The sequence below is a fragment of the Mustela putorius genome, unplaced genomic scaffold (assembly GCF_011764305.1).
Source record: "Mustela putorius furo isolate JIRA1106 unplaced genomic scaffold, ASM1176430v1.1 tig00003850_pilon_pilon_pilon, whole genome shotgun sequence".
Taxonomy (NCBI): Eukaryota; Metazoa; Chordata; class Mammalia; order Carnivora; family Mustelidae; genus Mustela; species Mustela putorius.
Window position 1 is genome coordinate 13404570 of NW_025422002.1, and position 434538 is coordinate 13839107.

At 45.4% G+C, this 434538-nt stretch overlaps 5 protein-coding genes, 2 long non-coding RNA genes and 1 pseudogene across 16 annotated transcripts; 3 read left to right on the top strand and 5 right to left on the bottom strand.

The window, feature by feature from the left end:
- The first annotated feature begins 73160 nt into the window (after positions 1–73160).
- TRH (thyrotropin releasing hormone) lies at positions 73161–76472 on the top strand. 3 transcript variants are annotated; one of them, XM_004738583.3, is made up of 3 exons: positions 73161–73405; positions 74395–74616; positions 75292–76472. In XM_004738583.3, exons 2-3 carry the CDS (start codon positions 74403–74405, stop codon positions 75804–75806), a joined length of 729 nt encoding a protein of 242 aa, XP_004738640.1. In that variant the 5' UTR covers positions 73161–73405; positions 74395–74402; the 3' UTR covers positions 75807–76472. The 3 variants fall into 3 exon arrangements, with proteins under 3 accessions (XP_004738640.1, XP_004738639.1, XP_004738638.1); XM_004738582.3 differs by lacking the exon at positions 73161–73405 and adding an exon at positions 73692–74194; XM_004738581.3 differs by lacking the exon at positions 73161–73405 and adding an exon at positions 74192–74297.
- A 15844-nt stretch (positions 76473–92316) lies between these two features.
- On the bottom strand, positions 92317–94754 carry LOC123387226. The gene is made up of 2 exons (XR_006601540.1): positions 93774–94754; positions 92317–92618 (listed from the first exon to the last, which is right to left on the bottom strand). It is a non-coding gene; the product is annotated as an uncharacterized LOC123387226 (long non-coding RNA).
- A 14608-nt stretch (positions 94755–109362) lies between these two features.
- Positions 109363–112793, bottom strand: LOC123387235. The gene is made up of 2 exons (XR_006601564.1): positions 112648–112793; positions 109363–109633 (listed from the first exon to the last, which is right to left on the bottom strand). It is a non-coding gene; the product is annotated as an uncharacterized LOC123387235 (long non-coding RNA).
- Positions 112794–112860: 67 nt separating this feature from the next.
- On the top strand, positions 112861–142453 carry RBSN (rabenosyn, RAB effector). 3 transcript variants are annotated; one of them, XM_004738584.3, is made up of 12 exons: positions 112861–113002; positions 115170–115490; positions 119628–119768; positions 124909–125009; positions 125945–125990; positions 126105–126266; positions 128105–128346; positions 130637–130707; positions 135271–135357; positions 136468–136570; positions 137825–137929; positions 138585–142453. In XM_004738584.3, exons 2-12 carry the CDS (start codon positions 115343–115345, stop codon positions 139728–139730), a joined length of 2352 nt encoding a protein of 783 aa, XP_004738641.1. In that variant the 5' UTR covers positions 112861–113002; positions 115170–115342; the 3' UTR covers positions 139731–142453. The 3 variants fall into 3 exon arrangements, with proteins under 3 accessions (XP_004738641.1, XP_044919280.1, XP_044919281.1); XM_045063345.1 differs by lacking the exons at positions 112861–113002; positions 115170–115490 and adding an exon at positions 116965–117029; XM_045063346.1 differs by lacking the exons at positions 112861–113002; positions 115170–115490; positions 119628–119768 and having other exon boundaries at positions 124909–124999.
- Positions 142454–148011: 5558 nt separating this feature from the next.
- Positions 148012–162697, top strand: MRPS25 (mitochondrial ribosomal protein S25). The gene is made up of 4 exons (XM_004738587.3): positions 148012–148279; positions 154455–154561; positions 161576–161663; positions 162349–162697. The coding sequence occupies exons 1-4, from the start codon at positions 148146–148148 to the stop codon at positions 162539–162541; spliced, it is 522 nt and encodes a 173-aa protein (XP_004738644.1). The 5' UTR covers positions 148012–148145; the 3' UTR covers positions 162542–162697.
- Positions 162698–164765: 2068 nt separating this feature from the next.
- On the bottom strand, positions 164766–266049 carry NR2C2 (nuclear receptor subfamily 2 group C member 2). Of its 6 annotated transcripts, none has more exons than XM_045063348.1 (15): positions 265680–266048; positions 251318–251401; positions 214702–214812; positions 192683–192883; positions 190602–190704; positions 188026–188205; positions 186955–187102; positions 186105–186198; positions 182655–182788; positions 181448–181625; positions 180177–180298; positions 179191–179330; positions 175374–175511; positions 174069–174174; positions 164766–171362 (listed from the first exon to the last, which is right to left on the bottom strand). In XM_045063348.1, exons 2-15 carry the CDS (start codon positions 251375–251377, stop codon positions 171188–171190), a joined length of 1890 nt encoding a protein of 629 aa, XP_044919283.1. In that variant the 5' UTR covers positions 251378–251401; positions 265680–266048; the 3' UTR covers positions 164766–171187. The 6 variants fall into 6 exon arrangements, 5 of the variants coding, with proteins under 5 accessions (XP_044919283.1, XP_044919284.1, XP_044919286.1 ...); XM_045063349.1 differs by lacking the exon at positions 265680–266048 and adding an exon at positions 254675–254693; XM_045063351.1 differs by lacking the exons at positions 214702–214812; positions 251318–251401; positions 265680–266048 and adding exons at positions 197077–197165; positions 197786–197860; positions 198943–199207.
- A 13799-nt stretch (positions 266050–279848) lies between these two features.
- Positions 279849–402873, bottom strand: FGD5 (FYVE, RhoGEF and PH domain containing 5). The gene is made up of 21 exons (XM_004738591.2): positions 402698–402873; positions 391808–394457; positions 351233–351365; positions 333139–333197; positions 332994–333024; positions 313688–313848; positions 313268–313424; positions 312569–312656; positions 310789–310839; positions 310135–310193; positions 303751–303822; positions 302661–302729; positions 298228–298311; positions 297077–297156; positions 294871–294970; positions 294395–294532; positions 293804–293933; positions 292888–293018; positions 286677–286805; positions 281588–281742; positions 279849–281214 (listed from the first exon to the last, which is right to left on the bottom strand). Exons 1-21 carry the CDS (start codon positions 402708–402710, stop codon positions 281178–281180), a joined length of 4527 nt encoding a protein of 1508 aa, XP_004738648.1. The 5' UTR covers positions 402711–402873; the 3' UTR covers positions 279849–281177.
- On the bottom strand, positions 328839–330544 carry LOC101674838 (annotated as a pseudogene).
- Positions 402874–434538: the final 31665 nt, after the last annotated feature.

Below are 434538 nucleotides of genomic sequence, written 5' to 3' on the forward strand. Positions count from 1 at the left end.
CAGTCTGGCCCCTTCTGGGGAGCGAGGCTAGGGAGCGACGCAGGCTTGAGCGTAATTCCGGCAGTTATGCGGGATCACATACCTGTTCTTCCCTCCTTGATTGAAAGACCTGTCTGCCTTCTCCCATCTAGCAGGTTTTCGTCCGCTGCTGCGAAAAGGATCGAGATTGTTACCATTTACCGTCCAGTATTACCAGTGAAGGGACCGCAAGCAGCCATCGGCCTCTTTATGATCCCATTTTTCTCATTCAGTTATTTGTCCCTCACTTATGCACTGAGGCTTCTTCCGGATGGTAGGCCCTGTTCCACTTGCTGGGAGTAAGTTACGGAAATAAAGCCCTAGCCTCATGAAGTTAAATCTGGTGGAGAAAGACAACGTTAAAGGGAGAAACACAACATCAAAACTTGTTATTAGTAAGATGTCTTCTGGGAGGTACATGGTGCTAAGAGAACCTGAGAGGGTGGGGTGGAGGTTTAAAGAACATGCAGGCTGGAATCCAAAGGCCACTTTGAAAGGCACTAACAAGGTCCTACAGGTGAGAGCTTGGCATGGCCAGAACAGCGCGCTGAAAGACCATTAAGTGTGGGAAAAGGTAGGCAATAATTGAGGTAAGGATTTGAGACTATAATTTGAGAATCTGGAGAAGCTAGTAGGGATTTTTCATTACTTCTATTTTTAAACCATCGTTTGGATAGCAGTAGGAAGAGTGATCTGCCGGGGGCTCAGAGTTGGTGCAGAGGGCCAGTTAGGAGGCTGCTGTTATGGTCAAGGCAGGGTAAACTGGGTAAACTGGGGGTGGTAGAGAAGAGTGCTTCTCAGGGGCAGGACCTGATAGACAGGACCTGATAGACTGGATGAAGAGCGAAGGCTAGGGAGGTGTGGCAAGGTTGACTTTCAGTTTTCTTGTTTTTTTTTTTTTTTTTAAAGATTTTATTTATTTATTTGACAGAGAGACATCACAAGCAGGCAGAGAGAGAGAGAGAGAGAGGAGGAAGCAGGCTCCCTGCAGAGCAGAGAGTCCGATGCGGGGCTCGATCCCAGGACCTTGAGATCATGACCTGAGCCGAAGGCAGCGGCTTAACCCACTGAGCCACCCAGGCGCCCTTAAGGTTGATGGGATGTATTAATGGACCTCAGGAGCAATGGAGGAGGCCCCTGAGGAAGCTAAAAATGGATTATAAACATGAAAGCTGAAACTACAAATTTGGGGGTGCCTGGGTGGCTCTGTCACTTGAACATCTGACTCTTGATTTGAGCTCAAGTCTTGATCCCAGGGTCCTGAGTTAAAGCCTGGTGTTGGACTCCACACTAGGCATGGAGCCTACTTGAAATAAATAGAGTAAATTTCTAGAAGAAAACATGGAAAAAATCATTAGTGATCTTGAGATAGGCAAAGATTTCTTAGGGTACAAAAAGAAATATTTCACAAGTAAATTTCATCAAAATTTAAAAATGTTTATCCTTTGAAAGACACCATTAAGAAAATGAAAAGGCAAGCCACAGATTAGAGGGAGAATTTGCAATAAATATATCTGACAAAAGACTTATATCCAGAATATATAAAGAACTCTTATAACTGAGTAATAAGAGAAACAATCCAATAAAACAATGAGCACAGATTTGAGTAAACACCAAAGAAAATGAAAATGACCAATACACAACAAAAAGATCCTCAACATCTTTAGTCATCCAGGGATTTGCTAATTAAAACCACCATTACCTACACTACCCTCTCATTAGAATAGCTAGAATTAACAAAGTCATACTTCCACCTAATGTAATACAACTAATCTGCATATAACCAAAGATACATAACTTCCCCAAAAAAGGATACGAAGTCCTTAGGTGATGTTCCCTTTCCGCTTTTGACATCCTGTAGCTTAATACTGCAATATAAAGTTAACTATCATTAAGACATCTCCATTGTGTAGTAGCAGTTAAATTTCTCCCTTGGTAATCAGGATCAGTCAATACAGGAAGTCTGTTCTTACATTAGTTTCAGGTGTGAAACATAGTGATTCGACAAGTCTATATACTATGCTATGCTCACCACAGGTGTAGCTACTATCTGTCACCATATAACACCATTTCAGTTCCATTGACTATATTCCCTGTGCTGTACCTTTCATCTTTGTGACTTATTCATTTCATAACTGGAAGCCTGTATCTCTCACTCCCCTTCACTCATTTTGTCCATCCCCCTACCACCCTTCCCTAAGGCAACCCAATTTAAGGTCTGTTCTCGTTTTTTTTAGATGGCACATGCAAGAAATCATATATTGGTCTTTCTCTGATTTATCTCACTTAGCGTAAGAATAAGGAATTCTTCTTTGCCTGTTGACTCAGAGACTTGAGATACCCAAAGTGACCAGGTGACAGTCTCAGCTTCCAATTGAAGAAAATCATTGTTATGTCTTCTGGTGGAAGCATTCTTCCCTCTGGAACCAAGACCTCTAGACCAGCAGAGCTTCTGGCCATTTCTTTTTCCAGACACACTGAGCAACCAGGAGCAGTGCTTGAAGTTCTGACAACCGGGAGGCTTTTCCTTCCTGAGCTATTATTCTTTAAGACTCTACCAGAATGGAGCTGTAGTAGCATGGCAGTCCATTTTCACCCAGTGCTTGCACATTGTACAGAACCTTTGTACACAAGGCTATAAACCAAGAATAAGGTTTCTCTTGCCCAGTCAACTGGTTGTAGGGAATGCCCCAGTGGACTGTACCTGTGGGCTGGGAAGAAAAGATAACGTACTAAGAGTAGGGGCCATGGGCTTTGGGGCCACTTCTTCGTACAACTTACTTATAACTTCAGTGCCCATTCAAACCCAGCCTCAAATATACCATTTCATTGACATTGGAATGTTGCCATTTATGCACAACTTTATAGCCTGGTGGTTCACATAACACCCAGTTCATGATAGGCAGCTCAGGTCACATAGAAACTTGATGGCCCATGGTCAAGCATTCAGTCTACTAGGGCTCAGTAGCAAGCCAAAAGCTGTTTCTCAAAAGGAGGGCAGTTATCTGTAGATGATGGCAGGGCTTTGCTCCAAAATCCTAAGGTTTTGCTCTGTGATTCACTGTGATGCACTGCCACAGACTCTAAGCAGCATCTCTATTAACACTTGCAGAATGAGGCTCTGAGTTGGGTTTTCAGAAATTTTGGCCCTAAGGGTTTATTTCAAGGCAGATACAGAAGCTTTCAAGTCATCTATGCTTAGGCGGGGCTGGGGATTGAAAGCCTGAGCTCAACCTTTCCTTGCCCCACTTTCTTCAGTGTGGTTAGAAGCAACCAGCCGATCCCATTATATTCCTTAATATGACTATTCTAAGGTAGAAAATACATGGTCACTCACGACCTGTCCTTCTATAGGTATTTGATTAAGAGTATCCAATGCCTCACCCTGCTAGGGACTACCAGTCCCCTCTTTACCACTAAAAATAGTCCTCAGTGCCTTTAGACTTACACCAGGTTAGGGAGCCAATTCAAGAAAACCCAGAACCAATCAAGAAAACTCAGTCCTCTAGAACCACCTCCAGAACCAAAATCTGTATCCCTCAGGGTTCAGAGAAGCAGAATGAATAGAAGATAAGAAATAAGGGATTTCTTTGGAGAAATTGATTTATGCAATTAGGGGTGGGGAAAAGGGCTGGTTAAGCAAATTTGAAATTCATGGGCAGGCTCTCAGGAAGGGCAGAGTGGAATTCTAAGCAAGGACTGAACTGCTGTCCCAAGGCAGTATTTCCTCTTCAGGAGAAATTCAACTCTGTTTTTAAGGACATTCCACTAACTTAATTGGGCCAAAACAGGTTATCTAAAATAATCTCCCTTTCTTAAAGTCAACTGATTAAGGATTTCAGTCATATCTACAAAAATGCCTTCATAGCAATCCTTAGATTACTGTTGAATAGTGTAAAATAATTGGAGACTATAGTACAACTGAGTGGACATCTCAAAAAGATACCTCAAAATATAAGTATTTACCCAAGAGAAATTAGAACATACATCCACACGAAGACTTGTATGAGATTATTTATAGCAGCTCTACTCACAGTATCAAAACATTGGAAACAACTCAAATACCCATCAACAGGTGAATGGATGAACAAATTATGGTAAATCTATACTACTCAGCAATTAAAAGGAATGAACTAGGGGCGCCTGAGTTCTGACTAACCAAGTCAGTTGGTTAGACATCTGCCTTCGGCTCAAGTTATGATCCCAGGATTCTGGGATCAAGTCCCACATTGGGTTCCCTACTCAGCAGGGAGCTTGCTTCTCCCTCTCCCTCTGACCTCTCCCTCCCCCACTGCTCATGCTCTCTCTTTCTCTCTCTCAAATAAATAAATAAAATCTTAAAAAAAAAAAAAGGGTATGAACTTCCAGTACACTCAACTATGTAGATGAACCTCAAATTCATTATACTGAGGAACAGAAACTAAAAACAAAAGAATACATATTGGACGCCTGGGTGGCTCAGTGGGTTAAGCCGCTGCCTTTGGCTCAGGTCATGATCTCAGGGTCCTGGAATCGAGTCCCGCATCGGGCTCTCTGCACAGCAGGGAGCCTGCTTCCCTCTCTCTCTCTCTGCCTGCCTCTCCATCTACTTGTGATTTCTCTCTGTCAAATAAATAAAATCTTTTAAAAAAAATACATATTATATAATTCCATGTAAATTTGTAGAAAATGCAAACTAATCTAGAGTGACAGCATATCAGCGATTGTCTGGGACAAATATGGAGAGAGAGGTAAGTATAAAAGATCACCAAGAAACTTTTGGAGGTGATGAGAATGATCTGAATCTTCATTATGGCAGTGGTTTCATGGATATACACATATGTAAAAGTTGCGAAGTTTATAAATAGGTGCAGTTTATTGTAAGTATAATATACCCTAATAAAATTGTTATTAAAAGGAATTCATGGGGCACCTTGGTGGTGCAGTGACAAAATATCCAACTCTTGGTTTTAACCCAGGTCATGATCTCAGGGTCCTGAGATCGAGCCCCACATCCAGCTCTGCACTCTGCACTCTCCCCATCTTGTTCTTCCTCTCTCTCTTTCTCTTTATCTCTCTCTCTTTCTCTCTTGGATAAATAAATACATCTTTAAAAAAAATAATAAAGATTTCATTTAGGGTCATCTGGCTGGCTGGCTCAGTCAGTAGAGCACACAACTCTTGATCTTGGGGGGTTGTAAATTCAACCCCCACATTGGGCACAGAGATTACTTAAAAACTAAAAAATCATAAAAAAAAAAAAAGAGGGGCACTTGAGTGGCTCAGTCATTAAGCGTCTGCCTACAGTTCAGGTCATGATCCCAGGGTCCTGGGATCCAGCCCTGCCTGGGGCTCCCTGCTTGGTGGGAAGGCTGCTTCTCCCTCTCCCGCCCACTCTCCTGCTTGTGTTCTCTCTCTCACCTTCTCTCTCTGTGTCAAATAAATAAAATCATTTTTTAAAAATCATGTAAAAATTCATGTAATTCATAGAAGATTATAAACATCAGATTAGTGAACTGAAAGACTTCAGAAAGTATCCAGATTAAAGCACAGAACGAGAAAAGAAGGGAAAACACTGGAAAGAATTATCAGAGATACATGGGACACAGTGAAAGGTAGTGCTCCAGAATAGAGACTGTATAAAATGAGAAAAAATATTGGTGTGCTCCTGTTGAAACATTATATTACCTCTTGGTGAGGTAATATCTAGCACTCAGATACTTACCCAGTTACTTTTAAGAGTGTGGAAATTGGAATATTGTTCATTTGGAAACATTTGTTAGCATTGTGGAAGAACATTTATCAATCAATCAATCAAATAACACCAGAAAAAACTATTACACATTACCCAGGGGATAAATATAAAACCCACTTATTAAAATATTAGCAGGTATTATAAAAGTTATATTTGGGGGGGATACCTGAGTGGCTCTGTTGGTTAAGCATCTGACTCATGGTTTCAGCTTGAGTCATGATCTCAGGGTCATGGAATTCAGCCCTGCATTGGGCTCTTACTCAGCAGGGAGTCTGCTTGAGATTCTCTCTCTCCTTCTGCCCTCCCCCCAAAATAAAGAAATAAAAATCCTTTTCAAAAAAGATATATTTTGGGGGGCACCTGGGTGGCTCCATGGTTAAAGCCTCTGTCTTTGGCTCAGGTCATGATCCCAGAGTCCTGGGATTAAGCTCCACATCGGGCATGTTACTCATTATTTTAGATTCAATATCTAATGCCTGTACATAGCACAGATAATTATGATTCAACTTGTAGATTTCTAAACTCAAATACATTTTTTTAAAACATTTTACTTATTTATTTGACAGAAAGAGAGCACAAGCAGGGTTAGCAGGCAAGTGCAAAGCAGGGTCCCCACTGAGCAGGGAGCCCAATACTGGACTCAATCCCATGACCCTGTGATCATGACCTGAGCCGAAGACAACTGCTTTAACTGAGCCACAAAGGTGCCCTTCAAATACTCCTTTTTTTTTTTTTTTTAAACTGGGCTCCAGGGCTAGCATAGAGACCAACAAGGGGCTTGAACTCATGACCCTGAGATCAAAACCTGAGCTGAGATCAAGAGCTGGACTCTCAACCAGCTGAGCCACCCAGGTGCCCCAAACCCAAATACTTGTATATTGTGAACATTTGGGGGAATTTTTGTCACTCTAGCGAAAGTTATTTGAAAAATTTTTAAAGATTTATTTATTTATTTATTTGAGAGAGAAAGAGAGGGAGATCACCAGTGGGAGAGAGACAGTGTGGGAGAGATGGAGAACTTCAAGCCGACTCCCCACTGAGCATGGAGCCTGACACACGGCTTAATCCCACAATCCCAAGATCATGACCCCATTGGAGACCAAAAATTGGGGGCACCTGGGTGGTTCAGTCGGATAAACGTCTGCCTTCAGCTCAGGTCATGATCTCAGGGTCCTGGAATTGAGCCCTGCATCAGGCTCTCTGCTCAGCCGGGAGTCTGCTTTCTCCCTCCCCCTCTCCCTCTGTACTCTCCCTCTCTTTCTCTCTTTCAAATCAATAAATAAAATCTGAAAGAAAAAAAGAAAGAAACAAAGAAACAAAGACCCTCAACGATTGTGCCACACAGGCACCCCAGTTATTTAAAATTTTTAATAAAAAATACAGACTCTGAACTTGACAAAAATAATTCAAGAAGCCAGAAATATAATAGTGGTACAACTATATGGGGGAGATGTATCATTATGATAGAAGTTCTTTGAAAAAAATATACACCATTCTATATATTTTTTAGCATTCTTTAAATCTCACAGTGAACAGTACAGTCAAAATCTTTAACATTACTGAATTTAAAAAACATCTTCCAAGAACTACATGACTGCTTTTCAGCTTCAGTTAAACATTTGGGTATATTGAAAAACACTGAATATAAATTTGAAACTACTGTTAAATATGTCATGGGAAAATTGAGTTGACACTATCATGACAGTAAAAACTCAATTACAAAGTGTGCAATGATCTCTTTTATGATAATATTAATAAAAAACACAGGTTCTAAAATACCGGGCAAGGCTCTATTTTCAGATATATCCAGTTCGAAATGTATTAGCTTAGTACTGACTTGGCATGATGCTTTCAGTAAAATGAATGGCTTAAATGAAATGATACAGAAAAGTCAATGTACCAAAAAAGGGTTTTTTTGGTTTGTTTGTTTTTGATGTACATAGACTCTCAAAAAACTCAAAGGGATTAAGAAGTTCTTCAAAGAGGGGCACTGGATGTCTCTATCTGTTGAGTGTCTGACTCTTGATTTCAGCTCAGGTCATGATCACAGGGTTGTGAGATCGAGCCCTGTGTCAGGCTCCACACTCAGCTGGGAGTCTGCTTGAGATTCTCTTTTTCCCCCTCATTCTGCCTCCCCCCCCACTCTAAAACAATAAGTCTTTTACTTTATTTTTTTTTTAAGATCTTATTTACTTGAGATAGAGAAAAAGAGCACATGAGCAGAGGGAGAAGGAGATGGAGAGAAAGAAACAGACTTCCTGCTGAGCAGGGAGCCCAGTGCAGGGCTCGATCCCAGGACCCCAGGATCATGACCTGAGCTGAAGAGAGTTGCTCAACTGACTGAGCCACCCAGGCACCCCAATAAATAAATCTTTGAAAAAAAAATTTAAAAAGATATTTTTTGAAGAAAAACTAAATGAGAATACTTACAAAAAATAGATTATTGATTTTTTTTAAAGATTTTATTTATTTATTTGTCAGAGAGAGAGTGAGAGCGAGCACAGGCAGACGGAGTGGAAGGCAGAGGCAGAGGGAGAAGCAGGCTCCCTGCGGAGCAAGGAGCCTGATGTGGGACTCGATCCCAGGACGCTGGGATCATGACCTGAGCGAAGGCAGCTGCTTAACCAACTGAGCCACCCAGGCATCCCAGATTATTGATTTTTAAGCTAAGTTGCAGAGCCTCTTGACATTGGTTTCAATTTCTCCAACATAAAAAATATTAGAAAAAATTACATTTTTAATTTCTTTTTTATCCTGCATTTGAAACTGCAATGTCATTTTAAAAATATGATACTGAATAAAAATAATTACTTTTTTAAGTCTTTAATCTAGGTCCTTCCTATTCAAAATGTGGTCCCTGGACCAGGAGCATCAACATCACCTGGGAGCTTGTTAAAAATGCAGAACCTCGGGTGCCTGGGTGGCTCTGCCTTCTGCTCAGGTCATGATCCCAGGGTTCTGGAATCAAGCCCCACATTGGGCTCTTTGCTCAGCGGGGAGCCTGCTTCCTCCTCTCTCTCTCTCTCTGCCTGCCTCTCTGCCTGCTTGTGATCTCTATCAAATAAATAAATAAATAGTTTTTTTTTTAAAGCAGAACCTCAGGTGAACCTGAGTGGCTCAGTCTGGTAAGCATCCAACCGTTAGTTTTTGGCTGAGGTCATGATCTCAGGGTCATGAGATGGAGTCCTGCATAGGATGCCATACTCAGCATGGACTCTGCTTAAGAATCCTTCTCCCTATCCCTGTTTCTCTGCCCCTCCCCCTGCTTGTGCATGTGCACTCTCTCTCTCTCTCAAATAAACAAATAAATAAATAATTTTTTTTTTTTAAATGCAGAACCTCAGCCCTACTCCAGATCAACTTAGTCAAAGTCTTTATTTTAACAGGACCCCAAGGCAATCTGCGTGCATACTACAGTTTGGAAAGCACTGGTCTAAGTGACATATGTAATTTGAAGAATGGCAGTGAACATGAATTAAAACAACTATTAAACAATTACAATTAAAATTGACTAATGAATATTAGTGATAGTGTTGATAGGAAATGAATGCAGAGGAACTGAAAATCTTACATTGTTTGGTAAAATTTCATGAAACTTCCGTTGAAGTATTGCAATATCTTTATAGCAATAACATCACATTTCCAAATATGTCTCTCAGGATGTGCTTAACTGTGCTAATATGGGTAAAGAATATATCTTCACAAAATTAAAACTTAGTAAAAACCAGTTAAGTTCTAGAGTGGTCGAAAAAGACTGTCACGGGGGCGCCTGAGTGACTCAGTGGGTTGAGTTGCTGACTTTGGCTCAGGTCATGATCCCAGGGTTCTGGGATAGAGCTCCACATCAAACTCTCTGCTCAGTAGAGAGCCTCACTCTCTGCTGCTCCCTGCTTGTGCTCTCTCTCTCTCTCTCAGTCAAATAAATAAATAAATAAAATCTTTAAAAATCTTTCAAAAAAAGATTGTCATATCTTGATATATTAGAGCAAGTAAGAATTGTAACTGTCATAAGGAATTTTATTTCCATGAAAGGAAGCTAAGTTAACTGTTGTATGACAAATTATCATATGCTAGTGACTCTGAATTTCTAAATCTTGTGTTAGTTTTGCACTCTTACCTCGGGACCTTTGCTTGTGGTATTTCCTTACCTTGTATGCCTTCTCTCAGACTCTACTGACCTTGCAGGCAGCAGCTAAAATGTCATTTTCTTAGAGAAGACTTCCCTGACCCCACAGACAAGGTCAGCTTCTCCCAACACACACCTAAACATCCTGATTTTCCTCCTTTAGAGCCCAACATACACATAATTTCCCCTTAAACACCTTTCTGGAGCTAAGCTCCACAATCCAGGGACTTTGTCTCTATTGTTCTGAACCCACTGACCTTTCATGTTTATCTTTAGGTGCTCAATAAATGTTTATTGGATTAATAAATGAATGAATGGTGACACTATTCATATTAAACATGGCCCTGCCTTATATTTGTACAAGGCTTTACTCTTTTTAACACCTTTCTTTCTTTCTTTCTTTCTTTCTTCCTTTCTTTTTTCGTTTAAGACTTTATTTATTTATTTGACAGAGAGAAAGAGAGAGAGCACAAGCAGGGGGAGCAGCAGAGGGAGGGGTAGAAGCAGGCCCTCTGCTGAGCAGGGAGCCCAATGTCGGGCTGGATCCCAGGACCCTAGGATCATGACCTGAGCCGAAGACAGATGCTTAGCTGACTGAGCCACCCAGGCACCGGTAGCAATTTATTTCTGTTACCCTAACTTGAACCTCTAAAGACCCAGATCTACCTAGTTAGCCTCTCAGACCTAAAAATATGTAGATCTTCTACTTCTTAGATATGAGCTTGGGCTAGAGACGGAATACGTGCCTTCCCGTTGTGATTCTGCCACATCAGACCAGTGTCTTGGGCAAATTATCTCGCCTCTCTGTGCCCCAGTGGCCTTAGCTATACTTAACCCAGAGGTATACTGTGAGTAGTAAATGAATATACCATACTATCGTTACCAAATTCAGTAATTTTAACATTGATACAATACTTCCTAAACAATAGTCCATAATCCAGTGTTGCCAATTGCCTCAGTGTCTCTCTAGTTTCTTTTCCACACATCAATACTGAGTCCAGTCTGAGATCAGGAATTGCTTTCAGTTATTATGTCTCTTCAGCCTCCTTTAGTCTGGAATGATCTCTTGGTCTTTCCTGATCTTTCATTGTACTGTCATCATAGAAGAACACAGACCAATTATTTTATAGAAAGTCTCTGAATGTGGGGTTTTTTCCTGATGTTTCCTCATGAATAAGGTAATGCATCCCTGACCAGGATATTCTATCAGTGCCATTGTATCCTTCTAAGGGCATCACATTGTATCCTTCTAAGGGTGGCACGTGATATCTGACTAAGGCTTACCGGTGATGTTTATACTGGTCACCCAGTAAATGCTGTCTGCTTTCTCTATTAATTGATTTCTGCTTTTCCCTTTGCATTAGGCAAGCTGTGGGAGACATTTTTAAAGTATGCAAAAGGCCTGTTCCTCCCAATTCTTCTTCCCTCAATGCAATACCGATTAAGGATATTTGCTCTATCAGCCTTCACTATGGCCACTGTAAAAGGGTTCTTTTCCAATTCTACCTCTTCCTCCACATTTATCAGTTGACATTTTTTTTAAGATTTTATTTTTAACTAATTTTCGTACCCAATGTGAACTTGAATTCACTGAGATTAAGAGTCACATGCTTGGGGTGCCTGGGTGGCTCAGTGGGTTGAGCCGCTGCCTTCGGCTCAGGTCATGATCTCAGAGTCCTGGGATCGAGTCCCGCATCGGACTCTCTGCTCAGCGGAGAGCCTGCTTCCCTCTCTCTCTCTCTCTGGCTGCCTCTCCGTCTACTTGTGATTTCTCTCTGTCAAATTAATAAATAAAATCTTTAAAAAAAAAAAAAAAGAGTCACATGCTTCACCACCTGAGCCAGCCAGGCTCTCCTATCAGTTGACATTCTAATATATTCCCCTCTCTTCACTTATTTTCTATTTCTTGTCAGTACGAACTCATTGATTCTGATTTCATTTAATGGATTATAACCCATTACTATCTATTTTTTTGTGGTAAAATACATATAACATGAAATTTACCATCCCCTTTTTTTAAAAGATTTTATTTAGCTTTTTTTCTTTTTAAAGATTTTATTTATTTATTTGACAAATGGAGATCACAGGTAGGCAGAGAAGCAGGCAGAGAGAGAGAGGAGGAAGCAGGCTCCCCACTGAGTAGAGAGCCCGATGTGGGGCTCGATCCCAGGACCCTGGGATCACGACCCGAGCCAAAGGCAGAGGCTTTAACCCACTGAGCCACCCAGGCACCCTTCATTTAGCTCTTTGAGGAAGACAGGGTTGTAGCTTACAGCGGAGCCTTGGACGCCTGGCTCCTACTCGTGACTCACCACCATTCACTCTCATGGAGGAACAAGTCGGTCAGGAAGCCATGCCAGAGCCATGGCCTTTAAAGGCACTGGGAAAACACCAGTGGAAGCAGGGGTGGTGATTCACCCAATTAGACTACTCTCACCAACCCCACCATAAAACCTTTGGAAAAGTTATGTGCTGACTTGATCAGAGGCACAAAGGAAAAGAGTCTCAAAAGAAAAGGACCAGTTCAGATGGCTACCAAGACTCTAAGAATTACTACAAGAAAAACTCCTTGTGGTGAAGGTTCTATATCATTACCAAACCTAGTCCTATATCCTTTGAACAAATCTCTATCATTTTTTTTCATTTTTCAGTCCTTTTTTTTTTAAGTTAATAACACAGTAAAATGGATAGCAGGCTCATCGTGTATCTACCCTGATCCAACCCTGGAATGAGCCATTTCTTCAAAAAGCCCAGTTTCTGTTTAGTGGGCAATGAAATACAGAAATGACCCAGATGATAGGTGTGTTCATTGCTGTGAAAATGTTATTGCTTATAGGCCTTTTTAACAGATAAATCTGGGAAATAGAGATAGAATTAGAGATATGTGTATGTGTGTGTACATGTATGCATGACTGTGTAAATATATATACAATACAATCCCATTGGGTCCTTCCTTGACTTCACTCTTCGGGAATATCTGAACCTCAATTTCCTCAATTTTCCTGGAAAATGGTGATAATAATAATATTTATCCTACAGAGTCATTGTAAGGCTTAAACTTAAAAAGATAAGCCATTTCAAAAATATATTAGCCCACTTGATCTATAGATTCAGTGCAATCCACATCCCAGCATATTGTTTTGTGAATATCAACAAATTAATTTTGGTTTATATGGAGAGACAAAAGACCCAGAACAGTCAACATAATACTTAAGGAGAAGAATAAAGCTGGGAGACTGACACTACCTAAATTCAAGACTCACTGTAAAGCTACAATAAGGGGGCACCTTGGTGGCTCAGTGGGTTAAAGCCTCTGCCTTCAACTCAGGTCATGATCCCAGGGTCCTGGAATCGAGCCCTGCATCAGGCTCTCCACTCAGTAGGGAGCCTGCTTCCCCCACTCCCCCACCTGCCTGCCTCTCTGCCTACTTGTGATTTCTCTCTGTCAAACAAATAAAATCTTAAAAAATAATAAAGCTACAATAAGGAAGACAGTATGGTATTGGCAAAAGAATGGACAAATAGATCAATGGAACAGAATAGAAATCCTAGAAATAGGCCCATGAAATATAATTAACTTATCTTTGACAAAAAAGTAAGGGCAATTAAATGGAGGAAATGATAGACTTTTCAACAAATGGTGCTGGAACAACTGGACATCCACTTGTAGAAGAAGAAGAAGAAAAAGAAGGAAGAGGAAGAAGAGGAGGAGGAGGAAGAAGAAAAGGAGTAAGAAAAAGAATCTAAATACAGAGTTTATATCCTTCACAGAAATTAACTCAAAATGGGTCATATGCTAAAGTCTAAAACACAAAATTATATAATTCTTAAGAGACAATGTAGGAGAGGGGCACCTAGCTGGCTCAGTTGCCGTAGTATGTGACTCTTGATCTCAGGGTCATGAGCTCAAGCCCCATGCTGGGTTTAGAGATTACTTAAAAATAAAATCTTAAAAAAAAAAAAAAAAGATAACACAGGAGAAAATCTAGACGACTTTGGATATGGTGATGACTTTTGAGATACAATGCCAAAAGTATGACTCATTTATCTTAGTCCATTTGGGCTGCTAAAACAAAATAGCACAGAACAAATAGCTTATTAACAATAGATATTTATTCCTCTGGAATAATAAAATAACTAACTAACTAAAATAAATAAATAAATAAATATAAACAAATAAAATAGAATAAATAAAATTTTAAAAGTTCTGGAAGTTGAAATCCAAGATCATGGCATCAGCATGGAAGGTAAGGACTGTTTTTCAGGTTGCAGACTTCTCTTACCCTTACATGGCAGAAGGGGCTAAGGAGTCTCTTTGGAGCCTCTTTTATAAGGCACTAATTCCATTTGTAAGGACTCTACCATCATGACTTAAGTGCCTCCCAAATGCCCCACCTCCTAACAACCATCATCCTTGGGGGTTAGGATCTCAACATTTGAATTGGGGGTGGGGGGTTCAAACCATAGCACCATGAAAGAAATAACTGATAAACTGGGGTTAATGAAAATTAAAAACTTCTGATCTGTGAAAGACTCTGTCAAGAGAATGAGAAAAAAAGCCACCGTCTGGGAGAAAATATTTGCAAAACACGTAATTGAAACATATAGAGAACCCTTAAAACTCAACAATAAGAAAACTAACAACCTGGGCAGCGCCTGGGTGGCTCAGTGGGTCAAGCCTCTGTCTTCAGCTCAGGTCATGATGTCAGGGTCCTGGGATTGAACCCCACACAAGGCTCTCTTTTCAGAAGGGAGCCTGCTTCCCTCTCTCTCTCTGCCTGCCTCTCTGCCTACTTGTGATCTCTGTGTGGTCAAATAAATAAATAAAATTAATAAAACATTAATTTAAAAAAAAGAAAAATAACAACCTGATTTAAAAATGAACAATAGGGGCGCCTGGGTGGCTCAGTGGGTTGGGCCTCTGCCTTCGGCTCGGGTCATGATCCTGGGGTCCTGGGATGGAGCCCCGCATTGGGCTCTCTGCTCAGGGGACAGCCTGCTTCCTCCTCTTCCTCTGCCTGCTTCTCTGCCTACTTGTGATCTCCGTCTGCCAAATAAATAAATAAAATCTTTAAAAAAATAAATAAATAAAAAATAAAACGAACAATAGATTTGGATACCTCATCAAAGATGATATACAGATGGCAAATAGGCTTATGAAAAGATATTCCACAACATCTATCACTAGTGAAGTGAAAATTAAAACAGTAAGATACCACTACCACACCTACCAGAATGGTCAAAATCCAGAACACTGACAACACCAAATACTGGTGATGATATGGAGATAGACATAGACAGTAGACAAACTCTCATCTACTGTTAGAGGGAATGTGAAATGGTAGAGCCACTTTGGAAGATAGTTTGGTGGTTGATGGTTTCTTACGAAACTAAATATACTCTTTTTTTTCCTTTTTAAGATTTTATTTAGAGAGAGAGAGAGCGAGAGAGAGGAAACACAAGCAAGAGAAGTGCAAGAGGGAGAAGCAGGCTTCCCACTGAGCAGGGAGCCTGATGTGGAGCTCGATCCCAACACCCTGGGATCATGACCTGAGCCAAAGGCAGACGCTTAATGATTGAGCCACCCAGGTGCCCCAAAACTAAACATATCTTACCATACAGTCCAGCAATCATGCTCTTTGGTATTTACACAAAAGAGCTGAAAGCTTATGTCCACAAAAAAACCTACACACAGATGTTACGAGCAGCCTTATTCACAATTGCCCAAACTTAGAAGCAACCAAGATGTTCTCTGTAGGTGAATGGATGAACTGTGGCCCATCTAGACAATGGGATATTATTTAGCACTAAAAAGAAGTGAGCTGTCAAGCCATGAGAAAATATGGAGGAATTTTGATTGCATATTACTAAGTAAAAGAAGCCAATCTGTAAAGGCTCTGTATTATATGGTTCCAACTAAACGGCATTCTGGAAAAGGTAAAACTATAGAGACAGTGAAAGGATCTGTGCTTGTTGAGAGTTAGGGGTGGAGAGTGATGAGTAGACAGAGCACAGAATTTTTAGGGCAGTGAAAATACTTTGTGTGATACTATAATGGTGGACATATATCATTGTACATTTATCAAGACTCAGAGCATGTACACCTAATGTAAGCTGTGGACTCTGGGTGACAAGGATCTATCAACTGAGTTTTATCAGTGGTAACAATCATACTACTCTGGGGAGGGATGTTGATAGTTGGGAAGGCAGTGCATGGCTGGGGGCAGGGGAAATATGGAAATTCTAACTTCCACTCAATTTCGCTGTGAATTGAAAACTGCTTTAAAAAAAAAAATAGAGGTGCCTGCCTGGGTGGCTCAGCTGGTTAAGCGTCTGCCTTCAGTCCAAGTCATGATCCCAGGGTCCTGGGCTCGAGCCCCACATCAGGCTCCCTGCTCAGTGGGAAGCCTGCTTCTCCCTCTCCCACTCACCCTCATCCCCACTCGTGCTTTGATTCTCACTCTGCTCTCTCTCTCTCTTAAATAAATAAAATCTTTATAAAAAATAAAATCAATTTTTAAAAATTAGCACAGTAAAATGTAATGTAAAAGTATTCAATAAGTGCTAGTTACTGTTACTTTAAATATTTAACATGCCTGATCCAGCTCTGATACGTAAGGATCCTATGATAGTAAGTGGGAGAGCATGATAAGGGAAAAAACTCTAAAAATATGCCCCATTCCTATTCTAAATCACCAGGTTTAAATCCCCAAACAGTGAAGGGGACACTAGGAAACAAAAAATAGACAGTGATTAAGTACTTAACTATGTGCCAAGCGACTTTCCCTGTATTTACTCATATTGTCCACACCACACCCTCCAAGAGAGCATCTGAGAGGCAGTACAGTCCTCTTGAGTCTTACAAATGAGTCTTCCTCATTTGTTTAAAAAAAAATGGTTTTTGTACAATCTCATAGGGATGTTGTGTGGATTAGATGAGTTGAGTAAAACAAGGGCTGGCACATAGCAAGTATTTTGCATTTGCTGCTACTGTTTTAGAGATGCGGAAACTGAAACACAGGTTAGATCACTTGCTCAGGGTCACACAGCAGAAAGGGGATTTAAACTCATGTCTTCCTGGATGACAGACAGGCAAGTGTATAGGCAATTACAAAGGTACTAACTGCGGTGATAAGAGAGCCTGGAGACTCCCCAAGGAGATGGTTATGCAGGTCCGGGGCAGGTCTGGAAGACTTGCAGGAGACTGTACTTGAACTGTGGCTTAAAGCTTGGCAGGAGGGCAGGTGATGGAGGTGGGCGGGTAGGGATCATGCACAGGAATCCAGGTGAGACAGGCTGGGCAAGTGCCAGAAGTTTAGATTAGATGGGTCACAAAGCGTTAGGTGGCCTCTGACAGCAGGTGAAGCTTAAACAGAGCATGGGGACCAGAAGAAACTTTCAAACCCTCAAGATCCCTCTATTTTAGCAGAACTTGTTTTCAGACAAAACCTTATAATGATTCCTAGAACAGAAAACAGATGAAAGAGAGGAGCGGGATGACATGGGGATGGTTCCTCCAGAGATTCCCTCTACCCACCTCCCTACCCCGCTTACCTGCGACCCTCCCCCAACATCTTTGCAGAACCCCACAGAGCCACATTCCCCAATTTTACAAAGGAACTGAGGCCAAGAGGCAAGTGAATGGCCCACCAAGTACTGGATGACAAGAGCCAGAACTTAGGACTCCCAGCCCAGGGCTCTTCACCTTAGGATCATTTGAGGCTTCTCTGCCAGATAAGAATGCTGAAGCTGGTTAGGAACAAGTGGGGCGAGGACAAAGTGGAGCTCAGAAAACCACACGGCTTCCCTTTCTGGGACTCAGTGTTCCCATCTGTACAAAGGGGAGAGCTAGGAGACCGTCCATCCCTGGATCCTTAGGCCATCGACCTCTCTCACAGGACCCCTACTCCTGAGCCCCAGATCTTAGGCTCTGTCCTTCCTGATCCTACCCCCCCAGTGTTGTGGGGTGGGGAGCCCTGGAGATGCCCGAGAACAGCCAGTGAGTGAAATACAAGGGCAGAGCCCTGAGCAGAGGGAGAGGCAGCTTGGCTGGCAGCGGCTGAAGTGATCGGACCTGGCAGCACATGGTATTTTTAGATCCCTCTTCTCCCGCCTCTGGGCTGGAAGCAGATTAGAGAAAACCAAAAATGAAATGACCTCTGCTTGGCCTGACAACTCTACCAAAGGGAAGGAAAGACTTTGAGAAAAAGCTGAACAGCTTTTGATTTATATCTGTCCCCTCTTCTCTCAGCAGGTGGGAGCAAGGCGAGGGCTTGGGGGCGGGGGTTCGAGGGGCATTGGGAGGGCCCCTCCTGCAAATATTTCATTCAGGACCAAGCATTTCTTCCCATCTGCCTTCACAATCTTGGGCATCTGCTGATGTCAGTGTCTGTTTGCTCAAGGTCTTGGATGACTCCCCAGTGTGACTGACAAAGCCCTCTGTAACCTGGCCACATGGTCCAAGCTTACCCTAACTCATCATCACAGACCGACTCAATAAACATTTACATTCCAGCTGTGTTCCCAGCATGTTCCAATACCAACTTGTTTAGCCCTCAAACAGCCTCACTTCTACAGAGGAGCAAGCGAGGTCACAGAGGGATGGACTGAACCTGCCTGTGGCCACAAGTAGCAGAGCTGGGACACAAACTCAGGCAGCCTGGCTCCAGAGAACAAACTCTTGACCACCAAGCTATGCCACTTCTCCAAAGTCTGGTACCCTTCAGGCTATGGGACACCAGGCGCTTGCCCTCTAAAGTATCTATGGGAGCCTCCCCGCCCCCCCAGCCCTCCATGACCACTAAGGTCACCTACGTACAGTGGAAGCCTGTTGACTCCCAGTCATTAATTATAGAGGAATCGCTTGTCCGCCGCTTTCCTCAGCTGCCTCTGACCTGCTGCTCCCAGCTGTTCTGCCAGTGGCTCCAGAACCTTCTCACAGTGCTCCTCCCAAATTCCTCAGAGAAACCTGAGTTCAGGCTGAAATTCTTGCACAATTTTGCCACGAGCCTGAAGGAGTGGAAGGAAAACCGAAACCCAGTCAGCAGATATTTCTGCTCTGGCCACGTCTTTGCCCTGGAGAACCCTGCCCTGAGGGGCCCTTCCGGCTGCTTCTCACCTTAGCCCTTTGCCTTGTACTTCAGGAGGAGGCCCTGCCCTCAGAATCCAGTCTTGTCTTCCCAGAGCCGCAGTTTGAGCAGGAAACCTAAGGAACAGCCCCACAATCTCTTCAAAGATGCCTCCTCCTTACTCCCACAGAAGACAGCAAGTAACAGGTGGTTCCTCTGGGGCCACAGTTTCTTCCTTCCAGAAGATGGCTTTCAGTTCCTCTTAGATAAGTGCTTTCCCAAGTAGAAGAGCAGTCTTTGCCCACAGGGTAACTCTAGTGATGGGCTCCTATTATTAACAGCTTTTAAATTGGCATTCCCTACATCCCTCCTGAAAACATAGGTGACCACTGTAATGACCAAGAAATACACTCATGGGGCACAGTCACAAAAGTTTATTTTGTCTCCCATTACCTCTTTTTTTTTTTTTTAAAGATTTTATTTATTTATTTATTTTAATTATTTATTTGACAGAGAGAAATCACAAGTAGATGGAGAGGCAGGCAGAGAGAGAGAGAGAAGGAAGCAGGCTCCCTGCCGAGCAGAGAGCCCGATGCGGGGCTCGATCCCAGGACCCTGAGATAATGACCTGAGCCGAAGGCAGCGGCTTAACCCACTGAGCCACCCAGGCGCCCCTCCCATTACCTCTTTAAAACAGATTCAGTGGAGGCAGCTCTACCCCATCCCTGGGATACTCCTATGACTTTTCTGACTATTCCCATATGTGATAGTCCACTACCTGGATATTTGCTCAAATACTCCTCTGAGTGTTTCTGTAAGAGCGTTTGGAGATGAGATTAATGTTTAAATCTGTGATGTTGAGGAAAGCAGATTGCCCTCCATAACATGGTAAGGCCTTACCTAGTCAGCTGAAGGCCTGAAGGACAAAAAGACCAACCATCCCCCAACAAGAGAAAATTTTCCAGTAGACAACCTTTGCCTTTGGACTTTACCTGCAACACATCAGCTCTTTCTGGTTCTACAGCAGATGGCCTTTGGACCAACTGGAACCCAGGCTCTCCTAGGTCTCCCAACTCCCAGCCCAGCTTGTAGATATAATATAGAGGATCTCCCGCTGCTTTTGGTCCTCTGGAGACCCCTGACAAATACCTCAAGTGAAAACAAATGAACAAACAAACACTCTACATCCATTGTAGGACCTTAAACACAGTCTCAGTTCTAAAGTTAGAATGTCCAGCCAAAGCTTCCAACTTTTTGAAAAATTACAGATGGCCCCTTCCTTTATTAGAAGGTGGGTAAGTCCTTCTTTCTCTTTTTCCCACCTTCAGACCTCCTCATCCATCTTGCTCAGGTGGTTTCTAACCCACGTGGAGCGGGGGGAGTAGGGATGGGTAGAGGGTGGATGGAGAGTGGAGATGTGGGGAGCGGGAAAGTCCTTCCTCGGTTGATCCTGCTGTGGGATGGGTTTGTGCTGACCTGTGTATAAAGTTGATTCCTCCCAGGGGGTGCTTTCCTAGATTCTGGGGACCCTGGAGAACATTCCACTTCACCTTTTTGATGTGAGCAACACATTTACCTCCTGCTGGCAACCCTTCCCAGCTTCTGTTTTTATTTTTCCCTCCCTGAAACCTGCAACACAAACCACATTGGATCTCTGTTGATGAGCCGTCACTCCTCCAGGTGTTCTCTGGGGCAGGACCAGGCTAGCTCTCCTGAGGGGCCCACAACGGATCTGTGGAGAGTCCTCGAATTTACTCACTCCTCTAACAGCCTCTGGTGGCAAGGCTTCTTGCTCAGCCATCCCTTGGGGGCTCCTTTCTCTGTGATCCTTTAGATTGCTGAGGTGGGAGACAGAGACCAGGCCCAGTGTTCTTCCATCCTATAAGGAGCCCGTACTCCCTGTGCCCTGCCCTCAGGTAAAGCCCCTCAGTGCCCCCTGGGGTGGGGCAGGGCTGAGGGTAGGGCGAGTCAATGTCCTAGTCTCTCCAAAGAAGTTCACATAAAACAGAAAACTCCCAACTGTCTTACTCTCCAGTAACTGGACAGTTAGATCCTCAATGCAGGTAGATCTTTTAGGATCTTACAAGGGTTTTTTTTTTTTTTTTTAATTTTATTTGTTTATTTGACAGACAGAGATCACACGTAGACAGAGAGGCAGGCAGAGAGAGAGAGGGGGAAGCAGGGCCCCCGCTGAGCAGAAAGCCCATGTGGGACTCGATCCCAGGACCCCGGGATCATGACCTGAACCGAAGGCAGCGGCTTAACCCACTGAGCCACCCAGGCGCCCCTTACAAGGGGTTTTTGTTTATTTCCTTTAAACATTCTCATCTTAATCTAGAATGTCTTATTTATTTTATCTTGGCAACTCAATGCAATTTAACAGCCTGTTACAGACCAGAACATGTGTGTACACACACACACACACACACACACACACACAGAGCTACACACGTAAAGAGATGAAGAGCAGTCCATACACCTGAATTTTTGGTATGAAGAGGTCTGTGTGTATCTAGACAGGGAGCAGACTGAAGAGCCAGCTTTGGGGTAGAAGCCGAGGGCTCTGGACTCATTCTGGTACCTTCTCTTTTCCCATACCACTCTTTTACGTCTTTACGTCACATAATAGAGAATTTGAAGGTCAATGGTAGAGGCAGAAGAGCAGAAACAAAGGTGAAAGTTCCCTAAAACTCTTTTGCTATCATCAAAGACCAAATTCTTCTAAACTACCAAGCAGGGTCCAGCCCCACGCCTGTGAGCTGGTGCTGAGCCACTCATCCGATCCCATCTGCGGAGCTGGAGGTGATGCAAAGACAGGGATGGCTGGGTCTGTCCTGCCCGTCGCTGGATCCCTCAGAGTGAGTAATCTGGTTTGATGACTGAATAGGAAGCCATGGCCATGATCAGGCTCTGGATGGGCTGGGCTCCCAAGACTCCTATGTTGTTCTGTTCCCTCCCCTTCTTTGTCCTGCTATTGTGCAAATTATATCTTTGTACATTACAAGCCTGTTAGAATTTATCTCTCTCAGACACTAACTCAGGAAACAAGTGGGTGAGCCCTGGTGCCCAGCCGTGGCCAACTGGCTCTGCCCTAGGGAACCCCAAGGGGGCAAAACTGAAAGCATAACTCCTAGCTGGGTTTGCTAATACTGTGGCTGAACAAACTCAGATAAACCTGTAGCAAAAGAAGCCAAGAGCTCAAGAGATGAGGGTTTGGTAAAGAGAAAGGATGAGCGTTTGGGAAAGAGAAAGGGAGAGACTTATTTCGAGTGCCAGCTGCTAGGAGAAGGGGCAGGCTCAAGCCTTAACAGCTGATGTTAGCTGTCCCCAGCAAGAGGGATACCTCGAGTTTTATAAGGAGAGGTTGGGGGTGGGGCGCCTGGGTGGCTCAGTCAATTAAGGGTCTGCCTTTGGCTTAGGTCATGATCACAGGGTCCTGGGAAGGAGCCCCATGTCAGGCTCCCTGTTTGGCAGGGAGTTGAGGGATGAGTATGATGTGGGAAACAAAGGGAGAGGAAATAGAAAGTCCAATGTCCTTATAACCTGCCAGTCCATTGACAAATACCTGGGATAGGCAGAGAAGAACATTCCTCCAGAAAACTCCCAACTGTCTTAGTGTTTATGCCTTGCTAGAGGGAAAAACAACCTTAGCTTGACCATACCCAGGCCTGCAGTATCCTGAGAGTCTTCTTTAGCATATGACTGTGCTTTTGTCCTTACCTCCCCCAACTCCCAAATATATAATCAGCCATTCTTCAACCCCCGGGTGTAGCAGCTCTCTCTACAGGTGGGTTCTGTCCTTGAGCTTTAATAAAATCACCTTTTGGCACCAAAAAGTCTTAGGAGTTCTTTCTTGGTCATCGGCTCCAGACCCCAACACCACACTACTCCAAAACTACATCAGGTATGTGCACGAGGACAGGCAAAGAGTGTGTGATCACAAGTTGGGGGGCAGTAAGTGGTTAGCCTGGGATGGTGGGCATGGAAGGGGACGTGTGGGATGGTGGGCATGGAAGGGGACGTGTGGGGTGTGGTCTTCTAGGCATTCCATTGCTATCAGGACTTTTCTGGCCTGGCAGTTGGAATGTTCCGATCTTTGTAAAACATCTTTGTGAATGCCTCAAGAAAGTGTGATAAGAAATAAGCACAATGGGTTTTAGTTAGAGCCTGAGTTAAGCAGTCTTGGCTATTTCTGGTCTTAATTGTTGGGGTCTATATTTGATCAAGAGAGCTCGCTGACAAGCCCATCAAATAAACTTATTTTATGCAACTGTCTCTTAAATTAGAAGTAAAGAGTTACAAACAAAAACGTTTAGGCTATCTTTTCTCTTTACCTATGTAATTACCTTTCCTGGTGGATTTGAGTTACTTTCCAGTATCCTTTCATTATAGCTTGAAGGGCTGTTTGATGTAAACATTAAGTAATAACTCTATTATACCCTCCTCCCAGCATCAGTAACCCCTAAACTACACTGTCTCTATGAATTTGACTACTCTAGGTATCTTATAAGTGGAATCATATGGGATTTGTCTTTTTGTATCTTATTTCATTCAGTATAATGTTACAAGTTTCATCTGTGTTGTAGCATGTATCAGAATGTCATTCCTTTTTTTTTTTTTTTAAGATTTTATTCATTTATTTGACAGAGACCATGAGAGAGGGAGCACAAGCAGGGGGAATGGGAAAGGGAGAAGCAGGCTTCCCGCTGAGCAGGGAACCGGATGCAGGACTCAATCCCAGGACCCTGGGATCATGACCTGACGCTTAACGACTGAGCCACCCAGGTGCCCCAGAATGTCATTCCTTTTTATGGCTGAATAATATTCCATTGTACTTGTGACATAGTTTTGGAATGTTGGTGAGGTCTGGAACTGATGGCCAAGAAAGAATTCTTGATACCTCTTTGGTGCAAAAAGGTGATTTTATTAAAGCACAGGAACAGGACTATGGTCAGAAAGAGAAGCTGCACTGGTGTTGTGAGGAATGGCTGATTATATACTACGGGGTTGCGGGAGGTAAGGATTTAGGGAGGCATCCAAAAGGACTCTCTTTTTTTTTAAAAAAAATTATTTATTTATTTAACAGAGAGCACAAGCAGGCAGAGCAGCAGGCAGAGAGAGGGAGAAGCAGGCTCCCCGCTCAGCAGAGAGCCCAACAGGGGATCAACTCCAGGACCCTGGGATCATGACCTGAGCTGCGCTTAACCAACTGAGCCATCCAGGTGCTACCAAAAGGAGTTTCATATGCTGAAGAAGACCCTCAGAATACTGGAGGCTTTGCTATTATCAAGCTAAGGTTGTTTTTCCCTCTAGCAAAGCACTGGCATTAAGACCGTTGGAAGTTTCCTGGAGAATGTCACACATATCCCACCCTGGAGTGGGGGAGGTGGGGAGGGGGAGATTGCTGGGTATCAGCTAGGGCTTTGTCCTTAGCTTGCCGTCGCTGCCTCATCATGGGTATACCACATTTTATTCATCCATTCATCTACTGATGGACATTTGGGTTGTTTTCACCCTTTGACTAATGTGAACGGTGCTGCAGTGAATATTGTTATATGAGTATCTGCTTGATGTATGTCACTTTTGAAGGATAGTTTTGCTAGATATAGAATTTTTTGTCTTTTTCTTTCAGCACTTTGAATATGTCGGCCCACTGCCTTCTGGTTTCCATGGTTTCTTTCTTTCTTTCTTTTTTTTTTTTCCTAAAGATTTTATTTATTTATTTGACAGACAGATCACAAGCAGGCAGAGAAACAGGCAGAGAGAGAGGGGGAAGCAGGCTCCCTGGCAAGTAGAGAGCCCGATGCGGGGCTCAATCTCAGGACCCTGGGATCATGACCTGAGCTGAAGACAGAGGCTTAACCCACTGAGCCACCCGGGAGCCCCTGGTTGCCATGGTTTCTGATGCAAAATCATCTGTATGTGTTGGAGCATGTTTTTCATGTTCCATCAGGTGGTTTACAATACTACGTTGGCCTTCACTTTCTGCTTAAGCAGAATCTCAAGTCAAACGGAGGTGAGAGATTAGGGGCTTTCTCAGGTATTTCCTAGGCATAAGTGCATGGCCAATTTCTCTATGGGCATCTCATTCCCCAGCTTTCCTTGGAAATTTTTGGTCAGCTTCTTGTTTTTCCATTTCTGTTATTACTGCCTCAGGCAGCTTCAATGTTAAACTATTGTTGCTGATTGTTTTTGACAACTGCTTCCACAGAGAAGAAGCTGTTCACACTGACTGGTGAACAGGTCAGATCAAATAAAGACAAGCTCTGGGAGTGGGGATTCCTAAGGAATTTCCAGACAGGTCAAATGACAACTCTCTAGAGATAGAGCTTTTTAGATAGCCCTGAACCCTTCTTCCCTTTGCAGTGGCTGATAAGTAACTGGTTTTTATGGCAATCATGATTGTAAAACTGTTGGTTTTCAAGGTTACTGAAGAGCTGGGAAGAGGGGACTGGGACAGAATAAGTTAAAATGTCACAAAGCTCACTATTTTGAGATTCTCTCTCTCTTTTTTAAAATAAATGTTTCTTGAATTGCTGTAAGTCTTTGGTTAATTTCCAGAGTACTGGAAAAATAACTGGTATTATTTTTGTCAGTGTTCTTCTTGTTCTTTTTTTTTTTTTTAAGATAGTATTTATTTATTTGACAGAGAGAGATCACAAGTAGGCAGAGAGGCAGGCAGAGAGAGAGGAAGAAGCAGGCTCCCTGCTGAGCAGAGAGCCCAACATGGGGCTCTATCCCAGGACCCTGAGATCATGACCTGAGCCAAAGGCAGAGGCTTTAACCCACTGAGTCACCCAGGCACCCTGTTCTTATTGTTCTTATGGAAGACTAGATTCTCAGAAGCCTTTACTCCACACTTTTCCAAGTGCTATCTCTTTCCCCCAAAACTTTGAAATTCAAAGATTTTAAATGCACAGCCCAAACAAAAGAGTCTGTAGGTTGGGATGGTCTGTGGGCCATCAGATTTGTGGTCTCTGGCCCCCAAAATAAGTCCTCTAACAATATTAATTATTTGTAACACTTGAGGGAGGGATAGACAATGATTTCATAGAGTATGATCCAAGATTCTTTATGATATTCTATTTATGACTTTCTCTCTTTCTGCCTGTCAGACCACACACCTGGTCCTTGGGTAGGATCCATGACCATCATGGCCATTTCCAGTGGTCTGACCCCTGCTCCAATCTCTCAGGACCAGGTTTTTCTCAAGGGCCCCTGAGATGAGCAATGAGGGGCTTCCTCCCTAAGGAAAACTCTGTTCCAGGAAGAGATGTAGCCAGTACAGAGCCCGGCAGAATCCAGAACCCTTTCTTGGGTAGTTTCTCATCATTTGATCAGCCCACTAGCCCCATGACACAGGTGGCACAGAAATGAACACAAAGGAAATGCTTTTTGGCCGTTACTGATTGGTTAGACAACTGGAGCCCTCTCCCTGACTTATATATAGTGAAGATGTGGCTATATAAGTGTTAGAGTGACTTATATAAGTTTACCTCAGTAAACATGAATGTTTGTGTATGTAAACATACGAATGTGTGAATGTAGTTTAAGTAAATGAGTGGTGAGCATAAGACTGTGAGTATGTGTAAATGTGTGAGTTTACATATGTGTGTGAGTGTGTCTATTAATATTTGTGTGCATGTATGACTAAAAAATATATATGTAAGGGAATGCACTATGGGTGTGTGAATGCTTGTGTAAGAATGAGTATGAATGTGTATGAGGTTTGTGAATATTGGAGTGTATGTGTGGTATATGAGCGTGTGTTAATTAAATGTATGTGTGTATTTGGGTACAATATATCAGCAAGTGTGAATATCTGACTTTGTGTGTGTAAATATCTGTGTGAATGAATATGGGGATATGAGAGTGGGACTGTGTAAATGCTTGTATAGTGTGAGAGCAGATTTAGGTCTATCTGAGTGAGTGTGTGACAGTATTTATATGTATGAATGTATATAACTGTGTATGTGGGTGAATGAATGAGTTTAATTGTCTGAGAATGGATGTAAATGAGGGTGTAAGGTATGAACATATGCGTTGTGTCCGTGCATGAGTCTAGTGTACATGTATGAGTGTAGGAGTGTGTGTGTGAGTGTATGTGTGTCTGGAGAGGCAGATGAGTGGTCAGTCACAGCTGGAGAGAAAGCTCTAGCTCTCCCATGGGACGTGGAGGGCAGGTGTCCCCACGCAGTTGGCGTTAGGTCACACACATCTGAAGTTCACCAGCCCAGGGCCAGCACCTATACTGGGCCCAAAGGACCCTTGGCCTCTTGTCCCCTGGTCACTCACACTCCTGAGGAGCAGGGCAGGGTTCTCGGGCAGTGGTCTCCTAGCTGTGGCCTTGTCTTGCCCTCAGAGTCAAAGAAGCCTGGAGTTTACAGCTCACCTTTGGCCCCATGTTTGTAATCTTCATAATGAGAGCACATCTTATCAACACCAATGAACTTTCCCCATTCGCCTCATGGCAAAGCCCATGAGGCAGGAAGGGCAGGCATTTCTGAAGGTTGCTTTTGAAACCCTGCTTTTTAGAGCCTTGCTGAGTCACTTGTAAACCTGAAACTAGTGTAACATTGTGTGTCAACTCTCCTTCTATTAGAAGAAAAGAAATGAACAAATCGCGACTAAGAGGGCTTTGCATATCTTATTCCCCCAGTCCTCCCCACAGCCATCTGCGTGATTTAGACAGACCTGACTAGGGGTCCTGGGAGTGGCTAGCTGTGTGACCACGGATACCAGGAGAGGGGGCCCTTCACAATCCTCTTCTGGAAAGGGCTGCCACGTTCCTCCTTTTTGAGGGCTTTACCCAGACCTCATCTCTTCAGTTCGTTCTCTCCCTTTATTAAATGACTCTTCCCATCAAATAATCTTGTTTCTTTTCCTCACAACACAATCTGTAATTATGTTACTCCTTAATTTGTTTGTTGATGCTTCTTCCTCCAAACTGCTCTGAGGCAGAAGCTGTCTGGTCTTGTCAGCCCCGAATCCACAGCCCGCAGCGCAGCTCACGGCTCAGACACATTAAGAGGTGCTCCATGAATAACCGTTAACAGACAACGAATAAACTCACATATATGCCACAGAGGTAAATACCTCTTGGAACCAGCTACCCACTGGGTCTTCCCTTTCACAAAGCTCAGGTGTGGCCTTTTCTGTCTTGAATTTTCCAGTCCATTGGTGGTAAGATTCTAGAACTGTACTTCTACAAAATTCAATTATTTGAAAACTCCAATTCTTGGTCAGAAGGCCCTCAGTCCCCTGAGCCAGCAGGGTTCTGGTTATTTCTGGCCTTATAGGGCCACCTGCTGGCTATAGATGGATCTGCAGCCCCAGGAAAGGCCCCGTCCACCCTCAGGTTCCAAACTGGGAATGGAGTTGGAGGGCAGAGGATGACGCTAGTTGGTCAGGAATTGATAAAGTGAAGCTGTGACCATAGACAATTAAACAACAACAACAACAACCCAGCTTGGTAGCAAAATATAGGAAACCTCTCTTTTTCTCCCTCTTCCAATTTTCTTAAAGCATTAAAGTCCACCTGGGGCTTCAATTCTCAGGTTCCAGGGTTGTCATTTCAACCAAACTCTCTCTTCTCCCTTCCTTTAAGCCTGCTGCTCCTGAAGCCTTCCCCATCTCAGCAGTTGCTCAGGTGAAACACATGGGTGTCATCTGGAGAAGTCCTTGACTTCTCTTTCTCCTGTGTCGCACATCTAGTCTATCACCAAACACTGTCTGGTCCTCTGGTCCATCTTTTTTTTTTTTTTTTTTTTTTTAAGATTTTGCTTATTTGACAGACAGAGATCACAAGTAGGCAGAGAGGCAGGCAGAGGGAGAGGGGGAAGCAGGCTCCCTGTTGAACAGAGAGCCTAATGCAGGGCTTGATCCCAGGACCTTGGGATCATGACCTGAGCCGAAGGCAGAGGTTTTAACCCACTGAGCCACCCAGGCTCCCCTGTCTGGTCCATCTTTAAAAGATATTTAGAATCTGACCACTTCACACTACACTTCCTGTTCTTACCCAGGTCTGAGCCAACATTGTCATTCATCTGGAAAAGTGTCCTCTCTAGACATTTCTCCAAAAAAGATATACACATGGACAACAAGAACATGAAAAGATAATCAACGTCATTAAGTACTAGAGACATACACATCAAAACCACAATGAGAGACCCCTTTGCAGCCACTAGTGTGGCTGTTACCAAACATCAACTGACAATAATAACAAAAGACCAGCTGGGGTGAGGGTTGCTGGGTGATGGACATTGGGGAGGGTACGTGCTATGGTGAGTGCTGTGAATTGTGTAAGACTGATGATTCACAGACCTGTACTCCTGAAACAAATAATACATTATATGTTAATAAAACAAAACAAAACAAAAAACACCAGCTGAGGAGGATGTGGAGAAATTGGAACCTTCACACACTGCTGGTGGGGAGGTGAAATGTTACAGCCACTGTGGAAGACAGTTTGGTGGTTTCTCAAAATTAAATAAAGAATTATCCTATGATCCAACAATTCCACTTCTGGGCATATACACGAGAGAATTGAAAACATGGAATCAAACAGATACTTACATCAGTCTTCATAGCAGCAGTATTCACAATAGTCGGAAGATTGAAACAACCCAAATGTCCACCAACAGATGCATGAATCAAATGTGAAATATTACTCAGACATAAAAAGGCATGGAGTGCGGACACGGTATAGCGTGGATGAACTTGGAAACATGACGCTGAGTGAAATAAGCCAGACACAGAAGAACAAATGCTGCATGATTGCATCACCATGAAATAACTAGATTAGGCAAATTCTTAGAGACAGAAAGCAAATCAGAGGAATCTGAGGTTACCAGGGACTAAGGGCAGGAGTTGTTGCTTAACGGTTACAGAGTTTTTATTTGGGAGGATGAACATTCTGGAAATAGTGTTGATGGCTACACAACATGGTGAATGTACTTAATGCCATTGACTGTACATTTAGAAATGGTTAAGATGGTAAATTTTATTTTAGATTTTATTTATTCAAGAGACAAAGAGAGAGAATGAATGGTGGGGAGAAGCAGAGGGAGAGGGAGAAGCAGACTTCCCGCTGAGCAGGAAGCCTGATCCGGGGCTCCCATGCAGGGCTTGATGGGGGGCTTAATCCTGGGGCTCAATCCCAGGACTCTTGATCCCAGGACCCGAGGGTCATGACCTGAGCTGAAGGTAGACGCTTAACCAACTGGGCCACCCAGGCGCCCAGGTAATCTTTATGTTCTGTGTATTTTACCACAATTAAGTAACTGGAGGTGCGGGGGGCGGGGAGCAAAGGACAAAAAAAGGCTCCTCTCCAGTGTCCCTGTTTCTGCTCTCCTTTCACTCTCTCCCCATAGAATCTACTCTCCATGTAGTACAAGGGGGACCCTGTAAAATTGTAAGTCAGGTCACCTCGGGCCTCCGCTCAGAAACTCCTGCTATCCTGTCCCTCTCCAGAGTAAAACCCAAAGCCCCAGCTACAGTCCTGAAACCCCCATGGCCCTGGCCCATAGTCACCCCCGCACTCCCTCTCCTGCCTCATTCCCCTCTCCACACTGGCTTCCTCACTGCTTCTCTAACTTGTGAGGCACACCTCACCCAGGGCTTTTGCACGGCTGTTCTCTCTGCCTAGAACTTTCTTGTCCCCATACCCACATTGTTTGCTTGCTCAGCTCCTTCAGGTCTTTGCTCAATGCCCCCACTTCAACAGGGCTGTCTCTGACCACCATGTCTGAACGGAAGAGCTCTTCACCACGCTGGCAACCCCCACCCCCCTCTCCTTTGTTTTTCTCTCACTGCCATCTGCTATATGGCATCTTTTACTTATTTGCTTATTGTCTTGTCTCCTCCCACATAATCTAAGCTTTAAAACTGGGGGATCATCAACCCTGATTGTTTAGTTTACCGGACTTAGAAGACAGTAAGGGTTCGTTAAATGCATGAATGCACAAATGTGTGCCCATATTGATATGGGCAGGCTGTGGGGCAGCAGAGAGTGATGGGGACTGGGGGGGGGCGGTCACTGGAAAGCTCCAGTCCTGGTTAATTATCTCTGCTTGATTTTTTGTCAACAGGAAAGTATCCCAGCATTGCCTGATCAACTATTCAAGGGAAACTAGAAAATTGGATTTTTAAAGTCACATTCCCCGCTTTTTTTTTTTTTTTTAATCTTTAATTTTGGGGGGTGAAGCTGCAGCGGGAATTTGCTCTGGAGAAAATGGAACCTGAAACAGCCCACGTGCTGTGCACAGGCTCGAGCACTGGGTTGGGATCCCAGAAACCTGGTGTCCAGCCCTAAAATGCCATTTACCAGCCTTGTGACCAGGCATCGCATTTCTCTCTCTGGGCCTGAATTTGTCTATAAAACAGGAGAGGTAGCCCCAGAGATCAAAAGCTAACCTTTGCTTTCCTGGGGAATTTGGCCCCCAGACATGTTTTATTTGACCCGCGTAGAGATATTTGAACTTTGAATTACTTGCCAATCTGTAGAAATCAGGAAATTTCATTTAAAACCAGATTTTTGGCCTCTTGAGAAATGAGTCCTTTTTTCTTTTATGGCTGTGACTGACTGGGCAAAGTTGCAGACACCTGCTTTAGAGGTCTCCTGTCCTTGTTGAGGCTCAGCCTATGTTGCTGCAAAGGCCTGAATCTAAGCTGCTGCTGCTTGTTTTTAAAGATTTTCTTTCTTTCTTTCTTTCTTTCTTTCTGTCTTTCTTTTCTTTTCTTTTTTAAGATTGTATTTATTTGGGGCGCCTGGGTGGCTCAGTTGGTTGGACGACTGCCTTCAGCTCAGGTCATGATCCTGGAGTCCCGGGATCGAGTCCCACATCGGGCTCCCAGCTCCATGGGGAGTTTGCTTCTCCCTCTGACCTTCTCCCCTCTCATGTGCTCTCTCTCACTGTCTCTCTTTCAAATAAATAAATAAAATCTTAAAAAAAAAAGATTGTATTTATTTGACAGATAGAGATCACAAGTAGGCAGAGCAGCAGGCAGAGAGAGAAGGGGAAGCAGGCTCCCTGCCGAGCAGAGAGCCCGATGTGGGGCTCGATCCCAGGACCCTGAAATCATGACCTGAGCTGAAGGCAGAGGCTTTAACCCACTGAGTCTTTATTTATTTCTTTGACACAGATTGAGAACACAAGCAGGGGGAGTAGCAGGCAGAGGGAGAGGGAGAAGCAGACCCTGCTGCTGAGTAGGGGCCTGACACAGGGCTCAATTCCTGGACCCTGGAATGATGACCTGAACCAAATGCAGACACTTAACCGAGTGAGCCACCCTGGTGCCCCCAAATCTAAGCTTCTATTAGGGAGATCCCAGGAGGTTGGGTTAGAGTTGCCAGATTTAGCAAATAAAAGCATAGGAGGCTGGGTGTGGCAACCCCAGGTGAGACTGGGTATTTGCTCCTCTCTCCCAGGAGATTAGACTTGAAGGACCACACATTTACATGCAATCCCGATTTTTACCACCAGAGGGAGGCCGATCTGCAAAGTTGAGCTGAGTCTTCAGGGCCTAGAGGCGCTTGGGGCTGAGAAAGGGCAGGAACTAAGAGGAGGCAGAGGAGGAGGGGTTGGGGAGTGTGCCTGATTCAGAAGGGGAGAGGTCGTGGTGTGTGTGATCAGAGAAGACATCTGGAAAAGCAGAATCTTGAACCAGGCCTTAAAGACCGGCAGAAATGAAGGGACCTCTAAGGGGGCCAGATGGCTTGAGCAAAGGCATGGAGAAAAGAATTAGTTTGTACTGGGATGTGGCCGGGCTTGAGGCTTTATGATAATAACAGCAATTCTGAAATACCTCAAGCTACTGTTGTAGTCATGGTTCATGAATATAAGTGACAGAAATCCACCTCAGATTGACTTGAGAAAAAAAATTATTTTCTCACATAATAAAAAGTCTAGGAAAAGAAAACCTTCAGGCATGGCTGCATCTAGGAACTCAAATGATGTCATCGTGGATCTGCCTCTTTCTGTGGAGGTTCTGTTCTCAGGTAAGCTCCCTTCTCCTGGTGGCGGGATGGCTCCCAGCATTTCAGGGCAGACCCTCTACAACATCCTAGCCACCACTGAGCAAGGAGAAGACATCATTCACAGCAATTGAACCAGATGTCTTGAGAATGAATCTGATTAGCCTGGACTGTGTCATATGCCCAACCAGAGACTAGTTGCTGGACCTCTGTTTGACATGTTCAGAGTCATGCCTCTTAGATGAGGGATGGGTCTGTTTACACAAACCCTGGACTGATGTTGGGGAAGGGCATGGTCTTCTCAGAAGATGGGACAATGGGTGCCAGGTAGACAAAAAAAAGAGAGTTCTCTGTACCAGGTTCTCACCCAAGTATGATACATCAGAAATTGTGGAGCAGGGAGGGGCATGAGGCTTCTTTTTGCTGTCTGTTCATTTCTTTGTTTTGCTTACGAAATGAATGGTTGCTTTAAAGCCATGTCCACAGTTTCCATCTTGGCTCAGACCTCCAGTGTGCCTTACGTAGCCAGCTATAGCCTGAACTCATTCATTTAATTCCTCGTTGGTGGCATCTGTATGTATCAGGCACTATGCCAGAAGCTGAGGGCATAGCAATGAACAAAAAAGATAAAGTCCTTGCCTTCCTGGTATTTATAATCTGGTGGAAGAGATGAATAAAAATAAAAAGACAACTAAATATGTAATGAGTCCAGTGGTGATTAAATGTTGCAAAGAAAAATAAAGTAGAATAAAGGAAGTGTGATTGGTGGGTGTGTGTGTGTGTGTGTGTGTGTGTGATATTCCATACAATATAGTCGGGGGAGGAATATTTGAAGGTGGTGAGGAGTGAGCCAAGCAGAGATCTGGGGATGAGGATTCCAGGCAGAAAGAACAGCAAGTGCAAAAGCCCTGAGGCAGAAACGAAGTTGTTGTTTTCAAGGAACAACAGAAGTCCTTATGGCTCTCAGTGGAGGAGAGCATGTTTGAAGGAAAGGTCAGAAGAGTAGTGAAGATAGAAGCAGGCAGTGCAGGGCCTTGTGAGCCACTAAAGACTTTGGCCATTGCTCTCATGTGTGATCTGACTTACTTTTAAAAGAACTATCTGGCAGTCAGGCAGGAAATAGATCACTGGGACAAGGGTAGAAATAGGGAGACCAGAGGGGAGGCTGTTGCAGTTGGCTGGACAAAAGGCAGTGGTTACTGGACCAGGGTGATGTGGGGAAAAGGGTAAGATTCTAAATATATTTTTGCAGGATAAGCCAGTAGGATTTGTTAATGGATTGGTCATTGGGTGTGACAAAGTAAGGAGACAAGAATGACCCCAAAGTTTTTTGCCTGAGCAACAGTTAGGATAGAATTGCCTGTTGAGAGACAGAAAGACTACAAGAGGGTGGTCAGCAACTCTTTGAGAAACTGCCATGTGCCAGGGGTTATGTGTGTAAGCCACACTTGTCCTGAAGCTTGCCAAGAGAGACGGACAATAACCGCCAAATAAGTAAGTCAACAAGAAGATAGGAGTTGGAGGGAAGGGCCATACGGAAGACAGAGCAGATTGGTGGGAATGTGCATGTCTCTCTAAGAGCAACCAGGAACCACTGGAAGGTCTTCAGCAGAGTTGATAGAATCTGCTTTACTCTTGATTGGAGCACTCTGGTGCCCTATGGAGAACAGGCTGTTGGGGACAGAGGAGAGAGGATGCTGAGTAAGGGCTCTAGGGGCAAGATGGTGGCACTCGTGTAGGAGAGCTCTGACACAGCAAACCGAACTTTTTGGAGCTTGATGGCATCACTGTCTTGTCTCTAGGGGCTTAAACAGGCCCGCCTGCACTCAGGGACTCTCAAACCCCTGCCACCAGTCATGAGTGACTCTCACTTCCCCAATGGTCCGTGCATTGCCCTTTTATTTCCCTACAATCAGCTCCATCTCCAGGTTTTTTCACTTCCTTGGGAGCCATCCCCACTCTTGCTCATATCCTGCTGGTCCAGACCCCTCACAAGCCGGTGTTGCCTGCCCCTCTGGATCTTTCTTTCTGAAGCTTCCCCTGGGTTCACAGACAGGGGCTCCCACACTCACCACACCCTATAGCCTCATGTCTGGTTTTTGCCTCTCCATCCTCAAAAAACTCCTGGCCATCTCAATCCTTCTCCCTAAATCTTAGAGTCCAATCACACCCAGCGTGTGCACAGTGCATAACAGTTGGTACCATCCGTCCTCTCATGTCACGGCCCAGGGAAATCTGTCCTTCTGGTGAAGTTCCATCATGGCAGAAATCTGGCTTCCCCACTTCCTAGTTCGTGAATCTGGGCAAGGCCTGTCACTGTCCAGCACCCCAGTTTTCTCAGCTGTGAAATGGGCATCACTGTCATTGTGGCACATATGAAGGGCCCAGCACAGCCCCTAGTACATAGAAGTTCCTTGGGAACTGAGAATTCCCTTCCCCACAGTGAACAACCTGGACAGGAGTTGCAAACTCCTGGCCCTTAACTACAGTCAGACATGGACTGATTTTATTTGGTGGACATTGTGGCTTCTATAATCTCAATTTGAGTATTTGGGGAAGGGGGTCACATAACCAGAGGGCCAGAGACCATCCAGAGGGCCAGAGACCTCAATTGTGAAATCAATCTGAGGACACAAGTATTGTGACTCTTCTTAGATCACTAGCCATTAGTAGGGTTCTATATCTAGTAGGTGCTCAATGCATGCTTATTATTCAGGATGAAGATAACAAGCTAGGACCAAGAAGTCTTGTTCATGGCAATAAACAATGTCAGTAATGAGAGATACTTGCTGTGAAAAATAAAGCTGGGTAAGGGGATAGCGAATGATGGGGCTGCTGTTTTACTTGGATGGCCAAGGAAGGCCTCTCTAAGGTGGTGACATCTGGGCCCAAGCTGGAGTAAACACAGGCAGCGAGCCATGAAGCTCTCCAGGAACCGTCTGGCTGGAGGGATAGCCGGCGAATGGTGCTGAAATGGGAGTGGGAGGCCGGGCACTGGAGAAAAACGTGCGAGGAGCCGAGAGGAGCAGACCGCAGAGTACAAGGGCTAGATTGTGTGAGCTCCTAGGGGCACCTGGGTGGCTCAGTGGGTTAAGCCTCTCTCTGCCTTTGGCTCAGGTCATGATCCCAGGGTCCTGGGATCGAGCCCCGAATGAGGCTTTCTGCTCAGCAGGGAGCCTGCTTCCTGCCCCCCTCTGCCTACTTGTGATCTCTGTCTTTCAAATAAATAAATGAATAAATAAATAAATAAATCTTTAGATTGTGTGGGCTCCTGTGAGCCTAGTAGGCTTTGCCTTTTACTCTGGGGAAAGTAGGGAGCCACTGAGGGAAGGTAGAGGAGCCTACTGCTCAGAACCTGTTTTCCTTCAGTGGCACAAACACCACCTGCATGCATCTCCAGGTTTGCTCCTGCCCACTGCACAAGAGGGGAGCGGAAGGGAGGAAGGGAAGTTGTTCCCGATGGATTAAAGAGTGCTCCTGAGGTTAAAGCTCACTGGATGGACTTGGGTCACGCGCTCCTCCCGGGCCAATCACGGTGTGTGTGTGTGTGTGTGTGTGTGTGTGTATCTGTGTGTCTGTGTGTGTAGGGATGTGGAGTGTTCCAATTGGCCAGGCCTGGGCCATGAGCCCACCCCTGGTGCAAGGAAGAGGAGTCAGGCCTCCAGCAGTACAAGAGCTCACTGGGGAGGAGAGGTCACCCCACGGAGAGCCAGAGTCCCTTTCTAGAGGCTGCCAGATATGGGCAGTAATGGGCCCCTAGCAGTGCCACCAGCAATTTTACCCTCTTTTCAGAGGCAGAGCCTTGTGGTTCTCAAAATCTTTGGCTCTCCGGTGGGACTATTTGGATTCAAATCCCAAATTTGCCCCTTGCCTTTTAGGTGACCTTGAATCATGTCAAGATTCCTAGAAGCAGAGCCTGAGTGGGAGATTCTTGAGCAAGTTCCTTATTAAGAATCCGCTCTCTGGAGGAGTCTGCAAGGGACTGAAGGAAACCGGCTGGGGCAGGGGAAGAAGCTGGGCAAAGCTGTGGGTGTGATAGCAGTTTAGCTTGCCTGAACCTGGGGTAGGGGTGGGACACACTCTGAAACATGACTACACCTTGTGGTTGTGCCACCTTTTGACTAGGGTGTCCTAAAGGCTCTGTATTCCTTCTTTAGGGCAGCCATAACAAAGTGCCACAAACAGGGTGGCTTAATCAACAGAAGTTTATTGTCTCATAGTTCTAGAAGGCCAGGAGTCCTGGGGCAAAGTGTCAGTAGAGCCATGCTCCCTGTGAAACTTGTGTTTGTGGGCGGGGTGGGGGGGTGGGGGGGGTGGGGATGGGGGAGGGGATCCTTCCTCTTCTAGATTCTGTTAGTGGCTAACAATCCTTGGCATTCCTTGGCTTGTAGATGCATCACTCCACAGTACGTGGCCATCTCCTTGTGTGTCCTGTCTCTGGGTCTCTTTTCCCCTTCATATAAGGACAACAATCATATTGGATGAAGGGTGCACCCTATTCCACTATGGCTTCATTTTAACTGATTACAATGGCAATGACCCTATTTTCAAATAAGGTCCCATTCAGAGATACTGGGGATTAGGACTTGAGCATATATTTTTTAGGGGATGCAATTCAACCCATAACAGGTTCCATGTGAGAATGGCCCAGGCTTTTGTACCTATACTTCAAACAACCACTGCCCAAGGGCTGTCCTCTGTGGGGAGGGCTTTTGGGGTGATGGGATTCCCATTGGCCAAGGACAATTGTCAGGAGAAGGAGTAGCTGTGCTCTTTAGCAGGAACACTCACAGTAGTTGGGGGATGGGTTCCTCAGCCAGTAAGGGGGACCTGAGGGAGGGGCAAATACAGCATCTAGGCCGGCAAATTGTTTGACCTCTATATGCCTCAAATGGGTTTCCTCACTTGGAAAATAGGAGTTGTAGAGTGTCTCAGGGAGAGGTGAGAAAGTAATTCGCATTCCGAGAACAGTGCCTGACACATGGTAAGTGCTTCAGAAATGGTAGCCTGTGGCTGCCTGGGTGGCTCAGTCTTTAAGCGTCCCTTTGGCTTGGGTCATGATCTCGGGGTCCTGGGATTGAGTCCCACAGCAGGCTCCGTATTCAGTGGAGAGTCTGCTTCTGCCTCTGCCCCTCCCGCTGCTTGTGTGCTTTCTCTCACTCTCTCTCTGTCAAATAAATAAATAAAAATCTTGGAAAAAAAAAAGAAAAAAGAAATGTTAGCTTGTTATAACTGGTTACTTGGTCTGTGGTGGGTGTGACAGACTCTCTGAGGACTGGTGAGGTTCATTCTCAGTTCACAGATTGGTCCCTCCTCATCCTTCTCAGCTGACTCCAAAAGCCCCCAGAAGGGTTAATTTACCACAAACAAAAATGCAGAATGAACCCTTCGAGGCCATCCAACCCCATCGTCCAAAAAACTTACCCAGGTAATAAATGGGAGGCAATCTGGTGGTGGTGAAGAGAAAGCTTTTGGAATCAGACAGACTCAGGCTTGAATCCCTGCTGAGTGACCCTGGGTCAGTACCTCTGCCTCTCTCTGGGCCTTAGTTTCTTTGCCTATAAAACAGGTCATCATTATAAGTACAGTTGAACCGTAAATGACAGTCTAAATGCTTAATAAATGTCAGCTGCTCTGTTGCACCAGCATTATCATGAAACATGGTGTGGATGTGGCCATTTCGGAGAGAGGGGCACTTAACCCAGTCCCCCGAGGACACCCTGGCCTGGGAGTTTTCAGCCCCAGCTCTCCCACCCCTGGCTCTGGCCTTGTGCGCTGGCTTCCATCTCAGCAGAGCCCAGTCCCCACCCCTGCCAGTCTGGGCTATGGTCCCACCAGGAAATCGATATCGGGAGGCCTGTCATCCACCTCCCCAGTGCAGTCGAGCGGCTTAATTGTGTGCTGCCGCCGCCAAGGCCTCGTTCGTCAGAGCAGTGTGGTTACGGCCGTGCTTGGCTGAGAGGTACATTCATTACGGAGACAGCTTTTATCAGGACTTCCAGAGGGACTGGGCATGAGGAGCAAAGCAAGCAGGCGTGCTTCATCCCCGGGGTGCTGCAGGCTTCCAGTCCAAGTTGCTGCCTTCACTCAGGGCTCGCTCTGTGCTGGGCCCCATCCTAAGAGCTTTGCAAAAATCAGCTCACAGCAGCCCAATGAGGCCGCTAGTGTGGGTATCCTCCTCCTTTACATTTTATAGGCGAAGCAACTAAGGCCTGGTATGATGGGGCCGCGTCCAAATTCACTCAGATGCATGTGAGCTCGTGATGACGGAGCCTGGGGGTTTAGTCCCTGCCACCTGCGGCCTCTCGGTGAGAAGGATGTTGGTAAGGATGACGTTAGCAATAATAAGAGCAGCTTCCTTGCTAAGCAACTGTCTGTCCCTCCTTCGTTTCACTCTAAGTCTCTGCCATAGGGATGAATAGCCCCATTTTATGAATGGGCCAACTGGGCTGTGGGGGGTGAAGGCCCTTGTCCGAGGTCATACAGGGGATCAAGAAAAGAGCTGTTTATTTTTTTTTAATTTCTTAAATTAAAAAAAATTATTTTATTTTATTAAATATTTTATTTATTTATTTGATAGAGATCACAAGTAGGCAGAGAGGCAGATGAGGAAGCAGGCTTCCTGCTGAGCAGAGAGCCTAATGCAGGGCACTTTTATTTTATTTTATTTTATTTTTAAGATTTTATTTATTTATTTGACAGAAGGAGAAACACAGCGAAAAAGGGAACACACGCAGGGGGAGTGGGAAAGAGAAGCAGGCTTATTGCTGAGCAGGAAGCTAGATGTGGGGTTTGATCCCAGGACCCCAGGATCATGACCTGAGCCGAAGGCATATGCTGAACAACTGAGCCACCCAGGCGCCCCTCTCAGTGCACTTTTAAACCATCAAGGAATCTTTTCCGAGCTCCCACAAATTAGACTGGGGGTGGGGGCTGGGGCAGGTACAAAAGAGGGAGGGAATGCCATGTCTCTACCCTTAGGGTGTCAGATGTTGCTTCTGGCCCCAAGGCAGCGTTCTCCAGTAGTTCTCCTGCTGGCCAGGGAACTGGCTAGCAAGGCTGTTGCCAGGCACAGAAAATCAGGAGGCCTAGAGTGCGGCCTGTGAACTTGGTTTTAAAGAATTTCCCAGAGGATTTCTTTCATGTGTCCAAAGGCCACATGGGACTAGATTTTGGCACTAGATTTGGCACTCTGATCTTAATTCAAAAGTCTTATGAAGAGAATGTGTTCTTTTCTTTCTTTCTTTCAATATTTACTTGCTTATTTTAAAGAGAGAGTGAGCATGGACAGGAGGGGAAGAAGGAGAGGGAGAGAGAATCCCAAGCATACTCCCCCTGAGTGCAGAGCCCACTTGGGTCTCAATCTCATGACCCAGAGATCAGGACCTGAGCCCCAACCAAGAGTTGGAGGCCCAACTGCTTGTGCCACCCAGGTACCCCGAGAACATGATCTTTATCCAAAGCCTCAAGGATATTTTAGTCATTTAACAAAAAAGTCAAACTAGTTTTTAAAATCGTAAAACCAACATGTGTTCACCTTAAAACATTCAAACAGTATAGGAGGGTGAACTATTCATTTTCACCTTCTCTCCTTCCCTTTCTGTCTCCTGGAGCTGCCCAGAGAAAACTATTCTTTAGTCACTTACTGATCACCCATTTGGAGCCAAACACTGCATGGGGCTCTAGGGACAGCAGGGGAGGACAGAGCCACCATCCCTGTAAAGCCCACGACAATGACCTTGGCTTTGCTGAGTGCCTACCATGGCCAGGCCTGATCCAGATCTTTATAATGGTGCTGTGGGGTGGTACTATGATTATTCCCCTTTACAAAAGAGGGGAATGGAGTTGATTGTCCAAATCATGATTTCTGGAGTTGTCTGAATTTTGGTCTGTATTGGAAGCATCAGGACAAGCCATGCAGAAATGCAGACTCTTGTGTTCTCCGCGCCCCGGCTTCATGGAACCGGACCAGGAGTCTGCATTTTGACACACACACACACACACACACACACCCCTCAGGCGTCTCTGACCCCTGCTAAATTTGAGAACTGACTGCCAAGACACAGTGGAAGAGATGGGACTTTGAAGATGAGGCGAACAGCCTTCCAAGAAGGGGACGTCCTGGGCAAAAGTGCAGAAATGGGTGGACCCCCACCTCCAGCTCCAAGGTTGCTAGCCCTTAAAGACTCACCTCCTCCTTCCCAAGATGGACAATTCTGCAAAAGTGCAGAAATGGGTGGACCCACACTGCTGGGGTCCTCCCAGGCGATGCTGGGAGGCTGGGGGGACTGAAATAGGGGCTGAGATGCTGGCGATGCTGGGAGGAACCCCACCTCCAGCCACAAGGTTGCTAGCCCTTAAAGACTCACCTCCTCCTTCCCAAGATGGGCAATTATCTCAGCCCCCAGGCTCTGGATGATCCCAGCTGCTTCTGTTATATCTTATTAGTCAAATGGACCATTAATTAAATGTGAGAATAATAGGCCCAGAGATGAAAAAAGAATTATAAAGCCCAAAGAAGAAAAGACCCTTCCCAAGGTTCTGCAGTAGTTAGAACCCTTAATCATTTGACAATAAGGAGGGCTGTCACCCTGATGTCTGCTAGGTGACTCAAGGCAGCAAACCTTCAGATGTGTGTATGTGTTTTTTTTTGAGGGGTGCGGTTCATAGAGATAGTGAGTGCAGGGAGGCAGGACCAACCAGGGTCACCTGGGGCCACCATGGGGATCAGTGAGGCAGGGTCAGAGACAGGCCATCATACTGAGATAAACCAGACCCTGTGGGAAAAGAAGAAAGTTCAAACTGTGTCTCTCCATCCCATCTCCACCCTCTTGCCAACTTTGCCTGGCAAACTCCTATTCAGTCCTCAAGGCCCAGCCCTAAAGCCTCCACCTCTGGGAAGCAGAGCTAATCCTTGCATCCCTCAGGCTGTGACAGTTTAGGGTTTTCAAGTTCCTACTTGTATGTTCCCCACCACCCACAACCAGACTAGCACACACCGGAATTGCTTTTCCCACCTCAGGCTCCTCAGCATAAGCCGCAGCCCTGAGCAGGTGTTGATGAACATTTATCCGAAGAACAAATGGGCTTTGCCAAACCAAACTGGGGCTGGTCAGCTCTGGCCTCAAACTCCTCCTTTCAAATTAAGTCTTGCCCCCACCTCCAGTCAGTATAAAACAAGTGGACAAGGGTCCTTTGAACTTCTTTAAGGGATGTTCAAGGTCTTTTGTGACCTCACTCTAACCTACCTCTTCAGCAGGGTTTTTACGAGTATATTCCTGGGAAACCTGCATCAGAATCACCTAGGATTCTGGGGCACCTGGGTGGCTCAGTAGGTTAAAGCCTCTGCCTTCGGCTCAGATCATGATCCCAGGGTCCTGGGATTAAGCCCTGCATTGGGCAATCTGCTCCGCGGAGAGCCTGCTTCCTCCTTTCTCTCTCTGTCTCTGCCTGCCTGTCTGCCTACTTGTGATCTCTCTCTGTCAAATAAATAAATAAAATCTTAAAAAAAAAAAAAAAAGAATCACCTAGGATTCTGACCCAGACCCACTGAGTCAGAATTTTGGGGAGTCCAAGGAGCCTCAGTCTATAGAGAGTGCAGAGGAGTGGGAGGGGGTGGTGATGGGTGGTGGGTGGTGGGGCGCACTGGGCCCAGATGATGGGACTCTGTTGGAACTCTAAATAGCCACACCTCTCACCAAACCTCAGGCCTGCAGTTTTCCTCTTTGGTTATCTAAATTAAACACAGTGCTCCTAATGAAATAACGAAACCGATTACACGGTTTACTACCTCCTGACAAAGCCGCTAATTAACTCAGCTATCCTGGGAAGGCGCTGAGCACGTCCTATGTGGCCTACACCCCTCCTCCCCCCACCAGGAGCAAAGGGGCTTCAAAGCTGGCACCAGAGCTAGGCTGCAGGCTTGGGCCCCTCTATGGCCCAGTTTCACCACGCATGCCCTATTGACTCTCAGACCCTGACACCTTCTCCCCTTTAGTCATCTGTCTCCAGACCGGCCCACCTCTCATTTCCCCGTTGGTAAAATCCAGCCTATGTCACCTCCTCTGTAAGACTTGCTATAACTATTCCTATACTTTCAGCTGAAGGAGCTTCTCCCTCCCCTGTGCTCTCACAGTGTCTTAAAAGAATCAGAGGAACAGAAGCTAACAGTCCCTAATCACTTACTGTGTGCTGAGTCTTCTGTTTCATGTCTGGACGCTCACTGCTCCGGGGCCCATGGCCCACTTCATCCAGCCTGGTGAGGGAGAAATGGGGGGTTGGCTTCCAAGGTAGCCTCATGTGATCCCCCGGTGCTCCAGGTTTGTGTCAGGAGCAGCAAAGTGATCCCCGTCGTCCAAGAGACATGGATGGGACTCAAGAGCTCCAGGCCAGGGGATCTTGCACTGAAGGCCCAGGGTCTCAGTGTGGACCAATGACTGTAGAGCAGGTGGGAGCCATAGCAGCACAGGGAAGAGAGGGTGCGAAGATTGTATTTTCAAGATGGCCACAAGCCCTCCTATCCCCCACTGCAAAGAGACGTTGACACACCTTTCATGGAGATGTGGAACCTAGGTTCTTTCCCCTTGAATGTGCCTTTTGGCTATAGCACAGGCATGCTCTGTAACTTCCAAGCTGTCCTAAAAGGTGACACAAATTCAGCCTGATTTGCTTAGGTCACTTGGTTTTGGAACCTAGCTGCGATGCGGTGCTGAGCGGGGCCCAGGTGAACTGGACCATCCACGTGAAGCTGTTACAGGCCACAGCCAGCTTCAGCTGCTGACCGAGGGAGGTTTCCATGTACCTCCAGCCTCAGCCACTGCCTGAGGGCAAAGCACAGGAGACCCCCCACAAGAACCAGCTAGCTGGGGGTGCAGGTGGCTCAGTTGGTTAAGCATCTGCCTTCCACTCAGATCATGATCTCAGGGTCGTGGGATCGAGCCCTGCATCAGACTCCCTGCTCAGCAGGGAATCTATGCATATTCTCTTTCTCCCTCAAATGAAGAAATAAAATCTTAGAAAAAAAAGAACCACCTAGCTGAGCAACTCTTTTAGAATTGTCCAAAAGAAAAACAGATTGTTATTATTTTAAAACATTGAGTTCTGGAGGGATTTCTTATGTAGCAATAGAAAACCAACACAGATGGGGACCTCTGGGATTGAGTCGTTGGGGCAGGGAGACTCTGAAATGACCAAGATGGAGTTTCCACTTCTTGGCAGAAAGGGAGTTTGAGATAGAAATGAAGTTCTAATGTAGAAATTCAAAATCCTTGTATATTTGGGTTTTGGACTAGAAGTCTGGCCCTTTTTCCAGCTGTGTGACCTTGGCGGAGTCACCTGTGAGCTTTCATCTGGATGGGGTAGGAATCCTCCAACATGGGATGGCCCTAAGGATTTAAGGAGAGACGGAGTGCCTGGAACTCGCCTGGTGTTCTTTGTGTGCTCACCCTGTCCTCCTTCATGACTGAACACAGATAGTGGAAGCCCCTGGCCCTCTCTCTTGCTGCCTCTCCATTTCCACTCCAGGGTTATGCTGACATCTGGACACTTGTATACAGATCCTCGAGACACATGTACTCCCCCTCCCTCTTCCCTCTCCCCCCTCGCTGCCGGAGTGAGCCGGGAGCCAAGAGCTAGCCGATCAATGGCCAGCCATGCCTGGAGGAGCTCTCTGCTCATTAGGAGAGCCCAACACTTCCATTCCCCTCGTCTCTAAGGACAGCTTAGCAAGTACCTAATTCAGAGCAGGTATGAAACAACCAGAAATCTGCTGCTCATCGCCCTACCCCCAGCCCAATCTTCCCAGAGCCAGAGACCTGGCTGCTCATGCTGCCTCCTTTGAGGGCAGGGCATGGATGAAGATCTAGACCTTCTCCCCAAGGAGGTTTTGAGGCTTCCGGTCAGTCATCTATCTCTTGTGCCAGTCATTTAGCCTTAATAGTCACTGTTAGTCCAGATAACAATGACCCATTTACTGAGCACTGGTGTGATGAGCAGGCACTTTACAGGTCTATCTCCATCAACCCCCACCAAATCCCCACGGTTAGCCCTGCAGTAAGGCCAGTTTGATAGAAAAGAAAATGAGGAACAAATGAGTCACTTTTCCTGGGTGCTAGTTTGACTAGAATAAGATCAGTCTGACTCCCAGGGGTCCCTACATTCAAGGGGTGTCAAACTAGCCCCTAGATTCAAGCAGCATGTCACCAGCATTCGACAGAAGAAATGCTGTGGTTCTGATGAAGAGGTAGGCGAACAGACAGATTCATTCATTCCCTGAGCACCCATGACCTACCTGGCTCTGTTTCAGGTGAAGGGGATGGAGCAATTAACAAAAGAAAGTCCCTGCCTTCACAGAGCTTACCATCTAGGTGGCCCAGGGAGGTGATGTCACTTGCTGTGGTCACATAGACAGTAGGTAGCCATATCCATCTATGGTAAGTAAGTAAATGGACAGTAAGTAGCCATATGGATATAGCCATATTCAGCCAGAAGGAGAGAGGGATGGTCATGGGGAAGGTTCCATAGGATAACCCAGGCTCAGGCCAGCCAAGGCTTGGGGAGTGGGAACTACTTTGACAACAGACTGGTCAGCATTCTAATCCCATCACTACCCTCTCCTCACCTTGAAGCCCCAGGCAAGTCATGTTACCCTGGGCAAAGCCTCTGCTACCTTCAGGGTGATAGGGATGGTGAGGCCCGAGGTGAGATATCTGGGAGGGTAAATGAAATCTGGCTCTTCCTCTCCCCCTTCCAGTGAGGGTTTCAGGCTTCTTTCATGCATGGACCACCATGGCCATGGTCAACCCTAATGAACTTGGAAGATAATCTGGGCATACCTTAGCCAGATCAGTCATCTCTGCTTCCTGTACTCTTATCAGTTCATTCCTGAGCTCCCGGGACACAGAGTGGCAAGGCATTGGTGTAGATAGGCAGATGGATAGTAAAGGGTTACAGCACACAGAGCACAAATTTAAAAAAAAAAAAATTAAAAGGCTAACTCTGGCAGTGTGTGGATAGATTTGAGAGGTGTCTATCTGTCATGTCAGCTATTGCCATAATAATGCAGCATAATGAAACACCCCTGAACTCAGTGGCTTAAAATGGAGATCATTTATTCTTATAGGTCTGCAGTTGGGGTGACTCTGCTGTCCATGTTTCTCATCCTTCATCTACCAGCAGTGTGTGAGTGGAGGCATGCTCTCAAGGCAATGGCAGAGGCAGAGGCCTAGAGAACAAGTCTCAGGCTTGGAACTGGCCCACTTCTGCTCTATTCCATTGGCCAAAGCAAGCCAATGGCCCAGGCCAAAGTTAAGGGCCACAGAAATCCACTCTGCACAAGATGAGGCCTTGGCAAACGTGTGGCTGCAGGAAAGGGTGAAGAATTGGGACCAATTTTCAATATACCATGGGAGGTAATGTGTCTAGTAACAAGGCCTCTGTAGCCATACAGGTATGGACCAAAGTCATAGCAGTGAAAGTGATGAGAAATAGCTTTTGGATGACTAAATGCTCATACAAGTTGCTATGGATTGAATGTTTCTGTCCATCCTCCCTCCTGCGCCCCAAAATTGATATGTTGGATCCTAATGCCCAAGGTCATGGTATTAGAAGGTGGAGCCTTTGGGAGGTGATTAGGTCATGAAAGTGGAGCCCTCATGAATGGGATTAGTGCTGGTATAAAAGAGATCCCACAGAGCAACCTCCTCCCTTCCACAACATGAGGACACCGCAAGAAGTCTGCAGTCTGGAAGAGGGCGCTCTCCTGATCAGACCGGCACCATGATCTCAGGCTTCCAGCCACAGCAACTGTGAGAGATACGTTTCTGTTGTTTAAAAACCACCCAGTCTGGAGCACCTGGGTGGTTCAGTGGGTTGAGCCTCTGCCTTTGGCTCAGGTCGTGATCTCAGGGTCCTGGGATAGAGCCCCGCATTGGGTTCTCTGCTCAGCAGGGAGCCTGCTTCCGCCTCTCCCTCTGCCTGCCTCTCTGCCTCCTTGTGATCTCTCTCTCTCTCTCTCTGTCAAATAAATAAAATCTCAAAAAATAAAAACCTCCTAATGTATGGTGTTTTGTTATATGCGCCCAACCATACTAAGATACACCTTGACCGTTAATTTCATTGGTGAGAATTCATGCTGAATACATAACCTAAACTGTGCACATGTACATTGCAGTATTTCTTATAATAATGAAGGGCTTGAAACAACTTGAACGTGCATGAACTACAATCCCTGATCTCTAGGGCCTAAGGCATTGTAGCAAAAAGAGACTGGGGCTCTGGGTTTCAATAGGACTGAACTCAAATCCCTCTACCACTTGTGAGATGTGTGACCCTGGGCAAGTCACTTCACCTCTCTGAGTCTCAGTTGTGAATGAAGGAAAGGAAAAGTCATAATTTTACAGAGCAGGACAAAGAGAGGTCTCTGGTGTCAGGAACAGCTTCCTAGACAAGTAGGACTCAAGCAGGGGAAGGAGGGAAAAGATTTGCAGAGGGAGAAAGCAGACCCCCTCAATGGAAGGGAGGACATGCTTGGCTCAAGGCTTGGGGGCAAGGAAAACATGGCCTGTCGGGGTAAGTGGGGAAACTGTAGGGTTGGAGCTGAATTATTAAGGAGAGTGGTGGAGATGAGGAGGGGTAGGGTTGGGAGCTGGACCACAAAGACTATGAATTCTGGGCCTACAGTCAGAGCAGGGATGGGGGTCAGTGAGTTGTAAGTGTGGCTCTCCTTTGGGCTTGACACTTGCCTAATTGGTTAGAATCCAACGAGTGCTTGCCCTAAGATAGTCCCTTTTGGACCACTAGATTTTTGTGGGTGGGGGGGTTAAAATATAGTCCTTTGTGATGTTAATGGACTTTCCTTCCTTTTGGTTTTAGGGACCCAGCATACATTTGGTGCCCTGCCATTAAACCCTTTACTTGGCACTTGGCACCATTGTACCATTCAATCCTCACTGCCGCGGTGTGGTAGGGATCCCATGGCTCCCATTTTCTAGATGGGGTCACTGAAGCTCAGAGAAATGAGCGAAAAATCTTGTCTAGGTCACATAGCTCCTATCCCTTCCAGCAGGGGCGCTCTGCCTTCTCTTAGAGGTGAGCGCATGCGCATGCGCGCGTGTATTGTACCTGCATCCATGAGGCTGTTACTCTGTATATTGGGGCATATCTGGGGTTTCAGTGTGCCCTTCTGTGTGTCTTTGTATATAACTAACTCAGTGCGTGTCCCTATTGTGTGTTACTGTGGGTCGGCGTGTCTTGTATCTTCATCTAAGTCTCTGTGAATGTCTGGGTCCCCACATGTGTCTCTAAATGTTCTTATCTCTGTATCAAGGGCTCTGTGTGTCCCTGTATCCTTGTTGTGTGTTCCTATATGTGTGTTTTGTATCTCTGTATGTTCCCATGTGTTATCTGTGTGTCTTTGGTGTCCTTGTATATGTCCCTCTATGTGTATTTGTCTGGTTCTCTGGCGTAGGTGATGATTTTGTGTGTCTGTGTGTGTTCCTGTTGCATGTTCCCGTGTATCTTTCTTTATGTCTCTGTGTGTCCTTATCCGTGGTCTGAGTCGTCCTTATTAGCCTCCGTGTGTGTCTCCCTGTGTGTGCCGAGTGCGGGACATCTTCTCCGTCACCTTCCCCACACCCTCCTTCCTCGCTCATTCCCTTCCATCCAAGGAGATGCCTACCCTGGCCTCTGTGGCCAGCATGGACTGGCCTAGTTGCTGTGACCTGGCCAGAGCAGCTAAGCATTCAGCCCTCCATCCCAGCCCTGAGCAGAAGAGTCGGGGCTTTGTAAAGGGCACTAGAAACCCTCGCGCCCACAGTCCTGACCGCTGCAGTGACTCCATTTGTTACTGCGTGTGAACTGAAAAATGACTGTCAGTAATAGCGTGGGGAGGGTTTCTGTCTCTGCATGACGCCAGCCAGAATTTATTAAACTTTCTTTTTTTAATTTATTTTAATTTCCCCACCCGTTGGACTTGAGTGGCTCATCAATCACGGGTCGCCTCCGGTGTGAAGCCCATCCTTAGTGCAGCTGCAGACATCCGGCCATACCCCTCCTCTCGGAGCCTCCAAGGCTCGGATGTCCTGGACCCACCCTCAGGCTGCATCCCTGAAATAGCCAAGCTTGTCCTTTATCAGAATGTTGCATCACTGCATTCCTCTTTGTGGGACACTGGCTGTCACTGCAAATGGCTACACCTAGATTGGGGAAGAGGGGAGCTTAAGAGCATGTTTACCAGGAGGGGTCTTCAAGTTTATTGTCAAGAGACTGTTTAGAAGCCCTTGTGTTGGATCTCTCTATTCTTTCCTCCGGATCCAGTCAGCAGCCTTCCCCATCTTGCCCAACACCTGGGAGGCCAGCCCTTACCAATAGCTCCCCTAGTTTCCTGTTGGGTTTGGCTGATGGTGAGTACCAGAGGAGATCGAAAGGTGGGAGAAGAAAGAGGTTGCTGTCTTTAGTCCCCTGGCTCCCTCTCTTGTGGGGTCCACAGCAGAAGGTAATAGCTTCTGTCAAGACCCCCTCCTTTTAGTCCCCCCTTTCTCTGAACTCTGGTAACTGCTGCCTCCTGTTGCCCCTTTAGGCTCAGAATTGCTAGTGCGTCTTCTCGCACCTTTCCTGGGGACTGCACTACCCCTTATGCATTCTGCCCATATAAATAAATGTCCTTTCATGAAATTATCCTCAAACTAGCCAATCTGAGGATGCTACCTATTTCCCGACCAATACAGTCTTTCCTCCCAGACCATGAGCAGACACACTTTTGTTATTTTGAGTTAAAAACAAATGAACTACAATTGTTTCTTTTTTTAAGAAAAGGATTTTATTTATTTATTTGAGAGAGAGCAGTCACAGGAGGAGGGGGAGGGGCCGAGGGGGAGGGAAAGGGAGAAGCCAACTCCCCGCTGAGGACAGAGCCTCAGGGGCTCAATTCCAGGACGCTAAGATCATGACCCGAGCTGAAGTTAGACGGCCAACAGACTGAGCCATGGGTTAGGGTTAGGGTGCCCCACTATATTTGTTTCTGATGACAGAATTGTCTATGGATGAGGGTAGGGGGTTGGGGGCTGATTCCATCAGTTGAGTGGCTGCTCCCTGCTTCTCTCTCTCCCTTTGTCCCTCCCCTGCTTGTACTCTCTTTCTCAAATAAATAAATAATAAATAAGATATATTTTTTAAAGTTTTTCTTTATTTACTTGACACAGAGAGATCACAAGTAGACAGAGAGGCAGGCAGAGAGAGAGAGGGAAGCAGGTTCCCCGCTGAGCAGAGAGCCCGACGGGGGACTCGATCCCAGGACCCTGAGATCATGACCTGAGCCGAAGGCAGCGGCTTAATCCACTGAGCCACCCAGGCGCCCAATAAATAAAATATAAAAAAAAAAAAACCCACTGGGCAAAAAAAGTCAGAAAAAATAAAGAACTGTCATTTACCAAGTCACCTACTATTTCAGGTGAGCATGACACCAGGCACATTCTAAATCTCCTCAAAACCCCCCTGGGAAGTACATTTTACTACCCCTGCTGTATACAGAGGAGGAACTGGAGGCTCGGAATGGTGATGGTAACTTGTGCACAGCCACATAGCAAGGGAGTGGTTAGGAGTGACAACCAGGTCTGTGAGATTCGGAGTCCTTTCTGTGTCCCTGCCCCCTCCTCAGAAGCCCTTGCTTATCTGAGCATCCTCATGACTGTCCTGAATTGCTCTCTAACCCCAAGGAAAATTAATTTGCTGCAGCTGGCTGGGCCTTCTGAGTAGCCTGGAGATGTACCCGGTCTCAGCCTTTGACATGGCCAGACCCAGGATGCTTGTGATAGATGGCATTGGCCCACCTCCCATTGTAGCTGTGGGCCAGAGTAAGAGCTGCCCGTCCTTGTGATTTTTCCCCTTAGAATCTGTGACCTAGATCTATGCTCACAAGTGACTCCTGGCCAAGTGCTGACAAACACATCAGAAACGGTGAGGGCTAGGGCTTGGTGGATCCGCAGGGAGGGAGGGAGTTTCTTGCACTTGACTGGCTCCACTCCTCCACTTGCATATGGGGGGCCCTACCCACTGAGTGCCTGTACCTGCTTCTCCAGCTTTGCTTATATAACCCATTCTTCAGGGCCCCAATCAGCCCCACCTTATACTTCAAATTTGATTGTACATCTCCAGGCCTAGAGACATCTCCCCACGAGACACATCACTGATGCTATGTATCTTGGCACATAATTGTTCTCTAGTTATTTACAGGGTATCTGTCTTGTCTCTCCACTACACTGGGAGCTCCATGGCAGGAAACCAGTGCACTTCTTTCTCACTCACTTACTCATTCATAGATTTACTCACTTACTTTTTCACTCCTTGATTGATTCATTCATTCATTCACTCAGTTACCTTAACCACTATTATCCTTAAAAGTTTTCTGGCCTTCCTCCTCCATTTGGCTACATATGGATGAGATAAGGGGAAATGACCCAACTTTTGGAAGTCCAGGTCAGATGTTCACAGGGCCAGACTCCATCCCATGACCCTGGCCTTGTGAATGGCCTTGACCTTCCTGTGACTTTTCAGAGACTCATGAGACTTTGGGTGACTTCTCTAAAGGAACACTACTAAATAGAATTGCAGCTCCCCCTATAAGGCGCAGACTACGTAAACAAGTGGCTGAGTGCTTGGTGAACCAGCAGGCAGGACAAAGCTTCCCACACCGTCCCCAGCTGGCCAGCTACATTTTCAACATCTGAGAGGTTGTGTAAAGCATTGAGTCAAAGATTTGGTTTTCCACTTGGTGACCTTGGGCAAGTTCCCTAACCTTTTGGATCTCAACTTTCTCATCTATAAAGTGGGAATAATGATAATGCCTACATCATTCACTTTTTATGAGGATTTAATGTAATAATGCTAGAAAACACTTTGCCTGAAGATTAGCATGTAGTAACCAATTAGTTGGCTGAATGTTTTAGATTATTATTACCTTCACCTTATAGAAAAGACAACTGAGGCCTAGAGATGTTAAGTGATGTACCTAAGACTCCCCCCCCCCCCCCAATTAGAAGCAGAATTGGCACATGCACATGGGCCTTCTGTGTTTGAGGCAGAGGCTAAGGCCAGGGAATTTGCTTTGGTGCCCTGTGGCCCTTTTCCCCTGCCCTAGCATGGAACAAGCCATAACCCAGCTTTGGGATACCTTCCCTTGTTTCAGATTTATCTATTAGTCATTAGGTTGCAAGTGGCAGAAAGGGCAGCCCAAACTGACTTATTCTGTCATGAACAACCAGTGGCTTTCTACCTTCTGGTTCAACTAGCTTTATGGTGGCATCATTCACAAGTAGAATATTCCACTGAAGTGGCAAAAATGGACCCCAGCAGTGATGGACTTAATCCCACAACCCCAGCATGAAAAGAACACTTTTTGCAAAATAATTTCAGTGAAAGTGTCAAGTTTGAATCTCATTGGCCTTGCTTGACCATACTGATGTCCTTCCACCAGTCCCTGTGACTGGGGAGACTCACACCCTGACTGGCCAGTCCTTGGTCACATGGGTCCCAAGGCATTTACCAGGCCTACACAAACTGATCAGGCCCAGGCAGAGGAGAGTGATTCTCCTTTGTAAACATGGGGTCCTATCTTAAGAAGAAAGGGGACTGAAGGCTGCCCAGACAAAAATAATGCTGCCTGTACAAATGGGAATAAGGAGATTTTCTTTCAAGTTTTTTGGTGAAAATTATTCATGATCACATAGAGAATATATCTGGTACACCTTTGGACCTTTGCGTGGGATTCCTTTTTTTTCTTATTGTCCTTGATATCCACCCCTTACCCTTCCCAGTTGTCAGCATTCCTCTTCCAACCCCTTCTCTCCCACCCCTCTCCTTCCTGAAATCACAGCCAGGATTTGAATCTATGACTCGATTCTAGTGAGATCCCAGTACAGAGGAGGAGACCTTATCATTCAGGATTACAAGGAACAGAGCCCAACTTGAGGTAAATGAGCTGAAAAGGGAGATTTATTGATAAATAAGAAGCCCAAAGTCTCAGGCTCAAGGCTAAGAGAGGTTCCTACAAGGGCTCGGGCAGCAGAGACTTTTTCACCATCTCATTCTAGTGCTGTTGCGGCCACTAGCATGTCTCCCCCCAACCCCCCCCACAACTCTGGCATCTCTCCACCCAAGAGTCTGAGTCTTAGGAGAGAGTGTCCATAGGATGACCCCTTGCCCCGGGAATGGGCCTCTATGGCTTGTGTCCCATCAAAGCTGTCTTGGATGGGGATAAAGCAATTCCCCAGAAGGAAAGAGGGATCCTTTTGCTAACTGGAAGTCAAAGGATAGATACAGGTGGCTAAAGCACCCTAGACTCACAAGTGGGTCCTCATGGAACAATGAAAAGGAATATTTGGACTTTCAGGGGCATCTTGTTGTACCAAACTGAAAGTCTCAATCAGGACCCGCTGGGCACCCAGTCCTCCACTTGTTGTCACCCTGACTCATGGCCACTGCTAATAGCTGATTAATACCCACTCCCCCACTTGCAATACTTGGGGCGTAGACTCCACGTATTCCGAAGACAAGCTCTAATTAGCCCGGGACACTGAGATAGAGCCTGCTGGGGCTGACAGCAAGATAAATATACCTTAATGGCCACGGTGATTTGGAGTTGGTTTTCATTTTTCTCTTGTAATAAGAGAAGCGGTGGTGGAAGTAGGGGCTTGTTATCTCTGGCGGGCCTGATGGATGACGAGGTGTCTGACTCTCCAGCGACTGTGGCTCACAGGTGGGGCAAGCCATCTATCACTTGTCCCCACCCCAGCCCACCCAAAGCACTTCCACCCTCCTCAGAATTAGCATAGATCCTCCTGAGATGATTTCAAGATAAGCTTGATATTACTTCAAAAGTCAGAGTCTCACTCTTTCTCTATGACAAGCTTTGAGACATCTGATTCTGGATTGAAGGATGACTTTAGGTATTTCTTCCTTCAAAGTATTTTCTTTTTTAAAAAATTTTTATTTATTTATTTGACAGAGGTCACAAGTAGAGGCAGATAGAGAGAGAGGAGGAAGCAGGCTCCCTGCTGAGCAGAGAGCCCGATGTGGGGCTCAATCCCAGGACCCTGGGATCATGACCTGAGCCGAAGGCAGAGGCTTTAACCCACTGAGCCACCCAGGTGCCCTTCAAAGTATTTTCTATTCAAAATAAAAGTTCCTTTAAACTTAGGGAGAAGAAGATGTAAGCAAAACGTCAAAGAAGATGTCGCAAAAGGAAGAAAGCATCTCCATATTCATCTCCATATTCATCCCCATCCTAACACATCAGCTATTTTCATCTGGGTACATTCTCTCATGTATGCTCATTACTCCAGTGGGGTAGAGTGGAAAAAGCTTTGGTGTAATACAGACCTGAGTTCAAATCCAAGCTCCTGGCTGTGTGACTTTGAATAAGTCACCTCACTTCTTTGAGCCTTGGTTTCTTTAAAAAGACCGAGTAATTCAGATCTGATAGAATTGTGTGAATTCAACAAGAAAATGTAATCAGGGCACCTAGTAGCTGGTTCCCATCCTCTCAATTCTTATCTGTTGTCCTCTCCAATATTTACATTTTTCTCAGCACCCACCCTGCACCAAGCAATGTGGAGACAAACAGAGACTCTGTCTTCAAGGAGACTCTATTCTATCAACACATGTTAATTTACCAAACTAGCTAGCAGTGTGAACAGACAAGTTTTGAAGAGGGTTCATGATTATATCATACTCATGGGTAGAACATTTGATTTAAGGCCATGTTCTCTCAACCAATGGGTCACTGGTGACCAACTGGGCCCTAGGATGACCCCTAGGCCCTGCCCCAAACTAAGCCACAGACATATGAGCCACACATGTCCTCATTGACCTGTATGCCTGGGCACAAGGACAGATGCCCATGTGCACCCCATATAGACAAGAACCTACACATGGATGCATACGTGTGCACACATACTCCCTACATTAATCTGTGCACACTGTACACAGAACACTCATGTGTATACACATACACAGAAGGTAAAAATGTAAATGAACGTGTGCACGCCATATAGGCATGGACTATATGTACGTACACACAGGCTCACAAGGACATGAGTAGTAGATGCAAAGACATGTGCACCATCAGAGGCACACACACATAGATGCACATGCTTTGTGTCAGCTAAAAGCATCAGACAGCATTCCCCAGAAATCATTCCTATGCAGCTAGCTCCATGCCAGCCCTGTACATTAGTGGGGTTCGTGCAGCCCCTGGTGCCCTCCCTGTGCACAAGCTCCACTCAGCAAACTCCAGGCCGGAAAATGGCTCTTTGGAAACCATCTGGACTGCATAGACCTTCAACTGACCTCTCAGTCCTCATATGGGGACACAGGGCCCTAGGTTGGTGGGAACTCACAGCTTCAGCTTGTCAGCCTAGACTGAGAGTGTAGAAGCCTGGCCTGGCCCGGGGCCCAGACAGGGTAGATTCTGACCAGTGTGTCACAGTGAGTGGTCAGCCTCAACAGTCCCTGGAGAGTATCCACCTCTGGACCACACTGCTCTGGGGAGGGGAGACAGGAGATAAAGCATCTCTGATGAAGAAGGGGAGAGGAAGCAAGTCCACAAACAACTTGGGCTCATCTGCTTCCAGTTCTGCTTGTCCTGACTCTTCCCATCCTTCAGGGCCTGGCTTCTGCCCCTCTACCTCCAGGAGGCTTTCTCAGATTGCTCTGGCCTTTGGGTCTCTCCTTGTGCACCTCCAAGACTGCTCCCCATGTTGTCTGCTCTTTCTTCTGGTAAATATGCTGGTTACCTCATGTGTGGTGGTGGAGGGAGGCTGCCCTTATGGCCCTCTCAGCCAGAAAGACATGGCCAGGCAGCTTGTGTTCATTCAATATGGGATGAATGTATTCATTCATGTAAACATTCTTTACTGGGTACCAGCTATGTGCCAGGAACTTGAAAAAATAGCAGGGAACAAGAAGCTGTCCTTGTGAAGCTAGGGTTCAGGTGTAGAAGGTGGATAATGAATAAGACATGAGTAATAAATACCAATTGAACCCAGTGATAAAAGGCTAGGAAGGAAGAGAGAGTGTGAAGAGGACCTATTTCAGTCAGGGTGGTCAGAGAAAGCCTCCTGGCATTCCCTTTCATCTAATGAACTCCAAGACTTGTCCAACAAGCCATCTCTGCTCTACCGCTGGACCTGTCCCTGCTCCAGGGCTTTTGAAGACATGGCACACTGTAATGCTACTTATGCAGACATGTTCTTCTCCCCTCCTGGACTCCTAACATCTTTAAAACCATGTTCCCATCTGGACCCTCTCAGTGACCCTAAAACTCAACACATGGGGTCATGTTGAAGTTAATTAAATTAACAAAAGAACAGATGAAAAAAAGAATGAATGAATGAATGAATGAATGGACACTTACAGTAGGCTCTAAAGAATGAGTAAGTGGCAAGAGAGCAAGATGACGGAGGAGTATGAGACAGAAATATCATCAGGTTCCAGGAATTCAGCTAGTTATCCAACCATTCCGAACACCTACAAACTCAACAGGAAATCAAAGAGAAGAGGAGCAGCAATTCTAGGAACAGAAAATTGACTACATTCCAGAAGGTAGGACGTGCAGAGAAGTGAATATGAGGATATATACAGGACAGGAAACCTGGGGGGAGAGGCCAGCTCCCCGGAAGCAGTAGAGCAGTGGAAACTTTTAGAAGTCTGCTCCACTGAGGGATATTGCTCCAGAGGCTAAGTGGGGGGTGAATCCCTCATGGGGACGGTGTGATCTCAGGACCTGTGGGGTCACAGAAAGACCTGGGGGTGTCCGAGGGTGGAAGAGCTCCCAGGTATCAGAGCGGGAAAGCTGGCTATGGAGATGGAGCCACGGAGGGGGCTCTCAGCTCAGGATTACCTTAAACCATGATCCAAGTCACAATTGGACCATTGCTCTTAGAGCAGGGACCCCACAAGTGGCAGATCCGGGGAGACTCACCTTCCTCCTCCTCTGGGAGGAGTGGTGCAGCAGGAATCTGCTGGGTTTGCAGATTCCAAATGGGGCTGTGCACCAGAGATAGAAATGTAGAAACGCTCAGTCACAGACTGGGTGAGCTCAGAGTGCAGTGGGAGACCAGGGACACGGGAGGGATTGACTGCTTTTCTCTGAGGGCACACCGAGGAGTGGGACCCTGACTGCTACGCTCCTCCAGTGGAAATTGGGAGACTGCCATCTCCATTCTCCTCCTCCAAAGCTGTATGGAAAGTGTTCAAGGGAACAAAAGTTACTGAGGGCAAAACCAAGCAGAGTCCTTAGCCTGTCCCCTGGGAAGGGCAGTGCAATCCCACCTCTGGCAAAGACTTTTAAGAATCACAGCAACAGGCCCCTTCCCCAGAAGATCAGTAAGAACATCCAGCCAAGACTAAGTTCACTAATCAATGAGAACTGCAGAACTCCAGAGTTAGGGGAAAGCAACACATAGAACTCATGGCTTTTTCCCCATGATCCTTTAGTCTTCCAAAGTTAATTTTTTTTAATTTTATTTTTTTCTTATTCTGTTTTTGAAAATTTTCCTCCTTCCTATTTTAACATTTTAAACTATTTTATTGTCGCTCTCGGCCTGCAAGAACGACTCGGAGACTCACGTAGCGGCGAACCTTCTTCTTTAATCGCTTTTTTCTTTCTCTCCCTCTACCCTCGGCGCATGCGTTTTTATACAGGCAGTGTTAACCAATCAAAATGCAGTGCTCATGCACCTCCCGCGAGAGTGGACCTAAATGAACAGCCAATCATATTCAGTCCCTTACAGCTCTTAGAGTAGGCCTCCTGTACTGGCTCCCGACATCTCCCCCTTTTTTATTTATTTATAATGGCTGAGATCGTGCCTGTCTTAGGTTGCCAATCCTCAGCACACATGCTTACCCGTCATCGGGTACTCTCCCTGGTCGAAGAGCCCCTGTCTTAGGTTGCTATGGTGTGGGATCAGTCTTACCCGTCTTTGACTACCGATCTAGCATGCTTAGCCATATCTGGGGGGAGGTACCAGCCTCAAGAGCCATCATGGCTTGAACCATGAGGTGTTATTGTCGTTGATTGCGATGGACACGGCCACACACCCAACGTAACATTAGTATGTTAGCTGTGATTAAGAGAACAGCCATGGCATCAAGTCTGGCCCACTGTTTGAGGAACAAAACAGATTGCTGTAACATTTTTTCCACTCACTAACAGGTGCAATAGTTACTTTGGTAGAATTTATGGATATAATTTGAGCTCGTAATTGCCTAGTTAAATTTTGAAATTGACGGTTCCAGGTACCATTAAGAATTCTTCCCAATTGTCAAGACCAATTGGCCGCTACTGACAAGTTATTGTAAGCTACGGGAGTAACACAAAGTCCCGCCATATTATGTATACATCCTGTTGAGATTATAGATTCTAAGACATCTATTTGTTCCTATACTAGATCAACTCTTTGATTTACAATAAGGATCCCAGCATGCAAATGTCCGTTAATTTGTTCTTGCGTAGCCAATGCTTCAGCGACCATTCCTGTGACGTTGTTGAGTGCAGCTGCTGTCTGTACTGAGGTTGTCAACGCTACTGCAGCAGCAGTAGCAGCAGCGGCAGATGCTGCAATAGCCACAATGATGGCCACTGTTATCCCAAAATCTCTTTTATGCCGTAGCAACACAGGCAAGTTATCGGAGTTCACTTGCACCAGCATAGGGATGTATGTCGGTATCTTGGCTATTACTGCCGAGTCTCCCACCGTGGCGTTCCAACATTCTGATAGCAGACAATTCTGGGACTCACAAGAGAGACTAGATGACTTGTTAATAGTAGAAGCATTAAAAACTATGAAGAGAAAGGGAGCTCTAACACAGACGGGCGTTGGTGAGTAACTTATGTGCTTAGCTGAGGTGCAATTGCAAGTAACATTTGTTTCAAATCGAGAGCCTACGTGATAGTTGTACGTACAGTTACGCCATGTAGACCCATTAATAAAGTGAAGACTTTCCAAGCCTGTACATGCCTGTGCAGCGTTGCAGAGCAGCCACCTATCTAGAAGGTGAGCTGACGTGCCTTGCGCCGGGTCTTGGTAGGTATAATTATAGCCAAAAAAGGTGGAGTTAGAGTAAGTGGGGATTTTAGGACTGAATGAGAATCCTGTTCCCACCCAAACTCCTGAGAGGCTACTACGGCAGCCACTCGTGCGGTGCAGCTCGCACAATAGCAGGCCTTGGTGCAGCAAGGTTTATACGGAGGAGGCCCCTCGTAAGGTGGCACTGTTGGGGTGGGCGCGTGGGCATAGGATCTAAGTTATCTACCACTTCCGTCTTTGTTTGTAACTGCGCCATAGCTCCTTCTTCCGCTTTTAATTTCAGCTGCGCCATAACTTCCCCCTGCATTTTGAGCTGCGCCATAGCCTTCTTTAGCTTTTTCTCCTTTTTTGCAAGCTCCTTTTGCATCTTGCTCACCTTTTGGCTTTTGGGCGATTTCCCTCCTCTGCTCCTTTCCAAAAACCAGGGAGCCGTTTGTCCCACTTCTCTCAAAAACAAACGAGCTGTTTTATTTTTTAAAGGAGTACCAATTGCTTTAAGGATATCAGAAAGCGGCCCCAGCACTTTATATGTGGCCATCTCGTTTCCCATACCGGAAAGCTTTACTCTCGTCCTTATCCTAGGAACTTTGCAGCCATCTCGTTTCCCATCCCGGAAAGCTTTCTACGCTCGTCCTCGACTTGAGGAACTTTCCCTGTCACTAGACAGAAATAGGTGCACTCTTTACCTGATCGTCGCCGACTCCGTGCGTCTCTCACGATGAGATTCCCGGGTTTCGGCACCACTTGTCGCTCTCGGCCCGCAAGAACGACTCGGAAACTCACGTAGCGGCGAACCTTCTTCTTTAATCGCTTTTTTCTTTCTCTCCCTCTACCCTCGGCGCATGCGTTTTTATACAGGCAGTGTTAACCAATCAAAATGCAGTGCTCATGCACCTCCCGCGAGAGTGGACCTAAATGAACAGCCAATCATATTCAGTCCCTTACAGCTCTTAGAGTAGGCCTCCTGTACTGGCTCCCGACATTTTATCTTATTGATACCTTTTTATTTTTTTTAAGATTTTATTTATTTATTTATTTGACAGACAGAGATCACAAGTAGGCAGAGAGCGGGGGACTGGGGGGGAAGCAGGCTCCCTGCTGAGCAGAGAGCCCGATGTGGGGCTTGATCTCAGGACCCTGGTATCATGACCTGAGTCAAAGGCAGAGGCTTTAACCCACTGAGCCACCCAGGTGCCCCTATCAATACTTTTTTAAAGATCTTTTTTCATTTACATTGTTATAGTCATAGTTTCTCCCTTCATTGTATTTAACCTTATTTTTTTATACTTATAGGTTTTTTTCTTCTTTAAAATTTTGGGATACAATTTCTTCCAATAGATCAAAATATACCCTATATCTAGAGCATGGCTTTGTTCTAGTCTCCAGCCTGATCACATTGTCTCGTCATTTTTTTTTTCTTTTTTCAACCAACTTCTTATCTTATCAATTCCTTTTTTAGAATCTTTTAAAATTTTCATCTTTACAGTCATATTCCATCCCTTCATTGCATTTACTCTTATTTTTGTATATAATTATATTACATTTTGGGAGGTAGTTTCATCTAACAGACCAAAATACACCCCAAATCAAGTGTGTGGCTCTGTTCTATACACCAGTCTAGTATATATATAAATATATTTTTTCCTTTTTCTTCTTCCCCCAGTTTTGGGTCTCTTCTCATTTGGTTAGTGTATATTTTTCTGGGGTCATTGTTACCATTTTAGTATTTTGTTCTCTCATTCATCTGTTCTTATCTGGATAAAATGACAAGGCAGAAAAACTCACCACACACACACACACACAAAAGTCAAGAGGCAGTACCAACGGCTAGGGACCTAATCAATAGAGGCTTTAGTAATATGTCAGAACTAGAGTTCAGAATGATCATTATGAAGGTGCTAGCTGGGCTCAAAAAAAAACATGGAAGATATTAGAGAATCCCACTCTGGAGAAATATAATCCCTTTCTGGAGAAATAAAAGAACTAAAATCTAACCCAGTTGAAATTTTAAAAAGCTATTAATGAAGTGCAATAAAAAATAGAGCCTCTACTGTAGAATAAATAAGGCAGAAGAGAGAATTAGTGATATAGACCAAATGATGGAGAATAAAGAAGCTGAGAAAAAGAGAGATGAACAGAGCACCTGGGTGGCTCAGCTGGTTAAGCAACTGTCTTCAGCTCAGGTCATGACCCGAGTCCCAGGATCAAGTCCACATTGGGCTCCCTCTGACCTTCTCCCCTCTGATGCTCTCTCTCACCCTCTCTTTCTCAAATAAATAAATACAATCTTAAAAAAAAATTAAAAAGACAAACTACTACTGGACCACAAGGGGAGAATTCGAGAGATAAGTGATACCATAAGACGAAACAACATTAGAATAATTGGGATCCTGGGGGCGCCTGGGTGGCTCAGTGGATTAAGCCGCTGCCTTTAGCTCAGGTCATGATCTCAGGGTCCTGGGATTGAGCCCCGAATTGAGCTCTCTGCTCAGCGGGGAGCCTGCTTCCCCCTCTCTCTCTGCCTGCCTCTCTGCCTGCTTGTCATCTCTCTCTCTGTCAAATAAATAAATAAAATCTTAAAAAAAGAGAGAGAGAATAATTGGGATCCCAGAAGAAGAAGGAAGAGAGTAAGGGCCAGAAGGTTTATTGAAGCAAATTATAGTAGAGAATTTCCCTAATTTGGCAAAGGGAACAAGCATCAAAATCCAGGAGGCACAGAGAACCCTCCTCAAAATCAATAAAAATAGGTCCACACCTCATCACCTACTAGTAAAACTTGCAAGTCTTAGTGACAAAGAGAAAATCCTGAAAGAAGTTCAGGACAAGGGGTCTGTAACATAAAATTGTATAAATATTAGATTGAGAGCAGACCTATCCACAGAGACCTGACTGGCCAGGAAAGACTGGCATGATATATTCAGAGCACTAAATAATAAAAATATGCCCAGAGCCCAGAATACTATATCCAGCTAGGCTGTCATTGAAAATAGAAGGAGAGATAAAAACCTTCCAGGACAAACAAAAATTAAAGGAATTTGCAAATACCAAACCAGTCCTACAGGAAATATTGAAAAGGGCCCTCTAAGCAAAGAGAGAGCCTAAAAGTAACAGACCAGAAAGGAACAGAGACAATATAAGGTACCTTACCGGCCATACAATGGCACTAAATTCATATCTTTCAATAGTTATCCTGAATGTAAATGGGCTAAATACCCTAATCAAATAACACAGGGTATCAGAATGGATTAAAAAAAAAAAAAGACCCATCAATATGCTGTCCATAAGAAACTCATTTTAGACCCAAAGTCACCTGCAGATTTAAAGTGAGGGGCTGGGGCTCATGGGTGGCTCAGTTGGTTAAGCAACTGCCTTTGGCTCAGGTCACGGTCCGGGATTGAGTCCTGCATCAGGATCCCAGCTCCATGGGGAGTCTGTTTATCCTTCTGACCTTCTTGCCTCTCATGCTCTCTCTCACTGTCTCTCTCTCAAATAAATAAATAAAATCTTAAAAAAAATAAATAAAGTGAGGGGCTGGAAAATATTTTACCATGCTAATAGACATCAAAAGAAATCTGGGGTGGCAATCCTTATATCAGATAAATTAGATTTTTTTAAAGATTTCATTTATTTATTTGACACAGAGAGAGATCACAAGTTGGCAGAGAGGCAGGCAGGCAGAGAGAAGGAGTGGGAGGGAGGCTCCCTGCTGAGCAGAGAACCTGATGCAGGGCTCGATCCCAGAAGCTGAAGACAGAGGCTTTAACCACTGAGCCACCCAGGCGCCCCTCACATAATTAGATTTTAAGCCAAAAACTATAATAAAAGATGAGGAAGGGCACTATACCTACTTAAAGGGTCTGTTCAACAAAAATAACAATTTTAAATATCGAAGCCACCCAAAATAGGAGCAGCCAATTATATAAACCAATTAATAACAAAATCAAAGTAACACATCAACAATAATACAATAGTAGTAGGGCACTTTAACACCCCCCTCGCTGAAATGGGCAGATCATCCAAACAAAAGATCAACAAGGAAATAAGGACTTTAAATGACACACTGGACCAGATGGACATCACAGATATACTCAGAACATTCCATCCAAACAACAGGATACACATTCTTCTCTCGTGTACATGGGACATTCTCCAGAATAGATCCCATCCTGAGTCACAAATCAGATCTCAACCAGTACCAAAAGATTGGGATCATTCCGTGCATATTTTCAGGCCACAATGCTCTAAAACTAGAGCCCAACCACAAAAGGAAAGTTGGGAAGAACGCAAATACATGGAGACTAAAGAGCATACTACTAAAGAATGAGTGAATCAACCAGGAAATTAAAGAAGAATTTTAAAAAGTCATGGAAACAAATGAAAATGAAAATACAACTGTTCAAAATCTTTGAGACACAACAAAGACAGTCCTGAGAGGAAAGTATATAGCAATACAAGCCTTTTTCAAGAAACAAGAAAGGTCTAAAGTACTCAACCTAACCCTACACCTAAAGGAGCTGGAGAAAGAACAGCCTAAACCCAGCAGGAGAGGAGAAATAATAAAGATCAGAGCAGAAATCAATGAAACAGAAACCAAAAGAACAGTAGAACAAATCAACAAAACTAGGAGCTGGTTCTTTGAAAGAATTAGTAAGATTGATTACCCCCCCCCAAATTAATAAAATTGTGAATGAAAGAGGCAAGATCACAACCAACACCAAAGAAACACAAACAGTTATAAGAACATATTATGAGCAACCATACCCCGCAAATTTGACAATCTGGAAGAAATGGACGCATTCCTAGAGACATATAAACTACCAAAACTAAACCAGGAAGAAAGAGAAACCCTGAACAGATGCATAACCAGTAAGGAAATTGAAGCAGTAATCAAAAATTTCCCAAGAACCAGGGCCAGATGGCTTCCCAGGGGAATTCTATCAAACATTTGTTTTATTTTTTTTTTAAGATTTTATTTATTTATTTGATACAGAGAGAGAGAGATCACAAGTAGGCAGAGAGAGAGGGGAAAGCAGGCTCCCTACTGAGCAGATGTGGGGCTCAATCCCAGGACCTTGAGATCATGAACTGAGCCGAAGGCAGAGGCTTAACCCACTGAGCCACCCAGGTGTCCCTCTACCAAACATTTAAAGAGATTTAATACCCATTCTCCTGAAACTGTTCCAAAAAATAAAAATGGAAGGAAAACTTCCAAACTCATTTTATGAGGCTAGCATCACCTTGATCCCAAAAGCAGACAAAGATCCCATCAAAAAGGAGAATTACAAACCAATATACTTGATGAACACAGATGCAAGAATTCTCCCAAAATACTAGCCAGTAGTATCCAACTGTACATTAAAAGGATTATTCATCACAACCAAGTGGGATTTATTCCTGCTGCAAGTTTGGTTCAACATCCGCAAATCAATCAATGTGATAGAATACATTAATAAAAGAAAGAACAAGAACTATATGATAGTCTCAATAGATGCTGAAAAAGCATTTGACAAAGTACAGCATCCTTTCTTTTTTTTTTTAAATTTTATTTATTTATTTGTAAGAGAGAGAGAGTGAGAGCGAGCACAGGTAGACAGAGTGGAAGGCAGAGTCAGAGGGAGAAGCAGGCTCCCTGCGGAGCAAGGAGCCCGATGTGGGACTCGATCCCAGGACGCTGGGATCATGACCTGAGCCGAAGGCAGCTGCTTAACCAACTGAGCCACCCAGGCGTCCCACAGCATCCTTTCTTGATCAAAAAACTCTTCACAGTGTAGGGATAGAGGCTACATACCTCAATATCATCAAAGCCATCTATGAAAAACCCACAGTGAATATCATTCTCAATGGAGAAAAACTGAGAGCTTTTACCCTAATGCGGCAGGGATGTCCACTATCACCACTGTTATTCTACATAGTACTAGAAGTCCTAGACTCAGCAATAAGACAACAAAAAGAAATAAAAGGCATCCGAATAGACAAAGAAGAAGCCAAACTCTCACTCTTTGTAGATGACATGATACTTTATATGGAAAACCCAAAAGAGTCCGCTCCAAAACTGCTAGAACTCATGCAGGAATTCAGTAAAGTGTCAGGATATGAAATCAATGAACAGAAATCAGTTGCATTTCTCTACACCAACAGGAAGACAGAAGAAAGAGAAACTAAGGAGTCAGTCCCATTTACAATTGCACCTAAAACCATAAGATACCTAGGAATAAACCTAACCAAAGAGGCAAAGAATCTGTACTCAGAAAACGATAAAGTACTCATGAAAGAAATTGAGGAAGACATAAAGAAATGGAAAAACATTCCATGCTCATGGATTGGAAGAACAAATACAAATGTCTATGCTACTTAAAGCAATCTACACATTTAACACAATCCTTATCAAAATACCATCAATTTTTTTCCAAGAAATGGAACAAATAATCCTAAAATTTATATATAACCAAAAAAGACCTCAAGTAGCCAGAGGAATGTTGACAAAGAAAACCAAAGTTGGTGGCATCACAATTCCAGACTTCAAGTTCTGTTATGAAGCTGTCAACAGGGGCGCCTGGGTGGCACAGTGGGTTAAAGCCTCTGCCTTCGGCTCAGGTCATGATCCCAGGGTCCTGGGATTGAGCCCCACATCCAGCTCTCTGATCAGCAGGGATCCTGCTTTCTCCTCTCTCTCTCTCTCTGCCTGCCTCTCGGCCTACTTGTAATTTCTGTCTGTCAAATAAATAAATAAAGTCTTTAAAACAAACAAACAAACAAACAAACAAAAAAAGATGGACTCAAAATGGATGAAAGACCTCAATGTGAGAAAGGAATCCATCAAAATCCTTGAGGAGAACACAGGCAGCAACATCTTCGACCTCAGCCACAGCAACTTCTTCCTAGAAACATTACCAAGACAAGGGAAGCAAGGGCAAAAATGAACTATTGGGACTTCATCAAGATTAAAAGCTTTTGCACAGCAAAGAAAACAGTCAATAAAACCAAAAGACAACTGACAGAATGGGAGAAGCTATTTGCGAATGACATATCAGATAAAGGGCTAGTATCCAAAACCTTTAAAGAACTTATCAAGCTCAACACCCAAAGACCAAATAATCTAATCAAGAAAGAGACAGAAGACAGGAACAGACATTTCAGCAAAGAAGACATAAAGATGACCAACAAACACATGAAAAAGTCCTCAACATCACTCAGGATCAGGGAAATATAAATCAAAACCATAATGAGATACCACCTCACACTAGTCAGAATGACTAAAATTAACAAGTCAGGAAATGACAGATGCTGTTGAGGATGTGGAGAAAGGGGAACCTACCTACACTGTTGGTGGGAATGCAAGCTGGTGCAACCACTCTGGAAAACAGCATGGAGGTTCCTCAAAAAGTTGAAAATAGAGCTACCCTATGACCCAGCAATCGCACTACTGGATATTTACCCAAAGATACTAATGTAGTGATCCGAAGGGAAACATGCACCCAAATGTTTATAGCAGCAATGTCCACAATAGACAAACTATGGGAAGAACCTAGAGGTCCATCAACAGATGAATGGATAAAGGTGTGAGAGCAGGGCAGAGGGTCCTGGGGGGAAGGGGGGAAAAATGAAACAAGATGGGATTTGGAGGAAGACAAACCATAAAAGACTCTTAATCTCATGAAACAAACTGAGGGTTGTTGGGCAGTGGGGGTTAGGAAATAGGGTGGCTGGATTATGGACATTGGGGAGGGTGTGTGCTATGGTGAGTGCTGTGAATTGTGTAAGCCTGATGATTCACAGACCTGTACCCCTGGGGCAAATAATACATTATATGTTAATAAAAAATAAATTAAAAAAAAAAAGAACGAGTAAGTGGCTTATAGGTGGCAGGTGGCAAGGAGAGGGGCAAAAACATGGAGGTGTGAGATGAGACAGCATATCTGTAAAATGAGTTTCATTGGCTGATGTTGGGGGAGGGCTGGACATGGAGTAAGGGAGAGCTGGCAGGAGAGGAGCCTAGATTGTGCCCACATTATAAAGGGTCTAGAACGCTAGGCTAAGGATTTGATCCTATGAGCAACAGGGACCCATGCAAGGTTTACCCTCCCCTGTATTCCTTGGCACCTATAACATTGTCCAGATGGAGCTGGCACTCAGTAAATGCACATGGAATTGAAGGGTCCTGGGGGGAATGGACTGAGTTAGCACTTCTTTGCCAACAGCTGGGCAGTGACCAAGGGTGGCCTAAATAGAATCAGAGTAGTCAGCTGCCTGGAGTCCTCTTGGCACCCAAACAGTGCTCTTCCCATCACGGTATTGGAAATCCCTGCATTAGGGAGTCATTTATTAAGGGCTTGATGTTATTTAGCGGTAAGCCTTTCTAGACTTTCCAGAAAAGATGATACCCTCCTGATGGCAATTTACTGCTAACAAGACCAGAACAAGTTTCTGGGGTGGGGATAAGGACATGGAGTATAAGGCAGAACTTAGTGTGCCACCCAGAGTTTGGCCACTTCCAGTTTCTTTAGAGAAAACCCTGTCCCAGGCAGTGTGAAGGAAGGAGAGGGGGCAGGACACTGGTCTTGAGGTTGTTGCTGATTTGGTGAGGGACTCAGAATCCTTTCTTCTCTGAGTCTTGGGTTCCTCATCTGTGCAATGAGGTTGTATGGGACCTGTGATGTTTAATCTGCTCATCATTTAGCTTCCCTTCTTTAGTAGCTGGACTCCAAATATGCCTTTGGAAGACCACCTCAGTCCATGCTGTTCAGATGGAGCTGACCCCATCCTCTAGACCAATCTGAATCATAGTCATCTGTTCAGGAATGTGCCTGTGACCCAGCCTGGGGCAATGAGAATTGACCCTGGGACTTTCGGGAATGAAAAGGGCCCTTCTGCTTTTAGAGCAACTCAGCTGGGACAATGTGATTCCAGGGATGCCTATGGCTACTTCTCTACCTTTGAGGACAGACAGCCTGAGAATGAAGCCATCTAGAGGAAAGTGGAGATAACAAATGGAAAAAAAGAGACAGATTCTTAGTGACATCATTTGAGCCTCTGGATTCTGCCATACCTGAAGCTAGTTCTACGTCTTTATGTTCTTGGTTACATCCACCAGTACATCTCCCTTTTATTTTGCCTGAGCCAGTTTGGGTTGTGTTTTCTCTTGCCTGTCGCTGGTAAGGAGGATCATCCAGGAGGGGTTCCTTCTTTCTGATCCCTCGGAGAAAGCCAATTTGGGAGGTGCCAGCATGTGGCCACGTGAAGTGAAGGAGATGAGGGAGACCAGGGATGGGGTGGTGCATGGGGTAAGAGAAGACACACCCAGGGCCCCACAGAGCACACTCATTTCAGGGGCAGGGAGAGCAGTAGGAGACCCCAAAAGGAGGAGGGAACAAACAGGATGAGAGAGGCAGGAGAGTTGCACAAAGCAGCAAGAGTTTCTTGGAGGTTCCTCACTGGCTTGGCTGCTTCCTTCTCGCCCCCTCTGTATGCTCATAACTCAACAAGCAGCCAAACCAGTAGTGAGAGAATAAATCAGGTCACAACTCTCCCCTGTTTTAAACTTCGTATTTTCCCACTGCCTTGAGAATAAATTCCAATCTCCTTACTCTCCACAGCCAAGAGAGTCCCATGAGATCTCACTGTTTCCCACCTTTTTCTTATCTTGTACATCTTCCATCCCTATCTGCACCCATCCTGTGTCCCGGGCCTAGAACCATGCTTAACAATTATGCATATACTGGAACAATTTTTAGAATAAGGAAATAAATCGGTGATAGAAAGGAGAACTGAAAATTTTCCAGTGGATTCTTCATCAAGGAATTGTTGCTCAATTGGATCAAAAATCTCCAGTGGAAAGGGGAAGGGGAAATCTGGTTCAGAAAGATTTCTGGGATGAGTTTCTATGGAGAAAAACAGATATGAAACGGATTTTTCTTTCTGGAATTTTATGATCTTGGGGAAAAGAAGACCTTCACTATTTTGACAACAGAAGAAGAATAGGAAAAAAAATTAAGTATATAAAGGTACCACCTTCTGTAATTAAAAAGCCACCATATCATAGATTCTCAAAACTACACATGTGATAAAACTGCATAGAACTAAGTGCACACACACACACACACAAATGCCAACAAGTAAAACCAAGAAATCTGAATAAGATCAGTGGCTTGTATCAAAGTCAATATCCTGGTTGTGATCTTGCACTATAGTTTACAACATGTAACCATGAAGAGAAGCTGGGTCAAGGGTACCCACAACCTCTTTGTATTATTTCTTAGAACCACATATGAATCTATAATTACCTGGATATAAAGAGTTTAATTTTAAAAACCACCGTGAAAAAAATTAAAATATAATTTCAGTGGGACTACCTCGAGCCCTTCTGCAGCTCAGGGTTGAAAAAGACCCTAAAATATCCTGGAGACATCTCTGAACAGGGAGCAGAGAGACTTTGAGAGAGAGACAGGGGAAATCAGGGAAGGCAGAATATTTTATTAGAATTATAATTAGAACCCACCCTGAGACTTCCTGCAGGAAGGGGGGTGTGTGTGTGTGTCTTAGGGTGGGGATGGGCAAACAGGCATTGGGAGTTACAAATTAGTGTACAAACTCCCCGTTAAATTATCCCATTATTCATTTTCAAAAGCATAGCTATATTAATCTGATAAGCAAATACAGTCTTGAGAATGAAGCACATTTGTATTATCAGAGGAAAATATGTACGACACAATGACTTAGCTCCATGAGAGACCAGAGCAGGATCCTGCCTTGTTCTGCTTGGATCCCTGTTTTAAAATGTAGGTTTTATTATTATTCAGGTATGGTGAGACCCGTAGATTAGGATACCGCTGGCATTGAAGAGTTAGCTATTACTTACAGTTCCTAAAAGGAAGGGCAAACCACCTCAGACAAAGATGCACAGGGAAGCCCCAGGATTCACTAGGAGGCAGAAGAAGCAGGGAGCAGGGGGGGAATCTAGGCAAGTGGCTTTGCTGTGGTTTCTGCCTGAAGGAGGAGGAACAGTGGAATGAGGAGGCAGGGTAAGCAGGTTTAGGATTGGCTGATTTGAATAATTTCAGGGGCTCTGGGGCTTGGGGACTGTCCCTAGCTGTCTGGTACCTGGCTTTGGGTGATAAGGGCAAGGGTACAGTATCCCAGAGTGTTGTGGGGAAGTGGGCTCCGGACTGGTTAGTTTGCATATGAAAGGTGAGTCCTTTACGAGCTCTAAGAATTGGCTAATCCTGGGAGAGGCAGCCTCTCCAGAGTCAGCCAGACCCCCTCTGCCCCCGCCCCTCCGCCCTGGCTCAAAACATTAGAAACACAGGCAATACAGTGCCCAAGGTCTAGAACAGGTCCTGGTACTTTCTAGGGGCTCAGTGAATATTTGCCGAGGGAAGGAAGGTAGAGAGGGAAGATGGGAGAGAGAGAGAGAGCCTTACATGCCTGTACCATCCTCTCTGGTCCCTTGGGCAATGTGAGAACTCTCTTCTCCCCTCCCTAGCCCTCTAGGCATTGTCCTCCAGAACAGGCAACTCAAATCCCTGATTACAGAAATGCATCCAATGGGCTCACCAGGGGGCGATGTTCCAGCCAACTCGCCCACCAGGCAGCTTTTCTTTTCTTTCTTTCTTCTGTTTTCTTTTTTTAAGATGTTATTTATTTGACAGAGAGAGTACATAAGGTACATAAGGACGAAAGGGAGTAGCAGACACCCTGCTGAGCAGGGAGCCCATTGGGCTCTATTCCAGGACCCCATGATCATGACCTGAGCAGGAGGCACTTAACCAACTGAGGCCCCCCCGATCCCCCGTCCCCGTAGCTTTTCTATCCTTCCACGCTCACCACTCCTTTCCATCCCAGACTCAGAGGAGATTTCATTGTTACTTCGTTGGTGCTGTTTGTTGGTTTGTAGATGGGTAATTCTGCAAAGCGAGAACATTCAAATGCACTAAGGACTGAGAATGAACAGCAAGCTCCCCCCACCCCCCACTGGCCTCCCCTTCCTGAGCTCCCCAGTTCCCTGCCTTCACTGTCCTCCCGCATCCCTCTGGAGAGGTCTCTGCTGAAGGCTATAACCATCCATCCCTCCTGCATGTACAGGATACACACATCATTCTCTGCTCGGCTCCTTTCACCTAACAGTGTCTTGGAACTTACTCCACATCCATACATAGGGAATCGCCTCATGCTTCAAAGCCAGAACAGTACCCATAGTTTTGGGTGGGCCCTAATTGATTTAAGAAGATCCCTCATGGGGTGCCTGGGTGGCTCAGCAGGTTAAAGCCTCTGCCTTCGGCTCAGGTCATGATCCCAGGGTCCTGGGATCGAACCCCACATTGGGCTCTCTGCTCACCAGGGAGCCTGCTTCCTTCTCTCTCTCTTTCTGCCTGCCTCTCTGCCTACTTGTGATCTCTGTCTGTCAAATAAATAAATAAAATCCTTTAAAAAAAAGAAGAAGAAGAAGAAGAAGACCCCTCATGACAGACAGACAGACATCCAGGCTGTTTGCAATTCTGGCTTCTACAAACCCTGCAGCACCAGATACCCTGTGTGTACATGTCTGCAGGACGTCTTGCAGAAGTTATGCATGTGTTAAATTTTTAGGTTGCCCTCCCCAGAGAGTCTATCAATTTACACCTTCTCTTTACATAGGAAAGAAAACAGGTCTGACTGTCTGTCTGATTCAATGCCTAGTTAGGACAGCAATTCTTCAAATCCTGGAGTCTAGCTGGGAGATCAAGCCTGGGGTTTCAGGTCTGCAATCTACCCAGCCAACTTTCTGCCCCCCTCCCTGCCACCTGGGGTGGGGGTGGGGGGGACTGGAAGTCAGGAAGCAGATCAGGTCAACTCTATCAGGTCATTATCTATCTCTATTAGCTTCCTCATCTAAGAGTGGGGAGAGGGCTCTAGTTGGTGATCTGAACTTTCCCTTCTACTTCTAACTTTCAAAGTCTTTCTGCCTCCCCAAGCCTCTATGAAGTGGGACTGATAGTCTCTACCTTGTTTATCTTGCCAGGTGATGTGAAGATCCAGTGATATGGTACAAAGGAGTGATAATTAAACAATTTTGGCATCCCTTGCTAGAACAAGGCCTGGGACATTCAGCAGGTGCTCAGCTAAAATGAGAGGTTGAAGAAATACTGCATGGGGAAGCCTGCTAATGTTGAGATCGTCCAGAAGTAGGAGATGCCTTCACTGATGTTGTTCCCTCTGCCTAAAATGAGACTCCCTCGAAGCGGGCCTGGCTAACTTCTGTGTCTCCAGGACTTACCAAGGGGCCTGGCACACCGTGGGTGCCCCTTAAATGTTTCAGGGTGGAGGCTGTGCTCAGGACTAGATGTGGCTGTGTTCTCTTCCAGTGTGATCCTGGAGAGTGATAATCAGGACAAGCCCCTTGTCACCTACTTTTCTCCTCCCTGCATCTCCTTTCCTCTGCCTGGATGGGGTATGCCCCAATAGACTTCTGGTCCAAGGGCCACAAAATCCAGTGTTCCACCTTGGTGAATGAGGTAAGCACGCTCAGCTCCAGCTGGCTGTTGTCAGGAGAAAATGCAGATCCACTCTTTTTCAAGAGATTTTCGAGAGAAGCCATACAAACAAATTTTTCTTGAGTTCCCTTGGTGTTTAAATGTTAAGTTATTCAGGTATTTTTGTTTTTTGTTTCCAAATCCCTGTGGGAGTCAAACCATCTGTGACTTAGTGATGACCCCAGGCTACCAGTTTGGGAATTCTGAAAACTGTCCCTCTCTCCCACTGTACAGATGAGAAAATTGAGGCCAAGGGAGCAGAGCATCTGCTGGAGGTGACATGGTCAGGATGAGAACCCAGGTCCCATTTGTCCCCTACTTTCTTCCTCTGTCCCTTCCCCCCTTCTCTTTCTCCTTCTCTCTCTTTTTCTCGGCTCTGTTTCTGGGTACCTCTTTCAGTCTTTGTCTCTATCTCCTATTCTCTCCTGTGTATCTCTTTTCAACTGTGTGATTCTCTCAATATCTCTGCGCCTCTCTCTGTCCCCTCCAGGACTGCTCTCCTCGACAACAAACCTTCGGAACTGGGTGCAGAGGCGACCCGGCATCATCACTGCCCCCCACTCCCCAGCCCCCAGCCTCGGGCAAGCGCCTAGCCGCTCCCGCAGCTCTCGCCGCCCCCGCCCCAGATTTCCGGTGGAGCTGGCAGGCGGCAGGCGGGGTACCCACGGGGCCCGCTGCCGTCAGCGCCCCTTCCTAGCGGCCGCGACCCCTCCCCGCTGACCTCACCGACGCCGCCGCCCCGCGCGGATATAAGCAGCGGCCCCGCGGAGAAGCGGGCAGCCGACGCCTGGGTCCTGCCAGCGCTCCCGGCCTCCTGCCCCGCCGACTTTGGACTCCGAAACTCCGAACTCGGAACCCCAGCATCCCGGACCCGTCCCGCGGAGCTGTCGCCCGGCAGGTAACCACCTCTGTCCCCTCTCCCCACGCAGGAGGCTTCCGGGAGCACTGGGAGTGGGCCCTCTCTGCCCGTTGCCGGGGGACCCCGGGAGAAGCCATGGCTTCTGTCCCCCGAGCGCCTCCCGGAGCGTGGCGTCCGCACCCCCGGTGCTTCCACGGCGCGGGCCGGGAAATTGACCGGGCACACTGGTGGCGTTCGCTCCTGCTCACCCCCGTCCCGGCGGCTGGAGCTGCTCGGTGCTGGGCGTCAGTAGGGTGGAAAGTTCTCCATCCCACCCCAGCCTGGATGGCCGCTGTAGGTCCGCGCCGGGACGTAGGGGTTGAACTGGGCAGTCAGGGCATCCGGCGTCAGAGCCTGAGAGTTAGAATCCGAATCCAGGTGTTAGAAGCAGATTTTTCGCGTTGGACTCGAATCTTAGCTTTCGAGTTTCAGTCTCACCTTAGAAACATTTTTTATCGTTGAAACTGGGGATTTTAGAGTTAGAACTGGTGTCTTAGCGTGGCCATAGAATCTGACATTAGAAATGGAATTTGGAATAGGAACGTTGACACTGGAATTAGAGACACTGGAAAGGAGCGCTAGACCAAGAATGTGGCGCGGGGAAGGGTCTTAAGCCTGCGACGCGGCTTTGTGGCCGTCGGGCGGGGCTCTCTAGGTGGTTACACGCCTGGCAAGCCAGCCCTGCGCTCAGCGACACTGAGGAGTGGCGGTGACGATGGAGTTCCCACGGCTTCCACGCTCGCGCAGCAGAACTGGGCGCGTGACCAGTCGCTCCAAGCTTCTCCATGGGTGAGGACACCCAAAGCTGCAGGGCCACCTGCCACCATGGTGCCACCCTATGGTGGCAGGTGGCCTTGCCCGCGGGAGGATGTATGAATGTTTTGTGACCCAGGTTGGGGACCCGCTGGGACAGGAAAGTTGGGAAGATGGTGCGGACTGGGAGAGGGGTGCGGGGCGCTTATGCTTTCTCTCTGTCCTCCCAATTCCAGACGCCGCGATGCCCGGCGCTTGGTTGCTGCTCGCCGTGGCGCTGACCCTGACCGTTGCTGGTTTTCCGGGAGGTCGCGCACAGCCGGAGGTGGCCCAGCAGGAGGCAGCGATGGCCGCCGAGCATGCGGGTGTGGACGACCTCCTGCGCCAAGCAGAGCGCCTCTTACTCCTCCGCGAAGATGTCCAGCGGCTGCGAGGAAACCAGGACGATCGCGAATCTGGTGAGGGCCGGGCGTGTGTCCCTCCGATCAGAGACCCTGAAGAGGGCTGGAGGAAACCACGATGCAGAGATGGGGAGAGACTTGGTCATCCAAACTCTTGCCTTTCTGAGCTTAGAAACTGTTGACCATAACCTTAGCAGGATCACGAGTTGACCCTTTTCCTGAGATCAGATTTCTCTTCCGTGTCGGTCCTGGAATATTTCACAGAGAGCCGACTTTCAGTGGGGAAGATTCTGTGCAGGGGAGAGAGAAAAAGTCTCTGTATGTGACAGTTTTAATTACTGCTTACTAGGTGCATATATGCCAGGCACTGTTCTCAGGTGGTCAAACACCTTATCACACTATTTGATCTTCCTAGCAAGCTCTTAGATCCATACTATTATTACCCCTCATTTTGCAAGAAGAAAACTGAGGTTCCGAGAAGTTAAGGGAGTTGCTTATGGTCACACAGCCAGGGAGTGGCAGAACTTGGACAGGAGCCAGAGGTCGTGCCTTTGACCATCTGTGCATGTGCGTGCGTGCGTGCCTGTGTGTGTGTGTCTGCGATTTCTGAGGGGCTGTACAAGGCCGTGACTCTGGATGAGTGCTGCAGGGAAACTGCCTTAACTAGGAGAGAGACTGGAGGGGGGCTGCTCAGGGGCAGAAGGTCCCTCACTGGTCTCTTTCCTTCCCCAGAGTCTCAGATCATTCAACCCGACTGGCTCTCCAAGCGTCAGCATCCAGGCAAAAGGGAGGGGGATGCAGAAGAGGGGGTTGAAGAGGAGGAGGAAGAAGGTGGGGCTGTGGGCCCCCACAAACGGCAGCACCCTGGCCGGCGGGAGGATGTGGCTGCCTGGTCCGATGTCACCCAGCAAAAGCGGCAGCATCCTGGCCGGCACCCCTCCTGGCTGGGTTACACTTTCACCAAGAGGCAGCACCCAGGCAGACGGCTGGTGGATTCCAAGGCCCAGGGGAGCTGGGAGGCAGAGGAGGAGGAAGAGGAGGAGGAGGAGGGCGAGCCCATCCCTGAGAAACGCCAGCATCCCGGCAAGAGGGCTCTGGGAGGCCCTTGTGGGCCTGGGGGAGACTGTGGTCAAGCCAGCCTCCTGCTGGGGCTCCTAGATGACCTGAGCAGGGGTCGGGGGGCTGAGGAGAAGCGGCAGCATCCTGGGCGGCGGGCAGCCTGGGCCAGGGAGCCACTTGAGGAGTGAATCCAGTTTCCTATAAAGTTTAGAGTCTAAGAATGTCTTAAGCCCTTGTGGCCCTATCCCCTTGTAACCCCCTCTTTCCCTCCCCACCTTAGATCCCTGACCATACACCTGGGCCTCCCCCCACCCCATATACAACACCCAACTACCTGGCCTTGTCCTCCCGCCCCCTTCAGGGACATGAGAAAGCAGGCCTCTGAGTTTAAACTCCATATTACCCCAACTTTCCACTGTAGGCTAGGGGTCAGATCCCAGAGTCCCTCTCCTCGCACTCCCTCTGGCTGCTCCCCTTCCTTAACTCTGGCTAAAATGATCCTTTTGTGTCCTCCAAGGGACCCCCAGAGAGAACCAGGGTGACTCTGGATCTAGCAGACATTGAGGTCAGGGTGGGATTGAAGTTGTGATGTCCAAATCCAGTTTTTACCCTCACCTTCTTGGGCATCCTTTTGTGGGTGGGCAGAGCCCTGCCCCAGGGCTGTGCTCTGCTTGGGGAAGCACTGTGAGGAGGGGCATCCTGTGTGGTGCTCTGTGGAGGGTGTGAAAATAAATCTGTGCGGGCATATGGAAACCATCCTGAAAGCTGACTAGTATATAACCCCCTAGCGTCTTCCCCTGTCCATGATAATCATCCGAATGATAATAAACCATGCATCTATATAATCTTGGAAACTCTGTGGTTGTAGTTTTGTCTCAGTTGGTGTGGGTTTCTTTCTCTTTTTTTAAAAAAGATTTTATTTATTTATTTGACACAGAGAGAGAACAAGTAGGCAGAGCGGCAGGCAGAGGAAGAGAGAGAAGCAGGGTCCCTGCTGAGCAGAGAGCCCAATGCGGGCCTCGATCCCAGGACACTGGGATCATGACCCGAGCCAAAGGCAACTGCTTAACTGACTGAGCCACCCAGGCGTCCCTGGGACTTCTCTCTCTCTCTTTTAAAAAATATTTTATTTATTCACTTGACAGAGATCACAAGCAGGCAGAGAGAGGCAGGCAGAGAGAGAGAAGGGGAAGCAGACTCCCCGCTAAGTAGAGAGCCCGATTCGGGGCTCGATCCCAAGACCCTGAGATCATGACCTGAGCTGAAGGCAGAGGCTTAACCCACTGAGCCACCCAAGGTTCCCCTGGGGTTTATCTTTTTTATTTATTTATTTATTTATTTATTTATTTTTTTTAATTTATTTATTTGACAGACAGAGATCAGAAGTAGGCAGAGAGGCAGGCAGAGAGGGAGGGGGAGGCAGGCTCCCTGCTGAGCAGAGAGCCTGATGTGGGGCTGGATCCCAGGACTCTGGGATCATGACCTGGGCCGAAGGCAGAGGCTTAACCCACTGAGCCACTCAGGTGCCCCGAGGGAGTTTATCTTTTTAACACTGAGTGGGACGGGATTAGAACCCCTAAGTTCTATTGAGAAAGGGCATCAGGGACTCTGGATTTGTAATCTTCGTGGTTCAATGGCAGGAATCAGCAACTGTGTCATCCAGCAGCCACAATGAGAACAAAGGACCAGCCTGTAGTTGGGGACTCAAACCAGCGGCCTTCTGGGCCTGGGGAGGGAGGGAAGACAGGTGTAGGACAAGAGGGAGTGGTGGGGACTGGGGCAAAATGAAGAAACCAGCTAAGTGAAAACACCTAAATCCAAAAACTTCACCATTGTGTGAATCAAATAATATTAACAACAATACATACACAACACTTATTATGTGTCTGGCACTGTCCTGAGCACTTTACATATAACCTTTTTATTATTTTTTTAAGATGTTTTTTTTCTTTTAAGTAATCTCTACACCCAACATGGGGCTCAAACTAACAATTCTGAGACCAAGAGTCACAAGCTCCACCAACTCTATATTAATTCTTTTAATCCTCACAACAGTCCGTCTAGGTATTATTATTATTATGCCCATTTCCCTAATAAGGAAACCAAGGTATAGAAAGGTTAACTAACTTGTCTGTGGCTAAATTTGGCCCACTCACTGCCAGTTTGCAATCTCTGATTTAGACTGAACTTCCAAATTTCCTCAGACTCTGAATTAAGCCATCATTTGTTTGGTGGCTGGATGAACTATTTGGGTTTTCTACAGAATGCTCCTGGCCACCTTCTTGGGCAGTGGAAGGAGGGAACTCAAAGGGTGTCTGAGCCCCAGCTCCTCTCCTTGGGTTGCTTGTGGTTCAGGTATGGTCAGGACAGAGGAAGACTTGGGATTTGTAAGATGCATTTACACCCATATTTTCAATATTACTTCCCCAAGCCCTCTGAAATATTAAGCATTTGATGGATTTGCTGATTTCTCTCACTTTTGGATGAGAGAACCAACAGAGAGACTAGGGTCTCACCCCAGGTGCATGAAGCATGCAGGGTTGGCATTCTCCTGTACCTGACTTTCCACTCCACGTGGCCACCTTAAAACACCCATTGTTGCCATCTGGGTAGGTGTGGCCCTAATAACATTCCCTCTGCTCACAGTCCCCTTCTGAAGGTGAGTGCTCTAACAGAGTCAAAATGGACCATTTATGCAGTCATTCCTTGGTACTCAGTGCTTATAGACACTTTCTCAGGGAATCCCATGATCACCCCAGGCCGGCTACCATGTCCACTTGCAGTTGAAGAAAATTGAGTTGCAGTTGAGTGTGGATAAGTGAAGCACTTGATCAAGGATATACTCCACCTCTCTTGCTTCCATACTTGATTGATGTGCAGGGTGTTTTTACCTCCTCAGATAGGGAAAGACTTGAATAGTGTGAGAAAACCACCCTCTCACACGTTTAAGGCTTTTACTTCTGTTCCTGTGTGTGATTGTACCAATGCACCATGACGGAAAGGATCTGGGCATTGGCTTCAGCCCTGGACAGATGATTAAACTAGTTTGAGCCTCAGTCTTCTCATCTGTAATATGGGCCCAGCAATCCCTACCCCTCCCTCAGAGTTGTTCTAATGATTATATGGGATGGGATGACATGTGTACGGTCCTAGCACAGTGCATGACACCAAGTAGATTCTTGATAAACAGCATTTTGAGCTCTAGTGCCCCAGGATCAGAAGGTATTCAAAACTGAACCTTGTAGAACCACTTACTCCTCCCTTTATTCCCTAAACACACACAAAAAAAAAGTAAAAAAAAAAAAAATCAAAACCCCCCACACAAACCAAAAAACCCAAAAAGTAGTTACTAGGGCTTTATTGTGAGTCCATGCCAGGAATTAGGGATTTATCTTTAGGATAGTCTATGAGCTACTCCCCCCACATACCCCCTTTCCTTCCCACTCTCATACAGATGCCTTTTGCTCAGCCTAGGATGCTGTGGCAGAGACCATCCATGCACCTCCCTGAATTTCCCAGCCCCCCTTGCATTTGGGGAGAGTCACATGACTAGCCCTGGCCAATAGGCTGTGAGCAGACAGGTGTCACTCCCCAGTTGAGTCAGTTAGAGCCCATGAACCACCCTTGTCCTTTTCTTTCTGCCTTGGAAACCTGGGAGTCCACATGGCAGAACCCATGTTGGAAGGTTTCTGGGCCCCAGAGTCACCAGATGCAAGTAGGACATTGTGCACCCACATCAGACTTCTCATGTGTATTAAGTCACTAGTATTGAGTGTATTAATACAAGTAAACTTGTATTAAGTCACTGAGATTTCAGGGTTTATTTGTTACTGCAGCAAACTTAGCCAATTCTGACTCATACAAATGCCTCCTGCCTGGGCCTCTCCACTGAAATCCTTTTCATCTTTCCCTTCTCATACGTATCTGCCTCCATCAAAGCTGCCTATATTAGGGCCCAGCATGAAGCAGGTGCTCAATAAATACTAATTGAGTGGATGTGGAAAGCATTAGGTCACTTCTATTTTTGTTCCCCAGCCTGAATTCCTGGGGGTCCTGCCCTTAAGAGGCTCCCTATCCAGTGGGAGACAGACAAGCAAACAAATGATGACCACTTAGTATGAGAAGTGTTGATTTTGGTGAGGAAAGCATGCAAGAAGAGTGCAGACAAGGGGTCCTTGGGTGAAGCAGGCTTCCTGGAGGGGAAGTGTCCAAGCTAAGTCAATGGATGAATAAAAGAAAAGACATTTCAAACAGAAGAGAAGAACATTAACAAAGGCCTAGTGGGAAGAAATAATGTGTTCGTAGAGTTGGTAATATTTGAAATCCGAGGTATTTAGGACCCTCTTTCTCCTCCTTCACCCTATCCTCTAGCCCTGAAGGGCATGTGCCTCAGTCAGGCCTTGTGCCTTATCCAGTCCTCCCACTGTCCCTGCCCTTGTTCAGTCCAGTCCACACAGGGACTCAGACTGTCATGGCTTAGATGTGTAAGAAAGCGGTGTGTTTGGGTGTGGAATCAAAGAAGCCTTCATGGGAGAAAGGGCACTTGAGTAGAGCTTTGAAGGATGAAAGAAAAAAATTTTTTTTTCCTGAGCATTTCCTTTGGGGCCAGACATTCGGAAAAAGGTGACTGTAAATATCTGTTGAATGAATGAATTATCCATTATAGTCATACCCCAGTTGAGAGTAAAAGGAAATCAGGAGAGAAGTAAGATGACTTCTCCAAGTTCATGAGTCTGAAACTTGGGGATTGTCTTTATACTTCCCCTCCCCTATCACCCACATAGAATTTTTACCATGTTCTCTAGATTTTATCTCCTAGACACCTCTCAAATCCATCACTTCCTTCTAGCTCCTGAGACACAACTCTGACCCTGGCCACCATCATTCTAGGCCATCATCATCTGGAGAATTCAATGGCCTCCTCACTAATCTTTGGCTTCCACTCTTGTCCCCCAAACCTACTCTCTATATACAGCAGGAAGGACCTTCTCAATATGCAAATCTGATCTTGGAAACCACCTTGCTTAAGACCTATCAGTGGCTTCCATTTCACCCAGGGTAAAATCCAAGTTCCTTACCACAACCACCGCGGCCTGCCCAATTGGCCTCTATTGTGTTACCTGCACACAACACAGGGACTTTGTTCATGGCATTCTGTCTGTGTAGAGCCCTCTTTTCTCCTACTCTTTGTATTACCTGTGTTTCCTTCTGTGTGTCTTCCTGCATTGTGAAGGTTGGAAAGCAAAGACTACATTTCCCAGACTCCCTTGCAGCTAGAGTCTTGGATGCGCAGTAAATTCTCCACATGGATGCTCTCATGTGAGATTTGGAAGGTCGCTTTGCCTATTACTGCTGAAAAGCAAGCCTGTGGTGAGGTGTGATATTTCTGCAACAGCTTTCCAGTGTCCAACCCCCAGCTTTGAAAATATCTAGAGTGTAGTTGTTGATAGCAGCTTTCTGGCCAACAGTATGGGGTTTTGTTTTGTTTTGTTTAAGAATTTACTTATTTATTTGAGAGAGAGAGAAAGAAACAGAACAAGCAAGGGGGAGGTGCAGAGGGAGATGGGAGAAGCAGACTCCCCGCTCAGCAGGGAACCCAACGTGGGGCTCCATCCTAGGACCCTGGGACCATGACCTGAGCCAAAGGCAGATGCTTAACTGACTGATCCATCCAAGCGCCCCAAGTATAGGTTTTTGTTTTTTTTTGTTTTTGTTTTTCTTCCTTTAAACAACCTTATTAGGTGTATATTTTACATATCTTAGAATTTACCTATTGCAGGCCAATAATTCAATGATTTTTAGTAAATTTTTGGCCATTTTCATTTTCATCCCATATAATCATTAGAACAACTCTGAATTCAGGCTGTTATAATACCTTTTACTATTAATCTCTTTCTATACCATCAGCCCCAAGCAACCATTTATCTACTTTTTCTCCATCAATCCGCCTTTTCTAGGCATTTATACACATGGAATCATACAATATGTAGTTTCTTGTGCCTGGCTTCTACCCATTAGCACCTTTTTGAATTTCATCCAGGATGCAGCATGTCTTAGTAGTTGTCCCTTTTTATTGCTGACTGGTGCTTCAAGTAGTGAGTTCCCAAATGCAGTAATCCCAATCGTGGCCTCATTTCCCACCTTCCTGATTGGAAACAGAGGAAAACAGCTTCCCTGGCGGGTTGTTTCTGTGGTATTGCTATGCGAGTCTGCTCTTTAAGCCCTTGACAATTTCATAAACACCAAACTCCAAAAGTGATTCTCAAAACATTCAAGAACTGGGGCATGCCTGGGTGGCTCCGTTAAGCATCTGCTTTTGACTCAGGTCATGATCCCAGGGTCCTGGGATCAAGCCCTGCATAGGGCTCCCTGTGGAGCAGGAAGCCTGCTTCTTCCTCTCCCTCTGCCTGCCTCTCCCCCTTGCTTGTGCTCACACACTCTCTCTCTGTGTCAAATGGATAAATAAAATCTTAAAAAATAATAGTCAACAACTGGTCCAAGACAGACAGTAGCCAATTAGGACACGTGTCCAATTTCAATGGATGGATTTGGATACACCTGTGAGGCCACAGCAGAACCAGGAGCTGAATGCCAGCCCTACTGTGTGAATTCTCTCTGCTTAATATTTCCAGAATGGTTTCTGTTTGTTCAGCTGAATCCTGATGATTCACACTAGGTAACTCCTACATCTCCTTAACTGTCACTTCAGACAACACTTTACTGGGATGTGACACAGCATCCCTCTTGCCCCTGCCTTAATTACATCTGTCTCAGTTGGGTGCCCCCAGGACTAGACCCTAGACAAGGACTTGAGTCCAAATAGTTTCCTTGAAAGGTGGTCCCAGGGGTGCAAGTAGTTTCCTTGGAGGGTGATCCCAGGGGTACAAGCGGTTTCCTTGGAGAGTGAATCTCAGGAAGTGGTCCAGGCGTTGGAAAGTGTTTGGGAAAAGGGAGGGAAGTGCTTGTAGAATGAATTAGTGAGCAGGTTTTCCTTGAGAAATTGTAGACCAGGTCTCAGAGTTGTCCCACTCAATGGGATGGAGTAAGGAAGGTGGGGATTTGTCGATGATTCCCTTTGATCAGGGGCTGAGGGCTGCTCCTGGGAATGTTAACTCCCTCAGTGCTTCTAGCTTGCCCTGTGGGCTGACCCCAAGAAGGAGGCCATTGTGTTAGACTCCAGGATGCCATTATGTGTCCTGCAAAGGTGAGAGCTGAGGGGATGAGGTGAGCTACTGGAAGCATCGGCAGTCTTTTTTCATCAGAGGTTCCTCCTTCACCAAACTCTGTGCTCCATGAAGCGGGGATCACTCCAGCATCCCCAGCACCTAGCACAGTGCCTGGTGCAGAGCGAGGGATCAGCAAACATTTGCTGAATATTGAATATGAATGAAGTCCACATGTGCAAAGGTGGATCTGGGATTTGAGACCAGGTCTGCCTGATTCCCCAGCCCAAGGGTGAAGGTGGGGAGGCAAACGAATGTTGTAGGACGCCGTGCAGTCACCACAAACCAGGGAACCTAGCTCCCAGGGGGCCATGGAGCTGAGAGCCTATGTTGTAACCCAGTGTAACCCAGTACCCAATTACTCTACCTTTTAAAACACTTTGAGGGACACAAAAGGGTCCTCTGTGCTGTGTCACCAAGATCCTTCTATGTGCAGCCCTGTGGACGGCACGTTCCATCCACCATTTCTACCCCCACTCGATGGACGAGAAACTCCTGACTCAAGAGTTAAAACGACTTGCCCAGGCCACACGATTACATGGATGGTGCGACCGGGCTCACCCGGGGTTCTGTAAGCCTGCACATGCTACAGTCCTTCCTCTCTCCTGGCTGTTGCTTGCTCGGACAGCTTTGAAAAGCTGGGGACTGTTTCTTCTAGGCGCCGCCTCTCATGAATTCAGCGAAGCTGCCTGTCCTGTTTTGCTGGGAAACATCTTAATATCATGACTTCCTCTCATATGTTCTTTAATTAATTCTTTCTTCGAACCTTATTTTGATTAATTAGATGCAATCAGAGGACCAGTTTGCCAAGAGACTCAGTTCCTGCTCGGGCCTCTTGGGTGGCAAGAGAACATGTGGAGTGTCTTGCCTGAAGGATGTTGGCAATTAGAGCCCATTTCGATCGCGCGAGTGCAAGCTGACTGCCTTGGAGAACATCAATTAGCTCAGTGGCTAAATTGTGCTGAGTTACAGGTTACCAAGGGGACCCATGGTCAATGCCAGGATTTAAGTGGCTGTAGTCTTTGGGGATCATCTTTCCTGAATTGCAGCCACGTTCTGGGCCTGGTAATTATCAGCAGGCTGATTAGGTCTTGTCCATTATGGAGAGTGACTTCCTAATTGCCAGCTGCTGGGGAGGAGAGCCTCCCGGCACCAACGCAGGTACAACTGGTCCAACACGGCGGAGAATGGCTGGCACACGTGGGGGAGGCTTCTTTGAGCCTGTGGCCAAAGAGATAGCACAGGCACGTGCTGGGCTAGGCACGGTCTCCTGTGGGAGGGGCACAGGGTCTCAGAGTAGTCCTGGAGAATACAGAAGTCCAGGCCATTCTTGGGCAGTTGAACATGATCTTGGAGGGGATGCCCAACCTGGGCCAAAAGGGGATCCCCTCCTAGTGCCAGGCCCTGAGCTAGTAATAGCAGTGAGCACTCATTAGTACTTACTATGTACCAAGCACTGCTCAAACCACTCCACAAGAAACAAGTTATTTAACCCTCTCTAAGAGGAGACTGAGTCACAGAGGTCAGGTGATTTGCCCCTTTTCTGGGATTTACATGGTGGTCCGCTTCCAAGTTGAACAGCTATAGAGATGCTGACTCTCATGTGCCATCTACAGCAGCTCTGAAGACCCTTAGGGTCCTAAGACGCTTGCAGGGCCTCCACGAGGCTGTCAATTTCCTAACTACATATCTGTGTGAGGCCAGGTTACCTTCTTACACTTCAACCAAAATTTAACCTGTTGATTAAATGCAGGAGCAGATAAGAGAATCCAATTGTTTTCTATTATGTCAGACATTTTAAAAAATACAAAAAATGTAAACCGATGCCACTCTTCCTCAGTTAATTGTTTTTACTGGAAAACTGTATTTCCAGAGCACCTGGGTGGCTCAGTCAGTAAGTGTTTGCGTTCATCTCGGGTCATGATCCCAGGGTCCTGGGATTGAGCCCCACATCGGGCTCTCTGCTCAGTGGGAAGCCTGCTTCTCCCTCTCCCACTCCCCCTGCTTGTGTTCCCTCTCTCACTGCCTCTCTCTCTGTCAAATAAATAAATAAAGTCTTAAAAAAAAAAAAAAAAGAAGAAGAGAAAGGGCCCCCGGGTGGCTCAGTGGGTTAAAGCCTCCGCCTTCGGCTCAGGTCATGATCTCAGGGTCCTGGGATCAAGCCCCATCGCATGGGGCTCTCTTCTCAGCAGGGAGCCTGCTTCCTCCTCTCTCTCTGCCTGCCTCTCTGCCTACTTGTGATCTGACTGTCAATAAATAAAAATCTTAAAAAAATACATAGTCTTTTTAAAAAGAAAAGAAAAGAAAACTATTTTCCATAAACACATTTTATTCATATTAACTTGTAATGGATTTATTAGGTATTTTTAAATGAGCAAATAAGCATTTAAAAATTCTCTATTTAATTTCTAATATAGGAATATCAGTAGATATAATCCATGTAATCAAAAGTTCTTTGAGGGTCCTCAGTACCTTTTTTTTTTTTTTTTAAAGAGGGAGAGAGAGCAAGCGCGATGAGCACTCACCAGTGCGGGGACAAGGGAGGAGAGCAAAGAGAGAGGAAGAGTGAGATCTCTTTACCTCCAAGCAACCTTGCTTACATACAGGGGAGCGCCTACACAGAGCAAAGGTCTTACCTGTTTTGTTCGCATCAGCCCAAGTTCCCCTTGACAAGGACATTTCTGCACAGAGAGATGCAGTGCCTTGCCTGGATCACACAGCCAGGAGGAGGCCTCCTTCCTTCCCAGCTCTGAGCTGGACTTGGCTCCTCCCTACTCCGCCTCAGTAGGCCAAGGGAGGCTTATGAGAGCTCCAGAACTTCTCCCGGAATTACTGGCAGGAGGCGCTTTCTTTCCTCTCACGTACTGCTAAACTGGTAGACCATTAGCCTGGAGCTGCTAGAGGCCATCTTTCCACTGCCGACAAAGAACCTGGTTGAGAAGGAAGCCCACAAGAAGACAGTGAGAGATGGAGAGACAGAGACAGATTTCTGGTGACTCTGGGCACCTGGATCCAGCCACATCAGACACCCTTGGCCTTCCAGTGTCGTGAACCGATAAATTCCATTTTTTTCCTAGTCATTTGTATTTCTTCCTAATACAACACATTTTAACACAGTCTGTAACATTGCACTATTTAGACATGTTTTTGAGTAGGGAATACTCCTTCCTTTCTCCCACCCTACCTCCTGCCAGCTACTTCCCTGGGTCACTGCTCAGGTTAGAGAGGAATGTTGGGCACAGCTCCAGTTCCCATGTAGTATAGTTTCCCTGTCCCCTCTTCCTTCAGAATCATAACCACTCTTAACATTTCCAACTAACATTTCTTAAGGCCTAGCAGGGCCCTCTTCTAGCCCTGGCTGTTGCCTGGTGAACTCCAGGTACGGACTGTGTTGGCCTCTGTGTTATCACCTGTTTGCTCTCCCTACCCCATTGTCTGCGATGCCTGCATCCGACTGGCTGATCTTTGCAGACTGCTCCACTTGGGTCCCCTCTCCTTCCAGATTCTGGTGTGGTTGAGGAGGTCCAAAGGAGGGAGACAGGAAGGTTTGGGGGAACTCTGCTCCTCTCCTTCCCAGCTGTGGTTTTGGCTTGATTCCTCCTGTGGCCACAGCTCCTGTGGGGCAGCTCACCCTGACTGCTCTTGCTCTCCAGGAGTTCTGGAAACTCTGTTCTCCCCTTGCCCCTGCAGGCTGCAGGGTGGTAATGACGCCCCACTGTCACTCAGCTCGGGGTGTTCCACTACTGTGTGTGCTTCACCCTGCTCTCCCCATAGAAAGTCCCCTCATTCATCTCTCTCTCTTGCTGTGGGTGGCTGTTTCCTGCCAGGGCCCTGATGGACCTAGACTTATTAATAGTCACAGTATTAGTGCCATAATGGAGACAGAAGCCAATCTGGCTTACAGAATCATGGGAGACTTTAATAACCTTCTGGGGCCCATGGATACCAAAGGGAAATTATTATTATGTTTTTAAAAGTGTTTTATTACAGCAGCTGCATTTACTGTGCCTTTGCTGTGCTGCTCACGGAACTCAGAACTTTGCATGTTGTCACATGGAATCCCCACAATGATTTCATCAGGGAAGTTCTGCTATTATTCTCAATTTACAGATGAGGAAACTGAGATTCAGAGAAGCAAAGACACCTGCCAGAGTGTCACATAGCTAGTGAGTTGCTAAACCAAGATGAAAAGTACTGTACGACCTCAGAACTCGGGCTTTTCACCGCCAAGCTATAGCTTGTATTGACAGAGTCCCGGATCAAATTTCCATTTGAGATTCACAATCTACCTCCATTTCGCCCTCCCAGGAGTCTTCTCTACTCTCACTTGGCACTGATTTTCAGTACAGCCGTCCCCCTGCCCCCACTGCCCCCTGACAGATCCAGCTCCCGCACCTGTGTGAGCCTCTCAAACCCAAGCCCTGAGCAACCTCTGGCATGAGACAGGTCTCCTCCTCATGGCCATTCCCCTCCTCTTATGGCCACAGCTGTAAGGGGCAACCAGACAAAGGGCCTGACTTGCCTTCTCAATGAGAGGTAGTGCTTGAATTAATGACAATAATAGAAATAGCTTACATTTAGAGATCACATTCAATGCCAAGTGTCCACACTAAGTACATCACATGCATTGCTTCATTTCACCCTCACAAACAGCTTTGCAATATAGGTACTACAGTTCTCCCATTTTCCATTTGGGCAAACTGAGGTTCAGGCGCATTAGGTAACTGGTCCAAGGTCAGGTGAGCAGCCCATGGATGGTCTATGACTCCTGTCTTCCTAACACCATGTGCTTAACTTCTAGGAGATTCTCCCACGGCTGAGACCCAGTTTCTTGAGTCACCACAGAGGGAGAAGTTCCTGGAGGCACGGTCAACAAGAATGGGCTGTCTCTCTTTATGTGGCTTATGAAGACTTGTGGTGAATTTGAGGTCTTATCTAAGGGGCTTTGTGGAGAAGGACAGGCACCAGGCTAAAGTCAGTATTAACTCCTAAGCTCATTCTGAAAAATAGCGTGGATGCTTCTTTGTTCAGAGCTTGGGTATCTGCTTCCATCTGTCACAGTAACTCCTGTTGATTCTGTATTTTAAATATCTCAGGAGATTTCTGGTTGAAGATAGTCAATTGGTCACATGTGTTTAGCTCCTTGTCTTCCCAAATGATCAGGGAAGATCTAAATATTTCAGGAGAACATCAACCTGCGCAAAAGACCAAGATAAACAAAACAAAACAGAAAAAATGACCCCAGAGAAAACAGAGATAATTCTGAAAACAGAATTATCAGTTATGTTAAAAAATTGTGTTTAAAAAAAAAGAGAGGGGCGCCTGGGTGGCTCAGTGGGTTAAAGCCTCTGCCTTTGGCTCAGGTCATGATCCCAGGGTCCTGGGATTGAGTTCCACATCATGCTCTCTGCTCAGCAGGAAGCCTGCTTCTTTCTCTTTCTCTGCCTGCCTCTCTGCCTACTTGTGATCTCTGTCTGTCAAATAAATAAATAAAATCTTAAAAAAAAAAAAAGAGAGAGAGAGAGAGAAAGAAAGAAAAGAACCCTCTAATTGGTATCCTCAGAGAGATAAGATAAAATACAGCATCCATAAAACGGGTATAAGATGATACAGAAATGGAACAACAGTCAGGGAACAAGGAAAAACTTAGAAATTAAAAATATGATTGCCAAACATCTCAGAAATGCATCTTTTCCTCAATCTAGGGCAGATTTTCTCCTCTTTTCTTAGTCTATTGCTGTTACTGGTTCCTCATTGCTTCTTCTGACTTCTGAATATCCATCTTTTTGGCCACCAGGGTGATTTTTTAAAAACAGGAACTTCATTATACCTCCCTACTTAAAACCCCTGATGTCTATTCATTTCCTTCACAATAAAAGCTTTTCATGTTCAGAATCTGTGGCTGACACTGTTAGTTGCCCTTTCAACAGGCATTTCTTCTCTTTCTTCCTGGTTGTGTTCATGTATCATGCAGCCATGGATCTCCCAAGAGGTGAATCTTGATGGAGCTAAGCCAGTCGTGGAGATTACATTCTCTTGTCAGTGATCTGTTTAGGTGTGTCTGTGTTGCTGAGTGAAATATGGAATGTCAAGGGGGAAAGGTGGGGGTCTTGAGGAAAGGTTTCCTTGTTGATAAACAGAGGCATTGTGGGAGGAAAAAAATCCTTCTTTTTCTACTTAATGTCATAATCGTCCTAAGGAATATCCGGAACTCTGGCAGCCATTTTGTGACCATGAGGGCACAGCCTGAGATGAAAGTCAACCCACAGGAGATGGCAAAGCAGAGAGATTTGAGTCATTGACAATGCCATCGAGCCATGCAGAATTAACCAACCCTGGAGCCACCCTACCTCTGGACAGCTTGCTATGGGGGGTAATAAAATTGACTCATTGTTTAAACCACTTCTGGTTGGGGTTTCCATTACTTGTGGCCAAAGTGTTCTAACTGCTACAGGACATAACATTTCAGCCTCATCATCAGCCACCTCCTAACTCTCATGCTCCCCACCCTTTGCTGTCACTTCCCTGTGTTCACTGTCCCCAAACATACCACATTATTCCTGCCTCTACATCTTTGCACCCGCTCTTTTGTCTTTCAGGAATACCCTTACCCACTTATCATTTAATAGTCTGTGACTTAACAACATTACTGCCTTTGGGATGTCCTTCCTAACACCCCTGGTTGTGTTGACGGACCTTCGTCTATGCTTCCAGCTCCCCATTCATACCACTGATCACCAGGGAGCATGTCTGTTCCCCACTGAACTGTGAGATCATTGAGGTGAATGCAATTATGTTCCTAGCACTTAGGAAGGATGCTTTTCAGGTCCTTTGTGGGGTTACCTTGTCCTGAAATGGCCTTCATTTATGCTTGTATATATGTATGGTAGAATGAGCTGGTTAAAAGCCAGGCTTTGGAGTCAAACAGACCTGGGTCTGTGTCTGAATTCAATCACTAACTTAGCTGTGTGACCTCCAGCACCTAACAGCCTCTCTGTATCCTAATTCCTCCACCTACTAAATGGAGATGGCAAAACCTAGGGTACCATGAGGGTTAAATGAGATAAAGCATGTAAACCATTTAACTCAGTGCAAGGTACGCAGTGAATTATTCATAAATGCCGGCCAGCTCTTGGGATGATCACTTCATTAGTTTGCATTTAGTTTTTGTTAAGGGAAGGTTTTCCAGCTTTCATCAAATTCTCAAAGGGGTCTGTGATCCAGGAGGGTCAAGAACCAGTGTTTGGGAGTAAAAGGAGCTGGGGTGAGAAAATCATGATAAGTGCTCACATCTCACCTTCGTAAGCGCCACCGGGGGAAGCACTGTGTAATTGCTTCTTCTGTGGGGTCAGGGTGGCTGCTGCCTGGTCTTCCCAGGTTGAGTTCTCCCTTTACCAGCTCTCCCTCAAGGCCCTGGGTCTCTGTGACCTCTGGGCTCTCCAAACGCCTCATTAGCGCCTGCTGAGAGCAGAGCCAGCCAGCGAGGCTGGTGGCGGCTGTGCGGAGAATGCTTTTCATTGGAGCAGAGGGAAGTGGCAGCTAGGGGGTGGGGAGGCGTGGCACCGGGGCTACTGGCCCTTTGTGTCTGAGTCTGATGACTCAAGGAACATCGCACTTCCGAGGATGTCATTGTCAGCGCAAAGCAGCGACTTCGACCCTGTAGGCTGGCATCAACCTTCCCACCTACGCTCATGATTTCCAAGCTCCAGACCCCAGTCCTTTTCGGTAGCCACCATTGTGCCACCATTAAAGCTGTATTTACAATAAACTCAGTTTTTCCTCAATGTTCCTCCTAGTGGCCAAGAGAAGGTGGATCCAAACAGGAGGTCCCAGCAAGCTAGGGGGAGAGCAAGGATTAGCCACCCCCTCCTCCCCCCATCTCCCTGCTCCCAGCCCATGCTGGGTGGTAGGCAGAAATGCCCATTTGGTGTCAGACAAACTGGGGTGGAATCTGGCTCCACCTCCAGCTTTGGAGCCACGTGTCAAGCCAATCATTTTTATTCTCTGCACCCCAGGTTCCTCATCTATAAAGAGGAGGCAAATAATCATAGGTGAACCACCATTCTCCCTTACCTTGCAGAGAAATCATTTCACAGCTCAGCTTTGGTCACATCATTCTCTTGCTCACAGCTCATAGCAATGTTCCCTTGGCCCTTTGTGATCTGGAAGTGGCCCATTGCTCCTGTCTTGGCTCCCTTCTCCTGCCCCCATCCAATCACACTGTATGGACTTTCTTTTCTTAGTCCACACAATAGTACTTTGCCTGGAATTCTTCTTGCCTATCCTTTTGACTTGGAAAATCCCAGCTTCAAACTCAGCTCAGTACTTGCTCCTCCAGGAAGCCTTCTGTGACTTCCTTCCACACTGCGTCAGGCCGCTCCTCGGGGCTCACACCCACCAGAGCTGGATGGTCCTGGCCCTAGAATCCTGGGGTTCTACAGAGCAGTGCATCTCAAAGTGTGGTCCAGCATCACCTGGAAACTCCTGAGAAATGTAAATTCTCAGGTTCCACCTCCAGAACTACAAAATCAAAGACTCTGGGAGTGGGACCCAGCACTTTGTGCCATAGAAAGCTCTCCAGGAATTGCTGATGCTCCCGTTTGAAAACCCCTAGTCTAATCCAGTCGTCTGACACCATGCTAGACTTCTGCCCTTGAAGCACCCTGTTGCACTATTAGTGGCTACATGGCCCCAAGTCCAGCACCTGCTGCAGAAGGGAGAGGCCTGGGCCAAGTGGCTGTCTCCCCAGGGTGCCTCCCGATAATGGAGTTGTTACAGATGAGATTTCCCCCCATCACATCCCCTTCTCCCACTTCCTGGAGACACCGGCCTGATTTCACATTTCTCTTATTGGCAAAAAAGGAATCTCAGCACTTGTCTCATTTACTTCTCATCAGCCTCTCTTCCATCCAGTCCTGCCAGGCTGGGGCCTGCTGAGTTTGAGGATCAAACTACTGGTCATCTCCCACTGCAAGGAGTATATTGCAAATTTCATGTGGCTCCTTGCAGACACACCAAATGTTGCCTGGAAAAATACTTCTTGTTTTCCCTTCTCTTAGCCAACACTCTGCCAGTGTGGTTCAGAAAGCCGTGAAGGTCTTAGGAGTCCAAATGTTTTCTGAATTAGTTTCTCCTCCCATTAGAAAAGTTGTTTCCCTCTATCCTCCTCCTTCTACTTCTAAAATCCAGTCATCTTTCATTCTGGGAAGTTCTTCTTGGTGTCTAACCCAACTCTTTCTTGCTGTCTCTGGCTCTAAACCAGCCTGTAACGTATAAAGAACAGGTGTTTTATCCCTGTTTTACAGCTCTGGAACTAGCGCAGGGCCAGGCATACAGTAGGCGCTCAATAAATGTTAGCATAGAAAATGAACAAGAGACTAGATTAGTAATGGCAAGATTTGATGAGTGAAAATGAACATTTACTTGGAGGATTACGTTAAGAGTCTCAGATACATTCAAACACCAGACAACTTTATGAGATCAATACAATTTTATTCCTGCTTTAAATATGAGGAAATCAAGGCTCAAGGAGATTAAGCAATCTGCCTAAGGTCACACAGCAATTTTGTGACAAAACCAGTATGTGAAGCCAGTATTTGAGTTAACTGTTATGACTGGGGACTGGCTTCCTGGACAGTCCCTTGCGTGCTGCTTTTCTGAGCCTCTGACTCTCATAGAAGCATCTAGCCTTTGGAGATTCAGACTGAGTGGGGGCAGGTCAGGGGCAGAGGCAAATAAGCTCCATACTTGTCCTTTGATGAAGGCTCCTGAAGACCGCTGGGGGGAGGAGGAGGAGGAAGGCGTTCAGGAGCTAAGTACACTGGAGGCGGGCGCTGGCATCAAAGACAGGTGCCAACACGTCTGTGAGCAAGAGCCCCCCCTTCCCTGCTACCAGGCTCAGGCTTCTCTCAAAGCAAAGCTTCAAAACTAATGACAAGACAGCAAGAGACAGCACTTGCCTCCCCCTCCTGCCAACACACACGGTTGCTGACTTAACATGCCTCTCCCCACCTAAGCCTATCACCATTTCTAATATTTTATTGTATTTTTTAAAGTTAACCCTTTGAAGGTTTTACTTTTGAGAGAAAGAGAGAGCCTGCATATGCAAGCACAAGCAGGAGTGGGGTGGCGGGAAGGCAGAGGGAGAGCAGCCTCCCCCCTGAGCAGGGAGCCTGAGGCAGGACTCAATCCCAGGACCCCAGGGATTATGACTTGAGCTGAAGGCAGACATCTAACCGACTGAGACACCGGGTGCCCCATTTTTAATATTTTAGATTTATTGAAGTAATAAATTAATGCATCACTTAAGAAATCATGTAATATACAGATACATAGAGCAAAAGTCAGAGTCTTCTGTCATAACTCTGCTCCTTGCAGCACCCCTCTTTCACAGTTTGGAGGTGGAGGCCCAGGGCACTGCCAGTGGGGGTGAGGAAGGATGCAGGGGAGATAATAAGAAGGTGCATTAACGGCAGTGTGACCACTACTTCAGGAAAATCCTTACAGGCTGCTCATGGGGTACATCCATTCCACACAGAACCTCTCAGGATGGACTGGGCCAGATGAGGAAGCTGGACTTCCAGTTTCCCACATCCCATACATGAGAGGTGGTGTTTCCCCACGTGGAAGAAGGGAATGCTTTAAAATGTAGTGGATTATTGGGACGCCTGGGTGGCTCAGTGGGTTAAGCTGCTGCCTTCGGCTCAGGTCATGATCTCAGGGTCCTGGGATCGAGTCCCGCATCGGGCTCTCTGCTCAGCAGGGAGCCTGCTTCCCTCTATCTCTCTGCCTGCCTCTCCATCTACTTGTGATCTCTCTCTGTCAAATAAATAAATAAAAATCTTTAAAAAAATGTAGCGGATTATTATTCAGGTATGGTGAGGTCAACAGAGGGAGAGAGGGCTGCCATTGGAAAGACAGTTTGTGGGGCACCTGGGTGGCTCAGTTGGTTAAGCATCCGACTCGTGATTTCAGCTCAGGTCTTGATCTCAGGGTGGTGAGTTCAAGTCTCTTCTTGGGCTCCCCTGGGTGTGGCACCTACTTAAAAGAAAAGGAAAAGGTAGTTTGCTACTCACAGTTTTCCCAAGAGGAAGGGGTACCCACAGGCACACAGGGCTATGTGGTCAGGGCTGTATGGTAACCCACCCAAGTCTGTTGGGAGAAAATGTGAGCAGGAGACTACCCTGGTTTCGGTGAAGAGGAACTGGGAAAGCAGGGTAAGCCTGTTTAGAATCTGGTTTGAGTAATTCCAGCTGACAGGCTCTGGGACATGGGGGCTGTCTCCAGCTGTGTGGTATCCAGCCCTGGGGAGATTAAGGCAGAGGGCTAGTGGCCCAGGGTATAAGAGCCCATAGAGAAAGGAGGTAATGGTGAGGTGAGGAAACAAAGGCAAAAGAAAGAAAATAAAATTTCCTTAGTACTTACATTTCACTGACAAGTCCTTGAAACAGGCAGAGTGACCTTTTTCCAGAAACTCACCTGCCTGCATGTTAACACTTTATTAAGGACAAAAGGCAATCTTAGCTTAAAAGTGTCCTGACCTCCAGGATCATATGAGTCTTTTTTAACATAGACAAATTCCTCTGGGGCGGGGGCACCTGGGTGGCTCAGTTGGTTAAGTGTTGGACTCTTGATTTTGACTCAGGTCATTATCTGAGGGTTGTGAGATTGAGCTCTTCGAGGCGCTCTGCGCTCAGCCTGAAGTCAACTTCAGATTCTTTCTGTTCTCTCCTTCCCCCTCCACTCCTCCCTGCTCTCTCTCTTCAAAATAAATAAATGAAATCTTTAGAAAAAAACTCCTTTGGAAATTTCCTTTGGTGGAATTTCTACCCCACCAAGATATATGTTGATAATAATCTCCCAAATGTATAGCATACTGAGATCCATTTAAGGTTTTATTATTTTTTAATTTTTTAAACTTTTATTTATTTATTTGACAGACAAAGATCACAAATAGGCAGAGAGAGAGAGGAAGAGAAGCAGGCTTCCCGCTGAGCAAAAAGCCCGAAGCGGGGCTCGGTCCCAGGCTCCCGATATCCTGACCTGAGCCAAAGGCAGAGGCTTTAACCCACTGAGCCACCCAGGCGCCCCAAGGTTTTATTTTCTTAAAGATTTTATTTATTTATTTGACAGAGAAAGCACAAGTAAGCAGAGAGGTGGGCAGAGGGAGAGAGAGAAGCAGGCCTTCCACTGAGCAGGGAGCCGGGTGTGGGGCTCGATCCCTGGACCCTGAACCGAAGGCAGCTGCCTAACCAACTGAGCCACCCAGGTGCCCCTCGTGAATAGGTTTTATTCGACAATCATCAATGACCTTTACCTAACAATAGCTAACAGGGATCAGACCTGGTTGTCCAATTACATTTATACCATCTGGCAAACAATGAATACTTTTTAAATATAAGTATGCATCAAATATATTGCCTATTAAAAACTTACACTGGAAGAGTGTTCAATGTTTATCTGACATTTGAATTGAACTAGCTGTGTTGTATTTTTGTCTACTAAATCTGGTGATCTTGTTCTAATTCCTTCCCTGTTTCCCTTCACAGGTGTTTTCCCCTAAAAATCTCTTTCATGCCTCATGTCATATGGGTGCCTGTTTCTCAAAGAACCCCAACTAATACATGGTGGGAATTAAATGAGAGAAAAAACCAGAACGATCACAGAACAGCGCCTGGTCCCCAGGAAGTAAACATTTGCTCTCAGCAGAATAAAATATTTAAAAAAACAAAAACAAAAACAAAACACATTTCATGAGAGGTGTGTGTATTTGGTTTTTGACTTATTCTGGAGGACATCAGGATTGGGGGTTGCTCCAGAAAGCAAGTATGAAAGCGAGATTCACTTTTCACTGCATGTTCATCTTGTTTAAAACCTATCAAAAAAAACTAAAAAAACATTTAAAAATTATTTTGAATTGAATTATTCATTGCAGTTTTGTATCTTGGAGGCCAAATTGGGCAGGAAGCCTGAGTCAGAGGCCACTGTTCTGCTGAGATCCCACTTTGTTCTGAGAGGCACTAGCTTGGAGGTTGCTAGGGCTCCCACCAACTCCTATGTTTCTGAAGGCCCCTTTCCAAGGCCCAAGTTATTATGTCAATGCCAAACAATGACCTTTGATCCTGGAAGACCCTGAGGATCTCCCCACTCATCCTATCACAGTGCTCCTGACCCACCTAAGTTTTTCTTGGAAGGCAAGGAGATAGGCATGAAGGCAGGAGGTATCTCCTACCTTCTCTCACATTTTGCCTGCCAACAAAATAGGAAGCAGAGCTCATGTCAGGGAGTTGGGATTCCAGAAGGTCAGCATTCAAAGAGCCTTAAAGGTCAGGGAGTGTAGGAAAATTCTCCCCAACCTCCCTGACACCTGTTTCTTCATACTATGTTTGCACACCTCAAGTGATGGGAACCTCACTCCCTCAAGAGCAATTTTCCTAACCCAAGCAACTCTGCTGGGAAGAAGAGTTTGCTCTTTTCACTAAGATCTGGTACTATGTGACTGTTCCCTGATGCCCCTGTGGGTCATTGCTCTGGGCCCCCAGACCCTGTGAGCTTGCTGCAGGGGACCCCTCAGGATGATTCCTCCAGCTCATTAAGTCTGAGGCCTTCTTGGTCTCCTACTTTTCCTGGGCACACTAGCCCTAGCTCTTTTGTATGGTCCAGAACCTAGGAATGGGATGGAGAACCAACATGTCTTCAGACAGCACCTGCTGCATCAAAACTCAGAAAAAATTTGTTTTTCGGGCTTGCCCTGGGTGAAGCCTGAGGAAACCAAAGTGTCCTACACAAAGGGCAGCAGGTCTCCAGTGTCCAGAATGCCAGGGGCCCCCACCCCAACTCTGTGCCTCTCCTGCTTGGACAGCACTGACATTCTCAGCCAAAGTTAGAGTCTGGCACTGGCATTTGTATCTGGGACACTTCCTTCTGTTAACCCATTCTTTTTCTATAAAAAAAAATGGGGGTGCCTGGGTGGCTCAGTCAGTTGAGTGTCTGCCTTGGGCTCTGGTCATGGTCCCGGGAGGGAGTCCTGCATTGGTGGGGAGCCTGCGTCGCTCTCTCTCCCTCTGCCCCTCCCCACTGCTTGTGCTCTCTCGCACTCTCTCTCTCTCTCTCTCAAATAAATAAATAAAATATTTCTAAAAATACAAAATAAAAAAATAGAAAGTTCAGAAGATCCAGAGGTAGTTACTCTTACTACTTTCTTGTAGGTTCCCCTAGAGATATTCTAAGGATTTTCAGCATGCTTGTGCTGTCCTTGACTTGGGAGTTGTCCCCTCGCCTTCCTTGATGTGCAGTTCTGGAAGGTGGCCTCTATTTCCTGATCCCATGCACCCTTGAGCCCTCGGGTGACTCTATCCTGCTCCCTCCCTCCCTGGCTCTGCACAAAAGGATTTTGTGTGGCATATGGGTTTAAGTTTTAATAGTTTGGCTCTTATTTATGTGTGTATTAAAGGAAACAGACTTGTACATTCAATCCATTACTTCATATCTTCTTAGAACAGGATTAAAATTTTAAAGTGAGTAGTAGTCAGAGTAACAGGCAGTTTGTAGACAAGGCAAAATTGCTTGGGGGAACACACGACTACTCAGAAACCTGGAAATATTGCTGTCGATTATAGAAAGGGGGTGGGGTCCGGAAAGTGAGATCCTTGCTTCATGCCAGGATAAAGCCCACCTGCTGGGGTTGGTAAAGGAAGGCAGAGGCTCTGGGGCTGTGATTCTCCATCTTGTTGGACCTGGGTGGCTCACGGATGGTTCATGGGTGGCTTAGTCGGTTAATCCGGTTAATCCTCTGACTTCAGCTCAGGTCATGATTCTGGAATCCCTCATGGGCCTCCCTGCTCAGTGGGGAGCCTACTTCTCCCTCTCCCTCTCTGTGCACTCTCTCTCTCTCTCAAATAAATAGATAAAATCTTAAAAAAAAAAAAAATCTTGCTGACCATCAGAATCACGTGGAGAGTATTAAAGATCTCGATGTCCAGGCTGCATTCCAGATCAATGGGAGGTTGCAAGACAAGCATCTGCCTTCTTTAAGTAGGACCAGGGACAGGTGAGTGGTTCCCAGAGCTCCCCACACCCCGCACCAGCCTCTGCCACCTCTCTCCAGAGAAGTACAATGTCGCAGGACCCCTGTTGGTGGGAGAAGCCCGCGGTCTCCCACTCTGGTGGGATTTACAGGACTCGGGGGGCTCAACTAAGTTCGGGGAGACGTTGGTCAGCTTACATAAGCTCTGCTCCACGCTCCATATTAGCAGTTAGCAAGGGGAAGCTATTTAAAGCAGGCGGCTGGGAGGCATGTGGGAGGCCACTGGGTCTGGCACATGGGCTCAGGGCGCAGGCAGAAGATGATGCCCCAAATTCTGATCCTCAAAGTGCCACGCAGGCTACACAAAAATAGGAGCGGAGCGCAGTGGCCAGACAGCACGGGGGCGTGGAGGAGGCTCTAATTAAAATGCTTAAGGCGCTTGGTGATATTCTTATTTCTCTCTCATCCCTACGCACTCTCTTCTGCTCATGCAATTGAAGGTCATTCATAATTCATTAATTCATCAAATAACTCCTGGGCCAGGTCCTATCCAGGGCACTGGGGGATAATAACACAAATAATAATAGCTTGCATTTATTGAATACCAACTTTGTGCTAGATACTGTTCTACGTACTTGTCACATGATCTCACGCAATTGCAGGTGAAGAAACGCATGCACAGAGGGGTCGAAGATCTTGCTCAAGTTCTCACCAATAGCATGTGGCTGGTGTATGAGTAAGACAGCTTTCCTTCCTTCGAGAAGCTCACAGTCTAGTGGAGTGAAGGCCTGGGAAACTTGTGACTGGGGTCTACCGGAGATGAAGTGCCACCTCTGTGTCAGGGGGAGGGTGAAGGGTAGAGGGGAGGACAGACCTTTGAAGCAGGTTCTTTTTTCTTTTTTAAGATTTTATTTATTGGGGATCCTAGGTGACTCAGTCGGCTAAGCATCTGCCTTCGGCTGGGGTCATGGTCCCAGGGTCCCGGGATTGAGCCCTGCATGGGGTTCCCTGCTGAGTGGGGAGCCTACTTCTCTCTCTTCCTCTCCCCCACCAAGCTTGTGCTCTCTCTATATATCTCAAATAAATACATAATAAATAAATCTTTAAAAAAAGATTTCATTTGACAGAGAGAGCACGCACGTGCTTATGAGCATGGAGGGGGGAGGGGCAGAGGAAGAGGGTAAGGAGAAGCAGGCTCCCCACTGAGCCGGGAGCCCAATGCAGGACTCAATCCCAGGACCAGATGATCATAACATGAGCTGAAGGCAGACGTTTAACCGATTGAGTCACCCAGGTGCCCTGAAATGGGTTCTAAAGGCTGACTAGGAGTTAACTAGGCTTAGAAGCAGTAGTAGAAAAGGGAAGGGCATTTCAGGCAAGGGAATGGCATGTGCAAAGGAGAGGCGGCAGGAAAACAGCACAGTTATGCCGTAAGTAAAAAGCAGTCTGATATGAGTGTGGGAAAGATACTATTCACTGCCTTAAACCTGTGTCTGGAACAGACCAGGAATGGCATCCTGCAGGAGGCTGGGAAGAGTGCTGAGGTCCCAAATTCTAGGTTCTCAGTTTCAAGAAACAACCAGTGTGCTTTCAGATAAAGGGAAAGGGAGACCTGGGTGTTCTCTTGTGTCTGCTCTGTCATGAGACGGGGTCCAGTGAGGAGGGGGCCCCTGGAGGCACCACATGGTTAGCCTTTGCCCTGTTTCTCATGTCAGCTTATTCAAGAGAAGACCTGGTTTTTCAGATGACCTGTCCCCAGCTTGGGCTCTGCCCTGGAACACACCCACAGTAGGGAAAAGAGAATGTACAAGAGCCTTTCAGTTGGGAGGACCCAGACTTCTGTGCTGGCTCCATAAGCCACTTAACATCTGGGAGCCTCAGCTTCCTGGTGAGTGAATTGGTGATGAATGTCTATCTTACAGGGTCACCATCACGCATAGGATAAAGCCAGGTGTCTGTATTAGACTGAGCACAAAGATGGCCACCGTCTCCATCCCTAATTCATTGAGTTATGTAACCTTAAAATTCATTTGTTGCAGTTCTAACATCCAGTACCTTCAGAATAGTGACTGTGTTTGGATATAGGGTCTTTTTTTTTTTTAAGATTTTATTTATTTGACAGAGACCAGAAGTGGGCAGAGAGGCAGGCAGGGAGAGAGAGAGGGGAAGCAGGCTCCTGCGAGCAGAGAGCCCGTTGCGGGGCTCAATCCCAGGACCCTGAGATCATGACCCGAGCTGAAAGCAGAGGCTTCAACCCACTGAGCCACCCAGGTGCCCCTGGATATAGGGTCTTTAAAGAGGTAATTATGTACAGACGGGATCATTACAGTGAACCCGATCCAATATAGTGTCTTTATGAGAAGAGGAAATTTGGACACAGACATGCACCGAGGGAAGACCACGTGAAGACACAGAGAGAAGGTGGCCGCCTGCACGCCAAAGACAGGGGTCTCAGAAGAAACCAATCCTGCCTGCACCTTGATCTTGGATTCCAGCCTCCAGAACTGTGAGGAAACACATTTCTATTGTTTAATTCACCTGGTCTATGGTACTTTGTTATGGCAGCCTACGAACTGATACCTACCCCTTTGTGGCTCCTCCCGGGAAAAGATGGGTCTATATCTCTTCACCCTTGGGTCTAGCTGGTCTTGTGACTTGCTTTGGCCAACACAAGGCTGAAAGGCAGCAGAAGTGACAGAGGGACAGTTCTGAGCTCACGCTTCAGGAGACCATGCCTGCCTCTGCTTGTTATCTTGTTGGGAACCAGCCTGGCCTGGCCTGCTGGAAGCTGGGAGAACACGTGGAGCAGAACTCATTCCTCTCAGTCAAAGCTGTTCTGCACCAGCCAATCCCCAAACATGTGACAGAACCCTGCTAAGATCAGCAGGGCTGCCAACCTGGGCAGTGACTGGTCTCAGATGTGTGAGAGGGCCTGATCGAGACCAGAAGAACAACCTAGCTGATATGCGGACTGATGAACGAGGACAAGTGCTTCTGTCACTGAGTTCAGGGGTGTTTGTTACACAGTACTAGCTGACCCCCAGAGCTTCTGTAACAAGGCACTCTCTCCCCAGACCAGCCTCCCAGTTCTTGGACCATGTGAGCCAGTGCCTGGCCAGAGGCAGCCTCTCTTTTTAGAGAAGATGCTTGTGCACCTCTGATTTTGACGGGTTGCCCAGGAATCAACACAGGGCCTTTAGGGTAGGAAGACTCTGTTGAGACTCTGTTGAGACAGTGGGGGTATGAGACGCTGCTCCAGGGTGGGGCCCAGCTGGATTTTAAATCTCACGTGGAAATTCTGGATTCATGGATAAAAAAGATGTGGGATATACATATATAAAATGCAGCCATCGAAAAATGAAATCTTGTCATTTGCAATGATGTGGATGGAACTAGAGGGTATTATGCTAAATGGAATAAGTCAACCAGAGAAAGACAATTATCATATGACCTCCTGATATGAGAAATTTGAGAAACAAGACGGAGTATCATAGGGGAAGGAGGGAAAAATGAAACAAGATGAAACCAGAAAGGGAGACAAACCATAAGAGATTCTTAATCTCAGGAAATAAACTGAGGGTTGCTGGAGGGGAGGGGGGTGAAAGGGGTGGGGTGTTTGGGTTATGGACGTTGGGGAGGGTATGTGCTATGGTGAGTGCTATGAATTGTGTAAGACTGATGATTCAGAAACCTGTACCCTTGAAACAAATAATACATTAAATGTTAATTTTTTAAAAACCCACTTTAATGAAAATTCTGGATTCAATAGCAAATTCTGTAGCATAGGGTTTAGGAAATTACCTGAACCACATAGAGTGAGGCAGAGGAGGGTTATTCCCCCAAGGAATGGAGATATTGCCAGTAGGAAGGGGGTCATGCCAGCCAGGAAAGGGGAACAGGTATCCGATCAACAGTAATAATGATGATGTTGAGAGGAGACAAAAGTTCGAGGAGTGGGGGAGATCTGCCTACCCACAGGGTCAGGGGCAAAGAGCCCTGAACATGTAGGGGAAGCCCTGGCCTCTCCTAGACTCTTCTCTATTTTTTCCTAATACATTTGGGGTCCTCTGCTCCTTCCAAGTTCACTGTGATTGGCCATGCTGGGTTGTCCGATCTGTTGGACAGAAGAGAGCTGGCTAGAAGCTTAGCCCTGAAGACAGCTGGGACAAGTTCTGTCCTCATGATTCAGAGAGAGATGCTGAGGCCATGAGATTTCCACTGCAATCTTTTCCAATCCGGGGATCACCTCCCTGGGCTTGGGTATCTATAGTTGATACCTGGGGTAGTCTCTTACACCAGCCTGGCAAAGTTGGTGACTTGACAGCCCAGGCGAGGTTCAAGCCTGAAGACTTTAGGGAGTGCAGACCTTGTCTGAGAAACTCTCTGAGGCGGAAAGGGCCAGCTGTCCACCAGAGAGGTGTGCCTCTCTACCGTGGTGTGTGGCTGCTGGAATGTAGCTGCCCAGCCTGGCCCACAGTTCCCAGCCCTCCATACAGCTGGGAGGGGTCGTGTGACTGGGTCTTACTGACCTTTACTGATGGCCCACTGTTCATCAGAAACCACAGGACTTGTGTTAGACGCACAATCCCAGGCCTCACCATAGCTCAGGGACGGGAAGGCTCCTAACAACTCCATTTTATGGACACGGAAAGGGCAACCGAGAGAACATCAGCAACCTTCCCAAGATACACATTTGTTCACTGAGTCCTTCCCCAAACATTTACCGAGACCTAGTATGGGCCAGAATGGTTTGAGGCTGGGGATACAGCAGTAAATGAGACCAATTACCACCCTCCTGCCACCAGCATCCCAGGAGGGAGGCAGTCAGTCAACTCTGGCCCATGTTCCTAAGTGAGAGAGAAAACTAATGCAGAATAGGGACACAGAGAGTAAAGGATAAGGATGCTGGTGAACAACCAGCAACAGGGGGAGGCGAGTGAGGCACCCAGAGTTCAAAAAGGCATGGTCCTAGGAAGGAGTACCCTTTAAACTCTGCACCCTGAATGCCTTGCCTCTCCTGCTCCCAGCTCTGGCCTGAGATACATTATTTTGATTGTGTGGTCAGGGAAGAGGTGACATGTGTGCGGGGGTGAAGGAGAAAGGCATTTAAGAATCTGGGAGAGGCACCTAGGTGGCTCAGTCTGTTAAGTGTCTGATTCTTGGTTTCTGCTCGGGTCATGACCTCAGGGTCGTGAGATCGAGCCCCGAGTTGGACTCCACGTGGAGTATGCTTCATTCAGATTCTCTCTCTCCCTCTCTCTCTTCCTCCCCCTCTGTTCCTCCCCACCCCCTCCTTACTGGTGTTCTCTTTCTCTCTCTCAAATAAATAAAATCTTTAAAAAAAAATCTTGTTAAGGAATCTGGGAAAAGAGTGTTTGAGGCACAGGACCGGCAAGGCAGATGCCAAGAGGTAGAGAATCATCTGCTTGAGAGCAGGAGCCTGAGGTGGCCATCGCAAAGGCATACCTGGGGTGGGGGGGGGTGGCAAGTCTGAGGGGCACTGGGGCCCAGGTCATGTAGGGCCCTGTGGACCACTGTAGGGACTTTGGTGGTCACCTCAGGAGTGTGCTGAACAGAGAAGGGACGGTACTTTGGTCCAGGAGAACCCCCCTCCACACACATACCCTATTGCACAGGGAGCAGAGGCTGTAGGGGTGTGCGGGGCAAGAGAGAGGCACCGGCATCAGGGAGGAGACTACAGCAGTCATCCAGGTGAGATGCTTGGGTGGCGGCTAACTGGGTAGAAGTGGGCATATTCTCCATCCACCTCAGTGCGAAAACTGACAGGATTTGCTGATGGATTAGAAGCAGTGTGAGAGGAAGAGAGGGGTCAAAGATGACCTCAAGGTTTTTGACCAGGGCACCTGGGTGAACGGAGGCACAGTTTCCTGTAATGAAAGGGCTGTGCAAAGAGCAGGTATGGTATGCAGCTCCTGAGAGAAAAGAACGGAGGATCTCTGTTGAAGGCAGAAGGTCGTCCAGAACATGGCTGTGTGTGGTGTCATCTGAGCCCCACACTGTCCGCAGCTGCTCAGTAGAGCCCCAGCAAGAGAAAATGGTCTCAAATTCAGCAGTGCAGAAGCTAAATGGGGGAACTGAGTCTTCCACCCCTCAGGGCTGGGGTCCTCACTTTCCTCTGCGGGACTTCAGAAAGGCGTCCAACAGGAACCAGCAGAATGAGCTTAAAGGCGCTGAGACCCTCGGTGGGCTGCACGGCTCTCACGTGGTCCTGTGGCGCCCCCTGGTGGCTCTCTCGGCTCCTCCAGCCCCCTGCTTACCCTACTGCAGAGCCCTCCACCTCCAGCTCCCTTTCCCAGAGACAATGATTCTTGGAATTTGTGATTCGAGACTTGATATGTATGCTTGTAGCTGATCCTTATCAAGAGTTCAGTATGTGCCAAGCACACTTGGCATTTTGTCATCTGCTTCTCTTCTCAGTACAGAAGTCAGAGGTCAGATCCTGTCCCTCCCTTTATCCAAACCTTTCCCAGGCCCCCACCTCACTCAGAGCCAAGGCCCTACAATAGTCTTGACCTGCCCTCTCCCCTTGAGGTCCCAGAACTAATTCCTCTAAGTATCTCCCTTGAGTTCTCTGATAGAGCTGTGTTGGCCTCATTACTTTTTTAAAATTGTGATAAAACACAAATAATATTTATCATTTTAATCATTCATAAGTGTACAATTCAGTGGCATTAAATACATTCACGATTTAAATATATTATATTTATTTACATATTATATCATAAATATATTATATTTATTTGTATTTATATATATTTTATATATTAAATATATTCACAATAGTAGTGTAACTAGCACCACTATCTATACCCCAAACCTTTCCATTATCCCCAGTAAGAACTCCACACCCGTGAAACAGCAACTTCCCCCTCTGCCCCCCTAGCCTTTGGTAACCTCTGTTCAACTTTCCGTCTCTACAGACTTTCTTATTCTAGGATCTCATATAAATGGAACCATACAGTATTTGTCCTTCTACATCTTGCTCATTTCACTAAGCATAATGGAAAAGGTCCATCCTTGTTGTAGCATATACCAAAATTTCATTCCTTCTTATGGCCAAATAATATTCCATTGTATGGATATAACACATTCTATGTATCTGTTCATCTGTTGATGGGCACTCATGTTGTTCCCACCTTTTGGCTGTTGTGAATAATGCTGCTATGAACATGAGTGTTGGTCTTATTTCTTTTTCTTCCATGTGTCAGGCATACCCCTGCCTTGAGGACTTTGCACTGGCTGTTCCTTCTGCATGCAGTGCTTTTCCTTAAGAAATCCACACGGCTCATTCTGCACTGCCCTCGGGTCTTTGTTCAAATGGTGCCTTCTTCATGATACCTATTATGATCACCCTACTAAGTACTTTGACGTGGAACTCCCCACCCTCTCTACTCTATGCTTTTTTCTTTTCTTTCTTTCTTTCTTTTTTTTTTTTTTTAAAGATTTTACCCATCTATTTGATGGAGAGAGAGAGCATGCACAGAAGTAGGGGAGTGATAGGCAGAGGGAGAAGCAGGTTCCCCATTGAACAGGGAGCCTGTCTCCGGGCTCGATCCCAGGACCCTGAGACCATGACCTGAGCTGAAGGCAGACACTTTATCACCTGAGTCACCCAGGGACCCTTCCATGCTTTCTTTTTCCATAGCACTTATTACTTTCTAACATACTATACAAGACAATTATTTAGTACAACTATTGGGTAGTGTCTGTGTCTCTCCACTAGAATATTGACTCCATGAAGATAAGAATCACTGTCTGGTTTATTCCTCAGGCTTCCATGTAGGTAGGTGTGTAATACAGAGTTTGTTGAATGAATTTAAAATTGCAAGTGTAAACCAACTGCTGAGTTAATACATTTTTTTTTTTAAGATTTATTTATTTATTTGACAGACAGAGATCACAAGTAGGCTGAGAGGCAGACAGAGAGAGAGGAGGAAGCAGGCTCCCTGCTGAGCAGAGAGCCCGATGTGGGGCTCGATCCTAGGACCCTGGGATCATGACCTGAGCCGAAAGCAGAGGCTTTAACCCACTGAGCCACCCAGGCGCCCCTGAGTTAATACATTTTAAACTGAGTCACAAATCTAATGTGCTAGATGTTCTACACACCAGACTCTCTTAAATGCCCCCAATACTTAAAATACCACATATAGGGGCACCTGGGTGGCTCAGTAGGTTCAAGTGTCTGCCTTCAGCTCAGGTCGTGATCCCAGAGTCCTAGGGTCGAGCCTCAGCAGGAAGCCTGCTTCTCTCTCTCCCACTCCCCCTGCTTGTGTTCTTTCTCTCGCTGTCTGTCAAATACATAAAATCTTTTTTAAAAAATACTACATATACATGGATTATTTCAAATCTCGGTTGGAATGGGGATAACTTCTCAACTGGCCAAGCACACATATATCTGGAGATGGAGGTCAGAAGGATGAGATCTGAAGCTGCAGATAAGTAGTGTGACTTTACTTTTGAACAAAGGACCATGCTGAGGCTTCCCCCTCCTCCCTGGGCCCGGGACACCTGTGTGGGTTGTGGGCAGCACAGGGGATAGATTGAAAGGGAGCACAAATCTAGTCCCTGCCCCACTCACCAAGTGCAGGGCTCGCGTGCTGGCATAGGGCTCCTCTGTTGAAGGTGGGGGCTCTCTCCCATTTACCAAATGCCCCTATGGCTGGTGGTGGCCCTACTTTGTCAAAGGAGATGCCAGCACGCAACCTATAGATTGGGTGGCCTTGCCACTCACTTGCCCTCAAGCCAAGAGATCCACATGGATCCTACTTTTCAAGTCTGTGTGGGTGTCACTACTGCCCATCCCCCACTTCTCTCGGGTCCATGAACATAGTGACTACTTGAGTCTCTTTCGCATTCCCATCTGGCAGTGCTGTGGCTCTCAGATGTTTCCATGACTCCAGATTGGATCCTTGTACCTCCTAGGATACCGCCTGACTCAGCTTGACACAAGTGCCCAGGCATCTGAACGACAGCTCCGTTCCCTTTTCTTTATTTAACAAACATTTACATAGTCTTTCCTATGTGCCAGGCACCATTCTAGCACATTTAACCCTCCAAACCAGGAGGGGGTTACTATTATCCCAGTTCACTGATGAGGAAACTGAAGCTCAAAGAATTTAAGTGGCCTGCTTGGGATCACACAGTTACATGGCTGGGATTAAAACCTGGAATCCGTGCTTATAAGTATCATGCTTTGCTACCTCTTAACTTTTTCCTTGTCCTTCTTTTCTCCCTCTTTCCATACTTGCTTTCCTTTCTTCCTTCCTCTTCCTTCCCTCTTTTCATTCTTCCATTCTCTGCTGCTCCCCTTACTGACCCCAAGCAGGTCCCACCAATTCCTCATGGGCACTTGCCCAACTTCACACACTCTGCAAATTCTGCAGACCAGGCCTTGCTTCCCACGGCCCTGACACTTCTTCCCTGGTTACCCTCATCTCCCTGTGCCAGCAGGCGAGGCGTGACCCCCAGCAGGCGAGGCGTGCCCCCCTCCCTGTGCCAGCAGGCGAGGCGTACCCCGCCTCCCCCGCCCTGCCTGCTCACCGCCGCAGTGGCAGTTGGCAGAGGCCTGCAGAACTGGGGCCTGCGCCAGCCTGGAGGGAAGCCAGATCTTTGGGGAGTTATGTGACGTGCTCCCCACTTTGCCCTGATGTATGCTTACAGCATCATGATTTCCCTTTCCTGCGCAGGGATTTCAATGTGATGCCAAGACGCCTTGTGTGGGTAGACTTCGATGATAATGGGCCAGAAAGAGAGAGAGAGAGAGAGAACCATCAGGTGGAAGGCAAAGGTGAAGACTGCCAGATTCCACCCTTAGAAGCAGCACCCTGTGGTGCTGGGAACAATGTTTTAAGAATGAATGAACTTTCCTAAGTCACTCAAAGGACACGTGCTCTTCCCCATGATCATGCCTTTGCATACACTGTTCCCCTAGCCTGGAAGCCTCTTCATGATCATCTTTCCCTCAGGGCTCTGAGCACGTGTTGCTGCCTCTGGGAACCCTCCCTGAATTCCCTGAATTTCCATGGGGAAATTTCATCAGGCTCCCCTTTGATGCCAGAGCATCTGAGCACATGTGCAACACTTCTCTCTCTATATATATAAATATATATATATGCAATAAATATATATATGTACACACACATATCTGTGTATATATGTATGTATATGTGCATATATGTATGTATATGTGTATATACATATGTATACATACACATGTGTATATGTATATACATACATATATATATATATATATATATATTTTTTTTTTTTTTTTTTTTTTTAACTGCCGTATGAGTGTTTGTATCCTATGCCAGCTATGGGCTCCTTCAAGACCGAGAGACCATCCTGCCTTATTCTTCTCACATCCTCTGTCTCTATGCCTGGTACAAGTTTGGTGCCTGGAAGATGCCAAGAGATGCAGGAAGGCCCAGAGACCAGGCCTTCGCAGAGAGAGAAAAAGTGAAGGTTGCCACCTAATCTCTCTGTGCCGCGGATTCCTCACTTTATTTATTTATTTTTTTAAAAGATTTTATTTATTTATTTTACAGAGAGAAATCACAAGTAGATGGAGAGGCAGGCAGAGAGAGAGAGAGAGAGGGAAGCAGGCTCCCTGCTGAGCAGAGAGCCCGATGCGGGGCTCGATCCCAGGACCCTTAGATCATGACCTGAGCCGAAGGCAGCGGCTTAACCCACTGAGCCACCCAGGCGCCCCTCTCACTTTATTTTTTAAAGAAGATTTTATTTATTTATTTGTCAGACAGAGAGAGAGCACAAGTAAGGGGAGCAGGAGAGGGAGAGGAGAATCAGACTCCCCGCTGGGCAGGGAGCCAGATATGGGGCTCTGATCCCAGGACCCTGGGATCATGACCTGAGCCAAAAGCAGATGTTTAACCGACTGATTCACCCAGGCATGCCAGATTCCTTTCTTTAAAAATGGGAATGATATTAGTTGGTACTGCATGGAATCATATGAAAATTCAACAAATCCCCAGATGTTAAGTGCTTGGACGATGACTGGTGCATGTGATCACTCTGTAAATATTAGCCACTGTTATTACCGAAATGGAAATAGTAATAGAGTTACCCAAATGATTTATTTATTTAATCAGAGAGAGAGAGAGAGACTGAGCAGCAGGCAGTGGGAAAAGCAGGCTCCTTGCTGAGCAAGGAGCCAAGTGCAGGACTCGATCCCAGGACTTTGGGATCTTGACCTGAGCCTAAGGCAGATGATTAACCAGCTGAACCACCCAGGCACCCCTACCCAAAGGATTTAAATAATGAAAATGGTTTTGATAAACTGTAAAGCGTACAAGAAGTTCTTTAACATTATCACCCTTAAAAATAGCAATAGAACTGTAGTGGCTGATCTATCATGACTTCCGGAATTAATTCACAAGCTTCAGACCACATTGCCACTGCTTTTTTGAGCAAGTGAAATGGTGAATGTGACACTGGCTTTTGTAAATGGTACAATGATAGGCAAAATCACAATGGTTTAATAAGAGGTCTATCGCCTGACCCCAAACATAGTCTTGCCTGTAAGAGCGGGCTGTTCTGAGACTTATCTGCCTCCATACACTTAATCTGGTGTTTTCACTCACTCAGGCCTGGCTTCCAGGACCCAAGACAGAGGCCAGCAACAGAGAGGCAGAGCTTGGTCTTCTGTTTTGCTTCTGAGAGGTTGGCAGGGTCTCTTCCTTGTCTCTGTCAATGCACAAAGGGAAACCACTGTCCATTCCTGCCAATCCTGTAAAGTTCAAAAAATTGGTCATCAGGTTGAGAAAAGTAGCAGAGCTTTGTAGCAGAGCTTTCCAAGTCTTTGGAACTCATTTTATCTGTACAGGTGAAGAAACTGAAGCCAAGAGAGGAGAAGGGAACTGTCCAAAGTCACAAAGTAAGGTGTGGCCAGGACTAGGACCTAGGCCTCTGGACCCTTAGCTCCCTGGTCTTTCACTGGGCACTGCCTTCCACTCCATGCTCTCCCTACTGGGAGCCTTGTGTCCTTAAATAGAAGGTGCTGGAGGCCCAGTGCTTATGACACTAACAGAAGCAGTGCTCTTGTTCAGAGTCAGTGTTAAAGGTGTACACACACACACACAAACTCTCACTGCCACATACACATATCTCACTCAATATTCATAATCCTATGAAGTGGAAACTCTTATTTTCTTTTTAAAAAATATTTTATTTGTTGGGGCGCCTGGGTGGCTCAACGGGTTGAGGCCTCTGCCTTCAGCTCGGGTCGTGATCCCACGGTCCTGGGATCGAGCCCCGCATCAGGCTCTCTGCTCAGCAGGGAATCTGCTTCCCTTCCTCTCTCTCTGCCTGCCTTTCTGCCTACTTGTGATCTCTGTCTTTCAAATAAATAAATAAATAAAATCTTAAAAAAAATTTTTTTTTACTTGTTTATTTGACAGAGAGAGAGCACAAGCAGGGGGGAGTGGCAGGCAGAGAGCAAGGGAGAAGCAGTTTCCCCACGGAGCAGGGAGCCAGATACAGGACTTGATCCCAGGACCCCAGGATCATGACCTGAGCCGAAGCCAGATGCCTAACTGACTGAGCCACCCAGATGCCCAGGAAAACTATTATTTTTCATCCCATTTTACAGGTGGTGATACCAGGAGGCAAAGGAGTCAAGTAATACTTCTGACCCCAAAACTCAGGATCCTCCTATCATGCTCTGCAGCTTTTCTTCTGGAGCCCAGGACATTGCTGGATGCCAGCCGTTGTGCAGGGCACAAAGCAAATTGCTTCCCGGGACTGGGATGAAGTTTTGTGCCTATATACCCTGCGTTAACCAGCACAGTGCAGGGCACAGAGTAGGTGCTGAGTGATCATCCTGTATTTTTTTAAAAATTGAGGTATAATTGACATATATTTCATTATGTATACATTATATATTACATACATTTCACATACAACAAAATAATTTGAGTTTGCATATATTATAAAATGATCATCACAGTAAGTCTATTTAACAAATGTCCCCTTATATGGTCATAAAATATTTTTTCTTGTGATGAGAACTGTTAAGATCTACTCTTTTTAGCAACTTTCAGATATGCAAGACAATATTATTAGCTATAGTCACCATTATTAATTTTATGACTGGAAGTTTGTACCTTTCGACACCCTTCACCCACTTCACCCCCTCCCTCCCCACACACTTCTGGCAACCACCAATTTGTTCTCTTTATCTATGAGCTTGGTTTTAGTTTTTGTGTGTTTAGAATCTACATGTAAGTGAGGTCATACTGATGAGGGAGCAGGAGGCTGGCTGAGGACAAAGCAAAAGTTGGCGCCTTGCACCCCCTCTTCACCCACTCCCCTCCATATGTGTAGCATTCCTCAGGCACCCCTGACTGCCATAAAATGATAAATAGTTAACTTGCAGAGATCACAGTCCTGCAAGGCAGGAGTCTCCCTTGGTTTGCAAATGTCCTTGAGATTTACAACAAAGAAGTTACCTTATCAATAGCCCAATTTCCAAAGACACAGAACTCAGTTCCTCAAGCCCTAATGTCACCTTCCCCTCCATAAAAAACCGAAGGAGACGGAGGTAGAAGGAAAAGTAAATAAAGTTAAATTTCTTCTAAACCTAAATCTCACTCACGAGGACGCTTGAGAGCAGGAATGTAACATTCCACCAGGAGACTCCCAATTGTCTTTATGTTAGTGCCTCATTAGAGGGAAAGTGGCCTTGGCTTGATAGTAACCAGGCCTTCAATATCTTGATAGTATTCTTTGCTCCAATAGCCCTTCTGAACACCCCTTTGTCCTCACCTACCCAACTCCTGTGTATATAACCAGCCACTCCTCACAACCCGGGGCAGCAGCTCTTCCTGTCCACAGATCCTGTCCCCGTGCTTTAATAAACCACCATTTTGCACCAAAGATGTCTTAAGAATTCTTTCTTTAGTCGTCAGCTCCGAACCTCACCCCACCGAACCTGACTTAGGTTCTGGGACTTCATCAATACGGTATTTGTCTTTCTCTGACTTATCGCACTTAGCATAAAGCCTTCAAGGTCTATCCATGCTTTTGCAAATGGCAAGCTTTTATTCTTTTTTTAAATGGCTGACTAATTTTCCACATATCCTTTATTCATCCATTGATGGACATTTAGGATGTTTCCATATCTTGGCTATTGTAAATAATACTCCAAAGAACATGGTGGGAATGGTAATGATGGTGCATATACCTTTTCAAGTTAGTGTTTTCACTTTATTTGGCAAAATACCCATAAACTGAAATTGCTGGATGGGAGGTTAGTTCTATTTTTAATTTTTTGAGGACGCTCCATACTCTTTTTCATAGTGGCTACATCAATTTACTTTCCTACCCACAGTGCACAAGGGTTCACTTTTCTCTATATCCTCAACATCAAGTCATTTCTTGTGTTTTCAATAAGAGCTATTCTAACAGGTGTCAGGTGATAGCTCATGGTGGTTTTGATTTGCATTTGAAAGTGCCACAGGTTTCCCACAGATTTGACCAAACTCTATACCCTCTATACCCTCTATACCTTCCGTCCCTGTCCCCAGTCTCATGTGGTTCTATTCTGGCTCTTTACACATCCTCAAAGTCTCCTGAATATTCCTTTTATCTCTAGCTCTCCGGAACTTTAACTGACCCCATTTCACTCAGAATCGCAGTTGAGAGTCGGGGAGGAAGTGTTGAACATCCCCCCAGCTCCGCCCCCTCACCCATCGCACACGTTGGCCAAAAGCTAAAGAATCTCAGGCTTTAGTTTTCCCATACCTACAACGCGGTGGAGAGCAAGGGGCTGACTTTACGTGTGGATCGAAAGCAGCTGGGATGGGAACACCTTGCCAAATTACCGAGTCCCATCACATCGGTTCTTACAGCGCCTGCGCAGAAGCCGCCGGCCGCCTTGCATTGTTGGAACCCACCTCGGCCTCAACGCTCCCTCGAAGATTCGGCGCTCGACAGGCATCTGTCCGCCTGTCTTCCGGTTTCGGTGCCGCGCAGGCGCGCCTGCCGAGCGTCGAGCGGTAGATGGAGATGGCGGACGGTGCTGAGTGAGGGACCGCAAAGGCCCAGAGCTTGGGCCGGAGGACCCGACAGGCCTACGTGCCAGTGGGAGCGCGGCCGGGTACAGAGGGCCGGGCAGGGCCTGAGGGGCGAGAGCGCGGCTCCCCCGAGGAACAGAGACGGGCGGGCGGTGCGGGTGTTGGATGTGTGTGGTTGTGGTGGGTGTGACGTGCGTGGTGGGAGATGTGGCTTTTGGGCCGCGAGTTTCGCCTTTTTGTGCCTGCGACGATTGGGCTCTGTTTGGTTGTGTGGTTAGGCGGGGCGTGCATAGTTGTGTTTGGTTCTGCAGCTGAGGGTGGGTGGGCGGTTTGTCTCCCTAGTGCTTGTGTTTGGTTCCCTGGTTGTTTGAGGTTGAGACGTTCGGGTCCCAGTTTGTGTGGAGTTGTTTGCAGCGTTTGGTGTGGCGTCTGTGCGATGTGTGAAGTTGTCATGCCCGCTCTATGGGGTCGAGTCTTATGTTGTGTGTGGTTATGCGACGTGCGCATAATGATATTGAATTATGTGGCGGGTGTTGTGTGCGGTCGAGTCGATGAGGAGTGAGATTGTGGGCTGTGTAGTGTATGCGGCATGAAGTCGGGTAGCATTCATGCTGGGTGTATAATTTCAGGATATGTAGATTTTATGTTTAATTTTTACGTGGTGTAAGAAGTGAGGGGCTTGCGTACGTTATGGTTGTGGGGTCTGGCCTCGTGGTTTCTAGTACATTTCTTTGGTTTGTGTTGTGTTTGGTTATGTGATTTTAGAGTTCGGTGACGCATTCATTCATTCTTGAGGCTTTATTGCCTTTCTTCGTAGTAGGTGCCAGGGAATGTGCTAGACCCTGGGGATAATGTAGTGGGGAAAACGCACATAGTTTCTTCCCTTACAGAGCTTAGAGTCTTATATTCTTAGTTATTTTATGTATTTGTGGTTATAAATTGATGTAAGTGCCCTGAAGGAAGTGCAGGAGCTGTCCCAAGGTAGAATGCTTCAAGTAAGAGGCATTTCCTTGAGGAAGTAAGGTTGGGTTGAGATGTGAAGGGTGTGTGTGTGTGTGTGTGTGTGTGTTTGATCTGTGGTTGTTATGGTGAATGTATGGGAAGGAAGGGGGCTTTCAGAGTCAGGGCATCTGAGGAACCACTGGCTGGGGTGGGAACTGAAGCCACTATTTCAGTGACTGGAAAAGGGACTGAGATCTGTGTGTATGTAGATTCTTAGAGGAAAAAAAAAAAAAAAACCAAACAGGGTCCTGGCATTTCATTTGTTTATTTTCTGGGTCACAGCTGCCCTTCTGCTTTGAGGACCAGGCAGTCCCTCTTCACAGGCCTCTAATCAGTTCCATGCAAAGCTGAGGGTAATTTATTTCCTCTTACTCTCTCCTGTGGTTTGTGACCTCAGGATCTTGGGGAGAAATTTCTCTGCTTTTGTGGAATGGTTTTGTCTGGATTCTCCCTCTGACTGGGAGTTTTTCTGTGGTGACATTGGAAGTGACTTTGCCATGGCCCAGTAAAAGTAAAAATGTAACTTATTAAGCCCTGAATTGTTTAAGCACCAAATCCTTTTGTTTTTGAAGCAGTGGAAACATTAGGCTTGTTGTCCAACTGTCATTTATTGGCTCATAAAACCCAGTAAATCTATTATAGAGAAAGTACAAATATAAAACACAAAGTAGATTTTTCTTTTTACCACTGGGTTTCTAATGCTCCTCTTTAGACAAAGGTTGAGATTTTTGTTTGGTTTGGTTTTGGTTTTACTTTTGTTTTTTAAGGCGGATACTATTTCTTTTTCTATTTGCATTTTTGATATAGGTGTAAGAGCTCAGTATATATGTGGTTGAATAGATGACCAAGGTGAAGAGGGAAAAATTTCTGTGTATTTGTAAGTACTTCAGACATTTCCCTAGTGACTAAAATGGCATACAAATTATGAAGTTGGACCAGTTGGAGTGAATGTGAGAGAATTGCCTTGGTACTGTTTGCTTTTGAAGTTCAGTTTTCTTATCTTCAGAAATCAGTGCTCCGTACTTCATTGAGTTGCCACTGTCCAGTGGTGTTCTCAGATATTTAAAGGTTTTGTGTTTTGGTGTAAGGATTTGAGAAAATCCAGTTTTGTATTATCAAACTTGTAGGGAACAAACATTAAGTAATCTTGTTGAACTGTGAAAAGAACAAAGAAAATTCTCAATTGCTGCTAATTTGCTTGAATTGGTTTTTTTTTTTTTTTTCTTCTCCCCTTCTTTCCTGTTCCAGAGCTTCTCCTACTCCACAGAGGAAATCTTATCCAGGGCCATGATACCACTTCCCCATCATCTGTGTGCTGCTTGGTTAAGCTAATGCTGTGAGAGCCCTGGTCCCTTGGGGAGGAATCAAGCTGACTCCTGGCATGAGGCCCCTGCCTTGCAGGGGTTGAAAGGGACACTGCTATGGCTTCTTTGGATGACCCTGGGGAAGTGAGGGAGGGCTTCCTTTGCCCTTTGTGCCTGAAGAACCTGCAGTCTTTCTATCAGCTTCAGTCACATTATGAGGAAGAGCACTCTGGGGAAGACCGTGATGTCAAAGGGCAAATTAAAAGTAAGAGGCAAGAACTTTTTGCTTATCCTATTCTGTTACTGGGAGAGTTAACTCATGGGATGGTTTCATTAACTTCCATGATGCCACCAGAACATAATAAACAATAGAAAATTGATAATAATAACAGTGAACATATATGAACATGTATCTTATGTTTACCATGTGCCAGGCATTGTTCAAAGCCTTCCTATGAATAAACTTCATTTAATTATAGCAATAACTGTTGGACTGTGAGACATATTTTACTCATGAGGGTATAGTCACAGAGAAATTAGATAAGTTGCCTGAAGTCACACAGTGAGGCAGGGTCTAACTTTGAACCTAGTAAATGTAATTCTTATGCTTTGCTCTCTCTTGCTACACTGAATTATCTAATTGCCAGCCTCTAAGAATTTGAAGAATTTGAAGAATCCTTTCCTTTGCTCTGAAAGTGAAGGCACATTGTACACCCATTTCCCTGTCACAAATTCAAGCCTTCTGCCATTCTTCCTTCTTCACTGTACGTTGTCCTCTGCAGCCCAGAAAAAGGAAGGTCATAGTTGAAAAGCAAGGAGAAATAATCCAAAAAGTTAAACTTGGTTTTTGAGCTTCCCAGGCCTCAGGTCATAGAGAGAAGCGGAATGATTTTTTTCAAAGCAATTTTAACATACATAGTGATCATTTCTGAAACTTCGGATTCTAACTCTTAAATATGATGCCACTTCTCTGGAACTCACTTTCACCTGCTTCTCCCAGCATTTCTGAAGGCATTGAGGTTAAAAAGGTCTGGAAGTATATTCACAATTCTGTGTTGAGTGAGAGAGGAAGGGAGGATCATGTATTTCTAAGTGGAATTTGGCCTCCACACATGTGAGTCACATGCCCCTGTAATCAAATAGTCCCACTCCATGTCTCACTTTTCAGTTCAGAAAAAATTGTCGAAACCATTAAAATTTATGACCTCTGTCCAGAAACATGACAAAGTCAAATATTTTCAAAATCCTGAGGTCTGTGGTAAATGAGGTGGCTTCTGTCTGGAGAGGCTGGAGGAGAGAGCCCAAACTATTAGAAGGCCTCCCTCCCAAAATGTTTTGCATTTTCTAGTTTTCAGAGTTTTTTCATAAATATTATTTCTTTTGATTATTAGAGAAACTCTGCAAGAAGGTGGTTGGTTTCATTCTGCAGAGAAAAAGTGAAGCTCAGAAATGTTGAGTGACTTATCCAAGGTCACATAGGAATTGGCAGAGCTAGGCCTTGACCCCAGGTCTTCTGTCACCTCTGAGTCTAGTGCTGCTCTTTCCACTTGGCATCACAGATGATACCAGACCCTGTGTTCCAATCACAGTTTGTTCTACAGCTAGAATGCAAACTGATGATCTAGGTTTCCTTGGACAGCTGAAGGACCTCTGTGATTTTTAGTTCTCATCCAGCCTGAGTGTGAGCTGAACTGAGTCATATACTGTGATGTCACTAAAGACTTTGATGCTAGTGGGTACACAGGTTAGACAATGTCTTCCAACTTCCTGTGGTTCCCTGTTTATTAGAGGAAAAATGTTTAAGGTAACTTAGGGAGTAATAGCTGTGGGAATCCACTTAAAGAATAATAGAGTATAAATTTTATGAGTTGTGAAAAAAACTTGAAAGGATTTTCTTGTGTTTTTCCCTCTGTTTTTCCCCCACTCTGCCTCAGAAGAACTAAGAAATTGAGTTAAACATTCCTTTAGTCTAATGATCATTTGTCTAGTCAGGAAGGAAGTCTTGCTTGTGTGGGAGTTTTCTTTGTTTCAGAATCAGGAAAGTTTTAAAGATTGACATCAAAGATTTTTAAAAAGTCCTTTAAAAAGCAGGTCATGTCTTCATTTGTCTTTTGGTTTTTAGAAATTTTGTGACATTGCTGGTTTTGTCAAATGAAATGTTGAAGCCAAAAGAGCAAACCTTGGTATCAGGTTTTGGAGGCAGTTTAAGAACAAAAGTATAGGGGCATCTGGGTGGCTTGGTGGGTTAAAGCCTCTGCCTTTGGCTTGGGTCATGATCCCAGGGTCCTGGGATCGAACCCCACATCGGGCTCTCTGCTCGGCAGGGAGCCTGCTTCCCCCTTTCTCTGCCTGCCTCTCTGCCTACTTGTGATCTCTCTCTCTGTCAAAAAAATAAATAAATAAAATCTAAAAAAAAAAAAAAAAAAACGAAAGTATAGATTTGTCATTAGTAGAAGGTGGTCAGTGAGTTTGGGCCGCAGCCCTGGTTTAGCTTCAGTTTAGCACTTGCACAGTAAGTCTAAGAAAGGGTGGTTGAAAATTGGCTTTTGCTTTGTGTTTTTTTGTTGTTGTTATTTTTTTTTCTGCTTTGTGGTTTTAAAAACATATGGGATGTTCTTAATTGGCCCCTCTTGAAGTGCTACTCCTGGGAAGGTTGCCAGAGTGTTCTCCTGTCCTCATAAAGTGGTTAAATGCATGGACTGCCTGTTTAACCCGGCACAGTTTAGTCTTGTTTGCAAAAATGAATTAGTGAATGCCAACTCCAGTTTCTTGTTTGCTAATCCTTTGTTTACATCAGGAAGTTTTCTCTCCCATGTTGTTAAGAGAGTTACTTGAATGCATTTTAGATGGTGTCCTTTAGTTCTGGTGGATGGTATTTTTTCCAGTGGGAGAAAGGCATCTCAGAGTAGCCGTTAGCAGTTTCCCCCTCTGCCTGCCAGCCCCTCCATATCTGCATTCCCCAGGTTTTTGAAAAGCTTTGGTAGTGTTCTTAATGTTATTCAGGTGACAGAGCACTTCAAAATTGTGGGAACTCCATGAAGTATTGATCTATTAAATCTAAAAGAATTGTATTTTGTATTAAATCTGATATTTTTGGGGCAGCTGGGTGGCTTAGTTGGTTTAGTGTCTTCCTGTGGGTCAGGTCATGATCCCAGGGTCCAGGGATTGAGCCCCACATTGAGCTCTCTGCTCAGCGAGGAGCCTGCTTCTCCTCCCTCTGCTCCTCCCCCTCCTTGTGCTCTCTCTGTCAAATAAATAAATAAAATCCTTAAAAAAGTAAGTAAAATAAACCTAATATTTTCTTCTGGATTCTAGGTACAGAAAGGGATAATTACCCCAAATTTAAGAACCTTAATGAGAGCAACATAGAATAAAGAATTTTTTTCCCCACAAGTTGACTGCTGTTCCTTTTTAACAAACAGCAGGTCCTTTCACCTCAGCACAGGTGGCAAAAGCCCTGTTCTGCAGAGGCATAGTTTTGATTTACGCTGGCTGGGAAGAGCTGGGGTTCTCATTTTAAACAGGTGAGGTTTCCACTTGTAGCCCTGTTGCCTTATAAGCTCTGTGATCTGGGGTGCAGCAAGTTTTCCCCCTCTTTATGTCATGTCCTCATTTATAAGTAGGGATACTACCTGCCTCTGAGTGTGAGCACACATTTGCCAGTTTTTGAAAGCACTTTGTTTTGTGCCCAGCACAAGCAAAGAATCAATTCAGGAAGCATTTATTGTCTCTTCTTACAAAGTCTGGTTCCCTTTGTGTTATGTTGAAGGTGTTATAACTGTTTCTTGAAACTCTTTGTCGGTATCCTCACATACGCATTCAGTAAAGAGGAGGGGAAGAAGAACTCTGTGTATAGCTAACTATTATGGGGAACACTAGCCCAGGGATATTGGTTTGGTTGAATCCCATCCTGGAAGTAAACAAAAAGTATTTACTTGTGAGTCCATAGGGTAAATAAATACTGTAGAATTTAATTTTTAAAAAACTTTAAGTAAGATATAGTTTACACATGAGTTTTTATGTGTACAATTCAGTGAGTTTTGAAAAATGTATATACCCATGTAACCACCTCCACAGTTAAGATCTAGGAAAAAAACATTTCCATTGCCTTGGTCCCTTCATTGAATTTGATTTTATACTTTAATTGGGCTCTTAAATTTGGCAATGAGTAATAATTTAGCTGTATATTTGGCTACATAAATCAACTTACTGCTACTACTGACTTGTAAATGAATGCTCTGTGGTATTTGTAGTACTGTGGCCTCATTATTGTAATTTTATTTGGGATCCAGAATTTTTAAATAAAGTATAGTCATTTCATCAGCTCTTGTATTTTGAGATTTCTTCTGACTTTTTACTAGGAGTTTATGGATTCATTTGTGGTTTTGTTTCATTTTTCAAGGTCTTGTCCAGAAGGCTAAGAAAGCCAAGAACAGGCTGCTGAAACGAGAAGGAGATGACCGAGCAGAATCAGGGACACAAGGATATGAGTCTTTCAGTTATGGAGGGGTTGACCCTTACATGTGGGAACCCCAGGAATTAGGTAAGAAGTTCTGTTCATTCATTCAACAAATGTTTGCATGTCTATATGTTCTCATTGATACATTTTTTTAAAGATTTATTTATTTGTCAGAGAGAGAGAGAGCACGAGCAGAGGGAGTGGTAAGCAGAGAGAGAGTAGACTCCCTGTAGAGCAGGAGCCTGATGGGGGACTTGGTCATGACCTGAGCTGAAGGCAGATGCTTAACCAACTGAGCCACCCAGGTGTCCTAGTTCTTGGTGATGTTTTAAGAGTTAGCTGAGAAAAAAAAAAAGTGGGGTTGGGGGTGCCTGGATGGCTTAGTCAATTAAGTGTCCAACTCTTGGTTTTGGCTCAGGTCATGGTCTCACACAGGTCATGCGATTGAGCCCTGTTTCCAGGCTCTGCACTAAGTGGGAGTTTGCTTGAAGATCCTCTCCCTCTGCCCCTCCCCCCAATCACATGCTCACTCTGTTGCTCTAAAATAAATAAATCTTTTTAAAAAAGTCAGCTTAGGCATCAGTAACCAGAATGGTCTAAGTTTCTCATGGACCTTATGTCCCAGAAGGGGGCAAAAATGGATCAGAATGAGCTAAGCATCTGCTTTGTGTTAGGCAGTGCATTAACTGTTTTACATGGATACTCATTTAATCCTCATGGCACTGGTTGGGGACCTGCTTTGAGTCAAACCGCTAAGAAACTACAGAACCGAGATGGGGATCTAGGTGTTTGACATCAGCCCAGGCAGAGACTCCATTGACTAGGCTGTCTCTTCTCACATGGGATATTATTTACCTAGGGAGGCATTCACTGATTTATTTGTGCAACAGAATTTTCTGAAACACATTATTATGATACCATCGCCTACTTTCAAAATAATCATAATGGGGCGCCTGGATGGCTCAGTCAGTTAAGCATGTGCCTTTGGCTCAGGTCACGATTTCAGGGTCCTGGGATAGAGCCCCACATTGGGCTCTCTACTCAGCAGGGAGTCTGCTTCTCCCTCTCCCTTTCCCTCTGTGCTTTCCCTTTCTCTTTCTCTCAAATAAATAAATAAAATCCTTTTTTTAAAAAATCATCTTTGTGGGGTAATGAAAATGTTCTAAGATTGACTTTGACGATGGTTGTACAACTCTGAATATGCTAAAAATCTTGAAATTTGTATGCTTTAAGTGGTGGATTGTATGTTTGTGAATAATATCTCAATAGAGGTATTATCAAAAATGCCACATGAATTTGAGCTAGCTAATTTTACATGTCCTTTAACTGTTGTATGATAACAAAACTTAATTTTCTTTTCTGTCCATGCAGTGGATAAATGTTTTTCTCCTGAGGCTTTATTATACTTTCATATTCATTATCTTTTGCATCTTTCACAAAAGCTTCATGAGGTGGAATGGGTCATGATGCTTGTTCCCATTTACAGATGAGGAAACAGGCACTAAGAAGAATTGATATTGGGACACCTGGGTGGCTCAGTTGGTTAAGCAGCTGCCTTCGGCTCAGGTCATGATCCCAGCGTCCTGGGATCGAGTCCCACATCGGGATCCTTGCTCCGCAGGGAGCCTGCTTTTCCCTCTGACTCTGCCTTCCACTCTGACTGCCTGTGCTCGCTCTCGCTCTCTCTCTCTCTGACAAATAAATAAATAAAATCTAAAAAAAAAAAAAAAAGAATTGATATTTACGCAGAGTCAGCTACCATATTCTTCTTATAGGGCCACAATGGTCTTTTTGGATGAGAACAATCTTAGAACTGCACTATCTGATAAGATAGGCACCAACTAGAGCCCCTGGGTGTCTCAGTGGGTTAAGCCTCTGCTTTCGGGTCAGGTCATGATCCCAGGGTCCTGGGATTGAGCCCCGCACTGGGTTCTCTGCTCAGCAGGGAGCCTGCTCCCTGCCCCTTCTGCCTACTTGTGATCTCTGTCTATCAAATAAATAAATATAATCTTAAAAAATAAAAAAGATAGACACTAACTATATGTGGCTATTTAAATTTAAGTAAATTAAAATTAAATAAAATCAAAAGTAATTTCCTCAATCATACACTAGCCATATTTCAAGTGCTCAACCTATACCTGTGGCTGATGCCTACCATATTGGAGAGTGGAAACATTTTCATCATAACAGGAGAAAATGGCTTTAAAAATAACACTATAGGGGGTCACCTGGGTGGCTCAGTGGGTTAAGCCTCTGCCTTCGGCTTAGGGCATGATCTCAGGGTCCTGGGATCGAGCCCCACATCAGGCTCTCCACTCAGCAGGGAGCCTGCTTCCCTCTCTCTATCTGCCTGCCTCTCTGTCTACTTGTGATCTCCCTCTCTCTGTCAAGCAAATAAATAAAATCTTTAAAAAAATAAAAATAAAAATAACACTATAGGGATGCCTGGGTGGCTCACTTGGTAAGTGTCTGCCTTCAGCTCTTGTCATGATGCCAGGGTCCTGGGATTGAGCCCCTCATTGAGTCCCCTCTCTGACAAATAAATCTTAAACAAACAAACAAACAAACCACTGTATATGGGGTGCCTGGGTGGCTTCATTGGTTAAACATCTGCCTTTGATTCAGGTCATGATTGGCTCAGGGTCCTGGGATCGAGCCCTGCATTGGGCTCTCAGCTCAGTGGGGAGTCTGCTTCTTCCTCTCACTTCCCTTCTGTACTCTCTTTCTCTCAAATAAATAAATAAATCTTTTGAAAAAAGAAAAAAACATGGTATAATGTAACATTGTTAATTATACTTTAGTAAGAAAAATAGTAAAATTAAATAAAAATTTAAGAAATTTTCAAATCAGGGCTCCTGGCTAGTTCAATCGAATGAGTGTGTGACTTGTGATCTCAGGATTGTGAGTTCGAGCACTTTTTTGGGTGTAGAGTTACTTAAAATTAACAAAAAATTGACAAAAAAATTTCAAATGAGTATGTTGTACACCTGAAATTAATAAAGCATGTGCTAGTTTACATATAGTAATGAGTTACATATGAAAGTCAATTTGAAACATGAAGGAGAAATTTCAGGCATGTGAATTCTTATTAGCTTTTTTTTTTTTTTTTAAGATTTTATTTATTTATTTGTCAGAGAGAGATCACAAGTAGGCAGAAAAGCAGGAAGAGAGAGAAAGAGGAGAAAGCCGACTCCCTGCAGAGCAGAGAGCCCAATGCGGGACTCGATTCCAGAACCCTGAGATCATGACCTGAGCCGAAGGCAGCGGCTTAACCCACTGAGCCACCCAGGCGCCCTCTTATTAGCTTTTTGAGAGCCTGCCTCATGATTGCCAGTGTTAAATTATCAGAGCAATTTTCTGATTAACTCACCAGTTTCAGTAACTGGAGGAAGTTACAGTTGTGGAAGGTCAAGTGAATGGCAAATTTTAAAAGTTAAGATCTGTGGTCATGCTGGGGTGCCTAGGTGGCTTAATTGGTTAATTAAGCACCTGCTTTTGGTGTTAATCCTGGCATCCTGGGATTAAGCCCCATGTCGGGCTCTCTGCTCAGGGGGTCTGCTTCTCTCTATGACTGCCCCTCTGCCTGTTTGTGTACTCGAGATCCATCTCTCTCTGTCAAATAAATAAAATCTTAAAAAAAAAAATAATCTATGGTCACGCCTAAGAATTTGAAACTAAAATGTAGATGTTAGAGAGTATGGTTAGGGGAGAAAAGAGCAAGGATAATGCAGAGTGTAATATGTGAGAAGCTCCAGGGGGTGCACAACTTATAGGTGAACAGGCCATGCTTGGGAAGAGAAAGTGGTCTGGGTGCTGGGGTGGGGGCTGGTGTTTTGGAAGAGGGGATATTTCAGTGATGCTGAAACAACAAGCGTTTTGGTGCCATTTGTGTAAGAAGTTTTGTCCTGGATCTTTGCTGCTGTGCTGATCAAGGTATCAGTTTAACCAGCTCTTCCAGTGACATCCATTAGCATTTACCTTTTGGGGGCTATTTTGAGAAGTTCTGTTTTTATTTTGATGCAAAACCATACCAACTTTGGAAAGCACAGAAAAGTATGAGAGATGTTTAAAAATTGCCCATAATGTTACTGTCCTTTTTACCAAAAATTCATGTGCCAGAATTCTAAGGACTTCATAAATTTTTAATCCTCATAACAACCTTGTGGAGTAGGTACTACTGTTATCCCTATTTTGTAGATGAGTACTCCCAAGTGACACAAACATTAAAGAACTTGTTCAAGGTCACACAGTATATGGCAAAATTGAAATTTGAGCACAGGCAGGCTCCAGTCCAGGCTTTCCTCCTCCATTCTCTGAGGTCTCTGGTATTGAGCTTTGTGGCCTCCAAAGTAACCATGGTTAACATTTTAGCAAATTTGTTTCCATTTGCTTGTCTTTGAATTTTTAGTAAGACTTTAAACTCCTTGAATTTCTACTTGGGTTTAAAATTCATTGAAGAGGCACCTGGGTGGCTCAGTTGGTTGGGCATCTGCCTTCGGCTCAGGTCATGATCTCAGGGTCCTCAGACTGAGCCCCATGTTGGGCTCCCTGCTTGGTGGGGAGCCTGCTTTTCCCTCTATTCCCTGCTTGTGCTCTCTCTCGCTACCTCTGTCTCTCCATCTCTCTCTCTCAAATAAATAAAACCTTAAAATAAATAAGCAAACAGACAAAATAAATAAATAAATAAAATTCATCGAGTATAGGGGCGCCTGGGTGGCTCAGTTGGTTAAGTGTTCAGCTCTTGTTTTCGGCTCAGATCATGATCTCAGGGTCCTGGGACTGAGCCCCATGTTGGGCTCTGTGCTCAGTGCAGAGTCTGCTTGGGATTCTGTCTCCCTCTCCCTCTGTTCCTCCCCAGTTCTTGCACTCTCTGTCTCTTTCTTAAATAAATAAATGAATAAATACAATATTAAAACTATACAAAGTCATCTTTAAAAAATAAAATACAGGGGCGCCTGGGTGGCTCAGTGGGTTAAAGCCTCTGCCTTCAGCTCGGGTCATGGTCCCAGGGTCCTTGGATCAAGCCTCGTGTCTGGCTCTCTGCTCAGCAGGGAGCCTGCTTCCTCTTCTCTCTCTGCCTGCCTCTCTGTCTACTTGTGATCTCAGTCTGTCAAATAAATAAATAAAATCTTAAAATAAAGTTCATTGAGGATAAGCAGCAAGGGAGAGGGGCTGTCTCAGAGAAACGACATGTCGTTTGTCTCCTCATTTTCTGTCCTTCTAGGTGCTGTGAGAAGCCATCTTTCTGACTTCAAAAAACACCGAGCTGCCAGAATTGACCACTATGTTGTTGAAGTCAATAAATTAATAATCAGGTTAGAGAAGGTAAATTTTGTTGTTTTAAAACTTTTTTTTACTGCAAGTATAAATTGGGAGAAAAAAAAGTTGTATTTCTGCAGTTTGTATCACGTGTGTTGTATGTATTTGATGCTGGCAGAGAAATGCCCCACCTTAAGCCCACCTAGAGAGGCACAGACAGTGGTAGACATGGTAGAGAGTTGTAGCCTGAGCTGGTTTTACTGTAGGAGATGGTCCAGGTTGACAGACTTACCACACATCCAGCTTTCCTTTTCCTTCCTCTGAAGCCCACTTGGCTGCTAGAAAACCTTTCTACCTTCAAATTATTTCCTCTCTTGGGTGTCCAAAGTATAGTCATGCAGTGGGGCCTGTGTTTACTCAATAACAAACAGAAGCTGGTGACAGGGTCTTTGAGGGGTACTCATCCATGGTCAGCATTCAGTGTGGGAACATCTGGATTGGGCCTTCTTGTCCTGTGGTACCAGAGTGTGTCTTCAATACCCACAATCACTCCATTCTACTTTGACCCTAGAAATGCTTGTTGTGTATAACCTGGATTGTATGGTGGGTATGGTAGCAACTGTGGGTATAGTTCTTGATGCGTACTTTGTAAGGCAGAAATAAATTGCCAGTTTCATGGTCCGGGAGGACCATGGAGAATCAGGAGTTCCCCATTGCTTTCAGTTGCCACACCTATCAGATCCTTGCTACCCCTGGTTCTTGCTTAAATGGAGAACTGACACTAAAAAGTGGGAATCAGATCATGGGGAAGGGAGATGCCTTCTAGATGCAAAGCTAATACTCTGTCCAATGTGAGGTTGCTTTCGTGACTTGGTGGGGTTGGGGATGACAGAAGAGACTTAAAAAATGAAGACGTATGAATTCCTGCTTGATGCTTCTTGCCTGTGAAAAGTTTGACATCACCTGTTTAATTCCATTTGGCACTGTTTTCTCCTTGTCAGCTCACTGCCTTTGATAGAACAAATACCGAGTCCGCTAAGATACGAGGTAACTCTAGAGTTTTGCTCACATTTATTCTATTTATCTTTCTCCCTGACCAAACCTCTTTTTCAAATGGCTAGTTTTTCTGTTTGCTTGATTTTTGTTTTGTTCTTCCCAAAGCAATAGAAAAGTCCGTGGTGCCTTGGGTCAACGACCAGGATGTCCCTTTCTGTCCAGACTGTGGGAATAAGTTCAGCATCCGTAACCGCCGCCACCATTGCCGCCTTTGTGGGTCTATTATGTGCAAGAAATGTATGGAGCTCATCAGCCTCCCTTTTGCAAGTAGGTAACATGGATGCAGGGCCCTGGACCCTGATCTTCTTGTGACTAGTTTGCTTGCTGATCACTAATGGGTGACTTTTTTAATGTTTTTGTTTAAGTGAATGTCCCAAGGGGTCTTCATTCATTTATTGATTCCATGAGGCCTGCTATAGGTAGTGGTGGGTAACAAGGGCTGGCAAACTTTTCCTGTAAAAGAGCAGATAGTAAGTATTTTAAGCTTTATGTGCTACAGATGGTTTCTATGACATTTCTTCTTCCTTTTTTAAACAATCTTTTAAAATAACCTTTGAAAAAGGTTTTAAACAACCTTTTAAAAACCATATTTATCTCTAGGGCCATACAAAAGCAGGCTGGAGTTGGTTTACAGGTCATGTTTGCCCACCTATGGATTATAAGGCATTGTCCATTCCTGCAAAAGGTCTAGCATCTAGCAGAGGATACAGACTTACAAATAATTGCTTTATAAAGAGATAAGTACTGTGAGAGAAGTTGCATCAGACACCCAGGAGAGCTGACCAAATCATTGTCAGCTATGCTTGGAAGTGGCAGCTGAGGCTTTGAGAGGAGACTATAAGAAAGAGTCTTAGAAAATGAGCAGCAGGCTAGTCCTTTCCTTTGAAATAAAAGTCACACTTTATTGTCATATAGAACAGACTGTAACATCATAATATGAGAGACACTGAGTGCTGAAGGAATCAAGAGTGTGGATGCTCAGGTTTGGGAGGTGATGTTTGAGAAGAGCCTAAAAGACAGCCAGGATTTCAAAGAGGTAGGGCAGGAGAGATCCTGGGTAGAGTGCAGAGTAGGAGCGAAGCTGTGGGAGGGCCCTGGGGGAAGGTTGGTAGATGAGCAGGATAGAATAGTTGGGGGAGTGTAGAGGACATGTTTGAGAATTATGCAGATGGTGACTACAAGGTTAGGTGGAACCAGAGGGTCTAAAACTTTGAGTCTTATGTGGTTAAAAGTTGCTAAACATTATCTCATGGGCTTTAGGCCAATTCTCGGATATTTGGGGTAGTTTCGCAGTCCTGAGGAGTTTTGCTGACTCTGTTTCTGCTGTTGGCTACAGATCATCTGGACAACATGGGATAGAAGGAGGTGCTTCCTCTGTCCAGTTCTGACATCCAGCAGGCACACATTACCTTGATAACCTTCCCTTTCTCCCTGAGACTGACTTTCTGTCTTACCTGAGACTTCATAAGCAATGCTTTTGAAACACTATTCACTTTTCTTATCTTGCTAATTAACATCTACTGGGCCGCTGCTGTGGGATAGCCCTGTTGGTTATATTGGGGTACAAGTATGAATAAGACAGTTCCTACCCTCCCAGAGTCACAGATTCATAGAGCAGCTCTGGGTATACGAAGAATTATTATACAGGGAGAAAAGCAGAAAGTGCTCCAAGAGGGATGACATGGTAGGACCTGATAGGAAGAGCATATTGTTTTTGCCTCAAGGAATAGAGTAGGGCTTCTGGAAGCTGAGCTTTGGAAGGGGTAGGAGTCAGATGTTTGGGAATGGGGAAGTCTATCAGGATAGTCTGGGCAGAAAGTAGATTGTGTTGGGTCAGGTTAGGAATGGGCCTCAGAGCCTCAAGGAGAGACCTTCCTTGGCTGTCTGTCTTGTTCCTGGCTGGCAGTGGGAGTCCTTCCCACCAGAGCCTGACCTTGGGAAAGCAAAGGTGTGGTGCTTCTTGCCCATAGACACAGCCTGGATCAGTGCCTATGGCCCCTCCTCTGTTATCTGGATCAGCTCCTGTGGCCTCCCCTCTGTTGTGAGCAGTGGGGTGATTGGAGGCTGCAGGCTCACTGCCAACTGTCTTGTGTTGTGCTTTACAGACAAGCTCACCAGTGCCAGCAAAGATTCCCTGAGCACCCACACCAGCCCCAGCCAGTCACCTAACAGTGTCCATGGCTCCCGCCGGGGCAGTATCAGCAGCGTGAGCAGTGTAAGCTCCGTCCTGGATGAAAAGGATGACGACCGGATCCGCTGCTGTACACACTGCAAGGACACGCTGCTTAAGAGAGAGCAGCAGATTGATGAGAAGGAGCACACCCCCGACATTGTAAAGCTCTATGAGGTGACTCACTGTGTGTGGTCCTGGGTCTGATTCGAGATGCAGATTTGCCTGTTGATTTTGTACACGCCTGCATATTTTGGAGAATGCTTTGGGAAGTCATTCCTTTGAATCATTTTTAGTTTCTGCTAAAGGGCCTTGGTATGGTTTCCTAGCCAGGGTCATGGGTGATTCACAGAGTCATCCTGGGTATGCTGCAGTAACCTTGTTCCATCACCCTTCCTTGCCCACTTGAAAGCAGGAGGTTGGAGACTTTGGTGGCCCAGGGGCAAAAGGAGGAAGGATGGTTGCCATGCTATGTGGACAGGGTTTGTGGGTGAGGGGTAGTGGAGCTGGAGCAGGTATGAACAGTGGGCCAGAAGAGTCCTGAGAAACTCACTTGGGAGCTTCAGGCATTATAGGTTTGAGTGACTGCCCATGGGCAGAGAGCTTCCCTTTTAAGTTCATTCAAATGCCTCTGCTGTCATTACCACCAGCAATTCCAAAACACTTTCGGTAGATGCACACTTTGAAAGAGAGGAACATATGCCATGCAAAAACAGGATTCAGAGTCAGACAGGGCATGAGTCTGCCTTAGTCTCCCAGTGGCCAGGGGGACCTGCAGGCTGAGCAGGATTAGCCAGCTGGAGGTTTCATAGGCAGGTGACTGGAGATGGGAAGGGGAAATAAGCTTGGCGGAGGTAGCAGCTCGTGTAGAACCCTGAACAGAAGAGCGCCCAGGCCTTCCTCCACTTCCAGTGGGGCCACATCTTGATAAAGTCATCCCAAATTGAAAACATCAGAAGTCAGAAGTACTTTAATACACCAAACCCCCCAGTGTGGGAGCCTGGCCTACACTAACCATGTTGGGAACACTGACATGGGCCTGCGGTTGGGCAGAATCCGCTAACACAAATCTGTTTGATCACAAAGTGCCAAGAATATCATGTAACTTACTGGATACTGTGCTGAAAGTGAAAAAAAGTTGTAGGAGTACAGGATGGCTGTAAGGGTATTGGTGGCTGACCCTGTGATCACGTGGCCTGGAGCTGTGGCCGCTGACACTGCCCAGCATCATGGGAAAGTGTACTGCATGTCGCTAGCCTGGGTAAAGAGCCATACTCAAAGTTCCAAGTACGGTTTCTACATTCGCCCATCACTTTTGCACTGTTTTGAAGTTGAAAAATCATGAACTCTAACCATTGTTAAGTTGGGGACCATCTGTATATTTGTCTATTGATCACTTAGTGGTCACTCTTAGCAGATCTGTGGGTCATAATGGCCGCATTTCTGGAATCACCACAAAAATACTTAGACTACTAGAAATGGTGTTAATGAAACCCTGCCCTGAGCTACAGATGTAGCCATTATCCATCCTAAGTATGGAGTTCATGACTTGATAACTCATTTTTATAAATAGCCACCCTGTTTTTTCCTTCCTTCACTTCTTTTTTAAAGGTTTTATTTATTTATTTGACAAAGCACAAACGGGGGAGTGGGAGAGAGAGAAGCAGGCTCTCTGCTGAGTAGGGAGTCCAATCCAGGCCTTGATCCCAGGACCCTGGGACCATGACCTGAGCCAAAGGCAGATGTTTAAGCAACTGAGCCACCCAGGCATACCCTCCTTCCTTCATTTTTGAAGTGAGCCCTGGCAATGCCTTTTGCTAGTATCTTTCATCACCTGGCAGAGAAAGAATGTAGCGACCAATTCCTTTCCTCTGCCTTGGTAAACTCATTGGCTTGTGTCCTGGAAGGCTTTGCTCCCGGCAAAAACATCCTGTCAAAAGTTCTGCCCTCACTTCTTTCCTTCCTACAAGATTTACTGCTTGTAAAGGAGGTCTGTAAATCAGGAAATTGATAACAACAATAAAAATGAATAAGAAAACACTGCATATTTCCAACTATACATTAAAAAAAATTTTTTTTTTAAAGTAGACTCCACTCCCAATGTGGGACTTGAACTCAAAATCCTGAGACTAATATTTGCGTGCTCTGAGCCAGCAGGCACCCTGGAAATTGTACATTTTTTTTTTTTTAAGATTTTATTTATTTATTTGACAGAGAGAAATTACAAGTACACTGAGAGGCAGGCAGAGAGAGAGAGAAGGAAGCAGGCTCCCTGCTGAGCAGAGAGCCCGATGCGGGACTCGATCCCAGGACCCTGAGATCATGACCTGAGCCGAAGGCAGCGGCTTAACCCACTGAGCCACCCAGGCGCCCCTGGAAATTGTACATTTTAAATACATCTCTATTGATGCAGCATAACTTGTTTGTACCTTGAGAGCACCACTCACATCTTTTGTTTTGTCCTCAGAAATTACGACTTTGCATGGAGAAAGTTGACCAAAAAGCTCCTGAATACATCAGGATGGCAGCATCATTAAAGTAAGCTATTCCTCTGTTTTTCTAACTCAGTGATGACTGTGGGTACTTTTAGCATAGTTCCTCAGTAGCTGAAAATTACAATCTTAGTTCTGGCTGCTTTCCTTCTATAACCAGCTGTGGGGAATCTTTGTCATGTTTGTATTTCTGTGTGGCACGTGTTACAGTCCTCGGTAGCCATGTTCAAGGGACCCCAGTTGTGATGGAGCAGGCTGGGGAGGGGCCTCAAGACAGTAGGCACTGGAGGTGAGCAGGGACAGTGCGCCTGGTGTGCTGCCTCGGAGAATACTGCTTCAGGCTGGCACCAGGCATCAGGGCTTAGAGCAGGCATTTCCTTTAGAGCACTGGTTGACACACTTTGGCCCATGGGCCAAAACTAGCCTGCCACCTGTTTCTTTTTTTAACTAAGACCTAATTTACACACCAAAAAATTAATAATAATTTATGCACCCTTTTCATCTGTACAGGTCAGTGGTTCCTCACAGAGTCATAAGACCATCATCACTGTCCAAACCATTTTTATCATCCAGAGAAAGCCCACCCCTGTTAGTAGTCACAGCATATTTCCCTCTCCCTGGCAACCACTGGTCTGCTTTCTGTCTATGGACGTGCCTCTTTGGGACATTTCGTATAAATACATAATTCTTCTTGTCTGGCTTCTTTCACATAGTGTAGTATTTTCACCATTCATCCTTGTGGCCCTACGTGTTAGGGTTCCATTCCACTCATGCAAATGCATTGTATGGATACACAACATTTTGTGTACCTGTTAGTCTGTTGATGAACATTTGGATTTTTCCACTTCTGGCTATTGGATTTATCCACTTCAGTGAATATTCCTGTAAAAGGTTTTTGTGGATGTATAATTCTATTTCATTTGGGTTTCTACCTAGGTGTAGAGTCGCTGGGTCATATGGCAATTCTAGGTTTTAAACTTCTTGAGGCCCTGCCAGACTGTTTTCCAAGACGAACTACACCACTTTACATTTCTGCCAGCAATGCATGTGCTTTTCAGTTTCTCCATATCCTTGCCAACGCTTGTTATAGCTTTTTCAAAAAAAAGATTTAACTTATTTATTGGAGAGAATGAGACAGAGATAATGAGAGAGGACAGGAGCAGGGAGAAGCAGGCTACCCATCGAGCCTGGAGCCTGATGCACGACTCAATCCCAGGACTTTGGGATCATGACCTGAGCTGAAGGCAGTCACCCAACCAGTCACCCAACTGAGCCACCCAGGCACCCTTTTTTCTTTTAATGAATAAAATTTTATTGGTGCATAGCCATGCCCATTTGTTTGACTGTAGCTGCAAACTGTAGCTTTGGCAGCAGAGTTGAATAGTTGTGTCAGGCACTCTCTGGCCTGCAAAGCTAAAAATACATATTATCTGGTCCTTTACAGAAAACATATGCTGACACTCTCTATGAGCATTGCTCCTTCTGCAGGTTAGTGGTACGTGAGCTAGAATTTGAAGTGCTACCACTAGAATCAGGTTACAGCAAGTCTTTTCCCAACCTGCAGAAAAGCATTTATGGGATCCAGTGCTTTTCATGTGAAGATTATCTGCCTTTGTCTTTAGCCTGTATTACCCACCTGCCACCTTTGTAGTGATGCATGTGGAATTAAATGTGTCTTTTTTTTTTTTTTTTTTTTAAGATTTTATGTATTTATTAGAGAGAGAGCAAGAGACAGAGCACAAGCAGGGGGAGAAGCAGTCTCCTCGCTGAGCGGGGAACACAGTGTGGGACTTGATCCTGGGACCCCAGGATCATGACCTGAGCCGAAGGCAGATGCCCAACCAACTGAGCCATCCAGCCGCCCTAAATATGTCTTGTTTAGAGCAAACCTGTATTTTTAGTTGCCCATTTGCTGTGGCAGTGTGTTATATTGTCTCCATAAAACAAAGCTTGGGGCTCCTGACTGGCTCAGTCAGTATATCATGGGACTCTCAATCTCAGGGTTGTGAGTTCAAGCCCCATGATGGGCATGGGTCCTACTTAAAAACAAAAAACACAAAGCTTGGCTTTTCCTTCATGATGTCAGTGACCACATTCTAAGTCTATTGTGTGGATCTCACATGAAAAGAAAACGAACTTTTTCATTTACACAGTCCTTAAGGGTCTTATGAGTCAGTAAATGTCTGACTTACAAAGTATGAGCAACTAAACCCAGTTGGTTTGTGCCAAACACACCCCTTCTCTTGTATGTCTCCCTGCCTCTACTCTTGTTCTGGGGCTCTTCCTCTTCCTGTTCCTTCCCCCAGTGTATGCCAGCCCATGGGGAGGGGAAAGAAGGAAGGGAATAGAAAAGAAGTAGAGAAACCATTGTGGACCACCACCATTTCCTCCAGTCCTAGCAACTGGGCGTCTGCAGTCCCTGGCAGCAGACAGTATAAGGCGAGGACACCTCTTTCTCCAGCCCTCCCAGCCACCACAGTCCTAGGGCCTCTCTTCTCTTATATTTGTACCTTCTCTGCCCCATTCTTCCTCTTTTCATTCCAAGAGCACTAGTTCTGGAGAACAGGAGGAAAGGACACATTTTCTTTTCTACCTGCAGTTCACTGAGCAATAATTTTGATTAGTGAAGCATATAGCCTCCCTATGGGTAGGTTGGGAGAAGCAGCTCAAGTAATTCTGATATCTGCCTCCCCTAAATGGAGTATCCTTGGCTTGGAGCACCTATCTCATGCTCTTTTCCTACCTGGAACGTACAGGAATCAACACCCCTCCTCCCACCTCTGCCCACTGGTTTGAAATTAGAGCAGGACTATCTTCTTCCTGGATGTAAGCAAGGAGAACTGTGTTCCTGGCAGTCATGAGCTGGCACTCAACTTTCCCTCAATACGTCGTTCCCCCGGGGGTTCCTTCCTCTGAGTCTGTTGTTTTTCTTGCTTTGTGCCTCAGACACAGCTGTGGGTCACTCACTGGGCCTCCCCATCCAGCTGGGAAACTACCATTGCTGAGCACATTTCCAGATGTCTAACTCCTACTCATTCTCCAAAGACTGGTTCTAAAGGGCTTTAAGCTCATTTTACTCCCTCATTCATTCAGTGGATATTTACTGAACGCTAGTTGTATGCCAAGTACTATTTTAGGTACAGGGGCTGTAGCAATGAGCAGTGAAGGCCGTGTCTGCTGCCCTGGCGCTTCATTACCATGGGAGCACAGCCGTAAGTGAGTGAACAAATCATGAGCAAGATAACCAGACGTGATAGGTGCCCTGTGGGGAATACGTTTGGTCCACGTGACTGAGACAGGTAGGGGTGGGGGCGGTGCTTTCAGATTTGAGTCAACCTTGTTATTTTCCATGGGACTTGAAGATATCAAGACAAAGTGCAAGTATTCCCAATTCTGCTCTGATGTTCTTTTTGCAAACTCTGCAGTTTGAGATGATGAAACCACCTTATTGGATCCTCCAATTATAGCACACACCGAGATTTTTCCAGCTAGGGCAGGTCAGCACAGCAGCCTTTTCTGCTTATTTAACTTAAATTGCTGCTGCCTCAGGATGGGAGCCGAGTGGCCATTGCTGGGGCTGCATTAACAGCTGCAAGATCTTCTGAAGTCATTTTCTTTTCAGTGAGCACTGATGCAACTTGGCCATGTGCTAGTCACTGAGGCTAAAAATAAGCCATCATAACTGCACTTGCATTTCAGGCCTGACAGAGTAAAACCTTTGTAAACAAACAGTTCTTAGATCCCATAATAACTGCTATTGTTCCTCTGAGTTAAGTGGGATGAAGCCACTTTGCCCTTCCCTGCAGTCCCCTGCTCCACCCTTGGCAGTTATCCCCTATCTCCTCCCTGCTTTTTTTTTTTTTTAAGATTTTATTTATTTATTCGACAGAGAGAGAGATCACAAGTAGGCAGAGAGAGAGAGGAGGAAGCAGGCTCCCTGCTGAGCAGAGAGCCCGATGTGGGACTCGATCCCAGGACCCTGAGATCATGACCTGAGCCGAAGGCAGCGGCTTAACCCACTGAGCCACCTAGGCGCCCCTCCTCCCTGCTTTATTTGGTGTCCACGTGCCTTTCTCATGTGGGGAGCAATTGTTCATGAGGCCCAGGAGTGTTGGCAACTGATACAGTGCCATGCTGGGTATGGCTAGATGTTGGGGATTCCTTGGTCAGCTTTCTCGTTATTCGTGTTCTCCCTGGGGATAGTCTTTGAGTGAGAAAAGCCCACTGCTTTCTCCTCAGATGCAGGGTAACCTGCTTATTTAGTAAGCCACTTCTTATGTCTTACTAGGTATGATGAAATTGTTCAGGGAAAGTAGGCTGAAGTAGATTCATTTGCATTTATTTTGATGATGAGCATTAAGAGCTAGTCCTTAAAGGCCTAGGCACAAATCTGTCCCCGTGGCATCTGCAAGTTAAAAACAGCTTCCAGTTGATTAGCACTTAAAGGAATGAGCCCTGCATTATGTACAAGAGTGTGAAATAATACCACTTGGAGAGAATTAGCTGTTTCTCCTTTTGTAAGACCCTAAACCTTTAGAGCCCTTTTCCACACCACTCTCTAGTCACCATGGTGAAACTTGAATGAAACATTTCCATGATTTTTCTTTAGTGCTGGGGAGACAACCTACAATCTGGAACATGCTGGTGACCTTCGAGTGGAAGTGCAGAAAGTATACGAACTCATAGATGCTTTAAGGTGAGACCTGTGAGGTGATGTCTGACTTGCTACCTTGAGTGGAGGAAGTGCTGTTTCAGTGAGGGGGTGGGTGGCTGGCAGTACCCAGAGTCCTGGTGACAGGGCATATGTGTGAGGAGCAGGCTGAGGTAGTGCCCGCTCTGGGATGCAACACATCTCAGTAACTTGGTTTAGGTTTCTGATGTTCATTAATATTAGAGAAATAGGAACTGATTATTGACACTATCTTTATATCAGCCATTGGTTGTATCCACATCTCATTTATTCAGTCAAATTTAGCTGGTGCAGTAGGCATTACTACCCTTACTTTGTAGTTGAGAAGATGCATCACAACTGGCAAAGCCATGGAGCCAGGATAGAAACCCAGATTCTTTCTTCAAGTCAAGAGCTGCCTTTTAACCATGGACTGGCTGTTGGGGTTAAATGAGCTTTTTGAGGTGTAGAAAGTATAGTGATTCAGAGGGAGAACTGAGATGAAGAAGCCTTGTTCGTCCATCTCTACAGGACTGAACATATAATTTGTGGGACCTAGTGCAAAATGAAAACACAAGTCCTGGTCAGGATTATTAAGAATTTCAAGATACAGGTCTTAAAGTGGCTGCAGCCTCCTGCTGCCCAGTGTTGCCCCCAGCACGGTCTACAAACCCCCTGGCCCAGTTTCAGCTTGTGTACCAGCCTGGCAAAGCCAGTTGCTTCCTGCCTTCCCCAACTCAACCCAATCCAGAGGCCCAGGGGGGTGTCCCTCACTGACCCCCCAGGGCCTACTCCCTTAAAAAAAAAGAAAAAGGAATTTTAAGATAGTAACACCGGAATATTAAACCAGGCATGGTCACTTACCCATGAAGTTGGTGAACTCACCATGAACTGACTGCATGTGTGGTAAGTTCCTCAGTGGCTGAGTGATGGTTAGATACCCCAGTGCTGTGTCAGGGGCCTTACCTAGGACCAGAGGGTAAGGAATGGACTTTGCCTTCAAGGACATTCCATGGGAGTCTTTAACCCACTTCCTCCATGGACGGACCTGGCACAAAAGCCCTGCAACTCAAAGATTTCACTCTTGTTTCTGGGGCTGGCAGCACCTGTTACATTGATGTGTTTGTCCTGATTCAGTAAGAAGATCTTAACCTTAGGCTTGAACCAGGACCCTCCACCACATCCAAACACTTTGCGGCTGCAGAGGATGATCAGATACTCAGCTACACTTTTTGTGCAGGTAAAGCATCTTGTGGTGTCAGAAACGGCTCATTTGCTTCCCCTGCTTTTCTGCCTCTCAGAAGGCAGATCATGCCAATTGTTTGTTCTCTATTTGTACCTTTATTATTTTTTAAAATTGTAAATACAATTATGCCAGATTTAGAGAAAAATCTGGACTACAGAGAAAAATAAAAACTTCTTAATTCTATGTCCTTAATACCATAACATATCATTCTGGTATATTTTCCTCTTTTTTTTCATTTGTATTCGTTATATAAAGTAGTTATGATTAGTGCATATTTACAAATTTATGTCTTTTTAACACTGAATTTTATATCATAAACACTTCTTACATAGTCTTTATTTAAACAGTTACTGTTTGGGGCGCCTGGGTGGCTCAGTTGTTAAGCATCTGCCTTTGGCTCAGGTCATGATCCCTGGGTCCTGGGATCGAGCCCCACATCGGACTCCCTGCTCAGCAGAAACCCGGCTTCTCCCTTTCCCACTCCCCCGCTCATGTTCCCCTCTCTCATTGTTTCTCTCTGTCAAATAAATAAATAATTTTTAAAAACAAACAAAATAAACAGTTACTGCTTGAATGGCTGTAGAATATGACTTTCTGTGCACCATCCTTTAATTATTCCCCTTTCATTGGTCATCTGATAGATTCCTGCTTTTTCTGGTGTGACTGTAGCCTGACAGACATACTGATACATGCCATTTCTTCCTCAGGATAAGCTCCCAAGGGACTCTTCCTGGGCTATTCCTTGGGAGGAAACAGCTGATTGTTCATGGACAGACTAACCCTGGCTGGTTAGAGCTGAATTGCTTCTGTCTGGAACACCCTTTGGGAGAGCCACAGTGAACCATATCAGGGGCTTAATGACAGAGCAAGCTAGCACAGCCCTGTTGGGTTGGTTTTCCAGCACCGTATTGCAGAGAATTAGGCCCCTTCTCCTTTTGACTAGTGTTGTGTTCAGCAGTCATTTGGTGAGTGCCTGCTGTCTAGCAAGCAATGTGATAGGTGCTGCGTGTCCTGCCACAAGCAAAAAGACATTCCTGTTTTCAAAAAGCTTTTTTTCTGGAAGGAGATAGACAAGAAACAACTACAACATATAGTTTATAAGATGGGGGGAAGTGCTGTGGAGAAACATAGAGCAGGGAAGGGGTAGCGGGGGTGTGGAGCTCGGATGGGATCTTATAAACAGACTTCATTAGGCTTATCTTCTTCCTAAAAGAATTTAAATACGAAACTGCCTGTGACTCCCTACAGGAAAAGCTTCTGGGTTTGATGTCACTGCCAACCAGAGAACAGTTTGAGGAACTGAAAAAGAAAAGGAAACAGGAAATGGAGAGGAAGAAGATCCTGGAGAGACAGGCAAGTGAAATACAGGGATGCTTGCAGCCTCTTGAGCCCAGAGGCTGCTCCAGACTCCCAAGTGGTCCTCTGTGAGATCGCTCTCCGGTTTGCATCTCTCTTCTGGTCTTTTCTGGCCTTTCCTCTATAGACTCAGAATAGTTGTTTTTCTTTCCAGGTCAGACCTATTTGTCTTTCAGAGATTCTGGTGATTTTCTCTCATCCAGAATACCATGGAGGGCTGTCAGTTCTTCCTGTAGCACAGGTTGCAGAGGACCCAGACACCAGGGAGCTCTTTGTAGAATGCTCTGGAATGTGCAACACTAAGCAAAATAATGTGTATATTTAACATTGTGTGAGATTCTAGTGTAGGTGAGTGATACTAGACCTCAGAGTAAGTTTAAGACAAGCATACAGCCAGTGTATCTAAGATTGAGAAAATTTTATCCCTTAACTTACTGTCACGAATTTATTTTTGAAAATCTGGCTCTGTCTCTTCTTTCCTCTAAAAAACAAAAAGTGTGATTTGACTTAGCAATTGGGTACCATATTCCACAGGTGGGCATTTTGGAGTCTCATCACCCCAGGGACGGCAGAACTATAGGAGTGGCTGATCGTGTGTCTTCTATTGGCCTGGTGACTGTGTTTCTTCTCTTTGGCTTTGGTGTCTCCCCAGGTTGACCTGGAATCCCAGCGACGGTTTGAGGAAAGGCAGAGTGACCTGGCGTCTCGTGCGGCCAATGGGGACGTGGTGTCCCTTCAAGGGGGACCTGCCCCCCTGAGAAAGGCTGAGGGTTGGCTCCCACTGTCAGGAAGTCAGGGGCAGAGTGAAGACTCAGACCCCCTTCTCCAGCAGATCCACAACATCACATCATTTATTAGACAGGCCAAGGCTGCTGGGCGGACGGACGAAGTACGCACACTGCAGGAGAATCTGCGGCAGCTGCAGGATGAGTATGACCAGCAGCAGACAGAGAAGGCCATTGAGCTGTCCCGGAGGCAGGCCGAGGAGGAGGACCTGCAGCGGGAACAGCTGCAGAGGCTTTGTGAACGGGAGTGGGAACGAGAGCGAGAGCAGTTCCGGGCTGCATCCCTACACACACGGACTCGGTCCCTGGACTTCCGAGAAATCAGGCCTTTTCAGCTGGAGCCTAGCAGGGAGCCTCCTACCCACCTTGCTTATGCTTTGGATCTAGGCTCTTCCTCGGTTCAGAGCAGTGCAGCCTTGGAGACCCCTTCGCCCATCACAGCTCTCGAGCCAGTCAGAGTGTGGTCTGGGCCTCCAGCCATCGGGCAGGAATCCTTCCCCCAGAGCATCATGTCACAGCAAAATGAGCTGGCCTCCCTGAACCCCTTCGATGAGGAAGACCCCTCTAGCCCCACAGCAGAGGGCACTACCAGCCCTCCTGCTACAGAGCCTTCCTTTGGCCCTTCAGCCTACATCCTCAAAGAATACAATCCTTTTGAGGAGGAAGAAGAGGAGGGTGTAGCAGGGAATCCTTTCACTAACCCAGACGGTCCAGCACCCAATCCCTTCGATGAGGAAGATGAGGATCCCCACCAGAGGCCCTCAAGCCCTCCTGTTCCTGGCAACCCCTTTGAGGAAGGTACCTGTACCAACCCCTTTGAGATGGACAGTGACAGTGAGCCCGAGGGCGAGGAGCCCATAGAGGAGGAGCTCCTCCTCCAGCAGATTGATAACATCAAGGCGTACATTTTTGATGCCAAGCAGTGTGGCCGCCTGGATGAGGTGGAAGTGCTGACAGAGAACCTGAGGGAGCTGAAGCGCACCCTGGCCAAACAGAAGGGGGGCACCCACTGACCCCACTGACTGTGGGCAGGGCATCTTTGGGCCCAGGGCCTGGCAGGAGCCTGTGGAGCAGGACGGGGCTGGTGGGCACGATGAGGGAGGAAGAAGGGGGACACCTAGGATGCACAGAGGTTAGGGCAGGGAATCTGCTGCTTCGTGCTATGCACTTGGAGGTTTTTTCCACCACAGTTGGATAATAAAGTAGAAACCAGAACAGGAAGAATCAGCATTCATGTGCTGTATTTCCTGGGTTTTTTTCTAATTTTTTTTTTTAATTGGGTTTTCCCTTTAGAAGGGATTTTAAATTTCATTACTGAGTGTAACGAAATGCAGTGTATTGGGGAGCCCTCATGGGTCCATTTGCTCCTGCCTCATCTTTGGTCTTTATGCAGTATTACAGGGCACTTTCTTTAGCCAAGACAGACAAGATGGATTCCTTTAAACCTTGCTCTGGTCTGAGAGAAGTCTGTGCCCTTTAGGCTGTGGGTTCTTTCACCTGGGACTTCCTCTGCCCTGCTGGGTACATCCCACCTGTGCAGCAGAAGGGGGAAGGTATTGCCATGAAGGTAGTTGTTGAGACCCAGGAGAGCCCAGCACCTCTTTTTAAGAGGGGGCGACAGGGTGATGTTCTACCAGGGCATTTCCCTGTCAGTTAAAGTCCTTGATTGTCTCTTTCAGGAAGTTAAACTTCGGTGCCAGGGGTATCACTGGGTCTGACCATGGTCTGTTTAGAAAATAGAAGTGGTGAACTTTTCAGTTGATGGAGGCAGTAGTACTAGGGAGAAGAGTGTCTACCCAGATGTTTCTCCTAATGACTAATGGAACAGTTGTCTGTCCCTGGAGAAACCTTCCTCTAGGACTTTGATGAAATTACTCTGACTTGGGCTTTTTCAGAGGGCCCAGTCTGTACTTTAGGATTAATAATCAGGAAGCTTTTGTGGAACATTGCCAGGAGAATGGAGGCTTCCCTGAGTCAGAAGATAAAACGATTTTCAGGGCTAGTTGATCAGCCTTCTTCCCTTTTGGTTCACCCTGTGCTGACCTGGGGCACCAGTGAGGTTTTTCCTACCAATATTTAGTATTAAGAAATCAAAGTGTTTGAAGAGGCACAACACAGGAACATTCCAGTAGCACCACACCACTTGAATTCTTCATCAGTTAAGGGCAGAAAGGGAAATTGTTAATTTAGCTCTGGTGCTTTGGTTTACATAATCCTTAACTAATGTCTGACATTATGATACTCAAGTGTGCTCAGCTCTAGGTAGAGTTCCTGCGATTATGCTTTTTGATTAAAGAACAATAACTGACCACTAGTCACTTTATACTGCTTAACTAACTCTGGGTCATACTTGATTACTGGTGTGAAGGCTGAGATTCATTTTGTTACCTTCCGGAAAGACCCCTGTTGGTCTTGAGAACGTTAGAAGAACTGTGATGTAAAGGTAGTCTGTATTTTTGTTGACACTATTCACGTTTCTTTGGCATTTGTTGGATCTTTGGGCTAATGAAAAGATCCTCCATAGGGGTGCGGGAATGGGATATGGGTGGAGGTTGTGTGGAGGACCCTTTGCATTGGGGTTCTGTTCACAAAGGAATGTGAGTGGATTACTAATGTCAACCAAGTTCCCAGCCTTGCTGATTGTTGTTTTTGGGAATTCGACAACCAGGTATCTAAAGTTTTGCCTGGTATAGGCAACTTTCTTCCTTCTCATGCACTTCCTGCTGTCATTATGGAGGGTTTCATGGATGGCTGGTATGCTTCCTGTTGCTAGTCTGTCATTGCTCTCTGATCAAAGAGGATGACGCTCTCTGCACCAAAAAGCAGGTAGTTCTGGAAGCTAAATGCTGCTTTCCATCATAATTACTTTTCTTGTGAGAATATATCTCTTCATTAGCTAGTGATTTCTATTCAGACTAGTTTTCTGAACATACCCTTTTCCTGAAATCAACCCAGGTAGTAATCTGTAAGTAACTAAGAGCATTAAGAACTACACTTATAAGAAACTTTATTTTTAAACTTAAAAAAAAAAAAAAAACCACTGAATATACTAAACCAAACTAAAACCTGATGTGATTGAATTCTTCCATGAATTCTTCCATTTAATTCTTCCATGGCTGTATTCTCCTATAATCATAGAGCTGACAGGAATTAGAATTCTCTATCCCTAACGTTTCCCAGAATTCACACAAGCACAAAGTTGGATTTACAGAGATGGGTTATCATTAGCGTAGATAAAGATGGCCTATGAACTGCAACCACAGCTTCAAGTGCTTACCTCATGTGACTGTTTCACTCTTCCTGCAGTCCTTTGAGGCAAACAGGCATTGGCAGCTCTCCCTAGACCTAAGATCATGTATGGAATGTATGGAAGAGACTTTGGGAATTCAGGCATCAGATGAAGTTGGCTTTTCTTTTTTATGCCTTGTTTGTATTTTTCCATGTCTAATACACTAAGGACACTTACTCATTGTACTTGCAGTTCAATGTGTCTTTGCTGTTCAGATACTAAAGTATACTTCTGAGTCATCATGTACCAGGTGGTGGGTTGGACATACATTGGCGTAATTAGGCCTTGGGACTCAAAGAGAAGCTGGTCTCTATCAGGTCACAGACTATGGTAGCAGATTGTCAGATTGTCATTTGACAATGACAGCTTGAGGGTCATTGTTTGCATGCACTACTCTGGGGCCTTGTATTGGAACCTTTTTTAAAAAAAATAAACTAACAAATGTTAGTGGTTGGGTGTATATGTGTATATGTGCACGCGTGTTGGAAGTGAGAATTACCAAATAACATCTCTGTTCCTGCCTCTTTCTTGATCATCATCTGAATATCATAAGGCCTCTGGACAAAAGGTCACTAGGCTCTTAATGTGGTAAATGAGGGTTCCAGTTCTGCCCTTATCCCTAGTTATTCCTGCACTGTTGATCAGATGAATTATTTCATACAAGAATAATGCGAGACCTTCTACAATCTCATCAACTTCATTTCAAGCCAGAAGAAACTAAGTCTCAGAGAGGTTGAGGACTCTTATGGCTGCCATTTGTGCCAGGCACTGTGCTAGCTTTTCACATATTCCCCCTTTAGCTCATCAGCAGGCCAGTGCAATAGTTACTCAGGTATTTAGTTGGCAGAGAAATAGGTTGAGAGAGGTTAGCCGGGCCAGAGGTCACACAGCCAGTCAGTGGTAGAATAAGGATTTAAAGCCTGGGCTGCCTGACTCTGCTCTAAGTAGCAAGAAGGGCTCCACCTGGGTCAGGCAGTGGGCGTGCCCTAGCACTGTGGCCTGTGTTTTATATGGACACTCATGTTTCTAATGTGGGAAGGGACATTTCAGAAGTGCCTTTTGTGGACTTTAAGATCAAACCCTCTCTTGCCTGAAACTCTTCAGGAGCTCAGCATAGTTTTTAAAATACTTCAGAAAGTGGGGGGCACCTGGGTGGCTCAGTGGGTTAAAGCCTCTGCCTTCGGCTCGGGTCATGATCCCAGGATGCTGGGATCGAGCCCCACATGGGGTTCTCTGCTCAGCAGGGAGCCTGCATCCTCCTCTCTCTCTGCCTGCCTCTCTGCTTACTTGTGGTCTCTGTCTGTCAAATAAATAAATAAAATCTTTAAAAAAAAAAAAAAAAGAAAGTGGGGCGCCTGGGTGGCTCAGAGTAGGTTAAGCCTCTGCCTTCGGCTCAGGTCATGATCTCAGGGTCCTGGGATAGAGCCCTGCCTCTGGCTCTCTGCTCGGCCAGAGCCTGCTTCCCCCTCTCTGCCTGCGCTTGTGATCTCTCACTCTCTCTGTCAAATAAATAAATAAAATCTTTAAAATAAAATACTTAAGAAAGGGGGAAATAAACACCCCACTTCTGAAAGGACTTCTGGTTTCAGCTCAGGCAGCAAGGAGTTTTGAAGTTGTCATTCCTGCCCTTACATCAAGAGAAAGGTGGACAAACAAAATCAATGACTGTCCTTGAATGCATCAGAGTGCTTGAGTGCAAGGCAAACTGCTGCCTTGAAATCTGGAGAGTCCCCTGGAGCAGAAGCCACTGGAGCCAGAGCTGGTAGGAACACTGATGATATGTGGGAGGCTGAGTGTTGATTAGCATCTGAGTAAGGAACTCTTGGGGGCCACAGCCCAAGGGACACTACACACCTTTATGGTTTTGCCTCCAGGAACCCCACCTGTTTTTCACAGCTTATTGCTGAGAAATATTCCCTGGTGGCTCTAGCAGGGGAAGGGGAAGAGTAATCTTCGTAAAATAAACTCTGAGCAGTTCTCAGGGAAAAGATTTTATGAGAGTCTAATCCTACCCAGGGAAGGGTGTTTCTCCCACTCCCACTCCCTCTAGCCTTTCCATCTCATCTAAGTGGGGGGGAGGTAAGAGAAAACTTGTTTTTCTATATATTCCACGACTCAGCTTTTTTTTTTTTTTCTTTTGAAGATTTGTTTAGAGTGGGGAAGGGGGAGAGGGAAGGGGAGTCTCAAGCAGACTCTGCATGGAGCATGGAGCCTGATGTAGAGCTCAGTCTCACATTGAGACTGACTCTGAGATCACAACCTGAGCTGAAACCAACAGTGGGATGCTTAACTGACTGCACCACCTAGACGCCCCAACTCACACATACTGGCACTAAATGTTTGGGTATTTTTTTCCCCACACCAATTCTTTGACACGATCTGGGTGTCCTACAAATTCAACTCTGTTCCTACACTATTTGTCTGGAGTTAGCATCTGATCCCACACATGAAGGGCTCCACGCCACAAGACAGCCCCCTATACTTCAGATGCTAATGACAAGTCTAAGTCTCTGGTACTTCGAGCTGACAGGCTATAAGTCAGGGTTCCTACAAGCCTCTCCTTGAGTTTGATAATTTGCTATAATGGCTTGCTAGATTACTGGTTAATTATAAAAGAATACAGTTGAGGAACAACCAGATGGAAGAGACGTGTAGGTGATATGGAATAAGGGGCATAGAGCTTCCATGCCTTCTGTGGGCACACGACTCTCCCTGAACTATCACTGAGGTATTCCTCCACCTACAAGCTCTCCCAACTCTTTTGGTTAGGGTATTTTTTTAAAAAAGATTTTATTTATTTGACAGACAGATTACAAGTAGGCAGAGGAGCATGCAGAGAGAGGAGGAGAGCGGGCTCCCTGCCGAACAGAGAGCCCGATGCGGGGCTCGATCCCAGGACCCTGGGATCATGACCTGAGCTGAGAGCAGGCTTTAACCCACTGAGCCACCCAGGTGCCCCTGGTTAGGGTATTTTTTAACGGAGGCTTCATTACATAGACATGATTGATTAAAATTACTGACCATTAGTGATTGACTCAACCTCCAGCTCCTTTCCCCTCACCAGAGATCAGAGGTTAGGGGGCTGGGGCTGAAAATTCCAACTAATCATCTGTGGCAACCAATCCCCCATCCTTAAGGGGTTTCCAAAAGTCCCCATTTGCATTAACTGGTGTGGATAAAAGGGGCTTATTATGATAACCAAAATATACTCCTTTCATCTGTATTTCTCCAGAGCTATTTCAGGAACAGGGACAAAACCCAGGTATTATGACAAAAAAATGCTCCAGGGGACACCTGGATAGCTCAATCAGTGGGGGATGTGACTCTTGACCCTGGGGTTGTGAGTTTCAGCCCCACATTGGGTATAGAGGTTTCTTAAAAATAAAATCTTTAAAAAAAAAAAAAAGATGCTACTATATTATCATAAGGGAAATTACAAGGGTTTCAGGAGCCCTAGCCAGGAGGGAAGTAACATCTAGGGAAGACCAAAGTCAAGAGGCAAGGCAAAAAGACACTAGAGGAATTTGAAGCCTCTGGGCCTACAACAATAGCAAACATTAAATACAACTCAACTCCTAGCCAGAGTAACATAAATCCTCATTCTAGAGTCTCATTTACCTAAGTTCCAGTTATTTGACACAGCCAATATTGTCTGGCTTTCAGCAAAAAATTACAAGCATGCTAAAAGGAAAAACACACACACACAGTTTAATGAGACACAGCAAGCATCAGACTTCTATGACACAGAAGTTGGAATTATCAGGGCATTTAAAATAATTGATCAGGTGCACCTGGGTGGCTCAGTGGGTTAAACCTCTGCCTTCAGCTTGGGTCATGATCTCAGGGTCCTGGGATCAAGCTCCGAATCAGGCTCTCTGCTCAGCAGGGAGCCTGCTTCTCCTTCTCTCTCTGCCTACCTCTCTGCCTACTTGTGATCTCTCTCTTTGTCCAATAAATAAATAAAGTCTTAAAAAAATAAAATAACTGATCAATATGTTAAGGGGTCTAATGATAAAAAGAAATAGTATGCAAGAACATATGAGTAATGTAAGTGGAGAAAAGAAAACTCTTAGAAATAGTCAACAGGAAATGTTAGCGAATAAAAAACATTGTAACGAATGAAGAATACCTTTAAAGGGCTCATTAGCTGACTGAACACAACTGCAGAAAGAATCAGTGAGCTTGAAGATAGGTCAATACAAACTTCCCTAACTGAAATGCTGAGAGAAAAAAGAATGAAAAACAAACCCAGAACAAAATATCCAAAAACAATATGACAATTTCAGAAGATGTATAACTGGAACACCAGAAGAAAAAAAGATGAAAGAAGAAATATATATATTTTTAGAGATTTTATTTATCTGTTTGTCAGAGACAGAGAGAGAGTGAAAGCTGGGGGAGCAGCAGGCAGAGGGAGAAGCAGACTCCCTGCTAAGCAAGGAGCCCAGTGCGGGACTCCATTCTAAGGACTCTGGAATCATAACCTGAGAAGGCAGAGGCTTATCTGATTGAGCCACACAGGTGACCAGAGAAGAAATATTTGAGGTAACGATGGCTGAGAACCTTCCAAAATTAATGACAGACCCAGGAAGCTCAGAGTAGGATCAATATCAAGTAGGAAAAATAGAAAATATATACATATACATATATATATATTTTAAAGATTTATTTATTTGAGAGAAAATATGCATGGAGGAGGGCACAGGAAGAGGGAGAATCTCAAGCAGACTCCCCACTGAGCACCAAGCCCCATCCAGGGCTGGATCTCTGGACCCTGAGATGGTGACCTCAATCCAAACTGAGAAGCAGAGGCTTAACATTCCCCGCCACTCAGGCGTCCCATCTGTATGTAGTATATCTTATTCAAACTGTATAAACCAAAGATAGAGAAAATTTTGAAAGAAACCAGAAGAAAAAAAAATTTACAGAGAAAACAAATATAAGAATTATAGCTGACTACTCCTCAGGAACATGCAAAAAAATTTTAAAGTGTTTAGGGCACCTGGGTGGCTCCGTGGGTTAAGCCTCTGCCTTCTTCACAGGTCATGATCCCAGGGTTCTGGGATTGAGCCCTGCCTGCTTCCTCCTCTCTCTCTGCCTGCCTCTCTGCCTACTTGTGATCTCTCTCTGTCAAATAAATAAGTAAATTCTTTAAAAAAGATATTTAAAGTGTTGAGAGAAAACCCCCACTCGCCTAGAAATCTATATCTGGCAAAATTATCCTTCAAAAGTGAAGGAGAAGTAAAAACTTTCTTAGATCAGTAAGCATACTTCAGAAATGCATCTCATCCACATTTTGCTTATGAACAAATTGTAGTCCAAAGCTGTTAAGTGGGTGAACCAGGAAAGGGTAGTTTCCAAACCTGTCTTTTTTTTTTTTTTTTCCCTTTTGCAAATCACTTTTTGTAGTAAATGTTAGAAGTTGCGCACTTGGAACACTTCATTTTGAATCCGGAGAAGCTGAGAGAGAAAAACTGACTTATTTGAGGTTGATGAGCAAGTTAGTAGCCCACTTGGCATCTGAACGCAGCTCTCCTGATATATTTCCAACTGCAATTCTGTTGTTTGACCGACTTTAAGTCTATTTAGAAATATTTTCCCTTGGGACGCCTGGGTGGCTCAGTTGGTTAAGCAGCTGCCTTCGGCTCAGGTCATGATCCCAGCGTCCTGGGATCGAGTCCCACATCGGGCTCCTTGCTCCGCAGGGAGCCTGCTTCTCCCTCTGACTCTGCCTTCCACTCTGTCTGCCTGTACTCGCTCTCTCTCTCTTACAAATAAATAAATAAAATCTTTAAAAAAAAAAAAAAAAAAAAAAAGAAATATTTTCCCTTGCGAGGTGGGGGTGGTGACAGGCTAATTTATAGAGCGTGAAAAGCAAACGTTCCGGGAGGGTGTTCCAAACAGAAGATGTACAAGCAGGATCTCCGTCCCAAATCCTGTCAACGCTAGCCGGGACTACAAGTTCCAAGCCGCTTCGCGGCGCGTGCGCGCTGCCCGCCGGGAGGCGTCTCCTGTGCGTCTGCGCGGGAAGTGGAAACCACCGAGGAGGTGAAGCGGCGTGGGATTTGTCAGGCAGGCAGCGTCGGCTGCTTTGGGTCTCTCTTCGCCGCTAAGCCCGCGGCCCGACCCCTTCGCCGCCATGCCCATGAAGGGCCGCTTCCCGATTCGCCGCACCCTCCAGTACCTGAGCCAGGGGGACGTGGTGTTCAAGGACTCAGTGAAGGTCATGACGGTGAACTACAACACGCACGGGGAGCTGGGCGAGGGTGCCAGGTCAGTCTGAGCCCTTCGAGGCCGTCCCCAGGCCGCGCGGACGTACCCTGCTCACTGTTAAGATGTGCTAGTAACGCTGAGACCTGGAGTGCTCTGGGTGCTACTTAATTCCGGGGCTGGCCTCCTGAGCTGGGTGCCATTGGCCCCATTTTACAGACGAGGAGACTGAGGAGCAAGCCGCTTGCTCCAGGTTTCACAGCGAGAAGAGGAGAGCAGAGTCACGCTGTGCCAGCTGCAGTAGTGCCTGAGGTCGGAGAGCGGAGAACAAGGGCCCCCCACACCTCCCTCTACCTCCCTGGTGGAAGACTAGGCTAACTTGGGGAGGCCGGAGCCTCCTTAACTACCTGTGCCTGGCAGGCGAGAGGTGGGAAGCAGCTGCGCACGTTCTGCTCTGAGGGGAGCCAGGCCCACAGGCTACAGACCTGTTTAGGTCCCAAGTCTAACAAGTGCTGGCTTTGGGCGAGTTGCTCCTTCTCATTGTCCCAAACTGGCCTGATCCCTATGTCCAGAGGCGCTATGGGGATGTACTGAAAGAAGTAACAGCTGCTAGCACTTACGGAGCTGAGTGGTTCTGAATGTTTGTCCTGCATTGTCTCATTTGATGTTTACAAAAGCCCCATGGTTATTTCCTATTCTAGGGATGAAGAAACGAACAGAGATGTTAGGTAACTTGCTTGTCCAAGGTACCACGCTGGCTAGTGAGTGGTTGTGAGTGGTAGCTCTGAGGGGCTTCTCAGCTGCAGGACTGATTCCCCTCGTAACTGATTATGTCAGCTGTGTAGCCCCCCCCCCCCCAACTCCTTGAGGTGGTTTTTCAGCCTGGAGCAGAGTGAGAACTCCTTAAATGGAAGCTTAGAAAAGTTTGAATTGAACCCTGAGGCAGCAGCAGTAATGTGGGCTTTTCAGGTATTAAGTATAAATTACTGGGTGCCTACTGAATGCTGTGAATTCAACAGTGCCTGCCTAAGAAGAAAGTCTTGTCCTTCAGAAGCTTTAGGACTGGGTATATGGGGTGGGTCAAAATGGGACAGGGAAAGTCCTCCCTATATGGTATGGTCCCCCATGGTGAGGGGCCTTTGCTGCACAGCTCTTCAGGATAGCCGGAAGCTACCTCCTCGCCAGCTGTTGTCCACAGGTGAAGCCAAAAACTTGTACTTGCTTGCATGGAATCAGGTGGGTTGATGGCTTCTGGAAGACCTGGTTCTAGGGTTGAATGGGCATCCATATACGCCTTCATAACTCACTGTGTATCCCATCCTCCCACACTAGGAGTCAGCAGAGGTGGGGCAGTACCAGGGACCCGCTCAGATTGGGAAAACGTGCCGCCACAAGGGGCCATTCACTGCTTGGCTAGGGCTTAGCCATGGGCCCCATGGAAAATTTCTGACTTGTCAAGAAGCCAGAAATTCAGATTTTTATATAGATCTCTGGTTTTTAAAATGATCGGTTGATCATTTTAATAAGCCTGCAGGCCTTATACTTGGCAGCTCAAGTATTTTAAAATGCTGTAGGTAAATAAGAGCCCAACAGCCATTTTGTGCTTCATTGTTCCAAATGGTAAAGCCTTGTCTGTCCCACGTGTGTATGCCCTTGTGGATTTTGTGCCTTTTTGTTTGAGTCTGCCTGACTTGCCCTTTCCAGCCCCACCGGCCTTTGCTTGTTCATGTACCCTTAGTATGTCAGCTCTCCCTTCCTGGATCACCTCCATTTCAAGTACACCAGTACACCACAAGCCCAGGCCAGACATAGTCTTGGGTGTCTGCTAGGTGTGTGGGGAGCTGCCTTAGTGTCTGAGGGCTGGGTCCCTGCTCACCTCTGCCAGATGTTCTTGCCTTTTGGGTGCAGTAAGGATCCCACCTAGATCCTGAGGCCCAGATGCTGGGCCTCAGGATCTAGATGAATTTGATAATTTGATAGTGACCGAAGAGGGCCTGAAGTCCAGCCACACACAGCCCTCTTCTTTCATTTACTGGTTTTGTGACTTAGGGCAGTTTACTTAACTTTTCTGACCTGTTTGCTTGGTTATAAAACTAAGGGTTTTTGTGAGGATTCAAGTATTAAAATGCCCAAGGTGTCTGGCATGTACAGCAGGTGCTCAAGTAAAGGTTACCTGCCAGGGTCGCCTGGGTAGTTCAGTGGGTGCTGGGATCGAGCCCTTCATCAGGATCCCTGCTCAGCAGGGAGCCTGCTTTCCCCTCTCTCTGCCTGCCTCTCTGCCTACTTGTGATCTCTGTCAAATAAATAAATAAAACCTTATAAATAAATAAATGTTACCGGCCATTATCAATTTTGTTTCCATGTTTCACGAACCATTTACAACTTCCTCTCGAGGGGCACCTGGGCGGCTCATTTGGTTAACTGTCAGACTGCTGATTTTGGCTCAGGTCATGAGATGAAGGCCCATGTTGGGCTTCATGATCAGCGGGGAGTCTCCTCGAGATTCTCTGTCCCTCTACCCCTCCTGACTGTGTGCTCTCTCTCTCTCAAGTAAATAAATGAATCTTTAAAAACAAAACACAAACAAAAATTCCTGTCAAGTTTTTGTCCTAGTAGTTCTAGGTGTGACCAGTTCCGGCATGAGTATGCCCTGGTTTCTTTGTATGATGTTGAGATCCTCTGCTGTGGGGTGGGAATTGAGCGGAGGTGTCATAAGCTCAGGAAGGTAAATTCAGCTTTGGAGCTTCCAGCCTTGTGGGCTGTCGTGATGCAAGGCATATAGTAGGACCTTACCTCCATTGCTTCCTCTAGAGGCAGCAAATTTTACAACTCTAACCATTTCATTAGCGTTTCCCTTCCATAGTTAAATACCATACCAAATACTTGGAGAGCTGTTTCTTCCTAGCTTCAGGTTTTGTCTGTTGTCTTGCCACCACGGAAGATGAGAGTTTAGCTCTTTCCCTACCATGGCCATTCCCCGGCCCAACACATGCATATTACTCCGCTCTTCATCCTCCCAGCATAGTCATTTCAGAATTTTGGCTAGAACAATATTCGATGTTTAAGTTAATACAACTTTGTGAACACTATACACAGTTGGACCAATTAGAGTACTATGATTATTTTTTCCTTTTTGTTTTTGCAAAGCTTTTTGTTTTTCTTGGAGTTAATCATTGTCTTTGCTTTTGCTTTGTTTTGCTTGCAGACTTTGTCAGGGTTATGGAAGTCTCCCCAAGTAAATGGTCACACAGTTGCTTTCTGTTGATTGTATCAATTCATCTTCTTAGGACTGAATTACAAGTTTCACTATGGGGTGGTTGCCCTGCATGGCCAGCATCTTGGCATAAACATTGAGGCACAGAGCAGTAACTTGTCCTGGCTCAGACAGCTGAGAAGTGGTAAAGCTGGGCGACTGTGTTTTTCTGTTCCATGTATCACTCACACCCATCTGTCATCCGATGTGTAGGAGAGGATGACAGCAGGAAGCAGAGGGCACATTTAAATTAAGATCATTTGGGGAGCCTTTAATTAAGGGACTATCTACAGAGGTATGGGCAAGCATGGGAATAAGGAACCGTGCAGGACCTCAGGTCTGGGCTTGCAGAAGTGAAGGGGAGAGAGCTGCCTAATAGGAGCCTGAGACTCCAGCAGACATGTGTCGGGAAGAATACTTTGACTCTGCCCTCTCCTTTCAATCTTGTCAGCACTCACCAAACCGAACATAGTCAGAGGTCAAGGAAGCCCACCTCATAGTGCACGTAGGTTAGCACTGAGGATGGAGAGGAGGTGGAGAGGGATCCAGAGGTGTAGTTGTGTCCTAATTAGTCCTCTGTCAAAGGATGTCTTTGCATTAAGTGTAAAAATGTCTAAAAGCAGTGAAATCACTAAGTCAAGATCTATGCTTTCTATATTCTGCTAGTTCCATACTGGGATTTCATCAAGATCAAAAGCTTTTGCACAGCAAAGGAAACAGTTAACAAAATCAAAAGACAACTGACAGAATGGGAGAAGATATTTGCAAACGACATATCAGATAAAGGACTAGTGTCCAGAATCTATAAAGAACTTAGCAAACTCAACACCCAAAGAACAAATAATCCAATCAAGAAATGGGCAGAAGACATGAACAGACATTTCTGCAAAGAAGACATCCAGATGGCGAACAGACACATGAAAAAGTGCTCCATATCACTCGGCATCAGGGAAATACAAATCAAAACCACAATGAGATATCACCTCACACCAGTCAGAATGGCTAAAATCAACAAGTCAGGAAATGACAGATGCTGGCGAGGATGCGGAGAAAGGGGAACCCTCCTACACTGTTGGTGGGAATGCAAGCTGGTGCAGCCACTCTGGAAAACAGCATGGAGGTTCCTCAAAATGTTGAAAATAGAACTGCCCTATGACCCAGCAATTGCACTATTGGGTATTTACCCTAAGGATACAAATGTAGTGATCCAAAGGGACACATGCACCCGAATGTTTATAGCAGCAATGTCCACAATAGCCAAACTATGGAAAGAACCTAGATGTCCATCAACAGATGAATGGATCAAGAAGATGTGGTATATATACACAATGGAATACTATGCAGCCATCAAAAGAAATGAAATCTTGCCATTTGCAACAACATGGATGGAACTAGAGCGTATCATGCTTAGCGAAATAAGTCAAGCAGAGAAAGACAACTATCATATGATCTCCCTGATATGAGGAAGTGGTGATGCAACATGGAGGCTTAAGTGGGTAGAAGAAGAATAAATGAAACAAGATGGGATTGGGAGGGAGACAAACCATAAGTGAATCTTAATCTCACAAAACAAACTGAGGGTTGCCGGGGGGAGGGGGTTTGGGAGAAGGGGGTGGGATTATGGACATTGGGGAGGGTATGTGATTTGGTGAGTGCTGTGAAGTGTGTAAACCTGGTGATTCACAGACCTGTACCCCTGGGGATAAAAATATATGTTTATATATTCTGCTAGTTCCAAATTGACCTCCGAAGAGGTTAAACCAATTCTTAAGGAATTCCCTGATCTTTATAACTTCTTTTTGTTTTTCAATCTTTAGCAATCTAACAGGTGGAAAAGAATCCTATTTTAACTTACACGACTATTGGGAAGGTATTGAGAATCTCTTCATGAGATGATAGGCTATTTGGGTTTCTGCCTATTTGTGGCTTTCTTGGTTGAATGGTAAAACTTAATTATTTTAAAAAAATATTTTGTTTATTTCTTTGACACACAGAGATCACAAGTAGGCAGAGAGGCAGGCAGAGAGAAAGGGGGGAAGCAGGCTCCCTGCTGAACAGAGAGCCCGGTGTGGGGCTCGATCCCAGGACCCTGAGACCATTCCTGAGCTGAAGGCAGAGGCTTTAACCCACTGAGCCACCCAGGCACCCCAGAACTTAATATATTTTTTAAAGATTTTACTTATTTATTTGAGAGAGAGAGAGAGTGTGTGTGTGCATTGGACTGAGTGAGAAAGGGAGGGAGAGAATCCCAAGCAGACTCTGTGCTGAGGTGGAGCCCAATGTGGGGCTCGATCCCATGACCCTGAGATCATGATGTGAGCTGAAATCACGAGTTGGACAATTAACCGATTGAGCCACCCAGATGCCCCTGGATGTAAATCTTAATGATGTGTAAAACTTTATCAAAGAATTAGCCTTTTTGTCTTATGTTACATTTTTCTTCTGGCTTGGCAAATGTTGATTTTGTTTCTGGTTAATTTTGCCATATAAGTTTTAAGGTGGCCCTATTTTATCTGTGTTTTAAACTTAAGTTTAAAGGTCTCCCTGCTCTTAGATTGCAAAAGTATTCTCCATGTTTGCTTTCATTTATTTTTAAATTACAGTACAATTTACATGAAGTATACAGCTTGATGAATTTCTGCTTAGGAGTGAAAATACCCCTGTCTAAACAGCAAACAAGACCTGAGACCTTTCATACTTTTATGTTTACATTTATTTTTTTGCTCAGTGAGTTTTAAGTTAGTGTACAGTGTGAGGCAGGGATACCGATGTTTTTTCCCTCAAATGACAAGCCACAAGTCCTGACACCCACTGTTAGGAGAATATACTAATCAATTCCTGATGGGTGCTTTTCTCAGCCTTTCGTGGGCCAGGGTCCCCTGAGAATTGGAGGAACGTTCTGCCCTATCGCCCTCAAAACATACACAGGTGCACAGTATTTCAAGTTAACGCTGTTTCACAGGTGTCATTTTTTCCCTTTCGCAGGAAGTTTGTGTTTTTCAACATACCTCAGATCCAGTACAAAAATCCTTGGGTCCAGATCATGATGTTTAAGAACATGACGCCGTCCCCCTTCCTGAGGTTCTATCTGGGTGAGTGTGGCCTGGCCTCTGCTGAGGCCGGGGCCGTCTTTCCTCCCGTCCCTTCCTCCCACCGTAGCGCTTGTGGGCGCTGAGATCCGAGCTCTTGCAAACGTCCCTTACTTCCATCGCTGGCTTTGGACCGTGGCACACAGTGGCCTCTGAGGTCTGGAGTCTTGCCCTGTTTCTCTAGCCCCATCTCCTATTGCCCCCACGTCTTTCTACGTGCCTCACAGTGTAGGGCTGGTTTTTCCAAATAACCTTGCCACACTTTGGCAACGCTTCGCTTTGCTGCCTTTGCTCTTGCTGGTCCCTCTGCTGGAAATCCCCTTGCTGTTTGCTTATTGATTGGTTTTTAAAATCTTTCTGAGACTCCACTTGGGCACCACTTTTTCCAGGAAGCCCTCCCTGTCCCCTTCCATTGGCCCTTCTCTGTCTCCCCCAGCTGTCCACTCAGTGCTGGCCGTGTCCTCTTGAGCAGTGCCTGTATCTGCGTGTCCTCTCCAGAGCACACACTGGCACGATGCTCTCCTCCCACCAGCACAGGGCAGATTTTTGTTCGGTTCTGTTGGGCTCAGTGCCTGGAGGTCAGACCGGATGTTTGGCCCTGCTCTCAACTCAGTCACTGTGATCCTGAGCCAGTTATGTTCCCGTTGCTTTGTTTCTCAGGGGAAGGGCCAATATCTGCCTTACGTGGTTACAAGAACCAATTCAAGTGTAGTTTGGGAATCGCTTCAGGAAGCAGAATGATGCTGTTGTTAAATGTATTCGGCACGTATGTATGGAGTGGCCTCTGGGCCCAAGCCAGTGTCTGGGGTGACAGGAGCCGTGGAGACGAAGGTCTCTGCCCTCTGTAGGGATGATATCCTAGCTGGAGGAGACAGAAGGGACAAGAAGCTTACCCAGGCAGGATGCCAGGGCGTAAGTGCTGTGAAGGAAACCTGGAGTGAGGCCAGGGGGATGAAGAGGATGGTGGTGTGGTAGCAGTTTTGCGTAGGTATTTTGTGTTTGCGTTTTACACAATTTTATTGAGGTACAGTTTGCCTGTGATGAAACACACGGGTCTTCTGTGCATAAATTGATGAATTCTGACGATTATTAAGTAGCTGTGTTCCTACTTCCCAAGTGATATAGGGCATCTCTGTGACTCCAGAAAGTCTGCCCATGTGGCTTTCCAGAGAGTTCCCCCCTTCTGCCAGAGGCAGCCACTGTTTGGACTTCTCTTTAGATCTCTTTTGATCTGAACTTCCTGTGAATAGTTTCGTGGTATATATTCTGTGGCATCTGGCCTTTACTCCTCCGGTTTTTGAGACTCATCTGTTATGTGTATAAGTAGGTGATTCATTTTTAGTGCCAAGAGGTGTAGGAAGAGACCAGTTTATTTGCCCATTCCCCCGTTGCTGACACTGGGGTTTTTGGTTGATGCCAAGGCAGAGTTAGAAGTGGATTTATTGGCGACGAGGGGAGGGAAGGGCAGGGCAAGTATTCGGATGGCAGAGCAGGTCAGACATCTCTCGGAGAGGGAGGAGGAGGGAATTCTGGCGGGAGGCGCCTCATGGTGGCGCAGGCCTGAGCCAGGCTGGCCACCCCCTGCAGGACGTTCCCACTCCGTGCTGGGCCTAAACGTCCAGGCCCCAGACCTCAGGACTGTGGGCCGGCTGCTCCCCCCAGGAAGGCCTCTGTGGCTGTCGAAGGCCACTTCTGGCTTCTGGCTCCTCAGAGATGGCGTGCTTCATCATCTTCCTGCACAAGCTGTCCTGTGGACCTAGGGACTCTTCCCCTCGGGGCAGGGCTATGGGGCCCTCGGTTCAGTATGTAATGTTCTTAGACACTGCTGAGCTGCTGCTCCAACGAAGCGTGTCTCGCCCTGCTGTCAGCAGGGCCTGGGAGCCCTGGTGGCTCCCCTTCCTTGCCCACGGTTACCTGTGTGTCCCCTGCAGCTGCGTAACAAATTACCACAGACTTGGTGGCTTACAGTGACACACATTTCTTCCATTTCTGTAGAGGGCCGACATAGACAAAAATCAAGGTGTCAGCAGAGCCTTCCTTTGTGGAGGCTCAGGGACAAATTCATTCACATGGCTTTTCTAGCTCCTAGAGGCCACCGCCATTCTTTGGCTTGTGGCCCCTTCTTCCATCTTCAAGGACAGCAACATGGCCTGTCTGGCCGGCCTTCCATAGTCATGCGCCCCTTGCTTGGACTGATACCAGGATTGGTTCTCCATGGGATTCATTTAGGCCGTGATCTGGGAGGATGATCCAGGAGAATGGGCCCAAACGTCAGGCCTTAACTTGTCTCATGTCTGCATGGCTCCTTTTGCCACTAAGGTGACCTCATCACACATTCTGGGGGGATAGGACAGGGACATATTTTAGGGTCATTCTCTTTACCATGTTAATTATTTTTTTAAAAGAGCATGAGCAGGGTCGGGGTGGGGGGCAGGCGGAGGCACAGAGAGAATCTTAAGCAGGTTCCGTGCCCAGCATGGAGCCTGACACAGGGCTTGATCTCATGACCCTGAGATCATGACCTGAGCTGAAACTAAGAGTCCCATGCTTAACTGATTTTTTAAATTTTAAACAAATATTTTAAATCTTAGCCTTTCATTGTTCATCAAAGTTTTAATTTACATTTTCTCGTATCTTTTCATGTGCTTATTGGCCATTTGTAGATTTCTTTCAGAGTCTATTTGAATCTTTTATCCATTAAAAAAAAAATGGGCTGTGTGTTTTCTTACTGAGTTCTTTCTTTATTCTGGGTGAGGTCATTGGCCAGATAGGTGCACTGTGACTCTTCTCTTAGCCTTTGGCTTGCTTTTCCTGATAGGGTCTTTGGGAGAGCATGAGTTTCACTTGGAAGAACTCTGGCTTGTCAGGTTTTTTTTTTGTGTGTGTGTGTGTGTTTTATTTTTTTAATGGTTCCTGCTTTTTGTGTCCAGGAGTCTGCATCTACTCTGGGGGTGGAGGGGGGGAAGCAAAGATTTTCTTCTCTGTTTCCTTTAGAAGTATTATTAGTTGTAGGTTTCATATTTGGGTCTCTGCTAGAAGCTGAGTTTTTTTTTTTTTTTTTAAAGATTTTATTTATTTATTTGACAGAGAGAGATGACAAGCAGGGAGAGAGGCAGACAGAGAGAGAGGAGGAAGCAGGCTCCCTGCTGAGCAGAGAGCCTGATTTGGGGCTCGATCCCAGGACCCTGGGATCATGACCTGAGCCGAAGACAGTGGCTTAACCCACTGAGCCACCCAGGCGTCCCTAGAAGCTGAGTTCTTTGTGGATTAAGTGTGCTAGGGACTGAGGCTTGTTTTTGGTTTTAGGTTTGGGATACTCAAGTGTTCTAGCACCATGTGGTGAATGACCCTTCCTTTCCCTAGTTTAGTTTCCTTGGCATTTTTATCAAAACTCAGTCGACTGTGAATGGGTAAGCAAAACTTGATATAGCCCCATTCAGTGGAATATTACCAGCCATGAAGAGGCACAGAGTCCCAGCAAATGCTACAACCCAGGTGAAACTTGAAACTTGAAAACATCGGCCAGGTGAGAGAAGGCCACAGATAATATCATTTCATTTATATGAAATGTCTGGAATGGGCAGGTCCATAGGGATGGAAGTGGTTGTCGGGTTAGAGCTGGGGTGATGGGAGTAGGAAGTGATGGCTTAATGGGTGTAGGGTTTGTTTGGGGTGATGAGAAAGTTCTAGAACTATATAATGGTGATTGCTGCACAGCACTGTGAAGGGAATAAAAACTACAGAGTAATACATTTTAAAATGGTTAAAATGGTAATTTTTGTTATGTGTATTTTATCATGCAGAAATATCACTTTATATTTCTGAGTCCATCCTCTCACTGATCTGTCTGTCTGTCCTTGGGCTCATATCATACTGTCTTGGTTTGTGGCTTTATAGTAAGTCTTTAGGATTAGGTAGTTCTAAATTAACTTTTTTTTCCCCCCAAAATTACTTTGGCAATTTTATGTTCTTTGCATTTATATATTAAGTTTTTAAAAAAGATCTATTTAATTATTAGAGAGAGAGAGTGTGTGAGGAGGTGGGAGGAGCCAAGGGAGAGAGAATCCCGGGAAGACTCCGCTCTGAGTACAGAGCCCAATGCAGGGCTCGATCTCAGCAACCCAGAGATCGTGACCTGAGGTAAAATCAAGAATTGGACACTTGGGGTGCCTGGGTGGCTCAGTGGGTTAAGCCGCTGCCTTCGGCTCAGGTCATGATCTCAGGGTCCTGGGATCGAGTCCCACATCGGGCTCTCTGCTCAGCAGGGGGCCTGCTTCCCTTCCTCTTTCTCTGTGATCTCTTCCCTTCCTCTCTCCTACTGTGATCTCTCTCTGTCAAATAAATAAATAAAATCTTTAAAAAAAAAAAAAAAGAATTGGAAACTTACCTGATTGTGGCACCTAGGCACCCACATTTATATATTAACTTTTTTTTTTTTTTAAAGATTTTATTTATTTACTTGACAGAGAGAGATCACAAGTAGGCCGAGAGGCAGGCAGAGAGAGAGAGGAGGAAGCAGGCTCCCCGCTGAGCAGAGAGCCTGATGCGGGACTCGATCCCAGGACCCTGAGATCATGACTTGAGTCGAAGGCAGCGGCTTAACCCACTGAGCCACCCAGGCACCCTATATATTAACTTTAAAAATCTGCTTGTCAGTTTCTAGAAAAAAGCTTGCTGGGATTTTTTAATTTTTTATTTTTAGTAGACTCCATGCCCAATGTGGGGTTTGAACTCAGGACCCTGCAATCGAGGGTCACGTGCTCTCCTGACTGAGCTAGCCAGGCACCCTGCTTGCTGGGATTTTGATTGGAGTTACATTATAGATCATTTTGAAGAGAAACAGGCATTTTAACAATGTTGCATATGTTTTGTGACTACTGTGTAAAGTATTTAAAAAACAATTCATTTTCCAGTTGTTTGGTTACAGTTTTACAGAAGTCCAGCTAATTTTTGTGTGTGGGCCTTGTATTTTGCAGCCCTGTTAATAAAGTCTCTTATTTCTAGTAGGTTTTATTTTCTAAATTCCTTAGGATTTTCAGTATACACAGTCATTCCATCTGCAAATATAGTTCTGTTTCCTTTCCAGTCTTTTTCTTTCTTTTTTCTGTGTATTCCCTGGCTAAAATGGCTGTAATATTTTGCATTTCTACTGGTAGTAAAGTTCCAGTTACTCTGCATTTTTTTGTTTTTAAAGATTTTATTTTTATTTATTTGACAGAGAGAGAGAGATCACAAGTAGGCAGAGAGAGGTGGAAGCAGGGTCCCCGCTGAGCAGAGCGCCCGATGTGGGACTTGATCCCAGGACCCTGAGATCATGACCTGAACCGAAGGCAGAGGTTTAACCCACTGAGCCACCCAGGTGCCCCATTACTCTGTATTCTTACTGGCATTTGCATTACCCATTTAAAAATTTTTGAGCCACTCCAATATTTCCCTGTGTGTGTGTGTGTGTTTTAAAGATTTATTTATTTATTTATTTCACAGAGATCCCAAGTAGGCAGAGAGGCAGGCAGAGAGAGAGGAAGGGAAGCAGGCTCTTTGCTGAGCAGAGAGCCCAATGTGGGGCTCGATCCCAGAACTCTGGGATCGTGACCTGAGCCAAAGGCAGAGGCTTTAACCCACTAACCCACTAAGCCACCCAGGTGCCCCCTCCCTGTGGTTTTAATTTGTGTGTTCTTAATGACTAATGATGGATGAAGAGTATCTTTTTATGTGCTAATTATTAACTTAATTTTTGTTGTTAAATATTTTGTATTTTTAGTTGGATCGTCTTAAGGAGTTATGAGAGTTCTTTATATAGTTGGGGTGCAGGTCCTTTATCAGGTGTATGCATTACATTTTTTCCTAGTCCAAGCTTTTAGTATCTTTTTTTTTTTTAAGCTTGTTTATTTTTAAGTCCTCTCTACACCCAATGTGGGGCCCAAAAGCACAACCCGGAGATCAAGAGTCGCATGTTTTACTGACTGAGCCAACCAGGTGACCCAGCTTTTAATATCTTTTGAAACCCAAGTTTTACTTGAACTTTGATGAATTTTAATTTATCAAATTACTTCCTTAATGGACCATGTTTTTGATGTCATACCTAAATATCTTTGTGTAGACGGCTATGAAGACTTCCTGTGTTCTCTTCTAAAAGTTTTATTGAAGTTTTAACTCATACATTTAAGTCTCTAATCCATTTTCAGGTTTTTTTTTTTTTTTTTAAATGCTGTGAAGTAAAGGTATAAATCAATTCATTCCCTCGTTGAATTGTGTTGGCATCTTTGCCGATAGTTGGCCAAAATACTCAGTTTTGTTCTGTTGCTCTGTAGTATGTTCTTAGGCTAATACCAACACTGTCTTATTGCTGTAGCTTATAAGAAATCTGAAATTGAAACATGAATATCCTCGTATCTTCTTATTTTTCAAAATTAGTTCTGCCTACTTTGGGTCCTTTGCATGAATCTGAGACTTGACTTAACCAGTTTCTACAAAACTACCTGCTAGGATTTTTATACAGATTGCACTGAATCCATGGCCTAGTTTGGGAAGAATTGTCATCTTAATGATACTGACTCTTCCATCGTAAACATGGAAATGGAAAATTGCTTTCCATTAAAATTATTTCCATTAAAATAAATGCTTTATGGGGCGCCTGGGTGGCTCAGTTGGTTAAGTGTCTGCCTTCAGCTCAGGTTATTATCTCAGTCCTGGGATCGAGGCCTGTGTCAGGCTCCCTGCTCAACGGGGAGCCTGTGTCTCCCTCTCCCTCTGCCCATGCCTGCTTATGCATGTGCGTGCTCTCTCTCTCTCAAATAAGTAAAAGTAAGTAAATTGTGTGCTTTTACACATACCTCAGATTTGCTTATGTTTAAAGAAATATGGTGGAAAGGGTAGCATTATGGGTTAGAGAGACAAACATATTTATCTTGTGAAAATGCTTCACCACTAAAAGCAAACCGGTCATCGTGACTTGAGGCTGAGGAGTGTGCTGCCTAGTCCTTAGCATTTTTTGTCCCCTGTTCTTCCCATTTCCAGATTCTGGGGAGCAGGTACTTGTGGATGTGGAGACCAAGAGCAATAAGGAGATCATGGAGCACATCAAAAAAATCTTGGGGAAGAACAAGTAAGTTGCTGGGGCTGACCTGGAGGGAGCAAATGTCTCAGCACGGAATGAGGGAGGAAAACGGGCGTCAGGAGGGCACACACTAGCCAGAGTGCGCCGGCTGCAGAGGCCATTCCATCGGACTTTGCTGCTCCCCACATCCCCAGCTGTGTGGCTGTAAGTCACGGAGCCTATTGGAGCTCAGCCTCCCTGCCTTGGGTCTTGGGTCAGAGACCTTCCTATGTCCTCGGCTCCATGGGAAGCTGAGGTGCTGTGGAGACACCTGCCTGGGCGGTTGCAGCCACCTGTTCTTTGGTATCTCTCCTTGGAGCTGGTGGGTGTCTAAGCCCGGTATGTGTTAGGATTTGTCCTTTTTCTTTACATGGATGCAAAGAGGATAGGGAGGGAAGCCAAGGAAGTACGTTTTGGAGGAAGCACACAGAGGCCTTTGCAGGCCCTTTCCTCCTGACCTTGTGCTGACTCAGAGCTGGAGCTGCCTCTAGGCTGGAGGGAGGCTGACCACTGTTGTGTGGGCCCAGTGACTTGGGAGGCCCGGGGGGAGGGGTGATAGACCTTGGGGTTGAGAGGCACGGGAGAGCCAGGTCTCTCTGGCCGCTGATGGGGTGCACTTGGCCAAGAAGTCCCACGTTACCTAGAGGCTCAGAGCGCTGTTCCACACCTAGTTGCTGTCTGTGCTCTTTGGCAGGGAAACCCTGGAGGAGGAGGAGCAGAAGAAAAAGCAGCTTTCTCACCCAGCCCACTTTGGGCCCCGGAAGTACTGCCTGCGGGAGTGTATCTGCGAGGTGGAAGGGCAAGTCCCCTGCCCAGGCCTGGTACCGTTACCCAAGGAGCTGACAGGGAAGTACAAAGCAATGCTGAAGGCCAGCACCCAGGACTGAGGCCCCAGGCCACACCCAGGGAAGCCTCTGGTTCTGTCCCTGGAGGGACTCTGAAAAAACTCTTTGCCGTAAGATGCCTGTGTGAAAGGACATGGGAGGGTCGGGGGGAGTATCTCCGCTCTATCAGGTCAATAAAAGGCTTCCTGGTTTCCAGCACAGTGGTGTGTGTTTGGTCCGATGAGCACGGGAGAAAGGCCTGCGTGGGGATGGGGAAGGTCTAAGGCCACAGCCCGCTGACATCACTGTGTTGGTCCTACTGCCCCTTCCTGGTTCCTGTTGGCTTTCATTCTTCTAGGCCCTGCTCAGGAGAGTCAGGAGCTGCTGGGGTTGGATCTGGTAGGATCTGGCTGGAGCTAGGTGGTTCGCAGTGTAAGTCCCTTCCATTCAGGCTCTTTGGGCTTTTTCAGAAATCCCAGGGCGAGCCTTGCATCAGCGCTCACCTTTTAAACTGAAGCCAACCCACTTTCCTCCCAAGAGGCCTGGCTGCCAGTGGCATAGGAGGCCCCGTGACAGGGACAGAGGAGACCAGATGCCGCCTCTCCCCAGACCTGGGGCCCACTCACAGGTAGGTTTGCAGACCATGAGGGGGTAAAGGCGAAGGGGCTGGCTGGTTGAGACTTTCGGGCCCTGCTCTGAGGGCTGGGGTTGGAAGCTGCCTCCGTCTGCGCTCCTGGTCACTCAGGCCTTTGTAAGGTTTGGAAGAGGGTAAGGGTTTATGGAACGTCCGCCTAGTTCTTTCCTCACAGGACATGGATGCTATGGTCACTGAGTGACGCTGGCTTCAGCCCTCAGGCAACACCAGAGCCCTCAGGGATTGGTTACCTTAAGGTTTAGCAGGTCCTAAGTGAAGGACCAGCTGGCCCGGGGAGCCATGGAGGTGGACATGGGGACTCTGCCTTGCAGGGGGCAGGGGGGGTGGTCAGGAGGTAGATGGCCATGGGAAATGATGTGGAACCAGAGTGTTTTATATAAATGTTGGGGGTCAGCCCATTGGGAGGGGTTTGGCTTCTTTTACATTTGATGCTCAGGTTGTGGTTTACTGTCACTTTGCATCAGACTGGCATTCAGGGGCTTGGCCAGTGGGCGCACGTGTGCATGTGCTGTGCGTTCTGGGATGACTGCAGGCTCACCAGGATTCTGTCTAATCACAGGTCTGCACCACAGGGCACCCGGCCCACCTTTTCCTCTGTGGAGGATGAGCAGAGACAGAAATCTGTCCTTCACTGTAATCGTTCTGTCTTGTTTCTAATGACCGCGCCTAGCCAACCACAGCTGTGGTCTCAGCTGCTAGGGCTTTTCAGAAAGAGTCTGTTCACTTTGGTCTGCACAGCAAGTGAGCCAGCATTAGGGGAGTATTCCTTCCACCCAAAGCCCACACGGGCCCAGAAAGGTTGCTGACCTGGAAACAAGATCCTCTTCAGAGAGAAGGGTCTAGTGCCTGATGGGACGTGCCACCCTTCTCTTTACAGAGACTTGAAATAAGCACGACCAGGGGGCACGGTTATCTCTTTAAACCTTTGTCTTTTATTAACGTCTCAGTTTAGTAATGGTAAAAGATGAAAGATGGGTTTAAAATTTATAAGAATGGGAGAAAAAAAGTCTGCTCTGAGGAATTGGTATCTGTTTCTTTGCAGAAACGATGTTCACGTGGTTTTAGACCTTGTTCTTCTGAAGTGACTGGTTTCGAGTACAACTGGCAGGGCCTTTTAAAGCTATCTGGCTGCGTGGTGGGTTCTGCCAAGAATCTGACTTTGGATCTCAGAATCCTCACTAGTAAAGTGAGAGGTCACGTGACACACTGAGCAAGTTCTTTCCAACTTCTACAACTGGAAGAAAATGCTTTTATTCTGGATAGCTCTTACCCTTACAGGATGCAGTGCTGGTGTGAGGCCTGGCTTTGGAGCATCTGTGCTGATAGCCGGTGTCGTCGGGCAGCCCAGGGTGTTCTGCTCTGGAACCGGCTGCCTGGCTTTTCGACCTCCACACCAAGGGCCTCTCCACCGGAAATGGCCACACCCTTTCTCCTAAAGGTGTTTACAAGTCCAGTGGGCCAGCACATGGACTCTGAGAGGTAAGGCCCTTCCGGCTGAGGCTAAGGTGAGTGGAAAGCTGTGGCGCTCTGACCACAGGGGGCTTCCCCAACCACCTACTTGGGTGAGAGTGTGGTGCCCCTGGGGATCAGGCGTTACTGCTTTTACTGTTAGAAGAAATGAGAAGATGCACATTTAGTCTTTAATCCACTTTTTTAATAGTATAAACCTTATTTAGGTAGTAGTATTAAGCCACAACAATAATGCCACATTGAAACAGCATTTAATAAAATGCATAAAGCTAATTCATGCACTGCAATACTCTATATACAAACACAACAATGCAAATTCTTCTTCAAGACTGAAGACACTGATTAGATATAAAATTCAGTTTAAAAAGAACATGCTATTTTTTAAATGCCATCACATAAACAAAGCTGATTTCAAGCTACAGCTTTCAACAGGTTTTAAACCTGGAATTAAAATGTAATGGCATAAACAGTATTTTCTATATTGTGAAGGGCAGAAGTTACAGAAACGGTCCCAAGAAATCTAACACCCGAATTTTCCTTTAACAGATGTCTTTTAAAAGGGCGGTAATGCAGTTATATTTTAACAGAGAGGTCCAAACTACAGGTAAAAACTATGGTTTGTACTATGAAAAAATGTGCAGCTTTTCAGTTATAAAACTAGTTGAACACTGGTTTACAAGAGAATGGGGAGAACAGAGACTGTAGAAAAATATTCCAGCACTTGGGTTGTATGTGGCGGCAGCATCTGAGTCCAGGGATGCTCTGGTCGTTAAAATGGTGAGTGAGTATATGATCCTAAGACAAGCCATTTGTAACCCAAAAGTCTTAGTACTTCCAAATGTTATCCAAATATGAAGCTTATCAGTCTGTCAGTTGATAAATGTTGCCGAACATTTTTTCCCAATATTTACGGCATTTGTTTCTATGCTGCATGTATAAATAGTGAGACACCAGATTATCGGCTTCAGAACTGAAAGCCTAGCGGGGCTTTAAAAGTATCTCAGGAATTCCCCACCCCCAAGATACTCTTCTTAAGTTCAGAGTTTAATTTTTCTTAGATTGCTGTTAAAATATACCCTCCCCAAATGAAAATGTTTATTCTGAAGATTCATTTAGAGACTGTCAAGCTTCCTCTTATATTTTAACTGGAAAGCCACCTTCCATAGCGTGATTGTCACAATAGGCAAGGGCAGGGGCAAGGGTCAAATAAGCAGTGTTGGATGAGGCCAGTGAAGCAGCAGGAGCTTTTTGTTTGTTTTTAACATCCAATAGAGGGGAAGCTGAAGGCTAAATGACCCACAGTCTCACAGAAGGCACTGAGTACTATGGTCTCAATGAAGTGTTTACAAACTATTTCAGTAGCTTATTTAAAAAAACAAACAACAAACCATCACCACCACCAACAAAGAACAGAAAACCTGTGGATTATGTGTTTTTGCAGTTCCCTGGGGACTCCCTTCAGCGGGCCAGCTTGCAGCCCTTGGCCAGGCAGGCCCCATGTCCCAGGTCTGTAAGCAGCTCTGCTGGGCTGGGCCCTGGCTCCTGAGTGCTGTGTCTCAGTTTAAAGCCCAGTTGGCGGGGGAAATTTAATCAGAATAGGCCTAGCATCTGTAGCTTTAAGGGTACAAATAGCCATATTAAAATGCCATTTTATCTGAGAATTTTAAATTATAGAAAGGATTTATGTCAGTGGATTTTATTCACATGCTACAGTTAGAGAAGTGATTTAAAATTTGTAATTTCTATGCCATAAGTTAGTTATCTTATTCATGCTTATTTTAAAAGACTATTTGGTAGATTTTTTTCAACTGGCATTAGAGATGGGAATCTGTTGAGTCACAGGGCAGTGCCCGCTGATGGCTAAGTCCAGAGCAAGCACAGACCTGGGAAGCAGACCCTAGCACATGGGACCGTTCTGAATCTGTGACCATGAGGCTGATCTCCGGACCACATAACAGAGTGAGTACCTGGGAAAGCCGACAGCTCCAGCCGCCAAGTTCCTTCTAGTCAGGCCATAAACAGGCATGTGGCAGCCAGGTCAAAGATTCCCCACCTAGTTTTCTTGACTTTAGGATAAATGGTTTTCTAGCTTCCTGGCCACTGTGTGAATCTAGAGAATATATAATACATAGCAATGTCCTTCTGTCAGGACCTTTTGTCTGGAACTTAACCTGGTATAGGATGGAGATTCTGTCTTCATGGCCTTTCCCAGCCAGGCTCACCCAAAGGAAAATGGAGTTAAAATATCAGCAAATCCATCCTGCTGAGGGACCTTGGAACACCCACATCAATGTACTTTAGCAACTCTATCATAGACTCTCTTTAAAACATAAGGGAACTTTGGATACATGGCTACATGTCTGTATACATAATATACATCTATGTACACATACACACACTATATACACTGTACATATATAGAAGATATAAACACATGTACATTCATTCAGTCATACAAGCCTATAAATCTGTACACGCACAATGCCGTTGAAGGGACCCCAGGTCTGGACACGCACAGGAGTCACACGTGAGGATGTCCAGAACCCTGTGTACAAAAGACCCAAACCCAGTCTGTCTCAAGGAGGGCTTGGCTTTACAAATTTACATCAAAGTTAAGACATTTCAAAGAGCCGTACAATCTAGACTGGAAGGGGGACAAAGGAAGCATATGGGCATCTGCCCGGCCTGCTCCAACCTTTCTAGGATATCAAGGGCACTATCCACCTCCCCCCGCCACACCAATGCTGGGATGAAAGTGAAGGTAAGAAGATGACTTTTCGTGGCCTAGATTAAGAGAAGAGTTGAAATGTCATCTACAGCCCCACTGTACATGTAGTGGGGCTGTAGTGGGTTGCTGTAGCCCCTTTCTACCAGCAAATGGGTGAAAAGCTTCTGGACTCTGATCTGATCAGGTCCTGAAAGTAGGATCCATAGCCAAGGGCTGGCTGAGGACAGGCAGAGGCAGGCTGGGGAACAAGACTGCTCTATTGGAAATTCCCCCAAAGGATTAGGATGTGTTTTTTTTTCCCCCCAAAATAAAAGCATTAGGTATAGCCCTTCTGATTCTTAGCTCCCTGCCATGGCTGTCCCTGACACAGGCAGAAAGCGCTGAGTGAGTCTGTGCTGTGGCTGCAACCATGTCCTCTAGCCAGCATGTGGCCACTGCCTCAGGGAGCCCAGGAGTAGGTACGACCGTCGCTCTCACCGTGGCTGGTGGGCAACTGCCTCAGAGCAGAGTTCACATTTAATACTGACAAGCTAGAAGACAGTCCCTCTTGAGGGCATTTACATAACCTCTTACAACAAGTGACTACACCTGTAATTAAATATAAAAACCCAAACCCTAAAGAACCCCAATCACAGCCTCATGGCAAAAGTTAGATAATAAATAATGGTTACCCCCAACAGACACACATACAAACTGCAAATCAGAAGGGTGGAATAACTTGGAAAGTATCATTTGTTTGGGTAATCTGGACTTATTTCTAAGTCTCTTCCTGTCCTGTTTTATGATTCTATGTAATGACCTCCACAGTTTCAACATACAACTGTCTAGCATTTATCTGAGATACCACTGGAAAAGGGCCCATTTCATCAAGAAGCACTGATGTGTGCTGCCATCTCCTTTCACTAGTGGACCCCTCCTCAAAAGGGAGGAAGGGCCAGGCCAGCAGAAGGGACATGTGGGCAGGCTGTGTGCTGAAGAATCTGTTGTTGGCTTATTTCAGAGACTCTCAGTAGAGGGCTGGCCTTCCTAACTAAATCTAGACTCACAGACTATAAACGAGGGGTAAAGTCTTGTGAAAGCTGAACCTCAGTATTTGCTAGGGATCCCTTTAAATTAAGTTCTGGACTTTGGGCTTCTCTAACCAATCTGACAAGATGGGACGGACCTGCTATCAAAAAGTGTGAAATGATTTGGGGCAGCAAGAAATCAGCTTGTGTGAACATGATCTTCAGGGAAAGGCTACTTCAAAGTAAGGCCAAGAGGATCTGGGAAACTAATGAGTGTTCAAGGCCAAAATGGTCCACTGCAATCCGCCACCATCAGCGAAGGGACTCAAGAGGCAGGACCAGGTCAGAATCAACAACCCTCTAAGTCAAACTGATTTTTCTCCAGGGCTGTCCTGCCAGGGTCCAGCACTCACTCACCCACATGGTTCAGTTTTTCTGCAGGTTGTCACCTCTAGTCCAAAATCCTTCAGCAGTGGTGTGGTCGGGACCTCAATCTAGGTCTTGGTTAAGCTGTCCCAGTATCTGATGGCAACCTGAGTCTATAAGCCGAATGGACATAGGACTCCTAGGGCCACCCCCAGGAAGAAGGGGTGGGCCTTTTCCCCAACACCAAGAATCAGATCTGGGGATGTGATATAGCATGTAATCCCAGAGAACTCCTGTGTGATCAACAGACACGCTTACATTAAAAAATGAAAAGAACAGAAAAGAGGCAACTTGCTTGTAAGATACATAAACACAGTTGAAAATAGCCTCTGCTAAAATCCTTCCTGAGCAGAAACGAAACAGACCTGCCCTAACTGCACTGTCCTGGCTAGTTGTTTTTTGTTTTTTTCTTTTCTTTTTTCCTTAATTTTGAAATTTAAATCAAATTTAGAAAACCAAAAATTTAAGCTGACAAAATTAAAATTCTTTCCATCATTTTATAATGGGCACCCTTACTGTTTACAAAATTTGCTTCCAAGACAAGAACTACAAGTAATACCCTTCAAAACAAATAGGAATTTAGAAGTTGGAGATACTGTCTCCACTTAATTCCCACTAGACTTTCACAAAGTGCTGCTAACACTTCAGCATAGAGCATTCTGTTTGTCTTAAGGCAGTGCCCGGCCGGGCACCCACACAGCACATGAGGCCCCACCTCTATGGCCTGAGACAGGCCGAGAGTGCCTGAGAGGCAGGGGGAAGTGCACTGGGATCTTTCTGGATACCATGTGATCAAAAGATCTGGGAGACGCAAATTTCACTTTCACTGTTTCCTTAATCTGGGCTATACAGAAAGGAAATGAAGAATACCTGACCGGGTCTTGGACATGGCACTTTTCCCAAGCAGGAAATGCCCGCTGCTCGCATCCATGGGAATTTATGGGTCTCTTCTCTAGAGAGAACTCCTTATAACTGCATTCTGTTCTTGTAAACGATGGTTGCTATAACTTAAGAGAAAAAAGGTAACTTTGGGAGTTAAGGGTTTTTTTCTGTTGTGTTTTTGTTGTTTTGTTTTTTAAGAGCAGGTAGCTTGCTTCTGCATCCATCACCTAAAATGCTCCAGGGTTTTTTGCTGGCACACACCTGGGGGAATCAAAGTGCATGGTGTACCAGTACCATTCAGAGAACTGCCAACAGAAGTGCTGAGTCTGGAGACACTGGAAAACCCTGATAATTAAGGTCAACCGAGAAACCTTCCATTCAGCTGCACCACCACCACCCTGGCCAGGCAGCAAAATCCTGCACCGCCCCCCACCCCCTGGCCCCGAATCCCCTCACAGCATCGAGTGAGCTGCAGGAATACAGCCCTTCTCAAGGAGACATCTGGAATGGAAACCCTGTGAGAAGGGAGCCTTTGTACTCCTCCGTCTGAACAACGGGCAACTGCCCCAGACTGCAATCAGGAATTACTGTTGGGTTCAAAATGCCCACCTTGCACTTTTTGGTCAGAAGGCTCTGTCTGCCGTGAGTGGTGGAGGTGATGTGGGGATGTTCTCAGTTGCTGCACGAGCTGGCAGTTAATGTCTGGCTATAATCCAATTCTGAGAACCAGTCATGAGAAGGAGTCCCGGGTTTGGAGGAGCCTGCAGATGCCCGTCACAGACCAGAACCAGAGGTCAGGGAAGCTGACAAGCGTCATCAACTCAAAAGCTGAGGAAGCTTCCAGTTCGGGTCACCATCAACTGTGCCTCCACACTCCCACTTACTGCACGATACAGATGAGCCACATTTTCATTCATTCATAGGAATTTAGTTCAACACCACCAATGTGTGCATACAATTAGGAATGATGCCATCTCTTCTTAAACATAAATGATTGTCTCCTGTACCCTAGTGCGTTTTCACAGAAATTATTAGCATTTCGGCAAAAGACATATACAGTTTTCCATTTGTCCTGCCCAGGGGCAAGATGTTGCTAACATTACGCATTGATAAGAAGTGCTTAGAAAGTGCTAATATTATTACCCTGGTAATTAGTAGCTATTAATTCCAAGGACATTTTTAATATATATACACACATACTGTTCTCTTAGGTTCTTTTAGTTTTGTTTAATACTAGTCTCTGACATTATAAAACTCTGTTTTTTGCCCTTTGAGAATTTCTAAATACAAATTGGGTTAAAAGATTGTTCCAAAATCTGCTTCATCAAAAGGCATTAAAACATTTCTTATGGCAGGAAAGGATCCTACTAGTCTTTTAGTTGCTTTTGTCGTCTGTGATTAACAGATAAGAAGAAACCAGGTAGGAAATGGCTAACATACTGGAAATATTTGCACATACCAAAATACCATTACTTTATTTTCTCGGTCTCTGAGCAGTCCTGGAAGGATCCTTTTGCTTCTCGGCAGGCGTGTGGTGCTCACTATAGGCTGGCTCCGGTGATCTGGCCATTATACTCTGCTGTCTCCATCTTGAGGATGTAGGGGATTATGCTGTCTATTGACACATTGCCAATGAGACCGGTAAAAAAAAGTTCTTCTGTTATGTTGGAGCTCATCAGCCTGAGTGCTGGCAGGCGAACAAGAATCCGGGCCAATCTGTAAAAGGGAGGGTCCTTAGAGAAAGGGGATTCTTTGCCCTTCAGACTTCTCCCTGGACAGGCTCCTGGGACCCTGTCTGCACTGCTTGGAATGAAACCAAACAAACCGAGCTTTGATTTACCCCTTGTATTTAAAATTTCAACAGTTCCTCTTATAGGAATTTATCATGAGAGGAAAAAAAAAACTAGGTACAAAGATGTCTGTACAAATGTGTCCCTCATTTTAAACAATTCTCCCCTCTCCCACCAAGAAAGAAAAATTTGAAAATCAATAAAAGGATAGGTTAAAATAAAGTGCGGTGTGTCTCTATATAAAAGATCACTATAGACCCACTAAAAAGTATAAAGAAGATGTGTATCACTGGTAAGGAAAGAAGTCCATGATGTACAGGTTGAATAAAAACAGACTGGGAAGCAGCAAGCACAGTGCAGTCTCACTGTGCAGGTTTGTGTGACATGCATACAAAAGTATTCGGAAGGATGTTCACTAAAATGTGAATGGTTGGCCTCTGGGTTTGGGGACTTGGGAGTGCCTTTACTTATTAAAACTTACTCTCTTCCGTATTCCCACTGTTCGCATAGCATTATAATTAAAAATAAAGCATTAGATTATCTTCAGTTTGTAAACACCCTGTGTGGTAGGGCACATGGTGACCCTGTCATGGTGGGCCACAGACATTGTATCTGAAGCATGTGACTGTGTTCCACAGCCACTGCCCAGAACCATGTGTGCAAGGATGTTCACTGCAGGGCCGGCCTGGAAATAACCTTCATTTTCATCAATGGGAAAGTGTTAAGGAAATTACAGCATTTCCTTAGCCACAAAAGATGAAGTATGCTCAGCTGAACATTAAATGAACAAAGGGTTACAAAATCTTACTTTGTATTTTATGATTCCAATTACATAAATATAAAAAAGCTTCTGGAAGGAAATGCATAAAACATTAACAGGTATCTATGAATGGTGGTATTTGTATGGACATTTTCATTTTACTTTCCAGAATATTGTAATTTTTTTCTATAGTAAACATTGTTTTTTAAAAGAGAATACATCTATTATGCAAGGAGCATTCCAGCACCATCTTCCATCTGTCCAGCCACTGTGGTCTTGCAAGACACACAAAGGTATAAGGGGACACCAGCACAGCCCTCTAAAGCTGGGCTTTAGAGGCTGGCTGAGGTTTCTCTCAGCAGAGATGTAAACAGTGGGGAAGAATGGAAGGGTATTTCAGGAGGAGCAAATAGTACGAGAAAAGGCATAAAGATGGGAAAAAGAAAAATAATGAATGCAGAAACAGATGTCAACCATCCTAGAGCCTTTTTTTGGGAACTTTGAGCCTTGTGAGAAAGCCTCCCTTCTCTCATTTTTGGTCCCAACTCACTTGGCTGGCCACCTCCTCCATCCCCGGGTCCCTGACTAGATTTTTTTTTTAAGAAACACCTACTTTCAAAGGCCAGAGAGCTGCTGTTGTCATGATGACTCTCGTGTGCTGTGGCCCTGCCAGCAGCCCCCAGAGGGGCATTTCCATGATCTTCTGACCATGGGCATGGTGTGGGAGTAGGCCCATGGCTTCTCAGGCGACAGCTTGCCCACATACCTGGCTGGATGTATGAACTAGGTGTGGGTGCGTTACCTGGCAGTCCCAATCCCCTGTGTTCCAAGGCTGAAATTACGAGTCATGGTGAGTGATTCGAGGAGAAAATGGATCCTGCTTTGGCAAAAGGTGTGTCTGGGTCATGGAATTATGTTTAAGGCAGAGGATATTCTCTGCCATCAGGGCCAGCCACAGGCCCTCCTAGTCACACCACAGAAATGGTCTTCCTAGGGCCTGGGGCATTTTCATTCCACGGGGTACCTCTGGACTAAGGTCAGTGAAGGCAACACCAATGAAGAAGGTGGGGCCATGAACTTCCTGGTCAGTTCTGATCAAGGGTTTACTTTGAAGGAACAGGGCCGCCAAGGAAATACTAGTTTGCCTGATGTGAGCTCAGTAACTCATGTAGCTTCTAGTGGGTTGGAAGTGGTCATGATCAAAGAGCTCCTCCACTCCTTGGCTGAAAAGCCTGCCAGGCCTTCTACTTTAATTGAGAATAACTTCCCTGTTGAGATTTGGACGAGAAAGGCTCATGTGTGTGTATGTATACATACATATATATGTGTATATGTATACATATATTTGTTGCCCAACCATTACAAATATTACAAATTGACTTTTTGCCCAAATAAAGGGACTTAAGAAAATCAATTACCTGAGGGCAAAATTACTATTTTCTATAGCCCACTCACTCATCTGTAGAGTCAGGTATGGCTTCTGTCAATGCAAACTCTTCTGTGAAGGATGCTGGCTCTACCTCTTCAGCAGATGCAGGCCAGGGGGTGGGGAGGCTCTTCCAGGCAAGGGGGTCCCTGTCAGCCCCCAAGGAAATCACACAGGAATGACTCCAACCCCTCATCGTGTTCCGGAAGAGCAGCCCAAGGTCTTGCCCACTGTTTACCAGCAACACTGGAATGGCCTAGGATTCCTGACCCTCCCACCTAGCACTTTCCAGAGTTACCACCCATGAAATGCAGGAATTAAAATGTGATCAAAAGGAGGCTCTTCCAGCCTGCGGGGGTGGGAAGGCTGCCAATTTATATTTGCGGCTAGACTGCAGTTGTGCTCCTTTCTGCCCCACAGCGAGATCGTGTATCTGTGTGCCTCACCGGTAAGTATCTTCCGAGTAGGTTTTCTGAACATAGTCCTGCAATTCCATCTGTGCCTTTTCTTGGAATTTTTCAATCTGGCTTGTGCTGGTCAAACCTGGGTGATCTGAAAAAAGAAAAGTGCCCCCAGATTGCCCCATGAGAAAAGTCTCACTTGGCAGACTTCTTAGTACTTATTTTTAGTTAAACCTTTGACAAATTTCTCAAGTACAATATAGACTGAACCCTGAAGGGGGTCTGGTTTGGCTATTACTGCTAGAACACTGGCTTTTGCTCTGTACTTGGCCAGGCCTCAAGGTTACAAGGAGGGGGCTGGGCTCCTCAGTGGTCACACCAGCCTCAGCAGCCCCACCTGGCTTGCTTCTGGACACCTGGCTTCCTACCACTTGAGAAAACAGAGTTTTAGAACTATCACCCAAGATTACAAATGATCCTTTACCTCCTACATATTTAATCACAGAATTTCTCCCATTTATATTAGCTACTTTGCTGTTCACGAGTGGATGGCTAGGGAGGAAGAGAGGGTTAAGCTGTGTCCAAACCCTGCTATTAAGGACAGCAGTCAGGACAAGAGCCAGCCTTAATGACCTCTGGAGGTTTAGCGAGAACAGATGAGAGGGGGCAGTGAGGCCAGCTGGACAGTCCTGCCTCTTCTTCAGGTGCTAACCTACAGGGACAGCTGAACGTGGGCACTTTGAGTCTCTACTGGAGGACATACGCTAACAGCCTGAAAACTGGCAAAAAGGAAAGCAAAAGAAGTAAAAACAAAACAAAAAAAGGACACTGAGGGGGTGCCTGGGTGGCTCAGATGGCTGGGCATCTGCCTTTGGCTTAGGTCATGACTTCTGGGTCCTGGGATTGAGACCCATATCGGGTTCCCTGCCCAGCAGAGAGCCTGCTTCCCTCTCCCCCTCTGCCTCTCTCCTCCGCTCATCCTGTCTAAAATGAAAAAAGAAAAGAAAAAAAAAAAGGACACCGGATAATCCCTTTTATTCTGTGCTTAATACTGGTAAGACTGGAGTAGCATACTCTATTTGGTATGCCAAAGTCTTATTTGGCCAATGGTTTAAATTAGGATACAGAATAAATCTATTCAACATATGAAGTCACCAGACACCATGGCATATGTTTTTGGGACTATAAAGGCAACAATTTAAAAGAATGTATGTGTTTATGTTGGCTAGCAAAGCACAGCTATTAGGAGAACATTTGGTCACAATCTGGCTGATGACTTGACAACAGGTTCATGTTCAGAAATACCAGTAGACAGGTGGAAAACTTGTGAGTCCCCGCCACATATCTTACCAGGACTAAAGAGAACTATAGCTTTAAGGTATGCATACTCATAGCCATCTATATCCAGCTTCGCCATACTGTTACAGAACTCCTGAAGCTTCCAGATGTGCTCCATGACTTGCTTTATCCGGTCTCCAGAAAGTTTATCTAGAAATGAACATCACAAAACCCCCTGAGAAAGGCTAGTAAGAACAATAACATTAGCTTCTTTGAGGAGCCACAGATTGAAAGAGAAAATTATTTTCCTTTTTAGTGGAAAACCAGTTACCTTAAGATGGTTAAGAGCCTCATTTTCCAGGTGAAGGTGAAGTGACAACAGGTATACCCAAATGCCACTCTGCCATATATTCTTTCTCAGCAACAAACCCCTAGACCATCGATTCTCCCTGGCCCTACCTTTGGCAGAGCCTGTAGGTACAAAATGATAATCCCCCCACCTTTAAAAAAAGATTTTATTTATTTATTTATTTGACACACAACAGAGAGAGAGAGAGAGAGAGAGAGAGAGAGATCACAAGTAGGCAGAGAGGCAGGCAGAGAGAGATAATCCCTTTTATTCTGTGCTTAAGACTGGTAAATCGATTCTTAGCATTGTCAGGCTAAGACAATGCCTATGCAGGCATTTAATAAAGATTTATGGACCTGATCATTAAACGCTGACATTTTTTAAGCTGTGGAAACAAAATTTTATATGTTATCTGTTTTAATCTTCCTGACAACATTTCCTGAAGATACTGGTATTATCACATGCAATTAAAAGATAAAGGATAATCCAGGATCTATAAAGAACTTCTCAAACTCAACACACACAAAACAGATAATCATGTCAAAAAATGGGCAGAAGACATGAACAGACACTTCTCCAATGAAGACATACAGATAGCTATCAGACACATGAAAAAATGTTCATCATCACTAGCCATCAGGGAGATTCAAATTAAAACCACATTGAGATACCACCTTACACCAGTTAGAATGGCCAAAATTAACAAGACAGAAAACGACGTCTGCTGGAGAGGATGTGGAGAAAGGGAAACCTCTTACACTGTTGGTGGGAATGCAAGTTGGTGCAGCCACTTTGGAGAACAGTGTGGAGATTCCTTAAGAAATTAAAAATAGAACTTCCCTATGACCCTGCAATTGCACTACTGGCTATTTACCCCAAAGATACAGATGTAGTGAAAAGAAGGGCCATCTGTATCCCAATGTTTATAGCAGCAATGGCCACGATCGCTAAACTGTGGAAAGAACCAAAATGCCCTTCAACGGACGAATGGATCAGGAAGATGTGGTCCATATACACTATGGAGTATTATGCCTCCATCAGAAAGGATGAATACCCAACTTTTGTATCAACATGGATGGGCCTGGAGAGATTATGCTGGGTGAAATAAGTCAAGCAGAGAGTCAAATATATGGTTTCACTTATTTGTGGAGCATAACAAATAACATGGAGGACATAGGGAGATAGAGAGAAGGGAGTTGGGGGAAATTGGAAGGGGAGATGAACCATGGACTATGGACTCTGGAAACAATCTGAGAGTTTTGAAGGGGCGGGGGGTGGGAGGTTGGGGGAGCCAGGTGGTGGGTATTATGGAGGGCACATATGGCATGGAGCACTAGGGTGTGGCATAAACAATGAATTCTGTTATGCTGGAAAAAAAAAATACAGGATGCCTGCTTAAAATTCTCAGGGGGAAAAAAAAGAAAAAAGAAAAAAGAGATTCTCTCTCTGCCCCTCCTCCCCCACTCTCTCCTTAAATAAATAAATAAATAATAAATTCTCATTTGTGAACAAATCTAACTTATATATAACAAAAATCTAACATATATAACAAAATGTTATAGGGTTTAAAAAAAATCACTTTTAGGGACACCTGGGTGGCTCAGTCCGTTGAGCATCTGCCTTCGGCTCAGGTCACGATCCCAGGCTCCTGCTCAGTGGGGAGCCTGCTTCTCCCTCTCCCTCTGCCTGCCGCTCCCCCTGCTTGGACTCTGACAAATAAATAAACTCTTTAAAAAAGTTGTAAATAATAAAATCACTTTTATATTACTATTCCAAAAAAGTATTAGACAAAGTTATAACTATTCACTTGATTCCTAGATAATCAAACACCTTGAATGCCTAGTTAAAAGTGTAGCTCAGCTGCAATTCAGCATCAAGTATTAGTCCTGAATCCTGGGCATGCTGCCTTGAGACCATGTCTTTGGTTCACTCTAGACTCAGAGGACGTGGAGAGACTGCACTGGCTATCTCCTGGTACAGATGCAGTTGGGACTAGGCTGCCAGATATTAGATGGTTGCCACAGATCTTTCTAGAAGACAGTCACTTTCATTCACAAGAGCAAGTGGGTGAGGCAACTATGTTCTGGACTAGGGGTCTGTGTGGCCCAAGTTTGTACCCAGCTCTTCCACTTGCTGCTTCACTTGGGGAAAACCAGGGACCTAACTGCACACAATCCCTCTAGGGCTCTGAGAATTTGTTACGGAGGAAAGAGTAACCCATTGTGAGAACAGAAAATATGTATATTGGTCTCTGCCCCCTGGTTCCTGACACAGAGCTCTCAAAGCCCTTGTAATTTCTAAGTGATAAGAGCATTAGCAGCACCTGTTGGTCTAATTTTTTTTTAAAAGATTTTACTTATTTATTTGACAGACAGAGATCATAAGTAGGCAGAGAGGCAGGCAGAGAGAGAATGGGAAGCAGGCTCCCCGCTGAGCAGAGAGCCTGATGCAGGGCTCAATCCCAGGACCCTGGGATCATGACCTGAGCCAAAGGCAGAGGCTTTAACCCGCCTGAGCCACCCAGGCGCTTTGTTTTTGACCTTATCACTGACAAAGAGCTCCTCTAACCCTTATAAATTTTCATGTGTTAAGAGGACTAGAAGCATCTTTTGTTCCACTGAGGTATCTCTGGGTGGGACCCCTAATGACCCTTGGGGAGAAAAGGCCACTCAGAAGCTTGGCATTTCCAGCTCCAACCCTCATCATCCAGAGAGGGGAGAGGGGCTAGAAATGGATTGAATGATGGATGGAGTTCAGAGAACTTCCAGGTTGGTGAACACACAAACACACAGCAAGGGTAAAGCACCTCAAGTCCACAGGGACAAAAGCTCCTGTGCTTGAGACTCTCCTAGACCTCACCCCATTGAGCTCTTCATCTGGCTGTTCATCTGTATCCTCTATCCTTGAGTTCTGTGAGCTGTGCTAGTGAATTAATCCAACCCAAGGGATAGCCTGGATACGTGTGTGTGTGTGTGTTGGGGGGAGGATCTTGTGGGACTGAGCCCTTAACCTGTGAGATCTGACACTGACACTATGTCTGACAGTGATAGAATTGAATTAAATTATTGGATACCCAGCTGGTATCTCAGAGAAGTGCCTATTGTGGGGAAAATACCCACCACACTGGTGACCACATGTGTCAGAAGTGTTCTGTGTGAGTAGTAAAGAAGACATGCAGGGAAGAGAAACACAGTAGGTAAGAACTGTGTTTTTCTTTCACCCACACGAGTGAAAAACTACAACTTCTTCCATTTATAACCGTCAATCAAGATGAAAGTATAAGCTGTGATTACTCTGAAAACATCACTAAATACCTATGTATCAGGAAGCTGGCAACTTTTTCAATTATCTTTTTTTCCTCTTTCATATTCCTTATATGAAGACAGTGAGGTGAAAATTTAAATGTTCTCACTGGTGAAGACCTCAGGACTTCAAAGTTAAGCTATGCTCAGCATGTGGAAGCTGTGGCATGCCGCAGCTGGCTAGTTTGCAAGGGGCCGGCCTGAACCGAGACACAATCCCCCACAGCCCCAGCCCTACCTTCCTGGATGCTGTTCTGCAGGTGGTTGACAATGGCTGCCAGGATAGTGGAGAGACTCATGACCTGGGCACACTGGGCCAGGCCAAGGGTGAAGAGCTCGTTCCAGCAGGCCCGCACCAGGCTGGTGTTGCAGTCCTGCCTGGGGACAAAAGGTTGGGGTGGGTGTGGGTACATGCTGGTATTCTCCTGGTCCCAGCTTGCCCCAAACAAGTAGATTCAACAAATATTTCTTGAAAGTCTATGATATGTTATTTTTGGATCATTCTCCAAAAACAGCACTGTCTTTAAACTAAAGTCCCTCTGAGGATAAACTATTTTCTTAACAAAGACACTTTAGGCACTTTAAATTCAGTAATGAGAAATCAAAATGGGTATGACTAAAGTGTCATCTCCTACAGCCTTCTAAACCCACAGTAGCCCTGGTGTGGCTGTCAGGAGATGCTGCAGCGATCCAAAGGCTAGGAGCCGAGCGTGGTCTCTGAAGGGGGCTGGGAGACACACCTTGCACCTATGCTCGAGAACAGAGGGCCTGCAAACGCTGCAGGGGAGGAGCTGGCACTGGAGCACAGAAAAAGGGGCCAGCCACGTCAGCTTTCAGCCCTGCCTTGGAGGATCTACATCTAGGACGGCCTGGTTGGTGCACTGTGAACGGTATGACCTTATCTGAGAAGCCCCCAGGTGCAGCTTCACTCTACTTGTCTCAAGATTTCAGATGACTCCTGCCTTCTGTTCCACTAGATCCCTGGCTCTTAGCACCAAGTCCTCAGCATATGGAGAAGGCCTAAGAAAAGTTTGAGGAACACTGAAGCACTGGCAGCCATTGTCCTCAGCTCCTAGTCCATGGAGTGTATTTAATACGAAAATCAGCATCACTGGAGCAAGACCATAGGTACAAACTAAAAGGGTCCTCAGATACCTTCCAGGTCATTCCTAACAAAGGGAAGGCTTTTGCTAAAGGATACACACAGAGAAAAAGGCCACTTACCCAAGTGCCTGAAAGGCTGGGATTGACCTGGCCCAGTGCATGGAGAGGAAAAGCAGGCGGGATGCTGACTCGCAGATGTAGTGCACATTGAGGTACTCTGGCATCGGGCTAGGCATCGTGAGCTGGAGAAGAGGAGGCACACAGTACAGGAGGTGACGGAGAGACAGGGCATGGCTTTGTCTGTCAATGTGAACTGCTGTCATGTCTCAACAGAGAGCCTAAATTGTGTGACCTCTAATGCTGAAGTTCTGGGCAGATCTCCCGATGAAGCCTGTGTCCTCTGCAGCAGGGGGCTGGCACTGATGCCCTGTGCTCCCTGGCCCAGTGGATTAGGCTCTCGTGGCCCTTGCAATGTGGTCAATGATGGTGACCTCCCAGGTCACTCACATAAAGACAAACTTTTCAACTCTTGCCTCAGCTAAATCAGTATTTCTTCTAAGGCAATTCTATTTTGAGCCATAAGTTAAAATCTAAATTAAATCAGGGACAGGGGTCAACTTCACAGCTAGTAGGCATCTGGCAGGTGGCGGGGGCTGAGCAGAAGTCTATGTGATGGGAGGATGAGATCCCACCACCAGAATGTTCAGGACTGGGCTCTAGAGCTCCACTTTCCAGAAGGGGAATTAATGCCTTTGATGCTGGAATCCCATTGATGACCTATATTCTTGGCACTGGTGGGCAACTATGAGCAGGGACCCAGTCTTCAGTGATTGGTCAGGCCTCTGTAGTAAAGAACACCGAGGGGACAGTCTGTAGCCCTAGAAATTGAGAAATTGAGAAATTGTGGCTTTGGGGAACGTGGGAGTATGTTTCTGAAGTGAGGCCAGTGAAGGAGCATGTGGGGAAGACTAACATCCTTTTTTAAGGAGACAGGAGATCTATTTTCTGTGGCGCAAGACAGCAAGCAGTCATGACCAGCAGTCAGGGACGAGGGCTGGCTGCCTGCATGCTCGACCAGACATTTGCCTGTCTGAGCCTATGCTGGAGCCTGGCCGTCTTGGAAAGCAGAGAAGGCAGAGCAGTCCAATAAGAGCTCTTGCTGGGCAGCACCATGTCGGCCCCTCCTGGCAAGGACAGGCTACACCTGCTTCAGGGTGTTACCTTCAGAGCCAAAACACTATGAGCAAAACACAAGTGACAATTCTTTCTAATGAGAATAGTGTTCTGGTACACAAGGTCTGGATCCAAACAAAAGCCAAGAGTATGAAAGATTTTAGCTTCAAACTGTAGGCTGGGGAGGCTGTGGCATGTGGTTGGCTGAAACCACTCACCTTAAATGTGACATGAGTGTCTGAAAGGAGGGGCCCTTCGACCTCAATGATGGGTGTGGATTGGTCTCTGCTGATCACGTGGATTCCGCCTCCTCCACTGGCATCTATCCCATCTGCTAGGCTTGGAGGTGAGGAGCTGTCTGTGGTATTAAGTGCTTTAGCTAAGGTATCAAATGCCCTGTGAGCAAAAATGAAGCAGGCAGTATTGTGAATCCACAGTTTTAGGAGGAGAAGAATTCTAGCTGATCTAGAATTACCTAGATCTAGAGAAACAATACAATGGGGAAAAGATCATTCAAGTCTATCTGTTGGAGGACACGATAATGAGAGCTTCTGAGGATAAATGTATCACTTAGTTCCCATGATCTACACATCATCACAGGTACTAAGCGATATATTATTTATTTTCACACATAATTTCCATTTTTCACAACTACTCTCCAAGGTAGAACCCTCTGCATTTTACAGATGTGAAAGCTGAGGTGTAGAGATGTTAAGTAACTTTTCTAAGACCAACCATCCAGTAAGCAGTGGAACCAGAACTCTACCTAACTCAAATCTCATTCTCTTTCCATTGGATCTAGATCTTAATTTTGCTATCAGACCTCAAGAGAATACGAGGACCAGGGTGTTCCTGTGGCCTCCGGCTGTGCATCTGCCCAGCCTGGCAAGACAGGAAAGAGTGGCCAGTCCCGCAGGGAAAGGGGCAAACACGATAGCTGGGCGGTGGGGAAGAAATGCCGTCTGCAGCCAGTTACTCGTGTCTGAGACCAGCTAATGCCATCTGTCAGTAACACCCTGAAAGACTAAAGCTCTAGACTATTTGGAAAAAAATATACATGAGAAAAACAGGCTAAAGCAGAAGTGGGAAAGGGATGAACTATTAATGTTTAGTCAAAATAAAGACTGATACATGTCACACCTGTCTACTGAAGGGTTTTCCATGCTTCCACTGAGTCACTAAGTCATTTCCTTTTTCATTGTTTGGAATGAAAAACAGTTTTGATTGTTTCATATCACATAATATAAATGGGTCCATGTTCCCATAGTTACAATGTTAGAAAGAAGACAGACATGCAGGAACACTGTGACGATTTTACAATCCCTGATTCAATACAGGGTGGGGGGTCAGACTGCTGCCACCCGCTCTCAGGCAGCAACAGAGTGTGGGCGTCACTGGGGAGCGTCCACAGTCACGGCATCGTACCGGGTAATTTCACTCGCAGACTGGTCCTCCGGCTGCATTTCCGAAGCGTCACCATTGTTCAGGGATTCACTTAAGTTGGCAAGGGAGGTTACTACATTTGCTAGTGTGCCCAGAGCTCCCTGGCTTGTTTCAGCCTATTAAACACAAAATAAGAACATTAAAGATGAATACATCAACACACACACAAAAGGCTCTCAGGCCAATGAAGGTATAATGTTAGTTTAAAAACAGCTTCTATGGGGTGTGACCTTAACAGGGCAGGAGGTGGGAGATCTTTTTGGTGATGGAAGAGTTATGTGTCTTGATTGTGGTGGTAGTTACACAAATGTACACATAATAAGGTAACGCAACAAAAACAGACAAACTGGATGCCATCAAAATTTCAACTTCTGTGCTTTAAAAGGTATTAAGAAAGTTAAACAGAAGGCCTGGCTGGCTCAGTCAGTGGAATGCGCAGACTCCTGATTTTGGGGTTGTTGAGTTAGAGCCCCACGCTGGGTGGAGAGATGGCTTAAATATAAAATCTTAAAAAAAAAAAAAAAAAAGAAAAAAAACAGCTATTAAGAAAGTGAAAAGACAACCCCCCCTTTCCACACACAAAAGACAACTCACAGAATAGGAGGTATTTGCTTACAAATCATTCATTTTAATAATGGTTTAGTAACCAGACTAACTCTTATAGCTCAATAATAAAAAGACAAATGAGTTTTTAAAAAATGGGCCAAGGATTTAAACAGGCATTTCTTCAAAAAGGATATATAACTGGCCGTTAAGTACATGAACGGATGTTCAACATCACTAGAAATGCAAATCAAAACCACAATGATACCATCTCACACCCAACAGGATGATTATAACCAAGAAGACAACAACAACAGGTGTTGGGAGGATGTGGAGAAAGTGGACCCTCACACACTGCTGGAGGGAATGTGAAATGGTGCAGCTGCTGTGGAAAACGGTCTGGCAGCTCCTCAAACAGTTTAAACACAGAGTTACTGTATGACCAAACATTCCACTCCTAGGTACATACATAAGGGAAATCGAAATGTACCTCCATAAAAAACTTGTGTCCAAATGTTTGTAGCAGCACTATTCATAATAGACAAAAAGTAGAAACAACCCAAATGTTCATCAGCTGATGAATGGATAAGTAAAATACGGCTGAGCCATTCAATGGCTTAGTATCCGGCAATAAGAAGGAATAAAATGCTGACACATGCCACAACATGGATGAACCTCGAAAACATTATGTCAAGAGAAAGAAGTTAGTCACCAAAAGCCATATATTGTAAGATTCCCTTTATATGAAATGTCCAGAATTGATAAAACCATAGTCAGAAAGGAGAGTAGCAGTTGGCGGGGGCTGGAGTAGGGGGAGGGGGGAGTGAAAGCTTAATTGGTACAGGGCTTCTTTTTGGGGTGATGAAAAATGTTCTAGAATCAGGTAGTGGCAATAGTTGTACAGCCTTGTGAATATACTAAAACCACTGAACTGTGTACAGAAAGTGTGAGTTTTCTGGTAAATGAATTGTATCTCAATAAAAAAAGAGGAAAGCAAAGACATACAGACACAAATGTCTGCTGTGTCTAGATCATGAAAGTGAAAAACTAGAACAGTGGAAGAGACCCTAAGCACAGCACTGCTTCATAAATCCCAGAACCACCACGGAACAGAACATGGTGCAGCTGCTAAAAGATGTGGGCCATCACGACGAGGGACACATGGCAGGAATGGGAGTGAAGTGAGAAAAGACAAAGACCAGGTGGCCAGCACCGTGAGGATGTCACGTCCTGGGTGTTGCGCTGTGCGGCAGGCCTGCTGCATAAATGGCCGGGGGCGCCTGTAGAAAGGTGGCATGGGATCTCTGTGAGACTCTGTATTTAGTCCAAGCACACTGTTTTGAATTTTAGTGATTTCAAAGTCGATGGCTGAAACACAGCTTCTGAAAAGAGCTATCTTTAGGTGCTCTGTCTCTACCCTATCATTCATAACAACCTCCTGGGATGGGTATGGTCACTTCCACAGCACAGAGGCAGGAATGGGGTGCAGCACATGTCTGATTCTGCAGCAGCTTTCTCTTCACTACTACTTACATAGCACACGGTGTCTGTCCCTTCTTTTCCATCCAGTGATCACGGCTAACTCCTTACTTAAGGAGAGCTCCCTGCACGCTGCCAGCTTTAGGAAAGTAACTTACTCCAGTTCCTCTGCGCCCCCGTGTGGCGGCACCAAGGGAAGCAGAGATGGAGGAAAGGGGGCGCATGGCTACCAAGAGCGGCGCTGGGCTCTGGACCCAGGACCAGCTGACCCTGGAGTCTCTCGGTTCTTAGTCTCAGTCTCTGTGTGGATGGCACCGCAGACAAGCTGCTGTGAAATCCCTTGGCAATCAGGTCTTAAGGTTATTCGGGCCTTCCTTTCAGGCTTCTGGTTTCCCTCTACCCCACTAGGCATCCATCACTGTCCTAAGTGTCAACTTGACACTCAGGTGTGATGGCCATGTTGCACGCAGCACCAGGGCCCAGGACAGGAAGCTCAAGGCCCAACCTCAGGACCACAGGATGGAGGGCCCTCACTGATGCCCTTTTTTCCCATGACAGGCTGTTCTCACATACTGAGTGGGCACAGCGATGTGCACGTAAATGGACTGGAAGGAAGCCTGTGGGTAGGACCGCTCTGGCTCTCAGGGCAGTGAGCAGCTCTGCCAGCTCTGTTACCAAGTCCCTCCTTTTACAGAAGGAATACTGGAACTCAGCCATGGCTTGCTGCTACTTCATCATTATTGGGTCACATCAGGAATGAGATAAGAAATATAATTCATTTTCTTGCCTAGATAAAACCCCAGTCCTTCGTTATCTTCATGGGGATTAGCCAGCTATCTCTCTCCTGGATTGACAAACACCTCTGTTCACAACATGTTAAATTCCCTATGGCTGATTTGTTCTTAGTTTTGCAATTGTCAGAATCCTGACTGAACTTCCTCCTGCAGATCAACTAATTAAAAAGAATGGGGTGTGGGGGGGGTGGATAATGTAACACTGTGTGTCAACCATACGTCAATTAAAAAAAAAAGATGAACTAGGGGCTTTTGCAAAAGGACATCTGAGGATAAGCAGCCATTTCCACAGCATACCTGTAGTTTGCTAATGTGTGTACTGGGGTGGGGTGGGGGTTGTTATTGAGATGAGAGCCACTGAGTTTTCACCAAACTGAACTCTAGACCCTGACATGTAATAATGACTATAACCAGCCAGCCCCAAGTTTCTGAAAAGCTGCCAACATTCCTAAAACAAACCATAGGATGGCTATATAAGAAGAAATAAACAGAGATGCGAAAGGCCAAGCTAACAAGGTAGTCTCAGAAGCTAAGAAGAACAGAGGGGGCACACATTCAGAGAAGCAGTCTGCACTGCAATACAGAGGTGGAGGAGAGAGTAAGTAGAGAACATCACCTTGGAATCCGTGGCCAGGAGAACTGTACCATCCTCACGTATCAGAGGCTGTTGGATGTTCACAAGCATCCCTGGATCAAGAAGACCTGTTTGTCTATTTAAGACATAAAGAAACCCAGAGTAGCTTCCAACATTTAACACACAATATGATCACAATGCATTGCCCTGTCCCTTCTACAGTGGCAAAGCTGCCTGAATAGCAGAAAAGCTCTAACTTGACTCGGTTATCGAGTGACTGAACCATCACCCCTTCTCTCTAGAATGAGATGAGCACAAAGTTGGGCCTACAGCCTGAGACAGGATGCCACACAGATACACATCCCCTTGGCTTCCACGCTGACCACAGACTGTAGCCGCTTTGTTAAATAAAGCCAATGTGATCTTCAGAATATCACCAAGAATTCTCAACTCTAGTTCTCGCTAGGACACAGTCTGGATTTCTTGTTTTCCCTTTTTGTAATGAAGTTCAATAGATTACATGGAAAAAAAAAAAAACAAAACAAAACCATAGACGTCAACTTGTGTTAACTCTTCACATCATTTGGGACTACCCTGGGACTTGGGCCTTTTGTCTATACTGCAGAGAAACCCTATCTTGAATTGCAGAGCAACATATGAATAACTACAGGACACAACCTGAGACCCCCAAGCAGGAGAAAAACCCCATCTTCAGGTCTGTCCACAGGTGTGACTGGAGCAGCTCCAAAAAGGGTGGGATGAAGCAAGACAAGGCTGAAGGTTGGGACAGTGGGGAGGGAGCCACATACGCTCCTTCCAAGAACATCCAGGCCTCCTCTGATCAGCTCATAGGCTGATGGTAGTGTTGCCCTTTGTCAAAACAGAGACTGACCTTGCTCCATCTTTATCTGCCACAAATGTGGGAGTGGCTATCAGAGGACTTCTCAGGTCCTTCCGGATATAGATTTTCTCAGTTGAAGCAGCACAATTGCTTGGTTTCTCCCGTTGTACATCAAAGGGCTTCCGTTCACTCTGCACAGCTTAAATCACAACATAAATATTCATGTTTAGATGAACAAGTCATTACAAACTACATCCTTCATAGGAAAGTCTTCCTTAGTAAGTCTGCTACTATAGGGATGATAAGCTCTGGTGCTAGACACATCTGGCTCAATTTTCAGAGGGCTTTTTAGCCAAAGGGAAGAAAAGCTCAAAGCCAAACAAGGCCACTCTTGGTCTAAAGAGTGCAAGCTCACTGCCTGCTAAGAAACTTCAGCATGGTCTTGTGGGGGGTCCACACGGAGCCCTCCGGATTTTCACTTTTTGCTGCTCACAAAATGCACTTTCCAGGAAGGGAAATCTTTATCCATCTTTAAGTGGGCCCTTAACAGAGAGCTTGTCCAGGGCCACGTGTCATAGAGAACCATTCTAATGTCCAATTCAAGCCTGCATGGCTTCTGCAAATTGTTTAATGGTGTGTCAGCTTTCTGTAACACTAGCAGTCTCTCCCTCCAGCAATCTGGTCGAGAGAGCTACATGGGCCAGAAACAACTGAAGGAAATAAAGATCTTTTTTAAAAGAAAGATAGTATGAACCCCAGATCCAATATGTAAGAAAGCTAAGGGGTCCTATTTAGAGAAGGATGCTGTGGCTGAGAGAGGTGCCATGTCTTCCCCACGCCTCACAGCTCCCAACTGGCAGAGCTGGGGTTTGATACTCCAAAGCCTGTGTTCACCCCATTGCGCTGAGTTGCACGCCGAGTTATCTGGGGGAGGCTTCCACACACATCATGGAGAATGGTCAATCGCAGCAGCATGGGTGCTGGACCACCTAGCTGACAGAGAAGGGAAACAACAGGAAGCCTCAGTGGATATTTTCCTCTTAGAGTATTTTAAAGCCAGGTATAGAAATCTTGCTTCCTCCAACTAGCTAACTCAAGTTGCTTGCTCACACAGTTACTCACATTCCATCTTCATGCCCATCTCTAAGCATTTTTTCAGCCGGCAAAACTGACAGCGGTTCCGGTGGTGTTTGTTTATGATACAGTCTTGGTTGCTCCGGCAGCTATAGGTCAGATTTTTCCTTACACTCCTTTTGAAGAAACCTTTGCAACCTTCACAACTAACAGCCCCATAGTGACGGCCTAAAAGGAGAAAGAGTGTGTGAAACAGATCACCAAGAGAAGAGGTGGTCCATCAAAGGCCCGTTTCTAAGGGAAGGCCATCAAAGTGACCAGGGCATGGTATCCGGTGAGGGCAGCCACGGGACAACCATGAGCCTGGGCATGAAGCACGGCACTTAGGTCTTCCCCTAATTTTCCTATAATCTTTAAAGTAGCCCTGTGACATCACGATAGAAAAACAGAAGTTCCGATAGGTTACATGACAGCTGGTAAATGGCATGACCTAACATGCAGCAGGAGCTCCCAGAGGATGGCTGAGCGGTACTGCCTGCCATGCACACCTGGTCGTGGCCCCACAGAGCCGGGCTCCTGAAGCCTCCCAGTGCTCCTGTCCCACCAACGGTGGCATGTAGCAGAAGCATGCGTGTGCTGTTCAAGGACCCAGGGTCCGACTCCTCTCTTTACTCTCTCGGTGTGAGTCAGGTCCTGGGCCCTAGAGCTACCCTGGGGGAGTGCAGAGGCTATGGTTATGTAGCCCCAAGGTGAGGGAAGGGTACATGCCATGTGGCTCACTTTGGTTAGGTATTCAGACTCTCTTGGAAACACAGTTCTAGAAATACATTTATTACATACAGTTCTTTTTTTCTAATCTGTACTTTGGTGTCTCTAACTTCTAATGCCCAATGACATTAGAAAGAGCCCCCTACCTCAGAGCACCCTCCCAAATATACCAAGTGCTTCCACATGCATGACCCATCCTTTGTTCCCAGCTGGCAAAGAAACATGGATAAGCTCTCCTGGTTTGATCTTCTGTAACCCAATATCATAGCTACATTGCTAAGAAACATTTCACCAGATCATCACTGATGGCAGCTACTGAGCGTCCCACTGTCCTGAACTCTGGCATGCAGAGCCATTCCCCAAGTATGTACTTGGAAGGTCTCAATTTTGTGTCTTGAAGAGTAGTACTAAAGTTGCTGCGTAGACATCATTTTTCCTTCCTTGCAGTGTATTTCCTTAGCCTTTCTAGACTTTAGAGGGACATCTGTATCTGGAGACTGTGGTACTATAAGCCTATGATTAGGCTATTCCTTTAAGCCCAGAAGGGGACTGACAAATGGGGAAGCCAAGCAGATTCTGTGGCCTCATTCTTATGTCTATGCTTCATTCATTTGTTTAAAAGTTTGCAGAGTGCCTGTCCTGGCTGAGCAAAAAGCTAGGATATAGAGATGGCATGTTCTTGCTCTAACAAGAAGAGCCCATTCGGTGTGGAAGTTGGGCCTGTAACAATCAATTGTAAGAGAATGTAACAAATGCCAGAGCCGTCTACACAAAGGATGACAAGGACACAGGCAGCACTGGCTTCAGAGAAGGGGTGGGATGGGCTGGGTTTTGCCTTGTTCAAGATAGGAGTGGGAACAGAGGCAGGGCACCATGGCACAGCAAATGGTACCATGAGCTAGGAGGGGACTGGAGCTTCTGACATGGATGTTTGTGGATGTTTGTCTGGGCTGTCCTCCTAATATGCTTGGTCCAACCTTCTGTTTTAACCAGGACCACAAAGTGTCCAAAGTTCCTGGGAATTCTGTGACTACAGAATAAAGTTGAATCACAAAACTCAGGCCTGTTCCCACAGCACAGCTGGAAAAGCACCTTATTAAATCCTTCTCCACCCTGTGCTCACTTCGGTAGCACATACACTAAATACTTCTCCATCCTTCCTGCTTCCTGCCCTTCTTACCTTCTATAGCTCCCTGGCATTAGCAAGCTGAAGTCTGAACTTCTGGGACAAACATTTTCTCCAGTCTCCTTTCACTCACATCCTAATCACAGAAGTCCAGGAGCTCTTCCCCAAAGACACACCATGGGTGTGGACAGTAAATTCACCAGGCCCTGGCTCCACCAGCCAGAACACCCTTCTGCTTTACCAACATATTCAACCTCCAAGCCTCACAGAATTTGACTGCCGCTGGGGGACCTTGCCTGAACCTGAGGCTCCAGCCAGGATCTCATGCTCTCACCTCCTTCATTACAGTAGTTACCACACAGGGTTATAGTGAGCGGATGACAGAGAAAGTTAGGATGAAGAAGAGAGAGATAACACATGTTGTGAAATAGCAAAGCACTGTGCTAATACTACCCCCAAATAAATGACTGCTTTCTTGGTAGTACGTAAATATTTGACACACAGCCCAGATTTATAAGTCACAGAAACAGTGTCTTGACTCCTTTTGATTCTAATAATCTGACAAACAGGTCTGCTTATTTGTATCACTATCCTGCTCAGAAAAGTGGAGTTCATGTTTTAAAACCTACAAACCTACAGAAAATGTTCTCTCTCTAATAATCCTCCAACCTCTATTTAGTTCATGATACTGGACCATGATGTGTGCCTAGCAAAACCTAGGGTTACTTACCAGAGGCTTTGTCGCCACAGACCACACAGTATTCTACTACCTGTGGCCGCTGGACGTCGGCCTTACCCAGCAAGCGCTCCACAGAAGCAGAGTCCGTGACGATCTAAGAAAAACCCGGAAATAAGCGAAGTGCTATTAAAAACCAGATCATAAAAAAAAATTAACGTTTAACTATAAATTCCTAATCTTGAGTTTCTAAGCAGGAAAACCCTGGGCAGAACTGGGAAAATCCTACTTGACAAGTTAGTGACATTAGGAATGGCCCTGTTGCTCCCCTAGACTGCACCCCTTCAGTGGTGATGATAGTTGGGGGGCATGTGTCCAAGGTTAGGCACTGGTTTTCACTCACATACTCTCCCATCTGGCTAGCATAACTCGGATGTCCAGGATGGGGGGCCATGTGGAGAATCACATGCAGTGCTCTGACATGAATGTACCGCAGGACCTTCTGGCTCCTTCTCTAATCCCATGAAACAGCTTGGAATGCATGCAAAAAGGTATATTTGGCAGAGAAATAATCAAGCTTTATTAATTAATATACCAGGTCTCTCCTTGAGGCAGCTGGGCGTAGAAAGACTAGAAACAGGCGACCTCTGAAACCTGTTATTTCTCCTTCACTTGCAGGTGACTTTCTAGGTGACAGTGTTACTCACCTGGAGGAATACTGTAACTGCCACAAGTATAAGAAAGTGAAAAAATTGCTCTTTAAATAATGTACCAACAAGAACCACCATGGTTATTGCTGTGTGATGGGAATATATATAGAAATTACTGTGTAAAATGATCTCTTACAAAACATGCAACAAAATCAACAGCCACCTTCTCATGAACAAGGAGAAGTCTAAAAAAGCAGGGAGCAACTTTAATTTCAGTTGATCAGAATGTACTCTGGGAAAGGAGGCAGTATTTACTAACTACATTATGAAGAGTCTCAGAAGTGCAGTTCTGAAAGCTGAACATCACTTGTGTTCTGAACCCAGTTCTATCAGAAGAAAAAAAATCCTTCCCTTATTTTTCTCCATAGTACAAAGTCCCTCCCCACTCAAAACACATGGATTCTTAGCAGCATTATTCATAAGAGCCAAAAGGTAGAAGCACCTCAAACATCCAACAACAGATGACTACATAAAGTGTGGTCTATACATACAATGAAGTATTATTTTGCCTTAAAAAAGAAGGAAATTCTGACATAGGCTACAAGATGGATGAACCTTGAGGACATTATGCTCAGTGAAATAAACCAACTGCAAAAGAAAAAATATTGTAGGACTCCACTTATGTGAGGTCCCTAGAATAACCAAAGTCATAAAGACAGAAAGTAGGATGATGGCTGTCAGGGCTGGGGGAAAGGAGAGACCCAGAGTTCACAGGTGCAAGTAAGGACAGAATGAAGAGCTAGGACCATGCCTGACGACCTGGAAAAGATGAAGTGAGATTTAGGAACAAGTCAGTCCCCATCTGGCTGTGTCCAGCCCTAGGTGGGGCCCCTAAAATAACAGGGGCCAAGAATTGCCACCATCCAGCTTAGGTTAGTTAGAGCATTCTCCAGTGGCCTTAGTACCAGCTTGCTCAGGCCAGTCTCCTGTGGGCCACAGACTGTCCTGGCTCAACTTCTACCCCATCTGAGCACTGAAGCTTGCTGCCTCCTGGGCCTTGCCACTCACTTGCTGGTTTTTTACTTTAAATATTATTTATTTATCTATCTATCTATTTATTTATTTATTTGAGAGGTAGAGAAAGACAATGAAAGAGAGAGAGCATGAGATTAGAGAGGTCAGTGGGAGAAGCAGACTTCCTGCTGAGCAGGGAGCCCGATATGGGACTCAATCCCAGGACCCTGGGATCATGACCTGAGCCGAAGGCAGGTGCTTAACCAACTGAGCCACCCAGGTGCCCCCTCCCTTTTTTTAAATATATATTTTTTTATTTTGGTTTTTTACTTTAGCCAAAGCAGCAACCTAACACACTTGTAGGTCCTCGAAGGACCTTCTAGAGATGGACGTGGCCTTCAAGGCAAAGGAGGAGTCAGAAACAAGTTTGGCAGCTGAAGTGCTGAAACAAATGCCTGTCAACAGCCTTACCTGGATCCTGCCAGGGACAAGGTTGTCCGAGGTGGTAAATATGAGCTGCTTAGCACTGGATGTCTCCGGGGAAGCCAGGATCACCTTCCCAGTTCCAGCTCCATCTGGGCTGGTCAGGATGAACTGCTGCTTGGGGGATCCGGAGGCGTCCACTGCGGTGACTATCTGGATCTTCTGTCCTGTCTGCTGGTCTGTCACAATCTACAAGACACAACATGGAGGCTGCTCTCATGGAGTATCATGTGACTCGTGTACTTGCAGGTACTGCTCAGAGTGGTGACTGCCCAACGCCATCCTGGAGTCAATGCTGGTCTAAGATGTAGTTTCACCAGTGCATGGTGAAATGAGAAAAATGAAACACAATCGTGAGCTTTTCAGGGACCAATTTTCATGGAGCTAATTTTATTTCAGGATGATATCATTCCTACTATTTTTAATTAAAATGTCCTTAGGGGCAGTGGTGGGGTCCTAGATGAAGGTGGTCAAAAGATACAAACTTTCCGTTTTAAGATAAAAAAAAAAAGGGTACTGGAATGTGATGTACAGCATGGCGACTATAGCGAACTCTGCTGTGTGGTGCATCCAAAAGTTGTGAAGAAGGTAGATCTTAAGAGTTCTCATCACAAGGAATAAGCCATTTTTTCTTTTCTTTTTTAAAAAATCTATATGAGATGATGGATGTTAACTAAACTTACAGTGGCCATCATTTCATAATACAGGTAAGTCATTAGGCTGTACATCTTGAACTTACACAGTGTTGTGTGTCAATTATATCTCAGTAAAACCAGAAAAAGCAAAGTCCTTTTATGAAATGGAGATAATATTAGTAGATGAGTTTAACTTAAATAAAGAAAGAAAGAGAGAAAAAGCCTTGTCCCAGACATAATAAAGTCCAGAAAAGTTGTGACCCTGAGTTCTCCAGAGGCTCCCACCATTCACTGTTCAGGGGGCCAGCTGTCAGAGTCTGCCTCTTTCCAGAGTCCCTGCCTAACTGCATCAGTTACGATCGAAATAGTAGCTACAGCAAGAGAGACTTGTCATTCCTGCTCAAGAAATTCTCTGAAGCTGTCTTGCCTTCCTCAAGGCTGAGTGCCCAGCTTTGGAGCACTGCCCACCTTCTTCCTGGGGCACCAGCAGTCCCTCACAGCAAATAGGATTTTGGGGGCTGCTGTGGGTGGGCCTTGGACAGAGAGAGAGGTACTACATCTCTGGCTGGAACTCCCTTTCCTCTACAATATTTATGGGCAGGGATGCCTGGGTGGCTCAGTTGGTTAAGCCACTGCCTTCAGCTCAGGTCATGATCCTGGAGTTCTGGGATCGAGTCCCATATCAGGCTCCCAGCTTCTTGGGGAGTCTGCTTCTCCCTTCTCATGCTCTCTCCCTCTTTCAAATAAATAAATAAAATATTTAACAACAACAACAACAACAAAATATATATATATATATATATATATATATATATATATAGGCAGGTCTGGTATCCGTGCTACATCTTGATAGATGCTGACTTGTGACATAGCATTCCAAAGTTCAGAAAGCAAACTCACAAAGACTCTAGCACAACAGCTTTGCCAACTATCCAATATGGAAAACCAGACAATGCTGGTTGGTTCAAAAGAAAATGACAAAGACCCAATCACTTAATTATGTTTATTTAGAGTATCCACTATATGTCAAACTCTGTTCTTTGTACTAGGGAGAGGGACATGAACACAACAGAGCTCCTACCCCGTGGAGTTAACCTTATATAGGGGGAAACAGACCATGAACACTGATACTGCAGAATATCAGTCATGGTACGTATCATAAAACTAAAAAGCAGAGTAAAGAGACAAAGCGTGTCAAGGGGAAGTAGGAAGAAGGGCTGCTTTAGAAAGAAAGAGCTCTCTCATGGGGGTGATGCTGAGCAAAGACCTGGACGAAGCAAGAGAGGAAGCCATGCAAATATGGGCAAAGTATGTTACAGGCTGAGGGCACAGCAAGTTCAAGACCAGAAAGAAGAGCAGACTGGGGATAGATGATACATGAACAAATCCTTAGCTGATAGTGGGGCATGAATCCCAGCATACCATCATTTGCTACTGAAAGATCAAAAGATCTTGAAGGATGAAGAAGAACAGATTTAGCGAATGAAAAGAAATACCTTTCATTGTTACAACCTGTAGCATACATACCCAGCTTCCCCTGGAAAAGTAAAACATGAGACAAAGGGGCACCTGGGTGGCTCAGTGGGTTGGGCCTCTGCCTTTGGCTCAGGTCAGGATCTCAGGGTCTTGGGATGGAGCCCCACATCGGGCTCTCTGCTCAGCAGTAAGCCTGCTTCCCCCTCTCTCTCTGCCTGCCTCTCTGCCTACTTATGATCTCTGTCAAATAAATAAATAAAATCTCAAAAAAACAAACAAACCCCCAAAACACAGAGACAGAAAACTTTATAAGAATTCTCTTTTAAACACCCCCCCCCCACTGAACTGAAAGGCTGGCTGACACACACACTTCTCTCAGCTGCCACAGAAGGCACTCCTTCCTTTGTTAAAAGAGAACAAGCAAGCCTTTGAAAAGCCCTTATAACCTTGAGATCTGGGAGTAAAATGTCTGACTTCCTTTTCATGTCTATCAAAACTTATCTCCTTCCTAAAATATTTTCTCTGTTAAATAATGAAACGGTCATGTGATTTGAGAGGGTCTTTCAGTCACCAGCTATAACAAAGGCAAGGCTAGTAGAAGTCCTTCACGTGTTCAGAGGTGACACACTCTGCACTTGAGTACACACAATCACTGCCATGTCACTGCCTTTGATGCTATTCCCAGGTCTCTTGGTCAAGGTATAGCAGGTATGGGGCAGGGGTGGGAGGTAGGACTGACTGGGTCTAGACAGGGACTAGTGGGGCTATATGTAACATATCATATGTAACAATGAGTGTGGCTCAGATTATTTTTTTCTTTTTTCCCTTAAAGACTCAGGCTCACAGAGGCCAAGGGTGACCCTTAGACAAACAAAGGCCTTGCTGACAAGTATCAGCAGACGGATACCTGTTTAATGAGACCAAGGAAACATCAAATTGAGGATGTATCCAGACTTATTAAATCTCCCATGGAGGGGTGGAGAAGAGGTGTTGTTGGTAGAATCATGTCCCCTCAAGAAAGATGGTTACATCTGATCAAGTTGAGTCCATACTGGTTGAGGGTGGGTCCCAAATCCTGTGGCTGGTGTCCTTACTAGCAGGCCTGTGATGACAGAGGCAGAGAGGAGTGTTGTGGCTACAGGTAAAGAACACTGAGGACTTTTGGTCACTACCAAAAGCTAGGGAGGAAAGCACAGAGGGATGCTTCCCTAGAAACCTACAGAGAGCATGCCCCAAGCAAATACCTGGATCTTGGGCTTCTGCAAGAAAATAAATTTTGTTGTTTTAAGGCCCCAAGTCTGTGGTAATTTGTTATGGCAGCCCTAGGAAATGAACGTAAGAGGCAGACTTTATTTAATCTCTTCACTTGGAACAAACATTCATACTTTCTGCTTGTATGCCTTGTTTTCTCTGTGACTTTTTTTTTTTTTTTTTTTACAGAGGGAGTGAGCAGGGAGGAGGCACAGAAGGAGAAGGAGAGAGAGAATCTTAAGTAGGCTCCATGTTTAGCACAGAGCCTGACACAGGGCTTGATCCGTGACCCCTGAGACCATGACCTGAGCTAAGAATTGGGACGTTTCACTGACTGAGCAACCCAGGTGCCCCTCTGTGACTCTTAAGGCCTTCCAAGCCTGCCGACACACAGTATTGCTACAACTCGTTTTGAAAAGGTATTATTTGTTCCAATGTGACTGATATATTATGGAATATTCTGTGCATAATATAAATCTTGTGTTTATGCAGGATTTCTCCTGAGAAATAGCAGACACACAGAAAATGACCCCCAGGTGAGCAATATGGGAATAGGTAGCTCAGTGCACGTGGTGTTGCAGCTTTCCCTGATTTCAGATCACTCATTCACCACAACTCCAGAGCTACAATCCTCTCACATTCCCTCCACAAGCAAGCTTCAGGCCTCTTTCAAGGAAAAGTGCCATATTTATTGTCATTATTATGTATTTCTTAACCATTTAATGTAGGTAAAACTGCAATTTAAATTAAATTAAATTCATACTTGCTTTTTTATGTGTCACCAACAATTTTTCAGTGTTATGCCACCAACCCTGTATACCCCCATAAGCCCGGTAGTTTCCAATGCAGAATTTTGCACAGTATGGAAATTTTTAGGAAAAGGTATAGCACATTATAGCAGAGCTGACAACATACTCTACCGGCCTAAGGCCCTCCCTACTTCCACCCCCAAAACATCTTAAGCCACTGAGCCACCCAGGTGCCCTTACCCCCAAAACATCTTAATGTGACCTGACTTACTGCCATTCTCCTCCATGTTACCCACTCTCTGTTCCAGCCAAGCTGGACTCATCATTCGTGTTGTAAAGGAGAGTCTGCAAATGGACAGCCTGAAGGCAAAAAACAGTCACTGTATAACTTTCGCTTGACCTCCCAGAGTTTAAAATTTAAAAAACTGGTTGCCAATAACTGAGGATAGAGTATTTACCATAAAAATCAGATTTACAGTTCTTGTGACAAGCTGGTAGCTGTCCCCACCCTAGCCCCAAGTTCCCCTGTGGTTATCGACTGGCTGTTTGTGGCTGTCCCTTTGGATGGGGCACAGGCTCTCTGTCTGGCCCTAATTCCCACCCTGCCCACCTTCTCTACTGCCACCTGGTCCTGTAAACACAGGTCTGTGATCCTGAAATAGGGCTTTGCAGCTAGAGCTATGAATGGAATGCTCATTCTACTGCTTCCCAACTAGGTCACCGTGGAACAGGTATATGAGCTTTGTGAGGCTGTTTTCTTATCTATAAAAAAAGGATTACTAAGAAAGTGAACGATATGTTTGAAGGCAGCTGGTACAAGACCCAGAACATAAGAGGACCTCGAAAAAAATATTTCCTGCTCTAAGCTCTCACATACTTCTCTACTCACTGGGAAGGTTTGTCTTACCACTTTCATCTCATCGAATCTCTCCCTCTGACCTGGGCTCACTTACTCACTCATTCATTCCTCAAATACTTACAAAGGGTCTTCTCTATGCTGGCCACTTTGCTAGATTACACGCATTATGGAGATGGCTCCTGCTCTCATGAAGCTTCTATTTTAGTGGAAAAGTGGCAAAAAACAGAACAGCCAATGAACAATTTGTGATAAGTGTTATAAGGGAAAAGATCTGGCTAGAGTAGGAAAGAGTAACACAAGCACTTAACTTTTTAGAGACATCAAGGAAGGCTTCTGTGTTAAGGTGGCATTTAACTAACACAGGATTCAAGGCTAAGTAAGAAGGGAGTTAGAAAAAGGTTTAGGGAAAAGTGTGTTCCAAGTAATGGGAAATGTTCTGGCATATGGAAAGTCCTAAGAGGAAGGAACTCTTAGAACTGACATCAGGCCTATGGACAATGAAGGGTGGCCCAGGAGTCTAGGGAGGGAGGTGGGCTGGCCCTGGTGGAAGTCAGGATTTCTTCCAAGTACAACAGGAGTCATTCAAGGGTTTTGCCCTCCTAAATAAGGGTCTTCAGGTTTCTTATGCTATTTTATGTCTATCTTATATACTATTCTATACAAACACATACATTTTTAAATATATAAATACATATAAAATTTGTCACACTGTTCCAAGTCAGTGTATATTAAAGCATAAGAAAGGACAACAGAAGAGATAATTAAAAGTAAAGGCAAAGAAACTGTTAAAATTTTTTTTGACCTATGCAAAAAGGTATATGAATCTTTTACTCAAATACAAATTTCAGTTCATGAATAGTTAGTGCTACTCACAGGCAAAGATCAAACAAATATATTCTCCACTCAGCCTCACTAATTCAATCCCTAGAACGTTTATGTAGATAAAATATTTGGCAAAGCTTTCCTCTCTAAATAATACAAAACAGTGTTTTCTAAATACATTTAGGCCTTGAAGTGAGGGAATGATGGACTTTGCATTTAAACAGATATTCCTGGATGCTGGGTGGAAAAAATATAGAACAGTAAAAGTGGAAGCTGAGAAACTGTTCGGATGTCCCTGGAGGAGCCAGGTGGGAGCTGAAGATGGGGGCTGTGGGTCTGGAGAGCAGAGGACCATTGCAGGATGCATACGGGAGGGAGAAGCGACAGCACATGCAGGTGGGTACAGAAGTGAGGAGTGAAGAATGAAGAGCCAGGAATGACTATTGGGTTTCTAACCTGAATAAAGAATGGCATGGTGGATGGAGCAAGGGTTGACAGGAATTCAGAGGTCTGTTTTTGGCCTGGCAAATATGAGATGCGTAAGTAGATATGTCAAGTAAAATACCAGATAGATGAATGTGGACCTCAAAGTATATTTCTGGTTTCAACTTCAATGTAAAGAGCTTAGAAGTTACCATTTCATCTTCACAACAAGAAAAGGCAAGACCGAGGCGCCTTGGTGGCTCATTCATTAAGCGTCTGCCTCTGGCTCAGGTCATGAACCCTATGATCCCAGGGTTCTGGGATCAAGCCCCGCATCTGGCTCCTGGCTCAGTGGGAAGCCGGCTTCCCCCTCTCCCACTCCCTGAGCTTGTGTTCCCTCTCTCACTGTGTCTCTCTGTCAAATAAATAAATAAAATCTTAAAAAAAAGGGGGGGGGCAAGATAAATGGAAAATCATCAACTTCCCTTGGACTTATCAGAGAACTTGAGTGTGCAGGGCAAATCCATCCCCAAATCTGGAGAGGTGGGTTCACAAAGTCTGAGATCTGCTTAGGTGGAGCAGAAGTCAACCTGGAAGAACATTTAAAAGGTAATTACAATGAACTGCTGGAGACTTAGCACAGATTAGAAGAAACTCTTGGGGGCCACAGTCTTAGGAGGGTCAGGGGCTTTAGAGCTAGGAATCCCACTTGGTTATCAAGGTGAAGAAATGAGAAAGACTCCCTGGTGGCTTTGGTAGGGGAGGGGGAGGATTTCTGTAAAATGAACTCAAGGGTTTCTTCTGTAAAATAAACACAGGCCTATTCTGCAGGGGAAAACACTGTACTTGAGTCTTATCCCACCTGGGGAAAGGGAATTTCTTCAGCTCCAGGCTCCTTGGACCTTTCTATCTTAGAGAAGGAGGTAGGGAGTAAGGGAAATCAATACACAGGTGAGAGCCTGCAATATGATTTATAAGAAATATATAATTGGTCATTCAGATGACAAAAACATATTTTTCAGATATATTTGGTCTTCACCTACAGTTCCTAGAAATGCTTTAAAGCCCCAAAAGAGAAACAATGTCTTGTTATTAATGAAGGTGACTTTTGGGACCCTTCCCAAGGGCAGGGGCTAGTTGCCAGAAGGATCAACCATGTGATTAAAAGGTTGGAACTTTCAATATCCCCCCTCTCCCAAGGGGAGGGGTATAGGAGGGGGGCTGGAGGTTGAATCAGCCAGTTGTCAGTTACTTAATCAACCATGTCTCTGTAATAAAGCCTCCATAAAAACCTAAGAGAACAGCTTTTTGGCCCTTTACAGAGGGCTTCCATGCTTGGGGAACCAGAACACTTCTATGTGTCACCAAGCTGGCCCCAAGTTTCATGAGGACAGAAGCTCCCTTGTTTGGCATCTTGCCCAAGGTATTTTCATCTGGCTGGTGATCTGTATCCTTTAACAAACTGGTAAACATGAGTAAGTGCTTCCCTGAGTTCTGTGAGCTGCTATAGCAAATTAGTTGAACCTAAGAAGGTCACTGTAACCTCCAATCTGTCACTGGTTGGTCAGAAGCTCAGCTAATAACCTGGGACTTGTGACTGGTGTCTGAGGTGAGAGTAGAGGTCAGTCTTACAGGGCTAAATTACTAGTCTGCAGAATCTGATACTATCTCCATGCTGACAGTGTCAGAATTGCTTGGTGTTGTATATGTGGGACCCCCTCCAACCCCACCCCAAAATTGGAACTGGGTCCTGGAACTCTTATAAGTAGCCCAGGGACACAGGTCCACTAAATACTGAGACTTCATCATACAGTGATTGAATGCTTCCCCTCCATGACACTTTACCACCCCACCAAGAGGGCTCCAGTGTAACAGTGGATTATGGCTCCAAGAGCTTCAAGACACACACTCTCTGAGGAGGAATATCCAAGAAGCCCAAAGTCAGGAGGAGAGACGGAGACAAAGACACCAGAGGAACCTGAAGCCTCTGGACCTACAGCCACAGCAAACGTCACATACAGTTCAACCCTGCCAGATTAACATAAATCCTCATGGCAGAGGCTTATTTACTTTAGTTCTTATTATCTAACAGCAGATACTGTATGGTTTTAAAAAGAATATGTGCAAGAAACGTCAAAAGGCAAGAAAAACATAATCAGAAGAGACAAAACAAGCATCAGAATCAGACTCCAGGGCGCCTGGGTGGCTCAGTTGGTTAGGCAACTGCCTTCGGCTCGGGTCACGGTCCCGGAGTCCTGGGATCGAGTCCCGCAAGAGGCTCCCAGCTCCATGGGGAGTCTGCTTCTCCCTCTGACTTTCTCGCTTCTCATGCTCTCTCTCACTGTCTCTCTCTCAAATAAATAAATACAAATCTTAAAAAAAAAAAAGAATCAGACTCCAAAAGGACAAAAATCTTGGAATGACCAAACAAGAAACTTAAAATAGAAAGATCAATATGTTAAGGTCTCTAGAGGAAAAAGTACAACGTGCAAGAACAGATATGAAATGTAAGAAGATGGAAATTCTCAGGAAGCAGGAAATGCTGGAAATCAAAAATACAGTAACAGAAATGAAGAATGCCTTGATGGACTGGTCAGTACACTGGATACAACCAAGGAAAGAATTTGTAAGCTTAAAGATAGGTCAATAGAAACATCCCTAACTGAAATCCAAAGGGAAAAAGTAATGAGGGTAAACAAAACAAACAAACAAACAAACAAACAAAAAACCGAAACCAGAGTATCCAAGAACTATGGGACAATTTCAAGATATAACATATGCATAACGAATACCAGAAGGAAAATGAAGAAATATTTGAAGTAATAGTGGCCGAGAACTTTAAAAAATTAATGACAAACATCAAAGCACTAATCTATGAAGCTTAGAAAACATCAAGCAGATTAAATACTAAAATACTACATCTAGACATATCCTACTTGTAAGACCAAATACAAATTAAAGAGGCTTAATTCTCCCTGGTGAAAACAAAGGAAGAAACTTCTTTCCCTTCTCCCTTTCTTTTTAGAACTCTTTCTCTGCCTTCTTCATTTGTATCTAAATCTTTATAATGGTTACCTAAGCCTCTTGCCAGTCTCACAACTCAGGAATATTTTCTCTAGGATCTGGGAGCCATTATTTTGAAATGTAAACTTCAGGAGATAGCTCCCTTACCTCTTAGGCTTCTGGAACAGGAAGGGCCTAATTTGGTTCACTTTAAAATGGTTACACTTATATGCAACTACCTCCCACAATAAGGATTTAAGAAAATTTCCCCCACCTCCATGCCCAATAAAGCCAAATAACTAGCACAGGTGGGTCTCCACAATTTCCACAGTAAAAACTAGGATCTTGAAAATATGCATATGTATGGGTTCTACCTGCATGGCTATACAAACAAGTGAAATTCCTGTCTTTGCAATTCCTTAGAAGACTGCCTGTAAGGCATATCACATTCTGATTTAATGTTCATTAAAAAAAGAAAAGAAAAAAGCACTTGGCTGTCTCAGTCAGTGAAGTATGTAACTCTTGATCTTGCGGTTTTGAGTTTAAGCCTCACATTAGGTGTAGAGATTACTTAAAAAGTAAATCTTAAAAAGAAGCAAAGCAAAGAAAAAAAAACCTGTTTTTTTGTCTCCTCTACCTTTACGGAGAGGTTTTCTAGGTTGGGAGAGATTTTGTTTAGTTATATTTCCTTAACATATTCAAACCACAGAAAACCAAAGACAAAGAGAAATACTGAAAGAAGGGGGAGGTGAAGGTGGGGGAAAGGGAAACACCTCACCTATAGAGACACAAGGGTAAAATTCATTGCAGATTTCTTATCAGAAACCACAATAAGCCAGATGATAGCAAAATGAAAGAGTTCAAATGTTGAAAGAAACCTCCAAAGTAGAATTCTATATTTGACAAAAATATCCCTCAAAATTGGAAGAGAGTCCATCAGTGGATAAAGACTGGATAAACAAACTATGGTATATCCATACAATAGGGTATTATTCAGCCATGAAAAGGAATGAAGTACTGATTGAGTTGACATCATAGATAAATGAAGATTATGCTTATTGAAAGAAGTTAAACACAAATGTCACATATTATATGTACATGAAATGTCCAAAATTGGTAAATCCACAGAGATAGAACATAGACTGCTGGTTGCCAGGAGCTAGAGGGAAGGAGGAACAGGGAGGAGGAACACAGAGAAACTGCTTAATGGATAAGGGGTTTTATTCTGGACTGATGGAAATGTTTTGGAACTAGACAAAGGTGGTGATTGTACAACACTGTGAATGTACTAAATGCCACTAATGTTCACTTTAAAATGGTTAATTTTTTTTTCTTTTTAAAGATCTCATTTCTTTATTTGAGAGAGGGGCAAGAGAGTGAGAGAGCATGAGTAGCAGGGAGGAGCAGAAGGAGAGGGATAAGCAGAGGGAGAGGGATAAGCAGACACCCGACGTGCAGCATGATCCCAGGATTCTGGGATCATGATCTGAGCCAAAGGCAGACACTTAACTAACTGGGCCACCCAGGTATCCCTAAAATAGTTAATTTTATGTCCTATTAATTTCGCTTAAAATAATTTAAAAACAACAACAACAAAAAAAGTCAAGGAGAAATACTTTCTCAAATAAAAACTAAGAGAAGTCATCACCAGCAATCCTGCCCTGTAAGAAATGTTAAAAGCTTTTCTTCAGTTATTAAAGGTACAGGTTAGAGGGGCGCCTGGATGACTCAGTGGGTTAAAGCCTCTGGCCTCAGCTCAGGGCATGATCTCGGGGTCCTGGGATCAAGCCCCTCATTGGGCTCTCTGCTTGGTGGGGAGCCTGCTTCCTTCACTCTCTCTGCCTGCCTCTCTGCCTCTCTGACAGAGATCTGTGATCTCTGTCAAATAAATAAAATCTTAGAAAAAAAAAACAAAGGTACAGGTTAGAACCTGGATGTACATAAAGAATGGAAGAGCACTGTGGGAGTAAGTGAAAGTAAGATAAATATTTTCTCATTCCTAATTGATCTAAAAAAAATAACTGTTCAAGTCAATAATAGTAACAACACACAGGGGGATTACAGCATGTGGATTAAGTGAAATGAATGATAGCAATATCATAGGGGATGGGAGGAATTCAGGACACTGTTATAAGGAACCTATATTACATGTGAAACAATAGTATCATTTGAAGGTAGGCTTATAAAATGATTAAACTTCTAGTAAACAACTGTAAACTTCTTGTAAACAACTGAAAATATCTGTAAAGATGTGTATTTGATACATTAAGAGATAAAAGGGATCACACAAATTGCTCAATCAAAACCAGATAAGGCAGAAAAGCCTCTGGCAACAAAGAAAATAGTTACACACACGGTTGATATTAATCCAAATATATCCATAGCCTCTTTAAATACGGATGGTCTGTAAGACTTGTCTGGTTAAAAAAAGAAGACCCTACTATAAGTTGTCAACAGGAAACCCTAGACACAGGCAGATCAAAAGCAAAGGCATGGAGTAAGACATCATGTTATCATTAATCAAAAGACACTTGGAGTAACTGAACTGAATTTAGAGACAAACAGACTTCAGAACAAGGAAAATATCAGGCACAAAGAGGGACATTACATGATGATAAATGGGTTGATTCCCCCAAATACATAGTAATCTTAAACATGTATGCACCTAACAACAAAGCTTCAAAATACGTGCGGCAAAAAATGACAAAACTGCCAATGAGAAATAGAGAAATTAACAACTATAGTTGCAGATGTCATTGCTGACCTGTCAGCATGGTAGATGAAGCAGGCAGAAAATCAGTAAGGATATAGTTGACTTGGACAGCACTATCAATCAACCTGATATAACTGACATTCATATAATAATAGATCTAACAACAGCAGGGTACACATTCTTCTCAAGCTTGTATGGAACATTCAACAAGACAGATCACATCCTGAGCCATAAAACAGGAATCCATTCTTAGACCACAAAGGAATTAAACTAGAAATTAAAGAGAAAAATAGTTTTTAAAAATCCCCACATATTTAGAAATTAAACAACACACTTCTGAATAACACATGGGTCAAAGAAGAAGTCTCAAGAAAAATTTAAAATGTTTTGAACCAAATGGAGTTCACAGCAGAGGTCCCGGCCATAGATATCTATTTGGAAATCAATAGTATAAAATAACATTTAAGCCATGGGCTCAGAGAAAATACAGAGAGGAGAAAGTGAGCCTAGAATAGAGCCCTGAGGGATTTCAACATTTAGCAGTCTGGCTGAGAAGGTACAGCCAGTATTATAAAAGTCAGTCTAGAGTTATGTCCTTTTTGTTTTTTTTTTTAAAGATTTATTTATTTATTTGACAGAGAGAGAGAGAGAGAGAGAGAAAGCACAAGCAGGCAGAGAGGCAGGCAGAGAGAGGGGGAAGCAGGCTTACTGCTAAGCAGAGAGCCCGATTTGGGGCTCGACCCCAGGACCCTGAGATCATGACCCGAGCCAAAGGCAGAGGCTTAACCCACTGAGCCACCCAGGTGCCCCATGTCCTATTTTTATAAATTATTTCCTATAAGCTTTCCAAATATTATTTCTCTTATTGAACAGATACTTAGCTGGCTGACTGATCTTGGACATTTCAGAGCAGTGGTTCTAGAAAAGCCTAAAATTTTAATATATGTATTTACACTTGGATCATAAAGTACATTTAATGTAAAAGATAATCATAATAAAATTAGACATAATTTTCAAAAAGCCTATTGGATGAAAAAGTAAAGGAGGTAGAGTTATGGCGAAAGATGGGGAAAGAGTACTTTCTTTTTTATGATTATATAAAATTTAAGTATCAGCTTGGATACTCAAAAACAGAGTAACTGGGGCGCCTGGGTGGCTCAGTGGGCTAAAGCCTCTGCCTTCGGCTCAGGTCATGATCTCAGGGTCCTGGGATCAAGCCCCGCATCGGGCTCCCTGCTCACTAGGAAGCCTGCTTCCCCTTCTCTCTCTCTCTCTCTCTGATGGCTGCTCTGCCTCCTTGTGGTCTCTGTATGTCAAATAAATAAAATCTTAAAAAAAAAAAAAAAAGAATAATTTTTGTTTATTATGTATTTATAGATGAATAAGTAACAGAAATGCAAAACTTATACAGCAGTGATATTTCACCTAGAGAACTAAATAATATTAAACAGTACATATAGCATAATATATAGTTAAGTGTATAGGAAAATGGACACCCTCCTATTGGGCTGGTGGGAATACAACTTGGCACAACCTCTTCGAAAGGCAATCTGTCAGTGACTATCAAAATTACACATGGACAACTCTACTAACTTCATATTCAAAGGTGAAAAGCTTAAAGCTTTTCCTCCAATATCAGGAATAAGACAAAGATGTGTACTGCTGCTGCTTTTATCCTACATAGTACTGGAAATCCTAGACAGGGCGATTAGGCAAGGAATATAAGTAAAAGGCATCCAAATTGAAAATATTTGCAAATGCCATGATATTATGCATAGAAAATCATAAAGACAAGGGGTGACCGGGTGGCTCAGTCAGTTAAGTATCTGACATTTGATCTCAGCTCAGGTCTTGATCTCAGGGTTGTGAGTTCAAGCCCAGCACTAAGCCTACAAGAAGGAAAGAAGGGAGGGAGCGAAGGAAGGAGGAAGACAGAAAGACGGAAAGAAAGAAAATCCTAGAGACTTCACCAAAAAAGTGTTAGACTTAGAGTTAATAGTGTTAAAGTTAGTGTTAGAGCTAATAGGCAAATCTGGCAGGATACAAAGTCAATATACAAAAATCTGTTGTGCAGGGGCGCCTGGGTGGCTCAGCTGGTTGGGTTCTGCCTTCTGCTCAAGTCAGGATCCCAGAGTCCTGGGATCAAGCCCCGCCAGCATTTGGCTCCTTGCTCAATAGGGAGTCTGCTTCTCTTCTCCCTCTGCCTACTGCTCCCCCTGTTTGTGTTCTCTCTCTCTGTCAAGTAAATGGATAAAATCTTTAAAAAATAAAAATTATATGAAAGAAATCTGTTGTTTCTATAAGACACTAATAAAAAAACTATTACAAAGAGAAATTAAGAAAACAATCTTACTTACAATTAAATAAAAAAGAATAAAACACCTAGGAATAAATTTAGCCAATAAGGAAAAGACCTACACACTGAAAACTATGAGACATTAATATAAGAAACTGAAAACAAAAACAGAAAAATATTCTGTGCTCATAAGCTGAAAAGTTAATACTGTCAAATTGTCTATACTACCCAAAGCAATCTACAGATTCAATGAAATTCCTATCAAAATTCCAATGGCATTTTTTTCACACAAATAGAATAAAGCAATCCTAAAATTTGTATGGAACCACAAAAGACAAACAGCAAAAGCAACCTTGAGAATAAAAGAACAAAACTGGAGGCATCACACTGCCTGACTTCAAACTATATTATAAAGCTATATAGGGGCACCTGGGTGGCTCAGAGGATTAAGCCTCTGCTTGCAGTTCAGGTCATGATCTCAGGGTTCTGGGATGGAGCCCCGCATTGGGCTCTCTGCTCAGCAGGGAGCCTGCTTCCCCCTCTCTCTCTGCCTGCCTCTCTGCCTACTTGTGATCTCTCTCTGTCAAATAAATAAATAAAATCTTAAAAAAAAAAGGCTATATAATCAAGACAGTATGGTTTTGGCATAAAAAAAGAAATGCGGATGAATGGCAAAGAAGAGCCCAGAAATAAATCCACACAAATATGATTAATAATTTATGACAAAGGAGCCAAGAATATACCATGGGGAAAGGACAGCCTCTTTGATATTTGAATGATATTGGGAAAACTGGACAGCCATGTATAGAAGAATGAAATGGGACGACTATTTTACACCATATAAGATCAACTCAAAATCAAAGAAAGACATGGGGCGCCTTGGGTGCTCAGTCGGTTAAGTGCCTGTCTTGCTTTTGACTCAGGTCATGACCTCTGGGTCATGAAACTGAGCCCCATGTCAGGTTCGGCACAGAGTCTGCATGGCATTCTCTCTCTCCCTCTTCCTCTGAGCCCACCCCCCACTCGCATTCTCTCTCTCAAACAAAGTCTTAAAAAGCAAAACAAAACAAAACAAGGGAAGATTTGATTTTAAGACCTGAGACCATAAAGCTCCTAGAAGAAAACATAAAAAGATAGTAAACTTGACATCAGTTTTGGTGATCTGAAACCAAAAGCAAAAATGAACAAGTGAAACTATATGAAACTGAAAAGCTTCTGCACAGCAAAGGAAACCATAAACAAAATGAAAAGACAATCTACCGAATGGGAGAAAATATTTGCAAATTATGTATCTGTTAAGGGGTTAATATGCAAATTATATAAAAACTCAAACACCTTGGGGTGCCTGGGTGGCTCAGTGGGTTAAAGCCTCTGCCTTCGGCTCAGGTTGTGATTCCAGAGTCCTGGGATCGAGCCCTGCAGTGGGCTCTCTGCTCTGTGGGGAGCCTGCTTCCTCCTCTCTCTCTGCCTGCCTCTCTGCCTACTTGTGATCTCTGTCAAGTAAATAAATAAAATATTAAACAAAAAAACAAAAAAATTCAAACACCTCAACAGCAAAAAACAACCTGATTAAAAAATGGACAGAAGATCTGAACAGATATTTTCTTTTTTTAAAGATTTAATTTATTTATCAGAGAGAGGGGGAGGGGAGAGCAAGCACAGGCAGACAGAATGGCAGGCAGAGGAAGAGGCAGAGGGAGAAGCAGGCTCCCTGCCGAGCAAGGAGCCGGATGTGGGACTCGATCCCAGCACGCGGGGATCATGACCTGAGCCGAAGGCAGCTGCTCAACCAACTGAGCCACCCAGGCGTCCCATGAACAGATATTTTCTAAAAGAAGACAGAAAGTTGGCCAACAGATACTGAAAAGATGCTCAACATCACTTATTACCAGGGAAATGCAAATCAAAACCACAATGCACTATCACTTCACACCTGTCAGAATGGCTAGTATCAAATAATAATAATAAAAAGTAATACCAAGTGTTGGCAAGGATGTGGAGAAAAAGGAGCCCTCATGCACAGTTGGTAAGAATATAAAATTGGTGTGGCCACTATGAAAAACAGTGGCTTTAATAGAACTATCATATATAATCCAGCAATTCCACTTCTAGGTATTTATCCAAGGAAAACAAAAACCACTAGCTCAAAAAGATATCTGCACCTCAATTTTCATCACAGCATTATTTATAATTGCCAACATATGCCAACATATGGAAACATCGTATGTGTCTATAGATGGATGAGTGGATAAATAAAATGTAGTATGTATGTTATGTGTGTTTATTATATGCAACTGAGTACTGTACAGCCATAAAAAAGAACATAATTTTGCCACCTGCAACAACATGGAGAGACCTTGAGAGCAGTATGCTAAGTGAAATAAGTCAGGCAAAGACAAAGACTATATGATCTCATTTACATGCGGAGTCTCTGAAAAAAAAAAAAAAAAAAAAAAAAAAAAAAAGCAGCTCATAGGTACACAGCATAGACTGGTAGCTCCCTGAAGTGGGGAGGTTTGGAAGGGGGTCAGAATGTGCAAAAATGGTCAAAAGGTACATATTTCCAGTTATAAATGTCACAGGGATGCAACATACAGCACAGTGACTACAGTTAATACTGTGTTGTAAACCTGAAAGTTGCTAAGAGAGTAAATCTTAAAAAAGTTTTTAGTACGAGAAAAAAAATGTCTCACCACATATGGTGATGGATGGTAACCTGACTTACTGTGGTGATCATTTCACAATATATACAAATATCAAACCATTACACTGGGGTGCCTGGGTGACTCAGTCGGCTGGGTGTCTGCCTTCTGCTCAGGTCATGATCCCAGGGTCCTGGGATCAAGTCCTCCATTGGGCCCTCTGATCAGCAGAGAATCTTCTCCCTCTGCCCTTCTCCCCTGCTCATGGTCTCTCTTGTGCACACTCTCTCTCAAATAAATAAAATATTAAAAAAAATCATTATGTTGTAGGGGTGCCTGGGTGGCTCAGTGGGTTAAGGCCTCTGCCTTCTGCTCAGGTCATGATCTCAGGGTCCTCAGTTTTGAGCCCCGCATCAGGCTCTCTGCTCAGTGGGGAGCCTGCTTCCCCCTCAGTCTCTGCCTACTTGTGATCTCTCTGTCAAATAAATAAATAAAATCATAAAAAAAGTAATTATGTTGTATACCTGAAGCTAATGTGATGTGATAGGTCAATTACACCTCAATAAAAAATTACATATGGATACATCTTTTCTCCTAGCAATCCTAGTTTGAGGAACTGATTCTACAGATGTGCTAAATCAAACAGGTAAAAGGTATTCACTACAGCATCCACGGGATATCAAAACTGCCATTCAAGAGAAAGAAGGAGCTCTTTCTACTACACAGGAACTACCTCTAAGAAATGTTAAGACAAAAATGTAAGGTGTAGAACAGTCTAGAAAAATGTCTACATGCATGAATAATATGCTGTACATATTTACAAGTGTGCTTTTGGTCTGTTTATACAGCCTGTCTCTGAAAAAACAAATAAGGAATATGATAATAGTGGCTACCTCCTAGGAGAGACCTGGGTGACTTGGGGAAGAGGAGGAAGGGAGATGCATCATTTTCTCTGTACCCTGTTTGGTGTGGTGATTTTGTTGCAGCAGTGAGTACCTGAGCGGGGCCAGGAGAACATCAGAGTGAGGAAAGAAAACATCAGATGGCTGAGGACATGGAGAGGACAAAAAACAAATACTGGCATTTAAGAAGGGATGTGCAGGAAGAAAGAGTAGTAGACGAGAGAAAGAGGGAAGGGGGTGCTTTAAGAGCCCAAGTTAAGATTTCAAACTCTTGGGTGCCTGGGTGGCTTAGTGGGTTAAGCCACTGCCTTTGGCTCAGGTCATGATCTCGGGGTCCTGGGATCGAGTATCGGGTTCTCTGCTCAGTGGGGAGCCGGCTTCCCTCTCTGCCTACTTGTGATCTCTGCCTGTCAAACAAATAAACAAACAAATAAATAAATAAATAAAATCTTAAAAAAAAAAAAGATTTCAAACTCTTAAAAAAATATAGAATAGCAGAAGTCTTTCCTAGTAAAATGTGAAACTTCAATATATGAAGTAGATAAAGCAAGTATTTTATCATATATTTTGTAAGATCAAATTCAAACATTTCCTTAGGTCAAATATTGAATATAATGATACTCTCAAAACATAAATTTGAAATGGGGATTATAGAGGAGTATCTCAGTAAAACCTTAAAACACAAAGAAATGGCAAGAGAAGCTTTATACCAAGGTCTGCCCCAAACAATGAACATGGCAGTACATGTGAGCACACCTTTAATCTCCAGCATGTCAAATTTTGTATAGGACATGTTCAAGTGTGTTTTTCTTTTAATCTATCTTGACTGATTTAAAAGCTGGATTAAAAAAATTTTTTTGAACCTCATGTTTATGTCATGTGGGAAGCAATAAAGACAAAATTTGCAAACTGCTGGCCTGGAAACACTGCATTATGATGAAAACTTACGAGATTTATTGAGAGGCTACCTCAGGATTGGATGGGTTTGATTAAGCCTCATTCTCAGACAACTGGGTGCTCCCCTATGGCTCTTCTTATCTCCCTATCTCCTTCCACAGCCTCCACCCTAGACCTCTTTATCCCCAAAACAATGGTTCTCAACTTCAGCCACAAGGCTACTTCCCCCAGCCTTACCACTTCACCCCAAAGCCCTTTGCAGTCATTAGGATGACAAGATACTGACAGATAAAAGTCTATGTTCCAGATCACTCTCTGCTGGCCAACATACCTAGATATGCTGATCTTGCGTTGACTGTCACATTATTGTTATTAAAAACATTAACAAATCCTGGAATGGGAGAAAACAGCTATGAAGGACTTACACTATGACAACCAATGACATTTTAGAATATGAAGTATGGATTAGATAATGTCATGTTTCAATATTAAATTCCCTGATTTTGAGAATTGTACTGTGATTATGTAAGAAAATGTCACTGTTCTTAGAAAATCCAAACTGAAATATTTAGGGCAAAGAGGTATGATATCCCTATTCTCAAATGATTCAAAAAAATGTATGTACATTCACTTAGAATAGTGAATGTACAGTGAAGTGTACATAGATGGTGAATCTGGGTAGATATACAGGATTTCCATGTAAGTTTGAAATTATATAAAAATAAAACTTAAAAAAATTATAACTCAGTTGCTAACATTGGTATATGTTTACTGTAAGATTGCAAGTGCTTAATCCTTTTAAAATCCTATTAAATAGGTACTATTATTGTTGTCATTTTATATCTATATCTATAGAAGTTACAGAAAATTTCTCCAGAGTCACATAGCTAAGTGGAGACAAGATTTGATCCTGAGGTTGTCCCATTCAGAACCAAAGTTCTTAAATGTCACCCAGCCCTAAGCACCTCATTATATAATCTTTCCTTCCCAACTTCCCACAGAAGCCACCATTTGGGTTCTAAGCATTGTTATTCATGAAAACATGATAGCACTTATTCTCTTCCCAGGCCTCAGGGTGTTGGAGACTCATCACTGAAGTCAGGGATAGGAATGAAACACTTCACTGAAGCCATCAACACCAACATCAAGAACCAAAAAAACCATCCTATAACCTTTATTTTCCTTAACAAAATAAAACAAACAAACAAACAAAAAACCTTGAAATATAGTCAATTCAGCTGCACTTAGGGTTATGTCCAATTTTATTGACAGTTCACAATGAAAAGATTTTAACTATATTCACTGTACACAGATTCATGCCAAAGGGTTATCTTCCCCAGAGAGACTAAAAGCTCAACACCAAGCATCTAATCTAGAAGACTTCTGTTCAAGGGACCTTATTGCATTGCATTCCAGCCAGGACAGCAGTGTCACCATGGGCCAAGCACCATGACATGGGGATAGCCCACTGTAAGGAATGGGGTGCTAGAATGACCCTTAGGAAAAGAGAGATTCTTCTCATACCAATATGGGGGGAAAGGTGTACTCTCTTGATACATACATTAGCTACGGACGGTCTCCAGGGGGACTTTCTATGTTCTCATTTGCTCTCAGATGGTTGTGAGTCCAAGATGTATAGGCTATGATTGAATGCAGTACGTCCTTTCCTAGAGTTGGGAGTTATGTAGGTAGAATTCTAATACATATCCCACAAAACGATAAAGGACCCATTTTCAAGTCACAATGAGCAAACAAGAACAAAATAAAAGAGAAAAAAATAGTTTAGCTACAGAGTTCGTATTTCTGAGAGCCCATTACTTCTGAATTTCCAAACACTCAGATACATGTTTCCTACTGGTATGAAGTTAAAAATGACTTATATGAGTATCAGTATTTATGATAAAATATTATGCAGTACAGACATAATGGCAATATAGTATTTTTTTTTTTAAGATTTGATTTATTTATTTGACAGAGATCACCAGCAGGCAGAGAGGGGGAAGCAGGCTTCCTGCGGAGCGGAGAGTCCGATGTGGGGCTCGATCCCAGCACCCTGGGATCATGACCTGAGCCGAAGGCAGAGGCTTTAGCCCACTGAGCCACCCAGGCGCCCCCAGGGAATATAATCTTTAACTTCTTTCATTTTACTTATTAGAGCTCTTCTATCTTTAGTTTATAATAGGTAGTCCAAAAAAAAAAAAAAATCACAAAATCACTTTTAAGAGTGGGTTAACATTATAGAAATTATCTAGTTCCGATATCATCCTGTTCAAGTATACCGAGCTTCGAATAACTGTGAATGAAGTAATCCTTTTACTTATTCACTCAAATTACTGTCCACCTTGGTAGTCTCTCAAATTTGTTACGTAACTAATATTTTTCTGCCATTCATCTTTTTCTTCTTCTTCTTTTTTTTTTTTGGTTTGGCCTTTTGATTCAGCTTGTTGAGGTAACTTTGAATCTTTAATCTTCCTGGGTGGCTCAGTGGGTTAAGCCTCTCCCTTTGGCTCAGGTCATGGTCTCAGGGTCTTGGGATTGAGCCCCGCATTGGGCTCTCTGCTCAGCGGGGATCCTGTTTCCCCTCTCTCTCTCTGCCTGCCTCTCTGTCTACTTGTGATCTCTGCCTGTCAAATAAATAAAATCTTAAAAAAAAAAAAAGTGTGTAATCAACATGTTATCCCTGCCTCCCAACTTGTTGATCATGATTTCAATACACGTATCTTCTCCTTCTTCAATGGGCCAGAGGCAGGTTCAGACCTGGGGAAGGTTAAATCTATCATAAGTGAATACTAAATAGTTAATAATACTAGCAATAATTATTGCATATAGATAATTAGCACATACTAAACATTAGCATGCATGTGCCAATCACTGTTCTAAGCACTTTTAAGTAATATCCCAATGATTCCTCACAATAACTTTGTGAGGTTTACATACGTTTTCTAAATGAAAAAAAAGTGAGGTTTTGAAAAGTTAATTTTCAAGATCAAAACAGCTAAAAAGTTGGGCACTGAATTTGACTTCAAGTGGCAACCCATACACTTAACTACTAGGACATACTGCTTCTCAAAATGGAAGCATGTAAAGTAATGAATTGGTACATTGATCCCAATAGTTTCAAACAACAGTTTAGACTTTTGCATTTAAAGTAAGTTCGTTCAATCAACGTAGACTTTTTCTGTTTTAGTTTTTAAAGAATAAATGAGGTTGTATTGTACTTGATGTCCAAGAGGCACAACTCTTCAGTGAAATCCCAAGGCAGGTTTGGCTGGAAAGGATTCAGAACGCAGGACTACCTTTGGGCAGGTGGCTGGAACCAAGTGGGATTGGTGCAGGTACCTGAATTCGCTGAGGTGAAGCTACCGCAGAGTCGGTGGAGATTATCTGGATGCGCGGGGAGGGGCTGGTCATCCCTGGAGATTCCGGCCGAGAGGTCTGTGTCCGTGGTACCTGTTGGGGGAGCGGGAAGTGGACTGGATCACAAGGTAGCTCAGAAAAATGCCCAGTAGTCAGAAGACATGAACAGACATTTCTACAAAGAAGACATCCAGATGGCCAACAGACACATGAAAAAGTGCTCAACATCACTTGGCATCAGGGAAATACAAATCAAAACCACAATGAGATACCACCTCACACCAGTCAGAATGGCTAAAATTAACAAGTCAGGAAACGACATGTTGGCCAGGGTGCGGAGAAAGAGGAACCTTCCTATACTGTTGGTGGGAATGCAAGCTGGTGCAGCCACCCTGGAAAAATAGATGAAGGTTCCTCAAAAAGTAAAAAACAGAGCCACCCTACAACTCAGTAATCACACTACTCGGTATTTGCCCTAAAGATAAAATGTAGTGATCCAAAGGGGCACATGCATTTGAATGTTTACAGCAGCAATGTCCATAATAGCCAAAACTATGGAAAGGACCTAGATGTCCATCAACAGATGAATGGATAAAGAAGATGTGGTGTGTGTGTATATATATACACACACCCACACACAATGGAATACTATGCAGCCATTCAAAGAAATGAAAACTTGCCATTTGCAACGATGTGGATGGAACTAGAGGGTATTATGCTAAATGTAGTAAGTTAATCAGAGAAAAACAATTATCATACAAACGCTCTGCTATGAGGAATTTGAGAAGCAGGGTGGGGGGGTCATGGGGTGTAGGGAGGGGGTAAAAAATAAAACAAGATGGGACCGGGGAGGGAGACAAACCATAGGAGACTCTTAATCTCCAGAAATAAACTGAGGGTTGCTGGGGGGTGGGGAGGAAGGGATACGATGGCTAGGTGATGGACACTGGGGAAGGTATGTGCTATGGTGAGTGCTGTGAATTGTGTAAGACTGATGATTTACAGGCCTGTACCCTTGAAGCAAATAATACATTATATTTAATTAAAAATAAAAGAAAAGAAAAGAAAAGAAAAATGCCCAGTGGTGGCTAGGGACCACGCCTCTTGCTTTCACTGTGGCTTTGAGTAATAAACTTGAGTAGTTCTGGTGTTTGGGCCCAGAATGACAAACTAATGAGATATTGCCATAGGACTGTCTTAAGAAAATACAATCTTAAGAGAGCTATTTCTAATGTTGAAAATAAAAAACAAATACCCAACAAAACCAAAAAATTCCCCAAAAAACAGGAATTTCAAATCTGCTCTATACAAATTTAATAAATAGCTACTAAAGTAACTTTTTAGAAATGATCTTTGAATGTTTTCACTCTCTCCAAAACCAGCTCTAAAACACTCCTTTAAGATGACAGTTTCTTGAAGAAAGGCTCTCATAGCACCACAGAGGATGGCAAAAAGAACCTGCACTACGATGAAAAACTACTTGTCCAAGAGTCCTGGTAATCTCCCAGTTCCACTGGGATGGCGCTGGGAAAAGCCCATCAATTACACAAAGGTCTGTAATTTAGTCAATACCCACCAAAGGCAAGGTTCAAGGTTCTGAGTGGTCATCTGGGCACCTGAAGTGGGCAGTTATTACTGCTCCTTGAATAAAAGCATATCATGGGGTGCCTGTTTGGCTCAGTTAAGTGACTGACTCTTCATTTCTGCTCAGGTCATGATCTCAGGATCAGGAGATCAAGCCCCACGTTTGCTCCACACTGGGCATGGAGATTGCTTAATTAAGATTCTCTCTTAAGAGGAAGCTGGGTGGCTTAGCCATTTAAGTGTCTGCTTTCCGCCCAGATCATGATTCCAGGGTCTTGGGATCAAGCCCCATGGAGGGCTCCCTGATCAGATCACAGATGCTCAGTGGGGAGCCTGTTTCTCCCTCTCCTCCCCACGCATGTTCTGTCATTATCTCTGTCTCTCTCTCAAACAAATAAAATCTTAAAAAAAAAAAAAAAAGATTCTTAAGATTCTTCCCCCCACCCATTCGCACATGCTTGCTTTCATTAAAAAAAAAAAAAAAGGTATATCAAGAACCAATGCTTTATAAACCCTTACAAAAAACAAGAGGGAACACTTCTCAATTCATTCTACGTAACCAAAACTAGGCAAAGACATCACAAGAAACTACAAACCAATATTCCCTATCCATATAGATGTAACAATCTTCAATAAGACATTAGCAAACTGAATCCAGAGACATATAAAAAAAAATATACATAAGGACACCTGGGAGGCTCAGTTGGTTAAGCAGCTGCCTTCAGCTCGGGTCCTTACCCCAAGGGCCGTGGGTTCGAGTCCCACATCGGGCTCCTTGCTCATCAGGGAGCCTGCTTCTCCTTCTGCGTGCCACTCCCTCTGCTTGTGCTCTCTAACTCTCTACCCTCTCCCCCCAGCAAATAAATAAATAAAATCTTTTTTTTTTAAAAATGAAGATTTTATTTATTTATTTGACAGAGAGAGAGAGAGAGACAGTGAGAGAAGAAACACAAGTGGGGGAGTGGGAGAGGAAGAAGCAGGCTTCCCACTGAGTGGGGAGCCCAATGCGGGCCTCGACCCCAGAACCCCAGGATCATGACCTGAGCCAAAGGCAGATGGTTAACAACTGAGCCACCCAGGCACCCCAAATAAATAAAATCTTAAGGGGGAAAAAAAAAAGTACTGGGCGCCTGGGTGGCTCAGTGGGTTAAGCCGCTGCCTTTGGCTCAGGTCATGATCTCAGGGTCCTGGGATCGAGTCCCGCATCGGGCTCTGTGCTCAGCAGGGAGCCTGCTTCCTCCTCTCTCTCTCTCTGCCTGCCTCTCTGCCTACTTGTGATCTCTTTCTGTCGAATAAATAAATAAAATCTTAAAAAAAAAAAAAAAGTACTGACTCAAGCTACATTGTAGATGAACTTTGAAAACATACTGAAAGACCAGACATAAAAGGCTACAGATTGCTTGGTTTCATTGATATGAAATGCCCAGAATAAGCAAGTTAAACAAACCCCAAAAGAACCCAGAAAGTAAATAGTGGTTGCCTATGGCTGGGGAATAAGGAAATGGGGTAAGTGGGTGACATCTAAAGTGTGTTTTTGTGTTAATGAAAAATATTCTGCAACAAGATAGTGGTGATGGCTACACAACCTTATGAATTAATAAAAGCTACAGAATTATGCACTTTAGGTAAATTGTATGATACGTGAATTATATCTTAATAGAGTTCCTAAAATTTTTTTAGATGAATAAAATAAATAGAAAATTACTTAAGGAGTCAGAATAAAGGTCACCTTTAGGGAGAGAGGTAGGAGCAGTAATTGGAAGGAGGAAGGAAATTTATTCTACCTTTTTTAAGAAAAATAATCTCTATGCCCAAGGTGAGGCTCAAACTCATGAGCCAGCCAGGCACCCCTATATTCTGCTTGTAACCTGAGTAGTGTTTACATGGACATGACCTCTGTGCAATAATTCGTTGTGTCACACACTTACGAATTGTAAACTTATGTACACTAAAGTTTATTTAAAAGAATAACAGTATTCAGAAGTATGTATTAGGGTTTCAAAGAAGCTTTCTATGTGAATAAGGCGAAAGCGACTGTTGTCCATGTTTCACTTGAACCTGCTATGTATCAACCCTGTGCTACCCTAGAGCTTGCTGCATGCTGGGTGTGCAGAACAATCAAAAGTGGTTCTGTCTTAGAGCATCTATTGGGGGAAGATAGCTATAATGGATGCAGCATAGACTGGGTACGAAGACTGCTTTCTGCCAACTTCTGTGTGGGTCACAGTTAAACTCTCTAGACTCTGGTTCCCTCACCTGTTAAAGGATATGCTTGTAAATTTTATAATTCCTTTTGTATGAGAAGCCCAAGGGCCTCTACGAATTTGCCTGAGAGGAGTATGGGTCACGTTGGCAATAGGCTCCCAGTAGCTCAGTAACAAATTTAGGTAAGATGAACAGCCCAAAATATCCCTTAAATTTAGCAGAGGAATGCTTAACTCTGGAGGTGACAGGTTAATGGGAAAACATTTAGGATCCCCTGCACCCTTGTGACCTTTAGAGAGAAGGTGTGTTCTAGTGGCACCAGGGGCAGTTTGATATGATCTGGCTTGAAGGCGAAGTGATGCCACGATAGGACTGCTCGGAAATTCTTGAAGCTATATGGATTCAGAGGCTGATATTATAAGTACATATCCAGGTGAGGAATCCACTTTTTTCTTTCCAGAGCTTATCGCTGAGTATCATTTAGCACAGTAATAAAAAGCCAATTTGGAAATAGGACATAAAAATATTGATGCAAATTAACTAGCAGGAGCATTTCCTTTCCATCCTTTCCTGCCTACCTTTTCAGTACCTGATGTTAGTCTTGGCCATTTGCCTTAGCCTACTTTCTACTCCTTCAGTCCACTCAAGTTGCAAAGGACAGGATCATTCGTTCCCAGGTGTGCCTTACAAACTGGCCAGAACACCTGCATTTTAGCAGGAAAATGGCTAGTCCAAAGGACTCAATTAAACCATGAGCAAGCAGGATGTGAAAGTATGTTTGGAAACACACCTTCCCGGGCATGGTCTCAGACTCACACTTAAAGGGTAAAATCATCTGTCCTGTTTTGCATCTTTTCTGAAGTAAACTGCCCTAAGTGTCTGCCTTCAGCTCAAGTCATGATCCCAGAGTCCTGGGATAGAGCCCTGGAACTGGGTTTCCTGCTCAGTGAGGAGTCTGCTTCTTCCTCTCCCTCTGCCTGAGGCTCCCCTTACTTGTGCACATGCTTACTCTCTTTCTGTCAAATAAATAAATAAAATCTCTTTAAAAAAAGTTAGTTATGCTTGCCCAACACACAAATGTTTACTGTCTAAAGAGTTTAATAAAACCCTTCTCCTCAGGCCAGTCCTTCCTGATCCCTCAAGTTGATATACAGGTCCCGTTCTGGGTGCTCCAAGCTCCTGCATCTTAGCACTCTCCACAAGGCACCTACCATAACTGCTTGGTTAAGCCAGCCCCAGAGGGCAGTATGAAACATGTCCTTTTTCTCCTTTTACTCCCCAGGCCAGGTTCATCTTAGGGCCACAATGATTGCTTAGTGAATGAACATTTATTAACTTCAGGAATGAGTAAGAATTCTGTTTTATAGTCCTTGATCCTGGGACTCTGCCTAGACCATTTCTTCTTTTATTCCACTCTCCTGCCTGTCTGCTAATTAGACATCCTACAGGTATTGTACAACACCTGCTTTGGCAGTTTATTACACAAACCCAAGGAGTACAGGCTTTCACTGACATACCTGGGTTTATGAGACTGCTAGGAAAGTTCATACATTTTCACCCTGGAGTGAGAACCTTCTCTATTACATCATAAGATGACATTGCTTTGGCAGCATTTTTTTTTTTTAAAGATTTTATTTATTTATTTGACAGAGAGAGATGACAAGCAGGCAGAGAGGCAGGCAGAGAGAGAGGGGGAAGCAGGCTCCCTGCTGAGCAGAGAGCCTGATTTGGGGCTCGATCCCAGGACCCTGGGATCATGACCTGAGCCGAAGACAGTGGCTTAACCCACTGAGCCACCCAGGCGTCCCATGGCAGCAGTTTTTAAAAGAAAAATTCCTGGAAAAATTTCTGTGGTTTACTTGCTGAAAGATGGACATCTAGGTTGAAGAGAAAGCCCACAGCATTAAGAAGCAAATATTAAGAGTTTCTAAATCTGTAATTTATTCCAAGTTCTGGCTGCAACATTCCCATGGGTTATTAATAGGGGAACCAAGTTCACACCCTGTGGGGGAAAAAAAAGATCATGCAGACCTAATATGTTACAAATCTCAACCACAAGCTTCAGACTTCTAAACATTCCCAGTGAAACAATGAGTAATATAAATACCTAAGTAGGGTAAAAGGTTTCAGCCATGGAATACCTTCAGCCTGAACTGAAATGTATCACATCCTCCTTTTATTTTTATTTCAAAGGACCATTAAGTAATAAGTGTAGTGAAGGGTCAGTGGGCAAAGAGTTAAACCCTCTTTGTGCAGCAACTTGCAGCATAGAGAGAGGAATCCACATGGGGCTGCCGGCCTTAAAAGGGTTCATCTCTCCCCTCACACAAAGGATTAGGACCTTACAATGCCACGGTGTTTTGTTCCTAAAAAATAAATTCTCCTGATGACTGGTAAGTTAGGCTCTTCTTTATACTGGAGTCAATAAAGGATTCAAGCTTGAACACTGCAAAGTCAGTCTCATTTATATCAGAAGTGATTAAACAGTTTTTAAATTCTCCAGCTGATAATATGCTTAAAAATATAAAATCACAGTCCTATATTTCTTGGCATGAAAGGAAATATCCAAACAGTCAATAATCACTAATCACATTATGTAAAAAAAAAAAAAAAAATGAGGTGTTTAAGAGCAACTCTCTATTCACAAGCAGGTAAAATTGTTGAAAACAACAAACAAGCAAGCAGTTTTTGCCCCACTTGAATTTAACCCAGCATACTCAAATACAGGTTCCTATGAAGACATAATTTGCTAGGTGCTAAGCATAGCAACACACACTAAATTAAATTCCTTCAAAATACATAATAGGTGTCTAAATCCACTGCTATTTTACCAACTGCTCTAAAAACAAGAACCTATGAAATACACTGCATTACAAAGAGGCTTTCCCCAGAAACAGAATGAGAACAAAATTGCAGTCTTGTTTTTTTAGGACACTTAACACTTACCATGCCAATGGATCCCTGCAGCTTTATTTACATTTTTCCTCAGCAACCTCCCAGGTCAGAGAGCCCAACCAAGAGTCAAGGGTTGGTTGGGGAAAACTCAGGCATTTGCTTTTTAAACTGCCAGTAAATTCCATTCACCAAAACCAGACAGAACTGTTTTAAAGATGCCCTCTTTCTGACCCTGCTTGCTGAAGGTCAAGTACACTATCACTCCCTGTAACCAAGGAAGCAAAATTGACATGTTCCTGCCTCTTCCCCAGCTGCTGAAGCAGTTTGTCTAATAATATGATTAACTGCTTCTAAGGAAGGTGTACTTTGCTTTACAAAGTTCTCCCTTCACCTAGATTGTTGCCTTTGCTAAATGAGCCATCCTCCTCCCCCCTATCTTCACGGGTTTCCCCTTAAAGACCACCTTTCCTGAATTGAGAACTCCTGAGCAGGTTACCATGGAATCCAACCAACTCAAAACAATTTTAAAACTATAAAGAGTGGAGGGAAGATGTGAAGAATTCAGAAACACTGTATTCTGCATATAGCATTTTGAACTTCACAGTACATCAAGACAACATTTTTGAAGATACAGGGTCTTTGCAAGTTACTATTCTATTCAAAGGGAAGACAATGTAACAATCTACATTACATACAAAACAACCATAAGAATAACTGCACTGGGCTCCTTCAACAAATATTTTACTACACCCACCCAACATATGCCAGGCATGTGAATTCAGGTCAGAGTTCTTGCCTCTGCAGCCTCCCATTCTGGGAGGAAGGTGAACTCATGCAGTCCTTGCAAATGAGGGCGCAGTAACCCACTATTCAATGGCTTCAAGTCTCAGTCTCAGCCATCCCCCAGAGCCACAGAGGAAAGGGAGCTCCTGAGGTCACAGTTGAGGTGGGGCTGTAACTAATACTCAGCACCTGTCTCTAAACCAAACTGTAGCCTTCTATTTGACATGGGACCCACTACCTATTTTAATAACCTGGACAAAGAACTTATTTGAAGTGAATGCTGGCCAATCACCAAAATCCAAACAAATGAAAGCCTGAGGGATATGGTGGTTAAGAAGAAAAAGGCTTTATGGATATTTACCTTTATATAGGATGGGGGGGGGGGAGGAACTGAGAAGAATGAAATTTTTAAAAATAAGTTCAGTGTTATAAATGATGAATTTCCACTCCACAAGTTCATACGTGTACTAACTTAAAATAATTTAAGTTAATATGCCTTTTTTTTCAGAGGCTAGCATAAACGTAGGTGCTCTATAACCCAAAAGGGAAGAATCCATCCAGGGGAGAAAAAAAGGATTTTCCTTTACAAAAAGGGAGACTAAAAGTCCCTGTACCTCAACAACTATTGAAAGCTCTAAGAAAGATAACATTCAGTAAAGCCAATAGATGATGTGTAAAAGGAAAGATTATTATCAGGGGAAAAAAGCTCCAAGGCCCATCTGTTTAAGCCAACAGGTCTGCTCTTCTCATCATAAAGATCTGTTCATGCCCTCTGACCTGGTGATTCTACTTCTGGGAATCCATCTTATCCTAAATACAGAAATCCAAACTATCCTATATATAGAAATGGCTTTATCAGTGTGTGTTCCTAAATTATTTTTCTAGGGAATACAGAAATTCCCTCTCTCAAAGGTCCAGATGAAGTAGAGCCCACCTTTAACTGCAGAAGCACAAAATGGCAGATACTTGCAGGCCTTGCCTCCCTTGGAGGGCAGAGAGATTAATCAGATGTTTAAGCCAAGACTTTGCATTGGTAATAGGAGCTCCATGTCCAGCCTAGGCAGTGCTGTGGTGTACAGTCACAGCTTTACTGAATTGGCTCTTTTAGTGAGATTTGTGTGTAGTTCCCACCTGCAATGCTACTTTTCTAGCCTTTCTGGTAACTTTGTCAAGTTATTCCAATCCAATCCATCCATCCTTCCTCACACATATTTTAACTCAATGTTTTTCATGAAGCCCATTTTTGTTTAAATCCGCAATAGCTTTTTTTTTTTTTTTTTTTTAAATTAAATCTATTTGACAGAGCAAGTGAGAGAGCACAAGCAGGAGAAGTGGCAGAGGGAGAGGGAGAAGCAGGCCTCCCACCATGCAGGGAGCCCGACCCAGGGCCTGATCTCAGCACCCTGGGATCAGGACCCCAGCCAAAGGCATATGGCCTACCAACAGAGTTACTCAGGCACCTCAGCAACAGCTGGTTTTTGCTATTCACTTTGGGCCCCCTGACTGGTAAAGAATGGATTTATTTAACCTAAAGGTCAGAAGCAACTGAAATGTCTCAAACTAGGAGATGGGTTATGTTATGCTCCCTTAATACAATACTATGTAGATATGAAAAATGTTAGTCATCCAGCCTATGTAGCAACCCGTGGAAAGGATATTTACATTTATTCTGTAAAATAACATTCTGTGAAATCACACTACTAAGTTGTGTGCATGCTGTGATTACAACTGGACGACATGCATGTGAAAAAAAGACCAAAAATAAAATTTTGAAAAGATTTATTTGAGATAGAGCTCGTGCATGCATGCCTGGGGAGGGGCAAAGGGGAAGAGAGAGAATCCCAAGCAGACTCCCTCCAGAGCATGGAGCCTGACACAGGGCTCAATCTCATGACCCCTGCGATCATAACCTGAGGCAAAATTCAGAGACATTAACTTACCATTAACTTAACCGACTGAGTCACCCAGGCGCTCAATAATGAAATCTTAGTATTGAGTACTTACTGTGTTCTACACACTGGCAAGTGTTTTAAATACTGGGAAGAAAATAGCGAATGAAACAAAGTTCCTGCCTTCTTGCACTTTACATCCTATTGTGACAAAGTAGTATATATGTTTGTCAGATAATGATGAGCACTTTGGAGGAAAGTTAACAGTAAGAAGGATAGAGTGATAGAGGTAGAATGGTTACACAAGGAAGGGTTAAAGTGATAAAATGATAGTGAGAGATGTGCAAAATTGTAGAAATATGCCTTTCTCCTTTCCTTTTCAAATTTTCCAGATGTTTTAACACTTCTATAAAAATCGATTAAAAAAACCCATTTCCAAAAAAGTTACCTTTTAAAACCAGCAAATATTGCTAGAGTTTGGTATTATGAATGATCTTATTTTCCACCCCAAGTCCGAAATGAGTGTTCCTCATACTTTTCTTCATTTTAAAAACTCCTTTTCTACCCATTCAAGAAAATCTTTTTTTCATAAGATGATATGAAATATTTTACTCTGAGAAGGAATTCTCCTTGCCTACTGAAGATACTTTAAAACCAGGCTATTTTTCTGTAATCACAAATCTAACTGAATCATCCTGGTAGGCAGCTAGTTACAGGGAAACTCATTACACTTTGAAGGCTAGCTCCTGCCTGGATGGCTCTGGACAAGTCCCATAATTGTTCTAAGCCTTTCTTTACTCATTTGTGAAATTGTCATTGATACCTCTTACTTCACAGAATAATGGGAGGATTAAAATGAGGCAATAAAGTACAATACATTATATAAACACAGAACATTCCTATTATAATTTTGGAGGAAATTAAATGCATAGAACTAAACCTATCACCCTAAGATGTTATCTCCTCCTATAGCAGATGTTCACTGTTTATAGACAAAATGGTTTCATTTCTAACCCCCCATTTCCAATAAAAGGATACAATCTCCCAAGTCTTTTTAAGGTGCCAAATACTAAAGGTACACACCTCAAATGAAGTGAGATTTTTTTTTTTTAAGATTTTTTTTTTATTTAACAGAGAGAGGGAGAGAGAGATCACAATTAGACAGAGAGGCAGCTAGAGAGAGGGGAGAAGCAGGCTCCCTGCTGAGCAGAGAGCCCGATGCGGGGCTTGATGCCAGGACCCTGAAATCATGACCTGAGCCGAAAGCAGAGGCTTAACCCACTGAGATACCCAGGTGCCTCATGAAGTGAGACTTTAAGAAAGGAGATGTTTTCTAAGAATGCTACTATTCTGTCCCAAGACATACATACCACAGGAAATTACTTTGACATATTACTTCCAGGTAAGGTACATCATACTTAGAAAGACATCATACTTCATTTTCTCCTTTTTGACAACTCCACTTGTCAACTCTTTCTCTTACCATACTAAGTCTAGCCTTATTATAATGCTAATTTTATTTTATTTTATTTTTAAAGAAGAGGGAACACAAGCAGGGGAGTGGAAGAGGGAGAAGCAAGCTTCCTGCTGTGCAAGAAGCCTGCCTGCTGGAGGCTCGGGGCTTGATCCCAGGACCCTAGGATCATGACCTAAGCCGAAGGCAGACGCTTAACAACTGAGCCACCCTGGCACTCCAACACTAATTTTATTCTAAGTCCATGGTCTGTATTTTACTTAGAAAACAGCTTCATCTTCTTACTACTCTTAAGCCTTAACTTACGTAAGTATGTGAAACTATGTGAATTCTCCAATACATCTTCTGTGAGGGCTGTGACTGAGCATTTACATGAAATACATATTACTTTACAATATATTGCTTCTTTTACTTCTCTTGAAAATAGTTACTGTATACTGGTTTTTTAAAGTTATTTCTGTATGAATGGGTGTATTTAATATGAATATCACTTTGATGTAGTAAAAGGGTCATTCAGAAATACTGCAATAAAAAGGGGGTACGTCGTCTGTCGTCTGAAGGAACTGAAAATCTCCAAAAGGAAAGGTCACAAAAGTATGTACTCAATGAGTACTTGCTGAATTAACAACTGAGTTTATCAGTGGCCCAGCTATTTCTTATATATAAGGTTATGTAACAGCTGTCAAAAACAAAAACACAGAATAGAAGGTAACATTCTGCCCAGAAAGATTTTGACAGTGATTCTACTTCTAGTCTACAGAAATACACCCACATGTGAGCTCAAGGAGACATCATACACAAAGATGTTTATGGCAGCACTATTTGCATCTGAGAAAATTTGGAAACAATTCAGAAATGTGCTTCTAGGACACCTGGGTGACTTAGTTGGTTAAGCAACTGACTTTGGCTCAGGTCATGATCCTGGAGTCCCCGGATCAAGTTTGGGGACTCTCTCTCACTGTCTGTATCTCGAATAAATAAATAAAATCTTTTTTAAAAAATGTGCTTCTACAGTGGAGTGGCTAAACAGCTCTAATTTATATAATACTTATAACAGCAAAAAGAATTATATAGATTTGAGCAGCAGGACTCTTGTATACTGCTGGTAGGAATATAAAATGGTGTAACTACTTTGGAAATCAATCGCTGAGACAAAGTGAAAAAAGCAACTTGCAGAACATCTTATATAGTGTGATTCCATTTACATTAAATTTAAAAACCGATATACAGCTGACCCTTGAAAAACATGGTTTTGAACTGTGTGAGTACACTTACATATGAATTTTTTTCAATAAATGCAGTGTAGTACTGTAAACACATTTTCTTTTCCTTATGATTGCCTTTTTTCCCCAAATAAGTCTCAGTTTTAATAAGATCCTCTACATACATTTGCCACTGAAAATTTAAATAGCACATCAAAAAATTTTATTACAATTGGAAACCAGAAAATCTAGCACATGCACACTGCCCTAGTAATACTCTAACCAAATCACCCAAAGTCTTCTGCACAAAGTTACTTCTTCCTTCTTCCTTCTTCCTTCTGCACAAGTTACTTGGCTTCCAGTTTGAGGTTAGGTTTTATCTTAATGGCTTCAGGCCTCTCAAACACACATGCCAACACTCAAAACCCGTTAGTGTTTCCTCCTTAGGTCAAATCAAAAAGTGTACTTAGGTCAAATCAAAAAGTGTACGTATACTGAGTCATTCAAATGCAAACTACAGGATTCCTCACAAATTACTGGTATCAAGGTAGAAAAGATACAAAAAACCCAGCTTGTATCACAGAATATCAAAATATTGTACAGTTTGTCCTAATATAGAGCAGCTTTCCCAAGATGCTGCATAATGATCCTAAAATTACTAGCAAGAACAGTACAAGAATAAAGTTTATGTTTATACTGACTACATGTCATAATTATTCTCCATGCTGGTATCCTCCGAAAGACCTTTATGATAGACAATAATGACAGGCAATAATCTTTCCACTCTTGATCCACCCTCAATTTCCTTCTGCTGTAGATCTTTTTGAAGCATGGGTCGCTGGTTGGTACTGCTGGTACTTAACCAATCACATCATCCTTTCCTTCCTTTCTTTCCAAGCAGTTAGCAAAGTCCTTACTCTACCTCTAGTCCTGCTGCTGAAAATGAGGTCAAGGAGCCCCTGGTTTCTTCTCTCTGTCCTGCCATTGGGGTGGATATTCTGATATAGGGGAAGGAGTTGGATAGTAGGGTTGAGAATCAATTTACTAAAGTTCTTTATTACACTTTCATGACAGTTCAAGAGGCAGCTGAGCCTTCCAGGGAATTCTCTTCACTGGGCATCTGAGATGATCCTGGAGCCCAAGATGCAGAAAGCTGCTTTGGTAAATCCACTGAAAGCCTCTCTCTCTCTCTCTTTTTTTTTTTTTTAAAGAAGATTTATTTATTTACTAGAGAGAAAGTACAAGCAGGGGAGGATCAGAGGAAGGGAAACTGAAGCAGAACTCCTCAATAAGCACAGAGCCCAACATGGAGTGTTCCCAAGACCCTTAGATCATAACCTGAGTAGAAAACAAAAGCCGGATGTTCAACTGGCTGGGCCACCCAGGCACCCCAGCCACTTGGGCACCCCTTCCTTATGATTATCTTTTAAAAAGACGTTATTTATTTATTTGAAAGAGAGAGTGAGAGCACAAGTGCAGGGGGTGAGGGGCAGAGGGAGAAGAAGACTCCCTACTGAGAAGGAAACCTGGTACAGGACTTGACCCTGGAACTCTATGATCATGACCTGAGCTGAAGGCAGATACTTAACCAACTGAGCCACCCAGCACCCCTCCTTATGATTTTCTTAATACCATTTTCTTTTCTCTAAATTACTTTCTTGTAAGAACACGATATATAATACAAACAACACAAAATATGTATGATCAATATGAATATGTAAGAACATGATATATAATACATACAACACAAAATATGTATGAATTTATGTTATTGATAAGGCATCCAGTCAACAGTAGGCTATTAGTAGTTGTTTCTGGGGAGTCAAAAATTAAACAGACTTTCAACTGTGTGGAGGTTGGTGAGGCACCAATGTTGTTTAAGGGTCAAATGTATCTCTGTAGCTATATATACACGGACATAAATACTCAGGAAAAAATCCTAGAAGGTAATACACCAAGTCTCAAGCTAAAACAAATTTCAAGAACTGCTATCATACAACCAGGTTTTCTGATTATATTCAGTTAAAAAAAAATTACAGAGGTGCCTAGGTGGCTCAGAGTGTTAAGCCCTGGTCATGATCTCTGGGTCCTGGGATCAAGCCCCATGTTGGGGAGGGGGGCCTGCTCAGCAGGGAGTCTGCTTCTCCCTCTCCTTTTGGCTCTCCCCCAAATTGTGCTTGCTTGCTCTCTCTCTCAAGTGAAAAAACAGAATCTTTATAAAAAATTACGAAAACTTAATTATAAAAATAAAACTCAGGGGGGCCTGGGTGGCTCAGTAGGTTAAAGCCTCTGCTTTTGGCTCAGGTCATGATCCCAGGGTCCTGGGATCAAGCCCGCATCGGGCTCTCTGCTCAGTGGGGAGCCTGTTTCCCCCTCTCCTTACCTACCTGTGATTTCTGTATGTCAAATAAATAAATAAAATCTTAAAAAATAAATAAATAAAATAAAACCCAGAACTATAAAATGGCTAGGGAAAACACAGGAGAAAAATCTTTGTGATCTTTTGTTAAGTAAAGATTTTGCTATGACATCAAGATCATAATTCATAAAATAAAAAAATTGATAAATTAGACTTCATCCGAATAAAAAGTCCGTGTTCCTCAAAAGACACTGTTTAGAGAATGAAAAGATCAAGAGTATAAGAAAATATTTGGAAACCATGTATCTGAAGACGACACACACCAGAATACATAAAGAATTCTCAAAATTTAGTTAAGAAAGTAAACAACTCAAAAAAATAAGCAAAAGATGTCAACAGATGAAAAATGATGTGGGGGTGCCTGGGTGGCTCAGTGAGTTAAGCCTCTGCCTTCGGCTCAGGTCACGATCTCAGGGTCCTGGGATGGAGTCCTGCATTGGGCTCTCTGCTCAGCCGGGAGCCTTCTCCCCCTCCACCTGCCTAGCTCTCTGCCTACTTGTGATTTCTGTCAAATAAATAAATAAATAAATAAAATCTTAAAAAAAAAAAAAATGATATGCAGATGGAAAATATGCACATGAAAGATACTCAACATTAGTCATTAGAGAAATGCAAAGCAAAACCACAATGAGGAGCCAGTAAACATCAGAATGCCCAATATTAACAAGACTGACCATACTGGCAAATATGGCAAAATTGAAGAGCAAATAGAACTCATATACAGCTGGTAGGAATATAAAATGGTACAACTACTTTGGAAATCAGTTTGGCAGTTTCTTAAAAATTACCATGTATGACCCAACGAGTACACTCTTAGCTATCTATCCAAGAGAAATGAAAGCACATATTCTCAGGATGCCTGGATGGCTCAGTTGGTTAAGTGGATGCCTCTGGCTTATGTCGTGGTCCCAGCGTACTGGGATCGAGTCCCACATGGGCCTCCTTGCTCTGCAGGGAGCTGGCTTTTCCCTCTGCTACTCGGTCTGCCTGTGCTCACTCTTTCTCTGACAAATAAATAAAATCTTAAAAAAAAAAAAAAAGCATATATTCTCATGAACATTTGTACAGAAACGTTCATGACATCTTTACTTGTAGTAGTCAAAAAAAGTAAACAGCTCAAATGTCTATCCATTTAGGATAAAAGTGTTTATTGAGGTCCCTCGGTGGCTCAGTCAGTTAAGTGTCCACATTTTGATTTTGGCTCAGGCATGATATTAGGGTTTTGAGACTGAGCCCCATGCCAGGCTTCACACTCAGCAGAAAGTCTGCTAGAGATTCTCTCCCTCTTTTTCTCCCTCTGTCCACCACCCCACTTCTGCACACATCTGTGTGTACACACATTCTTTCTCAAATAAATTAATAAATTTTTAAATAATGTTTATCAATTCAGGATAAAAAAATCACTTAGCAGTATTTCCATACAATGGATTCACCATAAAAAAATGAACCATTGATACATATAAAACATGGATGAGTCTGAAAATAATTATGTAGAATGAAAGAAGCCAGACAATAAAGGGTACATACTGTATGATTTCTTTCATAGAAAATTCTACAAAGTGCAGGGACGCCTGAGTGGCTCAGTTGGTTGGACGACTGCCTTCGGCTCAGGTCATGATCCTGGAGTCCTGGGATGGAGTCCCGCATTCGGCTCCCAGCTCCACAGGGAGTCTGTTTCTCCCTCTGACCTTCTCCTCGCTCATGCTCTGTCTCATTGCCCCTCTCTCAAATAAATAAATAAAATCTTAAAAAAAAAAAAAAGAAAAGAAAAAGAAAGAAAATTCTACAAAGTGCAAATCAATCTAAAACAACAGGAAGATAATCATTGGCTGCCTAGAAGTAGATATGGGTAGAGCTCCTCTCAGAAGAGAGTAGACATCTTAATGCTTATATCAGAAAAGATGACTGAGAAATCAATAAGCTAAGATCCACCCTAAAGATTTAGAAAATAAAGTGTCAAAAATCATAAGAAAAAAATACATAAATTAATCTGAGATAAAGTAATTCCCTTGTGAAACCAATAAGGAAGAAAGAAAGAGATGACACAAATAATGTAATACTAGGAATGAAAAGGGTTATAACTAGAGTTGTCTCAAATACTAAAATATAAAACAAAGTTATTTTGAACAATGGTATGCCAATAAACTTGGAAACAAAAACAAATTCTTAGAAAAAAGATATAACATTAAAACTGAGTCAATTACAAATATCAAATCTGAATAGTCCTTTAATTATTAAAGAAATCAAATATTCAAGAATTAAATATTAAATTAATATAATTTTATAATATAGGAATATGTTTATATAATATAAATTAATATAAATATAATTAACAAATTAAATATTAAAGAAATTAAATATGGCCTAATAGTTTTACTCATATGTTCTACATGTATTCAAGAACCAAAAAATTTCAATTTTATATAAATTATCATAAAAAGTAGAAAAGGAAGGGACTTACTGCCAATTCCCTTTATGAGGCTATGCTAACCTTGATACCAAACTATAAGACAAATTAAAAGTCAATCCTACTCATGAACACAGTTGGAAAATTCCTAAACAGAAAGTTAACAAACTGAGTCTACAATGTGTGTGTGTAAATCATGTCTGACATTAATCTCAGAATCAAGATGGGCTTAACATTACAAATCAATCTAATTCACCATAGTAATTGATCAAAAGAAATCATATGATTTCTCCCCCTGGAAAGGCGATAAAATCCAACTGGGATTTCTTCCATTTTCTCCAACTGGGAAAGGAGAGAATGCCTTTAACTGATAAAGAATAAAGGTTCATACAAACATCATATCTAATAATGAATTGTTGAAAGCATTCCTTTTAAGATGAGGAACAAGGCAATGCCACCTGTTCTATTCAACACTGTACTGAAGATCTTAGCCAGGATAGTAAGGCAAGACTAAAAACTAAGGATTAGAAAGAAAAAACAAAATCTAAATGAGCATACAGAGAAATTATCAGAATAAGAGAAAGACTGCTCAATCAAAAAAATTGTAAACAAAATCACTTGCATTTCTATATACCAGCAAGAGTTGGAAAATAAGGGGCGCCTGGGTGCTTAGTGGGTTGGGCCTCTGCCTTCGGCTCAGGTCATGGTCTCAGGGTTCCGGGATTGAGTCCCACATCGGGCTCTCTGCTCAGTGGGAGCCTGCTTACCCGCCCCCACCCCCACCTGCTTCTCTGCCTAGGTATGATCTCTCTCTCTCTGTCAAATAAATACATAAAATCTCTTCAAGAAGTTGGAAAATAAAAATTTTAATATATTTGCAAACGGCATTATAGAACATAAAGTATTAGGGAAGGAAATCAAATTAAAAATATGCTGTATCTTTGAAAAAAAATAAAGAAAACAAGTAAATGGAAAGATCTGCCATCTTCATGGAAGTAAAAGAGTGATCCAAGTTATAAGATCATACGGGGTCAGGGCTTGATCTGATGCCATGTGTAAGCCCAAATTGTTGGGGAACATAGAAAAAGCTAATCCTTGGAGAGCTGGTAGAAAATGACTAGACTCTCAGAACAAAGCAAAGAGCAGTAATCATGTAGCCCCAGAAGGAGTTGGAGAGATGGACAGAGATGGAGAGTTGGACAGCTCTCCAGTTCCCATGTAGCCTGGTCATATATCCTGAGATTCAATTCTCTGAGTATCCTTCCATCAAATCTCCTTTTTCCAACTCTGAGTGTCACTGGTGTCAAGCATGCTCCCCCTCTTCCTTGCCTGGAGTGTATCCCATACCCAGATACTCACAAGGATCACTCTTACTTCATTTGGGTCTCCCTTTAAACGTCACCTTCATTCTTCCTGGAAGAGTCTTCCCTGAATGTGCTTAAATAGTAACTCCTGCCACTTTCTATCTCTTTACTTTTCTTTATAGCACTTAATTGCTCTCTTGGTATTTTACTTTTGTTTAGATGTTCATTTACTGCTTCCAAGAGAAGAAGCTTCATGTGAGCAGAATGCTTATCTCAAAAACCTAGCACAGCACACTGTAAGCACTCCTTAACTACTTGCTGAATGGATAAATAAATATTTTTGGAGCACCCAGAAGCTCATCAATGAACAATTACAATTTACTTTACTAGTAGTACCTTCCCTGACATCCAGTTAAATACAGCAAATACTCACATGCATTTATCATCTCTATTCCTTTACCAAATCACTTTTAAGTTTTAAGTAAGGGATTAAAAAAAACACGTACAGACCCACAAGGACAAAGAGGATAGTCAAGAAGGTGACAGTGGATCACAAATACTAACAAACTTCAGGAAGATGGAAAAGTAGAAGGTGAAATGGAAACCAACTCAGTGAGAGGAGGAAGACTTGGTGTGGTGCTGTCATTTCTTCCATCTTGGATCTCTTGTAGAACTTCCAGTAGCACTATGTTGGGATAGAGCATCTGGAGGTTCAAAACTTCTGTGGTCTGCAGGAGCTGCTGTTAGGAGGACCCTGAGAAGCGTTTTACATTTTCAGTGGGAAATATGTGGCGGTTACTAGTTATAATGACTGTGTACTTTGGATCTGGATTTGTTGCATTTTTTTTTTTTTTAAATAGTAAGACACCAACTACTTAAGAAATAAGCATGTTGGGGTGGATGGCTGGCTCAGTGGGTTAAAGCCTCTGCCTATGGCTCAGGTCATGATTCCAGAGTCCTGGGATCGAGCCCTGCATCGGGCTCTCTGCTCAGCAAGGAGCCTGCTTCCTTCTTTCTCTGCCTGCCTCTCTGCCTACTTGTGATCTCTCTCTGTCAAATAAATAAATAAAATCTTAAAAAAAAAAAAAAGAAATAAGCATGTTTTAATTAATCCATTAAGCAGATGTGAAAAGGAATATTTCAAAAGGTGCAATCTCTTTGGAAAATGGATCAAACTCTTGAATTCAAAATACTCAATATGTTTAAAAATAAACTTATGGCATGAATCTTTAAATGTCTTTTCTCTGAAACATGGAATATAATAATTGTGCCTACATTTTTATTTGGGAAATATTCCAATATTTGTTTGGTAGAAAACTGTGTGCAATTTAGCTTGTTTCTTGGTTTTAAATTTTGAGATTTTATTTAATTTTTGATTACTAGGTTTGGACCTTGTTGGTAATTTATGCTATAAAAAATGCAAACTTGACTTTTGTCCCATAGTAATTTTTTTTAATTGAAAAAAAGGAAGAAGGTGCTTTTAGTCTTCTTTATTTGAAGCAGTAAAACTGTTATTCTTCATGAGTAATAATTAGTTTATCGTAAGGAAAACCAATTGTGTACACAGAGTGAAGTCCAAGGGTTTTTTTTCTCCTCCAGACCTATAATCTAAAACTAAAATTTTTGTCTTGATAAATTTGCTATTGGCCAATACTAGTCTTGTTTAGACTGAATGAAAGCAGAACATTTGAAACAAAATGTAATAGCATGTAAGAATGTAATAGCATCTAAGATAGAATATAGGAATTATTCCAAGTCTATTTAGTAGAAACAGACTATAACATGGCTCTCTGATTAATAACTGTACCAATGAGTCAAATTTATATTATGGATAGTGAAATGCTGCTACCTATTTAAAATGTAATGACCTAGTCCCTAGGGCTTGGTACTGGGGCAGGAAAAACGTAGTTGCTGAATGTTTTAATCTTATGTTGGTCACTTTTGGAATACCACGGGTGTTAGAATGCTCTAAAGCAGTGATTGTAAAAGGGTGCTAGACCACTTAAGTGCTAGACTTTTGGATGATTGGGGGTGCTGTAGTTTTTAAACCAATACCTAAAAACTAGAATAGTCATAACAAAGTCTCTATTTATGGAATCTTGAAAAATTGCTCTGGGTGGTTCTTCATCCCTTCATGCAACAAAACAACAGCTGCCTAAATTTGTTCTCGCCATAACATTAGATTTCCTATGTACCCCTAATGTTAAACCACTGATTTGCTAGAATCTTAAAAAAACCTTTTTTTGCTCTCAGTTTATGTGACAGGGCCTATCTTTACAGTCTTCAATAACGATGTAACAACTACTTAAATATGGGTACAGTTAAGTCTTTATGACTTTGCCTAGTTTTAAGAAAGAAAGAAAGAAAGAAAAAGGGAGAAACTGACTCAGCAGAATGAACAAAGCTGAATTCCAGGGACTACTGAGAGGCTAGAAACAAACTAATTCCCACCCCAGGACCCTGGAAAGGCTCAGTTCTAGAACTCTAGGTCCCACATTTGAAAGCAGGGCTGAGAAACAGGCTAAAATCTAGGGGACTGGTTGTCTACAGTGTAGCCAGGAACTCACCATAACGACCACCTCCTCATTCACTGCAGAAGAAAGAAATATAGTTGAACCAAAGAGGCCCCAGACCCAGGGCCATCAAACACATTTTCACAGCAAAGGAAGAAGCCCTATCTTCTGTTTTCAAAGGCTAAATGAAAGTATTGAAAGGTAAACCTCCAACACCCCCTTCCTTGTGCCACAGCTTGAAACCACCACCACCACCACCACCACCAAATACTGGCAATAGGCGTATATCCCTCTGATAAAAAAATCGAAGAGTCCTTTTTAATTTTTATTATTTTTAAAAGATTTTTATTTATTTGTCAGAGAGAGAGAGAGAGAGCGCGCGTGCTTAAGAGCACAAAATGGGCGGGCGCCTGGGTGGCTCAGTGGGTTAAGCCGCTGCCTTCGGCTCAGGTCATGATCTCAGGGTCCTGGGATCGAGTCCCGCATTGGGCTCTCTGCTCAGCGGGGAGCCTGCTTCCTCCTCTCTCTCTCTCTGCCTGCCTCTCTGCCTACTTGTGATGTCTGTCAAAAAAAAAAAAAAAAGCACAAAACGGGAATGGCAGGCAGAGGAAGAAGCAGGCTCCCTACTGGGAGCTCTTGCTGGGGGGGTGGGGGGGGTGGGGGTGGTTCTGATCCCAGGATGCTGGGATCACAACCTGAGCCAAAGGCAGTTAGCTTAACCCACTGAGCCACCTAGGCATCCCTCTTTTTCTTTTTTTTTTCTTAATATTTTATTTTTTTGTCATAGAGAGAGAGGGAGCACAAACAAGGGAAGTGGCAGGCAGAGGGAGAAGCAGGCTCCCTGCTGAGTAAGGAGCCCAATGTGGGACTCCAACCCAGGACCCTGATATCATGACCTGAGCTGAATGCAGACGCTTAACTGACTGAGCCACCCAGGCATCCCAAGACTGAAGAATTCTTGACAAGAAAAAAATGAATGGCTTCAGAAAAGAGACCTATAAATAGTGACATCTGGGGCACCCTCCAAACAAAATGTGTGGGTGACTATCCAATCACCCCAAAGTTAAATCAAACCAAACTAAATGATAAGCCCTACACAAAAAACACTTTTTTGTTTTCAGTTAAGTGCTTCATTCTAAAATGTGAACCCAAAATAAGGATCATTAACCATTTCAGGAAAGCTTCCATATGAAAGAAAGAAACTGAAAGAAACTAAGAAAACAAAAGAACTTGGATAAAACAGCAACTATGTTAGAAGCAAAGGAAAACAAAAAAAGAACAAAAAACTGCAAGTAACAACACCCTTACAGAAACAGGACAAGCTATATAGCATCCATGAGACAATAAAAACCTTCCCCCGGGGCCGTGGTGGGTTATAGCCACTCTGGTGGCCCAGCCTCACAAAGACTCTGTCTGGCTTGCCTGGCTTGCTCCTACCTGCCAGGGAGCCCAAAGGAAGAAGGTCAGCTCCTCTGAAGGGGTGGAGTCAGGGGAGCCCAGGGGAGCCCGGAGGTTGTCAGCTAAACTTACAGTGGAAACAAAGCCAAAAGGGCAAGAAAGTATAAATCTTTGGATGAAAAAGTGCACAAAGGGGAAAAGGGGAACCAAGGGAAAAGCTTACCAGGAAACTAAAGACAGTTTTCCGTAGAAAACAGAGAAACTTAGAATGAGGACGGTCCAGTCTCTGATGAAGCAGGAGAGAAAGAAGCCAAGTTTGATTAGTATCATACAACCCATCTTATCATGGGTCCATCTCTCTTCTTGTACAGCCCAGAGTAATATTTTTATCAACTATTTTGTAGACACAAGTTCTTTCAGTAGGTCTAGTAAGGCTTTTAAGAAAGCAATCCCACCTCATCTCATTTTTAAAGTGTAAACAACTTTTTTATTTTTTAGGTAAAATCATTTGGTGGTGGTTTATCTTTTTTGGTACAGCCAGGAAACAGTGAGATACTGAATGTGCAATGCTTTTTCTTAAGTGTCAGCTTAACACTCTACAGATGGGAGGCAGTTTTTATATCCTATTCTACAAAACACATTAAACAGCAGTTTGGAGTCACACTTGTACATTTACTATGCCTTGAACATTTTAACTTACTTCTGTTGCTATGGTTTTTTTTTTTTTAATTTAAAGATTTTTATTTATTTATCAGAGAGAGAGGGGGAGAGAGCGAGCACAGGCAGACAGAATGGCAGGCAGAGGCAGAGGGAGAAGCAGGCTCCCTGCTGAGCAAGGAGCCCGATGTGGGACTCGATCCCAGGACGCTGGGACCATGACCTGAGCTGAAGGCAGCCGCTTAACCAACTGAGCCACCCAGGTGTCCCTGCCATGTTGTTTTTAGTGGAATTGTTTACTAAATAACACTCCTTGATCTTGGCTGTCCCTATCAGAACTGCTTCCACTCTGAAACATCTTTGGGTAGTGCTAGTCCAGTTTTCCTATAACTTTGTTAATGAGCTGTGAAAGACTGAAAACGTATGTATATTACATTAAATTGTGAATTAGTGGGACTTATGATATAACATCTTACCAACATTTCAAGATACTGGTAAATGAAACTTCAAAGGAAAATTTACTTCCAAATTTTAAGCTGGGATAACTACTTAGAAAAGAATCACAACTACCCAACTTTTTAGATATTCAGTACATGTATCAAGAATTGTGTACAAATTGACAGCGTGGAGGTTCCTCAAAAAGTTGAAAATAGAGTTACCCTATGACCCAGCAACTGCACTACTGGGTATTTACCCTTAAGATACAAATGTAGTGACCTGAAGGGGAACGTACACCTGAATGTTTATAGCAGCAATGTCCACAATAGCCAAACTATGGAAAGAACCTAGATGTCCATCAACAGATGAATGGATAAAGAAGATGTGGTATATATATACAATGGAATACTATGCAGCCATCAAAATAAATGAAATCTTGCCATTTGTGATGACATGGATGGAACTAGAGGGTATTATGCTTAGTGAAATAAGTCAATCAGAGACAGACAACTATCATATGATCTCCCTGATATGAGAAAGTGGAAATGCAACGGTGGGGGTGGGGGCTTGGGGGGTAGGAAAAGAATAAGTGAAACAAGATGGGATCAGGAGGGAGACAAACCATCAGAGACTCCTAATCTCACAAAACAAACTCAAGGTTTCTGGGGGGAGGGGGGGTCAGGAGAGGGTGGTGGGGTTATGGACATTGGGGAGGGTATGTGCTATGGTGAATGCTGTGAAGTGTGTAAACCTGGCGATTCACAGACCTGTACCCCTGGGGCTAAAAATACATTATATGTTTATTTTTTTTAAAAATGTGTAAAAATTGAAATGTCTGAGTACTGATGTTCAAAACAAAATGAAAAAAAAAAAAGTTGAAAGAACAGTACAACAGCAGCAGCAGCAGTAGCAGCAGGAGTAGGGGTGTTTACTCTTTGCCACAATGTATTATTTGTTACATGCCATGTTTTATATGCATTAACTCATTTAATTCTCACAGTGACATTAACCCCATTTGACCTCTAAGTAGAGAAACTGGCACATCAAGATTAAATGATATGCTCACACAACTGGTAAAGGCTGAAGACAGATATAAATCAGGAACTATCCCTGAAGTAGACAGAGTTGGAAATAGGAGAGAAAAGATGAGTATTTGAAAGGTTAGTTCAAGAGATCCAAAATTCAATTAATTAGTCCTGGAAAGAGACTAAAAAAATACTGAGGGAAGAAATCATCAGAGAACCAGTACACAACAATTTCCTAGATTGACAGGACTTTCTGAGTACCAGTACAATATATAAAAGAGCAACTATACCAAGAAATAACGTGAAATTTCAGAAAAATGGGGATGAAGAAAAAACCTTAACGATGGGGTGGAGGAGAGCGTAAAAGCAAGAGAGAATGAGAAAGAGGGGCACCTGGGTGGCTCAGTAGGTTAAAGCTTCTGCCTTCGGCTAAGGTCATGATCCCGGGGTCTGGGGTCGAACCCCACACTGGGCTCTCTGCTCAGCAGGGAGCCTGCTTCCTCCTCCCTCTCTCTCTCTGCCTGTCTCTGCCTACTTGTGATCTCTGTCAAATACATAAATAAAAATCTAAAAAAAAAGAGAGAGAGAGAGAGAAAAGGAGGGGGAGAGAGAGGGCTCCCATCTATAAGGATCAAGAGTACAAACAGCCTTCTCAAAACCAACACTCCACGCTAGAAAACAATAAAATGTCTCCAATTCTGAGGTAAAATTACTTTCTAAAAGCTTTGATTTCTACTCTTAGTCAAACTATCAGTCAAGCTGTGAGTGTAAATAAAGACATGTTTAGATAAACACATGACCCATGCACACGTGGGAGTTAGGGGCATCAGCTTTGAGTGCTTAGTTGAAAATCTGGGTAAAATTTTGGCTCCTCCCCAAACTTAATTACTAATAGCCTAAGGCTGACCCAAAGCCTCACTGATAACATAAACATATGTTATGTTATGATTATGATTAGCACACACTTTTAAAAAAGATTTTTATTTATTTTTAAGAGAGAGAAAGAGAGAGAGAAAGTAGGGGGAGGGGGAGAGGGAGAGCAGGGAGCCCAATGACATGATCAACACAAGGATTCATCCTAGGACCCCAGGATCATGACCTGAGCTGAAGGCAGATGCTTAACCTACTAAGCCACCCAGGGGTGCCATATTTTGTATATTTTATGTATTATAAGCCTGGGTGGCTCAGTCGTTGGGCATCTGCCTTCAACTTGTGAGCCTTCAGCTCAGGTCATGGTCCCAGGATCCTGGGATAGAGCCCCGTGTTAGGCTCTCTGCTCAGTAGGGAGCCTGCTTCCTCCTCTCTCTCTGTTGGCCTCTTTGCCTACTTGTGATCTCTGTCTGTCAAATAAATAAGTAAAATCTTTCCCTCTCTCCCTCCCCCTACTTTCTCTCTCTCTTAAAAATAAATAAAATCTTTTTTGAAAGTGTGTGCTAATCATGGGAGGCCTGCTTCTCCCTCCACTCTCCCCCACTTGGATTCCCCGTAACTGTCTCTGTCAGATAAATAAATAAAATCTTAAAAAAAAAAACAAAACCTAGAAAAAAGAACATGTTTTTAAGAAAATCATAAGGAAGGGGGTGACTTGCTGATTCAGTTGGCAGAGCACGTAACTCTTGATCTTGGGGTTGGAAATTTGAGCCTTACATTGCTCATTATTTTAAAATAATTATTTTAATAATAAAATAATAATTTAAAAAGTAAAATATTTTAATAATAAAAAAATTTTTAAGTAAAATTATTTAAAAAACAAAATATTTTTAAAAATCAGAGAAAATACATTTACAGTACTATATTTACTGAAAAAAATCTGCATATAAGTGGACCTAAGCAGTTCAAAACCATGTTGTTCAAGGGTTAACTGTGTAAGATCTAAAAAGAACTCACCTCTGAGGCACCCTTTCCTAGGAAGCTACTGAAGATGTTACTTCCATTTTTTTTTTTTAAAGATTTTATTTATTTGACAGAGAGAGAGAGAGAGATCACAAGTAGGCAGAGAGGCAGGCAGAGAGAGTGGGGGAAGCAGGCTCCCACTGAGCAGAAAGCCCAATGCGGGGCTCAATCCCAGGACCCTGAGATCATGACCTGAGCTGAAGGAAGAGGCTTAACCCACTGAGCCACCCATGGGCCCCCACCTTTTTTTTTTTTTTTTTTTTTAAAGAGAAAAGGAAACAAAGATTCCAAAATGAGAGAGAAGTCAAGAATGACAGCTGTGCAGTAGGCTCGAAAAGCAATCAGTAAAGCCTAGAGCAGGTCCGGGGCTTTAGGAAGAATGTTTTCATGAGAAAAAAAACAAAAAACAAAAAACAAAAAAAACCCCAAAAAACAAAGCGGAAACTGAAAATTCCTCTGACATATTTGTATGGAAAATAGGGTTTTACAATTTATTGGAGACACTAGGAAGTATTTGTACTAAGTGTCATAATTGGATAACAGAACATTAATTAATGCAAAGAAGATGTAACTTAATGGGAGAATGAAGGGAGGAGAGATGGGAATGGGAGGTGCTGAATGAAAACTAAAATTTCTTCATCCATGATAGTAAGTCAAAAAATATCTAATTCTGGAAATGAAACTATAAACATTACAACTGATTTTGCAGAAATAAAACAGATTGTAAATGAGTACTATGAATAACTGCATGCCAACAAACTGGGTAACCTGGATGAAATGGACAAATTTCTACAACCATACAACCCTATCAACTTTGAATCATGAAGAAACAGAAAATCTGAACAGACCTATAACTAATTAGAAGAATGAATCACTAGGGGTGCCTGGGTGGCTCAGTAGGTTAAGCCTCTGCCTTCAGCTCCAGTCATGATTTCTGGGTTCCAGAATAGAGCCTCGTGTTGGGCTGGCTCTCTGCTCAGCAGGGAGCCTGCTTCCCCCTCTCTCGCTGCCTGCCTACTTGTGATCTCTTTCTCTCTCTGTGTCAAATAAATAAAATCCTAGGGGGGAAAAAAATAATGAATCATTCATCAACACCCTTCTCGAAAAATAAATAAAAATAAAATAAAATAAGTAAAATAAAAAAGCCCTGGACCTATCCTGGTGAAATCTAGCAAACATATGAAGTAGAATTATCAACAATCTTTCTCAAAATCTTCCAAAACTGAAGAGGAAGGAATACTCCCAAACTCATTCTATGAGGCTAGCATAACACTACAAGAAAAGAAAACTACAGCCCAGTACCGCTTATCAATACCAATGCAAAATTCCTCAACAAAACAGTAGCAAACGGGTATCAGCAGCATGGTAAAAATACTGCACATCATGATCAAATGATATTTATTCCTGCAATGCAAGGATGGTCTGACATACAAAAATTGATCAATGCAATATACTGCATTAACAGAATGAAAGGGAAAAAACACAAGATAATCTCAATGAATGGAAAAAAAGCATTTGACAAAATTCAACATTTCTTCACAATAAAAACATTCAGCAAAGCAGGAATAGAAGGAAACCATCTTAACATAATAAAGGTCAAATGTAAAGAGAAAAAAAAACCCCACAGCTAATATAATATTCTGTGATGAAACACTGAGAAATTTTCCTCTAAGGTCAAGAAGACAAGCATGCCCTCCTCTCACTTCTACTAAATTATATTGGAAATTCTGGCCAGAGCAGTTAGGCAAGAAAAATAAATATGAGGCACTCCTATTGGAAAAAAATAAGTAAAATTATCTCTATTCACAGATAGTATGATCTTCCATACAGAAAATCCTAAAGATTACACACAGAGTTAGAATAAACAATTCATTAAAATTGCAGGATACAAATCAACACATAAAAATCAGTTGCATTTCTATACACTGACAGTGAACATGATAAAAGCAATTTAAGAAAACAATTCCATTGACAATAGCACAAAAAGAATAAAATGCTTAAAAATAAACTTACCCCCCCCAAAAATAAAAAAAAAAACCTTATTCAAAGGAAGTAAATGACTTAAACATTGAAAACTACAAAATACAGCTGAAAGAAATTAAGACATAACAAATGGAAGACATACTATGTTCATGTTTTGGAAGATTTAAAATTTTTAAGATGATGATACTACCCAAAGCCATCTACAGATTCAATGTAATTCCTAGGGATTCAAATTCCTACAATGTTTTTTATGGAAATCGAAAAACCCACCCTAACTTTCACATGAAATGTCAAGGGACCCAAATAGCTAAAACAATTATAAAAAAATAAGTAATTATAAATAATCATAAAAAAATTATAACAAAGATTGATGTCTCACACTTCCTGATTTCAAAACTTACTGCAAAACTTACTTAACCAAATCTGTATGGCAGTAGGATAAAAACAAACGTACACACTAGTATAATAGAATAGAGAGTTCAGAACCTTGAGGATATTATGCTAAAACTAAGCCAGTCACAAAAAGATAAGTTATGCTTCCACTCATGTGAAGTATAAAAAGTGGATTCACAGAAAGAATGATGGTTGCCAGGCGCTGGGATGAAGGGAAAATGGGTAGTTGTTTAGTGGATATAGAGCTTAAGTTTTACAAAATAAAAAAGTTGTGGAGATCCACTGCACAACAATGTGAATATACTTAACACTATTATGTATACTTAAAAATGGTTAAGATGATAAATTTTGTTATATGGTTTTTACCATAATTATAAAAACCATAGAAGCCAGAAATAAATTCTTGTATAAATGTCAAATGATTTTCAAAAAGAATGCTAAGACCATTCAATGGGGGAAAGGACAGTTTTTTCAACAAATGGTGCCGAAAAAACTGGATATCCGCATGCAAAAAAATGAAGTTGGCCCCTTATGCTATTCTATATACAAATGGATCATAAACCTAAACATAAGAGCCAAAACAATGAAACTCTAAGAAATATAGAGGAAAAGTGCAACATTGAATTTGGCAATGATTTCGTGGATACGACATCAAAAACACAGGTAACAAAAGAAGAAAATGAATAAACTGAACTTCATCAAAACTAAAAACTTTTTTTTGCTTCAAAAGGCACTACCAAGACAGTGAAAACACAGTCCATGAAATGGGAGAAAATATTTGTAAAGCTTACCTCTGATGAGCTTTATTATCCAGAATATGTAAAGAACTCCTACAACTTAGTAAGACTAAAACACCTCAATTAAAAAAATGGGCAAAGGTCTTGAATAAAGAAGATCTCTAAAGTTGATATATAAATGGGCCAATGAGCACATGAAAAGCTGTTCAACATCACTGATTATTTGGGAAGTGAAAATCAAAGCCAAAATGAAAAATCATTTCATACTCATTGGAGTGGCAATTATAAAAAAGAAAGCAGTAAATAACAAGTGTTTGGGAGAATGGGGAAAAACTGGAACTCTTGTGCACTGCTGATAAAAATTACAAAATGGTGCCACTGCTAAGGGAAGTAGTATGGCGGTTCTCCAACAAATTAAATACAAAACTACCATATGATCCAGCAATTCCACTTCTGGGTATAAACCCCCAAAACTGAAATCATGTATTTGAAGAGGTATCTGTACTCCCACATTCGTTGCTGAATTTTTCATAGTAGCCTTGAGGTGGAAGCAACCTAAGTGTCCATGGATGGATAAATTGATAAACAAAATGTAACATATACACAATGGAATATTTTTTAGCCTTTTTAAAAAAAAAAAAAAAAAAAAAAGGAAGATTTTTTTTTTTTTAAAGTAAGCTCTATGCCCAATATGGGGCTTCAACTCACAACCCGGAGATTAAGAGATGCATGCTCTACCGACTGCACCAGTTAGTCATCCTTAAAAAGGAGGAAAATTCTATTATATGCCAGAGCATGAATGAACCTTGAGGATACTATACTAAATGAAATAAGCCTATCAAAAAGGACAGATATTATGAGATTCCACTTATATGAATGGTGGTGATGGCTGCTGAATATTGTGAATATGAACTTAATCTCACAGAACCAGACACTTAAAAATGGTTATAATGGTGAATTTGGTGTTTTACTACAAGACACAACACAACACTCCTTCCCCCCAAAAAGACAATGTCTAACACTGATTTTAAAAAACAAAAAAGGGAAGGGGAAGGTTATTTTTAGAAATAAGCAGTTAAATACCAGAAGAAATCAAATCTAGAGAGGGAGACTTGAGGATAAGGAAGGCGTAGGGGTGGTTCAGGAGCCTGCCGTTTCCTATTTCAAGCTGAATGTAGTATTGGCCAATTTTCAAATCTCCATATATGTACTACACTTTGACAAGAAAATTAAAACTTAAATGTCCAGTTTGTATGAGGGAAGAATAACAGAATTTAATGTAATGAGTTGGTCTTCTGAGGACACTGGAAACCTGAAACCCGAGCAATGACTTTGCTTTTTCCCACTTGAGGATGTAGCTTTGCCAATACAGAGTTTTGTTCAAGAACCGGGAGAGTCGTATGTTTTTAAACATTCCCTTACATGGAAGAGTTGTTTTCTCCAATGGTGATGCAAGCCCTGCTGATAAAAAGAATAATGGGGTCGTAAGAATTTGGCTATTTTTTCCGTGGTGACTGGACTTTCCTATTCAAAGAGCATCTGATGGCTAAGAGCCCCTTAGTCCAGGGCCCAGGAAAAGGCTTTGCCAAGACCTGTGACGCCACCTCCCTCCCACTGTGTAAATATACACTTAACTTACAGTTTGGGTGCATGAATGCCAACCAGTAAGTAACTCGAAAAGTTCCAATGAGTTAACTCCTAAATTTCTCTGACTCAAAACACTGAGTTAGGGGCACCTGGGTAGCTCAGTTGGTTAAGCAACTGCCTTCGGCTCAGGTCATGATCCTGGAGTCCTGGGATCAAGACCCACATCGGGCTCCTTGCTCGGCGGGGAGTCTGCTTCTCCTGCTGACCTCTCTACTCTCATGCTCTCTCTCTCTCTCAAATAAATAAATCAAATCTTTAAAAAAAAATTGAGTTAAAAAGTGTCTTTATTTCATGTAGTCAATATGAAGAAACACTAAGTCTGGGTGTTTGTATGTTTTATTATTTCCAGCTATAGAGGGAAATAAAAGCTTAAAAAATAGTGACGCCCTTTCAAAAATCCGTTTATTTGGGACACCTGGGTGGCTCAGTTGGTTGGGCAGCTGCCTTCGGCTCAGGTCATGATCCCAGCGTCCTGGGATCGAGTCCCACATCGGGCTCCTTGCTCGGCAGGAAGCCTGCTTCTCCCTCTGTCTCTGCCTGCCATTCTGTCTGCCTGTGTTCGCTCTCTCTCCCCCACTCTCTCTGACAAATAAATAAAATCTAAAAAAAAAAAAAAAAAAAAAAAATCCGTTTATTTCACAAATGAAAAGCAAAACTAATGCTACTATTAGGTATGATCAATCTTCCACTGCTACAGTTACAAATTCTCAACTAACCCTTTTTAAAAAATTAACCATATTGGGGGCATCTGGATGACTCAGTTAAGTGTTTGACTCTTGATTTCGGCTCAGGTCATAATCCCAGGGTTGTGGGATCAGGCCCCCAAATTGGGCTCTGTGCTCAGCGTGGAGTCTGCTTGGCACTCTTCCTCTGCTCATCCCCTCCACTTGCACTCTATCTCTAAAATAAGTAAATAAATCTTTAAAAGAAATTAACCATATTATCCTTTATCAAGTTTCACCGTCAACTCCATAGCACAAAGATTTTGCAGAGGCTTGCATTTCGTCATGCTTCTGACACTCTGACCATGGAAATAATCAATAATTTGTTGTTGAATTGTTTAAATAACAGTGTTACAATTAAAACTTGGAAAATGAAGTTTGTATAAAGACAATCATCCATAACCTGGAAAACTAAAAACACTGTTAGTATTTAGGATATTTAAAAAACTGAACTTATTGGATAGTGATTAAAGGCCTGGATTCCGATGTCAACTCACGTAAGAGTTTGAAACCTGGCAAAGTAATCTCATTTCTCTACCTCTCAGTTTCCTCTTATTTAAAGTGGGGAAAGCAATATTTTCTTTGTAGAGTAATGGAAGTATTAAATGAGATGATAAGCTTAGCATAATACCTAGCACACTGTATTATATACTACATGGTATACAGCTATAAATATTTGGTATAAACACTTAAAACTGAAATCTACCTGTATATATGGTTGTTTTTTAATGCATAGTTTACTGTATATGTAAATAATCTTTTAATATTTTAGGAAGTATGTAATTCTAATTAATAAGTGAAAATTGTCACAAATCCTCTTAGGTTTCTGTCCCCCATTTTTTTTTAATTCTTTTATCTTGGAAAATACTTTTTAATTTTGGCAGTGGCATCTGGCTGCTTACGTACTATTTTTCTTTTTTTAAGATTTTACTTATTTATTTGACAGAGAGAGATCACAAGTAGGCAGAGAAGCAGGCAGAGAGAGAGGGAAGCAGACTCCCTGCCAAGCAGAGAGCCCGAAGCAGGGCTCGATCCCAGGACCCTGAGACCATGACCTGAGCTGAAGGCAGAGGTCCAACCCACTGAACTACCCAGGCACTGCCTTTTGGCTATTTTTAATAATGCTGCTATAAATACTTGTGTACAAGTTTTTGTGTGGACATGTTCTTGTTTCTCTTGTGTATACAGCTGACCCGTGAACACCACGGTTCGAACTGCATTAGAACTGGTTCACTAATGCACAGATTTTTTCCATACTTAGGCAAATTTTTTGGAGATCTGTGACAACTTGAAAAAAACTCGCAGATAAAATGAATAATCTATAGATACTGAAAAAAAGAAAAAGTCAGGTACTATTGTAAATATATGGTATGTTATATATGTAACATAAAAATATATTAATCGACTGTGTTGTTGGTAAGGCTTCCTTCCGGTCAACAGTAGGTTACTAGTAGTAGTTAAGTTCCAGGGAGTCAAACTTATACATAGATTTTTGGTTGTACAGTGGCTGGCACCCCAACCCTGGTGCTGTTCAAGGGTCAACAGTATACCTAAGAATGGAACTGATGGGTCATGTGGTAACTCAAAGTTTAACTTTTTGAGGAACTGCCAGACTGTTTTCCAAAGTGGCTATACCATTTCACATTCCCATCAGGAATGCAGAAGTTTCCAATTTTTCCACTTCTTCATCAGCACTTGTTATTTGGCCTTTCATTTCTAGTCATTCTAGTGGATCCAAAATGGTATGCATTAACGTTTACTTAGAGTGGAAATTAGTGAATGGACAATATAAAAACAATTAAAAAAAAACAACAACAATGAAACCAAAAGGTAGTTCTTTGAAAAGATCAACAAATTGACCTACCTTAAGCTAGACTGATCAAGAAAGAGAAAGATTTAAAGTTACTAGAATCACAAATGAATGAAAAGAAATTGCTACTGAATTTAGAGAAATAAAAAGGATTATAAAGGAATACTATAAACAAGCAGAGAGCCCGAAGCAGGGCTCGATCCCAGGACCCTAAGACCATGACCTGAGCTGAAGGCAGGTCATATGCCAACATATTAGATAAGTTAGATAAAATGGATAAAATTCTCAAAAAAGCACAAACTACTGAAACTGACTTGAGAAGAAACAGTATGAACAGACCTACAACAAATGAAAAAGACTGAATTAGTAACCAAAAGACTACCTGCAAAAAAATCCCCAACCCCAGATGGTTTCACTGCTGAACTCTACCAGACATTTAAAAAAAAAAATTAACACTAATTTGTCATAAACAATTTCAAAAAACCGAGAAGTCACACAGTTTTCAGATACAGCGCCAGGATTCAAATCTAGGCCATTTGACTCTACAGTCTTGACCACTATACTAAACTGTCTCTCTGAATAACTGAATAAATTTGAGAACATTGTAAGCCATCAGGTCGTTACTTTGTATTATCCAACTTCTGTAGTTTACTTTGGTATTTACCATTTATCTTGTCTAAATAGAAAAAGGTTGGTCTGGGGATCTGAGAGAAAATCATTTACATGATTGATAATGTTGCTGCATCTCATTCATGGAGCAAAAGCATGGCACCTGTTAAACCTCTTCATACATTTTTATTTCAATGACTTCTCACACCAATGCCATGAGATAGGTACTATTATTACTCTCATTTTCTAGATGAGGAAACTGAGGAGCAAGGTGGTCACCCAGATAGCAAAGACCTGAATTTAAATCCCAATCTGTCTGGTCCCTGCCGATCTTCTTTTCTACTACGGAAAGCCTTTCCTTTTCTATTCACTCCTCTAGCATGGCCAGTATCATGCTTGAACCACCTCTGATAGAGAGCTCTTGGTAAGCAGACACCCTGACCTATTATTTACCTGTATGCCCTCGCTGGCCGGAAGGCAGAGAAGGGGTGTGCTCCCTCACTGTCTCCTGACTGAACAAACAACTATCCAAAAGTGATTATTAAAACTCCTCAATTTAGATACTTCATTCCCACTCAATTACTATACAGCATTGAAATGATGAACTGTAGGTTCTCTTACTCTTTTATTTATTTATTTTTAAAGATTTTATTTATTTGACAGAGAGAGAGATCATAAGTAAGTAGGCAGAGAGGCAGGCGGGGGTTGGGGGTGGGGGAAGCAGGCTCCCTACCGAGTAGAGAGCCTGATGTGGGGCTCCATCCCAGGATCCTGAGATCATGACCTGAGCTGAAGGCAGAGGCTAAACCCACTGAGCCATCCAGGTGCCCTTCTCTTACTCTTTTAGCTCATCTAATATTATATAGTTATTATATGTACTTTAAAGTTATTAAACTCAAAATTTCAAAAAACAAACAATTTTAAAAGAACACACACATACACACTTATCCCTTGAACTAAAAGCAAGGAAATCTAGGGAATACTTTAAATAAGATTGCTTTTGTACTCCAAACTAAGAATGCCTTCTATTATTTAAGAAGTCTCCCAAAAATGCACTTTTTTAAAAATCATGGGAAACAGTAGTTACACTAATATATGAAATTCCATTTCCTGAAGGAAATAAGATATCTGACAGAACATTTTAGCTAGCAAATTTTCTGTCAACATACACAAAACTTAGATTAGCCTATAAGTTGCTATAGGTTCCTATACTTGAAGTTCCTATACTTATCTCTTCCCCTAAAGAATTAACAACAATCTCTTTAAGCAGTGATCCAACATCAGTCTCCAAGTCAGCTTCAGCCAGAAACTCTATCAAATGCACAACAACCCTAACTCTGAAAAACCAACAATGATTTCCAAGATAATTATTCCTACCACAAACTAAAGCAACAAATAAACATAAGCACTTTAAACTTAATACTTTCATAGTTCTGATAACCCTTTCAAAAATGCAATATTAAAAAATTTATGAAATCTACCTTTCATCTTCAGTTAATATTAATCATTATTTGCTGGGGGAAGGAGGTGATTAAACTATTGCCTTAAAGTTAATGGGGGAAGGAGGTGATTAAACTATTGCCTTAAAGTTAATGGTTGATCCAAAATTTGGAAAATCTGCTCACATTTTTATTGGTTTAAACTGGAATGTGTGTTCTTACTTTATCTTTTGAAATTCTTTCTTTAAATGCTCACTTTTTCTTCTTGGTAAATTTGCATCTTTGCCTTAGAAATATGAGTACTGGTTCAAAAGTGCAAATGTGAATCCTTCTAATGGTTCCTGGTTACAGTAGAATGCATGATACAGGAGGAACTTTGTAAGAAGTGGAACAGAACTAGGTCAGTGCCAATTTACCTGTCTTTGCCCCTTGGTTTCCTCACCTGTAAAACCGTAAAAATGATCATACCAACTTTAAATGGATGTCATGAGGACTAAAGCCCTTGCATAAGCCTGGTACAGAGTGAAAAGATCTGGCCCTATTTCCCTTCTTTACACCCAAAGATGCCTGAACATACCAGCTATTTCATGCCTCTGTCCTGACCTTACATAGGTTTCTGACTTAGGGTGCCCTTGCCAGCATCAGCTGTAGAGTTCCTTACCCCACTTCTTTGGCTATTACAAATGATTACTTGTTATTCAAAACCCTCTCCAGATAATCATGTTCCTCACATGGAGTTAAACTTCTCATCTTGATTTATAATTACTCCTTAACCAGCCTCTGAGGAGGTCCAATGGCTCATTTACCTCTAGATTTCTCAGTACCTGCCCAAATCCTCTGTACCACAGTATTAACAAAGTATCAAATGTGCAAGAAACTAAGAGCCTTGGAGTTAAAACTATAATCACAGGTTTGACAGTTTCAGGTTTAAGGTGAGATTTTTTTAAAAAGTCACCTTACTGTATACAGGTAGGCCACCCTACTCATGTAAAGAAACACTAGGAGTAAATGTTCTTGTCATTTTTTATTTTTTCTTCCATGGCAGCATCCTGCTTTGGATTTGGATCACATGCTCACTTCATTGGGACTATTTTCAAACAACAGAGCACACTGATGTACTTTTCCTTTCAAAAGCAAGGGTGCCAGCTATTGTGCTAGCCCCTGTCACTCACCTCAGCCACCTGCTGGGTCCCCACTCTGTGCTGAACCAGCCCCTCCATATTTGTAGCCATGGTGAAGCAAGATCATTAGAGAACCTGTTTGGAAAGATGCAGCAACTTCTATCAGGTGGGGAGAAACCAGGCTACTTGAAAAAAAATCAGAAATCAAAATTCATCTTTGGTACTATCGTGTGCAGATTCCGCCCTCTATAGAAGACACAGCTACAAGGCTAAGCATATCTGGATATGCTGCACCAGCTTCTTCAATTACAGGTACCAAAATCAATTAGCAGAAACGTTTCAATATGGAAACAAGACTTCTCCTGGTAAACACAGACAAAGAAGAATTCGGAACTTTAATTATCAGGTCTCTTGGGTTGTAACAGCTTGGATCACCCCTCAGGGAGGTGGGAATCATACTTTTTTGGATAGCTCTCTGTCACAGCATGCCGAAAAAGAAGGTGGCTATCTGAGACAGGTGTGAGATCAAAGTTAGATTCAGAGCACTAGATTGCTATCAACAACTATACTTCTGTTACCGTAAGGTGGCAATGTGAGAAGCAAAACCCTGTACAGGTGCTAACACACCTCACTCAGAGGCTGAAAGCCAAACACCGGGACTAAACAAGAAAAGAAGTAAGAAGACTCCATTACTAAAGTGCTAAAATGTGGACTATAATAGTGGTACCCATAAGTTAACTTATATTTTAAAGTCCTCATAAAATTAGAAAACCAGATAATTCAGCTTTCTATTCACAGGAAAAAACAGTGCCACCATCTGTAAAAATTATGAAAAATCATCCGAAAACCAGGAAATGTGCTAGTCTCCTGAGGAGGATCCCCTGAATGCAAGCATTGTTAATGCAACAGACCACTTGTCTCTTCAGGTCTAAAGAAACAGCTCCACTGAATAGACCCTAACCCCCTTCCAATCTCTTCCACAAAGAATCCAGGATAAAGAGATACCACTTCGGACCTAATTCCTGGACAAATCAGAAAGACTTCATTAGTGACGGCACTGGTCCCATGTGAATACAAGAAAAATTTATTTTTCTGGTATAATTTATTTTTAGCAATACATATAAAAATTATACACTACTACACAAATGCATACACAGTTCATTTGCTTGGTCCTCCCTTGACCATAAACTAGACTACGCAATTTTACAAAAACACTTTCCTGTAGTTCTTACCCCAAGTTTATACTTGTAAGTACTGGTCTCTATGAAACTCTTTTACTCTCTGGTAACTTTCCAATGATTCTATCTACTATTAAATAGCTATATCTATTAACATAATTCCCCTTCAGATTATTTTATTGCCAAAATAGCAATGAGAGAGAAATGGGGGCATGAAAACTATGACTGGCAAATATAAAAGAACTGGCCCCTACCTCCAAGAGTCAAAATCCTATAAGAACAGGTACCTTACCACCTGCTACAATGAAACCAAGTCACCTGTGTCAGTGATTCAGAAAAACACTCTGGTCTTTCTTCCCAGTTAGTTTGGCCAACTAACAGAAATCAAAGAAAAAAGCATCATTTCACAGGTACCAGAAAAGTCTATTGGCAGTTGTTAAAAACATAATTACTGCATGTTTAAAGTCTAGAGTTTTAATCTTTTTCCTCAAAATAGTAAATAAGAAGTCTCTAAGAAATCAAATGGGTAGATAGCTAGTAGGTATTTTATATTAGGAAATAAAATCCAAACATGCAGCTGCAAATATTAATTTTACCACTTTTAGGTCCTGTTAGTATTTTTGTTGCTGTTATGAGCTGTAGTTTGCTGCAAGAAATGCATGAATTTTAATATTATAGAAATATTCTTAGGGAACTATTACTGAGTAGTAGAGAAATAAATGCTAGAAAAGTTTATCTTTCTATTGAGTCTCCCTATAACAGGCAGTTTGATTCCTTCAGTTTTGAGCTGAAGCAGATTCTGTAACTCAGAAAACTTTCTGTAATGGCTCCTTTAACTGATTGCAGGACCAATCAGTCTCACATAAGGCTGAGAGGAGGACTGTCCCAAGATACTGCTAATGATTATAGATACTAGGTTAAAGAGAAGTTATCAGCTTAAAAAAGCTAAATATTCTGGATATTCTTTTTTTTTTTAAGATTTTATTTATTTATTTGACAGAGAGAGATCACAAGTAGGCAGAGAGGCAGGCAGAGAGAGAGAGGAGGAAGCAGGCTCCCTGCTGAGCAGAGAGCCCGATGCGGGACTCGATCCCAGGACCCTGAGATCATGACCTGAGCCGAAGGCAGCGGCTTAACCCACTGAGCCACCCAGACACCCTATTCTGGATATTCTAAATATTAAGCTAAATATCTTCTCCTACCCTGGGGTTCATTTGTTCACCTTCTTTATGGTGTCTTTTGATGAATGGAAATTCTTAAATTTAATAAGGCTGAATTTATCAACATTTATTTTATGAAAATTCTGTCCAACTCCAGGGTCATAAGTATAATTTTACATATTTCTTATAAATGTTTATGAGCTTTTGTCCCTGTCCTTCACATTTAAGGCCTTAATCTATGTGCAAATTGATTGTTGAGTTTGATAAGGATTAAGAATCTAGTTAATTTTCTTTCTGTGTGGATAGTCAATTTTCCAGCACCATTAATGAACAATCTATCCTTTTCCCTACTAATCTGTAATGCCACTTCTGTCCTATTTCAGGCTTCCCTGTATGTGTGGCTATAATTCTAAATTCTCTAGTCTGTTCCACTACTGTTCTACTTATCTTTCTTTACACTACTACCATTATCTTATTACTGCAGCTTTATAAGAAGTGGTGCTCTCTATTAGGGCAAGTGCCCTCCTGCCCCCCCCCAGCACCTTGCTCTCTTCTCCACATACCAACTTCCTGGACCATCTCAAGCACTCAAAACCAGAACAGCAACCTTTCTTTACAGATTTGAATTCTTACAATTCTTGATCTCACTGTTTGTTTCTTCCCTCCAAAGAATGAGGCATCATCAACAGCAACTTTTGAAGCTGCTTAAAAATGAACAAGGAGGAATGTGCACCTTCTAGAAAAACAAGCAGAGACAAAGAGTGAGAGTAAGAGTGGGAGAGAGAAGATGAAAGAGAAACTATGAAAAGTAAGTGCTTTCAATAAAGATTTAAATCCGCAACAGCGGGTGAGAGGATTATTTCAGAAAATTATTTTCCATTTCATCATTTTTGAAAATATATTGTCACAAACCATATCCTATCTTCACATATAAATAAAACAGAGGCTTCTTCTAGAATATTAAAATATAAGAAGTAAGACGAAATCCTCAGGCAATGAGGGAAAACATTTAACTCAAGTGCACCCCAGGAAAAAAAAAAAAAAAGATAATGTCGGGGTAAGACTCTCACCTAAGAGCTTCTCTTACTGCTACTGCAGCCACAGGCAGTCCTAGAGACAATAAGATCACAGTGAGAAGGAAGGGAGGAGAGTTTTGGAAAGGGTACCAGGCAATAGTTGTCAAGTAGGAGGTGTTTCCCTAGAATGAAAAGCTCCAGGAGATAGTTGGTTGTGTCTACATGTAGTTCTAAACACCATATTCACTAGCATATTATTTTGCATTTGATCTGAAAAGAGAACAATCTATTGTTTTGATAGTACAAATTAGATAATGCATTAACGATTCTTGGCTGGTAGAGTCAACAGTAAGGGTAATACTGATAGTAACTAACACTTACTGAGTGGTTACTACACTCCAGGCATTGTAGTAATCACTGTGGACAAAACACTGAAGTAGCTCTTGGTACAGAAACCTGTGGTTGTCAAAGGCTGGGACTTTACCCACTCAGCTCCTTAACCCTTGAAAACTGCCCACATGCACAATAATGCTTCTGAAAAAGAGCCTCATTAGTTGCCAAAAGAGCTGTAAGACCAAGTACCTGAAGTTAAAAAAAAAAGCTACTACAGAGTATTTTCCTATGGTGGTTTTAAACTAATCAAATTCAAGACCACCAAACCTTTGAAAGCAACTGTTGTGAACTAGGCAGTCAATTAACTGACACGAAGAAGAAGAAAGGAGGAAGAAGGAAGAGAATGAAGAGAAAGTCCTGTCCCTGAAGAACTTAAGAACGAACCTGTAATAGCTATGCAATGTAAATGCTACAATGAGTATCCAAAGAGAAAAGCTCCTCTTTCTGCCTGTGGGAGCCAATAATGGTTTCATAGGAGAGGAGCTATTTTAACTAGGTCTTGAAGGAAGAATGGAAATTTAGCAATCAAAAAATGGGATGACAGGGAGAGAGTTCCAGGCAGAAGAGACACCTCAAACAAACTGGCAGGTATGAAGGAAAATAGAACAGCAGACAATCAGTTGGGAAGCTGCTAGAGAGGTCAGGGGAAGAGAGGCTGACACTGTTGACAAGAGAGAACTACCAGAGGTTTGTCAGAGAAGTGAAGCCATCACATCTGGATCTTCAAAAAAAAAGCCCCTTGGGAAACGGTGTTGACAGATGGAAAAGAAGAGACTGTATGTGGGAAGGCAGTTAGAAAGGGGTGGCTAGAAAGACTAGCAATGAAGGCAGTCTTAAACTTAACATGAAAAAGTGAGTTATTCCTGAACAGCACACAAATGAGAACAGAGCACAGCATATAAAACTGATACATACCACAGAACGATGGAAAGTAAAAATATTATTGCTTGGCCTTATGTGGTGGTAGATTTTATAATATAAATCCTTTCAAATACAAGTAGAACAGTATCACTCTTCTAACAACAAAAAAACAGAGAATACAATGGTGACTCTGAATCAACTCTTCTGGGCTCACCAAAGTATACAGCTGACCAAATTTTGCAACCAGGGTTTTTTTTAGTCAGGCAGGGCTACAGACCCCACTGTAGTGAAAACTGAGATCCGACTGGGAACACCTGAATCCCCAGATCAGTCGCCAGGATAGACCACCTATCCTCTCCACAGGGGCAGGTTTGGGAGCCAGTGTCTCAAATAACAATAAACAAGTCCTGGGACAAGGAAACTCTGTCTTCACTGAGAGGAATGAGTGAGCTGCCTTGCCCTTCACAATAACGGATTCACATCATCCATATTTATGGAGTGCGTGGCCCATGATTATGTAACATTTAAGATATCTAGTCTTGATATTTTCCTATTTAAACAAATATACTGGATTTTTTGAGGCTCTGACACTAAGCTGATCTGACACCACACTGCATGAGGTTACTGTGAAGGCTGAAGATCAGATCTTAAATATGTATGTCAAGAGCCCAACACTGTGCCTGGCACATAGCAGACATGCAATAAATGGTAACTACTATTGGTATAAGAATATCGTGACACTTTTACTTTCTCAAAGAAATTTGAATGCAAAAATTTGAACTGCTTAAGGTGTATTGTAACTAGGAACTGGTCTCTCATTCTGACATGAGAACCACATGAAATGTGAATATGCTCACAAAGGGTTTGCAATTCATTGTTAAATCATTCACATTGGCAAAAATAAAAGGCCTGTATTAGGATAAACCTCACAAATATTTAAAAATAAGGTAATAACTTGTAAAATACTACTGGGTATAGACCTTCTTAATAGGTACGAAGTATCTGGTTTGTTTTATTATGCTGTAACTGTCAGAAGTCTTTTTGTACTCATGGGAAAATAAAAATTGAAGAATCTGGATTGCCTGAGAATTAAAAAATAAAAAATACACAGGTGAAGACTTGAAATCCTAGATCAAGACTTAAAATCAGGAAATGGAACTCAGGTGGCATACTGAATATGTGTTCATCAATACAAAACACGCATACAGAGATGCCTCAAGTTCAGATATGCATTTTTAAAAAAGATTTATTTACTTGAGAGCAAGAGAGTGAGTGTGTGTGGGGAGGGAGGAGGGCAGAGGTAGAGGGGAAGAGTCTTAAGACTCGGCAGGGAACCCAGCCCTGGCTGGATCTCACAACCGGGGGATCAGGACCTGAGTTGAAACCAAGAATCGGATGCCTAACCACTGCGCCACCCGGAAGCCCCCAGGTATATATATCCTTTTTTCAGAAATCCCGGCGTTATTTATACTCAAAGATTAGTTTCCTGCCACCCATAGGAAACCTTTTTCTTGTGTGGTGGGGAAGGGAGGTAAGGTAAAGAGTGAATGAATAGTGGGGAAGAGAAGTGACTCTCATCTACATGGAGTTCCTATTCTATGGGAGCGGCACTACAATTTTCTGTATGAGACTGCCCCTAAGAAATCATGTACACTGTGGGTGATTTCCTCCCTTACCAAGGGCCCAAGTGTAAAGGTTATATGCACTCTCTTTATTTCTGTTAGTATGAACCATGGATAGAAGGATGGAAGGAAAGCAGGACACACTTCCTGAGCATCTACTATGTGCCTTATGTCAAACTAGGCATCACTTAATCTTTAAAATACCCCCTTCTAAGTATTATTAGCTCCACAAACATAGAAGAAACAGCTCAGAATTTCAACTTGTTTCAAGTCATCCATTTAGTAAGAGATGACTTAGGAATCTAAGGCCTCTTTGCCTCTAAAATTACAACATTCGCTCTATACCACAGTGCCCTTCAAGATAGTTTCCCAGAAAACAGAAGTCAAGAGGAGAGAATTTTAAAAAGTGACAGGAGACAGTTAATTATCTAAGTGAGCAAACTGCGTACATCAGTAAGCTAGACAACTTAACTCATTTATACCACTAATTCCAAAATATGTGATTTATGTTCAGTATTGCTCACAGAAATTTCTGACCTAGTCCACTCAGATATTAAGTAACATGGCAGTTCTTTTGGAACTTGAAAACACCTTTCCCTTAAAATGTTATCTATCTAATAATCACCTTGATTAAAATAATGAGGATAATTTTACCATATTTTTGTAAAGTAAAAATTTTTACTAAAGTACAATATGCAAATAAAAAGTGCACAATTCATAAACCACTCAGTGAATTTTCATCAAGTGAATACACATGTACACACCACTCAAATCAGAAAACATTACTAGCACCCCCAAAATTTTCCTTTGTACCCCCACACCATTATTTAGTTCCCTTCTCTCTCCTGACTTCTATTAGTTTTGCTTGTTTTTGAGCTATAATACATTTTTTGTGTCTGTCTTCTTTTGCTCATTATTTTTGTGATAAACATCAAGAGTTAATCTGTTTTCATTGTTGTACAGTATTCCGATATATGACTATGCCATAATTTATGTATCCTTTCTATAGCTGATGAACATTCAAGATTGTTTCTAGTTTGTAGTTCTTACAACTAGTGTTCCTATGGACATTCTTGTACATGACTCTTATTTTTATTTTATTTATTTATTTATTTATTTATTTGACAGACGGAGATCACAAGTAGGCAGAGAGGCAGGCAGAGAGAGAGGAGGAAGCAGGCTCCCCTCTGAGCAGAGAGCCCGATACAGGGCTCAATTCCAGGATCCTGGGATCATGACCGGAGCTGAAGGCAGAGGCTTTAACCCACTGAGCCACCCAGGTGCCCCTATACAGGACTTTTAAAGCAATATTATCTTTCCTTCACTTGAAAATTTTCCTATTTTAAAAACTTGACTGTCTTTTCCTTCTTCAAAAAAGAAATGTATTATAAATTTAAAATTTCAAGAATCTGTTTTGTACTAAATAACTCAACACATATATTCTACCTTTTGTTTTTTTAAAGCAGACTTCATGCCCAGAGTGGAGCTCAACATGGGGCTTGAACTCCCAACCCTCAGATCAAGACCTGAGGTGAGACCAAGAGTCAGATGCTTAACTGACTGAGCTACCCAGGCATCCCAACAAAGGTATTCTAATTACCAGTCTTTTTAGCCAAGGGCTGGCATATACTTTGCAGTATATGCTGCTTTTAACCTTGGTGAAAAGTGATTTTTCGATAATTCCAGGCTATTCACCTAATCAACCTAATAAAAAGCAGCATTATTATAGAAGCAATGGAGCAGGAAAGAAAAAGAATGAGGACAAAACAAATGGCATTTCTGAAATGTTTCACAAATAATACAATAATTAGATTCAAGTTCAAAAAACATTAGCAGGGCAAATGCATCATGAAACCTGCTGGCATTGTGTGACTTCTCAAGAGCCATCCAATCTTTGGTATGTGTCTTCCTCAGCCAAGACCTGCTTGCCACATGAAGGCAGGCCGTTATCAGAGTTCTTGAGGTTGCATGTGTGAGCAGCCAGGTAAGAAACTATTATTTTTTCTTTCTTTCTTTCTTTCTTTCTTTCTTTCTTTCTCTCTCTCTCTCTCTTTCTCTCTCTCTCTCTCTCTCTCTCTTTCTTTCTTTCTTTCTTTCTTTGCCTAGCTTCTGTCAACATATGAACAATAAAGGCAAATAAGGTAGGGTGCCTGTGTGGCTCAGTTGAGCATGCAACTCTTGGTTTTGGCTCAGGTCATGATCTCAGGGTCCTGAGATGGAGCCCCATGCAGGGCTCTGTGCTCAGCACAGAGTCTGCTTGTCCCTCTTCCTCTGTTCTTCCCTCTTCCCCTAGGTCGCTCATGCCTGTGCACACGTGCAGTCTAAAATAAATAAATAAAATCTTGAAAAAAAAATAATAGGGTGCTTGGGTGGCTCAGTCAGGTAAGCATCTATCTTTAGCCCAAGTCATGATCCCAGGGTCCTGGGATCTAGTCCCACATCTGGCTGCCTGGTTAGAGGGGAGTCTGCTTCTCTCACGCCCTCTGCCCCTTCCCCTTGTTGGTGCACGTGCTCTCTCTCTCAGATAAATAAATAAAATCTTTTTTTAAAAAAAAAGGGCAAATAAGGTGACTTCAGTAAATCCACGAAACCTTCCAAGTCTGAGTCTGCTCCCACAAGCCTCAAACTTCTCCCACTCACTTTAATTTTCTAGGCCCCAATACCTCTCATACCTCCTACTACTAATCCAAACAGAGAGAGTGATATCCTTGTTTATGCATAGAACTTTTCTCTGCAACAAATTAACATTTCCAGGAACCAGAATCTTTGGGGTTACTGTCAACAGTTAAGGACTGAAAGGTTTAACCTATTAAGACTTCAGGCCTCTTATTATAGTAGAGATTTTTTTTTTTTTTTGTCTCTAAACATCACACTGTGCACCTGAGGTTGCCTTTCATCCTTATAGGGTATACCTGGAGTCTAGGGGTGAATCAGAAAGGATAGTTGGGTGTCTGAGCTAGCCTATTCCTTTCCCATCTTAAACAATTCACCTCCCATCCTTCCACTCTAAGATTTCCAGATGTCAGGGGCATGAATCTGCTCATACTGTTATCCTAAAAATGCCTCATGCTAGTGCCTTGATATGGACTTTCACCTTCTCTGCTCAGTCCCCCTCATCATCACTATAAGCTATGCTAGCTGAATCGCTGTTCCCAGGCGGTCCTGCCTTTTAGCACAGAGCTGTTTAACTCTCTAGCACTCAGGGCACTGGAGAGAGCATAGGAAGGAGGTGGCAGCAGTGTGACAAGCGACATGGGGAAGGAATGGTAGGACTGAAGGGAATTATAAAATGTATCTCAGCCTCTAGGTGTGTCAGGTTGGAGGCAAGTCAAACTCCAATATATAAGGACAACCTTTTTTTTTTTTTTAACTGTGTGTGATGGGAGCACAAATGTGTCTATCAGGTTAAAGGTGGTAATCATACGTGGAGAGAAAAGGTCAACACTATTTAAGCTCCTCACAACCCGCAATGAAGTAAAAAGAGATGAACTAACTCTGGCTAGGGAGCTCTGCATCAGATGTGAGAGTGGACTTGATGAGTTTTAAGAAGGACTTCTTTACAGTCTTCCTAAGTGGTACTGATTAAAGGGGATCATTATCTGCTTTAGGAAGTGCTTTGGGACTAAAGGAGCATTTGGCACTTAGGTAAGATAACTCAAAGGTATAAATTCCAAATGAGAGCCCTCAATAGGTCACATTCAAACAGCTAAATACATGAGGCCAGTGGTTCAGTGCTATGACTGAGGGGGTGCTACTCTACAAAGGCCCACCTACCTTGTTCTATTAAGTCGTTTGGACAATTGGCCTCTACTCCTGGCCCTGATCTCAGTGTTGGCTCAGCTATCCCTACGTGTCAAGTCAGGAATGTGTAAGACTCTAACAGGCTACCCACTCAAGGCTCCAGACACAGATGCTGTACTGTCACTTGACTCCTTGGAAACAAATCTTTTTTTTTTTTTTTTAAGATTTTATTTATTTATTTGGCAGAGATCACAAGTAGGCAGAGAGGCAGGCAGAAGAGAGCAGGAAGCAGGCTCCCCGCTGAGCAGAGAGCCTGATGCTCGATCCCAGGACCCTGGGATCATGACCTGAACCGAAAGCAGCTTTAACCCACTGAACCACCCAGGCGCCCCTCCTTGGAAACAAATCTTAAAACTTCCCACAAGTCCTTGTAGAGTAAGGTTATTACACAGGGGTTTTCTTCTTTCTATAAACGCATGTTCCAACAAAACTTCAAGATCACCATAAATACAACCGTTGAAGGCAATAAATAAGTAATTTAATGATTAAAACAACATATAGCTTTTTCATTAAACTATCAGCTCTCTGGTTACCCTGAGTAATTAATTAGTTCAAGGAATCAAAAGTGTTGAACAAGTGATACCAAAAAATCCTTGAATGGGATAGAAAAGGAATGTCCAAAAATAAAGAACTAAATAAAAATGTTGCTAGAGTGTCCTATTTACCAGACTTTCCAGTAGAAACTTGACACACAGTTCGCAAAAATCTGCTTAACCTTGGTAAAGCAATTAAAAAGTGATTTCCAGTAACTCCACTGCATGAATCAAATTATTGTTAAAATAAATATTTGAAATCAATGGCTACGAGACTTTCAACTCCCAACTCACTGCAAACCCACCAGTCTTCTTTACTGTTCTTTGATCCTCTGTGATAGAGAAACAAAGACCACCATTTTTAATTTCAAGAAAATCACACGGATGCTTTGTTTCCTCACTTGAAATGATGTGATAATATCTGGGCTACTTATTAATGAGTTCTATATGAAATAGATTTAACTTACAATTCAATCAACTATTAAATTATCTATTTCTTGTATTAAAAAACCCACAAATCAACATATAAACAGCTAAAAAGTGATTAATCTGGGTTCTTTTATTCCTATTTACCTCTCCAGGCAGAGCCACATCTGTGAGGGACCAATTCCCAAATTCATCCAAATACTGGAAAAGACATTTTATTGCTGGCAGTGCTATGTGAATTGCCAAGCAAGCCCACATAAAAAGGAACAATTAAAGAGCAGCAACTTAGTTATCAGTGATATCATGAGTTATTCACTCAACAAACAGTACCAGACACTCTGCGAAGTGCTGGAAATACAATGGTGAGTTAAATGATTCCTGCTCTCACAAAGCTTACAGTATGGTAAGGGGAACAGATATCAACCAACCATATAATGCAGTATAATTAAAAAGTGAAATAAAGCGGCACCTGTGTGGCTCAGTGGGTTAAGCCTCTTCCTTTGACTCAGGGTCCTGGGATCAAGCCCTGCATCTGGCTCTCTGCTTGGCAGGGAGCCTGCTTTCCCCCCTCTCTCTGCCTGCCTCTCTGCCTACTTGTGATCTCTCTCCCCGCCCCACCCCGTCAAACAAACAAACAAATAAATAAATAAATAAAGCAATTATAATTAAAAAAAAAAAAAAGTGAAATAAACCTTACAAGGAAAAAGAACACAATGTAAAGTAAAAGAATTTTATCTAGGCATTGGAAAGGGCTTCCCTGAGGAAGTGATGCTTGAGCTGAGAGCTCCAGGACTGGAGTGGGGCAGCAGGGGTAGGGTGCGGGGAGGTGGTCTGTTGGATAAATATGTGGGCAGGCATATGAGATTTCAGGCGAAGAGCACATGAAAGGGCCTAGGGCAAGGGTACCACTGTATTTAGAGCACAGGGAACTAGAGGTACAAGGATAAGAAAATGGTAGTTTTAGAAAGGTCTTAAAATAGGAAGCAGGCAAATGGCCTCTACTATTACAGGGATTCTAGTGGGTGTTGAACAATATAATGTCTGTAAGGGAATTTTGTACACTATAAAGCACCTTTACTTTCATTAGTAGTATTTACTTCCACTACTTGGTTTTCTAAATAAACTTCTGGCCTGGATGCCAAGTGACAAGCCAAAAGCAGAAGAGCTAAAACTAGAACCTTAGTGTTCTAAGCCAGTGTTTTGCCCCTATATCACACTGCCTAAAAAATGTCACTGTTCATACCACTTAACTAGTCCAATGTTTTTACCAGACAGCTAGTGCTTCATAATAACAACTCCAATTATGAGCACGTGTCAGGCAATTTTCTAAGCTCTTTATTTACATTAACTCATTTAAAGCTCAATTCTAGAAAAAAAGGCTCTATTACTGTCCAGATGAAAACACAGGACTCAAAAAAGTTATGAAAATTATTCAAAGTCATATAGCTGGTAAATGTTGACACTGTTAACCACAACACTACTCAGCTGCAGCTTAAAATATTTTACGTGTGTGTCTATACATATGGGGGTGGTCAGAGAACAAAATTCACCTGTATAAAACCACATTCACATTATTGAGGACACGGATCAGTGCCTTAGTCACCCAGTGCCTGCGGTATTAGCGGGGCATGGCAAATACTTTATGAACTAAAGATGGATATAAGGGACTAACAAAAGACTTGAATCTAGAAGTAAAGTAATTTTCTGAAGCTTTCCCCCTCAGTCATGTTCCCATCAGCAATTCATTTGATGGCTGTATTTTCCTTGTCTACTTTTTTGTTAAAATTGAAGATTTATTGTCCACTACGTTTGTCATACTTCACAGACTTTAGCTTGGAGGTAGAGTGGGATTATGGAAAAAGGACAATGAACTAGTTCCAACCACTCTCCAGCCACAACTGGCCTGTTCTCAATCATTTCAGACACTTTCCCTCCTGGACCTTTACAATTGCTGTTTTCTCTTGCCAGAACACCATTCCTTCCTTGGGTTCCTGCGTTCAACCTCATGGAGACCTTCCCGGAACATCCGATCTAAATTAGTCTCTCCTCAGGCCTTCTTTAACACATCACTCAGTTTCATTTCCTTTCTTTCATGAAATTGAAAATCATCTTTAATCTGTAATCATCTCTTTAATATCTATTCACCCCAACTCCCACTTCTAGGAGGCAAGGGCTTTGTCTAGGTGGTTCCCTAGATGTATCCTCCAGTGCCCCAAACTAGGCAAATATGCATTTAATCAACGAATGAGAATTACCTCAGATTTACCTCGGTTTTGTCAAGCCCTCAATATCCTTAAGCCTTCCACTCCTGGTGGCTCTAGACCCCATTTTCTACAGGAACACCATTTCTACATTGAGATTCACAAAGTAGCCTGACTCCATTTTCTGAGCAGAGCCCCTAAAACCATCTTGAGAAGGGAGGTCTGGGCATGGCAAGAACCACCTCTCTCCCCATTTTACAGTCCAGGAAATTGAGCCTTGGAAGGGAGTCGCCCGCGGCCATGCCGAAAACACCGGCAGGAGCCCCGAAGGATGTCCAGGTTCCGAAACGCCCTTCCCACGAGCCAGCGCCGCGGATTCAAGATGCTTCATCACCTTTATTACTATTGTTCTACCGTACGCAATCTGGACGCGCTGCAGGCGGAGGGAAGCCGCCTGGCCCCTTGCCGCGTCCCCGCGCGCCCCAGACTCTTAACCTAGGCCGCGCCCCCGCGCGCCCCGCCCCCGGCCCCGCCCCCATCGCCCCGGCCTCACACAGCACCTCGGCCTCTGCTCCCGCCCCGCCAGGGCTCCCGCGCCCCGCGGGGACCGCCCCCTCCTACTCGAGCCAATCAATAGAGCCTCGGGGGGTGGAGCCAGAGGCACCCGCCCTCCTATCTGGGCACCAATTGGCCGCGCCAGCCGTCGCTCACGAAGTCGCGCCCCGCACCCGCCTCCCTCCTTTTCCTCCACCCTCCCTTCAGGAAAAAACGGCGGTTGGGCCGCGGCGGTCTCCAACGGCGGGCGGGAAGCGGAGGGGCGAGGAGCCGGGGAACTAGGGAAGGAGGGACTGCAGGGAGGAGGAGGATAAAAGGGAGGAGGAGGGGAGCCCAGCCCAGCCGGAGCCATCTCCATCGAGAACAAAATGGCGGCGCTGGCGGAGGGCCAACTGTGAGGCGGGGCCGCGGCCATTCCCCCTCCGCCCCCACCCTCGCGCCGGCCGGGCCGGTCAGGGGGAGCCCGCTCGCTTCGCCCGGCCGCGGGCGGGGAGGGGAGGGGAGCGGCCCGGCCCACTATGCAAAGCGTCCGGCGCCGCCGCCGCCGCCCCGTGGCAAAGGTAAAAGGGTCGGGTTCAGCCGCCGTCGCGGCGGCTCCATGTCCGCGCGCCAGGCCCGCCCCCTCCGCCGCCGGCCCGAGCCCGCCCCGGCCCCTTTTCAATTTTACCTCAGGATTTGGCGCCAAAGCGGCCTCGAAGCAGGTCCCGTGTCTGCGGCGGGCGGCCCCCGACGCGGAGGGCAGGGCGCGGGGAGGCCGGGCTCCCGGCGTTGGCGGATGGCGGGAGCCCCGGGGCCGCGGGCTCGCGGGGCAGCAGGCGAGAGACTAGACGCCGAGGTGGGAGCGGGGGCGGCGGGGGCGGGCCCGGGGGCGCCGCCGGGGTCGCGGGGAAGGGGGGGTTTGTTATTGTTTTTGTCAGTGAAAGGTCAGAGTTCGTGACCCCGGTGCCGCCGCCGCCGCCGCCCGCGCGCTGGTAGGAGGAGGGCGAATGTTCTTCTTCCTCTTCCCAGCGCCAGCCTCGCCGCGGCCGCGGGGGGCGGGCGAGCACGCGATTGGCTGAGGCGCGCGCGCGCACCGGAACGCCGCGGCCGGCGCTGGTCCATCCGGCCCCTCGGCGGCCCGCGGGCCCGGCGGCGAGCGGGCGGGAGCTTGTGTCGGCGCTGCGGCCCGGGGAGCCTCCGCCCCGGACTGGGCTGGCGCAGCCGCTAGGCGAAAATGAAATTTCAGTGCCCCGAACGCGTCTGTTTTCAGGGCAAAGGACCGGTTGGTCGTCTTAAAAATCTGGGAACGCGGGGCACCGTTATTCGGGTGCAAGCCTGCGAGCTTCTCCAGGCTAGGAGGTTACTGTGTTCTCCCGGTGATAGCTTCCATCCCGGCCTCCCGCTGAGCTGAAGCCTCTGTGTTTTTTGATTGAAGAAGCAGCCTCACAGCAGAGAGCCTGTAGGTTGAGTGGGTGGTTTATTGGTGGGTATTGAATTGTTTGTGCCCTACTCTTTACGGATGTTTTAAAATTAGGTTTTAAAGGCCGTCAGGTTCCGGCAGTATTAGGTAAAGTATTGAAATCGTCCAAAATCTGTTGTTTATGGTCTTCTAGTGAACACGTGACCCAAATCTTAAGTCCTTTTCCTGTTATTTGGAACAGGAAATAAGTGTGTGTAAAACGATTCTTCAGAATTGCTAAATACATAAAGAAAATCGCTTCTCTTGGTCTTAGGGATTTGGGGTTTTAGGTTTTCTTTAGATATTTCTTTTTTAAGTCTTGGTTTTGACTTGCTTGGGAGGTGTGGATCACTTACTTATCTTAGATGCCCTGAAATGTTTCGGCTAGACTCTTCTTGATTATCATGCTTTGTAGGAGGAAGATTCTTTGCTAATTGATTTTTTTTCTTGCTTTTTTATTGTTTGTTATGAATAAATACTGATCCCAAGATGAATGGGTTAACCTTTTTTCTTAAACAGTTGTGCTTTGATCAGGCTGACCCCAACTTTGAGTATTTTGTTCTATATCTTATAATATTTCTATCTGATAGGAAATGCTTTAAACATACCATTTTTTTCTTTTCCCATGTTCTCACCTCGAAAAGAAGTAAGTGAGGAAGAGACTTAAATTTGTAATGTCTTGGTGAACCACACAGATCCTGTACCTGGAAGGGGACTCAAAAAATGATATGGTCCAGTCCTCTTCTGGCAGGGAGATTTTACAGGAGAGGTGGGTGAGAACAAGAAAGGTCAAGTGATGTGTGCCTATGGTTAGACAGTATTTTGGTGGTAAATCCTTGTAAACATGGACTGTTTTTACAGTTGTACTCTTGTTCAAAAGTTACTTTTTAATGTCTAATAATGCTTCCAGATACAGTGTAAAAATTCATGCATCAATGAGTTTTAGGTTTTTCTTTTCTGTAAACAGTACAATTGCACAAATTTTGAAGTAAATACTAAATCATTAATGTTTCTCTGATGGCTTATCATTAGCACTGTGAACAAGGCACAGTTATTTCATTTTACTGAGGTGTAGGATCCGAGGCCTGAGTAAAGTAAGCAACCTGCATAATATTACAGGTGCAATAAGGGAACCCAAAGCTGTGACCTAGTCCTTTTGACCTTAACGTTTATGCTGTAAAACCATGCTGTTATCAGTGGCCTGCTGGTAATAGGAATCAGTAGATGTTCATTCTTAAAGGTTAGTTGTTTAATGTTAAAAGTAAGGTAGAGGGGCGCCTGAGTGGCTCAGTGGGTTAAGCCACTGCCTTCGGCTCAGGTCATGATCTCAGGGTCCTGAGATCGAGTCCCGCATCGGGCTCTCTGCTCAGCAGGGAGCCTGCTAGAAAAAAAAATTAAAAAATAAAAATAAATAAATAAAAAAAATAAAAGTAAGGTAGAGAGCTGCCTGGGTGCTCAGTGGGTTAAGTATGTGCCTTCAGCTCAAGTCAGGATCCCAGAGTCCTGGGATTGAGTCCTATATAGGCTTCATGCTCAGCAGGGAGTCTGTTTCTCCCCTCTCCCCTGCTTGGGCTCTCATGATCTCTCTCAAATAAATTCAATTAAAAAAAAAAAAGTAATGTAGAAAGGTTCATAATCTTGAGCAGCTTTTCTTCCCTTGCAAACAGGTGCACAGGTACAGAGACAGGTTGCAAACAATATCAGGAGGTAACAGCCCTTTGCAAGCTGAGATTAGTGCTGCCATGGTGCCATTTTTTTTGCTCCTTTGTGTTTTTTCTAGATATCTTTTCAAAAAATTATTTATTTTAGCAAGACAGTGTGCACATGAGGTGCAGGTGCAGAGAACGAATCTTAAGCAGGCTTCCACTCTTTGCGTGAAGCCTATATCGGGCCTCAGTCCACAACCCTCAGGTCATGACCTGATCAAGAGTCAGAAATCAAGAGTCACCCAGGCGCCCCTCACTGTAAGTCTTTTTAGTGACAGTGTTTTAGTGGCTTTAATCACAAAAAATATTGAAGTTGTAGTATACTAGCTATTACTAGCTATGCTTTTTTTTTTTTAACTGTCTGTTAATAAGTATCCACATTTGTATCAATAGTGCTTTTAACATTGTTTATCTGCCTTTAAATGAAAGGGTTCTTGACTGGGAGGGTAGTAGAGTAAAGAACTGCCAGGCCCCAGTGGTTGTGGAGCAATAGGCTTTGGGTGGGGCCTTACATCAGCACTTCTGAGCATCACAGGGAATTCTGATGTACACTACTGGCCCGAGCCATTGATCTAATTCCAAAAATGTGTGGCAAAAGAAAAACAAGACAAAACTTTGTTTTGGTTTTTGAAATGCAATTGCTGTTTTTTCAAACTGACCGCTACTGAAGATTATTCATTCACAGGGATGGGGGCATGACAGGAGTGATGATCTATCTGGCAGTATCCAGCTGTTGTGTGTACATCTTCTTGGCACCAGACTGTGAGCTCTGTCTCAAAATGCCTTGTCCCTCTCTATTTCAGCCCTTACCACAGTACCTAGTAAAGATGGGTATTTACTGAAACAGTGCTTTCCCCAGCAGTAATATATGATAAAGAATATTCAAATTATCATCCCCACCCTTTAAAAAATTTTTTTAAAGATTTTATTTATTTATTTGACAGAGATTATAAGTAGGCAGAGAGAGAGGGGGAAGCAGGCTCACCGCCAAGCAGAGAGCCTGATGTGGGGCTCGATCCTAGGACTCTGGGATCATGACCTGAGCTGAAGAGGCTTTAACCCACTGAGCCAGCCAGGTGCCCCATCATCCCCCGTTTAAGATGAATTCAGTGAAAGCAAAGTTTGGTGTCTTCCTTGTACTGGGAAGTGAGCCTGGGGCTGTTCACTCCTTGCCCAGTGCTCTGTGGATGAGACCCAGGTGTTCTGAGACCCAGGTGTTCCTTTCTCATCCCTCTTTGTTCTCTGGGCAGGTCCTTTTTTATCACAACACTTAACTAACTAGTTAACACTAACTTCAGTCAGTGATTAACTTGTCTGTGAGCTCCTTGAGAGCAGGAACAATGTATAGTTTTGTGCATAACACAGAGTAAACATGTTTTTTGCCATCCAGGGTTATTTAAATAATAAACATCCATGAAGACCAAATTTTGGTTAAATAGTTGCAGTTGTGCTAAAATTTGCAAATTACTATTATTTTTTTTAATTTATTTTTTAATTTATTTGACAGAGAGAAATCACAAGTAGGCAGAGAGGCAGGCAGAGAGAGAGAAAGAGGAGAAATCAGGCTCTCTGCTGAGCAGAGAAGCCCGATGGGGGACTCGATCCCGGGAACCCAAGATCATGACCTGAGCCGAAGGCAGCGGCTTAACCCACTGAGCCACCCAGGTGCCCTCAAATTACTATTATTAAGCAAAGTTTTTTTTTTTTTTTAACTTGTAAAGATACTGCTTTTGTGGTAGCAGAAATGATGATTTTCCTTAATTTTGTAGACTGGGAAGGCTTAATAATTACCTTTGTTAAGTTTTTATGTATATCTTTGTATCAACTTTTCTGTAGTAGCTTATGCTTGTTATGTATAGTAATTTATGAAACTTGTTTGTATCATTTATATAATTTACTGTTTATAAAATAAACTGTTAAACCTCCTATAATTCTTTTTAGCCTTAATTTTTAAGAACGTGGAATCTACACAGATGTAATCAATGAGACCAGACTGCATGTTCCTTATACTCACATTATCCTGTTTAATCTTCACAATAACTTTGTGAAGTGGATGGTATTATCTTGTTTTTATAGCTGAAGTGGCTGAGGCCTTAAACAGGGGAGCATAACTTCTCCAAAGTCACATGGCTGGCAGGTGGTGGAACATTTATTCATAGTTATTTCTGCTTATTTCTCCTCTTCTGTCCTCGAGGACTTTGAAAAGAAAACCGTCTTCCCACCTCCATGATTCTGTCGAAGTCAAGCTCTGTCACAATAGAAGGCTACTTGGAGAGGTCTCAGGTTCTATATACTTGGTCCTTGCTTTTCCCAGGAAGAGAAAAGAGACTGAGCCTGTGGTAGCATGGTGGGAACGCACAATGCAGGGACACTGTGAGAGTGAGTTTCTGACTCCCCTCCAGGATGGCTTTTTTTTTTTTTTTTTTAAGATTTTATTTATTTATTTGACAGAGATCACATGTAGGCAGAGGCAGGCAGAGAGAGAGGAGGAAGCTGGCTCCCTGCTGAGCAGAGAGTCCAATGCGGGACTCGATCCAAGGATCCTGAGATCACGACCCGAGTCGAAGGCAGCAGCTCAACCCACTGAGCCACGCAGGCGCCCTCCAGGATGGCTTTTGTTGGGAGTTCCTGACCTGAGGCTTCCTGGGCCTTGAAAAGATATTAATTCAAGGTTGTATTTGGCTCAAGTATCTTAGAGCATGTGGAAAATCAGATTATCTTCTCAGAAAAATGTACCTGCTCTTGGTCCCTTGTTTTAGAATGCAGTTCGCCTAATTAGGAACTCTCAATCTTGAGGTTGGGAGTTCTTTATTAGCCCGGTGCCACCACAAAAGTTAATCACTGAGGCCTGCTGGCCTTTTACTCTCAAAGTATAAATAGTGGCACTCCCTGAGTTTCTTAAACAGATTATTTCAGCCCCACAACCTGTTCACTACAGGCCAGGAAATGCACCTCAAAATCAAAAAGTCTCTTGGGAAGGCTTTCTTTTCTGTGCTTTGCTTTGGATCCCGTGCTTCACCTTGGGGAGAGCTAGGATGCTGTCCTGAGGCTTCGGCCTTGGGGAGGCTCTGGTTACGCTGTCAGGACTGTGTCTACACAATAAATCCGCTTGGTTCTGCCCTCCGGTTTGGCCCCTCCTACACTGTTCTCTAGTTTAGGTTCTCTCTGGCCTATTGTCATGGTTTCCTAACCTTCCAAACCAGTCCCTACCAATTGTCCCCTCCCCACCCACCACCCTCTCCCTTTCCCCTCCCACTGCCCGAGTGTTCTGAAACAGCCTTTGCGAGCTCCTTCTATTAATAAAGTTCTTTAATGGCTCTGCACTGCTTAGGGCTGAAGTGAAAAATATGCTTGAAGTAGGGACAGTGGGGGGGGGTGCTGGCAAGTATTCTAAAGGAGGTCAGTAAGCTGAGATAAACACTCTTAGTATGTTAAATGGTCATAGTGACACCTGGAGAACTCACTAGACTTAAAGGGGCAGCCCTTCAGTCACCTGGAATGCAGCCAGAAATGGGTTTTTCAAGAGAAGCCAGAAATCCAGATTTGTAAATGAAATCTTTTGACTTTGAAATGTTGGCAATTTACAAGTGGTTTTTTTTTGTTGTTGTTGTTGTTTTTAACTGTGCAGGACAAGCATCATTTCTTAAACATGGTCCAAATTTCCAAAACTTGGAATTTTGATTCCTTCTATTGAGCATACATGTTAACCTGTCATGTAAAGGGAACTTGGCAGGCAGGAGACAGGAGCCCATGCTTATAGGTTGTATGCAGTCTGTGTATGTGTGTGTGGGTGTGTGTGTGCAAAGGTCCTGATTGGACCTTTGACCAATCAGATGAAATCTAAACTGAGCCACAGCCACTGAAAGTCCTTCACAGTGGGTCTTTCCAGACCCTGTCATATTAGAGCATCATTTAATGGTAGTATTAGAGTAAAAACACTTGAACTTGGAATTTTGATTCCTTCTGTTGAACATACATGCTTATAGGTTGTATGCAGTCTGTGTATGTGTGTGTGTGCATGCATGCGTTGTGGGTGGAGGCAAGTTCCTCTTGTAGTTCTCATTTTTCCCGAGCATAAATTTACTGTCTCCTGCCAGGGTGGGGAAGGGCAGTCATTTGTCTCTATAGAGTGGGGTCAGGGGATTTGAGGGTCTCATGATTACTTACAGTGACTCTCGACTGATCCTCTTGTTAGTCTTTCCAGACATCTGTGCCTCCAAATCTCCAAGCCTCTTGAGAGCAAGGGCTGGTCCTTGTTCTCACTGGAATCCCTTCCTGCAGGCAATTTGGTTAGTTTTCTCTGCTAACTCAGCTGCCACTGTCTGTATGTCTATCCTCCAAAAATGAGTTGACGATTTTGATACCTTATGCCTTTTCTTGCATTTTCTTTGTCCTTTAGGTTATATCTTTTTTTTCCATTTACTGCCCTTTTTTAGGTTTTGGGAAAGAAACCGAGAAATATGTGTTTCCTGGTTATCCTGAAAAACTAATTACATCCAAACGCTCTGGCTTAAAAAAACACTTTTAAAAATTATCATCTGGTAGTTCTAGGGGTTCAGATAGGAGACTGTCTCTGGAGGTCTCTCATGGTTGCAGTTAGAAAGTGGCCGGAGCTAGAGTCATCTGAAAGGCTTCCTAGTCTGTCTAGTAACTGATGCTGGTTGGCAGTATGAATCATGCCATGTGACCTCTCCATGTGGCCTGGGCTTCCTCATAGCATTTTGGACACATTCCAGGAGGACACAAGAGAAAAAAGTGGCATTTTTACCTAAGTCACTTCCTCTGCTACTCCTTGAGCCATCACACAGGTCTGTCTAGGTTCAAGGCGAGGGGATGCATCCTCCACCACTTGATGGGAAGAGTATCTAAGTCCAACTGTAGCGAGAATGTGCAGGAGCGCATCTGTTAGGGCAGCCATCACTGACAGAATAGACTCCATCTCACATGTGTTTTTGTCTTTTTTAAATGGAAGACCAGAGTGGTCTTTCTAAAACAGATGTTTTCTCTCCTATTTTAAGGCATCTGGAGGAACCCCCCCCCCATCCCATTGCCCCACATCCCCTAGATACTATGGGATAAGGGCAGTGGTTCTGAATGACCTGGCCTTTCTTGTCTCATCTGTTTTTGTGTCTTCTTCCCTGTACTTTGATGACTCTGAACTACCCCATTTCTTGAATATGTCACATGGTATCCTACTCATTCTCACACCTTACTCCTCCTGCTCTCTGCAAGTAGGGACCTCTCCAACCCCTTTTCTCCTTAAGGCAAGCCCTCTTCAGAGGTCAAGTGATACCTCCACCCAGTGATTTCCTAATCTGCCTCAGGCACAATCCATTCACGGTTACAGGTTCTCCTAAAGCCTTTTCTCATCCTCTGCTGTAGAGAGTGTTTGTACCTGACTTCTCAGGGGATGAACTCCTGCAAGCTAAGAACTATGTCTTTAGTGCTCAGTACTGTGCTAAGTCTGCTGTCACTGTTAAAATAGCACCTGAGTATTGCAGTGTTCCAAAGTCCCTTAGCATTCTCCTAGGCTTAGGTGCACAACATTCAACCCTTCCTTCTCCCTCTTCTTCCAGCAGCCAACTGAAAATTTCTAGCACCAGGAAGCACAACCCTGATCATATTAACCTTTCTTTCCAGCTAATTAATCCTGGGAGGAAATATCATGTATTCTTGAGGCTCCGGGTTTGTTGAACAAATTTGATTTGTTCATAGATATTCATTTATGACTTACGTAATCAACATTTCTCTGTATTAGGAGAGTCAATATTTATTAGTTAACCGTGGATCAGTTTCAATCAGTAGAGTCAGTTTTCAGAATAACTGAAAATTAATCATCTTTCAGCTGAGGATGATGGCGGTGGCAGGGTACAGAGTATCCTGGATATCTCAGCATATTTCAGATTTGCCATTAAAGGATTGTGGGGCTTTAGAGGAGATCCAACTCCGTGAGTCTGTTGGCTCCTAGGTCAGGTGAGGCCCCACCACCTACAGAGGGTGGGGGGAGTGTGGAAAGAAAAATGTGGAAGCACTCTTTCAAGTGGTAAATTGAGGCATTCATGAAGGCTGCTGAACCTCAAAGTTCAAAACTGTTGACTGCAAGGCTCAAAACTCTTGACCAAGGGTCACCTGGGTGGCTCAGTGGGTTGAGCCTTTGCCTTTGGCTCTGGTCATGACCTCAGGGTCCTGGGATCGAGCTCCATGTTGGGCTCTCTGCTCAGTAGGAAGCCTACTTCCCCCTCTCTCTCTGCCTGCTGCTCTCTGCCTACTTGTGATCTCTCTGTCAAATACATAAAATCTTTAAAGGAAAAAAAAAAACCTCCTGACCAAAGCCCTGGAACTAAAACCCCTAAATTATATAGACAAGAAACTTTGAATGTTGAATGGACTTTGTTAAATTTATTTAAAATTTTGAGATGTGGTATTTAGCAAATGTTGTATTTATTGTTATTTTCTTCCCCAAAGAGAGAACTTGTCAAGGAACACTATGTTGCATTAGAAGTTTTATCCCTATAGCTTTCTTAAATGAAGAAGAAAAAGACTGTTCCCTTAAAAATTTTCACAAAGAACGCTTAATAATGTCAAGGGACATTATTAAGCAGAAAAGCAAAGCTTTCTAAGAAATGTGATTTAAGGGGAGCCTGTGTGGCTCAGTCAGTTAGGTGGCTGCCTTCGGCTTAGGTTATGATCCTAAGGTCATATGGGATGGAGACCCACATCAGGCTCCCTGCTTGATGGAGAGCCTGTTTCTCCCTCTCCCTCTGCCTGCCCCTCTGCCTACCTGTGCTCTATCTCTCTGTCAAATAAATAAATAAAATCTTTAAAAAAAAAAAAAAGGCAAGGAGAAATACTATTTAAAGGGTCATTTTTGGGGTGCCTGGGTGGCTCAGTTGTTTGAGTGTCTGACTCTTGATTTCAGCTCAGGTTATGGTCTCAGGGTCATAGGATGGCCCCTGAGTCAGACAGACTCCATGCTCAGCTGGGATTCTTGAGAGTCTGTCTTCCTCTCCCTCTGCCCCTCCTGCTCAGGCGTATGATCTCTCAAATAAATGTGTTTTTAAATTTTTTTATTTAAAGATTTTATTTATTTATTTGACAGAGATCACAAGTAGGCAGAGAGGCAGGCACAGAGAGAGAGAGGGAAGCAGGCTCCCCGCTGAGCAGAGAGCCTGATGGGGGCTCAATCCCAAGACCCTGGGATCATGACCTGAGCTGAAGGCAGAGGCTTAACCCACTGAGCCACCTAGGTGCCCCTAGGAGGGGATGTTTCTGATCCTGTATACCAAGGGATGGACTCATAGGATGAGCCAGTGATATCTTCATAATTTTAAAAATGGAAAATCTTTGTTGAGTAGGTGAAAGGTTGAGATTTAAGAGAAATTAGTCAAATTGCCACAGTGAATGCTAATGGTCATTTTCCACCCTGCCCCATAAAATAAGATTCAGGGTCACACTGAGTGGTATTATAGCTGTATTTTAAAAGAGCTGTCTAATTTTATGCCTATAATAACTTCCATAATTATACCTGTTAGGATAATCAAGTCTCATGCTTTGGGGTATAGCCAATTACTGTAGCGATCAAGAGGTAATTGATTTTCTCATGTACGTTGCTCACAGCAGGGCAGCTCCATTACACATTCATGGATTCTAGTGTGGTATTGTTGGGGATTGTTAAGTACAGGCCACTGGATTTGAAGGACCACAGATTTACTGGAGATGGCAATTCTTTTAAATCTTCATCTGCTTCTTTCATCTGTTACTTTAAAAGGAGTTCTTTTAATACGGGCTTATTGCCTATACCTGACCACAAGACAGACTTGTGGATACAGCTTGTTGGTGAACACATTAGGCACTGAGCCAGATCCTTCTTTCCTTTCCCTCTGAGTCTACCTTTGGAGAGAATGTGAACTGCACTTTTGAAGGTGAAATCCTAATTTTGAAGAGAACTTGAGGTCATTTAGGGCAGTTGTTCCTTGAGTGGGGAAGTCTTTATATAATAAACCAGAGTAATGGTCACTGTTGAAAATAAGCTTTGGAAGCCCCTGGCATAAAACATGTTGTTGTTCTAAAGTTCTATCATATTTGCAACTCTTAGCTCCTGGGTAATTGTTACAATTTATAATTTACATATACCAGTAACAGGTGTTTGTTACTTTGCTTATAGGAATCTGGTACCTTAACTGCCACCGTATCTATTTCCTGATCGAAACTATTTCTGTAGCTTTACCATGAATTTTGTACCTTTTCCCTCCTTGTTATATGTTTGAAGCATTCAAAAAATAAAACTGGCAATGTCCTTACATTTGAATATGTCTTCAGTAAAGTCTTTTGTTTTGGCTTACTATGTGTCTAACTGCAACTTTGTGCTCATTTTTTTCTTACCTGACACTTAAACTAGTGGTTAAAAATTTTTTGAAAATAAGTTTTGGGGGCGCCTGGGTGGCTCAGTGGGTTAAAGCCTCTGCCTTTGGCTCAGGTCATGATCCCGGGGTCCTGGGATTGAGCCCCAAGTCGGGCTCTCTGCTCAGCAGGGAGCCTGCTTCCCTTCCTCTCTCTCTGCCTGTTGCTCTGCCTACTTGTGATCTCTGTCTATCAAATAAATAAAATCTTAAAAAAAAAAGTTTTGACCATAATCTAGAAGTATAAGTATATTTTACAAGCAGTAATATCATGTATACGCACACACACGATTGAAACCAAAAACGTCATAAAATAGTCTGTGAGGAGGCCAGGTCCGCCCTGCTGGGTTCTGCTGGGCTGTCAGCAGCAAGTGGGTAGGGCTGGGCTGGGGGCTGGAGCTGGTTGTGACCCACTGCATCTCAGTCATAGAGTTTAAAAAACAAGGCTAAAAACCTTGTTCTTGTTTCTTGTCTTGTTTCTTTCTCTGTTCTCTCTCTCTCTGCTTTCTTAACACAGATTTTACTTTGTACAAGCCTCGCTTTCACTCTTGTGGACATGCTGCCTTTCTATACTTGCTCTATTGTAACAGTACCTGTGAAGGACTATCAAGCAAATTCAGCCTGTTGGCGTTCTGTTCTGTCAACACAGGATGCCCCTTCCTGTACAGCAGCACCATATTATCTGTGCAAAGAAGAAACTGAGGTCACCTAGGGAACTTCCTCCATGGCCCAGCATAGCCCTTTATTATGCAAATGCAAACCGTAGTCCTCTTTCCAAAAGATGTGATCCAAAGAGTAGATTCTGGGGGTGGATCCTCAGCAACTCTCCTCCCCTCAGCCCCAGATGACAGGTGTGTTCCTCTAAGTAGCTTAAGAAAGGGCAGGTGTAAGTAAGTGTGGCCATCATGGAAGGCCTGCTGGGTGCTTCTAAGGAAAAGCTAATACAGGAGGATGAGTTCCCCCTCCCTGGTGCCTGTGACCAGGGAAACTTGCAGCCCAGCCACCAGTGACAGTCACTCATTAGTTTCTGGAGAAGCAGTCCTGGAATCGAGCTGACACTGGACAGCAGATGAGAGAAACCTGGAGGGCTTGGTTCTTAGAGGTGCTGTTGAAGTCTGAAACTGCCCTGCTTTTGCACCTCTTCGTGTAAAGCTAATTTCCTGTTTAAACCAGTTTGATGTTAGTTTCCTCTTACTTGCTATTGAAAGCAGACTACTTAGCCTGGACACCTCTGTCCTTTCAACCTACCATTCGTGTGTGGAAGCACAAAAACTCCCACGATTACAGAAGCCCCAAAACACAGTTGAATCAATTCACAGACTATTCTAGCATGTTGTTGATTCTGACTGTAGCAGAACTCAGACTCTAACTTAGTCCTACCACTCGTAGCCCAGGTGACCTCAGTCCCCATTTAGAGCTTCAGTGTTCAGTGATGATTTTATACTGTCAGCCAAACGAAAGGTTGGGCTGGATGAAGAAAAGACTGTTGGTGACCTGGGCACCGGCCTGCATGGCATATACCCAGTGATCCACACCCACACATGGGACCAGGCTGCATCCAAGGGAGAATATGTGGTCAGCTTGTCTGTCAGGCTGACCACAACTCAAAGCCTATTTCTGGTATGTGCAAGAATTACTGGGAGCCAGGAACTCAACCGATGTCCCCAGATACTTTGTTTCTAGTGTGCTTTATATTAGTAATCATGGGTGGAATTCTTCTTACTTACTAAGACCAATCCAGGCTGGAAATACATTGCAGGGAAGGTGTGAAGCCACTAGAAAGTGTGTGCTTGCTTTCAGTGCAACTCCAGTTTAATTAAATTTTACTAATTCTGAGAAGCAGGCAGAGGCCAAACCTGCAAAAGTCTGTGTTTTCTTGACCCACGTGTGAAGAGTTCAAGAAGAGGTCATTCAAAACTGGGGGAAAGATCTGATGACTGAAGGAGCGCAGCCTGCCCCTGCCAGGCCCTCTTTGGGCCTGGTTTCTTTCTTGCCATTTCCATGGATAAGAAAGAAGGTCTTCTTTGCATATTGTCTTCATCGTCTATTGTCATAGAGCAGGGCCCATTACTTATTTTCCCTTTGTACAATGCAAGCCATTCACCATGGTGTTATGGTTTCCAGTCTACTTTCTTGAATGTTCAGTTTGTGCTTTACCCCTGTACTCTTTGGGAAGCTGGAATGGTCTCCATGTGATTGGTGAAAACACTCAGGCTTGAGCTACCGAAGTGAATGACTTTGCCCAGGGCCTGTGTACTCTAATTTCTGGGCTACAGCTTGGCATAGAACTGCTTCCTCCCTAGAAACACAGCCTTTGCTGAAGGCACACAGCAGAGGGGCTGCTCTTTGCCCAGGGAGCAAGCAGATGGGCAAAGCAGATATCATGAGGGCCTCAGGAAGCGTGGTCATGGCATCAAAGCTGCCATTTCTCAGGGTGCAGTGGAAGGGAGCACCCTTAGGCCAAGTAGGTATCTTCACCTGAGTTATTCCAAGCAGGCCCCATGAACTTGTAAAATGGGCTGGGCGAAGAGAAGGTCTGGGAAGGAACAGCAACATCAGCTAGTAGAAACTGGCTGAAATCGAAGAACCATGGGAAGGACAGGTAAGAATGAGTTACAGAGGGTCCCTGCTCAGTCACATAGGAGCTGTGGAGGATCTTAGTGGCCCATGCCACTTCATTTATAAAACCGATCCAGTAGGTTTCATCTATAACCCAGGTGGTTTTTATTAGGTAAGTACTCACTGAAAAATAAAAGCCCCATTACCTCTTTTCAGAGTATCAGAAATAGAATGTTATATGGTAAAAGAGGCCTTCAGATGACTTCCAGATGTGTAATTCCACCTGGAGCCCAGAAACTCAGAATGGCCAGTGTCACACAGCAGATTGGGGAAAATCCCATTACCTGGTACGGAAGTCTTGCTGTGCTTTTAAAGACTCGGAGGCTCTAGAAGTCCCACTTAAACATGTCTAATGATGAAGTGGTTGCATTGGAATTGATCCCTCAAAAATTAATTTAAAAATCTTTCTGGGCGCCTGGGTGGCTCAGTGGGTTAAGCCGCTGCCTTCGGCTCGGGTCATGATCTCAGGGTCCTGGGCATCGGGCTCTCTGCTCAGCGGGGAGCCTGCTTCCCTCTCTCTCTCTGCCTGCCTCTCAGTGTACTTGTGATCTCTCTCTGTCAAATAAATAAATAAAATCTTTAAAAAAAAAAATCTTTCTGATCACTTAGTTTGAATCATTAATTAAATGTTTAATGCAAACATTTTAAAAGAAATTGCAAACTAGAAAAAAAAATTCCCCTGAAAATATTTAATGTAAATAACTCCTTGAGATGGTGCTTTTTACAAAAGGTTTGTCAGCAAATGCCATTTTGTTTAGGGGACAGGACATCAGGAAATGATATGATTGTTTTCTATTTCAATGAGAGTAACAAGGAATCCCACCTGCTCTACCCCCATTCTTTTCTGTTTAGAAATTTGTCCAGCATGATGAGCAGTGGTCATCAAAGGGAGGCAGCTGGGCCCCAGGTGCCCAGAAAATATCTTCAAGTCATTACTTCTGTGCTCCCTCACTGTGTTCATAGCCCCTCGCCAAGACTGCTGATTCACCTTCTGATTGTATCTTTTCTCTCTTCGCATCTCTTTCGAGGCTTTGGTAATACAGCCGAAGGATAACCATGTTGTAAACAAGCCCAGGTTCTTTTTCAGGTAACACTTGTCAGCTCATGTTGGGTAAACACAGGAAGGCACACAATAAAATAAAGCACGCCCTATCTCTTCAGAGTGTTGGCAGTGACCTTCAGGGTGGGGCTGGGTATGCCAGCAGCCAAGCATCCAGCACTGGGGTATAGTGTGAGGACCACCCCAGGAAGCGGGGCATCCTTCCTTCATTAAGTCAGGTCAGTGTGCAGGTCTCATGATCAGTGGAGGAGAAAATCCTTGCCTTCTTATCCAGTGCAGTGCGGCCTCCGCAAGGAGGACCCTCCCCTCTGAGCGCCACTCATTTGGCCACTTGGCAAGGCCCAGTCGTGTCTGCACAAATCATTTGTACGTACACCCTTATTGAGAACTGGCGGCAAATTAGTCCACAGGACTCTGTCTGCTCCTTACTTAAGTAAATCACTTGGGAAACATAAAACTGGAGGTTGTAGCTCAGTAAATCAATAAAGTGCTTTCGATGAGGGTAGCTGTTATTTATCAGTTGTTTCTCGTTTCACCTGAGGCACCGACATCAATGCTATGAAAGGTGATAATGTTTACCACTAGTAAAAATCGTAAAAGCTTGTTTCCACTAAAAAGCCTGCATTCCTAAAATGTACTTTTTTCCTGTTGTTTCCACATCTTTACGCTGCTAAACATGATCTCACTACTGGGTAAGGAAATAGTTTATGCTGGGGTGGCGCAGGGTTGGGCAGGGGGAAAACACGAGAACAGAAAAGGAGCGGTTCATAAATATTCCTTAAGGGTTCAACGTGTGACGGTGAGAGAGGGGGTTACGGCAAAAAGGATGAGCCCCCATGCTGAATCCTCATATCAGTCCCGATGAGTGGAGACACAGATTGGCTTCTGGAAGGGTCTACCTTCAACCGAAGACTTTATTCTGAGTCCACATGCTTGGTAACTGCTATAACACACTTGCGTCTTCCATGGCCTTAATCCACCTATAAAACAGGAGAGAGGAGACAGTTCAGAGTCACAGCTCTGAGACTCTAGTCAGAGAACCTACAAGTGACCAGACGGACTTGGTAACTATTAGTCTGATGTCAAGGACCATGTCATATTCATATTTGTTTCCCTACCATTTAACAAAAGGTATGGAACACAGAGCAAAGGTTTGCTGAATCAAAACATGCCTGTATGAACGAATCATAATAATCTTTAAAAAATCTCACAACCAGGAACAGGTAGTTCTACTGTTCCCTGGGCCACTGTGGCACAGGATGGCTGGAGCAGAGAGAAGCCAAAGCCCTGGGTAGCAACTTGTTTCCTTCTAGAGGGAGAGGCAACTAGATAGAGGCCTAGATATTTGGGTACCTTTGAGCTGAATTGTTATCCTCTGCTTTGAAGCTATAAAATAGGGTTTTCTTGTGGTAGAGGTGAAAAATTGGTCCTACTTCACTGCTGCCCTCTTCCTTCTCTGGGGCGATGGTGAAACCAAGCAGGGGCATGCTCTCCATGGCCACTGTGTCCTACAGAGGGCAAAAGGGAAAACAATATTAAACATGGCACTACACACAGTCAACTGCTCAGCATTTACTGTTCCCGATTTCAGATGCGTGACAAGCCCTTCTATGTGAGGCAAGCTTTGGCAACAGTGGAGTAATAACCACACACATACTCTTCACCCCCTCTTCCCGGCAGGACCAGTCATGAGGAGAGAAACTTAACATTCTGTCACAGCCTATTAGGGTCCAGGCATTTTCATCTTTATATTACCTTGTTGAATCTTTACAACAATCATAGAAGGTGTCACTCCTGTTCTAAGAAGTCACTGAGGCTCAGAGATGGAGAAGGTAAATAACTCCCTAAGATGGCACAGTTCAGTAAGGGGCAGAGCTAGAACTTGAACTCACGACCACCTTTTAACACTGCATTCTTTCTACTGACCTGATTAGTCAGAGACTCTGCTTTCCAGAATTACTCCAGATAACATACCCTATACTTATTCCCCCATGCCCTCATCCACAACGTCTCAATATGGAGGCACTTAGGGTATCTGTGCTATAAAGTGGCTAATAATGTGATAAGATGTACACAGAGAACATAAATGGATCTTAAAATCACAAAATTGACTGGAAAGGATTTTTGTATATAAAGGATATATTTACACATATATATTTATGTGAAAATACATGCTCATAAAATACAACTTTATGAAGCCACACATAGACAAAAGATATAATTAGTTAAGGAATTAGTTAAGATATAAGTAGTTAAGAAGGCTGTGGGAGGAGGAGGAGTTAAGGCTGTATATAAAACACCATCAATTTTCAAAGACTCCTGGATCAGGAAAAGCATCTGACAAAACTCAATATCAATTCATGATTTAAAAAGCCCTCAGCAGGGGTGCCTGGGTGGCTCAGTGGGTTAAAGCCTCTGCCTTTGGCTCGGGTCATGATCCCAGTGTCCAGGGATCGAGCCCCACATTGGGCTCTCTGCTCAGCAGGGAGGCTGCTTCCTCCTCTCTCTCTGCCTGCCTCTCTGCTTACTTGTGGTCTCTTGTCTGTCAAATAAATAAATAAAATCTTTAAAAAAAAAAAAAAACCCTCAGCAAACTAGAAGGGAACTTCCTTAAGCTGAGGGCATCTGTAAAATACTGACAGCTAACATCCTACTTAATAGTGCAATACTGAATGCTTTTCCTGTAAGATTGGGAACATGGCAAGAGGGTGCTCACTCCCACCAGTTAAACTCAAAATTGTACTGGCAGTCCTAGCCATTGCATTAAGGCAATGCAAAAAAAGAAATTCAGCAAAAAAAGAAATTAAACTATCTGTGCTTGCAAAGGACTTTTTTTATTATTATTACAAAATAGCTATTAGAACCAATAATCAATTTAGCAAGGCCATGGGATAACCAATTTTTAAATTATCTGTTTACAGCAAATAACTAGAAAATAAACTCCATTCAAAATAGCATGCAAAAAATAAAATAGGAATAAAGTTAACAGAAATGCAAGAAGTATGAGACCTCTATACAAATCATTAAAAGAAAAACTAAAGAACTAAATAAATGAAGATTTATACCACATTCATAGATCTTAAGATTGAATATTGTTAAGATGCCAACTTTCCCTGAACTGATTCAACAATCCCTCCCATAATCTCAGGCTTTTGGGTAGAAATTGACAAGTTTATATGGAAACACAAAAGATCTAGGATACCCCAAACAATCTTTAAAAAGAACAAAGCTGGAGTGGCGCCTGGGTCACTCAGTCAGTTAAGCATCAGACTGGTGACTTTGGCTCAGGTCATGAATTCATGAGTCATTTGCTACTTAATGAGGGCACCAAAATAATTCTATAGGGAAAGGAAACTCTTTTTTAACAAGTGGTGGCGGAATAAAAATATCCATGTGGGAAAAAATGAGCCCCAACCTGTCTCACACCATACTCAGAATTAATTTCGGATAAATCTGAATGTAAAAGGTAAAACATTCAAGTGTTCAGAAGCAAATACAGGGGAAAAACTTTGTGACTTACAGTAGACAAAGTTTCTTATGATATGAAAAGCAGTAGCCATAAAGGAAAACACTAATAAATTAGGTTTCATTTAAGAAAAACTCTGTTCACCAAAGGACCAGAACAAATTCATTAAGAAAACACACAGACAAGCCACAGACAGGGAGAGAATATTCACAAAACATTTATCTGACAAAAGACTAGTATCCAAGATATGTAAAGAATTCCTGTAACTCAATAAGACAATTTATTTTTAAAAATGTGCAAGAGATCTGAACAGACACTTCTCAATGGGAAATACTGAAATAGCTAATAAGCACATCAAAAACATCATTAGTTACTATGGAAATCGAAATTAAAACCATACTTGGAATGCCTGGATGGGTCAGTCATTAAGCAGAGCCTTCAGCTCGGGTCATGACCCCAGGGTCCTGGGATCGAGCTCTGTGTCGTCATGCTATCTGCTCAGCGGAGAGCCTACTTCTCTCTCTCCCTCTGCCTGCCACTCTGTCTACTCGTGCTCTCTCTAGCTCTCTGTCAAATGAATAAATAAAACTTGAAAATAAATAAGTAAATTAATTAAAACCAAACTAAGATACTAGTAAATTAATGACTGACAATACCAAATGTTAACTAAGATGTGGAGCAACCATAACCCCCACTCTTACATACATTGTCGGGGGCAATATAAAATGGTAGACCACTTTGCAAAAGGTCTGTAATTTCTGATAAACCAAATATATACCCTCCTGTGATCTAGAAATTCCAATCCTAGGTGTCTACCCAAGTGAAATAAAAACCCATTTTCATATAAAAACCTGTATACAAAAGTTTAAAGTGGCTTTATTCATAATCAGCAAAACCCAGAAACAACCCAAATGTCCTTCAACTGATAAATGGGTTAAACCCATGGTGGTACATTCACAACATGGAAAACGACTCAGCCATAAAATGTAATGACCTGCTGCTGTTTTCAAAACCATGGATGAGTCTAAAATGTCTCCTGCTGAGTGGAAGAAGTCACATTTATATGTGGTTCTATTTACATGAAGATTCTAAAAGAGGTAAAACTAATCTGTGGAGGAAAAAATTCAGAATGGTGTGCTGCCTCTGGAGACAATGGAATAAGGTGGGGATACACAGGTAAGTGACAGGGGTTCATGGTAGTACACACATCAAAACTGGCTATCCATTTTATCAAACCTTTTTTCTTTGATGGAATTTGACAGCTTAGTCCTATTACTGGCATGGTCTTAATAAGAAATTGTGTTAGTTCTTTATGGAAAAATCTACTTTGGAAGTATACTTAAAACCCACCTTTTTAATCAGTTTAGGGTGTCACTTCCAAAGACAACTGTTGCTCAGTGCCGAGAAAACGGACACTGAGAATGGGTTTTCCATTCTCAGACAGGATTCATATCTTTATTTAATTATCTCTAACCTTCATTCACCTGTCTAATTTCTTCCCAAAGAGTGGTCCATGGAATGGGATAGTTCATGAGACACTCCACAAGGAAGGGCCTGTGGTTGGGCCAGCTTGGGAAATCTCATCTCAGAGATCCACAACACACCTGGGTACATTACAGATTCTGAGAAGTACTCCCACTAACTGCTTACTCAGGGTCCCTTCAGAACCCAGCATTTAGAGAAACCCTGTGAGCATCCTGTATAATACCTACGTTGGAAGATGCTGCCCTGGGTTGCAGGTGGGCATTACGTCACATTTGTTCTGGCAAGATCAAAATTCTCCTCAGCTCCTCTGTGGGCATGTCAGCGAGGGCTCAGCTCACACGGCACTGGAGTCATTCAGGTCCACTGCCAGTCCCTCTCTGTGTCCCTGCTGGCTTCTGGGACTCCCTGAGGGAGGGGCAGGCTGCTACCATTACAGCTGCAGGTCTTTTGTAAGAGAAGCTTTATGCCCCCAAAAGAAATTGTCTTTTGCACCTTTGCCAGCATCTGGGGTCAGGGTAGAAGGGCCAGCCCTGTGCTGATGTGAATATCCTCCTGGGGTAAAGCACACACCCTCTGCGGCTGGGCACTGAAGTCCCATTTTCAAAGTGGGTTTAGCCCATGGAAGCCACCAGATGGTGGGGCCTAGACCTGGAAATCTTTCAAACTATCCTCCAGGTCCAGCCTGGGGCAGGACCAGATAGCACCCTGCTGTATAACCATAGCCCACACCTGGCTACTCCAGAAGCAGGCTTGATTTCCAAGGCCCTCCTACATTTTTTAAAAAAGATTTTATTTATTTATTTGAGAGAGAGCGCATGAGTGGGGGAGGCTGGCAGAGGGAGAAGCAGACTCCCTGCCGAGCAGGGAGCCCAATGCGGGGCTCGATCCCAGGACTCTGGGATCATGACCTGAGCAGAAGGCAGACGTTTAACTGACTGAGCCACCCAGGTGCCCCAAAGCCCTCCTAAATGTTAATGTAAAGTAAGATGCTTTGTAAAAAGTATCAACTTAAGCTTTATTTAGTAGAAACATTACCATGAGACAATGTAGTTCCCTGATAAAAGAAATGCACAGAGTAAGAAAGTGTGGTAGCTTCCTCCAAGCTGTTGAATTCTGTCTGTCCCAAACAGTGGAGGTGGAGAGCAGAGAGCAGCCTACTTTTATGGAGAGCCTAGCTTGTGCTGGATGCTGGGCCTGTGACCTTCAAACACTTGGGTGCACAGGCTTGCATGCTGTCCCACCTCAGCTCCACAGAGAAATGGTAAATTCTGACAACTTGGAACCTATACATGGTTGTGTATCCACAGCAACACTCAGCACAGGGTACTGTTCAACACAGACTGGAGGGGCATGGGACTGGAAACTGGATCCAGTCTCACACTGCCCTACAGGGGATGGGGTGTTGTGCATGCCCAGAAGGACATTCTGAGGCAGGCGTTTAACCCAAGGGTCTTCGGAGGTGAGAGGAGGGAAAGCATAAAACACCACTACCTCACTAGCCATGTAGGTGTAGAGCACTTTGCCTTTGATGACAAACCAGAGCTTCTTCCAGTGCCTCTTGCCTTTCTTGCAACGGGTGAGATAGCCACTGATGGCGGAGCCCTCTCCGGAGGCGGCCACCTAACAGAAGAGAAGCAGAGCAGTCAGGGCACCAGGTGGTGAGCACAGTTCAAACAGAGTGGAAAATGACACTGCAAACCAGTTGGCAGAGCGTTTATCCTGCTTTGAAATCTGAGATGTGGATGAGGTCTTAGGATATGTCCAGCACCTCAAAAGCAGCGAAACAGTACCAGGGATTAAGAAAGGACTTACTGAGTGGACCCAGGAGACACAAGAGTCAAAAACCACCTTCGGAGTGCTGCCCCGAGTGGGGTTTCAGATTCTTGGCTCCCACTCCCCAACCCCCAAGGGCTCATAATATGAAACTGCAGATATCTGGGGGAAAGGCTCTTCCTTCTAAAACTGATTCCTAGCAGAGTTAATACCTATTCTCATCAAACTGTTTAAAAAAAAAAAAAAACAGAAAAGGAAGGAACCTTCCAAATTCATTCTATGAGGCCAGCATTACCTTGATACCAAAACCAGATAAAGGAGCCACCAAAAAAGAGAACCACAAGCTAAATATCTCTGATGAACATAGATGCAAAAATCCTCAACAAAATACTAGCAAACCGAATCCAACAATATATTAAAAAAATAATTCACCACTATCAAATGGGATTTATTCCTGGGATGCAAGGGTGGTTCAATATTTGCAAATCATCAATGTGATACATAACATTAACAAAAGAAAGGATAAGAACCATATGGCCATTGCAATAAATGTAGAAAAAGCATTTGATGAAGTCCAACATCCATTCACGAAAAAAACACTCAATAAAGTAGGTTTATAGGGAACACACCTCAACATAATAAAGGCCATTTATAAAAAATGGACAGCTAATATTGTCCTAAATGCAGAAAAACTGAGAGATTTTCCTCTATAGTCAGGAATAAGACAGGGATTTTCACTCTCATCAGTTTTATTCAACATAACATGGGAAGTTCTAACAACAGCAATCAGACAACAAAAAGAAAGAAGAGGCATCCAAATTGGGGATGCCTGGCTGGCTTAGTTGGTGGGGCATGTGACTCTTGATCTCTTGGTCATGAATTTGAGTCCCATGTTGGGTGCAGACATTACTTTAAAAAAAGGAGGGGGCGGGATGCCTGGGTGGCTCAGTTAAGCCTCTGCCTTCGGCTCAGGTCATGATCACAGGTATCACAGTTCTAGACTTCAAGTTATATTACAAAGCTGCAGTCATTAAAACAGTATGGAACTGGCGCAAAATCAGATACTGAGATCAATGGAACAGAACAGAAAACCCAGAACTGGATCCGCAACTATATGGTCAATTAATCTGGACAAAGCAGGAAAAAATTTCCAATAGGAAAAGATTGTCTCTTCAACAAATGGTGTTGGGAGAACTGGAAAGCAACATGCAGAAGAATGAAACAAGACCACTTTCTTACACGCTACACAAAAATATATTAAAAATAGATTGAGACCTGAAACCATACAAATCCCAAAAGAGAAGAGATAGTAACTTCTTTGACACCAGCTGTAACAACTTTTTTCTAAATATGTCTCCTGAGAGAAACAAATGCAAAAATAAACTATTGGGGGGCGCCTGGGTGGCTCAGCAGCTTAAAGCCTCTGCCTTCGGCTCAGGTCATGATCCCAGGGTCCTGGGATTGAGCCCCGAGTCGGGCTCTCTGCTCAGCAGGGAGCCTGCTTCCTCCTCTCTCTCTCTCTCTCTCTGCTTGCCTCTCTGCCTACTTGTGATCTCTGTTTGTCAAATAAATAAATAAATAAATAAAATCTTTAAATAAAAAGAAACTATTGGGATTTAATCAAAATAAAAACCTGCACAGCAAAGGAAATAATCAACAAAGCTAAAAGGCAACCTTTGGAATAGAAGAAGGTAATTACCAATGACATATCTGATGAGGGCTTAGTATATAAAATACATTAACCTGGGGCACCTGGGTGGCTTAGTGGGTTGAGGCCTCTGTCTTCAGCTTAGGTCATGATCCCAGGGTCCTGGGATTGAGCACCACATCGGGCTCTCTGCTCAGCAGGGAGCCTGCTTCCCCATCTCTCTCTCTTTCTGCCTGCCTCTGCCTACTTGTGATCTCTCTCTCTCTCTGTCAAATAAATAAATAAATCTTTTAAAAAATGCATAAAGCACTTATAAAACTCAATATCCAAAAAACAAATAATCCATTAAAAAGTGGGCAGAAAACTTGGACAGATTTTTTTTTTCCAGAGAAGAATAAAGATGGCCAACAGATACATGAAAATATATTTGTCATCACTTACCATCAGGGAAATGCCAATCAAAACTACAATGAAATACCACTTCACACCTGTCAGAATGGCTAAAATCAACAACACAAGAAACAACAGGTTTTGATGAGGATTTGGAGAAAGGGGAACCCTTTTGTACTGTTGGTAGAAATGCAAACTGGTACAGCCACTGTGAAAAATAATATGGAGCTTCCTCAAAAAGTTAAAATAACCATTCTACCATCTAGATCTAGCCATCACACTACTAGGTATTTACCCCCAAAATACTGAAACACTAATTCACAGGGATACATGCATGCAATGTTTACAGCAGAATTATTGGCAATAGCCAAGATATGGAAGCAGCCCAGGTGTCCACAAATTGATGACTGGATAAAGAAGATGTAGTAAATACATACACGGGAATATTACTCAGCCATGAAAAAGAATGAAATCATGCCATTTGCAATGACATGGATGGAACTAGAGAGTATTATGCTATGAAATAAGTCACACAAAGAAAGACAAATACCATATGATTTTACTCATATGTGGGATTTAAGAAACAAAGCAAATGAGCAAAGGAAAAAAAAAGAGAGACAGAGTAAACCAAGAAACAGACTCTTAACTCTAGAGAACACACTGATGGGGTGCCTGGGTGGTTCAGTCATTAAGCATCTGGCTTTGGCTCAGGTCATGATCCCAGAGTCGGGTTCAAGTCCCGCATCGGGTGCCCTGATCAGCAGGAAAACTGCTTCTCCCTCTCTCACTCCCCCTGCTTGTGCCCTCTGTCTTGCTGTGTCTCTGTCAAATAAAAAAAAATCTTAAAAAAAAAAAATAGAGGATGCACTGATGGCTAGCAGAGGGGAGGATGGGGGATGGGTAAATTAGGTGATGGGGATAAAGAAGGATACTTGTGATGAGCACCACGGGTTGTATGGAAATGTTGAATCACTATATTGCACACCTGCAACTAATAAATACTATATGTTAACTAACTGAAATTTAAATAAAAACTTGAAAAAAAACTCCACACATACATGCTCAAAAAAATAAATTTGATTTTTACACTTGAAATTTTTTTAAAAGATTTTATTTATTTATTATAGAGAGAGACAGCATGCATGAACACAGCTGGGGGGAGGGGCAGAGGGAAACAATCTCAAGCAGACTCTGTGCTGAGTGTGGAGCCCAATGTGGGCTCAATATGGGGCTCGATTTCACAATCCTGAGAGTGACCTGAGCTGAAACCAAGCCAGATGCTCAGCTGACTGAGCAACCTAGGTGCCCCTGATTCTATTTTTTTTTAAGATTTTATTTATTATTTGACAGAGAAAGAGATCACAAGTAGGCAGAGAGGCAGGCAGAGAGAGAGGAGGAAGCAGGCTCCCTGCTGAGCAGATAGCCCAATGCAGCAAGGTTTGATCCCAGGACCTTGAGATCATGATCTGAGCCGAAGGCAGAGGCTTAACCCACTGAGCAACCCAGGCACCCCTGATTCTTACACTTTTAAGCTCATCTCTTATATTTAAGGATGGATCTTCTTTATAATGTTTACTTAAAAGGTCTTATAATCTTCCTAATGGGGAGTTTTAATTCCTGTTGTTATTAGTAGAAGTAGTTGTCTGCTGTACCGTCTTTTTGTGGGTTTCAGAATACCACACAGGTTTAGAGCAATACCAATCTGGGGTTCCAGCCCAGGTTCTCCCAGTTATTTGATGGGCAATGTGAGCAATTTACTTCTTCTAAGTCTAGTTTCCCTACTAGCAAAACTGGAATTAAATGACGTAAGACAGGTACCTGACAGGTATCTGACCCATGGAACTGCTCATAAATACTAATCTTACTATTGGAGCAAGAAGGCCAAGTTTGGAAATAATTTCATCTTACTTTCCCATTTTACAGATGGGGAAACAGGCCTAGAGGAATGGATGTATCTACTGAAGGTCAAGTCCCTAATTAGTTGAAGAGAGGGTAAGAACTTGGATCTTTTGGCAAATACTCTGAAGGTCAATGAGCTTCATTTCAGGAAAAGGAGGCCACCACCAGCCTGGGATTTTTTTTTTTTTAAGATTTTATTTATTCATGAATGAAAGAAAGAGAGAGAGAGGGAGGGAGAGAGACAATGAGTGGGGAAAGGGGCAGACGGAGGGGAGCAGTAGATTCCCTGCTTAGCAGGGAGCCTGACACAGGACTCAAAATCCCAAGATTATGACCTGAGCTGAAGGCAGACACTCAACTGACTAAGCCACCCCAGATACCCAGCCTGGACTGTTTTAAGAAGTACTAGGAAAGGAGCCTGTGTCTGCCACAGGTTCGAGGACTCCCTGCAAGGGAGAAAGGCAGAGTGGACAGAGTATGTCAGTGGAAAGCAAATCTGACCTCTCTTGCTGGCAGGTGCTTGGGGAGGCAATATTTCTACAGGTTTTCTCATGGGGAGCAGGGCTTATTGCAAAGGTGGAGCTCCGGGGGAAAGGGAACAGGGCAGCAGGTAACAGGGTGGGACACATTTCTTCTGGGGCTGCTGCAAATCCTACTAAGCACAGTCTTTGCTGGATAATAAGAAGGTTGTTACTTTGAGCAAAAGTTACCAAAGGGCTAGCAAGGATACCAGCATCAGAGCAGCTGGACACTCTAGAAGGCTAACTAACAGCAGTGGTTCTCAAACTCTGTGCTCATGGAACACTCGGGTTCTGTAAGCCACTACCCCAGCAGGAGTGAAAAGGTGATCTTTTCTCAGTTGGTGGAAAGGGTTATTAGTTAAATAAATGATGCTACAACCATACAATGTAAAAAGTATGAGATTTGTAAGTGTGAGCAAATGTGGAATGATAGCTAAGAGAAATTAAGGGTGAAAGGTGTATAGAAGATTCAGTATAATTTGTTATCTTTCCAGTTAAAAAAGAGAATCAATGAATATACATCTTTATTATGTATATGCATTACAGTTTCTGGGAGGATCCATAAGAAGCTTGCTGGTGGTTACCTCTGGGGGTAGGTGGGAGTGGAGGAGTTCGGAGAAGGAGAGAAACTCATGTTTCAGCAGGTATTCTTTTGTGTTGTTTTGAAAAAAATTTTTTTTTACCATGTATGTGTTCATTCCCAAGATTTTTAATATGCAAAGGAACTAGGTGAATGAGTAGAAATGTACCCCTTTAAATTTTCCATACTCTAACACTTTTTTAAACCCTTGCCACCTGCTACTTAATAAAGCATATTAATGCAAAAACTTGGAAACAGCTGATCACACTTCTTTTGACAACTAGTATATTCATGGGCACACATTTGTTTCTGATTGTGACCAGAATATAGACATATAATCTGGCCCTCCTTACAGGATGGACTTGAGTTTAAGCAATTCTGAGGCTTCCTGCAGGCAGTCCCACACTGTCCGGGAGCCTCAGTACCTGAGGCCATTTGGGACCTGGAGGCTAAGTGGACAGCACAGCTCCGAGGGCCTGCTAGGGGGCATTAAGCCAGGACTATGGCTGCTTTAGTTAGAAGAACCCCAGTGATCCGTACACTACCCTTGGGGACCAGGTCTAAGTCATGGGACAAGAGAGAAAGTAAGGAGAAAAAGAGACTTGGAGGGGAGAGAGGGATGGGAAAGACTTCTAGCACCATTGACAGTTAGGGTCCTGCCTTCTGGCACCAAGCAGGAATGTTCTCTGTCACGCCCAAGAGACAGGCCCTTGTTAGTGGTGAGTTGGGCCTGTCACTAGTATTTCCCGTTGGGAATTCTCTTTGTCCTGAAGAGCTAAGCCAGGGTCGGCGGGGTGGGGGTTGTGCAGGGAGGTCTGACCCTGTCCACTGAGGAGGACCATGAGCCTTCTAAACCCCTTGCCTCCCACACAGGCAGTCCACCTGCCTTACCTCGGTCAGGGCTGAAGGGACCTTCTTCTGCTTCTTGAAGGTCGAGGGGTTGATGCTGTGGAAGACGGACGAGAAGGCACTGCTCGAGAAGCGGGGGGAGGACAGGGGGAAGCTCATGCTCACTGGCCGCTCTGTAACCAAGATAAGCCACAGGGAAGGGCGGTGAGTGTCCATATAGACAGGGATGCAGCTTGCTTTGGAATGCCAGTTCCCATAAAATTAGAGCTCTGGGTCCCTCCTGAGATGGGAATTGGCCTCATGATGGGATTTAGGTGTGACCAGAAAGGCAGGCACACTCCCTCTGCTGACACAAAGGGCATTGGAGGCCAAGGGAAGGCTTTTTCCGGGTGCTGGCTATACCTTCTTCACCTGGGCTGTCCGGTGGCCCCAGAGGGAAGTCTTTGGTTTCAGGCCCAGTATACACTTGCTGTCCCTCTGGCCCAATCCTGCCTGGGCAAAGCCTGTACCCTGAGCACAGCCTCTTGGGGCTAGCTTGGCTTCCTCAGCCTTCTCTGTCACTCAAGGAGCCCTGAAGCCCTTCCCCGATCCACAACTCCTTGGCTGTCTCAAAATCCTTATCCTGGAAAGGTCCCACAGAACACATGCCCATAGAACATTCTTGAACAGAGGATCACCATGGCAAAGGAAACCCAAAGTACCACACCGGCCGTCCCCTTCACAGAGAGGCACTGGCCCAGCATTTCCCAGGCTTAGCTGCCCAGAGACCCTTCTTCGGGTCATGCCTATTGATATCCCATGGAACCAGCATTTCAGGAAACAGTGCTGCGGGTGTGGGTTTAAACCCGTTTCCTCCTCCAGGGCTGGTTTTGTTCTGAGCGTCCCCAGGAGGAGTGGTTTCAGGTGCCAACCATAGCCAGTGAGAAGCCACCCGGAAGAACAGTGGTCCCCAGGTTACCTCTCAGCAGGCCTGGGACATCCCCGCCCCTCTTCTTCAGCTCCCCGTAGCAGCCGTCACAGACCTTGGCCATCCGGTCCTTGAGGTACTTCAGAGGGTACTTGTTTCTTGAACAGTTCCGGCATACAATCTGCAAGCCGGGTGGGGACACACATTGGAACAGTGTGTGTGCATGTGCACAGGACCAGCATCCTCTCCCCTCTGCTGACTCACTCTCTGTCTCTCCAGGGACTGTTCTGTTCCAGGGACAGGACCGTGCCAAGTCCCCCTGCTCTCCCGTCGTGAAGACTCAGAGTTTCTCTGCAAGTGTCTATCAGCTTTTCTGATGAACCCTTAGCCAGGACGTGATACTTTTCCTCCAAAGACAGTAACTGTATGTGCCATGACTTTCTTTCGGGAATGGAGTGGTGTAATGAAATAGGATTTGGAGCTCTGGTTTGAGGCTATCAGTCAAATGGGGCTTCACAATCGCTACCTCAAAGGATTAGTGTGAAAACACCCTGCTCTTGGCCCAGCAGTAACTGCTGGGTGCCCCTGAGTATGCACCCCACATGACCCTATGCTCACACTCACTCAGATAAGGGGACTCACCTTGCCACAGGCATGGCAATGATGACGCCTCAGGGTGAGGGAGAAGTCGCAGCCACAGTTCATGCACATCATAACATGTGTGACAGGCACCAGAGTGGGGGGCCTCTCCCCCAGGCTGACCCCCAGCCTCTCCCGTATCTGCAACAATGGAATGGGGTGAGCGGCGTGGTCAGGAGATGGTTAGATGGGTGCCCTTTCTCTTGTACAAGGTGTGTATGTGAGGGAGGATTCTAATTCTATAACCCCTCACCCCACCCCACTGCATCCTCCAGGATGCTAACCTTGGGTGAGAAACAGCCAGCTGGAGGTGCTGCACTTGGCCTGCACAGTGACTGCCTGACCCTGGTGGAGTTGGTGCAAGGGGTGGGAGGAGTAACCCAATAGAAGGAGCTGAGAGTCCCTCTGGGTGTGGGGGCAGCCCCCGAAACTCAGGGCTGTGAGGCTGGTGTCAGGTGGGTCTTGGGACCCCCACTCACCTCCACACTGTGGTGAAAGGCAGCCAGAGCCTGGGCCTTATAATCCTCAGGGAGGGCTCTGCTCAGACAGCTGTGCCACTCGTCCCGTTCTGCACAGGAGCTGTGGGCACAAAGCGGCGTGAGCAAGGCATGCAGCATGCACAGTGGCTCAGCCTTGCTTCTCAGTGTAGATCTAGTCCTCCCACCTTTCCCTTGGCCACGCCTCTCGGTGTCTGAGGTCCTGCCAAGCACCGGCTGTCAGCCAGACTGGCCTAGATTGTATCTAGGAACCTCTATGAGCAGGACAGCCAGGGCAAGGAAGCTATCCTCTGGGCCTGCTTGTTTCCCTGCAACTAAGGACTGTCACCACTATCCCTAACTCCCAGAGCTGCTGTGGAAAAGAAATGACATGTAGGCTTGTTAATGGCAAAGCACTGAGCAGAAGCAAAGGGCATGAGGGAGGCGCAGTGGGTACCACCCTTAGGAGGGATGGGAGCAGGGTGCAGAGGGCGGTGTACATGAGGGGAGGAGGGGTAGGCAAAAATGGAAAAGTTTAACATCCCTGTCACCCCATCGTCCTCCTCATTTTCCCACATAGCTTCCCAGACACACTCTCACCCAACGAGTTGACTTCACGATTCCCCCAAAACCCATTCAGGATTTTCTGAATGGTGAGTGTTGTCCTAGAAGGCAGCAGGGTAAAAATTCTCCCAGGGCCCACTAGGTGGCACTCCCACCCTGAGTAAGAGTGTGGCCTGCCCCAGGAAAGCCAGGAGCCAGGACCAGGTTGGTCTGGGAGGGAGGTGGGAGGAATGGACAACCAGATGCCATGTCCCTGAAGGGAGATGTATGGGTCTGCCTGTCTCCTGGAAGCTTCAGCATGAAGTACCTGGGTGTACAGGAAGGTTACCGGTTGGTCAGTGACAGTGGCTCCTAGAGGCCACTGGCCAAAAGGCAGTGCCCCTGCCTAACAGGGATGGGCAGCCTCACCTGTAGGGCTGATTGTGGCCTATCCTCACCCACACCTCACAGCTCAACAAATAGAAACCATACCCTGGCCTTCTCAGGCCCCTGACTTTACCTAGAGATGAGGAGAAAAGATGCCATGGAACCCCATCTAGGCATCACCTCCTCCAGGAAGCCTTCCCTCACTTCCCCAGATGGGTAGTTACTCCTTTGAATTTTCAAGGTTTCTTCTACTCACTCAGGCAGTAATCAATAGTGGATAAGAGATCTGGGTCACACAGTCCTGCATTTGAGCCCCAGTTTCCCCTCACATGGCCATGTGACCCCTCTCCAGGCCCCAATTCCCTATGCATGGGAGAAGGCTCAAGCCCCACAGCCCAGGGTGGCAATGGGGTCAGAGGAGGGCCTGAGACCCAGCAGGTACCCAATGCATGTTACTCTTGTCATCAACACTTTTAACTATTAGAGCAGTTACGCTCTATATCATGACCTGTATGTAACTCTCCTGCCCTTCATGCAGGCCTCCCCCGAGCAAGCTCAATTGAACTCTTGTGTCCTCAGCACAGGACCCGGCACTGAGGAGTGGCTACTAAATGCTGAAGGAGTAAATGCAATGCATGAGAACGTATCAGTGTGCGTGCATCCTGGAACCACCACCACACCCAAAGGGCACTGCAGCCACCCCCAGGGTCATGCCCCGGCTGAGGGGAGACACCCTTTCCTTGGACACTGTGTCCCAGCCCCCACAGTGGCCCCAGTAGGGGCCACATCCGCCTGGTTTCTGAGTCCAGAGTCTCGAGTGGGCCCTGCTCTGAAAGAGGGAGAGGGGGAAGCTCTTTTGCTGCCTACAGTGAGTGAGGCAGGATCCCTGGGTAGACAAAGGCCTGGAGAAAACATAGACACTGCTGACGGAAAGGCCACATCCCCAAACCAGGGAAAGGCAAACCATGAATGCTCACTCATTATGTTTTTCTCTCACTCTCCAGATAAGAAAGCCTAAAAGCAGACCACTTCATGAACTGAAGTGTACAATGCATTTTTTACTCGCCTTAACTTCTTGTAAAGACCCAATAATCTGTAAACTTTTAAAACATGAGATATTATTATTGTTACAGTTAAATGATAGGCTCTAGAAAGTAAGTCCCTTGACTTATATTATAATACTAAAATAGAGATGACACATCCAATTTGTTATTCCAACCTTTAACCACACCTGTAACATCCTGCCCTTCTCTCCCCCAGACCCTCCCTCTACCCATACCTCGCAGATAGAGTCAGGCAGGACTGGGAAGTCTCGATCTTTAGAGCATATGGCACTTTCTCCATCACAGGGCGACTGACCTGGAAAACCAACAGCAGACTGTCAGGGTGGGGGCAGGAAGGGGCAACCACAGACCTGACTCTTCTTCTGGTCCTGCCACTGTCCCTCTCTGAGCCTGAGTTTCCTTATCTGCAAAGGGTAAACCTTCAATTGGTGGTAGATGTTGTATGTGTCTTTGTGTGTGTGTCTGTGTGTGTGTGCTGGGGGGAGTGCAGACTCCAACTCTGTGGTCACCCCTCAGAAGGTGGGCATGTACCCTAAAGACTGAAAGCAGGCTCTGTACAGGTATCTGTATACCTGTTCATAGCAGCATTATTCGTAATAGCCAAAAGGTGAAAGGAGCTTAATGTCCATCCAAGAACAAATGGAAAAATAAAATATGGTCTAGATGTACAATGGAATATCATTAAGCCATAAATAGGGAGGACATTCTGACACAGGTTGCAACACAGATGCCCCTTGAGGACATCCTGCTAACTGAAAAAGGCCAGTCACAAAAAGACAAATACTAGAGGATTCTATTTACATGAATTATCGAGAGCAAATTCCCAGAGGCAAAAAGTAGGATGGTGGATGCCAGGAGTTGGGGGCTGGAGGAATGGGGGTGGTTAGGAATGAGGCTGGAGTTTCATCTGGAGATGATAAAAGTTCTAGAAATGAATGACGATGTTTGCACAACAGTGTGAATATACTTAAAGTCGCTAACTGTATACTTAGAAATGGTTAACATGGTAAATTTATGTTATGTATATTTTACCAGTTTAAAAAACTTTACTGAATACCCACTTGTTACCTCCCTCCAAATGTTTCCTTATGTGCTCTCCTCTTTTTAGGATGTCCGTCCCTTTCTATTTCCCCATCTGTCCAAATATTATCTACCCTAAAGGATGCAGCTCCCCTCCTCCAGGAAGTCCTTCCCTCTCTCCTCTCTCTGGACTACCTACAGCACAATCCTGCTATAACCAACAATGTAACGCTGTTTCCTTGGGGCTGCCTCTTCCTGCTGGTCGATGTGCTCCTAGAAGCGGGGATGCTGTCTTTCTTCCCCTGAGGTCTCACCCACCCCAGGGTCCCTAGCACCAGGCATTTACCTTCATACTGGCCACTGACAATGTGTTCTTTAGCCGGTATTTCCCATCCTTCTGCGGATATGTGTACAGGAGCACATCACTCATCTGGAAAGAAGGGAACCCAATCAGACATGAAGGCTGTGTAGGGTGTCTGCCCTGGCAGATCACTGAACTCTGGAGAGCAGAGGCATCCTGCCTTTGCCAGTGACCCTCACAGGAGAGTAAAACCACCCACAGCAAACATAGGAGTCCCTTTCCTTAAATTTCACTCCTACATCAAGAGTTAAGAGGAAAAAATGCAGTTGTCCACAAAAAGTCAAGTACAGGAATGTTCACAGAAGCTTTATTTGTAACAGTCAAACAGTGGAAATACCCCAAATGTCTAATCAACAGGTAAACGGATAAATGAACTACGTACATCCATACTGCAGAGAACTACACAGCAACCAAAAGGAGCTGTTGGTCCACATTGTAGCAAGATGAATCTCAAAAACATGCTAAACGAAACAAGTCAGATGCAGGGGGTACACACTGCTTCATAACATTTCTGTAAAGATCCAGACCAGGCAACACTAATCTGTACTGACGGAAATTAGGCCAGTGGCTGCTTGGGAAAGGGGATGGGGGAAGTGAGTGCTAAGGGGCACAGGGCAACTTTTTGGGGGGGTGTCTAGAAATATGCTATATCTTGACCCAGGTGGTAGTTACACAATGGCACATATTAGTCAATAGGCTGGTACATACACTTAAGACTGATATGTTTTACTCTACAAATGAAGCTCATAAAGTACAGTTAAGGGAGGGGGAAGCTCCTTGAGGATAGCAAGCTGGAGGGTCCTGGTCACTGGTGTACCTCCAGTGACCACAGTGGGTATTCAATATTTGCTGAATGAACAATTGAAGCTCCTTGACCCCATCCAGGGCAGAGAGGAAAAACTGTGAAAGTTGCCTCACCTCTGTTTCTGTTTAACTAAAAGGTTTATAGTCTGAAAAGACATCAGTTCTCACCCTGTTCTGTAGCATCTATGTGACTGTGGGCAAGCTGGCTCCCTCTCTGCGCCTCAGCTTCCTCCCTACAAAGCAGGGAGGCACTGCCGCACCCACCTCATTATGGGCGCTGAGAAAGAATGGCCCCCAGTGAACCCACCATACATGGGAGCCAGCATAAACTAGGGGTGTTGTGAGGACTAAACAGGACAAGGCCTCCAAGGGGCTGAAACAGAGCAAGAACTCAGGATTAGCACTTCCTCCCCCCACAGAGAGTCTGCTGAGGGAACAGACAGATGAGGCTTCCTGCCACCAGCTCTTAGGACCCCAACATTGCAGCCAGAGCAGTGTAGGAGAACTGGCCAGGACACAGAGCTGAAGGGTGAGCTCAGGCAAAACCTTCCTCTCTCTGGACCTCACTGTCTCTAACCAGAGTTGGAGTAGACCAGGAACCAGCAAACTTTAAAGGCCTAGATAGTAAGTATTTAAGTCTTTGTGGGTCATAGAGTCTCTGTCACAACTATCCAACTCAGCCACTGCAATCCAGAAGCACTATAAAATTCATGAACAAATGCATGAGACTCTTCCAACAGAACTTTATTAACAAGAACAGGTGGTAGGATGACCCTCAGGTTAGAGGAACCTTCAAAGCCCCTTCCAGCTCTGCCCTTCTAATAATGACAAGACTCACTCTGAGCCAAGCACCCTGACCTAAATTCAGCCCCCAACAATCCCCCAGGCAGGCTCTACCATTATCATCGTCATTTCACAGAGGGAGAAACTGAGGCACAGAGAGTGTTGACACCCTGCCTAAAGTTACAATGCCTGTAAGTGGCAGAGGCAGGGTCATACCTAAATGAATGTGCCTCCAGTGTGTTCAGGTGTGGTGTGTTGGGGGCGGCCACACGGTGAGTCCTGGCCCCACCTGGGACAGTGACCAAACCGGGGCACAGAGCCCGGCTCATAAGCCTGCCCACCGTGGGGAGCTGGCTTGTCACTCATCAGAGCAGTTCCAGCTTTTGTGTGGCTGCCCCTCAAGCACCTGCTGCCATGGCAACTGCCATTAGCACCCTGCGGTTTTATGAGTGGTCAGGATCAGACTGCCTCCCCTGGCCCCCGAGTTCTTGCCTCTTCCAAGCCGGTGTCTTACAGCCTGATTTGGAGGAAGATGGAGGAATTCTTCGTGGAGGAGAGAAGGGGAATCTCTCACAATAATGAGCCACCAGTGGGAAGCCCCACTGACCACTGGACCATGGTGGGAACCTCTCTGTAGCATTACCACAACTCCTGTGCTGGTGGGCAGATGCCCTTTGTTCTACAGTTACAAGTATTTTATGACACTGGCACCTTACAGGGAAGAAAAATTCTTAAGTGTGTTCATTGTGGCTCTTCCTGGCTCAAGATCCTTCCTCCCATCTCTCTCTCCAGAGATATTTATGAAGGTCCTGTGCTAAGACAGAGCAAAGCATGGGACCCAGGTTCAGCCTGCAGGGAGCTATGTCCCAATAATAACAAGGGAATAAGAGAGACCCAGGCCTACCACTGAGAAGCATGCGAGATGCATGAGGGAGAGGCTATGAAGAAAGGCCAGTCGGATGCTGGAGGGCAGGTGAAGGAGGGGAGGAGGAGAGAAGGACAGAGCAAGGGTAAGGAGGGGGACTAGGGGGAAAGATAGACTCAGTAAGATCAGGACGCTGACAGTCAGGGTCCCTGTGAGAGGCACAGGCACAAGCAGAGCCTGGGCAGAGGTGGCCCATGGGGAATGGCTAGGGGACCGGCATGGAGCTGACTCTATTCCAGCTGCTGCTTTACTCCCTTCCCTCATTGGCAGGAGGGACTAGTAACCCACTGTAAAGAGAAGGGCAATGACAGATGTGCCATGGGTCTCAGAGCCAGTGTCCGAACTGGGATGTAAATCCAGTCTAATTGACTGTAAAGCTCCAGCTCCTTTATCACCATCCCAGATCTCTGTTTTTCATCCTCAAAAAACACAGTCATGGGCACCAGCTCTCCCCAGGTCTGTACTGGTACAGATGGAAGACCTGTGTCCCATGGGGCAATTGTCAGAGGGAAGGGAGGACACTGTTACCAGATAAGCTGCTTCTTTGTGCCTCATTTAACTTTCCAAAGATCCCAGTATTTCTGTTTCTTCCTGGGAAACCAGAGGCTCAGACACATTTGTGACTTGTCTAAGGGTTACAGAGGGGCTAAGAATTGGGTTAGGATCTAACCTGCTCTCACTGGCTCATGACCACATAGATACCCATAAATTCAAGGGTATGATTTCTTGTCAATAGAAGAGAGTTTTCAAATTTTTATGTATTTATTTTTTTAAGATTTTATTTATTTACTTGACAGACAGAGATCACAAGCAGGCAGAGAGGCAGGCAGAGAGAAAAGTGGAAGCAGGCTCCCTGCTGAGCAGAGAGCCCAATGCGGGGCTCAATCCCAGGACCCTGAGATCATGACCTGAGCTGAAGGCAGAGGCTTAACCCACAGAGCCACCCAGGTGCCCCGAGTTTTCAAATTTTTAGACAAATTTTTAGACTATGGAACAAAGGACGGCTTCCCCGACTCTGCTTCTGGGGCCCTGAGATTCCGTTCGCACTCTTCTTGTAACTCGAATCTACATTAGACACTGAAGGTTGAGCGTACAGCATGAGGTTTTTATCTCCTTGTTTCCAGGGTCCAGCACACCAGAGGTGCTCACTAAATATCTAAAGCAGGTTCTTTGACACTTGGAGCCTGTTTACTGTTACTTTGCACACAATTCTAACAAAGTGTAAGGAGACTGTTGGGGCAGCCATGACTGATAGTAACTTTTTAAAAAATGAAAGCTAAAATAGTGAAAAACAGAGAGAAAATTATACACAGCAGGTAGGAGAACTTAAAAGGAGAAATAACTTGGAGGCGTAGGATTGGGGCAAATTGCTGCTTGTAGCCCCACAGCCACAGGGGCTGATGTTACCAAGCGACAGGCCTGGACATTCCCTGGTACTCTAGAATGTGGCTGTAGAGTAACAGAAATGTTACACTGTCCTCTGTCTTGTGCACAGTAGGGATGCTAGACTGGGGTTACAACCCTGGTTCCCTTCTGGGCCTCTGCCACCAACCTACTGGGAGACGTAGCCAAGGAAACTCTCCTTTTAGATTTCTCAGGCATTAGAGAAGGCAGCTGAACAGTTATTTCTAGGGTAAGAACTTCCCAGTGGTAGGATGTGTCAGATGGGGACACAGGTAATTCAGTTTCGGCAAAATTCCATTTAAAATCACTCAAAGGGTTTTGCTTGGGAGGAGTTAAGCCCTCAGCTCCCTGGAAAGCTCACCTCTGTAGAATGCTCCTCATCCTCAGTATTCGGCTCTGTTCTAGTACCCACCCCACCCTTCCAGTGCTCTCTGATTAAGGGCCCTAGAAAGCATCACGGAATTGGACAGTCTGGGGGCTGGGCTGGGGGCCAGGTACTTACCAGGAACAGGTGCCGAGGGCGTCTGCTTTTCCCTGTTACTTTCATCAGGGTCCCTTCCTTCAGAAACTCCTGTGGGTAGAGAAGCAGACCTGGGGAGTCAGGCTAATGCCTGCTGCCATCCTAAGGAAGGGTGGGGAAAAGGCCCTGAATGGGAAACCCAAGTTACGATGCTTCCCAAAGTGCCACAGAATGGCTCCTGAGTGAATTCCCAGCGTTGGGGAGATGCATGTGTTTGCCCCAACAGCACTGGAGACAGGCAGCTCTGCATCTTAGGAGAACCCCACCTTGACTTATCCCAAGCCCCAGACACTGTGCTGGCTTCCAAGTGATGCAGACAGGGACTCTTTCCCCGATTTGCTGCCACGAGGAGACCTTCAGAATGGAGCCTCTGAAGGTTTGCTAAAACAGTTGAGGACCTGTGAACAGTTGCTATAGACTCTGTGATTCTGGAGGGTATTACTTAAAAATAAATAAAAATAAATAAAATAGATGTTTAACAAAAGACCAAATGTGATTTTACACAATCTCAGACCAGTGTTATGACTGCTAATTCTGAGCAAATTATCCTGAGCACAACCTCTCATTTCTTTCTCTTGTCCTTCATGGACCATAGCAGGTAACCAACACACTTTATTATTTTTGAGCTGAGTTTTATGTTTTCCATTTGGAAGCTTAGAAGTGGGTAAATCTGTCTCTTGAAAAATGTTATTATTTTAAGATGCTTTGTTGGGGCTCTTGAGAGATGGTTTTCCTGATTTCCCAGCAATGCTGGGCTAAACTAAAAATACTCAGCATCTCTTCTTCTCAGAGGTGGAAAGAACCACAGGGACACTGAACCCAAATGGCACTGTTTCTTTAAAGGTCCTGAAAATGGAAAACCCCGGGGGGGGGGCGGGGAAGGCGGCCCATGGGCCTTGTGAGCCCAGCAGAGCTCAGGCCCTGCCCTCCCTCCCTCCATGGGTAAACAGCACCTGCAGCCAGGCCTGTCTGGGACCAGCCCAGTTGAACAATGGGTCTTATCAGAGCCTCACCCAGCAGCCTGCCTACCAGGCCGCCCTCTGTCCCTGCCCATGGCGGCGGTGGCACTCACCCTTCCTGGCTGGAGGAGATCCCCTTGGCCCCGAACACTGTGCTCAATGTGGACCAACTTCTGCAGGTTTTCCTATGGGTGGGAGGAGAGCAAGGGAGAGATGGTCAGGACCCCTTCAAGGGGTCGTATTCCCTCTGTTAGGAGTGGCATTGCTTCTACTTCAGAGGAGGAAAACAGAACCAAAAAGGGCCTTGCCCAAAATGTGACCTCCTGTCAGTGGCAGATTCAGGACCTGGGCATGGGTCTGCAGGATACCCAGCACGTGGCCTGCCTATCCTCAGGCTAGCCCCTCTGGGCCTGGATCCGATGTTGCCATCTTCTGCAGGCCATGGGCAAAGTCACTTGCCCTTGCTGTGCTATCTGATATCGATATATATCTCCAGGCCAGGGCTCCTACTCTACATCTGCATACCCCATAAGGCCTGGAGCATCCAGACTCCAGACCAGACTGTCTCTCTGGGCTTACAGCCTTGGGGGAGAGGGGGAGCCTCTGAGGGAGAGTAATCCAGAAAATGTTCCACCAGGGGAAGAAACACATCTGTGCTCCTTGAAGAAAAATAAGTGTGTCTGGGAACTGTTGGCCCTCACTGGGTTATCCACAATATGCAGGGACATGCCTCCCTTCCCTCTGTACAGCACACCATTATACTAGAAATAATGAGCATCTAACCCATGGGGTGGGTGCCCCCTGAGCGTTATGCAGGTGAAAATTGTATGTAGGGAAATTGCCTTGAAGAGTCTTTTATCCTGTCCATAGTTTTGGGCACAAAATGCTACACATAACAAGACAGGAAACAACATGTGTTGGAGGGGATGTGGAGAAAGGGGAACCCTCTTACACTGTTGGTGGGAATGCAGGTTGGTGCATCCTCTTTGGAGAACAGTGTGGCGATTCCTCAAGAAATTAAAAATAGAACTTCCCTATGACCCTGCAATTGCACTCCTGGGTATTTACCCCAAAGATACAGATATCGTGAAAAGAAGGGCCATCTGTACCCCAATGTTTATAGCAGCAATGGCCACGGTTGCCAAACTATGGAAAGAACCAAGATGTCCTTCAACGGACGAATGGATAAGGAAGATGTGGTCCATACACACTATGGAGTATTATGCCTCCATCAGAAAGGATGAACACCCAACTTTTGTAGCAACATGGACGGGGCTGGAAGAGACTATGCTAAGTGAAATAAGTCAAGCAGAGAGAGTCAATTATCATTTGGTTTCACTTATTTGTGGAGCATAACAAATAGCATGGAGGACAAGGGGTGTTAGAGAGGAGAAGGGAGTTGGGGTAAATTGGAAGGGGAGGTGAATCATGAGAGACTATGGACTCTGAAAAACAATCTGAGGGGTTTGAAGTGGCGGGGGGGTGGGAGGTTGGGGTACCAGGTGGTGGATATTATAGAGGGCACGGATTGCATGGGGCACTGGGTGTGGTGAAAAATAATGAATACTGTTATGCTGAAAATAAATAAATTAATAAAAAAAGAAATGTGTAGCAGTTGTTCCATTTCCACTCGTGATGTAGAATGCTGCAAGAGAACAGTGTCCCTAGCCTGATAATAAGAAAAGGCTAATCTACAGAGCCCTGGCTCTTCTTACATCTGATAGTGAGCTGAAGTCCCAAGGCCACCAACGGACCTGAATCCCAAAGATTGACAAGCCCCTTCACAGCGATGTAAGACACATGCACTGTTGCCAACACACAGGAGGAAGAGGTGGCCAGCATAAAGGAGGATGAGAAGAAAGCAGCTAAAATGTTAATGGATTCTGAAAGGTCAGGTGTGGGCTGGTGGGACAGTTTAGAATAACAGAGAGCCCCAGACACCAGGCACATCTGCAGTCACTTGCGAACCCTTTTCTAGCAGTTCCTGCCAGGTGCTCACAGGAAGACGAGGGGCAGGGCAGAGGGCCAGAAAGGAGCCCCCTTGGTGGTGAAGGCATGCAGGATGCCACTGGGGGACTGGCATAAAATCCCAGCCCCCTCTCTTGTATAAAACCCTCAGCCCCTGGGAGAGGCCAAGAAATCCACTCCCAGAGGACAGGCCAAGTGCCACTTACTGCTCCTTGGGAAAGGGCAGAAGTAAAAGCCGTCTTCCCTGAGGAGAAGGAGGTACCCCCTTGGGCCCAGGATTGTGCATGAATACAAAGCAGAAACCTACCCAAGCCCTGCCACAGCCATAGCCGTGTTTGGCTACCATGCAGAGGGGGGTCAGCACGGCAGAGAAAGCCTGGCTAGCAGGCCCTGCCTAAGACCAAGGCTTGTCCCAGAGAGCAGAGACTTGGGAGTGTAGTGCTGCACAACAGGAAACAGTAGTCTCCCTCTGAGAAGGGGCAAGAGCATGGAGAGAGGCCCCTTCTGTGGTGCAGGGGTTGCTAAAAGCTACAGGTAGAGAAGAAAAGTAAGAAAAGCTCTCTGGCATCTCAGGCCGCACAAACAGTGCCAGGTAATAGCAGCCCCCCTCTGGATGAGTGTGACATCTGTGGGGCTCTGAAGGTGACAGAGCAGTAACAGAACCCAAACCCAACTCCCACCCCTTACCTAAATGGCACAATCAAAATGCAGGCACTCCCACTGCTGGGGTAGATACTCCCCCAGTCTCCACAATTCTTCCAACACATAATGTCGGTGTTCGATCAAACATTATGAGAAATATAAAAAGCAAGAACGAAGCCCAACTCATTTTCAAGAAATAAAGCATTCAACGAAACAAGGAGAGGTGACACAAATATTAGAACCATCAGACAGGGACTTAAGAATAATGGCGATTGTTCTAAGAAATAAAATCTGTTCAGAGAGTAAGATGGTGGTTGCCAGGGGCTGGGGGAAGGGCTCAGTGTTGAGTCAGGACAGTTTCAGTTGGAGCCGGTGCGGAAGTTCTAAAGGCAGACAGTGGTGATGGTCACACAACAATGTCAATGTGCTTCTTGCTGATGAATAGTGCACTTAGAAATGGCTAAGACGGTCCATTTTATGGGGTGCCTGGGTGGCTCAGTGGGTTAAAGCGTCTGCCTTCGGCTCGGGTCATGATCCCCAGGGTCCTGGGATGGAGCCCGCATTGGGCTCTCTGCTCAGCAGGGAGCCTGCTTCCTCCTCTCTCTCTCTGCCTGCCTCTCTGCCTACTTGTGGTCTCTATCTGTCAAATAAATAAATACAATCTTAAAAAAAAAAAAAAAGAAATGGCTAAGATGGTCCATTTTATGTTACGTGTATTGTACTTCAATACAAATTTTTTTTAAAGTCTATTTTAAAAAATGACAGTGAAAATCAGAGAGCCCAGACATACACCTGTCCCCTCACTCTGTTCTAAAGGGAGACAGTTTACTTTCATGCTATGAGGAAGAGGACAGTCAATGGCTAATTTGATATAAAACCTCGAAAGCCTGAACTTGCAAGCAGAGGTGGGATTTTCCTTCTGGGAATCTGAGGCTTGGTCTGAGTGACTACAGTTAGAAGCAAAGTGCCTCCACTCTCTGATGCAACCTGTGACCAGTTCCTGAAGGAGTTCCCAGTGCTCACAAACCTGGAGCCAACTCTAAACCTCCAGGCCTACATTTCATGACATTACTCAGGGCTGGGTGAAGAAAAGACAGACCCGATGTGGGAAAGAGAGGAACAATCCTTGTGTACATCTCTGTGTGTCAGTGAAAGGAGCAGGACCATGTGCATGGACAGGTGGATATGTTTTCATGCAAGAATATGTGTGAGGTTGCAGGTCTGAACGTGTAAGTGACACGTGCAGGCATGTCAGGCTGGTGGCTAAGAAAGGCTCCCGTTCAAACCCAGCTCCCACGCCGAGACCCGAGGGATCGTGAGGAAGCAACCTGTCTCTCCAGGCCTCAGTTTCCTTGCTTGTGACACTGGGCTGATAATAGTTCCCCTGAGGATTAGAGAACACAGGGCATGATCCCCTGCTAACAGAGGCAGCCGTGGTCACCAGGAGAAGGATGCTACACAGGAATTTGCCACAGCCTTTCCTGAAAAGCTGGTGAGGATGACTTCTCCCCCTTCTAAAACTTTCCCATCCCGTCTTCCTTACTGCTCCCATTGTTCCCTTGCCCTCCACCAAAATATGAGGATCACGGCAGGGGAGGGGTCACCTTGGCCACTGCTCTTAGAGTCACACTTCCCAAAGCCTCTCCCATCACCTAACAGTTTTCTGCTAACAGGCTGCTAAATGGATTTATAATTTGGCTTGGTTGTCAGTACTCTCTCCTAGTGAGCTTATCAGTGGCATTTCAGACCTGGTATCAGATGGGTACTGGGCCCCATTTTACGGTGGTGGGATGTGGCTCGTCCTAGAAAATGTATCTCCAACTTAGCTACCTTTGTGGGGAGTTACAGCAATGGTTTGATGTGAGCATAAAACCCACGTGAATGCTACCGCCTCCAGGAAACCTTCCATGGTTCTTACAACCAATAAGTACTTCCCAGATTCTACTGAAGGCAATGTGGAGATGTAGAAGGCTTTATAAAATGGGGGAATGGCATCACCAGTCATATTTTAACAGGATCACTCTGAATGAAATGGCAGGGTTGGAGGTGATGAGGCCTGAGGTGGGTAGTGGCCATGGGGAGGGAGAGGCAGAGCCCCAGCCTGTCCTTTAGCCTCTCAAGCCACTGAGCTCTGCTCTGGCACTGGGCAGGACCCACCTGTCTATGGCCCAGGCAGAGTCCTAGCCTGATTCCAGGAAGTGTGCAATAGGGGCTGCTAATCCAGAGCAGGCCCAGTGTGGTATCCCCAGGCAGCTGGAGAGACAGAAGCCAGCCTGTGCCAGGCACAGCACCTAACCCCAGTCTTCAAGAAAGCTGGGGGAAGGCACTGCGGGGGCTCCGGCTGCAGCGCCTCCAGTTCCTTCTGCAGGAGGGTGCCACCTGCAGGAGGGAAGACAAGGCCCTTCCTGGACCAGTCTTCCTTTTAGGAAACAGAGGCATCCCTGGCTAAGCGAGATGCAGAGAAGCCAGACCATCTGCTGCTATGTCCGTCACAACAGGGCAAGGGACGCCAAAGCATTCCCGTCTGTGGCTACACTGAAGGAAATCTTATGTATGTACAGGATGCCAAAACAACATGCACCAAGGAGTTCATGGACCCTAGAGCTGGAGGGCAGACATCCCGATGATGATGACATGTCTGATGTACCGATTTTCACATCCAGCTGCCTTTCGCCTCCATACTCAGCACACCATCTCTTCAGACTCTTGTCCTACCTCATCTACCCTGCTGCCATCTTCCACCTATGCTGGGTTGCTCTCTGTCTCTGATGTGACTTATGCTTCTCACTCTCCATGCCTCTGCCCAGGCTAGGCCCCTTTCTGGGCACAACTTTCCTCTGTCTGCTTTTGAGGCATGTGTGCTCCCTATGGGAGCACCTTCCACATCATCTCTTCTCACAGCCCCGGATGGCAGGGATGGCTTCCTTCTCTGAACCATGTAGCATTTTCTCTCTCTCTTATGATGCTTATCATGTCCACATGTTTACTCCTCTATACACTGTGATATCCTCTGTGCTGGGATTCATGTCTTAACTCTGTATCACCAGTCCCCAACACAAGACTGACATGGAGTAGGTGTCCCATAGATGTGACTCTCCTCCTCTTCTTCTACCTGTGGATGACTCACTAAAACGATGCTCTGTGTATTTGCCACAGCAGAGCTGAGGAAGGACTCGGCAGGCATAGCACCATCACTCCCACCTCTGCCTGTGGAACATATCACTGACCATCAAACTCCTTTCCCCCTGAGCTAGGAATCAGCCTCAGGATACTTCTCAACACAAAGCTCTAGTCTCATTTTAGTGGAGCAGAAAATATGGGACACAAGTAATCAACATACCACTCGAATAGAGTTGGGACATGGGATAAAGTTGGCCATCCTTGGCAGAAAACTATTTACTAAATACCAGGTACACTCTAGCAGAACCAGGCGTGCACTTAGAGCTCACATATTCTTGTGGACAAGTGGTTTTCAAACTTTTGTGAGCAAAATAGCTACCTGGGCATTTGTTAAAAATGTATATCCCTGGACCTGCCCCAAAGATATTCTAAGGAGTGCCTAGGAATCTGTAACTTACAAGGCACTCCAGGTGCTGAAGCACAGGGTCTCAGACCACAATCAGGACATTACTCACCAGATCTGTACAAGTCTGTAGCCCCCGCACTACTGTAATGGTGAACCAGAGACCCAGACAGGAATACACAGTACCTGAGGTCACACAGCAACTGTCAGGGCCAGAAGCCGAGGGCCAAGAACTCTTTAACAGGTCCCAGCAGATGGTTGCCTGTAGCACCCCCAGAAGTGGAGTATCACAAGGCAGACCTGGGCAGCCTAGAGGGAGTCCTAGACCTGAATCCCAGAGAAGGAGCCCAGGAAACAGACTTACCCCCTGCTCCATGCTGTCATTGGCACGGTCTGTGACTTTGGAGATGAGAGTCAGTGCACCTGTGGAGGGAAGCAGAGAAGATAGCAGGCCTTCTGTAGAGGAGGGCCAGTCCAGGAGCCACCATCCTCGCCTCTCTTCTGTCCTCTCCGCTCTCCCACCCACTCCCCAAGATCACTGCCATTGCAGGGGCTTGTCTGTGGATGGCACCAAGTTTTCCCACAGCTGGATCAGGTTACAGGCCCAACCCTTGTTGTGCTGCTACTGCCTAAGTGTCCTTGACAGTGATTTGACCATTTTATACCTTAGTTCCCTTGGCTGTAAACTGAATATGTTAAAATAGGGACTGCCCTGGTAGTTCATATGCACGGGCAGTCACATAGAACTGGGAGGAAACAGGGACACTACGGTGACTTTTTGAGACCTGACACCACCTCCTAGCACCAAATCCTGATTACTGCCCGCTTCTTTGACTGGATGACAGCCCATCCCAGGGATGCCTGGCCTGAGGTGAGGGGGAATCATCTCAGAAGCCCCAGAGGTTTCCTGCCCACTGCATATCCAGCTGCTAGGGACGGGGCTATATCCTGCACCAGAGCTGGGAGAACAGGGACCTAAAGAGGAACATGTCATCCTCCAGGTTCATGCTGCACTTACCCTGCGTGTTATCGTACTCAGCTGAGTCCGGGCTAAGGTTGTTTAAATAGTCTGCAAGGGAAAAAAAAAGTCTTCAAGGAGAACAAGAGCCAGGGTTAGTTTGCCCCTGGGAGGCCAGTCCCTCCTGTCCACAGCAGAAGCCCCCCTTCCAGACTTTGAAGATAAGTGCCAGAAGAATGGGGTATCTACCCTCTCACCCTGTTAGCCCTCCACACCACCACACTAGAACAAAACAGTCTCCTGAATCATCACCAGCATCACTGCCAGCACTGCTAGTCATTCACTCATTCAACAAGTCTCCATTGAGTGCTTGCTGTGTGCGGGGCACTGTGCTATGCCTTTGGCATATGGACACAGACAAGGTAAATCCCTGCCTCTTGAGAAGCACACTGTCTACTGGGGGAACAGATGTGACCATCAACACACTGGAGTGTGATATATTAAACCTTTAACACATTTATACCCAAAAGCTCTACATGGGCTGGCCTCTCTCTAGTGACCTCTCCATGTCACTCACTCATTCTGGCAATGCTGGCACTCTTACTATTGCTTGAACACGCCAAGCCTGTTAATACCCTCAGGCCCTTGCACTCACTACTCCCTCTACTGGTACTCTCTTTCTCCAGATCTTCATGTCCTCACTTGGCAGAGATCTCTATGGAGTGTTACCTCCTCAGAGAGGTCCTTCCTGAGTGCTGTATCTAATTCAGAGCCCGATTATGCCCCATCCCCTCAGCCCACTTTATTTTCTTCAGAGTTCTTATCACTGACATATCTTTATTTCCTTGTTAGTTTGTTAAAGTATAAACTCCACAGTGTCACAGAGTTTTGGCTGTTTAATTCACTGCTGTATCTCTAGCATCTAGCACGGAACCTTGTACACAGTAGATGCTCAATAAACGTTCGCTGAATTAAATGAACAAATTCCATGTCTGTTGGCCCTAATATACTTTCCGTATGGCCTTGGTCACTACCTGGAATTACACGCATAGCTCTATGTGTGGGTGTCCATCTCTCTTACTGGGACAGCAGTTCCTCGGGCGTGGTGTCTTTGTCCATTTGGGAGTCAGCTGGGTAAATGAGTCTGGAGCTCAGGAGAGAGGTGTGGTGTTTCTGGCAGGTGGGGGGAGGGGGGGATGACTCCCTGTGGAGAGTTTGTAATACAGGAAGGAAGGGAAGAGGACCTAGCACTGAGCCCCAAGAAACACTAACATTAATGAAAGAGTTGACGTAGGGAGGTTGTCAATACAGATGGAGAAGGGCAGTAGAGAGGTCTCAGGGAGGCAGGGGGAAAGAGAAGCCTCAGAATGAGAGGGCTGAAAAGCAGAAAGTGGTCAATGGTTAAGCCACAGAGATGGTCACAGCAGGTTCAAAGTGGAAAATGTCCACTGATTGGGCCATAAGAAGTGCTTGGTGATAAGAACAGCTTTAGGGAAACAAGACACCCACCGAGGAAATGCAGAATGGGGGAAGGGACGAGTTTTTTTTGTTTTAGGATGGGGGAGGCTGAAGTAAGACACAGAAGGTGGCCACTGAAGTGAGGTTTCCATGTTGGCAGCAGGGGGTCCAAAGCTCAGCTGGAGGGAAGGTGGGGGCAGAGTCTAGCATGTCTGGAGAAGCAGGTGCCAGGAACTGAGAGTAGTCCTCCCCCTACCCTCCCACCCCCATGGTGGGAGGGGAGGTTGTCATCACACAGTTGGCCACCATCACCAGCACCCCTTCTCAGGTGCCTCCCCCCCCAAAAACATCTCAGTGCATCCTGACCTCCTGTGGGGCCCACCTGTAAGGAGCACTTGGTACTGGAAGAGGCGCTGAACCACCCGCAGCAGCCGGTGCTTCACATTCTGGCCACCTCCTTGCTGACTCTGCTGCTCCCAAGAGATAAGAAGGACAAAACTCCATCAGAGACCTCTGTCTCAAGGCACCAGGCTCACGGCATCCTTCATACACTGTTCCATCCACACATTTTCCTTGTCACACTGAGCTTCTCCCCAATCTATAAAACTAGGATCCCCTCCTCCAGGAAGGCCTCCCAGATTAGCACCACCGTGCTGTGACAGTTCCTTCCTTCACGCTCACATTCAGTGCTACATTCAGTAACATGGATCTACTAATCCCTGCTTTTGCATCTAATATTAATAAAAGGGAAAAAGCCCCCATTTTTCTGTCTAGTAACTGGATACCCAGTTTGTTGGTCACTCCAGTGGCTGCGGCCCCAGCTTGCTTTATGCTTTTCTACTGGGACAGGACTAAAACCCTCACCATGATGGGGGCTCAAAGAGTTGTCATCGATCATCCATGAGGGAATGTTCTTGGTTCTAGGTCTTCCCTCCTACTGGGTCACCCTCTCCTCCCCCAGCCAGGTCTTCCCCTCTGGCCTCAGACCTACCAAGAAGCCCTACTGATTTACAATAAGCCCTTCCATGCCCACCCCACCCTGTATCCTTAGGGCAGGTTCTTAGAGGACCAAGGGACCCACCTCGAACTCACGGACAGCAGCTGCCAGCCGGGGAGAATGCAGGCAGTTCTCACTGAGCAGACTCAGATACCTGTCGAACTGCAGGATGTGAGTGGCATGGTGGTCAAAATCCTGCTCCCGGGCCAGGAAGACGTCAGCCACCTTCTGCTGGCCCTCCCTGCAGCCGGGGAGGGGGGCGGGACAGCGAGAACTAAGCCTTTTGACCAGCACAGTGTTCACTGGTGAGCGCTGGAGTCACATTACTGGGTGGCAACCCCATCTTGACCCTCGTGCTTGTTTTACTTTAGGCAAGTGACTGAACACCTGTGTCTCAGCTTCTGCATCGGTCAAATGGAGACACCATTTCACATGCTGGGTTTTAAGAGCCCCCCACCCAGTGTAATGGAGGGAAGTAGGGGCAGGAGTCCATGGACAGCTCACCAGTGCAACAGTCTCTCCCCCAGCTCCTCCAGGATCCCCTGATGAAGGTCTCGGATGGCTGGGAGTTCACTCAGGCCACGCCTCAGCTCCTCCCTGGCCAACGTGTCCTTGCCCTCCTGGTCTGTTTCATCCAAGGCCCTCATGACGGCTCCGTGGAAATCCTGAAACACCAAAGGCCTGTTACCACAGCTCACAGGACTGAGCACAAGTCCTCCCTGGGAGTTCCTCCCACGGCTTTGAAGCCCTGACCTACACAGATAGTATAGGACTTTTGGCCAGCATTTCAGACCCCAGCATTCTCACCTGTAAAACAGGGGTGATAACACACACCTGGTGATCACAGATAACTCGTGCCCCAAAAGCACCCAATATAATGCCTGCTACAGTGGAGGGTGTTAAGCATGTTCATTCCTGAACTTGGGTCATGCTCTTCAGGTAACCCTCTCTTTGAAGTAATATAAAGTGCTCTACCATTATCCATCTTTGAAAAGGTTCATGCACTGTGTTGCTTTAAAACAAAGGCTAGGGGTGCCTGGGTGGCTTAGTGGGTTAAAAGCCTCTGCCTTCGGCTCAGGTCATGATCTCAGGATCCTGGGATTGAGCCCCGCATCGGGCTCTCTGCTCAGCGTGGAGCCTGCTTCCCTTCCTCTCTCTCTGCCTACCTGTGATCTCTGTCTGTCTAAATAAATAGATAAAAATCTTAAATAATAGATAAATAAAATAAATAAATAAAAATAAAACAAAGGCTAAAGAAATCACAGGCAATTCCTCTATGGTGTGTTAAGCAGTCACTGAAAATGATACAGATGGTGACTATGTACAGATTTTCATATCCTAGAGCCAGGAATCAAGAAGGGAAACAAAGTTATCTTTCTACCTTAACACAGTTCTGTAAAACAGAAACAAAGGAAAAAGCTAAAAGGAAATCAGTCAAAATATAAACAGTAGTTATATCAGGGCTCTAAGATTAGGAATGATTTTTTTCTTCCCTGTTTTCTAAAATTTTTGTATTATGATTAATTACTTAAAAATTCAACTAAATTGAATGAACATTAAAATGATAACAAATGCAAAACATTTTTCTCACAAGAACAAGTTTTTACCTTTAAATACACCTGCTCTTGCATGAACCAGAGCTCTGTAGTTTTAAATATATGGAATATACTGAAACCACCTCAAATTGTGGAGCAGTGCTCATTAGGAAAAACATTAGCATCAGAGGTCAGGTGGTCCAGTCCAAATAAAGGTCAAATCACCTTTATAATATTTAGGAAAGATGAACACACTGCCTTGTTTGATTGCCTCCCTGATGGAGAACTCACTACTGAGCAAGACAGTTAATTCCACTGCTGAACGATTTTCATTGCTAGAATGGTCTCTTTACATTGAGATCTGAAAGGGGAAAATGCCAGAGAGGATGAGCAGCCCCTCCTCCAGGAAGTCCTACTGATGTTCTCTCACAGTAAAGGAATGCAAGAGAAGGGGAGGGCTAGGAAAAAAAGGCAGGGAGTTAGGTCAGGGTCAGAGAGAGGGACAAGGGGAGAGAGAAAGAAAAATGAGAAAGCAGAGAGAAAGAGAGAGAGAGAACGATGGAAGGGAAAGAGATAGGGGAGGAGGGACTGACGAGAGAGCAGGACAGAGAATGGGAGAGGTAGCACATTCTGTGCCCTCCCCTCCTCCAGTATCTGTAATGAGGCTGCCGTCAGACAGAGGACACCAGATGTGGGGGTTACGAAGGTCTCTACTTCCTGAACACCTCATCCTGTCTGAAGCTGACCTCCTGCTGCTGCAACCTGCTCTGCCGGGAACTGGGGGGAAGGATGAGAAGAGGACAGCTCACCCTGGCCTGCGGTCCCAAGGAGGGAGGATGAGCCGGCTTTTCCTGAGGCCGGCCCTCATCAGCCCCAGTCAAGTGCAATTTGAAGGTCTCAGGACACCTCTAGTCCCATCACTGAGGTCAGAAACTTGGGGCTGAATCTTGAACTAAGGAAGAGACTCTCTGGCTGAAGGCATGAGTGTCCTTAAGTGGATGCCACATGCTAGAGCTATAATTAGAAACCAAATCCCATTGCCCCTAAGCTATCAGAGCCTTTCCTGAAAGCACGTTTCAGAGGGTGGAGAAAGTGTCATCTACAAGTGAGAGGCAAGTAGGGGGAGGTGGTGTTTAGTTCTTATTTCCGCCCACAGCTGGCTCTGGGACACTGGGGTTGTTCTGAACCTGGAGTCGGGGTTTCTCTGCTGACACAGGGCAGGAGGACCCTCCCACTCTTCCTTATGAGTCTCCATGGTTAGGACCCAGCCTCCAGCTCTGCAGGTTCTTCTCAGCCTTGGCATCCCAGAGAAAGAAAGAAAACATCCTGATGTAGACAGTAATCCCTCTTGATTGGGCAGCTGGTTGACAGGACTTTCAACACATTGTTATTGGCTCTGCGCCAGGTTCAAGCTCAGATACACCAAAAGAGCAGTTGATGACTGTGGACAAGCTGTCACCTACATGAGCCTCCGTTTCCTCACCTGTAAAATGGGGATGACAATACCACTAAACACAGCACAAGGCTGCTGAGAGGCTCATCCTGACGTTTAAAATCACAACTGCTATGGGGACAGCACTTCATAGTTTACATGCTTTGTAAACTATGAAGTGCTGTCCCCATGGCAGTTGTGATTATATTGTAGTTATGACATCTTCAGAGCAGGGTCACTTCTGTTTTGTTTCCTGCTGTGTTTCTAAAGTCCAACAGAGCATGTGACACAGGAGTTTTATAGTACTCACTGACTACTGACTGACTGAAAGACCTTTAATTAACGGAAAAGGAGAGTGAGCCACAGGGAAGCCAAGATCATAATTCGGTCACTCTGCCGCCCAGACCAGCACATAAAGGGAAAGAGGGTGAAGGCGAGGGAGAGAAGGAAGGACAAGCAAAGACAAGATTGATGGCTGCATGTGCATTGGACCCCAGGGAACTGAAATATTAGCTACTCTGCAAGCTAGTTTCTCATCTGTAATTAATTCTCACTAAATTGACTCAGTCCCAATGGGCAGTATGGCCATCATCAACATGACTCATTTCAAAAACCAGAGCATAATTGGACTCGCCACAAACATCCATTCTTAAAACTCATGCATCGGCTGGCGGTGCCAAGTGCCAGCCACACCATCCATCACTCCCTGAAAGGTTTCTGCTGTCTCAATAGTTCTGGCCATTACTGCAACCAGGGTCTCTCAGATGGAAGAAAAAAAGGAGGTAGGAGATACCCGGCTTTTATCCCCTTATTCATTCAACATATATTCTGACTGCCTGTTCTGCACGAAGCCCTTAGGAAAGAGTGAAATTAGGAAATGCTATTCTGCCCTCAAAGAGTTTGCAATCTAGAGAAAAAGAGGAGTAAAACCACAATTTCTACTCAGAGGTCTAAGTGCTGTAATGGAAAAAGCATAGGAGCCACAGCTGGCCACAAGGGAGACCTGGCTTACTGCTCAGAAAGCATGCCAGAAAGGCAACACCTCCACTGAGATAAGAGGGGAGTGTTTCAGGCAGAGGGACAGCATGTGCAGAGGCCCTGAGGTGGAGAAGGAAGTAACTTGAGTATGTCTTGGGTACAGTGTGTGTGTGCACCTTGCAGAAAATGTACAGGATTAGAATATGATGGCACTGGAAGATCATACAGAGAACCCATCCCACAGGGCCCTGCAGACTTTTAAAGGAACTTGGGTTTCATTCCGGGATGACAGGGAACTACTGGATCAAATTTCTATCTTAGAAAATTTACTTTGTTGGAAGAACAAACTGAAGGTGGCCAGAATGAGGGCAAGACAAGTGAGAAGGCTGTCCTAGTCATCCAGGAGAGAGGCCCAGACCCAATGGTGGTCATGGGGATGGAGAGAGGGGATGGATGAGAGATATTAAGGAAGAAGAACTGAATGGCCTAATGCCTGCAGGGTCCAGTACAAACCCCCTCTGGGCTCAAGGATTTCCTCATGTAGTCCACCTTCTCACCATGTTCACTTCCCAGATCCCTGTGGAGCTCCTGTCCAGCCTTAGAGATTCTAGGCTCCAAGCCAACGCCTAAAGAACACAAATGAGTCTACCTGGACAGTTGTGTATGTGTGACCTTGGGCAAGTCACTTCATCTCTATGGACCTCAATTTCCTCCTTTGCTAAATGGGGATACAAATACCTTCTTCACAGAGTTTGTGCACACTGCCTTCTGCTATGTTTTAGGATGATTCGTTTTTATGTTTTCCTTCTCCCCTAGATTGAGGTCTGTAACCCCAGCACCCAGACCAGTGAAAGTGGCAACACAACAGTCAACATATACTGAACATTGTGCGCCATCTAAGCTCAACACTGTACAGTCACTTTCCCATCTAGTCCTCAGAACAACCCTTTCACTTTGGCAGTATTATTTCCTTTTGCCAATAAAATAATCAGGTCCAGAGGGGTTAAATAAATTGCCCAAAGCCACTAAGATGGCAAGATTCAAGCCAAAGTCAACCTGATTCCAAAGTCTTGGCTCTTTCCCTTGTTCCATGCCAATTCCACATTTACAGATGGGCACAGACAGGGAAGTGACTTGCTCAGGTCAAGGAGGTGGAGAACCCAGTTCTCCAGAGTGATGGCCAGGGCTTCTATCCAACCACAGAGACCATAAGACAGCCTGGTGGAGAGGCCCGAGTGTGAGGACTGCCTTTCTGGCTCTGGAGCCCAGACAAGTTTTCCTGGAGTTCACAGGTTCTCAGAACCCTGTCCTGGGCTTGTGGGTGGGATGGTGAAAGTAGGGACCTCCTCTGCAGGGCTTAGTCCCTTGGCCCCTTTTTCTCTTTTCCAAACCTACTATTGAGTTTTCTGGGCAGCACAGTATCTCCATTCTCTGGACTAAACAATTGGTGGGTAGTCAGAATGTCAAACCACTGATGTTGCTGCCAAAAGTCAAGTGCACTCACTGGGATCCCATCTGGCCAAACACACACAAAACTCAACCAAGACCCACATGTATCACAAACATGCACTGGCAGGCCATGAGCTATCCAGGAGACATGGCTTCACTTGGCCTGGTCAGTCACTGGAGAATACTTTGGAACCCTGAAAACAATTCTGTGTCGGGGCACACAAAGACTTTTTTTTTCTTAAGAGAGGGAGGAAGAGGAAGCGGGGGCAGAGGGGTAGGGAGAGAAAATCTTAAGCAGGCTCCATGCCCAGCTCAGAGCCCAATGTGGGGCTCAATCTCATGACTACAAGATCATGACCTGAGTTGAAATCAAGAGCTGGAAGCTTAAACAACTGAGCTACCTAGGGGTCCCTAGACTTCTTAAACTGTATATAAAAAGTATGAGCCATACAGAAAAAGAAATAAATTGGACTTCATGTTAACAGATTGAATATGGAAAAAGGGAATTTGGTTGTTCTATGTACTACTGCTATCCTTGTCACTTTTCTGTAAAGTTGAATTTATTTATTTTTATTATTTTTTAAAGATTTTATTCATTGACTTGACAGACACAGATCACAAGTAGGCAGAAAGGCAGGCAGAGAGAGAGGAAGGGAAGCAGGCTCCCCGCTGAGCAGAGAGCCCGATGCAGGACTCAATCCCAGGATGCTGGGATCATGACCCAAGCCAAAGGTAGAGGCTTAACCCACTGAGCCACCCAGGTGCCCCAAAATTGAATTTATTTTTAAATAGAAGTTCAGGGGCGCCTGGATGCACAGTTGAAGGACCGACTTTCAAATCATGATCTCAGGGTGGTGAGATTGAGCCCTGTGCTGGGCTCCGTGCTCCACACTCAGTGTGGGGTCTGCTTGAAATTCTCTTTCCTTCTCCCTCTGCCCCTCCTACCTGTGCTCACTCTCTCACTAAAATAAATCTTTAAAATAGATAGATAGACAGACAGAAGTTTAAAATAATTGAAAAAGTAAGATGAAAAATAATAAAATGCTTAGGAATAAATTTAACAAAAGCATACAACCTGTACTCTGGAAACAACAAAACATCACTGAAAGAAATTAGAGAATGGGTATCACTGAATATCACTGAAAGAAATTAAAGACATTAAAGAATGGGTGGCCCAGTCAGTTAACTACCTGACTCTTGATTTGGCTCAGGTCATGATCTCCGGTTTGTGAGATCCAGCCCCACATAGGGCTTTGCACTGGGTGCTGCCTATTTAAGATTCTCTCCCTCGGCCCCTACCCTCTCTCTAAAAAAAAAAAAAAAACCAAATTAAAGAAGACCTATATAAATGGAAAGATGCCTCATATTCACAACTTAATACTGTTAACAGGGCAATATTCCCCAAGGTGATATACAGATTCATCTCAACCCCCATGAAAATCTCAGTTGCCCTTTTTTTTTTTAAAGGATAAGCTGACAAGCTGATTCTAAAATTCACATGGAGATACAAGGGACCCAGAACAGCCAAAACTATCTTGGAAAAGAGAAACAAAGTTGGAAGACTCACATTTCCTTATTTCAAAAATTCCTAGAGGGCTACAGGAATCAAGGTTGTGTGGTATCAGCGTGCCTGGGTAGCTGCTGATTAACTGACTCTTGGTTTCAGCTCAGGTCAGGGTCTCATGGGTCATGAGACTGAGCCACATGTTGGGTTCCCTGCTCAGTGGGAAGCCTGCTTGAAGATTCTCTCCCTCTGGACCTCCCCCTGCTCGCTCTCTCTCTCTAGCTCAAATAAATAAATAAATCATTAAAAAAAAAAAAGACTACGTGCTATTGGCATAGGACAGAGATAAAGATCAAGGGAATAGAATTAAGAACCCAGAAATAAATCCAGAAATGTTTATGGTGATTTTTAACAAGGGTGCCAAGCAAATTCAGTGGGGAAAAAAAGCCTTTTCAACAAATGATGCTGAGAAATTTGGATATCCATATTCAAAAGGATGAATCTGGACTCCTTCTTTATACCATCTATAAAAATTAACCCAGAATCAAACACTTACATGTAAGAGCTAAAACTATAAAACTCTTTAAAGAAAATATGGGAGTATATCTTTGTGATTTGGGACTAGAAAAGCTTTCTTAGATATGACACCAAAAGCACAAGCAACAAAACAAATTAGATTACACAAAAATTAAAAACTTCTATGCTTCAAAGGACACTCTTGAGAGAGTGAAAAGACAACCCACAGAATGAGAGGAAATATTTGCAAATCACAGATCTGATAAGGGGCTTGTATGCAGAATTACAATGGAAAGATAACCCATTAAAAAATGGGCAATGGGTTTGAAGGCATTTCTCCAAAGAACATATACAGATGACCAAGAAGCACATGAAAAGATGTCTGACATCATTAGTCATTAGGGAAATGCAAAATCAAACCACAATGAGATCTCACTTTGTACCCACCAGGATGGCCATAACAAAAAAGACAGATAAAAACAAGTCCTGCAAGGAGGTGGGAGAAATTGGAACACTCACACACTATTAGTGGGAATCTAAGATGGTGCAGCCACTTTGGAAAACAGCTGGTGGTTCCTCAAAAGGTTAAAAAGTTACCGCATGATCCAGCAATTGCACTTAAAGGTATATTCCTAAGAGAATGGAAAACATATGTTCATTACAAGAATTTATCCATGAATGTTCACAGAAGCATTTTCAGAATAGTCAAAAAGTGGGAAGCACTCAAATGTCCATCAGCTGATGAATGGATAGACAAAATGTGGCCTATCCACACAACGGGATGTTAGCCATGGAAAGGGATGAAGTACTGAGACATACAACAATGTGGACAACCTTGAATACATTATACTAGTGAAAGACATCGATGACAAAAGGGTACGGTTTATGTGAAACGTCAAGAACAGGAAAATCTACAGAGACAGGACTAGACAGCTGGGTGCCTAGGGCTGAGGTGGGCTGATGGGGAGCGGCAGCTTAGGGGACTGTACTTTCTTTCTGGGGTGATGAGAATATGCTAAAATTGACTGTCGTGATGATTACATAGCTCTGAGCATGCTAAAAACCATTGCATTTTACACTTTACATGGTTGAATTGTATAGAATGAGATTTACATCTCAACTAAGCTATTAAAAAATGGAATAGGGAGACCACAGATTGGGAGAATATTCACAGTGCGCGTATCTGAAAATAGACTTGTGTCCAGAATATTTAAGGAATTCCCTACAGATTTGTAAGAAAAAGACAGACAGCCCAATTAAAAAATAAGCAAAAGACTTCAAATGTGGATTTCCAAATGGCTAATAAACAGAAAAGATACTCAATTTCATCAACCATCGGGGAAACGCAAGCTAAACCCACAATGAGAAACTACCATCAGCGGCCACGAGTACGAAGACTGACAATACCAGTGTACTCGCAGCATGAGGAACATTACTCTCAGATGTTGGGGGTGGAAATATGTATCACTTCAACCACTTTGAAAACCTATTTGGCAGTTCCTAATAAAAGCTGGATCTGTGCTTCCTCTATAGCCAATAATTCCATTCCAGGTAGATACTGAGGAGAAATGATTGCTCATGTTCCCTCAAGATATGTGTGAGAACATTCACAGCAGCTTTATAATAGCCTGAGATAAATGATCATTAACAAAGGGATGGATACACCAACGGTGGTATATCGACACAGAATAATACTTGGATGAATCTCACGTATTGCGTTGTGCTAAGGAAGCCAGACACAAAAGAATACGTAACTCGTGATTCCATTCGTATGAGGTCCAACAACAGGCTAAACCAATCAAATGTGGTGGAAAGCAAAATAATGGTAACCTCTGGTGGGTGACATGGACTGGAGAGGGGCACAGAGGCATCTTCTGGGATGATGAAAATATTATGAGTGGTAGTTACAAGTAGAGAGAGAGAGAGAGAGAGAGACACACACACACACACACACACACACACACACACACACGAAAAATTTAAGCCCTGCCCTTAAGATTTGTGCATGTAACTGTATTTAAGTTACAAAACATTTTTTTAAAAAGAAAGCTGCTCTCTGAGGTCCCTGGGTAAGGGAAGACAAGGCTCCTTTCCCCGATTGCCTCGTATCTCTTCCAAGCCCTTCATTTAAAGTTAAAGTCTTGGGCCTGGAGTTCATGGTCCAACCTACCTCCACACCTGCTCACTCTGCATACCAGGAACTTCTCCAAGATGAGCATGCTTCACAATCATCTGTGGGACTTATTCAAACCCCCCATTGCTGGGCCTGCCTCCAGAGCTTCCATTTGGGAGGCTGGGGATGGGGCTGGATAATTTTCATTTCTTCCATGGTCCCAGGTAATGAATGCTGCTGCTGCTGCTGGTCATGGGATCACACTTTGAGCACCACTGCTTTACAGGAATCCTCTTTTCCAGCCTCTGTGTCTTTGTTCTGTGCTTCTGGCATCTAATCCATATCTTGTTCATCTTTTTTTTTTTTTAAGGATTTTATTTATTTATTTGACAGACAGCGATCACAAGTAGGCAGAGAGGCAGGCAGAGAGAGAGAGAGAGAGAGGAGGAAGCAGGCTTCCCGCGGAGCAGGGGGCCGGATGCGGGGCTTGATCCCAGGACCCTGAGATCATGACCCGAGCCGAAGGCAGCAGCCCAAACCCCTGAGCCACCCAGGCGCCCCTCTTGTTCATCTTTTAAAGCTGCTTCAAATGCCACCTCCATTATGAAGGTCTCCTGGGCTACTTCAGCAGTCAGTCTACAGCCTCCAGAACTCTGGGGTCACAGCCTGAAGGGAACCACCCTGATTTCAGAAAGTCTCTGAAGTCTCATATTTTAGCTTATGTATTAAGGCATGTTTTACATTATTCTCTAAAATATATCCATGTGTGATTTAATTTATTTAAAAATATATATCTAAAGCAAAGCAGAAGCTCATAGAAAAGTGTCCTGTTGGACACCTACTACTACATACCTCAGGCAGGGTTATGTGTATCCCAGCCTGAAAAGCAATGGCTTTGCAAAATTTTGCATTGTCAGGCTATGTACTTACTCTGTATGTTTGTTATCTTCTCTCCAATTATGCAGAGAGCAGACTGTGTCTCATTCACTTAAGTTTCACCCTTAGATTGACCGAGCTTTGTTTATAACTGTGCTGAATGAATAGACCCCATCTATTTTAAAGCTTCTGGCTATTTGCACAACCAGGGTTGGGGACCAGTGTTCTAGAGGATGCTTGTCTTGAAGGGGCAGGGAATCACAAAGAACTCGTGCTGAAGGAACCTTACAGGATCATCTGTTTGTGGGCCTCAAATGGTACTGCCCATCAGCATCACCTGGAGGGTTCATTAAAACACAGATGGCCACCCCCCCCCCAGAGTTTCTGATCTCACAGCTGTGGGGTGGGGCTCAAGAATATGCATTTCTTATAAGTTCCCTGATAATGCTGGTGCCACTGGTTCGGGGATCACATTGGGAAAACCACTTTCTTGGTCGACTATTTCTCACTATTTGCTCCATGGAGCCTCAGAGGGAGGCAAGCAGAGGTACCTTAAGGGAGGTAGAGGCAGGGCCCAAACTTTGGCCTCCACCCACCTTTGAACCAAAGCATCTCTCCTTTTAGCCAGTCTTCGGGGTTCCAGGTAAAATTCCATTTGAAGACAAGCTTCCATGGCTAAAAATGTCTGAGTTCCACTGGCCATCTCAGGGTGAAGGATTAAAAGGGAGAGAGACTTTCCAGGGTTACCCAGAAATTCCTTTTCTTGAACTGAATTTCTTGAACCCCACACATGTGGGGTAGGAACCCCTTTCCTGAGAACTCCCCAAGAGCTACTACATTCATACTTCCCAGTACGGAGAGCTCATCCCCCCTCCCTGGCAGCTCAAATGGAAAGAAAGCACATCTCACACTGAACCAAAATCCGTCTCTCTCTGAGTCCACAAAGATCAATGAGTTCATTGATTGTGCCCTGGGAGAGCCTGCAAGAACTCAGAAACAGGGTCTTCTCCACTCAATTAAAATTTACTTCTTAATGTTGTCTGCGGATATGGGTACAAAGATAAAAGTAAGAGACAGACACACAATCTTCCTAGATCCACACAACTTCCCCAGCTTGAGGCCATCTAGGAGTTTGGCCTGGGTTAACCTCTTGGTCGCCCAGCATCACCCCCTTCCATCCAACCCACAAGACCAACCTTCCCCCAAACTCCTTCACTGCATCTGCCCTGCTCAAGTCCTCAGGGCTCCCAAATTCTTCTACCTCCCTTTTGAAAGGCCCTGGGGCATGATATTCAGGCTTTCCCTGAAGATCAGCTTTCTAGTCACACTTCCTATAAACCCCACACCCCCAAACCCTCCACTCTGTCCACTTGTTCCTGCTGCTCCTATCCCCTGGAAGGCCTGTTCCTACTTTCTGTCCATCAATGCCATCTCAACATCCTCTCTTCCAGGAAGCCTTCTTTGACTTCCTTCCTCCTGCTCACACTGATTCCCCCCTCCTAATGCTCCCTAAACCTAAACAGACTGTTCTACTTCTGTTTGTTTCCTCCCCTTCTCAGGGCTCTGGAGTCATATGGCCCTGGCCCTACTTCTTACAGGCTGTGTGACCTTGGGCAAGTCACTCATTTTTTCTGAGACTCAGTTTTGGACTCATTCAACCATCTGAGAACTCTTTACTGAGTACAGAGTGTGTGTAGTTAAAAGACATAACGTATGTGACTGTCAAGCACACAACAGAAGGTCAACAGATGCCCATGCCGCCCTCCTCTACGGCACCAGTGTCCAGGTACACTGGACACTGGCTGTGCTGAAAAGCCAGAGCTGTCTTGGAGAGGAAAGAAGGGACAGTAATCGGAGGCAAACTGATAGCAACAATTCAGATAAACTCATAAATCTGACACTGAGTCCCTCTAGATCCTGCACTTGCCCCAGTTCTGTCAGCGCCAAGGCCACGGTTGAATTAAATATGCATGTAGTGCTAAGGGAGGGCTGTCCTGTTCCTCCAAGCAGTCTGAGAAATCTGGCTCTGTCCTGGGCACTCCTGATGCCCTTTCAGGCGGCTACCACCACAGAGCAAGGTGGGTGCGGGAGGTGCTATCAGGGGACAGATTCAGGGAGGACCTGAGAAGCTTCTCATCTGCCTTTCTGCACTGTGTTCTCCTAATACTCTTCCCTTAGTCCATCTGACCCTTTCACAAAAACCTGCCAGGAGGGTCACCTGGGTAGCTGGTTTGTTAAGCGCCTGACTTCAGCACAGGTCATGATCTCAGCATCCTGGGATGGAGCTGCAGGGCCTGGGACTGAGCCCTGCCTTGTTGTCATCATCATCCTCGCTCTTGTCCTTGGGCTCCCTGCTCAGTGGGGAGTCTGCTTGGTCCTCTCCCTCTGCCCCTCCTCACATTCTTGCACACTCTCTTTCTCTCTCAAATAAATTGAAAAAACAAAACAAAAAAAAACAACCCTCCCCCAAAACCGAAAACCTGCCAGGTCCCCAGTGCTTGAAACCCCCTCCCCATCCCACACATTCCCTTGGAACTCCAAGCCACTTCCAGGCCTTCAGTTGATATCTCCACACTTAATCACTTCTGGTGCACATCCTCTGCCCAGCAATCACTGGGATGTCCTTCCCCCACCCCTCACACTTCACAGAACCCACACTAAACTCCTCATCACCCTTGTGTCTAGATAGACCCCTTCCAACATTTGCTGCTCTGGTGAGTCAGCAAGTCACATATCTGAGGTCAGCCTGGACCCCTTTCTTCCTCTCCCGCCCCCTACAGCCATCAATCACCAAGCACATCACCCTCCAATCTGCCCACAGTACTCCAGTCCAGTGTCACCTTCTGCTGGAATCACCCAATGGCCTCCCCACAGACATTCAGTGGATCAGACCCAACCCCCAACACGATTCATGGGACCCTGCCCACTCTGCCCCTCACGTCTCACCACTCTGTCACTCATGCACACACCACAGCCATGCAACACTTCTTTCAGCTCCCAAAGATGCCACTTTCTGAATGATTCCAGACCTTTGCATATGCAAATCCTCTTGCCAGGTACAAGCTTCCTCACCTGGTCGACTGCTCCCCATCCTTCAGGTATCAGCTTAGACATGTTTCCTCTGGGAATCCTTCTCCAGGTTCCAGAAGACTCGGACGGGGGCCTCCTCTGAACTTCTCAGGCTCAGTACACCCCTATCATTGTACTAATATTGTCCCTTTTGTGCTTGTCTCCTTCCTAGACTGTCAGTTCCTGAAGGGCAAGGACCCAGTACCCAGCACATTAGAGGTGCTTGGGAAAGATTTCTGACTGAAAAAGTGGTAAGACTGCTGGAAGGATTAGCCCCACCATCACTCATTCATCAGATATTTACTGAGCCCTGATGGTGTACCAGGCCTCACAAGACACTGGCAATGGGACCAGTCAAGCTCTTTGCCCTCAACGAACATTGAGTTTAGTGAGGGAGATAAGACAGTAAATAAGCACCTGAGAATAGCCCCAAAATAAATGAAGCAAAATGGAAGCGAGAGAGAGACAACTCATTAATCAATACCCCACTCCCAGTAAGGGACAGAAGGATGAGACAGAAAGCCAGCAAGGATAGAGAAGACTCAAACAGCACCACCAATCAGCCTGACCTAAGTGACATCTATAGGACACCCACCAGCTAGAGCAGAAAACACACATTTTTCAAGCACACATGGAACATTCTCCAGGATAGACTATATGGCAGGCCAAAAACAAATCTCAATAAGTTTAAAACCACACAAAGCACATTCTCCAACTAGGATAGAATTAAAAATCAGCAGTAAGAGAAAATTTGGGAAATTCACAAATAGTTGGAAATGGGACAACATAATTTTAAATAACTCATGGGTCAAAGAAGAAATCACAAGGGGAATTAGAAAGTATTTGGAGCTGAACAAAAATGAAAATACGACATAAGTAAATAAATACATAAATTAGATGATTTTAGATATGAAAGGTTCCATGAAGAAAATAAAATGAAGTATGAGATGGTGCAGAAGAGGAGGCACAGCTGTGGTTCCTTACCCTCCCCCAGCATCCACACCCTTGCCATGGCCTCTTCTTAGGGAGAGCAGATCACTATCCCCCATCTTTGGGCAAGGGCATGGCATTGGGCAGAAGTGATGATAGGCCAGTCATGAGCCTGAATCTCAGAAGAAGACCTCTGGTGTTTCTGCTTGTTCCCTGCCATCACCATGGGAAGGGCCTTCCCTGGTTGCCTGCTGTCCCTTTAGCCTGGGTCCCAGAATGAACATATAAGAAGCACAGCCACTGAGTTGAACCGAACTTTGACCAATTGATTTCCAGTTGACCCAGACTATATTTTCCCCAAATGGCTCATAACAATATCTCCTATCTCACATGGTCATTATGCAATATAAGCTTGGTATTTCTCCCACTGATGCTGGAAACTATCCCCTCCCCTTGAACTTGGGTAGACGTATGTGACTTTCTCCACTACTAGAGTATGATATAAGTGGTGCTACGTGACTTAAGCCTGGAATGTAAAAATGCCACGCACTTCCTCTTAGCTCTCTCTTGGGACACCAAGTCTTGGAATGCAGCCACCATGCTGTGAGGAAGCCCAAACTTTCCCAAGCAGAGAGACCACATGGAGAGGCAACAAGTAAGTATTCTGGTCAACAGCCCAAATGAGGTCCCAGACAATAGCCAGCCCTAACCACCAGCCATGAAAGATGACACTTGGGGTGATTCTAACCTCTGGCCATCAAGTTTCCCTTGGTCCTGAAGTCCTCCCCAAACACTGGGGAGCAGAGACACATTCTTCCAACCTTGCCTGGTCCAAACCTCTGGTCCAGTGAATTTGAAAGCATAATAATATGGTTGCTCTGCCACGAAGTTTTGGGCACCACTTCTTTGAGCTGACAGCAGAATGGAATGGAAATGCATCTGTAGTATGTGAAGAAGAGTGGGAAGGCCTAGAGTTCGCTAAAGCGAACAATGAAAGTGGTAGGAGGCAGCACCAGAGAGGTAGGTGGGGAGGGATCAGATCATGTCTGATGGGCATCTTAGAGGAGGGGGCCTCTCTTGGGGAATCAGATGGTGATAACTTCCAGGATTACCTCTCCCTGTTGGCAGACTGGCTTCTTTTTTTTTTTTTTTTTAAAGATTTTATTTATTTATTTGACAGAGAGAGATCACAAGGAGGCAGAGAGCAAGAGGAGGAAGCAGGCTCCCTGCCGAGCAGAGAGCCCGATGTGGGACTCGATCCCAGGACCCTGAGATCATGACCTGAGCCAAAGGCAGCGCCTTAACCCACTGAGCCACCCAGGCACCCGGCAGACTGGCTTCTGAAAAGGGCTTCAATGCCTTAGGCCAAAGGAGGAACCCATGGTAGGAATTTTTCAGCTCTTGCTAGGGAGGGATTTTTATTTATTTATTTTTTTAATATGAGAAAACACAGCACTGATGATATCCACAGGACGTAACTGTTCAAGGTCTATAATGACTCACTACCTGGCCTGGCATTTCAGGTACTTGGTTTTTGGACCAATCATTCAACCCCCAATTCCACTTCCAACCTGCCTTTCCAAACTTATTCATGTTCTAACCATGTGTGACGATGCACCATTCTCCAGACATATCATGTACTTTCAGGTCTGTGAGAATTTCCATGCTGACCACCTGCCTTACGTGCCCTCTTCCATCAGGTTCCTTCAGAGTCTATCTTAGGGGTACTTCTTTTGCCAGTCTTCTTAGATACCCCAAAGGGGAATAAGTCTCTCCCTTCCCCTGCTGATTTTGCACAAAACTCTAATTGTGCAAATTATACTTACTGTGGAGTAGCATACCTGTCCACCTATTTCTCCTCCCCACTCCATTCTTTCCCCCACAAACAAGAGACACCTATTCAAGGGCAGATTCCAGGCCTTATTTATCTTAGGGGCTCGAAAGCCCATCTCAGTGCCACACAGGCACTGTAAAAATCCTGTGATGTCTGATTCAAGAGGAATAAGCCAGGTGGATGGATGATTGGATGGACAGGTGAGTGGGTGGGTGAGTGGATGGGTGGACGGGAGGATGACTGGATGGCTGGAGGGATGGGTAGACCTCTGAATAGTGGATGAACTGAAGGAAGGTATGAGCGGGAACACAGATATGGCATAAGGGGGCATAGATTAAAGGACAGATGAGTGGTTGAAAAGCTGGGTACATGATTGGACGAGAATTTGATTATACAGATAGATGGGCAGGGGGATGAATGAATATATGACTGGGTTTCTGGAAGGACAGAAAGAAGTCTTTAAAACAGAAGTTAGCAAAGCCTTTCTGTAAAGGGCCACACCATAAATATTTAAGGTTTGTGGACCACATACAGTCTCAGTCATATATTTTTCACCTCTTTTTTTTCTTTTTTCTTTTTCCAAGCATAAATTGCCCCACGAGGAGAATTTTATTGATGGCACTAGTTTATTTCCCTCTTAAAAGACCAACAGCAACCAAATGAAGTGAATATAACCTCAAGAATTTATTGTCTTCATAATATAACAAAATATGAAGCTTAGAACTGACTCACTGGCCCTTTCTCTTCTTATCTCCTCCCAGTTCAAAATGCTTGCATCTCCTAATAGCCAGCATTCTCTTAGATCTGCAATTGCGCTCAACACATTCAAGCCTCAGCACAATCTTCTTTGTAGTTTAAGCCTTTTTCTGGAAAATCGGCTTAGTCTGCCCACCATAGCCACTTCGCCTCCTTTCAAAATGCCGCTTCGCCTGGGCATAGAGAGTCTTTGCCTTTCTTGTACGTGTCATTTTGTGGGGTTGGTGCTTGCCACACTTCTTGCAGAAAGTCCGTTTAGGAACGTTCACCATGGTCATGAGAGTGCTATCGCCACGGAAAGCTCACCTTTTTTTTTTTTTTTCCAATTATATATTTGACAAGGGTCTAATATCTAAAATATATGGAAAACTCTTACATCTTTTCTTTTTTTTGAAGTACAGCTGATGCATCTTCTTTGTCTTTTTTTCATAAACATTTAAAACACATAGGGGTGCCGGGGTGGCTCATCTGTTTAAGTGGCTAACCTCAGCTTAGGTCATGACCTCAGGGTTCTGGGATGGATCCCCTTGAGTTAGGCTCCCTGCTCAGCAGGGAGTCTGCTTTTCCCTCTCCTTTTGCCCCTCTCCCACTCAGCCCCCCTAAATAAATAAACAAAACCTTAAATAAATAAAATAAAATAAAATCCATTTTCGTTAACAGGCTATGTAAAAGTGGGATCTTGCTTATTAGGATTCAATTCCTGATGACCAGAACGTTTAGTAATCCCTGAGTTAGTTCTGTCTACCAGTTCACAAGTACAGGGTTGAATCACAAACACAGAAAGCCACAGGCCACCCTATCCCCACTCAAAACAACATAATGCAGCCAGGGGCCTTCTAGCTGGGGAGGTTCAGAATGCATGATCAGCCCTTCTCATCTCTGGGCAGCCTTGGGATTTCAATACCATCAAATCTATAAGGAGGAATTCTGAGAGATAACCTGCCAATCTTAGCACTCAGAGATGGATCCAGTCTGGGAGTGGTGGAGAATGTCTTGAAGTTTATGGGTTTCCTTTGGACTTATGTCCCTGGCTTGGACTTGGAGTCACACTGGGGCTTTTCTTCCACTTCTGTCCCCATACACACTGACGTCATAAATGGAGCTCTGGACCACAATTTCCCGAAACTAGCTTAGAGTTGTGACTTTTATGGGTTCTTTTTATTTTCCTCCTCAGGATATTATTATGGATTACCAGTGGTTTCAGCATCTTTCCAACTGGCAGGAAGCAGTGCAAACACAGATGGAAGTTTCCCAGTTAAAATGCTCTTAACAAAGTCATAAAACAAAAAGCCCAGCCTCTCAGTCATGCTGCCAGCTCAGAGGCAAGTGATAGAGGAAAAAAACGAAAATAAAAACAGGATACTGACTCTTCCTGCCCTTCCTAAAGAGATCTTCTAGGTGTTAAGAGGGTGGTATACTTCATACCTGAGGGCTTTGGGGTTTAATAATGAACACAAACCTTTCATCCTAAAGGCAAAACGGAGGCACTGGGCGCACAGAGTAGTGCTCTGTCCTGCTTCTGGGGACCTGGGGGCCCCTGCTCATATAGCAATGCAACACTAGGGTGATGTCACTGACAGGGACCTCAGCTGGATTCTGCAGGAGACCTGGATTGGTGCTGGGGCTCTGCTGCATCCAGAGAGGTCCTTGCCACAGAGAGCTCCAAAGGCAGTTGGGAGATGCAGGATTAACACATGACAGTGCACTGGGAGTATAGGGTGTTCACCCTGGCTCAGTCACTCTCTCTGGGCCTCTATGTCACCACAGATAATATGTCTAGGGTGGACATTCCCAGCTCTGATGTTCTTGGATAGACGTGGTGAACAATGCAGAACAGTGTGGCATCAGATACTAAACTACTAGGGGACTGGAAATGGCTTAGAGACCTCAGGGAGCAGGTGCCCTTGATGCTCCCTCACTTCCCACATCTCTGTTGTACCCTCTTCTCTCATTCCTCCTTATGACTCATCGCAAAAGTCACCACCTTGGGGAATGATTCCCCCAGGTTGTCAGTCCTTCCCCCTGTGCCCCAGATAATTTCTCATTTTCTAATCTGTTTTCTTTGCTGGCCAGAGAGCTCCTGGGAAAGGACTTGTCTGATCTGACTTTCTATTTCCCATCTCTTGTCACACAAGAGCTCAGAATTCATCAAAACATGTTTGTTGAAGTGAACTAAACTAACTGCAAAGGGAGACCTTCCAGACAGTTTTGCGGGTGGCAGTGCCTGATACCCAGGCAGTCTCCACATCTGGCCTCTTTTCCTCAGAAAGTCCACAGGATTTCCTCTCCAATGGCTCAGGTGTTAACCGCCCCAGTGCTGAGATGACTGAGAAAGCCTCTCTATACCCCAGCTGTTCTGTCATTGTGCTAACATACCTTCTTCTCCAGAAGGATCTAAACATATATACACATATATATATATATGCCCCCCACACATGCATGCACCAACACATGTATAATCACACACTCACCTAAACTCGCACACACAGCAATGACCCTGAATTACATCTGTCCTCTTTCCTCCTTCCTCAACAAGAGGGCTGAGGAAACTACAAATATCCTTCCAGAAATCTTAGCACAGCCCCTAGTAGACCCCCAGTCCAGGCAGAGAGACATACCCATGGAAAGCACAGTGCTATTCATCCTCTGAAGTACATGAACCAAGAGACAGATATCCACAAAAAGCCTTGGTGGGTATCTGTCTGCTGCCAAGCCTCTGTTCATTGAAATCACCTGTCTCGTTGCTGCTTTTCTGCCTCTTATATCATAGCCTTGTAAAAGGGCAACAAGTTTTGGACAACAGAAATGATTAACTCACCAGATGTAAGTGCTGGAGCATCTCCACATATCTGCAGAGGGAAAGAGGGTTGAGTTTGCATTAATTCCCATCCTGTTTAAGCCGGGGGGGGGGGTGATGTTCTGTTAACAAGCTCAAGGCCACCGGCAGCTGACTGGGGACTCACGCTTTCTCCGAAGACAGCAGTTCCTGTGCGATGACATGGGCTCTAGATTGTCCTTCCACCTGTAAGAGGGAACAGAGTGAACAGGAGGGAGAGCACGGATTCAGAGAGAGGAAGGGAGACCCCACCTCCACAAGCCTTGGTTTTACAGAACGACCTGCAAACTGCTGGAGGCAAACTCCATGTACTTCTCTTCAACCTCATGTACCTCGGTTTCCTTATCTGCAAATGTGGATATTGAAGGACTCTAACTTGTTTCCATATCTACAAATGTGGATATTGAAGGCCTCTAACTTGGAAGCTAATGCTCAGCACTCTGCCCAACACACAAGAAGTGCTCACCAGGTGGCCACTACCATGACTATGTGATCTTGGCATCCACCCACAGGTCTACCAACCTTGAACCACCTGCATTTCTCTGCACACAGAGAGGGCTCTTCTTGCTTTTGCATGTGCTTTAACCTCTTGGTGTCCTTTTCCCCTTCTCTGCCCAGTTAATTCCCAGTTATCGTTTAAGACTTAGCCATGGTATCCATCACCTCCTCCAAGGGGCCTTTTTTGATCCCCTGCCTGAACCGGCTGGATCAGATATCCTTTCTGGGGCATCCTCCTCTCAGAATACCAATTATGTCTCTTCCCGAAAGCAGGAACCCTAAATTTCACCCCTGTACGACCAGTGCCTCACATACAGTAGGCTTAGTTTTGTTGACTGAAAGAAACTAATGAGTGAATGAAAGGATGAATAAATGTAAATGTTCATTCCACTTGGGAAGCACTAACTACCCTGGTTGACTTCAGGAGGTGAGCCATTTAACCCACTGAGGCCCAACTTCTGCACCTGAAGGATTTGGGATCAACTGAGATTATGTCTATAAACAGGAAGGATGGGTGGGGGGGCTGAGACAGATGCTTGGGCCTTCTGCCACAAGCAGGCGCCTCCTCTGTGGCCCCAAACCTGACAGATATCAGACACTGCTGGCTGGGATCCAGAAGGACAAAGACACTATGGGCAGCCTGAACAGACGTCAGCTGCCAGCAACGTGCAGGCAAGGCTGTGGGTGGGATGGTACACAGCAGATCAGAGGGCATTTGGATTAGACACCTGGCTTCTGGTTCCTGCTCTACCATTGCTTCCTGGTACAACGTGCACAAGTGACTTTCTGAGGCTGGGCCTCAGTCTTCCCATGTGTGAATGAATTGACCTCTAAATTCCCTTCTATGCTGAACTTACATGTACCTAAACTCGAGGAGCTAGTGGTCAAGTGAATGATTTACGACCAGATGCTCACGACCTGTTGAGGGAGCAACAGTGTTTTCGTTAAGAGCAGAGACTCTGGTGGCCAAACTGTGGAAAGAACCAAGATGCCCTTCAACGGAAGAATGGATAAGGAAGATGTGGTCCATATACACTATGGAGTATTATGTCTCCATCAGAAAGGATGAATACCCAGCTTTTGTAGCAACATGGACAGGACTGGAAGAGATTATGCTGAGTGAAATAAGTCAAGCAGAGAGAGTCAATTATCATATGGTTTCACTTATTTGTGGAGCATAACAAATAGCATGGAGGACATGGGGAGTTAGAGAGGAGAAGGGAGTTGGGGGAAATTGAAAGGGGAGGTGAACCATGAGAGACTATGGACTCTGAAAAACGATCTGAGGGGTTTGAAGTGGCGGGGGGTGGGAGGCTGGGGTACCAGGTGGCGGGTATTATAGAGGGCACGGACTGCATGGAGCACTGGGTGTGGTGAAAAAATAATGAATACTGTTATGCTGAAAATAAATTTAAAAAACCATATTGAAATATTAAAAAAAAAGAGCAGAGACTCTGGAACTAGGTAGTTTGAGCTCAAAGCCTACTTCTGCCTTCTAGTTGAAAGTCATTTAGCCTTTCTCTATACGTTAATTTTCCTATCTGTAAAATGGGCATAACAGAATAAGGGTACCTAACACCTGCATATTGTGCAGACTGAATGAGTGCATATACAGACAGGTATCTCTCTATCTCTGTGTCTGTATCTATATAGGCATCTCTCATGTGGACTAATGCCTGGTGCACGGGCAGCACTGCGGAAATAATGGCTATCATTGTCTTTGTGGTTTTTGTTATTGGGGTGGAAACCAGGGATGGAACCAAGTGCTCAGGGATAGACTAAGAAAAAAATAATCGACAGGGTCAGGTAGGGGAGCGGTCTGAACTGTACAATGACGGCTGATTGCTGCTCCTCTGAGGGTGGCAGTTGAGGCTGTGGAGAGCAAAGGGACTCTGGAATGATGAAGCATATCCAAGTTCAAATCCCAGCTCCTGTGTTGTGTAACTGTATGGCAGCTGGCAAACTATTTCCTCTGAGACTCAGTTTTTTCATCCGAAATATGGTGAAGAGTAATCAGCCTGATCTTGTGCACTGGTCTGTTTTTTTTTTTTTTTTAAAGATTTTATTTATTTATTTGAGAGAGGTAGAGATAGCGAGAGAGAGCACGAACAGAGGCAGGGGAGAGGGAGAAGCAGGCTCCTCGCTGAGCAGGGACCCTGATACAGGGCTCAATCCCAGGACCCTGGGATCATGGACCTGAGCCGAACGAAGGCAGATGCTCAACACTGAGTCACCCAGGCGCCCCTTGTGCACTGGTCTTCTTGATGACAGATTCCTGACTCAAGGCCTTTATACTTGCTGTTCTCTCTGCATGTGATAGACTTTCCCAGATCTCATTCTTTTTTTTTTTTTTTTAAAGATTTTATTTATTTATTTGACAGACAGAGATCACAAGTAGGCAGAGAGGCAGGCAGAGAGAGAGAGAGAGGGATGCAGGCTTCCTGAGGTGCAGGGAGCCCGATGCGGGGCTCGATCCCAGGACCCTGAAATCATGACCCAAGCCGAAGGCAGCAGCCCAAACCACTGAGCCACCCAGATGCCCCCCAGATCTCATTCTTATTCTCTGACTTTTTCAGGTCAAAATTCATCCTCAATGTGGCCATCCATGACAACTGACCTAAAGATCACCCCAAATCATTCTCCATCCCAGGGTTTCTCAGCTTTGGCACTACCAACATTTTAGGCCAGACAGCTTTGGTTGCAAAGGAAGGCCTATGTACTGTAGGATCATTAAGAGCATCCATGGCTTCTACCCACTGGATGACAGAAGCAGCCCCCACCCACCCTTTGGTTGTCACAAGCTGTGACAACCAAAAACATTTCTAGGCATTGCCAAATGTCCTGGGGTGGGGGCAAAATCTCACCCCTGGGTGAGAGTCACTTGTTAGAAGCTTTTGTCTTGTTATGCTCTTCTTTATACCAGCAGTCACACTACCTGATACTATCCTTGCACACAGGAGATGTTCAGTTGACAGCTGAATAAAGAAATGAAATGAGATACAGTGCCTGGCACAGAGTAGGCATCCAATAAATGAGTTCCCTTCTCTAGCTGTTCCATCCCTCAATGTTGCTTGGCTAAGAAGCACAGTATTTTTAGAGATTTCATTTTCTCCAAGGTTCCCTGAATAGGGCAGAACTTGGGCCCTTGGTCAGTCTCCCCTCTGCATCTCACTGCTGCCTTTTGGCAGGCTGTCATAGCATCTGTGGAGCAGGAGGGGAAACAGCGAGGCCTGCAGAGGCCTCCAGTCTCACCTGGCCCCCGCCTTCCCACAGGTACCGAATCGTGACTCAGTGTCTGCCTTCCGCATCTTCAGGGCTAGTGTAGGACTCTGTGGACAAGTGTAGCTCACTCCTCCCAAGCAGGAGCTCCTGCAGAGTCCCACGTGTAAAAAGGCTTTGTAAACAAAACCCTTGCAATGGAAAATAATATTCTGCCAGGACAAGTCTTAATAGATAGGAAACCCTGTGGTCAAGCTTCCATCAAGAGAATGACTTTGTAGAGAAAGGGCAGGGGTCAGGAGATCTCAAGCTTAGGTTCTTCCCCTATAAAATGAAGACAGGATGATCTCCTATCTCCCAGGGGCCTGTGACTCAATTCTCACTTGTCATCCAGCATGATGCTGAGAGCTCACGTTCTGATGTCAGAAGACCTGGGTTCAAATTCTGCACTCCACCCCTTCCTACACCTATGCCCTTGAATAGGTCATGTCTCTTCTCTGATCTCCACCTGTAACGCAGTGGTGGTAATAATAATAATAATAATAATAATATTAATAATACCTACTTAATAACAGAACAGCTAGCATTCACCAAACACTTAGTATGTGCTAAGAATGGCTCTAAGCTTTTTACGTGTATTCTCACTGAATCCTCCCAACAACCTATGAGTAAGGTACTACTCTTATTACCTCCATTTTGCAGTTGAGGAAACTGAGGCAGAGGTAAGTTCTAACCTTTGCCCAAAGTCGGTGCTAGCAAGTGGCAGAGCCAAAATTCAAAACCAGGCAGTCTGGCTTTAACAACTAAGCACTTAGCAGTGTGTCTGGCACACAGTAAGCACTTGGTGGTAAATGGCATCTCTGCTCATTACAGATGGCAGGGTTTCTCAAATTAGGAAACACCTATTCTTCACCTGTGCTGGAAAGGTGGTAGGAGTCTGGCACTCTAGCATGAGCCCAGGTTAGTTCTCAGTCGGTTCTCTCTGATCTCTGACCCTTGGAGCAGTGCCTACCATGCTACACAGGAAAGAGAACTATGCTGAAGTCAGGATACCTGGACCCACATCCCAGCCAGCCAGGCCACGAGTGGCTATGCAGTGAGAGCAAGTCCTCCACAGATACCTCTGTGTCCTCATCCTGAAGATGGGGTCAGCACTCCCACCCTGCCCGGACGAGATGAAGAGATGATGGCTGGAAATGCTCAGGCCCACCCCAACTTTCAGAGTTGTCACCATGACCATTGTTTCAATCCCAAAGCTGTCCGGGGCAGACTTCTGGTAGGGCTGGGGCACGGGCCACTCTGCACGTCCTTCCCAACCCCTCCTGCCAGACGGGCAGACTCTGGGTGGGACGCATGGGGCCGTGCTGCCTTAGTGACTGCTGATGATGGATGTGTCTTCACCAGCCGGACAAGAAGGGGGCCTAGCAGGCCATGTGCCTGAGGCTCTCCTCAGAAGCTGCTACTGGGCGTTGCCCAACTGGGCCATTTAATATAGATGTTTGTTTAACCAGGAAATGAACTCCGAGGTTGACGGCAGTGTCCAGGGACAGACTTCTGGGAACAGGGTTCCTCCCAGGAGTGTGGGGGCTGGGGGCGCCAGGGCCTGTGCTATCGCGTTTCTCAGGCTGACGCTGTGGGTGTTCTATCAGGCCACTGCCCGCCCCTCTGCCCAAGGCCGAGGCCGCTTTATCTTCCCAGTTCCCCAGGGCCGCCCAGTCCTGCACTTCCTCCCCAGGCCCCAGGCAAACGAGCCTGGCTCTTCTGGGACCAGGTTGGGAGGGCTAGTCCTCCTTTAGGGACCTTCTTGGTAGCAGTCCAAGAAACAGCTAGGAGTCTTAGTCCTCTTTCTCCATGCCTCAGTTTCTCCAGCTATTACTTGTGGCTGCTTAGCTTCCTTCTAGAAGAGCAGTGTTCCAACCATGGCCTGAGAAGCTCTGGGGTTCTGTTTCCCTTTTCTGATTACTTATCGGTGAAGTTGGTCCAAACAACAATTCCAACAGACTGAGCACAGAGGCAGCCGGGAGAATCCAGTTATCTTCTAGGAAGCTAGGCATGAATATTTGCAAAAATGAAAAACCAATGTTATGCTCCTCACTAAGATTTTTTGAAAAATTATTCTTCATAAATATGCCATTTATGTTAACATGTGATAGACCTATTACTGTTATTCTTAAATGAATGAAAAGATGTTCAAAATTTTTCTCATGTGGCAAATACCGATAAAACTCATAGAAACAAAAACTCTTTGGGGTCCTCGGTCATTTTTAAGAGAGAGAGGTGTGAGACCATAAGGTTTTGACAACTATTGTTTTAGAGGCTGTTGCAAAGGTCATACAGGATTCTAAGTAGAAAATCTCTTCTCAGTGAAGAGCCACAGAGGAGGGAGGCATCGTTATCACTGTGCAACAATCATAGTAATAATTATTATTGTTGTGAAAAGCAGGCTAACAAACCCCTGGCTTTATGGCCTGGCCCTCAGGATGGTCCCAAGTAGGCCCAGAAGCCACATGGGCCTTCTCCACAATGTCCTGCTTTGCCGAAGAGGAAGAAACCATCCTCAAAGCTCCTGGTTTCTCACCACCTTCCCAGCTTATATGCCTCCTGAGTTCACATCTGCTTTGCCTTTAAATAGCCACCTTTTTCTCCATGCTTGTCTCTGCCAGCCCCTGGCCAAGCCCCATGTCCTGGGTCTTGGCGCTTGGCTCACTTCTCCCTATCTGTGGTTGCCGGGGCACTCTCCACACCAGGACCCTCTGCCTCTCAGCTCCTTGACACCTTCTTCTCTGAAGACTCTGGCCACATGTACATCTGCTCCACCTAGCCTGGACCTTATCCGTACCCAGAACTGCCCTACCTCGGAAGTGATGGGCTTTCTGGTCCTCATCTTGGACCAGAGCTCCTAGCATCCCTCCACCCTCAACTCGACTTGTCTCTTAGCCCTTGGGGAGCTTTCACTTACTCCAATCCATCCTAGGTCATGGTGGCCACCTTCTGTTGTCACTTACAACTCTGAGTGGCTCCTGTGGTTCCCTAGCACTTGCAGAAAGAACTCATCAACCAGAATGATGCTGAGAGACTATGCTCTGGTGTCAGAAGACCTGGGTTCAAATCCCAGGCTCCACCCCTTCCTACACCTATGTCCTTATACAAGTGATTTCTCTTCTCTGAGCCTCACCTGTAACACAGCAGTAACTACTACTACTACTACTACAAGAAAAGTTAGCATTCATTGAATACTTAGTATGTGCGAAGAATGGCTCTAGCTTTTTACATGTGTTCTCCCTGAATCCTCACAATAGCCTATGAGCAAGGTAATATTCTTACTACTTCCATTTTGTAGATAAGGAAACTGAGGTACAGGTTAAGTCCTATCCTTTGCCTGTGACTCAGCCTAGAGACCCTTTCCAGATACCTCTCCTGCATTCCTCCATGCACCACGGAACTCAATTTTACACCTTGTTTTTCTCTACTTCTGGGCCTTTTCAGTTCCTGAAGGTCCCTGCGCCCAAACTTCCTTATAATCTCCATAGGAGTCTCTCCATCACACACTAAACCTGGGGGGGGGGCAGGCAGAGCACCAAGGCAGGCATCCTGCTGCTCCAGACTTGCCAGCCTCCTCAGCCACACAGCCCAATGAAAGAAAAATCCACCCAGAAGTGAGGAGGGGCTGCCTTCTAAGGCTGTTTCAAGCCCTGGGGAAATCTGCAAGGGTCCCAGTGAGGGGGCTTGCTGGAGTGTTCTGAGGTCATATCTGGAGAAGGGAGAGTGCTCAAGACCCACAGGTGGCACCAGACTCTTGGTGCCAGACTCTTGGACAGCACTCTCTCTGAAGTTCCTCTAGGCACTACCATCACAGACATTGTCTTTCCCCTGGGAATTCAGATTGGGGTTTCCAGCACAGCCTTTAGTGGCCACTGGGAAATTCAAAGAGAGGAGCTCAGGGAGACCTGGCTCATTTTTATCCTAGCTGTCAGCTGTGCTTCCACAGGAGGCAGAGAAGGGAAAAAGATGGTGAAAGAGAGCAACACTAGCCAAGAGGAGGGTGGGGAGAAGGTGGGACCATACAGAAGTCCCCTGGTGCCCCCAAGACCCAGTGGCTGCCTCCAGTTCATGCTGACACCTGTCTCATTCTAACTCCTGAAGCCAGGCTGCTGTGAGTCTGGCTTGTCTGGCTTTGGCCTGGATGCTTTAAAGAACTTTTAGTTTTGGAAGGAATCTTTGGTTCTGGAGGCAGTTTGTAATACATTCACAGAAGCAGCATGTTATCTGGGAAGGCCCAGAATGAGAGATCAGGAAACCTGATTTTTACTGTGGACTTCACCTTGAACCTGCTGATGACCCACAGCAGGGACGACTTCTCAATGAGCTTTAGTTTTCCTTCTGTAAGACCAAGCAATCTCCTGCCTAACTGGGATGCTGTATCCCTGAATAGCAACTCTCAATATCCCTCTCCCCTGGCCCCTGGCAACCATCATTCTACTCTCCGCTTCAACTGTTTTAGGTTCCTCATGAAAATGGAATCATGCAGCATTTGTCCTCTGTGACCGGCTTACTTCACTTAGCACAATGTCCTCCAGGTTCATCCATGCTGTATCATGTGACGGGATTTCCTTTTTTTTTAAGGCCGAATAACATTCCATTGTATGAACAGACCACACTTTGTTTACCCATTCGTCCATCCATGGACATTAAGAGGGTAGATTTCATGTGAAGTGTTCTTACCACAACACAACACAACACACACAACACAACACAACACAACACAACAAAACAAAGTGATATCAAAATGCCCTGTCAGCTCTCTTAGCTTCTCAAATCCTAAGAGAGTAGTTGTAACGTGATTGGCAAGTTCTCACTGTTTGACAAGGCCAGTACATGGCTCATAAGATGTTTGGCCTTCCTGTCCTCACCATTTTCCTTCAGGCTGAGAAAGGATCAGCCTTGACCTCAAGAACTCAATTAAAGGCTAGATTCCACACTGTTTGTGCCTTCTATGTACCCTCCTTGTCCTTTCCATCTAACTACATCCTACTCTCCTTTGTGGAACACTAACGCCTCACCTCCTCCTGGAAGCCTCCCTGATTGCCCTGACTCTTAAGACTTCAGCCCATTGCCCTGTTCAGAGCTTAGCTCACACAGCAGAGGATGCTGGGTCTGTTGCGCAACTGTTCTACCTTACAGGCAACTGCTGTTTTTAACTCATGAGATATGACATTCAGAGGAGAGGATAAAACATTAATGTAAGGTTTAGAGACTACGCGTCAACAGCTTTTTCACTCCATGGTTAGGCACCCCACTGGCTTCTTTCCTGACATGTCAGAGGGCTGAGGGCCCTGTGGGGGCTCCATACAGACTGTCAGCTGATGTACACAGGCTGGAGCTCAAACTTCAGAGAGCAGACACATGCTGCTGGGGATCCTGATGCGTTGAGTCTGGGGGTCACCTGGGGTACTGCAGGTCTCCATGGCCAACTCAAGGCAGCAGGGCTATAGACTAGGTATATAGAGTAGCTGCCATGAAGCCAGGATCGAGAAAGGAAGGGTGAGTGTAATGGTGGCCCCAATACCACGCTGGGGCCATGGGCACATCTAGACATAGCGGAGAAGATTATCAGCCACAGAACAAGCTCTCTGAGGGTCAGGGCATCCTAACTGTCTCCACACCCACCCTGTTGGCTCCAGACAGCCCCCAAGCCCTCCAGGACTCTGAACAAGGGGTGTGGGACAACCCGGTGTCCTGGCCGCCTCCAGACCTGAGCCCCTGGTCTCTGAGAGTCTGTATCCCACACCCTCCTCAGCTTACACTGCCTTGAGAGGTTCCTTGTTTACTCTGCCGAACCGTCACACCCTCTGCATCATTACTGGAGAGCTGGTGAGAAGCCAGGCTGGCTCCCAGCTCTGCCCCTCACTGTGCAAAGTAAATTATACACGACCAAACAAGGATTTTCATTTTATTAAACTGTCATGCATCTAAGTTCATTTCCCTTACTTGACTACAAGAACTGAGTCTAATAAATTCCCTTATTTATTAGTTTTTTCAAGAATATTTACTGAGTACTATTTTGTGTGCCAGGCAGTAAGGACAACAAATGTAAAAAGAAGTATGGCACTGGGGGTGCCTGGGTGGCTCAGCTGGTGAAGGATCTGCCTTTGGCTCAGGTCATGATCTTGGTCGGGGTCCTGGGATCAAGTCCTGAATTGAGCTCCTGCTAAATGGGGAGTCTGCTTTTCCCTCTCCCTCTGCCCCTACCCCCACCATTTGTGAGTGTAAGCCTGTGCGCGTGTGCTCTCTCGCTCTCTCTCTCTCAAGTAAATAAATAAAATCTTTAAAAAAAAAAAAAAGGAAAAAAGAAACATGGTCCTGCCCTCTTGGACCTATTCTTACAGGGAAAGGCAAATGGCATGCAAGTAAGCAGAAAAAGAAAGACATAATCACAGCTTGAGATAAGTATGAGGAAGGAAGTAGACAGGAATGCTGCAAGCCAGCACTGCAGAATGAGCAGGGGAGACCTCTTTGAGGAGGTGACATTTAATGTGAAACCCTTGCCAGCTGTACAAAGGGTGAGATGAGTGCTTCAGGGGGAGGTTACTGCAAGTGCAAAGACCCTGAGGTGGGTTTGAAGAGTGGACAGAACTTGTTTTTGAATCCATCATGATGCCTGGCCAAGGCCTTGGAGATTGTTGAATTTCATTTGATCTGTCATTAACACATGACAATAGAAGACGACATGCCAGGGATTTCAAATCTTTAGAATCTGGTGCCAACACCCAGACAGGCAGACACAAGAGAAGCAGGCCGAGGGGGTGGGAAGATGCTGAGATGGGTCTGGGACGCACTGAGTCAGAGGTACAGCAGACCCTCCTTACCTTTCAGGGAGTATGTCTAAAGACTCCCAGTGTATATCTGAAACCACGGATCGTGCCAAACCCCACATGACCCGAGATATTGTGGGTCTTTCCAGACCATTATAATAAAGCAAATATTGCAGTAAAGCAATTCAAGTAAATTTTCTGCATAAAATTTATGCATAAAATTATGTTTACACCATACTATATTAAGTATGAATAGCATTACTCTAAAAAACAATGTATGTGCCATAATGAAAAATACTTTACTACAAAATGCTGAGTTGTAATCATTGATCACAGATCACCTCAACAAATATAATAATGATGAAAAGTTTGAAACATTGTGAGAATTACCAAAATGAGACACAGAGACATGAAGTGAGTAAATACTGCTGGAAAAATGGTGCCAACAGACTTGCTTGCCACAAACCTTCAATCTGTGAAGAATGCAGTATCTGTGATGTACAACACAGTGGAGTGCAATAAAACACAATATGCCTAGAGATAGTATGTTTTCTCCTACACATATGTCTATGATAAAGTTCAGTTTATAAAGTAGGCACAGGGGACACCTGAGTGGCTCAGTGGGTTAAGTGTCGGCCTTCAGCTCAGGTCATGACACCCGGGTCCTGGGATGGAGTCCCGCATTGGGCTTCCAGCTCAGCGGGGAGTCTGCTTCTCCCTCTGCCTCTCCCCCTGGTCATGCATGGGCACCTACTCAATAAATAAATAAATAAATAAAATCTTTTTAAAAAATTAAGTAGGCACAGTAAGAGACCAATAGTAGTAATAAAATAGGACAATTATAATAATAGATTATAATAAAAGTTATGTGAAAGTGGTCTCTCTAAAAATAAGTTATACAGTACCTTACTGTACTCTACACCCCCTGGTTCTTGTGATGATATAAGATGATAAAATGCCCGCATGATGATATAAAGTGATACAAATGGTGTGGGCGCTGTGACATGGTGTTAGGTGACCACAGGCCTTCTGAATATATGTCAAAAGGAGCATCACTTGCTTCTAAATCAAGGTCATCATGGGTAACTGAAACTACAGAAAGTGAAACTGCGAATAAGGGGGGATGACAGTATCTGTGGGGCTTCCAAGAAGGGACCACAAGGTTAGCTGGAGGCTGGAGTGTGGGGTGCAGAGAGGGGTCAGACCAGGAGGTCAGCTCCAGGAATACGACCTGAGTAGGGCTGGCTGCTGGTCTGGAATAGGCTGCCTGAGCAGAACACAGGATGACAGATGGGTGGGGATGGGAGAGCTCAGGCTTGGGAATTAAGTGCCTGGTGGGGAGGCACAGAGTTGGACAGTCAGAGAGGTGGGAAGAGAACCAGGACAGAAGGCAGCCAGTGAAAACCAGGGGAAGAGGGAGCTCCCAGGGTGAGAAACCACCAGAGCTGAGGGTCAGGGTCTCGGTGGACAGTATGGAGATCCTGGCTCATGGAGGTCAGGGAAGACTGTACAGGGTGGATAACAGCAGTAAGGAAGGTGGGAAAGTGGGGAAGACTTGGATATGTCCGTGGGCTGAGGGAAGTCCTAAAAAACCTCTGCAGCCCATCTCCCTCTCCTCTACTGACCTGGTCTAGCTCTCAAGGACCATTCCCGCCTTCCTGAGTCTGTGCTGCTATCCCCTGCCCAGGATGCTCTGTCTCTAGACCATGCCAGTTCTTGCTGGCTCACACTATTCAGGTCCCTGCTGAAAGGTTTCCTCCCCCATCATAAGAGCCTTCTTTAAGAAACTGGAACCCTTCCCCACTGCTGGTCAGAATGTAAAAGGGTGCAGCCACTGTGGAAAATGGTATGGTAGTTCCTCAAAAAATTAAAAATAGAATTATATGATTTAGCAACTCCACTTCTGGGGAAACAAAAGAACTGGAAGCAATGTCCTGAAGAGACATCTGTGTACCATATTCATGGCAGTATTACTCACAATAGCCAAAAAGTAGAAGCAACCCAAGCCCCCATCTACAGATGAATGACAAACAAAATGCGATATGTACATACAAGTAGAATATTCTTCAGCCTTAAAAAGGAAGAAAACTCTGACACAGGCTACAGAATGGATGTGCCTCAAGGACATTATGCTCAGTGAAATAAACTAGTCACAGAAGGACAAATTCCATGTGACCCCATCTCACTTCCATGATGTCCCCAGAGCAGTCAAAACCAAAGAAGCAGAGAATAGCACAGTGGCTGCCTGGGGCTGGGGAAGGGGGTGGGCAAATAGTGCTTCATGGGGACAAAGTTTCAGTTTGGGGAGATGAAGAGTCCCAGGGATGGATGGTGGAGGTTGTTGTACAACAGCGTGACTGTACTTAATGCCACTGAACTGCACACTTAAAAATAGTTAAGATGGTGGATTTTTATGTTACATATATTTTAACACATTTTTTTAATTGGAAAAAAAGCCTTCTCTAGCCTCTCTGCCTAAATTTCCCCCCTTGCCCCACCCCTAGTGCCCTGCTCCCACCACCAAGGTCTGTTCTATGTTTGATGTTATACCACTTTCACTGCCTAAACCTGCCCTAGGAGCCTTCTAACTGATGGTTCATCTCCTTCCCTAGGGTAGAAACTCCACCAGGGCAGGGAGGCACCTGCTCTATCTATGGCTGCTGTGTCTTAAGCCTTTGGAAGGGTGCCTGGCACATAGTAGGTGCTCAGTTGAGTACTTGTAAATAAATTTCTGCTGAAAAGGAAGGACGGGGAGAAACTGGGTGAGGATAGAGAGAGAAGATGCTGACGGGAGGGAGTTCATGTTCACCAGGGGACCAGGCTGTTTTCTGGGAAGGAGAACAGGCTGCAGCCTGAGGAAGCTTCTGCGGGTGTAAAAGGGCCTCCCAGGGGCTAGGAGCGAGCACATGCCTCAGAGCCAATGTTCAGGGCTGCACTATGGGTTGGGAAGACTGGCATGGAGAAAGCACTTGTAGGAATTTTAGCCAGGTGGGGGACTGGCCTAGTAGAAAAAACTGGGGTTCAAGCAGATGGTTAGAGTGAGGTGGCAGGTACAAGGCCAGGGGCATGAGGCCAGCAATAAGGCCCAGACCAGGCTGCCTGGACCACGGGTGCAGCCAGAGAAAAGATGACCTGTCTGGGTGGGGCCAGGGAGGGGATCACGTCAAGACAGGCCTGTTCCAGAGGATGAGCAAACTTCTGCCCAGGCTCGAGGGTGGACCTGTCAGGGAAACGTGGTGACACCAGGATTCAGACAAAGAGAGGAGGAGGTGGAGGGAGAAGGTGGCTTGGAGAGGCCACCAACTCCTGGATTGGTCTCCAGAGAGCTGGTATTTAGCTTGAAAGGTCTCAGTTAGTCTGAAAGCTGGACTTGCTCTCAGGCAAGAGTGACATGCCAGGCAGCCTTTGTCTCCTTTCACAGCTGGATCTATTTCTTTAAAAAAGATTTTATTTATTTATTTGACAGATAGAGATCACAAGTAGGCAGAGAGGCAGGCAGAGAGAGAGGAAGGGAAGCAGGCTCCCTGCTGAGCAGAGAGCGTGATGCGGGGCTCAATCCCAGGATCCTGGGATAGTGACCTGAGCCGAAGGCAAAGGATTTATCACTTAGCCACCCAGGTGCCCCACAGCTGGATCTATTTTTATGTCCTTCTTTCTTTTTCTTTTTTTTGCCCCCTCTTTCCTTCAACCCACACCCCTGAATATCTCTGAGTGGAAGAGAGGGAGAAGTCAGACAGGCAGGCGGGTGGACAGCTGGGCTCAGCTTCCTGTCCTCTTCCAAGTCTCTCTCCTTTCAATGTGGCCACCTCAAAAGATCTGGAAGAGTGGAGCCCACCACCTTACAGTTGTTTTTACGTCCAATTCTAGAAGGGTGGGGCTCACCCCAAACATATCTCCTGAGGCCCCAGGAAAGCAATTCCACTATCAGTCACACTTTCCCTAGGTCTGCTCCTTAGAGGTGGCTGGAGATGGGAAAGCCGGATCCTCCTGCCCCCTCAATGTGGCGGAGAAACAGAGGGGAGAGGTCTTTGCCTTTTGGGGAAGGAGAAGTTTCAGAGATGGTGGAAGATGAAAGAATGAGGAGTAAATGCTACCAGACCACCAAAACTTCTACAGCAAGAAAGAGCCAGGAAAGATAGCTCCCTCCAGAAATTTCCCTTCACAGCTGCACATGTCCAACAGTTGGCAAACCCTCCCACACTGATGGCTGCTGGGGGGCGGGGTGCACAGTCATGACCTCTTGGGGGGGGTCACTGTGGTGGCAGGTACACAGACTGAAAATGCACCTCTCTGACCCACCAATCCCCTTCTGAGATCTAGTGCATAAGGAGGTGTGGGAACAAGTGCACTGCAATACTGTTGGGAGCATAAAAATTAGAAACACTGTAAAGGTCCTTCAGCAGGGGGAGAGCAAAACAAAGGACAGCATACCCATAAATGGGAATACCATTCAGCAGTAAGAAAAAAATTTAGGATGCTAGGTACCAATGTGCAAAAGTCTCTATAAGATACCAATGAGTGAACGCAACCAAGTTATGCCAGGTTTCTTACAGTTTGATATGATTTAATATATGAAAACAGCAACTCCACAAGCAATATCACCTATTTACCAATTATAATGAATGATACACATAGGTGAATACAGGGAAAAGGTTCTGGAAAGATACACACCAAACTGTACACCACAGCTACCTCCACAGGGACTCGGGAACTAGGAATGAATACCCCAGGGCATCTGACCTACTTGTAATGACTTCATACTTTATGAGGAGAATCCAGTAGAGCATACCTCATGCAATGAAAACCTGATTTTAAAGGCGTTTGCCACTGTGGTGCATTATGAAAGCCTCGAGGGCAGAAGGGGAACGATGCTCAGCACAGTTGGTATATGAGAAGGCTGGGCTCCTGAGGGTGAACCGACCTGCTGTCGAGACGCATGCTTCTCTCTCTGCGCTCTCGGAATGACAGGATGAGGGTGGGCCCTGCCTTTGGCTGGCCATTGGTTCTACATGGCTCTGGCTCCAGGACACAGGAAAGGTCCCTGTCCCAGGCAGGAGCTGCTTCAGTTCTGCCACCCTGCCATTGTCACTGAGCTCAAATGGACCTTGTGTAGGTTGCTTCCCTGTTCTACCCATGGTCCCACCCACTCTGACCTCCATTGGTTCTACATGGCTCTGGCTCCAGGACACAGGAAAGGTCCCTGTCCCAGGCAGAAGCTGCTTCAGTTCTGCCACCCTGCCATTGTCACTGAGCTCAAATGGACCTTGCATAGGTTGCTTCCCTGTCCTACCCATGGTCCCACCCACTCTGACCTCCATGTGTTCTTTTACTGCGCACCAGACACTTGTCTCCTCAAATTTACTCTCAAGACTACTGTGAAGTAGGCACCATTATTGTTTTTACAGTTTTACAGAAGTGGACATAGAGGAACAGAATGGTTAAGAAATTGCCCATTTGCTAGTGACTCAGCTAGCAAGTGTCAAAGTTGAGTATGAACCCCTTGTTCCCTATGAACCCCTTGTTCACCTCTTGCAAGCTCCTGGGGTGTCCATGCAGTGGTCTGGAGGCCACAAGGCTGGGGATCTGACCCAGATGACCACCCATGTCCAGGGCCCTGGGACTTCATGTCTTTATAGTGGTCCTGAGCAAAGAGGACCCTCCCTTCTCTGTCTCCCCCTCTGCTTCTCAGATAGTTTTTACGCCCCTACTACGTGGCTAGCACTTTTACATTTATGCTCTCCTTCAACCCTCCCATAGCCCAGTTACTATTAATGTTCTCATTTTACAGATGGGGAAGCTGAGGTCCTGCAATGGGGAATGACTGGCCTGCAGTAACACAGCTGGAAGAGGAGACACAGTGGTCCCAAAGGAAAGTTTGACAGAGAACCCGGTGCTATGGTGGGAAACCATCACTAGGTGGGGGACCCTGAGGTACAGAAAGTTGCACAGGGGATGCCCCACTGCTCTGTCAGCACTTCAACTCTTCTTGGCCTTGTACCCAGATCCAACCCCCAGCTTCAGAGTGGGGACCAAATCCCACATAACAACTACCTGCTCCCATGCTCCACGACGATGGAATATGCCCAGAAAAGCCACAACCATTTCTAACTCTAACTGGCACCACTAACTCAAAGCTCCTTTCCCTACCCTCAAGGAGGCAACAGTTCTTTCTGGGAAGAGGGGAAGAAGTGGAGAGGTAAGAGAAGGCTTCCAGGGCTATAGGGGGAAAACAAACAAACACAGGGCTTGGAGCCAGCCAGACCTCATTTTGAGTCCAACCCCTTCAATCCCTAGCAGACTGGCCTTGAGCAAGTCACTTAATTTCTGTGTCCTCCACTACACCACAGGGGTGGTGGTACTGACCTTGTACTTGTTGGAAGGAGTAAAGGGGCATGGATTGTGGAAGACAACACACTTTATTCCGAGAGGGAGAGGAAGGGTCAGGAGCCACCAGGGGAAGGATTGAAGAGGAGCCAGGTGGGAAAAGGGCCCCCTCCCCCACATTCCCACAGCCCTGGGGAGGCAAACTTATGAAGACCCCGAGCAGAGAGATAAATGAACTGAAATCAAGGATATGAAAACAAAATGAAAGACATGACCATCTATATAAAGCTTGGTAAGGGCCAGGCATTTCTGCTGAATGCTTCCATAGGAGTAGCCGTTAATCAACAGGATAGGCCCACCCCTGCCGTGGAAGGACAGGATGACAAAGAGTGGGAGACAGACACCAGATGAGGTGCCTGAAGGAGGCTAGTCGGAAGGAGGTGATGCTCCTTGGCCTCCACAGCTACTCCTCTGTAGACAAGCCCAGGAGATGGGGTGGGAGAAATGTCAAGCTAATCTCAACCTTCCTAGCCTGTCTTCCTGCAATGGGGGTGTCCCTCTTGGCCTAAATTCGTGGCCCCTAGCCCCTCATGATGTTTGCTGGTTGATGTGGAATAAACAGCCGAGTGATTCTGGATGAGTTCTTCACTTCTCTGTTTCGAGACATACTTGAGCTCCAAGAAGCAGTGTGTGGAAGGACTACAATCAGCCAGCGAGTGGAGGTGAACACAGGCTCCCCTGCACCTGAGCGAGCACATGTGATCACCACCACGTCCCGATGCCCACTGAGAGGTCTGGGCCACCACTTGGTCCCTACATCAGACAGGGACCCACTGTCTGCCTCCAAACAAGTGACAGTTGTCCTCTCAGGCATACCCCATCTAAGCACTGCTGCAGGGTATGGGAAACCAACTCTCATTCCAAAACTGTCTTCAGTTAATGAAGCTCGCATACTTCCCTTAACTTATCCTCATGATTCCCACTTTACAGATAAGGAAACTGAGGCCCACAGGCCTAAGGTCTTTAGAATCCAGGTCTGTCTCGATTCAAATCACACAGCTCTACTTCACTTCAGCCACAAGGGCTCTGGGAAGACCCAAACTGCCTCAGACCCAAGAAGTCAGCAGGAGCAGTCACCCCCGCATCATCAATGCAGGACCCTGTGTCTCCTCATGTGTCTAAACGCTGCAGTCCCAACTGTGCAGTGACTCAGCCTCTGTATCCAACTTGGGGCCAGCTACTTGCAAACAGTTCCCTCCTCACTAAGAAGGGGTCCAGTACAGTGGATCCCTCACCGCCTTTTCTCGGCCTTTACATCTCTGACTTCCCACAACTCACTGACCCCTTGCCCAGGGTGGGGCATCCTACCTTGTGAGTGAGGCTGGGGTCTCTTGGAGCACTGTCCTCCTCCTCCGAGCTTCCCTGCTCTTCATCTGATGACAGGTCCTCTTTGGGGGCAGCCGCCGAGATGGGACAGACCTTATAGGGTTCTGTGTAGGCGCTGGGGTCAGAGCAGAGGAAAGAGAGGGTTAGAGCTCCCTGTCCAGCAAAGGCAAAGTGAATACACCAGGAGCCCTATTAATGTCATAAGCCATTAACGAGCATTCTGTGTGCAAAGCTCCATGCCTGCCCTAAATGGGGACCTAGAACTAGATAAGACACAAGCCCAAAAGTCCCTGTGTGCTCCCACTCCAGCCATCTTGGCCTCCCGGTAGTTCCCTGAACATGCCATGCTCTTTGCTGCCTATGTGCCCTTATACATGCCAAGACAGACTTGTCTCCCTGTTAGATATGAATCAGGCTGTGATGCTGGAGGGTACAAATAATTACTGTGAGGACAAGAGATATTCAGTCTGATTGGTCCAAAAGTCTGGACTGGCAGGCAGCAGGATCTGTTCCCAAGGTGGCCATGTTCCTCTGGGCCTGAATGAGGGATGCAGTGATGCAGGACGGTTCAGGATGTGCATTCTGGACCTTGGTCCCTGCCTTGTCATCAGCTAGATCATGGACAAGACACCACTCGGAGTATCAGTTTCACCTAGGTGGATAATGATTTCTATTTTATTTTCTTGCTGGTGCTGTGATGATCAATGCTTTCACAGGTGAGATAACAAACTCATATGACTATGACTATGACATAGGCATTGCCTGTATTTATTTTTATTTATTTATTCATTCATTCATTCATTCAATCAATAAATGTTTATTGATTGCCTGCTTTATGCCAGGCACAGAGCTAGGCAGAGGGTAACACAGTGGCAAATAAAGCAGACATGGTCCTTGTTTCAAAAAAGGAACCACGAATATATGACCGTAAATAATGATAAGTGAGGGAGAAGAAAAAAGTGCTTTCATAGGGAATAAAAAGGGGGAGCTGTTTGAACAGGTCAGGGAAGGCTGCTCTGAGGCTGTGAGCAGGAGCAGGAACTCTGTGATAGCATGAGCAAACTTCCAGGAGAAGCAGCATAAAACACACCAACCTGGAGCAGAAGAATCCTCCTTTTCTCTGAATTCACAACTATCCCCACAGAAGAGGCTCTAACCCCATTACAATCACCTCCTTGCTCTGCTCCCTGCTCTGGGCCTCTCTCTCCACCAAGCAGAGTGGTTGTCTACAACAGGGATCAGGCCATTTCCCCCTCCTATTTGGAAACCTGCAGTAGCTCTCTCCTGCCATGCATGGGCAATGTGGTTCCAGACAACTTCTCACAAAATTTGGTCTTATTAAAGTCTTCCTATTTTAAAGATCTATTTATTTATTTGAGAGAGAGAGCAAGCAGGAGCAGGAAGAGCAGAGGGAGAGGGAGAATCTCAAGCAGACTCCATGCTAAGCATGGAGCCTGATGTGGGGCTCAATCTCAGGACCCCGAGATCATGACCTGAGCTGAAACCAGGAGTCAGATATTCAACCAACTGTGCCACCCAGACACTCCTGGTCTTATTAAATTCTAATCAAATACTTATTCCTGCCCTTTGGGAATGCCACAATGTGGCACTAGAATAATGGGTGGATGAATGGATGGATGGATGGACAGATGGATGGACAGACTGAAGGAAAGGAGGGAGCATTCACTTGCAGAAATGGCTGGGCCAATGCCAGCCCAGGCCTCATGTAGGCAAGGACACTGTTCTTTTTTTTTTTTTTTTTAAGGACACTGTTCTTACCTTTGGCCCTGGGCTAGGCAGGGAGAAGCATGGCCAGGGTAGGAGACATCAGGACCAGAAAAACTGAGCCTTAGCCTAACCTTGGAGCTCTTTTTCAACTACTGCAGCAGCCAGAACCAAGGATACCTATCTCCAGAATACCTGGAACCCAAGAAGCAAGGAGCTGAGTCAAGAGCAGGACAGGCATCCCCTGGTCCACACTGGGGCCATGAGGTCAGGCATATCAGGGACAAGGTGGCCTATTTTTGCCTGGGCTTCTGTGGACAAAATGTGTGTGTGGTAGCAACTATAGTTCTGCTTTTGTGTGCAGATATACAAACTAAATGCTGACCCGGGGTGAGCCATAATTCACTCTACCATCTAACCGGCTACCCTTCTGACCAGACCTCTTTCTTCTTTTTCAGAACTGACTTTGTTGTCCTTTTCTTTCAAACTAGGAAAGCAAACAGTAGATTTTGCAGTAAGCCCCATACCATTGTGTAAAAAGGCATGTAAGCACCTCCCCTCCTAGGACCACCCTATATCTCCTTCTGCCCCTTCACTACACCCCCTGGGGCCACTGGAGGTCAGAGGAACACCACACTTGCTTTAGAGAGCTCAGAACCTCCTTCAGGAAAGTGACTGATTGCATGGACCAGTCTTCGGGAGGAGCCGTAGTTCCCTTCCCTGTAGAGCTTCCTCCATCAGTTTGCACTGTGTGTGTCCTCAGATAGTGAGTGGAGCCCTTCTCTCCTGCAAGAGGGATGGCCACATTAGGCCCCAGCAGGAGCTCATTATGCTCTGTGGAGGATAGCCAGTAGTAGTGAGGGATGGAGCAGTTAACTGTGCCCTTGGATGGTTCTCCCTCTATATCAAGGGAAAGAAGATAGATGCCAGGCCTTTCTAAAATGCCCTGTGAAGGAGCATAGGATTCCCAGCCAAGCATCCCACAAGTGAAGGTATCAGCATCATCCCAGACAGCAAGCTGGAAATCTCAGCATTATCACCTCTCCCAATGTGTGGAGCTGGGTCTCAGGTTGCCAGGCAAAAGGTGGTTTTGTTTTTATTGTCTGTGCTATTATTTTATTTTCTGTTAGAGATGTGGTAATGTGCAATCTCAGCCACTACTCGAACACAATACCTCTTCCCAATTTACCTTGAAGTCTTCTCTGACTCCACTGGTATCTCTGTCATAGCTCTGCGGCCCAAGCCATCTCTTGCCTGGACATCTGTGACCATTGCTTTCCTGGTCTCTCCCATTCCCCCCTGGCTGGCCTCCAATCTTTTCCCACCCAGCAGCCAGAGAAAACCTCCTCAAACCCAACCTGATTGGGTCACCCTCTCGCTTGAATTGTTCAGGGATATTCTGGTGCCATTGGGATTCAGCCCCAACACCTCGGGCTGCCATAGGCTCTGCTCAACTTGGGATGTAAAACAGTGGGTGTCCTTGGACTTGATGCTGCCATGAAGTCTCCCCAGCATTGGATACTACCTCAGGCCAAGCAGAGGATTGGATTCCACAAAACAGAGCCATGGGTGACACTGGGGAGAGAGTCATGGAAGCCAAACCCTTAGAGAGGGGGAAGGGCTGGCTCAAGGTCATGTGGCAAATCTAGGCCAACACACATTGCCTCCGAGGATGCCTCTTCCTATGCTTGATCCCATTTTGGATATGTGAAAACAGAGGCCAACTGTGCCACCCGGACATTCCTTGGTCTCTAAGACCAATGTGTGGAACTGTGTCTCAGTTTGCCAGGCAAAAGGTGGCTTGATTTTTATTGTCTATGCTATTATTTTATTTTCTTTTTGAGAGGTGGTAATGTGCAGAGATTAGAGCTCACACTCTCGAGTCAGACTGCCTGCATTCAAATTCTGTCTCAGCCCAGTACTGGCCATGTTTAACTTCACCAAGCCTCAGGGGTGCCTAATTTACTGAGGTGTTGGGAGGATTCAATGAGTTACATAATGTGAAACACTTAGAGCCATGCCTAATGCATAACTCACTAACTGGGAGCTCTCAGCTTAGCTCTAGCTGCATATAGCTGTTCTACTATTTACTTACTATTGTCTTTAAGTCAACCCATTTTTAACATGTGCTAACACTATAACCTCATCCCAAGTGATAACACCCATGAAGTCACAGTGTGTGACTTCACATAATTATTAATCTATAACAGTTTGACTAACATTATGTTAGAGACCCACAGACCTCACAGACACAAACACAGTTAACTCTGAACCACCGACCATCCATCCTCAACCAAGCTCAGCCATAGACAGGAACTGGCTCATGATCTTTCATTCTACTTCTCCCTGACTTCAGTTTTCAAGAAAGATGTAGAATAGAAGTCAGAAGACAAAGGTTTGGGTGTTATGATTATATTTTGATGCATTTATTTCAGTGTCCTATTTAGGGATTGTGAACACAACAAATGGAGAAAAACTGCCATTAAAAATATGCTTTCACAGTATAAAAGAGCAAGTATAATCCAACGCCTTTGCAGATTCAATGGAAGTTGTAGCGACAGACCTGATTTTGTATAGAAGTCATTCATTTAATAAGCAAAGAAAATATTCTAAGACCACAAGTGTCAACATAGCTGCTCCTACCAAGCCTTCATATTTGCTACCAGGCTGATCTTCAAAGACAGGGAAGAAAACAACTCTGAGAAATGTTTTTGACAACTTCATTCTCCAACAGGCTCTAGTAGAACTTGTGTCCTGTGTAACCACTTCTTCCCTTGGGGAGTCAGACCCAGAACCATGACATATCCCATCCATCTCACCAGTCTGTCAACATGAATCTCCCAGATGGGTCCTTTGCAAAGGCTTCGGTGCTCTGTATTTTAGCCATGGTTCCTGTCTGTTTTGTTTCTCAGTCATTCAAAAAAAAAAAATGCCTACTAGGAATCCTTTGTGTTTTAGATTCTGCACTACAGATGCTGGTAGGCCATGGCCTACAAATTACGGATAATGCCCATTGGAATCACAACTCAGATGCTGTCTCCAGATAGCCTATTTGATCATAACAATATATTACATATGAAAAAGCCTTCTAACCCACCCACTTACCCATCTACATATTCTTTCATCCACCCACCCATTCATCTCTCCAACCACCTATCTACTCAGTCATCCATCCACCTGCCCACCCTCCCACCTTTCTATCCGTCACGTACTTATTCAACAAACAGGGATTAGCATGTACTTCAAGGAGCACAAAAATGGAGAAGTTAAAGATGACTAAAGTACTCTCTCTGATTCATAGAAAGTACAGTGTAGTAGGGTAGTCATCTTGTCTCCAAGAAAGTACCGTGCAAAGTACTGGTTAAGAGGGTGGGCTCAGAAGTCAGGCTGAATTGGTTTGAATCCCAACTCTATCCCTTCAAGCAAGTTACTTAACCTTCCCATGTCTTCATTTTTTTGTGTGTTTGTTTTTAAATCTGTAAATCAAGGGCAATGACACATGCCAGGAAAAATCAGCAAAAGGCTTAGGCAGTTAGGACTGTAAGTTTAGAGACCAAGTGGCCTGGAAATCTGGCATCAGGTCAGAGGAGATTCACTGTGTGACTTTAGGCAAGTCACCCAATTTCTCTGTTTCCCATCTGTAAAGTGGGGATGACTATGTAGAGTCACTGAGGGATTAAATGAGAACATAATGGGGAAAGTGGTCACTGGCTGGCACGCAGTAGGTCCTTTCTGGCCAGCCCACAAAAGGGCCAAGTTCTAAACCCCTAGACTAGTCTCCACAGAGCTGTATCCTCCCTCTGAGTTGATCTGTGTTTTAAAAGGAACATAAATTAGAGCTGCCCAGAGCTCATTACCTTAAATGACCCTCCAAATGAGCACAGTCCTCTCCAGCAGCCTAGAGTCGTAAAAGGACATGTGCATCCACGTGGGGGGACGAATAGTTTGTAACCTGGCCCAGGGCTGTCCAGCTCTGCCCATTAAATCCCGTCCTAGTGACACTCACTGGGAGCCATAACCCTAAGCACAGCCAAAATGGCTTAACAACTCATAAAAAAGGAACGTTTGCCTCACCGAGAATCTGTCGGCGGGCACTCTGGCCCCAGACTCCATCCTTGCTGGTACAATGATATTGTGAGAAGGAGGCCAGACTGCAGATGTAACATCCTTTGGCTCCTCTGACATAGGCTGAGACTTTTCTGAAGTTTGCCAGCTCAGCGAGGAGGGGCAGGGGGCTTCAGGACTGCTCTCTGGGAGCTGGAAAGTTGGAGATGGAGACAAGATGACTACCCTAATTAGCAGAACAGCTGGAAGAGCTTAGAAGTGGACAGAGGGAAGGGCTGGCTGCACAAGCAGGGATTTCCAAACCCTCAGACATTCAGTCCTGCCCCCTGCCTACGTCCCCCCACTCCCTCACCCCCAGGCACCTTCCCAGTTCACTTAATCCCTCCAGACCTTCCCCAGGTTGCACCTTCTGCTCTGAGACTTCCTTGTCACTCAGAATTGACCTCTCCCATGTTCCCCTTGCTCAAGGGACATTAAGACTTTCACAGATACAGCCATCATCTGCACTGTAACTGGGAACCTTCCATCTAATACAGTGGAAATTGCTTAAGATGCGGGTCAGAGACCCGGCAGTCCCGGATTCACCACTAACCCAATGCACTATGCGGACTACAGGACTGTCAAGGTGGGCCTCAGTTTCCACACCTGTAAAATGCAGGTGGAGAACAAGACCCCCAGGTATGTGAAACCATGTCCTGAAACCAGATAGCATGCTTCCCGCAGCCTAAAAGCAGCTGCCTGTCTGTCTCCACACCACTGGAGTGAATCTCTGCTTTGTTCCCTCTTGGAGGGAATGCATCCTGCACCCAGGGTCAGCCAAGGGATAGCGCTTGTAATGGTTCCCAGAAACATGATTGAAGGAGAGGCTTTTTTAAAAATTTAATTTCCATTTTTTGCTAAGTAAAAACAGAAGTACGTCCTTCCTCTCCATCCTATGACATCTCCACCCCTCTTCTTGAAATACAGCATCAGTGGTTTTGTAAGAATTTGTTTTCTTGTAACAATAGCTCTATTGAGATATAATTCACATATTCTAAAATTTTGTTCTTTTAAAATGTACAATTCAGTGCTTTTTAGTGTATCCACAGAATTGTGAAACCATCATCACTACTTAATTTTAGAACATTTTCATCGACCCCCAAAGAAACCCCATACCATTCAGGAGTCAATCACTAGGACTGGTCCCCAGCTCTAGGCAACCACTAATTAACTATGTGTCTCTATGGATTTGCCTTATTCGGGACATTCATAGAAATGGAATCCTACAATCCTTTTGTGTGTGGCTGCTTTAACTTTGCACAGTGTTTTCAAGGTTTATCCATGGTATAGCATGTATCAGCTCCTCATTCTATTTTATGGCTGAGTAATTTTGCCCTATAGGTCTATACCGCACTTTGTTTTCCCATTCATCTGTGGATAGACATTTCGAAGGCTTCCACTTTTTGGCTGTTTGAAGAGTATTTCTATGAACACTCATGTGAAAGTTTTTTTTATGTGGACACATGTTTTCATTTCTCTTGAGTCTATATATAGGGGTTGAGGTCATATGGTAACTCTATGTTTAAGATCTTGAGGAACTGCCAGACTGTTTTTTGGCCGAGCCATTTGATAATCCCACTGGCAATGTTGAGGGTTTCAATTTTTCACTATCCTCATCAATACCTGTTATTGTCTATCGTTTTAATTTAAGCCTTCCCAGTGGATTTGAAGTGGTTTTATAGGGATTTTTCAAGGAATTCTGTTCTCCTTGATTCCAGTTCAGCCTCCTTTTGCTCCAAACAAACATCTTTCTCTTCTAGCCAACGGGAAACACAACTGTAACTATGAAGGCTTTCTTTTCAGTGAATTCAAAAAGTTCAGAGGTCCGGGGCAGGGGGGAAATACTTCCAATACTTTTGGAAGATCTTCAGAAGTCTCATAAAATGATAGACTAATATAAAGAGGTAACATACTAAAAAAAAATCATCAGTCAGAGCCCCAAACTCACGAGAGGGATCATCTCTCAGGTTCCGGCTTTGGGAAGCAGTCACTACCCTCCTCCAACTTGGGGAGGTGCAAACAGCACAGGAAGAGTCCTGCATTTCTGGCCCTTCACAGCAGCCCCACTGCTAGCACAGGGGCCTGGCTCTGCCACTGACCCCTTAGCATTGCAGCCATCTCTGGCACCCCAGCAAAGGATAATGTTAAAGGACACATTTCACCTCTTGAGGGCAGGTGGCAGTTCTGTCACTTGTCAGCCCAATGACCCTAGGCCAGTTGCTTAACTTTCCCAGCTTTCTCCTGTGTAAAAGGGAGATGGTAATAGTACTTACCCTCCCAGGGTCTAGAAGATGATGTCTGTGAGTGAGGCGGGTAAATTGCTCAGCACAGTGCCCAACAGTTTTATCTGCTACAATCATCTGAACTAAACGCCAGGCTGAATTCATCAGGAGGAGTCCCTCAAGGTCATACAGATCCAGGTTCTAGTCCTACCTCTGTGACCAGCTTGCTGTGTGACACTGGGTGGGCCCTTTCCTCTTCCTGGACATCAGCTTCCTCATCCCCATATTTCCTCAAAATAAGGGAGTTAGAGGACCTTGGAAGGCCGTTCCCACGGTGATGCTCTGTGCCTTTATGTCCACAGGGGTCCGCCACAAAGCTGAGGAAGTTTGTCCTGGTGATTCCTGCACACGTCTGCCTTCCTCAGCCCTTATATGCAGCTAAACCGCTGACCCACTGGCCCATGGACACCTCTGTGCCCTCCCATCTCTGAGCCTCTTCCTGCCCACCCCCTCCTCCACTTGCCTCTGACCCCCTCCCCCGCAAAGTCTACACACACACTAGTTCTTTCAGGAAGACTTCTCTTTCTCTCCTGCTGGAAGGGGCTCCCATCACAGCTCACATTTTGTGCCTATAGTTATTTATGTGCCTGTATTAGCTCCCCTATCAGCCACAGTTCTTTCAGGGAGGGGAATCACCTGCTTGTGATGCAGTCTGCATCTTCCATGAATAGCACATAGTAAGTGCACAACAAACATGTGTTGAACCACTTGTCCTACCCCAGCTAATTTACCTGACTTGCCGTCAGCCTGTCAGTGACAGCCTCCCTGTTCTTTCCTATCCAGCAGGTGCACCACACCTTTGGTGGAAGTGGTACCAGCAGGTGTTGCCAGCACTGAGGATGCTGTGGCTAGCCAAGTCTTAACAGATATACGGGCTTTCTTTTACTACTCAGGCCATCATTTCATATACTTCAAAAATGGCTGTGGGTAGGGGTTGGGAGAAGCACTCTGTGGGGTGGCTATCATTCAGCCAAAGGTTCAGTGGGTGCTGAAATACTGGTGGCTGGGATTGCCTCAGTTTCCTCATCTGTAAGATGGGCTCCATAGCTGTCGGTCCAAAGCACCCAGTCCAGAGCAGGAGGAAACTTGGACATGTTGTTCTCCTACCATCTCTGCTCTGGGATTCAGAGTAAGGGAGACCACAGGAGAGGCGGAAGGGAGGGGAACCACTGCTGCCACCTCAGGCAGCTGGAGAGGATGCGGTGGCTGGAGATTCATGGAGAACACTATAATTCTATAACCACAGACCACATCTGAAGCTGCCAAGAGCTAGGAGAGGGGTCACTTGTGGTTTCTTTGTGTGGTGATTTGAAAAACAATCCTCTCTTCCCACCCCTCCCTTCCACAAGGACGGAGCTAGCCAATAATACTGGGGCAGCTGCGATGGTAGCGGAAAGAGCCAGTGATTTGGTGCTCACTATGTGCCGGGGACTGCAAATTCTTCCCCACCACTGTATCCTGTAAGTTATTACCATGCCATTTTACAGATGGAGAAGCAAGCACAGACAGAATTGCAAAGCTGGGATCTGAACACAGGGAACCTGGTTCAGAGCCTGTCCTTCGAACTACTCACCTATCCCACATCTACACTGCAGTAGCGGCAGCTAAGTGTTACTGAGCAGTGTGCCCGGCACACCTCATGCATTACCCTGTGGATCCTGTCAACCACTTAGCTCAGCAGGCACTGTTACCATCCTCATCTGAAGAAACTGAGGCTCTGTGAGGGTGACTTGCCCAAGGTCCACTCTGTTCTTCTTCCACCAACCCAGACAGAGCCACCAGTGAGCCCCAGCTGGACCCACTCATTAGACATGTTAATTCTTCTGGTTCACTGTTGCCCTCTTTGTGCTGGGGAGACAGGCATGAGAATGTTTGAGAAGGGCCAGGACGCACAGGAGTATCCGCAGTGCAACAATACAAGGAGGACAGAGGGCGAGGGCCTTTCTGACACACATAAACACAGAGTCACATGTAGCCAGAGTGGGACATCTGGATGGGGGACACAGAAGGAATCAATCACACAAATCCAGACAGAAACAAACACACTAAGGCTTAGACCCAGCAGGGAAGAGGACACAGGCAAGGAAAACACCCCAGGACCCAGACACACACACACACACACACACACACACACACACACGAGTCTTGTCATGTCTTGTCACATGACTCATCTTTTAGCCTTGCTGAACTATATCTGCCTCTTTTGCCCCAAATAGGGAAGAAGCAGAGAAATGCCACTTTTAGCCAAAGGCCTTTAAGATCCTATAAATCTGCCTTGCTTCTCTAGGCCAGGGACCGCCTTTTAAGAACAGATGCCTGGGAAATGTCTGCTGACCTGACTCCCTCGTGGTCAGGCCTAGGGTCAGTGGCTGATGGGTTCTCCTCTCTAGACCCAGGTCCAACCTCAACTCCTATTCCAGGAAGCCTTCCCTGGCCACTGAGACAGGTCTACTGGGAAGCTAATGAGGCTTACGCTTCAGGCTCCGTACCTGCATGGGTCCCTTTCAAGGCTCTGTAGATTATTAAATATTCTTTACTGTACATTCTTTTTCTTAAAGAGAACCCACAGAGTGCATAAACTTCACAGCCTGCCCCTGCCTGGTCATACCTGCTTACAGAAGAAGCCCTGCTCCCCTTGACATGGCCCTGTACCCACAGATAGCCCTCATCTGGCTATGGCCTTAGGTTTTCACATGTTTTTTCTCCCTCCCCAGACTGTAAGCTCCTTCCTGCCAGCCAAGAGCACTGAATTCTGCATAGAACACCTGCTGGCTTTTGTTGGCTCTTGGGGATGGGGAGAGCACCTCCAGCCAGGCTCCTGGCATCCCTAAACAGGTGTGGATTTGGAGCACTCCAAAACAGAGTGCCCTACCCAGTACAGGCACACCAGTGCACAGAGGACGGAACACCCAGTACATGCACTGACTCACCGACACAATCCACATTTGTTGAAGGTCTGCCCCATGCCTGGCACTGGGGACACAGAGGTAAAAGAGAGCCTTCTTATCTGCCCCTCAGGCACTCACGGCCTGTTGGGAAAGCAGACAGGACAGATCAATAGGATACAAGGTGGTGAGGGCTATGAGGAAGCAACTCAGACAAAGGACCCCTAAACCTGTGCGTGTGTGGTGAGGAGAGGGCCACAGGAGGGCTCCAGCCCAGGGGGAGACCTGAGCTGAGTGTGAAGGTTGAGCAGAAGACAAAGAAAAGAGAGTGGTAGGGAAGAACACTCCAGGGAAGTTTAAGCAAAGGGAGAAATGTGCAGGGAACCAGAATCACCCACTACTTGGTAGGGAGAGCTGGGAGAAAAGGCTGGCAAGGCAGCAGAGCTCTCAAATGCAGGGCTAAGGCACCTGAACTGTGTGTCCCAGGGGTCATGAGGAACCAGCGAAAGATTTTAGCCGGGGGTGGGGGGTGGAGGGGGTGGAGGACCTGCCTAGTTTTGCTCCCTGGAGAGTTCGCCCTGGCCATGTGTGAACAGCAGTGGGAGACATGCAGGAGGGGAGGCTGAGAGACCAGAGACGGCTAGCCAGAGGCCTGGGTGGGGGGTGGTGAGGCTTGGGCTCAGGCAAGCCTGTGGGACACAATGTACTGGTTTCCTCATTTCACTGATGAGAAGACTGAGGCCCCAAGGTACCAGGAGATTGGCTCAGGGAGACACAGTTAGCAAGTGGCAGTTCCAAGATCAAATTCAGGTCTTCTATCCCTAAATATAATCCTTGTTTCTTAAAGTGTGAAATCAGGTATGTGAAAGCCACACAGTGCCTGCCACCAACACGGATTCAATGGATGTTAGTTCCCTTTCCAATTCTTATTCAGGCTTAAAAAAATAGCCTGTACTCCTAATATAATCAATACAAGGAATATTTTTACAAAATTTCAGTTTATACACACTTCTTCAGCAACACTTCTGTGGCATAAGTGAAGCCAATCTGTACTCCCTTGGTTATAGGGCCGAAGGGGGCTGGCCTGTTCTTTCACCATCCTGCTTCTCACAGCTGGGCTGTGAGCTTGCTATACACATGTTATGACTGCAGCAAGTGCCCATATAACAGGTGGGGAAATTGAGGTCCAGGGCGGGAAGGACTAAAGGCAGATCTCCTGTTACCCAGCTTAATGCTCTTTCCACTGCTCCTAGCAGCCTCCCCCAGGAGGAAGGGGTCAACAGCCTGGGCATTTTGGAGGCAGGCAGGGCGTGGCAGTTTTGGAGGGAAGAGGCCAGGGGAGGGGCGGGGCTGCCTGGGAAATGGGACCTTTCCCTTCAAAAACAACAAGAAGTCCCGTCCTTGGGGTGGGAAGAGGGGCACCCGCCCTCAGCCCTCCCACCAGCGCCCAGACACATCTTCTGGGCTCCCAGAGGCTGGCTGCCCCTCCTCCACCCACCTCTCAGGCCTTGTCCTGCATTTCCTGTAAATACCGACACTTCCTCCCCTGGGAGGGCCTGGCAGTGATGGAGCCACACCCGGCTGGCTTGCCACACAATGGCTGGGCCACTCCACACCCCAGGCCATCCCTGGGACTCAGAGAAATGCCACCCTTTGCTAGAGCTGGCTAATCCAATGCTGCCATGACAAAGGTGGGCAAAGTAAGATTTGGGCAGGGGGAGAAGTTTGGCCTGGGCTGCACAGCCAGTCTGCAGCAAAATGCACGGTCACGTCTCACTCATCTCTCTACTCCAACACCATCTACACTTGCCTACCACAGGTTGAGTCCTGGCAGTGAAAATGCTGGTTAGGAGCAGACTCTGGAGCCAGCCCTATCTGGGTTTCCAAAACCTGTTCTCTGCTACTTACCAGCTATGTGACCTTGGGCAAGTTTTCTGTGCCTCACTGTCCTCATGTATAAAATGGGGAAAACAATAATACCAATCTCAGTTATTTTGTGAGGATTTAGTGAGTTCACATATGTAGAAAGCACCTAGGTCAGTGCCTGGAACAAAGCTCTATGTTATCATTGCAGCCTTTAAGGCCACAGTCCACCAGGGATGCATGTGGGGGTTGGATTTCCAAACTCAAAACAGTCCAGGGCTAGAAGGGTTGTTTGGGGCATCAGGAGACCTCTGTTTTGCCAGTGATTCACCCTGTGAACTTTAGCAAAACCACTTCCTTTCTCTGTGCCTTGGTGTCTTCAGCTATTAAACAGTGATCAAAATCCCTGCTCTGGACCTCATGGGTTGCTGGGGCATCAAATGAGACAACAGGCAGAAAAGCAAATCGATGTGTTAGGTGTTTAAGGTCGAAGCTGGCATTTCCAAACAAATCATCAAAAAACCTAGTCTTCAACAATAAACTCGTAAAGTCTTTCTTGGTACAGTATCAGGGCACTGAGGGCCCCCTGTGCCCTGGTCCCTGAGCAAGCATCTACCTATAATCTCTCATTTACTCCTGGAGACTAGTCCATGAGCCAGGTGGTAGCAGCCCATGTCATGGCTTACGAAACAGGCTGTGAGGTGCTGGCATCAGGACTGGAACAGATTTCTCTGACTCCAAAGAGACTATGTATGCTGCCTTTAGGAGAGTGGTTCCTTCAATATAAGGCTCCAAGAGTGGGCCATGTAGGACTTCCTTACCTCTGCACTAAGATCTGCACTGAACTCTATCGCCTATATACACCCCTGCATACTCCACCTCAGGGGATTCTCCCCACAAAACCGTAATGGCAGGTACCAGCACCTTAAACAAAGAGGAGGAAGTGAGGCCTAGGTGAAGCAGCCTGCCCAGGGTCCCACATTAGGAGGGTAGAAATGGAAGGCCAGGACCTAGGTATCCGGTTCCATGCCTAGAACTCTCCCTTGTAGGACGACACTTCTTTGTTCCCTGCATGGACCTCAGAGGATGCTGAATGGTGGTTCCTGATTCCAGACCAGCGTGGGGGCATGTCAGGACCCAGGGTGCCGTGTGAGCACTTTTTGGGGCCAATGGCTGGGTGTCTGGAAGTATTTAGGAGTTGTGAGGCAAAGCCTGCTTTCTTTTTCTTTCTTTCTTTCTTTCTTTTGGCCAGTAACTGCTTTGAAATATGGGTTCTGAGGGCTGGGCTGTAGTGCCAGCTGGCACAGCCTTCTTTCCACACGCCCAGGACAGAGACTACAACAACGGAAGGCTGGAAAACTGCACATCGTGTAGGCTATTCTGTGAACATTTCCAATTCCATTTCTGAAAGAAAGGCTGGAAAAGAGGCAATGAACTGGAAAACAGAACTCTTGAGGACAGTGTGGCACCTTCCTCCTCAACCCCATCCTCACAAATCCTATCCTTCAGCTCCCCGACCCCTGCCCCGCCAGGGAGGAACCCACGAGCTCCTAACCTGGTTGGAATATCTTCCTCCACATAAACATCAGACTGTGCACCCAAGTTCAATTTAAATGAGTTTGTTCACAGTTAGTGATTCAGGAGAAAGGTCTTAATGGAAAGCAAGCTGGAAGGAAGGATCATTAACTAGGTAAGTGTTTCTTAAGAGCAACTCAATTTTACAGAAATAAACCACAAAGCTGGCTGGGTTGATCTCTCACCCAGCCCCAAATCTGGCCTCCAAGCAGCCCAGCTCCTCTTTCTTTCAGCCTTCCCCTCCACCTACTGGGCCACTTGACCCCCAACTTCAATCTTAGCCCTCTCCGCATTCTGGGATCCATTCTGCCACTAGTCAGAGGGGACAGGGGAACTTTGCTCAGTTCCGCAGGATCTGAACATAAAGTGTATTAAGGCAGTCCTCAAACTGTAAAGTCTACAAGACAAGGCATGCTGGGGTGCTCACAGCTCCAGAGCCCAAACTGTAAAGTCTACAAGACAAGGCATGCTGGGGTGCTCACAGCTCCAGAGCCCAAACTGTAAAGTCTACAAGACAAGGCATGCTGGGGTGCTCACAGCTCCAGAGCCCAAACTGTAAAGTCTACAAGACAAGGCATGCTGGGGTGCTCACAGCTCCAGAGCCCACCCAGACTATGCTGTTTCTGATACAAAGTCACCTTGTAACACTGGTCTACGTCTGGGTCCCTATCTTGATAAATTCTCTCACAACCACCTACATTAATCCTACCTGCATTACCTGCCCCCTGACTTCCTGGTTCAGGGAAACTTCTCAAACCTCCCAGGAAGAAAAACTAACAGATAAAACTACAACAATGTCATAGCTTTGCATGAGGAGATGAGAACCCCATCCCTAGAGGTATTCAAACTCTGGCTTGTTGAGAATTGAAAGGTCCAGTGAGGGGTAGGGTGTTACCATCTCAAAAGTCCTTTCCCAACCCAAACCGACTACCCTAATTAGTTCTAATTCAAACTTCCCAGAGTAAAATAAGTTATGAGTTAATAAGGCCAGAAAGTTGAGGATGACTTCAGAGTACAGCTGGGTGAAACCTTCCCTGCAGTTCACTTCAATCCATGCAATACAGCAAGAGAACTGCCCCACTTCAGGACTCAGACAAAGAAAATCACCCAGGGTGGGGTGGCACCAGGAGGATTCTGTTGACATGGGTTACAGAAAAGGAAAAAACCAAGACCAACCAGCCAACAAAACAAATAAAATCTAGAAGCTCTAGGTATTTTCTGAGTTAGCTAAAGCAGAATTTCTGAAAACTCTCAAAATTCCAGGAGGCACAGAAGTTAGAACTGGAGATGAGGAAGACAGCTCTCTGAAACCTAGGGTAGTGACTTCCCCAAGCACCTTAGAAGATAATGAGACACTAGTCAAAGGCTACTGCAACTGACCAGACAAGCAGTATTTAGTTAAGAGGAGAGATAAGGAAAAGACTTTCCAGGAAGGAAAAGCAGCATGATCAAAGCCATGAAGACAGGTATGTGAGTGGACTATTTTAGGTTTTTTAAAAAATCATTTTTCTTTTATTCAAGCATGACATGATGCCAGCTCTTTATATGCATTGCCTAATGTCGTATGCATTGCCCAAGAAGCCTATGAGACAGGAATTATTAGCCCCATTTTACAATGAGAAAACTGAGGCACAGAGATATGACACAACTGAAGCCCAAATGACATAGCTGTTAAACTATGTAAGCCAGGGCTTTTTGTTTTTTGTTTTTAAGATTTTATTTATTTATTTGTAAGTGGGAGGCACAAGTTGGGGAGGGCACTAGCAGGGGGAGCAACAGGCAGAGGGAGAAGCAGACTCCCCACTGAGCAAGGAGCCTGATGTGAGACTTGATCGCAGGACCCTAGGATCATGACCTGAGCCAAAGGCAGACGCCACCCGGGACCCTGTAGTCAAGGTTTTATTTATTTATTTTTAAAGATTTTATTTATTTATTTGACAGAGAGAAATCACAAGTAGATGGAGAGGCAGGCAGAGAGAGAGAGGGAAGCAGGCTCTCTGCTGAGCAGAGAGCCCGATGCGGGACTCGATCCCAGGACTCTGAGATCATGACCTGAGCCGAAGGCAGCGGCTTAACCCACTGAGCCACCCAGGCGCCCGTAGTCGGGGTTTTAAATCAAGCCTGTGGGATTGAAAAGCAAGATGCTTTGTATCTACCTGTCCAAGCTGGCTGTCCCTAAAGGGACACCTTCCACATTCCTTCCTCTACACAAATACAAGCATGTCTGCAAGTCCTAAGGCTCTCACCGCCACCCCCCCACCCCCCACCCCCAGTAGACTTGATCCAGGGGGTGGTAATTTCCCCACACACCTAGTTAGGAAGCCATGCCTACCTTCAGAATGGTTAGGGGAGTGTTCCTCTAAGGATGAACTAGGGGTACCTGGGGGAGTTTGTTACAAATGCAAATTTCTGGGCCACATCCTGGACCCTCTGGATCAGAATCTCTGGTTGAAGAGTCTGGGAACTTGTATTTTTAATGTTTTTTTTTTTTTTTTTAAGGTAGATATGAGAAATATTTTAACTAAAAGAGTCAAGAGACTGGGGTTCAAATCCCAGCTGCCCTAGCTATACAACTCTGGGCCATCTACTTCTCTTTTCCGAGCCTCCGTTTCTCCATCTGTTGGGTGAGAATTCCTTCCCTCCAACTCTGAGAGTTGCTGTGAGGATCAAAGGAAGTGAGAAAATATCTTTTCTTATTGTGTTTTCATTTTCTTTGGGTAAATACCTAGCAGTGGAATTCCTGAACCACATGGTATTTCTATTTTTACTTTTTTGAGGAATCTCTGTGCTGTTTTCCCCAATGACCACACCAATTCAGTGAAGATATGGAAGCAACCTAAATGTCTATCAAGAGATTAATAGAGGGGTGTGCCTGGGTGGCTCAGTGGGTTGAGCCTTGGCCTTCGGCTCAGGTCATGATCCCAGAGTCCTGGGATTGAGCCCTGCATCGGGCTCTCTGCAGTGGGCCTGCTACCCTTCCTCTCTCTCTACCTGCCTCTCTGCCTACTTGTGATCCCTATCTGTCAAATAAATAACAAATAAATAATAATAAATAAAAATCTTTTAAAAAAGAGATGAATAGATAAAACAGACACAGAGTATTGTGCAGCCATAAAAATGGATGAAATCTTGCCATTTGTGGGCACATGGATGGACCTAAAAGGTATTACATTAAGTCAGACTGAGAAATATAAATACCAAATGATTTTACTCACATGTGGGTATAAAAAATAAAACAAATGAATAAACAAACAAAAAGCAGAATTAGACCTGTTAATACAGAGAACAACTGATGGTCACCAGAGGGAAGGGGACAAGGGATGGAAAAACAGGGTGAAGGGGACTGAGAGGTACAGGCTTCCAGTTATGGAATGAATAAGTCAAAGCAACAAAAGGCACAGCTCAAAGAAAACAGTCAACAATATTGTGTTAACTTGTACAGTGACAGATGATAGCCGTATGCACTGAGCATAGCATAATACATAGGAACACTGAATCATTATGTGGTACGCCTGAAACTAATGTAACATTGTGTGTCAGCTATACTTAATTTTTAAGTTTTTTTTTCTTTTAAAAAAAGGAAGTTAGAGAAGCACAGGTGTAGATCCCAAAAGTTCTAAGCTCCTTGCAACCATGAAATTGGTGCTTTGTTCATGGAAACTACTGTGATGGGGAGTGGATGGCTGTGACTGCTTCAACAAGGCAAGTGGGATGTAGAGGGGGCGGGGAGGACTCCCCACATCCCCCATCAAGGCAGGGTGAGCTGTATGGCATCCAGATGGTACTCTGCATGCAATCTACCACAACGCCCTGGGGCCGAGGATTATCTGCAACCAGATCTGACTCAGTGTCGCCAAGAGAGCCTCTACAGAGGGAAGGGGGAACCCACATTTCAAGGCTACAAGGAAAAGACTACAGCAGGGAGGACATCTGGCAGAGCACATCAGTCCTACTCTCCAGCCAAGCTAAAAACTCACTTTTAGCGCATGTAGAGAACAATCTCCAAGCTGCAGAGACCCCAAGGGTTCCTAGGCTGTTGAGCATAACGCAATTCAGTTCAGTATTTACAGAGACCCTGCTGTGTGCCAGGTACTGTGCTAAGTTCAGAATGAGGACCCTTCCTTTCATGGAGAGCCAGAATCTAAAAAGGAAAAAAATAAATCAAGCAAAATGTCAAACGTGAGGAAAAGGAACTCAATTTAGATTCTCTTTTTCTTGAAGAAATATCAAGTATTCAACTCTTCGGATTTTAAAATTAAGAACAAGAAACAGAATACTTCATTGGAGAAATGTAACAAACTCTTAAAAATATAATTCTGTTTTCTATTTTAACAGTGGGAAGGAAGACCACAGGAAGGAAGAACAGCACAGACATGTCACTGAGGTGGTCTGTCTAGGGCATCAACACCACAGACAATGGGACCAGCATTTGACACTCACCGTCCAAGTACCTACCCGTCCGTCTGCCCATCCACCACCCACCCATCTTTATGTCCGCACGCAGGACCGAACATGTAAGATCCTGTGAGACACTGAAGGAGAGGGGCTGAGTGGTGCTTGCTCCCATGGAGTTTGTAGTCTAGTGAGGAGTGACAACACAGCAACACGCACACAGCTACAAAACAGGGAAGGCAGAAGTCCCAGGAGCCACAGAGATAAACTGTGGGGACATTTCAGATGACACCAAAGATACCATTAATTGCTGAGAGATATAACAGAGGCTTCAAGGAGAAAGTGGTACTTAAAAGGGGCCAACCTGTGTCCCCGGGAGGGATCTGAACCTGCAGAGAGCAAGAGAGCAACTGGGCAGAAAACACCACATGGGCAAAGACGTGGCAGTCAGACCGCTCGGGATGTGCAAGAGGACAAGAAGGAACTCCACTTGAGGGATGAAGAGAGAAGCAGAGAGATGCTGGGGTACTGACAAGTGTGCAAGGCTAGAGGTGGGACCTGGGGCCCTGCCAGTAAGAGCCAGTGGGTGGTTGGGCTCGGGGTTGGGCGGGGCAGGGGGAAGCATGGACTTCACAAGCCTCACAGCCAGGTGGGCTTGCTGGGCTGACCTCTGCGACCTGCTACCTGCTCTGGTGATCAGGGAGGAGTCCACTCTCAGAGGTGTTATTTCCAGCCCCCAGGCAGCAGCTGGGTGCCAGAGCTGATTGACGGCAAGGGATGGTTGTGGTATTGTGGTCTGAGGTTGATAGAAAAGCTCCCCTCACACTCCTTGTAGGGAAAAGGGGGGGCGGAGCTGGTTGGGAACACCTCTAGTTGCCTTGAGGACAACTTGGCGTTTTCAACATGGGGACGTGTAGTTCTGTTTCTCTGGGTCCCAGAAAACTGCAGTTGCCCAAGCTGGGATGCCTTTCCAGGAAAAAAGCACACCCAACTTAACTGTCAGGCTGAGCACGGTGCCAAGTAGAAATAATTGTAGCCAAAACGCCCTGATTTTAGCAACTGCGTGAGTCCTCTTTAGGGAAAAGGGGCTGCGGAAAGTCAAGGTCTGGGACCCTGACACACTGTGGGGGTAGGTGTTGGGGTGGGGACTGCATCTAAAGCCCCAGAACAAGCACTCTCAAGTGACTGGGAACTGTAGGAAGCAGGCAGATTTGGAGGGCAGGTACGCCTTAACCATATCAGGAAGGTTGGGACTGCCTGGTGAGGGTGCTTACTTTGCACAGGAGACAGCCTGGGACCCCCCCACCCCACCCTGTGTCCTCTCTAGATCAGGGAGAAAGGACAATTGTCCGTTATATCCATGCCCTCTGGCATCTGACTTTTTCGGTATCTTTTCTGAAATCTTATCCTTAAAAAAAAATCTTCTCTGTAACTAAGCCAATTCATCTCCTTCCTCTCTCCAGTAATCCTTTTTGTGTCTGAGAATCCTGAATTATTCACACCGACCCATCTCTGCTAGTCAGCCCTCTGTAATTTGATATCAGCCAGGGCAGAGCAGTGTTTAACCCAGCATGCTCCGGGCTCTGCAAGTGCACGCACACCCCTGCCCAACAGAGGCAACTGTACACCTGCATACGGCAGTATTTTGCCACTGTGACTCCCGTGGCCTTTGCTTTTATCAGGAACCTCCACTGATTAGTTCTCACTGTCCCTTTGCCATACCATACTTCCCATCTTAACAGGACTCACTGAGCAGGCCCAGGTGAGGGCTGGCACAACTCCTCTGGACAGCCCTTTGGCAACACAGAACTCCCATTCCCCCTGCCGCCTCTCCCATGGAAATAAACCCAAACACTGAAAAACCTTTAATTACGTTCACCAGATAATTCTTTACAATACTGAAAGATATTACAAATACCCTAAATACACAATGCAAGAGGATGAGTATGTTAATTTGGGGCACAACCTCTCAAATGGAATATGCAGTCACTTTATACTGCTCTATCTGCAGAGCCTGGCAGACTGCCTCATGATAATTTTTATTAATTTAGTGAGTTATTTAATAATACAAATACAACATGCAGTTAAACAAAGTAAGCAAAAGAAGAGATTTTATGCACAATATGATTACATCCACATTAAACACACCCTAGATACATTTATACAAGACAAGAACAAAATATAACCCAATGCTAGTGGTGATTATGTTAGCATAGTGGGATTGTCTTTTTTTTTATCATAAATGTGTGCGAATGTGTAAATAAGTTACTCACTACAGTATTTTCAGAGGAGCATAAGACTGGAAACAACCTAGATTCCAACGATAGGTGACTGGATATCGTAATTCCTTGTGGTCATTAAAAAGAGTGGTACAGATCCCTATGACTCGATAGGGAACAATGTCTAAAGTGACAGGAGCAAGGTCCAGAAGAGTATGTTCAATATGCTTCCATTTATATTTAGAAAAAGTCAAGGGTCAGGGGAGGGGTATGTGTGTCTCTGTGTGTGTGTGTATCCCTAGATGTTCGCACACATGTCAAACATCTGGGGAGGGGCTAGAGAACAGAAACTCAGTGGTGTATGATTCGATTTCTTTCCTGCAGATAGCATTTTTTGGAGTTTGTGCTACCTTTTACAAAACTTTTTTTTTTTAAGATTTTATTTATTTATTTGACAGAAAGAGACACAGCAAGAGAGGGAACACAAGCAGGGGGAGTGGGAGAGGGAGAAGGGGGCTCCCCGCTTAGCAGGGAGCCCGATGTGGGGCTCAATCCCAGGACGCTAGGATCATGACCTGAGTGGAAGGCAGATGCTTAACAACTGAGCCACCCAGGTGCCCCTACAAAAAAATTTTAAAAATGTTTGTGAACCAAAATGGACTGGTCAAATTTCTCCCTCACTGGACTATCCCAACAGCCTGATTTCCTCCACTGTGGCCAGAATTCTGGCCATTGTAATGACCTCTGTGATCCTGTACCTCTTATTCTCTAAACACTCATCAGTTATTCAAATCAGTGTGGGGTATTCCAAAAGAGGAGAAGGCGCCAGGGCAGTCAAACCTCCTGGACCTTCCCACGTGGGAACAGCAGGGCTCAGACCACAAACACAGTCAGTCACTCTCTGTAGAGGTGATGGGGGGCCAAGGGGCTCGTTCTGTTATGTTTTTCCCCCACAGCTTTAGGAGAGGGGTATGAGGACCCCAGAAAGTCATCTGACTCCATTCTCCATCTTCTCCTTGTTTGAACCTGAATGCCTCCTATAACCAGTTCCATCATTGCATTTTGGGAACAGGTAACTTGTTTCTTTAGCTCCCCAGGTTCACAGATGGAGAGAAATTATGCCCTAGGATGGATGACAGCCAGAGCCTCACCCATGCCTGCTTAGATAATTTAGATGATGAGATTTGGGACTTCTGAGCTGCTGAGATTCCGATGAAACTTGCTGATGCTCTCATGGGATGAAAACTTTGGGGACCTTGGGATACAGTGAATTTTGCATTTGGAATGAATACGAATCTCTGGGTGTCAAAGGGCAAGCAGAATAATGGCCCTTAAATCTATACCTTAATCCTGAGACCTATGGAATGAATACGAATCTCTGGGTGTCAAAGGGGCAACTGTCACAGGCAGAATAATGGCCCTTAAATCTATACCTTAATCCTGAGACCTATGGAATGAATATGAATCTCTGGGTGTCAAAGGGGTAACTGTCACAGGCAGAATAATGGCCCTTAAATCTATACCTTAATCCTGAGACCTATGGATATTTTGTATTATGGGGTAAAAGAGACTTTGCAGTTGTATTTAAGATTAATAGATGTTATAATTCAGATATTATCCTGTATTATGTGGATGAGCCAATCTAATCACACTGGTCCTTAAAAAAGAAAAATTTCTTTGCCTGGAATCAGAAACACAAAATCTAAGGACTCTTTCTTTTTTCTACGTTGCTGCAGGGGGCTCCATGGAAAAGCATGAGAAAGAATGCAGGCAGCATCGAGATGCAAAGACCAGTCCCCCAGCAGGGAAACAGAGACATATCCTATCCTATTATACCAGTCCTACATGGAACTGAGATCAGAGAACAACCTGAATATATTTGGAAGTGGACCCTCCCCAGCAGCCTACAGATAAAAGTCCAGGCCAGAGGACACCCTAGCTTTGGTCTTATGTGACCCTAAGCAGACTGCCCAGCCCAGTCCACTGGACTTCTGGAAAAAAGAAAAAAGATGCTTTAAGTAAGTGTGTGGTATACTGCTATGGCAGCAACAGAAAACTAGTATGTCATTTCAGAAATCACTTCCCTAAACCCTTCATTTTGCAAATGGGGAAAATGAAGATCAGAAACCAGAACACAGCAAAAAAGTTACACAGCAAGAAGACACGGAGCCAAAGGGACCGGATGTTCTGGGCTAGTTCTTGCTCTCAGAAGGAGATTCAGAGCTCTAAGCCCAAAACCAAACTGTGGAACACAATGAAAACCTGTGAATGATCATAACAAATCATTTTAGACATGGGGTTTTATAGAGAGCCCTTAAGTAATTCTCAGCCTGCTTCCATCTTTCAAATATCTGAGAGGAGAGTCTACTCAGGGCTGCACTTTATTTAGGTAAAACCCAGCTGGTTCCTTAGGCCAAAGAGATAGGGACATGATGGGGGCAGATGCCAAATCAGAGAACAGGATTCTGAAAAGCCACATCTAGAGAAGCCTAGTCCTCGAGCTAAAGCCACCTAAATACATTTTCCCCCAACGATTACATCTAATTGGCCTATTCAAAGGAAATTAATTTATGCCTGTCACCAGGACATCATTGATTAGAAGCAACTGGAGAATGAAGCCCCCATGAGCTGAGTAGTTGCCTCTCCAGGGATAATTGGGAGGCAGACCAGACCCCAGCCTCAAAGACATTGTTACATTCACACCTTCCCCTTCTCCCGCTGGGGGAGTCTCATATAATCCCAGACAACTTTAATGGAGGCTGAAAAAGTGGGGGGGGGGGTCCACTGAAGGCAGCAGAGACAGGCAAAGCCCCAAGCTGGGAGTCTCCACCCCAGTGCAGACCTGCACTCTGAGTCACTGTGTCTACCTGCCGCATTTCAGAACCTCAAACTGGTGACTTTAAACTCTTACTTTTGGTCATGGCTTGCACCTGTCCACAGTCTTTGTACACTGTGTGCCTTTGTGCATGTCATCTCTTCTGTTTAGAATGCTCTACCCACACTTCTTCACCTGAAAATTTTACTCACCCTTCAAGCCCAGCTCAAATGTCCAAAATGAACCCTGCCAACTTCTCAGGGAAGCCTTTTCTTCAATGGGCTTGGGAGCTCCTTCTGTGCTTACTACCAGAATACTGTTAATTTTCCTATTGTACTTATAATTGCACCCAGTCAGCTGCTTATGGATCTGCCTTCCCTAAGACCTGAAGTATATGCTGGATCTGTGGTCCCCAGCTTCTGATCCTACAGGGACTGGTACTAGCAGATGCCTAGTGCTAGGAGTCTGCTTAAGACTCTCTCTCTCCCCAGCCTCAGCCCCTCCCCCACTCACGTGCACACATGTGAATGAATACTCCTTAAATTGATTTGCATGTTTCCCTCTAGTTGTGAGGCTCATAAATGTTTCCCAAGGTCAAACTGTATGTAGTAAAATCCCAGACTGTCAGGAGCCAGAAAAAGTCTGTGGCCTGATTCCTTCATTGTACAGCTGAGGAAAAAGAGGCCTGGGGATTCCTTCATTGTACAGCCTGAAGAAAGAGAGGTCACATGCGATGCCAAAACAGATGTGAGTTTGAAGAGGAAGGAGTAGAGGATGGGGTACAGGAAGGGAGTAAAGCAGTGAGTGTGGGGTCCAACCTGCCCACAGTGGGAAGGGCTTTGGCCCAATACACTGTGATGTCACCATAGCCAGCTTGGGTTTCCTGCCTCATTCCAGGGCAGGGCCAGCAAAGAGGAACAGGCTCTGAAGACCTGAATGCAAACCCCAGCTTCTCCTCTTGATATCCGTGTGGCCTCAGGCAAGTCACGTCCCTGCTCTGAGCCTCAGTTTCCTCATCTGGAAAGATGATTGTGCCTATCTGACAGGGTCCTTCCTGACCCTCTCCCTCTATCCACCTGACTCCTCACTATATTTCAGGCCCAAGAGTCTCACTTTCTCAGAGGTCTACCCCAGCCACAAATGGTCAGAGCACCTGTTAGATGCTCTTAGAACTGCACTTCTTTGGAGCACCCAACAGAGTTGAATTTAAATACTTAACAGTGCAATTAGGCATTTCATGTCAACTTCCCTTGATGTTCCTATTGTCCCAGCACTCAGAACATTGATGAGACTTGGGGACAATCTATGCAAAGCTCTACTTGGTTAGGGTGTGCCCCCCCAAGATAACACAGCGCCCTTCAGCCTCCAGAATACATCCACGTATTTAACAAACTTCTATTGAGCTCAATCTGGGTACCAGGCCCTGTGCCAAATGCCAGGGACACACAGATGAGTTCAGGTGTTCAGTTCCAGAGGGACACACAGTGGGGTAAGGGAGATAGTGACTCAAACAACAGTGGCGAGCAGATTCTACACGGAGGTATGAAGAGGAAAGTGATCAATCCTGGGGTGAGGTCAGCAAGGTGATGCTTGCCTGCTGGGGTCTGAAGATCACAAAGAAGACTTTCTGTTTCAGAGTATTTTTTCCAAGCATTTAACAGAGTGCCTAAAATTCCCCTGTCAGTGCCATGCCCTTCCTCCTTTGCCCTCACTGTCCTCGCTACCATTTCTCTATGCACAGATGAGGGTGGCAGCTTATCTAATGGAAGAAGGAACTGAGGAACCAAGTCCCCTTTCTGGGCCCAGTTTTCTCCTCTGTTGAACCTGAGGGAATTCAGATAGGTTTGGTGGTATCTTAAAGATTTTATTTATGTCTTTATTTGAGAGAGCACATGTGTGTACACATACACACACATGTGTGCACACGAGTGGGGCAGAGGCTGAGGCAGAGGAAGAGAGAGTCTTTTTTTTTTTTTAAAGATTTTATTTATTTATTTATTTGTCAGAGAGAGAGAGAGAGAGAACACAAGCAGGCAGAGTGGCAGGCAGAGGCAGAGAGAGAAGCAGGCTCCCCGCTGAGCAAGGAGTCCGATGTGGGACTCGATCCCAAGATCCCGGGATCATGACCTGAGCCAATGGCAGCGGCTTAACCATCTGAGCCACCCAGGCGTCCCAGGGAGAGTCTTCAGCAGACTCCATGCTGAATGTGGAGCCTGGCTGGGGCTTGATCGATCTCATGATCCTGAGATTATGACCTGAGCAAAAACCAAGTTAGATGTGTAACCATCTGCACTACCTAGGTACCCCTGGGCTCGGTGGTATCTTGAAGCTCCCTCCTCAACACTGGGTACAGTGGGGTCAAAGACAGACCAGAAGTTGACAGAGGCTATGACACACAAACAACCCTGGCTGGCCTTGGACAAAGACATCAGGGCCTTTTAGAATCTGAGACTGGATCTGGGAAGGATGGAGGCAGAGAGAAAGTATAAAGGTAAAAGTGAAGGGCCTCCTCATCCTAGAGTCTGAGCAGCACCCCAAACTCTGAATCCCACAAAGCCTCTGACTCACTTCATGGCTCAGAAGCCAACCTTGACCTGTGGCCTCAGGCCAGCAAGGCAACTAACTTGGGTTTGGATCAGGGACCTCCCTGGAAACCAGATGCGGCATCTACAAGGAGTGTCCTGGGAAGGGAACAAGGGCCCAGAACAATCCCTAGCCACATGACATCACCCTCCTTTCTTCTATTATCACCAAGAGCAGCTCCAGGTAGGAACTGGGATTTGCCGCACCCTAACTCTGGGTCAGTCCTGGGACCCAGTTTTGCTCACCTCAATTCCTCATGGAACACATGGCTCTGAGGCAGACACCTCTGAGTTCTAGGTCTGACTCTGCCACTAGCTGGCTGTGTTAGCTTGGACAAAACCCTTGGAGCCTCTAGTTCTTTTTCTGCTCTTTATCACTCCTTCCTTGGTATTTTCTAAACCCTCAGTCTTAGAAAGAGCCTCTCCTCCCACTATTCTTCAGATTCCTTCTTCACAGTAGGTACAACCATCATTATATCCACAATTACATCCACTAAGAACCTACTTCATGCCAGGCCCTGCACCAAGGCACCAGGCCCTTGGGCTGGCATGGGTTACTCTTAGTCTGCCACTATCTATCATCCCTATTTTATAGTTGAGGAAACTGAGACACACCCAAGAAAAACGGCTTACCCAAGGCACCACAGAATAAGTATTTGCCTGACTATCTGCTAGTCTTATTCAGCTCTTTGCTGCCTCCTCCAAATGGTGGCTGTTGGGAGAATCAGTGGAGATAACAGGCATGGAAAAGCTCTGTAAACTTGAAAGTGCAGTGAACAATTATGTGGCTGCCACATCAAGGTTTCATAACTTTCTGGGTTTTCTATCTCAGCTTTCTGGCAGGACAGCCTCTCTGGCAGGGGTTCAGCCAGCCCCTTTGCACATACCCATTGCTGCCTAAGGTGGGGCAACTCTTGCCAGGAGCAAGAGACCAGTGAAGCTGGGATCTGCTTCCTTGAGCCCCACTGTGGGTCTTGACTCTCTACTCTATGTTCTCAAACCCTGTCCGTTTGCCTCGTCTACCACATGATAACTTGGAGCCTCAGTTTCCTCACCTAGGAAATCAGGTTGATCATCAGCGAGATAACATACATAAGGGAGTAGAGTGCACATATGTATGTAGAATACTGGCAGACTACAGAATCTGCTGGGTGTTGCTTCCTTTTCCCATTCACATCCTTAATTTCACTTCCATTCTTGTACACAGAGTGTGAGGAGGTTATTATAATCCAAGAGCTTAAGATCCAATAGTTATATATCCCTAAACTACTTCTGTTTTTCAAAGATGGGCAGAAACCATTTCTCCACTCCTTCTAATGTGTCTGGCACAGGGTTTTGTAAATCAGTGATGAAATCATTGGTGAAAAAGACTTCTAGCTATATATACCCAACAGATCACACTTATTAAAAGAAGACTGCCATATCATATGAGGTAAGGTGGGGTTTCTGAGTGTTCCTTAGGAAGCCTGGATTCCTGTGGGTGAGGATTCAAAATGTTGACTTCCCATTTCATGGACACAGACACTGCTACAGGGTTAACAGTAACAGCTAAAGTGTATTGGGCCCCTAAAAGGCACACAGGCCCCAGCTACATTCTCTGTGAGGGTTAACTCATTCAAACTTCATGACAATCTCTGAAAGTAGGTAGTGTCATCTTCCCTGTTTTTACAGATGAGATGGCTAAGGCACAGACTGGTTACGTAATCTGTCCAAGAACGTACAGCTAGGGACTGGCAGAGCTGAGATTTGAACCCAGCCATCTGCTCTGGAACACAGGTTGTCAACCCCCATAAGATACCCCTTTGTATAATTATCACCCCTCGTTAGGCTGTAAGAACAGCAATTGCAATCCATAACTCCCAATTTCCAAGATGTTTATTCATCATGATGGTCTCATTAACTAACTTCCTATGAAGTATTAAAAACTTGAACTTATGAAAGAGAATTATAATAACAAATCCTTGCCTTCTTTGTTGGAGTTCCAAGTAAGTTTTATTTGGAAAAAAGATCCTTTTTTACTTTGCAACATAAAGTCTGGAAACCACTGAGATTAGGTGTGTGAGGAAACACTAAATAACCAGTCTTCCCATCCGCTTCTTTGCAGCTGGGCCCCTGACTCCAAGGGGAGGATTTCTGTCCCCTCCCAAGGCGGGCTGGAGGGAGTGAGAAGCTATCGCATCTCCAAGCGCAGCCTTTTCAGTAGGTGAGTTTCTCAGCACTTCAGAGGACTCTGATTCAGTGGCAAGGGGCATGACAAACATGTTTCATTGTACCAGGAGACGTGTTCTGGAATTGGTTCCAGAGCTGATACTGAGACTTCCTATGGTTTTCTGGGGCTTCCCCTAAGGGATCCAAGGGATCTGAATATTTCTCAGAGGCTGCTGAAGCAGTACCTACAGCAGCCCACCTGCTTCCTTAGAACTCTCACTACCCAGCCAAAAACAATCCCAAGAGCTCAGAATTCCTGGCCTCATGACAGATTCTGCTATCCTTTCCAATTGTGCTTAATTACTGGTCATGAATGAGAGCTCACTACATCTCGAATTCCTGCTGGACATATCTGTCAGTATGAGAAGGTCTCATCGTAACCGTACAGAACTTAAGATCTCTCTAAGGCAGGATGTGTGTGTGTGTGAGAGAGAGAGACTGTGTGCTTAGTTTCTTAATTAAAATCATGCAAACATGCCTGAAATGTCAAGTTCTTGGGTCATGCCTTGATCCAGAGAAAATTTTCTTGGGCTCCAGACCAAACTCATGCACGAAGAGAATGGGTCTGTTTACATAGAGACCAGCCACATCATCCCCGAAAACAATCCCAACCCCAAGACATTCATCTTGCAGGAAGACGGCCAAAGACACAGGCTTCTCTAAGATAGGGAAACACTACAATCCTCAAGGGCAAGCTCAGAATTCCCCAGCACATGGCTCAGCAGCTGTCTTCATCTCTTGGAGGCTGGACAGTCTTGGGGCATACTCAAGGAGCCAGATGAAACACATTAATTCATCACTCAGAAATTATTATGAGCTTTTTGTCCTGTTGACCTGGAGTACTGTGAGCATGGATGATAAATTCTCCAAGGGCCCTTCCTGAGCCTAGCCAGGCAATCTAAGGAAGCATTAACCTCCTGCATAATATTATGCCTTTGATTATTACTGCATGAGTATGTGCTGTTCGTTCTCTCTCTCTCTCTCTCTCTCTATATATATATATATATATATATATATATAGTTTTTACATCATCCCCTGACCATGTGGATCTAAGCAAGTAGACAGTCATTATAAGCTGTCCATTCTGAATGCCTATAATAAGGACATTTCTGTTCTGAGGATCCATACTCCATTGTGTGTCCTCACCTTTGACAGCTGGAGGGTCAATTCCAATTGGGAAGTTCTCAAAGGGGGTGGACCAGAAAGAGGGGAGAAGTCATACCTAGAGCCATCTTCCTTCCTGTCCTAGCCCTGTCACTTGACAGACTTACAATCATGCCACCACACTGAACCTCAGTTTCCTCTTCTATTAAAAAAGTAAAATTGGGTAACCACTGCCAAAAGGACATTCAGCAGATTAAGTGAAGTGATGCACATACAGTGAGAAAACCTCACAGCTGAGGTGACACACGGGTGCTGGAAACTGCCTCAGGCAAAATTCTGGCTCTGCTGTGACCTCGGGCCCTTTACTTACTGGACCTTAGCTGCCTCATCTGGTGAGTATAGACCTTCTGAAAAGGTCTATACTATGTATATGTATAAAGCCTCTATAGCAGGCTGGTGTTTTGGATTAACTGGGTTAATGCACATGAAGGGTCTAAGACAGGGCCTGGCATATAGTGAACCTACAGGGAAGTCTCATGGGCTCCATAGCTCTTCACCTCAGCTCCCAGCAGCAAAGTATGAGAATGACAGTATGCTCTAATACCTAACAAAACCGGGGTGCCTGGGTGGCTCAGTGGGTTAAGGGCTTTGCCTTTGGCTCAGGTTGTGATCCCAGAGTCCTGGGATCGAGCCCCGAGCCGGGCTCTCTGCTCAGCGGGGAGCCTGCTTCCTCCTCTCTCTCTCTCTCTGCCTGCCTCTCTGCCTACTTGTGGTCTCTGTCAAATAAATAAATAAAAATCTTAAAAAAGAAAAAAAAGGAAAAAAAATACCTAACAAAACCCTTGCACACATACCCTCTCTGACTCCTCAGGATGGCTCAGTGATGAAGGGACCATCACGCACATGTCAGCAGGTGAGGAAACCGAGGCTCCAATCACATGACAAGGTAAGGGATGAAGGCAGACCTGAGCTCATTCTCTCTTCCTGCCATGCCATGCTGCCTCTGTGGTCCTGTCATCTGTGCTGCCTAAATGCCATCAACCACCCTAAGAAACCCTATGCCCAGGTCCAGAGCGGTGGGAGCTCTGGTTTATTCTGTTCTCAGTGACTGCAGTAACTGTGGCTTACAGCCTCCAGCTTCTGGAGCCGCTAGGTCCTTTTGCCATGCCTCAGTCTCTTGTCCTTGAGACACCTTACTGTGGTAGCTTCTGTTCTGCCATTCTACCCCACATCTGACAATCACTGTGCTGGAGTACCTGCTAATCATGTCACTCTCTTGCTTTAAAACCTTCATTAGCTCCCTATGACTCACAGATTAAATCAATTCACATAGAAAGGAAAGTGCAAATGCAACATATTCATTTTCAAGAACTGCCTAGCCTAATCACCACACACCCTTCCTCTAGCATGGCTGGGCCAGTCCTCTCTGTAAAGAGTCTTCTGTAAATAGCACTCAGATGGGGAACTCAGAACTCCTAGTCCTGAGCAGTTTTAGAGCAGTTACAGGTGGGAGAGACATCAGAGACCCAGAAGCTCAAAATTCACATAGCCAGGATCTAAATTCCAACCTGTTTATACTCCCAGAACCATTCTGAAAAGCAAATAAATACTCTTTGCTATGATCTTCAAACTATTTGGTAGTCTGACCCTAAAATGTCCAAGTCTTAGGAAATGGTCTGAAGAGTTCAAGTAACTCAAACATTTCTGGATTTTTTTTTTCCCTTAACATTTTTGGATCTTAACATTTCTCTTCAATGGCATCTCCTTAAAGTAAAATCGAAATCTTTTACAAACGCTCCTGCCCACCCCACCCCTATCACTCCCCCTGTTTTGTTCTGCACTCCAGCCATGCTGGCTTCACGGTCTCTCCACAAACTCTACGAGGGTCCTCCAGCCTCAGGATCATTGTCTCTGCCATTCCCTGGGCCTGGGATGCTCTTCCCCCAATGATGGTTTGATCATCATTCAGGGTTCACTCGAACATCACCTCCTCAGAGAAGCCTTCCTTGACTATCCTATCTAAAATGTCCCTCCCACAAGTCACTTCCTATCACATTGCTCTTTCCTCCTCCACCCCACAAAATAATGTCCTCACGAAAGAATGATTTTATTAACTCTGATTATCTTGTTTACTTCTTAGCGGGTTTACTGTCTTCCTCTTCCGAGTAGGAGATCACATCTGCCAGAGCAGGGATCTTATCTGTTGGCTCCCTACTGTATCTGAAGCTCATAGAGCACAGGCCAATCCACAATAAGGACCTGAACTACAGATATGACTTTCATCTTTGGCTACATCCTACACATGATGTGCTCACCTCCCATCCACAGGCAGAGGAGAGTAAGGCCCAATACCCCAAGTACCACCCAAACTCAGGCTGGAACAAAGACTTCACTCCTCCTCTGGGGCTCAGCTGGTCAAGAAGACCTGCTGCTGATATTTCACCGAAGAACTCATGGAACAAGACTGGCTTCTATTAGTGAGAATTATTTTCACACCTCCCACAGGGGGAAACTCTGCTTTTATGAAGGTAAAACCACATTGTGATTAACACTTAATCAAGATTTCGTCTATATTATAGCTCTGCAAAGAAAAAAATAGTTGGGGGCCTTAATATCATGTTAGTAAATGTTACAATAAGTGTGTTTCTGACACGATTTTCTTATTAGGGTCCTTCCCTGTAAATTTTATTGCATTTAATTAAAAATTATTGCTAAAAGAAACAGCTGCAGATGGTCTTATTTTAAGTCAGAAAATTAAAAACTGAATATTCTCATCAGTCAATTTCAACAAGAAGCACAACCGCATGCATTAGGAATGTGATGGTTTTGAGATTATAATAATTTTTATGGCATTTCCAGGTCCTTTCAATGAAACTTAATGAAAGCTCTGCATGAGTTCATTTGTCAAAAACATAATAATAATAGGAAGGCTCCCAGCATTCAGGCAGATATAAAGATACCCATGAATACCATGGATGGGATGTGCCAAAAATCCAGGCATGCAGCTCTCAGCACCAATGGAATCAGCAGGAGGTTCAGTTGCAGATCTGGCATGAACCCACCCAAGGATTTATAGCTGAGGCTGTAAATCACCTTTGTATTACAATGATGCATATATTCACGGGGGCAACACCATCTACAGTGGTAAAATATAAAAATAAGGTTTCACTCTCTCAGGGAATCACTTCAGCAAAATATTTACTGCGTTCTAAGGATGGTGAACGTGCGCTAGGGCCTGGGGAGAAGGGAGGGAGGGCTCTTATGGCTAGATTTTGTGCTGGATTTAGGAATTCTAGCTGCAGTCGCTGTCCTTGGTCTGGATTGCCTGTACAATTATCTCCCCCAGCTTTATTACTTGGCTTGTATCCTTTAAATTTTAAGGGCTGAATTCTTATTATTTCTTGCTTGTCTTTTACTGGAAACGAACTCAAATCTTTTATTTATCTGGGCCCCGACAGGCTGTAAACAAATAAATAAAAGGATGAGGAAAGCGAAGGCAGCCCCATGCTAGCTAGCTAGCCCCATGCTAGCTCTGGAGTCAGCGCGGGAGAAGTGGGTGGCTGTGTTCACTGTGGAACCCCACTCCTTCCCTTCGAGCTGCTATGGCTCTGCCTGGTCTTCGTATTCTCAGGAGGGGACTACTGCAGTGGTCTCTTGACTAGTCTCCCTGCTCCCCTCTTCATCCCTCCACTTCATCCTGCCAACAGAGTGCCCGTGCCATTGCACCATCTCCATTGTGTGCCTGCCAGGCTGAAAACCGCCATGGTCCCCCGACTACCTGGGAGCAAGGCACTCACTCATCAAGCTGATATTCGAGGGACTTTTTGGTTGGGTTCCAATCGCCTTCCCAACTTTGTCTCACAGACGAGTACACTGAGGTCCATCTGACCACTTCATGATCCTTTCTTATCCCCAGACTCATGCACAGGCTTGTGTTCCTCCTGGACTGTTTGTCTCCATCATGAACTCCTGTTTCTTTGCCAAAACCCACCTCAAGTGTCTCCCAGATAGTACAGGCTGCCCACAGCCCCTCCTCTAGAACACAAGGGGGTGGAAACCTCTAGTATCTAAAACAGTAGCTGATGTTTGGTAGATGCTGAAAAAATGTTAGCAGAGTGAGGAATGGCTAGCTGAGCTAGTGCAACATACTAGTCTAAGAACTGGAAATCAGAAAAATGTGGTGTTTGAGTTCAGTCCTTAGTCTTCCAACCCAATCTCCTCCATATATTCTCCATGCCTGCCGATGATGGGAGCTGTTTTCCAGAAAAAAAGATGTCAAAGCACCTCCTGACCAAGATTAAACCATGTTTACTACAGCTTCATCTGCTAAAACCACAGATTTGTGTTTCTACACAAATCCTTGCATCTCTTTCCTACCTTCATTCAAGAGCCTACTTTTCCTTCAGTGTCTATGAAGCCATCCTACCCTCCTCTAAACTCCTACCTTTTGGATCCTGATCTCTTTCTTTCTTTCTTTCTCTCAGATTTAATTTATTTATTTCAGACATAGAGACAGCAAGAGAGAGAGAGCACAAGCGAGGCTGGTGGTGGTGGGGGCGTTGCAGAGGGAGAGAAGATTCCTCACGGAGTAGGGAGCCTGATGCAGGGTTCGATTCCAGGAACCTGGGATCATGACCTGAGACCAAGGCAGAAGCTTAACCAGCTGAGCTACCCAGGCACCCCTAGATCCTAAGCATTTTTACCTTGCATTCCAGGAGCTTGGGTAGAAGTCCTTCTGCTACCCTCCAACTGTAAGTCTACTGAGGCCAGTGATGGTTCCTGGTCTGCCTCTCTGTGTCTATATTTCACTAGGCACAGCTCCTCAAGAACCAATCATTTCTCAAAAGGTCATCATCAGCCAAAATATAGAATTACCAGGATGTTTCCACTCCTTATCTTCATATGAATGCTATATAATATGGCCAATCCACAGACTCTTGAAGATGTAATTCCAGCTGCATTCCAACAAGGAACAGCTCTGTAAGAACCCTAAGAGTCCTGAAATGCTGGCCCTCAGACCTTTCACAGCTCTTCCTGGAAGGCACAAGCACTCATGAGCTGCTGCTCCTGGGTGGGCTGAATCATCTGAAGCTCCTCTAACAAGTAGTATAACCCAAACAGACAGCCTGCTCCCAACCCAGAGCTCCTGGCTGCTCTGAGGGCACAGCTGGCCGCAGAGGGGTACGTGTCCTCCACCATGGCCCTGAGGGAGGGCAAAATGTCTGAGTATCTCATTAGCAAATTCCAGGAAAGCTTGTCAGCCTTCTTGATGAGCTGCCAACAGAGTAACACACCCACCACCCACCAGAAAAGAAAGGAAAGTGTCCCTCCAATCTTCCTTGAGCCGTCTGGACCAATAAACAAAGCCAACATTTTGGTGGTGGCTGTGCTACATTGTCTTCTGCAAGTGAGATACTACAGCTGTTGGATGAAGACCACCAGAAAACATGGCATTTTTTCAACTACAGGAAACAAGAGATGGGGAAAGACCTAGACTCGAATCTTAGTTTGGCTACTTACAACCTGTGTAACAGAGGATAGTTTATAGCACTTGAAACTAATGTGGCTAACCAATCGTGAAATACAAGCAAAATAACAGCTAAAGTCAGAGTCACAGAGCCAGGCCTACCTATTATGATTATGGAATGAAAAAAACTTCAGTCCTGGTGTCCTTGGTGTAAGAGGCTCCTAATGACTCCAAATTACTATTGCTGGGGCTGTTCTCTGCAGCCCTGACCCCAGCCCAGGAGGAAGTGAGAGGTAGTGCTGAAACCACACCCCACAGCTAAAGCTTGCAAGTTCATGGTCACAGTTTTATTGATGTGATGTCCTGAACACGAAGTCAAACTCATGCAGAAGAACCATCATATGGGAGAGAAGGGAGAGACAGAGAGAGAGAGACATCCCCACCATCAAAGGGACCAGACTCTCAACCCAAACCTCTGGAATCAAATTCAAATCCTGCATCTACCACTATGTGACCTTACCATATCACTGAATAGTAGCTAATATTTACTGATCATTTCATCATGTGTAACATTAACTCCTTCTGTCCTTTTTTTTTTTTAAGGTTTTATTTATTTATTTGACACAGAGAGAGAGAGAGAGAGATCACGAGTAGGCAGAGAGGCAGGCAGAGAGAAAGGAGGAAGCAGGCTCCCCGCTGAGCAGAAAGCCCAACGCAGGGCTCGATCCCAGGACGCTGAGACCATGATCTGAGCCGAAGGCAGAGGCTTAACCCACTGAGCCACCCAGGTGCCCCTAATTCCTTCTGTCTTAATGTTAAGAGGCAGGAACCACTACGATTGCCTATGACAGATAAAGTAAGACGCAGACCTTGTCCCAGGTCACACAGATAGTAAGGAGTGGAGTACAGAACCACACCCCAGGCAGCCTGGCTAAAGCCCACATGCTTGGCCCCTGTGCTCTCAAAGGCTCTCCCTGGGCTCCACTGTCCTCATCTGCATCCATAAAGAACTACCATAAATGCATCAAGAACAATATGGGAACTGATTGTAACAGCTGGAGAGAACAGAGAAAGAGAGAGATGAGAAAAAGCTACTGTGGCAGTATGTAAATGGTAAATCTAGGTGGTGGGGAAATGAACATTCACTGTAAAAGGTCTTTCAACTTTTCTATAAGTTTGAATATTCTCATAATGAAATGGGGAAAAGCAGCTTCAGGGATCCGTGTTGGTGTATAATGCTGAGTGATTAAAGTAGACTCATTACCATGCAAAAAATAAATATACAATTATGGAGATTTAAATGAGACACTGAGGACAAGGCAGTTTATGTACTGTTTTGCATCAAATGGGTATTTATTAAGTGTATAACAAAGCACCTAGCATTGCATTGCCAAAGACAGGTGCTTAATAAATGATAATCCTTTGACCCTTGTGAAGCTCAAAACCACCAATTTGCATGGAATCATTAAGCTTCTGGTCATCAACACATATTTATTGAGCTCCTAGCATATAGCCAATGTACTGAGGGGCCATGGGACACTCAGAGGTAAAGATCAGGTCCCCCAACCAAGAATCCTGCCTGAGGACATTAAACAGTCTATTTGAAAAGTAAATATTAGACTAGATCTCTGATCCATTTTTTGTTTTTCATAAGGGTCAATTCAGGGCGGTTAAAAAAAAAAATGTTCTGGGGATATGCTTTAAACTAAAAGATGATGAAACCTTCTGTATACCCTGGGGGAAATTTACATAAGTAATAATGTATACAATTTTATTTTACAAGACAGAAAATTGTTAATAACATTATTGCAGCTCCTAAAATGTTATTATCTGGGTATATAAACCTCAAAGGAAGTAACTACACAGAAGAAACTTTACAATCATCCATTAGACCCTGAGCTGCTACTCTGATTTAGAGCTCTCTAAGGGCTCTCTGAATTCTATTCTATACTCTACATGTTTCTTGAAGGGAGGTACTTTTAGTGGAAAAAGGGCTTGGATTTAAATAACAGTGAATCACACCAGAGAGAGAGTTATTCCCTTTTCAGTCCTTTTGAATCCTTCTGATTATGCCAAGGAGAAAGTCTCTGTGTGGTGCCAGGACATCTTTAACACCTCTCCCTGTTTAACAAAGGGACCAGGCTTCCAGCTCCAGCCTTGGCAAGTAATAACCTCAAGCTAGAATATACCCGTTATTTTCCTTTCCTTTGTATCTTATTTGTATAACTGCCTTCTATTTATGGCAACCAATAGTGTTTTTCCATTTCCCTACAGTGACATAAAATTTCCTTTCTAAGTATGTCTGAAATAAAAAAGAGAGACTGATTGAAGGAAAAACAGTAAGTAAGTGATAGTATGGGGGTAGAACAGAAGTGGTGCAAGTGGTACAGGAGAGGCAAAGGGTTGAGGAACATGGGTCTGCTCCAATCTTACCATTTTACAGATGAGCAAACTGTGGCCTAGCCTTTTCCAAGATCCCACAGCAAGCCAGTGGCTGAGCAGGCTTTGAACCTACAATATCCCAATATCCTGTCCTGCACCCTTTCAGGGCTGTTGATATTTATTTTGGCTTCTCTCCCTGATCCTCATGCTAAAGCAAGCTGCAGGACAGGGCCAGGAGCAGAAGGAGGAGGAACTGCCTCTCCCACCCTCTTGCTCCATCCTGTCCAGCCCAACCTAAAGCAACCCTCAGCACCCCTAGGCATGTGTCTCAGATCAGCAGCACCCCAGCCACTAGGTTCTCAAAGCCCCTGTTCAGGTGAAGAAGCACTAGGACCCCACCCCCACAGCAGTTCCTTATGCCTCTCAACTTGATGTGTATGAAACCTCCCTTGCCCAGACCTGTTTCAGCCCAAAGCGAGGATTTTTCTCCCCCTTCCCTTCCATCTGTTTCATGCAGGAAAAACAGAAGAAAGTTTTGCTCATTGATTGATGTCCAAGAGGATGTAGTTCCTGCATGGGAGATTTATCCTGGTCAGCCTGGCCTTCCGTGAAATAGCATCAGAGTAGGGCAACTGCACTGAGTCTGACAGTACAGGATACTCAACCATGACCCCAGGCTGTAGCATCAAATGTGAGAAAATGCAGGGAGAGCACCCAGCACAATGCCTGGCACACAGGAAGCAGTCAAGCATTGACATTTTCTTGGATATTTCACCCTTATTATCAGGTTAATTTGATGAAAGACCTTTTTTGGGTTTTGGGCAAAGTACAGATCAAGGCAACAGGGACTCTGCAAATGGCCAAGCAACATGTGCACTGTACAGCCCCGGGGGAAGGGAGCTGAATGTGAATGTGGCTCTGGAGTAGTGCAGTTCACAGCCTACACAATCAGATCTGGGACCCCTCAATGTAATTCACTAAGAATGCCTGAACCAGGAAATCTTGAGTCCTAGCACTGATTTCTCCACTAAATTGCTGAGCTACCTTAGGTAAATCCTTTTTTCTCTCTGTGTTTGTTTCCTCCTCTGTAAGGGAACCAAATGTTGTCCGAAGTTCCCTTCCAGCTATAAAATTCAGTGATTCTACAGAAGCAGACTTCAATTTCTGAAGGGCTGTCATACAAAAGAGGAAATTAGCTCACTTGCCTGGCTTGAGAGGAGGAGAGCCAGCATGAGTTGGGTAGGAATATTAGAAGACAGCTTTTGCCTCAGTCAGAAAGGAAAATTTAATCAGGATACCTAGCAACAGATGAGGCAGCTCTGGGAGGTGGTGAGTTCCCTGTGGCTTGAGGAATTCAAGTACAAACTGAGTTAGAGAAAGGCCTGTTAGGGCGGGAGCTTTGACCATCTGCCCTTTGAGATCCTTTCTAGGTGATTCTGGTTTCAGAGCTCAGTTCTATTTTCATTAACACTAGGAGACACTCAGCTAGGTCTGGATCTTGTCAAACCCTGCTGATAACTATTAATGCAAGGAACTGATTGGCTGTGCAGTTCTCAACCATGTAGAGTTTGCACAAGTCCACACTCTCCAAATTAAACTCAGTCCCTCCAACAGTGTTAGTGTTTACCTTTGCCCCAGCAAACAAACCCTTTCATTCTGGAAAGAACTAATTAACGGCCTCACCCAGACTTGGGGGAGGGAGAAGATGGAGCCAGGGTGGGGAACCATGTAAAAAACTCAGGAGAATAAACCACCTAAACACTTCTAGCATCTACACTCCAGCGACAGCTCATGCTAATTGCAAATCATCTTATCTATTCATTACTGCAGGCGCCCTGGGAACTCCTAGCAGCAACAGCTGTGTGGGACTGGGTGAAGTCACTGCACACAAGGGGTCAGAATCAGGTTGTCCTTTAAAATCACGGCAACTGGGCGCCTGGGTGGCTCAGTGGGCTAAAGCCTCTGCCTTCGGCTCAGGTCACGATCCCAGGATCCTGGGATCAAGTCCCACATCGGGCTCCGTGCTCAGCAGGGAGCCTGCTTCCTCCTCCTCCTCTCTCTCTCTCTCTCTGCGTGCCTCTCTGCCTACTTGTGATCTCTGTCAAATAAATAAATGAAATCTTTAAAAAAAATAAAAATAAAATCACAACGATTTTTGCTTGTATTAATTCCAATCAGGTGCTCCCAAAGAGAGTACATGGTTGAGGCTGAATTGCATTGCCTTTAAGTTGCATCCACAAGGTACAAGAACAGCAAGATCTGGCAGTTACCCACTTGGAATGATCAATAAGGGCATTCAGTTGGTCTTGGGAGGGTGGGGTCCGAAAATCCCCACCGTTGTCAATAATTTCAGTGTTTCACTCTTATGTTCAAGGTGAATGAGTCCAAAAAAGTAAAATAAAATCAGCCTGGATGTATGTCTTCAAGGCTTCTATTCAGAAATTTAGCTCAGGGCACCCTTTGCTCTTTAAAACAATTTAAACAGATTGTCTTTTCTAGTTCCATTGAATAAAGTGTATATTTACACAGTAAAAGGGTATCAATTTCAATTTAGGGTATTTTCCTGATGGTGAAAGATATTTAGTTTGGCACAATACCAGGACCTTCTCTCTTGGTGACTTTCCTGGAGGGGACTAGCAAACCCATCTACCTAGATGAGAAATGTCTCTCAAATAATAGAAATACAAATGCTCTCATTTACACTGTATTTGGCATTTCAATACTTTCACCCAGACGATCATCTCTGATCTCTTTAAACACTGCCTTGAGGCAGCAGGAATCCCATTTCACAGATGTAGTAACTGGGCTCAGAGAGGTAAAGCCATTCACCCCAGGTCACCCAGCTAGAAATACACAGAGCCTGAGACTAAAAAGCAAGTCCATTCTGTCCCCTACATCTAATCTCGGATGCTCACACTTGCCCAAGAACAAAGAAAATGTAATTTCACAGTACCTTTCTGCTTCTTGGTCTGCACTCTGCTGTTTGCTCTCAAAGGCGTTGAAGCTGCTCATGTCCACGTAGCCGTCATTTTCATTTGCTGTGGACAGGGCTCTGCTCTGATCTTCAAACAGTTTTGTAAATGTCCCAGCTCTTGCAGGCCTCCGGGGTGGAATCTGAATATTTTCATAGTCTGAGTTCATGGCTGGGATGTTCTCATAGTCTGAAGTGTCGGCGTTGGGGAATGAGATGGACCGTGGCTTGGTCAGGGGCAAGGGCAGAAAGGGGGGGCGGGAGCGGTCTTCGAAGGACTCCACTCTGGACACCGTCCTGCTGAAGGGGACACCTTTCCTTTTGCCATCCCTGTAGAAGATGAGGGAGGAAGGGGAATCGGAAGCCCGGAGCTTGCCAGTCCGAGCCTTAAGCTGCGGGGAGTTGCTGAGGCTCCTCCGGTCGATTTCCAGAAGCCTGGCAGGCCCATGGTAGCTGGATTCTGAAGATGACCTGGAAGAAGACACATTGACATCCACATGCACTTTGTTCTCAGATTTCTTTTTAAACGTCAGCGCCAGGAACCTCTTGAAGGATGACTTCTTCTTCTTGGTGTGCTTGTCTGGAGGCTCACTCTCAATCAGCAGGGAGGGAGAGCTCTTTGTGATGGGCTTTTTGGTGATACAGGCCAGGTCGAAAGGGGGTGGGATGTCGACCACAGAAGAGGGTGTTGAGGTGCCGCTGGATGGAAGGTGGTTCCTCTGGGAGAAACTTCCAGAGGAGCCAATCATACAAGGCAGAGAAAGGTTGTCATCTTTCCTTTTGATCCTATGGTCATCCAAGCTGGATGCCTCTGACTCCCGGTACAAGGACACTGGAATCTCTCGGCCTTCCACAGAGAATGACCGGGGGTATAAAGTGAAGGCTCTGGGCTTTGCTGGCAAGGCCCTGCTGGCTTCCAGCGGTTTCCCCTCCAATGAAAGAGCTGTCTTTCTTGCCTCCTTGTTGCCACCTCTAATGCCAATAGCTGATGAGCCAGCTTCTGGTCCGGTTTCTTCTGGGACGGTTTCTGGAACATAGCCAGCCATCTTCCCAGAGTGGGGCCTGGTCCTCGTGATGATATTCTTCCTGTCGATAGAGACCAGGCCACCCTCAGCATCAGAGTTCATTTCTTCTTTTGTGCCATAACCACTCAGCATGTCTGATGCAGCCTGTGTCTCAGGCTTCTCTCCTTCCTCGGGGTTAGCCCCTTGCTCCAGGTCAACTCCCATCTCATAGGGGTTGGTGAGCGCATCATCTATGGCATCCTCATCCTCTGGCATGACCACCACATCAGGGACAGAGGGGCCCTCCTCAGAGTCACATGAAGTTCCAACAGTGGGGTCCTGCTCCGCACATTCTCCAGACTGTGGTTCCTGCTGTGACTCTAAGTCTTTCGCTGACTTGGGAAAAGAGGAGTAGCTCTCGCTACAGAAAGAGGTGCTTTCAGTCGGAAATAACTCGTAGGGACTTCCTGAGAGTGAAGTCACAAAGTCATCCATGCCATCGTTCTCATAAGGAATGATTTGGCAGCTCTCCTCGGCAGGTTCATCCTGAACCAGTTCTTCACCTTCTCGAGGGTCCCCTCCCTCCTCCTGGGTGACTGCTGCCATTTCTTCCTGGTCCGTTTTCTCATTTTGGTCATGTGGCTCATCCTGGTCACCACTGGCTGTGGCATCTTCGCCCCTCTCCTCTGAGACTTCAGGGCTGTCTGTGGCCATCTCCACCTCCTGGACACCTGTGGCCAAGCCCTCATTCTCTGTGGGTTCCTTGCTATCATCTTCAGCATCCCCCTCAGGGGGCCCGTCAGAATTCACACACTCATCTGGAGCCCCTGGTTCTGTGCTGGCAGAGCCTTCCTCACCATCCTCTTCTGCCTCCCTGGGTGTCCCAGGGGGCCCAGGCTCATCACTGGGATTTGCTGGAGCCTCTAAATCAATGTGAGTTAGGATATCACTGGGAAGGACTGCCTCTCCATCCCAAGGGCCCCTGTCCTCCAGGTTGTACACATTGTGCTCTTCCACTAGCTTCTCTTCCTCCTCACTTGTAAACCTCTGCTCCTCTGCCCCCGGGTCACAGGCACCATCCTCTGCCCCCACATTCTCAGGAGTGGGGGCTGTGCCTCCATCAGCCTCTTCACTCGGCACTACCTCTGCTGGGGCTGCCAAGTCCTCAGCAGCTCCCATCCCCTCCGGGTCACTCCCCTTGCCTCCCTCCTGGCAATCCTCTCCCCCAGCAGCATCTGGAGGCACCATTACTGCATTCTCCGCAGAGCTGCTATCACTGGGTCCATCCTCTTTTGGTGGAGACTTGGGGACCACGATGTAATCCTCATCAGCTTCAGACTCGGAGCACTCCAAGTTGGACCGGTGCTCTTCATAAAGCCCCCTGTCAACACAGAGCAGCTTCCCATTGCTGCATTTGTTCAAGCTGTTGATCACATACACACTGGCTCTCCACTCACTGGGGGTCGCCAGCCTGGGCTTAGGGGCGATGGGGGGTTTTGGCCCCCTAGACATGGAGTTGGGACTATGGAGACTATCAGGCCGGGGTGATGAAGGGAATTTGGGTGCTGTCACTGGAGTGAGGGGACTGGCAGTCTTTGGCTTGGGAGCAACTGGTGGTTTTGGTGAATCTGAAGGATGAAAATAGAGAAAACAAGGACACAAAAATTACAGTTACCCTTATTTCCATCCAGAGTGTCCTACTTAGTATTTTCAAGAAAGCACCGAAGAGAGTTTTCTAACCTATGTGAGCCCAATCCACTATGTTCTGTCCTCGGTTTATGTCCCCCACCACCATCTTTAAAATCCTTTCACCTCTACTGATAATTCATTCTGTAAACAAAATGAATAGATCTTCCTTCTGTACAGAGTCCAGCTAACAAAACTCAACTCAGTGATATACTCCTCAAACAAAGGTGTGCAGATCATTGTAATCGTTCATCCAACGCCACGTATTAAATGCTTTCTAGTTGCCAGGGACCCATAAGACAATGCGGAGCTTGACAGTCGCCATCCCTGGGACCCTCACGGAGCTTCTATTCATACTACTCTACTCATACTACAGTTAATTCACTGGATACCTACTATCTATATGCATAGAACTGTTGACGGGAAGGTCTTCTAGGGTCAAGAAGAGAAGAATACCTCTGTTGAATACTTGCAGTTGAGTCAGGGAGGCAAGACTAACAAGCACAATTAGAGGACAGAGCCACAGACCCTTGGAAGGTTATTATTAAATAGCCATTATCTCATTCCTTCAAGAATGATATACCAAAGGTCTGTGACAGTGATGCATGACTCTTCTAAGGGTCACCTCTGAATTCTACATGCGTCAAGACTGGTGTCTAGCCAAGTGCCCTGCATCCAGATTTTATGGACATCCAGATTTCATGGGAGAAACTGTATAGTATTTTCAAACATGGATCTTTGCAAAAAGTCTCTTGCCTTACAGATATGGAGGATCTAGCTGACCATGTTAGAATAAAGGATGTGGTACATGCAACACAAGTCAGAGAAGCAAGAGTTACTGTAACGAGGAAGACCTCCTGGAAAAGGTGAAATTTCAGCTGTATTTTGCAGAACGGGAGGGATCTGGACAAATGCAAGGGTCCAGGGAGTAGCTACTCACTTCCAAGTTCATCTGTCCTACCACAAGCATGCCTCCATGCCTCTAAGCCCCTGGCCACACTGTGGACAGAGTGAGGAATAAAGCTTTCCAGGAAGGCAATCCATCCTGACTTCTCGCTTTCAAACGCCCTGCTTGGCTCCCCATTGCCTATAGATGATGACACACAAGTCTCCCCCTAAGCCACCCCTGTCTCCCAGGGCCATCCCCACTAAGGCCTAGGTTTGACACAGAGCAGCTTCAGAATGCCCACCTGGATCATGACAGAAGGGAGGTGGAGCAGTGGTCCTAGAAGTCTGTTAGCAAACTCTTCTCCCCATGCACTTGACTCCCAGGTAAACCCTTGCAGCACCTAATACCAGCCATCTGTATAGTTCAGGGCTCTCTGGCAGAGATACTGTGTGAGCCATGTTTATTATCACATAATTTTCAATTTTCTCATAGCCACATTAAAAAAGTAAAAGGAAACATGAAATTAATTTTAACACCATTTCTTTTTAAATTCCATATATCAAAAAACCCCATCATTTTAATATCATATAATCAATGAATCATGTCTGGATCAACATGTCATCAATACACAAATATTAAAGAAATATTTGACATTCTTTTTTGAACTAAGTCCTTGAAACCTAATGTGTATTTTACATTTTTCAACACATCACAATTCAGATTAGCCATACTCTAGCTACTCGGTGGCCACATGTGGGTGGTGGCTATGGTGCTGGCCAGCACAGTGCTCACAGTGCTAAAACTCATGGGAGTTTTAGCCCATCTCCGTGAGACTTTTCCATTGGCACCTCAATTTCAAAACATCTGAAGCCAAAGTAAGTATCTCCCCTAAACTGGCAGAGCTACATAAAATTCAGCTGAGGAGTCTCCAAAGGAAATTAAAAAGGCCTGGAATAGCAAGAACACAGGTGCCCATGCACCCTGTTCCTGAGGGGGCCTGATTTCAGAGTCTCTTTAGTTGCACTCTGCAAATAAATGAATGACCTTAGTGGTCTGGTTTTCCAGTGTGCAGCTAATTAGGAGAGGTGTGGACTGGCAGTTAGAACACAGCCAGATGTAAAATGTGGTAGCTGCCAGTAAGAAAGGGAGAAAAGACACAGCTGTCAAGACTTTAAAGGCTAAAGCACCCATCACACCAACCCCCTAACCCATACCTACATTCATCTACATTAATACCCAGGCCAACCACTGACATCTAGATAATAACACAGAGTTTTCAAAATATAAATGGACTTCCAACTCCTTGTTTCCATAAGCAAATATGTCCTAATTGAGAAATAACATCTGTCCAAATTAGTAAAGCACAAAACAAATTTTAAAAAACCCCACCACACACAACAACAACAAAAACCCACTCAACTATGTGGAGTTTAAACGGCTAACCATAAGCTGATCTCTCATTGTAGAGTAACGGAATCAGCCTTTAGAGCCTGGTTGCTCTGAGTTCAAATCCTGGCTTTGCTATTTAATAAGCAATGAAACTGAGCCTCGGTTTCTTCATCTGTAAAATGGGTACAATAGGAACACCTACTCTCAAGAAGTTACAAAGATTAAAAGATACATGTTAAAAGTGCCCAGCAGTGGGCCTTCAAGTAGAAGTACTCGATAAAGAGAAGCTGTTATTATTCTAATAATGTCAGTCTTTGCCTATCGCACATCTTCCCTTGACATAAGTCTTGCTTTATACTGATATATAATACTAGCCTCCCAACATCAGGTGTCAGGCACTGGCATGACATTATTCTCTGAGGGTGGGACTCTCATTTCTCATCCTTAGCAGGTGGTATTTCACATGAGTGCCATGAGACCTGACGAAGGGACATTTGGGCCATGAAAAACGACCATCACCCTGGCTGCATCACCCCAACCCCCACTCCATCCTTCATCCAATCAAGCTATTGATCTGTGGGTACTGTCTCCTCGAGAAAGGTTACAGTGGGTGTCTGAGGCGTGATCCTGCAAGAAAATGCCTTCCCCACAGGATCCCTTAGGAATGACAAGTATCTAGTGTCCATGTCCTGCTTCCAGCTCTGAGGTTCAGGGTGTTTCACCTGCATCCTCTCTGAGATCAAAGGATGCCAGAATCAGAAAGTTTCTGACCCTTCAGGAAAAGATGAGGAAACTGAGGCACACAGAGACGAGGCATATAGTTTTTTGCAAATCTAGAGGAGGGCCCGGGTAGAACATGGGTTTCCTGCTTCCCGGTCTAGTCACTTGAACTTCTGCCTTCACCTTTTTGCCCTTGAGCTTTCTTCTACAGTGGAGACTCAGGGCTCCCAGCTTCTACTGAGGCAGAAAAGGGTAAAATTCAAGGAAACTGAGACCAGAGAAACCAGAGATAGCTAGTCAGGTATGAAATTTAAATAAGGCCGGGTCCAGGGTTCAGAAGTACTAACTGACCATAAGGTGAATGACTGGCTTTTATTTGCTCCCATCTAATTTCCATTAATCTGAGCCCATTAAACAAATATTAACTGAGCACCTACTATGTGCAGGGCACCCACCTAGAATCTTTGGACAAATCAATAAACAAAACAAACACCCTGTCCCTGATGAACCTTCTATTCTACTAGAGGAAGATAAGCAATAAAAAGGAGAAGCATATTACATTATTGCATATTACATTATTGTATGTTAGATGATCAAAAAGTCTGTGGAAAAAATTAGGAGCGTTTTTTTTTTTTTTCCAATTTTAAATTGCAATAGGCCTCACTGAGAGCAAAGACTAGAGAGATGAGGGAAGCCAGGACTTGGGTGTGTGTTCAAGGAGGGCCAAAGTGGCTGGAAGGGAGGGATGAGCAAGCAAGCAACAGGGAGAAGCAGGAGAGGAGATCAGAGAGGTCACAGGGAGGGTGCAGATTTTGCAGCACCCCCCCCCGCCCCCCAGGAGAAGGAGGCCACGCATACTCTGGCTAATGTGCTGGAATAAGTAGAAGTGGTGTGGACAGATGCAAGGACAACCATGAGGAGGCTCTTGCAATAATCTAGGCAAGAGATGAGACCGTAAAGGCTTGGACCAGGTTGGCAGCAGCAGAAGTGGTAAAGAAGAGTCAGATTCTAAACGCGAAGACAGAGCTGGCAGGATTTGCTGGCAGTCTGAACATAAGGTGTAAAAGGAGAGAAGTCAAGGACGAAACCCAAGTTTTCTGTCAGAGGAACTGGGGAAGTGAAGTTACCACCAACTGAACTGGGACTGAACTGGGGAATTCAACTGGTGCTGGGGAGGGAAAGCCAGAATTTCTGACCGGACATGCTAAACCTGAGTTTCCTACCACACAACCTAGGTGGAGACAGACATCAAGTGGGCTCCTAGATAGATCAGTGTGGGTTCTCAGGGGAGAGATCTGGCTGGAGGTACCCATCACAGAGATGGAATTTAAGGCCTGCACCTAGTGAGATCACTGAGTGAATGAGTGTGAACAAAGAAAAGAACAGGGCTCATGAGTGAGCTGCAGTGGCCCTGAGATTATGAGGAGACACTGGGGAAGAAGAAAATGAAGGTTGTGTGCGAGCTTCAGCTCTGCTCCCTTCCTGCCTCCCTCACCAAAAGGAACCTGATAGAGCCCCTATCCTCAGTATAAGGTTATTTGGGTCCCAGATCAATTCTGCCCTATCCTCAGTATAAGGTTATTTGGGTCCCAGATCAATTCTGCATAGAGAAGACCCACAGGAAGAGGTAGCACTGGAGTACATGTAGAAAGACAAGGTGGATTTTTATAATCAGAAAAGAGGCTCGATATGCCAGATAGGGAGAATAGAATGTGCAGAGGCCCAAAGGCAGTTAGAGGCAAGCTGTCTGGGAGTATGATAAAGAGTTCAGTATGGCAGGGATGGGGGATTATGGGATAAATCAGGGCTGGGGCTTCCACCTCTGGGTGAAGCTGAACCTTCTGACTATCTAGAACTCAGCATGGATGGGGCTGGTGGCCCCTCTACTGTCCCCTGTGTTTCTCTAGTGGTGGTATGAAACTTCCTTCTCCCTGTATCACAGAGCCCGGGGGGCTCATACCTCTCTTCCCAGGACCTCTTGGCAATTTGTTATGGGTAAGGATAGCTCAAATGCAGAATACCCTTTAAGCCAAGACGCCAAGAGTTAACTGACAGTGGGAGAACCACAATGACAGGAGGAAGAGATTTTTAATAGCTTCTAGTGATAGGAATCATTCCCAGCCAGCCCCCATTACTAGTTTATATTTTCTCTATTTTAATTAAATATCTGTCACTCACACTCATGCATGCTGCTGCTCCCTTGTCAGTTATGTAGAGGTTAAATGAGAAGGGGTATTGGGAGGAGCACTGGGTTGGGAGTCAGGAACTCTGATCCACTGCTGGCTTGGCCATTAATTAGAGGCGTGACCTTAGGCAAATCCCTTCCCCTCACTGAGCCTCAGTTTCCCCATCTGTGGAGCAAGGGCCCCACACCAAACAGTAAGTGCCTTCTGCTCCGGCCAACTACAACATATTTAAACTCATGGCTCTTCATGGCTCTTCTTGTGTCCCCTGATATCTCCTTATTCAGTCCCTGACTCTGTTTCAGCTGCAGTTCACTATATTCCCCCTGGAACTCTCATAGCCATATGTTCCAGGAGTAATTATCTTCCAATTTCACCTTCCAATTGCATCTTAATTTAACTTTCATTCCTGGGTGCCTGCTGGAATGTCCAAGCCAAGCTTGATGATTTCTAATTAGGCTGCTGTTAAGCTAGTCTGGTGATCCATGACAGGGCACATACTGGGAAGACTACAGGGACAAAGTGGGAAAGGCATGGGCCCCAGGCTCAGACAGACCTGGGCTCCAATCCCAACTCTGGCACACATCATCTGTGTCATCTCGGCCATGATACTTTGCCTCTCTGAGCCTGTTTCTTTCTTGGTAAAATGAAATAAACTCCTCCTTTTTTTTTTATAAGGATGTTAAAAGTTCAAAGGAGATAACAGACATAACACACCTAACAAACTCAGTTGGCTACAATTTCTTGGGTACCTACTATACGTTTAGCACTAGATAAAAAAAAAGCCAGCTCTCAAGCTGGATAGTGTGTGTTTCAATCTTATCTTGGCTCAGTGACCTGCAGCTCAGTTTTCCCATCTATAAAATGGGGATAGCAAGAGTACTTACCTCATAAGGTTACTGTGAAAACTGAATTGACTGAAGTAAAACACTTAAAAGCAGCACCTAGTTCAGAGTAAGTGACCAGTAAATATTAGCCAGTATTCATTGGTAATTTATGACAGACACTGTTCCAGACACCTTATAAGCTTTATTTAATCATGAGAACTCAATGACAAAGATCATACTGTCCCCATTTTTCAGATGAAGAAACAGAGGCACAGAGGTGAAGTGACCTCCTCAAGGTCACATAACTAAGTATATGGTGGTTCCGAAATTCAGTGCCATGGAGTCTGTGAACCACTATGTTACATGATCAGGAAGTTCAGGGCATGGCACACAGAAATCAGAAATGAGCTTCCCATCATTACCGTCACACTGAAAAAGTAACCAGGTTTATGCTGGAGGCAAGTTACAGGATGGCTAAACCCAAGAGTAGCAACTGCTAAGATTTCCTGGGACCAAACCTGCCTCTCAGTTTATTCCGGCTCATTCCATCCCCCAGCTTCTCAGAAAAGGGAGGGCTTGCCCAAGCCTCAAGCAGGGAAACGTGGGAAAACTGGAACCGCTCTCACCATTGTTTTAAAGTGAGTTTTATTAGGAGTGTAGGAAAAAGCTAGCCTGGCTCTGTTCAGGCTATGCCAGAAACAGGCAGGAGGAGACCTTCTTCCTCCAAGGAGTGGTGCTAGGCACTGGGACCCTGCTCCAGCCTCTCCCAAAGTGGCACTCCTGCTCCCACCCACCCCCATGCCATGACCCACACTCCCTCACTGTCCAGGCATCACACATGCCCAGCAACAACAAAGCCTGGACCTAGGAAGGCTGCTTCCACACTCCCAAGTCCCTGAGGGTCTCCTTTCTCAAATCAGTCTAGCCAAATGTCTCCTGTCTGCACTTAACTCTTTAGACAATGACTTTTTTCATTAAAAAGACTTAAAAAAGAAAAAACCCCACAACACATACACACACACAAGGCAGCAGGATATGGTTCTAAGACAGCCAAAATGGTGGCTTCCTGTTTCTTTAGGGATGTGTGTTTTGGAGTACGGCTTCGGACAAGGGTGTTGGTCCGGGAGAGGGCTGCCTTCTGCTCAATTTTAAAAAGAGAAAGAAAAAAAGTGACTATCGCTCCTTGGCAGGGAAATTAAGTTAGCTGAGTCTGTTGCCTCGAAAACTCGCCTCTTCCAGGGAACTTTCTGCCCTCGGGGTGGATGGAGTTAGGAATCCCGGGAACAGTTCCAGGCTTCGCCCATCTGAGTCTCAGTCACTAAATCCGTTAAATGACACTCCTCTGAAGGGACTGCTAGTATTCCCGATCAAACGCTTTCTGGATTTCCCGGAATCCCTGAACTGGCAGAGTCAGATTCACGAGGCAGAGAGACTCGAGGGATGGGAGTGAACGCCTGGAGTGCGGCTCAGCCTCGGCAAGTCCCCCTTGGCGTTAGGTCCCTTGTGGGAGGCACAAAAAGGGCCCCCGGCCAGGGCGCTTCGAGGGAGGGGAGCGCGCTGCCTGGGGGGTGGGAGGGATAATTTAGGGCTTTCTAGTCTCCTCCGGTGACTGAGCTCCGAAGTCTCAGGGTCTAGGAGAGACGAGGGAGCAGGCATCGTCTTAAGAGTGAGCCGCCGGGTACTGAGGGGCCAGAAATAGACCCCAGTGTGGGGAAGAGCTGCAGAAAGACCCCGGGGCCCAGGAGGGGTCTCTGAGGGAGCAGCGAGGGCCTGGCGGGAACCCCGAGGAGCCGGGGTGAGGATTCAGGGACGCGACCAAGTAGCCTTCGCGAAAGGAGCGTTTCTTGGTTGCCGAGCGGTGCCCCACACAGTGGTCGCGGTGGGAGCGGGCGGAGCGCGTACGCGGCCAGGGTGCGGCCCCGCTGAGTCCGAGGGAGCGTCCCTCAGGCGGGGGGTCTCGGACAGAGGCCCCCAGATGAGTCTCAGCCTCCTCGGAGGGGTGGGGGGGGGGGACTCCGGACCCGCCCATATCTCGGCCGCAGCCGAGCAGAGTGGGAAGGTCGGGGGATTTTCGGCGGCTCGCTCCAGGCGCCCCGTGGGCTCCAACTTGGAACGCCTGGCGCGGACCCCTCGCGCGCGTCCCTCGGCGCCAGAGGTCGAGCGGAGCCTCCTACCTGCTCTGTTCATCTTCCGGCACGCGCAGCCCGTGGCCGCCCGTCGGTCAGTCAGTCTGTCCGTCCCAGCGCGAGTCCGCGCGCCGCCTCACTCCATGGCCGCCCCGCGGGGCCCGCACTCCCAGGCGCCCGCCCCGCCCCCCGGCGCGCGTCGGACTCCGCGCGGCGCGCAGGGCAAGTGGGGGCGCGGGGCGCGAGCCTCCGGGCTGGGCGGGGCGGAACGGGGAGGGGAGGGGGCGCGAGCGCGGAGCGCGCGAGGCGGTGGCCGGGGCAGCGCGCGGCGTCGCGTTTGCTCGCGATTCCGCGCGGAGCGCGGGGCAAGAGGGGGCGCGGGGCTCGAGCCTCCAGGGGCGGGGCCGCGCTGGCCGTGGACCGGGGAGGGGAGGGGGCGCGAGTGCGCCGCGCGTGGGGCGGCGGCCGGGGCAGCGCCCGGCGTCGCGTCCGCTCCGGGTCCCGGCTCCGCAACGGGCGCGCTGCGCTCTGGGTGCCGCGCCTCTGCCGCCGCCGCGCCTCCGCCCCCTCCTAGACGTTTCCTCCCGCTCGGAGGAAGGTTTTTTTTTTTTGTTTTTTTTTTTTTTTCCCCTTTCTGCTCTGTCAGGGATCGCAGGAGACGAGGGGCGAGGCGTCCCCGCGCACATTTAAAGGGACCGTGGTGACTCGGGGAGCCGCGCGAGGTTCAAGGGACTAGGATCAGTTGAGGGGAAGGAAGGAGCCAGCGAGTGGGCTTCCAGAGACGTCCTGCTCCGCTCGTCCAGGGGTCCATCCATCTCTTTCTTTTGAACACGGGTATGCATTCAGTCCTGTCTCAGGCGCTGGGCTGAGAGCAGAGTAAGACCGCTCCCAGTTCTTACCCTCATGGAGCTTAGATGGGAAGCCAGTGGAGACACAAGACAAGCAATATCATTTCAGAGAGAGTGATAAATGCCTTGAGAGAGATAAGCCCGGGTAATGGGGCAAAGCACTGACTCTCCCAAAGTGTGCAGATGAGCATTGGAATTGTTAGAAATACAAATTCTCAGGACACCCCACCCCAAGACTTACTGAATCAGAAATCCTGTGTCTAACAAACCCTTCAGGTCCTTCCGATATAAGCTGAAGTTTGAGAACCACTGTGTAGAGAATGGGTGATCAAGGAAGGCCTCCCTGAGGAGGTGAGATGGAAAGAGAAACCTGGCTGATGAGTCTTTCTTTGTTCCCTCAGCGCACACTGGCCAGCTCCTCCCTGGGACTAGGCCTGGTGCTAGATGATTTGGATGACTCTAACCAAGCCTTTGCCCTTGAGGTCTTGGTCTGATTGGCCATGCAAACATAGGCAGATAGCTCTGCTTCCCAACACAGACGCTGGGATTGGGACAGGAGTGCAGAAGAGCTTGTGGGAAATCAGAGGTGCCACCCCCCTTCCTGTGAGTAGAGAGGGTTCAAGCAAATGAAAGGTCTTTCAAGTAAAGGAAGTAGATTGAGCAAAGACTTAGACGCGTGGAAAGGCATAGCATGTTAGAGGAACCCTAAGGGTTAGCTTGGCAGGGAAACCGACAGCTGGTGGAAACATCCCAATAGGAGGAACAAAAAGGCTAGGATGAGAGGTGCTTTTTTTTTTTTCCTAAGTAATCTCTTTGCCCACCATGGGGCTTGATCTCAAGACCCCAAGATCAAGAGTCGCATGCTCTATCGATCCCAGGGTGATCTGAATGCCATAATAAGGGCTTCCTTCCATCAGACATTGAAAGCTGAGGGCAAGGACTATGTCTTCCTCATATAACTAACTGCTAACATTTATGGAGCACCTAATATGTGCCTAGCACAGCTCTGTACATGCATATTCACTCATTTAAGCTTCATTACAACCTTGTGAAACTGGTATCAAAATTCTTCCCATTTTAGGGGTACCTGGGTGGCTCAGTCAGTTAAGTGCCTTTCTCAACTTCAGCTCAGGTCATGATCTCATGGTTCATGAGACTGAGCCCATGAGATTAAGTCTTATGTCACGCTCCGCCCTTGGCACAGAGTCTGCTCGAGGTTATCTCCTTCTGCTTCTCCCCCCAATCACCTGCACTTGTGTACTCTCTCTCTAAAATAAATAAATAAATCTTTTTAAAAAATCTTCCCATTTAGCATTTGAGGAAACTGAATAAATTCCTAGAATGAGATTTCCTGAATCTGTTCTTGCCTTTGCTGCTCCATGTCTCCTTCTCCAGAACCCACTTCAAGGTGTGGTTTGGTCATTTAGTAGTTTGGTTGTGAGTCTACTGTGTACCAGGTTGTGGGCATTCAGCAATTCCAGTACTCTGTGGGAAGGGTGGCAGGAGGTGTATGTGTTGGGGGGGGGATGTCTCAATTTGTGTAGAAATTGGGGAAGGAACGTGGAACATACCCCCTTGCCACCAGCACCAGCATTCCCTCCTATCCATCAAATGGGGACTAAAAGCCCAGAAATGACCCTTTGCCAAGGTGATGTCTCCAGGGCAGGGGCTGTGTTTGCCTTGCTCACCACTGCAACCCTGGCATCTAACATAGAACCCACTCATAATAGGTCTTCAAGAAAAATATTGTCAATAAGAATGGGACCCAGGACAGAGGTTCATATTACTGTTCAGGATCAGTTTGGTCTTCTGGGATTGAAGGTGGTGGAAGCTAGAATTTTTATGATTTTGACCAGCAATGTTGGGACCAAGAAGGCAGAATTCCAAATGGACACAAGGCATTTTACATCTTTGGCTTTGTCTCCCTGAAGCTAGATACCTGTGGTCCAGCTTGTGGTCCTGCTGGTCCCTGATAACCAGATATTTTCATTGCATAGAGGAAACACCTTACATAATCATGGTCCATGAAGCAGAACAATAGCAGCACGAGGATTCTTCTTAGAAAGAAGAACCTCGGGTTCCACCCCAGACCTACTGAACCAGAATCTGCATTTTAACAAGATGTCCAGATGATCTGTATACACAGCACAGTTGGAGAAACACTGTCCTAGAAAACCCACCCCATTTCTTTTTGGCCAGATGTACTGCCACAGCACAGAGGAGTAGAGAAAAGACATCACAGTTTCCCCAGGTTCTTACTGGAGTGAGAACTTAATCCCCTGACCTCTGTCCCCTTATTAATACATTATTGGAAAGTTGGTAGATTTCTGGATATCTGGGGGCCTGCACCCAGAAGCACCCCTGGAGCATATTAGGTGTTCACTAAATATAGGTGAAAAATATAGGCATGAAGGTCTGATTTGAACTGTTACATGAGCTAGTTGGTGCCCGGCACACAGAAGGTGTTCGATGTACACATACTGCAGACAGGAATGAATAAATTTCAGTTAGGTAATGTGGAAAGGCTTTTCTCCCCAGCATTATGAAAAATCTTAAATAGTATCTTCACACTCACCAAACACTTTCATATACCTAACTAGGTTTTGTAAGTTTTGTTTCCATTTATTTTTATTGTTTAATGACCACAGTATAAAATTAGATTATGCACATTTCAAGCAAGGGTGTAAGAAACACAGTTTCCCTAAATTGGGAATGGAATTTGATCCTCTCAAAGGACCTTTACATCTCCGAACTGCCTTGGAGTCCTTAAGCTTCCAACCTTTTATAAAGAAATACTTGTGCCTCTGGAATAGAAAATCTACAGCAGAATTTGTGTTACATGGACAGGCTCTTAATACACTTTATGGATTTCTGACTGGAAGGGGTGGAGAAGGGGATGGAAATGGTGATGGTAGAGATGGGAGGGATGATGTTTGAGGCAAAGCAGGCAGAAGTGGTGGGGTGACAGAAGTAGCAGTGGAAGTCAGGGTGAATATGATGTAGCTGGTGATGGTGGAGGAGATAGAAGTACTGGGAGGTATTGGTGTGGAGGTGGTAGACTTGGAGGAGGTGATGGAGATGAAGGTGGTGTTGGTCAAGGTAGTGGCAGTGGTGTAATTGAAGTGATGAAGGCGGGGGTGGAGTGGAAAAAGGTGAATGGACATGGTGGAGTTGAGTTAGAGGATGGATGTAACAGTGGAATTGAGTGAGTTGATGGACAAGGAGGTGGAGTTGAGTGAAGCGATGGGTGTGGAGGGTGGAGTTGGTCAAGGTGATTGAGGTGGTGGAGTTGAATGAGCTGATGGACATGGTGGTAGAGTTGAGTGGGCCGATGGATATGGAGGTGGAGTTGAGTGAAGTGTTGGGTGTGGTCAAGGTGATGGAGGTGATAGAGTTGAGTGAAGTGATGGGTATGGTTTTGGAGTGGAGAAAGATGATGGACATGGTGGAGTTGAGTGAAAGGAGGGACATGGAGGTAGAGCTGAGTGGAGGTGGCAGTAGAGTTGAGTGAAGTGATAAGATGTGGTGGTGGAGTTGGTCAAGGTGATGAGGGTCGTGGAGTTGAGTGAAGTGATGGGTATGGACATAGTGGAGTTGAGTGAGAGGATGAAGGAAGGTATTGATGGAGTTGAGTGAGCTGATGGACATGGAGGTGGAGTTGGTCAAGGTGATAGAGTAAGGAGATGGACCTGGTGGAGCAGATAGTAGAGAAGGTGGGGTATGTCTGAATATGGGTACAAATGAGTGAATGGATATATCACTTCAACATTTGATGCAAAAAGAAATATGCTTAAAAGCTGAATTTCTTTCTGGGAATTAGCAATAAAACCCAAAGAACCTAGGACCCCAGGGCAGGAGCAGGAGAGGAAGGCTCAGATAATTCAATCAACAGCCAACGTCACCCTTCGCTGTAGGGCCTGTGCAAAGAAGGGAAGGCAGGAAGAGACCTCATGCTTCGCTAAGCCCTTTTCACAATTGTTGAATTTGGGATTTGAGGCTAAGCCAAGTCTTCTTAAAAAGATCATAGCACCAGTGATAGCTGGGAAAAAAAAAAAAAACACAGGTCAAAACTTGCTTAGCTGAAGCCACACATTAGTGTGGAGTGATGGACTATGAAGTGGAAATGCTTATTCCTGTGCTTGCTTTTCCTAATAAGAGAAAATGGACGTGAAAGACCATAACGCTTTACAAATATCCGGAGCTAATACTGGTGGTTGGACTTGCTTAGTCTTTATGGAGCTGAGCCATAACCACTCTCTGAGCTTGGGGGATGGCTGCAAATAGCCATAAAGGGCATCACCGCGTGGGGTAAGGAGCCCTTCACTTGGCGATTCTTCCCAAGAGTCCTTTCTACAAAGGGATTATTATAGCCCTGTTTCACACAAGGGAGACCTGAGGCCCAGTTGGGGAAAATGACCTGCCCTACAACCCAGCCAGGACTCAACCATTCACTTCAAGAACACAGTCTTGAGTTCTTAACCACCAGACTACGCCATTCTCTCTGTGATGAGGCACAAGTCTGCCAAGATTTCCATGTTTTCCAGCTCAATCCTACCATCTCAGTCCTTCTCAACAGACCATGAGCCACCTAGGGCAGGTTATTATGCCCACTGGACAGACTGGGAAACTGAGGTCCAGAGGGGATGATACATCAAGTTAGGGGACCAGCCAGTGCAGGAATCCATACCCCCTGTCATCCGGGCCCAAGCCAGAACCACCTGCAGCCTGAAACCACACACCTTCTCTGGGGTTGTAGTTCTGGCTTTGCCTTTTGAGGACAGCCCCTCCTCGCTTTTCTGCAGGAGCATGACCCACAGCAGGAGTCAGGCCTCCCTGACCAGGCCTTTCTTCTCTCTCCCTCTTTCTTTTCCTCCTTCCTGTCTTTCTATGTGCCCTGGTCACAGAGTGGCCAGCAGCAAGCAGCTTCACAGTGATGGCCTACCCCAGGTCTGCAGGAGCGTTGCAAGGGGCATTGAAGGGAACCGACTGTGTGTCTGATACATCGAAGGAAGAGCTAGGTGGGAGCCTCAGAGCCTGAGGAACCAGGGGTGCGAGGGACGTGGCCAGCCAGTGTGTGCCCGGATGAGGCTGCGGCAATACCAACAAGTGATACCGCCGGTGCTGACAGCTGACGTGCACAGAGCACTCTTTCTGGGCTTCTTGTGGCCGCGTGGGGGGGCTTCATCATTACCTCCATTTCACAGTTAACAAAGGCTCAGGGAGGTAAGAGACTTACTCAAGGCTCAGAACTAGTGGTGGAGTTGGGACTAGACCTGGGTCTTTCTGTCCCCAAGGCCTGCGCTGTTCGCAGTGCATCATATTTGTCCAAGAGCATGGTGGTAGAATCAGAAACAGCTTTCCTTCCTTCCTTCCTTCCTACCTTCTTTCTTTCCTTCCTTCCTTCCTTCCTTTTTCCCTTCCTACCCTTCTTCCTTCCTTCCTCTGTTCCTTCCTTCCTTCTTCCTTTCCTACCCTCCTTCCTTCCTTCTTTCCTTCCTTCAAGTAAGCAAATGTCTCCTTTTTTTTTTTTTTGTTTTTTTTTTGTTTTAATATCCTTGGACCCTCTGAGGCCAATTTTCATGCCTGCACACTGCTTAGGTCACCTCAGATCAAAACCAGTGAAAACCAGTGCCCTGTTCCTGCCTGCCCGAAGGCCCTGCAAAGTGCACAGCCAGCCCTGAAGCTGGACGTGGCCGTGTTCTCAGAAGCAAAGACCGCCCAGGCCCTGTGAGCTCATGCAGAGGGGCCATGGCCAAGCCTCCCAGATAGGCAGTAGCCACATTGACCTGTGGGCAAAGTCCCAGCCTCAGTTTCTCCACTGGTAAATCATAATAGCTAGTATTTGCTCAGTCTTATTTTGTGCATTCCGTAAATGTTCTGCATATATCATTAACTCATTTAATCCCCTCAACAAACCTATAAAGTAGGCAGAGTTATTACCCCTTTGTTACAGATGGGGCTACTGTGGCACAGCGAGGCTGAGGCACTTGCCTGGGTGAGTGGTGGGGATCCCATCCTGGCTCTGGGGCTGGCTTTCTTACCCACATCAGCACATGGTCCCCCATCAAGTGGATATCATAACAGTGTCTGTTCATTAAATGAGACAATTCAACAAAAACATTCAGGAGCGGGGAAAGAGCCATAGGAAATGCTCATAAAGGATCATTATCATTTAAATGTCTAGGATACAGTTGATGCTTAGTAAATGTTTACAAGGTACACCAGGCAGTGGGCATGAACACCCCACCATCGGAGCAGGAAGGAGAGAGGAAAGGGCATTTATTGAGCAGTCTCTGTATACTGGGATTGGTGAGAGGGGGCAATGTGGGAGCCCTTTGGGCAGCATGAGGAGGCAGGCCTGGGTTCTGCTTCCTGTGCCGGCCAACGGAAGGTGACAGGGCTTTGTTTCCATAAAGCTGGGACCCAGTTCCAGCCACCTTCTCCTCCCTCTTCTAAGCCAGAGTCCTCCCTGGGTTTCCCTTTTTCTACCAGCAGTATACCTTTCGTCTACAGGGACACAATGCATGTTACTAAAATGGAAATGCCCCTGGCCTTGCAGCCTCTCCAGCTGCTGACCCCCAGGTCCCCACAGCCTTGGACCGCTCACCCCGCAATGCCACAGCTGCAGCCTCATCAGCTTCCACGGCTTATCTTCCCTGGAAAGTCATTGAGTTGTCTTCCTGGCTCCAGGGGCAGCAAATCAGAGCCAGACACCTGCTGGGGTGGATGAGTTTTAGCAAGGCCGCCCTGCCCTGCCCTGCCCTGCCCTTCCCATGCCCCAAAGATTGGTGGAGGGAAACATCAGCTAAGTTTGGCTCAGGCCTCTTCCACCCCTACCCCCACTACATATACCCAGGCCAGGCAAGAGGAGAAAGGGGAGCCCTGGGGGTCTGAAGACCCCAGCTCTACCAGTCACTAACTCTGAGGCCATAGGCAAGACACCTCACCTCTCTGTACCTCAGTTTTCTCCTCTATAAAATGGGAAGGAGAAACCTGAATCAGGGTGAGGATTAAAGGAATGTGAGTTCCCCTTGCTTTTGACTTTCCTGTTCTTGACAAGCTCAAAATCCAATCCAGGAGAAGAGCTGGGGGATGAGCTAACTGTGGCCCAGTGGAACTGGGGGGTGGGGGTGAAAGCAGGGGCTGAGGGGCCCGTGGGGAAGAGGTGATATGGGGCTGAGATTTAAAGGTCAAGTATCATTTTCCAGGTGGAAAAAATAGGTTTGCCATTCCAGTCCGGGGAACAGTCTGAGCTAATGCCTGTGGGGATGGATGGAAGAGGAAGGTTGGGCTGGTAGGAAGTGGTCACAGCACAGGATGGTACAGGGAGGGGGGTAGGGCTGGTGAAGGGGGAAGCTCTCCAGTGGTGGGCCAAAGAGTTTGGACTTTCCTCTCTGCAGGTGATGGGGAGCCACAGAGTGTTTCTGGGGGAGGGCATTCCTGTGTGGTAGGAAAGCTGGTAGCCAGAGTGGTAAAGGAGTCAGAGGGGCACGCCTAGAAGTGGGATGAGCCGAGTAAACTGGGACGGGGTCCAAGAAAGATTAGGCCTGAATTCACGAATGTTCCTGACCCACAGTTGTGAGGGCTCATATGCATGCCAGGAAGACTTCCAGGAGGAGGACGGCTTTGCTCTGCACCCTGAAGGAGCCCTACGAGCAAAAGGGAGCAGGACAGGGCAGGGCATGGCAGGCAGTGGCTGGAGGTGGGAACTGGGGACCAATAGCCCAGGTAGGCTGAAGTGTCTAGTGTAGGGAATACATTTAGGTGGCAGGGACAGGCAGGGGCCTGAAAGGCCATTGTCCAGCAGACCTTTGGCTCCCCAAGGAAGGGCTGATCACTGGGGGAGGGGAGTCTGGGGCTGGGCAGGGCCAGTTCAGAGTTTTTATCACCACTGGGTGGGATCCAAGGTCTGTGGAGGAAATGACCACCCTCTTCCGGCCAGCCATTTTTTTTTTTCCTTCAGCTGGCCTGTTTGGCTTTTTCCCTGAGGCCGCATTTATACCATGGCCCCTCCTGGCTGGCTGGGCGTGGGTATGGCTCCGCCACACACCCATCAGCAGGGGCAGCCCGGCCTTAGGCTTCCTGCCCCTCTTTGGGCAGGCTGATTGGAGGAAAACAGCCCTCAAGCCTTCTTCAAAACAGGAAACTGCTCTCCCTGCTTCCTGAAGGACAGGAACTGTCCCCATGGCAACCATGGGACAAAGAGGCCATGTTAACCCTTCCAAGGGCAGACCTGGTGGCAAACCCCTTCTTACCCAATCCCTTGGGGGTGTGGCAGTGTACAGGTGACAGGGAGGATCTGCTCCGGTGACACCTTCAAAGTCTCAGCGCTGGCCTAGCTGGGATTTTATACCCATTAGTCAGATGACAATGTTGAGGCTCACTCAGGGTGAAATGCTGGCCACACAGTAAATCAGGTGCAGCAGGGCACAGGTATAGGGGCTGAGGTTGGTCTGTCTCTAATGAAGCCTTGGCTCCTTGCTAGCCATGTCCCTTGGGCAAACAGCTTAACCTTCTCCAGTTTCATTTTCTCTATGTGTGAAATGGGACAATTAGAGCACCTGCCTCATGGTCATCCATTCCCTCAGCACATCTTCACTGGTGTCGGGCCAGCTGTTGCAGCTACCATGGATGTGGCAGTGACCACACTAAAAAATACCCCTGCCTCGTGGAGTGAGTGTCACAGCTGGCGATGTGAGCAGTCAAGAAGTCCACAAACCAGGGCAAGTGTGAGACTTTCAGAGAGTGATCAGTGCTGTGAGCGATAAGTGTAGAGCAGAGTATGGAGAGGTCTCTTGCTGGTCCAGGAAAGGCGAGGACACTAGGCGAGGGAGAAGGGGCTGTTGTGCCAGTCCCTGGGGGATGGCAGTTGGGGGTGGGCAGGAGGAAGGCCCAGAGGTAGGAAGGCCTGTGCCATCCGGGAACAGTGAGGTGGAGGCAAGGACGAAGGAGGGAGAGGCTGGCCACCGGGGCCCTGGGGCTGTGTTCTCAGAGCAAGGCAACAGCACGACTGGGCGGCGGTAAGGCAGGCAGGAGTGAGCTCTGAGTTGTGTTTGTACATTTCACGTCCCTCTGGCTGTTGGTGTCCAGGGGATGCAGCTCAGAGACAGGGTCTCTGGACTCTGAAAGGCATGTTTTCTAGGGGACCTTGCGCAGTGACCCTGGAGAAACCTGAGTCCTAGGGAGAGGCAAGCAGTCTGTTGTTGGGGGAGGTGGGGCGGGGCTGGGTGTGGACCTTGTGGCCTGTATCCAGGGCTGCCATCATCCAGGAGCCCGGCCTTTTCCTTGACCAGCCACCAGGACACACCCCCCGCCCTCCCTCTGGATACCCAAGGGTGGCAGTGAAGAGGCCATGGAAATAGCTCCCAGCGTTGCGGCGCATGCAGCAGCTGCTCTGGGAATAACACACACTCTCTCTTCTGGGACCTCCAATTCCTGGTGCCTCCCCACTTCACCTTGTCCCCTCATCTCCTGCTGTCCTCCTTTTTTCCCTCAGCTCCAGCCATGCTGGCCTTCCTCCCCATCCCTGACCCTGCCAGCTCTCGGCAGCCCCAGGGACTTTGGACCTGCCATTTCTGCTCTCTAAAATACTCCTTCCCCAAATTCCATGTGGTGGGCCTGGCTTCTCCTCAGTCAGGTCTCAACTGTCACCTCTTCTCAGAGGTGTCTCTGACCGCTCCCCACCCCAGACCCTCACCATCTGAGAACTCAGAGTCTTTTTTTCTTTTTTTAAAGATTTTATTTATTCATTTGACAGACAGAGATCACAAGTAGGCAGAGAGGCAGGCAGAGAGAGAGAGAGGAGGAAGCAGGCTCCCTGAGGAGCAGAAAGCCCACTACAGGGCCTGATTCCCAGGACTCTGGGATCATGACCTGAGCAGAAGGCAGAGGCTTTAAACGACTGAGCCACCCAGGTACCTTGCATTTACCTATATCTGAGATCCTCCTGTTTATTGTCCACCTGCCTGTGTGCTGTGTGTCTCCCCGGCTAGAAGGCAGCTCCCAGAGGGCAAGGCTGACTCTCTCTCCCAGCATCTGGAACACAGCCTGGCATGCAACGAGTGCTCACTGTATTACCTGTTACACCCCGAATGAACACGCAGCGAGAGGGACCCCTGTTCTTGGACTTAGTACCAAACTCCCATTCACCTGCACGGTCTGAAGAGACTGGCGGTCTCTCTGCCAGGGAGGTGGCTCAAGAGGAGATAGCTGGAGATGAGGAGAGCAAGGTCGACATGTTTGCCCTGTGGAGGAACTAACGTTTGTTTGCTGACATAGATTCACTATGCCACAACCGCCAAGAGCTGTGTTGGGTGCTAGTGTCCTGGGAGGTATGGATCATTATTCCCATTTTTCCGATGAAGAAACTGAGACTCAGAGAAGTCAAGTCTCCTGCCTGGGACCACACACTGGAAAGTGGTGGAGTTGAGGGGAAGCAGGATTAACTACTTAAAGCCTCTGCTTTCTCCTCACTGCCCCCACCCCCTGCCAGGACAAAAGGGGCCTCGTGCACAGAGAGACAATGAGAAAAGATGATTGACTTTCTGAAAAATCTCCTTTGAGGGTTTGTCAAGGGTGGTGCCACCAGCCACGTCTTTTGGTTGACACAAGCCCCTGATCTGAAGAATCCTCTGGACTGGTTAAAGTAGGAACTCCAAAGGCCCATCACAGGCCCCATGAGTTAAGATTCCATGGGGTTGGAATGAAGCATCTTCAATTTGGGTAACATAGGCTTAAGGCTTTGGAGGCCCCATTAGATGACATGTGGAGCCTGGGGTGGGACCAACCCAGGGACTCCTTTTTTCTTCTTTTTTAAAGATTTTATTTATTTATTTGACAGAGAGAGAAATCACAAGTAGGCAGAGAGGCAGGCAGAGAGAGAGGGGGAAGCAGGCTCCCTGCTGAGCAGAGCACCCGACTCGGGCCTTGATCCCAGGACCCTGAGACCATGACCTGAGCTGAAGGCAGAGGCTTAACCCACTGAGCCACCCAGGCACCCCCAGGGACTCCTTTCAAGCCAAAGGGCCTGAGGTCCCAAACAGATCATCAGACAAGAACCTAACCACTAATAATTCACCAAGTGTGTGGTAATGTCCAAAGGGAGAGGGGCAGGTGTGTTCACCCTGTGGGGCAGCCCCAGGAAGGCTCCGCCGAGCAATTGATTCCAACTTCCTACCTTTGCCAGCCCCCTGTGCTTGAGTTCCCCAAGGGATAGGGAGCTCACATCCTCACAGGGCCATCCTTCCCTCTTGGGATAACTTTGCAGAATAGGGGTGGCCCTGTTACCTTCCCCGATGTACCAGGAATGGTGGCGGTTTACAAAGAAGCATTTTGATAAGCTGCAAGGCCCGACTCTTGATTTATTTTCCCCATGGAGCTCTAGAGTGGAGACTGCATCCCTCTGCCAGCTCTGGCAGAGGACGAGGGAGATAGCGGCTCTGGAAAGACCACATTAATTAGCTTAATAAGCGCGTGTGCACCGGTGCGATTGTGCTCTGAGAGGGACCCCGGAGGCAATGTGACCCCCTGTCATTGACACCATCAATTGCTGGGGTGAGCCTCCCCCCACCTGAAACCCAGACACTTAAGAGAAATTAATCAGGCCCTCTCTGGGAACACCGTTAAAACGCGGGATTCCTGCAGGAGCTGCCTTCCAGCAGGGGGGCTGCAGGCTGGAGCCTGATCCTCTCCAGCTCAGGGGAGTCTCTAGTGGGGGGCCAGGAGGGCATGAGAAGGGAGAAGAGCACCTTCTAAGTATTGCCTGCAGGAGGCATGCTTGAATCCTGATGATCTCCCAGAGAGCTGGGGACAGAGCTTTGACAGCTCAGAGTTTGGGATGAGGGTGTGGACAACATGCTGGGGTCTGAGCCCCAACCCCCACCACTTCCCAACTCTGAGCCCCGTCCAAGTCCCTTTCCCTTCTGGGTGTAGCTCTCTTCATCTGTCAAATGGGCTATTTTTAGTCCAACTGCATGTGTGCATTAGGAAAGTTCTTCCTAGGTGCCTGACCTAGTAACAGCTCAGTAAATAGTAGACACCATTGCTAAGTATTAATGAAGTCACAGGCACAGAAGAGGCAATCCAATAGATTTGATGTCTTTTAGCTAGACATTGGCCAGTGTTTTGTGAAGGTCTAATCCACGTGCTGTTTCTCACTGACTTGACAGTTTGGTTAACTAATTGTTAACTATTCATAAATACCATTTGTTTGCTTTCCACTTATGAATGGGCTGCAGCACCCAGCCTTTGCTCTCCAGGGACAGTGTCCACTGGTCTGGCCAAACTCTAAATTTTAAAGCCTCAGGACGATTTGCCTCTAGATGCAAACACCCACCTCAGGATCCAGATACCTGCCTCCTCCTATAAATAGAGGTATGGTCCTTTAAACAGTATCTAAATTTTAAAGCCTGAGGACGATTTGCCTCTAGATGCAAACACCCACCTCAGGATCCAGATACCTGCCTCCTCCTATAAATAGAGGTATGATCCTTTAAACAGTATCAGTTTTAGGGCCCCTCTGTGGCTCAGTGGGTTAAAGCCTCTGCTTTCAGCTTAGGTCATGATCTCAGGGTCCTGGGAATCGAGCCCCAAAATGGGCTCTCTGCTCAGCGGGGAGCCTGCTTCCCCCACCCTCTGCCTACTTGTGATCTATCTGTCAAATAAATAAATAAAATCTTTTTAAAAAACCAGTACCCACAAGTTTAATTTCCACAAGCACTCTATCCATTAGGTGTGATTATACCCATCTTACAGATGATGAAACGGATGCTCAGAGACTTGCCTAGAGATCCACAGCTGGCAAACAGTGGGAGGTTGTGGTCCCAGGTCTGCCAGAAGCACACAGTGGGCAGTTTCCCGACTGCACTCAACTCAGGACCTTCCTGACCAAAATGGAGTATTTCTCCCCCAAAGCAGTGGCAGTCGCAGTACCTACGAGGGCTTGGAGGGTTCCTTATCTCTACCGAGGCAGGCAGTATCCATAACCGATGGCTTCTGCTCTCACATCCATTTTAACCCCACTGATTGGTCCCCTCTTTGTGCCAGGTCTTGGAGGGAGCCCAGAGGGGTGCCACAGACTCAGTGAGCAATCGGAAAGCATCGCTGATTCTTGCACCACACCTGGAACCAGCTACATAATTTGTGGGGTCTAGTGCAAAATGAAAATGCAATGCCTATCGTTCAAAACTTGAGGATTTCGTGATGGTAACGAGAGCATGGGGGTTTAAGTCAAGCAAGGGGCCCTTCTCAGTGGGGGTCCCTGTGTGACTGCACTGGTCACACACCCATGGAGCTGACCCTGCAAACACCAGGGCTAGGAAAGCTGCAAATGTGCTGGGGTCTCTAACCCCCTGCTCGTAACTTGGCACCATTTAGGAGCTAAATACATATTTGGTGAGTAAATGAAATGGTGTGCTCACCTCACGGACTGTGTGACTGACGCAGGATTGTGAGTTCGCAGATAGGTAAATCGGGGCTCAGGAACGCTTTGCCTCACCCAGTCTCATCCAATGCCCAGGTTCCCTGCATTTGACCTGGCAGGCTTACCCTCTGTTCCTGCTGACCCCAATCCTGGCCTTTGTTTTCCTGATTCCAGAAAGAAGGGGTGATGTTTACCACAGGCTGGAGTTTATTTTATTTTTGTGTTTTCCAATAATTGATTCCAACGGTTCCTACAGACGTCCTGCCGAAGGAAAACATGTTTTGCTCACTCAACCTTCCACTTCCTCATGGCGCCGCAGTGGTGGGGGCCCACGGCCGCAAGGAAAGCGTGGGGTGACTTTTCCCTTGGTTATTTTCTTTTTTTTCCATCTTGCTGTAGGGGGACAACAAAACATGTTTTCCTTTTTCTCCGAAGGAAATCGGAACTTTCTTATTGACTACTTGTTGCCTAAAATTCATCTTCCTTCTCCTGTGATTATCTTGGATCGCGTGAGTTGTGTGACTGAACTTCAAAATAAAGGAGCGTCCTTCATTTCACTGAGAGGGCAACCACCAAACCAAAATTTTCATTCACGTGAAGCCATTGACACTGCTGAAATTCACCACAGCTTCCTTGTCAGAGTCTGTGCCCACATTTGATGTGGACTTACGGCATGTTCGCCTTTTTCAAAGTGCAGGACTCAGTAAACGAACACACAGCCAATATTCTGGTCAAGGTGAATGGCTGAAACAGATATGGGTGTATGGTGTGAGGTGGGGGTCAGGACTCTTTTCTCCTCCACATGCATATCCACTGATCCAGCACTATTTATTGAAAGCATCATTCTTGGGACACATGGGTGGCTCAGTAGGTTGAGCATCTGACTCTTGATTTCCACTCAGGTCATGATCTCAGGGTCATGAGATCGAGCCCCATGTCGAGCCCGTCATTGGGCTCTGTGCTTGGCAGGGAGTCTGCTCAAGATTCTCTCTCTCCTTCTCCCTCTGACTCTCCCCCTCCTCCCACCCCATACGCACACATGTGCATGCACTCTCTCTCTCTGTCTCTCAAATTAATCGTAAAAAGCAAGCAAACAAGCAAGCATCATACTTTTCCACTGGACTGCAGCATCTCAATTCTCGTAAATCCAGTGATTCCACACATGTTGCTCTAGTTCTGGACCTTCTATCCTGCTCCCTTCATCAGTTTGTCCATCTCTGTGCCAAGACCTCCTGTCTTAATTACTGTGTGTCCACTGAAATCAATAAATCATGGCCGTTTAATAATGCCCCTACCAATGAACATTCAGGTTGTTTCCAATGTTTTCTTACTATGACTTGTATTGTACTGAGCTGTAGTAATAAAAGAAACTATAACAGCTGAGATGATGTGCCAGGCTCTGTTGAAAGTTCTTTCCATATATTCGCCCATTTAATCCTCCCACCAGCCCTTGGAAGAAGTGCTATTGTGATTTCCTCTTTGAGAGGTGAGGAACTCAGGACACGGAAAGGGTATTTTGCCTTGGGTTCCCCAGCTTCTGCATGGTGGAGCTGGGGCCTGAACCCAGGCAGGGTAACTCTGGAACCTGCACTTGCATTCAGTCTCCCCGGTAAGGGAGTGTGGGTAAAAGGGGAGTATATAAAGCAAATGGAGGGGATGATGTCTTCCTTACCTCCTTGGATTAATGAATGGTTCAGTGGCTGTGGAGCCTGAGAGTGCTGGGATCCTGCTTCAGCTCCACCACTCACCGGCTGTGGAACTCTGGGCAAGTCAGTACTTCTCTTTTAGGCTCAGTTTCCCTGTCTGTAAAATGGAGATAATAGGCCTACTTGTCTGAGTCGTCATGGGGCTTCAGAGACCAGCACAGTGCCTGCTGGCTCAGGGGAGATTCCCTGTCCTGTCTTAAACATCTGGACTGATGGCCAGTGACCTTAGCAGCCTTGGATGGCTCTTTCCAAAGGGGTCGTTGCCTTGCAAACATTCTCTGCTTCCTGCTGAAGCTGGAGGGACCTTCTTATATGGGGAAACTGAGCCCTGGAGCAGTTGAGGGCATGGATGATGGACCCCAGAACCTGATTCTCATGGCCTCTCTCTGCATCTGTAGATCTGAGGGTCAGGGCCTTCTGATCAGCTCACCAGGGTGGGTGCTCTTCTCAACAAGCCCCCACCGTTCACTGGACAGCAACATCTCATTCAGGGGCAGCCCCTGCCTCACTACCCAGGATGGCTCTCCTGATCTTGTAGGCCCAAGCAAGCGTCTGATGATTTTGCCTGCCTCCTGTGAGCTCTGAGGATGGGGCCCCATTGCACCTCTACTGGCAGAGCCTGGCACAGAGAGATACCAGGAGGTATTTGATGAATGAATGAATGAATAAATGAATCCTATCAGCAGTTACCTTCTGCGAATTACCAACTGTCCTGGTTTGCCCAGGACTGAGGGGTTTCCTGAGATGCAGGACCGTCAGTGCTAAAACCATGAGTGTCTTGGGCAAACCAGGACAAGTTTGTCACCCTAAGTCACCACTGTGCGGCGGGCACTGTGTTCAGCCTTGATAGTCCCTGTTGGTTCTGATCCTCTCTCAGGTTAGGCCCCTGCAGCAGAGCCTGAGTCAGGGGTCCAGATGCACGAGAATTATATCAAAGATACACTCTCGGAGGGGGTGAGGGATGCAAGGAGGACAGGAGCAAAGCACCAGGCAAGGCTGGAGACTGTGGTCCTGGCTAGAGACTGGCCTTGTCTGGCCTTGCCTGTCCTTACCATGACATTGGGGAGCTCTGGCATGCAAACCACAGAACAGGTTTGGCCCCAAATCCAGGTCAGGGGACTCATGTTGGAGAAGAGTGGCAGCCAAGGGCAATGCTCAGGAGAAGGGGGACAGCTGTTGGTCATTAGCAGCCAACATTACCGCAGCTGGGGGACAGGAGCACTGTCCCGTGATGCAGAGCAGAGTGGGGCCCCCAGAGTCCATGACATTTCATAATAGCTATGGACAGAGGTCAAGTATGATTATATTCGTAACTGCCTTTGGCACCTAAAACAACCCAGCAGCTCCCCATTGCACCAAGAACAAAAGCTGAAGTCTTTACAACAATCACTGGCCTCCCCTTTCTCTATTCCCTCATCTCACTTAACTCCGCCACCCTGGCTCCTCTCTGATCACCCTGCAGCCAAGCTCTGCCTGGCCCACCGTCTTCCTTTGTCCTTGCTGTTGGCTCCCTCTGCCTGGACTCCCCTTGGCCCAGATCTCCTCCTAGTGGCTCCTTCCCATCATTCAGGTCTCAGCTCAAATGCCACATCCTTGGAGAGGCCACCCGTGGGCACCCTCAGTCATACCCCCAATGCCCTTAGCCATTCTCTTCCACATGACTCAGAATTCCATTCTTTATCACACTCACCATTATCTGGAATTACTCTAGGTCTCTTCCTCAGTTGCCTTCTGTCTGTCTCCATCTCCAGAATTCCACGAGGGCAGGGAGCTTTTCTGTTCCTTACCGTAGGTGCTTAATATATTTTTGTCAAATGAATGAATGCAGCCCCATTTTGTAGATGGCAAAAATGGAATCTCTGAAAGTCGAGGGCTTATCTACAAGGGCACCTGCTGCAGTGACAGCTCCTGAGGTTGTGCCCCTCCCCACCAGGCTGCCACCATCTCCCTCACCTCATGGCCATCCCCCAGGGTTGGAGGTAGTATCTCTGCACCCAGGGCTCCCCAGCTCTTGGCTCAGGGCTTGGTCCAGAACAGGATCTCGCGGATGCATAGGAAGTGGATGAGTGACAGGGTCACGGAGGAGACAAGGGGGAGCTGAGGCCGGCGGCGGTGCCTTGCCCACATTCCCCGGGGTCTCTGGATTCGGGAGCCCCTTCAGTCCACTCACCATCCTGTGATCAGAATGCTCTGGCTGGCTCCGAAGGGTGGGGTGGCGGGTGCTGTCTGCGAGGTGATCAATGTGAATAATAAACGTTTAGAGTTAATAAGCTGGAGTTAACTTCTCTCGCTTGGGTGACTAATGGGCTTCCAGGAGCCCATAATTCACGCTGTCGGAGAGCCTCCTTTCCCTCCACGGCTGCCCCAGACCGGGCCTGCTGTGAGATGTGGCCCAGGGAGGAGGAGGGGCCAGGCTGGCCCGGGCCTTATTTATGGCCGTGAACATAGCGCTTTGGGCAGAGCAGCAGGGTCTTTCTGGATGCTTTCTGGCTTCTGAGAAGAGATGGTTGCGGGTGAGGGAGGTCGGTGATGGTTTGTCATCAGGTGGACCTCTGCCGCTCACAGCTGGGGGGCTGCCGGCCAGTCCTTTCCCTGCAGACCTCCAGTTCCTCACCTGTCAGGGAAGAGAATGGTAACTTGGGCTGTTCCAAGAGCCACATGATGTGACACGTAAAGAAAGTGCTGGGGGTGGGGAGGGGCTGATCAGTGCTGTCTGCAAGTGTGTGACACCTTAAGGAAGAAGGGAGGGAGAGGTAAATGGAGATCTCAAATATCCTCGCCCCATGCTCCTCAAAGGGCAGTTCTCAGAACTGCAGCATTGGTACCCCCCAGGAGCTTGCTAGAAATAGAGTCCTCGGCCCCACCCCAGTTCTGTGGGTCCTGAATCTGCCCGTTAAGATCCTCAGTGATTTTTCTGTGTGTTGCACACTGGGAATCACTGGTCCAGAGCAAGCATGGCTGTGCAGGAACTGAGGTATTCCCAGTCACCTCCCTTGCTGAGAGCAGATGTCCCTAAGCAAAGCAACACTCTCACCCAATGAACCTAGAAGCGGCCTCTGGGTTCCTTTCTGTCCAGCAGCTTCTGGCACTGTCCAGACCTGGCATACAAGATGGAAACCTGTCCTGGGCCTAGACTCGGTACTATCTGCACCACCCCCCATCTCTGACCAAAATTAGGAAACTCTGCCCAGTCCCTTCTGCAATTTCTAGAACCAGTACCACTCATGGGACAGCAAAGGTAGGATGAAACTACGAGAGGCAGATATGGGAAACTGAGGCAGGGGGCACCCACGAGGCTTAGTAAGCAATGACCTTGCTGCTAGTGTGAGGATGAGAAGGGAAGTAGACTCATGAATATCCCTTGGAAGCCCCCAGAAGGGGGTCCACAGCAAGCTGGACCCTCCCCCAGCTCAGCAGAGGGTCTCCATCCACCTTCTGTCATTTGTTCATGATGACAACATGACAGATCTCCAATAACGACAACTTAGCAATGACTTTTTGGAAAAAGTATTTGCTCCTTAAAAATCGCTGCAAAAAAAAATATATTATTACAGCTATGAAAACTTAAGGTTAAAGTCGAACAATACTGAAATGACATTAAAAAAATCTACTCGTGCTGCCGCTAGCAATCTCTTGTCCGACATTAGCATTTTGGTAAATATTTCTTTCTGGCTTACTTCTTCAGATGTATTTACAAAAATAAGATCACGTATCATACCTGACTTTGCAGCTTGGTTTTTGTCTAATAACATATCCTAAATACAGTTCCAGATTCATCCACATCTATGGATGTACATACAGACCTGATTATTTTTAGGTGCTGCCTAATATTTTATAGAATAAATGTCCCCCAATTCATTCAATCATTGTCCTAGTGATCAACACTTACTACATTCTTTTTTTTCTCTCTTTTTTTTCTTTTTGCAGGAAACATCCTTAATGGATCACCCTATGTGTCTCTATGGTTTTGCAGGATAAATTTTCCACAATGGACTTGCAGGATCAAAGGCCATACACATTTTAAACTTTAATAGAAAATGCAGATCTCTGTCCCAAAAGATTGTGGCGGCTTACCCTCCCACCAGCAGTGTCAAAACTGCATGACTGCCCCCCTCCTCGCTGGCCCTGGCTGTCATCAATATTTAATATTTTTTTTCTAATCTGATGGGAGAAAAAGAACATCTCCTTGTTCTTTTCATTTGTATTTCCACAACTGCCTGAGAGGCTGCGCGTCTTTTCGTCTGTTTATTGGCCATTTGCATCTCTGCCACGAATTGCCTGACAGTATTGTTTGCCCACATTTCTCTATTTTTATTGTGTGTTTTTTCTTAGAGATTCTCAGGCACTCGTTGGACATTAATATTAACTCTTCGTCTGTCTCATATGTGATCCATTTCTGGGCCAAGAAGATCTCTGCCAACTGCCTGGACAGAATCCCACGAGATGCAACACCAGGAATAAATGCAAATTCTTATTCTAGGGTCTGCAAGCCCACGTTACCCTAGGGGGGAGGGGCACAGGGCTGGGGGACCACACGGTCAGTGAGCCCAGCAGGAGGTGACAGTGGGTTACAGCTGCTGAAACAGCTAAATTGGGACCCTACATGCATTCATGGAGACGGAGGGTTTAAAATGTTCTACCTCTGGGAAAGGCGTTCAGCTCTGAGCTGCTAGAGATGCACAAGGAGGGGGCTGGAGTCTCTTCCCCATGAGGAGCTGGCCCTGCTCAGCCTGGAAGAGCAGGGCTATTCCAGGACAGGGGAGCAAATGAGCCATGAGCCCTGGAGGAGGAGCAAGGCCCTACAGAGATGCCAGGGAGTTGGGTCCCACCTGAGAGTGAAGAGAAGTTCTTTCCTTAGCTCCTTATTTTTAGAATTATTTCCCAACCACTTCCTCCTCCTTTCCCTGCTTTATCTTCTTGTAGTGTTTGCAATTTCTAACATACTCTAAATGTTACTAATTATGTGCCTGTCTGGGTCTCCACTCTAGAATGGCAGCTCCATGAGTACAGATTTTGGTTTATCACTAACCCCTTCTGAGGCATTCTTATTGTTTTCCCAGTCCAAGCTGTGCAGAAAATGGTAGTGAGTTCCCCATTGGGAGAGGTGAGCAAGCAGAATCTGCCTGGCCACCTAGCAGGCTTTCTGTGCAGGGGATCCCAAAGTTCAGCCATGGTCCTCTCACCAAGGTGAGGTCTGGAAGGGCTTTTGGATCCACAGGAGACCCCCCCTGGGCCTTCCAGAGCTTCTAGGGGCCTGTAAGTCAGCCAGCTGGGACACTAGAGCTCTCCAACTGGGTCAGCTTCTGTTTATGTCCTCATCCTGGCCTATCCTGAGCCCCAGCCCCACCTCCGGCCAGGCCTGTCCAACCTCAGCTCTCCCCCCAGCATGAGGCCCTCATGTTTTGGAAAATCAACCAGCCTCACATCAGTCTGAAAATATCTCAAAATATCACTTGCGACTTCCTCCCGCTCCCTGAGTCCCCCTGCCGGGGTGGGCAGCAACCTTTCCCTTGCTGTTGATTTTCAAGAAGGGCTCTTCCATTGCTGGGACACAGGGAATTTCCAGTATTTTTCTTCCTCTGCCTTTTTTTTTTTTTTTTCCTGGCCTTCAGACGCCCACATTGTGTTGTCCTGACGCAGCTCCAGGCAATGTTTGGCCCCAAAGGCCTGGGCTGGGTCAGTGAGGCCTGGACCAGCAGCAGCCCTGGCTCCTTGGGCGCAGGAACAATGCCTCCATAATTCATTGAAAACTCCCCTCGGATGACTTTTTCCTGTTGCTAATTGTCTCTGCGTTCCAGGCCTGCACAAACTGCATTTTCCTGCAGCTAAATTTAAAAGGGCCAGACCCTGGAAACCGTGCACTGCGCTGGCCTCACTATGAGGGCAAAGGTGGGGAGGCTGGGTGGAAGAAGAGCCTTGAAGCCACCACTTCCCACCAGCACACACACACACACACACACACACACATACACACGAGTGGTTGTAGCCCTGTCTTCATTTTTAATTTCCCCAACCACCCTTCCAGCCCCTTGGGCCCAGTCACAGACTCTGGAGTTCAGCAAAGCCTACTGGGTCTGTAGAGGTCAGAGGGGCCTTGGTGTTGCCCCAAAGCAGGAGGAAGAGGAAGGTCTGGGGATCCACAGGGCAGGTCAAGAGCCCATGGGTATTGGATTCATAACATAAGGTGAGGAAGAAGATGTTTCTCTTGGGCAGAGCAGAGCAGGGAAAGCACAAGTGGCCAGAAAGGAGTGAGTCCCTCATTTCTGTGCAAGCAGAGATGGCATGCCCACATACTAGGGAAGCTGTCAAGGCCTGACCTGTCAGATGGAAGGTAAGTGCCAAGGCTTCCAGGCTTCTGTGGCTTGGGCCTCGACCAGGGCTGGTGAGGAGAGGCTTGGTCCTGCTGCACTGGGGGGATGCAGGCTCCAGCAGGAACAGGCACCACAGCCTTGCCCCCTCCAATCACTTTTGCCAAGTGTGGGACCAAATCCTCTGGTCTGCCTCTGACCTGTTGTGTGACCTTATACAGGTCTCTTCACCTCTCTGTTCCTCAGTGTTCCCATCTGCAAAATGGGAAAATAAAACCACTTACATTATAGGGCTTTTCAGAGAAGGAAGCAAGTTAAGACCTGTAAAGTGTTGACAATTGATATGATAATTATTTTAAGATTCTATTTATTTGACAGAGAGAGAGAGCACAAGTAAGGGCAGAGGGAGGGAGAAGCAGACTCCCTGCTGAGCAGGGAGCCCAATGCGGGGGCTCCATCCCAGGACCCTTGATCATGACCTGAGCCAAAGGCAGACGCTCAACGAACTGAGCCAGCAGGCCGCCCCATAAAAGTGATTATAATTGTTATTATTGAAGGATTCCGAGGAGCCTTCACCTTTCACATGTCAGAAATGGCAGCTTTTTGTGTAAGCACTGTGCTCTCTGGGGGTCAGAGTTCTGGGGGTCATGGGCCTCCAGCTGAACTTACGGACCAGGAAGAGGCACTGTGCTTGGGCCCCTGGCTCCTCTGCTCATTCCCAGGTGGCTCTGTCGCCGAGTGTGGGGGCACAGCCCAGCATTCACTACCCCTCAGAGTTGGTCCTCACGTCCCAGGGCTGTAGGGAGGACGGACGGGGTGGGGGCGGACAAGGGAGGGGGTTAATGAGAATGCGCACAGAGAGCAGGGCGTGGGGTGGAAAACCCTGGTGGAGAGAAAGTGAAACTTGTAGGGCTCAGAGGCCCTGAGGACGCAGGAGGAAGGTGTGAGGTCAGCGTGTGCACACAGGTCAAGCGTGGGCAGATCTGGCCAGTGGTCAGTGTGGGGACGCCCCCCAGTGGACTGGGGACCCACACGGATGCTGACCTGGCTGTGGCTCTGCAGAAAGAGGTTCTCAGACATTCCAGAGCCTGGGCAGGGGGTTGGTGGGGCAAAGGCCTGGGGACAAGAAATAAGAGGGGAGCAAATATCACAAAGAGGGGACAGACACAGCATGAACCTCAAACAAAAGGACTAACAGAAGGCCAAACTCACTGCGACCCTACAAACATGTTTTTTTTTTGTTTTTTGTTTTTTGTTTTTTTAAGATTTTATTTATTTATTTTTGAAAGAGACAGAGAACATGAGCGGGGAGAGGAGCAGAGGGAGAAGCAGACTACCCGCCCCGCAGGGAGCCTTATGCTGGGCTCCATCCCAGGACCTCAGGATCATGAAGGCAGATGCTCAATCAACACAGCCACCCAGGAGCCCTTCAAACATAGTTCTTAAGGGAGTGCTCCCAAATGCTGGTATGTGGGTGTTTATGTATCATCTCCATGATGTTCGCCACATTTATTTATAGAATATCTTTCATTTAATCCATTCACATTTTCAGTTTAGATCCCTTTCAAATAAATTTCTACCGCTGTCATGATTTGCCATAAATGAAAGTTCACTGTGAAATAGACGGGACATAAAGTGACATTGTTCAAGTCAAGCCAAACACAGTGGCCTGCAGGGGCATGGAGATGAGAGCTGCTTGCTCCCCCATTGGTTCAGGGAGATTAGTGAGGGTCAAAGAGGTGTTTCGTATGGGGTAGAACCCACCTGAGACTCTCCTTGAGGGAGAGGGAGGATGAGACAAGAGTGGGAGGGAATACCTTTCTTACTCTGCATTCTGTCTGTGTCCACCTAAAAGAAATTGCTTACAGCTGGTGACACAGATGAACAGAGTCCCTTGAAAGTGCTAATGCGGTGAGAATTCTAGCCATCCTTGGGGAGTCCCCTCCCGCCCTCCCTCATCATGGGACCTCGAGGCCAGCTGGGGGAAGGGTCCAGGACCTCAGGTTGGGGTAGCCTAGGCTCTGGGTCACAACCCCCTTTGGGGATGTGTGGTCCTTTCTGGCACCTCCTTTATAGCTTGGGGCCCCTCCAGTGTCTTTGCATCCTCCAGAGACCTCCCCCTCCCTGAGTTGAGAGGTCCCCTACCTTCCCCTTTCACCTGCAGAGGAGACACGCTGGATGGTACCTGGGGAAGGCAGCATCAGCCTCTCCCCCTGAGTGCCCAGCTGGCATCCCTAAGGAACACAAACAAAACCCATGCCCTAATGGCGTTCCTCAAGCTGCTCCTTTTGCAGCCTCTTAACTCATGAAGAGCAGCTCTATCTTTCCAGAACATTGGAGTCATTCCTGCTGTCTCTCTTCTCTCCCACCCTAAATCTGATCGGTTAGAAAATTCCATTGGCTTGATCTCCAAACCGCATTCTTCCTGCTTCCACCTTGCTCCCAGACAGACTGTTATTCCCCAGTAGACAGAGGAATCCTGCTGAAAACAAGCCAGGTCCCATCTCTCCTCTGCTCCATACCCTCCATGGCACCCATCCCACTCAGGGTAAAGCCAAAGCCTTTCCTGTGGTCCAAACAATCCCCCACCTCTGCACCACCAGCCCACCATGACTATTCCTCTCTGTCTTCACCTCCTTTCCCACTGTCCCCCAGCTCATCCACTTTAGCCCACCCAGCCATTACTGTCCTTTCAACACACAAAGCATGCTCTGCCTCAGGGCCTTTGCATGGAAGCTTCATCTTTCAGACATCCAGATAGCTCATCCCTCACCTCCTTCAGGGTCTTGTTTGAAAGTCACCTTCTCCATGAGGCTCTCCCTGCTTTACTTCCCTAAAGCACACATCACCAGGGAACACTGAACATTGTACTTACCAGGTTTGTGTGTCTCTCTCCTCCTGGGATAGGGAGGAATTTTACCTATTTTGTTCACCACTGTTGCCCTGTGGGTGCCGTGCAGCGGGAGTCAACACATACTTGTTGATGTGTTGAATAGATGACTTGCAGGTGGGGAGAGAGACTCCTGCTGCCCCAGGGGCATATGCTGGCACTAATATGGCCAGTCTGGCACTCATCTCCACTCAGCTCCAGCCACAGATTCATGGGGACAGAGCAGAGCCTATCATGTCTGTCTTGGGGCTAGTTGTTATCACAGGTTCATCGAGCTATGGGAAGCTGGGGAGCCTCCAGAAGCTGGACCCAACCCCCTAAGGAATAGTCCTACCAGTCCAGTGGGCATCAGGAATAGCCCATGGTGGGTCCAGTGGACAAAGCAGACCACTGACCCCAGTTGTGTCCTTTAGTTTTGTCACTAATGCAGTACTGGGCCATGTCTGCTGACTCCCAGAGTTCTTGTACTACGTAAAGGAGTTCCTCCTTCTGAATGCAATGGAAACCCACTCTGCAAAAGAGTCTCATAGGAGTGCCTACTCCCAAGGCCTTTGGGAGGTTTCAGTGAGATGGCCCATGCGGGGTGGTTAGCACACTGTCCATCCCTGAGTCTGTTGGATAAACCATGCCAGCCAAGGGGAGCCTTTTGTCAGGAGGGTTCTCATGAGGGATTTCAGGCATGGTGCAGTCCAGGAGGGAGAACTTTTGGAGCATGAGAGACTTCAGCGGCCTCTAAATGGAGGTGAGAGATGACACTCTTGTGGGGTTACCGGGGAAAGAAGGGAGTCCTGCGGGGTATATTGGAGTCCTCTCTGGGGTATGCAGGTGTGCTCCTAGGTCAGGGATGATCAAAACCAAAGCCCTGTGGCAGTTGGCCTCTCCCACCCTCCCTCCTTCCTACCAGTCCTCACTCACAGTCACACAGTCATTCAGCAAACACCCCCTGGCAGGAGCAGGGGCATCGGTGAGAGATGAGATTTGGGTGCTGCCCAGAGGATTGCAGAGTCCATGGGGGAGGCTGGTGCAGACAGGCCTTCATGCCTATGGGATTTGGGAGGAGGGAGCTGCAGAAGCCCAAGAGGGTCAGGGAGCACTGGGCTTGGAGAGGTCTTCCTAGAAGAGGTGATATCTGAGACTCGAACTGTGAGAAGGAGTGAAGTAGGTGAGGGCACAGAAAGGAAGGAAATGGGAAAGAGCATTTACGAAGGCAGAGGGGAATAGGGAGTTTTGATCAGGGAATGTCAGGGCCGGACTGCACCAGAACTTGAGATTGGGTGACCAGAATGGTCCAGAGGAGCCCTGACGGGGGTCTGGGCCACCACAGAGTTAGCAGGGAAGGTAGAAGGGGCTGGCCTGGAGGCCTTGGGAGGAGACCTCATTATTTCCCCTGCTCAGGGCCATGCCAGCCTCCCAAATCCATGCTGTGGCCAAGCAACAATGGCCTGGGAATCTTCCTGGCTGGAGTGCTCATGGTTGGGGCACACAGGTGGGGAGCATTCCTAAACTGAGGATGCTGTGATGGTGGCTGGAAGCCTGGGCACAGGAGGGAGGGATTGTGGGTTGCCACCCCTCCTGATCCCCTCCGTCTCTGCCCCAGGCATCTTGGCTCAGGTTTGCTCTGGAGGGTTGGGAACTGGGTCCTGGCAGTCAGAGGTCCTACTTTGGTACCTTTGAGGTCCTTTAGCGCTTTCCCGCCATGCCTTCTACTGCTCCCTTCCAGAGACCTCCCCTTCCGCAAAAACTCCGCTGTGCCAAGGCTGTGCACACCTGCAGTGCCCTCCCCCCTGATCCCCCGCTGCCTGGCCACATCCTCCCCCCACTGCCTCGCTCTGCCCCACCGTCTCCGAGCTTTCACAGGAGATACCCCCGTGTCTGTTCCTGGGAGGGATTTTCTTTTTCTGACATTCTGACATTTTTCTTTTTCTGACATTCTCTTCTCCTCCCCCCACCTTTTTTTTTTCTCTTCCTCCTTCCTTCTCTCTTTCCCCATTTCCTGTGTTTTACTCTCCATCTGAAGCATGAGCTTTGTCATCAAAGATCCAAGTTCAAATCTTGCTCTGCCACTGACTGTGTGACTTCGGGCCACTTACTTAACTTCTTGATGTCACAATTTACACTTTCACAGAATGAAGAGACTGGAAGGACAAAGTCAGATGACTGGCACTACCTGCTTCAAGACTTGCTAGAAAGTCCCCATAGCCAAGACGTTGAAGTAGGAGTCAAAGAATAGGCAGAAAGACCCTTGGAAGAGAAGACAGAGCCCAGAAATAGATGCCTTCAAATATCTAGTGATTGTTGACAAAAGAGCAAAAGGAATACAGTGGAGAAAAGATAATCTTTCCTGCAACCAGTTCTGGGATGACTGGACATTCACATGCAAAAAAATGAATCTAGACCCAGACCTTCCAAGCTACATCAGAAGTAACTCAAAATGGATCACTGACCTGAATGTAAACTACAAAACCATAAAATTCCTTGAAGGTAACAGAGGAGGAAATACAGATGCCCTTCAGTCTGGTGATGTCTTTTTTAGATACAACACCAATGAAATAAATGAAACACTGGTTATCTAGACTTCCTTAAAATTAAAAACTTCTGGAACGCCAGCATGGCTCAGTCGGTTAAGCAGTTAAGTGAATGCCTTTGGCTCAGGTCATGATCCTGTGGTCCTGGGATCAGGGTCCTGGGAAGGAGACCCGTGTTGGACTCCCTGCTCAGTGGGGAGCCTGCTCTCTCCCTCTGCCTGCTGCTCCCCCTGCTTGTGTGCTCTCTCTCTTCACCCCTCCGCTCTTTCTCTCTGACAAGTAAATAAATAAAATATTTAAAAAATTAAATTAAATTAGATTAAACTAAAAACTTCTGCTCTGTGAGAGACAATATCAAGAGAATGAGAAGACAAGCCACAGGTTGGGAAACATTATTTGCAAAAGACACATCTGATAAAAGACTATAATCCAAAAAAAGATAAATAACTTAAAATTCAGCAACAAAACGAGCAAGCCACTTAAAAACAGGCAAAAGACCTGAACAGATACCTGACCAAAGAAGATAACAGATGGCAAATATGCTATGAAAAGATGCTCAAAATCGTATGCCATCATGAAGGTGTCAATTAGACAACAGTGAGATAACACTATGTATATATTAGAATGGCCAAAATCCAAAACACTGACAACACCAAATGCTGACAAGGATGTGGAGAAACATGAACTTTCATTTGGTGCTGGTGGAAATGCAAAATGGTACAGTCACTTTGTAAGACAGCTTGGTGGTTTCTTACAATAATAAAACTACTTTTCCCGTGTGATCCAGCAATTAAGCTCCTTGGTGTTTACACAAAGGAGTTGAAAACTCATGTTTATACTAAAACCCCCACACAGATATTTAGAGCAGCTTTATTCATAACTGCCGAAACTTGGAAGCAGCCAAGATGATCGTCAGTAGGTGATCGGATAAATAGACCATGGTACGTCCAGATAATGAAATATTATTCAGTGCTTAAAAAAAAAAAAAAAAAAAAAAAAAAAAAAAAAAAAAAAAAAAAGAGCTACCAGACCATGAAAAGACATGGAGGAACATTAAATACATATTGTTAAGTGAAAGAAGCCAAAGGGGAGGGAAGGATGAGTAGAAAGAGGGCAGAGGATTTTCAGGGCAATGAGATTACTCCGTGTAATACTACTACGGTGGATACACAGTTTTATGCATTTGTGGAAACCCACAGAACGTACTTCACCAAGAGTGAACCCTAATGTCAACTGTGGATTCAGTTGATAACGATGTGTCAGTGGAGATTCATCAATGAGAACAAGTATCTCACTCTGGCGGGAGATGGTGATAGCGAGGAGGAGAGCTGTACTTGACCAGGAGTGTGGGGAGGGGGGCAGGTAGTACCTGGGAACTCTCTACACTTGGCGCTCAGTTTTGCTGTAGACATAAAACTGCTCTAAAAAATAAAGTCTATTCTTAAAAAATTGCAGACAATGAGAGTCCCTTCCTCCAGGGGCTAATATCAGGCCTGAACAAGAGCATACAAGGACAGCTCTTAGGGTAGAGTGTAAAAGAAGAGTTCATTAATTTGGAAACCAAAGGAAACACAGAGTCAGAGTCATCCTCAAAAGATGCACATTTGCGGACTCTGGAGGCGTGAGGAGGAGAGAATCTTTAGAGACTCTTCCCTTCCCGTTGCTCCTAATCTCATTTTTTATAGATGAGGAAACTCCCCCGGCTTAGCTTCTGCAATCAGAGGAGTGCTTGCTCCCAGCATCTGAAATCAGTTTCAGGGAAGGAATCTGATTGGCTCTTCCTTGGCCCTATCACTGTTGCTAGAGAGAGATAGAGAATGGTGATTGGCCAGGCTGGGCCACATGCCTGCCACCATGCAGGGGAGTCAGAGTTTGTTACCAGGAAAGGGGGAATAAGAAACCTTGCAAGAAGCAGAAAAACAATGGTTGCCATGGTCTCTTTCCTGTGCTGACTATGTAGCTTGCAGACATCACCCAGGTCACTCTTAGTCCCCGGGGATGAGGAAGCGATCTAGGGGCTTCCTAGGTCTCTGCCCAGCTGACTGCTATCCCCAACCATGGAAAGCTTCCTGCTTTCCGGAGTGGAGGGACAAGGGTGGGATGGGCGTAGCCTGTCCTCTACTGTCCTAGAGGAGACTGCAGGAGGGAGGGAGCTAAAAAGGTATCAGAAATGCAGAGAAAGAGACAGAGAGACGTCTGTGAACTTCACCCCCTCCCTCCTTTCCAGCTAACCCCCCCCCCCCCAATGCAGGTGAGTAAACACCTTGTGATGGAGTTGGGTGCCCCAGGAAGGAGCTCCTCCTGCCCCCATATTGGCCCAGTCCCTGTCACCAGCTCCAGGGCCATTCCCGGGACATTGTTCCCGCCAACTTGGTTACTTATTTCTGTCTTTTGTCTTTGAGGCCCCCCAGCCTCAGTTTCCCCATCTGTGAAAGGGAGAGCTAACAACACATATTTTAAGGATTTAAGAAGGAAGTGGCTCCAAATATTCCTGTTCTGGGTCCCAAAGCTTAGTAGGTGCTTATGATGGGCAGTCCCAAGGATGTTGTGAAGGCTTCTCCTTCCTTCCTCCTTCCCACGCTGAGAAAAGCCATTTGGTGCATCTGGTCTGAGAAGAATTCACTTAGAAGCTTATGTCACCTCTGCCCTGTGGCCCCTTGCCTCCTGCTTTATTATTGTAACTGGCTATCCCATGACACCCACAGACTGAAAACCAAGGCACTCTTCTTTTCTCTCTCTCTCTCTCTCTCTCTCTTTTTTTTTTTTTTTTTTTTTGAACAAATCTTGTTTCCTGGGAGGAAAACGTGAAGAATGAAAGGATCAAAACCCACCCAGTTCAGAACCGCTCAATCTTGGAGAGAGGAAGATGGAATTGGGAACCTACCCTCACTTCATCTCACCTCCATTCTCTTGGGGAAATGGGAAGGCCTGGGGCTGCGGGGCTGGGGAGGGGCTTGCTGGCTCTGAGCCTCCCTTTCCACCACATGTAAAGGAAGTGCCAGTTTCCAAGGCCCCTTCATGTGGTTTCCAGGAGTGGGGCTGGAAGGCCGTAGACAGCATTGTCTGTCAGATGGGAGAATTCACATCTGAACCCTGGGGAAGTTGCTGGAGCCTCCCTGTCCCTGCTCCCCTCTCAGACAAATGGGGGTGATAAAATGGGCTAACCTTGGAGGAAGAACTTGGCCCAGGGCCTGCGGGCAGGTGTCTGTCTACTAAAGAGTGGCTCTTCAGACAGGGTTGTTAGCAATTACAGGGGCCTCTACTCTTGGAATTCTAATATTTGCCTAGGGGTCAGGTATAAAAGTAGCTAGGAATATGGCTCTGTCACCTGAAACTAAGGTAACATCGTGTGACAGCTCTACCCAAATAAAACAGTAACCACAATACGAAAGAGCCTGGGCCCTGGAGCCGACGCCCCAGGTTCTAATCTCAGCCTTGCCGTAACTGTGTGATTTTGGGCAACTTAACCCATCTCTCTGTGCCAAATTGTCTGGCAAAGGCCACTAACAAGAAAGCTTACTAAGTGGGGCTATTTTTTTTTTTTAAGTATATATCACATACAATTCACCCATGTAAAGTATATCCAGCAAGTTGGGCAACCGTCAGTCACCACTATCAATTTTGGAACATTTTCATCACCCCAAAAGGAAGCCGGTACTTATGAGCAGTCAGGTGTCACACCCTCCCCCTCCCAGCCCCGGGCAACCACTCATCTACTTTTCGTCCCTATAGATTTGCCTCTCCTGGGCAGGTCCTATAGATAGAATCAGTTAGCCGGTAGCCTTTGGTGTCTGGCTTCTTTCACTTGACATGATGTTTCCAAGGTTCATCTGTGTTGTAGCGTGTGTCAGCCCTTTGTTCCTTTTCATGGCTGAATATTATTCATACCTTTTGTTTACGCATTCATCAATTGGAGTACCTCCAAGTTGTTAAGGCCGTTTGACTCTTATCCATTATTACGCACTGTCACTCGGAACCTTCGCGTACAGCCTTCTGTGTGGACATATGCTTTCCTTTCTCTTGGGTCTACACCCTGGAGTAGAGTTCGGTTTAACTGTATGGGGAACTGCCAGCCCAAGTTCCCCTGGTTTATAGTCCTCCAGCAGCACCCGACGGCTCAGCTTTCTCCCCACCCCCACCAACACTCATTACTGCCTGTCTTGTTTATTATAGCTGTTCTAGTGGATGCAAA

Excerpts from the sequence above, each read along its gene's own strand:
- TRH (XM_004738581.3), top strand. Across the intron at positions 74,617-75,291 it reads CCAGGACGATCGCGAATCTG|AGTCTCAGATCATTCAACCC; the intron begins GTGAGGGCCGGG and ends TTCCTTCCCCAG.
- RBSN (XM_004738584.3), top strand. The coding sequence starts at position 115,343 with ATGGCTTCTTTGGATGACCCTGGGGAAGTGAGGGAGGGCTTCCTTTGC. Across the intron at positions 128,347-130,636 it reads ACATTGTAAAGCTCTATGAG|AAATTACGACTTTGCATGGA; the intron begins GTGACTCACTGT and ends TTTTGTCCTCAG. Across the intron at positions 135,358-136,467 it reads GAACTCATAGATGCTTTAAG|TAAGAAGATCTTAACCTTAG; the intron begins GTGAGACCTGTG and ends GTCCTGATTCAG.
- MRPS25 (XM_004738587.3), top strand. The coding sequence starts at position 148,146 with ATGCCCATGAAGGGCCGCTTCCCGATTCGCCGCACCCTCCAGTACCTG. Across the intron at positions 148,280-154,454 it reads GAGCTGGGCGAGGGTGCCAG|GAAGTTTGTGTTTTTCAACA; the intron begins GTCAGTCTGAGC and ends TCCCTTTCGCAG. Across the intron at positions 161,664-162,348 it reads AAAATCTTGGGGAAGAACAA|GGAAACCCTGGAGGAGGAGG; the intron begins GTAAGTTGCTGG and ends GCTCTTTGGCAG.
- NR2C2 (XM_045063348.1), bottom strand. The coding sequence starts at position 251,377 with ATGGCTACAAATATGGAGGGGCTGGTTCAGCACAGAGTGGGGACCCAG. Across the intron at positions 181,626-182,654 it reads TCTGCGAGTGAAATTACCCG|GGCATTTGATACCTTAGCTA; the intron begins GTACGATGCCGT and ends TTTTGCTCACAG. Across the intron at positions 171,363-174,068 it reads TACTCGGAAGATACTTACCG|ATTGGCCCGGATTCTTGTTC; the intron begins GTGAGGCACACA and ends TCCCTTTTACAG.
- FGD5 (XM_004738591.2), bottom strand. Across the intron at positions 303,823-310,134 it reads ATGACAGCATGGAGCAGGGG|GAAAACCTGCAGAAGTTGGT; the intron begins GTAAGTCTGTTT and ends TCCCACCCATAG. Across the intron at positions 298,312-302,660 it reads GCCCTCGGCACCTGTTCCTG|ATGAGTGATGTGCTCCTGTA; the intron begins GTAAGTACCTGG and ends CCTTCTTTCCAG.